This window comes from Phasianus colchicus, chromosome 15 (genome assembly GCF_987193195.1).
Source record: "Phasianus colchicus chromosome 15, bPhaCol1.hap1.1, whole genome shotgun sequence".
In the NCBI taxonomy this organism is placed as follows: Eukaryota; Metazoa; Chordata; class Aves; order Galliformes; family Phasianidae; genus Phasianus; species Phasianus colchicus.
The window spans coordinates 3,977,981-4,554,696 of record NC_143450.1 but is presented as its reverse complement, the minus strand read 5'-3'; the positions used below and the strand labels follow the sequence as shown (position 1 = coordinate 4,554,696).

At 41.2% G+C, this 576,716-nt stretch overlaps 9 protein-coding genes and 3 long non-coding RNA genes across 26 annotated transcripts in view; 7 read left to right on the top strand and 5 right to left on the bottom strand.

Annotated features, from left to right (window-relative positions):
• The window catches only part of INSYN2B (inhibitory synaptic factor family member 2B), a 31,608-nt gene extending 21,743 nt beyond the window's left edge, over nucleotides 1–9,865 (bottom strand). Inside the window, exon 1 of the mRNA XM_031598015.2 lies at nucleotides 8,557–9,865. The gene's annotated coding sequence lies outside the window, so the exon portion shown is untranslated. The remainder of the gene's footprint in view (nucleotides 1–8,556) is intronic.
• The window catches only part of DOCK2 (dedicator of cytokinesis 2), a 158,304-nt gene extending 82,636 nt beyond the window's left edge, over nucleotides 1–75,668 (top strand). The window contains exons 28-52 of the mRNA XM_031598014.2: nucleotides 9,876–9,974; nucleotides 11,275–11,369; nucleotides 24,291–24,369; nucleotides 33,820–33,920; nucleotides 34,019–34,077; nucleotides 35,773–35,921; nucleotides 44,768–44,853; nucleotides 47,391–47,547; nucleotides 49,213–49,253; nucleotides 50,934–51,024; nucleotides 52,056–52,175; nucleotides 53,653–53,742; nucleotides 54,096–54,200; nucleotides 56,125–56,266; nucleotides 57,432–57,513; nucleotides 60,111–60,195; nucleotides 61,113–61,199; nucleotides 62,430–62,606; nucleotides 63,961–64,044; nucleotides 67,474–67,611; nucleotides 69,191–69,318; nucleotides 70,824–71,004; nucleotides 72,291–72,411; nucleotides 73,360–73,505; nucleotides 74,841–75,668. Of these exons, the coding sequence (XP_031453874.2) occupies nucleotides 9,876–9,974; nucleotides 11,275–11,369; nucleotides 24,291–24,369; nucleotides 33,820–33,920; nucleotides 34,019–34,077; nucleotides 35,773–35,921; nucleotides 44,768–44,853; nucleotides 47,391–47,547; nucleotides 49,213–49,253; nucleotides 50,934–51,024; nucleotides 52,056–52,175; nucleotides 53,653–53,742; nucleotides 54,096–54,200; nucleotides 56,125–56,266; nucleotides 57,432–57,513; nucleotides 60,111–60,195; nucleotides 61,113–61,199; nucleotides 62,430–62,606; nucleotides 63,961–64,044; nucleotides 67,474–67,611; nucleotides 69,191–69,318; nucleotides 70,824–71,004; nucleotides 72,291–72,411; nucleotides 73,360–73,505; nucleotides 74,841–74,915 (2,718 nt within the window). The 3' untranslated portion in view covers nucleotides 74,916–75,668. The remainder of the gene's footprint in view (nucleotides 1–9,875; nucleotides 9,975–11,274; nucleotides 11,370–24,290; nucleotides 24,370–33,819; nucleotides 33,921–34,018; nucleotides 34,078–35,772; nucleotides 35,922–44,767; nucleotides 44,854–47,390; nucleotides 47,548–49,212; nucleotides 49,254–50,933; nucleotides 51,025–52,055; nucleotides 52,176–53,652; nucleotides 53,743–54,095; nucleotides 54,201–56,124; nucleotides 56,267–57,431; nucleotides 57,514–60,110; nucleotides 60,196–61,112; nucleotides 61,200–62,429; nucleotides 62,607–63,960; nucleotides 64,045–67,473; nucleotides 67,612–69,190; nucleotides 69,319–70,823; nucleotides 71,005–72,290; nucleotides 72,412–73,359; nucleotides 73,506–74,840) is intronic.
• Nucleotides 75,669–75,754: 86 nt separating this feature from the next.
• On the top strand, nucleotides 75,755–96,605 carry FOXI1 (forkhead box I1). Its single transcript, XM_090150761.1, has 7 exons — nucleotides 75,755–79,055; nucleotides 79,907–79,974; nucleotides 80,867–80,991; nucleotides 85,770–86,817; nucleotides 87,733–90,763; nucleotides 94,401–94,475; nucleotides 95,989–96,605. The coding sequence occupies exons 4-5, from the start codon at nucleotides 86,244–86,246 to the stop codon at nucleotides 88,284–88,286; spliced, it is 1,128 nt and encodes a 375-aa protein (XP_090006887.1). The 5' UTR covers nucleotides 75,755–79,055; nucleotides 79,907–79,974; nucleotides 80,867–80,991; nucleotides 85,770–86,243; the 3' UTR covers nucleotides 88,287–90,763; nucleotides 94,401–94,475; nucleotides 95,989–96,605.
• On the bottom strand, nucleotides 90,757–102,854 carry LOC149915881 (uncharacterized). 2 transcript variants are annotated; one of them, XR_016471300.1, is made up of 4 exons: nucleotides 101,143–101,231; nucleotides 95,679–99,485; nucleotides 93,691–93,809; nucleotides 90,757–92,970 (listed from the first exon to the last, which is right to left on the bottom strand). It is a non-coding gene; the product is annotated as an uncharacterized LOC149915881 (long non-coding RNA). The 2 variants fall into 2 exon arrangements; XR_016471299.1 differs by lacking the exons at nucleotides 90,757–92,970; nucleotides 93,691–93,809 and adding an exon at nucleotides 102,767–102,854 and having other exon boundaries at nucleotides 97,698–99,485; nucleotides 101,143–101,258.
• On the top strand, nucleotides 97,624–155,446 carry C15H5orf58 (chromosome 15 C5orf58 homolog). Of its 5 annotated transcripts, none has more exons than XM_090150763.1 (6): nucleotides 97,624–97,698; nucleotides 143,752–143,915; nucleotides 152,751–152,861; nucleotides 153,377–153,459; nucleotides 154,285–154,378; nucleotides 155,338–155,446. In XM_090150763.1, the coding sequence occupies exons 3-6, from the start codon at nucleotides 152,807–152,809 to the stop codon at nucleotides 155,442–155,444; spliced, it is 339 nt and encodes a 112-aa protein (XP_090006889.1). In that variant the 5' UTR covers nucleotides 97,624–97,698; nucleotides 143,752–143,915; nucleotides 152,751–152,806; the 3' UTR covers nucleotides 155,445–155,446. The 5 variants fall into 5 exon arrangements, with proteins under 5 accessions (XP_090006889.1, XP_090006890.1, XP_090006888.1 ...); XM_090150764.1 differs by lacking the exon at nucleotides 97,624–97,698 and adding an exon at nucleotides 103,149–103,231; XM_090150762.1 differs by lacking the exon at nucleotides 97,624–97,698 and adding an exon at nucleotides 103,177–103,263.
• Nucleotides 155,447–157,214: 1,768 nt separating this feature from the next.
• Nucleotides 157,215–185,148, bottom strand: LCP2 (lymphocyte cytosolic protein 2). The gene is made up of 21 exons (XM_031598012.2): nucleotides 184,858–185,148; nucleotides 181,586–181,648; nucleotides 177,758–177,804; nucleotides 171,794–171,859; nucleotides 170,810–170,841; nucleotides 169,917–169,951; nucleotides 168,532–168,730; nucleotides 167,749–167,849; nucleotides 166,491–166,548; nucleotides 166,206–166,289; nucleotides 165,418–165,443; nucleotides 165,307–165,326; nucleotides 165,094–165,198; nucleotides 163,974–164,004; nucleotides 163,279–163,291; nucleotides 162,138–162,252; nucleotides 161,445–161,494; nucleotides 160,794–160,897; nucleotides 159,921–159,998; nucleotides 158,674–158,829; nucleotides 157,215–158,000 (listed from the first exon to the last, which is right to left on the bottom strand). The coding sequence occupies exons 1-21, from the start codon at nucleotides 184,933–184,935 to the stop codon at nucleotides 157,875–157,877; spliced, it is 1,587 nt and encodes a 528-aa protein (XP_031453872.1). The 5' UTR covers nucleotides 184,936–185,148; the 3' UTR covers nucleotides 157,215–157,874.
• Nucleotides 185,149–217,766: 32,618 nt separating this feature from the next.
• KCNIP1 (potassium voltage-gated channel interacting protein 1) lies at nucleotides 217,767–517,381 on the top strand. 7 transcript variants are annotated; one of them, XM_090150798.1, is made up of 9 exons: nucleotides 276,566–276,611; nucleotides 415,618–415,709; nucleotides 502,800–502,924; nucleotides 508,623–508,692; nucleotides 509,241–509,311; nucleotides 510,784–510,891; nucleotides 511,454–511,558; nucleotides 512,120–512,182; nucleotides 513,353–517,381. In XM_090150798.1, exons 3-9 carry the CDS (start codon nucleotides 502,823–502,825, stop codon nucleotides 513,398–513,400), a joined length of 567 nt encoding a protein of 188 aa, XP_090006924.1. In that variant the 5' UTR covers nucleotides 276,566–276,611; nucleotides 415,618–415,709; nucleotides 502,800–502,822; the 3' UTR covers nucleotides 513,401–517,381. The 7 variants fall into 7 exon arrangements, with proteins under 7 accessions (XP_031453865.2, XP_090006924.1, XP_090006921.1 ...); XM_090150797.1 differs by lacking the exon at nucleotides 276,566–276,611 and adding an exon at nucleotides 414,850–414,902; XM_031598005.2 differs by lacking the exons at nucleotides 276,566–276,611; nucleotides 415,618–415,709 and adding an exon at nucleotides 217,767–219,395.
• Nucleotides 243,963–250,403, bottom strand: KCNMB1 (potassium calcium-activated channel subfamily M regulatory beta subunit 1). The gene is made up of 4 exons (XM_031598006.2): nucleotides 250,255–250,403; nucleotides 246,178–246,350; nucleotides 244,927–245,122; nucleotides 243,963–244,306 (listed from the first exon to the last, which is right to left on the bottom strand). Exons 2-4 carry the CDS (start codon nucleotides 246,312–246,314, stop codon nucleotides 244,037–244,039), a joined length of 603 nt encoding a protein of 200 aa, XP_031453866.1. The 5' UTR covers nucleotides 246,315–246,350; nucleotides 250,255–250,403; the 3' UTR covers nucleotides 243,963–244,036.
• LOC149915880 (uncharacterized) lies at nucleotides 373,738–377,584 on the top strand. The gene is made up of 3 exons (XR_016471319.1): nucleotides 373,738–373,863; nucleotides 374,200–374,380; nucleotides 376,657–377,584. It is a non-coding gene; the product is annotated as an uncharacterized LOC149915880 (long non-coding RNA).
• A 105-nt stretch (nucleotides 517,382–517,486) lies between the features above and the next one.
• On the top strand, nucleotides 517,487–553,759 carry GABRP (gamma-aminobutyric acid type A receptor subunit pi). 4 transcript variants are annotated; one of them, XM_090150794.1, is made up of 13 exons: nucleotides 517,487–518,999; nucleotides 521,534–521,748; nucleotides 522,697–522,835; nucleotides 524,873–525,091; nucleotides 540,633–540,722; nucleotides 541,988–542,100; nucleotides 543,619–543,686; nucleotides 544,122–544,339; nucleotides 545,291–545,373; nucleotides 547,554–547,691; nucleotides 548,813–548,965; nucleotides 549,428–549,621; nucleotides 550,284–553,759. In XM_090150794.1, exons 5-13 carry the CDS (start codon nucleotides 540,667–540,669, stop codon nucleotides 550,596–550,598), a joined length of 1,338 nt encoding a protein of 445 aa, XP_090006920.1. In that variant the 5' UTR covers nucleotides 517,487–518,999; nucleotides 521,534–521,748; nucleotides 522,697–522,835; nucleotides 524,873–525,091; nucleotides 540,633–540,666; the 3' UTR covers nucleotides 550,599–553,759. The 4 variants fall into 4 exon arrangements, with proteins under 4 accessions (XP_090006920.1, XP_090006918.1, XP_090006919.1 ...); XM_090150792.1 differs by having other exon boundaries at nucleotides 517,487–520,808; nucleotides 520,892–521,748; XM_090150793.1 differs by having other exon boundaries at nucleotides 517,487–521,258.
• On the bottom strand, nucleotides 542,346–543,374 carry LOC116231978 (uncharacterized). Its single transcript, XR_004167577.2, has 3 exons — nucleotides 543,286–543,374; nucleotides 542,612–542,696; nucleotides 542,346–542,524 (listed from the first exon to the last, which is right to left on the bottom strand). It is a non-coding gene; the product is annotated as an uncharacterized LOC116231978 (long non-coding RNA).
• An 11,249-nt stretch (nucleotides 553,760–565,008) lies between the features above and the next one.
• On the top strand, nucleotides 565,009–573,287 carry LOC116231977 (kazal-type serine protease inhibitor domain-containing protein 1-like). Its single transcript, XM_031598010.2, has 5 exons — nucleotides 565,009–565,070; nucleotides 565,235–565,723; nucleotides 570,512–570,672; nucleotides 572,209–572,353; nucleotides 572,917–573,287. Exons 2-5 carry the CDS (start codon nucleotides 565,267–565,269, stop codon nucleotides 573,045–573,047), a joined length of 894 nt encoding a protein of 297 aa, XP_031453870.1. The 5' UTR covers nucleotides 565,009–565,070; nucleotides 565,235–565,266; the 3' UTR covers nucleotides 573,048–573,287.
• The last annotated feature ends 3,429 nt before the right edge of the window (nucleotides 573,288–576,716 follow it).

The following is a 576,716-nucleotide window of genomic DNA, read 5'->3' as shown; positions in this document are numbered from 1 at the left end:
AAACTAAAATTCAAGTACTAGGAAAATTGTATTGCATATTATGTTAAATTAAATTAATTAAAGGTTATGAGAGTGATTGTGTGTCCTTCAGAAAAGATAACTATGCAGAATGCAGTAAGGCAAAATATGTAACAAAAAAGAAAAAAAAAGCCTCCTTCTATGAAAACTTTATGGCATTGTCATTGCTGTGCTTCAGGATTTTGAAAAGACCATAATGAAATTATATGTCTCTACTGTGTATATTGAACTATACGTATGTGGGTTGCATGCACAACATTTGAATTTGAGGAAAGACTATTTCTAACCTAAGCCATTTGAAAAGAGAAAGAAGTTGCTGGTCTCACTTCTGCACTTAATTGTTTCTGTCATTGCAGTATTTTTTTGCCTTCAGTGAACCATATGGAAGAGACAACTGTCACATACATATTAAACATCCTGCATATGTTGGGAGATGGTAAGAGAAAAAAAGCATGCAGGTTCTTGCCTAAACACATTCTCTCATGACTCTGGGTTTCCTACGAAAGAATGGAAACCCATGCAGAAATCTTGTGCCTTATTTCATCGTGGTAAAACATCTGGAATTTAAAATCTACCTCTTGAGGCTTTTTTACCTCTATTCATGCAGGCAAGTGGGTGACATCAGAAATGCAAGTGACAGTATGTTTTGCTCTCATTAGTTGCAGTTTTTAAGTACTAGGCTAAATATACCTTGCTGTAGATCTTTCTAACCTTCCGATTCTGAAAAATATTTCAGTGTGAGGGAATTGAATTATGGCAGTTTAGAGACTGGATTACCAGAAATTGGCTGACAGTTACTGCTGGAGGTATGGAAATCATACTGATTGACTTTGGCAGGTATATACAGAGAAGGGCATTTCCTGTTAGCCTCTCTATTATTTGATGAGAAAAGCTGCAGGTGGAGAAGAACTCCTAAGAAAATCTGTTGTCAATTATGATCATGGCTGCTTTTCAGTATCAGAGGAATCATTTCTCAAGTTTTATCCATCTTAGTGCAGCCTGCTAAAACAATCTAGTGATCTGGAATGCCTTCTCTTTCAATTTTTGTGAAATGAATAAGTGATATAAGTGTCGATGTGATTGTTAGCTGGAATTCATGTAAAACTTCTGTTTTGTTTCACTCCTGAACTATCATAAACTGGAATTATCCAATCTTGAGAGGAATTGGTGAGAACAGTAAAGCAAGAGGGAAACCTTTCCTTATTGCCTGTATCTGCTATGAGTTATTTTACCTCAAGATGCACCAATGTGATGATGTTGGCATATATGATGATGGATACAGTTAAATAACAAGGATTACATAATAGAAAACTTGCTGATATTACTTGTTTATTTGCGCCTTAGCAACACCCTTCCTTTGGTTTTGCATTTGCAGATTTCAATATCTATTTCATACTGTCCATAGTGTAGGCTTTCAGGAAAACTCTGAAGACAAATTTTTACAGTCATGCTTTCAGTTTTGTTCACCAGCTGGTATCTTCAGTTCTCTGTGATTTTATTCTGTCATTTTATAGCCCACTTCTGTCCTTTTTATTTTAATGTCCTATATATAGTTCAGTGTTGCTTCTGAGGTGTCCAGATTATGCAGTACAAGTGTCTTTAAAAATAAATTGTAGTTATTGCCTGGCTATCTTTTCAAAAGGTAGAGAGAAGTTGTTTTCCAGATTACTTAATATTTGTTAGGAGAAGATTTGAAAATAAAGCACTGCAGTTATTTGCAGCCAGGAAGTACTGTAGCCTTGCAATTGTAGCCTTTCCAGCACACCCACTATTAAGAGCCCCAGGCGCTGAACGTAAGCTGTGCTGCAACTCAGTTTGCTAGAGGTATGAATTCCAAGTTATAGCATTATTGCCATGTGCAGCATTATTTCAAAATATTTATGACTAAGTACTGTTAATTCTTCAAAGCAGTAGGGTGGCAAGTCATTCAAATTCGGTCCCACTGGGGTAAGACAAGTGGATGATTTATTTTTCACACTTTATAAAATACTATTCTTTTATCCTTTCATTTCTGCTGACTCAGGTAAGGAGAGTTTTAAATTGTGTCAGTACTAACAATTTCTAAGCATACAGAAATAAGTGCTTTGCCCCATGATATTTAGGAAAAAAATATGCTTATTTTTATTGATAGGTTTTTAATTTGTGAATCCAGGAAGTTGAAAAAGGCACAAGTTGAACAGGGCCTGGGCATTCGGCCGAACCCAAAGGCTCTTAATGACTGAAGGGAGGAGGGTGACAAGTTGAAAAACATACTGCGAAGGTGGATTTACAGTTTTTCTACCTGCTGTGTACCTCTGCTTCTGAACAAAGTGGTGTGATGTGTTCAGCTCTGAATTTTGATAGTTTTTGCAAAATCTCTTAATATTAGTTTTAAAATGCTGAGATAAATAAGGGAGACTGCGGTTAGAGGATCTTATTGAGGTACCAGAGAGCTCTAAAGCTGGGGGCAGAAACTCAGTAACTATGGATCTTTCAGCATGTTATGTACTATGCATATACAAATAAGTGGAAGAAAAGGTACAGCTGCATACTTTAGGAGGATAAAGTACAGTAAGATAATGAGTTGTTTCTGGTGCATTTAACAAGATGATAAATTCTATAAGAAAATTAAGAAGACGACAGTACAATGGCAGGAAGAAGGTGAGATGATACTTCAATATGTGTTTTTTGAAGGCAGCTAGAATCAAGCAGGCCTTGTGCCTAGTCTGTCTTCAAGTCCTTTAAGAGAGGAGAGCTGCAATCTGATCTTTAAAAGAATCACAGAAGTGTAGATGAGCATTTTATTGTCTTCTTGATAATGCATTTCTGAGGTGACAGAACACAAAGGATATTGATCACACTTTTATAATCTACTGATGTGGTCACTAAAGGAGAGATTAAAACCTATAAACACAGAGGTCTCTGAGCCTTGCTGAAGAAATTAACATGCAATTGCTCTGGGCAACATAAGCAAATGTCCAAGTGATGTCAAGGGCAAAAACACCCACCCCAAACCACCACAACTTCTTTGCCTCATATCAGATAGCTTGCATTTGCTTTTACAACTGGTATGAATGCAAATTTTGCTTTAGTTAACAAAGTTATTTTTAAAGAAGTTAATTACTGATAATCATTTCTATAGTAAATCTGCATTGCCCTGAGTTGTTGGGACACTGGTTTGTCTTTCAGTGTTGCTTGTTTTGAAATTCAGTCCTTTCTGAGGCTCACATTTTGAAGGAGTTGTGAAGATTGAAATATGCATACTCAAAAACTGCATGGAAATAAGTGTTCTCAAAAATACCTTGTAGTCTGAAATGAGTTTTACACATGGGAAGGCAGTAAACTTCAAAGGAGACAGGAAGATAGCACACACTTAGTAAAGTCTACAAATAAACTGAGAATCGTGTTACTCATAGGATGGCAAATCCCTACAAAGTAGTCTGTAAGTTAATCACTTTAAGTAACTGTCTTAAAATCTCTTTCTCTGTGCTTTCCAAGACTCCTCTAAAGACAATACAGAACAGCCTATGCAGTCAGTATTTCACACGATTGTGGCATCGTTAGTGAGTCTGAAAAGAAAAGAGCAGTCTGCATATTTAGTGATTGTATGTAATATGGCCAGCCCTACTTTGGTGTTTCAGGAATGAAGAACACCTTTATTGTGTTTTGTATCTCTGGGATGTCCTTCTGGGGGCTGTCATAGCATTGCCAGTAATTTTGTAACAGTTATTTCCTTTACTCTTTATGCCTTACAAGCAGTACATTGCATTAGTGACTTTGCAGTGATGTCATATTCACAAAATTATAGGCTTTTTTTTTTTTTTTTAATTTAAAATTATTACTTTATTTCTTCAGAAATAGCTTCAGGTGTAACTTCTATATCCTTTATACCATGACAAATTTCAGTAGTTTAGTTCTGAACCTGATACTGGAGTTGATAGTATTAATTTGGAATTGTGTTTAGTGGAGGTGTAGGTTGCAATAGTTCAAATCATAGCCCTCTTTTTTGTATATTTTGTTAGCTATATACTGATGTTCCCACACATTGTTTATTGCAGCAACCAACCATAAAAAAAATCCTTGTAAAACTGTTCAGGAGACACATGCAGATAATATCAGAGGCATAACAAATATGGAGATAAAGACAAATGTTCCTTCTTTAACAAAAATGATAACACAACGGTATTATACCTCTTTCAATTTCTAACCTGGTTTTATTGCTCATTTTACAAAGTTAAACTGGTTACCAGAGTACCAGTTCAATGTTCTTAATTTGGAAAGGGACAAATGACAATTAGAGCTGCCAAACTGAGAGCACTTTGACAGCAGCATACATATAAATATCAGGAACTAGCACCAGGCTCCTCACATACAGCAGTTTGACTTTATCTCCGTGTTTCAGCTGCTAAAAAAATAACAAACAAAAGAAAAAGAAAAGGAGTAGTGTGGATTTTTTTGGCTAGCTTAGCTATACCTAATGACAAAATAGCACTAGACTTTACAAAGGCAGACTGCGATCTAGCAAAAGGATTAATCCAAGCAGGGAAGGCAGTGCTGTTTTTAATCCCAGCCTAATAGAAACCTAAATATTGGTGACTGCTAATGTTTCATTACTAATGTTCCATTTCCCAAGGTTTGTGTACCTTGGGAAAACTAAGATTTCTTCTTCAACAGTAATGTATGCTGTTATACAGACTTCAAGTCTCTTTCCATCAATGTCTGCAGGATTTGGTGTGATTCTCATGGACTTTTGATGAAAATTGTTGGATTTGGGAAGTTCAAGTACAGTTGTACTTTTACTGAAATAGTAATGGCTAAAAAAACCACCGTATTTAATTGACAATAATACCTGTTAGTGCATTTCTTAGAAATTTACTATTTATTAAATTGTAATTATGTGCAAGTTTGTCGATTTGTTAATACAATGGATAGGAGTTGTTGGAGAGCTATTTTCATTGCGCCTGATTTTCTCTGTAAGACTACTTGAAAGCAAGAGGCAAGTTTCTGAAGCTTCTATCAATGTTAAGGGTAACTTTTCTGATAAAGCCTTACTTTGACCATTCAAAAATACATTGTAGTAGCATCATCTGTGATTGTGCAGTTGAGCTTTTAAATTTAATTTTTCTGTTCTTGTCTTATGTTTAGTTCAGCTGAAAGGGAACAAAATGAATTAAAGGGTGGCTGAGTTCTGGGAACAGATGAGCTGGCTCTATTCTGTTTTAAAGAAGTGAATCACCAGTTTAAGACATCTGTCTTCTCAAAATGTGTAGATTTAAAGTACATAGTTTAGAAATAAAAGATGCTATTGCTCTTTCTTTGCTTAACTTTTTGTACATGCAAGAATAAATTGCTTAATTCAAGCCATTTCTTCTAGGCCTAGTAGTCGATCTCCACTGACTGTGTGCTTTATTTTGTAGTATTATACAATTGGAAATACCCTGTTAATGTTTGTTTTTTTCCTGCTGTTACACTTCTAGAGGACTAGATCCTGCACATCCCATTGTTTTATTTGTTTCAGTTCTTTTACCAACTGCAAAAGGCCAACCAAACTTTAGTACAATACATAATTTTTTTCTGAATGAGAAAAAAACTTAATATTGCTCATCTTATTCTTTGACAGCTTGTATTTTGTGTCTTGTGGATGGTTTTGTGGAATACTGTCTGTGAAAAGCAGTACATTTTACAACTCATAGTATTTTCAAGACTTACTCATAGGATCAATCAATTCAGTCTTTATCCTAGCTATGAACTGTAGAAATTCTGGGTTGGATTTACAGAAACAAATTGCAGCTGCAGTAAAATAATTGTACAGAATTTTATTTTTGAATATTGTTGGGAAATCAACAAAATATTTTTTAAAAAGACTAAAAGCAAAATGCTGAAGGATGTGTGTTCTAAAAACATCATGCTGCTGTCATGCCATAAAACTTTGTCTCAGTGCTTTTATATATGCTTGATGAAGTCAAATAAAGTAATTTCAGAGCGGCCTTGATTGTCTAGCTTACTACGTATTTTTAAATCTTACAGAGCAGCTGCTGTTACTCTTTCATTGTGTTACAAAATTTTCCTGTCCTTTTCAGTCTGATAACCTACTACTTATATAGTTGCATGTCCTTTTGGCTACATTACATGAATGAAGAAAATAATTGAACAAAGAAAGCACCATCTAAGCAAGGTGAACACTTAAGCATCAAGCTTTTTTTAAAAAGCAGGTGTAAATATAACTGCAGTGTCTTTGGCCACCAAAAGCACTTGAATTATTAGAAATTATTCATGTTTACATTTTCTTTGCTTTTTGATAATGTACACAGCGTTATGTCTTTACACTGTGGCTCTGTGTTGGTAAATCTCTCTGTTAATGAGGGTAAATATTATTTCAGTATGTGAAATCTTCCTTCATCATTGCAGAAGTCCACCTACACAAAAATTACTCTCAGAATAGCCACTGAAATACTTCTACGTTAGTACTGAAGTGGAGCTTCATTCTACCATGTTTCTGTTGCTGTTTGTTTTCCTGGTGCATTTACTGTATTTATTCTTGTGGTGCTGGTATTATCTGAAGTTACTACGGCAACCTGTCACCATTTGCTATTATAAAGTATGCTGGGATTTAGTTGCTAGGTGTTGAAGTTTGTTGTCTTATTCATATGACCCCAATATTTTTCTGATGCTTCTTCTGTGCACGTTATATCCACAGCTAATATTCACATATTCACCTTAATAACCAATTTCTTTTACTTTAGCTAAACTTTTCCAGTGCTTATAGTAAAGGAAGCCAGCATTATAATTCATTAAAATTTGATGAATTTGATATAATAATAATGCTGCTTCTTTTTTTTTTTTTTTTTTTAGTAGACAGGAAATTTGATTATTTCCTGAGACATTTTCTCCTGTGTCTTATTTTCATTTGACTTCCCATTTACTTTGTACTCCTACTCCAGCTGGAAATGTTATTTATTTCCTGATCCATTTCTTTACTTGTATTTTTAATCACATTTTGAAAGCATATCAACCAATTTATTAATTCAAAATTAGAATTCAGTGCTGCTTCTGTTCCTGGATTCTTTTATATCTAAATGTGTATGAATGTTTTAAAATTGGAAAACATCCTTCTTACTGTATCTCTTTGAAAAAGTACACAATATTCCATTGTTATTTGTGATAATTTCTCCTATTATTAGTTTTCTCTCATCAACAGAGTGTTTACTTGATACTTTTTTTTTACACATTTGACCTAGTTTTAAGCAGCCTCTCTGCTTTAATTCCTTGGATAAATCCTAAACACAGCTGAAATGACTTTCTAGGCTTCTGCTTGAACTTCATCTTGTTTTGTGCAACCTTTTTTTTTTTTTTTTTTTACACCATTCAATCCTTATACATAATACGTGATTTAATTGAATAAACTTTTAAATCCTCAGCATTAGACTATTGTTTTTGTAGGCTGTGCTTGATTCCAAATTTCTTCTATCTAGTGAGCATGCAGTATTCATTCAAAGTGTCGTAGGTAGTTACTGTGCAGAACTGAAAATCACTCTTTTCAAGCATTTCATGTTCTTTGCATATTTTAGTAGCAGGTACTTAAACAGCATGGGAGAATTTAAGAGCATAGAGATTTGCAGATTTGATCACAGCTCTCTATATTCCTAAATGAGGCTGTTTTCATGGTGAAGCTGAGAGAACACAAATACTTGAATAATCCAAGGCTGCATCTGAGAAGTGAATGTTTATTGCTGGTGTTTCAGTTTTAGAAGGGGAGGGGCAAGCATTTAACCTATGGAGGGGCAGGCAATTAGTTTCTAATAGCTGAGACTGTGGACAAGAAAATTATTAGAGATTAATTTGTATTGGTATATTTTCGTGCTTTAGAGATGTCTGGAAATGATGGAATAAGTTTTAGTAGCAAACCAGCTGTCACCTTTTTATTTGTAATGTAGCATTAAGTCACACTAATATGAATTTGATAGGTGGGTGTAAAGTACCTGTATAGTAATGTGTGATCTTTGTTTCTGGCTTTTTTTAGTAATTAAAACATATGATCTATTAATTAAAAAATACAGTACATGATGATTAAGATTAGGCATTCATGCTGTACCATAATAACAGATATAGCTAGACACATTTTAGAAGTTGGTTTACAAGAGCAACAAAAAATAACCTTCTTCATGTCTTTATGCCTTTAAGCAACATAATAGATCTATTCAAGGCTTGTAAAGAAATCCTACTTATTTCAATAAATGATTATTTAATATGAGTATAGAAAGGCATTTTGTGGCATAAGTTTAATAAAAATAAAGGTTGTTTTAAATGTACAATATTCTTCAACTTCTGTCAGGTTTCTTTTCAAAAAAAATTTTTTTCCCCAAAATCGAGACATCAGAAAGAAAAATATAACAGTTTCATTACTGCATCCTTTGCAATTCATTATTACTTCCTCTTATAAATTTAACATAACAGGAGACATTTTTCTGATTCACAACTGTTCAAGTGAACTTCTACTGCAGGAAAAACAGCATTTCTTTTTAGAAAAGCATCAGTACCCGAGAACACACGATACCTTACCTGAAATCTTTGAGTGTACCCACAGGAAATGTCTTCTTAGTCTTACAAAGTAGATAAGCCTCTCACTAGCTCTAATGTTACTCCAAAATAAGGTATAATAGGTCTTTTGTATTGTAATTGTCACTGTTTATATGCAAGAAGTGTACTAGATCTGCTCACGCAGGAATAAATAAATAAAAAAAAGGCAGTACAAACTGAACAGCAGCTAACATGAAAGTAAAAGACCTCTAGTGGCCATAACCTGAAGTTAAAGGAGGTTTCCCTTTAGTAGACAAAATGGTTGTGGACAGCAGTCTGCATGTTTGATACTTTGGTAACGTATGTATTTTTTGACTTTCTGACACAGCAGAACTGTAAAGCAAAGCAGAGTTCAACAGAGAATCTGATCTGAAGGAGAAATGAGCTTCGGATTAGAGGGACTGTGGGGAGTCACTTCTGACACTTCTAAGCCTGCATGATGAAAGAATCAAAGTCAAATCAATCTAGAAAACTATTTTGCATGCTTACTTCCTTCAGATTCTCTTATTTTAATAGAATCAAAGCATTTAAAGCAGATTCACTCCTAAAACACTAATTAAGAAAATTAAAAGGTATCGGTAAGGAGGATTCTTCACTATCTTAAAGGAAAACTAACAATGATTAAGCATGCTATTACTGAGAGCTAAGAAGTATCTTTGTTAGTCTCAGTCCGTGGCAGTGAAAACCCAGCCTTATGAATCATTTTATATATTGCATCATTTCAGCTTTAGAAATAGAGGGAAATAAAACATTTACTTATGAGGAAGTTTGAGGGAAGTTATGAGAGAGAAAAGTATTCTACCAAAGATTTAGAGTTCAGTAATAGTTACTTCAGTGCCTATAAAATTCATCCTTTCTTGCAGTATTTCTTCCTGTACAATACCATAGCCTTTATTTCTACTATGATTAGAAATTTTTGATCACAGTATTCTTTTCTTCCTCTGAATTCATAATGGTAGAATCCTAGGAAATACCACCTGCTTTTCAGGAGTCTTTGGGTAATATTTAGTTGCACTTTATATGTAAGTACAGCTCAGACTATGTGCTTCCAAGTACTTTGTCATAAATGATGCCACTTTTTTTTCTCCAGAGATGGCCTATTGCCAGGGTAGTTTTTGAACTCTGATTTCACAGTATGTTTCTTTCATCTGAGTTTATGAATGTTTGCATTTGATTTTATTTTAACATTCATAAAAAGATTTATTAGGCATTTGGAACATTTCAGATCTAGACTACAGTCCAATATCTAAAGTAATCTAGATCTGTTACCTTTCTATTGATTGCTTTCTGTTTTCTTTCAGAGTCATTTTGTTGCATGCATGACAGCCATCTTAAACCAGATGAATGACCAGCATTACTCAGTTTACATTGAAACTTTTCAGACGAGTTCAGAACTAGTGGTGAGTATAAAATAAACATGGATATGATAAATAAGTTTAAGTATTTTAAGAGCTATGAGTCATTGGTAGTGTTGTTTAGTATTTTGCCTGGTTCTTCCTAGCATGAAGTCTATTTCTGCAAATTTTTTGCCTCTAGGTCATTTTATTCCCTCCCTCTTCTGCTGGTGTCCTTGGACAATACACTGTGATCTGAAACCTGTGATCTGATTGAGGTCATCTAACCTTTAGGTGATAATTTAGAAATCAAGAATTAAGTAACAGGATCTTTGTTATGTACTGTTTTGAGCAGAAACAAGTTGAAATACAGAAACAAAACAGAAAATCAGCAACAACAAAACAACCCTTAACTAATCAAACCTTCCATTCCCATTTTGCACATGGTGATCAGTTTCCACTTTTCATTATTGGTCAAGATAATGTTACATGCTAAATGCAGTTAAATGCCTTATTCTTCTGATGCGGAGAACTATGTCAGTTGTTCCTACGGCATATATGAAAAATATTTGCCGTATTTTTCTCGTTTGTCACAGTAATCACTGATTTTGTCCCTTATCTGTACTTGTGACATAACTCCAAAATAAGCTGGGTATAGGGTAAGGTTTTCATTACACGATCTATATTTTCTACATAAAAGTAATATTTTTACTTGGGAGGGTTTGTCTTCTTTCCTTTCTTTAGTATAGTCAGTGCTGTGCTATAATTGAAATGCTAACTGATCAAATCATGGGTAGCTTTTTGCAGTTCTTCATGTGCTTGAATTTATTTAAAACATATGTATATTTTCAAAATAATTTCAGCTTCCAAGGAATTTGTGTACTTGGTCCTAGATAATATAATAATAGAAGATAATAGAAGTTTTAGTGAAAACTATCAAGTGCAGTAATAATTCATCTGCCTGAACAGTTCTTCAGAGCAAATTTAAACAGAAACAACAAAATGCACCATGGTTGTTGTTGAGTTTTTTTTCTGTTTATGGAGGCACTGGTTTGTTGACTTGTCATTTTTTTCAGGAGCACAAGTATATGTCTGAAAATGATAAAGATTTGTTCTCAGTGCTGTGGAGAGCTATTGTTCACTTCTTTCTCTTTAAGTAATTTGACAAAGCACGATCTTTTCAGAGAGCTACTTGCTAGATTTTGGTAATAAATGATGACATTTCAGCTCGCTAGGCTCATGCATTTTTAGCTGACTTGCTTAGAAATTCAAGGTTAAAACTGCATATATGCACTATACTTGAAATACCAGGCGCACTTAAACTTTGTGTTAGCAGTCACAGTTTTATTGTGTTTTGTTGTTCTAGGACTTCTTGATGGAAACATTCATAATGTTCAAAGATCTCATTGGAAAGAATGTTTACCCTTCAGACTGGATGGCTATGAGCATGGTGCAGAACAGGTAAAAAGGAGCTGGATGACTGGTGCTCATGTTCAGTGTGGTTGTGAAAAGGGAACTTGTTTCATATCTTACTAAAAAGTGATCTTTTGCCCTTCCAGCTAAGATGACAATATAATTCCAATTTGTTTGATGCCAAAAAAGTCAACATCTAGAATAATTCATTAAATAGTTTATCTGCTTATGCAGTAAGTCCATTTATAAAAGAAAGGGAAAAAAATAACCCTAAAGTGGAACTATATACTTAGTCTGTATGTTGACAGTCAAAAGAAGCAAAACAGTAAAAGTCTTGTTAAATCTTAACAGCACAGTTTCTACATAGATTTAGAATGTTCTCAGTGAGTTCACTGTGATGCAAGTTAGCAAATGCCATTTTCTTTCTGAGCTGAAAAATGATAAAGACCATGTCTTTGAGTACATCTCTATATTTATAGGAGAGGGCAGAGTACAAGATGCTCATGTACTTGAGAAAGTCTATTGCTGTATCTATAGTATGCATCATCTGTTCATGATTGATTAGTTGAGACAGGTTTGTTCTCTCTGTAGATAAAGACAGTACCTAACCAAAAGCTCATACATTCACATTTTTCATATTTGTTATTATTTACTCTGAGAGCTTGCTATTAATTAAAAACAAATCTTTGAGTGCTCCTATATGATTAAACTGACTAAAGGAAATACCTTGTGAACTTAAACCGTGCAAATTATACACCTTAACCCACACCTATAATCTGTCAGAATAAATGAGGATGGGATAAACAAGGTGTTGGTCAATATTTCTTAAGCCATAGGATGACTGTGATCTTGATAGTAGGATTTCACATTGTGAAAGTGAAATGTCACATCACATAGATTTTGACACCACATGGATTCTTTTCAATTTGTAGCATGATTTCATGTGATATGGAATTGGAAAGAAGAAAAGTTATGTTTGTGTACCTGCACATTGATAGCAGGTCTGGAGAGTTAGTTTGGTTCAAGGTATCACACATGAATTTCCTCAGAGTATCCTTGAAATAGTGCTTGTTTAAAGAAGAAAGGAATATTTTTCCCTTGAGTTGTGAGCCTTGTTGTTTATTATGGGCATCAGCTACGAATGAAAGTTCTTGTTAATAAGGAAAGTCTAGTATGCAGGGTGGACTATGTGAGGATTTATTTTCTAAAAACTTTTTTTAGCCATTCTGAGATACTCTTTTAGTGTCAGTCTAAGGACTGCAAAGTAAAATATGTGATTGCTTATTGCATTGTTGGTTCTTGTGTCTGACTACAGAACATGCAGGTGAGGAAGAGATTCCTCAAAATTTGAGCATTAGAGGCATCAAGACTATCTGCATTTGTAGGTGAAATTGAACAAAAATTGAGCTGTGAGCATGTGACCATCTTATCTCATGGGTTTTACTACTGGCTGGATTTCCTCCCTTTCAAACAATTTAGTTGAAGCTGTTGCTATAAATCTCACTAACATGGGGTCTGGATTTTGGGAAAAATATCTCTTTACAACAAACACATAAAGAATCATAGAATCACAAGGTTGGAAAAGACCTGCAAGATCATCTAGTCCAACCGTCCTCCCATTACCATTGCTACCACAATGTTGTATGTTAGATTGAATTAAGAATTATGAAGTGTATGTGCTTTGGTTTTTTTTCCCAGCAAGAGTTCTTTTTGAGAGCTAGATTTTGATAATATGTACTGTCATTATTTTAATTTTGTACAGAGAAAATAACCTTTCATTTTCTATAAATCATAGAGACTATAGTAACAACTAACTCTCAAATTTCCAACTAACTCATGTGTCGATAGATGATGTTAATTTGAAATATTCCTCAATTAAGTAATTTTAATCCTCTAGTATTGGATTGCAAGAAGAGAACAAATATGTAATGACGCTGATAATCACCTTTGAGTTGTTAGTCTTAAGGAAAAGATTCATTAGAAAATTTGCAGCATTATGATACCAAATTATACTGCTTGGATGTTGGATGTAGTTTGCTTTTTGTTGATTTGAATGGAACAACGTTAACAAAAAAATTTTTTTGTGTTCTATGATTCCAAGTTAGGATTATTGCTCTAGTGGGTAGTGATAATGGCAGTGAGGCCTCAAATGCCTAAATGCCTAACTTTATGTCACTTTATGTCACTTGTGTACACTAGTTTTTAAAGGGATCTCTAATCCCTCTTCTGAGGGGGACAGGAGCATATATACTGGCTGATGTGTTCATTTAAAGTAACTTTTCATGTAATGTTGTGTAAGTGATAGAAGTTTCATCCCAGATCCCCTATCTGAGCCAGTCCTTTGACTAGAAAGATAACATCTATTTCAATGTAGGTTGTTATGCTGCTGTTGAAATTTGCAAGTTTTTTTAATGTACTGATGATACTGATGATGATTCTTAAAAACCATGTTTAGTAGTATAGTAACTTAACAGTCTTCTGTTATATATGTAAACATACCAAACCTCTTATATGTATGTGTGTGTGTAAAACATAATTTCAATATCTATAAATTCCTTTTAACAGTTTTATTCACAAGTAGAGGATTTATAACTACAAAGAGTGGAAAAGAACCACCAATCCATCAATCCTCATTCAGAAAAGATGACGTGGGTTTGGGGGTTTATCCAGCAGTATCTCGCATTAAGAAAATGATTCTAAGTGACTTAACAGTAATATGTAAACACACTGGTTACCTAAATTGACTTGGCACTGTTGCTTTTCCCAAGGTTAAATAAGTAAAATGAGTTATGAGTCTTACTTTAATGCTTTCATTTTATGTTATATCAATATCAGGGAGGGGAGGGATTTTTATTATTAGTCATTATGGAATTTTTTTTTTGAGGGGTCATGTGTTCTCTGAATTAAATTGAAGCCTAAATTAGATTTTTAGATGTCATTTGACATGCTTTACTTCAAACCAGAAAAGTAACAAAGAAAAAGAAGAAATCAGACTGGAGTTTCCTATATAGGAGAAAAAAAAATATACAAAAAAATTGTTAGGACAGCTAAAGGTTTGCATTTTTAATTTCCTTTCTTCTGAGCGGAATTATATGCAGGCCCTCTGTAAGCCCTGAGGGTCATGTTTTCCCTTAAGAGTCTCCCCTTTTTGAATTTGCAAAAACATAAGAAGCAAGCTGTAAGGCATGCCCATAGTGTAACACAGCCAATGGCAGAATGTGGTTGGATCTTCTTCCACACGGGCACTCAGCAAACCCTCACAATCTCCCCCAGATGCTCTCCTGCATTTTGTACCTTGCAGGGAAGTGGGCATTGGATGAATTTCACTGCAGGATATATTGCACTACAGAAAAGTAAAATTGGAGTGCAAATAGAGGCAGGAGAAAGTGAATAGAATAACCAGTACCACAAATTCAGTCCTGTTTGTAGGCACTAGGTGTTCTCGATGAGCAGCACACAATAGTTGTTCATCTACATAAAGAGGTGCTCAGAGTTATGATGAGAGATATTTTGACTAAACGATATATGTCTGGTGCAGATAAAGGGAAAATAGCAGATGAGACGAACTAAAAAGGTACTGCCTTTGTCCAAAGAAAGGGAGAATGGACACATTCTTCTAATGCAGTGAATGTGAAAAATTGTAAGGTAATGCAATTCAAATTATGCTCAGTGTAAGCCACAGTATTAAATCTTGTTACATGATGGCTGGATTTATGATCTTATGGGGTTTTTCTTCCTAACCTCAGCAATTCTGTGATTCTATGCCCAGGTTAAACCGTTGCAAGAAAGTTCATAGAGTGGAAGTAGAAATTTAATTGACTAAACTTAGTCAGACTTTACCTATATCAGGATGGAATAGCTCAACTCAAATTTCTTAAATTACTATTAAAATTGATGTGTTGTGTGCTTTCAAAGCATGTTCTTATTTCCAAAGCCCTTCAGAATGTGATGGAGGCAAAGTTGAACCATTCCATTAGCAATTGAGAATCAGAAACAGAGTACTTTTGTTTTTCTTTTTTATTTTTCTTTCTTTCTTCCATTAACAGCAAGGTGGGAAGGATGCTCGTTTTCATGTCACTCTAGATGCAACAGAACACTTTGGAAAATAGTAAAATCCTTACTGAGGTCATGAAAATATAATATCTGAGTTATTTTTGTGATCCTTCATAAGAGATTTAATTAACTTCTGATGAGAGTTGCTTACTGCACACTTCTTGCTTGTTGCCACTGCTTGTGTGTGCACTTTATTCCATTTGTGGTACGTAGATTATTGAGTATTAGCTTATTAAAAGCAGTAATTTCTAGGTGTATGGCATTTGTAGGGAAATGATTTTCAAGTTTAGCTAATACCACATGGCCAGTTTGTCTTTTTTATTCATATCTTTAATTTAGAGACACCTAATTCCTCACAGGAGATTACCATACCTCATTGTCATCAGGAACTGCACAGGGACTGAGATTCAATGAGTTAAAGAAAGGATTAGGGTGGTTAGCAACTGAAAGGGAGCATTCATATCTCTGACTATTGTTCCTCTGAGTTTGGAAATGGTAATTACTCAGATTGAGATGGATAATCTCTTTATTTTTATTGAGATTTTATCAATTTATAGCTTCAAATCACTCCCATCCTTGTAATGTCACCATTTATCAGACTACCAGGAACTATGGATTTTGCAGGTATCATTTGGTCCTGGCCAATTGGTAAAGCAAAGCAGAACAAGTTCCAATTCATCATCCAGCACAGGACAACACCTTAAGAAACAGAATGTGGGGATTTCAGACTTGTGGTTTGTATTTTGTTTGATCACTGGTGAATGACTGCATAGAATGTGACATCTGAAAGAAATGAAATTCTATAGCATCCATATATCTGATCAGCAGTACCTTTGAATACAAAAAGCCTTCTCAGAGTAAGTAGCTGTTTATAGTATTGTCATACAAATGACAGAAAGTATTGCTTTCTGCTTTATGGAGAGATGGCATTTGTGAAGTTGCATACACAATTGTTAAGTAACAAGCAGAGACAACAAATTCGGTGGCTTTGGACTGCATTTTCTTTTAAACTTCCTGAAGAAAAATAATTGAAGGCTTGGGAAGCAAAATTTAAGCATATTATTCAAGAATGACATTTATACTAGGAAGGATACTGAACAGAGTTGCAGGAAGTATGGCAATATACCTTTTTCATGCAAGTTTAAGTATTCATGGCAGAGATGCTACAGACTGTTTGTTGCTACTATGAAATCAGTGGGTTTCATTTAAAAGAAAAACTCACTAGTTAATTAAAATAAAGAACAGTGGATGTTTCCATTCATAGGAAGTAATAAAGCTGACTCTATGCAAGGTACACAAATTCAGTTGGTAAGAGTATGTTTTGTCCTTTATTCCAGCTGGTACGGCAGTAGGGATTCAGTCTTTGACAACTATGATGGGATTTTTAGATTAAGAATATCATTGTATGTATTAAAATAGGAAAAAAAAAGTCCTTAACTTTACTTTCTTGATTATTGATTCCTGCTCTCATAGGAAATACAGAGGAAAACTCTGGTTTATGCTATCGAGATAGAATAAACACTGCTTGACTCACTGTTTGTCTCACAGAAAATAATAGTTTGGGGGAAAAAAAAAAAAAGGCATTTATTTATTTATTCTTGAGAGGGGAAAAACTGCAGTTTATCAGTTTAGGTTAGCTTTTGCTCTTTTCAGATATATCAGGTGTTAGGTTTAATTTACGTAACTAAAATGGATGGCAGTGTTGTGGTTTACTTTAAACAAATAAGACAATTTGGAAGGTTGATCTGTTGTATGAGTAATTTTTTTCTCATTTTCCTCTGGAAACCTCTGGCCTAAGCAGGCTTGATAGAACTGTGATTGTTTTTCTCAAGTGCTTGAATTTTCAAGATGTCAGAAACCAATTACACACGTATTCATGGTATATAGCTGAACTTAATTAAATTTGTAGATAAATTATTCGAAGAACAAGTACAAATGTTTAATGAAAATACTTCTTTACACATATGTACACAGAAAGGTAAATGGAATATAACAAGTTCAGACAGTCAGGTATAATAACAAGACGTGTGCTTAGATGGTAAGTTTTTCTATAAGACTAAAAATGTCCTTGTTTAAATGCAGTTGGCCATGGGTGTATTTATATTATGGATAATGTATACGTAATATATAAAAAGATCCTTCCAGAGATTAAGAACATACTTTTTATTATTTTTTTTCTTCTTGGTGGGTTACTTGGTGCACAGTGTCACGAGGTTCACAGATTTGCACATTCTTTCCATTAAATCTAGGCATATGTTTTCTGGGTGGCTTTCCGAGTTCTCACAGAAGTGAGTACTTGTAATAGGGCAAATAGAACAAGGTTTGTCTGGGAAAAAAGGGTAAGGTAAATAAAAACAAGGGTCAGTTGTTTCAAAGCTGCAGATAAACAGCTGATGGCCAGCTGAGCCATTTCATAGAATGGCTTGGGTTGGAACGGACCTCAAAGATTATAAAGTTCCAACCCCACTGCCACAGGCAGGGTCTCCTACCACTAGGTTGGAGATAGGCTGTCCAGGACCTCATCCAGCCCAGCCTTGAGCACCTCCAGGGATGGAGCATTCACGGCTTCTCTGGGCACCCTGTGCCAGCACCTCATTACCCTCTCAATGACGAATTTCCCCCTGACATGTAATCTCTCTCCCATGTTTTAGTTTAAAATCATCCCACATCGTGCTATCACTGTCTACACATGCAAAAATTGATTTATCTCCTGTTTATAAGTTCCCTTTAACAATTGGAAGGCCTGAAGCCTTCTCTTCTCTAGGGCAAACAAACCAAGCTGCCTCAGCCTGTCTTCATAGAATAGATGCTCCAGCCCTCTGAACATCTTGGTCCTCCTTTGGACCTGCTCCAACAGCTCAACATCTTTCTTGTGCTGGGGGCCCCAGACCTGAACACAGTTCTCCCAATGGGGCCTCGTATGGACAGAGTAGAGAGGAAGTATCACCTCCCTCTCCCTGCTGGCCTCCCCTCTTTTGATGCAGCCCAGGATACTGTTGGCTTTTCAGGCTTCGAGTGCATACTGCTGGCTCCTGTTAAGTTTTTCATCTACCAGAACTGCCAAGCCCTTCTTTGCAGGGCTGCTCTCAGTGGGTTATTCTCCCAGTCGGTATATGTGTCCAGGACTGCCCCAACCCAAGTGCAGCACCTTGCACTTGGCCTTGTTGAACCTCAGCAGACTCACATAGGCCCATCTTTCGAGCTTGTTCCAGTCACTCACTCACATCTTCCTACTAACACTGCAGTGTGTTTGCTTGTACTGTCTCTGTATGTTGCCTGTTGTTAACCATGTTATGGAATTACCTGCTTATTTTCAGAAGAGTTTGTCGTAAGTGTATACCTAATATTCAATTTCAAGAATGTATTTTGTATCTTAGATGAGAGGTAGGCAGTCTTTAAAACATGCTGTGAGTGGATGCTGGATGAAAAGCTGCAGATAAACAGGCTGCTAGCAAAATCAAGAGATATGGAATGGAATTATTATTTTTTGCCATTTTATAGCAGCAAAGCAATTACTACTTCATGTCTTTCTCTAGGTGTTGCTTTTGTATTACTGTCAAATTACCTCTGGTATATGGTAGCACATAGTTTTTTTGTACACTTGGCATAGTTATTCAAAGTCAATTTTCAAATAATAAGCACTCTACTAATAAAGAAATTTAATTGTACAAAACAATAGGAAAGCCTGAATAACAGTTGCTTTAACGCAGTTGCTTTTTGACCATGCTGTCTGCATAGTCTTGTTATACATTAAAAAAGATTTTAGGAAAATGAAAATTGCTATATTATTAGAACTTAATCTGAATGGAAAAAAGAGATGCTTCAGTCTGTGGTGATATTAAGCTGAGACAAAGAGAAGTATGATTAAATTATACTACTTTCCTTGCACCACTAGTTGTATTTTTCCAGTTACTGTTTCCTGCTTCCTAAGTGTTGTCATAATTATGTTCTTAGGAAGAACACTGGCTACGAAATTTTTAAATGGTATTTTCATTTGCATTGCCCTTCATTTCTAAATCAGTGATAGTTTGCCTCTTTATGAGCAGATATTTCTACTGTTAATTTGTGATGATTTTGTGTTTTTATCTCTTCACTTGTTTTCTTAGGCTCTCTCCTGCTGCTGTTTTGGTCACTAAAAGAGTGAATGTGTGTTTTTAATCTCTCCTGTCAGCTGATTGCTTATCTGATTTCTTTTCTATATGTTTTACATCTTCCAGCTGCAGTTTATAATTGCTGGCCATTATTTCTATTATTGACAACTTGTCTGTAACTGACTAATTCTTTGCACATGTTACTGTCTGCAGTGTAGTCACAGCTTTAGAAATCTCAGCAAACATGAGTTTGAGTTCATGCTCATAGATACCTAAGTGCAAGAATTGAACTTCACCTCAGAGCTGAAACATAGAATTTTACATAGTATTACGAACTTGAAAAGACACTGAAGAGTATCTCCTTGCTATTGGACCATTGGTTTAGAAGAATTCGTGGGTGAGTCAGGAGGAATGTGCACTCATGCTTATGGTTTATAACTCTCCACTTGATTGAGACATCTTACAAAAATTTTGTGGTTCCAGACTTATTTTTTCTTTAGGTTAGGTACTCAAAACATTGTATATGCAGGGCTAAGTGAAGAACTAGTTTAAAATGTGAAGGAGAGCTACTGAGTGCTCAGCTTTTTTTGCAAATTGAAGCCCTTTGATCTATTCATGGTTTAAAAACAAAGGGGCATTAGACTACTGTTTGCAGCTGTGTTGGCTGCAGTGTTCTATGACTGAAATCAGGTGCAGAGAAAGACCAGCTTTTGCAAAGCCACAGAAGAACAGATAATGCCAATTTAAGCTGATAGATTGCAGTTGGCAGCCATTATTTAAAAATAATTTTTTAATGCAGAGTTTCCTGTGGCTTCACCTCCGTGCACAAAGTCAGCTAAAGTCCACCTTATTATATTTTAAGGTAATTATCCCTTTGTTTAATGCTGCAAGGAGCTCATGCACTAGTTCTAACCTGTTTGCTAAAAATAACTTGGAGTTGGAGATCTATATTTTAGGTTTATCACCTATTTGCACTTCTGAAGCAAGAACAATGTGTAGACCTGGGTAACTTAAACAGGGAGTCATGATCTTCTAAAGAATAGCCTTGGAATCTTACTCTGATTAACATAATGATGCTAATGAATACATCTTCTCTCCAGCTCAGCCTCTCCGTTTTAATTTGCCTGACAAACAGTTTGAAATCAAATCTTTATCTTAGCCTGATATAAGTTTTCAACTTTTTTTTGCTTTAGATCATTTGTATATTTGTACTATTCTAGCCTTAAAATATACAAGTACTTGCATTTCAGTTGTGTAGGATTCTGTTTTTTGTGTTTTAATATAAACAACCTGCACAAATAGTGCAGGTGAAAAATTGGAAGCAATTTCTTTGTTAGTACAGTAAAGGAAAGCAAAAGCAGTACCACAATAAGAAGGGTAAAGGAAACAGCAGGAGATGAACCATGGCAATGCTTTTGCTGTTCTAAGCCCAAACTTTACCTTTCTTTACTCAAATTAAGCCCAGAGACTTTGGTCTTCCGTATTATCTGTAAATCTTCAGACCCAAGGGTCTGATAAATTAGAAGAAACAATGACTGTAAACTCAGAAAATATCATGGAAATTATTGTAGGGAGAGAAATTTAATCAATTTTAGATCAAAACTATTTCAACCAGTATAAAGCTAGATTCTTTATTACTCAGGTAATTCTAGAGGACTTCTTGTAAATGAACACCTAAAACAGAATATTTATTGCCCTGTGTAGTTTTTAAAGTTTAGCGAAAATATGACAAGAGAAATTCAGTTGGAAAAAAACAGTTCTCCAATAGCATGATCTGTATGAGAAACCAAGATCCTGTCCTTAGATCAGCCTAAATTAGGCTTGACTTGCAAAACAGAACTGAGCACATCTCCCAAAGGTCCACAAAAAGGTAAACTCCAGTGATCAACTGTGGAAGTAAGGGGAAAATCTATTATCCTGTGACAAGCTATTTCAGTGATTTTTCTAAATAACTTCTTATGAAATGAGGTAGTACATACTGCATCTTTCAGAACCATTCTGGAGTCCAGTGTTTTTACAATCTCTTTTCTATCTGTATCTTCTCCATTAAGTTTGTTATAGTAGCTAACTTACACTATGAATAATCATGTAATGAGAATGGTTTCTGCAATCAAGAATCTTCAAGTTTTTCCTCTTAGAGCAATATTTATTTCCTTAGGATTATTTTGTCAGCAGTAATAAATATTATGCTTCATATTATTTTCATCAAAATCTGTCTATTGCTAGGCACCTGTTATGCTTCGTATGTGTGGCTAGTTAATATGCCCTTCTTCTGAAGGAGAAAACTGAAGCATATAGATATCAAGTCACTGAGGTAGGACAGCATGGCATTGACAGGTGCCAGGAATAGAATTCAAGCCTACTGCCTGAGTGACTTACAGACTTTACAGAAATAGTTACATCCTCTAGGCAAAATACAAATGCATGGAAATACTTGGATCCTGACAGTCAGGAAGTATTGCGTGCTTCTTGAAAATGTGTAATTCCAGTATGTCAGATAAAAATATCTGTGGGAATGGAAGAGATACTCACAGAAGCTACGAAAGCTGCTACAAAAGTAATGCCTGCTATTTTATTATGCTGGCCCATGATGTCAGAGGCAGATGTTGGTATAGAGGTGCAAAGGCAACAGAGGTTGAATCTCCCCACCAGTAGTCTCTTACGTTTTGTTGCCCTGTGACAGGTGTCAGTAAGGGGCAGTCAGACAAAATAACTTCTGACATGGAAGTGTGAATATGTAGTAAAGCGGTGGGATTGAGATCCATGTAGAAAAAATTGCACACACTGACATTCATTGACACATGCTGAACGTTTATGGAGACCAAACAGTAAATGTGAGCACAGTGAGGGATAGGTGGTGTGTTTCAGTAGTGACAACAGCAACATGAAAGACAAGCCACGTTCTGGATGGCTATGCACAGCTCTCATACCAGGAAATGAAGAGTGTTTCAGTCAGCTCATCCACGTGAATAGATGGGTTATGACCAGGGAACTGTGTGTGGAGCTGAATGTTGGCTTCAATGTGTTGGAAGTGATGGTGGCAATCTTGGAATATTGCAAAGTTTGCGCAAGGTGAGTTCCAAAAATGCTCAGCTAGAAAGTGAAGGAACACTGTATGCAAGTTTGTCAGGACCTACTGAACCAGTATGAATCTGAAAGTGACCTTTTCCTGTGACAAAATGTTTTGACTCTGGCAACGTCACATCAGTTCAAGATGTAGCCTTCTGTGGGTAAAGTGCACTGTATTCTGGGATATAGGAAGGGGGAGGTTCTTCTGGATTTCCTGGAACCTGGACAAACCATCAACTCTGACCATTGCATTGCAATGCTGACAAAGATGAAGGTTCAAACTTCCACAATCAGGCCAGAGAAGATGACAGGTTTTCTCTTGCAACACAACAACACCAGGCCCTGCTTTGCAGTCTCAGCTGGAGTGTCCTATCACAATCCACCATATAGTCTGGATTTGGCACTTTCTGATTTCCATCTGAGCCAGTAAAAAATGGACTGCAGCAGGCAGTGTCCTCCTAACAGTGATGCCATTGTAGCAACTGTGAAATAGTGGGTCACCTCCACTGGGGCAGATTTTTATGAGCATGACATGCAGGCTGTTGTTCATTGCTGGTGAAAATGCATAACTAATGATGGTGAGTGTGTTGAAAAATTATGTTTTGTAGCTGAGAATTTGCTCTAACAGGTAGTGTTACTGTGCTCTTTGTATCTGTTGTAGTTCCCATGTGAATGAGTAGGAGGCATTGCATTCAGGGCAATCCATATTGCTTATTTAGGATTATATTCTATGGAATTTTATGGATTTTTTTTTTCCCACTTATTTCTTGCAATTATTAGATCTTTTTCCTGATTGGCAACAGTTGTGCTTGAGTACTTAAGATTGTTTTTTCCTTGTTTCACCAGTAACAGCTAGTGAGTGCACCTGAGCATTTAGGATTGTTTTGAAATTGTGTTCATGTCTTTGAGATTGCAATAATATTTGTCCACAAAGTATTTCAACCTAAAACTTCATTAATTTTACCTACAAAGTAGAGGGATATGGATGATTTATTTTGTAAACAGTAAATGCAGTGAAACTAAATTATCTAATAACCTTAATTAATATGCAGAAATACCACTGACTTTAGTTTTGCAAATGTACACTGTTGCAAAGATAGACAAAGCAGTCTGATTTATGAATGTCATTTAATCTTGCTTTAGTTATGAGCATAAATATACGCTGCTTTTCAAGCTAAAAGCATCATGTTTACACTCTTCCACTTGGAATACATAACTGTATTAATTCAGCTTTGAGTGCATTTTAATAATCCACTTGAGGTGTCAGAGATGTCATCTTCATCCTCAGCCACCTGTGAGAAAACTAAAAAGCTTTCTTTTAATTGAGAAAATGAAGTGTCAGCTTCTAACTGGTAAGTGCAGAAATCTTCAGCTGTCAAACCCATGAGGAGGAGGCAGTAACATACTTGTAAATGAACCACTTTGTCACACAGAAGGTAAAATTGTTTTCAAAAACACAGCATGTTTTTTCAAGAATATAATGTAATGTGCAGCAGAGGAAAAAAAAGAAACTTACATTGTGTGAATTTTCAGTGAAGATCGGGACGCTGACAGTTATGCTAAAAATTGGTGATGCATAAATAACATGACATTATACAAAGTAATTTGTTCATATATGTGTGAACCTGGATTTTTCTAGCTTGCCCAGTGTTAAAATGTATTTTCAGTACCACACAAGGTTGGAATAGAATCCCTAAGAATACATGCATTAATCTATATTGCTTTTTTTTTTTTCTTTTTTTCTTTTTTTTGTCAGAGTGTTCTTGAGAGCCATCAACAAATTTGCAGAGACAATGAACCAAAAATTTCTGGAGAATATGAATTTTGAAGTACAAGTAAGTGTTAAGCTTTTGAGTTGAATAAAGTAGTTCATGCACTTTGGCCTTCTGTTCCAGACTGTCAAAGCCCCTTCTGATACCTTACCAGTAATAAAAGTACCATGGATTTGAGTTTTGCAGGATTAGGCTATTTTCAGTTTTTCTTATTTACGTTTTTTGAAAAAATATTTACATATAGATTAATTGTATTGCAGCTACCCAGTCTGTGAAGACTAAGTGGACCTTTTCCAAAATACTTCTAACAAAAAATATGCCTCACTATTCAAAAGCTTTAATGTTGTCTTTCTGAAATGCATCAGATTATCTTTAAAATTACAAAATGTTCTTAAAATGCTTTAAAGTGTTAAGGCATAATGAATAGGAACAAAGAGTAGAAGTACTAAGGAATGCAAAGAGATATACAATCTTTTTTCTTTCTGATAAAGAACCTTTTTTCTTCATGCCATAGCTTGAGTCTTCCTGCTCTGCTGTGTAAGTCCATGTGTCCTATTTCTAACTACTGGAAGATTCCTCTTAAGGGTTGCATTTCTCATGTGGATTGCACATATTTACAGCATGGAGAGCTGGCGTGGGTATCAAAGGTAGCGAAGGTGATGGAGTTATTTGCCACATTTAAAAAAAAAAAAATCTCATTATTATTAGGAAATGAGTTAACGCAAGAAAAAAGAGTACTTTTCAAACCTTTTAATATCAATGTCTTGGCTGTAAGCAAGCATGAGCAGTGACTAACTCAAAGTAAATGGGATACTTCCACAATTCATAAAATAATTCCCTAATAGTTTCCCTCTAAAACTGTTAATATTTTATATTTAGTCTTTGGTTTTCTTCTTTTGTTTTGGAGTATTTTAGTTAAAAAAACAAATGAGCAATCCTGTGTAGCTGTTGCAGTGCTTGTATATTTTTATTTTAGCTATTAAGTTACAATAGATTAGTGTCAGGAAGCTTTTGTTTTAGTTGCTGTTTTGCGAAAGAAAATTCTAAATCAAGCCTTCTTTTGTTATTATTTAACCATTACTTCTTTTTGGATTTTCATGACTGGACAGTCATGAAACTGGAGTAAAAAGTGCCTTTCCTTCATGGGCGTGAAAATGTTTGGGATATCATTGAAGTGTCCATATTTCAAATAAATTTAGGAATTTTAGAGTAACATTTGTTTTGAGAAATCAAGCAGTACATTTATGTATTCTTGATTTGTATTGCACATCAAACTTTTGAAAGGAGCTAAATGCCTGTATTGCATTAGTGACTACTACAGATGTAAAAACTTCATTAAATTTTTGAGTACACAGTTTATGTGAAACAAATGGTTTCTCCTTAAAAAAGATGACCAAAAAAAGACCAGAACAAAGGCTTTATTCAAGGGTCAGTGACTCACAATGCAGCAGCCTTTGGGCTAAATTTTCTCATGTTATGGATATACATGTAGCAGCGATTTCTAGCTTCAAAGAAGGGTTGTTTACAGTTCAGATCCTTATGGAGAATATGCATTGAGAACAATGTCTGAGGAATGCAGAAGCTAAAGCAAAGGCAATTGTTTTAATATTTCTGAGAAAGGGTATTTTAAAATATAAAAATGGAGTACACTGGGAAGGGAAAGATAGAGTAAATGAATGAATGATTTATACTGCTTGTAGGGTTGTATTTTCTTATGTGCAGAATCTGACTACTATCTTTTGCTATCTTTTGAAGATTAAATATTAGTTTAGAAGTAGTAGTTAAAGTCATTTAAATCAAACAGAAGTGTATCTGAGTGTTTTTCACTTGGCAGAGTGATGACATGACTGTGTAGCAGACAACCTAACCAAACAAAACAAGTAGACTGTGAAGTAATTGAGCAAATAATAAATAATACATCTAGAGCAAAAGCAATGTGGAAATTTTTGCTAGTCTGTTGAAGCTTTTTAAATGGAGGATAAGAGGTTCCTAGCCTTTTCTTCCTTCTGAAGTGGAATTGCTTTTTACTCATTATGTGAGTTAGGCAGAAAGAAAATAATAGGTATCATTTAGGACCCATGAGAGGTTGTGATATATCTGAAGAACAGTTGTTGTAATCTTTAAAACTTAAATGTTCTTAAATATAAAACCTTAGTTTAAATGGTAAAGCTGCTGCATACCTTAGAGACACATACAAAAACTATGTGATATGCTGTTCAACATAAATTTTCTGCCTTATCCTGTAAGAGGTTGGGGTCCATGGGGTCCATTTATGTTGAAAGCCCTTTTTAAAGTTTCAGTGCTTTCACACCCACAGAAGGTCTGAATATTGTGAGTGTGATTGGCAGGAGTGTGTAAGGCAGGAAATGCCAGGGCTGTTTGGTTTGAGAATCATCATATAAGACTCTTAGGGGTAATTGAAGAAGGCATGTGATGTCTGGGATTGTAGGCCAGCATGGGGAGTTGGTGATTTTGTTTGTTTTTGAGTTTTGCTTACAGAGTTTGTGCTGGATGTATTCAAAAGTATTTCAAGCACTCCCAGTAAAAGAATCAAAAGTAGAGACCGCATGCAAGAGATGTTGATTTTATAATGAACATAACCTAGAACAATAAAGGAAGAGATAACTAAGAGGCATTTGCTACAGAATATTTACTGTTGTGTTGTTATTTCATCAAAAAATTAAAATTTGCTTACTCGTTGCTATCTGTACTTATTTAGATCATTAGTAGCTCAAAAATTCAATGAATTCTTAAGTCTTTAAATCTTTTTTGTATGTACATTTTTGAAAAGAAAAGCCAACAAAAAACCAACTGTGGTGCACAAAGAAGAGTGTTTTTTAGGTTGGTTATACTTTCATCAGGGATTACTAGGTTAGACTGAATTTAAACAAAATTAGTGCTAATTTCTCATTTTTCTGTCATTTATTATTTTAGAGTGTACATCTCAATGCATTAGAAGATGTAAATATTCATTTTAACCCGTATAATAACTCTTGGATAATGAACTTCATGCTAATGTTCTTCAATGTAAAGCCATTGACTACAGACTTCCTACAGAGTAAATTGGTTTGTTAAATAAAACCAATAAATGCTTTGTCAGAGTTCTGTACCCTCTGGCCAGGTTTTTAGATACTCCATGTGCAGAGGGTGTAAGATTTAATATCAAATTTACTTATTTGAAAATTGACAGTGTTACATGAGGTTTTTCACTTTGCACAGCGAAACTGAAAACAGTAAAAATGTACATTTTATTAAGCAAAATACAGCAAGTGCTGTTAAATTACAATACCAACGTGATTTCCAGTACCATTTTCTGTAATACACTCACAGTCACGAAGCTGGGTGTTTCCAGCTGGTAGTCTTCAAAAAGGAATCTGCAGGATGAAAGCTCAGATCTGTTGCTCTTTTCAGAATTCTTTTCTTAATGGTTTAGATTTTATACTTGACTTTGAGCTGAGCCATGTTTTTAGTCCCTATGCTGCTCTGGCATTCTCAGGTAGACATTCAAATTCTTTTCATGAATTCAAGGGCAAAATATATACACCACCAGTTGATAAAGTCAGTTGACCCATTCATCTGACAGTTATTTATCCCAAGCAGACGCTGTGCTCTGGACCCCTTTGTGGTAAGATAAAGTCAGCTGCCTTCACGATGGTTCTGCTCAGTTATGCCTTGATCCCCTGAGCTTCATGGACAGACTGCTTGCCTGTCTCCTCTAAGCTTTCTTCTGTGTTGGAGATTTGTTGCTCAGTCACAGGCATACAAAGCCAAATAAGAAATAAAACAATGCTAGTTCAAGTTTAGATTTTTCTGATTCTTTTCTCAAAGCGAATCTTTTGTGATTAATGATTTGTTTTGCCTTTTGCAAAACGCAATTATTTAGCATGTCTTGTCTAAAAGAGCAGCAGAACATACAATGACAGTGAGAGGCAGACAAGAAATACTTCTGAAAAACAGCTTTGTTTTTATTTGTTTGATTCTGTTGTTGCATCATCCATAGCTTTCAGTCACTGGACTCTGTCCCTTCAATGAGGAATACTGCCTGAATTCTCACTTCTTTTAAATACATTTCAGAAATGAACTCTTTTCTCATTCTTTTATTTTTTAATCTCCAGTGTGACTACTGAGGTGTAAATCACAGAATGGCCAGGGTTGGAAGGGACCTCAAGGATCATGAAACTCCAACCCTCCTGCCACAAATTTAAGGCAGTTCTGTGACAAATAAATATATCCTCTGCAAACTTCATATCCATTGATTTTAGATTGCTTCTCTGTTCGTTCTTTGTTTGGACTATATATATATAAAACATAAATTCAGAATGACTTGTGAATCACTGCCTAGGTTAAGTGTCCTCTCATGTTTCCAGTTCCATCTTTGGACTGTTTTACTTCTCACTAGGAGGAAAATTTATTCGAAGTATTAATTCTAACTGCAGGACAGCTGTGGTTTAGAGCATGGCACTGCAGTGTAAGCAAAAGAGGGGTTGGAGAAAAGAAATGTTAAGACACCAGGGTAACTTTCTATCCTAAAAGTGAATGGTAAACTGTCATATTTCTTGCAGTTCAGAGTTTAAAAATGCCTCCATACTCATAAGGATTTTCTTAACAGAATGCAGAACTTTCTCATGAGCCAACCATCTTGCCATATCTGTGCTCACCATGTGATGTAGTTGTGATTTGCATCTCTGTTTTTGAGATGGGATTGCTCTTTTTCATTCTGATAACCAGCTTCTGCTAGAAAAGACAATTTCTCCTTGGAAAGACAGCCATTGCAGGTGTTTTCCATTGAGTATTAACTTTTTAAGGACTTGCCAATTTAAAATGTGGTGATTAGACAGCCTGTACAAATCATTGTTTCACAGCTGCACTTTTGCAGGTATAAGAACAGATGCACCACTTTCCTTTCTCTGGTATTGTGTATGCATTGGATTTAGGATAGATACTGATGAGCGCTTCGGAAGAAATTTAATGAAGAAAAAAATTACAGAACACATTTTGAAAAGGCAGCCTGGTTTCTTAAACTGAATTGTAGCAAAAATTGTGTATGGTTCTGTAGTTATGCAAAATATGTATTTATGATACCCTCAAAACGTGTCTGGAATGTTTATTTCAGTTGTGGTAAATGGGAGAATATGGGGAATTTTCAATACACTTCTCTTTTACCTTCTGTAGTAACTATGCAGTCTTAATCAAAACTTGCTAATTTTGTTTGATTGAAAACCTCTGTGTTTCAAAACTAGATACTACATGCCTCTCTCTAGGGTAACATCCAGGGTTTTCAAGTCTGAATAATAAGGGAATAAGATGACTTTCCACAAGCAGTCTAAGTGCCTTTACCAAAGAAGTGTAACAGTTTCTGTTTTATAGCAATTAACATGCAGCTAGTTGGATTTGACAGTTATGATTCACAGTGATCTTAAAGAAAGCAAATATTTGTAAGTAGTTCAGTACTGATGTAAACCATTATCTGTCCATGCAGGTATAAAATAAAAGTAAGTTCCGATGAAAATTAACATTTTTTTTGTTCCTGGTAGAAATAAATTAAACAACATTCCTAGTTATCAGACATGTCTTAACTGTCAGCAGTTTACTCATTTTTATAACTGAAGAAGAAGGGAAAAAATTGATGTTTTTTGTCTTGATTTGTTTACTTCAGCAGAAATTCCTTTTCTACTTCGTAACTCATGTTTTATTTTTTCATTCTTCATTTAATTTAGTTTAGATAAAACATAAGCCGGTCTTCCAGTAACAGTAAAATAAAGAATACAGTAATTATTTCTAATGGCTCCCTTCAAACTTTTAGTTAAATTTTTTCCATCAGTTTTTATTATAGGAAAAACTGTGGTCAGCATCCATTGCCACAATCAATGCCACTTAATTCCATGAAGTGATGGTTTTGTCCAACATGGCTTTTGTAATGTTTCCATCTGGAAATGTCAGCTTCTGATGTATTAGGGACAGGGAAGATTAAACACACAGAAAATGCTTTGTTGTGGTATAATCAGGCAAAGCTATCCTAAGTTCTGTTTTGTTGGAATATTGGTTTCTGTTCCTTCCTATCCTTCCCCTCTGTTAATGGTATCTTGTAATGGGGCTTTAGAAAGGATTATATTGCTAAATCTGTACTGTTACAGCAATTATAATTTCATATTACTCATCTATATAGTTACCACAGAATTTTATTGCAAAAGACATAGTCCCCACAGTGTTATAATGTCAGTCTGACTTTAAAAAAAAAAACAAACTACTTTCCATTTTTCCCTGTCTTTCTTTAGTGTACTGAGCACCATTATCAACTCAGCATTATGAAATGTATTTTAGCATCACTAGTGAAATTGAGTGATTATTCTTTTTTATCTTTAAATACTCAGTTAGAAATTCCAAAATCAAAAGCTTCATTGCATTACAAATATCCAGGAATAAATGCACATTGTATTCTGCAAAAATATACATAATATAGTTGTAGACACTGCAGAAAACCTTGAAAGATGTTTGATACTAGGGTAAATAGATGATAAAAGGAACTATTGTTTCATTTTAGTAATTGTTAAGAAAGTTCTCTATCTCTATTAACTATGCCTGCTATATTTATATTAATTTCATATTAGTTAAATGTTGGTTATATTATCATATTCTATCCAGATCTCATCCTTGTGAAATCCTTAGAAATCTCTTGCTAAGTTAATCCCACATTTTCCAAAATGGCAGCTGTCACATTTTCTAGGGGTAAGGAACACCACGTTTTCCAAAAAAAACCCAAAAAACTGAATGAGATCTTTTAAGTTAATGTAAGTGTCTTAGCCCTAATATTCGCAAGGGTGTTGTTGCTTCTGAAGCCCTCAGGGTGTGCGATTAATGCTATGCTCAGCCAATTCAGCTGCCATAATTTGCAGTGTTAAAATGCACCAAGTTGGTTTATACTGTTACAATCACATGCTGCATGTCCGTATGAATTTGCAGTGAATAACAGATGACTAATAATGGAGACGGGTCACTTCTCAGCTCTAGCTTTGTCTCCAAGCTGCTGTCCCCTGCCAGCAGCTCATCACTGAAGTTCATGTCAACAGGAAGCAGCAAAGCACGAGCATTCCTGCTCAGCACAGGAGCTCTGATCCTCTTCTCTATCTGTGTTTCCTCAGCCTTGCCACCTCCTAGATAACTTGGTGTTTGAATACAGCACATCTTGGAATGTTGTGTGTTTAAAAGAAATTAAAACTTGTCTTATAAATAACTTTTTGCATTCATTTTTAATCTATACGTGTGTGTCATTTGTGTTACTGAGACACTACTTTGCCCTGCGGGGTTTTAATGTTAGTTTTGTTGTTTTAAACTGTTATTTGTTATTTGTGTGTCTTTATCTCGATACACTGTCATAATTTGAGGGTCATAATTTTTCAGCAATCATTAAGTATTCTGTGGAAGAAAGGAAATTTCTTTCATAAATAAGGATTAATTTTTTAGGTTACATTTCAGAAAAAGGTAGCATCAAGGTTGGAATTTTTATGTGAATAAATAGACCATTAACTACAGTAGTAAGGCTTCCTTTTTCTCTCCATAATGAGGAGTGATTTGAGAAGTTTTCCATTTTGCAGGTGTAATTGACATACAAACTGATGGACTCTAAATGGATCAAATTTATTCTTAATCTTTGGCAAAGGGAAGTACAGACTTTTCAGAGCATAAATAACATTAATCCTGGGGAAAATACTATGACTTAGCATGTGCTATCAAAACTAGATATAAATATGGCTTAAATATTTGTACTAAGGGAGAAAAAAGCTACTGCCTTACAAGTGCTAATATTCAAGCCTAATTTTTAATATAGCTGTGATTGTTTTGGAGGAATTCAGACCATCTTTAAATTGTAGAAAACATAACAAATTAAAAACATCTCCAATGAAATTCCATTTGAGTCTGAGCATAGAATCATAGAACTGCTCAGGTTGAAAAAGACCTTAAAGATCATCGAGTCCAACTGCAAGCTCACCATACTACCCTAACTCTAACAGCCCTCTGCTAAATCATGTCCCTGAGCACCACATCCAAACGGTTTTTAAACAGATCTAGGGATGGTGGCTCAACCACCAGCCTATTCCAGTGTTTAACAACCCCTTCTGCAAAGAAGTGTTTCCTGATATCCAACCTAAACTTACCCTGGCGCAAATTGAGGCCATTTCCCCACGTACCCCAGCCCTCTGAAATTCAGCTCTGTGGACCACAAATACTTACAGACAGCACAGCCCTGCTAAGGGCTTTTGGATAAGCAGGTCTGCTAGGGAGAGCTTTAGGTGGGCCCCTAAGTCAGGAATAAACTTAACACAGGATACTTGACCTTAAGGAGGATATTTGAGATTTTTATTTATTAGAGGAATCACCTGTGGTTTTGTCTGTATTTTTGTGTGTTGGTATCTATTCTGTATGGTTACTTGTGCACAAGAGGATTTCCCAAAGTCTAAAGAACAGAGATCTCTTAAGTTTTTGAGAAAACGTTAGATTTTAAGAGTAATAGTGTGGCTTCCCAAAATAGGATTGCATTTCACATGCAAAATTAATCAAAAGCTCTGTAATCATTTTTTACAATTTTTAAAATAATGTTTTATTTCTGTCCTTTAAACTACTGTTGAATACACAGAATCACAGAAGGGCCATGGTGGGAAGGGACCACAAGGATCATGAATCTCCAGCCCCCTGCCACATGCAGGCCAATACCTCTACTGTTTCCTTTCTACTGTCTCACTGATACTGTTTACACATACTTTTAGTTGTAAATACGTTTTTAAATAAGTATCTATAACTACTGCTAACTGTTAAGAAGCTCCCTGAGGTAGTATTTACTTCCTTGAATTTGTTTCCTACTGTGTTTTCTTTTTTCCCTTCCTTCTCTAGAATGAGAGAAGTATTTCATTTTGATCACTCAGAGGACAAGCAATCTGCTTTCAGAAAGGCAGGGCTCTGAGCTGGAAATAAAAGCCTTATTCTCTCAGTTCTAGAGCATGACTCAGTAATAATAGTAGCCATTCAAGGCAATATTTTGTGCTTGTTTAATGAAGACAGCTCTTAAAAAAAAATACACTGGAATTTCACACAAATTGTTGTTGAATTAGAACTTAAAAGGCAGTAGATACATTTGAAGATGTCAAATAAAATGCAATTACATCAGGTGCCTTTAGCTCCAAGTTGTTAAGATTAAATGGTTTGTAATGCATTCCACTTGTCCTGCTGTGGTTCATGATTTAACATTGTAAGCTAATGAATTTCATATAAATCCATCCTAGTAATATTTATTCAACTGCTGTATTATTAAGAGCAAATGTGTAGTAGTTGATTATTAAAATTCATCTTCCTTGCTTTTCTCCTAATTGCATAATACTAATGATGTACAACATAGCATAATATAAAATTCTCAAATTGCTTGCATCATTTGGTTTCATAAATAATTCAGTATTATGCGTGGTTTAGTACTACTCCAGCTTTGCTCAAAACTATTATAATTTCCTTATTTTCAATTTACAGCTGTGGAACAACTATTTTCATTTGGCTGTGGCTTTTATTACCCAAGATTCGCTACAACTAGAAAATTTTTCCCATGCAAAGTACAACAAGATCCAGAGCAAGTAAGCAAAAACATATACTTTAGCTTATGTCTAATTTTTAACAAAAAGTGGGAAAACATAATGACTAAAAGTACCTGAACTTTATTATTTTTAACTAGATATGGAGATATGAGACGTTTAATCGGCTTTGCTATCCGTGACATGTGGTACAAACTTGGTAAGTAGGCAAATGAATTTAATTACAACTGAATGTGTCGCACATTGCATGTTTCACTGGAAAATATCGATATGAAACTTCTCTAAAATTTCAGAGATGGTTGAACTTTATTATGCAGAAATTGAGAACCAAGTAAATTTTCCAAGAGTAGGTGGCTTCTGATTCATGTTAAAGGTGTGTATCTTAGAGAATAGTCATGACAAACTCTTTTGGTTACTGAACATACAGTAGATGCTTTGAAACTGGAATGTCAAGCAATTGCAGCTGTTTACATCCCTCCCAAAGGGATGTAAAGGAACACAAGGCAAGATTTAATGTGATTGGCTGGATGCGAAGGAAAGGCAAAATATTTATCCCAGAGTGCCACAGTGCAGTTCTTCCTGTTTTGCTTATTACTCAGTTTATTGAACTTAAGCATGTGCTAGGCAGATAACTGCATACAAATGAAACAGGTTTTTATGTGACAATCATTTTGTATGTGAGTTGATTGAGGAAGTTTCTCTTTGCATTTTTAGGCAGAAATTTAAAAAGTTTTCATTTTCATGATATCGGTGGAGCAGTATGTATTTAAATCATTTAGCTGAAAGTATCTCTTATTTTTTACTTGCATAAGAGCCTTTTTTGGAAGAATGAACATTTTTATAGGTGAAAAAATATTTACATAGTACATTAATTCCTTTGTTGTTGTTGTTGTTGTTTTTAATTTCAGATCTTTAGGGTCTTATGCCTAAAGCTATTGGAAGTGATTCAGTCACTCTGAGAGTCTTTTGAATCTTATTGATGTTACTGATATTTCCAGGATTAGTAATATTTTTAATCAAAACGACTGGAAGAAAAAGTAATGTTGCATAGAACTAGTGAAGTTGTTCAAGTTTAAGTTATGCTTAAAGTTACAACATTAATGGCAATATGAGGGGAAAAACAGAATCAGATTACTTTTACTTATGAAACAAGTCTAGTCATATTTGTTTTATGATAATATTTTAATCTCCTTACAAGCTACCAGCAATATTGACATTCTGAGGCAGATCATTGGACTTGGATGGTAGTCTGACCCATGTATCAAACTTTTTTCTTTTTGCTCAGAAACAAGCAGTATTTGAAGAATATCTCAGACCTAGTTGATGTTTTTTGCTGACTTGAAGGCTCTTTCACAGGTGCACAGCTGTTGTGCTACAAGATAATACTGTGTGGTTCTAGGAGTGGAGTTGCACAGACTGTGTTTCTATTACTGGTTGCAGTGGTTGATGCATTGATTGGTTTGATTTATTGGTTACGATGTTTGATGTTACTCATAGTTGAAAGCAAGTAATGTGTTTCTTCTTTAAAATCTAGAAAGCATCTCATGTGTCACTGTTACTGAGAGAATTTGGGGGATTATTAGTGTTTTTGATTGTTTTCTCAGAATTTTTAAGAGGAGATGTCTAAAGCTGAAAAACTGAAATATTGACTAAAAATGTTAACTCAGCTGATATGCATTCATATTTCTGGCACTGAATGCTGGCCTCTTGATGTAAGAGCATATTTATTAACATTCTTTTATATTTTGAGAAGCAGTAGGGATAAATGACTAAATTCTAAGACTGTTACTAGCATAGGTAATGAAAACGCTGCTTTAAAATACTGCCTGCCCTAAATGTTTTTCTAACATTTTTTTTTCTCTTCTGAAGTATCTAATTTGTCATTCTGTTTTAGGCCAGAATAAAATCTGCTTTATACCAGGGATGGTTGGACCCATCTTGGAAATGACTCTCATTCCAGAGGTTGAACTACGAAAAGCAACAATTCCAATATTTTTTGACATGATACTGTGTGAATACCAAAGGACAGGAGAATTCAAAAAGGTAATTAAAAATACTGTTGGAAAATTCATTGCTCTTGTAGCCAGTTTATTTTTGGTAAATATTTCTCGTGTGGATTTCTGTGCTTCAAGAAAGTAAAATCCAAAAAAATAAGAACAAAAAAAGGGCTCCTGTACAGGTGAGAGTAGGCATTCCATAGTGTTTGAGTTGGATTTGAGAAAAACATCCTTCACAATGACAGCTATAAGGCACTGGAACAGGGGCCCAGAGAGGATAGACAATTTTTATGAATATTTTTAGAATCTTACTGAACAAAGTCCTGAACAAAAGACATGACATTGAAGTCAACCCTGTTAAGTAGGAGTAGAATTAGATGACTTCTAGGGGTCTCTTCTAATACTAGTCTTTCATGAAACATAGATCTTTATACATTAAAAGTTTTAACTTTTAATACATACTATCCAACAGAAGTTTCAGTTAATAGCTTGAAGTTAATTGCATGTTATTAAATTTTTCAGGAAACTTTTCTAAATATTTGCTTTGTGAAAAATAATCTTTAAGAGGAGCTGGCATTCAAAAAAAGTTTTCTATACGAATTTTGCAAACAAAATGGATTTTTAAATCAGAAGTATTTCACCCCTGACAGAAAAGAAATAGGATAGGACACTTGGGAGGGTGATTTAAAGCAGATCTCCTGCCACTGCTTGCAGTGTGTAGTCAAACAGTTGGCATCTGGCAGTTTCTCTCCTACCTCACTTTCCTCTGCAGGCTCTTTTGGGCACAATTTTGTCTTGTTCTATGTTTGCACACTGCCTTTCACAGTAGATTTTAACTTGGAGCTTCAGGCCCTGTAATTGCACAAGTAGTTAATTCCAAACCATCTGTGTAACGGTGACAAAAAAAAAAATCATAATTTAGACATTCATAGAAAAGTAAATACAAATCTGTCACTCAACCTCAGCTATGTTTAATACTTTAAATCATATGGGGCATTTCTGTGTCAACTAAGTGTGGAACAAACTAGCAGATGGAATTTTGATTTTGATCTGCATTCCAGAATATACAGCTTTTGGTTCAAGGCCAAGATTAAAAACCACTTGCTTTTCTGCATCTGTTCCTTACATATTCTAGTAGTTCTACATTTGCCTTCTTAAAAATATTTTTCTGTTCTTGGCTTATACTGCATCTCTTGGGAGAGATGCAGAGGTCTGTACAAACCAAAAATCCTGGAAACTCATCAGCCAAACTGACTGATTAAACAAGAATAGCAGCTTAAGTGCCTCAGTGATGCTAGATACTTTGCTGACCCTTAAATCACTCATTATGCTAATATAGATTAGTTTCAGGTTATAAATTTTCAGTGCTGAGGATCAGGGGCATTCATTTTATTACAGTGTAAGAATAATAGTTAATTTTTATCAGATGGCACTTAAACATTTTCGTAATTTAACAGTTGAGTGTCATTAGATTATAATGTTCTCTTTTGGACTGTTTCCAGTCAAGAACTCAGATATTAATCCTCTCCATCCTTCTGGATGAGGCAATTAAGATAAATTTCTTAAATTGCTTCTCTGTGTCTAGCAATTCTGGTAAGCTTTGTTTAAAGAAATACACGTTTAGTCATATTACTTAAAATTGTTACCGTGTTATTTAGAAAAGGCAAAGAATTAATATGAATGGAATATTGATGTAACTGTAAACTCCACCTTTTGCTAGCTGACATTTCTGATATTCAGATTGGCATTTTGTTTTATGAGGAATATTTTTATAAAGCTTTAGCATAAATTTTTCAAAATGATTGTTTCAGTTCAACATTGCTTTACTCAGGAGCCTGGACTGATGTTCAGTTAAAAACATAATTATGATGAATTGTGATCACTTCTGATGAGAGAAAGGGAAAAAAGCACAGAGACAACTGTATTAGTAGTCTGCATTGGCAGTGGAACTAGAGCTTGTGTGGTGCCTGCTAAATCATTTAATAAGCTTTCCCCAGGTTATTGATTTCATTAGCTTGATGTGGTACTGTGCTGAGATGTGTGACAAGCACTCCCTTTCTGTGTGTGCATATGTGTTAGGCTGTCTCAAGAGACTGTGTCCTGCATTACATATACAGTATATGTGCTTTTATTCATCTCACTCTTTTCAAAATGTATACACCAAATGAGGAAAAAATATGAAGTTACTCAAATTTTATTAATCAGGAGTTTTATTTTATTTTTGCTATTTCTAGGAAGTCAGCTAGCCCCAGAGAAAACAAAATTCCACCTTTGGTTATCTCAAAAATAACATTCTACTACACATATATTTAATAGACAGCAATAAATATGTAGGTGTATGGCATACTTGATTCTTCTTTTTACTTTGTACATATAACTTCCATTCATTCAGGAGAAGTGTTGTATAAGCTTGTAATTTTAGGCATCAGGGCTTTGTCTAGCATTAGATAGGGGATCTGATCTCTGGGAAAGGCTATTTATCCAACTTACATGAGGTGTCTATGGATAGATCTGGGCCTTCAGATATATTCCCTTCTCCTTCATTTACAAAGGGAAGCTAGTTGTGTGTCTGTTGGGCACATGAAGTTAAAAGAATCTCATCCTCCAAGTATTCATTACCCATTTTTCCCTGAAATATTAGGTTGTACATCTTATCAACCATCAAGCAAAGTACTTCTGTTTGCTCTGATTGAAAATTTGAGGCAAAATGTTAGAAAAGGCTAACTTAAAAAAAAAAAAAAAAAAAAAGTAGTTAAAGACTAGCTCTTTTCAGAGTAAATAAATTACTATTTAAATAAACCATGGACTCATGTTCTGTTAAGGATTTTAGCTTGGATTAGGAAAGATTAATTCATCTGTGCTTAGATTTCTTTTCAAATAAATAATTCTATTCACATTTGATTTTAAAGTGAAAATACCTCTCTTTAGTTTTACCAATTGCTGATGCCATCTGGGGAGGTATTCTATAATTATTTTCCCTCCTGATCTTTGTTGAAAAGAGCAAATAGTGCTGATTGATTGTGTTCTTGTACTTTCATAGTTTTTGATAAGTTTAGAGGATACATGTTTATTCTACATGCACTTGTTAGAGTCATGTAGCTTTCTGAGCTAACAGCTGTAAAAGGTTACTAAATGAGTGAATGGAAGTGTTCTTAGCAAGCTCCTCTGGCACATGTGCTTTATAACTGATGTTCATATCCATATTTATTCCTTGAAATTTTGAAATTGTATTATGCTCAAGGATTTCAGAGGCATGTGAAATGCTTCCACTGGCAGGAATCAGCTTTAGATGGCTTAGTGTTTCAGACAAATCCATGCAGAAAAAAATCGAGTGTGTGTTTGGTATTGACACTTGTTCCAAGTTATGAGGATTTATTTGGTCTACTAGATAGATAAGCAAGTGATTTTAAAGCAAAATTAATGCTAATTACAATTAGGCACATTGTTGAATTTAGATGAGAAATATGCCTACTAGGGCTGAATTTTGTCACAGACACATTACAGCTTTCTTCCATAGTTCTGCCAGCTTTTTAATTTCTGCTGGTTCATGCAATCAGCTGCAGTTGACAAACTGCAGGAAAAAAAATGCATAGAAAGGGGTTTTGTTCAGGTCCAGAATCTGTGAGATTACTACCTTCCAGAGAAGTCGTCAATTCCCTGCCTGCTGAATAAGTACTAAGGAAAGATTTAAGAGGTGAATGATTTTTAACTCTGGGGCTTTAGTTGCACTATATTTACAGGTTTCTGTGTTACTGCCCAAAGTCCAGTCCTCAGCTCTACAGAATATCTCGAGTGGATGTTTCTGAGCCTTGTCCTGAAATTGCTGTGTACCTATGTTACCAGTCTTAATGCATATATAGACACTAATACATGTAATACTTATAAATGAATTCTGATCCCTTCAAACTACTTCTTCAGCGAGCCTGGATGAGCCAAAGTTGGGTTTATTTTGGTTTGGTTTTTTTTTGTGCTTTCTCTGTACCAAGGATATATTTCAGTGATAGCTCTATTCTCTGGTGTTGGTGTGGTATGTGCTGTTCTGCTGACGATCTTTAATTTGGATATTCTACATCCAGAAAAAAGAGCTGCTATGAGAGTAGCAAAACCTACTTGTAATGGAGAGGTCAAATAATTGTTTCTGGATCACAACGTGTTGGTACTCCTAACAAACCAAAACTCTTTCCATTTTCTATGAGAACTTTAGGGCAAGTAACTCTTAAATGGAGCTTCTGAGATCTGAAGTCATGAATTATTTTGGGGAGCAGCATAGCCTTTTCAGTATGCTGTAGAGATTAAATATTTACTCCAACTTGTGCTGTGGCACTGGATGGCTGTATGCTGCCCATTTCTCCTGGAGCTAGTTCTGGGCTACTATTGGTGCTTCTCAGACAAATGCTATGCATGTTTGTGAATTCATATCCAGCAATGACCTTTTTTATGCAATAATCTCACTGGCAATACACAGCAACATAATTTCTCAGTTTTACCTTTTCTTTGCTGCCTTCATCCAGATTGTTTTAACTGCGTCATGTAGAAGTGCAACTTGAACAGTGATATTCATGTTCTCATGAACATAACATTTCTCCTCTGTCATCTCAAAGTATGCTATATCTGGTGCTGAGCTGGTGATGCTGCCAGTTTATGGCATGGTGCAGTTTGTATACAATATGTATCCAAGTTCTTGCGGATCACATCAACTCCTTCTAAAGTGTTGAAATATTTCTTTTTAAAGCGTGTCTGTAAGATGCTGCATTAGATACCATAATTTTGGTTTCACGTGTTTATAAATGTAGTTTTGTTGGTTTCCTTCTGTCTGTTATGAAGCATTTAAATTCCTCCTTCCCCTACTGCCTTCTCAAAGAAAAGAGGCATACATTGGTAATTTTCTGCACTTCGTTTTTTTGCATGATGAATGTAGAAGATGAGATACTCAATACATTGCTTCAAAGCTCCTAGAGAGAAGCAACAGCCCACTTCAATCTTATGTCCCCAGAGTCTGCAGAATCAAACCAGCTGATCTGTGGCTGGCTGTGTGGCTTCCTGCTGTCGTTTTGATGAATACTGCTTGAGTAATCCTGCTGTTTCTACTGTCTCAGTAGAAATGGGATTGTACTTGTTGCTGTGGGGAAGTGAAACCAGTTAAATTCCACAGTAAGTAGGTAGTGAGCATGTAACATTTTTGCATTAGCTTAAAATTTAAATTTGAATAGGAAGTTGATTTTCTGATGTCCTCAAGGGCAGTTCTAAGGATGTTCAAATAGAGATTTGTATGTATTATGTAGTTGAATAAGCCTGTTCCTTTCTAAGAAGTTGTTTTAATATAATTGTATGTCTTCATTTTTACAGACAGAATCACTTGATTGGCTTACATTCTGGAATGATTTTGATATTTGCCATTAACTGGTCCTGTTCAGCTGAATCTCAGGAGAAAAAAAAGGAGGGCTATCTAATATTCTGGAAAAAAAAATGTGGCCTTTTTTAAAATTTGATTTCAAAAAATTTCAAATTTGTTGAAAAATACTGAGCAATTTTTCTTGGTTAATTGTGACCGACTTGAAGATGTAGAGCTTCCAGATCTGTGCAGAGGCAATCTGGATCACAGTCTGTCAAAGCTCTCACACAGAAACACTTCAGGGAGAAGACAGAATTATTTATGTACTGAAAATTGTATTCTTAAATAATTTGCTGTATTAGCACAGTAGTGCTGTCATTTTTTTTTTTTTACAAATTTTAGAAAATCATTTCATCAATATAAAACCCCAGAGATTTATTTCCATTTAGTTCTTATTTTGTAATGTGTTTTTTCTTACTGTGCCTTTTGATGGGTTAATGGCCTGTATAGATCCTTGTGATAGATCTTTTCCAAATTTTTCCTGAAAATATTATGTGAAGGCACACCAAAGATTTCTTAGATCTGAAACTAAATTTTACTAGGACACAAAGATGTCCTTAGCACCTGGACAGTACTTTTTTTAGATGGGTTTCCTGCTCCAACCATGTTTGCTGCTGTTCTCAAATATCTTCTAATCTGAACTCTTCTGCATCCTCACCTCACTCTTGTCTTTCCTGTGCTGTATGATTGGAAGAAATTTTTCATCTGAGCATGTGCACACACTGTCAGCATAGATAATCTCTCATGTTTTATATCCCTAGTTGACTCACAGGGCGGTAGAACAGACAATATAAATACGCAGTATTCTTTTCTGTTAATTCACCAACCTTGTATGGACAACATGAAACAGAAGACATTAAAAACAACAAAATGAATTTTTGCCAGGTCTGATAATTTATTCATATGATTTTCAAAGATTTTAGGAAAACTCTGGTATGAGGGGACTGAAAGAAGTGACTCTGTGTACAGGACATTTCCACCCATATTAGAAAGGTTTTTTTCAAGCATGATAAGCTTGTAATTCTCTAACAGATTCTTTATAAATTTATATTAGGTTGTTTTCTTACATGGTACCTGAACATAATGCAGTTAGTTGGGTGAGAACAAAGAATGATCATAGAAGAGCTGATATTCATGTCTCACACCTTTCAGAGGGCATACACAAATGGAATAGAAGCTTAGTGAGAGGATATGTGGAGGCTTTCAGCTAAAAGCTCAGACTATTAATCATGGCAGTGAATCTTGGAATGCTTTTATAAGTTCTAAGGTTTTAATATAACAAGCCAAAACAATGTCAAAGAATGAAGAATCAAAGGGAAGTCATGAAAGAGTCTTAGTAGGAAGGAACACACAAAACCAGGTCAAACCAACTTTGGTAATCAGAGAATATAAAAAGTATTCGCTTTGTCGTTAAATCTAGTTAGCAAATGCTTAATAAAGGAAGGGTTTCCCTTGAAGGGGATTTCCTTTGGCCGAACACTTATATCTGTGCAAACTTTTCAGCCTATAGATGCAAAAAGGTACCTGTTTCTTTACAATCTTGAGGCCTGGGAAAAATCATACAAATATACTGGCTGTCTTTTAGTAATTTTTAAAAAATAAATAAATAACTGAAAACCTTGTAGCACTTTAATATAATATTTTTGCTAACCTTACTGAATTATCTTCTGCCATGTAGTATTGTATATTACATTAATTGTAATTAGTCTTCTGTTTTCCCAGATTCATATATCAGTAAAGTTATTTTAACCTCGTCAGCATTTTGGAGCACTTCATCTTATTGTGAATTGTTTTAGATCGTGTCTGAAGGACATCAGTGAGCCACTGCACTCAGCAATTTTGTACAAGACACCAGAGTCTACACTGAACTGCATTAACAGTGGTACATTTTTCTTGAAAAGCTCTCCCAGCATGTTTCCACACATAAATTACATTAAAAAAAATAATAAATCCACTAGTATCTTTCATTTTCACAATCATACACGTAGAGGAAAATCTTATCTTCTCCATCTCTGTTGCAAGTGTGATACACAAATAAAAACTTCTGAGAATATTTTTTGAACATGTAAATCTTAATATTTTAATATGCTTGGAGAGGAGGAAAAAAAAAACAGTTAAGCCATATGCATGTATCATATGAACTGAATGCAATATTATGCAATATATGGCGAAGACCTGAAAAATAATTCAAAATTCTCATGTAAAGATGAATTAGACTGGATTAACCCTTTCAAAATCATAAGGCAATTTTTATTTATTGCAACGACTTTGAAATGATAATTGACAATTATGTATTCATACTGAAACAGTACAATGTCATTTTGAAGAGGCTTTGTGTAATTAAAGTATGACTCAGCAAAGTGCTGGATTAAAATATAATCTGACACATACTTCCCTTTCTGTAAGAGATAACGGTATACTGCTGACTAAGAAATTCTCCAGAGACTTTGTTGGAGTTAATAGTACTTTAGAGTTGGCAAACCACAGCACTGGCAATTTGAGCACAGATTTGTAACAACGCGTTTACAAGTTATCACTGGTTTTCCAGATATAATTTTATTTATCTATGTGAAAACCTGTGAAAGCATGTTTTTCATTTTTTTTTTTTTTTAATGTCGTGAGAGATTATGATCCTTTGCTTAATTATGTAAAGCTACCTGATGAATTTATATCAGATTTTAGAGGAAAGAAGAGTAAATATTGTAGGTAACAGCTTCAGATATCCAGCGTCAATGAATTTATTTTAGGAATGCCTGAGCTTAGTAGTTACCTTGAAGTTAGAACGCTGACTGTGCAGACTTGGATGGAATACTTCTTTGAAAGCTGAGGTAGAAGGAAACTTAGAACACTTGGAGTTTTGAGGGCAGGCTGATGAGTGACAGATAACAAGGTGTAACCAGCAGAGAAATATTAGCAGGTTTTTTTCTCTTTTTTACATGTGTAGATTTTTCAAGTCAGAGAGCTGAAAAAGGTACTTTTGACTTTACAGGCAAAGAAATAAGGCTGCTGGCAGCTCCCATTCAAAGTGTCATAACTGTAAATTGAAATTGAAGAAATGTTTCACTAGAGGGGAAGGAATTGTGCTTAGCTACAGAAATCCCTAGTTTGCTATCTTTGATAGTTTATACATCACTGCTTCCTAATTAGGATATAGCTAGACTAACAAACAGCAGTTAGATAAGGCACTGCATCTTCGTTCATATTTTGTGTGGACAAAGGTAATTTGATTTCATTCTGATATCCCACATTTCACATCTGAGGTGTTCTATGAAAACTCAGTACAGAAACTGTAGGCCTATTTCTCCAGATTATTTCATCAGTTTGTTCATTAAGGTATCTGGAGATAGTCTTCTTTACATTATTCAACTGGAATATATTCAAACATTTAACTTTCGGGTGTTTGTGATATAGCTATGCAAGTATATCTTTCTGATGCCAGTTTGAAATGTGTTTGACCTCTAGGTATCTTCTCAGTGTTTAGAGTTTTTTTCCTTTCTTAGTTTGAAAATGAAATCATTTTGAAGTTGGACCATGAAGTGGAAGGAGGACGTGGAGATGAACACTACATGCAGTTGTTTGAGTCAATGTAAGTAGTGCATGAGAATAAATGCCTTCAGGATGTGTTTTTATCTTATTGTTCCTGCTTCTCAAATTGCTGAGTTTATTTTGAAATGCAGTCAAATTGAAGCAGCTTTTTTTTTCATCAAGGGATTGAAAATAGCATGCTGTTTCATTAAATCTGGTTTGAATTGTAGTTATGCCCATTGAAAGTATTTGCATGGCTGCTTTTCTGTACTTTGTATTCCATCTACATTACGCAGAAATTATACTTAACTTGCTTTTCACTACGCAACTTCAAAGCAAAGATAATCCAACCTTTTTCTTTTCTCCATTTTTCATTGTAACCTTTCTTGGTTTTATGTGTTACACTAATAAGAATAAAAGCATTTTCAACAGTTTGTCTTGCTTTTCTCAATGTCTAGACTGGACTCCAGATTATTTTATAACTCACATAAGGTGACTATCCTGCAAAGCTGTGACAGTATTGTGAAATGCTACAATTTTAGAAAAATATTTTAAAGAATTCATAAAATAGAGCATCTTCCTCTTGGCCAGCCATGTTGTTCTTTTTTCTTCTCAGATACAGTAGCTGTGTATCTTCATTAGGAGCTCTGATCTGATGGGCTGTGGTGGTGCCCTTGTGCCACTAAGTTCTGAGACTTACTTCATAGCCTTGTGATTACAGAGTGTAAAAGTGAGAAAGGCTCTCAAAGCCTGCTAATTTGTAATTGTATTTTTGTGTAGTGGCATAGCAGTCTTCACAGATTCACATCCCTCTTCAGTGGTGCATTAAATTCTTGTGTACACCACAACGGAAAAAATCTGTATTCAGTTTTCTAAAGAATACTGTGTTATTTAAGCAAATAACATGTAAATATTAAAGAATAATTAATTATAATCTAATTTGATGGAATCTTCATTTAGACAAAATATCATTTGGACATTTACATTAGTTTAGTTTCTCTACTATGAAGAGAAAGTGTGGAGAGGCAGACTTAAAAACAGTGCTACACTTCGTTGGGCAATGTAAAACTACACTGATACATGTGCTGACAAGGAAAGATGTTTTTAAAATTTCACTTTCACTTCCTAACATACAATGACCGTGTAAACAGAAAGCCATAAATTACTGTTTGAGTTTGAATGTTTACTCTTTGGCTGCTAATCTTAGGAGATGCACAGGCTAGCTCTTAGTACGACCAAGAACAGCTCTGCAAGTAGATAGTTTTCTCAAGCACAGTGCTGCAAAAGCTGAACTATGCTGCCTTCCTAAACTGTTGCTACAATTCATCATCTCTAATACTGGGGATTCAGCAGACACAGGGGACATTTATTGCAGTGCTTAACTTTCTTTGCTGCTAGTAAGCTTTCTTCCAAATATCTCTACTAAATCTTCCTTGCCTCAGTCTAAGCCGGTTATTTCTTGTTTTAGCCACAGGGGACATAAAGAACCATTTACTCTGTTTCTCTTTGTAGAAGATTTTAGAAGAATTGAAGGTTGATGCCAAGTTTCCTTCAGTCTTCTCTTCAGATTAAACAGCCCCCATATTTCACTTTATCATATGCCAGGTTTTCTGGACATTCCAAAAATGTCTACAGCTGTTTAAAAATACTACAGTGCCTTAAAGCTGTAGAGAGTACTCAAACTGAGGCATTAGAAATACTGAGAGAAAAATATTTCTTCGTATCTCATTTGTACGACTTTTGTCAACTATTTATTTTTTCTGAGCTGTGTAAAATTGTTTTTAATGTTTGCACTTTACTCCTGCTTTCAAATATTTTTCTAGAGAACTGGTGGCTGTCCAGTTACACTCAGTTTTTCAGCAATGGAGTTGATAAGTCTCATCAGACATGTACTACATAACATTTGATCTTCCTGTTTTTCCAAATTACCTTTCTTTCTTTTTGATCCACAATTTATAGAATTTTCTGGTTCTGTTTTCCACTTTACTCTCTCACGCTCTATAATGCTTTCAGATGCTTAAAGATTTCTAAAACTCTACAGATGTCACTTCATACTGTCTTCAGTTTTTTTATTCCACCCTTGAAATTTTCTAATGATGCTTCTTGAGAGACAGTTGAAGCAGAGGTTTGTGACCTATCTGTCATTTCCTTTTTGACTTAAAATCTGGATTTGTTGTTCTGAATGTTCTACTAGCATGTAACAGTACAAAGAGAAGGAAATAATCATGTTTTATCTTCCATGGTAATAGAGGAAAGTGAATTCTATGTTTATTGAAACAGTGTGGCACTAAAGAGATCTGAGTTCATGCCGTATCACAGACGTACTTCTACTTGATTTGAAAATTCTGGGTATTCCTTTGTATTTGCAATTATTGTTGGGCAAGAAAAGTAACGTGTGTGTATGTATGTATTTATATATTTGAGTTATCTCTCATCTTTTTTCTGTCTGCCAAGATTGCCAACCCACAAAGGTAACTTACAATTCATTCCATAGTTACTTTAGCTCTGATGTAATTTTTGCCTTGGGTCCTAACAGACCTTCAGCTGATGGGACACTGATTTTGGTAGTACCATAAAATCTATTTGTTCTGTTTGCAGTCTTACAGAGTGTGCAAGTCAGTATCCTGCCATTTTTAACTTGGTTGAAAGCTTTGTTAGCCTAGTTAAAGGTCTCTTGGAGAAGCTGCTGGATTACCGAACTGTGATGAATGATGAAAGCAAGGACAATCGCATGAGCTGCACGGTGAACTTACTGGTATGTTCTGTCTTGTAGCTCCTGTGTGAGAATTTCACTTACCAAAAATGAAGGGACTGGTCTGCAATGCTTGAAAAATAATTCAGAGCCAGAGGCAATAGATTTTTGCATCCATTTACATGGATATATGCATAAACCTGAAAGCAACATCCACTTAGTTCTTTGGTTTTACTTGTATGTTTTATCCAGTTTGATTCTGTGGGTAAATTATGTAGTCAGCTACTCATACAATGTATGTTTTGGTAGGCTTACTGTAACAGTTGGCTTTTACAGAATAAAGTTTTGCTCAAGGAACAAACCCACTTGCTGCTTTACCAACTCTGTGGTTCTGATTTTTAAATCTGGAAAAGAAGCATACAAGATATGCTTGGAGTAGGCTGCTAAAATTTTTTAAGTCTCTGGTCTGATTTTAAGCCACTATCTTTTTTCTATTACTATTTTGTTATGAGGAATACAACATAGATCGAAGATATTTTACCACCAGGAAACTTCCTCTGAGGAGCAGAGGAACCTTTTTGAAATTTAAGCATGGAAAAGAAAGCCTGATAAATATCTACGTGCACATACTCTCTGTTCCTCATTAACCACTGTGCAATGTTGTGTAAATTTTTGCAACCCTTAAGGAGGCAATTCTTGAGGCATGTTTTGCACAGCCTAGCACCTCATATACATGCTGAAGCCTCGTAGTGAGAAAAATGGGTTTTATTCCTATATCGAGCCCCTTTAGAGGTGCTGAATAACAATGCTGCGTGTACCAAATTCAGTAAATAACAGATTCTTCTCTGGGCACCACATGTAGACAGAATATGTAGTTCATGTTAATGCATTTGGATATCCATATTTTACCTCTTTTCCTACAGGAAAAAAAAATATATCACAAATGACTTCATTAATGAACTAAGAGTGTATATATATTATGTATGTGTAGTAAAAACACTAATAGCTAATTAAAATATTAATTAAAACAGCAGTAGAGTCAAATTTAAACTTAAGGTATGTAGGTTCGTCCAAAAGTAATACCTCCTATTTTTTTTTCCCCCATGGAAACTACATCAGATACATTGAGCACAAAAACACTATTGTTAGAGAAAATTCTCAGCTACAAAACAGGATTTTTCAACATAGTCACCACCATTAGGTGTGCATTTTTTCCAATAGGCCAATAGCCTGCATATGCTGCACTCATAAAAATCTGCACCAGTGCAGTTGACATTTCACCACCACTGAAACAAAACACCCACCACCTCACCGTGCTCACAGCCGCTGCTTGGTCCCCATGAATACTCAGCAAGCATTGCTGAACGACAGTTTTTCCCACATGAAGAAATTAAATTCTGTTCCTCCTTTGCTCTGTGTGCACTTCATGTCATACCCCATTTTGTCAGTCTACACCTCTGCTGCCATCTGCCTTACAGAAATAAAATGTAATAGAATATTGGCAGGAAGATTCAGTACTGCCATCCCACCAACATCTGCCTCTGATGTCATGAACCAACATAATAGGACGTATTATTATGGACCAACATATAGGAGGCATTACTTTTGGAGTGGCCCTCATTGTTTATTACATATTTCTTATACAAGAAAAACAATATCTCAGCATATCTATTTCTGTGTTTTACTGAAAGAAATTAGGAAATAACTTCTAAATGTTTATGTCCCTAGAACTTCTACAAGGACATTAACCGTGAAGGAATGTATATCAGGTATGGCAGATTCTCTGTTGAATGTGTTTAGGAGAGGACAATAATACTTTTTAAAAAAATTCAGCTTTTATCATTGTACTTGAAATTCTATTGCTTAATGGTTTACCATCCACAATGACTCTTTTGTCATCCTGGCCTCATTTATATTTACAATCTGTTTTTCACTTAGCTTTCAGCAATTTTGAGTTTATCATATGCATTTATAAGCTGCATTTTCTTCCCCAAGCATCAACTTCTAGCTGATCAAATCAATCAACACTGTTTATTTTTCAAAATAAAGAAAATGTAGCTAGACTTGAGGTTTGGTGGGGGTTGCATCATACATTTAGAATGGCATGAAAAAGCAAGTTATCTAGAATTGTGCAGTCTGCCAAGTCTCTTTAAATATGTAACACTACATGCAATGCAGAATTACTAGTAAAGCATTCTTCCCTAAGAGCTATAGCTATCCTGGTAAATTCTTTCTTGTTTGACATGGCCTCTTACTGTCTCTAAGGATTTTGCACATGGGCTATAGCAAATCTTCTGTTCAAGAATTAACTATTTCCTGCCTCTCTTACCATTCTGCAAAAACTGTAGAACCACCTTCACCTTATTTACAAGAGTGCAAAGACCAGCATTGCAGCTGAGCTGAGCACTGAAGGTGCTTCACTGCTAAGTGTGGAGCTGTGAACTAAAGTGGATGGGGACAAACAACGCTCTCTCTGAATGGTATTGCTGGGGGAGTCACATTTTAACTAGAATTTAGATCTAGGAATAGTAACTGCTTGAAATGCTTCAGCTGGGTATGTCTTAGTTCTCTGTCAAAAGTCCCTGTTGAATGGAAGGTGTTGGAATGCCTTTTTCTCTCTGACTGGTGGAAGAGATGTGACTTAAGCCATGTGGTGAGCAGTGACAGGGATGATAACAGTAACGTTGTTCTAGGGATCAAGGAGAACACTGGCAACATAAAACAGCTCTTCCTCCCTTATCACCTTGTCAAGATGTATAGAGACCTGCTTTGTCTCTCTAGGCCGCTATTACCCTTTTCTCCTTTGCCTTAAATAAATTCTTCATGTCCAATCTAAACTTCCTCTCATGAAACTTGAGGCCATTTCCTCATGTCTTATCATTTTTCACTTGAGAAAAGAGACTGACAGCCTTCTTGCTACAACCTCCTTCTTTGTACTTGTAGAGAGTGATGAGTTCTCTCCTCAGCTTCCTTTTTTCCAGACTAAGCAAACCCAGTTCCCTCAACCACTCCTTGTATATGTCACTTCTAGTTCTTTCAACAGCTTTGTTGCTCTTATCTGCATATGCTTATGTACCTCGATATCCTTGTAGCAAGGGGCACAAAACTGACAGTAACGGTCAGAAATAATGGGTGCAGTGGTCTGACTTAGACCTCAAGTTGGAGTAGTAGCTCTTGCTCCTCCTAGAAGTGAAGTTAACAGCAGTTCACAGAAGTAGGTTACGTCTTTCTCCTCCTTTTATGCACAGTGTTCCAATATACAAAGATACAGAAAAAGTCTTGTAAATGTACAGTGCTTTAACCTCACTCAGTGTCCTTGAAGACTTTTTTAGTAGTGACTGCATAACATCTTTCAAGTTTCCATTATCTAGAGTTTATCTAAAATGTTTATAACACAGAATTCAAGTCATTTCAGCATCTAGACTAACTTCTGTTCTCTGTTCTAACAGATATTTGTATAAGTTGCGAGATCTTCATTTAGACTGTGAGAATTACACAGAAGCTGCCTACACCCTTCTACTCCATACTTGGCTCTTGAAGGTTAGATTTCCCTAAATTTAATAAATAAGTAAGCCTTTGCAATATTCCGATTTTTAAATAAAAAGTGGTATTCTTAATCTCCAATTTACTGCATATTAGTTATTTTCCTTGGGGATATTCAAGTTTATACTTGCAATTACTGTAGTAGGTCATAAAAAAAATAACACTAAATGTGGATATATATATTTTTTTCAATAAATGATTCAATGTCACATGGTGGTAAAACTCAAGATATTGTTGCAAAAATAGTTTTATTTAATAGGGAGAAGCCATTCAGCTTCCTTGTGTTTTTCGTTACACTATTTTATTTTTATCACAAATATAAATGTCAAAATTTCCATCATACTTTCCATTTTAAGTAGTATGTATCACACTCCAAATTATGCTTCCTTTCTTTCGTATCTGGTAATTATTTTCACTACAACTAATGTTTCTCACTGTATCTGACAATAGCGGTAGAAATGGCCACTAACATGCTTTTCCATTTCAAGGGAAAATTCAAAATCTAAAGGCAAAAATGTGTACAATTCCTTGAGGATTTATTTATTTGTTTGTTTGTTTGTAGAACCCTCTAACCTGTGCCTTTCATGTTGCTGTTTTAATTAAACTTCCTTTAGATTTTTCTGGTCATGCCAGATTTCAAGGTATTTTTTGTATGTTTGTGTAGACAAAAATAATTTTGTATGCATATATTTAATAAGAAAATCAAGAACATATCAGTCAAGATGACACCACTGAAATAAAATCAACCAATTTACCCCCTTAGATTTTTTTTCTATAGCCTCTTGTGTTGAGAAGCAGGGAGGAAGATGGTTTTAAAAATGTTATGTCTATTCCTGTTTATCGATGAAATACAACATTGTTTGAAGTGGTGCTGAAAATGTTTCCAGTGCCTTTTCCATTATCACTGTGGAAGAATAAAAAGGAGTAGGGAAGAAAACAACTTGGAATAGCCCAGATTTTGTGGAGGTTGAGGAACAAGATGTTGAACTCCAAAATCAGGGCTTATTTTAATGTGTTTTTATCCTCAGTGGTCAGATGAGCAGTGTGCACCCCAAATCATGTCAACAGAGTTCCAGTGTTCACAGACCTATCGACACTTGAAAGAGAATCTGTATGAGAAAATCATAGAATACTTTGACAAAGGAAAGGTAGAGTTGTGGACTTCTCTCTGTCAAAAAATCTCTTACTGTGTTATTTTGTATAGTAACATTCAATGACTATTCTCTGTAGAAAATGTTTGTTTCGTTATTGTGTAGAAAATCCTACTTGAAATGTGGGTCAACTAAAATTTCTGTCCTGAAGGCTTGTTCACAGGGTACATCTGTTGTGTATGAACATGTTCTTTCAGTAACCACATTTGCAAAGAAAGAGGTCAGTAATTACAAGTATCTGTCAGGAAGTAATAAAATAAATGTTGAGTGTACTTTCCCTTGCTAGGAAAATAATAAGGACACCACAGATTGTATTTCTAGACTATTCAGTCATTATCTCCCCAAAATACAGAGTTCAAACTGGGCACATTTTTGCAGAGAAGTCTTAGAATTACATCCTAAAATTAAAAATGTAGTAGTTTAATGTTCAACCACTGGATCTAGTTCAGTTTCTTTAAAATCTGTGCAGAAAAGGTAGTGTCATTTAACATAAGGTCTTGTTTTATTCATTTGCATTGAAATAACTATGATATAGCAGTTACCCCCCAGAGTATAAGAATAACCAAATCCTCATGATTTCTATTACACCTAGCCTTCTGGTTCTCCTCACATGGAGCAGAGAAATGTTTACAGGCAGCTGAGTGCCCCTCTCAAATTCAGAGCTACTTAGCCTAAGGGGACGTAGCACTCTGTGAAAATGATGATAATGCATATGACCACTGGTAACCTTACATCAGTAAAGAGTTAGGCTCAGAAAAACTATTTTGTCTCCTTTATTCTGAATAGATGCAAGACTTGTAGAATTTGAGAAATATCCTCAGGAGTGGGAATATCCATTTGCTTTAGGACCACTTTTGTGCTGCAAACCAGAAAATGCCTTTAGCAGACAAGAAAAGTAGTCATAGTCTTTCAGTGCAGTTCTGTAATTCCTTACAGTAATTTTCAGAGGTAGCTGTTAGTTAGTGTGGAAGCAAGCAAGCTGTGTTTCTGAGCAAGGAGTAATTTAAGTGTAAGCCTTGTAAGTTTTTAGCTAACTAGGAAAGCTGTCAGTGCCAGGCTGTCTGTGAAAAATGTATGTTTTTGAATTTTTTATAAATTGAAATTGTTTTGAAGAGAGGCCCTGCCTCATATGCTGCTCCTGTGCTTAGATGTTATCTAACTTGATGATTTACTGCTTGACGATTTTATCTGAAATTCCAGGTGATTTTTGGCAATATTATTGTAAGAAAAAAGTAGATTTATTCATTCCCTTGGTAAATCATAAAATACTTTTATTCTCCATGTTAATTTGCTTTCCTAAAAAAAGCATTTTTATGGTTTATGGTTGCTAGGCTGTATCATTCTAAATATGCGGTTAATAAATGACTGCAATTTAAAGATGGCATTGTCAGTACATCTGCAGTTAAACAGTAATGCGTTAAAGACACGTTTGTTAGTATTGGATTTACTTTTTGGGTATGTGGGTACGTTGCAGATGTGGGAAGAAGCTATATCGTTATGCAAAGAACTTGCAGAGCAGTATGAAAAGGAAGTTTTCGACTACGAGCTTCTAAGTCAAAATCTGGTAAGATTAACTTCAAATTATTTTCATCACAGAATTTAGCAGTTTGGAGCTATCAAAAATATAGAGCTACTTATGACTTCTAGTCCACAATTGATTTTAATTTAATTTGTTGAAGAGTTGCTTTGTTTTATTACAGAATTCCAGTGCTAGAGATTCATAAATAGCTATTTCATAAAGTTATATGGACATTTACTTACTACAGTATTTTGAAACTATAGATGGGATAAGCATATTCTTATTTTGTGCAACAAAATGTGATGTATAAATCAATGGCTATGGTACTACTGCAGAAGGTAGTACAGAAAAAAAAACCAAAAACCTGAATTAATTATTGTGGCTGGTTTTGCCTTTAGGTTCAACAAGCAAAGTTCTATGAGAACATCATGAAAATTCTGAGGCCTAAACCGGATTATTTTGCTGTTGGATATTATGGCCAAGGATTTCCTACATTTCTAAGGGTAAACCTATTCACATTTTTAATTTTTTTCAGTCTGTTTTCATGTGCTTATAAAATTGCACTGTATATTAATGCAAAGAAGTGACTGGGAATATCTGACTGGAATTTAATTCTGCTGGGATGCAGGATTGTTGCTCAACATCTACTGCCATCCCTCCAACATCTGCTTCTGACATCAAGGGCTAATGTAATAAAATAGGAGGCATTACTTTTGTAGCAACCACTGTGTATCACAGATGTACTTTTTGCATCATACCAATGCTCTCTGTGACCCAAAATTATGCCTTTAACAGTAAGAAATAATAGAAAGCTAGAGTAAGAGAGAGTAAAATATATACAGTATCTGTATAGTGCTATTGATCTGGTATATGTTCCCTATTTAGCTGATAAAGGGTTTCCTGGATTGGAGGTTATACTGTTGTTTATTAGAACACGATGAATTACTCTACAAAGAATGTTTCCAATGTTTTTTCTGGATGGCTGTCCCCCAAAACGTACTGTGATCATTAAAACACTGTGTTGGATATTTACTGCTGTCTTTTTCTTATCACCTGGTAATTTCTGTGCACTAGTTCTTGCTTTCTGAGAGGGATTGAACAGCTGTTCTTTCATCATTTTCTTCATGCCGTTCATGATGGATTGTTCTTTTAAAGATTTGGTTCATTTATATATTGTTTCCACAGGAACCCTTCCTTATTTTTGTACATTGTGGTTCCCCTGCTGTAAATTTTCTAGTTCTTGGGACAACAGAACAAGAGTATACCTAGTATTTGAATGTGGATTCACTATGATTTTGATACTGATGTTTCTTGTTTGTTTTCCTGTTTTACTCAATTCTTGAATTTCAGATCTCTAATATTCAGTGAGCTGAAATGTTCATCCCAACAGTCTTCTATTACAGTTTTTTTTTTCCTGAACAGTAGCATCTACTTACATATCTTAGAACAGTTTCTTAAGTTCATATTGTTTCCACTGAACAGACCTCCAGCTGTTGAACCTGCTTTCTCTTTTATTTTTCTCCATTTTTGATTACCATGTGAGAAAATCAAGAACTCAAAGGGCCTGTTCTTTTTTTCAAGAAGTTTGCCAAACTTAAGAAGTCAAGCACAATTTAATTTTACTTCAAAAAAACATTTTTAAAACATTTTAAAAACATTTTTAAAACATAATAAATCATTGCTTTAATTCCAGTAGTCACTGTCTTCAAAAAGGAGAATTAACTCAAATATTTGATATTTTTCTCTAGGAAAAAAAAAATGCATACTGAAAATAGTGTTTGAGGAAATTAAAGAAATAGAAGACTCTTCTTTCGTGGCCTTGAAGGCCAAAGTTCCTTGAAAGAATTGGAAAAAACAGTGAAAACATGCTAACATGGCAACTTTTTCTTCTGCTTTTATATAACTATCCTGTTAAATGAAGTAGAATGAACCACAAAGAAGCACTTGGGGATAAACTCTATTGTAAATTAGGGCATTCTATAACATCAAGAAGAAGGAGCAAGCACAGTAGAACTATATACTATAATTAGAAAGCTGTGAAATTGTGAAATTTGGACACAGATCGTGTTTGAAAGAAAATCCTTTTCCTTGAGAAACAAGAAGAAAAGGAATTTCAGTGCATTACTTACCCATCCATTCTGGTTTTATTACACTCTACCAGAAGCATCCTCAGTGATGATGCCAGTTTATCTTCATTCTAATGCTCAAAAGTATCGCTCTGGAGAGTCAGCAAAGTACTTCATGACCTGGACAAAGTCAGGTGTTCTTTATAGTTCTTTTATTATGTCTATATAGTTATCTGGTATCAGCAACGCTCATTTAAAAATTTGGTGACCTTATGGTATCTTCATAGTGATAAACACACACACCTGCAATTTCTGCCTCAGCATCATACAGCTCAAGGAATCTGGTATTTATTTCTTGCAGAACAAAGTATTTATCTATCGTGGGAAGGAATACGAGAGGAGAGAAGATTTTCAGGCTCAGCTGATGAGTCAGTTTCCCAGTGCAGAGAAGATGAACACCACCTCAGCACCTGGAGAGGACGTGAAAAACTCTCCTGGTCAATGTATCCTTGAACACTAAGGAGGTCACAGAATGAAAGTGGTTTGGGGAAACCTGTTCCTAGCAAAATTTGAACTGTGTGGAACAAACTTTTCCTAAATCTTATTGTAGTGGCAGTTCAGTTTGCAGTTTATATCTTGAATGTTTCTAATGGACTGTTCCTAAGATATTTGCTCCTGTCTATTACTTCTCATTCCTAGTTTTTGTGACTTGATATTATTTTCTTCCTTGAACACTGTTTTGTCTGGCACTACACTTTTCAATTTCTTTACAACATGAATATGGCTTATTTTCTTAGAAATTTTCCTAGGAGAATTGACACATCCACACCTTCTAGAATGCCCTAAATTATTACATCTTTTTCTTCATATTCTGGCTCAAATTATTACTGGCTGAGCAGTAGCTGGTAATAATTTCATTGTATCAGAACTTTGTTCAATTGTTGTTGTTCCTTAATTAATTTTCAAGGACATTTTATAATGCTTTGTGTGCTCTCTTGAGTTAATTTTTGTGTAACTGTAGGAATGCTGCTTTCTTTTCACACTCGAGGGGCTGAAGTATGAAGCATTACAAGCTTGTCCAAAATTGACATTACGTTTGAGAGTCACGATTTCATAAATTTCGTTGTGTCTTAAAATATTTTATTTTGGGGGAATCATATGTTTCAGTCCTTTCTGTAAGTGGAATTTTCTGAAGCCTATTTGCATGTGATACATTTATTTACAAATCATGCCAGACTAAATCATAACACTTCAGTAGAAAAAGAAAATATCAGGTAGATGGGCTGCTCAGTGAGATTTCTAAAAGAGAATGCTAAACATCATGACATTACTTGTGCTTAAGGGTGAATAGTGAAATTGTTTACATCAGATGTTGTTGAAGTTATTTATGTAAGTTGCATTTAAGATTTTATTAATGAGTCAGTGTAATAAATTACATTAATAATTTTTAAGTTCAGTAAATAGTAAAAATGCCCAGTTCAAAATTAATGTATTTTTGCTAGTTAGTACTCTAGTAGGGTTTTTTTTCCTTTTTTTTTTTTTTAGCTCCATAAATGGAACTCCAAACCCTGCAGATTTTTCATCAGAATATGTCTTTCTTCTTTCACAGCAGCATAAACTATTTCATGCTGATTGTTAATAATATGACCTTGACATTCACAATTTTAGACATACAGTGTTTTACAGTGCAACCAGTCTTGGAGGAGCAACCTAGATTCAAAAATAAAGCAGTACCTGATCAAATTATAAAGTAAGTGAATTTCTGTAATAATTGAATGGAATTCAGTCCATACTCCTAAAGTTACAACAATTATTTTGTGAACTAAGCCATTCGCCAAGATTTACAGCTTCATTGTGTTTATTGACTGATGTATTTCTTAGGCAGTTCATGAAAGAACATCTGTTGGTAAAGGAATGGCATGTGTTTACTAGGCATGAGGGAATCCATGCTTTGGGTTCAAGTTCTGGGGTTTTCAACACAGCTTCAAATACAAGTGGTGAAGAGGGGATAGTGAGAAGTAACTGACAGTATGAGCATCTTTGAGTTGACAGCTCCTGCACGTAAAATCTTAGTGTGGCTTACTTGCAAAGTGCACAGTGCTTTTTGACAACATGGTTTTGGTCGTACAATCAGAATTGTGTAAAGAAATAAGGGAATTAGATTGTCCAGAGTATTTTGAGAAATGATTGCCTAACTCCTCCAAATTCTTAATTCAATGCTGAACATGTTCAACATACTTCATCCTTCTAATTAAGTGTTTTGGCTGCATTTGACTAGTGATGGTTCCTCCCAGTACGTCATGCGAAAACTGCATGCAGTACCTACTGGAGTATGGCTGTGAGATTTTGGCTTGAAGTCCCTTCAAGCTGATGAAATTTTGCAGTCTCAGAAAAAAAGCAGAACAGAGGAAGCTTGCTAGTTGGATGATGGAAGGAACATAAGTGTTCTTATGTTTGCAAACATGATTAATAGAAGCTGTTGCTTATCACAAGCACCTCAGTGGAAATTTTCAAGATAACGTTTGTTAGCTTATAACATAAAGACAGCAAGAAGTATATAGGCTGTGATTTAAAGCTGCTCATATTTTCTACCTTTTCTTGTCAGTACCTTGTGAAAGCGCAAGGCATTCATCTCCCTAGCTAAAATCAGTTGAAACATGCCTCTTCAGCTAAAAGTTTTCCAGCAAATCTATGGCTCCTGCATTTTTTTTTTTATCCAACAGAAGCTTTGCAATGCCTCTACACTTAGGCAAATAAGAAGCAAATCTAAATGCTTTCACAACACACAGCTTCGGCCCCCCTAAAAGAGACTGAAGATAGAAGGGCTTGGTTTTTTATCAGCTGATATGAATTAATTCCTGACTGTTCCACAGTTGGATTCAAACCAGCTTTCACCTCTGTCTGCAGCCTGATCTGCAGAATCTCTCCTGAAATTGCAGTTGGTTTAGAGTAGGAAGATTCACCTAAAAACGCATGCCCAGATAAATGAAGCAGGAACAAATACAAGTTTTGTAGTATAAAATAAACGATATAAAAAATAAAATAAATTCTGTGGTCCCAGTTTCAACTGGAAGTCATTTTAAAATCATAATCTCACAAAACTTGCTGTGTTTGACTCGACTTCACTGTAGTGCCAGCTACATTTTGAACTTACAATAGATATATTTAGTGAAGTGCTCCACATGAAGTACAATGGTCTGTCATATGGCAGATTTTGTAATTGCTTGTCTCAGCTGCAGAATTCTGCCAAGCTGTTAATTTAATCTGGCCTTAGAGGAAATATTTATTTTTATAAGTGCACTTAATTAGGCATTTAATTGTTAGTTACATAAGTTGATGGCCATGCATTTATTCTATCAAAAAGCTTTAAAATATCTGCCCTTTCAGATGGGATGGCATAAAGCATTCTAGCTAGGTACAGCAATATTCTCCTCTTTCATTAATCTATTGATGAAGATAATCTTGTTAGTTTGAATATCTCGGCTGTTTGGGTCTATATTGGTCTGTTTCCTTAGGCTTCCAAAACATGGCTTTCTGAGACATGTTTTGCTCTGCAAAATTACCTTTTGTTTTATATTGCTTGAAATTGATCGTAATACTAGAAACCAGAGAGGGATTATTTTCAAGCAGAACACTTAGCCTAAACTGTAGTGAGTGCTAAAGAGTTACTGGGTATGTGTTGGTGGGAATGCATGTGCACAGTGATTGAAATGATGCATTAACTAAATAGGATGCACCATAGCATAGATTTCTTTTTATTAATATCTGCTTCTAAAGGTGTTTATATACATTTTCTTATCTGTCACAATAAATTATTAGTTATGGCCTCGGATATTTAGTTTATTGAATGACTGTTCTGTATCATGAGTAGAACTTTTAGATTAAATGGATTAAAATGATTTGTGATGGTACACGGATGAAAAATCACACGTATTTCAGTCAAAGTAAATATATTCTTTCTGTTCACTCAATTGTTTTTTTAAAAGGTATACTCCTTTTAGAAGAAAAGCAGAGAGTGCGTCACAGTAACAGAACAGGAAAGTAAAAATCTTTTTTAAGCCCGCTTCTAGAGGTTTTAACATTAATCAGGAAGTTACAGAAGTTGTAGGATTTTCATACCTCAGAAGTGCACCCAGTCCCATGCTGAAGCAGCCTATTTGCAAAATACTCGATCATCGTTTATAGACAAAGTAGCTGTCTCCTGAATTTTCAGTTGTGGAGTTTTTTTCTTCCCATTAATTTTCCTTTTAATTAAAACTAACTCAAGCTGTAATAATTCACTGTGATAACAAGATAAGTAAATATGTGCACTCTGTATTTTACAAAATTCTTTTTTAAATCTTTCAGCTTTTATAAGTCCAACAATGTCCACCGTTTTCACTATTCAAGACCTGTTAGAAAAGGATCTGTTGACCCTGAAAATGAATTTGCTGTAAGTAAGCAAATGACAGAGTGATGCAGTTCTGGTAGATATGACTGACAGAATTCTGATCCTTTCTTAGTCTCATATTACACATTACTTGCAAAAATATACACCAAAAATCTGTTATTTGCATGCTAATGATCAGTAGTGTCAACTGTTTCATGTACAGAGCTTCTTTATCTACTGTTAAATAATTCAGATGCTGATCTACCCTGACATCCCAGTTATGTGCTGTATTATCAACATTAGTGATGTGCACTGGGCTCCTTTCCAAGCTGGAGAGTTTTGAAGCTATTTATACACATTCCTTTAAATTGTTTTACAAATAACTAAGTGGTTAATGTCTTCATTCTTGATAACAATAGACAGTATCCATGCTCACTTCAGATCTATGGAAATTAGTGTGGTTGGAGTGCATTTTTACTGCATTGGTTGTTCCATTTCTCACCAGTGACAGGTTATTTAAAGTGATATTGCTAAAATAAGGAGTGGTAGAGCAAAAGCAGTCGAGGCATTTTAAAATACCAACAGCTGGTCTTCTTCAGAAGGGATGGGGAGAAGTAAGGATGCTGGCATATTATTTTAGGGCTTTTACTGCTTTTAATTGCAGAAACATATTTTGAAAGTAGAGGTCATTTAATCACAGACATTTGATGTGTAATGGTAAAGTAAGGAATAGATACTAAAAGACCAAAGGATAACTTTCTTTTTCTTGTGCTTAGTGCAGGCCTAATGTTTGAAGATGACCTAATTTGAAATCTGAAAATAATTTGTTTAAATAGCTGTGGAGGATTCATTTTGCAGTGTCTTTTCATGCAAAGATAAATACGCATGTTTTTCATCTTCAATCTGGCATTTCAGAAGACAGAAAAGATTAAAGTTTAAATCCTGAAGTATCATTTTCCCCCTTATATTTTTTTTAATAGTCTATGTGGATTGAGAGAACGTCATTTATTACAGCATACAAACTTCCTGGAATTCTACGATGGTTTGAAGTTGTCTCCATGTCGCAGGTGTGTATTAACATGCTAAGAAACCATATCATATTTAGAAATATGAATGACCATGCACAGATAGTTTGTGAATTTGTCACAGAAGGCAGACTTGTCACTTACTTCTACATGCTGGTAGTGTTTATTTTTTTTTTTACAACTGTGACAGTTATATATTGATCAATATAACTTTCATCTGATTTTATAGTTTTAGGACCAAGTCCTAAAAGATTTGAAAAAAATCTATAGTTCTACTGAATTATAAGAAAGTTGTTCGTTTTATAAAACTAAAAAGATCATTTTGTCTCTGTATCGAGCTTAAAAGTCATTAGTGGAGGTTAGGTGTTTCCTCTGTTACAGTGGTACTGTCATTTCATTTTACTGAATTAATTTGAATTGAATTAATTTGAATGAATTAATAGATTCATTTATTGAATTTCTTGACTTCATCCAAGTTTCTCATAAAGCTTTTAGAATAGAAATCCGCTCTCATAACCTCTTGGTTTAAATTAGGCATTGAATGAATGAAGAGACAGGCATTTTATTTGCATTCTACAATGTATTTAATGCATCAGAACACAGAACAGCAGACAGGTACACACCCAAGGATGGTCTGCTGCTCCTTGCACTTGATTCAGTTGGTGCATTTTGGGGGTTACCTCTTCATAGCATCTCTCCTGCACTTAGAGCAGCATTTCACAGACACAAGAGAGGATGTGCTTCTATGTGCACAAAGACCATTTACACCTCATTCTGAAATATGATTATGGTGGTGTCAGACCAAGCTCTATTGCTGGATTTCTGAGCCATTTAAGAAATTATATAGGAATTGCACATACATAGCTAAGATGTGTTTAATGCAAATTCTAGCCTAGATGATGGAAATAAAGATAACTGTCTCTTCGTTCTATTTCTATGCATTGAAATACACTATCTACAACTTAAATGGCATAAGCAATAGCAAATGATTTGATTTAACTGTCAAAATGACATAGTACCAAATAGTTGACTTTGAATTGTATTTCCTTTGTGTAACAGATTACTGAAATACAAGAAACATTCAAGTCATAAAAACTACAAAAAATGAATTCTTAGAAATGATTTTCAGCTGAAAATACTTTATTTTAATTTTCATAAGTAACATATCTAACATATCTAAATGTGCAGTTCCATTTATTTATATGAATAAAGTTAGAAATAATCTATCACAAGATTTACTACATATTTTTCATCTTTTTTATTTCTTTATAGACTACAATTAGTCCTCTAGAGAACGCTATTGAGACTATGTCCACGACAAATGAAAAAATTTTGATGATGATTAACCAATACCAGAGTGATGAAAACCTTCCTATTAATCCACTTTCGATGCTTCTGAATGGAATTGTTGATCCAGCTGTTATGGGTGGCTTTGCTAAATATGAGAAGGTAGGAGAGATTATTTTTAGATGTACTACATGCTGGTCCTACTCAATGGTGATACACTTTCTTCACAAGTGGCAGTGAAGTCTCAGCTGAGAATATGAAGGCCACAACTCCATCAGTTAAAAGATTGTTGTACGCTGGTCACCTCTGATCAGGAGTCATTCAAAGCAGAGAGTAGCATAGGTCCAAAATAGACACAGGGAGAGTAACAAGCTCAATATTAATAGCAATTAAAAGAGTAATATACTTATATATTTCATATATGTGCATACATTTTCTACAAAATGTAATGAAAAAGGCTTTCACACATCAAGAGGTTTGATCTGGAATAAGCAAATCAAGTTTATGAAACAGTAGGGCTGTAGGCTTTAGATGTGTTGCATTGTTATCAGTGTTTCTCAACAAATGCAGAGCAGTATTTGTTAAAAATTGGAACACAAATATATTTTTTTCTGCTATATGTGGAAAATTGGACATCTTGAGGAACTAAACTGTAGCAAGTTTGTCCCTGAGGCCACTTTGTTGAGGGGGAAAAAAAAAAAAGGCAGCAATGTTTAATAATTCATATATTCAATTTTTGATTGAATTCTAAATTATTAAAGTTTACGATGAAATTGAATGTAAAACTACTCCATAGCTGTAGAGAGTTATTATTTCTGCCTGCCATTTCCTGATGAAAAGTATATGCCATGCACAGGAGGCTCAGCATGCTAGATGGACTGCAAGCATGCTGAATGGATGATATATATATTTACATGAACACACACATAAAATACTTTCAGTAAGCATGATTTACTCTGATGGACTGTGACTTATGCCATGTTAGTCCTAAAGCATCACTTCTTCAAATGGTTGGCAGTTACAGACAAATAACTATTCTTCCTTCATACTTGGAGGGTCAGGGGATGGGAGACAAGTAGTTTCTTTCCTCAGAGAAGGGTAGTATGTATGCAGCACCTAGCTCTGCTTATGTATGACAACATTCATTTTCCTTCTAACACTAGCTAATGTTAGTGTAAGGTACTTGAATAAATTTCTGATTTCAATCATGTAAATTGTGGCGCTCCAAATTTGTGCATTTTTAAGTTTCAATGCAAGCTTATAAAACAAACAGTTTCTTTTTCAGTAAGTGTCTGAAGCTGAGAAGTGTTGTTTGAAGAATGAATATCTTAACAGAGCTCCTCAGTTCTCAAGTGATATAGCAATTAATTATCACTAGCAGCACCTGGCTAAGAAGCATGCATATGACTTTTTATTTAATGACAAATATTATGGTAATCTGTTGGAGTCATTGAACCAATCACTGATCTCTTTATTTGTTGAAATGATGGACTGAGTTATTTTTTGTTTGTCTCAGGCTTTCTTTACAGAAGAATATATCAGAGACCATCCAGATGATCAAGAAAAGCTGAATAGACTTAAAGATCTAATTGCTTGGCAGGTAACATCTTTCTATCAGCAGTTAACTAAGGCTTCCTCAGCTGTTTTTGTTTTTGTTTTTTCTTTCTATGACTTTCTAGCAGGACAGTGTAGCATCATTTAGAGGACTGTGTTAATTTTACTGTTTTTACCCATGCAAAACTCTTACTTGAATATTTTTTTTTCTTCACTCTTCACTCCCCACTGTGAGGAGGGAACAGAAGAATAAGATTCTGGTTAGAAACTCTATACCTTTTGTTTCAGAATAGTTCTAAAAGCATCACCTATTTATTATCTTATTTAAATACGAATGATTTCTTGTTAAGAAGAAAAAAGGATTTAAACCATTTCAGTTTTAATGTGCCCAACAGGACGCATGAATTCTGTTACAAATCCTCTGAGATCACTGATAATACAGCATGACAGTAATTCTTTAATGTGTGATGTAGCATGACATTGCTGCAATGTTCTTGGGGATCTAAGCTGCCCAGTCCTTCAGATTTGGGTTTTTTTTAGTCTGAAAAATGGAAGAAATGGCTTAATTCCAAAAATTACATCTTATTTCCTCAGGATTATTATTATTATAGCACTCTTTATAAGTTCAGTGAAATGCTACCAGAATCAGGGAAATTACCCATACAAGCTTCCTATGGCCTGGGGAAAGTAGTGGGCCAGAAAAGAATTTAAGTATTTTGTAGGAAAATACCATTTGGAATGGTTTATCAAAATCTATATATAATAGGCTACATTCATGTTCAAAAAGTTCAGGACTTCAAACTCAGGTTGTGTATTTAAGGACTTCATGAAGTGATCGGAAAACAAGCATTTGCAAGCATAAATCGTCTTGAGAAGTAACTCTTTCCTAGAGGCAGCTGTGTTTTCTGTGTTTTTATTGTTTTGGAGGATTTTTCTTTGTTATTGTTTGTTTATGGATTGGTTGGTTGGTTTTACATGAGAAATCTTAAGAAATCTTAATGAAATGCTAGTAGTTGCTCATAGGACTTATTTTCATACTCAGTGACCATTCAAGATTGTTGCTACATGTCTGTTTTATGGCAGATAGCATGGAATACTGCTAGTGAATATTTTAAAATTTTATCTCCAGGGGAAAGCAAAATATTCTGCCCATACTAGAAGCACTGAGGTTGTTTCGTGTTGTATTTTTAAGCCGACTAACCTGCAGAGCTCTTTTGTTCTTGCAGATAAGAATGTATTTACACGAGGTAGTAGCAGGAAAAAAAACTCTATTTCTGCTAGAATTAAGGGAAGAAACTCTTCTCATGAGCATTTCCTATGATAACAGAGAAGAGAAAACATGACCTCATAAATTCTCAGTTCTATTTGCATTATCTCATCCAAACAGAAGTTATTGTCAGCAATATATGGCATAATGAATGACTGTGAGGGGAGACTTGAACTTTTGCACAACATATTTTGTTAAGAAAACTCTAACTTTGAGGTCTTCTGAAACCTAGATGATTTAAATGAGAAAGAGCTGTTTGCAGTGTAAATTAATATACAAAGCAATTGCTGTATCAAACTAAAATATAGCGATCTCCTTCCAAGAGACATGTAATGAAATAATGTGAGCAGATCTGGAATGTTACTATCAGAAGTGTGTGGCCTAACATATTTCATTTCTGTGTTCCATATCTTTTTCTTTGTAATATCTGACTCATTTAAAAAAAATAAATAAAATCCTTCTTGCTGTTTTAATCTGATGCCATCCTTTTAAAAAGTTGGACTTGAAACAGCAAGAATTAACCTTTTATTCCTCTTGCAGACGTAAAATAAATTTTTCAAATAGTTGTAAAGGAAAGGGGTCTCTTACTATTCTCTTAAAGTTTTTGATGCTCCTTCCCATCTCATTTTGATTCCTTACCATTTGGTGATTTCTTTGAGTCAGCTTTCTCCTGTATCACTGGCCAACACTGGCTCATGTTCTGAACATCAGAAGAACTCAGTGCATGCAGTGCTATGAATTGATGGTTGTGGCATGAGGAAGTGAAATGGTAATCTGGATCTGCCCTGGTAAATCTCTTAGAGAGGACAGATAGATCTGTTGTCTTCAATAAATAAGTTTTAATGCCATGTTTCTAACAGGTGCATTGAATTGAACTATGATAAAAAATGATCAGGTTAATGAAGAGCGATGTATACAGTATTAATTGCACTTATATGGTCAAAACTCAAAAAGGAATTTAAGTGGATTTGATAAAAAAAGAAAGCACAGGACAGAACACACAAGAAAATATTTTACTGGGAAGTAGCTAAGGCTCTGTAATAAAGTAGTTAGGAAGGGTTACCTGCAGAAGGGTAGACAAGTCTGTTGCACAAATCTCATGAATCACCATTTTCAAGGACTGAAGAGTAATGAAAAGTCATTCTATTTTAAAGAGAAACACCACAATTTTTGTCTTCATGAGTACAGTTACTATTATTTAAACAGCCTGTAAAAGTATGTCATCCATCATCTTTGTTTTTAACTGGATATTATTACACTAATATAGCAGAGATATCAGTAGCAATATAAAAGCAAAGAAAGGAATTTTAGGGAAAAGCAAACAGAAAAGTACTATAACTATCAAATTTGCTTCACTATACATTTACTTTCTTTTTTTATTTGACAAGCAAGCTGTTCCATCTGGCAAAGGGTGAGAATTTTTAAGAAATTTCAAGTAGAAGGAGTTGTTTAATTAGCTGATACAGAAATATCTTTTCCTAAAACATTCCTGAAATATGAGTTTGAGAAAAGAGAAGCGCAGGGGTAACATAGTGTAGTCAGTTTGGTTAGTGAAACTTCTTCTGGCTTGAGTCGTTCATTTCTATACTGAAGAACTTACTGAATTTTTCTTGAGATGTGCATAATGCAAAGGAAATCTGCAGAGTAAATTCCAGAGAAAGGAAGAGGTCACCTTTCAGTAATGAGGCATTAGCATGCTAAATTGCTGCAAAAATTGTCAGAATGATCACACACTTAAGCCTCCAGTAAACTGATTTCAGTGAGCCACTTTTCCTCCATTTGAAAGAGCACGAAACAACTTGCTGAGAGACCATGTGGATAATTTTCATCCCTGCCATATTTCTTATAAACCATGGCAGGCATCTTCAAGAGCAGGTATTCTAGAGACCTTCTTACTTATTTTAAACTCACATGTTTAATTTCATAAGGCTTTAGCATTAAATGCAAAGGACAGAAAAAAATGTCACTATGACTGAACAAGTCCACTTTCAAGAGCCCTTTTCAACTGGTACTGATTTGCCTCTTTGCTGCTAAAACCTCCTGTACAGTAACATCACTCCTGGTCACCTCAGTGTCAGCTAATAAATCTATCCATCAATCACAGTAACAGCTTTGTAGTTCATTTAGCAGATAATCGAAATAGAGTTAGAGGACCTGTCAGACTCAGTTGATTTTCTCACTCTTTTCTTCTTTTTTGCCCTCTTCAAGATACCCTTCCTCGGGGCTGGAATTAAAATTCATGAAAGAAGAGTTTCCGACAATCTTCGTCCTTTCCATGACAGAATGGAGGAATGTTTCAAGCATTTAAAAGCGAAAGTGGAAAAACAGTATGGAGCCAGAGAATTGGTATTGGTGTCCTTTTTAACTCCTCTCTTCCACTTTCTTTACTTAATGCATATCTTGTTCTTCTCTTCTAAACAAAAGCATGTACTAAATTTTTGTTTCTCATGAGTTATCTTGTGATCTGAAGGTAATAAGACCTGAGCTTTTTTAGCCAGAGAGTTGATGAATCATCTGACCTATTAAGCATTCCTCATTTTGAAAGATTTGGAGTATTTTTTTAATTTATAGTTATTATATAGTTTATATATAGTTATTATTTATATTAAAATGACAATTATTTTCTGCTTCCTTATAGTATTTGTACGTCCTTACAAGGAAGTAAAAGCAAATTCTTGTGCTTCTCAGATTTTTAGTTTTTCACAGTATCTTAGAGCTTTGATCTGAAATTGGTTTTCCTTTGCTAACCACTTCAGCTGTATTGTGATGTAAGTAACACTAAAAAAAATTAGTTGATAGTTGATACTAAAAAGAAATACAGGAGAATAGTGGCACTACTGCCATTTTACCATGTCTACTTCTCTTTGATAGCTGGCAAAAGTTTTTTTTTATGAAAAGAAAAGGAAAAGTAATGCATGAAAACTCTGCAGAAAAAAAAAAAAAAACAACCTTGAAAATAATTCTTGGAAATGTATATGTTTACAAATCTTGTGAAAATCAGTCTTGATACAAACAATATGCAAATACTTTATGGATAATGAAGGGAAAAAAAAAAAAAAAGGCCTGTGTTTTAATATGAAATGTTTTAAAAATGTACTACATATGTTTAAATTGAAATCAACTGAAGTAATCTAGAAAAGTAACTTATGGTATTTGTGCACTGGGAAATGCTCAAAAATCTGGCTTATTTCATGATGCAGTGGTGAGCTAAAGGCTGACATGCTCATCTCAGAAATATATGGCCAAGAAATGAACAGAGCACACTACAATTCTGCATTCCAGAGGTCAATCCTGAAGAAAGAAAACAATTCTAGAATTAGCCAATAAATGCTATCCTTGTTCCTGCTTTATTAGCAAAGAGGAACAAGAAAGCATTTGGAAATATATCAGATTTTTTTCAGTTAATTTGCTATCAGGATGCAAAGTATAAATAATTGTCAACATCAAGCTGATTAATATTTTCATGCTTTGCATAGAGATGTGGTATAACATATGATTTTGTACATGATGGATACATGAGAACATAGAGAATCCTCCTGTTCTTCCTGTTTGGCTATTTGGGAAATACAGTTTTGTCTTCGACAGCAAATACATAATGAAAAAGGTTACATTAATGTGTTGTGATGTCAGAAGCTGTGGTATTGAAGACAGAACATGATTAATGTCTTCTAGGAAGGACAAACTAAAGCTATAAATTGCATTTTATTTAGCTACTCACTGTAACTTAGATTTTGAGAGGTCTTAGGTTAAGACCCTAAGAGTGTATCCAGGAAGAGGAAACAATCACAGTAATTAATGGTAGCAAGTAACTTCATTTATACCAACTGTTAGAACATCTTGCTGTCTTTAAAACCTAGAGAAAAGGGGTGAAACAAGGTTGATCCAAATGTGTTTGATAGAAAACATTCCTCTGTTCATCTTATAGCCAGATTTTGATGACAAGAGAGTAGGACGGCCAAGATCGATGCTGAGATCCTATCGCCAGTTGTCGGTTATTTCAATGACTTCCATGAATTCAGACTGCGCCACTCCAAACAAAATTGCTCCAGAAAGGTTGGTTATTCTTTGAGTCCTGTTTTTAAACCAGTTTTATGGGATGAAACTAAAAGATTTACTAGAAGAATAAAGAGACTATCAAGGTTGAAGCCCACTAGCAGACTCTCCAGGCTGTGCAGAAATTATTTAAACTTTAGCTATCATTTCTTCCAATCTTATAGATCCAGTATTTCAACCATGGTAGACAAAATACACTTGAGTCTCACTCAAAAAGAATTTCTTCAGAACAACCTGAGTGACAAAATAATTAATTGAAAACCATAAAGAACTGGGGAAAGGGAGGGATGTCCTACTGTACATTTTAACTGCAGCTCTGGAAAAAAAAGTTCCAAAGAACAGTTGTAGATGTCTTTGTTTAGTTTTTCATCCACAAGTTGTTTTGAGTGTTTAAAAAATGATCCTTTGGGCACAGAGTTTATTCACAAGCAAAGCATATATAAAATGGTGCAGTGTTTGTGATTGTTTTTTAACATCTCATCTCTTTTTTTGAGAATTTGGCTTATGAAAAGTAAAAGGTCTAAAGATGTATGACACTAACTTGGAAGTCTATTTACCTAAGATCCGCCTATCTTCTTGTATGTTTGACTGACAGTTCAGTGTTAAACCCTATTTCATTACATTTTAAATGCTTCCACGTTTGAGTTTTCTAACAAAGTTGCATAGTATCACTTCATGAGGTTTTTTTCCTAACGTTCATATCTAAGTGTGTAGCACACAACCATGATTTGTGTCGTAGCTACCAACTCATGTCTCTAACAAAGCTGGGCACCTCATATGTAAGCAGGAAACTATATCTAAGCAGCTGAATCATGCACCTGTTGTGCTTTCTCATGATACGTCTCTCAGATGGCTCAACAAAGTAACATATTTTGCTTTACCTCTTTGTAAGCTGTGAAATAATTTCAGCCCCCGTGTTCAATTTCATCAGCAGAGAGGGAATAAAGCTAGCATTAATTTCTTTTTTTTTTTTTAATAAATGAAAAATAGCCCAATATTTAAATCATAAAAAATTTAAGAGTGTTGGAGGAAGATTTTATCACTTCATGCACTGTTGTCCTATATGGTGAAATAAATAGGAGGATGCATTTAAAACATGATTAGGGACAGTATTACTCCTGTTCCACTGTGTTCAATAACCAGAATAGCAGGTCTTGCTTTCAGCACCATCATCACCCCACATAAATCCTCTTTATGAGATCTCACCCCATCTTCTCTAGGAGTCCTTGAGCTAATGCACACATGTTCAAAAAGAGATCCACGCTTCTTATTACTGTTTTACAATCTTTACAACATTTAAAGACATTGTAATACCTCCTGAAGGCATCTTTATTAGTATTTACAATTGCTAACTGAAACACCTCACATACTTTCTGCCAGCGGTTAGAAAGTCAAGGGAAAGGATGACCTGCATTTATATTTCACGGGGAAATTATGTCAGAATACAGGTGACTTTGAAAATATCATTCAGCAACTTCTCTATTTTTTCTTTTTTGCTCCTGCAGCTTTGATCTAGAAGTAGTGCTACCGAAACCAGTGAAATCAGAATCGGAGAAGAATGCTCCACAAATTAATCCTAACCCTGAAGTTAAAATGAGAAGGTCCAAAAAAAGAACAAAAAGAAGCAGCGTGGTGTTTGCTGATGAGAAGACAGCACCTGATATTTCCATCTCTGATATGAAATGTGTATGTTACTGATTTAGTCATATTTTATAATACATAAAAAGAGGAAATCAATCCTTTTCTTATCCAAAAAATATATATATCACATAGAACTCTAGCTGTCATAAAAGGAAATACACAGGATACGGAGGCAATCTGACCTGCTGTGAATGAGGTTTGCAAGATGCTGAGGAAGAAACAAATCAGTGGAAAGATCAGATATATTCTCTATGTGCTTATGATGACAGATAGCTCTATAGCTGCAGAATTCTGAAGTCTGTTTAACTTAAAATGGAATACTACATTGTGAGGGTTAAACATGCTTTCCTGTTGAGAGGAAATTCACTGTGCTGACACTTCATGGCAGCTCCTTGTAGTCAGGGCTATTTCAAAAGTGATGAGTCCTGTACTTCTTGTACTTTGTTATGGAACATGCAGCTGTTAGAAAACTGCAAGATTGCAAACAGTGTTCCTCAAATGGTGTCAGACTGAAGTTTGGAAGCACTGGCATCTCTCACTTCACAGATCATCTGAGTGCCTTTATCACACTAATAGATCATTGAATGTCTTATATAACACACACAGCATTTGGTTTTTTTTTAATACTTTAGTCCTCAGGAGACTTCATGTAGTGTAAAAAGAATTTAAAAAATTTGAAAGATGTCTTCTTGATAGACAAGCCCTATCTAAATTAAAATATCAGGCACTGCATGACTGCTGAATGAAATAGAGTGCAAGTCATTTGATCAAAAATTTTGGAGGAATCATCAAAGGGAAAGTGAGTTGAGTAGAAAGCTAAGATTCTTTTGGGAGATGAGTATCTTAGCTCAGAGCTCTTCTAACTATTCTAATCAAGTCTTAGAGAGATGGTTTTGTATCTTTACATATTAACTAGCAAGAAGTTAAATTCACGTCTGGATAAGTTTTCTCTCTTTTTATTGACCTGTGAGTTCAAAGATCCCTAAAAGAATAAAGAGGGAAGGTACATTGCAGGAAGTTACACTGACCCATCCTTTCTCAAGGATAGAAAAGGAAAGAAGGAAAAAACTTGATTCATTGCAGAATGGTTGACTTTGGGCTGATTGGCTATCAAGTTCAACATTTGATTTCACAGTTTAGGAAATTTTGAATGAAGCAGGACAAGCCTCTAGTCCTATCATTAGTTAAGTAGGAGAAGAGGCTGATACCCACCTTGCCAGAACCTCTTTTCAGACATTTCTCATATCCTTATCACAAAACATTATTTTGCTTGGATCTTTGTTCCTTATATCTCACTTCATTGTTAATAGCATTACACTTTTTTAAAACAGCTGTCACGGAAATACGAATTCATGAGTGACACCAACCTCTCAGAACATGCAGTGGCACCTCAGAAAACATCTGTCCTCAAGCAGATGAGCTCTGTCAGTCGTTCTATGCCAACTATTCCAGGTAAGCTCCTTGTGGTAAGACTATGAGCATTCTGCACTTCTTGGCAACTTGAGAAAACGATGAAGGGATTGCTCTGAGCAGAAGCAGGCAGCTATCTGTGTGTGGCCCTGAGCTTCTGAGACAAAGATTACATTTTAAGCATGTATTGTGCATGTGAGGCTGGACTATTGCTTGATAACACCGCTACCTAGTAGTAACATACAAGTTGTAAAATCTTTCTGGAGCTCAGGATCTTGCTTCCTTGTATGGTATGAGCATTCCCTTGTGTTCAGAAAGGCAAGTTTATTCATCTATAGGGCATTGCTTGCAGAAGCACGGGCTTTTCTTGTCTTCAGTCAGCGCAGCGTGAGAGGGTTTCATGCAGGAATAAATGCTCTGTGCCTTGCTTTGGCAGGTGAATTTCCCCAAAGATTGCCCAACAGTGACATTGTCAACTTCTGCTGTTGATTTTAGAGAATAATCTTATAAGCCTTTCTCTGAGAAAGAGGAAGGGGAAATGAAGTAACACAACTGCCCACAGGAAAACTTAAGACTGTGTAATAGAGAAGGGAAAAGTATAACTTGAACTTATTTCTAGGCCAGAGTATGCAGACAAAATGTTGCACAATTTCAGTGTCCTTTGTCCCACGCTTTTTTCATACCATATCTGGCTTCTTAGTTTGCACTTCATTTAGCCCTCTCATTGTCCCTATCTTTCTATATGGCTACAACAGGCATTTATTACAATACAACAGTAGTTTCCTATCCAGACACAATCTGTGAATCAAATTTATTGATTTTTTTTCACTATTCATTTACAATGCAGTGAAGCTCAGTATTCTGAGGAGTAACTTTAGATTACAAAAGTCTTTTTTCTCTCTACTAATTGCATTAGATATTTCAAATTCTGCTTTATCTCTCTCTGACTCTCCTTTTTTTGTTTTGTTTTGTACAACATTCTGTTCTAAGGATTAACTCTGTCTGTCAGCCCTGTGGCACCTGATGAAACAATTGCATCACACAGGCTGAGTCAGCCAGTGTTTCCTTCCACCATCTCAGATGGTGATAAGAAAACCGTCAAGAAAAAGAAGGTGAATCAGTTATTTAAAACAATGGTAAGTTCTGTGTGTTTATGGTAAAAAGAGCTGCCTCTTTAAAAATTCTAAGCTATGAAAATGAAGTCATTTTAAAACATCATGAGACTTTATGTTAAACTGTTGTCTATTTTGCTTCTCTCATCAGAGAGAGAAGTGGAAACTCTATGGGTAAGCAAAAATTTGCCTCTGACTGTGCTTTTTGAAGTTAGGAGGTACTTGATATGTTTAACATAAAGGCACAGATGTGCACTTCTGCATCTGTACCACAAGAGGTCATGTTTGACCTGCTGATTTTCTCTGACTTATATAACACTAGCAAAACCAGGTGTTGTTCAATTGAGTTACATTGTGCAGTTTCACTAGCATCAGGGCAAGGTAATCTTTGCATATATGGCAAAATGTGAAGAGTGTGAGTTAGTTTCTGGTGTATGAGATAATTGTTATAAATTAGAAATTGTCTTACACTGGAGTAAATGTGTCTGAAAACAGTTTCCCTTCCTTCCAAGTAGTAAACCTTTCTCTGACTTGTGTGGAAATTTCAGAAGATTAAACACCACTGAATTAATGTGGTGTGTGAGAGAAACAAGAAGTATTCAGTGCAGATATCAAGATTCAGAGGTTTTTGAGTTATCCTATTATTTTAGGTAGGAGAGGACAACACACAGATGCTTGTGGCTATTGACATACATAGTGCTTAAGCATTCTGTGACATCTGTAATGTTTTACATGTTACCTCTCTACTGATATTTCAAATAAAAGATTGATTTCTGTATTTTTGTTGACTTTTTTTTTCTGGTGAACAGGTTTCATGTCCATCCATTAATTCCTTCAGTCTTTATATAGATATATATGAAAGTAGGTGCTTCCAGAACAACATATTGTATATTCAGCAGTTAGATGTTTCCATACTCATTTATTTCTGGTAGGGACAAAAATACTCTTAATTTGAAGCTTGTAGAGTGTAAATCATGTTCAATTTATCAGGTAGTGTTCTTTTAAGACTGAGGAGTAACAACTCTTCATCATGACCTCATCCATACACATTCAAATGTAAACTGCATATGAAATTAGAACAAAATGTCCCATTTTTTCAAATCTAAAAAAGCACTGAATAAGAATCCTTTTAAAATCTACTAATATACTGCTTCCACAGTATCACTGAAATAATATAAACAGGTTTAAATACAGATTTATGGTTCTGAAGGATAGAGAAATGAGTTTAAACTATGAGAATTTGGTCAATGATTTTTTCTCTAACCATGGAGTATGGGCACAAGCTAGTAATTGGTACACATACCAAACCAATATAATCATCGTTTTAACACCTGTCACTCTGTTCCTCTCTTTTTGCAGCGAATTTCCAGAGTTCTAGAAGATGGAAAGCAGCCTCTGGAGCAGCATTTCAAATCTTCATCTACAGACCTATAATTCATTCTGTTAAATAACCACTTTTCAAACAAAAATAATTACATATACATATGTGTATATATCCTATTTTGGACCACTATCTACTGTAAAGAAGGGCACCAACAATATAGGTGACTAATAGAGAGTATGAACAAAGTATTCAGGGGCTCTGATAACAGTTACACCATACAGATACAGGAATAACATTTAAAGCAAATACTACAGGATGGGCTTACTGGGATACAGAACAGAAGTTTATTGAGCCTCTGGTTATCCAAATCAAAGGGCATTGTGTATTCCCTGTGCTAAAAACGGTCATGGTAAGAAAGATGCTAAAAGGTCATCTGCAGTGCTTACCACATATAACATGTAAGTCCTGTTCTGTCCTTTTCTAAGAGCATATGAGTTATCCTTTCTTGTAGCTTGTATAGACACATTCTGGTTACCTTTAAACTACTGCTGGCAGTGTGGTCAAGGCAACAGATGGCTCAGTGCAAAACAGTCACTAAGATCATACTCTATGGCTGTTGGATTTACAGTCCTCAAGTTCTTCTGCTGCTCCTACCACACTGATCTGTGTCCTCATATGTTTCTCAAAGTCGAGTCTTTGACTGTGCCACTGTATGACCAGGTTATTTTCAGAATGGCAGCTATTATATTAAAGCTGTGCAAAAGTTTACTTAGATGTGTACAACCAGTTGTATGAGACAACCAGCAGTGTGATAAACAAAAGTTGCATTTTCTGTTGTTAATCAATAAAATATTAAAACCTTACTTGCCTTGAACGTTTCTCACTGGAATATTTATATTTGTTATGTATGTCAATAGCTTCTTACTGACAGCAAGTGGAACTATACAAGCCTAAGGCTTCTGCATCCCAAATAGGTTTTCTGTGGCTACAGCTGATGAGGTAGAGTTGGAAGTTAACGCCTCATCAGCATGAAGTTACACAGGAACACAGGTCAGCATTTCACTTTTCTTTTTTAATAACCTGGCAGTTTTTTCTAAAGGTAAGTAGTTTGTCCAGAATTAAACATTTCTCAAGGAGAATAATTGATTTCCTGCACACGCACTTGGATATTTCAGACATCTGTCTAAAATAGAAGCATTTATAGTGTTGTGGATGTGGATAGGAGGCTGGCCTTATTGCCATTTATGTGGATGTGGGGAAGAAAAAGAGATAAAAATTATTCCTTGCTAAGTGGTGTAATCAGTGTAAAGGCAATCTGAGTTTGCTCTATGCCTGTAAACAATTTTATGTTCAACATGAATAATTTAATTAATTTGGATTCTCTTTGTCAATGTGAAGCTGTTTTCTGCAGAAATAATTAGCAATTGTTTTCTGTGAAAAGTTTGAAATACTTGCCATAGGAGCTAATGCTGCACTAAAATGCAGGATTTATTAACACTAAATTTCTAAGTGATGAAAATGATCTAAGGCAGAAAACCAAAATGGGTCTAGCTTTAACACTAACTACAGGGTTTGTTGGCATGGAAATTGGATGTATTCTTTTTTGCTTCATTTTCTTTTTACAGCTATTTGATGGATAATGCTTCTGAGGAAGCATACAGGAAAAATATCAAGCTCAGTTTAATAGAGTTGTTATCTCTCAGTGGGATTCAGTGAAAGGCTGAGGGGTGCATCTTTTGCATGTTTTACATCTTGCTAACCTGAGGGAAGAAAGAAGAGGATGCCCAGACTGTCCTTCACTATTATTTGTAGTTACATTAAGGAAATACTGATATCACAAAATCAAATTATTTTAAAGAAAAAGTTTAGTTATACTTTCAAGGAATGAGGAAAGGATGAGTCAGTAACCATTTATTCTTTACAAAGATGCACTAAAGGTTATCTTTTGCCTATTATATCTTGTAGCTATGCTTGTATGTGAGAATGGAATAACGGATTATTAGCTCAAGCTGTTATATGAACAGTGAATACTGTGATTCAAAATAAAAATGGATGAAGAGTGGAAAGAAATGAAGAGCACAAATACCAGCAAAGCACAAGCATGATGTCAAAATTCTGGTGTTGACTGTTTAACTAGTGGCTCAAGGTTCATGCCTGTGTTTTGATTCAGTTTGTGTAATTTGTGATCAAGATTCACAATTAATTGAAGAGTTTAGAGTGAATTTAGATCCACTCTTAATTGAAATGTTAGCAAATTCACATTAATTGTCCAATATCGCAGATTCAAACTCCTTCTGCCAGTCTGATTCTGGATCCTTTCCAAGCTTGAAATAATGTAAATGAACTGTGAGCAGAAAAGGAAAAATAACTAAGAAAAAATAACTGTCAAGAATGGAGCATACATGGAACTGGGATTTAAAAGATTCTGGACATTAAACTGTAGCAACTTATAAGTTTCCAGAAACTGTATGTACTGACATTTAGTCCAAATAAATGAGTGATGATACGGGATAATAAGGTGCAAGTGCAGCAGCCTGGCAACGTGTTTGAAAACAAATCAGCACTAACTATTGTCATTTGTGTCGCAGTCTGAACAGGCCTTTATCTTGCATACATGGAGGAAGGTGTACTCACATGTACTGAACCCAACTCAATGGTTTTTTTAGAAATGAAGCTCAGAAGGTAGAACCCAACTCCAGGATAAGATCAGGCCTTGGCTGCTGTCCCAAGGAATTAATGAAGTATGTGTAACATCACCTCTAACCTGTATGGTTCCACCACCTCTCAACATGCAAGGTCAGAAAAGCATTTCTTTAGACAACAGTGTTTTCATGTACTTCTTGTATCAGAGTTCATTTCATTTCCCTCAGACACTTCAGATAGTCTGGACAGTAACAGCCTGGCTTTCAGGATTGCTTGGCACTAAGGTAACCATTGGGTAATGTGAGTCTGTAATAACCTGTGTTTAGCATGGCATAGAAAGGCTGCGTGTGCAGCTAAGGTTTTGTGTGTTGGCCAGTAGAAAGCTGTTATGCTGCAAACCATGTAAGATGCATTTAAGCTGCATGTCGTTTATGTTTAGGTACTAGATGTCTGAATTTTAGACACAGGCACCTAAGCTTTATCTGTTAAGAATGCAACACTATTTTAATAGTGGTCTAGCTCCAGAAGAGCTGCATTCAATGGAGAATGAGGTCTGGTCTAACAAGGGAAATGTCTGCATTCTGCTATATCAAGATAATCCGAAATGTTCTTTAACTGATTTGGCACTAGCTCAGGTGTTCAATCTGCCCTTCTTTGCTCTATGTAATGATTCTGTCCATGTTCTCATTATTAATTATGACTGAATTATTCATGTTCTCTGGGAATTTAATGCTCAATGTCAGTAAGAGTGAGCTGGGCGTTCGGAATGTAGGGCAGCAAGGGCCACATTTCTGAACAGTGAGAAGTTGTTTTATTAAAGATTTTACAGACCCCAAGAACACACTCTGTTCTTGAACTAAGAATTAATGTGTGAAACATGAGTATTTTGTTGCAGGGACTGCTTGACAGTGGATTTTTAATCTATCACAGGCAGTCTGTGATTTTTCTATTACAGATTGGTTTTTTTTGAGGGAGTAATGTGTGCCATATCACTTGTTCACTACAGAGACCACAGATACATTAGGTATCATTGGACCTCTGTTTTCACGTTCTTTGTTGATTTTGTTTGGTCTGGCTTTTGGCTCTAATTTTAATTGTCAGACTGGTATTATCAATTCCTTGACATTTCTTCCAATACTCATTAACTCAGGTTTCTCACTGTCTGTCTTGGGATGCCACAGTCCTGCAAGGTAAGGAAATAGGATTGGATTTTTGCGTAATTTCAGAAGTCCATAATTTTAAACATTTTATTAACATTCTTTTCCTTTTCTTGCCAGTTCACAGTTAATAAAAGGTCACAGCAATCATCAAGTTAATTTAGAACAATATGTTAAACTAAAAACATTAAAAGCCTGTAAGTAGGTTTGCGTAGATGTATCACTAATTCATCTCATGAACTCTATATCCTTAGTAATACACAGTCTGGAATGTGTCTTACTTCAAGTTTAAATTGGTGCCTGATGACTACTTGATTATCCTGGACTGTGAAGAACAGAGCTCAGCAGAATCAACACATTGGAATAGTCTGCATTCCATGAGATTTGAAATGCAGAGACTATCTATGATCACAGTTTCTGAGACATGGAAGCTATAAGGGAATAATACTGGTAAGTTTCCCTCAATTTGTAAGCAAGTAAGCTGAGTGATAAGGGGGAATTTTTAGCACTAACTGCTATATTGTGCTCAGTGTTTTAAGACAGCAGCCATTTTACTACAAAATTTGTTCTGGATGTGTGACATCAATACAGATCATATAGCTCTAGGCCATTCTCTGTAGAGATGTCCCAGATCAATTACACAGACTGTAAGAAAGTAAAAGGAATTACTTATCCAAACACATTTCTTCTCATGTAGAAATCAACAAAATTCAGCTAATTTAAAGCCCAACTGTCTTTTGAGTTATCTCTTTTTAAAAATCCTTACGACCAGAGAGGATAAATAATGTAAGGAACCCTTTATCTTGTTAAGGTTTGGAGGTTTATATCTCTATCTTCCTAAGGACGCAGAAGCATCCATGAAAAATACTTGCCAGCCATCTCCTATCCTTATCTCCTTGAAGTAGCCACTGATATTAGAATATTTACTTGTTCTTTCTGAACTGATTTCCAACTTGCTCTTGAGCATTCAAGGTCCTTTCAAGATGGAACACTGGGCAACATGCTTGGGGCTGCCCATGAGATATAAGGACTTCAGCTCTGACAGCATTTACTGCTCTAGGGTGACGAGAGTAGTTCTGTTTTACTGACTCAGTCTGCAAATTTCTGATTTGCCATCACAACACAGTGTGTGCTAAAAATTAACACTGCGAAGGAATAACAAACTGTTCTGCGAACAAACCTGCAGTGATTGTGAATTTCATGAACCTTAAAATGTTAAATAAATGTGATCGTAATTTCATCTTATTGGGTTTTGGATAGAATTATCTCTTTTCTATGCACTTTTTTTCTTCATCTTCCAGGATAGCAGAAAGCCCTCTGTGCCATGAGTGATATTATGGATTTCATACCCCAGAATTAAATAGCCATTGTGAGTGTCCATGCTTTTATAATTACAGTTTGTGTGTTAAAGATTTCTTTTATGATTGTTAATATGTGCTGCAGCCACATACACCCCATTATGCATGTGGATATTCAACCTGTCTTTCCTAACAGAATCTTAATGCCTCTATCAGAAACCCACCTCATTAACAGGAAACACTTGTAGGCCTGCCTATGAACTCAAATACTTAAACTAGTTCAGCTGATGGTAGGTGGCTGTTGGTTGTCTTAAAATGGATTTAAGTGGTGATTGATTGAAAAGGCACGGGAAAGTTGTTGGGAATCAGAAAACAGTCATTTAAGGTGCCTGTGCCATGACTTTTCAGGCCTGCAGCCAAAGAACAGACATTTACATGAAGTAGATGTCTTGCATTCTTGTAACAGCTAGAATGAAAACAAAATCCGTGCATGACAGAGGGAATTTTCCACGTGAAGTTTGCTCATAAGTTTTTATACCTAAGAAAGCAATCTTGGATTATTGAGCTCTTGCAGTGGGTATGGTTGTCACACCATACAGCACGTTCCAGTTGGAGCCCCCGGATTCTACAGGTATTTAGGAAAGTGAAATCTTTACAACATGACTTCTTCTGCTTGCAGTCTTCAGCAGTGCTTTGATTCATGCTGCAGTACTAATGCATAAAGCTTGAATTTGTAGTCTTTCTCAACAAGTGCATTTAGACTTCTTTCAAAAGACAAGTCAATAATGCTAATAGAAATCGATATTTGAAAACATTTACCAGTTGTTAGTTTTATGGGTCTCAGAATTACTAATCTGGGTTTATGTAATACTGCTAAGCAGGCAGTGGTCGCAGTATAGAAACATACAAAGCGCCTGTAGAGGAGTTTCTGAACTAATTCAATATGTTCTCAAAACTTATCAGTAGGGGGAGGCAGGCGGCTGCAATACTGTGCCCGTACATCAGAACAAACTTGATCTGCTGGAAAGCCAAAGTGGAGCAACTGGAAGTGCAAGGATTAACAACGCTGTAAAGCATCCTATTCACAGGTTAGATGATCTTAGTTTACTGCAGTTAAATCTTGGTTAAATTAAAACAAAGTTTATCTGTAACTGGGTGCGTCCATAGAATAGTTCGCTTCACTTACTTGTACCGATTCACTTAGTGCTTTTAGTTGCTAATTAATTACTTTTAGTTGCTAATTAATTTTCCCCAAGTGTGTTGTGCGAGTACCAGCAGGCATACAGGACACTGCAGACAAAATATTAAAAAATTGAAGTTATATATATATATTAAAAAAAAAAAAAAAAACTGGTTCCAAAACATTTTTTTCATTGAGGGGAAGCTGCCTTATCTATATAAATTGATGGTGGAATCTGACTCAGCCAGAATTAACTTAGGACGTTACTAATATTTTCTTGCACAGGAATTTAAACTCTGAAAGCTTTTGGAAAAGTGTGCAGATTAATTTGCTCAGTACACACAGCTGATGTTCATAAATCTCATCAGATTTTAGGACCATTTACCTCTAGTAACAAATACAAACATTTTGAGTGACAGGCATAGAAAAAAAGCAGATAATCTAAAACAGGTGAGCATTCAGCTGTTCTGAAGCTGTTAGGAACAGTGAGGTTTTCAAAATGTGATTGTTTGGGGTATTTCTTTGTAATATTTTCCCAAAATTGAGAGACACCTTAGTTGCAAAAAGCGTCCATCTCTGGTTAAACTTATGGCATCTCTCCCTCACAGTTGTGTGTGTAAATGCAGCAGATTGTACGGGAGCCACAGGCAGCTGAACGGAGGCCCTGCATTTCTTGTCCACTGCCTGTTATGGATAATACATTAATCAGGGGATCCCTAACAGCCTGTACCATATTGTATCTTGGTAAGATGGTGAAAGGTCTTTGTTGAAGACTACTCTTACTATCACATGGAAAAGAGCTAGTAGCACTTCAGGTTTTGAAGTCTTCTAAAACTCCAGTTATAGAGTTGCATGAAAAATCCACCATGGGTTTATTCTATAAGTTTTTAAAAATTTAAGGTCATTCTAGCATTACTGCATTAATGGCACTGACCTAAACAACTCCTTTTCCATTAATTTAACATTCAGTCAGTATTTCTAGAAATTAAGCTCAGTTCCCTTGGTTCTAAATACTTTACATTCCCTGTTCTTTTTTTAATGATCTCAATGTGTCATTTTTCTGATGCATCTTGTTTCTCCTGATGGTGTGGTTTATTTTGTGCATACACTGGGCTAATGATTATTGGAGTAAGAGTTTAAAACTTCTACAAGTCGTTTATGAGGCAAATAAGAATACAGACAAGTGTCTTTACATAAAAATGTCTTACTGATGGATACTGAATTGTTTCTGAATTCAGTAAGTGAATTGTTTGAAACAGGCTGCATTGCTAGGTTTAATGAGTTGTAGATGTAATCTCTTTTTTCTTAAATCAAGTTTTTTCCCTTCTTTGTGCCCACATGAATAGTTTACACGAACTTTTCTTCACTAAGTTTTGATGCTACACCAGGATTGGGGTTGTACACAATATTAACAATACAGCCTGAAGTTCAATACATCTGTGCACTAGAGGATTATCTGGCAGGAGGTACTATGATCTGGACCAAGTGTAAACAATTTTTGGAAAATTAGCTACAGTAGATGCCATAGACTGCTTTATAATGGCTATAGGAGGAAGAGTGGTACACAGTATGTTACTAATTTTGTCAGGATGAAGTCACTCCTACCAATTTTTTAACCTATTTTGGCATACATAGGAGCTGACTTTAAAGCCTACGGAGAAAAGAGTTCTGCAGAGGCTTGGCCTCAATCCTGCATTTTGGAGAAATCTAGAGGAGAAAATATTGGTTTGACGTAAGTTTTGAGAACAATCTGTTTGATCAAGAGTGACGATTGATAGTCTTGTGCACACCGGGCTGTACAGTACTGCAGTGTAGTAAAAAATTATTAAATAAAATATTAAAACATGATGTATCCTGCCTACAAAGACCTCACCAAATCCAACGCATTGTGATCTTTAGAGGTAATGATCACTAAATTACAACTCCAACATCAACTTTCTTTTTAGTGTTTTTCAGCCCTAAGCATGTTCTGTTAGAATATCTATGCCAGCATATTACTTGTTCCCAGCTTCATTACATGGAAGCCTCACTCTTTCATTCTCCTCTCTTCTGAAATTGCTGCCTCCCTGTCTTAGCCCTGCTAAGAACAGCAGTCCCAGTGGTGAGGACCCCAGGGCAGTGCTCCTGCCTATGCTCAATTGACTCCACATCCGACAAGCCCTGCTCAGAGCAATCACAGCTTGAACAAAGTTTACTCTTCCTGTGCTGCCTTTTGCCTGCATATGAACATCTGCACCTGAAGTGCAATACTGCAGTGATTCTCAGGCAGTAAGGTGTGCCCACAGTACTGACAAAGTACCATTTTTACAGGTGTTTATATTTCTTTCGGAGTAAATCAGGCACAGTCAGTTGGAAGAAAAATGTTGCAGATCAAATCACGTCTGTGCAGAAGCTGTGCCAGCATGCACTTGTTGGGGAGGGATCAGACCTTTGCACTTCCAGAGCTACATAGGCAGAACCTTACAACTGTCATTGTATTTCATTGCTCTAAAAGCAGTACTTGCCATTCTTCACCCCAGTGAGTGCTTTTCTTAGTTCTGTGCTATGCTTTGCTCGAATATCACATGAAGGTGGGTCTGGTAGTAGCAGATCCTCAGGCATTGGCATAGCACAGTTAAGGGCTGACCTTTGTAAAATGAAGAGCATCAAAACTTTATGATGATTAATTTGCAGAGGCAGTTTTAGAGCTTTCATCAGTCTCTGTTTGCAGAAATGGTATTTTTTGTTTTGATTTTCTAGTGGTTGCGACCCTGTTCATGGCAGAGGGGTTGAAACCAGATGATGTTTGAGGTCCTTTTCAACCAGGCCATTCTGTGATTCTGTAATTGTTCTGTTAAGCCCATCGTATTGCCATAGTATTTTACCCAGCTCCCAGTTCAGTGCATTTTAACTGTATGCATGCAGAACATCTTTGATAATAGCAATTTAGATGATGCTCCTCAAAATCCGTGCTGAATTCTTACTTCTTGATACAAATAAACCTTAAGCAATAACAAATTAGGAAGTTTCTTTCTTTTTCCTTTATTTTATTTTCCCTTTTCCTTTTTTAGAAGGTGGGGTAGCAAAAATATATTTTCTTCAGAAAGCAATGTCTTATTACATTTTCTTTCACACCACCTGGTGTATCTGAGCTCACTGTAAAAGTGACTCCTGCTTTTGCTCATTTGAATTTTTCTTAAAAATGTTATTCCACTGACTCCTCTATAAATACTGAAAGGTTTTTGTGCTTGGTTTTTTGTTTGTTTGTTCTTTTTAAATAGCAATATTTATAATAACAGTATTTTCAGGACTAGAGATAAAATTTTAAAAGATGCCTGTCTACCCTGGGGAAAAGAGGTGCTCGCAGTGTTATTTCCTGAAAAATGACTCATCATTTCTTTTTTGTCCTAGCCACACTTTTTGTTCAATGGTTGCCACATAAAAATAAATCATCCCCACTATGTTCCATTATGCTTTTGTCTCCTTAATGCATATTTGCATAGCCTACTTAGCATTCACAAACTAATACCAATTTGTTCATTCATACCTGTAGTGCATATGATTTTATGCGCAGTGTGTGTATTAATTAACAGCTACAGAGGCATTTCTGAGCATGAAAATTGGCTCTGTCACCCTGTACTAAAATTTCAGTTGTGTTTTATGCCTTTCAAAGTAACAATATGAACAGGACAGCACTATCACAGGGAGCAGGGAATCTTGGTGGAATCTCATGCTGCAGCACAAATCATTACATGAAATGATGAATGTGTGACGAATTAAAAAAGTTCTTGGTTCAGCCAGGGATTCAAATCTACAGATCAAAGCTCAGATTTCTGCAGAATCAATGGGACTAGAACTATCTTACAGACTTTCTTCCCATTTGAGGACTGAAATTGCACAGGTTATTGAGGCTGAGTCAGGTTCCAAGTATATGTATGTACACTTAGATTCAGAAAAAAAACACCCACAAATATCACTTCTGTTGTCTGAAGAGAGCTGCAGGTATGTTTTTAACTACAGTGGATCATTCTGTGCAGTTGTGCAGTGTAAGAGCTGCCCCCATTCTGAGGCAGATGTTAATGAGGTTGCAGCTCTGCTTTTTCTCATTTGTAAATGCTGGGTGCCGTGCAAGGCTGGAGGTTTTTGCTTGTTACTGCTTATTTTTTAGGAACCTACTTCTGTCTACATAACTACAACTGAAGTTGGAAATTAGCTGAGAAAAACATTACATCCTTCCTCCTTGGAAATTGTGCTAAGTGGTTTTGTGACTTTTTTATACCAGTCCTGCAGCAAAGAGGAAGCAAAAACAAAACAAAACAAACAAAAAAAAATTCACCTATTTAAGCTCTAATGAAAGGTTTGATTATTAAGCTTGATTGTTTTTTTTTTTTTTTTCTCATAAGATTAATCCATTTACATCAATAAGATTACTCACGTGAGTAGTGAGTACCCTGTTGCAGAATTTGCCTCTAGTACTGTGATTGCCTAGGGGGAAGTACAAGGAAGTTGCAATTAAAGTTACAGAAGGAAAAGGAGGTCTGACCTTTTCTTTTCTTTCCCTTTTCTTTCCCTTTTCTTTCCCTTTTCTTTCCCTTTTCTTTCCCTTTTCTTTCCCTTTTCTTTCCCTTTTCTTTCCCTTTTCTTTCCCTTTTCTTTCCCTTTTCTTTTCCCTTTTCCCTTTCCTTTCATTTCTTTTTTCTTTTAAAGTATGCCTGCTGCATTGACAAATGGCAATAGCTTTTGCACTATTAAGTGCTACCAGCAAGAGAACAAAACTGCTTTTATTTAAAAAGAAACAAAAAACTACGTGCTTTACATCTTTGTTGTAAAAGGTAAAAAGAGGTGGATGTCTGATTAGGGGTTGTAACTTCAAGGTACCTTAAGCTTTCTTTATGTGGATCACATCAGTGGAAAATTCCTTTGTTCATTTTAGAAGATAAACAGTTGTAACTTTCACGTTTGGTTGATGTGACATCAGTGACTGGCTGGGACTGCCAGCATTCCAAAAGGGATATCATCCTAATCTGCAGCCACTCAGGGCCATGGGGCGGAGCCTGCAGTCCAAGCCAAAACACTTACAGGTGCATAAGTAAGTAGGGAAGGGCACAGGTGATGCACCTGTCTCAGGAAAGGAGCACTAGCACAGGTGTGTCATAACTTACCAGCTGCCTGTGTTAGAGCATGAGCTCCTTTGATCCACAAACGCACTCTCCACCACGCTGCAGCCCACAGTTTCCAAATATTGGTCAAGAACCTCCAGAAATGAATATCTACTATGAGAACTTCTTCCATCCACAGAATATTCCTAGTCCACAGCGACCGAGCACCTTTGAGACAACGGACTACAACAGCACACCCAATCCTTACCTCTGGCTAAACGGACCTTCCATTACTCCACCACCGTATCTCCCGGGATCCAATGCCAGTCCCTTCATTCCTCAGTCTTATGGGATGCAAAGGCAGCTCCTGCCTAACATGCACGGCTTGGGAGGAACTGATCTTGGCTGGCTTCCTCTGCCATCCCAAGAAGAGCTCATGAAGTTGGTTAGACCTCCTTACTCCTACTCTGCACTTATTGCCATGGCTATCCATGGAGCGCCAGAAAAGAGGTTGACTCTCAGTCAGATCTACCAGTACGTGGCTGACAACTTCCCATTTTACAACAAAAGCAAAGCTGGCTGGCAGAACTCAATTCGGCACAACTTGTCTCTCAATGATTGCTTCAAGAAGGTGCCTAGAGATGAAGATGATCCAGGTATGGTTTCCCCCACTTTTCTCCTCTCTATGTAAATGCGATTAATCTAATACACATAGTAGCTTCTCTTTTTTCACAGGGCTGCACTAGAAGGCAAGCATGCATAGCTGAGTTCTGATTCAATGTTCTTTATCAAATCTCTGTAGAGAAAGAGATTCTTTAGTGCTCTAAATCTTCCTCAGAACCAAGCACAGGAGCCTGAGGAAGTCATATTCAGAAATCATTTGGTGTAATGCATGTGAATTATATCAAACTTAACTGAGGATTCATGGAAAGAGGATAAAGAAAATTCAGACTAGTCACAGAAGTCCAGTAGCTTTAGGGAGTCAACAGTAATTATCATGAGGAGGGCAGGCTGCTTTTGTTTTATTTCAAGTAGCATTTTGCTTGGAATCTCGCTTTGGCTGTTTCCAACCCACTGGCTGAAATGTCATCAGATTCTTCTTTGTTTTTTTTTTCTTTTCCTGTCAGTAGCTGTTGAGAACCTTTTGGGACATTTAAAAGCTACTCAATTGTGTTGCCAGAGAGAGCCAAAAATGTGGTTCTATCTCATTGGTAAACTGTCCTACCACACTGAATCTGCAGGAGCAGCCCATTGTAGGACCAGTTATTTAATGAAAACCTCATTCCCCCACCAAGAAAAACAAATAGCAAAAGTAAGAAGTCCTTCTAGAGGCTCCAGTTGTAGTTCCAGCTGTATGTAGAGTCAGGGCTACAGGACACTGGGAAAAACTTTATTATTTTTTTCAGAATTCAGCAGACTTCTGCTTTTGTGTGGTTACAAAACACGTGTATTTTTTGTTCACACAAATTTTGTTTCTGTGAAAATAAAATTGAAGAGTCAAAGAAAACTGTTCTTTACTGACTACAGGCATATTTTAAAAGAGAAAATATGTGTTTGTCCATCCTTGACAGGAAAAGGGAATTACTGGACTCTGGACCCAAACTGTGAAAAGATGTTTGACAATGGCAACTTTCGCAGGAAGAGGAAAAGGAAATCTGATATTGGGGCTAGTTCTGCCCATCTTACATCTGAGAAATCCGAGGACAGTGCCTTGACTGGCAGCCCCAAAGCTGTAGAGCATCCGGATCTTTTGGAAAACTCATCATCTGGGACCGACAATCCCCCTGGTAAAGGATCTCCGCCTCTATCTTCCAGCAGTCCATGCCTTAGTAATTTCATTTCCAGTATGACTGCTTACGTTAATGGCTCTAATTCAGTGGGCCGCTCAGTGCCATTGGGACTTAATGCTGAACCCACTGACAAAATGGGACAGAATATGGTAGGCTTAAATTCCTACTCTCCACTCTCTAATGTCCCCAGTCATGGTGTGGGAGAGTGGTCCAATTCTATGCCTCCCAGTCACCTCGGCTATAGCAACTCAGTGCTCAACCAGTTTAACACCCATTTTTACAGTAGTATCAGCACAAATAACACTCTGTTTTCCAGGGAGGGGACAGAGGTTTAAATAAGAGATCTTAAGACATCAATATATAGCTATTTATGAGAGGGAGTGACAGGTGGGTGGATGATTATTGTTAGTCTGTTGTCTCTAGGACCTGCATTGTGTCCTACCTTCTGACAGCCCCAAACGTTTTAGCTGTTATCCTTACTCAAGCACTCCACATTTGGCAGCTCCATATAAAAATGGAGGGATTTTAACAGCAAGAATAGTGAAGAGGTCTGCTGGAGATCGTGTTCGTACTGCTGCCAACCATGGTCCCCTGTGGACATCCTTTAGAGGAATTACTGTTTACCTTAGGAATGAAACTTTCTGGCAAGGTACTAATTTTGCTATGATGCTTTTAAAGCACTAATACATATTTGGCTGTATCTGCAAATTACCTCTCTTGCTTATACAGGCTGTCTGTACTAGAGATTCTTGGTAAGTTCTTATTGGGACAAAGCTACTCTGAGACACTGAAGGATCTACAGCAAAAACTACTACATAGTGAGTAATAACTACTTGAGTGAATGCCCTCTTTAAATTTCTCTAACACTAGAGCATACGTTGCCTCAACTCCGATGCTGTTTCACCCCTAAGGGAAATGTGGTTGTGAAGCAGGCTAACATAATCAGGGACACAACATTCACTTTGAAACTGAAACAAAGCATAACAAAATATAATGGAGCTGCCTTCTGCTGGTGCAATTGGATCTTTGTGTTTTAAATTCTGAGTAATTTTGTGGAAAACGTCTCTGTACTATATATTTTCTTCCTTTTTGTAACAAAGTCCATACAATTGTTTTGTCATTGTGTAAATATTAGGAATAATTCTTATTTTTTTATATTCTACTGTAACCACAAACAAAAATTAAAATAAATGAAGTTTTTTCAAACCAATAATTGAATCAAGTTTCATATTTATGTAAAATAATACCTCAGACTGTAGAGCCTGCAACATATGTAGGCACCATGTTTTACTGGTATTTACTTTTACACTGCTGTGCACTGATCAGACTTCCAGAATGATGGAAAACATTAATGCACTGTAATAGCTACTGCTTTGTCTTGATTTTATATATATTTTTTTAACTCTAGATGGATACAGTTTTGTTACAGGCCATCCCAGAAGCATTTTTAATAAAGAATTTGTATATGAGAATGTGTGTGTACTATACTTCTTACATCTTTAAAAGCCTCCTTAATAATTTGACTTGTGCTGTTAGCTTGAGGAAAACCTAATGAAATATTCAAGTAAGGTCAGAAAGTGAGACAGTAGATGTCTAGTGAATCAAAATTTGCATGCCTGAGGAATACAATTGGCTGCTATTATGCAAAATACTTTCACTAAAGAAAAATAATCCTTACAGTTGTGCTATTAGAGTTAAGGAGTGCCAATCATTTCAGAAACCAGACTGTATTTTCACATGCTAATTAGCCATAGAGTGACCGCAATCATTTCTACATTCTCATTTATCATTTTGTCCTTATGACTGTTCACTGAGCTCACTCAATATTATGAGTTCTCATTTGGAAGCTGAAACCTCCATCCATGGCTAACAGCTCGAATAACAAAATAAAATAACCTTCTGGCAGTGCCCTTCTGCCATGCCTGTAAGTTTTTCTGAAGTCAGGCTGTACTGAGGCCTGAGCCATAGCCTCCACCCTCTGGATTTTACAGCCATTCCACAAGTACCAGCCCAGGTGAGCCCTAGAATGCCCTGCAAGTCAGCAGCCAGCAGCATTTGTTACAGAGACTTGCTCATGTGACAACTGAGAAATGCATTGAGTCAGCACTGTTACGTGTGGGATCCAGTAAAAATGCAACAGACCGCTCAAAACTGCAACTCCTGTGGAGTACAGAGTTCAGAAGACAGAAGAAATAGATTTCTTTCCTCCTTAAATGTAAAATGTTCCATCGTAGACTTACGGAGCAAAAGTGTGGGAAAAAGAAAGTGCAAACTGTGCCAAGGAGAATGATATTTCTGAACAATAGCAGACAGTAGGAAGCAGCCCCTTTGTTGCTTTGTGTTGCATTTAATGTGTGGTTCCAACAAGACAAGACTTTGTGCCTCATTACTTCCCAGGCACTATTAAGCAAATACCACTTTTGGCCTGTAGGTAGTGAGGAAGTACTTCTAACATGCTGGTACCCTAGCAGAGGTATTTTTCCTACTGGATGCCATACATGCAGGTGTTAGTTAGCTCTCCAATGACCTTCCAGCTAGCTTGATATGTGCCAACTCTGGTGATGAACCTGCTGTTCAAGGAAGGAGTGGAAAAACATCTGCGTGGCACACATGAACTATTATTCCTAAAATCTTTGTAACAAAAAAAAAACAAACACATTCTTCTTTATTTTTGCTTTTTTTTTTTCTTTTCAGAGAGAGTTGATTTTGATAACCAGTCACACTGATAGGTTCCTGGAGATACTGCACATCAGTCTAGCACCTGCAAGGAAACTGTTGTGCTTGTATGAGCAGCAGCACTGGTCTTCTTAAGGTAATGCTGTTATTCATGTATTTTGCCAGTATGGTAATTACATGGGGTTTGAAATGAAAAGCATCTGTATTGTTTTTCTTTAGTGTTTTTGTCTTTGTTGTTGTTTTTACGTACACTATATTACCAACATGTATTGTTATATGGTATAGTACAAACATTTACTGATTGGTGCTGCTTGAAAATATAATCTGGGCTTCAGTGACTCTCATTAGTTTGGTCTGTGATGATTCCTGATTGATTGATTGTTATTTTCTTATTGTGTTTTGTTTTGAAATGCAGCTATCTTCACATCCCAATGTGGGCACTGGGTTCCTTGATTCTTCAATTACTTGTTCCTGGTGTAAATGCTAGCTGTTAAAGGTTGCTCCTGTCCCACCAAAACCACAGCCAGACGTGAAGTGGTCAGAATAGGTTCCTACTTCTCCTCCCTCTGTCATCACAAAACTTCTGCAAAGACAGAAGCCTTCTGTGGCAGACAGTGTGCTTTGAGTGATGAGAAATAGGTTCCTAGTTGAGGTATAGTTGAGGTATACCAAAGATTAGCTGCTGAACCACTTGGGCAGTTTCATCTTCATTCACCTTGGTAGAAACACCTTCCCTGGGTTCTTATTGCAGTAGTATTGTCATTTCATACTTCAGTGTTCTGCATACTCAGCAGGAGAATCTGCAATCTGCAGTACTTCAGCTCTAGTTTGCTCTAGTATTAGTTCTTATTTCCACATTTCCATTATAGACTTGAGCTGCAAATCATGTTAAAGATTTGAGGCTTCACAGCAGAAATCTAGGCAATCAGGTTTCCCATAGAAAGTGTTCTTCACCTTGTCATGGGATCAACTGCAAACCCTGGAGTCCAGCAGTGCCATTCCCAGCAGTCAGGTAGAGCCCCACCTACAATTTGATGTATGTAGCAGAAAAAATGTTTTGTAATCAACAATCTTTGTGAATATTAAAAAAAAAAAAATCCAAATGAAATGAAGCCATGAGGTAATACAAATCAGAGACTCACTCATCTGCCAAATCCAAACCAGGTCGTTGATCAGATGATCAGATAACTGTAGACAGGATAGGAGAAGAGGCTTCTGAAGACAGAGGAGCAACATTAGTGATGGTTTGCCGTAGCGATGAGGAATGGAGAGCTGTTAACAATGAGATCAGCCAAATCTTACGTTACCATCAACATGCAGGAGATGTAATTAATCTTGGTGGCAATTTACTCTGTGCTTCATAATTGTTTTAAAGGCTGAGTTTGTCGTGCAGCTTTCAGCTGGATTAGGCAAAATAGTTGAAGATCATTCTGTACTGGCATCTACTTTATTAATGGTAGTGGTTTGCATATGTTATGAACACAAAATTTAACATTCACTTTGAAGCAGCTGCTAGCACACGCTCTTCTGGCTGCATGTGATTCTTCTGCCACTGATCACTCCTTCATGTAGGTGGTCAATGCATTTCAGATGTTGATAACTGTGTCTACACAAATGCTTAAGTACTCACTCCTTCCTTTGAGTCAGTCAAAATGAACCAGGCTCAAGAAACATGCTGCTAATAACTGCTAACACTAACCTAAATAGTCCATGCTGCATCTGGTTTTGGGGGATTATGAAGAGAGAAATTAATGGACAGGTGCATCATGTTTGTGCTTGACTGAAAGGCTGGTGGACAGAACCTTCCTTCATCAAGTGAAAGCTAGTTCACACTGCCCTGTGAAACCATTCTATGAAAGGGGAAGAAATTGCTATAGCTATTGCTTTCTGTAAACAATGGAAGACTTCTAAAGCACACATCAAAAATCTAAAATGATACAGACTCAGGAACACTCTTTCAGTGCTTGGTAAACAAATAGGAAGACAAATATGTCTGGTGACTTTACCCAGTTTTCCAATTATAGTACAGCTATTTAGTTCTTTGCTTATCTAGTAAAAGGTATTAGAAAAAGAGACTGCACAATGCTGTGCAAAATATAAAAAAGAAAGAATTATAAACACCTTAGGTTTCATTCATTCTTGTCTTACCAAACATACTGCAGTGTTCTTATTAAGTGGAAAAGAAGAGAGACCAACTTAAGAAAACCTTTACTTCAGTGAGGCTTCAAATTTGTATTTAACTGTAGAACTCTGAACTGCCTGGCATTCCAATATTGATAACCAATGAGAGATTAAATGCTACTCCTTGTTCCAAGATGACACCAAGATGTGTAGCACAGGTATCTGTAAATGAAAATAAAATTAAAGTGCTGCCAGAATTTATTTCTCTGACAAACAGCAACAGGCACTTTGCCAAATGTATTCTGAATTACAATGCACTAACTTCTTTCTCATGATGGGATACATTATGAAATTCTTCACTGTTTAGTAGTTTAGTCAATAGTTCCTTTGTTGCTTTATGTGAAAATGTTCGCAGGTGAATAAAATCATAAACTTCTTCCCAGTAGCACTGCCAATTCATGACACTGCCAGCTGATAGCACTTTACAGCAATTCTTGCAACTCCTTCCAATTGAACTTGAGGAGAGCTGGCTCAGAGCTATGTTACTCTTTTGGCAGCGTCTTCATACTTTAAGATGTATGAAGTCTGAATAAGAACATGAAGTTTGTCACTAGTAACCTTTATCTACAACTACAAGAATCTGAGCTGCTGTAGTCGTGGAGGTACTGCTGTTAACTCTATCACAGCTGGTACTTGTCATGTGCTAGAAACCTCCATGGCTGTGAGTACCTGGACAGAAAGACACTTCAGTTTTTCTTATTTATGTTGTAAACCTAGTTTAAGGACTTTCATCTACACAAAGAATCCTTCTTGAGTGGCCTTGCACAATATACAGTCTTCTGATAAGCTATGCAAATTAATTTTCAGACTACCCCTCCAGAAACAGTTTTTGTGTATTTTGTCTTTGCTGAATTGCAATACAAATCTTCCTTTACTCCTCACCTTGTCTTGACTCTTTTTAAATCCAAAAATATCCCTCTCCAAATTTCATTGCTGTAGACTATGCAACTAGTTCTGTGCGTACTTCCAGCATATCTTCCATCAGTGGTTATCTGTTGCTACTTAAAAAGCAAGACAAACAGTCATGCAAACTCTAGAAGTAGTTAATCTTCATTTCTAACCTGCATGCTACTCATTTCCTATATAAGTTAGTTGGTAAAAAGCTATTTATTGTTCCTTTGTCAAAAATTCCTGAAATAATCTCTCATGGAGCAGTCTCACGAAGTACCAAGGATGTCAATTCATCTCTGTTTAAAATGAAACTCAGAGAACTCAGCTCCTTATCCGTTTAAACTGACTAATGCACCTCACCCTGCTGAGTACGCCAGTGTGAGGGTGTCAGAACCTCTCTCATGCTCTTGTCTCCAGGACAACTGAAAGGGAGCAGCCTAATCCTAGGATGACAGAAGCTTTCTGCTCTTCATGTTATTTGTTATCATTTGTTTGTTTATTTTTAATGTGCTTTCCCTATGAAATACACAACACATGACAAAGCTTTTCAGCAATATCCTTCAACTGTTAGGCATGCATAGTTTTGTTAACTGCCTTAAACTGTTACTACTGCTTCCATTTAATCTTTTCCAGCCAAAAATTGCTCCTCTTGCCTCCTAGTTATCATATCCTAGTTATTCTTGCTTATGTTCCTCTGACAGATTCCAGAAGATGAGTAAGGTGAGCAGGCACAATGAAAGTGTTATCATCAAACTTTGCATGTGTATTTCCAAGAGGTAAGCAGAGCTAACCTTTGGTGTTCTAATAGATTCCATGAAGAGCACTTAGAAGCTGTGCTGTAATTACTTCCCATGTCAGGAGAGTTTATCCCCACATTTAATACTGTGCCTAGGTAATTTATGACCTCAGGATGTCCAGCTGGACTAATAAGACACTTTTACTCCTGCATGCCACCAGCTGCAGGAGCATCTGCTCCATGCTGTAATGCTAGAAGTTTCATAGCAGTGTTACATGGATAGCAGCTAATTATGTCCATAAGTGAACTGATGAGCGTTTCCAGGCAGCACGCTGGAAGGAGGAACAAGAGGAGGAAGAATATTTGTGTCATCAGGGAAGGCTTTTTCTTTGTTCTGCATGCAGTTTCATCTAGGAATCAGAATTGTCCTCTTGTTAGGATGCACCACAAAACTATGGATGTTATTTAAACTCCAGCACAAGGAGAGATACAAAGCTGCTGAGTTTATTTCTTTGTCGCCTTTGGAGGTGTGAATTTGTTGTGGCACAGTGCCGGTACTACAGAGCAGGGGGGTAACACTGATGTGCCTTATATCTCAGTAGCTATTTTTTATGCTGCTTGAACAATGTGTTCTGACACAAACAGCCTATTGTTTGCAATTTCATGCCAAGAGCTTTGTGTATGCAAACTTGCATGCAAATCAGATTGATTTACTATGTTTCCCTCCAATGAAAAAGTGAAGGAAGGAAAAAAAAAACATTTAGCTTCAGCTACACATTTTCCTATGAATAGGGCAGCTATTAAATGATTTATGGAAAGAATGCTAAGAATGCAATAAGTTCAAAGAAAGTGAAGTGCTATCTTTCTTCCCTGACAGCTGGGAACCTGGTTATTTAATGTTAATAGTGCCGTCATCCAACTAGACTCAAACCATTATTTGTGCACAAGGTATATGTGCATTTTACTGTATCACTGCAAGCAGGCAGATCTCAAATTACTGGCTTTATTTTCACTCAAAAAAAACCCAACAAAACCCACAAAAAAAAGTCTAGCATGATTCTTGCAAGGAAGGGGAAGAGAAAGGATGTGGGGTTTGATGTTTACTCCTGCTCCCTGCCTATTGCTTTGTTGGGGAAAAGGTGTCTTCAGCTGGAAATGCAAGTATTTTAAGAGCTTTCCCTACTTTAGGCCTGCCACAACTCAAATCCTTGGATCTCTAATGGGTCTAAACTAGCACACCTACCTGAATATTTCTGTGAGAAAGTACTTTGTGCTGCACTGCAAGCTGTCTGCTATCAAAGCTCTCTGGAAGACAACATACAGAACTAAAACTATGAAGGATGTCTGTAATAAGACTATATATAAATATTACAGTATAATATACTGAATTATATATATAGTATTGTGACTCTACCGATAAGGTTATCTCACATATGACCTCATTACTAAACAGGTGTTTTTTTCAATTATTTGACTGTTGCATTAAGTTTTATTGATCCCACATATGCTCCAATGGAAAATGCAAAGTTCACAAAGCTTGAACTTTTTTCCAGAACCACAAAATCATTTCTTGTTCTGCTTGGAAGTAACAAAGATGAGATAACTGTGGATAATTATGGAGAGAGATACTCCCCAAATCTGGATTTACGTAATTCTGTCTCTATTCACTGTAAGTAAATACATGATAAGATAAGCAAGCATGGAGACAAGTCATTGTTTTCCTGCTACACCATGTGTATCCTTCAGTATTTTTTATATGAAATAGATGCAGCCAAACAGCATGACAACCTGAAACCTTCTCCATGTGAGCAAGGGTCAGTGACAGTCCAGGATACCTGCAGGCTGCTTGCACTGTGACATTTCTATTTTTTGTACAGAATGTTTGCTATTTAAAGCAGTTATTGAAAAATTATATGTTTGGGGATTTTATTTATGCAAATAAACATGCAAAGAGGCATGTTCTTTTATTCCCTGGAAAGTTGTAAGACGTCCCTTAAGTTTGAAAGCCTACAGTGTATTCTCAATCAGGACATTTTTCCTCCAACAAAGTGTATTTAACATTCCTAACCTTGAGCAGCAGGAAAAAAATAAGGTCACAGCTCTAGAAAAACCTGTTGATGATAACTGATAATATGAAAATGAAGCAGTCAAGCAGGCTGTGGAAAGCATAGCCTGGATCTACTTAAAAAAAAAAAAAAAAAAAATGCGATAGAAGCATGAAAATTCCCTGGAATATGAATGACACAGGAGCTATCAGTTACAATCAGGTTAATCCTTTATGTCTTTATTACCATCTGGGGCAGATGATGGCTGGAATGGCCTGTTATCCAAAATAACAGCTGAGGGGAGAAATACCAACAGACATAACAGTCACAAGATTGACCTAAACCGTGGGATGTGAATTGAGAGCACTGGCAAGTCAGCAAAACATCTGTGAATTTTCCAAATTTCCATTTTATGTGGGACACACAGATCAGACACAAGGATCACAGCAGAGGTATTAGCTACATCCTGTGGTTACCAAACATTAAATGTTGCAGTGATTTCTGCATGACTTGTAGAGCTCATCAGATGCATGTGTGTTTGGTAGAGGCAGGGGGAGTCATTATTTTTATCTGTGATCAACATCATTACTAGATTTTACAGTGTAGTTATTGAGATTATTCATCTGATAATTAGTTTGAGTTTGCAGATTACATTTGGAAAGGGCATTTTTCACCTTACATTTATAGGTAGTTTTAATATTACATTTCATTGGGCAATTGTGCAAAATATAAAGGTCTGTGTATTACTATATGCAGTGAATTCTGCAGAGGGGTACGGGCTGGTTTTGAATAGCAGGGTAAAGCAGTTAAGCAAGTGATAAATACTCCTGAATTTATATGAGAGTTATGAGGGAAGCAACAGTATGCTGTCTGTTGTGCATGCTGCTTCAGTATTTTCCTGGTAAGGAAAATAAAAAAACAGAACAGAAAACAAGGTGTTGTGTATTTTACCCTGGCTTCTCTCAGTACTTCACAAATTCTTACAATCAGTTGGAGGATTAGGAGCAGTACTTTGTGCAGCAAGTGGAAGACTGCATTGGAAGAGAATTAAATAGCTTTTCACAGAAATTGATTGTTTTTCCTGAATATAAATATGAATATACAATTAAAAAATTGTTTATATTTCTCTTTCTCTAGAGGTTTGTCTAGAGTCTGGCTTGTGTTGAAGGGGGCTGAAACAGAAGATGGGCTTGAACTTGGCAGAGCAACTCAGTTCAGGTAAATGAATCCACAAGTCCATTTGCTTGGTACAACCTTAATTTCTTACAGCAATTATGTAGTTACTACACGTGGCTTTAAAAAAATCATGCTTTGTCAGCTTTATTCTTACTTTTGAGCACTGCTCATGGACAGGACAAGAAGGACATAGAACACTGCCTACCAAAAGTTTTAGGTTACTGTTACCAGGGGTTATTACATGTTCAATTAAAAATTGTAACACATTGCAGTTCCCTGTGCTGCAATCAAAGGTATTTATAGAAACATCATCATCCAGCTTTGCCTTAGACTTTATCCATGTGATTATAACCTACAGCATGTAATGTAATCTTGGTGTAATCTTGGTTTCTAAAGAAACAGTAATCCCTCCTTAACTTTCATGCAAAAGAGTCAACGCATATTTTCACTGATCAGGTACACTCACACCAAATTGTGGTGGCTCTTGAAATTACAGCCTCCTAATTTTTACATACATATATATACATTTATTTTAACCCCACTACAGATTTTTAGGCTCAGCAGACAGTGTCTGTCAATATTTTCTTAGAAAGCAGTCTTACAGTGGAACAGAGTTTGAATAGCACTGATCATTCTGCAGTTCCTTTTGATTAGCAGTGGTAAGCAGGTGCACTCTCTGTGTTGATTAGGCACATTTATGATGAGGCTTTCTGCTGGCTGATTTGGTGCTTCAATGCTAACTCCATTCTAAATGTCCCAGAGCCTGCAGCACATAGTTAGTGACTGCATTACTTCCGTTACCACGCAATTTTTAGTACTTTCAAAGATCTCTTAAGTAATGAGGAGACACTGCACATGCAAATGATTTTTATACCACTACAAACACATGGAACTTAAGAAACGGAGCACAGAAAGATATGATCGTGCATATTAACCATCTTAGAATGTAGAAAATTAGTGAAGCATGCAGAAACAAACAGTACTCTTAGTTATGGATTCTGTGATTATGCAAGATTTCATCATGAAAATCTTTAAAATCTGTAATGCTGTTTTCTGAAACAATTTACTTCTACTTATATCAGTTTACTATTTATTGAAAAACTTAATTACTTTTGTCCTATCTTGAAATAGATTCTTCAGAAGATATATTTGAATACATTTTATGTCTTAAAGTCACCGACATTCCATTCATAACAGTACATAAATAAGCACAATAACCCTTCCCCATGTGTGTAGTGTTCATGAAAAGGAAACATGCATGGAAAGAGGCTTCTTGGTGTCCAGAAATACAAACACAACACCAAATCCCTGCCCACCACTGCAACTGCACTTCTGCTGTTAGTTTTTGCAACTAAACTGGAAAAAAAAATTGACATCCACTCAGAAAAGAAAGGAAACTCAATAGATTTTTGCACAATTTAAGGTTGAAATCAAATCCAAAAATGTCTCATAATTTTGCCTTTCCCATTTATGCATTATTTTTTTCTAATTCAAATTCAAACCTTCATTGGTACATTCAGAGCAAATAATTCAATTTATGTTAAAACAGCATAGGTTTTTTTTGTGAGTTAATAGTGCAAAAAATTTCAGGTTTCCTTTGAAAAGAAGAGCTTCTGGTCTATGACTTATTTCATTTTACACCTTAAGAAATTATGTAAATAAATAAAAAAAGATAATGCTATGAAAATGATAATGCTGAAATTAATCTTGTAATACCACCTTTTACACACCAGTGAAATACACCTCCTGAGGATTATTACATGGCAACTTGAGGCATTATAAAGGGTCCACACATCAACAGCTGCTCTCCTGAGTGACACATTCTGAATCTGCAGAAGGAAAAATAATGGAGAAAAAATATCTGTGTTAATAACCCTTTAGACAGAGACATTTTTAGAAAAAAAAAACCACAACACACAACCCAATACAGAATATAGAGAAGCAGAAATAGTTGCTCCTGTAATGCTGTCAGAAATAATGTTCATTATGCAGTGTGGATATATAATAAGGCATTGAATGGAACAAAGTAAAAACAAATATGTTATTTGAAATATAAATGGTTGTATCTGGCTGAAAAATAATGTAATAATAAATTGTTTATATTAAGTTTAATAAAGAAAAACAACCACAAACCACACAATACAAGTAGTATAAATGCTACTGAAAAGAAAACCAGAGCTTTATCCTAAGTTCATGCATATGTGAGTCACAGGTTTCTGTTATATCCACCCAAAATTGCTAAAAGTCAAGATGAGAATCAGGCCCAAAACACAATTCTGGGGGGGAAAAACATATATCTGTGTTTATAATATTTAGCAATAACATTTACAGCCCTGTTATCTGCTAACTATGCAAAAACAAACATTTGGTCCAGGTGGAGTGTGCCACATGTTTATATGTAAACAAATGGCTTAATCATGCCTTAGGGCACTGCAGTGTTATAGCACACAAAGCTCCACTGATAGCCTTGGTTTTAGAGAAACCAGCCACTGCAGGAGAAAGGTAATTTGTATAAACCACCTGTAGGGAATGGAAGCTGAAGTTCACATATAGAAACAAACTTTTGACTAGGCCTAGATCTGACCGGAGTGAACAAGCAAAGCAGAGACCTGAGCTTGCCCAAATCATCTACTTATCTGCTTCAGCAGAACTGCACAAACTGCAAACTGCATGTCACTGCAGAACAACACTTGCTCCTTCAGGGATCTTGCTGTTTTTAGCAAGTAGTGAGGGTGGGAGAAGGTACAGTGTTTCTCATACTTCTCTGAAAAGCTGTTTCATGTCATTCATTAAATGTGGAATGTAATCTATAGAACGCATAGCATCCTCAATCTGCATTTTAAAATACAGTAAGTAAAACTTCCAGTTTTTCTTCCAGACACAGCTGGTGAGTTTGTTGATCCAGCTTAAAGACTCTCATACTTTTCTGGAACTCTGTGTATTTTACTGCAATGCTGAAAAAACACACTTGTTAACAAATAGTAAGCTGAAAGTAGTTTATTTGTTTTTGCTAATATGCTATTCAATTTAGGTATGACAGAAACAGTCTGCCTATCTGCAAGTGCTTGAGTTCTGTATGGGCATGGTGAAGGAAGACAGTCATTTAAAAAAGTAAATAAATCAGTATTTCAGGAAAAATACAGTCAGACTGAAGTGTTTAGACCCAAACAACAGATGGTGAGGCTGCTGCAGAGCAGGAATAACAAGAAAAGTGCCTACTTTCATGACTTCCTCCTGATCTTTCACAATTCTATGATTTAAACCCATTTCTGTGAGAGCTATTCTGAAAGTAATGCCTCCTATTTTATTATGTTGGCCCATGATGTCAGAGGTGGATGTTCTTGTGATGGTGGTAAAGGCTGAACCTTCCCAGCCACATTATATTGTGCTGTGTGTGACAGAAGAGAGGCAGTCTGATGCAATGGCTCTGACATGTAAGTGTGTATGAAGCACAGGGATGGAACTGAATGGCGTTCATTGACATACCTCAACAGTTGCTGAACATTTACGGAGACCAAACAGTCACAAGAAACTCAGATCTGGTTTTGGCCTTCTTCAGCTTGTCAGGATGTTTCAAAAATAATGCTTCTATTGTTTGTGAGCTTGAATAAATTAAATATAAAGCAATCATGAGCAGTGTGCCAGGAATATGTTTATCTGTCAAAAGTCAAAGAAAATTAAGTAGTTCCCTTTCTTTAAGCACATGCAAATCACTCTTCACCATATTTACTGCTTCCTTTACAGAAATATATCCCTAGTCTATCAGCAAACAAAAGGCCGTAAGTATTGCTATAAATTTCTTGCTTTTTTACATCAAGTTTGTGTTAGAAGACAGCCACTGTGCATTTTTATACCTAACCTATTTTCAAACACAATTCTTTCTCAATGGAAGCTTTAGCCACTTTTTTGATGTTACAAGTTCAGTGCAACTGTATTTCCTGAATGCAAGTTACTGTGCTTAGTGAACTGTAACTGATGAACAAGATGAGGCAAGAAGCCTAGTAGCATGGCTGCAGTAGAATGTGCTGTGGAAGATCCATCTAATATGTGACTGAAAAGTAAATTCTAACATTGACTATGTGCAAACTGAAGAAGGGTTAAAAGGGGCTTAGTGAAGCCCAATATAAATATGTTATTAGGGGAGGTTTTCTTGCTGCATTGATGATTTAAATTCCTGTGTTTGCCAGAAACTAAGCTGTGTTACTGAATTATTGCTGCATTACTGAAGAAGCAGGTCAACATATGAATGTGAAGGCTATAAAGCATGCCTGCTTTATACACAATACAGTGTAACATCAGCACTCAGCTGACAAAAAAAGTACACACACAGCTTTTCTACTGCTTCATGTACAGTATTTAAAACTGGAAGGAAGACACTTGAGGCAATCTGGACTCTCATACTTCCATGGGTCACAAAGTTGCTTGTTTATCATTTGCTTTAGGCCAAGAAAAGTTAGCCAATATATTATCTGCCCTTCAGATGAGAGAGAGGAAACAGAGGGTAACATATAATGTACTGCAGCTATTAAACCCCCCACATTTTTGCTACAGAAATGCAGGAAGCATCTAAAGCACTTGCTTACAAGAGGAAGTCCAGGTCAACAACCCTTACGTTTCTGCATTATCAGTAAAGCCAGAAATATATGTTAAAGTTGTAGCTCTAGTATCTACTCCCAAGAAATGTAGTTCACCTCCCTATATGCATTTAAGAGTACGGCACTGATCTGCTTTTCACAAAATCACAGAATGCCTTGGATTTGAGGGGACCCTAAAGATCACGTAGTTCGTACACCCCTGCCATGGGCTGGTTGCATCCCACCAGGCCAGGCTGCCCAGAGCCCCATCCAGCCTGGCCCTGAGCACTTCAGGGATGGGGCATCCACAGCTTCTCATGCAGCACTTGCCACTGCCTCAGCACTGTGAGTAAAGCTCAGCCCTGTTTTCCATCCCTGCACGTTTTCTGATGCCATGCTGCCTTGCACCAGAACGCAGCAGGAGTGTGCATTCTGGGGTGAGGTGGGACAGAACGGAAGGATCAGCAGGAAGGGAAAAACTCTGGTTAAACCGAATAAAAAGCACAAAAGAACAAAACACAACACAACAAAAATACCCCAGGAGTATCAACAGCAAAAACTGCAACGATCTACTGTAGATTTCTAGCAAGACTGCGGTATCTCAGTCACTGTAGCTCCCAAGGAAGGTCAGACCAAGAGCTGTTCGCAGTGACAGGACCAGGGCGGTGCTGCTCTGGGAGCTGCAGGTTCCCGAGGTACCGAGGCCGGCCCTGCAGCCGCAGCGCTCCGTCCCAGTCCCGGCAGCGCGGAGCTGCCATCCGCCCTCAGCGCCCCGCCGCCCTTCCCGCCAATGCCCGCCCGCGCGCTCCTTCCTCGCGCCCGGCTCCCCTCAGCCCCGCGCCGCCCCCGGTCAGCGCTGCTTGTGAAGCCCCTCGAGCAGCACTGAGCGCACGCGTTTTGCACAGAGCGCCTCAAACGCGTGTTGCTATGTAATGCGGAGAGACGTTTCCTGCTGCCGCTGTCCCACAGAACCGGGCTCTGCAGCGCCTGTCCTCCCTAAGGTGAAGAACGGGTGGGTTTCTGCCTCCACCAGGTCAGTCAGCACCGCGCTTAAACCGTGTGCTTCATGCTGTGGGCACGCACTGTTGTAACATTAACGTTCTGCCTACAGAATTAATGAAATGAACCGTTGCCACTTTGCTTTTTCAGAGCGATTGGGGCTGAAGAGGGCTTGAATTGTGCTTTGCAGTGCAGCAGCAGCTGCTGAACTCTGCTTAGCACTGTGTCACAGTACTCAGAGCTCCTGAGTTTAGAGGTTTGAGTTTAGATTGAAGGTCTTTCGAAGGCTTCAAGGCTGCAGAGATGTGGTAAAGCTCAGGAACCAGAAAGAACCCTCGTAGTGTTGTGGAGAAGCTCACTGCTCTCAGTTTGCACAAGCCTGATGTTCTAAAAACGTGGTGTTGGAAATCCGACTGCACAAAAGGAGTTTGAAACAGATATTAGCAAGGAATGCCAGCTGCCCTGGGAAATTACACCTTTTGCAATAATTTCACTTACAGCACTGTGGATGCTGTGGCCTAAAGAGCTGCACGTTGGGTTGTGGCAAGGGTAGGAGTGGAAAATAGAGTCCTACGGTTCATAATACGGGGAAAAGGAACTTTACTGCTCTCTGTTGATTTGCCTGGTTCAACATTAATGGCTAGCATGTTAGTAAGAGTCCCCTCACCTATGGGATTAGATCTTACTGTACCTCCTAGAAAGGCATAAAGCTTAGTACAGCACTAACATTTCTTATTTTGATGTGAGATACCGAATTGACATGGGTTCATACTGAACTGACATGCCTTGAAATGCCATGTTATCGAAGTGTAAAGGGATTTGCTAGATAGGAGAGATCACATGAGTGCCTGTGGAAGGGCAGTGCTGAAAACCATTTTCTACTCTGACAAGGTGCAGGAAGTACCATTGTGTTCCTCTGTCTTTAACTGAGCTGAGCTATGATATCTGACACAAATGAAGCAGTTCAGCCTTTCAGCCTGCTTACTTGATGCTAGGGCCAGTCTGTGGCTCTGGAAGGATGATCTGGATTTAAAAACAAAAAAAGGGGCGGGGTGGGGGGAGAAGGGATAAAAAGCCACCCCTTTAAATTTCATTGGACTTTGTAAATGTTTTCATTGCAGATTACAACATGATGTCCCAAACCTAGAAGTCCATTATCTTTCATTTCAGAAACTCTTAAATGAAGTGTTTCAAATGATTTCTAAATGAAGTGCAGTGTTTGAGCTCCATGTTTAGTTAATTCACAAACTCCTTTTCTTTTCTGAAGTCTTGAAGCTAGACAAGCTTGTAGAATCCTTCAGAATGGAATCTTCTGGGGCAATTCAGTGAATAACTCAAATGTGGTGGTATTTATCAATATGTACTTTCATTACAGTCTCCCTTCTACTGAGATGGGCATAAGATCTGTGTATTGTTCCAAACAACTGATCTTATCACTAGAATACTAGAGGATATATCTGTTTCATCTCACTGTAACATAATGTATTGTTTCAGTGTAAACTGGAACACGCATATGTATTGGAAGTGACATGGAAATGCTTTATGTATGTCACATCATACCTACCTCTATACCTTGGTTCACAGGCCAGGTTTGGTAGCATAGCTGTCCTAATGAGTGCAGGCAGAGCAAGCTCTGCGTTTTCACAGCTGCTGTGAGGTACTTCTCATCAGTTACAGCTGATGACTGACAGTAAGCATCATTAAATAACATTGTGAAGAACTGTTATGGAGATAATAAGGTGCTGCTGTTCAAAAGCATGAGAGTATAAAGCAAAGCTCACTGGAAGGAAAGCATGTGATCCGAAGGGATTGCTTTGAAACTTACTGCTTTACAGCTATGTTTGGGTGCGATGGAAAATGCAGTAGACTGAGAAAAGCAGCTGCTTCTGAAGGGGTCATGCTGAAGCTCTGAGCTGTGTGATTCTCCTGTATTCATGGAAATGGACAGAAATCTTTTTTTCCAAAGTTAGAATGAGGTAAGTCTAAAACTTCTAAAGTAAAGAGACAGGATCCCAGAAATATTTGCAATGTTTGTGATAAAAGTGCTTTGTTACTCAGAGGTAACGCGGCAGCATTTTGGATAGTCAAAAGATGTTTTAGACTTCCTGCCAGTCCTCAGGAACTAAGCAGGATTCCAGGGAAAAAATTCTACATGGCAATTTCCAGTTTTCTGTCTAGAAAGAAAAACAGAATATTACAGAAATAGAAAATACGTAAACTTCGGGATGATGGAGTGTTTGGGGTCTACTACTGATTTAGTGGGTTTTTTTCCATTGTTGTTCTTTCTAAATTTCTTCTTTCCTTGCCTCAAGTAAAGGTAAATTCCAGCAATTCATTCCCTCCCCTACGCCCTCTCCTTTCTTCCCTTTTCCGTCCTCTGTAATAAAGACAGGTAAAGCCATAGTTCACAAGCAGAAAACAAATTCCTGAGACCAAAATGTGAAAGCTGAACTTTATAAATTATGGAAAAATATTGATGAGATTCCAGACTCAAGATTTTGGTGTTTTATTGTACAAAGAATCCAAAGGCAAAAAAGAAGGCTGAGGTATCAGCTGGAAAATAGAAAGCTTTAATATTTTGCCTTTAAAAAGGGTTTCTGTGTGTAAGACTTAAGTTCTGCTGTGGAATTCTTTCAGAACGAGTATTTAGTTTTAATTAGCAGGGTGGTATCTTGGTTAATGGCATTCTTTGAATTCTTCAGTGGCCATGAAATGTTGAGACCTTATTAAAGAAGAATGTAGAGAAAGAGGAGTCACGGGAGATGAATATACTCTTCCAATTTCTCAAATTGAATGTTCCAAGCATACATGTTCATGGTTTTCAAATATATTGTTAATTGGAAGAACACAATGAATGCTTATGGAAGTGCAGTGGCGCATTCAGGGGTGTAGTGATTCAGTGGTCCATCTCCTCAGGCTGCCTATGTGCTGTAAGCAGCACTGCTCTGGGCAATGTGACAGCTGTGCAGCTCCCTGTGAGCTCTCTCAAGCTGACCTGGAAGTGTTTTTTGACTGTATTACTACGGCTTCAACTGCTACACAGTATTTTGAGTTTATCAAATAAAAAACTAGAAGACACTTCTGAGCCAACTTAATAATGCTGGAAACGGAGGGCAATGCTGCTTCACCTCCAATTTTCAACTGACTTGGCTAACTAACAGTACATGTATGAGTCCAGTCGTCTTTTAGAGAAAAGGAATAATATTTGGTGTGAAGCAGATCTGCTACTGTATTGTGTAAATATCTTCCGTGGGTTTTATGCATGAAATACATGCCCAATGTACAGTCAGCTACACTGACTCAGACTGGTAGTCCAGCTGTCTCAGTATTCTCATGCTCCAAGTGATATGAGAAGAACAGAAAGTCATCAGTCTCCTTCAAGATTCTAAAGACGTCTACATTTAATATGCAAAATAGTAAAAAACAAACAAAAAACCCTCAGCCTTCCATAAAACTGAAGTAACCGCATACTTAGGTTACTCCCAATTCCTGCTAATGCAAATACCAATATAATTCAAAGCTACTATCTTCTGGAATTAACAGATGGATTTGATTAAATGAATAAGAAAGCATCTCACATTACCCCTAACTGTAATAAATTTAGTATTTGCATATTATTTCAATGAAGGTTGTCAAAGACATGCAAACTAGAAGTTGAGCAATTGAGTTTCTGAGCAGATAGGGATCTTGAAATGTAAAAGATGATGCAGTCTTTGTCTTTGCTGAAATTTATACTTGTTTCTTTTGACCTTTTTTCCCCTTGAGCTTTTTGTGATCCCATCAGAAAGCCTTCTCAGACAGTTCAGAGAGCTTCGAGGCCAGCATTCCCTCAGTCCTTGAAAATAGAAACAAACCTGTATCACTCATGAGATCTAGTTCTTATGTTATGTATACAGTCAAAATACACACATTAAACTGAATAAATAGCTCTATAACAAACTAAGTGGTTACATATGGCACTGCAGTCTTAAAAGGGGTCATGTCTACCTTTTTTATTATTTCATTAGATAAATAATATAGTTTATAATTTCAGAGTGGTCTGAAAGAATTAAGTGGCTGTGATTTTCAATGAGAAATAAGAGCCCAGTTGCTCAGAAGAACACATTTCACAGAGTTGCACTTCTCCCCTCTGGGGCTGTTTTTATTTTTGTTGTTGTTGTTGTTGTTGGGAATCTCTGTAACATACTCATTTTGGGATCTGGCAACTGACTTTGAAAGTTAATTTTAATACTTGAATCCTTCTGTCACTTTCTGCTAGGGAAAGCAGCATAAGTAGAAAAATAAAGAGGGAAATGCAGAGATAAGTTGAACTTGTGTGCCTGAAGGTTTGTGCCTGCACAGTAGGTCTGATAGGCAGACTGCTCTCCTACTGCCCATCTCATCTCCCATTTCCGTAGACATCTGCAGTTATAGAAGCAGTGATGTTACAAAACTGAAGCGTAGCCCTCTTTCCATGCAGTGTAAGATATTCTCTTACTGTTATGTGAGTATCTCCTGTCCTAGAGCACAAAAATGCCCAATACGTTCAGGCTTTCAGCAGGTTATTCCCACACACCTGCTAGGAGAGCTTTTCTTTGCTGCCTTTCCACTCATCTCTTTACATCTTCCTTTGTTTCTCAAAGAGATTTCGTGTTGGACAGAGCCCCTGATTTAGCAGATCTGCTTCCTGAAAGATTCCAACACAGTACTTCTACTTCCTTGTCCTGTCCGTCTCTCAGGGGATGAGTGCAGAGGCTGCAAACCTGTTTGCAGGGTGTTGTGCACGAGCTCTGGCTTCGTATCCAATGATTCTTCAGCCTTTTTTCAGGAGCCTGTGCTTTAGCAATGCTGTGCTCTCACCAGAAAACTTCTGCAACAGCGTTAATTTTTTAAAATTGTTTTTAATGTAACTTGAGATAATATCCAGGGAATGTAGAACAAGATGCTAAATTCTTCAGTTCAAGGGTAGAAAGCTGTGCGGGGAAAATCCAGAGCAGGTTTATGTGTGTAGACTAAGTATGAACAATGGGAAGGAACACTTGTGCATTTGGTTCTCTAGATTTGATTGAAGGATAGATAACTCTGGTGCGGGTTTTCCTGCTGTGAATGCAGCATGTTTGTGTCACTCTGAGGAACTGTTTCATTGAGTTCTGCTAGGAACTCTCCAATGTCACGTCAGTAAAAATCTGAGAGTGACCCTTGGCTTAGTAGGGTTAATGCTTTCCTGTGTACCTTTGCCTTCTGTCTTTAAACATGATTCAACCTTCGATATTTTAACAGAAGTCTTCTTTTTACGAGAAAAGCATTAAAAATAATCTGTGGGTGTGGTGAGGTATCCAGGGGAAGCACGCAGTTTGTAAATCCAGATATGAAACATAGTCTTGAGTTCCTTTTGATTTGAGGAGCTTTGGTAGTTTATAGATTCCATTTAAATTTGCAGAAGCCAAACTGAACCCAAGTTTACGTAACAGCTGGGCTGGGTTCTTGGGCTACTTTGTCTTCCATGAGTCAGGTCTGATCTGGAAGCTTGGCTTATCTTGTCATCTAATTGTCTCGTAGATTTTGAGAGCAAGAGTTACTTATCAACAAAAAAAATCCATTAAATGTTGAGAAAGTAATTTCATGCTAACATTGTTTGCTATCGGCCACTTATCCAATAGCAATGAAATCCCATTTTTCTTCATTAGAATATGTACTTGAGCTGCTGAAAATCCCCCTCTTCTTGTAATTTTTTCTTTTGGACTAGTGTAATAATAATGCTTTGGGATTCAGTCCAATCTGTTGTCTGAAGATCTTCTTTTTCCCCTAGGCTGTTAAGAATAATATCTATCTGAATTCTGTGCTGAAGCAGAGAGTTTAATGATTACATCCTACACCCAGTGGAGTCAGTAGAGCTTTTCTTAAGGATCTCACTGATTGCAGAACTCTTGTAATAATTCGTTCAGCACATCCCTGAAATTTGGCAGCAGTGATCAGAACTGAAGTCTTCATTCTGATAACACAGAATTTTCCTCCAGTCGCTTTCACAGCACTTAGGTGGCATGAGATCTAGCTCACAGTCAGCGATCTGTTCAAACTGCTTGGAGTTGAGTGTTGAATCTTTCAAAGTAAAGCCATCTTTCTACATTTTGGGAAGCAATTCCTGATTACTTTTACAGTGCAATGTGGTCTAGCTTTACAGCTATGTGTGCTGTATGTTGTTTTGTGCTTTTCTTTTAAAGGAAGTCAAGCTGCAGAATCTCCCCTATTATGAGAGAAAGTATGGTCTTGTCTTTCAGAAGAGCATCCTTTGTTAGTGCTTGATATTTGTATAGTCCAGGTCAGCATTTAAAGCATTTAGGGGTATTTCTTTTTGAACTAGTGGATATCAGTTTTCATGCATTTGATGATACCTTTGAGAGGGTGGTCCTCAGCAGAGCAATTGCACTTAAGAGCGATCTCCCTGTGTTCAGTGGGATGTCCAGAACAAGAAAGATGAGTGCTATGGTTTGGAACACCATATTGGGGAAAAAAAAAAAAACAAACATTGAAAGATGTATGCTTTTTCTGCAAATATGTTTTGCAAACAAAAAATGTATTAACAATACCTATGTTTTATTGACATGAAAAACATACAGAAAACAAAATATGTATCAAGTGAGAATGCATAAAATGCAAGGCTCATTATAGCATCTGCATCAACACTAATGTGACATTATATTCTGTGTTACCATGACATTAGAATACTGTGAATTAGAATAATGAGAAGCTGCTTGTCAGCTTCATGCAAGGATTTTGGAGAGGAGGAGATGTAGTTGAATTATGGGAATTTGGTTTCTTCTTTTTAGAGGTGTTCCTTATTGCTTTATTATTGTCAAAGTGACAGTGCTGTTTATGTAGCTTGTATGCCATTGTACCTGAGACAGTGCCACTGATGAAGGCAAATACAATTGATGTAGACAGTAAATACAGTCTTATACAGGGCTTTTATTACAGCATTATAAAATCTGTGAATACAGTGCATTGTGCTTTTCTCAGAACAGCAGAAACATGGAAAAAATTGGAAATTTCTGTAATTTGATAGTAAAGGACAAATTAATAGTAAGAAGAGACAGAGTTTATCTAAAGGGGTGAGTAGGGATGGACTCTCCAAAGACATTGAATGGTGTTTGAAACACACCTGCCGCACTCTTTACTTTTTCCTTACATTGGACCTTTGTCAACAAGACAGAAAGCAGTTTTGCAAGAAAACAGGCTGTTGGATTCTTCAGCTTTCACCTTTGTGTAAAACTGTGATGTGGTTCCTGATGTTTTGCTGGGGGATAATGACCCCAGGGGCAGCCATTCTGAAAAACCTGTGTCTGGAAGGAACCACGTGTGCTTGTAGTCTCAGCTTTGAGACGGGTTTGTTACCAAGGACATCAGACATCACTCTTGACCAATTCCAGAAAGTATTCTGTGCTGGAAGACCTGGAGTCTGAGCACAGAAACAGGCATCAGCAAGTGGCCTGTTTACTTGTCTCATCTGTAAAGTTCTTGCTGAGCTCCCTGAAGGAAAGGAAGAAGTGCAGGGAAAGAAAACTTTCATTATTAAGAGCTCGGTAATTAAGACAAGATTTTCACATTTCTTGTATGAGTGTGAGGGGTGCAGTACTAAGAAGTTCTAGATCAGGACACGTTTGGGGAGCCAGAAGGGCTCCCTGGCTTTGTAGGCGCTTTTTTACTGCAAGTCACTTGATGCCTCTGTTAGAACTGGGCATTCTTGTCACCATCTGCTTGCTCAGTGTCTTTCAAGAGAGCCCTCTGTTCTGCCACATTACTTAAAAAAATTAAGAAATAAGAACAGAGTCAGGTCAGACTTTGGGCACTGAAGTATAAGATCAGGTTGTTTTCACTTCTATGTGCACTTTCTTAGGAATTATGCTTCAGAATGAATGAGTCTATTTCTCTCTCTCAACTTTTTAGATGCTTCTTACCAACTGAACTTTCCAGTATCTTCTAAGATCATGTTAATTAAGATGAAATACTTTTTATAGATACTTGTGCATTTGGCATATGTTTTTAGTGTATGTGAAGTACTGCTGTGGTAAAGTTGAAATGAGGAACAGGCATGCAGCACCGCGTTCTTATTTGCTGTGAAGTGATTTAACAAATGTTTGAACAGCTGTTGCTTAGTAGACTCTGTTGGTACAGGTAGAGTAATTGGGAGAGCTGGTGTATTGGTTGTTTATAGTAGAAAAGGATTAATCAAATAATTCCTCACTTGTGTAACTACGTAAATGTAATAAAGAGTTAATGTAATTTATGATGAAGTCTATCAAGTCTAGCATTGCATCTGTGGTGATTTTTATTATTATTTGCTTCTGATGGTCCAGGAAAGGTGATAGGATTTTGGTTAATCCAGCAGTCAAGACAGTAAAATTGCCTCAAAGCAGACTCAGGATGGTTGCTGGTTTTTATAGTACTCACTGAAATTCTCGTGGCTCTACCAGTGCACTGCCCTAAGCCATCATTCTGGATGGACCAAAACCATGACTGCCATAGTGACCCCTTATTTGTAGCTGAAAAATAAAATTTTATAAAAATTCAATTTTAAAATAATGTCATAGGGAAAGAACACATAGTTTATATACACTAATTTTTGCAATTAATCCATCCTTATTCCTTTGGTATGTTTTCTTGTATTGCTATTCTTACCAGGAAAGGCAAGTGTGGAAGAGTCAGGAAATGAATTTCCTTCTTACGAGCCTCATGGAAGGGAGAGCTGAGGTCTGATGACAGAGAGCTGCTAAGTTTATGCTTAGCCTCTGACCAGTTCTTCAGGTTTTTTATAAACAAGAAAATATGTACTGGAACATGAAAAGGATTTTCGTACATTAAAGAAAAAGGCATAGTGAGGTGTGCTTATTGCCACGCTGGCCGTATAGGAAAGCAATCCTTTTCAGGCGAGTAAAAAGTGACTAAGATGCCTTTATTGCAAGGAATGCTATGTAACAATAAAACATGCAGTAAAATTTATATTGCTTGTACAATAACTATGGCACAATATTTAAATAAAATAGCACCACTTTTACGAGTGCACACTGTGATATGAGTTGTTATCCAAAAGGAAGGATTTAACTGGATTTTATTTCTTCGTAAGGGTAAAAGCTATCAGATTGTGTATTGACAGCTGTGAGGGCATTACAAGTAGCTGGTTACTTGTAAGTGAAATGAAGCTATGGCTGTGGGTGGAGAAGCATTGTGTCGCAGCTCCAGTAGTAGTATGCTGTGTCTTCATGGTTAATCTGCTGTGTGGGCATGCTGTCAGAAATTCACATAGTGAATTCTGTTTATTTCAGTGCATGAAAAAGTAAAACAAAGAAATGCCATCAAGGGATCCCCATGCAATTTATGGCACAGTGACTTGTCATGGAGGCAGCAGTGATATCAAGGTGGGCTTCAGTACATTCAGAGAGGAAGCTTGTGCTGCAGATATCTTGTCAGTTTCCACTTGGTTTAGAAACACCTGTGTGAGTTCTTCAGTTGTTCTTTTTCACAGTGTAAGTAAATTCCATGTTGGAAACATAGTGAGATTTGCCCTTTCATTTGATGGCTTTGGTTGCTGGCATTTTCTATCTGTGTTAAAGACTTCTGTAATCTCCTAACGTTCCCACTAGAATCTTCTGTTTTATCTTTTCTCTTGATGATTGCATTTAAAATTATCAATTTTTTTAATTATGACTTGGTCTTTGTAATGAACCACAAAACTGGTCACCTCGACAACTGGTAACATTCAGGTAAGTGATGATGTGCTCATCTTGAACGTGAGTGGTAGCAATTTCAGCAGTTCTTCCACTGATGGTTACAGGCTCTCCTGCAGATAATGAATCTGCTTTCTGGAAGAAGTGAGAAGTAACAGACTGAAAAAAAGCAGCTGTCTTAATTATGTTAATTATGTTAATTTAGGCTTTAAGTAATAGGAGATTTGATTTTGCACTATTTTTTATATTTCAGTAAAATGTAGGCGTTCAAGAAAATGAGACATCTCAGAAATAGAGATTCAATTCAGCATTTCATACAGGAAATGATAAAAAAAAAAACAAAAAAAAACAACACTTTCCAGGGAAAACAGCAATATGAAGAGATTAGGCACTGAGAGCAATAGGCTCTTACATTTACCTCTCTCACCAACGTACCAGGGAAAGAAGGATCTTATTTGCAGGTGAAGCAGTGTAGCCCATTTATTTCAGTTAGCTGAGGATTTGATCTATTAGTCCACTAATAGATCCACTAATATAAGGTACATCTTCCACTGATTCCACCTTTTGAATTAGCTTCCTGTGATGTGGTGAGTGGCTGAATCTAACTGTGCTCGATCCTTGGAAGGATTAGGGCAAGCTTAAAGCTGTTTCCTTTAGAATGAGACTATGGACAGACCTTTCTTTGCAGTAAAATGTCAAGTCTTAATGGATTCAGAAAGAAGATTGTCATAATCTTGTGTGACTGTTTATTCAGATGTGTGTAAATACCCTGGAAAATACTGTTTTGCTTCATAGAATGGAGTAATGGTATTTGCTCACCTAGTTCTGTGTGCTTTCCAAAGCAAAAAAATTATCACATTTTGTTCCTGTACAAAACATAACGAATGTTTGACTGTGTGGTCTATGAACTCTTGGGATACCTGACTATTAAAAATAATAGATTCTATCCAGAAATCTTTATTTCCTCAGTGAAAACACAGTCTAATTAGCTAATTGCAAAATAGTCTTAAATGAAGGTAATAATGCCCCATAATCCCCTAAAAAATACAATAAAGCAGTTGTTTGTGTCTGCAGCGACTGCCATCGAATGAGGACCATGCTATGGTTGCAGAGCATGCACTGAAAACTTTGTTACTTGCAGGCAAAAAATCCTCTCTCTCTTTCTTTCTGAAGTCACAAGGGAAATGTAGGTTTGAGACAAAAATTGATGCCATGCAGGACATGTCCTGCACTTGCAGTGTCACCATCCCTCTGCCTCCATTTAGACTGGGTCATCTCCTCAGTAAAAAGAGTTTCAAACCTGCTCTACCATTTCAGTGGCTTCCCTCAGAATGCATTTCACACTGTTCTTTGAATTCAAATTGGTTTGGGTCAGGCTGTTTTCCATCTGGAGAAAGGAAGTATTATGTGCTGAAATTGGTGCAGACTTCCCCATCTGTCTTTGAAGTAGTTTGTTCCAACAATGTAGCCACGCTACCATGGAATACCAAACAGCTGGAAACTGCTTTCGGAGACACCACAAATAGTGCCTTGGTTAATGAGCTGCAGTTACAGTAGCATATATGCCCTCAAAAATCATTTTTAGGAGGGTAGCTGACAGTACGAAGACAGGCTTTGATGCATTATCAGCTGTGCAGAAAAGCAATAAGCACAGTCAGGGTGGTAGCAGAGGATGTAATTAATTTGTCTATTCTTGCTACACCCTCCAGCTACCACACCAAGACCAGTGTGCGCCGACTGCTGCTTGATTCTCTGGCACATTCTCCCTGAGGCCAACTCTGTCATTCCCTTCAGAGAGCTTCTCTAGCACAGGCAACTGCTATCTATCTTGGTCTGTAATCTGTGCTATAATGCAGGCCCATTTTCCAGGCAGTGTTTACTGAAAACAAAGAAGCGTGCCTGGCTCCCTTAGCCATTCCTCCTCCTACCCTCCCACTCCCTGGCAAGCAGCACAGCTATGGAGGTCAGGCTGCAGGACTCTCCTCCTGCCTTTTGGAGAGCTTGGAGCCCGTAATACCACTAACCCTGACAGCTTCATGGTTACTCCCTGTGAGGATCAGAAGTTTCATTGTGCTTACTGCCAGAGAAAGTGGTTGAGAGTAGAACAAACAGAAACATGATTTAAGTACTCATCAGAAATTAAAAACTGTTTCCAATGTGGAAAGAATCAAGATAGGAGAACACAGTACAAGTTCAGAGCTTTCACTGAGAGACATAATTTTAAAATGACATTTCTGAGAAGAGCATAAAAAAGATGATTGAACAGGGTCAAAAATAATAAGGAATGTAAACTTCCTTGTACTTACTGTTGTGGATTAATTGCAGTTGGGACCCATACGTTCTGTGATCACTTACACTTATGTTTCTGTAGATGTACAAAATTCTGGGAATCAGAAACCACCTCATGCTGCCTCCATCAGTATTTTTTTCCCTGTATTCTAACAACCAGTGTTGTTGCAAGGTAATTAGGAACTTTGACTGAAATCTTTCCGGATTTCTTTGTAAGTTGTTCTGAATAAATCTGCCTTTTCCTATTTTTCTTAACTTGATCAGTGACCTAGAATCATGGAGTGACCAAGGTTGGAAAAAGACCTCCAGGATCTTTCTGTCCAACCATCCACGTGCCACCAAGATTTCCCCACTAAACCATGTCCCTCAGTGCAACATCTAAACATTTCTGGAATGCCTCCAAGGACAGTGACTCTACCACCTCCCTGGGCAGCCTGTTCCAGTGCCTGACCACCCTTTCAGAGAAAAAAATTTTCCTAATGTCCAGTCTTAATCTCCCCTGGCACAACTTGAGGCCATTCCTTCTAGTCCCATTGTTAGGACTGTCTTATTCTAGAGACAGGAAGAGCTGCTTCTTTCTCTTGTTTACAGCATAATGAACAGCATCTGTTTGAGACAGAGGAAACCTGCAACTTGATAGGCAGAACAAGCTACAGGTTGTCCCACACCTCTGAAACCAATTGGCTCATTAAATGGTCCAGTATTTGGTATTTTGATTTTTCTGAGTTGGGACATTTGCCTTGAGTATCTGTCATTTTCTTGGATGTGAAAATACACGCATTATAAATGATATTGTTTGTATCTAATTCAATATGTCTGAAATATGGGGAAAAAAACTTTGTGATTTGGCTTCTTATACATTCACATTAAGGGCTGTTTATGAACTTGCTATGCTTTCTCCAAAAATTCATTTAACCATTAGAAACCTTGTTATTCAGGACAGGAAATAACAGATACTTTCACAGGAAAAGATGTTATCTTCCCCTTAACCTTCTATTTCTCATTTAAGTGGAACATGAATCATGGTGTTTGATGTAGAATGATAAAAATATAGAAAAATACCGAGTGAAATTGAAAGCAGTTCATAAGTTTGAAGTTTTATGAGGCATTGGAGTTGTGAAATATTTTGTCAGTATTTACTCATTAGAGATGACTGAAACTTTTCTGAAACATGAGAAGTGGGACCCAGAAGTGGGGCTGACACACATCTGGCTGCTCACTCAGGGCACAGCTGCTCAACTGTGCACAGCTGGTCACCGTGCAGCAGCTGTGCCTACCTGGAGGTGGGCATCCGGAGTCACCAGGGCCTGGTTTGCACTGTGCCTCTGTGGAACCCCAGCAGCTCCTGCTTCTGTCTGCCCTCCAATTAGTAACAATGTCCCCTCAACTACAGAGTGTAAGAGATGGATTTGTTTTGTCCTCTGAAATCTGTTCTCTACTTAAAGAGAGAAGTATGTATTCATGTGAGTGGTGTACCTGAAGCAATTCATGATATACTGATAGTGATGTGTGCGCAGCATTTTTTATTATTGAAGATAGGTGAGGGAAGGTGAAAGATTTTCATTTTCTGTGGACAAGAATTATATTGAAGTAAGGATACCCAGAAATATTTTGTGTATGTATTTTATCATACAATTTGTGTTTCCCTGTGAGATATGCATTATTTCAATTTCAAGCATTCAGGTATATCCCAAGGAAAGAGTGCAGTTGTTTTTGAGGGATGAAAAAGTCAGATGAATCTGGCTTATATCTTTGCTTTACAAATTGGTAGTTTTGAAAAAAATGTCGGTCTGTGAAAAATACCAACTGTATGCTGTCTGCTCTGTTATTCAGTGGTAAAAGATAAAAGATAAAACCTGCTGGCAACCCAAAATCCATTTCAGCTGCTTCTGAAGTGTCATGGACATGTCTGTAAAGGCATTTCGTAATAACACTGATAAAGATCATGTAGCACTGAGCTCATCTGCAAGCATGTAAACACGGGCTGCACTTGTGTGTCATGTGTGTGTGTGCTCATCTGGGTTTGTGAGCAATCGGAGGGACAGACTTTCCAGAATTTTGTAGTGAAATAAGAGAAGTTTGTTGCTCATTAATATTTTTCTAACTGTTCTTTTATTTTGGCTGTTCTCCATTATCAGCATGTGAAACTAAATGAGATGTTAGCAAAAATGTTTCTGACTTATCAGTACAGTCGTTACATGAAAACCAGCAAATAAGCAGCATTTTGAACTTTCAGGTCTAAGACTGTCAGAACGGAAAAAATATAAGAGACAGTGCAGCAGTCAAGTTAGGAAGATAGCAGTGGACTTTCAGTAATGTGCTTGACAGCCTTTTTTACTGTCAGTGTGTTATTATGGAATCCGTATTGTATTACTGACTCCACTTATTCAGTGGCTATTTGAAAGCCAGCAAAAAAGGATTTTCTCTAAATCTCAGAACGATTATCAATAGTATGAGTGGATAGGATGGTGATTCAAGATGCTGTCTCCAATAGCTCTGATCTACCAGACTTCACACTGTTAAGTTACTGGCTCTTCTGCCCTATTCAAAACATGGCAACTTTTTGTGTGTGTTCCTTGGATGTAAATCTGTTTCCTTATCTATGTGGAGATACACATTCTCAACAATGCTTCATCTTTGGTATGGCAGAATAGACTTGCAAAGGAGAGAAAGGTTTGATAATTAGAAAACAGGATAAAACAGACAATAGACAGTAAATGAATGTTTGGTTTAACTTTTAATGTCTGGAAATAGCATATTTTACCTTTTTTCCTGGAAATGTTCTGGAGGTCCTATCGGCTGTCCATTTAAGCCTGTGCCTGGCAGCGAAACCCGGGCCTTCATCACAAAATAATAAGAAAGAATTTGGGCTGTTTTTAATGGAATGTTTATGGTATGTAACAAAATAGAGGATAATTGAGATACTGCTTTTTGGTCAGAATTAAGTAAATCTGGTAACACCCAGTTAAGCTTTGCAGAGATGAAGTGCTGTTGGCACACAGTGTGTGTGATGGCACTATGACTGATGGAAATAGGAGCCTTGGTAGGGAAGGAGCGCCTTGGGCACTGCTTCTGTTGTGAGCTCAGGAGCAGGGACTGCCTAATAAAGATTGTAGAGTGATACCTTCTGGGAGGGAAATCTTTCAGTGGTTTTACGGCATTTTGCATAGCTCTCTGTTTCTGTATCTGCAGCCCTGGTGTCAAATTCAGCTGCATTCTTCTTTCAGAAAAAGATTCATGGAGCCACTAATAGCTAAGAGATTTGCTTGAAGTCAGTCCTGCAATGTTAAATTTATCTGTCAGAATTTTCCTGGAAGAATGCAAATTTACCATAAATGCAGCACTGAAAGCAGAAATATTTTTCTCTAATACATTTCTGCAGGTCAGCATATAAAGATAGTACTTTATGAAAGCCCGGCAGCACAGATGGTTGGTTTCAGGCATTTTACTCATTTTCCAGGAACATAAATGAAAATGATTTCATGCCGAATAAAAAAACCCATTTTTGCTCTCATCTGTAGACTTTAAATAATCAAGTCCAGTAGAAGGTCTGTAAGGGAATTGGCTTTTGAACACAGTATTCATTAATAATAGATCCTACTAACAGGGCTAATCATGTCAATAAACAGTGCAGGAGGAAGATTTATATACTTTCAGCATAGGCAGATTTTGTAACATAAGATTTAGGGGCATGAATGGAAGCTTTGAGCTGATTACTGAGAACATTGTTAGGCTGACTGCAGTAAATGACTACATTAGCCCTACAGAAATATGTATTTTAATCCAAGGTGTTTTGGTCTGGAATTTCTTGGTTTTCTACAGCAGCATCATGTTCCATGGATGTGACTCCCAGGTTCTACACCATAGGAATTCATGGTATGAAGAACAATAATAATAAAGCTTTCAGAAGCAGAGTTCCCATAGAACCATACATAGAACCATACGTGGTAGTGAGCTGTGCAGTACTGAGTCAGAGAGAAATATACCTGCTGCTGAATTGCAAGTACGTTTGATAGCATTCTTGAAAGCTTTAATTAAAATAATAAACTAGCACTTTTTTTGATAAACGTTATCTGTGTAGTGCTGTGGAAATGGATGTGACTAGACAGGCTAATTGGGCAGCTGCCAGCAGGAGCACAGTGTTACTGAAATGCTACGTCATGCTTATCATATGCCCATTCCCTTAGGATTTAGTAGTGGGACGAGGCATGTGTCCCTTAAAAAATGCATTTGACCTTAATAAAGGACAACCCACTTCTATAAAACTGGTCTGCAAATAAAACATATTCAGGTGAATAATCTGCTGTATTCCTTCACTGAAATTCCACAGTGTGGCTATGTTCCATTGCTTGTGTTACTCTTGTACTCTTTCACAGGAGACACTCTCTTGTCACTGCCAACATGAGCTTTTGCAGGTAATAGGAGATTAATTTCATTTAAAATATAATAGCCGTGAAATCTCAAGGTGACTTTATACAGGCTGTGTCAGTAAGTCTGACGCAGTCAGATGACTGCACCTGCTTTACTTGATGGGAAATAAGGAGCGTAGGAGTCTTCTCAGAATTCTAACAGTGCATTTGGCTTCTTAAATTTGAAGCAAGCTGCAAGAGACAGTGCAGCCAATAACAAAATCAATGGCTTTGCTAAATCCCTTACACGAACATCTCTTTCATGTTAGAGCAGAACAATGTTAGTGCTTGAGTTACAATAAGCTGCTGCTTAATTAGGGCAAAAACAAGTCATTTCTTTTCAGCTAATTCCTCATTCAATTTCCCCACTATAAAACACTTATTAAAGAAAGCTTAGCAGCTGTACTGTTCTCTGAGGCATGAAAAATCTTGATTAAGTTCTCTATACTGGAATCAATGAAGCTTAAACCTTGATATACTGGGACACGGGGAAGGTGCAAGCTAGCTTTCTACTCCATAGTGTCCTGCTGACCAATCCACAGAGGACTGTTTGTTTTGGGCTCTGAAAAGCAGCTTGCTAGACCTCCTGCCTATGAGATAAGTATCACGTTATCTGTGCCCATTCATCTGCAAGTTTAGGAGCAGCAAGCAGAACACTGTGATGATGGAGGAAAAAGGCAGGATAGTCTAAGCAGCATTTGAGGCCAGACTTGTGTGGCATTGCTGCTTCTGACAAAGAAGAACATGGCTGTTTGGGGGAGAAGTCACTTTAAGCTTTCTGTACTTCAGATATTCGATTGGAGGAATACATTTCAGTTGCCTGCTCCAGTTGCCATAACTATCTGCCTCATACTTTTATTTCAGCCACCACCTGAACTACACTTGAATATAACTTAAAATTGTTAGTGCAAAGTGACTAGTGATTGCTGCAAGTTGATTGTGTTGATGAGTCAGGCTCAACTCCGAACCAAACTGATGAAAATCTTAATGAATTAATTGTCCTACATAGGGATAGTCAGTTATTTCAGCTGTGTAAGAGGGCAAAGTTTAGACACCATCTTTGAGATGGTTTCATCTCAAGATGAAACATCTTGAAACATCTATTTCTCCCGTTGTTGTGGTGATGGTGACTTCAATGACTTTTCCAAGAAGCTGCAAGGAATAGTTCAGGTGTGTGGAGTTTCTGATCGAGATTGTGTTCAGCAGTGCTCCTGAGAACTATGCTTTCTTGCACCAGAATGTTCTTTTTTTCTGTGTGGAGGGGCTGAGGGAGGAAGATCTGACAGATGCTCCTCTAATTATTCTTCCCATTTGATTTTTGCTTGTAGAACTTTCTGTAAATAATTATAACCTGGCCTAGATATATCATTGTACCTGTCTCATTTTCATGTGTCTACAATGTTTAATAAGTAAGACATAGAACTGCTTTGGAGAAATATTTTTTTTTTTTGAGTCCTGAAGCCTAAGAAATTAGCAGTTATGTTACCAGCTAGCATTTCTTTCTTGACTATCAACCAGCACATGTAATGAACGCATTTGTTATTTGCTTTCAGGCTGTTAGTTTGTGTGGATTCTACTCCTGCTTTTGTTTTTAATTATTTTAATTGGTGTACATTCACATCTATGTTTTGTGCATAATACCTGGCATGGAGTGCTAGCTGCTACAGACAGAATGCTATTGCATCACCGGATTAATTGAGTTTTCATTCCTGTTTTTAATATTATATTTTCCATTTATCACTAGGAATGATCTATACGGGACTTTCAGCTAGCACTGGAAATGGGGGAAAAATCTTCATGAAGAGTTTGGTTTTTTGTTTGCTTAGTTTTATTTATCAGCCTTTGAAACAACTGAAATATACTTAATTGCTTCTCTACTCATCTTCATTGATTATAAAATGTAAAAAAATTATCATAAAATGTGGGGAAGAAAACCAAACTCCCCGAAACATCCAGATTAACATGGAAGAGATTCCACCTGCCTACCACCCTGCTTTGAAACTCCCACTTAAACTGCAATATCTACAAGATATTGCAAAATATTTTAGCAAGGAAAGAAAGGATAGCAGGTGAAATGAGGCCATGTGAGCAAAACACTGATTGGAGATTGCAGTTAAAGAATTCAGAATAATGTAAAACCATTTTTTATGACTAATGAAGATTGGGTAATGAGTAACTAGGAAAGAACAGTTCACACCTTTGCATTGTGGCTATTTAGGTGTAATTGGCTTTACTGAAATCGGATGGCTATAGTATTTTATTTGTATAACCTTGTCTGATTTACTAAAAATCACTGGGGTGTTTTTATAAGTTTGTTTCTTTTTTATTAAAGCAGAGAGGCTGACTCATTGTTCTTAATCCATCTGTACACAGAAAGTTTCTGATTTGCATGTGCTTAAATTATCTTCCAATTGTAGTCTAACATGAAAAAAAAAAATTAATAGCCCTATTCTTTCAGCTCAAACATCCACAGTTTATACTAAGGATAAATTTTGTTGACTAGAATGGACTTCAGCGTACCCTGTATGGAAAGTGTGTTCTCTGTGTTCACAGGTTATGGGCATCCCTAAAGCTAAAAACTAAGGCAGTGTAGAATTAGATTAGATGTAAGGATGTAAGGATTAGACATAAAGATGTAATACTTTACTCAGAGGGTGGTAAGCTCCTTATTTAACTCTTGTTTTGTTTTTGTCTTTGTCAACAATTAATGTCTATTTAGGTGAGGAAAAACAAGTTATTACTTCAGAAAAAGCTATTCAAAAGTGTAGTCCTTGGAGGTGAGCTCCTCTTTTATTTTCTCCTTGCTTATCACATGGTTTTCATCTCCGTTCTGGATTTCATAGTCTTTTCAGATATCTGAAAGACAGAAATAAAAAGTTAAAACTCACATCTCCCTAGGAGCCGTAGCAGTAGTACAGCTAACATTGTGAGAATCAGCTAAATACTGAGGTCAGGATTTTGAGTATTGAACAATAGGATATAACTATGGAGATAGAAAAATGCTGTGAGTTTCAGTTCCTTGCTTAAGACACTTAAGACTGGGTGAGCAATCTTCCAGCAATCAGTCTCCTATAAAGTATGTCAAATTTTGCATCCAAACTCTTGAAGTGAGAAGAATACTCAAATATTTCTAAGTTTTGCTACTTGAGGTTCAGAAGTAATATGAACTCATACCAACAACAATAGGTCTGCCTGCTTCAGACTAGCAAACAGAAGCTACAGCAGGCACAGTGACATGATTGCATTGGAGTTTTGAAAAACTTTTGTTAGTCTAAAATCTCATTCACTGGCCCTTTTCCATAAGTACTTCAAAGCTTTTTAGGTTGGGGAAGAAATAGCAGAATTTTCATGATCTTGTGGGAACAGCTGGCTTCACTGGCAAATGCCAGAAAATTAGTTTAAAAATTGTTAAGGAATTGCTCTCAAATAACTCATAGTTATTTTCATGTGATGGAGATCATAAGAACTAATAAGGAAGAGAACTGCTATTCTAGCATTTGTATTCATTCTGCTATAATTGAACTCATTTATGTAGAAAGAAAAAAACCTGAAATATTATTATTATTGTAGGAACTGCAGCTGTTACTGTCTTTAATTTAATAAATACTACTGGCAATAAACTTAAACCCTTAGGGTGAACCTGCAGGATGGAGGAAAGCTAGATGTAACCTGAAGAATTATGAATGTTGAGACTGTACACAAATTCATATTAATGCCCGTCCAAGCTGGAGTGAGCCCAGTCTCACTAGAAAACACCTGTTTCAGGATGGAAAATGCAGTATCTGCTGGAGAGATTTGAACTGAATTACAATTAGAATTAACAAGTTCTGAATTTCCCATATAGGAAGAAATCTACTGCCAGGATGTCTAAAATGAAGCGCTGTAATACGTCCTTACTGTAAATACCATGAGAACTGTGAGAGTGCCCATAAAACTGTTCTGTTGCAGTGACATCCCACCATTGTTTTTTATCCCAGGATATTCTCTGCTACTGCATTCACATGTGGACAAAGAAGGAGCATATGTGCATAACACTGGATACAGACGAGTCCTGTTCTCAAATAGAGCAGAGTAAAACTAATTTACTTCATATACTTATAACTGACACTGAATTGATTATAGAGACAAATGAAGATATACATTCAAATAATTCTTCCTAAGGCTGACTGAACAAAAGAATTCAGCAGTTGGCTTACAGGAGAAAAGTACTGCTTAATTTGTTATGGTAAAATATTCTGTATTAAAATGTTTTCCATGGTAATTTGTTCTTTGTATAGACAAGAATGCACAGACCACCCCCAGGGACATCTTCTCACCTCCTTTGTTGTACTCAGAATAATTTCCTATAATTCCAATGCACAGATGACTTGGTTATCAGTGGTGCGTGTGCTTCCGTGTAACCAAGAGCACATTGTAACTGAGGCACCTGGAAGATTACATTTTTCCTTGATGTCTCCACTGAGTTTAATTGATCAACTTCAAGGATTTTTTTTTTTCCACTGTAGGAGATAAAGAAACTCCATTTAAGTAGTAGGTTTTTTGATGAGTACAATATTTTTCAGGTTTGTACTCTAAGATTCATTTGGTCTTTAATTGGTACCTCCATAGCTATGTGAACTGCACTTCTCTGGTTTACCTTGCTTGCTTAGCAACACGTTGAAGCTTTAAATGTGGGAATAAGAGAACATAGAGGATATGATTATCATCTGCATTAGTGCAGCTTTGTGGAAAAGAATAGGTTGTATTTGTTTAAGACCTGTTAGCCCATCTAAATGGTGCCATCCTATCTTCTGGATACACAGGTAAGGTGCTGTAACTGCTGCGTGGCACAAATCAGCAGAAGTGTAATGAAGCTAAATGCTTGGAGCTCTTAGGTACAAGCCTGAGCTGTAAGCTGTTCCTGTCAAAACCAAGTGTGCAGGGTAGCTTGCTCTCTGGAGAAAAGTTACCCCAAGAGAACCTTTAGTAATAATAACCAATGGATGAGAAGTGAGGAGAAGAGGCCTGCTTAGGGGCTGATTCTATGTATGGTAGCTTGTGCACTTACACCTCCAGTTATGTTATCCTATAATAATAAGAGTAAAATGAATGTGCTAGTGGCCATAAATTTATGAATGAAACATGTGGCATATGCGCCAGCCATTCCCTAATGCCTTACAGGCATTCAGCACATACTGTTTATTTTGTCACTGTGAATGACAAGTATTGGTAGTGTTAAACTGTTCTTTTTCTTATTACTGTTCTGTGAAAACTAGCAGCTGGATAAGGGCTGCATTCTTATTTCTCACAGGCATTCAAGCATTTGTCATATATTTCTTCTTACTGCAGGTTGAGTTTTGAATCAGGAGCCAATTTGATGGTTACAGGTCTTACTTGAATGCACATTTAAGTATCCATTCTTGCAGCAGAAGTGTACTGTAGCATAATACCCCCAAGCTTTGGGAGATTCTACTTTCATACAGAGTTAACAGGAAGGCAGTAGGCCCTATTTACCCATAGTGCAGGAGTTGCCAGAGCAGCAGAAATATTGTTTTCTTTCCATGATTAATATGTTCAATAAAAGTGTGGCATCTGCTGCCAGTTTTCATTAACAAATAAATGAAAAACAAACCTGCATGGTAGGCTGGGTGTCTGGGGACAGCTTAAACAGGACCAAGCTGCTTTAGATTTCAGCTATTTTCTTTAGGACAACAGTGTGGAGCACTTTCTTGTTTATAGGATAAACAAGGGATTGAAGCGATCTGTGTTAGCACACAGGAGTGGTTGCTAACCCATAACACTGTGCAGAATACAAAAATTCCACAGCATGCTCCCTTGGGAGTCGCAGGCTATAATCTTCTTGCATGTTGGTTTCAGTGTAAACAACAGTTAAATCATCAGAACAGACAAGCTGCCAATAAAACATTGAATATTAGTTCATTTTCCTTCTTTCATTATCCAGCAGGCTCAGAGCTCAGTCTCTGTATCAGTTCAGAGGATATGTGGTATTTCATACCACTTCAACAGCCTGTTCCCATGAAAACAAGGTTTATTTGGTCGTGGTGCTTCTCTCTTCCACATTTTGTCTTTTTCAGTTCTGAATTTTATTGGTTAATTCCACCTTTAGGAGAGAGGAGAAAGTTGTGTACAACAGTGTCTGTTTGTAGAGAAAGGTTGCAGTGCCTCCATGTAGAAGAGAATAAGCTAGATTTCAGCATCACAGAATTCAGACTGCAGAGAAACATTGTGGGTACACCATTCCCATACAAGTTGTGATTAACAATTTCTGGCTAAGGTCAGTTCATAACCCTGAAAGAAGCTGATGTTTCTCGGCACTGATATTGCTAAAACTATATTCTTGGAAGTTTGGTAGCAGTCACGCAAGGAGGTAATGGGCTGGACCTGACTTTGCGTTTGTGACAAGAACTCCACTGAATCAATTTCAAGACCTGTAACACCTAGTGTTGCTTTCAGCACTATAAGACAGTTTTAGGTTTCTCTGCCTGAAAATTGTGTTTTTTTAAACAAATATACAGAGAGCATTTGCCACAGTAATATGACTGTAGACACATAGAAGCCTAACAATCTCCAGAGCCATCTGCATGTTTGTAAAATACAATTTATTAATTCATAGTACAGATGCATTAGAGTGGCAAGACCTTTTCAATACCTGCAAACAAATGATATCACATCACAAACTGAGAAAGATAGCAGAGCAATCCTTTAGAGGTTGTATGATAAGGGACAGTGATGGCTTGGGAACCTAATATATTTGTTCTAAAACCTGATGAGTACTCTGAGCTTAATGGCAATTCAGAGAAACCAACTGTACCTTCAACTGTACCTGTGATCTATGCTGATACCAAGGCAACCTTCCCTATAAATGTTAGATAGGAGACCAATTCATCTGTACTGCTGTTCCCATAAAATCAGCCTCTCTCAATTATTATCTCTGCAAAGAGGGAAGTGTCTCCGAGTAGAAGAGAGTAAGCTAGATTTCAGCCATCACAAAGTCTAAGAAAACATGCACAATAGATGTACAACATGTACTTACCAAATAGATGGGACTGGATTTACAGTTTTCCACAGTGTGACATTGTGCTTAGTACAAATTTATACTCATGTTAATTGTATGGTCACATACTGAAGAGAATTTCCTGTTACTGAGAGCAGAACCTTGTCCTTAGTTACGAGGTGCTGTAAATGTCATCAACTTGCAGATGTGATTATTTGCTAATGAACAGCCATCCCTCTATGCTTCCATTGCATCACACTTTTTGATCTCATATTCTTTCTGCGGTGATTAAGTTCCCTGTCTGGCATGACTCATCAGTCTCTCTAGGTATGTACAGAGTGTGCTATGCAGAGTGGTGCATTGAGCAGGTGTGGCGAAGGACAGGGCAGTTCAGCTAAAAGGAAATTGAAATGTATTTTAAAAGAGAATGTACAAATACTTCAGTGTTTGATTTCCAGGGTGGTGATTAATTGTGAACTGTGAGATAAGAACATACAGGGCAAATAAGAGCAATAGCCGTTTGTTATATCATGTAGTAGATTCACCTCTGGTTTAAGCTGGCTTTTGGTGGTATGAACCAGAACACAGGGACTCTGACAGTGTGAAGAGAAGTGAAGGCCTGAACTCCCTCACCCTGGTGAATTCTTGGGGCTGGCTATCTGGACAGTAAGCCCCCTGATCTCAGCATCCCATGCTGGCTGAGATTTTCTGGAACTCTGTGAATGGTTAAAAATGTTACTCCTTTTAGGTATGGTGTGAAAAACTAAGATATAGTCTACTTACCTGAAAGTGTAATCTGCAACCATTCTAAAGCCATTCCAATTCATTTTCCTGTATCTGCTGTGCTGCAGACCAAATCCTGGCTTGCTCATGCACTCTGAGTTAGAGAATACTGAATCACTGCGTTTAACCCCTGAACTCATATGTTGGCACTGTGATCTGCAGGCTCAGGTGCTTCAGTGTGTCATCACATTTTCTCCAGGTTGCACCTGTGCTAGGCTAAAGAGCTAATGAAACCTGGAGCTTTCACTTCTTTCCCTTGGATTTATAAAATCGTTGCATGCTTTGGTACAATTTGCAGTCCCAGCTAAAAGCAGTAAAATTTGCAGTGTTCCAGGCCATAAATTGAGGTGAGATGGCAGTGCTGTGTGATGAGGCTTGCACAATACCTGCAGAGCTTATACCCAACTCAAGGTTTTGCTATTAATTCTCACTTCCACAAACACTAAATTCACATCTTGTTCTTTTTCCAGTTCCCTGCCACAACCGGAATCCTCTTTCTAGACAATACAAAATACCTTGAGAGTGACAAATTGAAGCAAGATCATCTCTGACATGAGTTTATGTATTTTCCCCTTCCCCTGTGCCTTGCACCACTAGAAAATGAAATGGGTTCCTGGCTGAGCGTTCCTGCTGTTATCTAATCTCACTGTATTTCATGTCAATTATTAACATCAATGATAGAAATCTTAGCACATGTTAGGAAACAAGACTCCAACATCACTTTTGTAACTCTTGTATTTTGCCTTATGATCTTGGTTTGTTTTGAGCCTATGTTTCTCCATCTCCTTTCCAATGTATTTTCCTAACTGGAGTGTTTGGGGCTGTCAGACTGTTTTCTGTTTTCAGACTTTGGAGGACAGGCTACAAAAGCTGTTTACAATCTTTTTCACTCTCCAGCCAAATATGTTGTTCATTATATATGAGCCTTTTGTTCATTGTTCCAAGATTTTAACAGAAGCTAACAGACACCAGATTTTGCTGAACATTTGGATCACAGCATATTTAGATATTTTAGGGAAGGAACATAAGATCTATCTAAGTGTGAAAAGCTTTATTTGTTGGCTCACTTAATTCTTTTCCAGTGAATTTTAGACCTAGTGATGCTGATTTTCTCAAGATAATAAATAATGCAATGGAAAACCTGCTAACAAAGTGAGCTCTCCAGTTACATAAGCTCAGGGTTAAGGGGAGGGATGTATATTCCAGGCATTTGGAATGAAACATGAACGCAAGGGGATGATCTGGCTCTGCTTCCAGAGTGGCTTTGAAACAGCACAAGCTGACCAGAAAGTACTTAAGGCTTTCCAGCTGAGAAGGCTCAGTGTGTATCCAGTCCCCAGAAAACACTAATCTTGGCGTAGCATGTGCACTGGGGATGGAGAAAAATGTAATTAGAGCTGTGTCTTTCTGCTATTTCTTTTCAGGTGACATAGTTTTAAGTTTTGACATCTGGCAAGTGTCAAAGCAGATTTCTATCTTCCTTAATATTCTCTAGGGTTGGGTTTGGGGACTGAGATTCAGAGAGCCAAAACTTGCCTCTTGACACAATCCATCCCTGCTTTGTCAAGCATAAAACATACCCTGAATCACACGAAAGAAAGGTTGGGGAGTGAAAGAACAGCGGGACTAAGCTGGTGCTGTGCTTAGTCAGCAAAATCTGGTGTCTGTTAGCTTCTGTTAAAATCTTCTTGGAACAATTAACTAATAAACAAAAGGCTTATATATAATGAACAACATGTTTGGCTAGAGAGTGAAAAAGATTGTAAATAGCTTTTGTAGCCTGTCCTTCAAAGTCTGAAAACAGAAAACAATCTGACAGCCCCAATATATAACCACAGCATCCACTACTGGATACTCCTATGTTTTTTTTACTACCATAATATAATAGCATATATGCTAAAGGGATCCTATCTTGTCTCCTTTCTTTATGTAATTGACTATTGCTATGTATATGGGTAGATGAAACAGAGATCTATTAGGAAAAAAAAAAAAAAGTTAATAGAAGCTTTCTTCACAGCTGAAGCTCTGAGTTGGAAATCTGAGAGAAGATGTGTACTAGTTGCCAACAGGGCAGTAGGTTGCTTCTGTGCAGGCCATATGTTAGAGCAAGCAGCAGCATTAAACATCACCAGAAAGAACCAGAGATCCCAGCATCTAGATTTCCTGCTTTAAAATTCATAGGAATTATGCAATTGCAGAACGCACTTGGGTTAGGAAGCATTGGATTGGGGTATATGTTTTGACCAAATTATCAGAGTTTTTTTTAATTTTGTTTGTTGTTACTGTTATTTTTAAAGCACACATTACTTTTGTTGTCAGAGTAGGAATTCAACTTCTTAGATGATATTATGTCCAGTTTTTGCAGGGCCCAGCAACCCGATGAGTGTAGTGTATCAGAAGTTAGCTAATGCTAATGCAAATGCAAACAAAATGTCCTGTGATTTGAGAATAACATTTGTGTTAAAAAACTGCTTGGATTTTGTGATGTACTGAAATTGTGAGAAAGATATTGAGAAACAAAGATTGTAAAAATGCTCCTAGATAAGTTCCTGTTTAATTAACAGGATTTATGATGAAACTTACACTGATTTCAAGAGCAGTTCAAGAACAAATTCTTTTGAGTGATTTTATTTCAGAAAATTAAAAACAAAACAAAACAAAAAACAGTATATGAAATCTCCATCCCTGCAGCTATTCAGAAGTTGTCTTGAGTGTGGTCCTTGGCAGCCTGCTCTAGGGGACCCTTCTGAAGCAGGGAGCTGAACTAGATGACTTCCAGAGGTCCCTTCTAACCCAAACCATTCTGTGATTCTGAAATATCAGTACTATGTAAAGAAGTTGAGAAAGCACTGTATCAGTAGTATTAGCATTCAAATTCATTACTTGTTGAAACAATTTTCTGCAATTCAGATACAAACATGTTTTGAAAGTTACATTCTGTGAAAAGTGGATTTCTTAGGAACTTTCTGACTTCTACCCCAGTTTGGTATGATAATTAAAATTAGCATTTAATACACAGTGTTAGCTGGAATGTAAACATTACTGTATCATCATTTAATGTGGCCTAACGTTACCTGATGACATGGAAATGAAAATAATTTTGCAGTGGCTTCTAATGAAGTCCAGTGTTTTTAATATGTAGAATCCATAGCAAGGCCAGAGCAGTAGTCTATGTTGAATGAAATAAAGGTGATCTAGGTTTGTTATACTGGTTCTTTTTGTTGTTTGGTTTTTACTTCATATTTCTCTAATATTTTATGTTTGGTATTTACAATTGTAATAAGGCAAAACACAGTATATCTGCCTGGCAGCAGGTAATAAATATATTGTCAATAATCTCTGTTCAATTAAATTTGCTTAATCAATGCTCTTAACTAACCTTGATGCCTCACTGTGATTGTGGCAGATGTGCTGCAGTGAGCTGGAAAATATATTAAGACATATGGTTTCTGTTAGATTTCTATATCAATTTATAGCTGTGATATTAGCTATATAGTTGCATGGATGATTATTATAACCATTCAAAAATGGGATACAAGAGACAGAGGCTTTTTTGATTTAAACACTGTTACACAGCAATAACAGAATGTGAGGCTGTACCTACAGCTAATAGCTCAGTTTATTGTTCATGCAAGTCTCTAGAGTATGTGTCAGTGTTGCCATCCCTAACTCACCTGTGCTATGAAATGTATATGTGGTGTCATGAGGAATTTCCCATAGGTCTCAAGAAATTTTAAGGCTACTGCAGACTGTTCATCTGGAATATAATTTTATCTGTCATCTGTGCTCAAGGAAGGAATTTAAGAGAGGAACAAGCAGAGAGAAGTCCTACTGAGGTTATCAAGGACTGGGAGTGCTTGCCCATAGCATTAAAGACAAAAACACATTTAATTAAGCAAAAGAACGACGGTGCTGAAGCTAGCAGATAATGTTGGCACAGGAACCAAAACATAAATTGGCTAAGAATAACTGCAATAACATTTTACATAAGGTTCTTTAGAGCAGAGAAATTCTGAAACAGTCTTCCGAGTGAAATAGCGATAGGGGAAAATGATCTTACTTCGAGATGGAGTGTAATATTTCTATGAAAGGGTGATACGATGCAGTGCCATACAAGGGAATTGTGTTCAAATAGTCATGAGGTCAGTTTGCAATTAGTGTTGCTATAAACCTAGATTTCTTTGTACCATTTGGAAACATGAGCAGAATTATTACCAATTGCAGCCAAGAATTTCAATGTCACAGACCCTAGGAACTATGAAAGTTTTGAACTCGTTGCTCACCGTAGATGTTGATTAAGTAAGGATAAGCAATGTGGCTGCTGCAGCATATAGGACTTACATTTGTAACCCTGCATCATCTGCTACTGAGTGTCATGAGGTGCTATGTGAGCGAAACGGGAGCTAATGTGACTGCCATCATCTTCTCTCATTTTTTTTCCTATTTATTTATGATACTGTTTACAGTGATCTTAAGTCTATGCTCAGAGGGTGGATGGGGGGATTGAGTACACCCTCAGTAAGTTTGCAGATGACATCAAGTTGGTAGGAAGTCAATCTGCTAGGGGGTAGGAAGGCCTTAATCCAGAGGGATCTGGACAGTTTGGATCAATGGGCTGAGGCCAATTGTGTGAGCTTTAACAAGAACAAGTGCTGAGACTTGCATTTTGGTTACCAAGCCCCTTTGCATTGTTACAGGCTTGAGGCAGAGTGGCTAGAAAAGCTGCATGGAGGAAAAAGATCAGAGGTCTTAGTTTGACAGTCAGTAGAACATGGGCCCACAGTGTGCCCAGGTAGGCGAAATGCTGATGGCATTCCTGGTTTGTATCAGAAATAGTGCAACCAGCAGAACCAGGGAGATGATCGTCCCTCTGTACTCGGCTCTGGTGAGGCCACACCTCGAGTGCTGTGTTTGGTTCTGGGCTCTTCACTAAAAGAAAGACATGAAGGCCCTGGAGCATGTCCAGGGAAGGGCAACAAAGCTGGTGAAGTATCTGAAGCACAAGTCTTATGGGGAACAGTTGAGGGAACTGGGACTGTTCAATCTGGAGGAAAGGAGGCTTAGAGAAGACCTTATGGTTCTCAACAACTCCCTGAAGGGAGGTTGTAGTGAGCTGGGGATCAGCCTCTTCTTCAGGGTAACCTGCAATAGGACAAGAGGGAATGGCCTTAATTGTGGCAGGGGAGGTTCAGATTGGGTATCAGAAAAATGTGACACTGAGGGACGTAATTTAGCAGGCCTGGTGGTGATGGGTTGATGGTTGCTCTAGGTGATCATAGAAGTCTTCTCCAACCTTAACAACTCTGTGATTCTATGGTAAGGCGCTGGAAGAGGTTGCCCAGAGAAGCTGTAGATGCCCCTGGAAGTGTTCAAGGCCAGGTTGCTTGGCATTCTGGGCAACTTCATCTGATGGGAGTTGTCCCTACCCACAGCAGAAGAGCTGGAATTTGATGGTCTTTAAGGCTCTTTACACGCAAACCATTGTATGACTCTACCATACTCTGCCATGACAGCCTGCTGTTTGTTAAAGCATCATTACCTTTGTTTTAAGTGATTCATGAAATACTGTGCTGCCCTCTTGAGGCTGTATAATAAATGTTCTGAGGAGCTTGGGGTTTTTTATTGCTGCAGAGAAAAAGATATTTTAATAAGATCTATTTTTTTTTATGAAAATAAGCAGATTAGGCATGACCATTTCAAAGCAATCTCTGTTTCAGATGTCTAAAAGGAACAGGGCATGTTTTCTTGCCAAAGTATATGTTTTAATTTCTCCACCGTAACTCAAAATATTTCAAGGATCATGTGCAAAAGTGCCAGTGGTTGGGAGTAGAGTCTGATATGGTTGTTTGGTTACATTCTTTGTTTGGATTTGAATACAGGAATAATCGGGGCGATGGGAGGAATCTTGCTTCTTCTACTTTGGTATTGGCCAACAGTCCTGCAAGAGTTTGGTCTTGCAAGTTGATAGTGATACAGCATATAGTGACTGCTGTGTTGTCTGCTGCAGCAATTTTGCTCCCTGAAAGTTTCTTCCACTTATGTATGGCATCTGATTAGAAATGGTTGCTTAAGTGAACTAAACGTGTCTAGATTGACTGAATGAGGAATTCAAGCAGTTAGAAGTGTTGCCACACAAAGTACGGAGCTTAAGCATGGAAAAGGAGGACACTGTGTGCCAGAAATCACCTTTGATAGCTTTTTTAAAAACAAAACAAAAATTAAAAAAAAAAAAAAAAAAAAAAAAGCAGAGTTACTACAGACGCTTTGTATAATAGTTTCTCTTATATTAATTGTTTAACATGAGACTGCATGGACAATGGTGGGAATGCAGAGCAGTGAAGTAGGCTGCCTAATTGCTCATTTTTCATTTCTTGCTCTGGGAATTGATTTAGAGTACAGTGTGTCCATCAGAGACAAACAGAAAGGAACAAAAAGGTCCCATGTGTTCCTGCACTGCTGTAAGGCTTGGATTTGACATGATAGGAGAAGATGTTTTAGCCATCTGTCTTACCTCCTGCTCCATAGTGCCTGTGCCATTCCAAAGGGATCCTGGAGAAGATGAATAATAGCAGCTAGAAGCAGAAATATGCTAGGAGTGATTCCTAGTGGCAGAAAGTTTGGCAGGGCTCCTACTGCCTTAACTGGAGGCAAAGGTTTCCTTTTGTTTTAGAATATTTGCTTCCTTTCCCTAAAGGCTGATTTCGAGCCTCAGCTGTGTTAATATGATTGAAGCTCCTTTGGTGACTTATTTCAGACTGGCTGCCATGCTTGGCAGACAATTTGTTGGCCATGAGGGGGGGGAATTACTGACGGTAATATAATGTGCCAAAATGAGTACTGTATTATAAATTTCCATTCCAGCTGCTCATAAAGAAATCATAGGTCCTGCACTCCATCTCATGTCAAACTACCATGACTAAAAATTAATAGTTGTACTTCACTGAGCAAGTACCCATGCAATGGCTAACACTCCTCAAAACCACCCCTATTACGGGGGCTTGTATTACTAAGCGTAGGAGAAGCAGTTATTCTTGATATCATTTGAAACTCCTTTGGCCATTTGACACAGGAAAATCAGTGCTCTTATTTGGTATCTTCTAAAATATCTGAAAATGACCAATAGTCCATGGGCTTTTTTTTTTTCTTCAAAAGTAGATTTAAGTGCTTTTTAGTCAGTATACGAAATTTCAAGGGCTCAAGAACTTTGCTTCCCTATATATATATTCAAGTTTTCTTGCATTCTTTCCATTCTAATTGGCACATTTTAATAAGTAAATACCTCTATGATTAAGAAGAATTGAAATAAAAATTAAACAACAGTGCCTGTGGTTGACTATGAAAGAGAACTTCCTTTTTCACATCTTATGTCCTTAAAGCCATTACTATTAAATACATATTTTCAGATCAGGAAATGCATTGTAACCATGACTAGCAACTATGAAAAAAAGAAAAAAGTAGAAAAAGAAGAAAGGAAAAGCTATTTCTTCAGGAATGAAATAATGTACTTAGAAATGATTTGAGAAGCAGAACTGTTGACACAAAAAATGTGAAATTGAATCCTATTTACTGATGCTGTCATTTCTGACAAATGAAACTTTTTCATGTGGAGAGAACTTAACTGAGAATATCCTCTTTCCTTTCTGTAATTCACAGTAGATATGCTTTCTTCCTCAAGGCAGTATAGCTCTTCAGCTTCTTTCTTGCCTGACATAACACGTCTCTTCAATTGCATTGTGCATAACTTCGTAGAGACCTGCAAGTGGAAAATACTGTCATATATCCTCATGCCCTGGGGTAAGAATGCACAACTGTGGCCAAAGAAATATGAATAGGGAAAAGACTTCCACTGCCTCCCATTCTCTTTTGTCATTTTGCTGCCATATGTTCCTTCTTTTAGAGGCATGTTTATCGGAGAAAGCAGTAGATAGAAGTGAAAGGAAACTAAGGGGGCATTAAAGCTGTTCATCCCTTTTTCTTGATACAACTTTGTCAGAGGAGAAGACTGTACACATAGTGAGCATAAAAGTGTACTCTGTTAAAAACATACTCAAAAGGCCACCCTGAAACTGGCAACTAAATTCCTGATGTTAATAATAAGTAAAATGCAAAAAGCAAACTACCACACAAACAAACAAGTCCAGAGGGTTTGCTGATGGATGTCCTTGTCTGTGAGTGCAGAGCAGCACCAAGATGCAAGTTGTAAAAGTCTGTGCATGTCGCACAGCTTTCATCTGGCTATGCATGGAAAATCCAAATGCATGGTAATGGATGATGCTGAATCACCAGAGCTCTATGTATCTGCACAGGTAGTACCAGTGAGAGTGCCAGTGGGTGTCCTGCAGGAGGATGAGATGGTTTGGGGTTTTTTTTTTCATTCCAAATTATAGTTGTAACAAACGTGAGTCACATCCCTCCTTTTATGCAAACATGGTGTCTACAAGAGTAGCAGTGACAACCCAGACTGCACAAGCACACCTCACATCTGGGGTGGATGCTCAGGAGCAATGGGCCTTGCCAGATGCAACATCTTGTTTTCTGTAATACAGTTGTCTGAGTTATTTTGAAAAGATTTTGATAGCAGGGAGTTCTGGGGCTAATTTTAGTGCTGTTGCAAACATATAAATAGCTTCTTCGTGAGCAAAATTTCTGGAAGAACTCTCAGACCTGGGGGCACAGTAAGAACTGATAACAAATAGGTATTTTTAAAATGTCTGCCGTGCATCTTGTGTCTCTTTGTCAGCTCGCTTTTACAGAAATTTGTTTCTTTGAGGTAAGGTATATGCAGGCAATCAGTGTGTAACTCTGTAAGACAGATACGCTCCTGCTGACATTTTGTCTGTAATCTCTGGAGCAGAGCTTTTAGCTTTTCTGTAGATCATGAGATATTCCAAGTGCAAACTACCCAACACATCTCACATTCAAAGACTGTTGTAGAGCTGATATTGAGATTCATGCACTTTCCATATTCACTTTATTGGTTTCTGGAAGTTCATGGAAGGTGCTATAGATTTCCTAGTTTTCCTTTCATTACTGTCAAATTAATATTAAACAGGGATAATACTCATGAATGCTTCATTTTAATTTCTGCTGTTATCCTGGTGAAATGTCTGACTTGTGAAAGCACACACAAGTATTTAAGTAAGAGCTTTAAATTATCTGTATATTTGTGCATTATATTTCATCCATTATATCCTGCTGTCCTCTATCTGTCTCTTATTTTCCTGAACTAATGTGTTACAACCTTAAGTATTATCAGGAATGCTCAAGCCTTTGTATGTTGTAGAAATATGCATCAGTAAACAGAAGCAGCAGCTGTGAACTCTGCATCTACACACGATGCTGTTTTATATACTACCTTTCTTTTTAAAGTAAAATTATACCTAACGTGCAGTTCAAAAGCTAGCTCAAATTCATTTTGCCTGAAGCCATATGACCTTGAACTCAGACATGGATTTTGGGCAAAACAAGGTAGGTGAAAGACTGAGGAAGGAGGAAATGACTTTGGTGATTCGGGAAGGACACTTGCTGGTGGTTCAGAGAGTACACATGGTCATTCAGTAAGAGCATGCTTTCACCTTAACTAGTAGTGAGCAAGATGGGAGGCAAAGGTTTATTATTAAAGATGCTGGCCAAAGTGCATTTTCTTCAAAGACTTGCATATTCTCTCTTGTTCTAAATTATAAATAAGACTTCTTTTCTATCTTTGCTTTTTGGTGTCCAAAGTAAAGAAATGCATCAGAATATAAAACAAATTGACTGTCAAGCAGGGTTGTATTATTTCCCGGTAATAAATTGTTTCTGCCTAAGAATTAGAGGAATTTAAACAAGAATTTTGAGCCAAATACATTTTTGATTAAAATCTTATACTGAGGTTCAATGAGAGCAAAATTCTAATTTTCAGGACAAGTTCCTGTTAAAGTACACACGTATGAAGATGTATGCAGCTGAAATGAATATATAATGCAACTTGAGCAGATTTAACTGTGTTTATCTGGGCTTGTCACAGGTTTTGGAGGTCTTACTGATAGCAGAACTATCAATGGATATTGCAGGTTTTTTAGCAGCAAGTATAACATATCTAAAGATTACTCAAACAATGTAAAATAAGTGCAATTAACAGTAGTACTGAGATATACAGTTTATAATCTCAAATTCAATTTCTTGGCAGTGGGTCACTTGGTTTTATTTTGTTTCATTTTGCTACTTTATATATTGTTTCTTCTTCAGTGGCACAATTCCAGCTCTTTCAGATAGCCAGAGTTTAGTTCTGTTGCTTTATATGTTGGTCAGCTACTCTTGCTCTTCAGCAAACAGATGAAAGATGACATATACAGCGAATAGAAGGTGTTGTATGTTCTCCTGTAGTCTGTCATGAGCATATTCCTATTAAAGAAGGAAGTTCCTGAGGGCTTCATTCCTTAACCGCAAGCAAAAGATAGCAAGAATGAAAACACATCTGCACAATTCAAAGTAGATCATTTTTTAAAGAAGTTTCTGTCTCATGGAGGTAATTAGAAACATAGCTGGTAAGGTCTTGCGTGATCTTTCTGTATGGCTTCCTATTTATTCCTACCACACTGAGGTGGTAATTGTATGGATTTCCATATATATACATTTATGTACGCGTGTGCATACATGAAACTGGGAAATTAGAAGTGTAGCTTGGCTCTGAAAATGACTGCAGATTGTACTTTCTTATCACTTCGGTCTTCATGCCGTGTGTATTCATAGCTTCTTATTTTAGATGCAGAATAAGGATTACAGAAACACTGCTTCTAACATTAGTCACACTGATCCAACTCAGATAAAAATTAGGGAGCTGGATTCATTTTCCATCACATCAGCTGCGTTTCCTACAAGTTTCTCAATGGTGACATGTAAGCAAAGAACCTTTCATTGGCATGGAGGTGCTATAAGAGTCACTGTGACTTGCAGATCTGTTCTGGTGCTGGCAGTGTCAAGGTCAGTTCACTAGATGGGAAGTTAGAGGGCAAGCGTGTGCGATGTCATAGTAGTAACCATTTATGCTCTTTAAAGACACTTTTAAGCAGAAAATGCTGGAAGAGGTAAAAGAATACTAACAAACTTGATGTGTTTTCACGTTAAGAAATATATTATAAGGCTTGCATGTTATTTTTCTTTTTCCTTATGGTCTCTCCATACAATTTTCCCTCTGTGTTTATGAGCCAGCCCTGGCTCAGGTGTGCTGAAGAAAATGTAGTTTTCCTTAACTAATAAGTGTAGATGGCTATCTAATTATAATTTTAAGTCAGCATATGCAGTCGTGTCAATAATTCACCACCTAAGTTGGCATATTCATTATTTCAGCAAACTAGAACCTATTTGAAGTATCAGCTTATCAGTTAAGAGCTTTCTGCAGTATAAAGTTGTTCAAGCTTCATTAGAAGTAAGTTTTTAATTGAAAGTTTTAAATCTAGAAAAATGATTCTCTTTAAACATACCTTTCCAATATTAGTTCATGATGAAACACCATCTGTAGGTGACCTGAAGGGCATGGCGAAGAACAGACTTTTAGGTTGTTTTGGTAACAAGCATATCAGCAGCAATGGCCAAACAGGACAGTTTGAACTTATAAACATTACATCAGAACTGTTGCTACAGATAACATGTTTGCTAAACTTCTCAAAATGAGCTGATACCACAAGTCATCTCCTTGTGATCAGCACTAGGACTATTTCCTGCTAAGACTGGATAGCGGACTGGTACATTACTGCTTGCCCAAAATATTGAACTTTAAAAGTGAAGCTGTTGTTATTTTGTGTAAATAAGCACTAACATTCTCTGCTGGAAGGACAAAGAAAGGTTGCAAGCAAAGGCAAATAATGGAAAACACCAGTATGTTAATGGTAAGGACATTTAAAATTAATCTGCTATTAAGCAGAAACATTCCTATAATGCTGATAACTATAAAATTCATACCTTTCAGCCTTTTCAAATGACGTAATACGTATATTTTGAATTGAGCAAAATAGAGCATTTCTATTTGAAAAGATTCACTTGTAATGCGACAGTGTATCTTCTTAAATTTTGGAAGCTAAAAATGTACTAGATGTAGTGCTCTGTGAAATAGGATAGAAGCTTGTTTGGGTTTTGCTGTGTACTGTTCATCTTCTCAGAGATTGCTTCCTGAAATTTTGGAAGCTTGTGAAAACTAGAAAAAAACTATGTAAAGAAGCCACCTAATTAGGAGGGAAGGGATGAAAAGAACATGGAGAAATACAAACAGAAAACCAGGCCAGAGCACTTGCCTGCATTTACAGAAGGAAGTAACTTGAATTTGTAGCTGCATTCTTGTAAAAGTTCCAAAGTATTAGACTAGTCCTTAGATTTTCAGGCTAATCTTCAGTGGACCATCACACCACACTGAACTGTTATGACACTGTCTGTACCAAAGATTCGTTTGGGAACTGACATAATCAGACAGATACGACAGCAGTCATATTGGCTAATGTTATTTGAGCTACAGAACAGAAAAGAATTAATATTTGGTATGAAGAAAAGTGCCCCCTATGTTTTTGATGGTAGCACGCAGCTTAAATGCTGCTACTGTCTGAACTTTATGTTTGAAAACCTACTGAGGAAGTAAGGACTACTTTGCTTTGCTGAGAAAGCGAGACAAAATCATCTTTGTTCTCTGTGCTTCAAACCTGAGGCAGCTCTATGTCAGTGCAAGCATCAATTCAGTATTGCTAGTTTTGTATTTTGTATTGCTAATATTGCTTCATAGCAAAACAAAATTGAATATATGTGCATTGATTTATTAAAAGGAAAATAGCATGCATTCCCAGACCTGCAAAAAGGAAACACTTCTCATAAGTTTCCTCCAGAAAACCCTTTAACCCAAAATGAGCTGAATTGATTATAGAGTTGTGTTGCCTCCAAAGGCACAAGAGATTCATCTCTACGTTGTGTTCATGGTGCTCACTCTATTAATCTCTTGATTACAGCTGTAAATGCTATTTTCTGTACTTACAGTTATCCGTTATTTAACTAAACGTTATGGTCAGAAAAATCACAGTATTTGCATTATAAATCCTATCATACTTAATGCATTTTTCTCATGCTAGATTTGTGTGTAATTCAGGTTTTCAGTTACATTCAATCACATCATTCCAAATAATAGAGCTGATTAGCAAGGATATAAACACTGCATATAATGAAAAAATGAGAGAAGGAAAGCTAAATTGCAAATCCAAGAGTGGAGATAAAACACCAGTAATTTTCTGTGACTCCATTTGAAAGATCAATGTATATGCAAGGCCTCATTTTGAGAAAGCAGCACTGAATTTTCCCACCTTGCCAAGAAGATTGATAATTGTTTTTTACTAGTTGGGCTAAGGCTGAAAAACACTGTAGTACTTTTACAGAGGTGCTGTCACCTTCCTTGCCTTGTTGAAAAGAAAATGAGAACAGTTCTATTCTAAGAAGGGTTGTGGTTTACTGTTCATACTGCCTCCACCAAGACCAACTGTGCTAGAACTTACAGACAGTAGCACAACCATTAATACAACTATAATAAAACTTATGATACTGCCTTTACAAATACTTAATATAGTAATAGATTTGGCCTTTTGGTTCCATAAAGTAGCTTCATAAGTAGGAAAGTCTTCATAAAGTAGGAAAAGCAAGAAAAAAGTATCTAAAAATTATATAGAAATTGATTCTTTCATTTAGAGAAGAATGAGGCTAATAATTAAACAAATAATATTGTAAGGTATTCTTAAACAAGAGGATGAAACAATAAATCAAATAACGGCAGCAGTTATTGACCATAACTACCTTCTCATTTATGGATTCATGGTTTAAGATTATAGGAAATTTCTTACACATCACTGGAATGTAGAAGTAAGTAAAAACAAGGTAATCACATACGTGTCTTTATGCATTAAGAAGCATTTATAAGGTAGAGCACAAAATGTGCATCACCTCCCTTAAAAAATAAACATTTCCGAATAATTTCTTATTGTAACTTTCCAGTGCTACAGGTGTGTTGCTAAATCCCAGAATTACAAGTAGTAACAAAATTATTTTCTGCAACTCCCTTCCCATCTTTCCCCTCATCCAGCAGATTTAAAGCACAAGTTAGACTGCAATATCCTAACTGTATTTTGCATCAGGAATATTCACGCTTGAAAATTAACTGTGCAAAATAATCCAATGCTCAGAAATCACTTAAAATTAACCTTCCTGACTTTTAGTCCAAACACATATCCACAGTTCTTGTTGAAATAGCCTTCCCATAGATTCATCCAGTAAACCATAATGAAATGTCGTATGGTCACCTGTATCATTGCATGATGCTATCCCAAGAAACAGGGCTTTCTCACAATGAGCCCGGTGGATCTCTGCTCTGGGATTTATACAATGCAATAAAAAATGACAAAAAACACAAATGCAAATGTATTTTAAAATATAATATTAGCATTGTCAACATAAAAGACTTTATTTACTGCCCAGAAAGGAAAATATTCAGAATAGTGTCATTTGTTTCGGGGAATGCACAAAAAAGTTTCAACAACTAACACACAGTGTTTCTTTGCAAAATAGCCCTTTGCATGATGCTGAAGCTGAAATGGTTTTTGCCCACTGGTATCAACGTTCTTGTAAAGGAAGGTCATTCATCTCTATTGTGACTACTCCTTTTGGATTACCTGTCTTTGTCTTTACACAAGTCAAATAGTAAATAAAAGTTATCTGTTGATATAGATTAGAGGTTAAACTGTTATTGATTGTCATATTTCATAGAGAGATAGTGTCTCTTACTGACCTTCTGAGAATTTCTTTGCTTATGAAATAAAAGTCATGCATTTGTCCTAGACAAACCATTTGCAATGAAAAAGGAATTAGATTCTTCCTGAAAAGCTACAGGCTTGCATACAGAGACTTGCGTACAATGAGAAATCCTGATAAGGAACAATTCCTTTGTTAGTGTTTCACATATTTGCATCGTGTTATGTCTTTAATCATATTAGATGAAGAAATTGTAGAGAAACAACAGATTTCCTGCAATTTTTTTGAGGTTATCTTAAGAATGTAGTCTGGAATTTGAAAGGTGTTCAAGATAAAAAGAAATAGGTGGCACATTTTCATTCTCTTGAGTTTATGTAATAAATAGAGCTATATAGATTAAAAAAGGACAACAAAACAAAAACACCATTCTTTCCTTTCTTCATTTAAGTAGATGTAGTCAAAGAAAAGCCATTAGTGTAACAGCCACTCAATGTAATGTACTATAATTGCATTAGCAGCATGCCCACACGCTAGTTTGTGGCAGTACATCTGCAGCGTACCTTAAATTAAAACACACCTCAGAAATAGGTCTGCATGGGTTGCTGTAGTTTTTGAAACCATAAAAGTACTTCTTGATTACATATGGTATGGAAGCTTCTCATCAAAATTAAGATAAACCGATCTGAACATCCTAAATTGTGAGGATGTTAGAAATCCAGACTAATTCTCCCATTGTGATAAAAACAAACTGGAGATACAGGAAAGAAAGGTAAAAAGAAAGAACCTCATACAAATGTAGTTTTCTCTTGTATGAATAGACACTGTCTTTTGTTTTCTTATCCACTAATGTGTCTTTCAGGCCCAGACCTGACCAAATTCTGTGCATTCAAGAAGCTTTAATAGTTGCTTTCTTCTGTAACCCTCCTAAGCTGCTCAGCAGTCACATCACCTGTAAACACACTACAGCATTGGAGACAGTATTAAATGAAACACTATGCATCTTAGAAGAAATGGCATCTATTCAAGGCAGACTTCTTTCTTAGCCTGTCTTGCTTGTCCAAGAGTTTGAGAAAAAGGTCATAGGAGGCAGCAAAGGCCCTGCAGACAGCTGGGTATCTACTTGGTATGGCCCTCCACAAAAACAGAGGCACAGTAGAGAAGGGAGTACTCTAGAACAAGCTCTGAGGTAGACTAGAAGTGGTGAGCAAAGAAACTGTCTAACATTGCTTCTGCATTATGTCTTTACAAAGGATTACACGGCTCCATCATTTATTTGTCTTCAAGAACAAAAGATACTGCAGGATCCTGGTTAACTGCTGGTTAACTGACTTTACTTACACTTTCTTGTTTCAAAAGCAAAAATGCTTAGAAAGATTAAAATATTTTAAACTCTTCAGTAATATCAGAGTTCAGATCCCTTCTGCCTGGGTCAGTACCTCTGGTGTCTGCTGTGTTTAACTGCTGGAGAAGCACTTTGATTTGTTTACATACTCATTTATTCTTCTGCAGAGTAAACCCCCAAATCTCAAATTCATTAAATAAGACCATAGAGAATTAAGCCATTATACAATGCTTTCTTTCAAATGTCTTCACAGCAAATGTATGAAAAGCCGTGAAACATCATAAGGAGGGGAAAAAATTTTATCATAAAAATAGGACAACCATATTTTCCACAAACTTCTCAAGTCATCTGAGGATGTTTATCTGGAAACAAACACTGCTGTGAAGGCTGCATCTGACTGTACTACCTCAGTATAAGGTAAGAAAAACGTGAGGTAAGAGTTCAGCTCCTCAATAGCATTTTCATGGTTTAGTTCTATTAATAACTCCTAGGTAAAAGTTTGTTGAATTCAATTGTATTGAAGCATATCTAATTTGAAAAGAATGTCTACACGTTTGCAAAGTTTCTGTAGTCACGTATTTTTTAGACATACTATGCCAAATCTAGTAGAGATACTTCCCTTTAGAATTGATTGGTTTGAAATATGTCTTGCTTCTCGTTTTAATAACTATTTCCTTGGAAAATCTGTCATTTTAATGACCAGAGTTTCTTTTTCCACTCTCAGTGCTGGAAAGGGTCAAAATCCCCAAAGCAATTGTTTTCTTGGCAGCACACTGGTTTGTGTTTGTGCTTACTCTTGTTTTTAGACACCTCAATCAGCATCTGAAGAATATATCCTGATTTTTGTTCAACATGCAAAGGATTTATTTCCTTGCATATTGTACTTATACTTTAAATTGAATCTTGCCTCCAAACACCTGCCAATGTTCCCACCAAATTTCTTGTTCGTTCTTCTTCATCCTTTATACAGTTCCTCTTTTGCACATCTACTTCTGCCTGAAATAGAAAACAGAAAGTACGTTCCATCTCATTTTTTCTGAAGTATGTCTTAATCTAGTCAAATACTACCGGATAGGATAGTGACTGAAGAACAAAGGAGAAATGCTTTAATGAAAGTAATTATCCTCATCTAAAAGTGGCAAAAGGGTCAACCTTTTTGTGATGTGTGTATGGTTATTTGTTTCTTCTTAAATGAATGAGTTGTACAATATCATTTTCCTTTAGTATAAAATCAATGCCCTTTGCTGGGATTTTTTTGCTATTTTTCTGATGATCCTGGTTTTGAAAGTGCACATGGAGTGCATTTTCCCTTTCTAACCAGTTCACTCCTGGAGGCAATATTTAACACATTACCACCTGATTTATGTCATTAAATTATTTTCAGTACTGGCTATAGAAGGACATGGATAAGATTGGGAATTAAAGGAAATAACATTTTCAGTGACATTTGATATCCTCCATTCACAAGTGTGTATGCTAGATCTGTCAAAATACACATCTGTATAACTGATTTTCAAATAGCAGTAATGGGCATCTATCTCCACTGTGCACCAGGAATCCAAACTTCTTGTTTGGTTGCTGGTGAGACAAACAAAACATCATATGCCTGCCAGCTTGAGACTCAAGAAGCAGACTGAATTCTTCTCAGCTTACAAATAATGAATTAGAGACACTACAGTATAAATGTTTTACTCAAGTAATTAATCCTATTAGTGATGCACAGGCTGGGACAGTGTCCCTGCTGGTTTTGCAGGGAAAAAATATACTTTAATGAACAAAAAGAGATGATGTGATTCTAAATTTAGGCATGGGGAAAAATGCAGTTGCCTTTTGGATGGTGGCTGTGCTTTAGAAAATGTTTCATTTTGGCTCGGGTAGCTTGGATTCATTTGTCTTCTTTCTGGAAGAGAGAATAATCACTATTATGAGCATGTTTTGAAAAATAAAGATTACTAGAATAAACAAATGACCTTTCGTACATAGAGGCATAATCCTTGAGAACAGTTTAAATCCAAAAAACAATTTAACCCACTTTCTTTCCTATAGGAGGGTCACAGTGTGCTAAACTGCCATAATCACTGTTTCCGTCCCAAACTCTCATGAACTGCATAGCTATCCACCTTATAATATCAGAACATGCAGATTCAGATGCAAAGAAGCAATCGTCTAAACAAAGTGCTTCTATTTACTGCTTATACCAAAAAGGCTTAGACAAACACTAATAATAGAACTGCTAATTGTTAATATGTGCTGCCTGAAGTATTCCTGAACAATGTACATACCCAGGGAAAACTTGGTATTTTTGTTTCAACCCTTGACAGATCATTTGAAATATGACCTTAAAATTCACTTGTTCTGCTATTAATTTTGAATCTGTATCCATATCTCAGTTAAATATGGAATTTTTCCTTAAATAAATTTTATTGTAGAGTTATTTCTAGTATAGCTCAGCCTTTCTTTGACCTCAAATACAGAGTCATATTTTACTGGCTGTTTACAGGCACTATGGTAGTTATTCAGATTGATTCCTCCTGATAACAGTTCAATGGGTTGTTTCTTGTCACAGTACTATTCACATCATAAGCAGTTTGCACCATCCAAAGTAGCTATCTGAAAGTATAGAGCTTTATCTAACTGACTGTCAGTTGTCCAGCTACTGTATCCTATATTCACCTTGTTACTGCTGGTAGCCTCCCTAGGCTGGGAAGCTCTGATGAGAGACCAGGCACCAGTGCATCAATGCTTACACTCTTCATCTTAGACAGAAGTACATTGGTAGGTGCAAATTTAATTTACTTCTGTATCAGCTCTCATATTTTCTTTGCTCATTTTCACATTGCATATCTGCATTCTGGTGAATTCAAAGTTAAAGAGTTTTTTCTAATCAGGTTTTGCATGTCTGTATTTTGAGAGCTCTGGAACAGTGCTGCACAGAATATTAAAGGTACTCCATTGCTGCCTGTTCTGCTTCTCAGAAGCAGAAAAAGAGAGATTCAGTCAGATGGGAATGCTTGGTCAATGTGGTAAATTATGCAATGCTTTCCAAAGTTAGGCAACGTCAGTCTGATTAGGCACAGTTGTCTCTATGTGCAAAGCATTAAAAAGACCTTTCAGATACATATTTAGTCACAGCAGCTGTTGCTAACAAGTCCCTGCTAATGTGATCGAAATGTTCATAAACAGTGGCATGAAAGTTGCTTCTTGCAATGCTTTCAGAAAGTGACTAAAGACATGCTGCTTATTTAGTAATGTTCACCTGTCGATGCTCCTGTGCATCAGAGAAACTTTTAATAAAGCAGCATTAATAAATTCCCTTAGGGGAATTATTTTAGTGAAGTAAATTGACCTCTTCATTTTAATACGATCACATTCTTATATTTTGTAATTTTTTTAATGACACTTTCAGGGCTTTTTTCCGTGAGTAGAGTTATCAGTAACAAATACATAACAACTAGGAGACACAGTTCTTATTAGTCAAACCTACAAGCAGGTGATAAAGTAGTCACTTACATTGAGAATCAAGAACTGAAGAATTTTTGTTTCACCAGAGGCTGTTTTGCAAGAAGAGTTACAATTTGCTATATGTATGCAGTGCACATTGCTCTGCTGGGATATGATGATTGAAATTGGTCAGCAAGGAACTTGAAATTCCTTCTGCTTTTTTAATATATTCTTCTTAAATACTTACACTGAAAGTCCTTCTTAGAGAAGAAGATATAAAAAGCAGCCACAGAAGCAGAGAACATGATTTCGAAACAGGAAAAGTTAAAATGATCTTTTTAATATAAGTGCTGAAAAAAACTGTTGCAATTAAATATCATTTTTTTCCGAAAATTCTTTCATGTCTTTCATCTGAGATTCATTGCTTCCTTTAAATAAAGTGGAGCCAGGAGAGCATTTGGCTAGTGAAAATGGATAAAAAACACTGAGCAGTGACACTGACAGAATGCTAAAGTTTTGTAATGGGTTGTTAATATCAGCCATGCCAAGGTAGCAGAGACCAGTACGTTTCATCAAATGGATCTCAGCTCCAAATGCAAGAGAGAAGCAGAAACCATTGCTGTATTTCTTTCCCATGTCCACTCCTCTGCTAAGTAACACAACATGCTTTAGAAAATATAATAATGCAACCTATTATTATTTCAGAGAGCCAGTTTATGAAAAGCCTTAGGTAGAGGGAAATGTCTCAGTCAAACAGCTGAGGCAGAAGTTGGTATAAAATCTTCTGCTCTGTTTTCTACTGGCCGTTTCATAAGTTAATGACAAAGAACTCTTTTGATGAAGCAACAGAAAGAGCCAGACCTGTAATTTCAAAGTAATACTAGAATTTCCCTGAGCAGATTATTATGCTTTTGTTCTCCTAAATACTGATTTTCATTTTTCTAAGGGTGATACAGTATTTCATGCAATAATGCATGCAGGTTGACAAATAAAAATAATGTATAGAATTACAATAGATACAGCTAATAGAAACTACAGTATCTATATTGTTTTTCTAAGTACTACAATTTATGCTATTGAATACATTTAAGTGAACAAAGGATCATTTGCAGTGTACTAAATGATAAACCTCTTTTGCTGATATTAGCACACTTGCTTATTTCTCTCTTAATTCAGGCACTTTGCTGTTATTGCTGTGAAAACTTAGGACGATAAAATAGAAGTGTGGTGAGGTATCTGTAATAACTGAGCTGGTAAGCAATGCACTCTGCCTTCCTGAAGTCATTTCAGTCAAAAGGACACAGCATTTTCCAAAAGGCAACACAAGGTCACTGGTTTGTTAGGAGATAATTTTGTATTTCCTTGCTATATAGACTTATTTTCCTCACAGAGATGACAAAAATCTTCCTGAATGGCATTTATTTCTGCGAAGGGATGTACATGTGAGTACACAGAAGAACTAGAAGCTGGCATTGCTCTGTATAAGTAAATGCTTACAGTTTCTATGAAATCCCATGTCATTTCAATGTTCTCATTATGAATGAGAGAAATCCACGATACCATCAGAAATCACTTTTATTGGGAAACTGAAAAAAACCACACTGAACTTCTGAATGCTTCTTCAGAATGTTTGCTTTCCAGACAACTCCCCAGAGTATCTGAATTTCACAATAAAAAGTTCTGCAGGTCAAAGTATGCTTTCAATTCCTTTGGCTCAGACTTTGCATGCCAAGCTGGACTTCTCTTTTTGTGAGTCTGACCAGTAGCTCCTGCCTGTCGCAGAAAAGGGATAAGAAAGGATTGTAACCTCGTAACTTAGGGAAGTATTTTTGTTCTCTGAACAAGAATACAGAGAAACCACCAGCAACACATTGCTTTCTTTCTGATTTTACAATCCCATATATGATCAACAATGAGACTTACGTCTTCAATTTATACACACAAAATGATTAGATGGGTCATAGAAATCAGTATAAAAGTGGTGGAGAGTTTTTATAAGCCCTATCCACACACATTACGAATTGATATGAATCATAACTTCAAAACCTTTGTCTCTTTAACTCAAGTTGGTGCAATCTGAGATGCTAACTTCATAGTTAGTGCTATAGTGAAAGACAGTAATAGTTTTCATTCTGTAAGTAGAACAGGATATTATATATTTATACATATATCTTAATATATACATTGTGTTTATATATATTTAATGTATTCTTAAATCTTAAAACATTCTCAGAAAATTGTATTATATAATCTGTTGAAGTTTTCTTGATGGAAGCCCCTCAAAGATGTGTTTCACAACTCAATATATTATGTCACAGATGTGTATTTCAATTCAGTTCCTTAGTTATCCTGATTCAAGAGCTTGCATCCATATTAAGGCTAGTCAGCTCACTTTGCAGCCTTTTCTCCCTGCCACTCTGCCTCATCTAACTGAAATGTAACCTTTCCAGGACAGATTCTGATTTGTGATCTGGTCAGGGTTTCTTTGGCCTTGAGGATTTACCAGTTTTCATCAGTGAAAATTCCACGTGTTCTGAAGCTTGTGAAATAACATTTTATTTCTTCGGAAATAACTGACGTATGTTGAGATTGCATGATTTGTTTATGTGTTTGATGCTTTATATTCTGTTTGACTTTCCTAGCAATCATTTTTTATATTCAGACAGTGGTTAAAAAAAAAAGGCAGTTCCTCTTTTATTAGAGCTTTTTGTGTGAAAGTTTAATGACATACATTTAAACAACAACCCCCCAATTAGACGCACTAGAAATTTTTAAATGAAAGCTAAGGCTTTAAATGTCAAAGAAAATGAGTGTATTATTAGTAAAAGTGTATTTCCTTAGATCTCATCTCCTATTCATTGCAGTGTTTATAAATATGATTTCCTTAGAGACAAGAATCACTAACATTTTGCTTGTTATTGAAGAGAATAGATTTCTTCTACTCCCCACTAAAACAATTTCTTTAAAATATTCCCTTAACTGTGAGATGTAATATGAGATCTTGGACTCTTTTTTTTCCCTTAGGCTGTGATTATACAGGTAGTTTGCATATTCTTTCTTTAGAAACCCTCCTGTTCAGTGATTCTATATTTTATTATTTTAATTTTTGCCTGTAAAAGGTGAAGTTACACTCCAGAGGTGAAGAAGGCAGTTCTGTAAAGTAATCTGCACTGTTTTAGTTCCCCACAGTGCCTGCTGATGCACGTCATAATCCTACATTCATTTTCTGAAATAGATTTCTAGTCCTCCTGATCTGTTTTCTTCCTTAGAGAAGTTGTTTGGTAGAAATTTTGTCTTGACCTGATATTCAGAAAAGTGGCTGAGTAATTTCGGCTTCTGCAACTGAATTTGTTCTCAGAAAGACTCCAGGGAGAGTCATATCATGTTTTGAAGTAGCATACAGAGCCCAGCCAGCCCATGATGAGAAACAGCTTCCATCACTTTCAACTGCATGCATCTCTGCCAAAATCTGTAGGTTTATCTCAAGTAAAATTAAAATCATGACACACAACCTAACATGCTGATATTGAGTTGTTAGCAACAGTTGTGCAAACACTTCTTGCATAGAGATGAAGCTGGAATTAATAGTTTATTATTTTCAGATTTTCATTATGAAATATTACCTCACAAATTCAGAAAATATTTCAAAAAAGGTTTAAGTAAATTTAATATCACAAATTCAATATTCCTTATTTCTCTGGTTTTTTTCTCCTTAAAAAAAAATGCTTCAACTTCCTATAGTGCTGGTAATCTTTCTAATTAATATCTCAAACTATTTAAGAGTATTTTTCAAAAGGCCTTGCATTTTAGGAGCTACTATACTTGGTTTGTGCAGTAGTTCTTGCAACTCAATATATTGTTTATGTTTTGAACCCAAGTTTTCATGTGCTTATTTTTCTTTTCACAGCTAGTTCAGTGCAGAATATAAGCATGATTTGAAGGTTATTTATGCGATGGGAAAAGAATAAAAAGTCTTACCAAATTTGGGAAGTAAATTAAAATAAACTCATTGAACAGAAGTCAATGTGGAACTGCCTACAAGTTTTCAAAAAATTCCCTATTACTCAATAATTAGCTTCTCTTGAGGTCAGCTACATCTTTCGCATCCCCTTCTACCATAACATGTTTTTTCCTAGCAGTTTCTACAGTGAAGCAAGCACCTATTTATCTTTACCTATTTATCTTTACATCTACACCTGCAAATCCATTCCTGGCAGCTATTTAAGCATTATCCTTGATAGATTAGGAAGAAAATAACTGCTGTTTATAGTAACATAAACATTTTCAGGAACTTGCTAGTCACCCCCCCCCTTTTTTTTTTTTTTTGTACACATATTTAAATACATACTTTTAGATATTCTTTTATAGGCAGTTGCCATATAAAAACACCTTTTTGTATATCAGCTCTATGCACACACAAACTGTTTTTTGCCAGCAAAATCACCAGCTTCTGCAAACCACACAGGACTTTTTCTTTAGAGATGTATAGCTTTGCATTGGGTTCTTTGCAAAATGCTGTGAGCTGGAAGACTGCAATACAGGAATTAGTGCAGGTGTGAGCAGTGTTTCCTGCTTTGTATTTCTCATCTGCAGAAAGCCCCACAATCTAAGCAGCATATCATGCTTTCCCTTTGAATCATAGTTTAGTTGTTCCTTAGAACAAAGTGCTTCTGGATTTCATTTTAGCTGCACCTGCTAAAATTACAAAATGCTGTGAATGCTTTATTTTCAAGTCAGTTTTTTGAGAGCATGCTCCTGAATGATACAAAGAATGAAAGAGTGGGTAAATGGCAGGCAGCTGACATCTCTGTCCATCAGTCCTCTATTGCACACCCAAGTTATTCCACTCTTCTCTGAGCTAACAGCCACTCTGCTTCAGTGCTGCCAGGCAGGAAATCTGAAATACAGTCGGGATCCTGAACAGCAAGAAAAGTTTTTGCAGTAAATCAAGCAAAAGCCCTGAAAGCCCATCCCTTGCTTGGTGTCCCTGGCGTTAAGGACTACAAGGCATGGACTGAGGAAGAAGTGAACAGTTCCCAACTCCAGGACGTTGTTCAGCAGTTTTTGTAGATTTAAGTCAGGTATACGCATCTAAGGGCAGAGATCATTTGATGTTTAAGCTGGTACATTGCTATAGCAGAGCATCCTTTTTGTCTTCCATAAAGTTAGGTTCGTTGTCTGATCTTTACTCACAATAAATTATTTTTAGTCCATCAGAATTAAAGTTAACAAAAAGAAACTGCTGATCAATGTTTTGCTGCAACATGCAGGAATATTCAGCCCTGGGCTGCAAAGGACAAGAGGAGATTGCTGTCCACCACTATTGCAGTGCCACCTTCATCCTCTCTTCCCCATTTCTTCAGCTCTTGCACCATTTTTTACCTAAAATCACAACTCCTACAGGGCAACCTACCAGTGCCGAGGCGGGTAGAAGACCAAGCAGGACTTTTGCTGAGCAGAGCAGGGAAGCAGGAGGGCTGTCTGTGTGCAGGGCTGTGTGCTTCCTCCTCCAGAGTGGGCCTTGCTGCCTGGCTGAGGCCAGGAGCTGCTGGCAGCACCCAAGGGAACACAGCCTCCCAGGGCACTCCACAGCACCCAGCTGCCTTCAGGTACCTGCCTGCACAGTGCCTGGGCTCAGCCAGGCTGGTTTCCTCAGGAGCAGCCCTGCTTACCTTCGAGGCCGGGCTGCGTAGAAAAGGGGCACAATGTTCTTGTACCATTTACCTAAAATGGGGGTTCTATTCATCATACTTTTTGAACACACACAGTACTAGGGTGAAATAAGCTCTTTTTTTTTTTTTCCCCCATCAGTGTTGCAACAGGTTTCCTGTGATGTTCTATACTGAAACTTGCCTGAGAGTTTTCTAATGTCTGAAAAGAGAAGAGCAGAGAGAATGGGGGAAGAGTGCATCCAGGGATCTGGTATTTAATCTCAGCTCTGTTACTGACAAGCAAATATTCAGCATTTGACTTTTTTGTGCTTTAGAGTTATCTTCCTCAAATTCATAATGAAAGCTGGTTGCAATGCCATTCTAGACTTTTTATGAAGTTTTCAATCAAATACATTATCATGGGACTTTGTTTGAGGAAGTCTTCCTTACTATTATGAATATGCTCATTCACTATTTGTACCTCTATGCTTAAGTTCTAAAAAAATATCTGAAGCATTGTCCTTAAAAGAAAGTAACATAACTGTGTCAAATCCAAATTTAAAAAGATTTTTTTTTAAAAGATTATTTCCTCAGTAAGAAATAAAACTGTTTGGCTGATTAGACTCTATTTTCAAATGACAATAATGAAAACAAAATCTAGTCATTAATTTTTGTCAAATGTTATTGTATATTTGACGTGTGTTATATATAGACTATTATATACTATATGTTAATATTATATATTATGAATGTAACGCCATAACAATTGGAGTTTTGCCTTTCTAGGATCCTTGGCCCAGGCTGATGACCTTAATGCAAAGCCACTGTTGGAAGGGAAGAGAGACTTGGACAAAGTATCTGTGTCAAATGCACGTTCCATTTTTTGTCATACTCCTCAATATGTTAAGATGTTCTATATAGCAAGCTTTTTTACACAGAGGTTTTCCAGATATGTATTTTTTAGAATGCATGAATAAGAAAGAGCTGATAATTAGGAAAAATATATATATATATCCACTATTCTTTAGTATTTTTCATTTTAAAAAATCCCAGAAAAGAGTGCAGAATATGGTATAATTTTCAAAATTGAAATTATACTTCGTTGCAAATGATTTCTAGTCTTAATTTTCTCTAGACTTGATTTATTATTGTTATTATTTGTTGAAGAAAGGCAACATGGTCTCCAAAATGAGTACTGAGATGTTGATTATAACATAAGTGCATATACAGACATAAATGTTCCTATGCATATATTAATAAATTCATTAGTTTCAGTGTTAATTCAGTCCCAATGTCTTTCATGCATGTTAACTACACAAGAGCTCCATCTCGTGGTTGACTAAATATTGCCTGAGGATTAATTTTCAGTACTGTAAGAAAAATTAGGATTGAAAACAAAAATGAAAAATAATACTGATTAGGAGAGGAAATTTTATGTGTGATTAATTTCACTTCACATTTTTGTTGTTGTTAAAAAAGAAAAACAAAACAAAAAAGCTGTTTGAAAGAAAAAAAAATAAAGCTTGAGTGTTTAATATTTGCCTTTAGTATCTACCATCTTCCATATCCAGTTGGCTAATTATAAAAAGGAAAAATATTAATATAAAAAACTATTAAAATTTTGATATGCTGTGTCTCTGAGATTGTGAATCGTATATACACTAACTGTTATGTTTTGTTTCTTCTTCATACAGATGCTAAAAAAGGATGCAGCTAATCAGCAGTTTGACCTTGAAGCTGCAATTAAAAATGTTGACAAAATGTCCAATGAGCTGAAGAAACTAAACGGTAATTCTGAGTTCATCATTTAGGTATATGTTTGAAAGTGTTCTTTGAAAGTGCTTTTTTAGCATGAGAATGGCTCATGCTTTCTCTATCACACGATTAGATTTTTTAAAATCTATTGATAAAATAGTTATTACCTTCTTTTCATAAAATAATGAAATAATAGTTACATAGAATTATGTTAGTTAAGCACACAAAAAAATCTGTTAGGCAAATTCATTCCTATGCGGGGACAGTAATGGTTTGATAATGAAAATATTATGAATATACCGATGCCAACATTTTTTATGACTTTGAAGTAAACAAAAGAAGAATTTTTCGCAAGATTTGACAGATGTACACTTTAAGAAGTGCTACATTCAGTTGCCATTTATTTAGCATGTACCATTTTGTGATCATAAAATCATAGAATCTTAAAATCATAGAATCATAAGAACCATAAGTGGCTTGTGTTGGAAGAGACCTTCAAGATCACACTGTTCCAACCCTCCTTCCATGGACAGGATTACCAGCCACTAGATCAGGCTGCCCAGGGCCCTGTCCAACCTGGCTTTGAACACCTCCAGAGATGGGGCACACACAGCCTCACTGGGCAGCAGTGCCAGCACCTCACCATCCTCTGAGTAAAGAATTTCCTCCTATCATCTAATCTGAATCTCCCCTTTTTTAGTTTAAAACCATTCCCCTTTGTTCTATCCCTGTGAAACCATGTAAAAAGTTGTTCTCCCTCCTGTGTATAAGCTCCTTTTGGGAACCAGAAGGCCACAAGGATGTCTCTGCAGAGCCTTCTCCTCTCCAGGCTGAACAAGCCCCGCTCCTTCAGCCTTTCTTCACAGTAGAAGTGCGCCAGCCCTCTGATGATCTTTGTGGCCCCTTTCTGGACCCCTTCCAACAGCTCTACATCTTTCTTGTGCTACAAACCCAATCAGTGTTGTGATACTACATTGCCCTTTGTCTTTCAGTGGAAAGCCAACTACTGCTTTGTGACATTATTTTGAATTTCAACCAACCCACGAAGGCCAAAGATTTAAGAGAGGCTGAAGAAAAAGCTTGGAGTTTGATGGATTAAGTAATACCATTCATCCATTCATTTTCACACACTGTCTTCTATTAATAGTTATTCAGTTTGAACTGTGAAATGACATAATGGTTTACTGCACTTGGAATATTTTTATTTTAATCTGGAAATGTAGGATGGAAAAATGTTATATGTAGCATATTGATTTTGAGAAATATTTTTAACCCAGTTTTCTCACACTAAGCATATTATGTGTGGAAAGAGTGGCATAATTAACTTAAAATGTCAGGAAACTTGATCTGACGTTTTTCACACATGGTTCACTCCTTTTAAACAAAGGCATACTGGAAGAGTAATAAAAGGTTTTAAATTACTTCAAGTCAAGTCATTGCTCTTATCACAGTTGTGCTCAGAGAAATGGGTAAGAAATGATCGGTAAAAGAGAAACTGCAATTCCTCATTTGATCTGCCTTCCTCATTCTAAAAATGTTGCTGAGGAAAGAGGCCATACAAGAGATTACTTGTGGAAAACCAGAAGTATTTTGATTGGGTTTTGGTCGTGACTCTAATGCACATGGCTACAAAAGAAAGCAGAGTTTGGTAGTCTAAATATCCTGAAGTCTTCTTGGCCCAAATTTTGAATAGCCAGTATGTTTATGTATTTCATTAGAATTTTTTTCTTGTGAAAAGGTCTGAATTTTTTTGATGTATCCAGACTTACTTTGCTGAAAAAAAAAAGTATTCAAAGCTACATTTTGTTATGTTGTTTAATTTTTAAAGCTCTTTCTCTAATGAGATGTTTTAAAACAAATAAAACAATTCCTTGAGAGGCATTTCTGGGTTATCAGAATTTTCAAAGGAATGTAATAGAACTACAACTCCCAGCTCATACAGTTGGTGGCAGTTCTGAGAATTTGATCTTAATTTTAGCATTTTTGGAAAGACATTAAAACTGATTTTCTTTCACAAGACTAGACAGGAGATGTTTTCTAACATATACATGTATATATATTTTACTCATAGTTGCACAGAAATGAAATTCTTTAACTTTGAATTCCAGCTGCTAGCCAAATATGTTGGAAATGAAAATAACATTTACAAAGCATATAGATTTAAAATTGTTAGTCTGTATGAAATCTGATTTTTTTTTTTTTTCTGAGAATCTATATAAACTACATGGAAGACAGTGTCCTCTGAGTTGTGGTTCAACATACAATTGACTTTAAAAGGAAAAATGTGTAACCCGGTCCAAGGCAATTCTTAAACCAAAATGTTGGCAGAAGACCAAAGTTCCTAGAAAACCTGGGCAAAAAAATTGGATGAATTCCACTTTTCAAAGGAATGGGAAAAACTTTTGTTGTTGTATTCTTCAGTGGTCCTCAGTTGCAGCTTTTATTTAAGAACTGAGAAAGGTTGTTGTTGTTTTTTTTCCCCTTGAAAAAAGCACAGAAAAAAACCCAAACAACCAGAAAGCTGTTGTATAAAAGGAACCAAGTTTCCCTCTCTTTGTCTGCTTTCTAAGAGATTTGGTTGTGGTCTTCCAATTAAGAATCACATGATGGTAGTCCTGTTGATGTGTCTCCTATAAAAGAATGGTGGCTTAAATTAGAGTTAGAGATATAATTTAAGAGGAGTTTGTGCTAACAGAGGAAAGCTTGTTCTTGTATGAGGTTAGAGGATCACATAGAAGGCACCTCAAATTTGTGGGCAAAGACATTCTTGTTCCTGAGTGAAGTTAGAAGGCCTTAGGGAACACATACTTCCAATTAGTCGACAAAAATGTGCCATCAGTGACTCGTCAGCGGTATGGCAGGCAAAGGATTGTATCTGTAGATATTTTATTTCTCTAGAAAACACAAAGACAGCTTCATAGCTGAGTCACACAGACAGATCTTCACAGGCAGCTAAGTATCCAGGGGATTTTTTGGTGTTGCTGAAAACTGATGTCTTTCAGGTCCATGTTGGAGTCCTAATCTTTACACAGAAATCTCCATAGTTAAATGTATTAGGAAGTGGATTGCAGAAAAAAAATGAATGCTGCTCAACTTTGTTTTGATTCTTTTGTATGCCACATTAGTTACTTCTGCTGCTGCAGTTCTGATCTGAAAAACAGGTAGTTTTTTTTTTTTCTCCTATGAAAGTAGTGAGCTGCATTGGTATATCTTTCATGGATCCTCTAATACTGTGCAGAAATCATTTTAAGATAATACGTGTTTGTTAGAAGATAGTATTCCTCACATAAAGAATACTCATGGTACTCTACGATTAGTGTACAGTAATAAATACACTGTAGGAAAACCCAATTTATAGAGTACTACATTTCAGGCATGATTTAAAACTGAAAACATCGTCCTTTTTCTCAATAAAATTGAAAGTATTTTTAATGACTTCTTCATGATTTTAGTTCACTGAAAAATGAAGTATCCTGAGTTTTATAGGTTTTGGTAGACTTTGATCCTGTATGTGATCTTCATTTTGGTCTCATTTAATATTTCCTGCAGCATATTTTAACACACACTGGTTTCTTGAACCCCTGTCTTTTCCATCAATCAGAAGAAGAGGCGTTCTTTGGAAGTAATCAATGATATGTGCTACAGAAGAAAAATCCTGTGGGATGGAAAAATGAGAAGGCAATGGAAAATGTGTCAGAATTCTTAGTAAAGCTAATTTTTTTTTAATTTAAACTCTAAATATTTTGCTATCTAACAAGGTACAGTAAACATCATCAGAGCCGCTGCTTTTCCTCCTGCCCTAATTTGCAACCCTGTAGCTGTTTGCCTAGTATGTGTATGAAGATGTTTTGTATAATTACTCTATGCAAATTTGACATTAATACATGATGTTGTTATTCTGCTTGACATGATGAAAGTTCATTAACTTGACTCGTAAGTTCAGACAGCTTGGGCTCAATCAGTACATGCAATGGCCTGTCTGGTGCCAGCAAATCCGATGCTGTATTACTGGAATTGTGTAAGCTAGCAGTCTGAAAGGAAAGCAGTAAAGTTGTCAGGTATGGATTTGCTCTCAATGGTGTATTTCCATTATCTGTTATCTTAGTTGTAAACAATCATTCCCTGACCAATTTGCTCCTTGAGTACAAACAGAAGAATCTGATTTTGCTTTCAGGAGTAACATAATTGTAGGAATAACTCTAAGACAATAAGCAGGATTCCAGTGGAGTAAGGCAGCTGACAGATTAAGTAGCTTAAGAGTTAGGGAATAAGACAGGAGGTACTTTAAGATGAAGGGAAGTCGTATAAAAAAAACCAACACACAGTACCTCTTTTCCTTTTAAGCCAGTTCCTAACAAATATGTCTGATCTTGCTCCTGGTAACGAATCTGGATATTGTATACTTTATCCTTGTACAACACCATCAGTACATATGGATGAGTGGTAGTTTTTCTTGAGCTGTCTCTTACTAAGAAAGTTCCATCCTGAAAGATGAAAAAATGAAAGATGACATAAATGCCACTTCTGGTTTTGAGCAGCACAACAACCTTAAACAGAGCACTCGTGATCTCCTTAGCTTTTTTTTAGCCTGTTTTTTTTTTTCTTTCATAAGAGTAACTATACTATTAGTGGAGAAAAATGTGATCATTTCTTAAATGTTGTATCTTTTAATCTGTTATTTCAACCATTTCCTGTCTGACACAAATGCAGACTTTTAGGGAAGGTAGGGCTGCTGTTGTATGAGGGAGAGATTCCATTAAAGGAGGGTGTGAAATATCAAAGGCAAACTTACACTTCAATCAGAGGAGAATTTAATTCCTGTTAAGTTCCGAGCAGGATTCCTCTACAAACTGTTTACAGACAGCTTAAAAAATGATTGTGTCTGTGTAATTTTGGTAGAGACACTGATATTCTCTCTCTCTTTTTCTCCCCCTCTGCTTTCCTTTGTTTCAGATTTAACAAATCTTCGATTAAAACACCCTGTCTGAAAGGCACTGGATGTGGTCTCCTAAACTGGTCCTTAATACGAGTCATCAAAATGCTGTAACTGACAACTTCAGCTCATTTGCTGTGAGGCACCACAGATTAAACAGATTTCCCACAGTGATGGATGGGATACAGTTTGGTTTATCTCCACATGTATACTTAAGTCTGTGTTTCACTTGTTTGAATCTGTACTTCATTTTGCTGGTAAATGTGGCCTAGAAAAGAGTAAGATTCATTGCATCTAATTTGAGCTAAAATGTGGAATTTTTGGAAGTGCTCCATTGGTGACAAAGAAATATTTTTTGAGAATTTACCATTCCTCCTAAGATACTCAAGATCAAATGACTCTCTGGAGATGCACAGTTTGCTCTCTTGGGCTATGGAAAACAACAGCTTTCAGGGCTGATTTGATCTCAATATCTAACTTTCAAGTGGGTAAAGATAAGCAAGATGAAGCCCCTATTATAATTATCTATATTGGAGCTCTTACCTTATCATGTAATTTACCTTCACTCTTCCATGTGACTGCAAGGACATACAGGTAGGCTATTAAAGAGATGCTGAGAATCCACAACAATTTAAAGAGTACCTTGTTTATTTTTCGAAGAGCTGCCTCTGCTTCTGGCCGACTAACATAAGCAACATACCACTCATCATTTAGTGAATCCTGTATTTTTTGTGAGAGAAGATAGAGGAGAAAGTCATCTGTCAGCTTATGATGTTGGCAACATACTAGTAAGTAGTAATATGAAAGTATTACAGACCTAGCTGTATCGCATCTTCAGATTTTCCTTCTAAGGGAGGAAAAGTAATATTCGGAGATATTTTCAATAAAAATTAGATTTTAAGTCTTAGAATCATAGAATGTTTATGGTTGCAAGGAACCTTAAAGGTCCCAACTTTCCTGCCCTGGTCAGGGACACCTTCCACTAGAAATGTCATTTTCTCTTTTGTCTGCCTGGGACATTAACATTCTATGCTTTTGTTTCTCTCACTCTCTCTCTCTTTTTTTTTCTAATGATCATCTGAGATAATTGTACAGACTTCCTGTGATCATAACAGTGCAACTATACATGTTCTCGTGGTTTTCTCTAAATTTGACATATTTAAAGATGTGTGAAACAAAATGTGCCTCGTGGGTATGAATTCTCTACTCATCGTGGTTTTGTGGAAAGTAATTAATATGTAGTACTACTTCAATGCAATTGTGCAAAACAAGGAATCCAGCAAACAAGTCATTCTCTCACTTTGTTCTACAGTTGGTTTTTTTTTTTGCTGCTGTTTTTTTTCTTCGTGGAGACAAAATAAGGCACTAAATCTTGACGCAGAAAAGGAAACTGAAAGTACCTACTAACATCCTGACAACGGCTGCTAAGAAAAAAAAGCTTTGAAAACAATTCTCTCAAGATGAGCTATTTGCTGTGTTTAGTTGTTACAGTTAATGCTTGTGATGCTTTTGTACCTCATCTTCCTCTGTGTTTATCTGGTGAGCAGCCTGTCTACTAGGAATGGGCAACGGAGGTCTTAAATCAGCTGTGCCTCTTGAAGGAGATCTGCTGTTGTTGCCTTTAAGATTGCAGTAAAAGAATAGAAAAAAATATTAAAATCAGGAAATAATTTCATCTGGGGAATGCATACAGGTATATGGTATTGAATTTTGATTTTGCAAGGCATGATGAATTTGTATCATTCTGATGTTGATACATTTTGAATTGATTTGAAATCAGATTTAAGCTAATGTATATAACCCACATTCATTGCATAAATTCATTCTTAATGAACAGGTACTTTTTATCACTTGAAAGTATCTCCAGTTTCTCTAGAGGTGGAATTAATATTAATAGATGCAGCATATTTCATGTGAAAAGTGTTTTCTTCCTTTGTCAAGGCTATTCATGCGCCACAGTGATTTGCAGGTAGTATTACTCAGCTTTCAATATTGTTAGTTATATTGGAAAAATTACATATATGAAATTTTGGCAATGGTTTAACTAGACTGTAGGCCCAAACTTTGTGAAAGAAAATCTATTTAGATTCAGAATAATGCACTGAAACTGCCTTGCAGCCTTGAGCCATTGTTTGTGCATAAGATCCAGAAGTACAAGATACAAACCGTGGGGAAAGCGAGGTGGTAGTGAGCCACTTGCAGACAGGCTTCTAGCACTGTTTTAAAACAAAACAAACTACTCAGTATAATATGTCATTGCTGTGCAACATTGCTATGCTTTAAAATACTGATCTAGACTGTGAGCGTGTTTTACAGAACATGGCATCTCCCTGAGTCCTATGAAGGATGAGAACAGCCCTCTCTTCATTTTTCATTCTTTCTTTTGATGTAAGTAGATCACCAATAAATTGGAGCTCAGTATCTGGGTATCAGGTAGGTAGGAATCAGTAATGTGTAAGGATCAATGTAAAAAACTACTAGAGCTAGAGTTAATTGTTCAGAGGCCCCGTGTACATTATTACTCTAAAGTGGGAAGAACAGGCAACAGCTTTCTAGCTCTTTCTTTTGGCTTCCACTTATGGTGTTGTTCTACATGTGTGGGGTTTTTTTTAGCAGTTTTGAGGAAAATTCAGCTTCTTGTTAATGTTGCAATTCTGGATATGAAGCTACTGGAGAGAGTAGTGAAGGACCACTAACACGGTAGGGAATTAGAGCATGTCACTTATGGAAAAACTGGAGAGAGCTGGGACTGTTTAGAAAAGAGAATGCTATATGTATGTGTGTATATATATATATATATATATATATATAAAGAGATTAGAATTCAAAAGGAATGAGATAGCAATGGATGAAACAAACCTTTCAGCACCAGGCACCACACCTGGCTTAGGCAGAGGCTTGATAGATTTTGATGGGAAAGTATTGGAGTTGTATGGGGGCAAAGATATCTGTGGCACTGGTCTTTGGGGTGTATCTGTAGAGAAGAGGAGAAGAAAATGTAAAACTTGCCTTAGTTAGAATGAAGAAATCGCATCACATTTCTGTTGTTTAATTAGATAAACTTAATAGAGGACTTAAAAAGTCCTTGATATTTTAGATACAGATTGTAACTTCATATGGTCAACTGAGAGCTGAATATTAAGGAAATTAAGAGTAAGATTAAATTAAAAATAAAATGGAGCAGACTGGAATATTTACATTATATAAGTCATGTTTTGGACAAGCTGCAGTTCAGACTCTTCAACTGCAGTACAGCTGAGGGAGGTAACAATGTGTTCTCTCTGTTGAGCTGCTTCTGAACAGTGAATTTGAGGTTATATTTTTAGACTTCATTTGTGAGATCTCTCCCATGTAATTGTAAAGAACATAATACTAAAATGATGTATTTTCTGCAGCATCCTCAGGCCTCAACTGTTTGTAAAAGGGCAACAGTTTAACCGCTCTCTGCTCTGTTCTTCATGGAGTCTTGGAGGCAATGGTAAGTTACAAAGATTTGGCCAAATGCTCTGCTTCTGTTATGAAGCCGCTTTAAAAACTGAATTTTAGGAACTAAACTTACAAAGAAATTTATAACCAGTACTAATTACATGAAACAAGTTCTGCTTCTGTTCCTCGGACTAAGTACCATTACACAGAACACAGCACCACCAGGGTCTGACCCAACATTCTGTTGAATACTGAAAACATGCCTCGCTGTTTCATGCTGTGTGGAGATTATAGGTCTCTAAAGTACAGTGTGTTTCAAAGTAAGAAATCCTGCTGTCTTGTAACTGACTGACCAGAGGAAGCTATTAACTATTGATTTTCTGTGTTCTGCAGCTTTGCTATATAAATCTGCACGAGGTACACTGTAAGCATTTTACCACCTGTCAGGATACCAAGTGACTTTTTGAAATGGCTCTAAAGAAAGAACTCTAGAAACTTTTTTTTTTTTTTTTTTTTGGTAGCAGTAAGACAAAAAAGAACTTCAAGTTTTTAAAGTTAGAGAAGAAATACTTACATTCTTCTTCTTCCTGAGGAACCAAGAGAAAACAAATGTTAGCAACTCATAGCACGCCGTTTTACAAAACAAAGACCTGGAAGTTGATAAATTTTGATTATATTATCTAGGCTGTCACTTTCATCTAAAATGCAGGAGTTTTGTCTTCATACAACACCAAAAAACTTTTAAAGTTCTTTTGTTAAGGTGCAGCTATTATTTACAAATAAACAGTGAAGTACCATACAAGATGTTGACCCAATGCAGTGTAAACTTTCCTCATTCCTTAGGTAAATATAGGTTCTCAGAGTTATCTGAAAATTAAATTCTTAGGTCAGCCTAAGATAAATAAAAATAATTTTAAAAATCCAAAAACAAAAACTCAGACTTAAAATAAGCAAAATCACCTCTCCAGGGTCATAAAAAATGTTGGGATTATTCTTCATATTTTCTGTGATAAAGTATTTGGGGAAGCAATTGATCTTGAAATGGATGTTGTTAAAAGAATAATAATAATAGAATAATAATAATAATAGAATAATAATAGAATAATAGAAGTTATTAAAAAGAAACAACGTACTATGAAAGATCCATCAGCATTCACTACCACACATAAAGAAATAGGTTTACTTTTTCCAGAATTCTTAGTTCTTACAGGTACTTCATTTGATTGTAGTACCTATATCTTTACACACTTGCTTTGACACTATACTTACTTCAGGTCTTTTCTGTTGTGCCCAGCCCTGCCTGAAATGAAACAGAAAACAAAACATGAATCAAAGATGGAATATTACCATTCACTTGATGTGCATTAGGCTATATTTTCTATTAAGACATAAACTTTTAATAAATTCTGTAGTCCCATATAACTGCAGAAGCAATTTTTTCTCCTCAGATAAATATCCAAAATACAAATTTTCAGCCATATTCTAGGATGGTAATTCTTAGCCAACCATGACTATATAAGCAGCAAAATTCTGAATACTTTATCATAAGATTAGAGTTTTAAACAAGTTTCTACGCTGATAAAACAACAGACTTCAAGTCTCAAACTCATTTACAGTACTCCACAACACTGGGGTGGTGAGGCACTTGCTTAGGCTGCCCAGGGAATCTATAGATGCCCCACTGGAAGGTGTTCAAGGCCAGGCTGGATGGGTTCCTGGGCAGCCTGATCCAGTGGGTGGCAACACTGTCCATGGCAGAGGAGGTGAAACTAAACGTTCTTTAATGTCCTTTCCAACCCAAGCCATTCTATGACTCAATGATTCTGTGATGGCTGGAACACTTGATGAACCTTCAAGCCTTTGGCTCTTTGACAGATTTTCTTAACTGATTAGCAGATCTCAATAACTTCCTTATTTTGTTTTAAAATCAATCACACTATTCAGCCTATGTTACCTAGGCAGTTATCAATTTTTTGCTATAGGACGCTATTTGCTATGGGTTATGCAAGCTCATAATAGGAGAGCAAGCCTTTCTCTTCCTAATATTCCACACAAAATATCTTTGGGGTTCATGAAACAATGTTTCTTAGAGCAAGACCTTGATCTGGCTGTCAAAATATGGATCATATGTTTCTTTATGCCAGTAGAAAGGGAGCCTTGCCATGTGTAATGGCTGTTTGAGATAGGACTTGAGAGACAGCTCTTATCACATTCACACTTTTCTGAAGCAAACAAGACATTCCATGCATACTGTTAAAACAAAACTTTGATGTGTGCAGATACTACTGGTATGCAGTAGCAGTAAATTATATCATCCTACATTGCTTATCCACATTTTTGTTGAATTTCATTTATATTTTCATTAAATTTTAATTAAATGAACTCTTACTTTACAGGGATTGGCTTCCTTAGAGGAGATGGATTTCCTCTTTCATATCTATCACTTGGTGGTACAGGAGGTTTTGGCATCATTGCTAGCTGTTCTCCCAGTGCTCTAAAGCAGGAGCAAGATGATGAAATAAAGGCACAAATTTGGTTAATGTGAAAAAATTGACTAATACTGGCATTAACAATCTCATGTCAAAGAAGCAAAACTCCTTACCTTAGCTGTGGAGCCAGAAGCTGTGAAACAACAAGGAATAGTTAAGAGTTAAGAGGTAAGGATATCAAAACAGGTTAAAAACGTGTAAGCACCAAACTAAAAAGAACTCACCTTTTCAGGATGGCCTGGCTTCCTCCCTGGAAATAGTAAAAGGTGTTTAGAAAAAATGTAACTGCAGATAATTAAACTTCCTATGAAAAAAAGTTTTGAATATTATCAGTAGTAATGTTTTGCAAATTGAAGCACTAGGACTCCTGAGATGTAAGCCATTAAAAGATTTGGGTTTTATAAGCAGAGGAAGAATTGCAATATCTCTTATTAAAGGAAAAATGTTTAATTTTCAAAATGACACATTTTACAAAAATACTTTCTGTGATTCAGCTTTGAATTACTGAATACTTCTATACTGACATGTACCCAATAGATAATAAATAAAAATCATAAAGTAGTCAGTTTATATTCTTTGTATAGTACAACATCAAGGTCTGAAACAAATGCTCTTCTTCCTTTCTTTCTGTGTTTTTTAAGTTCTCAGCATTCTTTTCAGTCTGGGTAACAAACTACATATAGTACTATGTAGAGATTTTTGTTAGCTTTGTTTGCAAAGTTATTCCCTCTTTTAACCTGATAAATTTTCCTATGATCATTCACTTAATTTATTTTATTTCATTTTTGTGCAGGAATCTCATAATGTCTTTCTGATCAACCAGCCCTGATCTACTACGTAAGTACTGCTCACATTATTTATTCCAAAACAGATCACCTTGTACATAACGGAGTTAAAGTACATTTTGTTGAGTCCTGACATTTTGCATGAATTCTATTTGATCTGATAATTTTGAATATTATTATTTGTATTAATATTCAAGCCACTGATATGACCACAAGCAAATACTGACCTGGCACTGGGCTTTCTCTTTCAAATGGTGGAGCGAGGCGATCCAGTGGGGGTTTTGTGCTTCTGTCTATAGAAGGAGCTGGGGCTAAACACAGTAACTGTGTAAGGCAACGTACTGATACAGGTCAATATAACTTTATTTTGCATAGTCATAAATTGGTTTTACTTCTGAGAATAACAAAGGGGTCTTCTGAGTAAATAGTATTAGAAAATGAAGCTGAGGAGTTACAGGCAAAATTGAGGTGCTGTGCAGCCCATTGACAAAGAAAGCAATAGCTGTACTTACGTTTTGAAGGCTTGACATTCCTGTCATTGTTGCTTGGTAGAGGAGGGAAAGCTGGCAGCTAAAACAAACATTTTAGACATGGTTAAAACCTGCCCTCACCTTTCTCTTTTAATTTTAATGTATTGAACACACCACACCGAATCTGACAGTCTTGGTGTCTGGTAAAGCACAAAGAATTGGTCACTGCCCACTATCAGATGGATAGGAGTCATTAACACTCCTGAAGAATGACCTGCATATATGGTTCTTTGGCTCGTAAAGAATTCCCTCTGCCTCATAAGGAATATTTTACTGGGATGTTCTGTTTGGGGAGGGCATTCTGTTTGGAAAGAACCAGGAGTTTCAAGAGTGCTGCTGTAGCTTGGTCTCTTCAGTGCAGCAGTGATAGTTTTGATATCTGATGTTGAAATCAGTGGAGCAAATTTAATGCTTAGAAAGATGCACTAACATTGTGCTAGTGCTAGTTGCTGAGTGAGGCAGTGGGAAAAAGGACTATTCTTTCTAACTGTGAGAGCTGGGTCAAACAATGGGTTATCAGAAGCTGCAAAAAAAGGGTGAGACTGTTTTGACATCTAAATCTATATTTCTTCAGACAAATGTCTTTCTGTGTTCTTTCTTACTCCAATAAATAGTGCAACAATCTAGGACACAGTTATGAGAACTTATTACATTTCAAACAGTACTCTGTGTTTTATGTATTATGGAAATGGGTCAGACCAAAGGTCCCTCTACCACATCCTAAAATTACCTTCACGTGGGTAGGTCTTATGTACAGCTGTGCTGACATACGCTGAACTGACACTGCAACTTGTAAGCATAACAAGCATAACATAGCTTTCAATTTCAAAGATTTCAAAGGACAAAAACAATGGGAGGAAAAAAAGCATATTATCAGGGTTCTCGATTCCTTACGGTCCCTTATACTTTTTTGTAGTCTTTGTTAATTTGAAAAAAATATTTCACATACAAGTATTGTTAAAGAAACAAAGTGGGATATTCAGAATCTATAATTAGAATTCACAAGTTGATACAAATTTCCAATGCTAAAGAATTTAGTATTCTACCCATCAAATTGTATTGTTCCGTGAAAAAAAACACCCTGTAAGAGTTCAACTATTTTGACACCAAAAAACTTTCTTATTCCTCTACGTGTACTATTTGAATAGCCATAATATTACACTTGGATTTCCATTTAGGTACTGGCAAAGTAAATAGGTAAGTATTTCATTTGCTCTGAAATATCAAGAGAGAAACATACAGAAGCACCTCTTCCCCCAAATGAGGCTGGTGCTGGGGATGGGCCTGGCCGCTGGGGTGGTACTGGAGGCTGATGTGATGATCTGGCTGTTGAAGGCCTGTCTAAAGAAAAGAAAAATCCCAAGCTAAACAACGATGTGAACAGTTTTGTTATTTTATTCTCATTAGATCTTTATGAAAAAAGAGCCCTTGCAATATGCTGCATACTTAACCTGACATATCATACAGCATTATGTTAGTGCTTAATGGGCAGCTGCTTTAGGATCAATGTTTTTTGGGAGCTAGAAGTTCATCTATCCCTTTGGTGGTGGGACTGCACCTGCCTTGTCTAGTGGCTCACGTTTCTTTTTGTTCCTTGCAGCACAGTGTTTTCCTAAAGCACCAGCCAGTCTAACTGGCAGCATTTTGTACTCTCATACTTGACCCAAAACTGCAAGCTTCTGAAAAATCAGACACACACACACAAAAAATGACAAGCTGAGAAAGCTGATCTCTTCCCAGTTTTCACTAATATTTTGCTGCTATTATGACAACTCATTCTGATCAAGGAACAACTGCTAAAGCTAAAAAAGTATGTAATTTTTTTTTTACTTTATGCAGATTCCAAACCATGAGCCAAATTGTGCACACATCACATGAAACTTATCTTCAATCCATCAGAGCTTGTCTGAAGTAGAAAATTTAGCTTTAAAAGTTACAAAGATACCTACTTGCAATGTCTGTTCCACATTTTCAGAGAAAGCCTTCTATATTCTATTACTTATAATTTATTTCCAGTAATTACCTATATAGTCTGTGTTGTTTGCAAGTGACTTTGCAGGAAATATGACATTGTGGTGTGCTTCATCGTTGTTGGATGGAGGTGGCTCATAGCCATCACTGTCATGTTCTGCGTCCTCAGGTTCTTCCGTTGGTGATTCATAGTCAGCCTCGTCTTCCTTTTCCTGGTCATCATCAGGGCTTTCATAGTCATCATCTTCATCCTGACCAACGTACATAAAAGATGAGTGCTATAGCAGGTTACTGTTTTTGCAGTTTCCTTGGGGCTTTTCAGTACAGTATTTTCCAAACTGGAATATATCAAGTCTTTAAAACCTTTTTGAATGTCTGTTTTTAGATAACACACAAGGCATCAGCAAACAATTTGGAGCTTCCCGAAAGAACACTGGAGCAGCAGTTACTGTCTGTTGAAACTCGCTCTTACTTAATAGTATGTATTCTACAAACTGAAACTTGACTTTAAAAACACTTCTGGAAAAAAAAAAAAAAGAGGTTGTGATACAGGTCTTGATCAATACTAATCAAAATAGAACAAAAACAGACACATGCTACTAGTATCTTACTGGTCCTAAAAAGATCACAGTGTAAGCATGGTAGTGGTCACTGCACACATTTTCTGTGCTGTCTGTGATCTATAGAAAAACTATTTTTATTTTTTCACTGATGCCTTAGCTGAATGTTCCAGACTAGCTCATACCAGCCTCCATTACAGGCAGTTACTTTCATCTTGTATGCTCCTGAAATAGCAGCAAATCTTCAAATGCAGTAACAAGTGGTTTTTAAGAATCCCTCTCAAGTGATTTTTTCCAAAATACACTAACAATGGTCAGTGGCAGATCTTCATAGACATGGACTGTAGATCAGTCAGTTCATTAATTTTGCTAGCTAGGTAGTGTTTGCCTCATCTAATGAAATTTATCGGTGCATTTTCTATGCTGCAAGACAGAAAGCATTCTTTGCAGTCTATCTGGCTTCAAAAATTAATTGGATTTTTCAAAAAGTAAGCTTTATAGAGAACAAAATAGCAAGATTTTGCCACTGAATAACGCAGCAACCTTCCCTTTGCTAACCATCTCTTTCAGGAGCTTGAAATAGGAATATAAACTTTATCTGGTCATAATTTGTGAGCTTGTACTTGAACCAGTGGTACAAATTTGCTGTTGTGAAGCTCTGCCTTGTATTACTGGGCAAAAGCCCTTTTCTCAATGAAATTTGCCTGCAGCTACTCCAGTCATTCATGCTTCTCTTTTTCCTTAGCGTAACACCCCATGCCATTGACCAATCCATCCGTACTCTCTAAAGTAGGCAATGCAAGAAAACAGAGAGATTACAGAAAAGTTGTGCCAGTATATTGTTGAACCAGTATGTTAGGTTAATCCTCATACTCACAAATGAAGACCAGCCATCATCTTCTTGACTGTATCCTGCATAAGGAAGTAGAAGCACAGTAAAATTTGAAAATGTCAAGACATCACTTGACAAAAAGGACAAAAAGCCATCCCAAATCCATTCTGAACCACAATACCACAGTTCCTACCATAGCAGGAGCAAGCAGGAGCAGGCCTGTCAAAGGCAGGCAGACTGGCATCCGTGCACAGCTCATGGAAGGTACTACAAATAACATTCTTATTCAAAATTAAGAGTAAAGCTTTCCTTATATGAGATTATATATTCTGTCTCAGCTAGTTAGTCCTGTTCTTCATGCTTTAAATATCATTTGAAGTAGAATGCTTTCAGAATAAGCACAGCCTTTGTATCTCTTAAAAATTTTTATGGCATCCAAATCTAAAGTTATTTTAGTCTCAGTAGAACTAAGGGAGCATGGTAGATGCAGAAGGTTTGAGTGCTCTTTGCCTATTAGGAAAATAATTAAAAATTCAGAGCCTGGCAGACATCTGGATGCTTGTGTTTCTACTGTAGGATGCTGCTAGGAGTGGGAGCATGGAGCAGAAGCATTGAAACAAAAACATGTATAAGCACTGATACTACATGTGGGGATAAGAAAAGGCAGTTTGGGAATGTTCATGTGAATTTCTCTACTCTTGCCTTTCCTCTCCATTGTTTCTCTGTTAAAAAAAAAAACGTTTTCTTACTTGTTTTCTCATTACTACAATTGGTGAAGCATACAACATTTTGCTACTCTGTGCACTTTTTTTTTTTTTCCTTTTTTGTCTTTTTTTTTGCTTTGCCTTGTCTCACTTACTGTAATCTACAAAGAATAAAATAGGTTTTTAATATTTTTAAACACTGTTTATATTTAGAGACTGCCAGTACATGCTTACCTGAATTTTCAGGACACTTTTGTGTTTGGCCCCTATAACAAAGATATAAACAAATAAATTCCTTCCAATTGCAATTTTTAAATGTTTTATGTACACTAAAATCTAACACACTAAATCTAGTACACTAAATCGCTAATAAAGCTCATGTTTAGCTTTAAAAGTAAAATGAAGTGTGTCTAAGTTAGTTTGACTTTACACTAAATACCATAAACACACTACTTTATATTTCACACACATCACCAAATGTCAGCTCAACTGTCTTGAAAACAAGGCCAAGTCAGTGAGGTGGAGTGTTTGGAAGGAAGTGGAACTCAGTGAGTAAATTTACCAGGAGCATCAGTCCTTGGAATAGAGCTTCAAATAGAAACTGAAGTAATTCTACTGGGGCTGCTTAAAGTCAAGTTCAAAATGTTTATAGGTGTAAAAAGTATCTGTATGGTTTTCAGTTCTAGTTTTGAACTCTAGCCAACGCAAAAGTAGGAAATCACATCCTCAGATGGTCTGAAACCATGTCATGTAGACTAGACTTCAATTTTCACAGTATATGAATTTAAATTGTTGTTTTTTCATGACTCCTCCACCCTAAAAATCAATACAGTTGCATTTTTTTGTTCTTTTCCTATTTCAAGAATATTGTTGTGAAGCATTTTAAAGTGCAATGATGTACAGGTCTGTAAATTGCATTAATGATGACTCATTAATGTAATAATATGTGCCCAAATTTTGTAGCATTCCTAAAGAGTAATTTACTGAGTTGGAATATTGCATGAGATCTATATCTTTATTGGTTTCAGACATGACAGAAGTATTCAGGTTATTCATGGGCTCAAGAATTCCTATTCTTAACAGATAACATTAACAGTTTCATTTTATATACTTTCTAGATGATCCCTCTGACACACAGGTGTTACGAATCAAACCAACAACAGTCCAGGAACGATATAGCTGAAAACTTTGAAAAAGAAGTCAGAATTTTTCACTTACCATTTTGGGAAGAAAGATGTCCTTCCTTCATTTCTGTTTATTTCTTGACTTAGTTTACTCACAATACTGTTTAAAAGAATCACAGAAATAGTTTAGGAAAAAAAAAAAAAAAAAACAAACTCCTTGTAACCTGTCAGTCACTTTCTTAGCTGCTTTCCTCCCATTTTACCACAGTTTTTACTAAATGAAATGTGATTTCGATTTATCATTTACTATGTGGTAGGAATACTTAATTTCTCTTCTTATTGCAAAGTTACACTACAGCACAAAGAAGAAGGAAAAGCTTGTAACGTGGCAGTTGAATATTGGACTTGTTTGCATGCTGAAAAACCTGTATTGTTGGATTGAATTTAAAAATCGATGTTAAGCTCAGCAAGCCTTAGAAATTTAGGGTGTGGTAGACATCAGGCTCTAGAGCAGTGCTTTAAATAATGGTGTGGCATTCTATTACTTTGCAGGGAAAAAGTACATGCTATTTCAGGAAGCAGCTTCTTTGAAGCCTATGGTCACACAATTGAAATTGAATGCACTTTGTGACTTTCTTTTCTTTTTGTCCCCCTTCCTCCACAGTCAGGAGCACAGTCAGGAATCCCTCTCATCACTTTCATGTCACAACACATATGTAGGGCAAGGCAGAAATACAAATAAAACATAAGAAGAGTACAGCTTTATGTCTAGAGAGATTTTGATGTGTTTTTCATCACTCGTGCATAGTTTGTGTGCAGCGTTAGGGTGAATAACAACCAGTGAAATACAATCCTCAAAGATCTTTAGGTCAGGAGCATGCAGTTAAGTTGCACTTATTGCTGGCACCCATACCCAGCATAGATAACTGTGAGTGAAGTTTTTTATATTCACTGAGTGCCCGAGAAGAGCACCAGGCTTACAGGACACAGTTGAAGAAAACAACTGAATTCAGCCCACTGAGAGCAACATGACTCTGCTTTGCTGCTAATGATATCTTCCTGAACAATGATCCTATTTCAAAGAAAGTTTTTGTTTCAAAGAAAACGTATGCTGAGTCATACTCCTAAATCTCATTTCTTTTTATAGGAAGTCCACTCAGAATGTCCTGTGGCAGCCCAGCAAGTGGGTTACACACATATGGTTGAAAATGCCCCATTTGACTTCTGGCTTATATTATTCAAGTCTAGCAGAATGTGGAAGTAAAAGTACTATGAAGGAAAATCAGGAACCAAACATGTCTGCTTATGTCAGATTCTAAATTCTGTAAAAGCTTTAATTTTAACGTTTGTAAGTGCAGATTCCTTTTCCATAGATCTTAGATCTGGCAATAAACTTTATATCAGTATTGTAAAATTTTTGCACGTGTCCAGGAATTGCCAGGCAGTTACCAGTCTCTTGTTTTTCTTCCTGTTTCATATCGTTTTCTGCTACTTACCAACACTGGTCCCCTAATTATCTGATTTGTGCATCTCTTTCATGTTTAACTGTTTTTCTGGGTAGAACCTGAGTAAGGCAGGCTTTCAAGCATTCTAGCATTTAACAAAAAGCCAATAAAACTTACTATTTTTTATAATTCTGAGCCATGTAAATGCCTACTGTCTTGCCCTTGCTACTTCTCCAGTATGTACCTTGCTGTAATGCAGATTTTGGAAGTGCAACAGAGGCAGATTGAGCTGCCAGCAGGTATCAGATAACAAGTAATTTCAGAACAATGTATCTAAAACTGATAAAAATGGGTGATTTTATGTTAGGGGTATGGACTCAAGGATGAGTATGAAAACAGACAGAGGAAGAATATTGTGGGGGTTTTCTTTTTTAAGACTACTTTGCAATTTACCAAGTTTAAGCAAATGTTGTCATACTCGCCCCTTTTGAAACAAGTATGTGCACACAAATGTTAACAACCTAAGAATGATTACAGAATTACAGCAGTCTCAGTCTGATGTTGTCACCCAAGTAAACTGTATGAGGGAAGAAAATTTCCAAATTACAAGCTTCTCTTTTTTCCTATGGAGTCCACACTTGTCTGCACAATAAATCTTGTGCTGCAGGTGATCAGTGAGTTGCTGTGTGAATAGTAAGACTCCAGGGGAACATCAGGAAGTGTTCTGGTGAGAACTGTGCCCTGCTTAGACACATGCTTTTGTAGAGAAGTGGATTACAACACTTGTGCTTGGCTAATTCACTATCATAGCAGAGGCTGAGGAAGTATCTTTCAAAATATTGAGCTTAATTTCTGCTAAAGAAGTAAAGAAAAGGCCACGGGCTTTAGAGTCAATAGTTGCTTTAGCTTAGAGTCTCACAGGTGTGAACGTGATCTGAGTGTCTGCAGGCTTTCTGGACTGAAACCTGGCCTGTCTGTTGTGAGGGTTTACATCGGCCAGTTTTGAGGAAAAACTGAAAGAGAAAAGTTGCTCATTGAATTCACTCAGCAAATTAATCATTTTCTGCTTAAAGTACAGTGTGTAGTCTTTGAGTTCATTTTAAATGGTTCAAACCCAATGGCTTAGAAAAGAAAGCAAAGTTTAGAATGGTAACTTTTTACAAGCAACTTTATTACAGAAAGTACGTGCAAAGAGCAGCTGAGTCTGTAGCCATGTGAGGAAGGAAGTACCAAAACCACACTGCTTTCTGAGTTGTGGGAGTGTGTGATAGGACAGGATAAGGCAACAGCACTTGCAGAAAATGTTACTCAGACTTCTCTTTCTCTTTCTGCCTCCTTCACCAGGCACTTAGCTTGACACTGGCAGGAAGTTCAAAAAAAAACTCACACAAATACAAAAACACCAGTACTCCAAAAATGACTGTTGTTTGGTTACTACAGATATTGCTGTCATGAACAGAATCCTTTCTGTGTGTATTAGGAAAAAGAACTTAGGACAGGTGAAAGAGAAAGAGGGTGAAGTGCTCTAAGACCAGGAAGTTGCATAGATTGAATGCTGCCAAAAGCAGAGTTTGTGATGGAGGCTTTGTTGTGGCCTTTGAATAATGTCTGTTGGACAGATGCAACATTATTATGTTGCCTTTAAAGACTGAATATCAGTTAAGTTTTAAACATTTCAATCTTTAGCAGTCTATTCAAGAGAACACGTGAGCACAAATGGTATCACAGAATTGTAGGGGCTTAAGGGACCTCTGGAGACCACCTAGCCCAACTCCCTGCTACAGCAGGTTCCCTCAGCAGGTTGCAGAGGAAAGTGTCCAGATGAGTTCTGAATGCTTCCAGAGGAGACTCCACAACCTTTCTGGGCAGCCTGTTCCAGTGCTCTGTCACCCTCAAAGTAAAAATTTTTCTCATGTTCAGATGGAACTTCCTGGGTTCCAGTTTGTACTTGTTTCTTCTTTCCCTACCACTTAAAAAATAAAACAAAAAAAAAACCTGGCCCCATCCTCTTGACTTTTGCCTTTAAATATTTATATACATTGATATGATCCCTTCTCGGTCTTCTCCAAGCTGAACAATCCCAGGTTTCTCAGTCTTTCCTCATAAGAGAAGCTCCAAGCCCCTAATCTTCTTTGTAGTTCTCTGCTGGACTGTCTCTACAAGTTCCCTGTCTTTCTTGAACTGAGGAGCCCAGAACTGGATAGAGTACTCCAGATGTGGCTGGTCAGGATTAACATTTAAATTGTGGAGGGTCCTATTAGTTTCAGAGGGTGGCCCACCATACTTTGTAATGACAAATGTTATCTGCTGAGATACTGAAAGGTTCCTGTAAATGTTAAAGAACCATCTCTAAAAAAGAAATGGCACAGTTTCATGCAAAACTTGATCAGTACAATTGTTGAAATGCACGTATTTAGTAAAACCACATACTCAGCCCAGGAGGTCTGTCTGGATGTGTGCTGTGGTTTGCAAACCTTTTACAGTTTGAAGTGCTCATGCAATTTATGTTGAGGCATTTTTATAGATCTTTGCTCTGTCATTAAGTAGATCAGATGCTGGGATTAAAACATGCTAATGTGTATTTTAGCTAATAAAAGAGCTTTTCCTACAAGGTGATTTTTCTATTACGATATAAAAGCAAGGAGTGAATGTTTCACAGAAGCCAATACAAGGCACTTTCCATTTTGATAAGAGCAAGGAAGTTCCAAAGTAATGAAAGTAATGAAAGGAATGAGTAGATATTCCACCCATCAATTTTATCTGTTTTGTTTGTTGTATTGTTTCTTTTTTTCTTAAATGACAATCAGTTATTTTTCCTACTAAAGTTCTAAATTCTTGTTTTAAACAGTGGCATTCCTGGAGGATTTCCCATCATGCCATTCCTTTTCCATGTACAATGACAATATTACAGTGAATTGCTTCCCTGTTGGTAAGTGAAGAAAAGCCATTCACATTTAATTTACTAATTTACTTATTTTTTCTGTTCAAGTTGTGCACTTCACTGTTCTTTTAAAGCTCTTGATTTCAAATTCTCATCTTCTTGAGAATCCCAAAAGATCTGATTGAAGATGGCTGCTGGCTTTCTGCTTGGCTATTACAAGGCATGAGGACTGTGAAAAAGAAATTTGCAAAGCATTTTTGATATATTATTGATTAGAAGGGGAGCTGTGAGAAACTCGTTGTTACATTTTAACTGTTCTTCCATGATATTGATATCACTTATGTATATGTGTTTGTAAGTTGTTGCAATGACCACATTTTACTTATGAATGTGAAAGGAAATCACCAAAGGTTTTCAAAATTGAAAGTTGAAACGAGACAAATTTATGAAAGGACTGTAGAAGAGAGAATAGTTATGGGAAAATTACAAGCAGTTTGTTTTACAGTATAGAGATGTGAGTTTTTCCACCGTCTCTGTTCCCCTCAGAGTCTCAATAACCATGGTTAAATGGTGCTGTTAGTTGACTCTAACTTCAGAAATGCCAAGACACCTGGGCATCTTTTCCATAACATCTGGGCTCACTTACTAGCACTTCATGCAACACTACACCCTACTATGAGGAAACTTATTCTGTGAAAATACAGATATGATCTTAACAAACACATCGTGTTGGAGACTTTCAAGTTCAAGTATTTGTATATCTGATCTGAACAGAGGTATCTTCCTGCCCTCAGATCTAGCAACCAGTTTAACTGTGAGCACATGGATATGACAGACCAGACAGCTTTTCAAATTTTTGCAATATTTTTAGCATCACCAAAATCTTACACACGCTGTGATGAAAAACTAAAGGAGACTGTGTCTCTTAGCGAGATCAAGATATGCACAGAAGGAGAGACTGGAACTGGGAAGTGAACAAAACAGAAATAGCCATTTTTTAATGACTTGAGCTCCTCTTCCCTTACTTTGTTTAGAAGACCGTGAAGAGCTCCATGTCTCTCATCATTAGGAGCCTTCTAACTTACATCACACATAAGAAAGAACTCACAGCAAAATAAAACCCCTCATTTTTCACCACAAAGTATTAGAAGTTACTGTTACTCTGTTCTGACCCAGTGGGAATACTGTTCTTCATTAGTAACTTCTATGAAATTATTACAGCTGTTAGGGTGAGTTCAAAACATTTTCAAGGCCTAACTCATAGGAGCGAAAAAAATCAATTTAACGCTGATCCAAACCTTCCAAACTGATTTGTCTTTATCACCCACCTTGATGTAAAAGCACGTGATGAAAAATACTTCAACTCCTCAACTCATTTGTATACACCTGATTTTTTTTCCTTTGAATATGGTCAGTAATGAAGCAGTGAACAGTTAAATCCTACTTTGCAGGTGATATTTAAAACCTTCAGCCATTGTAAAACTGCTATCGAAAGAAAATTTGTGGATGAATTCGTTAAAACCCCCCAGAGGATTTTTTTTTAAGTTGTATCATTGTTGAGCTCTCCTGACACCATTTGTTTTTATGTTGCAACATTCTTCTTTTTCTCCTATAAGGTACATCAACAAGTTTCTAACTGATTACTTGAAATCATTTGCCTGATGTTTGCTGTGAGTTTTCACTGATGGTGAGTTAAAACAAGTTTAATGTTAAGTGGTATGGCTTTACTTACGGCACTCGGAGTTTGGGAAATTTCTGGATATCATTTTCAGACATGTTCTGCAAAGGAAACATATAGCATAGATCACAAACTTGTCCATGAAACACCCTGTGGCTACAGAAGTTAGCATGTTCAGAAATGTGGCATGAAGTTTCTACTGATATATAAACATCAATTGAAATTGTAAATAAAGTACATAGAAAAGTAATACAAGACAACAGGCTGCCACCCCAATGGCCAATGTTAAATAAAGCTTAGATAAGAGAAGATTTTAATCAAAAATCTCCTCAATATTTTTTTCTCAGTTTTGCTGGATGTTAGTCTTTATTTTATGTCATCATCAGTTGCATCAAATTTGCTAGAAGTTTAATAAAAATCAGTGTATTTGTTTACACACAATCAATCACTTCCCAAAAAACAATCAATTACAAGCCTAGCTTTAATGAGAAGTGTTTCTGTGGAAAGGATGTTTTAAAGATAGCTGATAGAAAGAGAAATGTAAGCAATAGTATCGTAAAACAGTGCTTGTCAGATGAGAGCTGCATGAATTGATTTGTTTACCAATAGGTGAGCCATTCGTCTAGAGATTAATTTCAAATTTATGATACTGCATAAAGTTAAGTTAAAGTCATTTTCTTTTCTGATTTGGGATCTAATACAGTTCTTTATTGGTGTCCTATTGTCATACTGACTTACAAGCCAGATTAAAATTCATCCCGGCTTTTCTTCTCAAAAGAAATGGAAATTTAACTCTCTTCAACAACCTTCCCCCTGGAGAATGTAGGAGATAGGTAAGCTAAAGCAGGTAGATAGTAAATGAAAAGGTTTGAGAACTATTTATAGTTTATATTATTTATATTATTATTTTATATAGTTATATTTATTTATTTACTTATTTGTTTATTTATTTTCCCCTCCTGTCTGCATATTGCTTTTTTTTTAGATTGCTGTCACCTAACATACAAGATAACGTATCCTTTGTGTCTTGAGATGTAATAAATCATCTCAGTGGGCCGTGTCTCAGAATTAATAGCTACATTCTGGCTACATCCTGTGCTTCTTATTACAGAAGTGAGCTCAACAAAATATTCATGGTCTACTTGAAATTATCATCAGTGATGAGAGTACTCTCCTTGACAATTTGAGAGTTATCACAGTAAATAAAAAAACAGCACAGAGTATTGCAAAAGCTTTTTCAAACACTTGTTGTTTCAAAGCAGTGTACAAGAGAATTGTCCTCTGTAAAGAGCAGTTCTTAGTAGAGAAGGCAAATTTCTACCACAGATGATGATTTTAGGCTTTTTTTGCTTCACGGCTTTTTAGTATAGCTAAAAATATGGTATTTAAGTGACTTCATGAGCTAGATACATTGAATTCTTTCATGTCTATGTGGTGAAATCCGGCACAATTGTTCACAATTGCAAAATTTCAGATTAAACTCTACATGGTAAAATGGAGTGTGATTTGCCAGAACAGATGAGCTCTGTGTGCTATTAATCCAATCTGTAAAATCACAGTGTATGAGAAGTTGTGGAGATGTAGCTGGAGGACTTCTTGGACTAAAGAGCAGCCTTCATAGCCTAAGAAAGCTCACATGCTTTTTATTTGTTTTTAAAATCTTTTCTAAAAACTTGGGGGTAGAGTAGAATGTTCCCTGTGCTCCCATAGTGAAGCAATTTGATTGCAGGTTAGTAGTGACCTGAGCTGAGGTGTGCTTTACTGACACTCCTGCAAAGAGAGTTGGCCTCTCTCTTCTTCCATGTGGTTGTGCCACTACAAATTTAGGATGGATAAATGGAAAACTGGGAAACTTTTGAGGAACTGGTTTATTTTGTCAATCAAAAGCTTTGCTTTGGGACTTGGACGGTAGGTGTGTTCTTTCTGTCTTTTTTACTGCCAGCAGTAATTAATTTCTAATTATATATTGGGTTAAAATGTTTTAAAGACACAACAAATCTTAGCTGTGTTTTCCAGCACTACTGTGCTTCTGGGTACATCCACAGGAGTAAACTGCAGCAAAAATATATTCCTTTTATGGAAACGTCCTGCAGGATTTACTGACGCATCTTGATTTTTTCTAAAGACCTCTTAAGCTTCTCACTGGAACTCTTTTGTGGCAATAAACCTGACAAATGATATGGGACAAAACTCTCATAAAGAGCCATTTTGCTCTTTTAAATCTTGGGAAATTTTATTGAAGAAAGTTATGTGGAATCCCTCTGGTTTTATTCCTACTACATCTCAACTGGAACATTTTTGTAGTAGCCACTAGATATAGAAATGTGACTTTGATACTAGCAGGTTATTCTAGTGAATAAGGCAGCCTTATTTCTGCAGTCAGTTCTACTGTCAGATCCAAAACCTGCATACAACTCAGTATTAACAGTTTCTTGTGTTGAAATGTAATTTGGCAGTTTCCAGTAATTTAGACATGAAAAGATATTTCTTAGAAATACCATTCATAGAAAAAAAAAACACGATTGCATTACAGTCTAGAAAATTCCACTTAAATTCACAAGTTGTTTTTAAGAAGTGAATCTTTTTTATGCTATAAATATAACAAGTAGGTCAAAAGCTTAAAAACATTTGTCTTAGAAGAGCTGAGGAGCTGCTTGCTTCCTTAATAGAAAAACATCCTTTGAATCTACTAGGAGTTTCTGAAAACATGCTGCACTCTGGGCCATTTACTTACAGAAGTGCCCTGGAAATAATACATAATAATAATAATAACCCCCACCGCTTTAGAAACTGCAGTTATTGCTCTTGTTATTTATCCCTCAAAATCACAGTATTTCAGAATGTTTCCAGAATGTTTCCCTCCAGGCACAAATCCTCAGTGCCTGACCTAAGCCAAATTGCTTAGTGGGTAGCAGGATAAACTCTGTGCTATGCATCTGAATAATTGTGACTCTACGCAGTTAGGATGGAGGTGTTATATCCTGTTCCTATAAGAGGTGTTTGAAAACTTGTACGTTGTATTTTAGTGAAATATTTGAAAGTTTCATACATTAGGATAAGTAAATAAAAAACAAGAAGGTATTAAAAAAGATGAACCTCAATTTCTTCACTATGGCTAATAATACAGGTGATCAGAGTGCCTACTATTGGAAAAAAAACACAATATTTGGAAATGAACTAGAGCTAAAATGAAATAATGATAAAAGCTGTTACTTATCTTCATGCATGTGCATTTCAGACCTGAAAACAACAGCACGTACATGAGATTTGTCAGCTTTTGTCAGATTAGGCCAAGTTATTGATACAGCTTGGACTAATGCTGATTTAGACCCAATGGCATGTTCTGTATTAGTTTCTATGCTCTTATAGATCATTGATCTATTTCACAGAAGAAACCTGATTTTAACTACAGAGGAATGAAACAGTGACTTAAGTAGAAAGCTGGTCATTCTGATCACGTTCACGCCTTCTTTAGTAGGAGATTACTAGCAGGAGATGATGGTGCTCAGGGACATGATTTAGCAGTGGGTTGTTAGAGTTAGGGTAGTATGGTTAGGTTGAGGTTGGACTTGATGATCTTGAAGGCCTTTTCTAACCTGAGCAATTTTAAGACAGTTAATAAATATGAGTTTTCTGTAGTTGGTATTTGAAGAGATGAATTCAAGACAAGATTTGTAACCACCCTATCAGTTTAAAATACACTAAAATCCATGCATGCTAAACAACATGCTTGAGTTCCCAGAATTCTGTATTTACAGCAAAATGTCTGGCTGATCTTCTCATATTTATCCTTAAGTAACAATCTGTGAGCTGACTGTCAGTGCAAAGAAAGGAAGAGTCAAAACAATCATTGGATTCAGGGAATTTCACAACTCTACTTACCAGAAACCTTTGTCCATTTATACTGTGCTTTCTAACAACTTTCTCACAGTCCTTATACTTTAACTGTCAATAAAAAGAAGATTATTATGATTATTATTACACTGTATTTATAAGAAACTATTAAAATACTTACAGCTAGCTTTGAATAGGTACTTCAAGTTACTCTGTTGCATGCTACCACCTATTACCTCATCTGTCCTAGGAGTCCCAGTAGTTTGCAAAATGCTTTTTAATCCTCATGTAATAAAGTCATAACACAAAGCTGCAGCTTTACCCCACTTAGATTTTTTTACTTTTTGTTTTTACACACCCTGAACTGTCTAAATTGATCATTTTTTTTCCTGTAAATGTGCATATGGTTTTTTTTTAAACAACAATCCTTCAATGGACTTGGATACTTTCATCCCTGGGGAACAGGAATACTAAATTCCCCACATTCAAAAACCAACTTGCAGTTTCCTGTTCCAAAAAAAAAATCTAGAAAATGGATAAGGAGGCTGTGGTACTGACTACAATGAACAGTTGTGAAAAACAGCAAAAGCCCTACTATCCTATCTTGGAATAATGAAGCTTTGATCAGAGTTCCTGAATTCATTGTTGCAAATGAAAGGCCTCCTCTGATGGATTTAAGCGTTGAATTCTGCAAATCATCCATAATATTTAGAAAGCTTTTCTAAGTTATGTTTTGCAGTAGTGTCTGGGACATGGGTAGGCATTTCAGGATTCAAAAGAGTAAACTGGGCAATTCATAGGAAAAAAAACAACAACAACACAACAAAATAAACCGTAGAAATATTTGATGAGACATGACTCTTAAATATTTCCACTGGGAATCTGAAGATTTTTATTTGAACAGAAAATCTGGATGCAATTGCTACACTTGGAAGGACACTTCAGTGTCCTTGAGACCTTATCTTTTATTCTTAAAATAATTGATGAAATACACTGTGTAGCTGTTAAATATAACTCTCAGGATATTAAGAATATGAATATTTCTGCTTTTGCTAAAAAAAAAAAAAAAAAAAAAAAACCTTTAGAAATTATTTGAAGTTTTGGTTCTTTATTGTTTCTCTTACATTTTATATGCATATTTGGAATTATTATTGGCTGTAAGTTAACACACCTAGAATCATAAACTAGATGTTATTGTCATTGTTGAAAAATTCTTAATTGGCAGATCTCAGATTAGTCAGAGAAAGTGCTCATTCCTGTTGGACTTGAACGTGGCCTTTGAACATGCAGTATATATTAGTCAGTTGAAAATAAAGCATTCCTAAGGTATAGGAATTAGAGAGAAGTTGTGTGAGTTAATTTGGGGAGAAGGGTCTGGTCACTTATAGCAGTAGCCCAGATGATGATGTCTGTTGGACTTAGGCAGACATTGTCATCTGACACAGACTTGCCAGACAATTTTAAGCAGCTTTTCTTTGCCTGACTCACCTCTCCAAAAGCAAGGAGTGTCTGGATCAGCAGAGAGAAGATACTCAAAAATTAATCTACCAGGGCCATTCAGTTACAATTAGAATCATAGAATGGCTTGGTTTGGAAGGGACTTTAAAGATTATCTGGTTCCAACCCCTCTGCAAAACTTGTAATTAATCCTTTCCGCTCTGTCAGGAATATGATTATCATCTCCTTCAGGAAGCCTTTTCCTTTGTGAGTCTCTTGGAGATGGTTCTCCAAACCACCATGAGGAGGTGTCAAATTTTTTTTCTTATTTTCTGAAGCTGACTATTGATTTTGATGTCATCTGCTCCATCTCCAGTCCTGTGTTTCATTTTACTGTGCCACTGACCCCCGCATTAGAGGTCTGCGGGTAGTTGGCAGTTCTCTGGAGATTTTGTAGATTTTGCATTTGGTCTGCTTATCTTCATTTGATTAGCACTCTAGTTTCAACTGTGCCTCAGCTTCTCCAAGAAAACTCAGTGAAAGCTGTTGAAACATTTAATTTTGCATTATTTCAAAACCAAGCCCCAGACTGTTTGGTTTTACTTGACAAAACTGAGAAGTCACTGATTGAACCAGCTATGCTGGCATTGCTAGAAAATGTCCCCACTGCTGAATGTTTTCAAACAGTATTTCCAACTGCTTGGAATTGTTCCTTTGAATGACCTGAATGTGAGATTCCAGGCTGACAGTTTTGGTCTTTTGGAGGAACATAGTCAAGGATGGATGGAGCAGGCACTCTCTCTGCCATGAACTGAAAAAAGGAGGAATTTAAAGAGAATACATGGAAATGAAATTTCAGTAAAAATGACTCAGTTACACATTCATGGGTAATCACAAATGTGTCAGCATTGCTGTGCAGAGGATATATGTGAATTGGTGTGTTTCCTTTCAAACTATTTCTTCAGGGTGAAAAGTCCTTCGCTTTGCATTGTAAAACGAAGTCTGTAGATTGTCACTAGTGATGAAGAAATGTCAAGAGAAAAGGTAGTTTCTAGCTGGTCACACACAGTAACTTCAGGAAAATTCATAGTGATAGGAAAAAAGAGATGGCTACTTATCTTGAGCCATGAGCTTTGTCCGGGAAGCTTTAGAGCAGGGAATGCAAAAGGTTTTCCAATTGAGCATAAAAAAATAAAGAGTACATGTGTCTACAACTGTTATATTCCTGGATGGGTTCTCATGGAAGCTTTAACAAGCAAAGACATTCCGTGTTTCATTTGCCAACACTGAGCAATTTGGAAAAAATCTCACTTCTGAAGATCACTGAAGACCTAGCTAGAAAGCTTGTAATTTTCATGTATTAATATCTTCTACTGCTCCTTATGGGTGTTACATCAGCAATTCACAGAATTCATAGAATCATAGAATATCCTGAGTTGGAGAGGACCCTCAAGGATCATTGAGTCCATCTCCTGGCTCCACACACGACCACCCAAAAATCAGACCGCATGTCTTAGAGCTTTGTCCAAACTCTTCTTGAACTCTGGCAAGCACAGTGCCATGACCAGTTCCCTAGTGATCCTGTTCCAGTGCCCAACCACCCTCTCGGTGAAGTACCTTTCCCTGATATCCAGCCTGAACCTTCCCTGTAGTTGTAGTGAAGTGTACATTTTCACTGCAAAGCCTCTTTTCTCTCTTACACTCAATTTAAAATGTACTTTCAAGTTTCATTTATAGGTTTCACTGGCTCAGCTTCTTAACTGCCAGTGATTTTGCTTTTATTTTTAAAGCAAGTTTTGCCTACTATAAGCTATGTCAATTTAGCACAAAGTCGCAGTAATGTATTCCTTCATTATATGAAGATGAAACAAAGTTAAACTTACCGTCTTAAAATATTCTGCTAAGTCATCTGGGTTCCATGTAATCACCTCTGAACGATAGGGAATGTTTCTCAAATCCATTTTTTCTCCCCCTGGGTGGTTAGAGGACGTTCATTCCAGTGCTGTCGATGAAGCAGCCATCTATTGTCTGTTTGTGACCTCCTTCAGCAAGTCTAGTAGCTCCTTGCCTGATTTATCCAGATCTTTCTATCTTCTTTTAATTTCAGAAGTACGTTGTTAGCACATCCCAGAGAGACACTGCTTCCTCTAATACAAAACGGTCTCTTCTCAGAAAAGTTGTCAGCTAGACAGCCTTACCACTTCCTCTGTGTGAATATAAATAAGTAAATAAGGAAGCGCAGCAAAGTGTTGAAAATGTTTTGCCTGCTATATGCAATAAACTCCCATACACCCTATTTGTTTGTAACTGCATATATAAATACTTGCATATTTACACATTGTACAGTATAAAAATGTTGGTATATTACCTGCATAGACATCAGTCAGCACTTCTGTGTGCATTTTGTCCACACAAAACCCTCAAAACAAGGAAATGTTCACTTCTTCAGCATACCTCACTACCTGAATATCACATAGCCTTTCTCTGTTTTGCACAATCATAAACAGTTACCTTTGGAATTGTACATAAAATATACATTAATTAGGAATGGAATTAAAGTCAGCATTTTTTCAGTCTTTCAAATTTAGGATGATTATTTGCCACTGAAAGTAAAGCATGAACAAACTAAGATGAAAACTTTTTATGTAGACATTATTTCTCTCTCCAGCTCTGTATTTCAGGTACCTCTAATGAGGAATTTATATCTGAAAAAGAATCCCTACAACCACAACATCAACATAGAAATGTGATGTAATGCATCAATCATGTTCACCCAATTAATGTACTGTCTCTTCAGTAAGTTCCTTTGTTAAGACTATATTTAGCATTTTCGAATGTGCCACTTTTTTGTTGCCCAGCCTGTCCATTCAGTCTTTTCTGGATTCAGAGCTTCCTTGCAGATGTGAATGCTTGTGGTCACTTTTACCATCTGCTCCAGAAGACTGGACAAAAGATGGTATTTCGTGAACTTTCTGTGTTAGAAAGAATAAGTTCATACTTTTGAAGCACTGGAAGGGAAAAGTTATCTTGTTTGTAATGAAATGATTACTTTTCCTATTCCTAGTAATTGAGTTCCTTCTGATACTGCATCAAAAATTTCCCAATTCATTACATACAGCTGCTTTTGGGAATACATCTACAAGTTTCTGTAGTATTATGCTAAGAATTTTCCTTTTGAAATTCACAGTCTGATGTAAAGTAACTTGCTTTCTTTCTGGATAAATATTTTAGGAAATGAAGGCAACAAGTTATTCAATACTCTCTGAAAGTAAGCTGCTGCAACAGCTGTTCTAAACAACACTGCATTTGTCAAATACATGATATAGTTGTGTTTTATTGGTTCTTACTTGAATTGATCTGTGTAAATCATCCAAGGCATGTTCTTACAGAAACATCATCACATCTTCATCTTAGATCTAGAATTGAGGAAGAAATAGGACTCAATGTGTGACAACAGATCTCCAAAGGAGAAGTAGTTCTGATGGTATATCTTCAGCAGTGGTAAAGGTAAGATTAAATAACGTACATTTGAATTCCCATCACACAGCATGTCTTATAACAGAGAAACAAGTTCCTACCAGCTCAGAGACAAGAAGAAGACTATGCTGTAAATTCTAACTGTTCTAATACAGAGTTTTGTTACTCTCATGTGGTTCTGGAATCTAATTTCCATCCCAAATCCAGCATAACAGCTCTAATTTTGATTGTATTATTTTTTACTTGTACTAATATAGAGATAATTAGCCTGATCAAAATTTGTTTTGATTCTGTTATAGGAGAATCACAGCATCATTTATTCTGATGCTAAGGAAATCAATCACCCTTAAGGTCAAAATCCTAGTTTAGAGAGTCATGTTCATCTCAACGTTATTATTTGCTTGATTCACTTGTATCTCACTGTAAGTAAATTATTGGTGCATGCAAATTTCATGCATTTTGCAAAACCCAGCTGCACACATAATTGAGCTTTCTCTTTGTCTTTAACTTCTTTTGTAATGTGATAAAAAGACAGGATCTGGTGACCATGTCAGGCTTGCTGAGGAAAGGTAACTTCAAATTTTCTTTATTTTGAATTTTCAGATATATTGCCAGATTGCATTTTGAGCCTATGTATGTGCTTGAGCATTTCAATGGAAAACATTGCTCAACTCATAAAAAAGCATGGGTGAGTCATGGTTCTTAATCCCAACCAAACTACCTGAGAGTTGTTATTTTAAAAGATGCCTTTAAATGTCTTTCTCTGTGGCCCAAAAATGCAATGTGGCAAATCTCATATTTTGCAAAGTGAAGTCCTGATTATGCAAAAATAAACAATTCATTTTTTCATTTCTTTCTGTATTTGCTCTTTTAGTTTTATTCACTTGTTTATTATTGCTCTTTTTTCTTCAGTCACTCTTGTTTCCTCCAGAATTGGGACCTTCTTCCAGTGCCCCTGCTGCTTCCAGTGTTCTCTGCACAGAGAGAGGCAGCTGCAACTGTGGTGCCACCAAGGAAATAGAGTGAAAAACCTGAATGTTCACACTTGTAAAAGCATACATGCCAGAATCTCAAGTCACATTTAGGTGGGAGTGTAAGCAAGGGTGTCAGGAAAGCAACCACATCTCATTTTTACAGAGGAAGACAGAATGACTGCAGAGATAGCATAAGGGCGGTTGAATGATTACAACCAACAGCTAAAACAGCAAAAGAGGTCCCAGGGAAATATGTCATGTATTACTGGGTATGCATTGAAATTTGGTCGACAGCTACATTTCAGAGGTGGCAGCCCTCTCTGCCTGCTGGCAGTTGTTCAGCCTGTTATTGCAAGAGTGGACAGAAATGAAGACACAATAAGTGGGCAGCACAACACATCTGTTCCATAATTTGTGATATGCTTCAGATGTCAATCTTACATGAAATGGATTTTAAGCTCTTAGACTTTCAAATGCTAAGCATATCAGATGTTATAATTGCTACCATTCAATTTTGACCTCTTTCCCTTCTTTTTGAAGAATTATATCTTTAATACTTGATGCCTGCAGTGTCACAACCTTCACTAAAAGATGTCTCCACATAAGAGCTACCAATGGAACATTGTTTCAGATGTACCAATGGTCTGGTAATTTATATCTGAAAAGGTGTGACTCGGATCATTGCAGAAAGTACAGGGGGAAAATTCACACTGCCCACAATCTGCTGCCTTCAAAGAGCCTCAATGTTTTCCATTTTCTCTCACCTCTTTCTGACGGTGTTCTGTCCCTCAAAACCTTTTAAGTGGAGTCAGGGACTTATTTTGAGCAGCTTTCAGAATGGTTTCCTTTTCTAGAACAGTTCACTTGTCAAATTTTCTAATGCCAAGCAAAAAAAAAAGTTCCAATTTCTGATGAGTTTAGTCTTCATGTTTACCGCAGACCAAAATGGACTTTTTTGACATTTATCTTTTGTCCTGCCCAACATGATTTTTAAAAGACACAGGTACTCTTTTCCTCTAAAGCCTAAACTTGCTCTTTTTACATTGCATAACAATATTCACAAGCTGTGTACCTATCTATCAACACATGGCAGAATACTTTCATTTTTATACCCCTCAAAAATCATCAGCGTAATGTTACATACTGCTTGCTTCCTATAACAACCACTGAGCCACAGCTTCTCCTCAAACCTCTTCATATATTATTTCCTTAAATCTTAGAGTCAAGCGTTAACCTGGAACTTGCTGTGTTTGTGCATTAATGAGATCCACCACGAGTCTTTCCAACTTAAACAAGCTCTTTTGTAGGGATGGAACTGCGAGCCTTCCTCCCCACCTAGTGGCGAAATCAGAGACCGACACAAAATGCGAGTGAGTAGTGACAGGTTGTGCAGCACGGAGATGCACTCTGAATGGCTGACACTGTACAGATTTGATACTTGGGTTATTTATGTGACACTTCAGTGGAGGCAGCCTTAAGGTGAGTGTTAATCCATCTGCTTGCATTTCGGTTGTATGGTTTTGAGTAAAACCGTGTCTGAGGTACTGGTTTCAAGTCCAATTTCACAAGAATTATATGCATACTTTTTCTGAACTCAGCCCTCAGCAATGATGTACATACTTAAAGAAGCGTTACTCGTGAGTTGCCTTACTTTGAGGAGGTGGAAATAAAGAGTTCAGGCAATTCAGAAATGCCTGAAATCCTAGGATGCAGCCACTAGAGTGCAGCTGAACTCTATTCAGGGAACAGAAATAGTCAAGTACGTAATGAAGTGCTGTAAAAAGAAACAAAAAAAAAAAAAGGAACTTGAGTTATTGCAGTAATAATACTGTTGTACAATTGTTTTTTTCAGGTAAATATTTTGTTCTACTGTGTTAGAATCATAAATGTTATAAGTGGCTAATGTATCTATTCTAGCCAAAGAAAATGGGTACAAATGTGGAGAATAACTAACAGACCATAAAAAATGTCTATTGAAGAAAGACAGAAAAAAAATGGTTTGCTTAGTCTGGGAGAGGAAAGTGGGAGACAAGAGGAAGGAAAAGGAAGCAAGCATAGAGACTTTGGGTGATAGCAGTCAGCTTTCCTCATGACCTTTGGATGTAACAGGCTTTGCTAACAAGAACAGCAAGTGCAAGCTTGAAAAGTAGGTATTCTAGCTTGAAGGGCTCTTCTGACCTGTATTTGGACCATTCAGTGCAATTCAACAGTTCAATTCGTAAACTGCCCAACAATGTCAACTGTACTGGGACTCAGAAGGAAACTAGTAGGTCAAAAGAATAACTGGAAATGATGTTGAGTTTTAGATATTGCGTTCCATTTCAGTGCAGTGTTTTTTGTGTATGGATCTGTACCAACAAGCAAAGAGATATTCAAACTGAATATGAAGGTTTGACGTTAACACTGGAGTTATGTAAGTTGAAGGCAATGAAAGTTGGACATACACCACTTAGTCTGACCTTTTCAACTACTGTTGAAATGCATTGCTTCCATCAGCTCCAGACAAAACTGCTGCCAAGGCTTTGGCTCTGCAGGGTGCCAAGTGGAGGTCCTTGTGGGGAAGGTCCTCTTCCACTGGTGCATCTTCCTTTTGCTGTAACAGCTTCTGCTCCAACTCCTACTTTATCCCTAACACTCCACTGTCCTCAGCACCACTGCAGAATTGGCCTGTACTGTGCTGTGGGTACCTGTGAGCTCTGCAGCCAGGCCTCAACCAGTAACATATTGCCCTGGCCATTTTGGATTTTCTTATAAAGGAAAATTAAAACCAGGCTAAATGTTCCTGTTAGGGTGAAAAAAGCCTACAGTTTAGGTCTGAATATGAGGTGAGGAGTCAATCTCAATGGATTTAAATCACTGCTTTAGTTAAAAACGGTGCACAAAGGAGTTCCAAAACAAAATGATAAAAGCTGGGAAAGAGAGAAAGAAAGATGCAAGTAGATCCATCTAGGAATGTTTCTTTTCGAGATCTTTGGCCTTATGTGCCTGGCTTCCCTCTGAAGAGCTGAAGCAGATTAAAAGGTGCTGTGACATGACAAGCAATGAGAAGATGGTGCAGTGGCCACCAGTGGGAAATCAAATGAAAAATGTTCACCTCAGCAGCTACTGAGGTGAGTTGATGGAGAAAAAAAGCTGAGTTTGGGACTGTTCTTAAGGAATGCTTTAAAAAGTGTATGTTTTGCCTGCTGCAAGGCTTACACGATTGCTATTTTGGTAAAAAAATAAGAAATCTGCTGTTTTAAAGCCTTTCTGAGTCAGTGTTTATGAGTGGGCTCATATTCACTATTTAACAGTTCTACTAGGGAAGTATTTTAAGTCAATTCCTTTACTATGAAATAGCAGCTGGGAATGTATGTGTATGGCATTATGTAGTGGATCTGTGGTTGCTTGCAGCTTGTTAATTGGATGCTTCCTGAGCAGTGGCCTCCATTCATGCTCTCATGGCATGGAGGAATCCAGACCCAGAACTGCCATGCAGGCCCTTGGAACCCACAGTACACGCAGTATCACAGATGTTCAGAGTTCAGAATGATCGTAAACTGCAAGGAGAGCAGTTTACAGCAGCTCAGGAAAATACTTGTGAGACTTAGTTGCTTTTGAATACTTTCCGAGAATGTGGCTTTGAAAAGAGCTTCAAAGATGCAGATGCAATGGAAAACTCCTGTATACATCATAACAAAGGTTTGCCTGCAGTTGCTCTCCTTTACTGGAAATCAGTGTCTGTAGGAGCTGTTATCTCTTGATGGCGACAAAGCCCGAGCTGTTCCCATCTGGTGCTTCTGTAGGAAGCTTTCCATCTTCCTCCCCTTCCCCCCCTCTCCTCTCCTCCCTTCTCCTCTCCTTTTTTTCTTCTTGCTTTCTTGCTTACTTCCTACGTGTTTATTTTTTAAAAATTCAGAACTTTTCTATCAAAGATGACCCAACAGTAAGAAACATTTTATTTATCAAAGGCTTTTTTTTGTTTGTTTGTTTTGGTTTGGTTTGGTTTTTTGGAAAAACTGTTTCAATTTTATCCAGGAATTCAGACAGCTAGACCTGTGATGATTATTTTAACTCAGCCCATCTTGTTACTCATATAAGATGGAGAACTGGCACAAATGAGGAGATTATTGGCTCAGGCTTTCACATTATAAGTGATCTTTTTCATTCAGAGAATAAATTGTTCTGATAACCTAAACACAGCTGACTTTGTAGAACATACATAGTTTTCAGTGGTTACAGCTCTGCTCAGTACTTGTTAACTGCACTGAATTTTGCTCATTGTGCTCATCACAAGGAAGGCTTAACAACCTGATTAAGAAAAACAGCTGTTAAGTTCAAAGTCAAAATCTGAAGTGAATGTTGCAATTGCAAAACATATTGTCCATATTCAGACTCAAAACTGTATTCCAATGCAGTATATGAACAATTATTTAAATATTTAAACATCTCATTGAACAACGAGAAAACCAGTAGTGATTTGGCAGTGCTGAGAAAAAGAAAAAAGATTCAAGGGCTGTATGCTGATATGTGTTCATTTCAGACTGAAATATTTTTGTGATTTTCTTTTTTATGATGAAGTAAGATATAAACCTCAGAAGAAAGATCTGCTGAACTTTCATGCACTTTTAAACAGCATTAGCTGGTGCTACAGCTGCAAGATATGGTCCAATCCCAGCCTTTTCCGTGTTTGTGCTGCTCCTGCCTTTGCCAGCATAAGCACTGCTGTGATCTCAGAAGGAAATAAGACCAAGGATTCGGTTGTGTTAGCTCATCTAACAAAATGTGATGAAACTGATAGTTTCAGACTGCAGCTTTTGCCTGATACGGCCTTGCTGTTTGGTTATGCAAGCAGTGTATCACAGAGCAGGAGGTGTAGCACGGCCAGAAAAATGTTTGATGCTGCATCTTTGGAGTGTCTGGACTGATACTTCTGGCTGCAGTGTCACTTCAAACTGTATGTTAAAATACATCATAAGCAAAGAGAAAAAAAAAAAAAAAGTGGAAATCCTCTTCATTTTAACAGTGTAGTAAGTCTCATTTCACCATCTTCATCTAGGCAGTGGAATATGCACTGTATCTTGTATTAGACTTAAATTTACAAAATGCAAGTTTTGTTTTCCAGACAAAGTCGAGCATTCATTTAGGTGGTTTTTTACTATTTCACTGTTACCCTCTGTATGGTTTAACACACTGCAGAATTTAGACATTAGTTGCAGGTAATTTTATCATAAATGACTTATAAATAACATAATCTGTAACAGTAAAAGAAATCTCAAGGCAGACACTGAAATGTTTGAACTGTCTACAGCTTAATGCAGTACAGTAAGCACTGAAAGTTTCATACAACAGCTTATTTATTCCATAGACTCCTACGTGTTTCTCATTCCATATCATTTATACTCTTAAGTTATTCGGGTTCAATAGAGAAGATTCTACATTTAGCTCTTGGATGGCTGTTTAAGCTAGTTATATGAAACCAACTCTGTGAAATATTAGAATTGATCTTTATTGTAATTTAATTAATATTGATTTTATGAACAGATTTTCTTTCTTAGTGCCCATAGACAATTCTACTGGACACTTCTGCTCACCAAAATGGACTGTGATTAACTTCTACCGGTTTCAGAAATCTCATATTTATTTTTGGCCTATTTGCTCTTGGCTTGCAGGAGTTCTTATGCAATAAGCTGCTTTGCCTTCAGTTGTAGTAGCTCTCTGTCCAAGGCCTTTCTGTCTGGTTATGTCACATAGGTTTGACTGTCTTTCTGCTGAACTCAGCGTCCGTTAGCACACAAGTTAAGGAGAAGGCGAACAAGTCCCATGTTTGAAAAGCAGCTTTGTATCTCATACGAGGAGCTGCTAGCATCATACTGTATACAAAAACAAATAGATTTTGCGAGCCATTACTCACAAATTCACCTTGTTCACATGTAGTATGTCTGGATAAGGAAACAGAATATATAAGTAAAAGAGACTGCAACACCTGCTTTGTCTGCAGAAGTAGCTTTGTAGCCAGTGCAAACGGCTTAGCTTTGTTTTTCAACAGATTCTCAGTTGAAGATATTGTGTCCTTCTATCACTCAAGAATGTTTACCCATATCCTACGCTCCTGTGTGTCAGGGTTCTGAGAGAACCAGCAGCCCCTCATGGGGCTGACCAGCTTCACCTGGCACCTCTACTCATTCCCTACCTGTGCCTTGGGGCTGTATTTAAATTCAGCTCAGGCTTCTGTGAAGACCTTTGTTACTGAAGAGTCCAAAGAGCATAAAGAGGTCTCTTCAGGTAAGGCATTTTTAAAATTTTCAGTAGAACTCTCAGTTTTCATGCTGAAATTTCAGCTGTTTGTTTATCATTGCACCAAGTCAGAAATGCTTGATGCAGTGCTTAAATGGCACTGATGAATGTGTGGATTGTTCTTACTTAGGTAGCTATGTTACTTTAGAATGATCTTGAAAACTAACAATTCTTTCTTCCCAGTAATGATAGCCTCCAGATGTTGAGTTTGAAGGTTAGTTACATGATGCCATTATTAAATTCATGTAGGATTATTGGATATTTTCCTTTTCCCAACATTTGCTCTGTTTAATGATGTTGGAGAGCTGAACGAGTCATTTTGCGGATAGGAAGGGGGCATAGGTAAGAAGCTGTATGAATTTGGTTCCTTTGGAGGCATTTAAGGCCAGGTTGGAGAGAGCCCTGTGCAGTCTGATCCAGTACTGGATCTAGTGGCTGGCAACCCTGCTTGAAGCAGGGACATTGGAACTTGGTGGTTCTTCAGGTCCCTTCCAACCCAAGTTAATCTATGATTCTGTGATTCATTGCACTGCAGTACTTGCTGAAAGAGGTACAGAGTAACTCTGTATTTGAAATGTGTTCAGGCTTTAGGTGAGTGCATTGTTTACGACGAGATGATATCTGCAATTTTTCTGGAACGAAAGCCCAGCAGGCAGCTGTTAATCCTGTAATTTAGCTGATGGGAGCAACTTGACCGTGGTTACCATGTGTTTTAAGGTATATTTTTATTTATGAAAAAACAATGAACAAGCTAAAGCTGTGAGTAGGGCTGGGAAAGAATTCAAATTGTGCTTTAAGCAGAGTGCTTTCTGAGTCAGTTAGTTATGTTTGTGTCCTTAGCCATAGTACTTTCATTTCCCTGTGTTTATTGTATCAGAATTATTCATAAATTTTAAATCAGGTCTGAGCCCAGGGGTTTTTTTTGACAGAATGATTCTGTTTTCACTCTCCCAATCAGGCATACCACCAATTTCCAAATCAAATAGTTGGGAATGAGGCAGGTGTCTTATAGCATTGAGTAATGTTTGGGTACTTCTTGGAAGGTGCTCGTTGTATTCAGAGAAGAGAAGCACCGCATCTGACTTGGTAAGAAAAATCTTAAATAGGTTGAAAATAATTCTGAAAAAATGAGTGAATATCTAGTAAGTATAGCAGTAGTGTGTAAAATGTTGTTAAAGGCTGTTATTATAACCACTCTTCTCTGACTGAATGGTGAGGTATTCGAACAGGCTGCCTGGGGAGGTGGTGGAGTTACCATTACTGGAAGTTTCTAGAAGATGACAGATGTGCTGAGCAACCTGGTCCGGAGTGGTCACAGGCATGGGTTGATGGTTGGATTATATGATCTTACTGGTCTTTCCAACCTTAATGATTCCATGATTCTATTCCTCCAGTCAAGTCCTATTCTACTGTTTTACTCTTTTTTGGGATCAGTGAATGAGAGTTTGCTATGAGTGGGCATGAATTCACTGTCAATTGACATGGTTCTGAGCCAACAGCTTTTGTTAGGATGAACGCAGTAAAATAAGCCCCATTCAGAAGTACTTTGTACCTGTTTATAAGTAGCATCTGATGAGCTATGTCTGAAAGGAGCTGTAGATGACACATAGTTCATCTAAATTCCTCTTCACCCTTCACAAAAATAACTATCCTGAGAAGGAAAAGATAGTAAGGAATTGAATTAGGTTTCCTGCTGTTGAAAGCTTATGAACAGCAGACTAATGCAGTAAGCTTGGTAATGAGGATGGAGTGCAGTGTTAGCAAGGCCTTGACATTAAAGGGAAAAACAGATGATTCTGAGACTGCTGGTGTTGCAAACAAATGATCTGTATTCAAAAGAAGGCAATAGAGCAACCATTAAAGTTTAATGGAATAATCTCAGGGAGGAGGTTATTTTCATGCAGCTGAACATTTTTCTTATTAGCATAACACATGGTCAGTTTTGTAATGAGCATAATAGTGTTGTTCATCATCCAGTTGTTCTGCGTAAAGGTTAAGTCTCCTTGGAAGTATAGTCAAATAAGCTAGCTTTCTATCCATTTGGGGATGCAATTCCCTTTGTAAAGAGAGCATATTTGAGTTCTAGATACTAGTTTCATGCTACTAGAAACTATGCTTTTAGAATATTGAAAAGAAAAAGGCAATGTTAATGCTTTCCATTAGTCAACTTTGGAATTAGCTGTATGTAGTCATCTTACTGTGTTCCTAGTAAAATTAGTAGGGTTCTTTTTCTGTGTGGAGAGCGTAGAGAGAGTTAATCCTAAAATGTCAAAGGGAGGTGCCAGATTTGTTAATTTTCTAGAAATTCTTATGTTCTGGAGAGAGGAGTAGTTGTAGGCACTGAGTTCTTAAAGAAATCTAGAAGTTGGGACTCTTGAATATTTCTGAGCCTCAGTGGTTTCAGAGGTTGTATAAGGCTGGTCATTAGTAATGTCAAGGTGCAGAGCTCTTAGGAACAGGTTGTGGATTGCATGAGGGGTCAGACAGCTGGGAGCTGAGCTTATGGGAGAATTAAGTAGTAACCACAGGGTCAGTAACCTTTGGGAGCCTGCTCCCCTTCTGTGCTGTTTCAGCTGTGCTGCCTTGTTCATTCCTGAGAAAGAATCACAAAATCACAGACTGGCCTGGGTTGGAAGGAACCTCAAGGATCATGAATCTCCAATCGCCTGCCACATGCAAGTCCACCAACCTCCCCATTTAATACCAGACCAGGCTGCCCAGGGCCCCATCCAACCTGGCCTTGAACACCTCCAGGGACGGGGCATCCACAGACTCTCTGGGCAGCCTGTTCCAGCACCTCACCACTCTCTCTGTAAAGAATTTCCCCCTGATGTCCAACCTAAATCTTCCCTCCCTCAACTTCAAACCATTTCCCCTCGTCCTGCAGTTATCTACCCTTTCAAAGAGTTGATTCCCCTCCTGTTTGTAGGCTCCCTTTAGGTATGAAATGCTGCAATGAGGTCACCCTGCAGCCTTCTTTTCTCCAGGCTGAACAAGCCCAGCTCCCTCAGCCTGTCCTCATAGGGGAGGTGCTCCAGTCCCCTGATCATCTTTGTGGCCCTCCTCTGGACCCTCTCCAACAGCTCCCTGTCTTTTTTGTGCTGGGGGCTCCACACTTGGACGCAGTGCTGCAGATGGGGCCTCACAAGAGCAGAGTAGAGGGGAACAATCACCTCCCTGTCCCTGCTGGCCACCCCTCTTTTGATGAAGCCCAGGATACCATTTGCTTTTCAAGCCGCAAGTGCACACTGCTGGCTCATGTGAAGCTTTTCATCTATCAAGACCCCCAGGTCCTCCTCCACAGGGCTGCTCTCAAGGCCCGCTCCTTCCAGTCTGTATGGATGCCTGGGATTCCTCCGGCCCAAGTGCAAAACTCTGTACTTCGCTGTATTGAAACTCATTAGGTTTACCCCCGCCCACCTTTCAATCCTGTTGGAAGAACAATGCCTTTCCATGCTTAGTATGGATTGCTGTTAGTTTCCGTCACAAAATTGATACGCCACTTTTAGGTATTAATTTCAATAAGGAATCAGTGAGTACTGAAGCTGTAAATACCAAGCGCTGAAATTTGCAGAAGGTCTATAATATATGCCCTAGATGAAACCACTCTCATATAAGCTAAGTATTTGTTGCAGTGAAGTTTGTTCTAAAAATAGTTTTTGCCTGCTTTATGATCCTTGCCTATTCAGGATTTTTAGAAGACCTGTTTATGATGGCCAGAGGCAATGTGTTGTTGCTATCTGTGCTTTGTACTTGGTCCAGCATTTGTTTTTTTTTCTGTTCTCCCACTTTTTGTTGTGATCAGCACATTCTTGTTTTTATACAGAACTTCTGCCTACCTCTACTCTTTCCTCACTTCCTGCTACTCTAGGTAACGCTACTTTATAACTAATAAAATTTAACTCAATTCTTGTCGGCGCTCAGTAGAGTTAGAGAGCTCTCACAGTTTCTTGTAGCATCAGAGTTCTCCAAATAGTTCTGCTTTATTGTGTTCAACATGCATCTTATATACCATTCACTTACAAGCCAGGAATTCCTGTCCCTCTAATCAGTTAATTGGCCTAGCTTCTCCCAAAACACAGTGATAAAGGATGAAAGGTTTCTTAAGCGTGATAAGGTTAACAGTGCATACAAACAGAACTTTTTGTTTACCCTTAGACCCAAACAGATACCATTTGTTCTCTGTCTTACACTCCAGACTCCCAAGATTTCACAGTGATAGGGTCTATCAAGGAGTCTGATAAACTCTTTGCTGACTTGCTCAGAGTTGCATCTTCCCCCACAAGTTCTACAAACATGCACTTATACATTGTACAGACACACAAACTGTATATGAGCATAAGCTTGATTTCCTGTTTTCTTTTTTAATGCAGGTTTGCAGTAAGATTCCTGGTTCCTTGTGGCAGTGTTTGCTATTTAAGCCTGCCATAAACTTCTTCCAAAAAGCTTTAGAGGCTTAGTGCAGCAGGAAACTAGGCACTAGTGTTAAGAGCAGGCTAAATACTGTTTCTGGGGTGTGTTGAAGATCATGGATGAAATCAGGTACCTGCGTTGAGCCTTAATTAGTCATCTGTGAAATGGTTCGTAGCCATGGGCCTCATCATGGGAAAACTGGATTTCTGGGACTGATGCTGCTAGATCTCAAGTTGTTCAGCTTTTGCTAAGTTTTCTTACACTGAAACATTTGGTCACTAAAAGGGAAGCCTGGGACCTCTGGTTCTAGTTGACAATCAGCAGAAAACAATGTACAGAATGCAACATTCTTGCAAGTATTCTACAAACACTAACATAGATATGAATCTGTTGCAAATGCAGGCAGTAACTAGTTCATTTATGGATTCAATGAGTTATGACTGGTCATATTATGTTAGGAGTTCACTTTTTACATGTAGAAAGGATCTGTATGGGAACTGCTGAATCATGGCCTGAACCTCTGATTGATCACTTGAGGCGAGCAATGAGTCAGCCCTGGGAGCACAGGTGAAGGCAATTCACCTGTGCTGCTGGAAGGGGTGGAGCCTGGCTGCACCTCTCCTAGACCCCATCTAAGAGCTGACTGTCAGTGGGAAAGGATCTGTTTTTGGAGATTGCTCCTTTTGGTGTTTTCCAGTGAGCCCGGGATAAGGGTAAGTCCTCTATCTATTCCTTTTTGGTGTAATAACCTGCTTAGCCAAATTCTCTTGTGTATTTCTTAATTATAACATCTGTATATCCACAGGATCTCACTGGTTTCAAACAAACATCAGTAGAATCTGTGCTCCTAACTTGGAAGTTTTCATAAAGTCTATGTAGGAGATCCATTTCCTGTCCTCCCCTCAATACTATATATATCAAGGTCAAAATCTCCCAGTATACAGGGTTGTAACCTAGAATAATGAAACTACAACATTTTGGCCATAGGGTTCTTTATATGAACCTTGCAATACTTATTTTTTTCTTTAAATCTCTTGTATTTGGAGGGTTTAAATTATTATAAAAAGTTAATTTCTAACTTTTGCAGTAGAGATGCAAAGATTCTGTATAACAGAACTTGAGTGCCTGCTTAGAATTTACTTACAGCAAGTTAAATCAGATTTTATGTTTTTGATGGACTAAAATCTTATGAACAATACTGAGCCACTTTGTTGACTTAAAGTCAAGAGTGTGTCTTGGTGTGTATCATCTATATTTGGCATGCAAGTGCAGAGAACTTCATGTCTAGAACAGTAAAGTCTTTTGTTCTGAGCTGTAAAACCTCAGGCTTAGAACACTGAAAAACTGTTCAGTGTATTTCTCAGTGAAGGTATCTTTCTTATTGATAGATTTCAACTGAAGCCACTAGGAGCTGAGGAACATCTTATAACAAGAACTTTAATGGAGACATTCAGAACAGTGGAAACAAATTATGAACAATATCAAAAGATTTCTGCAATGTGAACCCTGCATTTTGTCACTCAAATTAATGCAAATTTATATTCGCTCCATCTTTAGCTACTCACAAACCTATTGGGGTGAGCTGCATTTCTTCCTCATTTAGAATCAGGTATTTCTAGTTGTGAAGCTCAGAAGCTGTGTACTGTTGATACTTGGCATGCCTTTCAAAGAGTTTTACTAGGTCTGTTCCTAGCTCAGTTTAATTCTGCTGTTATTCCACTGGTGGAATTGAACAACTGATGTTTATCATGTCATCCAAAATGCAGTGTAATTGAAAGTGAGCTAAAAAATGATGGGAGACTATAGGGAGATGACTAATAATTCTTGGGCTTTTGGTTATAATAGGAGATATCAAATTTCTCTTGAACTGTGAAGTCCATATTTTGTTACAAATGCCAGACAGCATGAAAAGAATTTAAAGCATTTATCAGCAGTAACAACATAAAAAAAAAAAAAAAATCAACTATTCTTTCAAGTGTGTAGTCTGAAAAGGTGAACGTGCCAACCAGTCTTGATTTCTAAGGTGTATATTTTCTGCCAGTTTTTAAATATGTCTCCCAATGGAAACAGCTGAAGCTTTGCAGCTTTTGGCTTTCCAAATTAAGATGGGCAGAGCATTTATCCAATCCTGTTCTGCTTATTGTGTTCTAGGACCCAGTGGGACTGTGTGATTTTTACAGAACTTTTTTCTGGTTTTTGATTGATGTTCTGATCCTTCAGATCACTGATTCAATTTATGTTTAGTGGAGGTAATTATAATGTCTGTTACCTGTGTAGCCTGAGGAAAACATTTTGAGTAGCTAATAGCTGACTTTATTTGCATTTTGACCTTTTTATAGGAAAGGAAACAACCTCTCTAGGGTTATATTGTGTATTGTAGCAAATATAACCTCTGACAAAACCTAAAGGTCGCTGCCAGAGCACCTATTTGATTACTGCAGCTACCAAACTGCAAACATGTAAAAATGAATCTGTGAAGGAGGTGTTTGAAATTGGTTTTTATAGTTCAAGATGCCAATGGTAAAAGAATCAGCCTTCCATGTAGGCTTTGCTCATTTCTACACATACATACACCAGCAGTAATACTTTGTAATCTTTTTAATATTTTTGCAAGATAACAGTAGGTAACCAAAAACATCTTGCAACCAAGGGTTGCAAGGTTGTATTTATAATGACAGCAGACTGCAAGCAGACCTGCTGTAGGGATTCTCTAAGGAGAACCACACTGACAACAATGTTCTTTTCCTTTTAGAAGAAAAATGACTTTTTTTTCCATGCTTTTAGGAGCCTGAGGTTTCTACAAGACTGAAGAGTTCTGTATCAAATTCTTAGTGATGGATATGGGATACGTTCTGTTATAACAGCCCACTGTCACTAAGACAAAATAATGCACTGGAAACTTTTAAGTGAAATAATGAATTCAAATGAATTTGCATAAGAAGTAATAAGCCTTTCCTTGTCAGATGTACTCATTTCTAATCATATTCCCAGCAAGACAATAACAAGCTAGACTCAGCAGGTATGTTTTAGCTAATGGAAATCACCATTCTATGTTTCTGGGAAAGGAGAGGGATGGGAAGAATTTACTTTCTTCAGATGCATTAATGGAAATAGAAGAATGTAAAGCTAGCAGTGCCTCAGTTGTTGGGCAATCTCACGGACACAAGTCACCTCGTACAGTCTATTTCCCCATGTTGAGACTGTCTGCATCTGTCTGAGTCTGTTTTTTTCCCCCCCGTTTTGCAACTGTCTTTCCATCTATCCCAGTTTAAAGGCCTTACATTATTCTATCACGTTTCAGTACATTTTCCTGGATTGGAATACTGAATTTCCTTGAAAAGAGGATGCAAATAAGCTATGTCTCAATGCGATGTACAATATCTTATTTGGCCCTTTCATCCATCTGCTGTATAACTTCAGGACACCTCCTGTTTTTAAGAGGTTCTGGAAACTATTAATAGGAGATAATTTATCTTGTAATGAATCTAGTAAAAGGGCTATTCTGAATGGAGATTAGAGCAATCATACCATGTTCATTTTCTTTTTCCTCACCATTATTCTCTTGCAATAGCCAGACTGTGAGTGCTTCATGATTACTGTTAGTGACATTGCTAACGTATGTGTTCCAAGCATTTCTTATCACTATGTTCAATTTAGTTTCAGCTATTTTTAAAATGAAAATGCTGATTACAATATCAATCTCTGTCATACAGCATGACTTTGTGTAATGGGCACTGCTATCTTCATCTTGGCCGTTACAAAAATCAGTAGAAAATCCTGAGAACATCTAATTCAGAATTGGACTGAACCTGTATACATTACTCCTTTATTACCTGTTTTTTATTCTTTATATTATTTAGAATGTAAGGTAAACTACATAAGCTTTTTGCTCATTCAAATACTGGTGATAAAATTAAGTATATTTTGGCACTTGGAAATGGCAGGCAGGTTTGTCCAAATTGTACTGGTGTTGAAATAAGAAAAGGTCAAGAAACCGAGCCACTGCTTGCATTTAATAAAAGTAAGACTGAGATGTAACACAGCTCTTTTTCCAGGAACTACCTAGCTTTACTAAATGTATGCTATGCAACATGATATGTTTTCTATTACCTGCCATGATGCCATTTGTCACAGGTGAATAGTTTAATTTCTTCTAATTAGAGGTATGATTCAATTTTCAAGTCAACTAAAAATCTACAGTTACGTAGGTTGCTCTGAAAGTAATGCTTTCTATTTATTTTTGTGGAAACAACAGATGCAAAGGGCAGAATAACACTTTGATAAATCAAATTCTCAGCTACAAAACACTGTTTTTCAAGATAGTCACCACCATTAGCTGTGCATTTTCACCTGCATACATCCCCTGTAAGAAACCTGCAATGGTGGAGGTGACCCACTGTTTCACAGCTGCTAAGATGGCACCATTGCTATAAAAATGTTGCCCACATAGTCCAACTTTCACTGTGCCAACATTCACTGTTCAGCATCCATATACAATTCAGCAAGGGTTGATGCATGTCAGTGGTGTAGATTTTTCCACATGGAGGAAAGCAATGACACATCTTTGCTCTCTGTGCATTTCCATGTCAGACACCATTTTGTCAGAGTGCCTTTCTGCTGCCACTTGTCATATGACAACAAAATGTAATGGAATGTTGGTGGGGAGGTTTGACCTCTACAGCCAGTACCACCAACATCTGCTTCTAACATCATGGGCCAGCATAATAGGAAGCATTACTTTTGGAGCTGCTCTTGTCATTTTAAAGAGTTACTGTGACAAATATGTCACAATGATTGCAGAGGATAATGCTGACTGAGACTGTAAAGGCTTTAGATAGAACTGTAACCGTTTTCTTCCATTCTCTTGAAGTATTCTTTTATTTTCTGCTGTAACTTTCTCTATCATACGTGAAAATTTCTACAAGAATCTTCTCAAGCTTGGATTGTTCTGTGTATCTGAGCAATAGGATACTCAGTTTATCTGAATTACAATGGTTTTATTAATGTCAGCAAAACATTTGGAGATTATTTAGATGAATTACATTGCTACTATTATCATTCTCCCTTTTCTATGAAGATAGGGAATGAAATTTCCTGAAGCTCCCAGTTACAGTGTTCATTCTTGCTGATTGGCAAAAATGTGCTACTTAAGAAGAAGAGTTGGCTGTACAGCCAATTTGCTGATGCAGTCTTAATTATTTTTATGGGACACTTAATTTCTGGTACACTGTAGAAGATGATGTCCCTGTCCTCATTCCTGTACTTACTCTACAGATGACGCTTTGCTTTGAGATGCTCCGTTCTGGCTCTAAGAGTTATTGGCACAATGTAATGATATCTTCCTGAGGTTCTTTTACAACTTTATTCTTCTAAACTCAGCAAGCATCTTGTGTGCCTTTGTTTAAAGTAGGCTTGTTTTCTCATTCCTAGGTTTCTGCTATGCCATTTTGTGGAGATGTGTAGTTCTTTCCCACAGTTAAAGGCCAGAATACAAGATAGCAATTAAGTTCCTACCTAAAATCACCTTCCTTGCTTATAATCACTTCACTAATAGTGTTACAAATAAAATTAAATTCTTTACACAAGATACCTCTCACTGTTTTGTTTTGGTTGGTTGTTTTTCTGAGATTACAAAATACGCTGAAAACTTAATGTCAAATTCTGGGGCAAAAAAAATCACCTTTCTTGCATGTTTGTCAAGACACAATTTTGTTGAAATTGACACACATTTGAAAAAAATTGATGAACTTAAGACTATGTTTAGCTGTGCAAAATAGTTCAGTCTCAGATATTCTGGCTATAATAAGTTCTGTAGTCTTTATACAATCTTCTGAAACCTTTAAAGAATCTTAATCTTTCCCTTTAGTTTTGATGCACTATTTTTATATCTATTAATCTAACATTCTAACAATCACACATTTGATTTCTTCTTGTTTGATATTGCACTCAGTTCTGGGAAATTATTCTTTGATAAAAGCCTATCTTCCCAACTGCATAAATATTAGGAAATCTGGTAATGGAAGCTAAATGTGGAATTTCTTCTGTACTGATACATGTTATTACTGTGGTTTGGAAGCGTGCAGCAGAGTATTTAAAGACCAGCTGGTGTGACAACTGTTAGACTAATTTTTTACTTATTGGTTACACCTGTAGGTCAAGGTGAGACATGTAAAGAAGTGACAGCATTCCAAAATGGTTCCTTTGACTCTGCAGATCTTCTAGACAACCCCCTGGGATTTATCATACCGCGTTTATCGTATTGTTTATCTCAAAGCTTTTGAGAACAATATCATGGTATTCCCAGAGTATGCAAAGGATTCCTGAAGATAAATGTACTTTCCGTGCTGGAACATCCTTCTTCTCATATCTTTCATGTCTGTGCCATGTTGTCCAAGAGACAGATGGGAGATGGAACAAAAGAAATAATTATTGTATTATGAATCTTTATAGAACTCCTAAAAAGCTTTAATAGCTTATATATTTTTTTTTTTGTTCTGTGATCTTATGCATGATGACTTGAAAATAATGATAGCTTATACATTTATATGTAGGTCAAACAAAACTAAAAGAGTTTGAACAGGCTTGACAAATCCCTTCTATACCTCCTACATAAGCTGATAGGAGTGAGAGTGTCTGAAACTTACAACACTTCATATAGGTATTTTTATCTTTATATCAAAAATGGCCTTATGTGCTGTGAGTTTAAGTTGTTGACTGTGTTATAGTATCACCAAGGTGCAGCTTGTCACTGCTTCAGAACGGACAGAAAGTTCTTCATCTGGAGCAGTAGATTGACACTGAATTTAAGACAGTATTTATTTCCTGCATCATCTGAAAACACAACTAATATCTTTAGTGCTGTGAAGATATTGAATTCACTTAAAAAGATTCTTCAGAAAATAGTCTTCCACTGGAAGTCAGCAGCAAACAGAATCAGAGCCTTGTCTGCTTAAGTTTTAGATGCAGTGTTTGCCTTTAAAGGGAATCACCTGGCTACACTGCAAATGCAATGCTCATCCATTCTTCTCTATTCTTATAATGCAGTTCCCTTATGTCTTAGAGCATGTATTTTGACATGCCCAAAGAATGTGTCAATCACACTCAGAAGTAAACTATGGTTTGGGGTGGAAAAAATTATTGCTGTTTTTTTTTTTTAAATTAAAACTATATGTTTGAAAAGCCTGGTCTAGAGGTGGTTTATTAACTGGAACTACATCTTACTGCCATGAGTGAAAAATAATCATCTTAAATAGGGGAAGGGATAAGCTTAATGATAAGTTAATGGAAGCCTTTTCTGAAACTTGATGTGAATAAGTCCTAGCAGCTGTTCCTTTCAGAGGTTTATGAAACACACAGTGGATATGAAAATAATGTGATGTTTTCAGTTGTTTTTTTTCCTAAATACTTTTGCATGCTTTGTTTTCCTCTGAAATTTAGACTACATGGTCATAGTTTTAACATAACTCGGAGTTTGATCTGGATTTAGAGCTTCTAGTCTCAGTTATCAGGAATGAGATATGAAGAAATACATATTCCTTTAAAAATGGAGACTACTTTTCATACTTTTTCTAATACCCTGTTGCAGCCTGTACTATTTAAACTTCTTCACTCCTCATTGCAGGGACAGTTTTGTTTTCTCTACGGATCCCATTGTATTTATGAGTGCTGTATTTGAAAGTCTGTAGCATAGATTTATTGCACACAGTTATAGTGACTCAGACACAAGAATCGTTATTCTTATACAACATCCCTATGTGATACTGTGCATTTGTAAGCACTATTTTCCAGTGGTCTTCTGAAATTCAAAAGAACAATGCGGTAGACTTAAACTACTAGTATACTGGAATATACTAGTATAATGGAAGTATACTCTTAGAATGAATCAGACCACAGTATTTGACAGTTTTTGCACCTTTTTAAAGGACCCATGATCTGCCACAGTAACAAAAATAGAGTTTTTAACTCTTCCATTGCCGCTGCTTTTTCTTTTCTTTGCCCTTTAGATTTGATGCCAGCATCTGCCACTGTTTATTCTTTGTGAAGACAGTGGCACTGGGACAGTTTGGGCAGCTCCTCATCATGGTCAGAAAGCATAGGGAGAACACAGCCTCTGAAATGAGTCCTCAAAAACAAAACTGTCTGTTGCCACAAATGGAGCACCTAGCGATGACAAAAGCTTCTAAAAATAAGTTTTGATAAGATCACTTGTAAGAAAACATACTGTTCTTGGCTTCCCTGTGAGATAAATGTTGGAACCTTTTAATCTGAACTTTAGAAATCAATAGGTATTTTTGAAGTAATAGCACAGCTATGCCTGGAGTGACAACCATGTTTCTGTGTTGGTGTTTTCTCTCTTCCCATTTCTTGCCTAAAATGGAGGGCTATGATGGTCTTTTTCTGTTATACCCTGAGCAGAATTATGCTGATTTTTATGAATTTATAATTCTTTTATTCTGTACTGTGCACCTAAACTTTTGTTCCAGATTAAGTTGAGGCTGTGCAAACCACCCAGTTTGTAATGACACTCTTATTTAACAAATAAGTGATAATTGGAATAATTTCTTTACCTATACTCAGCTTTCTTGGGATACAATGCTTTAACTTAAGCAGACCAGGCCACTGTAATTATATTGTCGTAACTGAAGTAGAAAAACTGAAGTTAAGGACTTAGGCACTTAAAGCTAATTGGAAAATTGCTTTTGATTCTATTGGAAACGATTTTACTTTTTTAATCATTTGACTTTAGTTTTCCAATTGGAAGTTATGGCGGCTGCAGTTAATTGCAGCCCTTGGGTTGATACACAGAGGGGCTCCAGGATGTGGAGGAAGAAACTGCTAAGTATGGCTGGGTTTTCATTATGCATCTGTACTGAAAAGTGGATGGTGCATTTGGGTGTTACTGATATACAAATAGTATTCAACAGTTAGATTAAAAAAAAAAAAAGTCATTCCTGACTCCTAGTGCTATTAACAATAGGTTTTGGGTAAAAGATACACTTGTTGATGAGGAAAAAAAATGTATCTCGTGTGTCTTGCCAGAGGAAGGTTTATAATCCTTTCTTACAAGTATTTGTATTATGTCTATCAGGCTTGCTTAGAATCATTCATACTGGGACAAGGTTGTCCTGTCTCAGATTGAAATAGCAGTTTGTGACTAGCTCTCTTGTTCTAAAATGTTCCAGGATCACACAAAAGTGGTCCCTCCGTCTTCACTCTTTCTTACCCTTTCTGTTGCAGGATGTTTTTATGTCTTGGTGTCTACCAAAAGTGCTTCTCAAATGTACAGGCATCAGTCTTTATGCTTAACAGCCAACTGCTTTGCTAGAACTGACCAACACCAGGCTTCTCCCTTCTCTTTCTTGGACAAGTTGTTACCTTATGTGGAAATTCAGTCTGAAATTCAACTGATTTGAAAGCTTTGCTATTGAATTAAGATGACTGTGAACGCAAATTTCTGTGGCTACAACCTAATTTGGTTTTGTAGTGGGAATATTGACATCTTAATGTATTTCCCATATCTCCTAACAAAAGGACATCTGTCTGACCAACACAGGTCAGGGTAAAGTTGACATTTAATTTATAGTAGGTATATGCATTGTTTCGGTATGTTCCTGACAAAGTGATGCCTCAGCATTAGTATAGTTACCAAGACCAAGGGCAAATCTTTTGATTTGTCATTGTAAAGTCACCTGTATAAGTAGTACCATTGGGTTCTTAACTACTTTGTTTGACAGGCCAAAGCAAATCTGCGAGTCTTGTTTTTTTTTGTAATTTTTTGTAATTATTATTTGGTTTGAATTATGAAACTCACTCCATGATCCAGCGTCACCCATTCCTGAATTTTGAAACACCTTATTGCTTGTTCTTGTTTTAGCATCTGATTTCTCCAAAACCCATCCAACCTTTCTTAATCCCGTTAGGTGTAAGAGTGAGGAGCATTGAAAAGCATATTGTGGTTATTTCTACTGGTCTTCTCTGGAAATGCATCTGTGCTACTCCATAGCAGTGACGATACTGAAACAATTAGTGGCTTAAAAGGCAGTTGCATGCACAATCTTATAGGACATAAAATGCTGGGAGACAAAATATGCTTAGATGCTCTTTATTGACACTATCAGAATACCAAACTGGGAAAAGAAGTGATTTTGTAAAGCAGCTGTCTAACCAATTCCAAGATTTAAATGCAGACTCATAAGGCATGGAGAGGAGATTTGTGAGGATAAGGAAAATCACAGGGGTACAATTAAACAAAACACAAAAACAAACAAAAAAAAACCCATAAAAATAACACGTTTGCAGTACAGATATCTGAGGATATTGGAAGAAGTGGGCCAGCTGAGGCTCATTTTGGAACAATAACAGAAAAAGAAAATCATGCTTTCTATCTTCAACCTGTCCTTTTCATCAGTGTCTAAAATTTCCTGAGCTCTTTTCATATTGCATGAGCGAAGTTCTGCCTAGCTCATCTGTTCTGTGGCTGTTCTTTTAGTCTGTGTTCAAGCTGATTGCACAGCTGCACTAGCGATAGGTTTTCTATCAGTCTTCTCCTTCTGCCAGACAGTGTCATTTTATTGCTTCTCTGAGTCTCAACAGCTTTAATTGATTTTTAAAAATAGAAGCAACAAAAATAGTATAAAGACAAACATATTACCCATGGCTGTTCCTGCATGGCATATCATAATTGACTTCCAGAACAGCCAGTACAAATGATCATAGAAGTAGTTCCAACAGCAAGTTCAGTGTTGGATCCCACTTGTGCAACATGAGCAGTTTACTGAGGGATGAGGGATTTCATTCCTCAACCACAAAGTGTGACTTGGTGATGGGAATTGCATTTACAGCTGGTAAAGTCTGGAAGAAAATTTTCATTCCCTTTTCCTCTAACAGCTGGAGTGACTCTAGTGTGTACAAATCAGTGCATGCAACCTCTTAAATTCCTGGGATCCCTAGCCAGAGGTGTAGAACCATGGTTGAAAGGTGGTCAGCCTTTTTGCTATTAGTTGGGCTGTTGTCTAGCTTGATATATCTTGTATGTTAACCTTAATTTCCATTACACAATATCAAGATGGAAATTTTATAAGGGGAAAAAAAAAAAACCCAAAAACTTGTAGGAGATGAAGAATGAGAGGGAGATATTTCAAAGTGTATCTGAAATTAGCCAGAGGCGGTGTTCTTTGCCTTTGTTTTTTAGGAAATGTATTTAAAGTTGTTAATTACAATTTGAGTAGAGTTTACTTCTTGAATCAAGAGTGTTTCTGACCATACAGAGCTGCCTTTTTCTAGCATGAACCACCTGGATAGTACATGTGTAGTGAGAAGTGCTACAGCAGGACATTGGATTTGATGGCATAAAACAGTGGGAGCAGCATATAATAGCACATCTGAAAGAGTCAATTTGTCTAAATGGAAGGGGAGTGCCAAAGAAAAAAGCTGGTCATCTAACTTTTAATTGTATGGGTAAATTGCAGTACTTATTAGTAAAATGCTGAGACACAAGGAGATATGCTTTATTGCTCCAGTAATAGCTGCTTAGGGTGAGCCGAGGAGTAACCTGGTACCATCACTTCCTCTCAGCTGATGATTAACTGGGAGAATCATTAGAGCTTAGATTAAATTTACCTGCCTCAGAAAGCCTCGCAAACAAGATAAGCGTGGACTTGGAAAAGATGTTACTGTGCATGAGATGAAATGGGCTTCTGCAGAAGATACTGGACTGGTAGCTGAGAGAACCAACTGCTGTAGCTGCCTGTGTATAAATTTTTGGTTCTGCTGGATATGTCCCTTGGTGTTTCTTGCTAGTCATCTGTTTCTTACTTACACCTAGTTTTTGCCCCATAGTGAATCTAACCTGTTAGACAGCCTATTTATCCTGCCAGCAAACTAATACCTTTATCATGACCTTTGAGGAATGGAGGATGATCAAAATGAATCTGCTATGAAAAAGTAGAATATTTCTTAGGAAAGTCTTGCTTGCTTTCCATGTGTGCTTCTGGAGTGCAGTAAAGGCTTGGAAATGTAAAACTGCAGAAAGTTTTCCCTATTTCTCCAAATTCTTATAAGCTTCTGTAGAGCTCAAATAAAGCAATCTGAGATACAGTGGGAGATAGTGATATTATTTTTGGACCCCAAATTCTTATGCTATTTTGGTTGAATTTTATTTTGGCTTCTGTAGTTCAAAACAGTGCAACATGGTTTATACTGACTTTCAGATGTCTTTATTTGATTAACTTTGAGATAGAGTAAAACAGTAGCAGAAATTCCACACAAGAAACAGTGATGTTCAGTATTCTAAACAGCTTTTCCCCAGCATACTACTCTGATTCACAAGGTCCTTAAGCATGAAAGCTGTCTTGATCTGATTCCTGACCCACCATAATTTAATCTAGTTGGTTTTGGACAAGTGTGCAAAGTTCACATGAGGAGTACAAGCATATTATCTTAATGTGAAAACTAATGTGAAGAGCAGCATTGTCTCAATGGCCACATTAGGGCTATATAAACCAGAATAGCCAGAGTTTGAAGGGAGCCACAAAGTCCAAACACCAGACTCCACACAGGACAACCTGAGTTAAGCCACGCATCTAAGAGATTTGTCCAAATACTACTTGGACACCTGTCTTGAAATGTGTGGAGTGTGAATGAATGCTTGTTGGGGGAATGGCTGCTTTTACATGGAAGTAATGATGTTTGTGGTGTTGATAAGGAACACGGCTCTCAACTCTGGCCACTATTACTGGGCAAACATCCCAGTCCCTTCTAGCTGCAACAGGTGGAGAACTATTTCACAGATCATGGAAGTGAGCAGTAGCCTTCTGATCATACAGGTGACTTTTGAACTCGCTCTAAATACCCCTGTGTTGTGGAGTAGCTGAAAGTGCACATAAAAGGCAAAGTGGGAAAGAGAGGTGGGGGAAAACTATCCTCAGTCCATGATCCAGCTGATGTAAGACATGAATTGGCTGTGTGGGAATGGATGCTGGATTCTCAGATGACTGTACCTCGTGCCCGACCAGCTGCTTTCCACTTTCCAGATCTAGCAGATAGAGCAGCACACTGATGCATATTCTGTCACTTGCTGCTGCAAGAAATGGTATTTCAAGCAGCCTGATGGCACCGATGCTAAGTGTCTGTCAGCTAGCAAAGAACACTATTTTCTTTTGGCACTCGCCTTACTGTTTCCAAAGTAATCTGAAATTCAGTGGTCAGACTTCATGTGTTTAAGAAATAAAATTTAACTTTAAAAAGCTAATAAATGGCTTAAAAATATTAGCAAGTCTTTACCATGTACTGAATCGAAATAGTAAAGGGTACCTCAATAAATGAAGGCTTTTAGTGGTTAGAGTATTGCCTTTTGAATCATGTAGGAAGAAAAAAATAAATCCATTAAGTGGCAAACAACAGAATTGCTGTTCAAATATCAAGAGGAAAACCCTAAGTTCATTCAAGGCAGCGAACTGTCATTTAGTTAGCTGAGACAGGTTTTCTTCCCTTGATGTTGTGTTTTCCTAGAGGAGCGTAGTTAAGAAGAGCATATACTTCAAAAGGATCACAGATAAAGCGGATTAAATAATATTTATTATGAACCTACCTTGTTAGTTACTGATTCTTTTTTCAGAATGATTTCCAGCTTCCAAACGCTGCATATTTGTAAACATCGGTGCAACAAAATTACTGTTCTCTGTATCGTAAGTGTCAGAAGTCTTTGCAGAACACTTATGACACTTCTTCAAATAGCAGTCTGTTAACATGAAGTTTTGGGAAGTCACTTGTGGCTTTCCACCTATTGCATTTGTCATTTAGTTTCTATCAGAATCAAGCTGTTAGCAGACACGACTGTGCATGTGCATACAGCTATCTGCTGAAAATGTCATTGAAGGGGGGTGTAAGCCTATTCACAAAAGCAGACAAAGCAGATACTGCAGTTTTCAAATAAAAATACAGGATTTTTTAAAGCTGAAATGAAACCTTTCCATGTTTTACTCTGAAACTATTTTCTAAAATTGACAAAATAGATTAGACTTGTTCTGCAGTAGCAAAAGCTCAAACAAAAGCTTACAACAGCTGTGTTTGGCTCAGTTCTGGATTTACATGTGAACTTTTGTAACCATTTGTTCAAATGTTCCAGCACATGTTTTGTGCCTAAAGGAAAGAGAACTTCTGAAAGCAAAAGATCTGTCAGGAAGGATGACCTGTGCTTCCATATCCCAACTGACTTCATTTCTGTACATCTTCTTGCCTTCACCAGACTTTTTTCTGAACTAGAACAAGTTATTTTGGCTTTTCAAAATGAATAAGTACATAATCTCTCCTGCTGCTTTTTGAGAAGCTCAGCTGCATAAATTAATTTACCTACACCTCAAGAACGTAGAGGATGCAAATAAGTAGTACAAGGCTAATGCCTTTAGAGAGCAGATGATTGACTGGAGGTGCCTTTGCTTCATCATAATGTCTGCACCAAGCTAAAGACAGCTTGTCATAAAATAACCATTTGCCAAGTCATTAAAGCTTATTTTGAGATAAATGGATTCTTGGCATGCCAAAGATAAGTATGAGGTAGATATATGTTATTAGGTCCGTTTAATAACGAGATAAAAGAAATGGAAAGAATATTTCCAATCAATTGTCTGTGATATTTACTGTGATGGGCTTGACCAGTGAATGCATCAGCAAAGTAGCTCAAGGCTGAGCGAATATGTTGTGTGTGAGGAACGAAGTGGGGGGATATGGATATATTTCTCATTTTCCCTGAAATTGAAATGTTCAGGAAATTTCATTTTGGAAATGCCTGCGGGAAGGCGCCATGCTCTCCTTACAGCCATAGTTGCACTACCAATTGAGGTTCTTTTTTCTTTTTTCATTTTTCTGGCCTATTCTGCTGAGTCACTGAAGCACAGCTAACATATTTGCCTCCTTCCTCCTTCACTCTGGGACATCTCAAGCTGTTGTGCATGTTCTCTTGATATAAATTAAAAGTGTGTGCATGCTTCCATGTCATTGGAGTTAGGAGGCATAATGGTAATCACTGATTTAGCACAAATTCTCCCAGTCTACAAGTTGGGAGACCCGTTTAACAAACTACTGCCACTGAGGTGAAGGGAAGCATGGCTTTGTTGTTAGGGATTTTTTTTTGCCTTCTTTGGTCCTTTGCCAAAACAGACTTATCTAAGGACCACAGTCATTACCCTTGGTATGTTCCATTCTCTCTGAAAAGCTTTGTATTTGCCAGGTATCATCTCTGTCCTTAACTATGTTTAAGCAAAATATGATTTAGTTTGAATGGCAGAACAAAGGAAGAATGTGTCTAAATCTTCTCCATTTCACAGCTATTCGAGAAATTGAGGCTAGGGTGAAATTTAAACAGGCCTCAAGGAAAATGGCACAACGTCCTGATAGAATGGGTTGGAAGGGACATCAAAGATCATCTAGTTCCCACACCCCTGTGTGGGCAGGGTTGCCAACCACTAAATCAGTCCTATGCAGTGGAGCCCAGCAAGGAGAGGAGTCCCATGTTCTTTCTTCATTGCAGCAATGTGATGGAGCTCAGTTCGGCTGGACTCATTTTTTCCCACTGCCAACAGTGCAGTACTTTTTAAACCAGCAAACAGAGTTCTTGGATGTGCTGCACTGTATTTTAAAGCTGACCCCTTAGGAACTGTCAACAGTGTCAATGTCAGTATGTTACAGCATAGAGCAGGCTTAACATTTCACATGTTAAACACGTGCAATTTCCTATCTGCTGAAGGAATCTGCTTCTCTGTGGAATATTTCTTCAGTCCATGTGGTTCTGCTTCTCCTGATGCTTTTAATGTCCTACTGACAAACATGTCATGATTAGGGCAGACATAATGAAAACTGAGGCACGTCACTGGCACATACCCTGGGCTCTCATACCTACAGGTGGTGATGCTGTGAAGAGTGTTCTTTGCTAGACTTCTCTGATGGAAGTTCTGTAATTCTCAGAAGTCTCCCAGTCTGAGTTATGTTACTGGTATGTTTTAGCACAATTGGCAAGCTTATCTCAAGAGATGTCCAAGGCTGGAATATCAAGAGTGTTGGATGCTTAAACTTTGGCCAATTCCTCTGCAGAAAGCTTGTGTAACAAGTACTGTATTTGGCTTGAAAAGAGAGACTTAACACTCTTCTCACCCTCTTCTGTAGGGAAAAAGCTCTGCCTGCTCAAAATTTTAGAGTGATTTTCCCCAAGCAGAGGTGTCTACTGCCTGCAGTGCCTTCCAAGGCTAAGATGTCAGACTGCTCCTGAAACAGTCAGAATTGTTATTCAGTTGATGTGCACTCTGTATGTTTATGCCCGTACCTCAGACAAAAGGTTTTGCACCCTTGAGCTTCTTAATTTCTCATAAGCACTTCGAGAAGCCTGTTTTAATGTGCATGCTGCTTTCTACAGCAACCTTTCTTTCCCTAGATTTTTAATTAAAAACATATATATATATATATAAAATATTTAATATAATTAAATAAAATATTTATATAATATGTTTAGTATTTTAAATATTAGTCAGACTTGACAAATGGGATATTAAATAAACAGATGATGTAATTGAATGAACAGTTTGTGTAAAATAATAATGCCTAACTATCTGTACACTCCCCTCCAGTGAAGAAAGCTGCTTGCATTGAGATGTAACTTCTGTGCCATAAAAAAAAGTTCTGTAATGATGAGGAAATCTCCCTGCAGTGTTCCTAAAGCCCTGATTGATAATGCTAACTGGAATTACAGATGAATGAAAATGCAGCGTGGCCATTATCTGCTTGGCAGCAATGATAGAGAACAGTGGAGAAACTAATATAAGGGCTGGCCTGTTGCTGCTGTAGTATTAGACTGGCACAAAGGAGATGCTGCTTCTAATCTCGCTGCCACTTTGTTCTTGGTAATGATGGGGAAGTGAGTTCATTTGGTTTATGTCAGCTTACCACATTTAAAAACAGATATTAGTACAAACTTCCTTGAGCTTCCAGAGTATTTGTTTTTCTATACAAGAAAACTCACTGTTAGTGTCGTTGCCAGTAACGGTGACACATGGGGTATGGCTTGCTCAGAGCTGTACCCACACAGGCTTACACACATTTGAGTAGTGTCATTTCTTCATTTTAAGTAGATCAATTTTCAAAGCCACTCCTTGAAGACACACATCTTGTCACAGGGGCCAGTAAAACTCTCACTCTTGCTTTGCTAATACCTCCAGATTTCAAGTAATCGAGGATATAGATAGTAGAAACAATTGCCTGTTTGCTTCCAAACAGATCAATAAAATCTTACTCATGGTCCATCCTGAGACAGCTGTGCTTTGGGAGCACAATGAAGGAGATGTCGTGTATGCCTGCATCAGTGTTTCTGGATCTAAAGCAGAACCAACCATATATATCTGAGTCTTGGTGCATACAATCTGCTGTTGTACCTCTTTTCTTGGAAGACTGCACAGGCTGGGCAGGAGTTCGTGGCATTTTGCAGCCAAGTCTCTGGCTTTATTTGCACATCAGAACCTAAGAGTGCAGGATGCAAGATTCTACGTTTTCGTACCAGATTATTGTAACAGTGCATCATAGCAGTGTGGAAAAACTTGAGAAGAAAAATTATGGGAAGAAGTTTGAAATGAAGTTGTTTCTGCAATTACACTCACTCTTCCCTTAAACCAGAGGACAAAAGACATGGGTTTGCATTTTCAGGGTGGGAACTCTCTGGCTTTAGTGCAGAAGTCTGCAGCCAGTTGTAAATATGGGCCAGGCCAAATACCCAAGCAGTTGACAACTGTTTCCCACAATGCCAAGTAGCAGAAAGCTGGGGAAAGAATGTAAAAGCAATGAGTGACAGTGCTGTGACAGTACTGAGGATCTGTGATGGATCCCACCCATTCTTCCTTCTGTGTTTTTGGCCTCCGGAATGTGATGGGTATCTGTGGGATGAACTGAGTCATGTGAGAGCTATGCTCTGACGCCCTTGGCAGCAGGTAGTTGTGGAGTAGCTCTTTCCAAAACTAATGCACCCACAGAAATATGGGAATGTTTCTTCTGTGGGAGAGAAAATCAGTGCATCCGAGTCCACAGTGTGTTCATGCCTGTCCTGGAGATTATTCTCAAGCATTTGCTGTGTGGTTTCAAGTTAATGTGTTTAACTCTCTCCTTATGTAAATAGGTTTAACTGCCTTTGATGTCAGTAGGAACTGTGCTGGCTGAACCTTTGGTTGAACTTAGGAGTCTTATATATTCAGGGAATACTTTCACCTCTCACCCACATGGTGATTTTGAATGCTAAATTAAGAAAGAACAATTTCCTACAATGCATTTACTTTTATATCCCTTTGGGATGACTTCCCCTACACATTGGTCTTGCAGTTGAACAACCTTACTTTTGTGTGTTTTTCCAACTTTTATCTCCTTACACTTGAAGTCAAATCTAGAAAGATGCACTGCTTGTCTGTGTTCGTTCTGTAGTCTGAAATGGCCATTATAAAAATGTTGGATCAGGGATATAATACCTTTGCATCTAAGAGAAGTTCACAGCCAGTCTCTAAAGACCAGCTGTGTTTACCTGCAACTATAATCAGCTGTCTTTGTGCTCTCCATCACACAACATCAGTAAGGAATTTGGGGCCCTACATGATCTTCTGCTCAGTGTTTTGATTCATGCCTCAAAACAACATTTATAACCAGCCTTCATTTACTGACATGTTAAATTTGAAATAAGCAGCTCTGTATTTCCTCTTATACTGGCTCTTGCAGTTGCGACATTAAAGAAAATAATCATAATAAAAATCATTATCTCATTATCCTTCTGTCTTCAGATGTTTTCCCCCTAAGGCCACATGACACTGCATGCAGCCTGTGTCAGTGCTAACCATGGCCATGAGGAGTGGTTCATCTTATTTTGCTATGCTTCATTATCCATCTGTCTGCGTCGGAGTTTACTTTTCCTTTGTCTTTAATATTTTTGAATAAGAACTGTCCTTATTTCAGGTTTGTGCTGCACTTAGCACAGTAGGCTGCTAGGGCTTCAGGAACCACTATTAAAAGTACTGAATTCCTTTAGCAAAAAGGACTAACCATTGAACAGATCAGAATTGTGCCTCTGAACTCCCATTCACACGTTCTGCCCATGGCATTGAGTAGTGTGTCCAGTATTTCTGTGGGTAGTTCTTAGGATTATCAGCTCTGGGGACTGCTTTGAGAGGGCCTTTTGGCTACTGAAACTCCTGCCTGGTTTACTCCAGCTTTGCTTCAGCTTTACAGGGCTGCAAGGTCTACCACTCTACTGATCCTGCTGCAGTTTTCATGATACTCTGTTTTAAGATAACCTGTTCCTATTGTTGCACATTTTGTTTTCTTTTGACCCATCTTCCTGCATAGTATGGGCCAAAAGAGGCTAACAGATGAAATCAGTGGGAAAATGGGAGGGTTAGAGAGGTATAAAGTGATGTCTGGGTTACATACTGATACTGTTGCCTGTCCCACTATGCAAGAGCTCTCAGTTTCCATATCTTCATCCAACATGTCAATTATCTTATATTTCCCCCTTCCAATTTCTATCTATCTATCTATCTATATGCATATGCAACTAAACATGAAGCAAACCTACTGATACAGATAATTAACCTGCTGAATCCTTGATTTCCCAACTGACATTTTACTGCCTTATTGTCTCTTTCAGAGAATCGCATTTCTAGCTTTGAGTCGGCTCTCTGGGAATTAAGGGCAGCCTGGGGACCAGCTTCACGAAGGAGTGCCTTAGCCCTGCCTTTCCCCCCATCTACTGCTCATTCTGTGCCCTCAGCCCAGGTTGCTGAGCTGGGAGCTGCCCGCAGAAGCGTTTCTCTGTGTTTTTCACCGAGGCCTCACTGCTGCTGACTTTTATTTTAATTCTTCTCCATACCCATCCTCGTGTCCCTGTATACTGCTTTACCTTACTGTTTGGCAACCTGCGGTGCAGAAGGCAGAGGTATTATTTTACAGCAGAAAATCGCACCGTACTCCCTATCCAGCCACGTGTTTCTACCAGCATTCGAGGAATCTCTTTTCCCCTACGTCCCCCGTGCGTAACCTGGGAACGGGGACCCACACAGATGCGATACGGGGAGGAGGTGCTGTCACGGTGTAACGAACTCTCTGGGCGGTGCGAAGCGACGGTGGCACGAGCCGTACGGACTGCCGCTGCCGGCGGTGGGGCAGCAGGGCTGAAGGAGCACCGCTCCGACACCGCCAGGCGACGTGCGGCGCAGCTCCGCCCGACGGGAGCGCAGCTCACACGGCGAGACGATGCCTCGTGCTACGATCGAGCCGTTTGCTCCCCGAGCTGCAGGGCCGCCTGTTGAGCTTTTTTTTTTTTCTCGGTGGGGGATGCAGCTGCTGCTGCCCACAGGTGTCGGTTGGCTCCAGGTGACTCTGCCGCCTCGTGCAGCGGGGGGGGAGCAGAACCCTGAGGTAAACCGCCCCGACGCACGCACACATACACACACATACACACCGTATCTTCGGTTATCAGTACGCATCTGAGAGGAATCGAGCGCAAATTAAAGTCTGAAGATGCCTAACGTCAGATGGGGTCAGGAGCTCCGAGATATCTCCGCTTTGCTGGCGGACGCATCGGCTCTTTTTATTGAAAGTATTCCGGGCACGCAGAAACAATGGACTGAAGCGGAGAAGCCCGAGCTGCGGCTGTTGCTAGGGGACAAACCCGCCGCCAGCACCGGGCGGCTGCCGGGTGGAAAAGGACTCAGTACTGCTTTCCTGTTTCTAGCGGGTTTTGCAAAGGAATACTCCGCAGTCTTCTACGTCCGAAAAGTGAGTAAGACATCCAGTATGTACCGGTTGTGCCTGGTGACAGTAGCACTGACAACCTAGCTGAAGTCAGCTGGGAAAGCACGCCCAGAGCCTGAAGGCAGCAGCTCCTGTTTGCAACGGTCCCGCGGTGCGTGCAGACGGCTCCTCCTCCTCCTCCCCGCCCCGCGCTCTGCAACTTCCAGCCGGGCAGCGCGGTTGGCTCCGAGGCGCAGCGCTGCACCTGTAACGGGTGCACGGCTCCGCTCTGCGACCTTTCCTGGCGGTTCGGGGGAAGCGAAGCTGAGTGCAGAGGCTGAGGCTCGACGCGTGAGAGTTCTGAGCGCTGCACGAACTTTGCAAAGAACTCTGCCTCGATATTTCTGGACTCTGTGAGAAAAAGACCTTCCGTCGCGTTTGAGCCATGAGCGGCTGTTCCAAGAGGTGCAAGCACGGCATTGTCAAATTTGCTCAGACGATTTTCAAGCTTATCACGGGCACTCTCAGCAAAGGTAAGAGAGAACGCCTCGGTCCGGGCTCTGCTGCGCTGCCGGCTTCGCGGGAGGAGTTTTGCAGGCGCTGAGGATGCTTGAGATGGAGTTCGTTGCTGTCTGTTCAGAGCTTTTCTCATTTATTTGGGGGAATTGGTTGCTCTGGAGAAGTTCCTGCGTGCGGACCGTAGTTGTACCGTAAAACCTTTTGGTAATTGCTTGCAATTTGTGTGGTTTGTAACCTTGTGTCCGTACCCGGCAGCTGCAGCGTGCCGGAGGCGTTTCTGGAGGGAGGAGGTGCGGAGCTGCAGGTTGGAGTTCAGGATTGCGGACAAATCAGTGCTTCTGTGTCGTCTGGTTTGTGCTTCAGCGTTTCTGTGAGCTGTTGGAAGCGCGCGTATTCCTTGGTTGCAAATCTAGGTCACTGCTCAGTGCGTGTTGGTATTGTTGGTATCTTCTGTTTAACTCCATTTGCCGTTCACCCACACCCAGTGCACCTTTATCATGTGCAGGTGGAGCTGCACCAAGCTTGATTACACTGTCCTCAATTAAATGCAAACAGTAATCAAAAGAAATGGTCTGTTTTTCTTTGTAATTCAAGGCATTCCGGTCACGGTGTGCTGAGGTAAGTTACCACACTCTTTTTGTTGCTCTGTTCTTTTGCGGTGATGCTTCTGAGCAGAGCCTACAGCAGGTGGGTAAATGAGCAGCGATCTGCTGGGATCCCTGATAGCAGGACTGCACTGTGCCTGACTGCTGCTGGCCTGTTCACATGTGGGCAACGTTTAGGAACTTGGCCAAGGTTTTTGTGTGTAGGATTTAAAAGAAAACTCAGAACCAACTATCGCAGGAGAGATTTGTGTAAGGCTGAAGAGTCACTTTTATGCATGATTTGATACAAATGTTTTTTTCCGTAATGCTTTCACAGCCATGACGTAAAAGAAGGAAGCATTAATTTTCTGAATAATGTTGGAATCTTCTGTGGTGGTGTGTGGCTGTCTGAATCACACGTGTTCCTACATGAGTTTTGGGGTTTGAGTTGTTTCTTAGGACGAGCAAAAACAGACTGAGGGGACTTTGAAAGTAGGAAGCGTGGAAGTACCAAGAACTGAAATATAATCATACATATAGAATGGATTGGGCTGGAAGGGACCTGAAAGACCGTCCTGTTCCAACCCCCCTGCTGTGGGCATCTCATTTTCATAGGAAGTGGGGAAAACACACAAGTTACTCTTTGTCAATCTAGGACAAAACCTGAAAATGCTCTGTTTTGTATCAAGGCTACGGAGAGGTTGGCTCTTGAAAAACTTCGATCAGTTTAAAATTTAATCTTCTTATATTTACTTATTCTTTTTCCGCCTTTTGCTTGTCATCTATAGATTGCCAAACAGCAGCAGATTAAAGATTAAAAACTTGTAAAAGATTGTCAAAGAAAGGAGCTGTCAGATGTTGGTTATAATTCATGATTAACGCCAGAATACTTAAACAAGGGAGAGATTCAAAAATATCTTATTGCCATTGCTGAAGGAGAGAGTAGTGGTACAGTGCTGCCTGCAAGACCTCATCCTTTCCATTGAAATTCATGTGTACTTATTTTTATTTGTGCTTTTCTCAGGAGAGAATGGAATGTAAGTTGTATCCTGCTCTATGATGGATAAATAAACTGCTGTTTTCTTGAGCTCCCCCTCAGAAAAGAGGAAATCTGTGCTCTGGTAGTGTTTCCCTACAGGTGCGTGTGGTGCAGTTCACTTAATGAGGAATTCTCAAGCAGCCCTCATTTCTTTACTGCTCATCTTGCTTTGGCAATGAGACACATGAACATCTGAGTTTGACAGCAGAATAGCACTGGAATGCTAGAAATCACAGCAGAAAGTAAACGCACATGGCTTTCCCCCATTCTGAAAGATGCCAGCGTTGTGATGTCATTGCCTTCCTCCTTGGCAGCCAAAGCAATCACAGAGTTTTACATACATCTGTCCTATGGTAATGTCTCATTTCAAGCTGCTTGGATTAGATAAGGGTGGCTTTCTTGGATTCAAAGAATTTAAAACTCATAAACCTTTTTCCCCCCTACTGATCTGCATGTCTTTGCACTGGAGGAGTCAGATTCACTCATGTGAATGAGTTTGTTTCATAGGTATTAGAGACCTCCTTTAATTAAGATGAGCATTTTGATAGCTTTAGCTATGAAACTCTTACCTACAAAGAAAATGATCAGAAATCTTCATCAGGAGGATGGTTGCTTAAGTTGGTGTTTGCTTGTACATTAATCCTAGCGGTTATTGTTTTGTATTTCTCTTAGTTAAACTTCTGGATGTAAAGCAGTGAAGTAGGAACTTGTTGTGTATTCTGTATTTTTTTTTTTAACAAGTTATACCTTCCGTGTTCTTCATCCCATTCCTGCCTCACTGTCTGAATATTGTCTAATTTATTTAAATATTATTATTTTAAAACACATCTTATGGGGAAAATCCTTTGCAAAGCACAGTATTTGTTCTTATACTTGCATCTTCTTGAGGCTTTTTGGGGTGAGAGATGCTCTATCCTGCAGTTCAACAAGAGGCAATCCTTAGCCACACTCTGTGCTTTCCTCGTGTCTCTGCAGCAGCAGTTATCTCAACTAGCTGGTTTCATGTAAGGTTTGTATGTCCTCTTATTCTGTCCCTACTGTGGAATATCAAATGGTGGTTCATCCTAAGTGCCATGGGATCAAGAAACGTAAGTGCTCAGAATGAGTTCGTTGAGGTTTCTTATGGAGCAGAATGGTTAAACACATCTTTTGTGTGTGTGTGTGTGTGTGGAGATACTGATGGCATTAGGAACACAGTGCAGGACAGCCTTGTGGTGTGACCAAAAAATGAAGCTGGAATGAGGCCTCATGGGTTTGTTAATGTGTTCAGATTATCAGCATGTGAAAAATAAGATTACTTTAGGGGCCGGCCCCTTCAAAATGTTCCTTTGGAGGAGCAGATAAGCTTCTGCAAATTAACTACCCTTTCACCTTTGTTCCCGAGCTGCCCCTCTTTCACTTGTGCTATTAAAGTGCTTGCCAGCGGCTCTCATTTCTGTTTTCTCGCTTCTCCCATCTCTGTTCTGCAAAGCAATTCATCTGGAACTGGTAATTTGTTCACTTCTCATAGTTTTAATTGCCTAATTATCTGTTCCAATGCAATGATAAAGTCTTCAAACATCTTGCTCTCCCCACAGCCTTCTCCAGCATGAAAGATAAGTATGCAGAGTGTTTTACTGTGCTGTGGTCTGTTTTACTACTTCTTTGTGAATCCAAATTACAGCTGTTCTTCAGAGATGTTTTGCAAGATGGTAAGGGAGGGGCACGGTCCCTTTCAGTCATACGTTGGCCCTGTCTCCTCCCAGTAGAGCTCAGTCTTGTTCTTTGGGGTATACTGGCACAACGTTACATTTGGCCTCTGAAAATGCAAGGATGCTAGATCCCTAAAGATGTAGGAAAGGCCATTGCACCTGTGTCCCATGAGAGAAGGCATCTTGATTCTCCTGCTGCTGTGTAGCCAACCTACCCTGCCTTCATCCCTTGAATTCTGGCTACTGCATGCGAGCTTAGGAACTGTTATTTGGCGGGCTCTTGTTCTTTCTTTCTTTATAGAACTTTCTTTAAAACTTTCTTTATAAAACTTTCAGAACTTTGTGAAGTCCTTTAATAAGAATGTTACGTTAGACCTTGTCCGTGTATTTTTTTCACCACCTGGAGTAAATAGAAGTTTCAGTACTAAAACTGCTGGTGTAGAGCTTCGTTTAGAGAGGGGCCGTCGGCATGAGAGGCAGCATAACTGTCTGCACTGTGCATCTTGTGGAGAAGAGTCCACAGCTACTGAAGCTTTGAGTGTCAGTACCTGATCCTAACTGACCAGTGAAGACCTCCTGTTCAGTGTCTGGCTGGTAGGAGCTCTTGCCTGGGGTTGTGTGCTGTGGGTTTGTTTGCTCTCCTCCGTACTGACAAACGCAACCGCATGAGTCACCAAGCAAAAGGCACTGCAGTTTGGCAGGTATGCATCTGTGTATGAAAAATAGCAAACAAATCTTTTTTACAAATACTGCAAACCCTGAATAATCCCAATATGCTTGCATACGTTTCTCATTTGTCTTTCACCTGAAGCAAGCCTGATTTTAAGAACAAGAGGTAGTGAAAGCTTTTACAAACCTGTGGTTGTAGAAATTGGGAGAAACTGTAGAAACTGCACGTATGCTGGAAGTCTAAGAACTTAAGTGTTTCAAGAGAATAGCCCCAAAAATCTGATTTTTATTTTAATTTTTAACTCAGAAAACAAGAAAATGTGCTCTTTTCTTCTGGGGAACTATCCAAGGAGGTTTTGTAATGGTACTTTGCAATAAGCATGTATCTGCAGTGTTTTATAGCCAGGAATATTGTTGTGTCTTGTGACTAGTTAAATATCCTCTGTGTAGGGAAACCAGAGTGTATTTTGGCATCTCATTTAAAGACATTGATTATAATAATTAGGATACTTTTTTCTTTCCTTTTTGTCTGTGTAACTGATGACCTGATCTGCACATTCTCTATTTTTTTTTTTTTAAAGACAAGACAAGAAAGCAATTATGTTAGTTTCTGTAACTTTGAAAGAATTTACAGAAATTTGGTATCCAGATGTGTGTGTTTGTGGTGGTGGTGGCTTTTCTTATGACCAGGGGCTGAGGAATTTGTGTCCCTGCTGTAGCTTGTTGACGTGCTAATTTACCACGTTGGATTTTGTCATTTAAAGTTGAGGAAAAACAAGAATTCCACAGTGTATTTTAACTTAACCGATCCTATTACTACTCAATTAATCAATGGATAGAAGTGCAATCGAATAACTTTTGAGGTTAGCTGGAATTAAGTAGGTAGTCACACGTGTTAATTTATCCTAAATTTGCAATTCATGTGCTAATTGCTAATTTCAAGTACAAGTTCTCTTTTATCTCCTTTAAGTTACCTCTAATACTACAATGCTAAATGCTGAAAATAAAGCTTGCCAGTCATTTCTGTGCACACAACCAACCACAAATTGCAACTCGACTCTTTGCTTTGGGTAATGTTCTGTATGTACTCTCATTTATCTTCTCAGATGTTGACCGCTTTCCTGCCAGCAACAGAACATGAGTGGTGTTTCCAGTCCATGCTGGGGGCCTGGTAAAACTGGTGGGACCTGAGCAGGAGTCCCACTCTTAGGGATGCAAATGAAATTCTATTCTGACTTTTCTTTATTACAGTATTTGTGGGGTTCCTGTTCTTCTAATTCTGGTTTTTGCTGCTTCAGTATGATTAGTAAAGCTCATGAATGGTAATGTAATTGAAAGTGAGCAGGGAGAGGTTTTAACTGTGGCAGCATTTAAGCTCATGAGGAAATTGGAATGAATATTCATGGCCAACTTCTTCCACACTTGTACAGCTTTACTAAAAACCAATAGCTTGCATATATAATTTGACTTTTGCTTCTCAGCTGGTTAGAACTTCTAATTTAATTCCTTGTGAATTCCTCTATCACAACGTTTGGCTTGTAAGGCACATAGGTGGAGTATATTAATGCTGGTAACTAGAAGTTAAATAGTCTAGAGGTTTAAATAAATAAAATGGAGATTTAAAATAAGAGTGATTAATGCTTTCTTTTATAAATTTTAAACTTGGTGCAACAGGCTTACACTACAGTTCGAAATAGCTATCACAAGCTTGATGAGGTGCTCATCTTATGAGGCCAAAACAGAGTTTTAAGAGTTAAAAAATGTGTCCTGGTTATTAATTTAAGTAAATCCAATTCATGGTAGGATAATAATGGAGGAGGATTGCTGTAATCTCAGATAAATTTAAGTGCTCTGAATGTTTTTGTGCATCCCACTATTTCACAAGTAGGGAGCAGTTTTCGTGTTTTGTGTGTGGTGCCAGCAGGGCTCAGATCAGAGCACTGAGAGGGCTGTGTGATCCTGCTTGTAGGATCAGACATCTTAGGGAATTGCAGGAGAACCTCATAAACTCGTTTACTTCAGTAACTAATTCCCAACTTTGGGAGCTGCAGGAGAAAGAAGATTAAAATCTTGAGACCTGGGTAGGTTGTCTGTTGAAGTGCGCTCACTTTAACATGCTAGCTGATGGTTGTGGAATGCTCAGTGTCTTCTTTAGTGATAATTAAGTTGTGGTAAGTCTGTCTTTTAAAGAGGAATGAAATGATAAGTTGCAGTGCTTAGAAAGGTACGTTCTATGTCTTGTCAGTGTGAAAGGCTAAGCTCTGGTGACTACCCAAGGAAAAGCACTGAAGTACTGCACAGTAAAGCTAGTGATGGTTTCCATCGTCTGCTTCTGATGGTCCGACAGCATTCCAACAACTGCATGGAGCTCTTATTTAAAAAAATAATAATAATTTTTAAAAAAAGCATGAGCAATCTTAGTATTTACATCTTGGAGAAGACAAGCATGTTACTTTAGTGGAACTGAATATTGAGATCTTCTAATCAAAGCGCTTAGCATGGCACAGTAAGAGAGATCTTTTCTCTCATCATCCTTAAACGGTACAAAGGCAGCAATAGATTTTAAAACTGAGAACCATCTGGATTCAGCCTATGAGGAGGCTAACGCACAAAAAACCCTCAATTCCAAACATAAAACTGGGGGAAACTAAGTGAGCTTTAAGCTAACAAAAGAAAAGTGAAATAGACTTATTGAATTCCTACTTGAAGTCTGTTTGCTGTGATATATTGATTTTTGTCTGCTACCCACAACATCTTATGTACACAGTGAGCAGCAGTTCCTTAGGTTGTGTTTCTTGGGGAAACTCATAACTGTCAGTGAGTTTTGGTCCTGGCTCTGAAAATGTTTGCAAGCTCCCTGATTGATGAATTGTGTGTTTATGTTGCTTTGAAAGGGATATTATCTCCTGTTTTGTGAGAAGCAATTTGAGGTTCAATGAATAAAAGCACTGTATAAATGTAATCCATACTGCAGATGTGTTAACTCCTGGTGCTGCAGTGATTGCTGCTGGCAGCATGGTGAGCTGTGATAACCAGAGTCCTTTCAGTTTGCAGAAAGCCTCACTTATGCAGTCACAGGGAAGCTAATCGCTCCTTCAGAAGCAGAAAGATGTGCTGTTTGCTTCAAGGGCTGCTATTTGAATTGATGGGTTAATAACTCATGCTGCATCCTGTGCTCATCCTGGAAACAATTCTACTTATTTTGAGTTTTCTATCTTTTCATAAATACAGAAAAATGAGAGAAACATTTGCTGGCTGAACGCTACCTCTGCAATGTCACCATTCCAAGCCTCACACATCTGCAGTATTTCCTGGGAAGAAAAAGCACGAAGGCCACGGGCTGTCTTGTGAAGGCAGTTGTGATGGCCAAGATGTGCATTCTTTTTTGAGAGAAAGAACTGGCACTATTAGGGAAACTTATTTGTATACTTTAGATCATTAAGTAAACTTTATAAAGGCCAAAAAAAGGAAGCACGTAGCAAAGATCCATCACTATTTTTAGGAAGTTGAGGAAGAGGAGAATTAAGGCTTAAAGGCTTATTAAATATTACTGTCTAACTGTTGTGAAGTTCACAAGCAAGGAGCTGTTATTTAAGCCAGGAGTCACTCGATATGGAGCGCTGCAAAGCAAACCATAAAGGGTGATGTGATGTGATGTAGATGTGGAGACAGTCGTTCTGCATAGCACAGAAATGATGTATGGGAGTTGGAGTCTGCTCAAAGCTTCTGTCTATCTTCTTGGTTTGTTTTTGCCAGAGAAATTCAGGGCCACTGGTAGAGCAGTTAGATGAAGATGTTGTAAATATTTATCTGTATAAAAACTGTTTTATTCCATTTGAAGACTTACCTGGATGTTGGTACGCAAGCAACTATTGATACTGTAGGCATTCCAGTATAGATGCAGTACCTGCAAGGTAGCAGGGCAGCATGAACTTGATGTCTTCTGACAAAGCTTTGTTTTTCCGCAGCATATCAGATAGCTGAGCTCATCAGACCTGCAAATGAAGAAACACCCAATGGTTTTCTAGTAATCTTGCAAAGGTGATGCTCTGAATCAGCTGCTATGGAGCAAAATTTTAAGCAAATGTTATTCTTCTGGTTTCCATCTGTTAATAGTTGATGCAGTCATCGTGCATTGAATTGCATAGATGAATTGAGAGCATCCATTTCAGGAGCTGTATATTTTGACATTGACTCCCATTGAACTGTACATCCCTTTGAAAGGAATCGAAAACAGAAGAAGGTAAATTTTGTGGAAGGCTATCTTCTTCCATTACCCAGAAATACTTGCTTTGTGCTTACTTCTGACCCTCACATATCACTGTGGTCTCCCTGAACAAAGCTGAAATGAGCAGTTAAGTAGCTGAAGATGATGTACGTTGTTATTAAAAAAGACAAAACAAAACAAAAAGCCAAACAAGCTGAAAATGACAGATGTGCTTTTCTGCATTAAAAAAAAATAATCTGAATATAGACTATCACTATGCTAAGTGGTGGCTTTTTGGTAACCATGAATTTATTCTGGGGCAATGCATCTTTGGTGTTGTCCTTTGTGGTGGCTGTTTCTACAGTTGCCTTCTATTAAATCTGTTCAAGCAGAAAATATGTGGTTCTGTGGATCTGTAGACATGTAGATGGAGGGCTGCTTTTCTTCTGTCTGGGAGCAGCAGGACAGGGAGCATTGATCTGTCACAAAGGGGACTCTAAACTTGAAACGCTGCAGTCACATCTCCAGCACATGCATGAAGTAGCACAGCCCTGTGCAGCATTTCAAGATCTGACCTTATAATTGGGTATGTGAGGTCCACCTACAGAAGAAAACCTCCTATCAGCATTTCTGAGCGGGGAGGTTTTAGAAATGCTTTTTCAGAAAGAGCGTGATATACTTCAGTGTGTTTGCCATGTACTGTGAGAAGCCTTGGCTCACCTTTGAGGGAAGGACAGCTTAATTGTAAGTCCGTGCATTGAAAGTATTTCAGTAGTACCTTTCCACTGGGATGTATCCTAAGGGATGTGTATCAGGCAGCGTTTGAAAAACTTGTCTCTTTAGGTAACTAACTTGAGATGTCTGAATTGTGATGGCTTCTGAAATCTATTAGGATAAAAGGGAATAAGATTTTTCAGGGGAGTTTCTAGATTGCTGTGAATCTGACTCTGGTATGGTTTAACTTCTGTTTGACTGAAACTTCTGTCCTCTTGCATGTGCTGAGAGATAAAGTAATTCTTACTATGTGCACCATCACACACCCAAAAGCAAAACAACCAAAAATACCAAACATGTTTGTATGGTAATATGGAAATCACTTGTGTACTTAACACCCTCTGAAGAATCTGGTGAAGTGTAATCACTGCAGAAAATAAATTAAAACTTAGCATGGTTTCAGTTAGACACGTTCTCTGCAGTTGCTGAGCACTGCTGTCTGAAGTACAGTGAGTGTTTCCTAAGATGAAATGAGCTGTTGAATTGCACTTCAAAATGATAAAACTCTAGGGATTTTCTTGTGGTAATTTCGTGACCATTTGGATTAGTTCAGATGTTCCAAAATAGCTAAAAATAGTCCCAGAAGCCCAGCGAGAAGCTGCAGAGAACAGCGTTCCTGCTGGGTGAGATATTTGTTAATTCTGATGTAGGTTTTTGTTGGTTTTTAATAAAGCCTTTGTTTCCTAGGGGGGGATGTCGCTGTTGTGCTGCAAGTAACAGTTCAAGCATTGCAGTGTGGTTACAAGGTCTGTAAGTGTTTGCTTCTGTCCAGAGCTGGGCCGAGTACCCTGGACACCAGTTGGCTTCTAACACCCTTTAAAAGGCAGAACTTCTCTTGTTCTCGGGCAGTTTGGTGTCTCGTGTTTCTTGCATTTCTCCATCCCGAGCTGGTTGCTATGAACAGCTGGATAAAGCAGGATGTCTGCACTGAACTGCTGGGGAGCTTCAGCTCCCCTCTTGCATCAAAGTGTTGTTCACCCTTCAAAGTCTGAGCACTGGTGAAGCGAAAGGTCAGTTGAAGTGAATTTCAGGAGGCTGTATGACGTTGTTACAGTTCTTTCTTTGAACAGTTTAGTTTAGTTCTGTCTTTTAGCTTGGTTAGTAAAGCTCTTTGTATCTAACTGGACCATAATTCAGCGTTAACATCTGCAACTTTGACATACCTTCATTGGTGTTGTGTAAACTTAGTTCTCTGTGGGTTTTCTTACTGTTAGCTGCATACACTTCTGCAGTGAGAATCCTAGCAGAGTCCACTGAGGTCATTTTGCGAAGCTGGAGCAGTGCTGTGATGTTCCTGCTTTCATCCCTTATCTATATGGGACATCCAACGGACTGAAAAAAGATCTGCTCAATAAAAAGATGCTTCAGGAAGGTTAAATATTACATTAGCATGCTTTCTGTGACAAATGTTGGTAGTAACCTCTTGACAACAAATATCTGGGTATAGCACTAGTGCGTGTATAAAGTACTGAGTAGTTGGCAGTTAGATAAATTCTAAGCAAATAAAATTAGGAGTGCATATACACAAAAAAGTACTAGGAAGCTGATCCATTCCTCTTTAGGAGTTAAGCTCTCTAGATGGAATTCAATTTGTTAATGTTGCCATAGGAATGCCTTGTGTTGTGTAAACCAAGAAGCAAAAATCAGAATTCACTCGCAATAGTTTTTGGTGTAAGAGGATGAAAGAAAGCAGTGGTCTGAGACTAGAGATCCTGGCCCTGAATTCTAAAAGTGATATCATAAGCACAAGGAACTGAAAAAATATGTGGCCTTGTGGCTCATTTGACTGCTGGATGAAACAGTTAAGGAATGGAAAACTGTATGTGGCTCTAAAACATCCTCTCAGAAGTGAACTGACATTAAAAAACCCTTTTCTTTCACAGTGGTTGGCATCAATGCAGAGCTCTAAATTCAGAGAATTAAGCGAAATTGAATTCCACTACCGCAATAATATGATGGAGTCCAGTAAAATAATGCTTCCTTTTTTGCAAATATTGACTTCTGTCAGCAGCTTTAAACTTCTTAGAGCAAGTCTCATTGACTTATCTAAGCAGTTAAACAAGTTTGGAAGCTGATGTGCTCTGAGCCTACTTAGGTGTGTTTTAAAACAGTAGCTTCAACAAAGCTGCTATCAATACAGCCTGCTAACGTAGATATACTGGCCTGCTATAAGCAATGGGGGATGCTTTAATGGCTGCAAGATCAGAAACTAAGGAACTAAGTTGTGTAAGTGACACAGGAGGAGGAAGGACCATGAGCTTGAAAAGGCACAAAGAAGCCAAGGAAATATTCTTTGTGAGCAGTTGTCATGGTGCAACTTTACTAACATGCATCATTTTCCTGCTACAGGGCTACATAAATATTAAGCAGTGCATTACAGAGGTCACAGGGCTCCATTATGTACTTCATGGAAGGAGAAGGGGGGGAAGGTGATAAATAAAAACATGCTCAAGCCAAATTAAATTCTATGCAGCAGCTTCTAAGTAGGATTTCTATCCACTGGAAATAAGTTTGATGCATGTTCAGGAGGTGAACGCAGTTACCGTAGGCCAGCAACCATCAGAATTACTTCTAGCTGATTTAGGAGCCCTCATGAACCATGCAGCTTATAAGGTAAGCTACCTTTTCTTTCCTCTCTTGAAGTCCTTTGTGTAAAAACTGTTTCTCAGCTTAAGTCAACTTCCTTTTCTGCATGAAAGCCCGATACTGCCAGCTTCTGTTTTCTGAGTAGAAATTCAAATTGGCTTTTTTTCCAATGAGAGCAAAACCAGTCCATTGAAAATCTGGGATGCAGTTGCAAAGCAGAGGGTACTTCTTGTTTTTTTTCTGCCTTGTTTGCTGCAGTGTGTTATCACACCAGAAGTACTGCATTTCTTTTCAGCTTGCAAAGTATACTTTTTTCATTTTCTCTATTAATGTTATGGTTGTATGAGATGCTCATCTTGTTAAAATCGTAAAGTAGATATTTTGATTTGGAGATGCTGAAGAAGGAGGGAAGGGAAATGGATAATTTAGGTGCTGATGTCTGCTCTTGAATGGAGATGACCCAGCCGTAACTGAAGAATGGCTGCAATTTGTGCTTGGTTTCAAGTTCCCAATGTACAGAATTGTCTTATTATCTCCTTTCCAGATAAAGCATGAACAAGAATTTAACTTGTTTGTTATTCCCCATGCTTGGGTATAAAATGGCAAAGCTTCATCTTTTATTTGGAACTTAAACTTTGTATCAACCTGTGTATTTTTTCTCTTCCTAAGTCCATTAGTTAGTTAATTTTTTGCCCTTCTTGTTGAATTTCAATATAATGTGAGAAAGCCAAGAAAACTGTCTGCTGGAGACATTTGTTTTAATGGTTTAGTATTAGTGCCACTGTACTCCTGCATAGAATTCATTTAGTAAGAAGGCTTTATAAAAAAAACCTGTCTCATGCATCTTGGCAGGGAAGACAATGCTTAATTGTAATGAACATCAGTTGGGTTTAATTTGGATCTTAATGTTTAGCAAATGACTTTATCTTAAATGTGCCAAGGAAGAGATGTGCAAGCTCTGACCCTGTTCCCCTTCCACCTCAGGCTGCCCTCGCTGGAGCCATGCAGGGCAGGGGAGCACAGGATGGCTCTTGGAAGGAAGCTTAGCTAGGAAGAGGTTGGTTTGCTCAGGATGTCCAACTGCAGCAAACTTACCCAGATCACCCAGCAGGAGCCTTGTCCCACCAAGCTGTAGTATAAAGTGAAGAGAGAAACTGTTTTGGCACTGAAAGAAAACTCTTTGCTCTCTCTCAGCTAGTTTCACAGTCAGACCTTTTAGAGTTCTGCCTTCCCAACTGCATTTCACAAAGTACAGTTTTGTTCTTCTCTGGTTCTGCCATTAATCACGTAGTACCACCTTACTATCTTTTTCAGATCAAGGTAACTTTTGGACCAAAAGACCAAAGCAAAGTTATAAATGCCTTTAGAATGTTAATCATGCCATTTCAAACTGCTGCACTGGAGGTTTCTACCTGCAGCACTGCGTGCTCTGAAGGCTGCAAAAGAGTAGAGTAGCATGCAGCTCTTTGTGACCTGAGAGCTGTCAGTCTCACTGCTGAGTGGAGTCAGAATTCTGAGAAGATTGAGAGTTCAGAACTTCCAACACTTGTGCTGAATATGAAGCATCCCTTGTTCAACATAGGTTGTTGTGGTTATTTCACTGTTTTGTTTTTTAAAACGTTTTATGCTAATCTTTCCAATAGGGGACCTCTTGGTCTCTGCATGGGGTTCTGTTGCAGCAGGAAGATTTGAACAACTAATGAAATCAAGGGGGAAAAAAAACCAAAAAAACAGTTAATGACATTTTTATCAAATTCATTAAACTTGGAAATAATCTTTTAGACCATCTTCACTCATCCAAAATGAAAGGTCGTAAATGCAAGCCTTCTGTAAACACCCTAATATCCTCAGTGATTTTAATGAAAACCCATCTACTGCTTCTGTAATCATGCCTGCTGGGGGTATGGGAAAGCAGCATTACTGGCCAACTTACTATTGGCAGTGTGTTTTATTCAAAGACCTGCTTTTCTAACAGCCTGACAGCTCCAGGGCTCGGCTATTCACTTTTAGAGCTGAAGACTCTCAAGTCTGTGCAATTTGAAAATACTGATGGTGAAAATTTGATGTGCAGGAGGCAATTTAACAGCACTTGTGCTGTGAAGAGCACCCAATAAATATATGTCAGGATAGCTTATTACATGCTGCTTTTCAGAATGAATTAAATAGTAAACTGTGCAAGATGCCAGCCAGCAGGAGCTGATCTGACAAATGGAGGCTGGTGGCTGCCTTGTTATTACTGGGCTTTGTAAAGCACTGTGTGTTTATCTAACAGATAACGTTCTGCTTCAGTGCAGCCTTTGGTGAAGGGAGCTGTCTGAATGAAACCTTTGCTCCAGTCTTCTACAGGGCTTGATCAGTTAAATTACTTTTTTTTTTTTTTCCTGGTAATCTGTTTGATTAATAATAAATCATGTTTTCTGCTCATTTTAACTAATTGAATTCTTGGCAATGTATGCATGTTGGGATGGAGGGATGAGCAGGTCCTCACTTCCCTAATCATTGTGCCTTAGAATGAGAGGTGGTGTTCCATCTAAAAGCAGGAAGGGCTTTCAGTGCACTCACTGACTCCCGACTTCGGGTTAGATAAGAGCTGACTCTCAGGTCAAGCCCTCTTGGTCACCCGTAGCATATAATCAAACAGCAGCTATCTGCAGCATTTAGGAAGTACAAGCTGCCAAGTGGTAAAGCAGCTGATTGTTCTCAGAGTAGCTTTGATTTTTTCGAGTGAAGTACCAGTAGGATATCTGAGAGTTTAATGAGATGTAAAAATAGACAATAGGAATTTTATGGTTTGTATTATGGACGAAGAAGTTTATTTTTTTTATATATATATTTTTTACCCAGACATGAAGTACATCGACTATTTGCTTAGAGAAGTGAAGTTGGTGTAGAAGTTTGTCTGTTTTTTACAAGTTGCACATTGCCTCTTTGTGCTAATGGTATCACGTACAATTTTTCTTGGTGATCTTGATCTGTAAATGCTTGTCAGAAGATACGTTGCACTGAAGATGTAAATCCATCCATGTATCATGTTTCAAATGACACCGCAACAATAACACAGTAATTAGAGATGGAAGATGAGGTTTAGTGTGGAAATGGTGATGATTAATGACAAGTATTAAGACTGACTTAAACTGAAAGTGCGTTTTAATTGGGTGGCTTGGTTAATGTCATTGCAGTGGGTACATTAGTTCTGTGTTTATTCTTTGGTACTCACTCCCTCCTCCCACAAAAGAAGTGATTTGAGTAGCAGGGTGTGTTGGTTGTCTGATGCAGGGTTGGCTCCTCTTCCTATTGCGTACAACAGGAGAGGAGTTCTTCACTGGAAGCTGGTAGGGCTGTATTCAGAAGTGAACCAAAGCACGGGGGGTCGTCTTAAAGCAGTGCTGTGTGGTTAGCAGCTGTTGACACAGTCTTATTTCCATTCTCTGAGTTCAACGCAATAGGGACTACTTTTTTTACTTGATTTTGAAATACTGTTTTCCAAGTTAGACTTCAGACTGCTGTCTCTTAAGACAAAGTAATGAAGAATGGTTTTTAATTAAAAATAATGGATCCGTGAGGCAAAACTGGAGTAGACCCGATAAGTGATAAATATCTGCAGAGTTCTGCAAAGAACGGTCATGTGAAACACAAACATCTTAGGTTTTTTTCTGCTTATGTGCTTTGTTCAGGTATTTTTTTTCTGCCTACTACTAAATGGCATAATAGATATTTTCCTTTGGAGTTTAAATGCTGGATTTCTTTATGAAAGAGGTTATGCAGGAGTGAAATTGTTGAAATGAGAAAATAAGTCTCCAGTAAGTGAAAAATGAGGAAATCGGTGCAAAAGCAAACCCTGCAGAAGAGAAAGATAAATTGGAGCAGGAAGAAGAAAATAAGTGCAGAGAAATAGATAGCCCCAGTGCTACATCCCTGCCTAGGAAAGACAAGATTCTCATTTGTGCCTGCTAAAGCAGCACATAAGCAGAAAAGAGAAATCCCACCATTTTCAAGATCAAAAAGAAGTAGTGATATACAGGCTATGCTCTCCAATCTCTAATGAAAACTTGGCCTTCCTTCTTGTTATCTCTTCAGCCATATTTATAGTTTTAATGGTATTAGAGAGTGAATTATTATTTAAATCAACTCTGTGCTACAGCCCTTTTGTAACTTGCAATAGAAACGCTGTTTTTCTTGCTTGTGGCTGCATGACAAGAAGTGCAGAGGTGTTTGGGAGGTGGGTGTGAGTGGACTATAATCTGTAGAAATGTGTTTTTATGATGGAGAGTTGCTACTGGCAATATTCAAACACTGTTCTACCATATTCAAGCATTAACAACTTGTATTTATTGCTATGCTTAGAGGCAAGGGAGTCAAAAACCTGGATTTTGAGGTTCTTGGATCAGACTGCAGAGCAGTCCTGTGTCATCAGCTGAACAGGCTGTTCATTTCTTAGTATGGAAACAGACTGCTAAACGTTGTGTTGTGTTGTTTACCCCTCAGACTTCCTTTTGCTGGCTTGCAGTATTTGTAGCTCCTTTGATCTCCTGGAAAGATGAGCTTTTTAAAAATAATAATAATAATAATTCCCTCCTGTTTCATTGTCATCAAATGTCAATAGATGTATCGTTCATAAGAGGATTAAGGGCAATAAATAGCTTGTTTATAATTATATCAGTCAGTTATGGAGTATTAGATTAAGTATTATAGTATGCTGAATAGCCTTAGGTACAGGATTTATTGTATAAAGATTTATTGATAAACTGAATTAATTGTCTTTTCCTCGTTCAGAACTGCATAATTTCAGGGTGAACTGAGGAAAGAAGGTTTGAGTTGATGGCACTTGTTAAATGACAGGGATCACAGCCGCATGTGGAAAAAGGAGAGTGGTAGCATGGTGGAACAGAGGGCTTCAGAAGGAGAATTTAGCAGGTCTGGGAAGCTGATCTATAGAGTCTCCTGGGAAGAAGATAGAAGAAAGCTGATTGCTGCTGGAAAGGGCAGGCAGTGATCTGATGGTACGGGAAGATAAGCGCTGTGAGAGTCTAATACAGATGAAATAGTGGGAGCGTGCAGGGATAAAATCGGAAAGGCCAAGGTGCAAAAGGAGTTATTACAACTAGCAGGGGAATAAGAGATGGCAATAAAAGATTCTAAAAATATGCTGGAAATGAGAGAGGCAGCAGACAAGGATGATGAACACGGAGCGGCGCAGGGCTGAAGTAATGGCTGAAGGAAGGCCTCTTTTAGCCCTCAAAAACCAATGAATTGTGACTGGTTGCTTCACACAATGGGTTGGCACAAGAAGGAGAAGCAAGATGGGAACAGTGGCTTAAAAATCTTATCAGGCTTGATTGAGTTTAATTGCCTGATGAAAGAGTATTTATTAGAGGAGGAGTATATATTAGATTGTATTTTGGGGAATGGGCAAAGAATGAGAGAAATTGAGGAAAAGCAATTATTGCATTTATAACATGGTGCAGAGGGAAGAGAACTTGAAAATTCAAAACCCCTTGTGCTTTTGTTAGCATCCCAATGGGAAGTTGTGTTGGAAACAGTAAATGCAGTGCTCCTTGATTAATGAGCTTTTGTTTTGAAGCTACTGTATGTAATGTTTTACAACCAAAGTTGGAGTACAGCACGTAGTCAGAATTTCTGATGAAAAACTGTCCACTTGTCAGTGGTTCTGTAGAACATCTGGTGAGGTGTGTGGAATATTTCTGGCTGTTTATTAGTGTGGTTATTGGTGATGGTTGGTTTTTTACTTGTTTTTCTGTTCGCGTTAAACTGTGCCACTTCCAGCAAAGTCCATCTCTTGTTCTGTTCCTGAGCTGCTCTCATTCTCTTGCAAGCTTTCTTGCTAAGAGGTGTGAGAGTAGAATTACCCATGGGTATGGCTTGGAAAGAAGCACAGTGGCTTTGCAGTAGCAGCTTGAATGGGAGCCAGCTTTGATCGCATCTCCAGCTACTGGGAAACACACAGAACAGAGCACTGGAGCTGCTGATCCCCTGTAAACAGTTACATTTCTTTCAACTGCAGAATTGACGTGAGAATGGTATTAGAGTTAATTCTATACTGGGTTTAGTTGCTTTGCTCTTGAATCCTAAAAAAAAAAAACCAAAAACAACAACAACAAAAAACCTACAACCATGTATTATTAATTTTTATAGCTCAGAATTAGACCTTCCTTTCTGATAGTCACATAAATTCTAAATTTCTGGATTTAGGTTTCTGACTCAGATGCCAGTGTCCGCTTTTGATAGGGAATCAAGCTGGGTTGAAAAGATGGGACAAAGAATTACATTAATCTGTTTTTTCCTGTTTTAAATTCATGTTTGTCTTGATGTTTTTTCTAATCTTAATCTGTGTAAATATATTACTATACATTTATTTGAGATCAAGAAGTGTCATCAGTTTGTCTTTTTTTTCAGTGCTACTTTTGCATCAAGTCTTTGTATTTTAAGGCTGTATAATATGCAGGGTCTCAACACTGTATGAGAGCATCTGAACATCAGCTGGATGGATGATTTGCTGCATTTCATAGAGGTCATTCTGTACATATGGGCACCTAAGGAGTGCTGATCTTCAGACTGTAAAATAATGGAACAAGCATGTTGTTAACGTTATTCCAAAACAGCTGGGCATCAGACATCCTAGAAGGAGCTCCTTAATTATTAGGATTTTATTTCTAATAAGTGGGGGCTGTGGGAGCTGTGGTTATGGGGTGCCCCATGCTGACAGCCACGCTCTTGGTGCTGTCTGGATCTGTGTGTGTGTTAAGGCAGCCAGCCTGCAGCCCACCTTCAGCTCACATCCTTGTCATAAGGTGCTCCAACTTGTCCGTTCCTGAAACCCTGGCCTACAAATACTTGTAGTGGAGTTCAGTTGGTTTGTAGTGCTCTTTTTTAAAGGCTCTTTGATTGTGCCAGCTTTTTTTTTTTTTTTGTCCCTATGAGCAGATGTCTGAGATGGCAGTGCATTAATGAAGGCGTTGCATTTCTTTTACCTCTTAGATTAATTCTAACTTATGAGATCACCAGTGCGATGTTATCCCAACTGTTTCTTGACTTGTTGCTTTAAATCTAGTTCTCAGCTTTGTTCTGCCACACATGTGCAGTGTAATCTGTGTGTGTTTCTGTAATTTCCCTTACATTTGCAGATTTCTCTATTGTTAGTTACCTAGTACGTATTTAAATGCATACAGGCAAAGCATCTAATGTTATAGCAATTAAAAACACCAAACAGTTCTTTGTGATTTTGCTGAACACGGTTTAGTACATGACTTCTGGGAGATGGATGTGATGGACTGGAATTCCGTCATCTGCAGTCAGTGCCTGCTTGACCTAAGATTAAAACGAGGTGTCGTTCAGCAGCCCTGGCCTGAAGCTGCAGCTGTGTGTAACAGCCACGAGTCAATTACAGCCCTGATGCTTCTGCTGAAATCAGCAGTAACAGCACACGCTTGACACTATTTTATTTTTTTTCCTCAATACTGTGATGTGGAAGGGATGGCTTTTCCTGAACTGATATCTCATAAAGCTGCATGCAGAAGCACAGCCTTGAGTCACTTACACACATGGCTCGCATCTGTGTCAAAAAGTCACTTACTTTGCTTTCCTCATCTCTGGTGGAAGTCAAGTCATCTGCCTGTAAGTACACTGCTACAATACTGGGAAGCTGAGAATGCTTTGTTATGAAGGCAGTGGCACAACATTATAGGCCCATGGACTCATTTCTGCCAGGATGACTTGATTCTTCCAGTCTGAATTGCTTGCCTGGGATTCTTTGGACAAGTGTCAGACAGTAAGCAATGCTTTTACCTGGCCATGAAGAAATGTGAAGTGTTTTCTTGATGTGTGGGGAAGTACTTTAGGGAGTTATGGAGTGGTGAGGCTCCTTACCAACACGACAGCTCTGAAGTGGAATGATAAGGTGGTGTTCAACTTCAGGCATTTTGTTTGATTGTAATTTATTTTAACTTCTTCAGGAGTTCTGTTTGGTGCTATCTCATTGCTCCACTAAATGCAGTCAAGAAAGCAGTGAATTATCTCCCCTCTGCTAGTGAGTCTTGAAGAACTATTTGAGTGGCTATGGAGGAGAAGAAATGTCAGTAACTATAAAAGGAAAAACACAGACTTCCAGTATAATATCTTATCTCTAGGTGGAGCTTGGGAACCTACCCTGATGTGACTTGTGGGCACAGTGGGGCAGTCTTTGGTGTCCTGTTGTGGTTTCTGCAGCTGTCACACTGTTTTATATTTCTTAGTAAAAGCACTTTGAAGAGTTTTGGAACTTCAAAGCTATGACAGTGTCAAGTTCATTTGCGTTTATACTCCTTCATTTGTCTTATATCTGACAGTCCACCAAGAGTAATTGAAAAAATTGGTTTTTGGTGTCGTTTTTTAACTATAATATTCCTTATGGAAATAGTTGCTGGTTTTGGTATGAAAACCTTTGTCTCCTTTGGCTTTAAAGGATAGTGGTTGTTCCTCCCAGAGAATGAGAATTCTTGCATGTGTATATAAATATACAAATATATGACAGGCTACATAAATTGTTGCAGCACTGTTAAAAATACGTGCACAAATGTACGTGTCTACGCTTTATTTATTAATGAATTAAAATACACGCCTACTGTTTTGACTCATCTGTAGACAGTCTGGTGTCCCTGCATCTCCTTGCATTTTGAAGCAGGACTTTCCTATCTAGTTGCTGTTTTACCTTGTGTTCCAGAGGCATGACATTATGATCATCTCCAGAAACAAAAGGGTGAACATAAAATTTTTAAAGGACATTCAAGTTGCATAGATGCTTTTAAAAATAGCACGTTAACTTAAACTGTGGTTCATCAAGCTAATGCTTCTCCTCTTTGCCCTATGAGGAATTACAGATGCCCTGCTGTTATTTTTGTCTATTCAGCTGTGTTCGTATTTCTTGTCGATGGAATTCTAAAATTATACCGTAGTAAAGTTCATGTGGAGAAGACAGACAAGATTTGAGCTGAGGAGTTCTCTGCTGATGGTCTCATGCATACTGAGACATGGTGATAGCCAGCCCAGAGAGCAGTCTGTGTGGGAAGAGTCTCAGAAGGGAAGTGGGGCTCTGCAGAGCAGGCAGATGTATTGCAGCTTTCCTCCATGGCCTCAGTTCAGGCTTCAACAGCCACTCCATCACGTAGTGAGCACTGAGAGACTTGAAAGAAGGCCTCCATGATTTCTGTGTTGCAAATTTGAACTGCCTTAACACCGCATAGAAATGTATTTATTTATGTTTCCTCTGGAGATAAGATGATAAAAATCCGTTTGGCTGATTCTCATTTCATAGCTTTGTAAGTATTTTTTATTTATTAGGTGTAGGTTTGGGCAGTGCTTCTCTCTAAGCCCATTTCAACAAGTAAAATGAATGTTAAGTGACTGATGTTATGTGTTACTGTCAGTGTGCTCAGTCCTTCCTGTTCTGATCTATCTGGCTATCTGTAGGTATTCATATATAAAGACAAATAAAAAATGCAATGCTAATTATTCAAATCATCCTAATTTTATATATGCAATAATAGTAGGATGTGATTTTTACTTGTAACTCAGCTGTTTTAAAGCTCTTAAGTTCTTTAGTACCCAATTCTTCTGTGGAAAAAATGTCTTTTCTGTGAAAGGTATAGGAATAAATCATGGAGATATGTGATCAAAGAGAAAAGGGAACATACCTGTGCAGGTTTGGGTTTAGCAGCACGTGAATGACAGCTTCATATCTCTGCGACTGCTGTGTGACACTTGTAGGGAAAGAAGTGTTGGGTGTAACGAGACTACTTGTATTTATTTAAGAGATGCACAGCTATTTTTGGAAAGCTGTGGAAGAGCACGCTGTCAGTCCTTCAACTTTGACAAGATGTTTTTTCATTGCTACTTCTTCAAGAAGAGCGTGGTATTAAGTGGTATTATTACTTTCTTTAATCTGTTTCATTGACTCCTCTACTGGGCAGAAGTCGCCTTTCTTTGTCAGATTTTTGCTGCCTTTTCTTTCTGTTAAAGCACTCGAGAGTGTGGAGAACCAGAGATAACAAGGAGAAAAACATCTAATATTACAGCTATCCATTATAACTTATATTTTAGAGAAGCACAGTAAAAGAAACTTTGCTCCAGAAGAACTAAGCACTACCACCAATAAAAAGCCCCTACGTGTGTGCTTCCATAGCATTTTTACAGTTTGCCATTATATTGGGGGGTAAAAAGAAAACTGCAGTTTGCTCTATAGCTCCTTTGAGCACTTGAGTTTCTGAGGAATTTGAGATGATTGCCAGTTGTGTCTTCTGACTGAGTAGAGCTACGTGGCTGTGTGTTGCCCTGTCTCCTGCAGGGGAGCTGGTATGGCCTGGTGTACCTTTCTGCCACCTATACCAACCCTTTCATTGTGAACAGAAAAATGCTTTATAGGAAAACTTACCATCATTTTTTACCCAACTGAAATCTTTTCTGACTCCAGGTTTTTCATCTCCTGTATGTGGAGCTGTCTGGTTAACCACCAAGGCTATTGTTCTGATACAGAAACTGCTCAAAGTGTAATACAGCGATTGTTTGATATGGTTTCTAAGGCCACAAATTGGTGCAGTCTTTTTTTTTTTCCTTATTTATTTTTTTAAAGGCTACCAAGAACATGGCAGCAGTTGCTTGTCTGGAAGGTGTCTGACTGCCACGAGCAGTTCTGTATTCAGAGAGCGAGGAATCCTTGGGCACCCCAGTCTTCTCTGTCTTAACTGTCCTGCAGCTACTTTGAGTACTGGGGAGTGAAAACAGACCAGTTAGCAGCATGCTTAAAAACGAATTGTTGGAGGTAGCCAGAACATGCCTGCCATGTTTTATGTAGGTGACTGACATGGGTGACAGATGGGTGACTTTGTAATGGATCAGCATCCCTTCAGTTCCCCTAAAGCTGCCATTGTTGCTGTCTTTCAAAGGTGGAGCAAGGTGACCTTATTGAAAGCTGATCAATGTTGAATCCACCTTATCCAGAAAACTATCTTCTCGCTTCTGGGATGGGCTTCACTTTAGAGTGTTTTGCAAATTCCCCTGACAGTAATGCTGGATTACTTTTTTCTGTCTTTTCTACAATAGAACTGCCACATCCAGACCTTGTTTGACATCAGCAAGAAAAACTGCTCCCAACAGTCTATATGCAGCACTTGGGAAGTAGGGTCTGTGACAGTTCCAGGAAAGCATTGTTATTCCTATAGAAATACAAATGGCCTGCACAAGTAAATTATTAATCAGGATCTAAAATCTATGCTTATTCTTCCAGTGTTTCTTTCATGTTCCAGTTGGCTTTAGCACTGTTATTGTTGTAATGGTGTTGTGATGCACACAGCAGCCGTTCTTTGTGCTATGGGAGGGAGCTGTGTGCACCTGCCTGGAACCCAATCAGTAGTTATTTCCTGATCAGGACTCTCCATGTTTTCCTCTGGAGGCATCTTATTTGTTATTTCATTTCTTGTTCTTTCCCTGATGGCTTCTTTTGTCATACCTCCATTGTGCAGTTGTACAGACAGCACTGGGCACCTCACTGAGGCACATATAAATTGTCACTGTTTGCTGGGGATTTACTGGCTGTTTAAGTTTTACTCGTGTGATTGCTTTGTGATTATAAGGATGTATTTGCTAAACAAATCTGACCGTAACTAATCCTATAAGGACGCATTTCTGGGCTGCTTTGCTTGATTCATCACAGGTGGTTTGCTGAGTAATGTATAGCAAGCTTTCAGAGTTTGTGTTGTTTCTGATGTTCTCAAAAGTATTGCCTTGTAATACAGAGTTGTTTAGGACCACCTAAAGAGGGAGGAACTCCGTAGAGGTTCAGATGTACTCTAAGCATCCATTGTAAGCTAAGCTATTCTTATGGAGAAGGTAAAGGGAGGCAGGGCCTTTTGAGGAGGTTAGGTGGTGCACATCAAGGCTGTGGGAACAGACAGATCTATTGGCCTGTGCCTTAGGTCACATTTGGAGATTGTATTAAGCACTTCCCATGCAATATGTTTTGCCACATCTTGGAAGAATAGCATTTCTTAAAGTTCAAGTTTATTGTAGACTTGACAGTACAGTCCAGTAATAGTAAAACACAAATCTATGGAGTATGTAGCTTCCTGATGTGCTTAAGGAAGCTTGTAGAGTGTTGAGAGAACTCAGTCTCACTCTTTGGTGAGTTAAAATTCAGCAGACATACAATAGATAGGAAGATCTTACAAGAAGTACTTCAGTAACCTGGCATGTTGCTAAAAGAACCTTTCTGCTTTAAGAGAACATGTGAAGGAAAAAGCATCTACAACAGTTTCTCATTAAGAACTATGCTTAAATAGACAGTGTATTATTGTAAAATAATTGCAGACATCTGTGACACGTATATTTTTTTTGTCAAAAACTCTCTTGTAGGGAACTTCTTGCATTTGAGCCCCTCTCTCTTTTAATACGGACTTGCAATGCGTACAAAATAACAGAGATTACAAATGTTTTTCTCCTACACTAGCTGCTTTCACTCAGAATATCTCCTACCCAAACGTAAAATGGTACTTCATTGAAGGAAGAAGTTGTGATGGTTGTGTAAGGTTTTTTTTTTTCCATGTACTTGCAATGTGTACATGTTGGTGGGAAATAACAGTTTTCATGTAGTGCTCTATTTTTGGTAGAGGTATATCTGGAAGAGATCTGAATAAATTTTCAACTCCTGCTGTCAGGGGTAACCATGAGCAGGGAGGTGAGGAGGAGGGAGGGATGATGGATGGGTTCCTGAGCTGCTGTCAGGAAACTGAGCTGGGATCTGCAGCACAAGCTCTGTGCCTTTACACATCTCATTGGTCTTCAAGCTCAGTGGGATCAGGAGCATCTGCTCTCCTGAGGCAAGTGAGTGACTCCTGAGCATCCCAGAGCCACCTGGACTGTGTGGGATATGAGGGGGTCAGTGCCTGCTGCAAGGAAGAGCAACAGCTCACCTTCCCCCAGCATTGCTGGGCTGGGGGACAAGCTGGCATAGAAAACTTAACCTTATGCTGACTCCTGGTGTATTGAAAAGTCACAGAATGCCAAGGCAGAACAAAGGCACTTTAATAGGTAGCAACAGTCTTTGCGAGATATTTACTTTCTACTGCCGAGCAGAAAGAACAGAAACGTACTGGCTGATCTTTACCAGGACAATAATCAGACATCCACCGGTAAACAGGAGCGTGGGCCAAAGGAAAGTGAAGAGGAGGCCTTTGGGGGGATAAAGTCTGCTTAAAATGACATTGGTCTGCATTCCTCCTGGGTCATAGTAGCATGGGAACGTCTGATATTTTTTGAAATTGTTTGCAATTTTTTCTATTCGTGCTTTCACTTCTTTGGAGTTCTCGGAGTTGCCGGGGACATACGAGCACTGGAAGGAGAAATTGAAATGACTTGTTATAACAGATGCTGTAATGCAGGATTTGTAGTAACGTTGCATTGAGTAAAACAAACATGCTGGTGCTGACAAAAGCTCCTGTGGCTTGGCTGGTATCCCGAGATTGGCTTGGTGTGCCTTTGTCCATGAGACATTTGCCCTATTTCCCCGCTGTCTGCCGGTGCATGTATGCTCCAAATTTGCAGACTTACAGGTTGGAGTAATGTTGCTAGAAACCATTAACATGCTCAGAATGAAACTCCGGCTTTGGGACTGTCACTTTTATGTTATAGTACCATTTGTCTTCAACTCAGAGACTTGCATATGTTTAAATATTCATATATGTTAAATATTCATGACCAGTTGGTACAACTGCTTAATAAGTATTAACTTAATGTTTGATGTAATGTTTAAAGAAAAAATCGGAGCACCTTCTATGTTCTGAAACATTTTAAGCATTCCTTGGTCTAAGCATGAGCATCAGTGTATGAAAGCTGAACAACTATTTGTGCTCTGCTGCTTGGCTGCAAAGCTGTGTGCCTTGCTCTTACTGCTCCCATTGAATCAGAAGTGTTGAATAGCATCAGAGAGAGAATGGAATGTGCTCCAAATACCTTTGGATTTCTTTCCAGGGTATCTTCAGTGTGATACAACATGACCTCTTGTCCTGAGGCTGTCAGATTAACCCACACCTGTAGGCAAGGGTAGTGAAAGATATCTTCATCCTCTGAGCTTTCGCTTTTTGGGCAGAGGGCTTTGTCCTTGATGTTGGCTTTGAGGACCTTGCATATGGTTTCTGTTGTCCAAACACTACAAAACCAAAACAGAAAGCATTGCTTTTGTGGCATCAGTTATGAGTTATTAAACATTAGAGCTTCATCTCTGGGTGCCACTGCTGGGTTAGCACAGGCAGAGCTCAGGCTGCTCATCACCAATGCAGTGAGCTTTGCCCCTCCTACCACTCTTAAGAAACTAATTTTTTTTTACAAGTCTTTTGTTAATGTTTTTCAAATCTCAGAGTATGGCTCTAAACAGCTTTTCTGAATCCATTACGGAATGTTGTTACATAAAGTAGTGTTGAAGTCTGCCTGTTCTGTTTTTGTGGTATGAAAAACAGCACTGATATCTGCCAATATATATGCCTGGAGGTTTCTGAGTATAAAGGTGCTGCTACAAAGAAAGAAACAATTAATGTACTTCTGCCAAAATCTTCATGCATGGAAAAACAAGCTACTGAAGTCTTGGTTTTAGTAAACGCTTGGTTTTAGTACACTTCGTTTTTTGCAAATTGATTTTATATATAGAGGCAGAACTTGTGAAATGAAATAAAAATGTGAGTGATTGTAACCTTATTGGCATTCAATGTATTCTGCAGTATTTGTGGTGGTGGACTCGGCTGCTGAAGGTGTTTCTCATGATGGTTGATCTGGAGGCAAGATGCATCTGATTGACCAAACAAATTTACCATTACTTCTCTGATAAGCCTGTATCACTGAAAAGTATGGGTTTTTTTCTTGCTTTTTTTTTTTGGTTACATTTATGGAAGACTTAACTTTTCATTTTCAAACTTTGATAAGCACGACTGGTTTTTATCTTATTTGGTTCATAGTAAATGTTTTGGTTTAGTTTGCTCTGGTTCTAGCCCTGAGGATGGTCATAGCCCTCTTTCGTGTGCTTACCTGTAAGTGCCTCACTTAATGGCTCACTCTTTTCTTAATTCTATCTTTCGTTCTTGTGAGCTCTTTAAAAATGTAATATTTATTCATTATTCTGCATCCTAACATATATTTTGGCTCTCTTAATAATTGTGTTTGAAAACAGCAAAAAAGAAACAGCCTTGTATTCATAATCAAATGATTTACTACCTTTTAGTGTAGAATGGCACAATTGTAATCCCAATAAAGAAGTACATCATCATGGAGCATGCGACCATTCCCAGTCCCAGGCATAGGGCCCTCGTCTCTCCTCGCTTCTGCGCAGTCACCAGCTTTTTTGCCAACATGATTTAGGTGGTAGGAAGTCTGGAATGTCTCTGATCCTGTTTTGTGAGAGACAATCATGATTAGAATGGGCTATCAGTATTGCAGTTGAATGATTTCTGAAATATCTTGTTGCACAAACTGTGTACTGCTTAATAAAGTGATGGGCGAAGAAAGCAGGGAGGGAAGGTTGGGTGGGAGTTGGAAACTATCATTATGATCTGAGGGAGTTTGAACAGCTGGATTGTCTTTAGCCTTAATTTGGCCTATTTGACATTACTTCTTGAAGTAAGAAGTGCTCTGTGTTGTGTATTGGTAAAGGCTGCATGAAGGGAAAACCCTCCCAAAGTAGAGTCCTTTTTCCATTTTTTCCATTCCGTCTTCAGGTTTAGCCTGAAGTGTGTCTTTCTTTTTTATTATTATTTCAAAAGAGCTGGAAAAGTGTTACATTTAAAATTAGATGTATGGTTTTGATTCCTCAATGTATGTTTTATAGCCTTGTCCATTTGGAGATATATCAAGCCTGCTACCCAACTACATGGGGCGGAAAAACTGCCTTTTAATGGCACGAGGAGGGTGATGCCACCAAACCCAATGGGACAGGATCAGAAGACAGCAGTGAGGGCTGCTGCTGTTCCACCACAGGTGCAGGGCAATGACTGCTGCTGGCACTCATAGATAGGGATGAGCCCTGCAGTGCTGGTGTCATACTGGGAGCTCATAGAGCTCAGGAGAGCCTGGCATCTCACCCGTGCTCCCCTGCTGAACAGCATTTCCAGTCATCTTGCTGATACTTTGCTGTAGAGAATCTGATGATATTTGCTGTGAATCCATATGCTATTAAATCAGTACTGTTGTTTTATGGGATTGCTATCAAAATGAGGCATAACAATCACAAAGAGTTCAGCCCATCTCCAGGATCTGTGTCCCACTGACAGGTGTAACTTAGGGTTTGAGCATTTGCTTTTTTAATTGAAACATGGGGCAAGCCACTGGTAGGGAAAAAACAGACTGGCAAGATGTGTGTGGGTTTCTGGGCACAGAAGAGAGGAAAGCAGTGCAGGAGAAGGGCAGAATGTTATGTGTGTGGCACAACAGATCTTGTCTTGTTCTCATTGCAAAACAGTAGTACACAGCTTCGTGCAGTGGCTGAGACATTCTCGGGGTTTTGGCTTTAGGTGTGTGCAGGTACCCACTGAAATCCACCTGTGCTCAGCTAATCCACGGGGCAAATAAAAGATGTGAGTTTAGGTAAAGCATAAGGTAGCCACAAGCCTGAGTTGGTGAATAGCTGCTCTTTTACCCGTGAGCAGGCAATCCCAGCAGTGCCAGGCTGGGAGAGCTGTGGGGCTGGGTCAGCATGGCTGGGGAAAGGCAAGAGAAAGACACTGTCAGCTCCTTAAAGAAGTGTGTGGGTATAATTCGAGTGTTGCTAGTTTGAGATCTTAATTTTCATTTGTGTATATTTTCAGGTAACTATTAATGCATAATACCTAAATGTTTTGAGGGGTCATTAGGAAGAAAAAGAGTTGTTATTGTTGAAGTAGTGAATTTTGTCCAGAACCGTGGTTAATTCTGCTTTTAAATAGAACATCAAGGACCGCTCAGGATGTGGCTTACAGCTTTCTTAAGGGCATGGTCTTTCTGATGATTGTGTATGACCTGCTGGTGTTCTAGAAGGGAACAGTCTTCACTTGGAAACTGCAGTAAGATGGATGTGACCTGCTTATAGGAGCTGGAGTTTAACACAAGAAGTCCACGCAACCATATGAGCTAATATTCTTAAGTTAGGTTGTGCAGCTTGGTCAGGGGATGAGATGGAACAGAGGGGGCATGGGCCCTGAGGCCAGGTGGTCCTGCAAGAACAGTGGGAAGCTGGTGACAGCGAACAGGAGACCTGCCTTGTTAGCAATTCTTACATGCAGTAAGGATGATTAATCTTTAATCAGTTCTGTGGGAAGGAGTGGAAAAATGGGTACCGTCCGCGTGACTTGACGATAACTCTGTCTCTAGTGCTGTTACTCTCCAAGTTTTACTCGAGCTACAGTGTTTACATAGCTGTCCCAGTTACGCTGGGAAGTTTTGGGATCATCCTGTGTGTATATATAGAAAAAATGTATTTGGAGTTTCACCGGTGCTCAAAAGGTTAATATTCCAGATTGAAAAGTTCTTCTCTTCCATCTTCTAGCCCCACCAGTGCACGTTAGGAGGAATGTTGAAAGAGCTCATTAAGTGTTTCCTCTGAAAAAAATCATTAAATCTCTGAAAAATAAAGCACTGCTGAGGACTCAATTGGCCCAGGAAGTCTGAGTGTATTTGGATTGGAAGATGTTTGGAGTATATAATGGGGATTTTAGCTTGTCCTTCAAGAGCAGATCTAAATGTGTCTTCTGCACTGAAGATTGCAGGGTGCCTCCATAATTATTAGGAAAATACAAGCTCCAAATCTTTTCATAATGTTCCTTCTCCCTGATATTTCTTTTCCCTCAGTCTAGTTAAATTATACAGTACATTAGCTGTGCAATTTCAATGCATAATCACTGCACTGACAGCTGCTGGTGATAATCCTAAGGATGCCATCTGCTCAGGTTTGGAACACAGTCCCCTGCTCTGACTAGCAGATGTGCCTGATACTCAGTGGGAAGCCCCTGCCTCCTCTCCCATCTCTTGAGGAGTTCCCAGTGCCGTGAGCTGGTAAGAGGTAGAGGGCCTCTGTCTCAGGCTGTGCCAGGCTGCTCTGAGCTCATTAGCAGCACTATCCAGGGGATGTCCATAGCATCTACTGGTGTGGGAGCCAGAAGGCAATTGTAAATCTGAGTCCTGTAAATATAAGTTCTGGTTATTCTGCTGTGGCAGAGCTGTATGCCTTATTTACTTGCTAGTGTCTCGTAGTAGAATTAAGCTCATCGCTGACGTTTGTTTGTTTATTCCTCTGAGTGTTTGCAATGCTCCTTTCCCATACTTGCTCCCCCCACGTACATCCCTGAAGTTAGACCTGCACTCACACTGGTACTTGGTTCCTTCCCTCCCCCTGCCCCATTTCCTTTCTTAGCATTTATAAACAATGTACTGCTGGTAACAGGTCTGCTTTCCCCAGTGGTGCTGGGGCCAGAGGGCACCAATCTTGTTTGTTGCAATATGAGAGCCCGTTACTTTTAGTGTATTCTGCACACCTACGACTGCAAACATGATGCATCTTGTGAGAATAGACTGATGCTGAACCTCAGAGTAAATTTGCATGGAAAAGCAGATTCTGCAGTGCTCTACTGTAATCCTGAAGATTCAGTACTAAAACTGCGTAACACCATACAGTTGCATTCTTTTTATGAAATAAATCATACCAATTTACTTAAGGACTGGTTAGCTACTTTGACACTAACGTGAATTAAGTTAATTTTTTGTTTGTTTGTTTAAAAATGAGTGGAGCCTAAGATTCTGTGCATGTTTTTCTACTCGGTAGTTCTTAAAGAAAAAAACAAGAAAAACCCCTTTGATCAGTTTAGCACTTATGAATTCTTTGCGGACTGCTGCTTTGGGTCTCTCTGTTGTACAGAACTGTACAAGGTTATTCAGTTTAAGAGTAGTTTTCAAAGAAGTCTGACAGAGTTCAAGTGTGGTTCATCTCTAACTTCCCTGGGAATAGATGAAGCACAGTCCTGAAGGAATGCTATGGAGTGCTGAGCACCCAGAGCCATGAAACTCCAAAGAGCAAAGATCCTATGAGGGCTGCAGACTCTTAAGATTCTGCATTGTGTGGGAAAAACAACCGTTGTATTTACAGTCTGATAATTGTCCATAATTGTTAGCATACAGTTACAACTTGCCCGTGTGCTACAGAAAAGTTAGGTGGGTTTCCTCTGTAGCACTGGAGATTTAGAAAGCTTCCAAGAGCTCTATATTTGCCAGAAAGCAAAGCTATTGTTTGCTCACAAGGAAAAGAAAAATTGCTAAAAATATACTTACTGTTTCTGATGAAATGCTGCCTTTGCTGGTGGAAGGACAACTCCTGGTATGTGACAGACTTGTTGGGCAGAAAGGTGTTACACCATAAAGCAGTGGAGGGTAGAACTGGTGGAGGTTTTTTTTTCTTTCCTGTACTTCTCTGGGTTTGCTTTACTGTGGCCGAACTCATAATTTAGTTCCCCTATTGAGAAGCTTTCTGTAACCATAAATGGTAAGGTATGAAAGAGTGCTGTCCTTTTTCAGATTAATTGCTGAAACCAGGAAACCACAATACCGAGACTGACTACAGCTGAAGGGACTGACTTTTCTCATACACTACAGCCACTTTACCACATCCCGCATCCCCATGGATTTGTCTTAAGCTGCTCTCCTGCTGCCCTCGTGCAGCTTTTTGGTTTAGAAATCTGTTAGGTCTTTTGGGTAAGATTTATGGAAGTACTCTGGACTGCAAGTGTTATAAATATTAAATGTTTGTGGGGGTTTGTATTTTTCTTCTAAGAAAAAAAGTTCTGGGAGTATGCTGTTACCAGTGTTCCTTTAGACACAGGTAGGAGTCCTGTGGGGAACTTGTGTTATATCCTGCAGGACGTGGGGCTGAAGGGCACAGCCTCAGCTAGAGAGAGGGAGTGCGTAAGCAAGAGAGTATGTTTTAGAGGAAATCTGGGGGAAGAAAGTGGGAAACGCAGAGCACAGGAGAGGAAAAGAAGATGCAGGACTCTGTTGTGTTAATGTGTGTGTATACGTGTGTGTACAAATGTATAAAACATCCCGTTTTCTTCTCAAAGCTTATCTGGTGTCTTGTTATGAAGCTGCATGAGTCTTGCAACAGAGATAGAACGAATACGGGTCTTCAATGAGCTTCAGAACTTGATTCATTTGTTCCTTTAGGGCATAGAGAGTCTACACCTTCTGTTCAGTTGTGTTCCAGAAGATGTGGTTTGCTTGCTGGAAGTACTGATGGTTAACAGAGAAGAAGATGGGAAATGCTATTGGATAGATGCTGCTGGAAACTTCTGAGCTGCATGCAGGTCATCTTTGCCAAAAACCAGATCCTCCTGCATAAGGAGTTTTAGAGCACAAGAAGGTAGCTTCCAGCGGAGTGTAGCTGCAATGACAGAAGCTCAACTCAACCGCAAAATACAGCAATGAAGTTACAATGTGTGATAATGTTTTTGCTGCTGTGGCCTGTTTGTTGTTGGTACCCAGTTCATCAAAAAAGCCCAAATATCTATTTTTTCCCCTTTTGCACTGGAAATATGGTACTTTATGTTTAAAAATAAAGGAGCCTTTTCTTCCTGACCATTCCCTCCTCTGATAAGCTGGATTGTTGTTAGTATAGAGTGTGAACAGGATGGGCTGCCATGGTGATGACTGGAACGTTTAGCCTGGATGTTACTGGTAGGTGCCCTGCAGTGAGAGGGAGGAAGGCCACCTTATTGATAGACTAAAGGAACTGTAGTGAGTTCATTCAGCAAGAACACAGAGTGTTCTGAGTATTGTAAACAAGCACGGGATCCTCTCCACTCTGCTTTCTAACCTAATAATTAGTTGTTTCACCTTGAGCTGGTCATTCAGGCTCGCTTGTAGTAAAAGATTTGAAACTAGCAAGTTCAGAGAGTTTAAGCTGTCTACAACTACAGATGATTCTCCACTCATTGTACCTTTTTCTGTTATTACTGATGCAGAAGAGAACGCACAAAGCTGACTCGGATTTAGCTTTAAGGGTCTAGCAGTTACTAAGATGAAGCCTGCTTCTGTCATCTAGATTGGGAAGATTTATGATCTTGGCCGTTTTTTAATATTTGAGAAGTGATGTAGCAAAATCTGAAAAATGACATTTGAAGTTTGGAAAAAGCTTTAGAACAGAAGTTATTCCTAGCTACAATGTGATCTGGGTTGGTGGACTTCTTTTTTTTTTTTTTTTTCTTTTCCATTGTTGAATATTTTGAAAGCCAGCTCTGAAATATCCAAGATGAATTCTCAGACTAAGGAGTCGGGCATCTAATGGGAAATTTTAGGAAAGATTTTTTGGTTGAGTGATTCAGGAGTTGAGGCAGGAAACAAGGTAATGCCACTGACTGAATTCACGAGTCTGTGGCTGGCTGTCTCCTGACTGCTGTCCTTAATTCAGCTGACTGATCTGAGCTTTGTGACAGCAGATCTGTTTGCTGGTGCATGCAGGAGCAAAGACACAACCTGTGCATGTCACAGACAAAGCAGAGTAAATTCTGGAGATGCTTTGGTGCCCTGAATGATGGTGCTTTGGCTTGGTTTGAGGTACGCTGGTGTTTTGAGCAGAGAGAAGCCATGCTCCACATCTGGCACCACGCATCACCTTTTGTTTCGTTTTCACTCCTGCACTGCAAACATGCAGGTCCAGGTGGCCACTGAATCCCGAAAGCAAACCCGAAATAACAATGTGCAACAAGCACTAAAGGTAGCTGCTATGCTGTTACCCATAGCTAGCATTTGGAGCCCAGGTCCAGCTGCAGTTGTGTGTGGATCTGCTGCTGGGGCAGTACCTCTGTTGCTTCTTTCCATGCCATGTAACTGGCAGTGCACAGTTTGTCGTGGCTCACCCAGAAGGGGATTGCTGCCAGGAAGGCACAGCCCTGTGAGTAAGGGTGGCAGAACAGAATGGGACTGGCTAGGGGCAGCTGGGGCTGGTCTGAGAGCCTTCTGCAAATACTGCTTTCTAACTAAGATTAAAAAAATAATAATAATAAAAAAAAAATAAAAAGGCCTTCTCATGCTTGGCTTGGTGTGTGGTTTTAATATTTGGTTCCTGACAATAATTTGAGGGAGAAAAAGAGAAGTGAAACACTGTCAGGGGCGGGCTTTCCTGAACTGCAAACGCTCTGTTTCAAATCTGATCAAGCTTTGTGACATAGAATCACAGAATGACTTGGCTTGGAAGGGACCCCAAGGATCATCAAGCTCCAAAATCCCTGCCACAGGCAGGGCCACCAACCTCCAGATCTGGTACCAGACCAGGCTGCCCAGGGCCCCATCCAACCTGGCCTTGAACACCTCCAGAGATGGAGCATCCACAGCCTCTCTGGGCAGCCTGTGCCAGCACCTCACCACTCTCTTTGTAAAGAACTTCTCCCTGGCATCCAATCTAACCCTTCCCTCCTTGAACTTAAAACCATTCCCCTTTGTCCTATCACTGTCTACCCAAATAAAAAGTTGATTCCCCTTCCTTTTACAATCCCCTTTTGTTAATGTCTTGCCTCCCACTTCCTTTATTTCAGTGTATTAAGCCCTTTGGCTGAGGCCAAAATAAACAAAATTTGAGGGTCAGTTTCCTGTGATTCATGGTAAGAAATGAGCAAGATATGAACCTGAAAGTAGTGGCTGGAAGTTAGTGAAGCATTTGCATCTAAGACTATCAGGTTCCATGGCAAGAAGATATCAGACAAAGGTTTAAGATAAATATTTTTGCGGAATTAATTTTTCTGCAAGTGGAAGGAAAAATGTGAGAGAAGGGATGAGTTTACAGCTCGGAGAGACAAATTGTATAAACGTTAGTGTACGAGGATTGTAGCTGTGTGTTGTAAATAAAAGTATGATGGGGCTACAAACATTGCGGCAGTGGAGGAGAAAACAGCTTCTGGCTTTTCTTTGCTGTACCACTCTGCAGAGAGTGCTCAAATCTCTGTGCTTTGTGCACTCAATTGTAGAACAATGCGTGCCATCTCTTTGTATCTGAAAGGGTCACTCATCATGACTGTGTGGTAGGGTAGAGGATGGTTACTCCTGCCAGGGAACTGGGCTGACTTTGCTGTCATTCTGAGGAAGCTCAAGAGGGTCTGCCATGACTCCACGCTTAATTTCTTGTTGTCACGTTGCATGAATTAATCTTAGCTTGTGTTTGCAGTTGCCCTGTCACACAGGAGGTGGTCGAATACAGTGGGTAGTTCCTCCTGGCTGGCCCAGGCATAGCGTGCAAACAGTGCCTGTATGCAAGCATAAGTGATGCAAGGTTGCAAACTGTAAGCTCCCTTTTGGCTTTAAAATAAAGAGCAGCTCAATATTTAAAAAAAAAAAAAAAAAAAAAAGTCTTCTAGGTGGTCAGAGCTGCTCATTTTATTCTTCAGAGCTAATCATCCATATGGGTTGTTTTCATGTTGAAGCATAAGAAAAATGTAATGGCTGTAAGGCAGAGTTAGTTTAATAAGTACTGCCATTTTATTTCCAAGACTTTCTGTTGCTTCTAAAGAATCAGTGAGCTGTGAAATGAGAACAGTTGTTTGGATCTTCAGAAAGCACTGCAAAGTTATTAGCTTCCCCCTTCTTAATTGAAACATATTCATAACGTAGTACATTGTCATTTTTAATGGGCATCATAAAGAGAAACTGTGGCTCTTGAACAAGAAACAGTCGCACTTGAAAATGATGCAAGTGAGAAGAGGCAAGATGTCCTAAGCTAAGCATTGGCATGTCTAAGTCAGATGCAGGCCAAGTTCAGGAACTTGGCTGCTGCTTGTTCAATAACTAAATAAACAAAAATGGTTGTCAGACTTGATGATAACCCACACTTCACACTTGGGTATCTGTGCAGGAGCTCTGAATTGTGTCTTTGATGTCCAGCTTCACTGTGTTGTGGCTGTGTGCTCAGGATGAATGGCTGAGAGGAAGGCAGCTCTGCCCTGATGGGCATCCATGTGGGTGTTGTATGAAGCTGTGGTAGGACTTCATTTCTCTTCCAAGTTCTCAAACTCTTCCACTGCTGTCTCTGGATACCAAAGCTTGAGAAGGTACTCAAGTGTTTGGTGGATACGTACTGACTGATTTCAGAGCTTGAATGGTGTGGTTTTTCTTTAATCTTGCTCTGTAGATGAGCACAAGGAGATAACTGCCTTAGTCTGGCAAGCATGAGAAAGCTGGAACAGGATGCCCAGCAGGCTGCTGGTGCAGGCAGCTGGGTGACTGCATTTGGGAGTTTCTGTGCTGTCCTGTGGTTTTGCTGTCATCTCTGAAGTTGACTGCTGCAGTAAAATGGGTAACTTTCTATCTCTTCTGTTCAGTGTTTGCCCTGTATCTTAAAGAAGGGCTTTCAACTCCTCATCTATAAAATGGCAATGATGTATCCATTCTTACTATCCTAAGGCCGAATACATTAATGAAATATAATTCCTTAATGGAAGGCACTCAGTATATTAGCTGAGTATAACTCAATTTGTAGTTGGGCTAATGAAAGGAAAATTGCTTTTTCCCACGTATTGGTTAGTTCACGGAGCTGGCAAAAATGCAAGCAGGAAAGAGAAGGAATGTGAAGACTCTTTTGCAGAATAAGATACTGAGACATGATAGTCTGTGGTGTCATTAGCCTGTGAGAGTGCTGTTTTTGAACAGATGAATGAAATCACACAGTACTGTGCAGCAGAAGAGATCACAGCATCCTTATGGCTTTTTCTTTTCACTTCTTGAACCTAAACAGAGATTGGATATTTCTGTCCAACAAAACCCAGATAACAGTACAGCTACGTGCAGCCTTGTAGCTCTGGATATGTTAGAGCTCCTGCACGTGCCATTCAGAAACAACTGCTGTAAGTTAAGTAACTTTAGCACAATCTGCGTGATTTCACTTGCTGCTTAAATTCTGGATATCAAACAGTCTGGTTGCAGCAAGTCTGGCTTAGGGGATAACCCCTGTGTTTTGGGAAGCCTGCATATTGATAACTTGTGTACAAGGCATGTACCATATTTAAACAGCCTACTATTTTGTTGTTACCTATCAAATAACATTTCAAATCGGGGCAGTTGGATCAGCTCACTTGAGATGCTTGTTGCAGTCCCAGTTTGAAGAGCATCTTGTTGCCCATTTGACCACTGATGCTGTTCCCTTTGGTGGACGCTTTGCCATTGTGGGCATTGTGTGTAAGGTGCAGCCTCCCTCCTTTCCTGTGGGTGCTGCTGTCACCAATTTATTGCTCTCCTGTAATGGGGGTGGGAGACTGAGAAGGGAGGCATTAACCTTCTGCTTCTCACACTCCCCAAACACCCAGCACTGAATGTCACATCCTTGCTGCAGTGAGTTACGTTCCCTCTGAAAAGAGGAGCAAAATATACCAAAAAACAGAACAAAAAATAGTGATGGAAAGAGCCATGTTACTTCTTTTCTGAGAATTACATTGCTTAGCTTAAAGGCAGGATTTAAAAAATAAGAAGTACAGGGAAATGTAATAGGAAATGACCTTTGTTTCTACACCACACTTTTTCTAAAGGGAAAAGTTCAATTTTTTTTCTTCTCTTGCCAGATTTATATAAAGAATTTTTTTCCTTAACATTATTCTGTTCTCGTGGAAGGTTACTGTAAAGGAGGTTGTCATCAAAAAGAAAACCACAGATCCTGAGTTCCCTGAAGCAGTTGAATTTTCTGTTGGAATCCAGTCCCGATATGTCGGCACTTTATGTACTTTACTGTGCAATTTCCATGAAGGTAACACAATTTCTTTTAGCTTCTCCTTTACCTGGGGAACTTTAATCCATTTCAAAATAACTTTGCCCCAGGATGTGAACTGCAGCTACGTTGCAGGCTTACGGAGCAATTTTCACTGTGGTTAAAAACTTAAATGAGCTATTGGTAGCAGAGGCCATTAATTTGGTCTGTGTATGAGAGGTGCTGGGGCTCAGCTGAAGAGTGCCTGAGAGAGGTGATAGATTGCAGCTCAGAGTTGGTTATAGGGGGGTTTGTTCATTCGTTGGTTGAAGCTTGCTGTGCAATGCCATAGTGAAACAAAAGCCCCAGTTGTTCTATGTGAGGAGTATGGGAGGGGAGCACAAATTACTCCTCCTGCCAATGGCTGAATAAAAAGTAGAGAAAATCGATTGAAATCGGATTTATTTTATCCAGCCATCTCAGTCTGAGCCTGAAAGTCTTCAAAGATGTGAATGAGGAATGTTCTGCTAGAGGAAATAGCACTGATTAGTTTGGCGGAGAGAAGAAACCACCAGTCCTTACTCTGTAATTGTCAGCTTTCCTTACTTGGACTGTATATTTCTGCACTGGACCATCTTAATGTCTCTGGTGTTTGGCTTCTTGGTTTCCGTGTTGTAAGGCAGAAGCAAGAAGGAATGAATGCTGAACCAATGCCATTGAGTGCAGTTTGATGTTGGTGCATGCACGGGAGCTGGCACTTGCACAGGCAGAGAGATTCTGCAATACCAGACTTCTCTAGAAGTGGATGCAATCAGTGCTTTGGCTAGGATGTATGATTTGGCTTTCTGCTTGTTTTTAACGTGCAGATGGAATGAAAGAGTTACTGGACTGTCACAGACTAAACAATTTGGCACGTCCTTTCCCTCAGAAAGTGATGATCTGTTCTGCAGAGGGCATCTGGAGGGCTGGTCATGTTTGACATGCTCTCTGAGAAGGATGTCTACCTGGGATTGGTGTGAATTCTTAGCCCTCATTTACCTGAGTGCAAGTGAGACTACAGTGGGGGCATTCCTTCTAGGCAAACAGAATGTATTTTATCCTGATGTCAAATGCAGTGAGTGCAGATGGTCATGAGATTTGTAACTTCCTATTTCAGATTCAGTTTCTTGTATTGCTGGAGATTGCATTAGGGAAGACCTTTACAGATGAGCAGAGAAAACTTTACTCTTGTTCTTCTCAGCCCCTTTTATATCTTAAGGCACTGTGATTAGAAAGCAGTGACAAAAGAAAAAAAAAGTCAACTAGTTTTAAGCCATAGTTCTGATTACCTAAATTGAACCAAAAGCAAACTTTAGGATGCTTTCCTAACCTTTGTGCTATTAGAATATGCTGGAATGTGTTACACCCTTCCAGTAGCCTAAAGAAAGGCTTTTGAGACATAAAATACATACAGATGACTTTGAAAATGTCATAAATTGCCTATTTTTGTTATCAAATCAATGATCTGATCTCAGAAAATGAATATTTTCCTCTTTCCAGGAAGATGTATTTTCTTCCTTGTGGATTTGTTGTGAAGTAGAAAAGCTCCAGCATGAATGAGAAATTAAGAGATGCTTGTCCATCACATCCTAGAAGTGAGTGGAATAGGAGGATGCATGTGAACATGGGAGGCAAAACTACAAGAGCCCTGTCCAAGACTTTCCATTTAATTAAGAAAGATTTTCTACTTGGTCTTGGTGAATAAACCCACACCAAAGTTTGGCCTCCAAACTAAATTATCAGCATTTGCACATGACTGTCAGCAGAGTTTGTTTTAAGAAAATTTATGAAAAAAGAGGATTTCAAGTTGAGCTTGCACTGGTCTCATTTTAGATGGAAATTGTGCTGAGCTTACAAACCTCAGCTTTTCATTAATGAGCTCCATTAACAGTGCCATGCATGTTATTGGTAACTTCTGAAACGCCTTACAGGATTTGGAAACCTTGATAAAATGCTATGACTCTCTTCTTTAGGGCAAAAACAGTGACAATGTTTAATCGTGGTTATCTCTCATTGTACTTGTTCAGCACTTCTGCGCTCCCCTTGGATTTCTTTGTTCTCAGCAAGATTATTTTATCACCCTTAGGTTCTTTCTGTCTGTTGCTTTTCTTATTCAACTTCCAAGTTAATTTCAGACTGAAGGGCAAAAACTGCTTCCTGAACTTTGAATGCGTGGGACCGGTTATGAAAAATTGCAGTGCTCTTGGAGGATGGTGTGTGAAATATAGGCACTCTGTAGTGAGCTTTGGACCAGCCCTCAAGTCAGTGGTTCTATTTGTTTGTGTTTGTAGGTAGTGATGTCTCTAATGATAACTGAATTGTTTCTAAATGTTAATGTATAAGGGTGGGTGAACAGTGAAAACCAAAATGTTGTCCCCTTTGCACTGGACAAGATGGGATTTTTGTAACTTCAGTGGAAACAGGCACTGTGCTGACAGCCTGTGCACACCTATTATTGAAATCTTACTGGAATCATCTAAAGTAGAGTTTTGACCCTCCCAAAACCTGTCTGGTACTGCAGTATGTCATGTAATTTCTGGTTGGCTGAAAAATAAGTAAGAAAGGAAGGGAACCAAGCCACAAGCCAGTTCTCTAGCAGATCAGTGTCTGCTTTGTCTTATCTCCAACTGTGTATGGGTAACTTTTGTCTGATAGGGAAGATAAAAGAACAGTGAACGGTGAAATGGGAGGGGATAGACCAAGCATCTCTACTATACCAAGTGACAACCAGTTTATGTGGTTGGAACTTGATCCCTGGTGCCCAGTACTGATGCTGTGTGTTCCTGGTGAGTAGTACAGCTGTAGAGAAATGGCACATAAGTTTCTTCTTGACAGGATAAAGCCTGCTGTCTGTTTTTGTTGCTGTTGTTGGTTTGTTTTGTTTTTTTTTTGTGTGTGTGTGTATGGGGGTAATAACAAAGATCTCAAATTAAAAATGATCATCAAGGATAATTGAGTCAATTGTATGAGGCTAACAAGACTTGTTATAAAAAGGAGAGCCAGTATCGTATTTTATTTCAACCTTCACCCTGCTTTTCATGCAGGTGCTCTCCAAAAAGCTTCCACTGACATGGCAGGTGCAAAAAGTTATTCTTTTTCTTGATCATGTCCTAAGCAGCTCCATGTATAAGGTGCCTGTTATACAAGGTGTTTTTTGTCTTGCATTTGGATTCACAAGATCAGATTTCTGCAAACGCTTGGATAACAGCTGCATTTGGGAAATTCTCCATTTATTTTTTTTCCAGTAAAATATATTGGGGATAACTAAGGATATGATTCCAAAACCTCTTCAAAATCTCCATAAGTTGGCAGGTGTCTATCCTTGTAAACAGGTAAGAGACTTCTATGAGGTCTGTAAAGTTCTTCTTGGATTTTTAGAGCCGTGTTCAAGACATAAAAATGATCCATAAAAGATTATAATAGAAACTAGGATAAAATGCCAGTTACGACGTATAGCCACGTTGTGTGCTTCTGATTCACGTGTCATTTGCCTGATGAGATCTCTTGATACCCAAAATAAGAAAATGGAATCAGTTTTTCATGCTACCCTGCAGCTTTCTTTTGCAAGCCAAAAAGCAAATAGACCCAAACTTTTAAAAAATCTGGGCTCCAGCTGTCCTTCTTGGATTGGTATTAGAGAGGCAAGATGGCACAGCAGTGAGAAGGCTGTGCATGCCAAGACATTGTGATGATGGAATGTCCAGCTGCACTGACATATTGCCTCATTTGCCTGCATTATGCTACAAGATGCATCATAGCCCCTTCCAGTTTCTTTATGTCCTGTTTAGAGTAGGGGTGCTGAGACAATATTGAGTTCCCTCAGCAAGTGCTCTGAAGGAGGAGTGTTTTCTAATTTCTGCTATTTTTCTTCTCGCATGTAATGAGTAAGACTCCTTCCAAGTGTTGGCAAGCAGACTTTGCGAGGTTGATTACTTCAGCTTTAGGTTCAGTGATATTAGGCTGATGTGTGTAAATAGAGGTGTATGCCCAACATATTTGAGTAAAACCTGTGGTGTGCTTTGTGCTAAGTGTTTGGGTTTCCTGCAGTCTTCTGCATTGCTTTTGGCACTGCGACCTTCTGGATGTCTCCAGATTCACACTAAGCCTGTTGGACTTGTTTCTAAGGCTGAAGTCAGTCTTCAGAGTCCTTCCAGCAGAGCTTCCCACACTGCTTACCATCTCAGGAGTCGTGATTATGCCTTTTGTTACTGCATTTCCTATCAGTGTTGCTATTTATGGTCAAAGACCTGCTTGTTTTATTTCTCAGTATACTTCTTGATCTTCAGAACATTAGCAGTGCCACATTAGTAAGGTTTTGAACTGCTTTCAGTTTGCTGCAGTTCTAAAGAGCAGTAGTTTGTGGTGTTTTTTTTTTCATTGGGAAAGAGAGGTGAAAGAGAGTGATGCTTATTCCCTAGTGAGAGTAGCCAAAGTGAATACAGACCAGATCTTGCAATGCTTCTCTTGTAAATAACTTAAAAAGCAGCCTGAGTTTTCTAGCACCTGTTCCTTCTACACAGCATCTTAGCAGGATGCTGAAAGCACCAGAAACTGGCTTGAAAGGGACAACATGAATTTTTGGTCTTGCTATGTACTAATAAGGCCATGAGAGATTTTGGAAGTACCTTCATTTATGGACAGTAGATACCAGCACGTGTAAGATGGTCTTATGCTTAACATAGTGGTTGGTCAAAAAAAACCAAAAACGCAATAACAAAACAACCAACCAACATGTGGCTGAGTTCTAAGAGAGGTGATGTGTCTAAGGCAGGCATGAGATGTTATGTCACAGCCTCTGAGCCTGTCGATGGGCCTCAGTAAGGTTTGAATGTTAATGTGCTATGATGCCTTTCTTTAGTACAAAATGTCCTTAAACCCAAAGTGAATTAGTCTGCAGACCCCTAACCTGAGAACTGAAGGATTGCTTCCATAATGGAATAAGCCAAATGTTGGTACTGTTTCATCCTCATCATCTCCCAGGCTTCAGATGGTGGGAAGTAGTTTCTTCTACTGGTATCCACTTTTTTGGCCTTCTTTTCCCCTCCTGGGGCATGTGCTATGCTGAATTTAACTGCTGAGAAATGTTGATACATGAAAATTAAAATGGCTGAAGAATCTTTTTGATGCAAGTGTTTTTCTGCTATGTTATTAAGGCCACTCTCTGTTCTGCCTAGAAACAGTAAGACCAATGGAAGACAAATTACGAGAAGAGTTCTATTAAGGAGGTAAGGAGAGGATGATAAGAAAGATCAGAAGAAATGAGGAACAGTATGTAGTCATACTTCCTTTCTCATGCCTGTGACTGCTGTGGAACGCAGTAGTCGGGACTCTATGGGGATGTCATCTGGATAGGAAGATTAGTAATGGGAACCAAAATCTGTCATAAGACAATGTGGAAAGCTGACGTTTCCGTAAGTACGTGTTCAGATCCCTCACTGAGCCTTGCTTATCTCCAAGCCCGTGAACAGCTTTTGGAAATGGATGCTTTTTGATTTTTTACCCAGTATACAGCAAAGAGGTAGATTAGAGGCTGAAATACTTAAAAACTTCTTTGTCATCCATCACTCCATCAGCTTCAGAGCTTAGCACATGTGCCTACCTGATCTTTGTCTGCCTCTGCTGTGTGCTGTAGAGCTAAACTTCATAGGATGTATTTGGTCTGTCGTATTTATTAGGAATGAAGAAGATAGGCCAGAGTATGAGTTCAGATTTGTGTAACCTTTAGAATTTGGCTTCTCTTGTGAAACATTTCAATGGCTAGGCAAGCTGCCTGCTACATGCTCTGGTGGAAAATCCTTCCAGAAGTGCAGCCACCATAATGGCTGGATACAAACAGCTCCTGCCAGGTGCCATTAGTTGTAAAACGGAAGCCAATTTTGAGTGTCACTTCTGGTTTAAGTGTATGTTTACAACGACTGGAACTGGTTTGTTGTTCAGATGTCTGCTGGTAGTAAATCCTAAATAATAATTAGGTTTATACTGTTTATTTTAAGGTTCTATTTTGTTTTTAAGGAAATAGTAAGGCTGTGTGTGTAGGAAAACACTTTCAAAACCTATTTAGGACAGAGACCTCAGCTGTGGTGCATTCTGTACATTTGTTTTTTGTGGTTTTTTTATTTGTTTGTTTTTCTGAAGTGTGGATTGCAAAATACTTCTGTCTTCTGTAACTTTTTTTTTTTTAGACTTATTGAATCAAATTCCTCCCTGAGAAACTATGACCTTAGTTTTGAACTTCTGGTTTTGTAGGCATGTTCTTGATTTGCAGGTTGAATTTCGCTGAGCCAAAATGACTTTTTTTCGTGGTAGAGCAGGAAATCAAAATACCAGGTTCACTGAGGGATGCTGACAGCACTTCTACCAGTGACTAAAGAGGACAAATTCTAAGTGGCTTAAAAAGTAAGGTAGGATAAGGAAAACATACAGAGACTGACAGTTAAGCATAGGAAGATTAGGATACCTGCTGATATCTGGTATTTTGCATTTAGAGCAGCACAGAGCCTTTTGTATTTTGGGAATTAGAGTATTTATGTGAACACAGCCAAGTCTTCCTATAACATATCTATGTTGCACTGACATGTGTGTTCCTCAAAAATAGTCTTTCCCCCTTGTTACCTGGGTCCCTAAATGAATACATGCCACTAGGATTATAAATTACTGTCACAGTCACTTGAGTCGCAGTCACCCCACTTCTTTATGGGCTCTTTGAAGCTGGTTGTCACCCGTTATGTTGGCCAATGTTTGCCTTGCTGTTTGGGATTAGCAGCTCTGGTCCTTTGCTGAAAGAAGAAATGGACCAGAGGTGAAGGATTCTGGGGGCTTGCTAAGACAGCTTCCAGAGGAGATGATCAGAGTCCACAGTGTTTTATTTTTTGTTGAGAGGGCAGCATTCCTTCTTGCTTACTGACCTCAACTGCTGATATCAGAAGGGCTGCCCACGCAGGCTGGGGTCAGCAGAAGCTCTTCATCTGGTCACTGAGATGAGGGTTCTTGGTAAGAGCCAGTAGGATGCAGCACTGTGAAACAGCTCACAGAACGGGGGAAGTTGTCTCATCATTATGTTTTCAACCTATTTGTTGTGCATCACTTATTAGCCTCATTGCAGCAGACAGGCATGTATAGAATATTTATGTTCTCTGCCATTGCTCGCTTCAGACGTGAAGGAATAAAGCACTTCTGAAGAAGTCCTTTTCCTTAAACTGGTTTTAGTGGTCTTTGGTTCTTAAGTGCAAGATGGAGTCTGCAAAGATTGGGTCTGTAATCTGTTGTTATTAAATTATTTATGGTCATTAACTTATGTTAATTTGAGGAAGCTATCTTCAAATTTCAGCAATTTTCAGGAAATTGTGTGTGCCTTTTTATTATTAGGAAGATGAATTTGCCTGTCAGTTAAGGTCAAAAAGCTTTCTCGTGAAAATTGCATGTTTAATATTAATCAGTTATTTTATATTCCTGCAGCTGTTTTCTGTAAGAATATGGAGAGAGCAGTTGGCATTGTTTCTGTTCGCATTGTTTTCTCCCTCTGCCCCTCCCTCCCCTTTTTTTGTCTTTTTTTTTTTTTCTTCCATCCTCTTCTTAAGTCAGCAAACATTCCTTTGCACTGCTGGGGATTGTGTTTTCCAGTAACACATCCTGTCTAAGAGCACAGTGCCTCCTTCTAATGGATACCGATGACATAAAAGCAGTCTCAGATGTGTAAGCATCTGCTGCACTTAGCAGATCTCACATTAGTTTATTCTATTTTATTCTTGTTTTCTGTGATACACTACTCATGTTTCCACGCGGGAGGTGTTCTGTTGTCACATTATTTTGAGACTGAGCCTCCCTAAGCAGGCTGCTCTGTGTAACATTCATCTGAAGTTCTTGTTTCTTTAATCCCTACAACTTGAGCTTGTCTGCGGCAGTTTTTATTCAGTATGGATATAACTAAGGAGCAAGTCCTTCTGTGAAAGCAGCAGATCATTTCAGCACGGATGAGATGCAAAAATTGCCCTCTTGGTTCTGGGCATCTTGCTCCTCCAGTCTCACTGACCAGGTGCTTCAGGTAAACTCCATCAGAAAGAACAAAAACCTCCACGCTTTCTGGTACTCGGGATGTGGCTCGCTGATGTCCTGTAACCACATAATTTACAGCTTTTAATATCTGGAACAAGTTTAGCCTCTGAGTGGAGTATGCAGCACCTCCTTCTATAATAGAGTTGTTATAGTCAAGTTTTGGCTTTTTTTTTTTTCCTTGAGGTTGAGCACTGCGTGACTTTGTTCACACAATTTTAATTGCTGTTATTTTAATTGCTGTTTTTCTCAAAAACAGCCATCGTTTCCAACGTTAGTCTAATTACACTGGCACTTTATTTCTAAGAATAGTTGATCTATTGAGGATCAGAAGAAGCAAAAATAGCTCACTTTGCACTGAGGTGTATTTGTCAGTATCTCTATGTATGGGAAAACATGCCTCATTTTCTCCTGTCATTTTAAAGTAAGAGGAGAGAAAGTCTGGAAATGAGTTATTAGAAAGGAAGCATCATGATAAGATATCAGCAGGGATAAGGGGGTTCAGCAGGAGGAGCAGACTGTAGGCTGTGGCAGGGCAGGGAACCTATGTATTCGGGGGAAGTGCTGTGTTCCATTATGTTTTGTTTGAGAAACCCAGCCACTGGTTTAAAGAACTGAAGGTAATTAATAACACTGAGTCTGTATCAAAGGAAAAAAACACCTGTATGTCATCATCAGTAGAGAATGAGTATCTTTTCCAGCTGCACTCCGATGATATTGGGATGATTATGAGCTAAATTTTTGCTCATTTTTGAGAGCTCCCCAAGACTCTTTCAAAGCAAAGACAATCCTTCACAAATATTATTATATTTAAAAAGTTTGCTTTTATTACTTCTTTTGCTAATATTAGCATCCGTTTCTGCATTATGGATGTCCAAGTACGCTTCCATTGGATGTAGTTATTTTCTTATTCAGGTACTTCCAGCAGGATCAATTTCAGATTCTGTGGAGGAAGGTGCTATCTTAAGCAGTATTGCAGTATGTGCTCTGATTAGAAGTGAAAGCAATGAAATTTGTCATACGTGTACCTTCATAACTCATAGACAACAGCGGCGTTGTTCTCATTGTTTTTCTGATTTCATACCATTTCTTGCTGAAGAAGACACAACTGCTTGTTTTATTAGCAAAATAATTATTTTTAGGACCTGGTTTTAATTTCTATGCGGAATTTTCCCTGTTGTTGCAGAAGAAAATTTAAATAGTTTATTTCTTTCTTAAAATTAACTAGCTAAGAAAATCTAGATATGCTCTTGATATAATATATATGTCCTATAATATATTGGCTGCAATGAAATTTATATGCAGTTACAGTGTTGTAATGCTATTTGGGATTAGAAGCTCATCATAGCACAAGAGACCAGGTAACCATAACTGATGCATATTGCACCATAGGTGCAATATACAGCAACTGAATGTCCAAAAAATCCATGCTGCTGCTTCACACCCTATCTAGTGGCAGTCTGGTTCTGTTCAGCAGCTTTGGCTTTCTTGGTAGCATGGTTAATCACTGTGGGAAGGAAAAGGAATATTACCCATGTTCTCCTGGCATTAAGACTCTTCAACACAATGTGTTGCTCTGGGGATAATGTTGTGCATGTGTTGGAACTGTGGTGATAAGGGACAAACCAGACCCGGTGTCTGTCTACTATCAGTTTTCTTCTCAGCACGTCTAGCAACAGCTCCACAGTTTCATCTTCATGAAATTACTGTTGGCAAAATGTGTTGAAAAGCCACTGTGAACGCACAGAGGTGCTAGAAGTGCATGAACTGAAGTTACAGGTCCTCCTCTGCAATTCAGAAACTTCAGCACAGGTTGATAGGAATGCTTGCTGTAGAGCTGGGGGAGGAACTGGAACAAAAATCAGAGCATTTCAGCTCATCTGCCTTAATGAAGCTCTGACGAACATAATTGTTGAGCAGAAAGCTTCATAAATATTCTCATAAATATTTACTCGGTTATCACTTAATTTTAATCTTCTTGGTGTGTACCATTATGTTTAAGCTTCTTTAAAAAAAAAAAAAGTCTGTTCTCTGAAAATGAATCATTCACGTTTTTAGTATTACATCAGCCTGGTGTAGGCTAAATTCATTTACATCTCTGTGTTCAGTGGCCTTAAAACATTTTGTTTCTGCTCAAATATAGATGCAGTAATAGATGGGCTGATGAATAAAATATTATTGAATAAAAGTTGGAGAGGATGAATGGAATCCTGATTGCGACTGACTTGTATTTTTTTTTTCTGTGTAAAACGAAATCACTGTTTTTATTTTGAGTAGTTCAAGCAGATTCTTGACATGATGGCATAGTACTGCACATGGCAACTGATAAGTAAACTAAGCCTGAACAGGAGGGAAAATTTAAGGAGCTAGGAAATGTTGCTGCTTGGATTCAAGAAAGTGCAAACAAATAGGAAAATAAGCTGTGAAATATGAGCTTTTTTTCCTCAGGCTCAGAGTGCTGTTTTGACCTATCCTGGAGGTCTATTGAATGGTCTCAGAGCTGATAGAGCATTCTGCTTTATAAACTGACTTCATTCTTGATGTTAAACTACGTAGTTGTTGAATAGCAAAAATAATTGAAGGTGCAATTTTGCATGCATTAGAAGATGTGTAGAAAAGCCTGCAAATGAGGAGGTTGGCGACAATGACTTCTGTGGTTTTGCTTTATTTAGCCATTGACTGTTTCTTTACCAGATAGTGAAAGCATTTCAATAAAAACAAAGTTACATCTGCCCTTACGCTTTTCAGTAACTTGGTTTTAGCAGGCATTAAAACATTGAATAGTAACTTAAAACAGTAAATCTCAAATGATATTAGAAAGAAAGGGATGTCTGCATTTTTGCGTTACAGAAATGAGCCAGGTTAGTGCTCAGCTGTTGTCTTATGTCAGCACCATAAGACATTGTTTGCAAATGTTAACATTTTTTCTTCTTCCTCTGTCTGCTCATACCTAAGGCCTGTGAAGATGATCTTTGCTTTGCATTTAAAATATTATTCTTTGGACAAAGCACATACCTCTGTGTAGCAGTATACCTGTATTATTAGCAAACGGATGGATGCCTCTAAGCAGAAATATCTAAAGTAGGTCACTTGATGTATTTAACTTCATTTTTAAGCCTTCTAGCTATTTTTTGCTTAATTTCTTTGGATTGTTGTGTATAACTGCATTTATTTGTAGCAGAAGTAGTAAAAAGAGCATGGAAGGTGTCCCAGCCATCGTGATTAGTGCAGGAGATGCTGTTATCTGGGTGCTAGTGACTGTGTGGTCCCTAAGGAGTTAGCATCACTGAGGTCCCACCTCCAGCTGTCCCCCAGCCCCATGCTGTTCCTGAAGAGCTTATTTATGCAAAGTCTGTGTAGGTAGATGTAAGAGAATTAACCTGTTTGTCAGAAAGCAATAAAAGGAATTGGGGATTAATTAATAGATAAATAGATTTATCTGTCCGAATAACAATTGCAAGTGAGGAAATGAGCAGCTATGAAAACAGGCGTTTGCAGTGTTCCAGCAGGCCTGTTCAGGTTGTAATTTGAATCTGATGAGCAGCATCTAATCTCGTCTGTTGTCCTTGAAAGGCTGCTGTAGGAGCAGCATGCCCTGGTGCAGCGGACACCGTCTCGCAGAGATGCCCAGCCCAGCTGTGTGCCAAGCTGTGTGCCAGGCAGCCTACCAGAGCAGTCCCTTGTGCCTGGCATTGAGCTGAGCAGAGCAGGACGTAGCCTTCAAGGTGGACTGTCTGAGAAATCAGCACACTCTGGAGCAATACCTTTGGCCTACCTCTGTGCAACTTTGAGCATTTTCCTTCATCTTCCTCACCTTGTGACGCCGACGCTGGTGAGCAGGTGATTCACATACCTTGTATTTCCAGAACTGGATTGGTGCTGCTGCAGAGAGGAAGGGCCAAGAGCAATGAGGTGCAGCTCCAATAAAAAACAATGACGCTCAGGCTGACCCACCATGGATGTGTTGAGTTTGCAGTGCTGTTCACAGAAGCATTTGCTATGAGGAAGCATTTCTTGACAGGAGCAATTTAGTTGGAGAACCCTGCAGGATGCTGACTCTTGAAATGTGCTGAGGAACCTGTGAGGCACCCAGCTCTGTGCTACCTGTTCTTATTTCTCACCGCCCTTGCCAAACACATTATCCACTTCGAGGACACCATTTGTTGCATCACACATACATACGTGTTTTATCTGAAAATCACAAAGGAAACATAGGGTTTGGGAGCTTCAGTGACTCTGACCTTTTATTTCCTTCCTTTCTTTCAGTGAATGCTACTTCTGTGAAAAATTTATTAGGGAAAAATTTGGTTATGTGTGTTTTAGTGTCATCCAGTTCCTGGTAGATCTGGGCTCATTTGGATCTGAGATATGTGCTGTGTGTAAACCCCTATTTCCAAGGCACTGTGTGTGTGATGAGCAGTAGTGGGAGGTGTGTGGATGTAGGGCTGGATGTCTGAGACTGCAGGAAGGGGGTTACAAGCAGGTTGCTCTCTGGAAATATAATGCAGGTTACGTGTTGGATGCTTTCACCTGCAGAATGGGTAGCAGCTTCCCTGAACTGCCTTAATAAGTTATTTGCTTATGAATGATATATTTTAGCTGCAGTAGGATAGAAGGGATGAGTGCCATGGAGGTGTTAGATGCTGTATCCAGGTCCACACTGTGCCTCACTACAAAAGGGTTAAATTCACCAAATGCTCTCCTATCCTCTAGGCAGCAGTCCATTTCCTTCAAATGAAGATTTATGGTTTCTAAGGAACTTCTCATTGAGAGCTGTGGAAATCACAGAAACTGTCGCTACCTTTTCTTTTTTCCCCTGCATTATATCAGCTTTAGTCTGTGAAACAAATACTTCATAAGTTTCTAGTTTTCTTCCAGGACAAACATCTTGGGCTGCAATGTGTTCATGGAGGGGAAAAGGCACTTGTAACCTTTGAATTGACTCACTCAACCACTTGGTGTTAATTTTAGTTAATATTGATAACACTGATGAAATTGTCATCTCTAGTTACTACTCCAGAGTGAGATTCCATGTTTTATTAAAGCATTTTGCTTCCTAAATATTTAGCTACCATGTCAGTCAGTATCCTTTTACTGTTAGAAACATTCTTTGGTGTGCTTTGTGAATCTGCATTACCACAGTTATAAAACATCCCACAAAGCAATTGTCTTCAATAGTAAAAGTCATCTTAAATATTTCAAAAATGGAGCTAATGTGGCTGAACTTGCAAAAGTCAGGGATATATATTTGATATACTGGTATAGAATAATGTAGCATTGAAGATACAGGTTTGTGGTCCTTGCTTGAAATGTTTGTGTAAATATATGTGTACCTGATGGTCTGGAGAGCTTCGTCAGCCGTGTGTAAATCAGGGCAGTGAGCAAGGAGCTGCTTCCAGGCAGGAGTTCCATTAAAGCTCCAGGTGCTGCTCGGAGCCCTGCAGGGTGAGGAAGCCCTGGGTTGTGCTGCTGACTTGCTCCAGCTGCTTGTGAGTGCAATGGATCTTCTGTTGTGCCTGAAGTAGCCACAGGACCCTCAGGTTTTACTTTAGGTAATTAACTTTCCTCTCAGCTGCTGTGTACAGCACACGTGTGCCATGTATGCTGCTCATCCGTGGCTTTAGTAGCCTCACTGTGACTGAAGATTAGATACTGAATGTTTGCTGTTTCCAGAAAAGAAAAAAAAAGACAACAGATGGGAGAGTGGTAGCTTTATTGCATTTAGTATAGGAACTGAAATGCAGAGAGCATACATGACTTCCCAGCAGCAGGTTTGCATACTGAGTTCAGACCTCATGCCTGACTTATCAGTTTGGAGCATCATTTCTAACAGTTGGTAGTTCTGCACAGTTAAACCTTGTAGGAAAACCATTGGCTTCCTGGTTGAAAAAGAGGGAAGAGACTATCCACTTACACAGAGCTACTTTTCAATACGCATCAATTTAAGCAATCTAGCCAAACCGAACTAAGTGTATGTTTGAGAAAATTATTTTTGACTCAAAGTAAATCTCTCTACAGGTATATAAGAGAAAGTTATTTCAGAAAGATAAATTGCATTTTCAAAAGATTTGATATTGTATCTTTTAAAACCTGCTTATGTGTGCCAGAAATCAGGGAGTTAGCACCTTGTTAAATATTTTGGTGTTACCAAATCTATGCTTTAAGTAAGAGAGGTGATTGTTGAGCATGAGATTCCTGAAAAGTCTGCAACTTGAAGTCAAAATCCTGTTTTCTGCCTGGTTGTTTCCTGTTTCTCTGGTTGTTGCAGGTGGGGGTGCTGGGGTTTATAAGGAAGGATCTCTTAGGCTTCAAAGTGCCCAGCCTGTCTTTGATCTCCCAGGTTGGAAGCGAATACTTTTTCTAGATATTGTCTTCCTTCCTCTAGGGGTTGTTGGGCTTTTTAGTACTGGGGTTCGGCATTAACCCATTAAGTTGAAGCATCCTGTCATATCCCTGTCTTCGGTCAGGGAACTGAGGAGGCAGCAGAAATGTGGGGAAAAAAAATGAAGATAACAAACCATAAATTCATGCCTGTTTTGTATTCAAAGGTGCATTTTATTCATTCATTTAAATCAGAGACTGGCTGTTGAAGAAAGCAGGGCTACCCTGTGGACAAATCATTTCAGAAAGTTTTGAGAACTGAATTTCAGTCTGGGTGTGTATGGGAGGTGTCAGTCATCTTCGTCAAGCAATTTTCACACCTTTTGTTCTTCAGACAATATTTATTTTACTGCAGATTTGAAGAAATGGCATTATCACAAATAAAGAAAGTCATGCTTAAATATTTCAAGTGGAACAGTTCTATACGTAGTTTAATTTCACGCACTAACACTTTTCCTTAGAGACTGTCTTGAGTTTTCAAAATCCCTAAACCTGCAGGACTTCTTACTTCACTGCTGTTATGCTATAAAGGATACATAAATCCATGACAAAGCCATTCTTGAAAGTAGGGTTCACAGTTTCAATAGCCTGATTATATTTCTATGACTATTGTAAGTCAAAAAGCATTTGTAGAAAATAAGAAAAGCAAATACAAATAACCTTTATTTACATTTGTGTGTGTATTGTAGAAAATTGGAAATAATTTTAGTCATCAGTTTAGGGTGAGTGCAAGATCTGCCCTACTAACATTTGTATGGGGTGGTTTTGGTCTCTCCAGGGCTGGGCTGTGTCTGGGACCTTTGTAATGGGGCTTGGCCAGTCTCTGCAGTGGCTTTGGCTGCTGCTCACTACATGCTTCAACTACTTCTGAATAGAAGGGAGTAAAGAACTATTGGTTCATTGGTGATGAGGACATTTATACTCCGTAACATCCTTCATTGTTTCTTGTTTTCTGATGTGGAACGTTTCTTTTACTCACTGAAGTGTGTGCATCCAGCTGCTGACAGCTCTCCATCTTTGTTGAGTCCCGATTACATTTTTGTTCCATCTTGGTTCCATTTTTGGATTACATCAGGTCACTTTGGTAAAAACGGGAGCTATTTAAAATCTTAATATTGATTGCATGTGGAAATTAAATTGACTGTAGTTCTTAAAGTGTTCCCCAAGGACACAGAGTACCGCAAATAACCAAGGTTCAGCAAGTGAGCATTGGAATAGTTCTTGCTATGTGAAGGTGTTTGGAAAAGAATATAAATTGCTGTTATGGTCATGTTCTGAAGTTAAAAGATACTGAAAAAGCTTATTGATAGATTAATTTCCATTGGAAATACAGGAAATAACACCCTGGAACAAAATAAGCATTACTGAGAGCACATTAGGAAATGACTGGAATCAGATCTCATAATTTTATTCTTTTTTAGGTTTCCACTGCATTAGATTACAACCTTAGAGATGCCTGTTGATTTGATTTTTTCCATTTCTGTCTCTGGTGCTGCCTTTCCAGCTGCAAACAGGATTGGGTGGGTCAATAGGGTATGCAGAAACCAAAGCCATGAAAGCAGATCAGTATGCTGATGTGCTCCTGAGACATTCCAGGGATAAGAATTCTGAGATGAATTTGCCTTTGAATGGTCCTTTTAAAAACTCAATCACAACTAAAGCATCTCTGTGAAAAACTGTGGTCTGAACAAATGATTTTCTGCTTTTGTGTTTTGAGCCACTGAACTTGGGGAAGAATGACTACAAAGGTGGTAAAGGAAAGATGAAACTTTGAAGAAATCTGTAACAAATTAAATATTCTTATCACGTTGGGTGACTTCAAGCAGCAATGGTTTAGAGGAGATCAGTGAGGATAACAAAGAATAGTGTATATATGTGGAGCGTTAACTGTCTGCTTGGAAATAAAGCAGATCCTGGGCTTGCTGATTACTGCCGAAGTAGCACAGTTGTACAGTGCAGTCCATTAACCTTCTATGGCCATTGGACAGATTCTTGCCTCGGAGTTTATTTCCAGCTTAGTTTCTCTGCTTCCTCCCCACCCTGCACACACGATTGTGTGCATGCAGCCATGCATGTCAAGGTGTGAGAAATGGTTACAAACAGGCAAATGTTTAAGAGGAAGAAGTGGTATAGGGAGCGAAAGAGAGGACATAAGGGTCCTTCTACTTTCCTGAGTGTGAGTCACAGAAAACAGAGTAGGAAGTTGTCTGCACATCACCTGCACGGCTGCTCCCCATGGGCAGCTTCACTTTGATACCCTTTTCTTGGTGGCAAGAGGACAGTAGTACCTGAAAATAGACCTGAAAACTGGGTACCTGGAAAAATGAATGTCAGTTCATTGTTCCTGCAAAAAACTGGTATTCTGTGAGGTCCTGTTGCTGGAGAGGATTAGAAAACCAACCTAAAGCATTCCCTCTGCCAATTACCTACTTCTTCTAATTCTCAGCAGTTTTAAGACCTGATGTTTTTGTGCATAGCAGTGGTCTGTGTAAACAAATATCTTCACACATGCAGCACTGAGTTCAGCATGTAGAAATGCTTTGGATTTTTCAGAGCATCAGAGGTGTCCTGACTGCCTCCCAGATCTGCTGCTGCAGATTCCAGACAGCATTTGGTGCATAAGTGGTACCAAGACATAAAAATACCTGAGGTTCATGTCTGAAAGGATGCATAACATGTATCTCTTCATTATGGTCACAATTAAGTATGGGAGATGTAGATCATGTCATTAGCAATCAGCTGTGCATGTTGCTCTAGGGCCAGTGGACATTCAGCTTCTAATTGCAGCTTGTTTTGTTATTCAGCTCAATTGTTTCCACTGTTTTCAATAAAGTAAGCCTGCTGAAAGCAAATTCTATTCTCATTAGGACTAATTAATAGTTGCCTTTTCCAAAGAGATTTATATTGGGCTTCGCACAGAGCAATAAACTGCAGCATTGTTGAGCTGCAGACCTCATGGTAAGCTGTGAGCCAGATGTTACATGGAATGGGTTCTGCACACTCCAGCACTTCCTTTGCGTTCTTCCATTGTTACTTTGTTTTTTTTTCAGACTAACAAGCAGATGGGATCCTGTTGCCCTGGAGATCAGGGAGTAAGAGCTGAAAATAGTGAGGGATCAATTAGTTTGGGACCTGAAAAGGCAGAGCTGCAGCCCTTCCTGACCGGCTCCTTCGTGGTGCTTTGGGGAATCTCCTCACTGTTCCTTGGGCCACTGAGGCTGCAGGTCCTCCATGTGTTACTACTGACTGTAGCTTTGAGCTCTGAGAGCAGTGGGAGGTGTTAAATGTGCATAAAGCCCTTTTCTTTTGCTTTAAACTATTGGTTTGTCTTCATTTAGAGCATTTCTTGCTTGTGGTTCTCCTTCATTTCAGATCAGATCAAACCTAATCATGTTTACCCTGTAGGACAGGTAGGAGTTTCTTGTTGTTTACACTGAACTACTTGTTAAACTGTTGCTGTGAAGTGCTGACAGTGAGCTTGGCACTCTGGTACTCATGGGGCAGGGTGCAGTACTTCCTCTGAGGGAACTGGAATTTATCCTGCATTGTCAAACTCACAAATCATGTCTGAATAAGAGAAATCACAGCAATGAGAAACTCGTCTTCCTGTGTCCTTTCTGCCTGTCAGAGCTGATGCTGAGGTGCTCCCTCTTCCTCTGTCTTACCTCATCTGGTCCTTGGAAAGCTGCAAGGATGCAGGAGTGAGCCTGGGCTCATGGCTCTGTGGTGGCTGCAGCTCTACAGGCCTGGGCAGCTTTCACCCTGCTCACATCTCAGTTATATTCTGCACCTCTGCCATGAGCAACTAGAAGTAGGTCCTGGTTCCCGGGGCTTTATTGAATTCCTGACAGAATAGTTGATATTTAAGCTCAAGAGAAAGCAGTTTGTAAGATGAATGGCTCGCAAGAAAACTACAGGGAAAATGGCAGTTGAAGAGGGGGAGGCAAGTCAAGGTTTTTCTTCTCAATCAGGGATTTTCTCCAACTGGAGAGTCTCTTCTGAGCATTGCTGAAGTGAACTTAGGTGCAATTTCCATCCTCCTTGTGTCCCGTTATCTATTTCTGATGAATGTATGATACTGAGTGACAGAAGAGGATACTGCACCTAAGCTTGAAGGTTACCCAAATTTCTGAGTTGTCCTGCAGGAACAGTGCTTAAGTAAACACAGTAATTACTGCCATTGTTGCTCACTGGGATGATTTGGGGATGTGTTTCTGGTTTGGGTCCCAACTCTGCGATGATTTTGGAGATGTCACAAGCAGGGCTGTGAAGGGCTTTTGGGTTCTGCAGCTGTGTACCAGTGTTGGCAAATGAGGAATCATTTTAGGCTGAAATAAACATATAATTTTTTTTTGTATTTTGCTTGCCAAAGATAATGCTGGAAAATGTTCCTTTTAAATGAAGAAATCTCCCTTTGTTTCTGAACAAAGAGTTTTACTGTGGACACGCATAGAATAAATGACAGAAATAATAGGAAGCATTTGGAAAGGCTTGATACTCAATATTGCAGGAATTTAACAACATCTATTTAGGGTGAAGAGATCCATGTGCAGGGGGATATACTGCTGGGTATTCCAAACTCTCCTGCTTCCTAGAAGAGCCAGAAGTCAAAGTTTTTCAGACACAGAGTTGGTAGGCTGCTTTCTTTGTGCATCCTTACTCACTAAACATGCTTTTATGTGAAAACTAAGCTTGTGTTGGGGCAGACTGGGATCCTGGGTTGGTGCCATGAATGCCTTTACTTAGATAAAATGGAGCAGACTAAGGAGCAAAGCTCTGCCAGCTGCTTGACCACATCTCTAAGCTGCTCCTGATGGACAGTGGGGCTGTTCCAGCTAAAATTTTATATTGAATTTAAGCTAAATTTGTGATTGGCTTTGGTGAAGTTATGTTCCTGTGGTGAAGCTAATGGTTACAGGAAAAAGTTTCTTAGATGTGACTTAGGTGACCAAGTGATTCTTGCTATAGAAACATGAGAAGTGTCATTTCAACTATAGTTTCTTTTCTGAGAAACAAATTTCTTGTTATCTGTACTGGTAAGAAAAAAGAAAGGGTCAGCAAACCAGTACATTTGGAACCTGTACTCAAAAAGAAGTTACAACATTATAATATGGAAAAATAAGCAGTTATTTTTAAGACGGTGAGCAAAACTACCAAGTGTGTCCCTGTTAGCATATTCTGTCTGCAGGCTGCTTCCCACAGCAGCCAGAAACCAGGCACAGCAATCAGCCACCCTGCTCTGTGCTATCGTTGTGCACTGTGTAGAATTTCGCTTGGATTTAGTCTTTTTTTGCCTTGTTTTAAATACTATGTCAGGAGAACATGAAAAACAATGTTGTTAACAGGAAAAAAAAAAAAACCATACCAGCTGGTGTCTGGATTGTGGCTGCTCTTCTAGCACAGTATTTAAATGTTGCCAGCCTTGAGGAGAGCAGCAAACTGGCAGAGAAGTGGCACGCTGGTGCAAGTGAGCTGTGTGAGGGTGCCCCAGCCTGCAGGGCAGGTAAGGCAGATGTTTTGCTTCGATTTAGTACAGTGTTTAACTCCTAGGTGCCATTATCCATAGTTCTCCCGAAGGAGCATTTCCCATGCACTTGGGGATTGCTTCTCTATCAAATTCAATTGAAACTTGCCAGCAGTGGGATGAGGTGAGTGTTTGAGCCTTATGCTATTGCACTTAGAAACTTGGTCCAGGAAGGCAGTAAAGGCTTGCTTTGCTTTCCAAGCAACTGTAAGTATTGTTTACAGCAAATTTAAGTTAAACGATCACTTTTAAACGCTTAACAGCCACGTTACTGCTGGCTTTCCCTCATTTTCACAGGGAATGCTGTAAAACGTAAGTAAAGCAGGACAGCTGTGCAAGAGCTGCTGCTCAATGTTCAGTTCTTCACCTTCACTGCTGATGGAGCAGTGAAGCCACAGCAGGAGCTCGTTGTGCTCCGCCTCGTGCAGCACTGTTTGCTGTGTGCCTTACCTGCCCAGTGCCAAAAGGAGGAAGGTCCTGCACAGAACTTAAGGAAGGTCGTGTATTTCCTGCAGCAGCACAGCCTCAACTCCCAGGTACTGAGTCTGCTTTGGAGACTGGCAGCAGTGCTTCTTACTGTCAGTTTGGCTGGGTGAGATCTCCCTCAGCACCGACCTTGATTTCTGCTGACAGTCTGTATTTTTAGCCAGCTCATCCCACCCTCCAGAGAGGGGATTCTTTAATAGCAATCTATAGGCTGTAGTAGAGATCAGATCAGTGGGGTCTGTTCTATAGGGATTTTTTCAAACTTCACTGACTCTTTCTCAGGAATTGTACCTTATTATAACAAGTTTACCTGGGACGTTTCCTCTTTTTGCTTGGGATAAAGACAGCTCCTAAATCAGCAGCCTTATCATTTAAGCCAACACGGCCTCTGTAGTCAAACACAGAAAAAGCATGACGTTTATACTCTTAATTATAAATGACAATGAAGAAATACAGACAGCTGAGTGGCGTATTCTCTTAGAATGTCATCAGTATCTGTTGTATCACTTTGAGATAAACACATTTTGAGCTAATGAAAAATATTCACTCTCTTTCTTATGGAAAATATTGGCAAGGTACCATGTGGTTGGTATCCTCCTAGCACTCATGCAGTGCAGGAGCTCACAGTTTTTTACCTCCTGCAATTGCTTTCCTGATAACCCCTCTGGAGAGGGATGCAGCTCTGGGGACAGGGACATGGAAGAGTCAGGGCATTATTAGCAATCTTGTGGAAACAATTTTCATGTTTGTAAAATAACTACGCCTTTCAATAGATATCTCTAAGCATGTAGTGGTTACTTTTATTTACCCCCACCCCTTAAATGGTTCATTTTGGAGTGATTTCTTTTAACGCATCCCCTAAAGAAACTCTTCTCAGGAAAGAAAGCATCTTAATGTCAACCCATTAGCAAGCTGTAGTCAACTGCAGTCTGTAATACAAAGGGTGTTCTGCTACAATTAATGAATTTTATATTTAATACAGCTTTGGGGAAATTCTCCCCCTTTAGAGTATTTCTGAAGCTTATAATAATGTATCAGTGCAGAAAGAAAATGGTAATTATTAATCTGTGAAAATAATGTGTTCCTTCGTGCACGCTGGGGAGTTTGAGTATTAAGTTTCAATATTTGTTTTGGGAAAAGCAAAGTGCTGAGGCTGCAGCATTTGGTGCTGGCTGCAGATCTCTGTGGGACAGCTGAGGTTCTGATCGGGCTGTTGGAGCAATTATCTGCTGCATTCCTACTAGTCATTTAATTTACAAGGTAACTTACCAATAGAGAGGGCTACAGTGAATAAAGAAAACACACTTTTCCCTCTTTCTGCTTACTGTCCTGCTTGCCTGAACTGTTACTTGTATTTGATGTCCATGTAGCTGCTCTAGCTTAGAGTTGTTCAGAACTGCAGTGGCTGGAAATTGTGGGGTGAGAAATGCATCTTCTATCCCTGCTTTTCGCTGCTTGGTTTTGTGCACACACTAAAGTCAGCAAACAGGTGGTGAAGTTCTTGGTCAGTAAGTCATAGACTGTGATCACCACACCAGAACCTCTTCATGTGGTGAACAGCATAATTCCTTTTTGCCAAAAGGGCCTTGGCAAATGACTGTAGTGCAGCCACTGCTCCATTTTAGGATGATGGTGCTGAAGCATCCAGTGAACTTTGCTGGCCCTGGCCATTTGATAGATGGCAGCTGGGATTATCCTGCGCAGCCATGCCATTAACTGTGTGACGCAGGCCCTGCCTTTCATGACTCAGAGCAACTTGAGAACTGCAGGTGAGCACCTCCTGACTGCTGGGCTGCTCCAGCCACATCGGGCAGGTGGGCAGATGGCTCTGTATGCTGTCACACAGGCATCACGGCTGCCTTGGGATGTCCTTGTGCAACAAGCTGCCCACTTGCAACAGCTGCCTCTTGTGATCTGGGCATTACTAGCTCTCTTCAGAAGCTTTAACATCCTGTGGGATGCACAAGCTCATTCTATAGTGAGCAGTGTGCATTCAACAGTGCACGTTCATCTCAGCCTTGCCAATGGATCCCTTTTTTTCTCTCTCCTGTGTCTTCAGCTAGAGTTGCTTTTGTGATGGATATTTATGTCCCTGAGGGTTACAGAGGATAAATTGTTATCCCCCTATTTCTGTTCTTTCAGTTGTGCATTTTAAGAGCACACAGATCCTAATGATGGTTCACAGCAGCAATATTAAAGAGCTTCTTCATCTGTGCTGGATGTGCAGCACAGCGATAGGAAAGCTGCTGCTCCACCTGTTTCTTCAGAGCTTACAGGGACCATAGGGAGGCATCCATGATCTATAGCAGTGCTTAGGACTAAAGCAGCCCCTAGCCATTTAGACTGGCAGGAAAATGGAAATTCAGTCTTAGTCTCTGCATGATAAGAACTTGTCCCTGATCCCATTGACCCCAGTGTTCAGTAAGGTGGTGGGCATCCTAAGCAAGAACATTTTCTTTAGTATGCTCCGGACTCTTAAGCAGGGTCATTTAGACACTTGTGTTTGTAGTTGCAATAGCTTTTGGCAAGGCGCTGTACTTAATGCCTCTTTTAATGTTTTATTGGATGGCAGCATTAGCTCATGATGAGGCACCTCGATTCTTGTAGAGAATAGAGACATAAAATAAGAAAGCACTATCATTATGACAGCAACAGCAGTTGCTGCCAGCCACTATTAGCAAGCTAACTTCATCTCAGAAACAAATTGTACCCTCTTGTGGGCTAGGGCAGTAGATTGTGTTTTCATTATGTATGCGCTATACAGAGCATAGTAAAAACTGCTGGCAGTCTGTTTGTTTTACAGCTACACAACATGTGAGTGGGTAATGTTAAGGAAGAAGGCAGTCTGATCATAACCTTTGAACCTGGTAGTGTAAAGCTGTTTTTCCTTGCTGTGGCTGTGACCCCTGTCACTGCCTGCTTGGAGTAGAGCAGTGGCTGCCATCTGCTGAAGGGGCTGCAGCTCTCTCCTTGTGCTGCCCTGCCTGACAGCAGCAGTGCCCCACGGAGATGCATTCGGGCTCCCCTGTTGCCCAGCAGCCCCTGGACAGGGGAGTTGTGCTGCCTGCCAGCACCTCGCCCTGATGGGCCTGTGGTCCCAGGCAGAGCACCAGTCCCTGAGGCACTGCTGGGCACGGCAGCTGTTTGCATTTCTTCAGAGCTGGGCACTATGTGGCATGCTGTGCCTTTCCCCTCACTGTGAAGAGCAGCACAGCTGCTGCTGTCCTGAAGAGGAGGTTGGGATTCTTGGATGCGACAGTTTGGCTGTCGGAGCCCCAGTTATTGACCAGTTTGAGGCTGGATGGTAAGTGATTTTAAGTGAGGGATGAGCGATGGGTAGAAGATGAGTAGACATAGAATATTGTTGTAAGGTTTGGATAAATCCATGCCTTCATCTTCACGTGATTGCTGCTCCACTTTGTAATTTATCTTTCATAACTTGTTTTTCTTAGCTTCAGGCTTCCTTGACTACTTTTCTTCTCTTCACTTATTTAAAATGAGAAATGAGAACTAGCAAATTGTGTTTCTGTCCTACTATGCAAGGTCTTTTGGGTTCTCTATTTTATGTTGTAATTTCATCTGAAAATCTTCTGAAACTTCACTGAGACTCTTCTGGCTTTACTTTAGCATCCCAGCAGGAGTCCTCCTGCTGAACCCAAATGCCTTTTCTTTGCAAGTTCCTTAAGGAGATGTTTTCAAGTCACAGGAGCAAAGGTTTGCAAGTTAGTGACCGTGGTCCCTTTTCTTTCCAACGCCTGCCAAGAGCATGGTGATTTAACACAGCAATGAGTGAAAGAACAAGGATGGTGAGCATTAGGATTTTTTATTAGCTTAGAAGTGAGTGCTTCCTTAAGTCCTTTGCAGCCGTATAGAGTAGTTCCCATTAATGAATGCAGTGAAGAGAGAATAAAAGATTCAGGTTCAGTTTAAGAGTTTACTGCATTGGCTCTGTTTCCCTGCATTGACTCTGTTCTGCATGAGCAGGCACTGTAACTGCAGGTCCTCAGGATCACATTCCCAAATGGTTAAGCCCAGCACTGGCTTCATTGCATCAGGACGAGCTTACATTGTTGGATGCTTGGCTCAGTATTTGCTGTGGAAGGCAAAGTTACCCAAGCATGGAATATTTACACAACAGCATTGCTCTTTCTTCCTTCCCCCCCCCCTTCCCCTTTGAAATAAAGCAAATTTGAGACCTTCTGCAGTCCTCAGTCAAACTAGAGAGACTGCTGTTGCCCTTTTTTGCTCTCTATTATAATTAACTGATGTGATGGCTAATGAGTGTAACTGCAGAACAAGCAAGCCAAAGGAAAGGCGTGCAACTGTAGCAGTGTCAAGGCACTTACCAGCCCTGTTAGCCATAGGGCTGGCTGAGGTTGGAGTGAGGGTCTGTGTGGGATGGGCCCCGTGTCAACTTTGCTATGAGAGGAGCAGCACTTGGGGGAGCTGCTGACAAAGGGCAGCTGATGGAGTCCTGACACTGTCTGCAACACCCAGAGAGTTGTACTAGGGCAGGAGCTGCCACAGATCCACGCAGCAGTGTGCAAGTGGGTGCAGACAGCAGCACTGCTTGCAGCCTCAGGGTACCACGAGCTGATATTCATATTGCAAACAAATAGCACACTCCAGTGGAGCAAGGCTGTACTTCTCCTGGTGTATGAAAATCTGAGGGAAGAATGCTTGCCTGCCGTCTGTGTAGAGGCCTGCCAATAGGGTGCACCAGTGATGCAAGAAAATCGGCACAAAATACAGATTTGCAGCCTTGGAACTAAATTAACTGGACTATGTTGTTTCCAAGTAATCTATATAATTACAACAGGTTGGCAACAGAGCACACCTAATAATCAAATATGAGCAGGAAAGAGTAAGAGAGATTTTTCTGACCAAGGAAACTGGGACATGAACATGTTGTGAGATGGCGCTTCTGCCGTTTTCTCTCCATCTGTAGCCTGGTTTTTGGAAGTTCCATGTTGCCTCTGGGCACAGCATTACTCATAAATGGTCTTTTTCTAAGACTTGCACACAGTTGGCCGTGTTGTGCTGTGCCACTCTGTGTGCATGTTTAATTGCTGGGATGACACTTTGCTTCCAGTGACTCTGAATGAGCTCAGGCTTCTGTGAGAAGTGCTGAGTACCAAACTTAATTCATGTGAGGAACACAGTAAAGTCTGGTTAAACAACCTCTCCTTCATGTGCAGCTGCTTAAATGTTTCATCTTGTCTTTGTGATGCTTTTAAAACATAACAGTTGTGTCTGTAACCACTGCATGGGAAATAAATAATTGATGGCATTTATAGCAATCAAACTGTAATTTGTGCTTGCATTTTCGTGATGGAGCATTTCATAAAAATACTTTATTTTCCAAGGGTTCTAAGCATGTAGAGTGAGGAGTCCTACAGCATCAAGAATTGGTGTCAAGTTCCTTCCCAGAATGGTCTGGGTGCTTGCAAGTACTTACAGAATAACTGTGAGTTCTCATGGATGCCCCATGTGAATGCCAGGCTGAGTCCCTGGATGACTTTCTCACTTGGGCCATCTGGCTCTGTGAATGGACCATCATGCTTGCTTTCTTCCCCTCTTCTCCATTCCAGATGGGAAAAAGGAATCCTGGTGCTAGGCGCCCTGCTTCTGCCCAGCACGAGGAGAGGAGCAGTTCAGCACTTAGACCCAGCAGGTGCAAACAGTTCATTGCCAATGGTGAGAAGGTGCCAAGAAAATGAGGGAAAAGAGCAACCGTGTGTGGTTCCAGTGAAGCCTGATGCAGAGGGTTACAAGAGAAATAAATCTCTTTCCATCTCCCTCCTGCCACAGGTGCCGAGCTGTGCAAGGGACAGGCATCAACCGTGCCCCTTCCTTGGACAGCAAGGCACAGGAACAACTCCTGCTCCAGAGAAGGGTTTGTAGCACAAAGCTGTTGGGAGCATTGTGGGTGCAGGTTTATCTGAGACTTTTGGAGCTGGAACCTTTGGGAAACTGCTTTTCTCGCTCCATGGTGGAGCAGTAGGGGAAGAACTCCTGCAAGAGGCACTTCCAAAAAACAGCACTTGTGCCTTGTCGCCCACTGCTCTTCTTTAACTCCGCAGATCCACCTCCCTTGTTGCACTGCAAGAAACACAGAGGTTGTTGGCAAATGCTGTGAATTTGATGTGCAGTGTGCCAAAGTCCTGGCAGCAGCCAGGCTGTCCTCACAGCGCTCTGCCTTCACCCACAACTTCAAATAATCCGCAGCCCTCTGTATGTTTTTGCAAGTGCTTATGTAAAGCTGCTGGTAAAAGATAACAGTGGGGGAGGAGTAGAGAAGGAAAAGAAAGCTTGGGATTTGGCAGGAATATCTTTGCAATGTTAAATTTGATCATTTCCCATTCTCACAGTACCCTGCCCCTATGTAAATAGGTTTGACTGGTTTTTGTGGTGGGTGGTTGTTGTGAGTGGGCAGCAGGGCAGCACCTTGATGTGTTCATGGCAGTGAGTGTCACTGATTGCAGTCATTGTTTCAATAAATGCCAGGTTTGTTTTTTTTATATTTTGATCTTTGCTGTAGAACGCATTGCTCACAAAACTCAGCAGGCCTTGCTTCTCATCAGCCTGTAGCAATGCATCAAGTGAGCACAGGTGGTGATTTATCTGCATGGGTTTTGTTTATTATCTCCTCACATTAATTTTCTTCCTCCTCTTCCTACAATAATCAAACTTGAATGAAAAATAATAGAATTTAAAAGCACTCTCCTAGTCAGATACAGCACTCATTTGGGGGTGTTATTACTTTATGCCTTATAAGCAAAAAGCTGCAGCAGAGTGTTTACTTCACTCTTGAAGTAAAATAACTGAATCCAAGGAAGGGTGCTTGAATTTCGGCTAAGGATGGTCAGCATTACCAACAACTGGGTGTGTAATGCATGATTTAAATGAAAAAGCCACTTGTGAAAGCAATTCAGTTGTCATTTCCTGACTGTTGCTGTGTAGATAAGACCTGAGGCTGCAACTTACAAAAATTCTTGCCTGTTTTCACAGAGTTATCACAGCTACATTTTCTTCACTTCCTTTCAAGTACGTGGTTCCTCACATGTTTTCCTGGCTACAGCGATGCCATGCTGGCTTTGACTAAGCTTGGTATCTCATCTCTAGGCGGTGTGGGTGCCAGGTGCCAAGGAGTGGCACAGCTGGTGCTTCCCTAAATTAACTCCCAGGCTCCAGAGATCAGCAGTCCAGGAGCTTACTGAGCTCTACGGGTTTGAATTTCATGAGACTTCATGGATGTTTGTTGATGGCGGTGATTATAGTTTTTCAATTACTTTTTGAAGGAATACAAATGTAACAGGTGTAGGAAAGTTCTCCCAGCTTAGCTGTGTACCACCCAGTGAAGTACCCTCCCTGTGCTTGGCCTCCAGTCTCAGCAGCTTCATTTGTTGCCTCCATAGCTGCCAGTATTACTCTGGGTGACATTTGTAGACTGAGGTTTGCTCATCTTTCCCGAGCAGGGCAGGCTCAGAGCTGGGCTCTGGGTTGCAGAAGGGATGTGCTGCTGAGTGCTCGTTTGAGAGCCTTGGGGTTGACATGGATTTAAGGCAACAGCCACGCAGGCTTTTGGCAGTAGTTTGAGAATGGAGTCTGTGTGTGACAAGGGGAAATGATTTCTAGGCTGAATCTGTCCACCACCCTCAAAAAGATGTGATGCAGTCTGCTTTGGCAGATGTGAGGTCTCAGATGTTTGCGGTGCAGGAGCTGCTGGAGAAACAGACTATGAAATAACACATCTGTGTCGTACGTGCAACTCAAGGCACCATTCTGCTACCTCAGCTTTCTCAGCTTCTGCTCCAGAGTTGACATGCAAATCTGTGCAAGCAAGAGCTCTCCTGTTCCCCACTATCGTCCCCCACTATCGTCCCCCACTATCGTCCCCCACTATCGTCCCCCACTATCGTCCCCCACTATCGTCCCCCACTGGTGAATGCTGGCTGCCATTGGATGTGCTGAGCTCCCTGCAGGTGTGGCTCCAGCAGCTGCAGCTTGGAGCTGTGTCCTCAGTTCAGGGTTTTCACGGAAATCCCTGCGTCCGCCATGTGTTGAATGGATCGAGTTCTTACTGCTCTGTCTAATCTCTGCAAAAGAGGAGCTGAAGTTGGTATTGATGCAATTTGAACCACGTGTATGTTAGTTTTCTCAAGCTTGAGTTCTTCCCCTGCCACTGATGCAGCGCTGTTGGGGTTGCTGACCCACGCCTTCTGTCTCAGTGACACCTCCTGAAGCGTGTAAAACCGAAAGCACCGCTCCTCCTTCCATAAATCTGGTGCTTCTGGCTCTTTTTGCTAAATTCTCCCGGGCTGTCCCGGCTCTCAGCTCGCGGCATCCTGGCAGCAGGGAATCCCTCCGGCTCGGCTTTATGAAGTAGATAACAGCGCCCTCTGCTGCCTGCACGCTGTAAAAGCACTCCGTCCCCATGCAAAGTGCCGCTGCTGGCCGCGGTGCCGCGCTTCGTGCTTTCGTGCAGCAGAGGGCGCTGTTGGCTGCGCCCGGAGCGCTGCAGCCCGCGGCCGGATTGAAGGATGGCTGCACCCAGGCTTCGCTTTTCCGACTGCTGCGGATCTGTAAATATTTATAGCAGGCGTATGTATGCATCTTTCCCACTTCAGTGCAAGTGTTGTTTTTTCCGAGTAGCAAATCTAAGCTGTTAGCTCTCTATACCACAGTGCAAATATTTAGCCTGCAGAGCTTAGCAGGCTGCTGATTTCCTGACAGCTTTCTCGTGTCACCCGTAATAGCTTCCTCTTACCAGGGAGGGTTTTGTCTTTATTCTCGGTACAGCTGTCACACCTTTTGCAGAAACGCATCAGGATGCTGCCTCGCAGATGCAGGAGATCAGCTATATGAGCTCCGTGCAGCAAAGCCCAATTAACAACACCCACATAATTACCTTCCCTGTTAGTTCTCACTACTGATGGGTGCATCTGGGATCTCAGTCCTGGCTCGGAGCTGAGAGCAGCAGCCCCATCCCGCAGCCCCCAATGCCAGCTGTGCCAGCGCAGTGCCATGTGGCAGCAGCAGTGGTGTTGCAGCTGGCAGAGCAGCCTGGGCTGGTTGCTGCCCTGTGGAGGTGCAGCAGTTCCTCCCAGCTGGCCTCCAGCAGCCACGCGTGTTGCATGCCCAGGGCACTGTGTGCTGCAATGGCCTCAGAGGCTGAGCATGAACTGGCAAATAGGAAATAAGAAAAATTGAAGGGATGTCAAAGGAAATTCTTTCTTCCACTTGTCTTTCTGATAGTTAGCATAGAGTTCTTAGCATTTTCTTAAAATACAGTCTGCCAACTGTAATGATGTAGCTGAGCCTTTCTTGACATTTACACATGTATAAAAACAGAATTTTAAGCAATGCCCTGTTTAAAGAGGAAGATAAAGTGCTAAAGAGAAGAAATAAAACCCCCTGATGCAGATGGATTTGTAAACTCTGTTGAAGACATTTCTACTTCAGTGGAGCGATGCTTGGTCTGTGTGCAGTGTGACAGATCAGCTCCCCACACCGTGCTGAGGTTCCTGCTGGGGTGGTTGAGATCTCATACGTGGGGTCACACAGTGACCACGTCCTGGTGAGCAGCTGTGTGCCTCTGCTGGGCTCTGCTGTCCTATTTCCATGTGGCCTTAATGATGCCTTCATGCTAAAATACAATTCCCATTTCTGCTACCAGTTCTTTCCTGCTGTTGTCCTACAATCCATCCTAACAGTCATGCTAAACCATTGAGCATCTTTCAACAGCTGTTCATTTCCCAGGGGATGAAGGAACGCAACAAAACACAACAAAAAAAGGCAAAAATGTATTGTTTTCCACATAAAAACAGCCTGGTTGTGAATCCCAGCAGAGGGAATGCTTAGTGCTGAACAGAGAATGGAGGAGGCCTGATTGTGTTCCTTCCCCAAAAGGGCCCTGATGCCCTGAGCAGCACATTGCTTTTAGGTTCGTGGTGCCATTGGTATGTACTGTCTTGTTATCTTTTGCTCAACTTCTGTGTACATGTGTCTGTCTGTACTCAGAAATATGGAGGTAAAGTGAATATTAAAATCAGAGCTTGTGTATGTGGGCCTAAGAGTCAGAGCATCTGTTTTTAATAAGGAGTTGAGCATTGAGAAAAACATCCTTTCCAAAAATATTCTGCTTTGAAATCATTAGCAAAAAAAAAAAAAAAAAAAAGTTGTAAATGAATTAGAGTGGGTGAGAAAGATTTTGCATTTAATTGTTTTTGCCAGATTAATACTCTGAGGTTTGATGTGACAAATGAATTATAGTACTGAAAATGGATGCTGTGTTGAACTCTTGAGCAGAGACAGCGGTGTGGAAAAGGATAAAGGCCACAGCAAATATGAGGTACATTAGTAATGTAGACCAGTCAGTTAGCACGTAATGGCCCAGTGTGTTAAAAACAAATGTGTGTGTCTCATCGTATGTAAGCAAAGATCAGTGTTTTCTGTATGAAAATGCATCATCAGAGGGAAAAAAGGAAATCATTCTTAGCAAGAAACACAGCCTGCAGCATTTATACCTTAGAGTTGTTTTCCCCAAAAATACAAAATGATTTTTTTTTTCCTGCACAAAAGGTGTGCCAGGCACACTGCTGGTGGTGCAGAGAGGTTCCTGTCTTGAAACTGCTGGTTTCTTTGAGGCTTACACGAAGAGCCTGGTGTTCCCTTAGAAGGCCACTTGATATGAGGTGTGTAAATAAGCTGTCACCTCATCTGCTGGCAAAAAGAAAGCCACAACACATTCACATGTAAAGCAGCATGCAGGCAGCTGGGAGTGCTGGAGCCATTTGGGTCCCGTTCATTGTAAATGCTCCCACATTGAGCCTTGGGTGAGAGTTCTCAATTTTTTTTTAACTTCATTGGTTATTTATCTGTTTCATTGGCAAGCACCATAAAAAGACGTAGTTAATTAACAGCAATATTTATGGCCTGATTTGCTGGTATTTCTTTTATTTGTTCCTGAAGAGTATTTGAAAGTTGGGAATGCTCCTGAACATGCAAATAATACCTGTCTGTACCTATCATACAGCCATTCAGAGGTCAGTGTTTGCTTTCTTAAAGCAAATATTACCCAGTGATGCTGATGTTTACCTTGGGGCAGCTGCGCCTGCCCTGTGCAAACCACAGCCCTCCAGTACTGAGCTCCTCATCACGGCTGCAGTGCAGTGCTGGCACCCAGTGCACTACTGCAACCACAGTCCCTGTGTTTCTAAAGTGTAAAAAACTGCCTGAACAACAGTTCTGTGGAAAACTGCTGATGGAAGATCTCCATGGTTCCTTTCTGCCAGAACAGGAGGGAGAAGTTTGCCCCACATGCACAAGGAACTGGCCACGTGCCCACCTGCATCCACAGTTCTGGTGGTGTGTGCCTGTGCTTCATTCCCTGGATGGTTTATGACTCTCTACATTTGTTTTATGTCTTACTCCCTTCTGCACAGCTTGGGCATAGTGCAGAAGAAGAATTGTTCCACTGAGAAATAAGAAACTTCTTCAAAGGTTTGAGCAAGTTGCTAATTATTGCCAGGAGTGGTCAGAGAACTCAAGGGAGAAGCTGAGCCAACCAGGAAAGCATATTCCTTGTGAACCATCTCCAGAAATGTCACTGCCTGCCTCTGAATGACTCTTGTCAGTCTCTAATTGCACCTGTCTGTGGTTCTGGTCCTCGGCTGCCAGGCAGGACATGTTATTTTTCCAGTTCATTTGTCACTTCGCACTTCACAAACGTATAATTTCTTCCACATGGCTTCAGCAGTCATCCTCTGTAATTCTGCAGTGATGGAGAGGGATGCTGAGTGCTGTATGTCCTGTGTGCTCCTCTCACAGATAGAAAGAAGTGAAACGAAGGCAGTGAGGGAGGCAGGCAGCCCTATGTCACAGTCAGAAGGCGCAGTTGCACCTAATGTACGCATCATTTCAACAGTCCCTTCCAGTCTTTCATGTACTGAAAGCCAGGGTGCTTCTTTCTTTGTGCCAGGCTCTCCTTGAGGTTCTGTTTGCCCATTATATTGATGGAACTCAGAATCTGCATTAAATCCTGCGTTCGTTGAAACTCATTACCTTGTTTGTCAACAGCTTTTGCTGGCTTTAATGTTAGCTCCGCGTGTTTCTTTTTGTCGTGCAGAAATCATTAGTTCAGTGTAATTTTATTTTAAGTTTTGGGTTAATTCACACGTGATGGAAAACAGAGTAAAAGCCAACAGACATTAAAATCGCTAAAAGCTTGTTTTTGTGTAATTATGTGATAAAGTCCTTTTGGAGCCACTTAAAGGCAGCTACAAGGAATGTCATTTCTTGCTGTGGTGCTGCGGCCACATTGTGAGGGTTACATTACATCTCCTGCTTTTGTAAATTTGAGGAATTGTAGGGAAGGATGATTTCTATTCATTTCTGAGTTCTGGAAATCTCTGGCCAGATCCTTCCATGTATAAACACGGCCTTCAAATTGCAAATGAGAATGAGTTTGTTCACCAAGAGCCCTGGGCTGGCATACTGCTCCCACGAGAGATGTGCAGAGCAGGAAGAGGGTTGTTTTTGTAACCTACCTATTTAGGCTCACTGGGCATCATTTGAGGTGTTCAAAACTTCACGAAGAGTTTTTGAGGCCTTTTCAGACAAATAACCACAGCCAACTCTCTTGGCTTTGAGGAGCTCAGTGGCACAGGAGCAGTACTGGCAGCAGCTCTGCTGTGTGTGCATCCCTCCTTGCAGATGGCTGCACTCGGGGCTGTGGTGTGGGCTGGCTTTGTCATGCTTTTGCAATCTGCTTACCTCAGTGACTTTCTGAGAGATTTCCCAAAACGTTTTCACGTTGAATGAGCACTAATAGGGGATTCAAAGAATGGTGTCAAAGGGAGAGGTATCATCTGCTGATGGCAGCCAGGCTCTGCCTCGGTGCGTGAGTGCAGTCCTGCTTGATGGCAGGACTCCCAGTGCCTCGTGTGGTTTTCTCTTTTGCTTTTGTTGCTCCTGAGCTCCATTTTACTTAATAGCCGTTTCTGCAGGTTTGGTACAGTGGCTTTGAAAAGCTGGAGATGGTTTGAGGCTGTGATTTTTCAGTCTTTTGCACAGTTTTCTTTTTACGTTTCTCTTCACTTTTGATCTGTGAAATGTCCTCTGAATTCTTGCTCTTACGACCTTCTGTTTTCAGTTTCCTCTCTAAACACGAGTCTCCAGTCTAGTTTTACCTTGCTTTCCTTGTAACGTTTTCACACAAAATGATTTTTCTGAAGGCAGAAACAGCCTTTCTTATAGATCTGCATTTGTCAGCAGTCTCTTCTTTGAGCACAGTCGCTGCCTTGTGAGAAAAGCTGCCAAAGTCCCCATCTCTGTTTGGCTCATTCATGTCAGAGCAGTCAGAAAAAGCTCCAGTGGGCTCCCCCTGCTTCCCATCAGTATTCGTGCCTCCCCACAGGTGTGTTTCAGGTTGCAATATTCTGCAGACTTGCAAACTGCAGGTTAATAGCTTACCCTCTCATCCTGATTTACTTCAGTGATATTTCGGAGATCGATATCTTCAGGGCTTAGGGGCAATGTTTCAGAGAGAAGACCACTATTTAGTATGTGTCTCCATTGTGCTCAAGCCCAGCTCCTTCCTTGCACTACCAAGGCCATGCTTAAATATCTCAGCATCTTCAGTGTTCAGCAGTGAGTATCACCTCCTTAGGAGCTTGAATTATTCGTCTTACAGTTTCTTTTCTTGCACGCCATCCAGAGCATGCTCTGAGAGATGACTTGTCCCAGAGCAACGAAGGTGTTAATCTAAGCCCTAAGCCTGAAGCTGAGACGTGCTTGCTGCCCACAGTGCAGCAGTGCCATGCCAAAGCTTACCTGCTGAGCTCGTCTCCCAGGCACTTGCTTGGTGATGGCTCAGGCTGATTGCGTGGCTGTTTCTGTGTGGGGTTTCTGATGGAGTCTCTTCAGTGCCCAGTCCCAGTCACATCAGTGTGGGGCAGTGCCTTGGCTGCTTCATGTGTGCCTTTTGTTCTGGAAACTGCTGGACTCCTGCTTGGATGCTCATATAGTTCTCATAGGGAAGCTTTGAGACTTTTTATGGTTAATCCTAAATAAGAAATGGCAGGTACTTCCTCCTTTGTTGATTTTTGGTTTAGTTAAGCTGTGTTTGAAGCCCAGCATTTTCCATTAACAGCTGCTACGGGCAGGCAGCTGTGTGCCTGAACACTGCTGGCTGTTCTGCAAGCAGACTGCGACGTGTGTGCGTGTGCCTTGAATCCAAGTGGAAGGTTTGCTTGAAGGCTTCATCTCGTCTTAACGTCCTCTGAGTGTGTCTCAGTTCCGGGCAGTAAGTGATGCCTATGGCCTCCCTGAGTCTGGTATTCTTTTAACTGGATCTGGTAATCATAAGCATCTCAGTCACGCTTAATTAAGCTATTTATATGCCAAGAGAGCTGTGTATGAACGCTACAAAAGTAAACGAACCAAAGGACCCATTTCGCTGCTGTCTCCTTAGCAGAAATGTGTTAACTCCTGTGAAAAGAAGGGAGTTCAACTGCCACAGAGCTCATAAATTATTTTTCAGGTGAAGCTGGAAGGCTGGAGACTAAAAATGATGATGAAGACCTGTAGGCTGATAGGGTGACAGTTCCTCAATGCTGGAAATGCTGACGGATGTTTGCTGTCTGCCAGGGAAGCATTATTTACTTTAGAATTCGCCTTAGGAAAGCAAATCTGCTTTCTGCAAGGGCAAAATGCTTTTCCTGGCTTTTTATGTACGAATGTGTTTCTGTGTATACATGGAGAAAAGGAACTTCTGGTTTCAGGAGGTACCAGTGGTTTCCAGAGGGATGAACCATCCCCAGCCCTGGGGACACAGCTGTTCCCTGCCCCTCCAGCACCTGGTGCCATGTTGGATGCCCATCCTTTGCTGGCGTTGCTGCTGTGGGACGTCCTTGTCACACCCAGGTGCTCTGCCAGGGCTTGCTGCCAATTTCTCAGCCTGCCCATCTCCCACCTGGGAGAGCGCAGTTCCGACCGTCCTGATGGAATAATTGCATTCTTAATGGCCCGACAGCATTTCAGCAGCACAGCGGGAGCTGTTTTCTCGGTGTTTGTTTTACTGCTGTTTGGATTTCTTTAACATCAGAGCTCACTTTGAGGTTTATTTTCACTCAACAAGCTGTGCAGATCTTACCTGAGGAGTCAAAGACTTCCCCAGCTACTGCTGTACGCAGCTTGAATCAATCAGTGCTAACCCTCGCAGAGCTGCACAGGTCTCAGGCAGCTCTGCAGGTCAGTTAGGTGTTACTTTGGTTTATTTTCTCTGGGTACTGCTTGCATTAGCTGCCTTCACTATTCCTGTAAGCCTGTCACGTTCTGGTGGTCTGCCACAATCAGCGCTGGAACCCCTCATACATTGCCTGACCTGGCTGTGGTCTGTGATGTTGCCATGAGAAACAATATGAGAAGGCTCCGAGGCATTCGGTGGGCACAGCAGCCCTACAGGTGTTCTTCTGGTGCAGGCAGCATGGACTGCACAAGCATGGCACTGCTGGAGAGGTGAGACCCAGGAGCAGAGGGGCTGCTGCAGGGGCTGCCTGCACTGCTCCAGGCCTCTGTCTGACAGACAGTGGGAACAGTGGGAAAACAGGGCTTGCTGCAGCTCTTGCACGTACCAAAGTCAAGACAGAAAGAGTGAATAGGGAGATAAGGGTTTCTGTTCTCATCCCTGATCTAAACCAATTTACTCCCATATCGTTTATTTCTCAGATAGCATCCCTGGCTTCTCACACCTCCCTGGGGTGATGGCACTCCCCTGGGTGCCCTGCTGAGCTCCTGGAGGCTGGAAGCACTAAATTCCTTTTTGACTTTGAAGAATAAAGCTGGAGCACTTACCCATGAGTCTGAAACACATTAATGTGAAATAAAATCCAGTCTTTTTGGTTTTAATATACTTGAATAATGCTGAAGTGTTTCTGAATGGACATGGTTTTGATTTCATCTTATTACAGGAAAGATGTTATAGCAAAAGCTCAGGCTTTGTAAAAATGTTCACTTCTGCTTATTTTCTCCCCTGTTTTGACGTAAATGTTTTAGAAGAGATGAGAAGCCACTATCATCTCTTTTGATGTGGTACAAATCTGTGTTTCTCAGCTAAATATTCTGGCAATCTTTTTCTGCCCTCAGTGACAACGCAGATAAGACATTTTCCATTTCCTCTGCTGAGTATTTCAGCAACGTGCAAGAGCGAAGGTGTCACTCTTCTTTCCAGTGCATGGCCAGCTGGGAGCACATCGTGTTTGTGATTGATGTCTTCCTGATCTGCAAATTAGAGCTATATCCTAGAAACAGTTCAAGTAAAACTGGCAACTGCAAAGCTTAAAATGTTCCATCTTTTGTGGCCCCTGCTTCTTGAATCCATAATATCCCAGAAATTGGTTTGTGATGAGGCAACCTGATACTGCAAGCTCAGTCGCTGCCCCAAGCAGTGGGGTTGGCTCCAGCCCTGTGCTTTGCAGGAGGGACAGTAAAAATAGCCAGGATGTGCATATTTAGCCAACTCTGGTAGTAATGCTGCTGGATTTTTATTGCTGTGTGAGTCAGAAGTTCTTCGGAGAGTTGGGGATGCTCCATGTGCTGTGGTTTGTGGGGTTCATGTTTGAATGCACTGTAAAGTTCAGGGTGCTAGGAAACAGTGGGGCAGGCTTCTGCTTGTGTTTGGTGAGACCACATCTAACCTCCGTTAAGTTTAACAAAGTCCCTCTGATCTTGTGCAGAGGTGCATTAAGTTCCTTCCCCACTCCTCCAATGAGTACTTATCTCCCTGCTCCTGATAAGAAAAAAATCCAAGATGATCTTTTGCCAGCTAAAGCCAAGTAGCGTGTATAACTGCGTGGTAAAGGACTGGAAATAAGTGGATGTTCTCAGCTTAAAGATGAAAGGAAAAGCATCAGGCTGTAAATTGAGGCTCCTAAGAAGCCTGCAAAATGGATGGTTTTGAACCAAATTCCTCTCTTAATATTTCTTGACAATTTTCAAGAGCTATTTGCATAAATAGCCCATTTTTTTCCCCTTACATAGGTTTTTCCATGGAGTTTTCTGTAGAAGAATTAGAGCTCTGACTTTTTGACAGTTCAATCTTCTGCCTGTTTTACATTTATGTGCTCTCCAAGTCTAGCTGCTATTCCCCTTTACCAAGAGCATTTTAATATAAATTTTGCTACGTGCCATTTAATCCGTGAAACATATGCCTAATTTTCCTGCAGAACATACAGAAGACACATGCCTATGTGATTTTTCACTTCGAGGTGTAGTTTGATCTAAAACTGGGATGTTCATTTGTAATGGGATCTTGCTGGAATTTCCATTTAAATGGCTCCTACTGGAGAAAAGCTGAGTATCCAGAGTTACAGGTATACAAGCCAAAGCCCATTTGTGCATTGTTGTTGTGCTCACTGAGCTGCTTTATCAAGACAGAAGCACGTTTCCTGGAACAGAGGAGCAGCTGAGCCTGTCAGTGATATTTATTCATTGTTCATAGCAGTTCGAAGCTGTTGCCAAACTGCCAGCGGTGTCCGGTGCTCGTAAGGAACTTGCCAAAAAAATGCCCTGTTTGGGAGCACTTGGACAACTCACCGAGCCATCTGGTGTGGAAGGACATATAAACACGGGAATTAATTAACTGTAGCTAGGCTCTACTGAGCATATAGAAGATGAAGATGGGGATTTTTTAAGCTCGATAACGTGGATGAAAACGACTTGATAGCAAAGATGTAATTCCCTTTAATGAAGTACAGAGCTGCGGGAACGCTGCAGCTGAGCAGCAGTAATGATGAGCACTGTTGTAGCCATCCCTGTCCCAGATCTCTCTGGTGGCTGGATGGTTTTTCTCATAGGCTGCCAAGAAAATGTTCTGTATGAAAACAGGTATCTGCTGTGGTAACTTGCACCTCACATTTCATCATGTTTTGAATTTTACGGTGGCATTATGGCAAATCCTTCTTCACCTGCCTGTGGCTGCACACTTGTAACACAGAAAAGGGTATTGTTCTCTTACATCAATCATACGCAGAACATTCTCTGATTATATTTGATACAGAGATGTTGGGTGAATTAAAAAGAACTCAATGTTTTCAGCACGTGGCAGTGTTTGCATTCCTCCTTCCCAGATCTCAGCTGCTCACATAGGTCATACAGCACAGCAGCCATCTACAGAAATACTGCAGTGAGCAAGGTGATACCATGGTGCAGCCAGCTATCCTATGAGAGACCTAGAATAGGGTAGATGGGTAGGGTATGATGGTACTAAAATACAAATAAGTAAATTCTTGTCTCCTTGTAAATGCACTCTTTGCTTTTAGACGTACGCACAGTTGATGTTGCATGTTTCTGCTAAGTTGTGGGTGGAATGTGATGACCAAGTTTCCTTTGGCTTTGAAAGTGCCACTAATTGAAAGCAAATGGACTTCAACAATCTTCTGCCTGTCAATCCTTTGTAAATTTCTCTCTTAGTCTCACCTTTCAGCTTTGACAATAGAGACGTGGTATTGCAAACAGGACTTCAGCACCCACTGGAAAATATTTGCTCAAGAAGCTTTCATAATGCAGTCCAAACAAAGCCACAGTCAAGGAAATATATCGGGTTTTCAATCAGATTGTCCTTAACGTAGCCTATAATTTCCCCTGTTCTATATCTGAAGTCATGTTACTGTCTGCAGACATAGCTGTGTGGAAATGGGGCAGCTCTTTCCTCTCAGGGAAGCACACAAATCTGCTGATATTATGGGTATGTGCTGGGCTCCCTGCGGACCCGCTCTGCAGCGCCTTTAATCATCCATTATACAAGTGCAAGTGGAGTGGAATAAGTTCATGAGCTCAATCATGAGCAGGTTGGAGCTGATTGCTTGCCTCTAGAAGTCCCTGACTTCAGTTAGACCAGCTAAAATTGAAGGAGCAATGAGCCACGAGATGGGTCTTTAATTTTTTTTATGTTTTTTTAATCAGTGACTGGACTGTGACTGACAGATTCTTATTATATTAAGAAGTTCCATCAATGACCAGTGGCTGACATATGTTTTGTTCTCCTGATAGAAATGTGCTCTCTCTCCCTGGAAGATCTCTGGGTCATTGGGGGATTTCAGTTGTTTGCAGTCATTTTCTGTCTTGTGTGAACTGCAGTGTAAGCTTCCATGGCAGGAGAGATGTGCACGTTTGGGGCAGCATAGCAGCAGCCATTGCTGGCATGTGGCAAACACTGAGAGGAGCCTGAGAATGGGTTTCTGTTTGCAGTGAGGTATTTACCTGTGTCTAGTCTCTGCAGCTCGCTTTCATCCTTCTTGATGTGATAGCCAAACTCTTTCTTTCCTTTTAGCATCATTGCTACAAAAAGGAGGAATAATAACAGACTCTAGTCAGTACTTTTGGAGAGGTTTCTGGGTTATCTTTTTCCTCCTTTATAGGCTATGATGGGGTAATGATGGCTCACCAAGCGACTCAGCCATGAAAACATTCACCATGCTGGACATATTAGCAACTTCAGCTCCCAACAGTTCTGGCTGAAGCGCTGTGCCAATCTGCTTCTGAACTTATTTTTGTAGCTGGCAAAAATGCAGGGAAACCTGTTTTCACAAAAAAAAAAAAAAAAGAAGAAAAAAGAGGAAATGTTGTTCTCTGATGTTCTACCTTGCCATACCAGCAAAAGAAGTTGAACTTTATTGATCAGTTGAAGAGAAACTAAACATTTTGTCTTAGTCTGGGACAAAATCTGGAGGTGGATTTTTCTTTTGTTCATTTTCAGAGATGGTGGAAGATCAGGCATGCAGAGCGAGGTAACCTCCCTTTGAAGGAAAGAAAAGAAACACCACTATAGGAGTATCGAAAACTGAAATACTTTTGCTTAACACAGAAAAGTTACTCCCTGAGTTCAAACCAACATCTCTGAAATGGGCCCCGTGCTCATTCCTGTGTGCTATTGAGCTGCTCCTGGAGGCAGAGCAGCTTTGAAGCGTGGAGCCTCAGTTCTGCAGCCCTCTGCAGCAGATCAAATACTGATGCCAGTGGGATCATGGACAGGTAATGCAACAGAATGTCCAAGGCAGAATAAGGCAAGTTTCTTTATGTTCTTACGTTCTCTTAACTCAGTCTTGAACGTGGTTTATCTTGATAGGGGCTTTTCCTGGGCTGGGAGGCATTAGGTCAGCAGCACTTTGGGCAGGGCTTGAGCCATCATAGAATGATTAAGGTTGGAAAAAAACTCTTAAGATCATCAAGTCCAACCATTCACCTGCCACCAACGTTGCCCACTAAACCACATTCCTTAGTACCACATCTACATGTTTCTGAGCAGCAGTGATGGTGCCTAATGAGGGAGCTGGAGGGTATGAAATGGACAGACAGACAGACAGTGGGGTGGGGGGAGACCAGTGGGGGGATGGGACATGGATGGTGAGGGTTCATGACTGAGGAACCAAAGGTCTCCTGCACAAGCAGAGAAGGGGGAGCATGGCTGAAAGTGACACTAGCATTGCTGAGGGCTCTGCAGGCAGTGACCGAAGGTGTAGTTTGAGAAGTAGGGAGTTTTCTAGCAGCAGTATGAGCACAATACAAGGCAGATGCCCACAATGTGAGCATAGCTTAACTAGCAACAATTTTTGCTCTGCAGTGATCTGTTTCAGCCTCCTGAGCGATACACACCAAACCTGGAGATGCACGGGGATTTGTCACAGAATACAGTGTGTTAGGAACGGGCTGGGAGAAGCAGCTCACACAGAGCTGGGGTAATCCTTCAGAGGTTTTGAACTAAATCAGATAACGTATTATTGAGAATTGCCAGCATGAAATAAATGGGCACAGTCCAGTGAACATGCTGGGGGATGCACAGTAACACAGGGTGCTCATACTTTTCTTCACCGAGCTACAATAAACAGCTGTGCAGGAGTTGAAATTGAAGGGATATAGCTTAATCCCCCAGCTCAGTCCTGCCGGCTACTCTCTAAGTAGACTTTTATTTGGGGAAAGCGTTATGCCACCTCCAGCTGCTTGGTTTTTCTGTTTCTTTGTGCAGTTTCGGAGTCTAGATGTTTCTACATGGGAAACAAATCCCCCAGGGGTTCCCAGTCTGCCTTGCCCTGTTCGCTGTGTGGGAGTTACACCTCTTACAGCAACTTGAAGTATAATCTGCTGTTAGCGGTATTTGGAGCTTAAATGACAAATGGCTAATTACAAATAACAACTCACTGAAGGGTAAGCAGGATTATGGATGCATCTGTGAAGTGGCTTGACTCTTTGGTCTGGTTCTCTGTGGTTCGGTCCGTTTGGACTTCCAGGGGCTTTTAAAGCTGCACTGTGGCTTACAGGCTTTGTGCATGCTTGTGCGTGCACTTCTGGTGCACAGGGAAACACAGCATCTTGCACGTGAGAACTTGCTGCTGCAAAAAGTGGCATTAATTTGGATTGCTAGTATCAAGGCACGGTCTCCCAGTGAAATGTGTTTACATACAGCTGTGCTAACACAGGCTAGTTGTCACAGAACCGTCTGCACACACAATAGAATAGTTCTTCTTTGTGAAGGTCCTCTTACAATCAGCTCAGTTTTGAAAAACTACCTTATGTAATAGGAGGTTAAGACCAAGAAACCAGGGAGCTGTTATTTTCCTATGCTTTTATCTTATTACCAGCTGCAGAAGACCTAACTGCCTTCTAAATGTAAGCACTCTGTAGGGTGGGTGATCCTGTCTGTTTGACTGGAAGCTCCTTCATGCCAAAAAAACAACCTACACTTGTATTTGACTCCTTATTTTGGTATCTTAATGTCAGATTTGGCATTGCGTTTGGAACTAGTTTAGTAGGATTAACCAACAAAATGCATTATTCTATCTCCAGAGGCTCATTGGTTGTCTAAGCATGCAGGGTATTGGAATTGTTGCTGATGTCTGAGCTCTTCTGGATGCATACACACCTTTTAGGGCTGAATTCATTCTGAAGCTGAAGCTGCTGGTGCTCAGCTGATTCTGTTGTAGTTAAAGGAAAAGGCGGTGAGAAAAACCTCCCTGAGAAATAAGATGAGAAAGATGAGCAGCTGCCCAGCTACCATCTGTGTCCATGAGTGTCTTTTTTAATGCTTTGGTAGAAAATTTCTCTTCTGATTCAGTCAGACTGAACACCATCAGACAGGCAGCATCTGGTCAGCATCACCAGAGAGGAAAGGACTGGGAAGGCTTTGATGAGAGATTTGGTTTCTATCATGCAAGTTCACCTTGTGCAAAACCCAGCCCTTTTAACTGCCCCCAGGGTGTTTCAGTGTTCCCTTTTTGACTTTGGGGTGCTTCTCCATCTCCACCTGCTGGTCCCTGCAGTGATTGTTTGGACAGGTCAGGCTCCAGTCTGACCCCAGGTGTCTGAGAGCCATGGGGAAAATCACAGCAAACTGCATGTTGTAATTCATTAATTACTGATACTCATTTGCACGTATATATAAATGCCCATGTGTAATTTTTAAAGAGCATTACTGTCTCTTAGGGATAAAAGAATTAAATTCTCTTATTCCTGAGTTAAAAACTAATTGCTTCCCCAGATTTAATCTGGGCTGGTTGCTTTGGAAGTGCAAGAGAGCCCAGAAAAGAAAGCTTCAGATCTGCATAAAGCTTTGGGAAAAAATATATGTATCATTTTGTGTAATTATTTTTCAGACAAGTAAAGGATACCCTGAAATTTGTGACTGGTAGGATTTTATGCTGCTCTGCTCAGAAGGAAAGAGATAATGAACTGAGTGAGGAATGGCCTCTCCAAGGCATATCTCCCCCCAGGACTGACACAAGTAGGAGTCTATTACTATTCCTTAGGTGAAAGTCTGGTCTAGCTCCTTTGGTATCAGTGGATTTCCAAGAGCATCAATCAGGATATGGCTTTAGCTGCTTAGCCACCTTTTCCAACTGAATTCTAGCAGCCAGTTGAAGTATGGTGGTCCTAATTCACTTCAGGATTATTTTTAATATGATAGACTCAATCAGATCCCCATGTTGTTTTTTTTTTTTTAAGTTAGTTGCATGATAAAATATTTATTCTTGATTTAGTTAGACTTGCTGAGAGATGAATCATTTATCTCCTTGTCTGCCAATTTCTGAGGATATGAAAATGTAATTTATATGCACTAGTGGTATCTGTGTGCTCTGATCACATGGAAAGAGATTTACTTGCTCAGTTCTTATGTGCAGATTAGTTTGGGGAACGTAGACTAGAAACTCAAAATACAAAAACTGATTGAAATCGAAGCTCATCTTAGAGGGATAAGGTATCCCCTCCAGGTAGGATTTTGGTAGCCGTGATCAAGTCTGAAATGGGGGTCAGATGTCTGGTAGAGTGCTGATCCCACCTCAGGATCCATCAACAATGGCACCTTACCCTTATCCATGCGTAAGGCTGCTTTGTGCAGTGTCCGTATGGGGCACAGCCAAGCACAGTGCTTCAGCGTGTGTCACTTCTTCCTCTGAGCTTTTCTATTTGAATATGCATTCTCTATCCTTGCAGTTACTTAAGATGCTTTTTAAATTTTTCCTTTATTTTTCAGAAAGTGGAGGAATCATTACGCTTTCAGTTATTTATCTGTGTAATTTTGTGAGGAAATTGCAAATATAATTGAATTTTTTGAGGAGCCCATGAATTCCAATGAGGCAACAATAAAGGAAACGAAGTGATTAAGGAATTGTGATTCATTTGTTGTACATCATTACAGCGAAAGCTTTGTTGCTGGATTCCTTGCAGATGGAGTCACTGAACTATGATTATATTTCAGAAAATGAAAGGGGACAAAAATAAAAAGGCAATAAAACAAATTAGTAGATGTCTTGAGGGACTCGATTATCACTGACTGACTATGTTTTGTATCATAAACGTTCTCAAACTCTGGCAGTTTAAATTATACAGCCATGGAGGCAGAACAGTTACTGGTATCAAAATCTTTGTTTTATTTCATGCTGTATTCTCACTGAAGTTCCAAACTGGCAAGAGAGAAGCGGAGTTGTCTTTTAATGGTATTTTAAAAAGAAAATAATGTAAGATTGTGGCTGGATGTGTCCTCAGGGAGCAGGTTTGCATGCAGAACCAAGGTTAAGCCTCATGTTGCACTCAGTGTGTGTACAAAGGGCTCTGCACCTTCACGTGCAATCTCCACTGCTGACAGTGTTTGACAAGGAAGGCCTGTGTCCTCTGACAGAACTGAGTTTGGACCTTCTTGTTGTTGTTTTCCTCTTCTTTTTCTCCTTGCTTGCTTGCTTGCTTTTTCCTCAGTGGAAGAAAGAAAGAGAAAAATAATAATAAAAATGAGACACAAATAATTTTGGCTGCAAAAGATGCCTGATTATTAGGTGTCTTTCTTTGAAACAAAGGCTGGTTTAATAGCTTTTCATGAAAGAACTGTATTGTTTTTTTTAATCTGTTCTGGTGCAGCAGGATGAGGCTCTGAATGGCTGCTGTGATGATCCCAGAAATCCGTCAGGGCAAGGAGGAACCTGCAAGACCCACAGCTGACTTATACCTCAGATACTGAGCAGGCAGACTGGGCTGGGGAGCGTGGATGTTGTTCAGCTTGCTGTCATCTGTCATTTATTATCTGTGTTAAAATGGTTTCTTATATAGATGCTTGCTGCAAGAAAGACATCTTTGACAAGTTAGCAGCTGTAAAAGTAGCACAGTAATATCATGTCCTGACTAAAGCATTCTGAGGCTAGGATTGGGTAAGGTCATAGCTAAAACATCATACAAAAACATGCATGCCCCTCTCTGTTTATATCTAAAATACACATAGAGGTTGTGGCAGCTCCCATGGCAAAGGTGCACCTGGTTGATGTTTGTTGTTTTGCTACTCCTGAGAGCAGAAAAGCCACAAACACAGCATCACAAGGAGCAAAGAAGCTCCAAAGAAAGTATGTGAAGGAAGCTTTAAAAAAGCCTGAGGTGTTATTTAGGGATCTCCTGTCCTCCCGGTGCATCATCTTTTGCATCCGTGAGCTTTAGTGGTTAGTGGACTCAGAAGAATCACTCATGGAAGCAGAAAATTCTCATCTCCTACAAAACCTAGAAAAGACAGTATTGACAGTATCTTCCGTTTCTGAAGAGAGGAAGGTGTAGCCATGTTTGCAAAGCTGTATGCAGAGTACAGCTCTACAGTAGTTCCTTCCTGACCCCTCCAGTGTGTGCTGCGAAGCACAATACTTTGCTGACCTCATTACTCCATCTTGCATAACTAGTCACGCTCACACTTATGCAATTACCCAGTCCTTTTGAAATTCTGCATCTATGGGATTGGTTTCAATAGCCATCATAATGGATTTTATAATCCTCTGGAGAACAGCAAGGTTAGGAGATAAATGTAGAATTTGGTGGTGAACTATTTTAAAATACTCAGTAAATTATTTAGTCAAGGACATAGATATAAAACACCATTCAGCTGCTTATACTTCTTGATTTCTGGTTCGGCCCTGTCCTAAAACCTTTCTACAGTAATAACATTATGATGTAACTTAGGTTTTTTTTTTACCTGAGATAAAGGATCTGATGCTTGTATGGAACCTGTGCTGAGGCAGAGATGGGAAATGCAGCACTCTCCACAAGCAAAGTCTCTACCTTCAGAGTACACTGCAATGCTCAGACATCACAAGGCAGATTGAGACCAAGATGCCATGAAAATCAGTATCTCGGGGCAAAATAAAACAACATGGGTATGAGACAGAACAAGCTTACGATGTAAGGCACAAAAGTCTTAAATCAGAGTTTATTACCAGTAAAGCTGAAGGTGCAAAGTGTTGACGGCAGTAAGCGATGTGTGGTCCAAGGGGACAGACATTCCTGTCACTGGGGCTGCCACAGTCCTCACGCTGCCTGTCTTGGTGTGGAAGTCATGGGGTGCCTGGTCCGTAAAGACTACCTGAACCCCTGTGTACAGGTGAGCCCCAATTTAGGATTACACTGCATTTCAGGAAGCAGTGTAAGCCCTTCATCCATGTTCCAGAGATTCTGTGAGTCTCTGGAACAGCCATCAACACTGATGTATGAGGAAACAAGGGAAGAAATGGTGATGTGCAGCAGTTGGGCTTGTTGCTGGTCAGTAGCTGAGGCAAGAAAGAAGCCTGGCATTACTTGTACCCCTCTGGTCCTGCAGTGGGAAATGGAAGTGGAGATGGTTGTTTCTGAACTCTCATTATGGCATGCTGGCATATACCAGTACCTGACCAAGTGGAAAATTCTTCTAGCTTCAGTGTATTTGCAGAGAGAAATGTAGAAATTCAGCAGATGGTTGAATATCATAGCTCAGATCATATGGTCATGTTCTTAACTGGAAAAGATGGGCTTTGAAACCAATGGTATTGCACCAATTTATGGCAGCCGAGAGGACTGAGTAATAAAAAGATACAGACTGAAAACAGTTCTGTGGTTTTCTTCTCCCTGATGTAAAATCCAGAACCTCTGATGCAACTTTTCAGTTTGCTGTGTGTGGTTTGCACAACAGCTTCAATACAAAACATTGAGACAGCGCTTTGTTGGCAGCTTATTTTTTCCAGTCAAGCTAAAATACAGTGATGTATTCCTGTAAGCATGACTCCTTAATGCACGTCCTTTGATTGTCTGTGGACAGCTGCAATAAGGGATGCAGGGCATGTGCTGGTGCCCTGTGCACAGCAGCTCCTGTTTGAGCAGATGGCATCTGAGGTTGGGACACTTCTGAAAGCACGGAGGGAGCTGGGAGTAGCAAGGAATGCTTCACTGGGTTTTTGTTCCTTCTCCTCTCCATGTTGAGTCAGGCATTCCTAGGCTTGCACACCGTTTTCTTGTGCAGTGGTGATGGGTTATTTCTTTAGCTTCAGCTCTAATACATCACTAGATCCCTGAGAGGAAAGTCACGTCAGTCCCTGTTGGTGGAATCATGGGAATCTCACATCATGGCTTGCCATTTTTCCATTTGAGTCACCATGGAGTGATCTACCCCACTGTGCATTCCTAAAATTAAACAAAAGGAAGGAGAGAAGGAGATGCACCAATGTGCAAATAGCGCGGGATGCCGACATAGCCTGGTCATAGCAGGTGTGCAGTCAGAGCTGACAGCTGAGCAGTGCTGCAGGGCAGCCCTGTGGCAGAGATGGCACTGACTGCTATGGGCTGACACGGCTGCTGATGTGCCTGTGCTGACAGGTGACAGCTGACAGCCATCTCCCTCTGGCTCTGCTCAGCACACCGGTTGCACAGGGCTGTAAAAGTCAGATGTTCCTGTGTGGTTCCTCGTGGGATTTGAGCATTGGCAAGGGAGTGGGAGGAGGAGACATGGGGAATGCTGGTGGGAGAAAAGTACTGGTGGTAACTCTGCTTAAGTGAATGGGGAGAGAACCAAACTCAAAGGCAAGGGGTAGGAGAAGGAAATGTACCTTCTGTCCATGGCTGCTGCCAAAAAGCTTGAACTGTGCTATGCTTTCAGTGGTCAAGACCTCTATGCAAAAAGCCAGTGAGGCAGAAGCTGTTCAGTGAGCATGGGCAGTAGTGTGTAACAAATGGCCCTGGAAAGATGCTGGGACCATAGCCACTGTGGGTGGCAGCTGAGCTGGGTTTTGTACTCAAGGGATCTACAGAGCAGATGAAAAATTCTCCAACTTGCTTTAAATTCATGGCCTTGCATGACTTGGCACAGTACTGCTCTGGTTATCCTGAAAAAGCCCAGAGCCTGAATTAACTGTAGATATCACTGGTTGATTTGTGTTTGCTGCTGCACCAATTTCTGCTCTGTGGTGCTGGGCTTCCACTGTCACCCCTGGTCTATAAACACCTGTAAAGGCAGCAACTCAGCCTGGATAAGAATCAGCACGTCCCCTTGGGTGCATTTCCTTCTCTTCTCCCCTGCAGACAGAAAGCTGGGTGGTGCTGCAAAGGCTTTGGTTCAGAAGTGGTTGGTGGCAGACAGCTGAAGTCAGGCCAGCAGAGCATGGACTTGCTGACCTGCTGTTTGTGGATGTGTAGAGGACTGCAGGTACTGCTGAAGATAGCAGTTAGGTTTGAAAGTGCTCAGCTCTCGCCCCTGCTTGTTGCACATCAGCACAACCTGATTTGGAAAAACTCAAGCGTGCTCCTTTATCCTTTCCACTGTAGGGTAGTAATGTAGCTCTGTGGGGGGCAGTGGTAACCATGGGGCCATGTTCCCATAAGAACATTTGTTCTTGTACAAGAGCATCACGCTCAGTTGCCTCAAGTCATGCTTACACTGGTGTGGTTGCAGTCCCTGCTGATTGAACTGTGTTTGCCTTAAGAAAGAAAAGTCACATTCCTTTCTTGTGTAATAATGTTTTTTAACACAGACCAGACTTGAATGATCCGTCTTTTGGGATAGAAAATGTTATCATTATTAAGACAAGTTTTTAGAGAGCAAGTTCAACTTGTTTCCAAGCTAATAGAAAAAGTTAGCTACAGTTTCTCGGATTTACTTTTTATTTTTACATAGTACATCTTGCTTTGCTGCTTCTTGCCCCTTCTCCTGTGTTTTTATCTCTCTCATTGTCTTCTCTCTTACCCTATCTCTGCTTCACACCTGGGTGATGGAGCAATTGCTTGTCCACTGGAATATCTGGCAGGGATGGAAAACAATTTTCATGTCCCAGTGTGGTCCCTGTTCTTATCAGCCTGACCTTGCCATGCTACACTGCGTGAGGCAGCAGCTCACGATGCTAGTGATGCAGTGAGGAGGATGGTAACAGGTGTCACAAGTGATGAGTGTCAACACACATCTGAAAACTAGATAAATAGGGGTTTCCTGGTAGGTAGAGTGAGAGCTCAAATCCTGTGCCAATAGAAACCGTCTCCCAAATACTAATTTTCCTTTTGCGGCTTCTTTAGCCGTTGAATGTTGACTTGAGAATTAAACTAAACTTTAAAATGGAGCTTAGCTGAAACTCCTGTATTGAGCAGATGGAGGAGGGGACAAAAAAGCTGGGCACACAGTGTCTGCTGAAACCTGTGTTCAGATGCTTCAGGAATCTTCTCCAAAGGATGGCTGTGTAAGCTGTAAATATGAGTTATAGAAGTGAATCGATCTTGTGCTTTCAGTTGTGCTGTTGAAACTTAATTTTCGGATGGTGCATGAATTGTGTTAACACCAATTGCAGAGCTATTCAAACCTTTGTCCTGACATTTGAGTGTGTTCTGAAATCTTTCCTGACCTTGTATGGTGACTTTGGTTAAGTGGTGGATTATATAAACCTGAGCTCATATTATGATAATCCTTTGTTCACAGCTCCAACAAAACTTTGGAGTAGTTTCTCAGGAGAAACTTGTGAAAAGGTCTTGGTAATTGAGGTCAGATAGCTGCACACTTGCTGAATTATATGCTGGGAATGGCCTTAAGTGACCAACATCCAGCTGGGGATGAGATTTTATCTCAAGGCTTTGTTGCTGAATAATTAACTGCGATGGTCGCTGTTTTCAAGAAGTGGCTCCTTCCTTCAGAATGCACTTCAGAGGTTTCTCCTTCTAAAAGAAGGATTCTGATGAGATGCTTTCCCGTGTCACAAAGCCTCTATTTCCCATTTTTTCCAGCAAGTTAGCTTGGGGGGAGGGACAAGTTTTGGTTAAAACTGACTGACTGCACACTGCAGAAGGAGTTCTGGCTTCCTGGGAGCCGGTGCCTCTATGAGCCCTTTGGTGCAGCTGACAGAGGATACACTGCAGGATCTTTCATCATCATCCTGTGAGGGAGAGAGCTTGATGGTTAGTAGGTAAGGCAAGGCCCGTTTGTTCCTTTGGATCCAGTCAGAGCACCCTGGGGATGATGTTCCCATGTCTTTGGGGGACCTGTTATGCACACGTGCTCCTCTGCACAGCCCACGAGAGGCTTCTGTGCAGCTGAAGTGTCATTATGCCTTTTAGCTTGCTTCTCATGTGCCGGATATGAGAATTTTAGATTTATCTTCCTTTACCATTCCTTATGAGTGTCTCAAACAAATCCTGGTGCTTGTTTCCCCTTTGGGAATGCTGGGAGGAGGGGGTGTGCAAAAGCAGACAAAATTCATACAAGAATCTTTGCTGCTTCAGTGCTGCTGTGGGAATTGCAAGAGGGGAAACCAGACGTTGTAATGCTAGAAATCCTTTGTTTGTTAGTAATCGTGGGGTTGTTAACTGGTCTAATGGAACACGTGTAGCTGCTCGTACGTTTTTGTGGGTCGGCATGCTCTGTACCCTCACCTTGTTTTCTGTTTTCTTCTCAGTCTTGTTTGTAGATGTTCTTAGATCTCAGTGACAAAATGTCAAGTTTCAGGTTACGTAGGGGATTTCATGTTCTGACATGAATTTTTTCAAAGCTTTTTTCTACTTGGTGAGCGGGTGCTGTGACAGCCTGTAAGGAAGCTTTGTTCTAAGCAAACTGCTCCCAGCACTTCGGGCTGGGCAACTGCTGCTATGAAATTAAGGAAAAACAAGCCATCAAGTGCACGCAGTTTGCATGCAGTGTGTTTGCAGTATGACAGAACTGTGAGATGACGTGCAGATGAACTTGCAGCAGTTTATAGTAGTTACGGTTGGAATGATGAAGAAAGTGAGATTTGGGATAGAGCTGAGCGCCTTCTTACACTGACAGATTCAGTTGTGCCAGGAAATTCCAAGGGTAAACTGTTCAGTTGTTAACTCACACTGTGACATTCATGGGTGAATGAAAAAGAGCAGAAGTGGGTTCCTTCTTTGTTTTCCAACCCAACCTAACTTTCCTCATGCTCTGGTATTGAGGGGAAGGTGAGGGCGGTGCTGTCCTGGGCTGGACTTCTGGCCCTTGTGGTTCTGAGACACCGTGCTTTAAGTGATGGAGGAAACTTCATGTTGCCCTATTTAATACCAGTAACTGTGACTGAGGGGCAAAGTTCCCCAACCAAAGCAAGGCAGTGAGGAAGCAATGAGTAGCACTATGCGGAGCTCCGGAGTCCTGAGCAGGGCTGCCTGTCAGCTCCTCTTGTCAGGAACGGCTGGAAGCTGCATCAAGCAGTTGGGTAAAGGTTATATGTTTGATTATTTCATATTGCAGCTCAGTTACATGGCCTTCCAGCTGTTTGTACAGTGCTAATGACTCACTTCATCTACATAGGCATAGCATTGCCTCAGAGTCTTTTTTTTTTTTTTTTTTTTAATTTAAGAATGCTTTCTCTTTTATTAAAAATCCAGAATATATTTGCACTGCTCTATCAGTGTCCTCGTAAATAATTACCTTACTTCTGCCTGTGTGGAAAGCCTCAGATCAGTGATAAACCATCACTCGCTGACAGTTCTCTATCAGCCCTCTTTATAAGCACCAGAGCATCATTTGGAGGCAGGAGCTCTGCTGTTTCCAGTGCTACCTGCAAGAGCAGAGGATGATCTTCAGCTCCCAAGCCCCAGGCAGCTGTGCCCAGCACTGTCCTCTGCAAGACAGGTGGTGGAGCTTCTCAGTGCTCAGTACTTTCTCTTCTCTGGAACTCTGTTGCACACTGGGGCTGTTGCATAATAAACCGTACTTTCCTTCCTGCAAATAATACAGGACCAGAATATTTGTGTTTGAAATACAGATCCTGCTGCCTGCAGCAATACTACTTGGAATTTTTTAGAAGCTGCTGGTGTGGGATGCCCATAGGATTTTTGATAGCTTCCACTGTATATAGAAAGATGTTTTCATCTTAGTGACTTGTCTGGGGCCATCCTCCCTAGCAGAATCATGTTCACTAACACAGGCTGTGCCTCTCGTGGGAACCAGCTCCGTCTTCCTGCCCTAGGAGCCTTCCTGCTAGCCCAGGTTTAATTGCAGCATGGCTGTTGACTTCCAGTGTTGCACAGCTGGGCTGGGTTGCGGCTGGGCAGGCTGAGAAGGAGGGAAATAATCAGACTGCTGGTCGAATTGAGTGAGGATTGCAATGAACAGGAATGTGAAGTGTGTGAAATGAATGACAGGACAGACAGTCTGCCTTAATCCACTGAGCGGATGCAGCCTCACGCAGACACTGTCCACGTGCATCTTCCTGTGTTACTTTACTGTTACTGCTGCAGGGCGCTGCACCAGAGGGCAGTTTGTGTCTCTTGTCTGTTCTTTGAGACAAAAATAACAAAAACCTCGTTCTGATCTCTGGAGGCCTTCAAGCAAAGAAAGCAGCTCTCACCTCTCCATGGAATTTAAAAGCAGGCAAGCTCATAACTGGGGGTTGATATGAGGATCATCATGTCTAGGAGGGCAGTTCTTATTGCCAAAAACTTATAGTTATGAGCACTACGTGCCACACACAGGGAGAGATCAGAGCAGGGCCTGCCTGTGTCTGGGTGTCTTGGCACAGCGAGGAACCAATGGGATGAGATACAGCTGAGTATTTCCAGTGGTTGAGGAAAGGAATAAATCCATATTCCCTGCCAGTGTGATGCACTGAAAATAATCCCTGCTGGCAGCAAATGTGGAGATCGGTCTGAGTCTGTGCTGCTGAGATCCAGGAGGTATTCTCAAAGGCTAATTCAAGCCAGGGGAGTTCTGCACAAGGAGAGAACGATGAGCAGCCCTGAAGGGAGAATGGCCCTGCTGAGCTGCCCTGAGTCTGTTCCAGTGCAGGGAGCAGCAGAGAGAGTGCATGTGGGGCTGCTATCTGCATGGCGAGCGCTGCCTGCATCCTGGCACACCGTGCCTGCCCACACAGCCGTGCTTGTAGGTACAATGGAGCTGTTCCAACACGTTTAACCTGCTCTGAAATCATCCTCCGAGTGGTTCTCACATGATTGCTGCCTGCCTCTCAGATCCACTTCTGTAGCCTGACCGTCAGCCCAAGGGATGGAGACGTGTGCTGTGGTGCTGACAGCTCTGTGTCAATCGTCCTCACAGACACAGTGGGATTTTTTCCTCTTTTGGAATAGGAGGAAATTTTATTCAGTACTGTGACTGCTCAGTCACTTAAAATAAAAGCAAAAACAAGAAACAGCTGCCAAGTACTCTAAAGTAAAACAAGGATGGAATCAATATTGTTGGTGCCGTTTCATTTCATTCCCTTGTGTCTCCACATTATGACAGCTTCAGTTACGTGACTGCACCCTGTTTTTTCTATGGGGCCCATTCAGTGAAGGGCAGCTTGAGCTCATGCAGTGCTTTTTGTCATCTCAAGCTGCTCCCCCACCAGGTCCCCTCGCATCCTTGGTGACCTCCCTGTGCAGACGGCTCTCACATGCAGCATGTATGAGAGATGCGTGCAGGGTGTTCACAGGCTACAGAAATAGGAGATGATTTTCTAAGTTAGTGAATCGTGTCAAATAATTAATGATACTGCACGAATATCTGTGAATGAAGAGCTCAGCTGACAGTAACATATGTTTTTGCAGTTGCTTAGCTTCGTTGTAAAATCTGTTGCATGTGAAGACGTTAATGGAAATGTTAAAGATGAGGAGTAAGTGTATCATTGTGAAATTCAGATGCAATTAACTCAGTGGTGGGTTTTTATGTTGTCCTCACCCGTACTCCCAATAGCCAAAGAAGAGTTAAGTTGAATTAACCATCCCATCAGTTGCTACCCTCACATACGATACCTTTTGCTCCTGCTTATCCAAACTGCTGCTCCAAGTTGAGATTCTTCCTCTCTTTCAGGAGGTACAAAAATGTCTATCTTTATGCTTTTGTGCATGTCCTGTCAGCTCTGCTTCAAAATGGGGCAGAACTTGGCCCCTCTTCAGCCTCCTCCAGTGGGCAGCACTTCAGAAACAGTAACAGAAAGCATAAGTAAGGCATGGAGAGCAAATCTGTGACTTCCGAGGGCACAGAGCATGCACAGCTCAGCTCACTGGAGGCTGGCTGGGCTGGAGGGCAGATCCCTGCAATGGTTGGTGTCTCCTCCTGTGGCACCACGAGAGCTCTGTCTGTTTCAGAGATACACCTCCACCTCATTTTTATCTTTATTTATACATATTTTCTCAAAGCATTTGGGCAACTTTCAGTTTTCAGACACACTTGGTAGGTAGGTACAATCGTTTTCACATCAGGCAGCTGATGTGCCTTATTCCTCTGTGTAGGAATGACTAATGGGTTGAAAACAATTGCTGTAGGTTTTTGATGGTGTTGTGTGTGCGTTGGTTTTTATTGTTTTTCCCAAAAGCCAGGGTCTCCTGTGTTGAAACTCCTCCCTTCCCTTTTTCTCATCTCTTCTGATTCCCATTTCTCCTCTTGCTTCCTTTCCCTGGGCCTTTCAAGGCATGCAGGGTCTGAGCAGCAGCCACGAGGACGAATCTCCATGGCCAAGGCACGTGTCTGTCCTGCAGAGAGCTGCAGGCAGAGCACAATGCAGGCAGGGGAGGATTCATCATCAGGCCACAGATCTTGTCGTCTCACAGCTTTAAACCAAAATGAAAGGAATAAATCTGCTCTGTGAAGCAAGCATAGGAAAAGCTCAACTGCAGTTCTTAAAAAACAAACTAGAGAAAATGTTTGTAAGGAATAACTCGTAGGTTGGTTTTTTTTTCCCTACTGTTTTAGGTATAACGGCTGGAGCAGGATGAATACAAGCTGGCACAATTGTATAATTAGTCCAAATTAATTAGAAACATAAATGATAGGGGAAAAGAGCTAGTAATGGCTGAACCATTGCTTCTGTTGTGTGGAGAAGGGCTACAGCAGCCAAGTGTGTTACACAGCAGCTCCCAAGCAAGTCACATGCATCTCATGGGTGTGTGTTTCCATGGAAATTTTTTATTTCTGGGGAGGTTGGAAGTCTTTGTAAGAAATGGAAAAAGTCATCTGAAAACTACAATGAGAATGGTGCTTTGGAATAATAATGTAAATACCCCAGAGCACACAGAGCCTGCTTTGGCGTGGGAGCCATGGCATCTCTGAGCACATCTGAAGTGTTTAATTAGAGCAAAGTAAAAGCAGATTGAAGAGAAGGCGTTCAGCCACCCGCCGCTGCCTGCTTAAAATGGGAAGCAACTCTCCGAGGTTGATTCTCTTGCCTTGAGCTTGGCTTAGGAAGGAGAGTTTTCCCGTGCCGCTGTCTTGATTTTCACATCTGTAATGGCTATGTATTGATAATGTGCACAGTACTGTGTGTGCTTCTGAAAAGCATTTGTGCACAGCGCACCACGACTTCCCGATACTTTCTGAAGATTTTGTGGTGTTCTTTAGTGGCTGCTGGATTTTATATGAGCTCTGGGTTCAGTGCGTTTGTCCCAGAAGCAGTGTGAAAACAGGGACGTCTTGTAAACAACTTGAGAGTGTCAGCCTCTTTCTGCTTCAGATTAAAAACTGCTAACACACACACACACAGACGATGCTCCATCTGTGCAACTCGAGATCAGCATCTTAATTAACATTTATGACTGAGGTAGCAGAAGAGGGAAGCAAAGGGAAAGATGCATTAAAAGGTTTTAGAAGTTAATCTCCAGTAACAAAAAAACATGTTGGTTCCTTGAGGTGTTTGGTAGAACCTGCAGCCCTCAGCTCAGCTCACTGTGTGCTCACAGTGCTCTATTTTTCTAGATTTCTTTAAATTTTCATGTCATGCCTTTGATTTGAAGATTAACTTTGTCTATAAAATTTTATGCGAGCGTTCAGTTTCCAGCAAGAGACTCTGCAAAGTTAATCAAGTGTTAGCTAATAGCTGACTGTGAGCCCAGTGCTGGGGAGGGGCTGACAGAGAAGCACAGAGACCTCAGTTCTGAGACCAGGGAGGGCTGCTGGATTCCATTACCCCCAGGTGAAGTGCCAGCAGCCCACCAGTGGGGCTGTGCCTGCTGAGGGGCCTGCAGGTGAGATGCACAGATGAAAATTCAGTAGCAGGCACTGATCAGAGCGAGGAAGAGAATACATCAAGGTAGAAATGCATTCTTGCTCCTGAATGAACAAGTTTTGAGGGACAGAATGGCTTTTATACAAAGAAGTAAAAAGGAGGTCAAATTCTGCCTCTGAAAGAAGTCCATGCAGAGATGTCAGCAGGAGGGATGGCAATGATAGCAAAGGAAGAACATGGCAGGTGAGGTCTTGGGGAGAAATTTAGATGGGGGACACCAGAGAGAAAATTAATTGATGGTGAAACAAATGCACAAGTCTGTAGGAAGGAATAGGTGTGGAAAAAAGAATAAAATGGTCTTCAGTGAGATCCGGCAGGTCATACAGCAAGGATGTGGATGTCTGTAAGAGGGCAATGATTAGTTTTGTTTGTTAAGAACATTAGATTTGTTTGTTAAGAAGGGTATTTCGTTTGAATAAGATGAGATTGAGATGTTTTGGGATGGGGAGAAAATCATTGGCAAAGATGCAGAGAAAGAGTTGCTGTGTGGTTTCCTTGTGGTTCAGATGTTCCAGTGTGACTGCTCCAGTCTCAGAGCAGCACCATCTCATCTGTAAGAAGGACCAATTTGGAGAAGAATAACTGTCTTGTAACATAGGCTATAAGATTCTATGTGACTTGGGATGAAAATAAGTACGAGATGTTTGGGGCCTTACAACAGAAGGTGATGTTCACAGTGCAGTAAGACATGTTTAATTTACTGAGAAAATTTTGTAGTGATGAGTGGGTTTAGAAAAAGACCTGTGAACCATTTGTATTCTACATCCAATTTAAACATTGTTGAAGAACCTCATACTATTCTGCTGAAGTTGGATTTGGAAAAATTGTCAATTGGCCCAGAGGGCTTTTTTCATTCTTGATTTAAAATACTATGAAATTTTCAGCGGGGCTTTGAGATGATTCTGTTGGGACAAAAATGATCTCTACTTTTGTGTTTCTATAGACACACTGAGCTTCTTCACAGGCAGGTGAGCATACCGCAGCGCCTGGGCTAGCAGTTAGATGGAGAGCTTCTCACTGGGCAGTTTCTGTCTGAAATTCACTTTTCTCCATCTGTGGAAGCATCTTGGCTGCCTTATTTTCAGAGCAGCCACGAAAACCCATTTGTCCTTCTGATGCAAGGCTCGTAAGGAAAGGCGAGGTGTGTGGTTCTGCAGCCACACAGATTCTAGCCTAGGAGGAGAGCTGGTCCTCTGCATTGAAAGTGTGAGGGAGCAATGAGGGCAAAGCTGTAATGCGTCCTGGGACCCTTCTGGAAGCCTGCTTATAACCCTCATGGAGGGAGAGCACCATCCCTGCTGACCTGGCCAGCATTGCACAGGGCACACAGAGGGAAGAGGCGCAGCTCAGTGGGCAGCACAGTGCAACTCTGTCATTTTGTGGGTGCTCAACTTGAGCGTATCAGACACTTGAGCCTTCTGGTTTTAACGTGTATCTGAGCAGTGGGATATGAAGCTTGCCTAACAGGCATTGCTCAAGCTGTCTCTACCCAAATACTGCACTTCAAAGAGAAGCCTTCTTATGCAGTCACTTCCCATAATCTTTTCAGTGCTGCAAGGCAATATATGTCAAGAGATTTCCTTGTATTAATCTAAATAGAATTCTTAATTATTGAGACAACCTAGTCAAGTCAAAATAAATTTAATGGCTTGTGTTTAATATTCTTGTTAGACTCCTTATGAATCAGGCATAAATGATGGAAAAAAAATTCAACTAAGCATATGTCAGTAGTAAATAATAGAAACCTGGATCGCACCCAAGTCAGGTCCTAAACTGATTAATACAAGCGACAGGCTGTAAGTCTTCCCTGCAGTCTGATGGTTTTAAGACTTGCTGATACCAGTGCAGGATGCACAATGATGGATTTCGAAAGCTGAGACCAACTTCTGGCAAAGCTGATGTGAAATCAAAACTTGTTAGCATATCTTGACAGCCTGCATACTACTTATCTTCAGATACCGTTTGATGATAAGTATTCAGTGCTTGTAGCGTTTTCCCAAAGTGCCAGCTGTGGGTGAAAGCAGATCAAGCCAGAGCAAGATGTGCTTTTTTTTTTAAGTGCTGAAGGATAAGCTGAGAGTTGTAAAATAACACCACTCGTTAAGGGCTCGTTGTGCAACATGGCAGTGCAGGACGTGGGGGATCTCAGTGCCCCCAGTAAATGTGTGTGGCAGAAGGAGGTTTTCCTTTGCAGCCTTCTGGCTGGGAGCCTTACAAACCTGCTCGCTTGGTCTTTTCCCTTCATGAGAACCTCGTCCATGGTATAGAGGGTAAGCGCTGCCCTTGAGCATCACAGCCACGTGGATCAGATGGGGTAAAAACAAGAAGAAGAAATTAAATGAGAGGTTCAAAGTCAAACAGCGTATTTCTAGACAACTGCAAATGGCTCCAAGCTTCACGCTCTCCCCAGGCCAGGAGGATCAGCCCTTCCAACAGCCCTCCCTGTTCCTCCCCACATCCACCTGCGGTGCTTACAGAGCAGCGTAATCAGCAACATGAGTCTCTCTCTTATTTCTTTATTTCAAGAGATAATTAGTCTAGCAAGGCTGATTATGTGATTGCTGTTGAAGTCGCTTAGTGGGATTGCACTGCATTTTTTGTTGTTGATGTTTCCTCTCTTCAGGTACCTGCTCTAACAGCTCCCCGGTGCTCTGTTTCCAGGCTCTATCTACAAATGGTCTTGACCAATTTACTTTCACTTAATTATTGCTGTAATTGCTTCGATGGATTAAGAGAAAGCAAGAAAGCAACTTGTGATCTATTCAGATTCTAATAACTCCTTTGATATTATCTCATTCAGTTTTCCATTAAAAAAACAAGTCCCAGTTGGATTGGCAGGACCACCCCTTCCATCCCACCCCCATGAATTGGTGGCTGGCTGAAAGATTTTAAATGAAGGCGTTGCTTGGACCAGGGAAGGTTTGTGACAGAGGGTTGCCGGAATCAGTGGCAGGACTTTATTCATGTTCACTGCTGATCAGGAAGCTGTGTTAAATGCGACGCTGTCATCTGCAGACGCTGTTAAATTGAATGACATTGCAGCACCAATGAAAAGAGAAATGTAAAAGGCATCTGTGAGCATTACACAAATGAGTGGAGTAATTTGTTTTGGAAAAAGTCAAGAGTGAGGGAGCACTTCTGATGGAACATTGCCACCCGTAATACTGCGCGGAGACGAGAAAGCCCGGGGGAAGAAGTGCTGTCAGTGGATGTCTCACTGCAGACCAGATACTTTTTCTGCATGCTCTGGCTGTGAAAAAGCCACTGTAATGATGGGATCTGTGTCTGAAAAGACTCCTTCCTGGGCAGGGCTCCTTTGAAGCGAGGGCTGTGTCTGTCTCAGTGCTGGTACAGGCAGCATGGCAAGGACAGGTGCTTGCTTTGTGCACTGCTTAGCATCTTTGTGGAGTTTTCCATCTGTTCAACAGCAGTGATACCTGACTTGGCTGGAAATGGTGGGATTTTGGCTTCGATGCTTAAAGCGAGGCTGTGTAGAAAGACCATGATTCCCAGTCTGTCATAAAGCAGCACTGCTTCCTAGTTCATTGCAGAGGGTGCTGTCTGTTACCTGTGTTTCCTTCCTTAGAAAATTATTTTTGAATAAATGCATTGCTTTCCTGCAGATTTACACAAAGATGTCCCTCACTCCCACAGTCGAATGGCAAATGCAGACTTAATTCATGTTAAGCACTCTGTATACATACAGCATTGCAGTGCTAAGGCTGCAGGCTTGCAAAAGGTACTGCCCACAGATGACAGGAGATGATGCTTACAGAAGAAGCGTTCTGTTCAGAACTCATAATGTATCTTTCTTATCTCCAATTCTTCCTTTCCCCGGGATCAAAATAAAAAAGTTCCTTTTGGTTGACCTGGAGTCAATACCAGAGCATACTTTATTGTATGTTATCAGTAATCATTAAAGAATAACCACGCTTATTAAAGCATTGATCCACTTGGTTAATATGAAGACAAAGAGCAGTACAGACACGTAACACAGCCCCGTGGGATCTGAGAAGCATTTCCATTTACCTGTGGCTGGTTGGCTGCAAACTGTGTCACGGTGAGCAGCAGCCGTGGGGTAAAATTTCTGTATGGATTGAGAGCTTTTTGTTCTCAGCACAAATGCTTGGTGAGGAATTCTGTGAAAGGAAGAAGAAAAATGTGGGAAGCTGAGCATGTGCCTTGCAGTGTTCTTAGGGGTGGCTGCTGAAGCCTCCCTGTGTTAGCAACAGTAGGAGGTAACTTGTCAGAACCCAGGTATGGTCAGATGTGGGGCTGCTTGCATGTGCTGGAGCTGGTGAGTGCATTTTCTGTGGTATTTTCTATTTCTTTTGGTGTCTGCTGTTGATTAAATTTCTAATCAACCGCAATGTTCCTGGAAGATTTTAATTACATTTGCTCTTTCTAGGCTGTTTTGATATCAAATGAACTTTCAAAAAGCCACAATCATCTTCCAGAGAACAAAAACCAAATTGAAATTCTGCCTTGCAATCCTAAGCTCAAATTTCACAGCTGCAGAGAAGCAGCTTCACAATGAGGAGCCGGTGCAGGAGCCGCGCAGTGCCCACACCATGGGGCTGGGAGTAGGGCTGCTGTGTGTGCAGCACTGCTGAACTTGGCACCAGCATGGACTGAAGCTAAGAAATAGAAGGAGCTCACCGTGCGAGGATATTCAGTGACAGGGTGTTAGCAGTAGCACCTCAAAGCAACTTTGGTGATATTTTTCTTGCTGCTAGCTCAATTCACAAATCGTGTTTATCTGCATGTATGCCTAACTTTGAAGAGACCTGGTGTAGTGGTATAACAGGGATCATAGACTCATAGAATGGCCTGGGTTGAAAAGGACCACACTGCTCATCTCTTTTCAACCCCCTGCTATGTGCAGGGTTGCCAACCAGCAGACCAGGCTGCCCAGAGCCACATCCAGCCTGGCCTTGGATGCCTGCAGGGATGGGGCATCCACAGCCTCCTTGGGCAACCTGCTCCAGTGCATCACCACCCTCTGGGTGAAAAACTTCCTCCTAATATCCAACCTAAACCTCCTGTGTCTCACTTTAAAACCATTCCCTCTTGTCCTATCACTATCAACTCACTTTGGGGATGCTGTACTGAAAAATTGTGCTGTTCTGAGAAGGCTCCAGTGCTGCAACATGAGTGATAAACACAGCATGCTTCTGGGATTCTGTGTCATAGAGGGAGCTTTAGTTTCGGTTCACACCTTGCCCCCAAGAAGTACATCCTCTGGTTAAGCTCATTGCATTGTCCAAAGGCTGCAGTGTAAATAAATGGTCAGATTTAAATTGTCCACCCCTTTCTGCTTGCTAGAATCGATGGATTTCAAGGTTCCTTTGCTTGGATGAAACACATCTGTTTGATACAAGCTCAGCTAGTTGGAAAGGGTGGGAGCCTCAGCCTGAGCTTGTTGGCTTTGTGCTTTGTATCCATCTTCTGTTTCACAAGCCCTGAAAACTGTCAGTTAGAAACACAGTTATCTGGGAGAAGAAATTTGCCGTAGGTCTGTTTGTTTAAGGGATAATGTCAGCCTTGGTGAGGGGTACCTGCAGCCCTCCCTTGTTCCTGAGGCTGATAAAATCCCAGAGCTGTGCTGCACCTCGGGCAGGTCCTTATCTCTGTCAGATGAATATTCGTCGTTGTTCTATTGAAGTGAAGGTCTTAACACCTGTTTTCAGAAAGTTTTCAGCTGGATTTCAGAACACAGCCAAGATGCATGAGACAACCTGTCGGAGCTTGCAAAGTAGTTTTTTTAAGAGGTAAGATGAAGTGCTTTCAGTTTTTCACTTTGCGACAGATTATCAAAGAAACAAATGCTGGTTGTAGTTCTTGTAAGTGCGGCAGGCTTTGTTGTTGTGTGTGTGCAGTGAAGAGTGCAAGGTTCTGTCTGTTATTTACGTGATGCTTTCGGCTCAGACTGATGGGTGCTGTGAGAAGTAACCCAGCACATGCCTACTGCATAGCAAGCCAAGCTGGAGATAAAGCAGGTGGCAGCTTTGGAGGAGGACTAACAGCCCATCTGCAGGAGCAGTCCTACCCTGATGGGTGTGTTGATCCCAGCATCCCTAGGCCTACAGCAGTCACCAACTCCTAACCAGCAAGTCCAGATATTTTACAGTTAAATCACTAATTATCTTCAGTACTACAGAGAAGCTAAGTTGTGTTGGTCAGCCTCGCTGGCTTACTCAGCAGCTCATCAGTAATGGAATAAACGTAGGCTGCAGCACTTGACTAGATTGTAGGAAATTGATATTGCTGGCAAAAAATAACAAGTAAAAGGGAAGTATTAATTGCAGGAAATAATTGTGGTACATCTGAGGTTGCATTTTATCTACCTCAAAGCAGTGCTGGAGCTGTGATATAACATCTATTTAGTTTTTTCACCTCCCGAGGGAAACAATTAGAAAACATTACAACAGAAAGAGTTCTTTGAAATTTTGGTGTCATGGTCATTACATATAATGAAATATTCACTATCATTTTATGTATGCACGCATTTGGGAGGAAAAATAGGGCTTCCTGTAGCATTACTGCTGGTCAGGACTGTATTCCTCGGGAAGGGAGGTGCCTGTGGATGGCAGTCTTTGGTTTGGGATCTGGAGGGGCTGGAGGCAGCAGCTCTCAGTGCTCCAGTGCTGTCCTAGGCAGCCAAGAAAAACAGTGCTTCATGCACGAGAAGCCTCCTACACTGAGGAGGGCAAAGCAGGGCACATCAGAGACCCATATTTATGCGACCAAGCTAGGAGTGCTTTGCAATCCTGCTGTTTTCCTGTGATCCCCCGGTTGACTTTGACTATGTAGGGGCTCTACCCAGCTTTTGTGGCTGCATCCCTGCAGGCTCACTGGACAGGCAATTGCATGTGGTGTGAAAGGGAGCTGCCTGCCATGTGGCCACAGTGAGGGTTTCCTCTGCTTCTAAAGGAAGAGCAGATTTTGCCCAGTCAGGTCCCTTTTCCAGGTATTTCAAGACTGGAACATCATCTCCCCAGGGGTAGAAGTCCCCCTCATCTACCCATAAAGAAGGGTTTTATTCACTTTCTCTCCCGAAGCACGTTCATGTAAATTGTCCTGCGGGCTGTATTTCCATTGCACAATTAGCCTGAGCCATCCCCACTTGTATTAATTACTATAGAATTAATTTAGCTTGTGTGAGAGTTGCTACACCACACATTCATGTTTGAGTCATGCTTTGTAAATACATCAGCAGCTGGTGAGTTGTGTTAACGTGAACTCCTGGTTGTAATTCCCAGCAGCTAATAAAACTCTGTTCCAGGCATGGAAATTAAAGCGGATTTTAGGTGTCCTTTGGAATTGAAATAGTGGTAAGTGTGGTTTGTAGCTCCAATTGAAAAGCAGCTCTCCAACACACTGCTGCTCACGTGGGGCTGCAGAGGGGCTGCCAGCACTGTGCTGCACTGTGGGGTGGCTGCAGTTGGGATGGGGAGAGCCAGCCTGGTACTGAAAAAGCCATTCCCTGCTGGACTAAGTCAGTAAGACAAAAAAATGTTGGTTTGGAGTTTGGGGAAAAAAAAATATCTCCAATTCTTTGAGCCCTTTATCACTAAAGCTTCCCTTTCTGCTATTTAAGCTACTGCATCATGGCTGTTTCTTCAGCATGTCCTCTCAGATTGTTGCTCCCTCTGGTCAGTTTGCTCCAGGTACCCACATCTCACTTCTTTAATAAAGACACAACTTCAAAGAGAATAGTTATGAGGCATTTTCTTAGCACACCATAGGCTCAAAATGGTGTCTTTTGTATCTGTTAAAAATTGAAAAACACTTTTATTTATTTTTATTTCAGTAGTTTTTTAGTTTGTCTTTTCTAGAGTGAAGTCCTTTTTCTCTTGGCTTCAGAAGCACCAGCCAAGAGCTCTTTTTGAAAGCACCAGATTCGTGGATATTGTAATTAATGTGGGAGGGATAAACGCCATTCAGCACAGAATGCATTCAAGTTTCTACCCAGAAATTGCTCTGCACCTTTGAGTTATAGATAACCACATATTTAAAAGGGTAGCTCACTGATCTCTTTATTTTTTTGAACCGTCAAGAAAATTCAAACTCCAGTAACAGCTTCACAAAGGTTTGGGTGAGTGGAGGCATCAGATCTAATTATAACAGAAGGATCAGAGGATCAAAGAACAAGGCTGAGCACAATGTAGAAAACTACTACAAAGGAAAGCTTGGAGTAAGAAAAGAAGATTGAAGAAGAAGTTAAATAACTTGAGATTTTTCAGATACAAAAGGAACAAGAGGTCAATGAAAAATTCAGCAGGCCTGCAAGAAGTGATTTATTGACAAAAGCAGCAGACACTTCTAAGAAGGATTTGATGAATTCTCGGCCTTGGCACTCACCTGACAAGGTGGAAGACAGAAGCTGGAATGATAGAAATCTCCCATGAGGTGGGGAGGAAATGCTGGAGCAAGTGATGCTCAGCCAGGATCAGCCAGAAAGCACCAAGCTGTGATGGCTACAGTGAGCTGCAGTAAGTGCAGTGAGCCTTCAGAAGCAGCAGCTGCATCCTCTGCACCTCCTTGTTGTCATGCTTCATTAACTTCAAGAGGACCAAAGAATCAAACCATTTAAGAAGTATTTAAATACTTTTCTCCTGATTTTCTTTCATCTGGTGTCTGCTCTCTCTCTCTTCCCCTCCACAACTTCACTATTTCGAGCTTTGCCATTTGTTGGCCCTTCTGATTGCTCCTGCCCTCTGCTGCCTTTGGTCCTTCTTGCCTTCCAGTTGTATTGCTGCCTGACTGTGGGTGTGGAGTATGGCAGGGGCGTGTAGCTGAAGTCTCTGCCCTCACTGCCCCTGAATTCCTGTAACTTCATCCAACAGAGAGATTTTCTGTTCATCACCAAAGTGTGAGCCCTTTTTCAGGTGCATGCATTACATGGTTCAGTGCATCTTATATAAGACATCCCTTTCTAAAAGCTGTTGCTGTTGGACTGGGTGTACTGATGGCATGATTAAAAATGCATGTGTTGCTGGAGACCTCCCTTGCCTCTTTCTGGACCTGTCATTGTCACCTGTGAATACTTGCATTATGCTAATCCACATCTTGTTCATATGTTTAGTGTTAATTAACATAAGCAAGGTTGCTGAATGCTGTAATTTAAATGCTAGGCACAGCTATTTTGCCTGTGACAAGAATGTATGAAAAATAATTTTCACAAATATTTCTAATCAAGAAACAATGGAGAAATTGCTTCTGAACAGCTTAATAACAAGCAGAACGTGAGTCCCAGCATTTTAGATTTATGGTGCATCGCTTCTCTAACTAGCAGCGATTTGCAGCTGGAAAGGTTTGCATATTTGCCAACATGAAAAGAAATAAAATGATGAGGAATGCTTTTCATTATGCATTTTTATTTTTTTCTTCCGCTATAAAATGCATCATGTTGTAGCTTTGTAGCATCCATCCCATTGAGCTGCCTCACAAACCAGAGATGAGCATCACAGCCCCGCTGGAGTTGGTCTTATCTCAAATTCAGCTGAGCCCTGATATGGTCGTGCTTCAGGACATCCCAGCACCTCATCCCATGTGCTCCTCTGTGCCTGTCTACCACTGAGTTTGCAGCTTGAGAAAGGTTTGGGAGAGCTCTCTTTAACACTGCAGAGATTCATTTCAGTGAACACTGAATTCCATGCAGAGGGGAAGGATTTTAAACCGGTGCCCTGGGGGGAGCACATTCAGCAGTGCCCAGTGCTGAGCTGCAGGAGGAGGTGGCACAGGAGCAGACAGGGCAGGAGATCTCACTGTTGGTCTCAGAAGAGAGCAGGTAGAAGCAGCTCAGCGGTTGAAGAATGGTGGTTCAGAAAGTAGGAGAGCTAAGAGCTTGTTTTGTTACCCACAGACGTGCTCAGGGTCAGTGCTGTAGTTTCATGAAGTTCCAGAATATGTTTGACACTTGTTCAGATTTCAGTGCTTTATGAACTTGTCATTGTGACTTTCTCCAAAATCCCTTTCTGATAGAAAATGGCCAGGGATCTTCTCCTTTTTCTTTTCCTTCTTCTTTTTTCCCCTCCTTTCCTTCCCACCTGTGTCCTTGTTTGGAGTGTCAGCCCCACATTAGAAGGACAGGAGAGGTCAGTGCATCCCTGTGGTGTTGTACTGTCAGTGCTTCGGTAAGCCTCAGAGTTGTGTTCCTGGAGTGCTCTGATATCCAGAGCAGGAACAAAGATTTGATTTTTGCTGCTGTATGTTAAAGCAATGAGGTCAGGGACTCCTCTAATACTGGGAGCAGTAGAACTACAATCCCCCTTTTTTTTTTTCTTGGTGCTGTTAGATGAAGTCAGAAGGGTTTTTTTTTTATCTTTCTGTGCAGAAGGGCAGGAAAGTATGAGACTTCCAAATAAATCTAGACTCATCGAAGAGAGAAGATACTATATATTTAAAATGTAGTCTGAAAGTCAAAGAGAGGATGGTGTTCTCCCTATCAATGCGCCGTGTTTGCTCAGGTGGGGTTTGCACGTTGCATTATAGCTGATGGTGTCTGATATTCACTGCCTCCACGTACAGCCCAACACGTGTGGGGCTGTGCAGGGGTACCTTGATGAAGCAGTGGGGCCAGGGAAGCAGTGTCTGGGGTCTCAGCTGCCCTTGGGACCCCCAGAGTCCCCAGACACAAACTGCAGGTTTTCCATTTTTGGTGGATGCTTTCTGCCAAGGCTTTTTATCTTAGATTAACGAAATCTTGATGACAATTTTCGTAGCTCACAAAAGAGGATTACTGAAGATCTGTTTCCTTTTAGATTTGATGATTTTCTTTTTTGCTGTCATCCTGTTGGCAAGAACAGGATTCCTGTTGAATCTGAAACAAGCAGTAAGTCTTCTGCTGACAGGACCTGGAAAGGAAACCAAGAGCTGCCTGGAAATTAGTGATCTGCACCTGACGAGAAGTCGTTCATCAGCTTCAGCAGAAAGTTGCCAGTGCTGCAGGTCTCCAGTTCTTAAGGTAGCCTTTATATTATGACAGAGGCTGACTGAATATCAACATTCAGATGTTGAGTCCGTTTGCTTTGGTTGAGGTTATTGCATGCAGCAGCCTGCTGTCAGCAGTGGGACTTGATGCTGTGCCCACCCTGCCGTTTGTGCCTCTCGAAATGGAATGTGCACAACTAGTTAATGAGAGCAGAGAGTATCTCAGCTGCATTATTGGAACAGAATTTGATGGTAGCTATCAGTGATGTGATTTGGGGAGTGCTTCAGCCTTCAAGTTGTAGTAGTAATAACTCAGACCAGCAGTCAGCACTGCAGGAGCACATGCATCCCTTATTGGAAGCATTCTTCATCTGCTGTAACCTTAATGCAGATTCTCTTGCTTAAACAAAGTTACGGTGGAGTTATAGATGGAAATAAACATCAGTAGTGTAGGGAGCAGCACATTATCAAGGCACTGTGGTTACTGCCCCAGCCAGGTGATAACTCTGCATAATGTGCTCACCTCCAAACTTGTCACAGTTGTTTGTGCCTTCGCTGCTTTTCACATCTTCACTCTGTAGTTGTGCCATGTAGTACTGCACCTGAATTCACATGAGAACTAGCTCCCATTCTCCAAACCATGTTTTTTCTTGGTTGGAAGGCCTGCTGCTCCTCGGCATCGCTTGCTGAGCCAGGCAGCAACATGGGCAGCCCTTGCAGGGCCAGCAAGCAGCCCCAGTGCTCGGGCAGCATCCTTGTGGTGTGCTGGGAGTGCTGCTGCTGGCTGCAGGCACAGGGCTGCAGCAGGGCTTGGGTTCTATTACGATTTCAAGAATCCTGAAAACATGTGTTGGAGGGGGAAAATATCAGTGAGTTTAGCTGCTTGGGAGCTACCTGAAATAATCATTTATTTATTTGTTGCCATGAAAGCCCCTGTAGAGCAAAAAGCCTGTTTTGTCCCTGGATCCCATAGTAAGGAGGTTCCAATCTGCAGGTCCCACTATTACACCATTTAGTCACCACTAATCCTGCTTTATTTACATTTACTTGTAGATTTTGCTTTTGATGCTATTCGATCTTCATTTTAATTCTGTGAATGATTTCAATGTATTAACCTCTGGCAGTAATCACTGTGCATATCACAGACCTTGAGGTTTCCATAGGGACAATGTGATTCCCCATGATTGCTTGCATAGATACTGGGAAACCACTGCCCTGCTCACATTTGGTATTGGTTCTTAAGCCAGCTGTGTTAGGGGCTGCTGTAGCAATAACATGGGACATATGGGAATGGGACATAATCTGCCTTTATTATATGTTCAGGGCAGACAGCAAGTCCTGTCTTCAGAGCCTGTTTTGTGCCTAGTAGGGTCTGCTCCATCTCACTGGTGTAGTTCAGTACGCTCTAGCAGTGAATCAAAATATTCCCAGGCGATATGCTAGGCTGGGGATAACGTACTGAGGGGATCTTTGTATAGAAAACAATTGCTTTCCTGCAAGCAATCTGTGGAGGTGGAGCATCAGAAGGTGTGCATTCACAGGATGGGAAATGAACAGTCATAGAGCTGTCTGCTTGGTGCACAGGGTTTTATGAGCCTGGGAGGTGCTGATGCTCATCTTAATGAAACTTGCCAAACTAATCTCCATTTTAATGGATTATTTGTAATGGCTGCAAACAGCAAGCTGTAGTGGAATATGCCCATCATGTTTTTTTCTAGCAGAGAAGATTGCAGTGTAGAACATGAAAATTATGAATCTTCATTAGAAAGTCCTGCTTCTAAAGTTATGAAATGATGCAATGGATGCTGGATGTCATCTCAGAACTGCTGTTAATGACTGGAAAACAAAAGTTGTGACTTGGAGAGCACGTCCCAGCAGGACCCCACCAGGAATGCCCTCGCACATCCAGAATGCAGCTGCTCAACTGTACAAACAGAGCACACTGTCTGATTTAGCCTGCTTTGCATGGATGTGATTTAACTTGACAGAAGCTGAGCTTACCTAGAGCTGTCTAATGGCTGCTCTTGCTCTCTTTTACAAGACCCTATGATGGGAGGTGAAATGCAAACCAAAAATAGCCGATGAAATTTCCCCCTTAGTTACACAGTGGTATGTGCATCTGTTCAATGACCTGAATCAGATGTGGTTAGTTTGGCACATTTCTTTGAAGTGCAGTAAAGCAAAGTGAAGGGAGAGACCCCAGCATCTAAACGTCTGCTCTTCCCTCTTTTCCTCCCTGATGTGAACTCAGTAGAAATGTTTGGAGTCAATTTATTAGCAGTCATCTGTGGAAATACAAAATAACTAAGAATTGCTTTTTTGTTGTTGTTTTGGTTTTGTTTTGGTTTTTTGTTCAGTAAGACCCCGTCGATCATTATCATAAGAAAGAAAAGAAACCAGCTGTTAACTCGGATTGACGTTTCTTGTTCACATTCTTTGTACCATTCTGACATATTCTCTTTAACGCTCCTGGGCACAGTGCACCACTGAGTGTCACTCAGCTCACTTATTCTGTACATTAGCCTGGCATGAGCGAGGGAGCACACTCGTGTCCCATGCTGGCATTCCCAGCTGCTCTCAGAGCTGTCCTTGTCATCATGTGCTAGGACACATTTCCCCAGGGCCTTTTTCTGTCTGGTCACAGTGCACGTTGCTGTGAGCTTGCTAGTTTAGCTCTGCACGTCCTCTGTGCTATTCTCAGAGGTTGTCAATGCAAAAGAAAGGCTTATAGGTTAAGATATAAAGATTGTTTACTGAGCTTTGGTTCTGTACATGCACCTGGTACCTGGTGTTGGCCACTCCTTGCAGAGTTTCTAGCAGCAGAGCACATGGTGATTGCAGCCCTCAGTGCTGCCAGAGATGCCACTGTGGTTATTGTGGTCCCCTTGCACTGGGCTGTCTCAGTCAGACTGGTGGAACGTGGCAGGGTACGTGTTTGTCTGCAGGGAGGGAAGTTGGGTCCTGGGTCTGTGGCATTTTCTGCTGTGCCGACTGCCCAGATTCCCTTAAAAAGCCCTCTCCTCATTCCCTGTGTAGGAGAGGCTTTGATACACTGCAATTATGTTCACATGCTGCTTTTCAAAGGGCAGGAGCTCCTGTTGGCATGGCACAGGGCTGTCCTGGTGCCCAGAATCTATGCAGCAGCACAACTCTGTCCCCATCCCTCGGGGTCTCCAGCTTCAGACAGCCATGCAGTTTCTCCTTTATGAATTTTATAATTTTGAAAGGCAAGACTGCACTTGGCACAAAGTTCAAGCATATTTCATGGGATAATGCATGATTTTCATTTCAATAATGTCAGCTTTTTCATCCCCAGGCATTGCCACAGTGGGATCTCAAGAAACAAAGGTTGCAGCTCTGCCCCAAAATGCTCATCCGCACGCCACCCTGGCTCTAAGCTGCACGAACCTTTGGAGCACTTCTGCCCACAGCCTTGTTTTGGGACTGACCCCAGCCCTCCTCTCCCCAGACAGATTCTTTTATGACACTCCCCAGCTCCTGGCTGCTGCCTGCACAGCGCTCGGCTCCATCTCCTGCTGCTGGGGCAGCACGGTGCCCTGCCTGGCTCTCCCCCTGCTCTCATCTCCTGCTTTGTTGATATTTTTCTGCAAATGTTCTCCCTCTGTTTATAGAAGAAGTAATCCAGCCAAAGACGGAAAGCCTGGTGTTGTGTTGAAGTTGTCACTAGAGATGTGAAGTGTTTCCTTCCTGAGCTCTCAGCTATCTGTTCTCAAGTGTGACGTCCTTAGGGCACGCGCTGGGTCTGCTCTGTGGAGTCCTGCTCAGTTTTATTACTAAACCAAAGATGAAGCAGCAGACAGTAATGCAGTTTTATTTCCAGCTCTCGCTGCGCTGACTCATATAGGCAGAACAAGACCTCCATCTTTCTTTTTCCTTTTCTTGGGGTGCACAGATGACTGTGTGTGGGCAGTCTCTCTCGATGTTCTCCAGGAGGATGGACAGAGCAGCACAGCAGTGCCTAACCCTGTGTTTCAGGAGGGGCTGCTGTGCTCAGGAGAGCACCCCTCACTTCTCCAAGCCCTCACTGCTCTGACCCCAGCACCTCACTTCTTGTTCCCCACTTGGTGGCACGGAGTGACATTGTCCTTTATTTGGTTTGGTTTTGCATAGTTGTCTATGCTACAGACTGGAAAGCTTCCTAACATTTCAATTAATGCTGTCAGTGCTGTATTTGCATGACAATCTAGATGATCCCAAAGCCTCAAGTCTCATCTATTCCATCTGATTTCCCAGTTTTATTATTCACTGGCTTTCATATAATGAAAAGTATATTTCCTGCAAAATGAAAGGGAGGACCTCTGCCTTTTGAGATCTGGCAAAACTAACTAGCATGAGAATTTGCTTTGGGCCCATAAAGGTGCAGTAATGAATCTTTTAATGATCCTGTTCTGCCTTGTCCTTACTCAGAATAGAAAGGTTTCTTTGAAGACATCCTGGTTTATTGTAATCGCGAGTGGAGAGGGAGGGGGTGAAATTAGGTTCTGCTGTTTTGGAAGAAACATTAAAAAAAAAAATCTGGGGAAAAATAACAGAGAAACAAAAAGCAAATCCCCATGAGTGGTGAATTCCTTGTGAAAATCTGAAGTAGGAAGACTTACTGTGTGTTCTTACAGTGACCAAAAAAAAAAAGGCAAGTGATGGACTCTAATGATCCCCAGACAATTTTTACAGGTATAGAGCAGCAAAACCAGCCTCAGCTTGGTCTCTTTATCACCTGGCTGGTTTCCCTGTGGCACAGCAGATCATCCCATGCTGCTTGCATTTATCCCCATAGCACTGTGAGATGGCTTCTTTTGCTCAGTGGGAGGACTTTCCTTAGTGTCTGTATTCCTGCTTCAAGCTGGGGCAATTTCAGGGAATTAATGATGCGTATTCATCATAAGCAAACACACCTTATATGCACAGGGTAGTGTAGTTGAAACCTGAGCAGCCTTATCAAGGAATTATTCCCAAGGAGCTCCTGCTAGGACCTGGGGCCAGGCAGTGCACATGGCAGCGGTGTTCTGGCACAGACAGCTGAGGACAGCAACGGGTTAAAAATTTGCTAAGCAACAGAAACTCTCATTTCATTCTCTTAGAAAAGGAACATTTTTCCTCTTGGCTTTGGATTATTATTATTTTTTTTCTCCTAGCTAGCCAGTTCTCTACATCTTCTGCTTTAAAAATCAGAGCTGGAAGAGAGGGCAGGGCTGTGGGCAGTGCCCATGTGCACAGCCAGTGTGCAAGGGGAGTGCTGTGCCTCCTCAGTGTGTGCCGTGGGGAGGAATGAGGGGCACAGCCACTCGGGTCTCAGAATAACCAGGAGAGAGAAGGAGTTGGTAATGTTAATTGAGCCTTTTTAAAAACAGAACCTACTTGGGAGCACTCCAAGTGGATTGCTGCAGGATGAAGGACAAGGGCTTGCCATAAGCCATCACTTTTTGAGTTTGTGTTTCTATTAGACAAATGCTCAGTGCTGTACTTCAGGAGGCAAAAAAACAAACAACCAAACAAACAAAACAAAACACAACAAACATAAGAATGAATTTCACCATAGCTTTTAAAATCTGGGTACTTTTGAGACTTTTCCTCGCTAGTCTTAAACATGGGTGCTGTAGCTTTGCTTTACCTTTGTAAGATGGCTGATAATTCACAGGCACAGTGCTTTGGGAGGGTATTACAAACTGGTCAAGATCCACGTTGCTGCATGCCGAATAAAACCACCCTCTGCTGTAGGGTGTCTCATAATGGCAAAGTGATGGAATGAGGTTTAATTATTAGCAGACAGCAGTGATAATTCGCAGGAGCCCATGGGACTTACAGATACGGTGTGAGGGATTAGAACCCAGGCTTCTGGTTCTCGTGTAGAGGCAACCATCAGCATCTCTTGCTCCCCAAGCAAGCAATACCTTTTAGTCTGATAAATCTGGATGGTCATCTTCAGGGAAAAGGAAATTCCTGCCTGCAGTGTCACATACACTAATTCATTATTGTTTACAACTCTTCTGTTCCTCTGAGATCCTGGTTTTTGGCTGTGAGAGAAAGCATCTGCTGGTGAACTCGTGGTCTGGGACTCCGTACTCTTTGCCTAGACTCACATACAGCTCTTCCTCTCATTCCTGTTTTGCATATTTTAGTCATACAAAGAGAAATGCACGCAGTGAGTGATTCCCATGATTTCACAGGGATCTGTCAATGCTGGCTCCTAGCCAAGACAAACCGTTTTTCCTTTCAAGTCTCAAAGAAAACCAAATATCCACGCATGCCCTCTGACTCCATATACCGTGCTGCTTCAGGTTAACAGTAGTGCAGCATCGAGAATGCAGTTTTGCCTTCCCAAATTCCTTTTTCCTGTGTATCTCCCATGTGGTCAGCCACCTCCGTGCCCAAAAGTAGCACAGGGGGCACAGACCCCCCTGCACTACAGTAACCCCTCATTGCTCCTGTTTGGCATGGAGCTGACTGAGCCAGACACCAGGTGTGAGGAGCTGCTGCCATGCGAGGATGCATCTCCCAAAGCCTCTGGTCATCCTCCGGCCTTTCTTGTGAGCAAAAAACACAAGAGTGGTGGTTTTCCACGTGCATGCTGCAAGCTGTCTCATATATTAATATGTAGGTGCAAATAAAGTACTAATCAAATAGATGCTATAGGTATTTGGATAAAAAAGTGTTTAATCTGAGAGTTCTTCAGAGCCTCCTGGAGATGAGAGCAGCCTGAGGCTGGGGAAGGCACTTTGCTGGAGCCTGGGGGCAGGGGGGCACCCAGGGCAGTGCCCCACCTGCCAGGAGCTTCATACCCACCTGCAAGCTGCTGTGTGTGAGTTCGGGACTTTAGCACTGTGTTACCACAGTATGCTTTAAAAAATGCTGTATTTTGAGTTATAAAATGGAAAAAGAAAATGCGTTCTGCGTAACACCACAGCCTGTTGCAAGTAGTTAAGCTGATTGAGCACCGTTTGCTGGTATGCACAGGGGATGCAAAGGCACCTCTGTGTTCCAACACCGCTCTGCTGGCCGGCCGTGAGCAGGGGAAGAGCCAGGGCTGTGCTATGGGAAAGCAGTGCTTGGCAGCTTCTGGGGCTCTGGAAGATGGATTTGATGAAATTGTTCTCCTAAGTTAGAGGAAAGCTGAAGAAACCTGTTGTGGTGCTTTGGTCTCCAGTGTGTGAATGAGGTTCTTCAGATAAAAGCAGTGTTTGCGCAGATGGTGCCTTAATTGAAGTCCCTGTGAGCAAACAGCAAATTAATTCTGCCTTCCTGACTTTAACTCCTTCCGTGCCTCAGCGCTTGTCGTTTCCACCTGCCAAGAAAAATAACAAGGTGCGCCATGGATATGTTGAAATATGAACTGAAGAAAGCAGAGAGAGTTGCCCAACACCCTTTGAGCCATCAAATGTTCGCAGGGTTTTGCATCACTTTGCAGCTTTCTGTCCCCAGAAAGATGTGCACATACTTGTAGGAAAATAAGGTATTGATAGCAGTCTTGTAAATGCCTCTGCTGTGCGAGCACTCAAGGGCTCAGGGTTGTAGTGATATTTTTTACCCATTTTTCCTGTTACGCTTTATTTTCCCCCTGACTTTTACGCTCCAGATGAACGTTAGGGATTGCAGTTTCCTACCTTTCTGTCAGCCTCCTGATGAGCAGGAGCACGCAGTCCGGGCAGCTGGGGCTTTGACGGCTCACAGGCTCTCGTTTCTCACTCAGAAGATTCCCATTCATTCGGGATTGGTGCTGTGCCCGCAGTCCTGGCACCCCCCCGTGCCCCTCGCCGTGCCTCGGATGCCAGCTTAGCATTCACTGGGAGCGATGCGCTGATGCTCCCCCTGTAGACCTCCAGGCTGCTGGTTGGAGCCATCAGGGAAGGGGAGGAAGAATTACCCTGTGTGTTTATGTGGCAGTGCTCCAGTAAATATTTTGATGCATCTGCTGCCAGCTCTGGTCTAAGGGAATCTACCTAGCATTTAAATTTTGATGGGGAGCTGCTCTGAATAATAACAGTGCAGCCGGCTGTGAGTCAGTGCATGTGTGTTGACTAAAAAAAAAAAAAAAAAAGCCCTCAAAGCTTAACGCTTGCTGTACGCTGAGCTGCAGTGCTTCGCTTTTCCCTCCTCCTTTCTTCTTTCTTCTCTTGACTTCCTCTGTTTTGTTTTGTTCTCGTGGGCATTTCACGTCGATTTTGTGCACTGGCGGTGGGAGGGAGGGGAGTGTGAAGGATCAGAACCAGCCCAGGCAAAATAAATCCTCCACGAAAACTCAGGAGTAGCGTTGCAATGGGCGCTGTGATGGGTACGTTCTCCTCTCTACAAACGAAACAAAGAAGACCATCAAAAGGTAAGATCTGCTTTGCTTTTCCTGTCCCTTCTGTGTATTTGCTGCGCTAAAAATTAGTATTAGGAAGGGAGGAGAAAATGAACATGTGCCACTTGCAAGTAAGCCAGCAGTGTTTATGTGAGTTGTAATTTGCAGAGGAGAGGAGAGTGGGATGCGAGGTGGTGGAGGAAACCTGTGGGCACGAGGAAATTGCTGTGGAGGGGCTTTGGAGGAGAGAACCATCTGAAATCTTGTAATCCTTCGTACAGGCATGGACGAGGAGGAGAAACTCAGTGGCTCCATATGCAGAGCTCTTGCAGAAGAGACCTGTTTATTCCCAGATCCCATGCTCTGTAAATCCACCGAGGAGGGAATAAAACGTAGATGCACGGCAAATTCTTCCTAATACCTTGTGGTTTTCTTTCTCAGAAAGTATTGTTAGAGGCAGTGTTTCAGTAATCTAACACCAAGTGTGCAGTGCTAATGATGTGTGTTTTATGAAGATTATCTAGAGGAAAAATATTAGGACATTTTTATAAGGAAGGAAAGGAGGGGAAGCTCATGGAAAAAAATAATAAAGAAAGCGAGCAGCAATCCTAGGGATTAAAATCCTTAAATCCATAAATACTGGCTGCAAAATGCTGATTTTTCAGGAGGTCTGTTTTGTACAGTATTTGCCTGAGCTCTGCTCAGTTTCTTGCAGGGTTAATTCAAAAATTCCGTGGTGCTGCTGAGCAGAAAGTTGAAAGCAGTGCTGGGGGCACATTGGTACAATACAGAATGAGTGTTGTTTAGAGAGCACCAGAAAGAAAACATTGAAACTTTGGCAAGTCTGTCTGCTACTTGGGAATATTCCCTGCCAGAACCTCTGCATTTAGCAGTATATCAGTATTTCTAGGATAGGTCTCTATTTCCACTGGATCTGTTGCTCACTCATACGTATGCTTTTAAATTGAAAGTCGGTATGGATTTTCTAGCAATTCAAAGGAAAAAAATATCGTCTTTGGAAATACAAAACTTCAAGTACTTGCTGTAAAGAGAAAAATGGGAAGGACTGTGGAAGGCATTTAATTGTGCAAGTTTGTGAGCAAGTGTAAAATCTTGTGTTCCTGGTCCAAGACAAGTTGTTGGCCTGGTAGGGTGAAATTTTATGATAATGTGTGCGTATGCATGGTTTGCAGTTGTCTTTTTGTGTTATTCATAATGCAGCCGTACTTACGTGACTTATATGACTTATATGTCTGGGATGTGTGATACTCGTTATGGTACAGGCAGAACTGTCTGAGCACTGAGACCCTGAATCACACGTGGAGCAGAGTGGAGCTGGGCACTGCCAGGTGGCACTGGTTGTGGTGGCACAGGCAGGGTCCCATTCACCTGTTAGAAGTCTGAAGGCTGTGTCTGATTTGCATTAGTTGTAGGTCATTTTTGGGTGAATGTGTCTGTTTCCACTACATGGCTGTCCTCCGATTGGCTCCATTCCCTAACGGATAGAAGAAATTGCTTTGTTGGAATTCACAAGCAGTAAAAATGCAACGTCTGGTCACACGTTTTACCATCTAAAGTGGGATTCAATCTTGCTGATGTCTGCTGCTGGCTTTGGTTGTTCAGCTATATTTATCAAATCTTGTGTTCCCACAGTTATCTCCTCTTGGCTCTGATGTGCTGTCCAAGTGTTGCTGTCGATTAATAGGGTACTCAGTTGGAGAGAGTAAGTGGGAAGAAATCTCTTTGATTTTCTTGGATATTTCCAAAGCCAGCGAGGGGTGTCATCCCTTTAGGTCACTGTTAACGTGACAGGAAGGAGCACTGCGTACCACTGCTGTTGGTTTGGTTGACTTCAGCCAGTTGCAAATGTTCCTTGAGCAGTACTCCAAGGATCCCACCTCGTCTCTGCAGTCTGGCAGAGGGCAAGGTGCACGTTTGGCTCTGCCATAAGTTCTGCCTTCTTGGCTGTGAGGCACAACGCCTGCGGCGCCCAGGTTAGCTGTTCCATGTGTTGTATTGTCTTCTATTGAGTGAAGTGCTTGTGATCTGTTTCACTGTTAGATTCTTTATTATCTCCTGTTTGGTTTTCAGTATTTCTGTGTGTTTATTTGGGTATTTCAGGATTAATATAAAAGCTAAGTTCTACTGCCAAAACAGGAGCTTGAAGAAATAGTAGTGGGTCTAGATCCGCAGCTCTGTGAATACACTATAATCTTGCTAACTGTGCTCTTCCAAGGCATTGGAAGACAATTTGTACAGCCTCGTCTTGCCAAGCAGTTTATACACAGATCTTAAACTGCTCTGGTGTAATAAACTAAAAGCAAAATCTGTACAAGTATCTTGTTTTAAGAATAGGTAAAAGAAGCAGGCAATATCTAAAGCCAGGAGTTTCCTATCCATAAGTAAGGAGGTAGATGCTGGCAGAGGGGGCTGAAGAGCCCAGTGCTGAGCCCTTCATGGCTTGGTGCAGAAGATGTGGCTTGTATTTCTGCCCCTCACACCTCACATGAAGCCAGAAGCTGCCTTAAAATGCAGAGCAGTGGTCTGTCAGGTGCAGGACCTTCTCCCTGGGAGTGAGCAGTGCTGTTTGTGGGAGAGATCCCACTTCTGGCTTGAGCCTGAGTGCCTGGTGCAGTGTAACCTGGTGTTTTGTCTAGGCAGGTTGTGAGCCATGCAGCCTCTGCTTTGGGATAACAGTTTCTGTCTCTTAGATTTGTGTTCCTAGCAGCAAAGCTTTCCCTGGTCTCTGGGATGACTCTAGTTAGTCAGTGAGACGAGCCTTTGGCTTCTGTGGTGATGCAGGGTAGTTCCATAGGTTGTTTGTACATTTCATTACAAGTTATTTCCTCTGATCTCCTGAACTGAAGGCATTTTAATTTCATTCCCTGTTGGGTTTCCTCTTGCCTTCCTCCTTCAGCTTCATGGGCTTGCCAAACAAAAGGTAGCACCTCGTCAGTCCTGCCCTTACATCAGCAAAGCTTCTCAGCCAAACTGGGAAGCCAGTGGGGACAAACCTGAGCCAACAGCATGTCCTCACTGCTGGGGTACTGCTGTCACCTTCCCAGCACACAGAAAAAAGGGTCTGGAGGCGCCAGGGATGGTAAGAAACCTGGGAGCTCAGTGCATCAAGCACCAATGAAGCCAAGAGGAGCATCCAGCCCTAGCTTAGCACATGAGCAGTTGGCACTGGTTGCAAGACGAAGGCAGACTTGAGAATTTCAAGTTGCTTGTATATCCTCCAGCAAACATAAGCAATAAAATGGTAAATGAGTTAGGGGGAAAAAAATAAAAACAACGCTAAAAGGCAGAGGGCCAGCACAGCAGATAACGCACAGCACAAACACATCTCTGTTTTCAACTCACTGCTGAAATAGAGATTTCTCATGTGTTTTTACAGTCTGCAGCCAATCAGGACCAAATTTGTGGCTAGAATCAGCCATTTCCATATTTGTCATGGAAACGTTCGGATCAGCAGATTTGTTCAACAGGGTGGATTTCTTGTTTTGGCTGCGTTCTGCACTCCCTGTGTGTAGTGGGGATGTTTACACTGTGTTTTGTGGGAAATTCAATTCCAGTAGAAGAGAAAGGTCGAGGAATAAGGCATCAGCTGTGTTTGCTCTATCTTTTCTCTCTCCCACCTCCAGTGAAAGTGAAATATAACTCAAATATTTCCATTGCTTGTGTCTTGTAAGAGCTGCAAGCCCCAGCTCTTACTCTGGCTGCAGAAAGTATGACTTCAGGCTGGGAATTGCAGTTTGCTGAATGCAAGTAACTGTATTTTGATCCAGTGTCACCCAAGCCCAAACTATCAATAGGACCCCGACATAGTTGTTTAATTTTGCAAGAGCTAACAGTATGAATTCACTTGGCTTAAAACGTCAGTAATTAGTTTTGAAGTAAATTTTGCTTTGAAATGGCTCATTGTCCAAAAGTATCTGATCCTGTGTCTCACCAGCTATATTTTCAAGTGCATGACTTACAGAAAACCACTATGTGATACTTGATGGGTCAGTCTTAATAAGGCAGTGCTGACACTGTCTTAGAACAGTGCATGTTCTAAAACAGCCTGTTTTAGAACAACCTGTTCTTTTGCTCAGAGGTGCTCAGAGGTGTTGCAGGGGGTTGGTCTTGTTCAGTGCTACACCTGTAGAGGTGATGGATTTGGACAGGGGAGCTGCCCTGGCATTCACTTTGCCTACTAGGTACCTTTACAAAATAAATTTTTGTGAGCTGCTTTAGTGCAGCTTTATTCTCAATGAGCCTTTGAAATTCATCTGGGAGGAGCAACAGACCTTCCTTTATCCCTCGGTGATCTGTTTAGGGTTGGCAGAAAATGGCAGGTTTGACAGGAACAGCTTTTTCCAGGGAACTACCTTTGTGATGGACATCTACAGCAGCACTGGGTAACAAAGCTGATCGATGTCATCACTCAGAAGTGATATGGAAAAATCCTGCTGACCAGTATGTGCTCATCAGTATGTGCTGCTTTGGCTGTGTGAAACGTTGAGGTGTCTCCCAGGTGTGAAGAGTGCACAGGAGGCCCTTGGCACTGCTGTAACCCAGCATCCCTGGGATGCATGTTATGTGACATGGAAGCATGGGAACTGCTTGCACCCCACTTCTCCAGTCGTGCCAGATCAAGTGTGACCGAGAGTTTTTCTTGGAGACTGGGAGCCAAAGCCATAGCATAGAGACTTGCAGACCTACGGCTACTTCTTGGCCCTGCTCCCCCATCATTCAGCCCAAGTGTATTCAGCTCCAGTGTGGCAGCTTGCTCTATTTGCCTTTCCTTCCTCTTGCTTTGTTTCCTGCTTGCTTCCCCATAAATTCAGCTCCTGCCAGTGAGGGAAAGTGATCTCAAATAGCTAGTCTTAAGAGCAAATAGCACTGATTAAATTAAAATAAGCCGTGCATGTCCCTGATTGCTTCCCACGCACGTACAGCGCCTGCATGAACTGCTGTAGTCAGACCCAGAAAGTAAAATGGATGGGAGAAAGTCCATCCTGTAGCACACTGCATATTACAGCGCATTAGCATCCAAGGTGTGTGTGTATTCCCTGCTGCTGGCACAGCTCCTGGTGGCTCTTGCTCTGCAGCCTGTGCACACACGGCCATCAAGTCCCACCACAGCTGAACGGAGCCTTTGGCTTTGTGTGTTCAGAGGCTGCGATGCTTTGAAGTTTTTGTTCTACAATTATCCACGAGGGTAAAACAGAAAATATTTTCCAAGCCGTAACATCCAGCTTTGGTGATCGTCCAACCTCTGCCCTCATCAGCAGTTCCAGTGTGCGTTGTGGGGTGACCGTCTGGTGGCTGCAGTGAGCACTGCCATGCACTTGGATTATTCTCAGATAAAATATTTGAGACCGTGACGTGAAAAGCTTTGAACGTAATGTTTAATTTAGCACAGGTTTTGGCCAAGCCCCAGCTTCACAGCAGCTAATGTCAGTGCATTTTAAAATATTCCTCTTCATACTTATTTAAGCTTTATTTCAAACCCTGAAGGTTTACAATTTTATTTTTTTCCAAAATGAATATTTTTTGAGTGTAAACGTTTTATTGACCAAGATTTCAGAACTCGCAGAGCACTTTACTGGTGTGTGGCTGGGTTGTAATGGGTGCAGAGGCTGTGAGCAGCCCAAATGCTCACATCCTTCCTCCGTTGCGCTGGGGAAGGCCCTGGGTGCTTATATCTTTCTTACTAAAAGTCACTGCACAGGGAACATAAAGGAACAACAACGCAGAAAGGCTCAATCCAATTCCTCAATCCAAACAGTGCTTTCTTGCCATATTTGACACCCGTTGCTCTGCACACACCGGTGTTTGCTTTTCTCTTGCTCCAGGAAAATTCTCTCCTCCCAAAGCTTGTTCTTTAGGTGGCAGATTGGCAAGCAGTCAGACCACAGTCAGATGTGCCCCAGGGACTGGGACACCAGTTTGTGTGGGCCTGAGCCTCTGTGACACAGGGCTTGTTCTTGTCTGCTCTTCTTACACGTGAGCTGACAGAGGGTATGATTTGCAGTGCTGCACTGCAAAGCTAAGCAGAGTGCAGGCAGCTAGGCAAATGGCTGCATCAGAGCAGGGGGGAAATCCCATCTGGGTGCACACTGGTCTGTGCAGGAGGATGGGCAGAAGTGGGGTGTGCAGTCCTGAGCCACTTCCTCTCCATGGGGTCAATGAGCATGTTACATGCTGGGATGTAAACCAGCCTGAGACTGCTTCTTCAGGTGCCTTTTCCTTTCTATGGCTTCAAGGCATCAAAAAGGAGCCGTCCCAGTGGGATGCTGAGCCATTTGGAGTCTGGTAGCTGGAAGGAGGGAGGAACTGCAGCTGAGCTGCTGCCCTAAAGTCACCTCTGTGATGGAGCTGCAGGCTGCACGTGGCTCACCACAGACCATCAAGAAAACAAGCAGTGTCTGATCAGTTGTTTTCTGGGCGATGCCATCAGCTGTAGCACTTTAAATGGCTTAATTTGCATTTTTTTTTAGTTAATCCTTATCTGTCTCCTCTCTCTGGTCTGACTGTTGGTGGAGGTAATGTATGGAACATGGTTGAGAAGCTGACAGAGGTGTTCAAGAAACGTTCAGACATTGTAGAGAGAGACATGGTTTAGTGGGAAATACTGGTGGTAGGTGGATGGTTGGACTGGGTGGTCTTAGAGGTCTTTCCAACCTTGGTGATTCTGTGATTCTCTCCCAGTCTGCTGGATGGGGGGCAGCATGGAGGAGAGAAGCAACCTGCCATCTGAAACGGCAGCAGAAGTGCTTTGTCTGGAAATGCTGAGACTTGGAACAAACTTTGTCACATCTCTGCATTGTTTTTACCCAGACAGAGTTCCTTGAGAGTTACTGCATGAAAATTGTTGTCGAGGGATTAGCTGCTAGATCAAGGCTCTTAAACAACATCCATCCTGCTCCACACTGGGCAGATGATGACTGGGTGCTGCAGGGGTGTGAAGTCCACAGCTCCTGCCCTCCTCCACCCTATGCTTCTTCCAAATCAAGCTCTGATCACTCCAACCTCTTCAACCCTCAGCTGCACCTTCCACCCCACTGCTCAGGCTCCAGCAGTGCTGGGGTTGCAGCCAAACCCATCACCCTGGCAGAGCCAAGAGGCGCAGGTGCAGCTCGGTGTCCTGGCTTTGATATCAGCATCCCTCACTGCTGAGGAACACGCTCCCACTTGCAGACCAGTGCCATAAAATGCTCAGCACAGTTTGTCATCGAGCCCTGCCTTTTTTCTTAAGGTGCTTGAATATTGAATGCATTTGCATACCTGGCACTATTTTCCACCAGCAAGAATGTTTCAAACTCTGCCGAATTCCTGAAAGAACAAGAAGTGACCTGCGAGCCCTCTGTCTCTGGGAAGGGGCTGCTTCTCTGCAGAGCAGCCAAGCTGCGCCCATGTACTTAATGGCTGTTTCTCTCCTATTAGCTGGAATGTATATCAATCTGATCAGAGAGCTTTGTCTCCCTGTAGATCAAACCTCCGAGGATGGCTGACTGGGGGATGCTGCTGCAGGAGGAGCAGCTCAGCCTGGTCTGGGTGGGGTTGTTCTGGTGCCAAACTGTGGTGCTCAGCTGCAGCAGCACGCTGTGCTTTTGTGTGCAGTCACTGCTACATCCGCACAGCTTTGCTGTCTCAATTGCCTGTCATTTGCCTGTGGTTTAATTTTGCTGTTCCTAACCAGCTAGGATGAGATTTTGGGAGCTGGGAGGTCAAAGCTAAGGTACTGCCATTTGTCCTGTAGGGGTATCAGTGCAGAGGCAAACTGCAAGGCACCCCAAGCAGCTGAGGAGCACATGGGCTGCGTGCAGCTGGGGCATTCAGCTTGGGGGACCAGCAGCTCAGGGTGCCCCATGTCTCTTGGCACTGGGCAAGGCTGTCATAAACAGCTGCACAGCACAGCTTTTCCTAGATGAGCTGCTTCTGTTGAACAGCACTCCTGGTCTCTTCCCAGAGTGGGCAGGGAAAGGTTTTTTTCCTATGCCAGGGCGAGGAGTAGGATTCTTCCCAGAGGTTTGGAAGGACTGATTTCACCTGCACACATTGGGTTTAAGGAATCTTCTACTGCATATGTGAACAGAAGAGAATGAAGTGGGTTTTTTGTTGTTGTTGAAAGAGGTCAGGACAGGTAAGTTAATGTATTACTGGTAAGTTAAATAACTTAGCAGTGTCACAGATTAGCTCCATCTCCACCAGGTAAATGAGATAAGGACGTGTGATGTTCTGTACCAGGTCAGGAGGAATACAAGGGACGTCCCAAAGGACAGGTGAGACTTCTGCACTGGGTGGCTGGGAAGATGCCCCTCCTGCACTGAGGAGTGTTTCCTCCATGACATGGTGAGAGCAGGAACAGCTGTGGACAGCAGAGGTAGGGCAGAAGCATTTGTGGCCATCAAGAAATGGGAATATTTGAGTGTGTCTTTTGGCTGGTGTGGGAATGGAGAGAGGAAGCTGGGAAGCTGCAGGGCTGGGCATGTGTGAGTGGAGATCAGCATCACCTTCCTGAGAGCTGTTATTTACCATGAAACATTTTGCAGAGTCAACAGAGCTCAGCTGTAACTGCTCTAATAATTACAGTACTTTGAAATCTCCCTGCATTTTGAAATGTCTCTTTGGTCCAATTCAAAGCAATGCACCCTAAGTCAAAGTGAAGTTACCTCAAGCTAAGTGATGGGGAGAACTAACACACATATTTCTGTTCTCCTCTTTCCCTATCCCCTGATTCTCTGAATCCAGCCTTGCAATAAATCTTGTTTGGGATTTTAACCCATTTGCTGCTGTGTGCGATGGTACGAGGAGCAGTGCACAGGTGCTGGTCTGCGCAGGATGGGGCACCAGAGGTGTACAATTCACATCCATGTTAATGGGATGGTGGGTTCTGGGTTCAGTGCCCGGAGAATAACACATTTGTTAACTGAATATTTATGGTATTACTAAGAGAGTCTCCAACTGATTTGCATTTCGTGGTCGACGTAAATGTGGAAAAGCTGCCAAAATTGTCTCCTTCCCTCCTCTGTTTTCACTGTAGGCATTCCAGAAAAGGGAGCAAAATGTTTTTCCTTTGCTGTTTGCTTTTTTACTTTCATGCATATGCGTTTCTGGGACACGGACTCGTGGAGCATGCAGGAGATGCACAGGCTCGGAGTCTCTGTAGGCTCACAGAGCTTTGAAGCAGACAACCTAAAGCATGAGTATAAGTGAGATACTTGCAGAATTAAAGAGAATTTAGTGGAACAACTCTGAAGGAGCTCTTTGATTCCTGTAAATAAGCTGTCTCAAAATCAGAGATGAGTTTTCCCTGGCTCTCTGCTTCCATCTTAGTTACATAGCTGTTCATTGGACTGAAATGGGAGAGAAGATAGCTACAGAATGAAAATGCTGGCAGACGTGAGGAACATTGCTGGTGTTGCTGTTTCCCGTTGACATTCAGTGTAAGGCAGTTTGCTGCTGACATCACTTTACAGAAGGGGGATCGCTGTGAACAGCTTTGGGTGCTAAACCTGCTGTCCCGTGGTGCTGATGGGGAGCACTAGAAATAAACTGGGCAGCTTAATTTCTGCAGTGCTCTAATTAGTCACCTTAACATCACCATAACATAGAAACGGAGATTTGTACAATCCTGCCCCCAAAATCTCCTTGTTTCCCTGTTGGAGCATATGTAGGATACTCCATTCCAGAATCTCGTGCTGGCACACATCTTGTTTTCCCTAAGCCTCGGCTTCTAAACTTCAGCAAGCAGATGAAAAATGTGAGACTGCCTTCTGCAGAATCCTCTCAGTGTAGGAGGGCAGCTTGAAGGCACAGAGCGACTGCCCAGTAAAATGCCAGCTTTAATGGTGCTGGATTCAGGCTGGGAAGTTTGGGGCTGGTAATTCTCCACCTTTCATTTCACCTGCAGTTGTACTCTTGGTGTTGCAGGCGGGCAGAGACAATTCACACGCAGGTTAATTCACTAATTTACAGGCTCTCGCTTCCCTTGTTGGCAATAACCTACTTCAAGGAGTGGAAGCTGCTCAGGCTGCAGCAGTGCAGCATCCTGCCAGGTGATGAGAGCTGGGGCTGTTTCCACCTCCCTGGGATCCATTCTTCAGGGATGGTGCAGAAGCACCGGCAGGAGAGCATGGAGGAGAACGTTAAGCAGCAAATGTGGTAGCACTGTATTTGGAGGGAGCCTGTTTTGGCAACTGACAGGCAAATTGCAGATCACTAACAGCCACGTGTTGGATGGGTTGTTAGCCCCAGCACTAGAGATGCTCAGAGTGAAGCCCTGCTGGTGTTCTGGCCCAGCTCAGCTCCTCACTGCTGCTGGGTGCTGCTGGGAAGCTGCGTGTGCTGCACCGCGCGGTTCTCTGACAGAGAATGTTGCCGAATGTATACAGTTTGTAAGTCAGAAGTTGCTGGTGTTGTTGGAAAGGGATCTTGTCTGTTTCTAATGCAGCCTTTACAGAGAGGTAATAGATTTTCCTTCTTTTTTTTTTTTCTGTTATAATTTTAAGCAGGTATGGCAGGAAGAAGAGTGATTGCTAAGGAGAAAAATCTGTAGCTAGAAAGCTTCACAAGCGCTGTCCCTGTGTGTTCTGCTTCTTCATTTCATCTTTTGCAGTAAGCTGATTAGATTTTGCCTGGGCTCAAGCCAATAAGCCTTTTGGAATGGAAGGCTCAGTTTAAGCCCTCAAAAAGAAGTCTGAAGTCCAGTCCCAGGCCTCACTTGGCAGGGTGGGCTGTCTTTACTTTCTGAGCTCTGGGGACAAGCTAAGGCAAGAAGATGAGGAATTAGGTTTTTGCCTTTGGCTAAAGGTACTTTCCCTCCCTGGGTGCCATGCTGGAGCCCAGCTGCCTGGGGAGGTGACTGACAGAAGGAGAAGAAGCTGCAGTTGGGGTTGTTTGGGGTTATCCTGGAGAGTGTGTGGGAAGGGAAGGTCCTGAGCAATGAAGGGCAATGACTGTTCATGGCGAGAGGAGGATCTGCATCTCTGAACACCAACGTGAAGTAAAAGGCAGGAGCCCAGGTGTTTGGTTGCTGTGTGTGATGTTAGTCCCTTGCTAGGGCAGTCACCTTTGCCTCACAAGCATTTGCATGTTTATAAGCTTAAATACAGTCTAACAACAGATGCTACACAACTAGCTTAGCATTTTTATATGGATACAAGCAAATCACTTCAAGGGAGAAGGGGGACTTTATTTCTGTTTTAAAAAACTGGTATGACTTTTTGGTATCAACATCATTTCTGTGTTTTTCTCCATTCTTAATTGAGGAAATAGCTATTTAGTAGCAACCTGTAAAAGGAAAACACAAATATACAGCTGGGCTGCAAGGCTGCTGTGGGGCTGGATTGCAGTTGGGGAGGAAAGCGGCTCTCTGATGGGTATCTCAGTTCTTCTCACTGTTCACTTGGTGTTATTCTAAGCACTCTGTCTCATGTGCCAGAAGTGAGGAGCTCGCTGGACAGGCAGTGACTGATGTAGGCTGGGCTATTGTGTTACTCTGTATAAAGAGAAGATTCGGGTATTGGAAACCTTGGGGTCTATTATTATCTGGAGCTGTGCGAGATGGGACAGGTGGGGACCAGAGCTCAGGGCATGGCAGTGAGCTGTGTTGGTTTTCCATGCATGGTGACTGGGGCTGCAGCACGCAGTGCAGCACGTGTGCAGCCCATCCCCAGCCTGGTGCCAGAACTTGCTGCCTGTAATCCAAGTTGCTCAGCATTATTTGTTCTCACTCTGTGCACCATGCTCAGTGCACAGCACTTAACCTAAAAAGTTAAGGTTGAGATTCATCCTTATAAATCCTTACCTGCTGGGCTTGATGCACCCATGTGTGCCACCACAGCCCCCTCCTAGCACTGTCCTTTACCATCTGGGAAGCAGTGCAGTCCCATCAGCTCTTGAACTCAGGCACATCCTGCAGGCACCAAAGCTTTCTGTGGCGAAATCACCAAGGATAAATTCTTTGGATGCTGTGGAAAGTGCCAATGCTATGTTCCTGTCCATGTACACACAGGGGTTGTGCTGTGGGCTGGCCAAACTGCATGTGGGGGGTGGGCTGCTCCCATCACTATGGCCAAGGCTTGCTGGGGTCTGGTGGTTTCCCTGCAGGATTGGTGCACTGGGAGCTGCCTGAGGCATCCCCGGGGGCCTTTAATAAGCACTTAAGTACCTTCTGCTCTTCCAGCTTCAAACCTGCTGTATTTGGAATAATAAAAGGGCCCTGGTGAGGAAGTTGCTCCCAATGCAGATTCTGCTGTTCTGCTGCCAAAGCCTTGGGCTGCCCTCCAGGCATTTCGGCACTGATTATTTTAATTGCTTCTTGATTTCAGAATCCTGCTCTTTTCTAAACCGTTCTTTTTCATTTTCTACATTTTTCCTGCCATGTGATTCTCATTCATTTCTCCCTATCTGCATTCCCAAACCTCGCATTCTCAGGGCTTTTTTTACCCCTCCTACCTCTGTCCCTGCTGCAGGAGCTGAGTTCCTCTGCACTGCTGCCTCTGTGTCTGCCCTTACTGCCTTTGTGCAGCGTTCAGATGGCTCCCGGCTTCACCTCTGTGCAGCTTTGGTTTCTCCCTCACTGCAGGAGCTCTGCTTTTTTAATAGGGTTTCAGGTACCTAAAAGAACAGAAGCAGTAATGAACTCAAGTGTAATTCCTCCTGCAAAGCCCTGTGGTGGTGATCTGTTGAGCAGCTGTACCTGCACTGTGTGCATGAAGCTCTGGGCCATGCAGATGGAGTCAGCTGGGTGCCATCCCAGGGCCTTTGGAGCACTTCAACCTGACGGAGGTTGTGTGGTTTGTTGGGTGTAACAGCTTCGTGTTCCTGGGGCTGGATGTTATCCCCAGTGAGCTGCTTCCAAGCACATCTTTCTGACAGCCCAAAACCATGATGGAGAAGCTTGGTGTTCCTGCTTTGTACCAGACTGGATAAACTCGTTCTCCATAATTACAATATACTCACTTGTGGCATTGGCATTTCCCATACCAATGATTAATTCCTTTATTTTACAGATTCTTAGATGCCTAACACAGCATTCTGAGTGTGAGAGACTTTGTCTACGATGTGTCTTGCTGAATTGGCTTGTGACGTGCAGAGATGGCTTAGGCTGAGGATCATTGTGTGCTGCTCGTGTCAGTTCAATGTGGGGACACCGAGTGACAGCAAATGACAGCTGTGGGGACACTGCATGACACTGTGCATCTTACTGCTCTGCACATCAGCTGCTGCTTTCAGTGAGCATTTGCCACAGTGGGATGAAGCTGCAAGTATACGAGGAGTCTGAATGGGCTTTCTTAAATACAGAGACAGTGGCATCCAGGTCAAGAATTGGAAACAGCTGGAGCCTGGGAAAGGCACAGCTGTATATTTTCTCCACTCCTATGCTCTTTCTAAAGCATTTCTTAAACTCATTTTGGTCTATTAAATAAGTTCGTGTGTCATTTTTTCTTCTTCTGGGTGGGATTTCAGTGTCTCCTGCACAAGCAGTGCATGTATTTTGGCATACTCAAAATGTCAGCAAGCATTGCTGTCAGGGCTAGCGTGGGTAACACATGTGGGTAACACCTCTGAGCTCCCGAGGTGCTGTAAGTAATTGCTAGCAGTGATTTGGCAAGGAACAGAATCACCGTACTCCCTTACAAATACATTTCTGTTGCTTGTTTCAAAACCATTACCTCTTAATATATTAGAAAGGTAACCTTCAGCGATGCGATTTCTAGGATGAATTTTGTGGCCTTTGATTTGAGCTCAAAGTGGTGAATTCTGCCGCTGCAAAGTTCCTGCCTGCTTCTACGTGCCTGTGTTTGCCCGCTGGGGCTTGAGCGTGAGCTGGTGAAAAAGAGATGCATTAAGGCCACTTGCTGGCCCTTTGATGCAAAGCAGACTGTTGAGGGTTTGTCCAGCCCCAGTCTTCTCCAGAGTTAGGAAATGATCATCTCCAAAGCTCTTACAGCCTCGCCTGTGGGGCACAGCTCCTGAGAATGGCACTGCATACCTCAGAGAGGGGAAGGGCAAGGTGGGGAGGGCAGGAGGCTGCAAAGGAGGAGGTGACCTCACTGTGGCCCCTGGTGTGATCCTGCAGAGCCCATTGCCAGGGTCGTGGGTGAGCCAAGGGCAATGCCAGCCATGTCCCTGCTGCAGCCCCTCTCCCTGTCTTGCTTCTGAGCCTGCTGCTTAGTGCTGGGTTCCTACTGGTAGCCTCGTGCTCCCAGGTAGTCCTGGACCCATAGCAGCAGTGCCAGCATGCTAGACAGACCACAGGCTTAATGTAGTGAGCCTGCTGGGCTACCTCTTACTGCAGCTCCATTAGAGAGGAGCATGATTTGTCAAAATGATTCTTTTTGCCTTATTGATATGTGTTTCTAACCCGGTCACTGGAAAAGTGTGAAATCTTTTTTCTTTTTTCTTCTTTTTTTTTTCCAAACACAGCAGGTATACTGCTCCCCTGCTGCTGTGTACAGCTGTAATCTGCAGCCTGGGAGCTCCTGGCTCCTGTTGTGTGCTCTGGACAGGAATTACACAGCTTTGGGCATGAGGCAGAGGATGCAGGCAGCAATGTACCCCTCCCATGGCTGAGAGCTCTTGCTGCAGGAAGGTAGGGGTTACGTGTGAGCAACACCCACTTGATGCAAACACAGTGCTTAGTTAAAAGAATCACGTCCTACGCAGTAGGGCAGAGATGCTTAAAAGCATGCTGATCTGCTGCATGTACACTTTCTAAATCAGCCACTGATTTACAGTGCAGTGTACACCCTGCCCCGACCACTGCAAGCCTGGGAGGTGCCATGATAACAGGGTGGGCACCGGGACTTGGGCAGCATGCATGAGGTCTGTTGTGGCTTTTAAATACAGGATAAAGGCTGGAAAAATACAGTGGCTGTTTGGGAAGCATGGGAAGAGCTTTCCTGCTGCCTGAGTTGGGAAGGAGCTGTCTGCTGAGAAATGGGACAGCGGGGTGTTCCAGGAGTCCTCTGACGCATCAGCGTGGAAACAAAAATAGATGTACTCATAGTGGGTAAAACATACTCTGCAAAATCTGTTTTTAAAAAAAATAAACGCTGAAATGCTTTGTGACACAGTAGAAAAGAGCAGGGCAGAGAAGTCCTACAGCTCCACTCAGGTGTTCTCCCCCAGCCTGGTGCTTTCCCTGGGAATGGCCAGTGCTGGGCAGCTCTCATCTGCTGGTCAATGAGAGCAGTAGGAGGAAGGCTTCCCAAAAATGTGGGCCACCTCTTGAGTTCGTCTGTGGCGTAACCTCTTCTCAGTCCTTTAGAAGAGCATCCAGGTTGTACTCTGAGGAAGGATTCCTGACTTTCTGCAGTGAGACATGGACATGTTTGGGTCAGGATACGGAGGTGTAACAGGTGTCAGTCCTTGGCATGTGAAAAAGTGCATTCTCTTGACTCAGGTGTGACTGCAGATGAGCCCCAGGCTGCATACCCCCACAGAGCAGGGCAGTGCTGGGGAGGAATGCCACTGGCATGCTGGAAGCACATTGTGTCCTCTGCATTGTGCCCTCTGTTCCTGCCTGCAGTGCCCAGCCCTTTGCAGTAGGGCGTACCTCCATCACGGTTAGTGCAAGGTTGGAGTGTTCTGTGAGGTTTGTTCTGATACGTGATGAGAAATCTGCACTTTGCTGTGCAGTGTCTGAGAATGGGGTTTCTTACTCTTGTTTCAGAGTAAACCCAGAGCGGTTCCAGACAGGGGCTGACACTGATTTCTGCAGCTCAGCAAAGCTGTGTGCTGGGTTCGTTACCTTCACACAGTGCTGGGCTGTGCTGGGGGATGCTGTAGTGCTACAGAAGATCAAAGCAGAGTTTGCATCACTTTTGCTGAAGCTGCCAAGTACTCAGCACTGTACAAACCAACTCCTAGCCTCCATGCTGAGCGCCCAGTGATGAATGTGCAATTAGTGACTATTTCTGCAATTAGAGATTCACCTCTGCTCTGTTTCAGAAGAATGCTACCTACAGTTTGAGACCATCCATTCCTCTTCTCCCCTTCTGCCTTCCTCTGTTTCAGCTGCAATTTCATTCCCAAAGCTTTTCTGTCTCCCCTGAAGGGACAAAGCCAGCATCCTGCCTAAGAACAATGCAGGATTACACCTGACCCCCTGGCTCTGCACAGAAGCACCTGCAGACAGCAACCTTAGTGACTGTGGGAATGGATGGGAAAAGTAAAGCCTGATGCAGCTAAGCTGTGTGTGAATGTGAGGATGGATCTCCCTATAGCTTCAGCTTTGTGTCTCTGGTTGTGTTCAGGGTGAACAGTGTCACAGTGCTGGCTCTTGCCCAAGGCCTGCACCACATCACAGCTGCTCTGGTGCACAGATTCAGGTTGCTTAGAACTTTCTCTAAGCAAAGAGCAAATGGAAACATATCTGAAATTTCTTTGCTCTCTGAAGCATGGTTTAGCTTGCTGGTCATAAAGAGGTAATTCAGAGCGATGCAGCGGTGGTAATCACACCTTCTCCTGAGCTGGAGAGCATTTAGCAGATGGATTAGCCTGTAGAAAGCCTTAGAAATGAGATAGGAAGCTGCTGCTAGTGGAAGGTTAACTGTTTCACACACAAATCAAAGGAGAAAAGTAATCGTCACAGCAGAAAGTAGGATTCAGTGCCCACACTTCTACAGAAAGTCATCTGGTTGCTTTGTTTACTGAATCAAATTTGTTTTGATTGTATTCCAGTTGGTCTGTTTCCCACTCCTGTGTGTTGTTTTTTGACTCTGTTGTTACTAAATGGTGCTACTGTGTACGTATAGAAGGGACTGGATCTGACCCCCTGAAGCCAAAGTGAGTTTTTGTGTCAGCCCATATGGATCATGCTGGGTAGCAGCCATTCAAGGCAGTAACAAACAGCGTTCTGAAACAGAATATTGAAAGGATTTGCATTGGATTACTAAAAAAAAAAAAAAAATCCTAATTTTTAGGGCATTTGATAAGGCTGTGATTGCGTCTGTCACCCTCCAGAACATTCATTATTACCATTCTTATTATGTTTCCCCATGCTTCATCTTAAATAATACTAATTTCAGCATAGAGATGATACGATGAGGTTCATGCTAGTGCAGCTTTAGGAGGAATTCTAATTATATTTAAATACCCGAGGCTAACAAACAGCTTGATTAGCATCAGCAGAGCCTGCTAGTGGTTGCTGGTTTGTACGGGGGGTTATAAATAGAGCTGGCTGGGCAGACACTTTAACACTACTGATATTGGAAGCCTGGAGAAGTGAGATTTGTACCTAGATGACATGCAGAGCACACATGGGTCCTTTTGTCTCGTAGACCTGTGCTCTTGCTGCCCTCTGCTCATGGCTCTGGCTGGGTGCCCCTGCCTCCAGCACAGGCTATGGGGCCAGGCTCAGCTCCACGTGCCCTTGGCTGTGGCTGCTTGTTAATTCAGAACTTGTCGTACGCTGGGTATGAAGACATTATGATATGGTCATACACTGGCTGTTTTCAGTAGAATTTTCAAATGTTTTCAAAAGTCGCCTTTGCCAGGGAAGTCTGCATTTCATTTTAACAGGAGAAACATTATTCTATCCCATATTAGTTAAACCAGTGAGCTGCTCTCCCCTATTCCCTTCTTCCTCTTCTGTCCATACCCAGAAGATGTTAATGGGGGAGGCCTGAGGTGTTTCCCAATCTCCCCCTGCCCCAGTGATGCCATGCAGTGCTGTGTGCCCCACCGGGTGCTGGGGAGAAGCTCTGGGCTGGCAGGATGGACGGGTGCCCATTGATGTTCTGAAGTAGTCTTTCAAAAATAGATCTCCGTATGCATACTAGCAAATGTTTTTAGAGTTAAAAATCTAAAAATAAATAAATAATAAAAATGCAGTGCAGTATGTTAGCAATTGTACATAGGGCTGATATCTGGCAGAATTAATAATTAACTATGGGCTTTCTGTGCTAGCACTGCAGAGGGGCACCTCGTAAGGACAGATGCAGCTGATGCCAAAGGCTGCCTGTGTCAGAAATCCACAGAGGAGATGAAAAGCATGTGGGAAATCCCCATCCTCACAAACCCCTGGGGCTGCCTGGGAGACCTCCAGGCTATACCTGTGATGTGCTCAGCTGCATTTCCTATCTTGTTTGTGTAACACATGGCTGGGAAGGCAAGGAGGGATTTTCTGTGTGGTGTATGAGACTGTGTGTGCTCAGTCCTCAGTCAGAGCATCACAAGTGGTGACAGTGGGCTTAGTGATGGCTTGGCCATCCTCTTTATAACTCCTCTGTTTTCAAATACAGAGGTGATTAAAATATGTGGTATTTCATTATATATAAAACAAAAAGAGGTTCTTTTAAATTCCCTTCTCGGGCTCTCAGACAAACTATTGGGAAGTTTGCTATTTAGCTATAGAAACAACCAGGTGCTTACAACAGAGCTGCTGAATTTCTTTATAAATGCACAAATAGAACTTTCAGTCTGACCAGTAAGAAAATACACCTTGAGTTCTTTTATATTTCAACTTCACACTTGGGTGAGAAAATAAAAGTTACGGCATTACTCTCTGAATAAAAGATGCTCGTAATTTTAAATGACACTGCAGTGCCCACAGTTTGAACTCCGCACTTCTGAACAACAAATCAACAGTTTTACAATTGCTGCTACAAAACCTTGGCTGTTATCAGTAACCTTAAAGGTACTGGTTCTAATCACCTGGGGACGTGGGTTAGTTAGGACATATCTTCTGCTCCTAGGGTCATGCAAACAGCCACCATGGCAGCTCTGTTACTTCTCCTTTATTTTCAAATAGTCTACAGCTGGCTGAAACACGTAACCAACGGGAGCACTGAGTACAGGGCCTTTTCTGCATTGCTGCCTGCAGTTCCATTCCTGATGTACTCTGTAATTCCTGCTTGAGGAAACATAACGGGTGCTGAAGGAAACCTTTACACCAGGTCAGCTCAGCAGCACCAGGGATACTGGCTGATGGATGGACTTAGGAAAGAAGCCGTAGGCAAGCTCAGAATCAGCCCCCGGAGGCTCTGCTATAACTCATGGCTTTTCCAATGGTGACATCAAAGCTTAATATTTGGAAAATTGTTTCCCAGTGGTTCCTCGGAGATATTCAGGCACTCATTTACTCCGAGAAAAACAGCAAGGCAGGTCTTTCCCTGCAGCTGTGCTGCCCTTGTGCCTCTCTGCAGTTTTGTCTTTTCAGAATGTGTCTGTCAAAAGTCAGCATGTGCTGCTTTGCTCTCATAACTATAAATAAGGCTGCTGGCACCAGAAAACCTTTTCCAAAGACTCCAATAATAAAAAAAAAATAATAATTAAACCCTGAGAAGAAGGATCGTATCTGACTGATATTGATAATTTTTACTCCAAAAATCCTGCAGCTCGATGTTAGATATCGTTAACTTTTAGATTATGATAAAAAGCCTTGTGCTGCTTAGCTTTAGAGCACGCATAGAGCATCTTCCCTATTCTCTTCTGAAGCAAGTTTCTTGCATTGGCATCAGTGGGATAAAAAAAAAAGTTTGGGCAATGAAACAACATCATAGCAGCTACGTCAGCAAAGAGAACCTGGTGTGCAGCCGGTCACCCAGCTGCCTGGGAACGATGGGGTGAGCTGCAATCAGCACAGAGCAGAGATGTGAGTCGTGTTTAATCCCATCTGACTCTGCAGTTTAATGAGTTGGGTCTGGGGTGAGCTGTTGCATAAGGCTCCCAGAGACACTGCTGCTTTTACATTCCTGAATGGTATTTTGCATGGTGTGTGACTGATAAACAAGCTGTAGTCTGCGGGGTCAGCTTGGTGTGAATGCTTTGGTTGTTTATCTTCAGATCGCTGCAGAACTTGAAAGCAACAACCGAATTTAGATAATAAATTGAAAGGACCCTATCAGCAGCAGATTTAGATCTAAATGGAGATTCCCACTCCTTTAAGCGGGCTCTGCATCTGCATTCCTTGAAAGTTAGAAGCTTTCTGTTTGTAGAAACGTTGTTTACATCCCCATTACACCTATCAGCTCGGTGTCACATGTTGGCATGGTGCAAGGTGCATTGCTGACCCTGCGACCAGCATGGCACTGCAGTGTGCTCTGCCTGCCCCACTGCCCCAGGCTGGGCTCACCCCCACGGGCACTTCGTAACCCTGTCTGTTTTATTTTGCATGCCAGGAAACCTGGGAATTGATCGTTAGAAAACACAAAATACCGCTGCGATTGGCTGCATCCACTGCACTGATGTCTTTCATAGCGGGCGTTTTTAAATGCAGACTTAAAGGCTTTTTGATCTCCTGTTTGAACGCGGCTTTAGATACAAATTGCCCTTCTAGTTCGAACTCATTCTGTGTATGGCATCTGGTAGGTATTACCCATTCAGACTTGCAGTTGAATGTGAGGTGCTAATTTCAGAGAAGTGTCTGTCACTTGAATGTAAAGTGTGCAGCTGCAAGAGCCCCCAAATGATTATTACCTCCAAGTGGCAGCTGTTTGGTTCTTTTCCTTTTTTTATCCCCGCAGTATTTGTCTGAATACCCTGCTATGACTCACTTCCCTCCCTCCAGCTGCCAGAAAGGTAGATGTTTAGATCAGCTTTTACTCCAGGGCCCAGTTACAGTCAATGGGGAGCGATACGTCTCTCCAAAGGACAATCTGTGTGTCAAAAGGAAATGTGATGGATTGCTTATTGCTCTTCACTGACTCTTCTTGAGACACACCGCGTAAATTTTTGGTGAGCAAAGCAGGAGAAATGAATCCCAAAGAAAAAACTGAAGTGACAGAGGATGCTTGTGGCCCCAGTCTGTGCTACGGGTGGCCAGAAAGCATGGAGTTGCATCTCCCCAGTACCTAAGGGAGCTGTTGTGCCTCTTACTAATACGTGACCATTGCTTTTATTTATTTCCCTGTTTGAAAGCAGCAGTTAACATTAGGCTTCAGAGCTCTTCTTTTGTGGCCAGCACGGAAGCAATCTGTTCCGGAGCTCCCGAGGACACAGTGATTAAAATCAAAACAATTTGTTGTAGGACTGGTGGAATAGGATCCCGTGTTTGGGAGCTGGGCAGCTTCCTTGTGAGCTCTATGGTTGTGTGCCGTGCTGGGAGGCTGCTCTTATGTATGTGGAGGAAAATGAGCACTTTCTGGAGGCAGCTCAGTCTCAATTATTTGTTCAGCCGGTGGTTGCTTGCTGACTCATTCAAAATTGGGCATTATTCAGCTGTGTTGTGCGTTCAGGTTGCAACTCAAGCCACAGACTTCATTCTCAAAGCAAAATGAGCTGCCGACCCATATGAAGGTATGGAAGCTCTTAGAGCTTTGAAAAAAAAAATAATCACAGCTTGTCCTGTGTGTCTTTAAAAAATAAAAGCCACCAGTTAAGCACACACTTCTGGGCGAACCATTTCTTTCATTTGCAGTGAGCACTACCAGCACTTTGATGCAGTTTCTGCTCAGTAATACTGTTATCACTCAGTATATGTTATTCTTCAGCTGTTCAGACCATTCCTTGCTTCTCTTGCATGTGATTCCTTACTCATCACTGGAGTGGAAAGTGGTTTCCAGGTTAGACATGCAGTGCAGAGGTGCTTCTGACCAGAACCACTTCGTTAGGCTTAGAGAACGTGTTTCTTTCTGCAGCAATAATCAGAGTGATCTGAGAAGATCTGAAGGAGGATGAAAAAAGGATGGGTTTGGGTTTTTGTTTTTTTCCTTTATTTTTTAATCAGAATTTCAGGAAACATCTGATTTTAGTGAAAAAGATGCATTCGTCCCAAGGACCCCTCAACTCCTTTTTTTGGAATTAGGGTTTAGGGAAGCTCCCTAGGTGAGATCTGTATTTCCTTTGTGCTTTAATTCATTCCTGAAAACAACTCCCGGGGAAGCCCATGACCCACATACCCATTAAGGAGTGCTGCTGCCAGCTGAACAAACTGCGGGGCTCGATGGCTTCAAAAGCAAAGACTGAAATATTCTCACTCATCGCTGCTGTTGGCTGTCCCCTGTGATTTGTGCCTGTGCCTCAGACTTAAAGGAGCAAGTCAGAAACTGTGGCATGAGGTGTGAGAATGGGGAGCTTACAGAAGTACGCATGCATTTATGTGCGTAAGTGCAGATTTCAAATACCAGCTTCTGTTTTACTGTCAAGCTAATTTTATTTTTGAAACAAATTATCTTGCCGTACGCACTGTGGTTAATCACTCCTGTTGACTTGTGTTGGCATCAGTTGTGCCATGTCCGTGTTCCCAGCTGCCTGTGGAAGCAACACAAAAAAGGACACAGAAACCAGTGGTCACCACACACGGGCACTGGCAGCAGGATGTACCCCTGCTCCTTGCTTTTGCTTTCAGCCCATATCCCCCATTTGCCCTCGCTGCCCATAACCCCACTGCCTGGAACCCATTTCCCTGCCCTGTAGTTGCTCAGCCATCCCCACCTTGTGCCCTGCAGCCCCCAGATCTCCATGTGTGGGACTTCTGCTTGCAAACAGTGATGCTGTTGCTGCTTCTCTTAGGCTTAAGTTCATCACTCTTCCTACTAATTCAGTAGCTCATAAATAGCAAAAGTGGTGTAGTTACAGCCTAACCAGGGCAAAGACTGAACTGCAGGAAATGGCTGGCAGCTTAGCTCTGCTTTTCTAACCTTACAATTCACTGTTGGTAAATAAACCTAGATTTTTTAAAGAACAACATCTGTTCCAGTAGGAAGCACGCACACACACATGGAGCAGCGTTTCAGGTAATGAACCTTTCTAGTGAACGCAGACATGCCAAATGTTTTGCTCAGATGGGGGTTTTCCTGCTGTTATTTCACGTTGTCAGAGAGGCACCGTTGTGCTTTCATGCTGGTGTAATCCCAGTAAGCAAAAGTGAGCTGTGCTAATGACTGATTTGCCCCAGGAGGATTTGGACAATCTTTCAAGGAAATGTTCTGACTCGGAATTTTCCTGGTGCATCTACAGCCCAAGATGAGGCCGTTGTGGGGAGAAGATGGGCTGTGTTGTATACCTGCTTCTGCTTTTACTGGAAGAAAATCAACAGAGCTCACGCTGTGCATTGTCTTCTTAGCTCAGTGCTGGTCACGCTCTGCTTCCACACCATCTGCAGGTGTGGGCCACAGCATTTTTTCTTACCAGCCCTGCACTGATCGTTCTGTTGGACCTGCTCTTGAACTACGTTATAATGTAAGATTGTGCAAGGAGGAGCCCGGGGGTACTTACCCTTCAAAGTCTGCAATAGCATTAGAAAACATTTGCATGAAAAACCATCTGCAAAACCATGATGAGCATTGCATGCCTGAAGCCTTGGCAGAAGCCCTTCCTTGTTCCAGGCTGGAGCCAGTCCTGGTCAGCCTGCTCCCTGCTTTGGGCCGAACTCATGATGGGATAGTGAATGCTTGCCATCATCCTTTCAGGTGCAGTGCCGTGCAGTTTGAAAGTGAACATCAGGATTAAGACACAAATAATAGTTAAATTTCCTAAAAGAGAACTGTGTGCTTTCTAGCACCCTTGCACTCTCCATCCCATTGCTTTCATTTTGCTCTCAACTCCTTCCCCTTACAATCGTAAATGCTGCTGATCGGAGGCCGCTTCCATCCTAATTACCTCTAATTAGAAATACAAATGACTATTCAGCTGATATCTATCTACAAACGTTAATATTTGGAGAAAAATTGTCCAAAAAAAAGAAAAAGAAAAAGCAACCCAGTTTAAGGAGTGACATTTTTTTTAACGCAATCCCAATTGCAGCACGTATTCCTTGAAGTTAATTGCATTTGAAAATGTTACTTAGATGTGAGCTATTGTTTCCTGACCTACAGTAGATTTTGCAGTGATGTCACTGTGTATGCTTCATACGTGAATCGAACCTCTGTAGATTGTTGTCCTTCTGCAAATGTGAACAAATGCAGCAACTTTACAGAGAACCGTTTTTTGTATGATTTGGTGTGATTTCCTATCCATTTCCATGCTTTTTAAAGCATTCCAGGCATGGCCATGTCTGTTTCAGGTCAGGCTTTCTGGCTGCCCACCTGGAGCTCGCCCAGTGCTGCTGGCTTGGCTGAGCAGTTGCCTCCTTTATGTGCTTGTCTGTATCCAGATACCTTCACACCATCACATAGCCGTGATTTGTGACAGTTTTCTTTCAACTTGTCTGTCATTTTCAGACAGGTCTTATTATAACAGCATCTAGAATAGCCATACCCTAATAATATCAGTTCTCAAAATAAAAAAATTCCATTCACTTTCTGAGCATTTCTGTATGGTGTAAGCCCTGGGTGAAGGGCTGGGCTATACACATCTCTGCTGCTGGCTGCAGGTCAGCTGAGTGCTTTGTAAGAAATTACAGAAAGGTTTAGGAGTGACATTTATCTACTTCAACTTGCTGCCCCATCACAGAGTCATAAAGTCATAGAATGACTTTTGTTGGAAGGGACCCCAAGGATCATAAAGTTCCAATCCCCCTGCCACAGGCCGGGCCACCAACCTCCAGATCTGGTACTTGACCAGGCTGCCCAGGGCTCCATCCATCCTTGGTTGGATGAACCAAGGTCTTGAACACCTCTAGGGATGGGGCATCCACAGCTTCTCTGTCCTTCAGTTTGATCTTTGCATTGCTGGTAAGTGGTACATGTCTCTATGAAGTCTTGTTCAGCTCATCTTCTTTTGTCTTTCCCAAGCAACTGCATGCATACGTAGATCGCTCTGAAAGTAATGCCTTCTGTTTATACCCATGGAAACTACAACAAATACAAAGAGCACAACAACACTATTTAATAGAGCATATTCTCAGCTACGAAACACTGTTTTTCAGCACAGTCACCATCAGTAGCTTTACATTTTTGCCACTGATGAACAAGAGCCTGCATGCCATGCCCATAAACATCTGAAGCAGTGGAGGTGACCCACTGTCACCCACCCCTCACTGTTCTCACATCCATGGGGTGCTCTCCAGAAATGTTCAGCAAGCGTCAGTGAATGGCAGTGGGTGCCGTTTCTGTTCCACGTGGAGGAATTCACTCCCACCCCTGTGCTTCATCTGTCATACGGCAACACAACGTAATGGAATGTGGATGGGAAGGTTCATCTGCCATCCCACCAACATCCATCTCTGACATCGTGGGCCAACAGAACAGGAGGCATTATTTTTGGAGAAGCCCTCATAATTTTTGATTGTCTCTTGATAGCCAGGAACCACACTACTGCTTTTGATTAAGAATTGCACTCTTCCCATTACTTTCTTGCAGATTACACAGAGGCTTCGCAGGAGCCATTAATTCTTCTCAGCCCATCCTCCATGTTTTACAGTGGGATTTCAGGGAGATGAATGTACTCTGGTGCAGTGTTGATGTAACCCTTTCTGTTTGCTGCACTGAGGCTGATGTGTCAGATAACACACTGGTCCCTGCAGCTCACTTCTGCACTGGCAGGGAATTGCTGCTTGAACCCTAATTGCTTGTGCTGTTTTTAAGACTGGAAAGTAAGTTTCATTAATCACTTTTGCAAATAGTCTTAAAGTTATAAAGCATTGATCAATAAAGGTGAGAGAAAAGACTGGGGCCCTCAGGGAAAAAGTAATACATTCATTACTGTGAACAAATTCAATCCAAGGAATGAATCAATGTCATAACTTGCTGGGAATGTATTACATGCTGTCGCACGTAATCTACTGCAGACCAGGCTGGTATTTCTTTCATGTGGTAACTGAGAAATGATTGTCCTTCCACACGTGAATTGCTGCTTCATGTTGTCTGCTGAAGGGAGCAGGGAAGGAGAGGCAAACGCCCCATTAATGGGCACAGGGCAGCTGGAGGTGGCATCCATTTCTCAGTGTGAATCACCATGAGGGGATGTTCTTCCTTTCTTTTTTCCCTCCTTAGGTCCTTTAAGGCCTTCTGTTATTGGAAGCTCTGACACAGGATGCATTTTGAGCCGCACCATTCCAGCAAAAAGACAATCTCAGTTAATTTGCCAGAGGTCTCCTTTCTGGAAACTCATCCTGTAGAGTTTGTGAGTGTCTTTTTGGGTGCCTAAGAGCTGTGAAGCGTGGAAAAGAAACAAACTTAAAAATGAACAGATTATACTGTGAGTCTGACATGACGTTATGAAATATCTTAATCAGACTCATAGTAATTTTTTCTTCCAAAACCTTGGGAACGTCCTTGAAAGTCTGCTGGAGAATGCATGTAAGGGAAGATTCTTCTCAGGGCAGTGGGAGCTCTGTGTGCTACAGAATATAAGCAAGTTTAAAGAAACAAAACAACAAATTATTTTTATGTCTGACGTGAAGAAGTGCAAAGCCAGGCACCTTGTATGAAATTTATACTTATGTCTTTTTGTTGATCTTTGGGTTCTATTTCTTCAACGAAAGGTAATTCAAGATACACTCAGAGTGTTACTATAGAAGCAAATGTGGATGTTTTGCATGTTTGAGAGGTTTTAAATGAAAGTTTTTCTCTTTTCACTGATGAGTGCCTGCTCCCAGCTTCACAGGCTTCTGTTCCTCACATTCTTTCTGGTGAAGGTATCACCTCACTGGCACTGATCCCCATTCAGTATCTCACAGCTTGGTGTACATCCAGGTTCATGAAGATTATTAATTGAATCACTTAATACAAATTCTTAATGGCATTGGAAGATGTGTTTAACATTATGCATTGTGGGGCAGTGGAAAATAGTGCTGAAGAATTAAAAATAAGTCATTTCACCAACTCTTATTTTCTGCTAGTGGTAAATTGATTAATACATTCATTAGGCTGACAAGCCAAACAGTGAAAAAAGTGAGTGAAAAGTGTTGTGTTCTTTAATGTGCATAATAAATGTAATGATCAGAAGGCATTTGATTCCACCAGCGAAGAGCTGAGTGTCTTCTGTGCTGACTTCTCATTACTGACTGATTTGCTTTCAGCCTGAATGCTAATAAAAAACTAACCAAATAGCAAAATACGAAAAAATAATGCAGAACTTGAAAGCATTTAGCATAAGCTGGGCTTCCTTCCATGAGCCACAGGCCTTATGTTTCCTGTTTTGTTGTTGTTGAGCATCACGGTCACAACAGTGAGAGGTGTTAAGGTGGCTGAGCGCCGAGTACAGGTTGTGAGTGCCTTTAGATGGCAATTGATTGTGGCTGGGATTCTCTTGGGGCTTTTCTTGTCTCTCTGTGATAAAGGAAGGGTTAGTGCACGGTGATGTGGTCCTTCCGTGATATGAGCTATGGCTTATTTCTCTTGGATTACACCCAAAAGCAGCTGAAAAATGCTGAACTGGGATCCCTATCCTTTGTTCCAGTGCTGAGCCAGAGATGTTAGGGCTGAAGAGCAGCACACACCATCTGTTGGCAACCAGGGATGCATCTGATTGCAACCAATGGAGGATCCTTTGTGTGGTCTTTTAAGTATTTTCTCCATGTTTCAATTCTCCTTGATATAATAGCAACATCATTTAGCTGCCGTTTGCTGTCCTCTGCTTTATAAAGTACAGCTATCTTATTAGGTCAGGGAATCCAATAAGGAATAGAAAGATTAAATTAGATAAAATGAAAGGAATGCATCGGAGGATGGAAGGCCTAACTGGGAGCAGATGTCAGAGCATACAGAACAATTTGATACCTAGAAAGATGTGCCTGGAAGGGCGCAGGGAGAGGCACAGCTGTCTGATTTGAAGCCCTTTGATGCGTTGCAAAGCAAATAGAGGTGGTGGTGTGGGGTGTGCAATCACAGCTGTGCTGGGCTGGCTGCTGTGACAGCCATCACTGTCACCCTCTGTGCTGCACACCTGGGGGCTGTGTGCCATTGCACACCCCTGCACAGCTGCACCCACATCCCAGTGCTCTCCTCCCCAGCTGGGGAATTTCCCCCCCATGTGAAGGTGAACCCTGCCACCCATGTATTTCTTGAGCTCTGCTGACTGTTCCCCACCCGTCCCCCACACCTTCCACACGGTTTGGGTGCGTATTTTTATGCTGGTCACTGCACTGCAGCTGGAGTTTCAATATTCAGAACAGCAGCTGAAGAGGAAAGAGGAGTAATCACTCCTGCTGGTACACATTCCCTGAATGACCAGCTAAAGTGATGAATTCAGGCTTTTGACATGTTCTTCCTAGCAATATTAATAGCAAAAATTACTGCAGATGACAGCAAATTAGATAAGCAGGGTCCCCCAACGCTTACTGCCTGCCACTGAATTAGTTTTGGCTTTGGTATTTCACTTGATTGAAGAGCGATGCTTAAAATCTGTGTGGTGCCCAATATTTTTAACTTTCTCTGAGAAACACAAAAGCAAGGCTCTGCCTGGTGGGTGGCATTGCTGTCTGTGCTGTGGGAGGCAGGAAGGTGAAGAGATCAGCAGCTGGCACTGCTGGCAGTGGTGTGGGGCCGGGGTGAGGGACAGGACCCAGCTGTGCTTTGGGATTTATGACCTTGTGCCCCAACTGTCCTGTGAAGGCAAAACAGCCAGAAGGAGCCAAGCAAATCTCTTTGCACTGTATTTCAGATACAGGACTTTATGTTTGTGGTGGTAGGGCTTGGGAATTTCCAGAGTTGCTTCTTCTTTGGTTGGTTTGGCATGGAGCAGCAGGGGAGAGCTTTTTGCTTTCTGAGGTTGATTCAGTGCAGTTTTTTGTGGATATGGCAGCCAGGGTAGCAATAGGATTCCTTCTTCAAAATCTAAGTTGATGAAAGGCATAACAAGCACTTCAGAATGCTCGATGATGGCCAAACAAGGAGCTGCCAGGCTGTGCCATGAAGACAGAGGTCAGCAGGACACTGTGCCTGAGCACAGGGATGCTAATTTTCCACTTAATTAAAAGCCATAGCAGCATTCTGTGCTGTGTCACTGATCTGCTTTTGGATCCGGAGCTCACTTTGTTACGTTTGGATTTGTCACACACTCTGCACACTGTGTTGTGCTGGAGGTACACTAAGGTGTAAGGATAAGCTGAATTAGGTCATTATTTATAGGACATATAGGAAGAGTGATATCGGTGCTGTTTTGCTGGAAGATCTCAGCTGTCTTTTCTGGCTTGCTATCGATCAGACACAGAGCAGCGCATCCTGCCCTCCCAGCAGCAGCATACCTGTTAATTCGATGATAATTTCATTTTACAACTTGTTCTCACAACATGATCTGGGCTAATTAACTGACAGCAGCATCACTGCAGCACACAGCCTGTCTGGGGAGAGGGGGTAAGAGGGGAGCACGGCGGGTCTGGGGCCTTCAGGGCTGCCCTTGGCTTTGCTGGGACGCTGAGCAGGCAGGAGGAAGTTCATAGCTCTGAGATAATGCCTTCTTCCCCCTCCTGCCCTTCTTTCCTTTTTGCTGATGCTTCATTTTACACGGAGGATTTAAATAATTGATTATTGTCTAAATGTAGAAGAGTCAGCGTTATTTTGCCAGGAAAAGGCAGAACACGATCCCAGAGAATGGTGATTTGTGCATCTTTGGTACGAGGTGGGTGTGGGCTGACCCATCTGCAGGCAGCACCCTTCTGCCTTGGTACTGAGATTGCAGAGAAGGGCTCAGGTAAAATCCTGTGTTTTTCTGCAGAAAATACCATCCATCAAGGCTCGGAAAAATACAGCTGTTAGAAAGAAAACTTCCTTTGAATTATTATTGTTTTTGGAGAGGTTTTATCATTGCCCTCAGTCAACACCATGTTGCTACAAATTGCTGTGATTCTGTGAAGTCCTGCAGCATTGGAGGAGCATCCAGCAGGGGAGCAGCTTCTGTCCATCACACGGAGCAGAAATGGGACAGGGTCAGTGGGTCTGTGTAGTTCTCATTGGTCTGGGAACGTAGTGCAACTGGTTGGGTCAGAAAGTAGCTATCGGTGCCTTTGTTTTGCTGAAACATAGAAGGATCCTAATTACAAAAAGTCTTCTGGATTTTTATCTTTTTTTATTTATTTTTTTTCCTTATTGGGCACATTGCTGTGGCACGTTCATCCTGTCCAGACGATGCCTGCTGGTTTCTGCTGGTTACAGAAAGACATGAAGGTGATTTCAGAGCCTCCTTGGCCTCGTGCAGTTTTAATGCTTTTTCAGAATCGTTGCAGCTTATCTATAAATGTACACTGGGATCTATAAGTTCAAGTCTCATCGATTTCAGTGCCAAATGCATGAGCGCACGGGGCTTCGGCTATTGACAGAGGGAAGATGTCCTTATTTCCTGACAGCTTCATTTGCTTCTGCGGCTCATTCCCCTCTCATTGAGGGAATGTCACTGCTGAACACCAACAGTGCAGAGCAGGAGTGGGGGTGAGGGTGTGAAGCTGAGCACGCCGGGCAGTGTGAGCACACAGGAGGGAGAGCCAAGGCTTGATGAGTAAACCACCACCCTGAATTGAGATTTTGTGTTTTATTTGTGCTCGCTTGTTCCTTCTCTAATAGAATAGCTAAAACAAGCTTTACCTGAAATATGAAGCCCTGAAGATTTGCTGCCACAGTAAATATTACACTTGAATTGATTAGGTGCACTTCAGAAATCAAGCCACATTCTTAATAGGGGAGCAGTGCATATTTTCAATGTTTATCATCCCATATTAGGTGTTTAATTAAAAAGAGGTTCCCAGAGGATTCGCCAGCTTTGTGTTGATGACAGAAGCAGATCAGTTAGCAGTTTTGGGCAGGTAATTATAGTGTGGAACTAGATGGCTGAGCTGAATATTTTATGACAGCAGCCTCAGTTGGAATGAAGGAAAATAGAATCGCTCTTATTGCTGGGGGGGGGGAAGAGAATCCCACAAGTCCCCCCAACTGCAAGTCCTGCAGGTTTGCAGTCCCTGAGGAGGCAGGGCTATTTTTTGGCCAGCAAGCTGTTCCCTGCCAGCTTTCCATGGCAGACCTTTCATACGGGTCAGTGTGTTGCGTTTGCTGCCGTGTCCATTTGCTACTCCTCACCTTGCTGCTGATTATCAGGCCGTGGTGGATCAGCTCATTGCAAGGCCAGCAGCATCCTGCCAGCAGGCAGTGCCTGAGGTGTCACAGAAGAAGCCTGTTCCAGCAGTGCTGCTGGGATGTGCTGTGTGCCATAGGCAGAGAATTTACCTTAAGGGCTCTCCTAGGAGCTGACTCCTGTGGGGCGCTCACGAACGGAGCATTTATTTAATGTCGCTGCTCAGCAGCTCGCTGGGAGGTAAGAGAGAGGTGGGACAGCAGCTGTGCTCACAGGTCCGTAGTGCTGCTGTATCAGCTCCAGTTCTGCTCTTCCTTTAGTGCTGTATTTGGCTGATGTTGGCTGAACCCCGAGCCACCAAACGCTGCCTCAAGGAGCGCTGGCACGAGAGCTCTGAGCCCTGAGACATCAGGCTTAGTGCTTGGTAGGCTCTGGATTGAATGAGCTGATAGAAGGAGAAGGGGAAAACAGATGGGAGAGAGCATTTATGAAGCAGCTGCCTGTTAACCAATAATTTGGTACATTTCCTTCAGTTCTTTTCATTAAGCCACAATATGTGGATGTCTCATTTTCTGTGAGATGCATTGAATGTTCAAAAGGCTTGGCTATAATTACACACATGCTGAAAGCGCAGAGGCATGCACTGTTTCAAGAATAGTTCTCTCTCTGGTTCCTTTCTGCATACTGCTCTCTACTCTTGTGTTGCAGGGAAATTTCTGATTGTGCAGAATCTGGAACAACCGATGGATAATTGGGCTAACGGAGGCACCGTACTGTGCAATCAGTATTTTTTCTCTCCAGTTTTTGTCTCCTGGAGACAAAAATAAGCAAAAGCAAACCAGGGGCAAGATACTCTAACTACAGCACTGGTGCTGCTCTTACCAATGTACCTTAAATGTTTTCTGCTCCCATTACGAGTGTGATATGATTACTTCTCATTGCCTCTCAGAGCTCACGGTGGCTTTGTGCTGTGTGCTGGCCAGGCTATTTACAATATATTTCAATCATCGCATTTCTTAGAATGAAAAAATCATCATTATTTTTCAGGATAATAGAAAACAAGATAATTGGGGTCGAAGTTTTAATAGCTTTAACTGCTTAGCAGGACTTGGGCATGGATCGTTGGGCAGTGGTGTGCCTGCAGTGCTAGAGCTGCTGTTCATTAAAACATTCTGCTGAACCACTGAAATCGCAGCAGGTATTTTGCATTTGGTGTAATTAATTGTCACATTTATCTAACTGAAATCGCAGCTTTATGACAGTAAAAAAAATTTTATTACCAGCTTTATGTTATGCTTCTGCATCGCAGCCTTATGGCTGGATACATACAGTTATTAGCAAAGCCAATTAGATGTGAGCATTTCTGTAATCAAAGATGGATAGTTTTGAGAAACTAAGAAAGATGAATGCAGTCAATACAGGAATTGATTTGCAGTTTTATTTTTTTAATGTATATACTAATGTTAACGTAAACAGGATTGAAAAAATGATGAAGTGAAAAAAAAAACAGTTTGATTATCAGGTTTTGTCAGTCATTAATTAGTTCTGAAGCAATCCAGGATTGCTATGCACAGGGAAAAGGTCAGGGCTGGGCTATTGTGCTTCAAACAGGAATTTCAAATGTTATTCTAAGATATTCATTCAAAAAGAGAAGGGGTTTCCAGTAGCCACTGATAATTCAGAGCAGAGCTCTCTGTAACAGGAGGATCCTAATAAGTAAAATAGCCAGCAATAAACTGTCTCCATAGTGGCATCTTACTGTGTGAAAGAAAATATGAAAAGGTTTTCTGTACTTAAGTCATTGACATGGCCACACCAGAAGGCAGTTTGGGGAACTCTGAGTCTCAAGCTGCCATTTAGGAGTAAACCTCTACCTGCAAATGGAAGCTGGAGTGCTAATAGGCATTAAGAGAATGAGAGGTGGGATTGGAGGGATGCTGTGAGCTCCCACCCCGAGCAGCTCCACTCACTTCTGTGTGCCCCTGTGGGCATTTCTGGAGGTGGAGTGGGGCTGATTCGTCTCTGTTAAATGCTTTTCCCCACCAAGATTTGAGAGATGAGCCTGAACTATCGTGCAAAACACAGCAAGGCACCCTGCAGGCTGGGAAACCTGTGGCTCCCATCCTGATAGCTCTTACTGTGCTGCAGCGAGTACAGGTTTGAAGCGTGACGTGAGAGCTCTAATAGAAAGCCAGTGAAGAGTAAGATGCAGCAGTCACAGTATCAAGGGCTTACCTTACCATATTGGCCCTTGTCTGTCCAAAAATGAATCCCCAGTAGCTGGTGTGACACTAAGAGCCCACCCCTGCCTGGCTGCCTTATCGGCTGGGGCTGAGCACAATGCCCATGGGGTGAGAGCAGCACCATTGGCATCCTGGGCCCGGCAGCCAGGAGCAGGACCAGGTTCTGCTGCTGCTCAGGTTAAAGCAGAAGCCAGGCACAAGGCATCTCTGCACACTGCTCTCAGTGTTCATGCAGGGACTTTGTAGGTGGGCTTGTAGCAGAGACTGGAATGACCGGGTGTAGCTTTCCACACTGGATATTTTCATGAGAAAGCCAGGATGTGCAAAGCTAGAGATGTGTATACAAGGCTTACATAAATCTTCTGGGCATTTCTGTTCAATAATATCAACTGTAATCATTAAGATTACAGCTTAATTATCCACTTGGGCATAGGTACAGAATAATAATCCTGCCTCACTTGTCAAAACAGAGCTGATGGCTGATGGCAGTTGTGGGATTCTGCCTGCCCCAGCCACAGCTTTCATTAACTGTCAATGTGACAACTGCCAGCTCCTGCTATTGATAGAAACCCCATGCTAAATTTGCTAGATTTCTTGGCTAGTGCTAGAGAATTAGCTGCATGTGCTGCTCGTCAGCTGTGATGTAATGCAGTGATGTTTTAACAGGATGCAAAAGGAGTCCCAGGAACAGTGCTTCTTGCCAAATGGTCTCTGCCATAAAGGCTATTCTGTAACGTTTGGATCCCATACAACATATAGAAAGCAGTCATTCAGTTTTTGACAAAGCATGCACTTGTTCACTTCTTGGCAAAGCATCACATCCCCAGCAATGCATGGTTCAGTGCTCGTCGTGATACAGTCATTTATCAGTGGCTGTACTGGAGGTGGTTTTTATATCCAGCACCTCTGCTGCGTCTGAGATGAGTATTGCGTGTTGCTGGGAAAGATGTCAGCTGCCTGGTACCAAGTCATTTGTTACATCTTCTTATAATTCTTAGCATCAGTTCAACCTTTTCTCAGAAAAGTCTGGCTTACTTCTTTAATCATGAGGCAGTCTTCATACAGATCCTCTGCCAGTAATACATGCGTATGTACCTCCTGGTAATTTGACAGGAATTACATTTGCATAGCTCTGAAGATTAGGAAGATTACATGTCTTAATTACGTTCAGTATTTTCATTATTTTTTGTCCTCCTGGTGGAGTAGGAAGCCCCACTCACTTTTTCAGATAATGTCCTTCTGGCATTTGTTACGATGATGTGATGAAACATGGCAGACCTGGTTGTGACTGCTAGTGTCAGAGTGGGGAGAAGGAAGGACAGCCACGTCCACTGCCACAGGGCCACATGTCTGGGCTGGCTGCAGACTTTGGCATGTTTTCTGAGCTCACCTCTCTCCTATCCTCCATCACTCAGGTTTTGAATCCCAAGAAGCGTACAGGAGGAGATAGGGTTATATAGAAGGTAGGAGAGGATAATGAGAGCAGTGCAGACCTGCTGAATGTGCTCACCCATCTGCATTTCTCCCTGTGACTGCCCCCCTTTTTGCAGGGGCTGAGGCTGAAGAGGTGGACATCTTTGGCCAACAGTTACGGTAGCACATCTCTGACTGCTGAAAACGAGCTACTATTCACTACACTACTTTTACTCCCAGAAATAACTGTGCAATATTAACAAATGCTAACTAATATTAGCAGTTACCATGCTTGTGATTGCTGTTGTGATCCATCATCTGACAGCCATGGCAGCCCCTCAGGGAGGGGCTTGGGGACGTGGAACACTGATCTAATCTCTCATTACTCCTGTGGCAACTTCAGCATTTTTACATTTATCAGCTCTTAGCTTCATTTAACCTAGATTTGCAGCTTTGAAGGACATGTTGTTGGGTTTGCCAAGCCTGACTTAGCCCTGCTGTACCTTTTAAAGAGTTTATTGGTTTGTAATGTATTAATTCAGAGAGATTATTGTTCATAGCCTTCTTGAATTACATGTACAGTGCTGCTGGGTCATTTCAGATAACTGTAGATTGCAAATGCAGCTGGCAGTGTTCTAGGCAAACACATGGATGTGGGCAGTGAATTCCTGCTCTCTCTTACGATCAATAAAGTAAATTTTTACTGGTTTTTAGTCCTTAAGGCTCAATATCACTAAAATAAGGTCAGGTTGGCAGTGAATAGAACACAAGGAATCTCTGGGGAAAGGATTTTTTTTTTTTTTTTTTTTTTCTGAAGGAATGAACTCGTTATCCTTGAAATAATTATTTTGATAGACTCCCTGTGGTCTACTGGAGATGTGTGTGGGTTTGCATTCATGCTGCTGAATTAGGTAGATATCCATCAGCTCTGGTTAAACATGTCATCTGCTGTTGCCTTTCCAGGTGCCAAAGTCTATCAACATTTAATGTGGCTTAATAAAGGAGCTTTTGCTATGCTCATGCTTCTCCTGGGCTGAGCAATGAGATGTGCCCATAATATTCGGCATAGCAGCCTGACATTTAAATGTCATTTAAGAGCCTTTTCTTGAGCTGGTACCATCTCCAGAGGGACATGTTTTATTACTGAGACGGCCTCATGAATACTTGGGTAATATGACTGCAATTTCGAGTCCTTGCCACAGTTTTGTTCTACAAAGAGAGGATTTAAAACCGATCGCTCCCAGGATCTGCATAATGTGGGGAGTGGGTGATGCAGGGTTCAGCAGTGCTGTGTGCACGGGCTGTGGGGACAGGCCTTGTTTTTCAAGCACTTCAATTGCTATTGAGAAAAATCTGCTCAACACGTCATTCTTGAGCAATAAGAAATGAAACCACAGCAGCTCATCCTGTGAGCACAGGACGGGTGTCCTCAGTGACCACGCAGCACAAAAGTCTGCATGTGTGTGGGTCAGAATCGCCTTTGGAAGAGAGCTGTGAAGGGAAATGGTAGAGGAGCGACGTCTGCAGGTTGCTGGCCACTATGGGATGGCTTGCAGACCTGCTCCAGGTCCTTGCACTTGAGCAGAGGTCACTGCAGTGGGACTTGCAGCAGGGCTGCATGCATCCCTTGCCCCTGTTTTCTCTCTGGGTTCTGCCAGCTGGGCAGTTCCATGAGCAATAGGCTGTTCAGAGTTTCTTAGCTTTCTTCTTCTAATATTGCAGCAAAACAATGTGGGCTCCATGGCATGGAAATATGTGATAGAGCCCAGAGCAAAATGTGCCCTTCCTGCTTCCATTCCGCAATATTCTCTTTAATTTTTAATGATTTCCAATTACCCTATGCACGAGGCTTTGGAATACTCCATAATGTTTGCACATTTGGTGATGTCATCTTTTTCAAGGCTGAGATTATCATGTTAGATGTTGCCCTGATAGTTTGAAGTCCTTTATAAATGAATTACACTGCTTTGAAACATCTGAAAAAAGCATGCTCTGCACTTGACCACAACTGTTCCTTTCTGAGGTGATAATCAAGTAGTGATAGGATTGATAGTATCATTGTTTGAGGTTTGGAATCAAATTGAGGAAGAAAAGAATTGAACATAGGTATGCACTCATGTTTCAGACAGCTGTTTTATCTTAGGAAGACCTTTGGCCCCCGTTCCAATGGAGAGCAAATGCATTATACTGATCAAGCCTGATCAAAAATGCAAGCTACAAGAGTGAAACCAAAGGAATCAACCCAGCACTCTTCCTATAATAACCAAATAGTGTCAGCGTGGCCAAGTGAACGCTTCCAGGTGTAGGGCTGTGCTGGTACCGGTGCTGCTGGGCTGTTGCTGTGTGGGGCTGTCTGAAAACTTACAAGTGAGTTCCTTGGTTTCAGTCTTTCCATCCATAAATGCACATGAATGATAACCAGGAATTCTCACTCTGGTTCAAAAATACTTATAAAATGTACCAATTTTCTTGTCTGCCTGGGGCAAACGGCATCTGTTCCTGTATATGACACTATTAATTCCATACTAAACCAAGATCTAATGAATAAAATTGTTATAGGATGTAGGGTGTTGGCACAGATGCAAAGGGGAAGGAGAGGACAGCAGGAAGGTTGGGGAGTTCTGAATGTCTGAGAAAGGAAGAGCTTGAGAATGTATCTGTTTGATTTCTTCTTGTTTATTCCAGCTGTGCAGTCATTTTTAACACCCCAACAGTTGTAGGTGAATGTGATCCGTATTCACCCTGTTCTCAGTGACACTGCAGGTGGATAACCTTTTCCACCATTCCCCTCCCGTATTCTGATTTGCACTGGCACTATCAAAATATAACTATTCACTCCGGTGCCATCTATGCTGAGCAGAATTGCAGATCGCTGTCCTGAAGGCAATTCAAAGAAACACTGTGCTGTATACTTTTTAATCATCTTCTTGTTGCTTTTATTACCACTAGCAGCAACTGCGTGCACCTTTAATCTGGTGATACTTAGTGCTGCGAGGGGAAGGGTCGGGGCAGAATACTTAACAGCACAGGAATGGCTGCCTGGAACCAGAGTAATGAGGTATTAGCATGTGAATTAATTTTGTATTCGGGTGAACTTGAGACCTCTGTGAGCTTATAGGGGTACAATTAAGAAGCAGATCTAGTGCTGCAGATCCAGAAGTTAAAGCAGCTGTATTCCATTTACGGAGGTGAAACAAGGAGCAAAAAAGCATTTTGCTGCCAGCACCTGCAGGATGACAGGAGGTCAGAGCGATGCACAGTACATGCACCTCTGAGCCATGTCTAAATTAGCCTTGATTCCGAGCTCACCCCTCCTCATTAAATAGCATCTTGTTCATATTTCTCTGCTAAAGCTTGAGGCTTCAGGACGGTCAGAATTCCAGGTGCTTCAGAAGTCAGTGCTGTGCCAATCACTGGGATGCCCAATCTGGTGGGCACCCATTGCTCACTGGTGTAAGAGAAGTCCTCTGCTCAGTTCTTCCAGCTGCCCTCTGGGGAATTCACCTCTAGGTGAATTTTTAACTGCCATGTTCTTTGTTAGTTGATTTTATTCCTGGTTTCCTGTTCTGTTCGATAATAATTTGCAAAGGCTGGGCTTGCCGGGATGAATTCATTCTGCATAATTAATCTTGCATACATTAGCGATGTAAAAGTTGTGTGCTGTGACTGAGCTCGTCAGGGAGGCTCTCGGTTCTGCTTGGAAGAGATGCAGCTCAGAGCCAGCCTGCATCCCACCTCCCTTGGACACCTATTTCAGTACGAGATGAATCACACGCTTTTCTTCTCCTTTGTGTAGAAAGAGCCTGGATGACTCACAGACGCCAGCAAAGTGCTTTTAAATGTTACATGTCCTGGTTAAGCTCACCTCTGTGAGCTCCTTTAGAAGCTGCAGAGGAAAACAGGCATTTTCGGAGACCAACTCAATTGTTTTGAGACAATGAGTGCTGCTTGGTTAGCTCTCAGCTGGTGGAAAAGGCAGCAAAGTGTGGCTGGTATGCAGAAAAGTGAATCGGATGTGAGTTAAAATATAACAAATGGGTTTAAGAAATGGAAGATACAGTTTGCATTTCCCTGTAAAGATGGTCCCCTTTCAGCTGTGCAAAGAGCAGCCCCAAGATATTATCCAGTAATGACACATCTGGGAGAGCTGGCTGAGCATTCCCCATTTAAGCTATTTTCTTAAGAGAAAATGTAGCCCCCAGACAAAATGAAATGATACCCCAGAACTTCATTTTTACTATCAGATATTCTACCTACCATGCTTGGATCTACATCTTTTTTCTACATGGCTCAAAGCACTTCATGTTGCATAGGAACTAGCTGGAACTCCCATGCAGCTGTGTGTCGGCCTGTTGAGCTGTAGCTCAAGATGCCTCAATTTTGATAGTTGAAGGCCAACACTGACCTCATCTGCAGGGTGCTCCCTGCCAGCATCCAGGTTTTGGGGGTATATGCAGAACTGGGGCCCAGGGCCTTTCAGGAGGAAACATCCCTGCTGGGGCTGGTAGCTGTTTGTGTGCAGAGCCAGCGTGTCCGGGGGGATCAGAGAATGGGTTGGCTTGGAAGGGACCCTAAAGATCACCAAGTTCCAACCTCCCTGCCACAGGCAGGGCCAGCAACCTGCAGATTTGGTACCAGACCAGGCTGCCTAGGGCCCCATCCAACCTGGCACCTGCAGGGACGAGGCATTCACAGCCTCTTTGGGCAGCCTGTGCCAGCACCTCACCACTCTTTCTGTAAAGAACTTTCCCCTCACATCCAAAATTTCCCCCTGACATCCAGGTTAGGATGGATGGAAAACCACAGGACCAGGCTGAAAGCCGAATTCACTGGATGTTTCACCTCTACTAGTGAGTCTGGTTACCAGTTCCTTTTGCTCAAAGCAGTACCTCTGGAGGATGTACTCACTGCAACACTAAATCTGTTGCACCAGTGTAGCAGCATCATTTCAAGGGAAAATTGGGGTGTTCGTTAGAGGGGAGCAGGCTGAAGTGAGAGGCACCCACAGCCCCTGAGGAAAATGCAGTTAAATGATTTCAGCCTGTAAATATAAAAACCAACCAATTTAAGTTCCCAAGTTGTTTTGCTTATTTTATCCTGACCTCTGCGCTACATTTGCCTCTGCACTGCAACTCAGGACTTGCTGTCTGCAATCCATCTGTCAAAGCCATCGCATTGATTTACGCCCCTGCTGCTCGTGTCCGATTTATCTCCCCTGTGAGCACCGTGGCGGTTCTCTTCCAATGTTGTGACTTTTTTATTATGGGAATTTGTCTTGGACTTGAATTGTCTGTGACTACGTGGCAGCATGCTTGCTTGTTGCTGGAGAGGAGAAGCTTGTCGGGTCTGTGAGTCCCCCTGCCCAGAGCATGATGAACAGAGCACATGCTGAGCGTGGCTGTCAGCTCCATGCCTGCCTCGGAAGCTCTGCCACTATGTACATAGAGTTTACAAAGGCAAAGAGGAAGAAGAAAACATTCTTCTTATCATGACAGATCAGTTCAGGGTGCTGTTTCCAACTCTGTAATGCTCTTAGTGCTGTTTCTAACAAAAATGTTTTAATCTCTGTGGCAGCCTAAATGCACCTGATAGACTATCTGCTGTCTCTGGCTTCTGTAGAGAAAATAATTTTACTGTTACCATCAATAATTCTGTTTCCACTAAAAGCTCTTCAACATTATTCACAGGAATCGAAATGTAGATCCGGAGGCAGGGCAAACTGCTGTGAATGGAAGTGGCTGTGACTCCTGGCTCTGCAGGACCAGGTTTCTGCATCCTGCGGGTGCCCCGTGGCCACCGACTTCCATGAGAACGCAGTGGTCGTGGAGGCTGCAGAGATGGGAAAGGCACAGCCCAGGGAAAAAGTGCTTCGTAATGCTCTGAAGGGCTCCTGGCACTTCAAAATGCTGCCAAGTGACTCAGGCATTGCTTTGTTTTTTTAGTTGCTTTGCCATCTGAAGAACACAGCGCGGTCGGAGGGGCTCCTGAGGTAAAAGGTGCCACTCCTTGCATTTCACTGAACACGGGGGGAGATTGAAAATGCACTTGGTAAACTGGTAGAAATTAGCAGCAGGAGGGGAGGGGAGAGCCCTGCCCCAAAGGGGGAAGGGGCACCCAGCCCTGACTTCAGGCAGGCTCACCCCTTTCCAAATCTGCCCACGCCTTTTTCCTGCAGGGCAGCAAGGATGCACAGCCTGCAGTCTTCACTGGTCACCTGCTTGAGTGCATGCCCTGGGCTCAGCTTGGGGCTCACTGGGTCACAGGGCCCTGATCACAGTAAGACCTGGGGCAGAAGGCAGTGCTTCCCGCCTGCCTGCCTTTTGGGAAATTGGTGTGATTCTTCTTTCTTTTTTTTCCCCTTTTCTGTTGGTGTGTCAATGCACACTCCTATCTTTGCGCTTGCAAGGAGGAAGCTGCAGATCGTGCATCAGGCTCGGCTGTTTCCAAAAGCAATTATAAAAGATAAAAAAGGATGCCCAAAAGGGAAGACCTACAAGAAAACTGCAAAATGAATGGGGAGGGAGAAAACTGCATAACAAGAGAAACACATCCTAGCTAATTATTGGAAAGCCTCTGATTTTCAAAGAGTACTGTCTTTTAATGGGGGAAAAAAGTGTTGTTTGTTGTCATTTAATTCAGTGCAGTTCCAAGATGGTAATTAGCGTGCGGCGGTAGGACAGTGCTCCTCATCTCTTACCTACACCTCTAATTTCCTAATTTCTCTGTCAAGCTGTTTTGTTTAAATTAGCCTGTTTAGTTGAAGAGTTTGTGCCTCGTCATTATTGTCTGTAGTGCCTTATTAGACTGTCTCTCTGTAATGATCACAGCTAACAATATCTTCAGCTTTAGATCTGTTGCTATTCCCTGATCTAAAGCAACGATCATTTTCTGTGCATAAGGAATTTTTCTATCCATTTCATTATGCTGGATGATATCCTTCTATGGATAATAAGAGTTTTAGCATGGACCATTTCTCTCCAAACAGCTTGATCTATACAGAAGATGCTGTAGAAGCCATGAGCTTGGGTTTTAATTGGACATAAGGCAGAGCACACAGGTGCAGCCCTCCTGCCAGTCCCCATATCCCACACCTCCTGCACATTGTGGAGATGCAGTGTGACAGTGAAATGCATTTTTAATGCGCCTGCTTCACGTGTTCTGTGCATCACTAACACTTCTAAACTCTGAAAGCAGTAACGCCGAAAGGAGAGAAAGTTGCCAAAGTACAAAGTGCTCACCAATGTTTCCTGTCACAGATTTAATATTTCTCTGAGGTATTACAGCTCTTGTAAAGCAAGATCCTTCCCTTCCCTTCCCTTCCCTTCCCTTCCCTTCCCTTCCCTTCCCTTCCCTTCCCTTCCCTTCCCTTCCCTTCCCTTCCCTTCCCTTCCCTTCCCTTCCCTTCCCTTCCCTTCCCTTCCCTTCCCTTCCCTTCCCTTCCCTTCCCTTCCCTTCCCTTCCCTTCCCTTCCCTTCCCTTCCCTTCCCTTCCCTTCCCTTCCCTTCCCCTGTTATTCCTTTTCAAGAATGAGCCTATAATTCAGTAACTGAATAATAACTGTCACATTTCCTGAGAGCACCAACCTTATTTATGGCTTTGCCCCTGGGCAGGAGGAAGCGAGGAGCTGCTGACAAAGACCCAGCTAGCTATTTGTGTCGGATTTCATTTTAGGGAAGGAGCATCTTGGCCTGCTTTAGTGGTCTCTGAAGCAGTGCCAAGAGCACAGGATGCAGGGATTGAGGTCCTCGGGGATCCACAGCGTGCTGCAGGTCATGCCTTTACTGAGACAAGGTGGGCAACACTTAGATTTAAGGATCCAATGCATACTGGGGTGGGGAATGACAATTAGCTGAAGAGGGACTCATGCCAACGGATGGAGGATGTCCTCACATCTCAGCAGATGGAGATTTGGGCATGGCACCCTCTGCTTCATCTGCAGTGTCTGGGGCTTGTATCCTCTCTTGTACATTCAGAGGCTTAGGCTAAACGTTGAAGATCTAAAGTGAGTTTAAATGTTTTAGTGGTTAATAACAAGACAAGAAGCAGTGCTTCAGGTTAGTGGAACCATCTGCAAGAAGTAACCTGGCAGGGTCAGACTCTCCTCTGTTTTTATGAAGGCTTCCTGGATAAACTCAGTTATTTATGGATGTGATTTGCATTCTTGAGCATATGGAGATGGCTCAAGGATGTGATATACTGTTGTGCTTGGCACTGTCAAAACTGAGCTTATCAAGGATAAGAGGGTACAAAAGGCATCAACCACTTACAGAGGTGTGCAGGCTGCTCTTCAGCACAAAGCCTAAAGAGGCTTCGGGTGGGTATTTCATTTCTCTGGATGAGTTGTTGCTGGGAAAATAATCTTTGCATCTTGATGCCATGAGTGAGGGGCCAGGCTGTCCCAGTGGGAGGCTGAGCAGCTCGAGGCATCTCCAGCAGCTGGGCACAGGCAGCCTTGTGCATGGAGCCTTGCTCTGTGCTGGGATAACCCCTGCACTTCATTTGTCAGCATCACCACAGAATCATTAAAGTTGGAAAAGACCTCTGTGATCATCCAGTCCAACCATCCACCCACCACCAACACTGCCATACTAAATACTAAAATGTCTCTAAGTGCTTCATCTGCCCTTCCTTTAAACACCTCCAGGGATGATGACTCCACCACCTCCCTGGACAACCTGTGCCAATGTATTACACTCTTTCCAAGAAGAAATTCTTCCTAATATCCTCCCCTGGTGCAACTTGAGGCCATTCCCTCTAGTCCTATCACTATTTTGAAGATAGAGCTTACCAGCCAGAATAGCACTAGATGCTAATTATTTAAGTTCACAATGGCCAATACAGAAATTATTAAAAGCAGTTAAACACTGATTTCCCTTGCTTAACGATGCAGGAGACAAAGAAAACACTTCTACCAGAATGTGGCTGGAGTGCTGCCTCCAGTTTCTGTGCCCTGGGAGAAATGTTTCCCCCTTAAACAGTGATTTAAACAAAGACTCTACCAGGGACTTCAGCAGTGTTAATACTTACAGACTTATGATGAGTAAGAGTATATCTATCTGTTAGCTCCTGTTTCTCTGAGGTGCTGTGCTCAGTGTAGAACTGAAGCTGAGACCATAGCTGAGCTGTAGGAATTCTATGGTCCATGACTGGAATTTCCCACTGATGTTGTGCAAAATGTAAGTAATTCTATTTCTTTCTGTAAGTGCTGTGAAATTGCAGCTTCCATCTCTCTGACTGAGACTCCTTGTGGAAATACTTCTCCTTGGCTAGATTTATAATGCTGTATTGTCACAGCCATATTATAGCCAATGTAAAATGTTTTTCGTGATGTAAGATGCACAGAAATCCTTGTGAAGTGATTTGGATACACCTTGCTGAGTTGTTTAACTTGATTAAGCATCTGTGGGCATTGGGAAGAGAAATTGGCAAGAGCTGGGTGCCAGGCTTTGTGAGGTCCCACGCATCACCTGCTGCTCACAGTGCTGCTCAGGGGCGAGAGTGGAACTCATCAGTATGAGCACTGCTGCTGAGCCACTGTGCCTTGCTCCTTGAGTATCTTCTCTGCATCAGCACAGCGAAGTGGTACTGGCACCTTGTGACACTGAGTGCCAGAAGCTCATTCTGCATTGTGGCACTGACCTTCTTCAGGCTTAGATTTACAGCTGTCACACTGAGCTTGGTCACTGGTGTGATAAAAGCTCCGAAAGTGGACAAGCAAAGTTTGCAGCTTCTGTGTAGGTTTGGTGAGAGGAGCTAATCTGTAAATAGTGACCCCATCAGAGCACGGTGAGTAACTTGGAATGGGAGCCAGTGCCAAGGGCAGTGGGACCATCCTGCAGGGGCTGCACTGTGCCCACGGGCTGTGAGAGTAGTTGTGCCCACACCAGTGCCTGCTGGCAGCACAGCTTGTGGCATTACTGTGCCAGCAGCAGCTTTGTCTTCTCTGGATGCTGGTATAGATGATGAACCAGGCTCTTCTGCTCTGTAACTGTGCTAGTTCTGATGCTCTAAACGCTAACAGTAAGAAACACTAAAAACAAAAATGCCAACAATTTATCCCTTTTTAGAATGATCTCACCTTAAAATGAAGATTGTCGGTGCCAGAAGTGAAGACAACATAGAAGAGAAGGCCTCACAGCTCAGCAGGCTGCTTGGTCTTCAGAAGGTCTCTCAGAGGTAGCAGTGTAATAATAGAAGGACTCACGGTTGCACACAGCAAGACTGGTTTCTCCCATCTGAAAACAAATCAGACATCCGTGTATAAATGTGGGAAAGCATCTTCCTCCTGCCTCCTTCTTGAGAACCAAGAACCTGCTTCCAGAGCTGGCTGACTGACTGTGTTAGACAGCAGTGTGATTCAGATGAAAGATCATCTGACATTTTAAATATCTGTAAGTTTAATGTAACAGGTAAAGACTGTCTCGCAGGGATATTATATCTATGGAGTCACAGTTTTACGAGGTGATTATAACGCAAGCAATTGACTGCCATGTGGAGTATGTGCTAAATGATATTGTGAATGATAATGATGGTTCACTTGGCAGCCTGACAGGTCTCTGATCCATTTATAACTGCAGAGAATCAGGGAGGCACGAGCTGCTGCCAGATGGCACTGCCAATACTCTGGGATGGAGTGGCACAGCTCTGCACCTTGCAGCACAGCACTTGGTGCCCTGCAGGTGTACAGGGTTGTGAGAGGTGGTCACAGACTCAAATTCTGCTCTGGGCTGCCCAGTGTTGTGCTGCAGTGCTCGTGCTGCACTGCTGGCAAAGGGCTGTGCCAAGGCTGGAGGAATGGGGCTGTGTCCTGCTTGTAGTCTGCTTGCAAGGAAACAGCACAGAACTGGGCCCTGGCTCTGCTGCCTGTGCTCAGAGTTGTTCCTCTCTGACTTTATGTGTTTGGTCCATCCACAATGTTTGCATGGAAACCACACTACTGTTCATGCATTGGGAAAAAAAGAAAATCAGATCAGTCCTTTTTTACCTGGTGTAACATTGTCCCTGCTCCCTGCCTTAAGTCCCCTTAGATAATGCAAAGCACAAATATTTCTTTGACAAAGATGTCCTTATTTATCAATAATATTGTTGCAGCTTTTATTGCTTTCTGTCACAAAGTATTGGTCTGGCTTTTTTTTTTTTTTTTTTTTCAGTCCACAGAAAAAGAGAGGGTTCAAAAAATATATATAAACTTGGTAGGAGCCTCATTAACTGCAAACAAGAAAGCAAAGAATCACGTGCACCTAGAGCAGAGGGGTTGTGCCTGTATCTCTGCTTCCTGGAGCAGCTGCTGGAATTTCAAGCACAGCATCAAACCAGCAGTGCTCAGCATCACCCTGCAGATGAGAATTAGCCCCGTTCCTCTTGCACGATGCTGAGCTAGAATCACAGCATTTCTTCACTCTCATTACTTCCATGGCTTTCTGTGGATGCTAAGACCTGACTTTCCTAACTCCTTTCTGTGTGGCACAAAAGGACGTGCCCTGTCAGTGGGACCTGACAGCACAGCCATCCCACACCTGCTGGCTGCATCACCCCTCACCAGCTTCTGCTGCAGACAATGCCTCAACACAGAGAAAATCCTAAACTGCAGCTCCTCAGGTCCAGTGCAGGGAAAAAGAGCAAGAGACCATTTCAGAGATTCATCTGGGAAATTATCCCGGAGCAGCTAATTTAATGTTAATGGCTTTTTTTTTTCTTTTTTTCTTTTTTTTTTTTTTTTTTTTTGAGCCAGCATCACTGTGAGATGATATTTGACCATCCCTTCCCCATGCAGAATGAGTGGGTTTTGCTTTGGAATTCATCTGCTGTGCAGTCAGTGGTGGGGGTAACAAGTCACCAAGACCAGGAAATATTTCTCTTTTGGATTGCAGTCCCTCTCAGGGACCGAAGGCCTTACTGAATCCTTCTGGTAACTTCTGTAGGGCAGCAACATGGTCCAGGGGTCAAGGGTTTGCACCTGGCTGCTCCCATCCACCATGGCTCCGTGGCTATGCTGAGCTCATAGACTCTGATGTTTGTACAGAGAAACACAGCTTGGTGTAGGGAGTCCAGATGGAGTGTTTTCCAGGTTATGACACTGTCTGCAATACCCACTCTTGCCACCTCCAGGTTTCTTTGAACATTCATTGAACCCAGTGGTATTCTGAGACTTGGCATCTAACAGAAAATAGACTGAAACAGATTAGAAGAAAACACATTTGCAATCAGAATGACCCCAATGCATAACATGTGCTTCCTCCATGTCTCAAGAGGAGTGGTGATACAGGCACACTGCTGACATGTTGAGATCACACCGACAGTCTCTTTCTCTCCTGCCTGAAAGTGATGCTAAATCACTCTTCTTATCTTCTGAGCTAGTCTGAAAGCTACAGCTAAGGAATAGAGGAAACGTTATATCCAGCCAACACAGGTTCTGTAAGATCTAATTACTTCTTTCTGCATGCACGAGGCAAAGGACAACAGTTCTCACTAATTTTAATTCTACATACATACTTATGTACCCGTAGATCTTTTATTTCCCATTTAATGCTTTCTTAGCTGTGACAACCTCTTGATAGAGATTTGTAATTTTCTAACTCTGTGCATAGTTTCAACATAATATTTTGTGGTTTTGAAAACATTTGATACTCTTTTTTCTTCTATCCTTCTTCTCTTGCGGTACAAAAGAAAAGTCAATACGATCACTTCATAGCAGAAAAGTAAATTACTTGATAATGACATTCAGGGAAATACCTTTCTCTTTTTCCTTCATTTTATAGCTAACAATGTTTAAACATTAGCTGGAGATCAAGAGGGAAATAGGAATATACATGAGAGCTGTTGTTGACTCAAGACTCCGCTACCTGCCCAGCCTTCAAAACAGCAATAATCAGTTCCATGGCAAAACCTTTTAGTTTCTGTTTAATCGGAGCTGTAAATACGGCAAGTGTGAGTACTCAGAGTGCAGTCACAGTGGTGTCCCCAGGCAGTCCTTTCTGGAGGCTGAGGGGGGCAAGGAGACCAATGGGACGTTGGCACTGAGTGGCTTTGCAATCGGTGCTCGGTTCCAACTGGACACAGTTTAAGGTTTGTGCTCTGAATAGCTGACTCAGCAATGCTTCAGCCCTTGCTTATCCTTGGTTTTATTGAGAAAGTGCTCTCCTTTAGTATTGTGGCCTCCACTTTAGCTGTAATAGCTACATAAAAAGCGTGATTGATGTTCCTGCTTACGCTATGGGTCTTCCAGCAGGGACACTGGTTTCAAATTGACAGGCTGAGGGAGTTGGGTTTGTTCAGCCTGGAGAAGAGAAGGTTGCGGGGCGACCTCATTGCAGCCTTTCAATATCTGAAGGGAACTTACTCCCAGGAGGGGAGTAAACTCTTCATAAGGGCTGATAATAGCAGGACACGGGGAAATGGTTTTAAGTTAAAAGAGGGAAGATTTAGGTTGGATGTTAGGGGGAAGTTTTTTACTAGGAGGGTGGTTAGGTCCTGGAACAGGCTGCCCAGGGATGTTGTGGATGCCCCGTCCTTGGAGGTGTTCAAGACCAGGTTGGACGAGGCTCTGGGCAACCTGATCTAGTAAAGGTGTATGTTTGGTGGCCCTGCTAGGAAGGGGGGTTGGAACTACATGATCCTTGAGGTCCCCTCCAACCCAGGTCATTCTGTGATTCTGTGATTCCATCACCTGCAGACAAGTCACAGAATCACAGAATGGCCTGGGTTGAAAAGGACCCCAAAGATCATCTAGTTTCAACCCTCCTGTCACAGGCAGGGTCACCAACCACTAGACCAGGCTGCCCAGAGCCAAGTCCTCCCCATCAGCAGCACACAAGTGGGGCCACATTAAGCACCCAAAAGCCAGTGGTGCCAGGATGAAAGCTTCCTATAAACAATTAACTTGATGTCTTGGCTTAAATCCTGTTGAGGCATCATTAGTAGGCAGCCATGCATCAGGGTGCCAATGGAGAGCAAGGACCAGGCTGGGTGGCCGAGCAAAGTGATGGCCCGAATATTTCAGTAAAAGAAAAAGCAAGTGACTTATTATAGTTTTAACTGCAAAAACAGCTGAGTTGCTGTGGCTCAATTTCCAAAAAATTAAAAAATAAATATTATAAAGCTGATACATTTTTTTTTTTCCAATTCTTCAAAGCTTCAACTTAAAACAGGGAGTGGAGGAGGTTGTCCAGGGCAGAGCCAGGTGGTGCTACCAGCAGACTGCTCCCAACCCCATCTATGCTTCATAAGTAGCTTTATTACAAAGATTTACTCCATAATGTAGTGGAGTGTCTGTGTGATTTAGGCCCCGTATTTATATTTGCATGATATATGTCCTCTCGTATCTACTGTTCTTTTACTTACTGCCTGTAGTTAATTCTGTGGATGCTACTTTGAAGTTTGTTTGGGAAATAGAGTAGCTATTACCAGGTAGTGCTCATCACAGAGACTTTTCAAAATTGCTTTTCCAGTTGTGATACATTAAATAATAAAATGACAGCATGCAGCCTGTTTTAAGAATACCCATGCTTGTTTTCTCTGCTATAGTAGCTTCAATTGATTTATTTCACAAGGTTCATCATGTTTTAAAGGATGGGACCATCAATCATGTACCTCAGGCTGTCTCATAAGCAGAATTCAGTTGTGACAATCTGAATGAATACAAATATGTTGCTGAAGCATCCATCCCTGTGTGTGCTGTTGCAAGAGCTGAATGAACAATATTGTTCATTCAGCCTCAAGTTGTGCCTCAAGTTGTGCCAGGGGAGTTTCAGGTTGAATGTTAGAAAAAATTTCTTCTCAGGAAGAGTGGTAAAGTGCTGGAAAGGGCTGCCCAGGGAGGTGGTGGTAGAATCACCATCCCTGGAGGTGTTCAAGAAACGTTTAATGTTGTACCAATGGACATAGTTCAGTGGGGAGATACGGTGATAGATGGATGGTTGAACTGGATGATCTTGGAGATCTTTTCCAACCTTGGTGATTCTGTGATTCATTATAAACCCTTGTAAAGAATCCCTCCCCAGCTTTCCTTTAGGCCTCCCTAGGTACTGGAGGGCCACAAAGAGGTCTGTCCTGGAGCCTTCTCTTCTCCAGGCTGCCCAAGCCCAGCTTCCTCAGCCTGTCATCATAAGACTGCTTTAACCTCTGAGCATCCTCATGGCCTCCTCTAGACTTGCTCCAGCAGTTCCACATCTTTCTTGTGCTGGGGGCCCAAAGCTGATCACAGCACTGCCCTGGGGGTCAAGCAGCAGAGCAGAGGGGTCAGTCCCCTCCCTCACCTGCTGCCACACTGCTTTCCATGCAGCCCCAGATGAGCACACAATGCCAGCTTCTCATCAACAATCAAATTAAGGCATATGAAGTAAATCAAACTTCTGAGTGTTAATTGAAAGTTGCCAGGCATTGGGTAAGCCTCATAATTTATCAGCCAACCGTAAATGTAAAGTATTGACAAACTGGTACCAAATGTTTGCTGAAATCCATTAGGGAATAAATTTGAGAAGGATGCAAAGGCAGTACCTCCTCTCTCTTTATTTTCTTTCTTTTTTTTCTTTTTTTCTTTTTTTTTCACCCTAATGGTCTCTGTTTATTTTTCCTGCAAAGAATAAATAGCTGTTACCTTCTTTCCTTGCAACCTTATAACTTGTTAACTGCCATTCAGACGCACAGCAACCAGAGCACAAACAAGAACTTGCAGAAAGCCTTGCTTTCATTGCACAGGCAAGCCAAACAGAAAAGGTGGTAACTCCGATATTTGCATTTAGATGAATATAATAGAAATCTGAGGAGAGGAACAGCTTTGATTTCTGTGTGTCTTCTCAGCCTTGTGCACATCCCTTCAACATGAAGAACAGTAAAATCACAGTCTCCTCCTCCAGCCCAGCATGCTGGGAGCTATCAGGACTGCAGCCTGCTTCTGGCCCCTGGGGCACAGGGCTCAGCCCTCTGGACCACTGGGCACACTGTGTTTTAGACTTCCCTCCTTTGAGCTTGTCTGTGCCTTCTGGTGGCCTCTGCAGTTTTGTTATTGTGTGTAATGGAAATCAGTGGCCAGCTGGAATGTTGGTCATGATGCAGGGCAGATGCACATGCTCTAAATTCAGTGTGGAGAGGACAACAGAATTGGGGTCCCACTAATCCATCGGTGTTGTCAAAACCTTCCCTACCTGTGGGGTTGTGGAAGATCTCTCCCTGTTCACTGCCTTTGCCTCCTTCAGTGTGGATGTTAGGCACACACAGGCACCAGGAGCAGCCTACAGCTTGCATTTCCATCCTGCTGGGGATGTATACCCCCAGGCAGGGCTTTATGTGAAACACAAAGGCAATTTAAAGAGAAATTTGCATAACTTCCTAAATAATTTTAAGTGAGATGCAGAAGTTTTTTTATCCGGATCTGACTTCTCAGAGTGTAAAGAAAAGAAGAGCAAACATATAGCACTTAATAGATGAGATGCAGAAGAAGCTAGCTGAGTTTCATCTGCCAAAATTACTCAGCAGCAACATTTCATTAACATTAAATGCTTATCAATAGCTTACAAATTAAAGTGGCCTAACAACTTTCCAGTGACTCCAGGCAACTACAGAACAGCAAGGAGAGCCCTCAGCATCCCCTGCATGTTACCAAGTGTATCCAGTCATTCAGGTTTATAACTCACCTTTCTGAAAGGATAACCAAAATTAAACTGGAAATTAGTCATTAACTGATGTGTTGCTTTTCTTCTTTCCTGCCACAGTGGACTGAATCATCAAGAAAGTCTATGGTGGCTGTGTAACCACACTGCTGTTGGTAACCTCCTGCTTTCTGATCTCTTTGGGACTGTATGGCCTTTCCAGTCATAGAATCATAGAATCCTTAGAGTTGGAAGGGACCTCTGAAGGCCATCTGTTCCAACTCCCCTGCAGTGAAGTGGGACAGTGTTGGGTAGTAAGAAAGCTCAGGGCTGCACTCGTGAAACTCACCATGGTTAATCCTGAAATAATCACTGTATGTGATTTTACAGCAGGAGACCACAGTCAGGACTGGATTAAGGCACTTTGCCTATAGCAAGATTTTCTCTCTCCACTTTTGTGACTATTCTCTTGCAAAGGGACCAGTGTCAGGCAAAAGGACCAGGCAGGGACATATCCTGGTACACAGCCAGGACACTGCCAGGTGTGTCTCTGGGGACCAAGGGTTGGGCATGAATCTCCCGCTGCCCACAGCTTGCAGTGTTTTTCCCACCTGGACATGCAGAAGCAGAGCACAGCTCCTGCCTGGTGTCACCAAATAGAGTAGCAATTAAGGCAAACACTGAAGTGAGAATTCATTAATCATAGGGTCTCTCTTGTGGGCAAAATCGTTTTTTGGGCTAATGTGGTCCAAAAGATACCTACATATATATATAGATGATATAGATATAGATATATAGATATAGATACAGATATAGATGACATAGAAAGATACAGATGAATGTATGCTTACATGAATGTATACATTTATAGAAAGAATATATGGTTGTCCTGCTAGGGTTGCTAGACTGAGGAACCCGCTAGATGAACGTGAGTGATGATGATGATGGTCAGGTGTCATTCATACTGCCAACAGCTTCCTCTGGCACCTGGCTCACTGTGGGGGCTTTTGTCCCAGAGTCACCTTTAAATGATGGTTTGTTTGATCTGGTGTTATCCACCTATCAGGGAGGCATTGGGCCATAGGTTTGGAACTGAGAAGTGCAAAACTGCAAACATAGTGCCGTGCCCACCAGCAGTCTCTCAGGAGAAGCTGACCTGTGCAAGGTGTGATGGCTGTTCATGCCATGAGCTCCACCATCTGAAGCCACCCTCCCTATAAGACCAGTAGAGCAAAGCCAGTGTTAGTGAGCAGAAAACTACAACTGTATTCCATGGGGTATGAAATCGGAGCACCCTCAGGCACAGAACATTTAAATACATCTTCCCTTGTCTAAGATGTAACATCCAGGCAGCCACTTGTTGCAATTTTAATGCCATTTATATATTAATGTTCTCTGGAATCAAAATGATGGGCAAAATACAGAAAACAACTGGGGACTCTAGGATACATCAATACAGCTTCATGAAAACAGCATTTGGAGCTAATTACAAGAGCTGTGGGTTAGAACAGCACTAAGCTGCCAGAAATCCCTAGACAGTTCCTTGTTCATCACGAAACGAAACTGAGCAATTGAGTGGGGAAATGTGGCCGTAATAGCAATCATGCCTGGAATATTCATGGAGAAGTTTATCAAAAGACTTCTGTGGAGAAAAGACGGCGTTAACATTGATAGGCCCTGAACATGTCTGTGGGGACGCTCCGCTAATCTCGCTGTGGGCTGCATCGTCTTGATGAGGTAAGAAGTTGAGGAGCACAGGCAGTGTTTTCCTCTATCCTTCCAGTTGCAGGGAATGATATTGAAAGGAACCTGGATGATCTGGGTGACAGAGGTCTGCTGTCTGTGGAGGGTGCATGTTAGAGACATCAGGAAGAGGGTTCTGGGTCTGATAAAGCAGGGTGGCTGCTACCCACTCATTCAAGTTGGGTCTCTGGAGGCTGTGACAAGGAAACTACCTAGCATTAAAAGAGACTTTACATCCCTTGGAAGGACATTGGAGGTCTCAGGAGTGCAAGCAGTTTTCTCCTATGTCCCCACGGTTGGCTGCTGGGACCCAGGAAGAAGGAGGAGATCGAGTCAGGTGAATGATTGACTGCATGGATGGTGTCATGATCAGGGCTTTGGGTTCTGTGATCCTGGACAGGCCTTCAAGGGAAGGGCATGTGGGCATCAGATGGGACACAACTGAGTAGATGAGGCAAAAGAGTTCTGGGAAGCGAGCTGGCTATAGACTAGTGGGAGAAGGGGATGGGTTTCTGTGTAATAGAGGAGGGCTGGGGAATGCTGTCATTTTGGGAAACAGCAGGGAAAATCTCAGAATTGTCCCAGAGGATGCCCCGTCCCTGGAAGTGTTGCCCCGTCCCTGGAGGTGTTCAAGGCCAGGTTGGATGGGGCCCTGGGCAGCCTGGTCTAGCATTAAATGAGGAGGTTGGTGGCCCTGTATGTGGCAGGGGGGTTGGAGATTCATGATCCTTGGGGTCCCTTCCAACCCTGGCCATTCTGTGATTCTGTGATTCTGTGATGCTGAGAGGGCTCCTCTGAGAAGGTAACACTGCCAACAGCCCGGCTGAAGCGCCTCTGCACAAGATTTGGGGAGTTCTGTGTTTTATAAAGCCAGTCAAATGAGACAAAATCTGGATGTTCCAACACATCAGTTCCCTTTACTATTTTAGCCTGATTTCATTTAATCTAACAAATGACATTACATTTTCTTACAAATCTTGCCACCTCTGCTACTGTTAACTGGTTATTTTGCACCTTCAGGAAAAGCGACTCAAAGCACAGCTTCCTTCAGCAGAACTATTTCTGTTTCCTTAGTAATATTTGTAACCTGTTCACCCCTGCACGTGTCTCTGTCTGACCACTGCCACGTGGTCCCCTGCTCCTGGTCACACTTTTTCCTCCTTTCTCTATAGGGAAAGCCTTTTCTGTAATGTTCTGGTAATAGAGAAGTTTAATTTTACTGTTTCATGCTGCTCTGGAGTCTTTACTCTTCAGTTAACCCTAATAAACTTAAATTTTTACTGCTGCTCATTGGACTGTACTAAGAGAACGTGTTTATGTTTAGACAATTTGCCTATACTTTCTGGTGTATATTATAACCTATCTATCTGTTTTAAAGGCAGTAGAGGGGCTGCATATGTTTTCTGAGCCAATGATGCTGGCTGTTAGAAGGCTGGAGTGGTTTCTGGCTGGTGCCAGAAATTTTGTTTCCTTTGTGCTATCTGCATATTTTTCATTTCAGTCTGTTTTTCACTAAAGAAAAGAAAGGGAAATATGTTGAAGCTTCTATCTTCCCATGCACACCTGTCAGATCTGGATTTAAATGAAATGAGAAGGCAAAGGACTCGTGGTGAAAAAGAACACTGTTACATGCCAGATGATTATGGTGAAATGGAGCTGCTTCAATTATTCATTTCAAATTTAGCCACTTATTTTTGGCCTTCGTGTTTTTTTTTTTGTGAATCAGTTCTGATTCCAGTGAAGTAGGTTGGTTGCTATTGAGCATCCACAGGAGAGAGATTCTGAGTGTTTTCTTTGGGCTGTTCGCTTCAGTGTTGGGTCATCTACATAATTACTTTGGTGATATCTGTGCTCAGTGCGTGGGTCTGTGAGATCTCAGGCTGCATCTGCGGAGACGTGAATATAAAACAGTTTTCAGTGTGAAGGCTGGATATTCATTTGTGCAGGACTGAAATTCATGCGTATTCTTGCAAACGCTGTTCAGGCTGCTCAACCTGTGACTAACACTCCTGTGGGTAACAACTCTTCTGTATTGGTTTAGCAACCAATTATTACATTACTTCATCAGTGTCACAGTAATTACAAAGAATTTTTCAAAGCCTGGAATCTGAGCTTCTGCCTTGGAAACCTTTCACACTTCAGTTTGGCCTTTTTCTCTCCACGATAATTCTCCCTTGTGCATTCTTTCCTCTGCAAAACCCTTCGGTCACTTGGATTCCATCAGCTCCCTGGTGCTGTGTGTCTCTAGCAGCTCTCAGCAGTCAAATATTTGCAGTGTTATATTCTCTTGTCTGTATTCCAAACCTCTGTGTTTCTCACCATTTGGTCTTCAGAGCTCCAGTTTTTGTATTCGCTACCAGCAAAATGGGGACACTGAGACTATAAATATCCCACAAAGGTAAGATCTTAATGAGACTTACACAGAGAGTTACAATTAGACTGGAAGAGACCAAATTAACATAGATAAGAGTAAGTTTGAATGAGCCATGAGAAAAAGCACTGTAAAAAGATGCTTGTGAGGTCCTTGCCATAAAGTATCCTTGTGGGAGCTGCAGGGCTTCTTCCTGAGGTGGCACTTCTCATTCATAAACAGTACAGCAATTTCAGAATTGATGCTCCCTTGAATCATCATGGGCATAGGTAAAGTTCTGGTGCTTTGGCAGCTAGCCCTTGCATTGAGCCACCTGCCTGCTAGCTGGCTGGAATTCCTTGCCCACCTAATGCTAAGCACTGGAATTCACACAGGTATTGTTGTTTTCTGGGATTTGTCCTGTTCCAGTGTCCCTGAGAACTGACTGCAGCTCAGCCTGCAGTTGCTCCCCCATGCTGGGGAAGGCAGCCAGCACCAGCACGGTCCATCTGGTCCCTGCCAGCACAGGCACAGGCAGCATGGCCTTTGGGAAGGCACAGAGAGCCCTGAGGCTGCTGTCTGCTGTTTCTCACACTGAATTCTGGTTTAAAGCTTGACCAAGTATTTCTGTGTTAACATAGCGTGAGAGCACGTGCAGCTGGTCTGCACAACAGTTCAGGGAACATCTTCACCAAAGCAGACTGGAAAAATAATGTCCAGCAGGGACAGGGAGGTGATTGTTCCCCTCTACTCTGCTCTTGTGAGGCCCCATCTGGAGAACTGCGTCCAAGTCTGGAGCCCCCAGTACAAGAAAGACAGGGAGCTGTTGGAGAGGGTCCAGAGGAGGGCCACAAAGATGATCAGGGGACTGGAGCACCTCCCCTATGAGGACAGGCTGAGGGAGCTGGGCTTGTTCAGCCTGGAGAAAAGAAGGCTGCGGGGTGACCTCATTGCAGCCTTTCAGTACCTAAAGGGAGCCTACAAACAGGAGGGGAATCAACTCTTTGAAAGGGTGAGTGACAGCAGGACAAGGGGAAATGGTTTTAAGTTGAGGGAAGGGAGGTTTAGGTTGGACGTCAGGGGGAAATTCTTTACAGAGAGAGTGGTGAGGTACTGGAACAGGCTGCCCAGAGAGGCTGTGGATGCCCCATCCCTGGAGGTGTTCAAGGCCAGATTGGATGGGGCCCTGGGCAGCCTGGTCTAGCATTAGGAGGGATGGTTGGTGGCCCTGCATGTGGCAGGGGGGTTGGAGATTCATGATCCTTGAGGTCCCTTCCAACCCTGGCCATTCTGTGATTCTGTGATTCTGTGACTGCACTGCGATCAATCGTGCAGCCCCACAGTGAGCTATGGGAGGGCTAAATTTAACCCCCGAGTTTGTGAAAGCCCAATGGGGAGGCAGAAAATGGAGAAAATCCTCCTTGCTGGGGCAGTCGGCAGGGAGCTGCTTGGCTTTGCTGGGCTGCCATTCTTCCAGTGCAAGGCCAGGTTCTGTGCCAGCCCCTCCAGGGAGGCTGCACATCTTTTGGATGCTTACTGAGTGTGAGCATTTTTGAAAAGCAAGCTGATACCAAGTGTCACCAGGAGGGAGTGTTAGCTCAGATGTAGCCTTTGGAAGCAGAATGTGCAATATAAAATTACAAGTCTTGACATGCCATCCCCAAGACTGTAAAGATTTTGGAGATTTCTTCTATTTTGTTCTTGGTTGTTTTTTTTTGTTTTTTTTTTTTTTTTAAAGCTTAGTCTTAAACAAAGACTTCCACCCAAAATTCAACAGCAGAAAGTAATCTTAATAATAATAATAATAATAATAATAATAATTGTAGTTGAAGCATTTATTACTGGTCTCACAAATATTAATCAAGAGTTTGTCATGCCAATGAAGCTTCTCAGCCATGGGAAGCACACTGCCTTTATGTGAAATAACGGAGCTTGAGCAAATAGCAGTGTAAAATACAGTATTTCTGTTTATAAAAGAGGAAACTTTTTACACCTTTCTGCTGTTTGTGTCTGTTCCATGAGGATGTCACACAAGGGGATGAGCAGTGGTAGCTGACAGCACAGCTCCAGCACTGTGCCCATTGCTGTGCAATGCATGGCTGGTCCCACTCTGAACACCCAGCTATTGCACAGCTCTATTCAGCACTGTTTGTCAGAGCAAATTGCTCAGAAGTATGTGCCCTCTGTCTTCTGGTTGTGTGCAATAACCCAAGGCTTTAATTTTGGCTTCCTTGTTCTGCAGCGCTCTCCCCTGTCCTGTCCTTTGAGATAGATGGGCTGCATCCCCCCCGTGCTCTGCTGCACTCTCGCATGCTGTTAAGGAGAAAAAAGCAGTGGTTCTGCAGAGCACTGGAAGTCTCTTTTCTTCATTATGGCCCTAGGGGAAGTGAGAGCAGAATGGAAATTCTTGTGGCAGATGTCTCAGCTTGCAGCTACATTAAAAATCACCAGTGTTAGAAAAAACCTTTCGAATGAGACATCTGAGGTGACTATATTGTACCTCAGTCTAAGCTGTCCTAAGGTTAGAAGCGTCACCTTTTCCAGCCTCACCACTTTACCAATTTTAGTCTTGAGCTAAATGCTCCAATTTGCACCAGGTCTGTAAGGAAATGGAGCTCTTTCTGAATGCAGCAGGCCTTGCAGTGGTGAGCTGCTCTCCAGCAGGGCTGTGACCTGCCACCACCTGCATTAAATTGCCACTCCAGCTGCCTGCTCTTCCTAGAGCAAAACCTCCCCATTTTAGCACTGCCATCTTCATGAACTGAACTCTGTGAGACAGCCCGACCCCTTGGTGCACGCTGCAGTCATTTCTGCTTTTCCATTTCTCTTTTCTGACCTAAAAAGACCTTACAAATCCTGTTCAAACGTGTGCTGGTTCTGTCAGTGTGTGGGTTTGCTCCCTCGAGGGACAGATCCTGTCACAGGGTAAAGCGGCCGTGCAGGGGACAGGTGCCTGGAGGAATGGTATTTTAATATTTGTTTTAAGGTTACTGTGGTCAGTGTATCTACTGCTGAACTCATCAACACGTAAAACACATACTCTGGGAAAAATAAAGGCAGATGTATGTGGTTCTTGTGAATCCTGAATTGATGCACTGTGAGGGAGCCAGGAAGGAAATCCAGAGGAGTACACAGTGAAAAGATCTTGACTTAGAAGGAAGCTCTTGTGTTGGCAGCACGAATGATAGAAGTGATTTGTTTGGAATTAGTGCTTTCTCTAAAGTAAGTCTACATCTCGGGAAATTCTCTTTGGATAGAATTTTTCCTGTTTTTTGAACAGATCTGCCTCTGCTAGCCAGTGAGTCATGCTGCTCTGTGCAGCTAACACAGAGTGATGCATGTGATTACGGGAGCTCCTTAATGATCAGGGTTTTAATTTGACTTCTTCTAAGACATGCCATGAATAGAAATCACAAGGGCCTCAGTTCCTTCTGCACAAATCTTACTTGCAAGTACAACTTCAGCAGCTGCTTCACTGTTCTTTTAAGGTTCTTCCAGCACGGGTACATTCATGCATGAGGGCTTGGGGAGATCTATAGCAGGTGAGACTGGTAGAAAGTGTTGGAAATTAAGTCTTCTGCCTAAAATTGGAGTTGAGCTGCACTTGTGACACAGCTGAGCATGTGCTGGGAGGGGATGCAGGATGCTGAGAGCCATGCTGCTCATCCTGCTGTGGGCGCTGTGCTGCGGCACGGTGCTCAGCAGCCACGCTGCTTCCAGCAGTGAATCATGTCAGCATCTGCCTGCAGAACCCCCCCTCCCCAGCTTTTAATCACTTGGTTGTGAGAAAAAGACACAAAAAGAAGAATCATCAATCAAAAGACAATTTAAAACTTGAATCTGCAGATCGAGAATGGCGTATCCTGCTTTTCTCTTATTGCTTTCACATTTCCCACGCTCGTTTGATTTCATCTGAGCTGCTTACCTAGAAACACAGGGTGGATTTTTTAATGACCAACGTTCTTTTCTTCCTACAGCAGGACCAAACGTGTGTCACACAACTGCTAGACTGCAGGAGACCTCTGTGTTACTGCATACAGTAAATATTTTTAATATAGACCCATCTCTTCCACCTTCTCTGAAACAGTTAAGAGCCCTGTTTGGATGCTGAGACACGCTCAGTATTAACATGCATGTCTTCATGAAATAGGTTTGCTCACGTCAAGAGCAGAGCTATGGATGACATTTACCCTTACAGTGACTTTGTTTATGTATGTATCTGAAAGCAACAGCGTATATAAAGAGCCTTATATCGTGTGTGGCTCAAGGCTTTCCTTTTCTGCCGGCGATGAGAGTTCCACAAACAGCAGTGAATCACTCTGGCTCTGCTGGCTGCCACAATTAATGCGGGTGCACGCTGCCTTCCCATAATTACTGTGCACTCAGTGGGGATTCAGAGCCATCCATCAGTGCAGGCCACGTGCAGCAGGCACACAGAGCAGCCTTGCTCTCACGGTCTTTGCTTCTCTTGTCCTCTGGGTGCCACAGCTTAGTGCAACAGAGAGATTTTGGTAAATAATTTAGACACACAGGTTTTCATTCTTTTTTAATATTTTCAGTCTGGCTTCACAGCAGTTTCATACGGGTTGCTCATAGCTCTAGGTCATGCTCTAGGGAGTAAGCAAGTTGGTGCAAATTCTTAGGTTGGAGTGGGGAGGGGGACAGTGTTGGCTGATTTTGGTTAGGACATACTAAACCCACATTTTCACAGCCCTAACAGCCTCTAACAGAGAGTTACAGAGAGGATTGAAGAAGCCTCCCCGCATCCCAGATATGAGATTCAGGGCTTGATTGATTGATTTTCCTACCAGCCCTCCTTCAGGCTGCAAGCTGATGCTCTGCATGTGGTCACAAATGGTGTTTACTTTATCTTGAGAAAAATTGTTATGTAGTCACCTTCTTGAGTGTTGGATGCTCCGTGCTCTGTGCCTGTGCTACTAGAAGGTCTTTCCCTCATGTTATTCATTAGTGATTGATGAATATCCATACATCCAATGTCTTCTGGAAAATACGTGTTCTCCTCATGTTTGTCCCTTTCTTGTCAGAAGGAGGAGAATTCCTCTCCTGGTAATGGCCTTCAGGACACAGTGGGACCAAATGGGAGGTTGGGATGCTGGATAGCTGGTGCTTCAGGGCATGAACTGACCACGTTTCAGTAGCACAACGTTGATTTATTTTAGAAAGATCTAAAATGTCTCGACAGAGCCATTTTGAACCACAGTTTCTCAGCTTCACAAGTGAGCTTGTAAAAGTTTTTACATAAAGTAGATGTGAGCCCTGGGGAGCCTGGGGGTGATAATCAAGGGAAAAAAAACTGAGATAAAAACCACTTACTGAGAAAATGAAGAAAGAAATGATAGTAATGATTATATATATATATACATATATATATATATATATACAAAACAAGTGATGCTCAGCACAGTTGCTCACCCCCTGCCAACTGATGCCCAGCCTGTCCCCAAGCAGCTGCTGCCCCCCAGCCAACTCCCCTCAGTTTTATTGTTTTTTTCATAAGATGCCCTATGGTGTGGAAGGTCCCTTCAGCCAGTTTGGGTCACCTGCCCTGGTTCTGTCCCCTCCCAGCTCCATGTGCCCCCCAGCCCCTTGCTGGCAGGGCAGGATGAGAAGCTCAAATGTTCTTTGCTCTGAGCAGCATTGCTCAGCAACAACTGAAACACTGCTGTGATATCAAAAGTGTTTTTCTCCTACAGCCAAAATATAGCATCATTCCAGACACTGTGGTGCAAATCAGTTCTGTCCCAGGTGAAACCAGGACAGAGTTACAGGAAAAGCTTGGTAAGCCCCCAGTAGTCCATTCAGTGCTGCTGTGGAAGTGGTAGAGATGGCCTCAGGGCTGTGGACTGGGGGAAGCTCCTGGTCTTGTGTGTTGTGCTGTGCAGGTAAACCATCCTTACTGTACGCAGTGAGGACTGAGGCAAAAAAGACCAATTCTACAATGAGAAATGCGAGGTGTCCCCAGCTGCATGCAGGATGGGATCCACCTCTGCTGTTACTGCAGGCACCAGAACACCAAGAGCTTAATACAGAAGGAAATAAAAGGAATTTAGTGCTTTAGGATTGCTTTTTAGGCATTAACTCTTTTGCCAGAAGAGTCTCACTTCCTCATTAGTTAAATCCCTTCTGAAAATCCATTTATTCTGAGGCTCACAAGCACTAATCTGCATACATCGTGCCATTACCTTTGCAGTATGCAAGGATAGGGATTTGCATCTTGCTCTGAGGGCTCCTGCTGTGTGGTTGTCTCCTCTGATTATTATTTTTTTGCACTCTCTAGCTGTTAAGCTGGGAGGAGGCAGAGTGTGCTTCTCTCACAGCACAGCTGGCACTAAGGAACAAATAACAGCTGCCAGGCCCATCCTTTCATTACTGTTCCAATGGTTATCCACAACCTGCAAACCACTAATTCTAGTTTTCTACTGAATTTTCAATAGCCCAGTCTGCATTTTGGTGTTCAGTTCTTAAGCCTATGATGAGTGCAGGAGGTGCAGTGATTCATTTGCCCCCTCTTGAGTTTCTGCACCTGCAGCTCCTGGTGCATCTGCTGCTGCTGCTGCTGAGGCCATGCAGGGGGGGTGGGCTTGGAATGGGATGTGCTGGATGAGGGACTGCTTGTTCTGAAATGGAAATCCCAGCTCTGAGAAGATGCTCTCTGGACAAGACTTTAGCCAATATTCTGTAAAGCATTCTAAGGTGCTGGGTGTTAAATCCTCGTGGGAGGTGAAACTCAGCTTTCCTGGTCCTTCCTACATCTGTCCCATGTGGAGTGCATGCACAGCAGTGCTGGGTGCTGAGAGGGCTGTGTGGCCCTGGCCTGCTCAAATGTGGGTTCTGGGCTCAGTTAATGTGTAGGCATTGGATTTGGATGGTTTTTGCTTACCAGTGGGAGCTGAAATCGGCCTTTTGAGAGGAGGGGCAGTGGGACTGATTCAGAGCAGTGAGGTGCTGCAGGGAATAGGGAACAGTTCTCTCTTCTTTTCATCAGCTACTTGTGGGCTGTGTGGGCAGAAAAATAAAGTTCCCAGTGTCTTTTGTAAGGAGTTTAGGCTATTTGGGAGGTTTGTGTGGGTGTACATCTATGTGTTTGGATATAAACCTGTATATATATGTGTGTATATGTGTGTGCATACATATATGAAAACTTAGTAAGGAGCAGTATAAGCAAGATGAAAATGAAGTCAACTGACAATTCCTGAAGCAATCATGTTCCAGAGGATGAGGCAGCCTTTAATTTCGGCAGCAGCATGGGGATCTGTACTGTGCATTTTGTAGCATCATCTATAGCATTTCAAAGCTATATTAATGCTTGTTCATGGAAATCATCAGCACGAGCTTCAGAGCTGTACTCACTGGCTAATGAGCTGTTTGTCTGGAGGGGAATCTGCACATCTGTCTGGTCTGGGCTTGGCAGCAGAAGTGGTCCCACCTCCTCTGGCTGTGGGACTGCAGGCACGTTCTTGGCTTGACCATCTCTGTGCATCTGGGTGAAGCTTCCAGCTGCCTGCAAGGCTTTGAAACTGACTCTTCCCTTGGGTTGAGTGAGGATCTATGGAACTGAGATCCAGCTGAAATCTTTGGAGCTGCCTCACCTCCAAGGCTGAGGAAAACCCAGCTGGGAAGGGCTGGGAAAAGGGAAGAAAGTCTCTGGAAGAACGAGAGCAAGTAGGCCAGCTTCTCCACATTCGTTGTGCAGGGATGCTACAGCGCTGCTTAAATTGAGTCTTGGTGGCCTTAATGAGTTTGTTTTAGGGAAAACATTTTTAAAAGGGAACTGGTATTTTATAATTATGGAAATAAGCATATTGAGTGAGAGCGTTCCAGGTCGAGTGACAGGAAGTACTGCAAGATTTGCTAACAGGAGGAACAGTAGGTGGTAAATGGGAAAGGCTTTTAAGATTCTGCCTGATGGTGTAAAATAATCAGAATAATCAGTAAGGCCCAATGCAAGCTGCCCTCTAAATGCACTCGGCTGTTCCAATGTAAACCTCCTTGGGAATAACTGCAGCAGCCCCAAGCTGCTTTCTGCTCTGCCACCCCTGTGCAGTACTTCCACATGCTAAGTGCATGCTTCTTTTCACATGAAACCTGTTGCTTGGGCACATACCACTCAGAATGCTTCCTTGTCCCATAATTCAGCCTCTAGTCTGGAGAATAGTGGCTTTTCTGGTCTGTGTCCTGTTTGGGTTGACTTTACACCCATCTGTTGTGTTAAAACCTACGTCCACCTAGTTCCCAGGATCTGTGCAGCACAGGCTTTCTATTCCATATAGGGCTGAGCTCCAGATCAAAGTTTCCAAGTGAACACACTCTTGTGTCTCTTTCGGAAGCTTTTCACTTGGCTGCAGTTTTTTGCACATGCATAATGTTATGAAAGTGGTGATTGGGACAAAAAAAATGCAGTTTTTAATGTCTTAGAGTGCAGCTGCTTGTGGGATGGAGCTGGCCATTTGGCTGCAGTCACACACTGTAGGCTCACTGATGGCTGTGGGTGATTCTGCACAAATGGTGCTTCCCATCAAATCAGATCTCCTGAGTAATTTCCCTGAGTGGTTTTCACCACGATTGCACTACAGAGCGTAAGAAGAACCCTCAAACTTGATATGAAGACAGTGTAAATAGATTTGTCACATGGAAAGCTGCTAATTCATTTACAGATATCCCATTTCTAGAGTTTAAAGCAACAGTCAAAATAAATTGTGTAATTAAATACAAAGATCTTTAACTGATGTTCTTAGCAAGCAAGGCTCGCTGGAATGTCTGTTTCTTTAGTGCAAGAACATAATGGTCCATCATCAATAAGCCTGTCATCATTTTAATAGCTCAAGTTCAGTCAGCCCTACAAGTCTCGATTTTCTGTAAGTTTCTGCTATAATAGAGCTAGTAATTTCATATTTAAGAGAAGGACTTTTATATATCATGGCTAATGACTTTAAAATAACAGGATGAAAGGGCATAAAATGCAAGGATTACCCAGTTATACTGTGGGTTGGACTAGACTGGGAGTAGCTAAACCTGCTGGATTCGGAGAGGCTTTCTGAGTTTTTCATGTGATGCTGAGCACCCCTCTCTGCAGCTGCAGCTGCTTCACCTCTCCACAGAGAGGTCCTGAGCACACAAGCACTGTCCTTCCTCCAAACCATACACCTTAGGGCTCCTAAAGCTGCGGGATGACCACTGGCCAGGCCATGGCCACGGCTCCTCTACCGCATCCCAGCATGGATCCAGGGCCAGCAGCAGAGCTGCTAGGTGAAAAATAAGAGAACCCTTGGAAATGCTTTGGTAGTCGGGGCTGAGCTTAGAGGCCGAGTTAGAGTGTGAAGTGCACAGAAAAAATATTTGCCTTTGAAAAACAAAAGCGTCTGTTTAACCATTGAGCCATCAGGGACGATTGGGCTGTATAGAAAACAAACATCCTTGTGCAAATTAACCCTCCATTAAGTACTTGCCTCCAGAGGTCCCTTCCAGCCTCAACTACTATTTGATCAATGAGAGGCTGAAATTGCTCATTATAAAATTCACTCCAGTCTAATTCTGTCTTTTCAACTTCACATCTATAATGCACACACCACTTAGGGCATGAAGCAGGTGCACATCACTTAGCTGGGAGTCTAACCTGACTCAGAGTTTCCAAGTCGCCTGTTGCTCCCTGGGTGGTGATGCTGAAAGCAGAACTGACACCAGCCTGGGGACAGCTGGCTGTGTGCAAGCAGTCACGGCTTATCCTCTCTGCTGAGCCTCCAAGATTTGCAGCCCTGGACTTCAGTTCACCTTAGCAGCCTGTGTTCTGGCAGTTCTATACTCGGGATGGGGATTTTTCACTATGAATCTACCATTTCTCAGTAGGATTCAGTACAAATTGCAAAGATTAACTGCTTAATGTAATATAAGCAAGAATTCTGGAAGTATGAAATACATGTCAAATGGTTTGAAATAGTAAAGGAGCCTCGTGGCAGCATTGGCAGCACTGCCAAAAACATGGGTTTAGATTTTTGCTGAGACAGGGAATGAGCATTTCTGTGGTTCTGATGGCTATTTGGAAATGATTTAAGGGACTGCTCCTAATTTCTGCCAGACAGATGCCCTGCTGCTTCCACTGCTTTGGGTTCCCTGCCTGGCATCGTACCAGCTCATGACATCCATCCCTGTCCTGATATCAGCTGACATCAAGTTAGTTTTTCACAGTGGCTGGTGTCACGCTGTGCTCTGAATATAGGAGAAAATCAGTGCTGACACAGTGTTATCAACTGCAAGTGAGGGGTCTGAGGGAGCACGAAGAGCTGGGAGGGGACAGAACTGGGACAGCTGACCCAAACTGGCCAAAGGCTCATAGGGAACTCTAAAACTGGAGGGAGCTGGCTGGGGATGGGTGGGCTGTGCTGCTGGGGGCTGGGCAGGGGTGGGTCAGCAGCAGTGAGCAGTTTGCAATGTTTCTTTAGGTACATCACAGATGGCTTCTGGGGGTTCTCGCTTCTCATAACATCTACTGTGGCTCTAATGTGTAGTTGTTTTGGTTGTTTTTTTTTTTTTTTTGAGGCATGATTTCCCCATACAAAAAAAAGATGTGTGATGGTCTTCTCAAGTATACCAGTTGTCCAGCTTGTGGTGCTGGGGACACATCCATGCAACACAACCTACTTACATCCCTTCGTCCCTTCATGTTAGAGCAGAGTATTCCCTTTTGAGGATTGGTGTTCCTTTGCCAAGGGCCCAGCATTTGCTGGAATTGTCCCCATGGTGGAGTCTGCTTCTGGCTGGAGACAGGAACACACTTTTTGGAAGAGGCATGGGGCTTCTGAACCAGCCCATTGTGCTGTCAACAGCACCCAGCAGAGATTTGGCTTACATTGTGTTGACAGGACGGATTCATTGCTTTTCTTTGGGATCAGGCACGTTTCTCTGCCGGACTTTAATTGCTGTTGAGACAGTGATTCCTCTTGCTCAAACACTTGTCAAGTTCTTGACATTAAAATTTTAAATTATAATGATGATGATAAGATGAAATAAAGAAATCACACGCTGCCTCTCACAGCCTCATTATTTCATGCTGATTAATGTTGCTGCAAACTTGCTGAAGCTGGCGAGCTGCAAGAAGCTGAGGTTAGAACTTAGATTTTAAAAACCCTGCAGAGTTTAATCAGGGGCAGTAGCCTCTCAGTAGAATTTTTTGAGACCAATCTTTATTTTTCTTAGCAGGATATAATAGCATTTAATTACATAGGAAAGTCTAAAGAGCCCGCAAAGAGGAGGCAACTTAGTGTCAGGTTCTTTAATTTTTTAAAAGCACCATTTGAGAACACAGCTGCTGGGTTGTGGAATTGCTTTCTGTCCGTATGAGCTCCTCATCAACCCACCGTGTGCAAGATCCACTTGGCTGAGGCTGTGGCTGAGGATTGCATAAGCTCCATGCACATTCATTTTGACAATTAAATAATTTAGAGGATGTTGTATTATAATATTAAAAGGAGTGAGTCATCCTGGTGGTTGCTATGCAGTTTGTCAGATAACATGAGAGCAGGAAGGTCACTTAATTGTATATAAAGGCAATATTTTTAGCCACGGATTTGAGAGGTGGACTGTTCAGTGGATTAGGAACTGATTGTAAGATTGTGCCCAGAGTGTTGGTCAGTGGGTCAGTGTCTGGATGGAGATAAATGACAAGTGGTGTCCATGAGGGGTCAGTAGCTCTTAAGACCAGTTAAAGACCAGAGCTCTTTGACATCTTTATCAATGACATCAACAGGGATTGAGTGCACCCTCAGCAGTTTGCAGATGATCCCAAGCTGTGTGGTGTGGTCAACACACCCGAGAGGCAGGATGCCATCCAGAGAGACCTAGACAGGCTGAGCAGTGGGTCAGGGTCAATCTCATGAGGTTCAAGAAAACCAAGTGCAAGTACCCACCTTGGGGTACAGGTGGATGGTAAGCTGGACATGAGACAACAGTGTGCCCCCACAGCCCAGAAAGCAAATAGCAGCTTGGCAACAGGGCAAGGAAAGGGATCTGCCCCTCTGCTCTGTGCTACGAGACCTCACCTGGAGCACTGCGTCCAGATGTGGAGTGCTCAGCACAGGAGAGATGTGGGCCCGTTGGAGTGCATGCAGAGGAGGGGCACAAAAATAATCCAAGGGATGGAACGATTCCCCTGTGAGGACAGGCTGAGAACTGGGGTGTGCAGTCTGGAGAAGAGAAGGCTGAGGGAGAGCTGATAGCAGCCTGTCAGCATCTAAAGGGGCTGTAAGAAGGAAGGGGACAGACCCTTTAGTGAGGTCTGCTGTGACAGGACAAGGGGAAATGGTTTCAGACTAAAAGAGGGGAAATTTAGATTGCATATAAGGAAGAAATTTTTACAATAAGGATGGTGAGGCACTGGCACAGGTTGCCCAGAGAGGAGGTGGATGCCTCATCCATAGTGACGTTCAAGGGCAGGCTGCATGGAGCTCTGAGCACCTGATGGAGCTGTAGGTGTCTCTGTTCATTGCAGGGAGTTGTATTAGATGACCTATATAGATCCCTTCCAGCTCGAACGATTCTATGATTCTATGATTCATTTCCACAAAGACCTCTGCTGCAAGTTGCATAGTGCTTAATCAACTGGCAAGGTTAAAAAAATATCTTGTTTAAAAACAAGTTCTAAACTCGGTAGCTTCTGAGTGATTTTTACCCAGGTGACTAACCAGATTTCCTCCAGTTCCCAGTGCCTGCTGATTTACTGCATAGATGTTCCAGAAGCTAAAGTGATAAGGGAAACTTAAAGAGCTGTGCAAAGCTTTACATCTCCTTTATGTGTTAAATTCTGTCTAATAAGAGCTTGGAAAAAGAGAGGCTTAAGCTGCTTGAAGACAAAACCCAATTCTGTTGTGTACCAGTTGTCAAAATTTCAATATTTTGCACCCTGTAAGTCTGGAAAAGTTCCAAAGAAATGGACATTATTTCCTTTAGGAAAGAGATGGCTGTGCAACAAACCTGAGGCCAGCAGCACTGATAAAGGAAGGCTGGCTTCATTTCCCCATTTCTTCTCACTCCATGCAGAGATTTTCATCTTAGAACACTTTGATTTGGGCAGAAAAAAAGACCTGAAGGGAAATGAATTGTCCTTCCCTCTTCCTCACCGGATTCAGACATAAAGCTTGAAACGTCTTCAGAACCGAAACCCCGTAATGAGCTGCCCTCCTGTGCTCTGACACATCACACGAGGAGCAGTTCTGAGCTAAACACACGCTGCCTGTCGTGGTGAGGGCTGACTGGCAGCCTCTGCTGCCATGGCTCCGTACTGCAGGTATCTCTGGTTGGTGCAGGAAGGCCTGGTTGCTGTTGATTCATCCTACACACATCTTTAGGGGAACTCCAAATGTCTCAGACTGACTTCAGTTTGAGAACCCACTGAAGTGTAGCACAGAGTCCTTGGTGCTCTTGCAGAAATCTCCCAGAGAAAGTGATTTTTTATCAGATGATTAAGAAATGAAAACAAATTGCAGCTGCTGAGGTTTGCTGAGTAAACCCAAGAAATATGAGATGGCGGTTTAATGGGGTCTTGACTTCAGCTTGCTAAGCCTGCTGATTAGGGTTGTAAATTAAATGCTTAAGGAAATGAACTGTTCACTAATTAGGACACTTAATGCATGCGTTGAAAAAGACTGGTGTGAAGAGTGCTGTCTGGTGTTGTGCGCATCTGAACACGGGCTGCTTTTTAATCTTGGAAGTAAGCTTATATTCAGCTTGGATTTTAACAGCACTTCAGAATCCGTTAATGGAGGTGGCATATTACAGCAACATTGCATTTTTTAAATTGTTGACTTGAATTTACATTTATTCACTGAGATATTAAAATGAACTGAGAGTAAAAATAAAAAAAGACTAAAGCAGTCGTGGTAAAAAAAAACAAAAAACAACTGATTAGTAGAAGCAGATCTGGTGCCAAGTAGCATCAGTTAGATTAAACAGAGACTTTCTTTCATGAAACTGTGTTGCTGCCTCCAAAATATCCCATGTTCTTTCTTTTTTAAAAAATCCATTCTTGTGTGTCTCTCCAAGACATCTCTGCAGCATCACAGCAGAAGTGCCCCATTTTGAACACCAGGCAGCTGCTGCTAACAGTCAACTTGTTTCAATATACCATGTGCAGGAAAAGCTTGTTTAAGAATAAATCATGAAGAATATCCAAAGACTAACTTTTGAAGATCTGGACAGTGGTACTATAAACTGTGCAGTGCTCTTTTGTCAGGTGTTCAGCTTTACCAGTATGCTCCAAAAGTTCCCAGTGCTTCCTACATTCAATGCAGAGATTGGAAAACTGTGGGTAAACCTGGATAGGAGAGATTGCTGTAATTGCTAGTCTGTGTGGTACACTGGCTACAGCCAATATTGGCCATACCACTACTAGAAGAGAAAGCTTCATCCAGATAACTGAATCTGCACTGATTATGAACCTTCTCAGTCTTTGCCATTGGTTTAGTATTGTTGATGTATCCTGCCAAAGCAGTCCTGTCCTGGAAATAAGAGTTTCTTAAATTGCTCTATGAATTTAAAATTAGTGTGGAGGTCATGCAGATTCTTGTAAAAGCAAAGCCAATTTTAACAGGTTCGTGTTCTCTATAAATGAGTTTGCAACTCGAGAGATCACTTCATTAGCGCTCTAATCACACATTTCTCAAGTGGAATGTTTTCAGTGCAAACATCATGAATTCACATAGTTGTGTACTATTAAGCTAGTGGAAAAGTCTTCAGTAAGATCACAAGTACATGTAGTCTTAAAAGTGAGGAAGTTCTCTGCTTTCCAGATGTGAGAACTTCCCTCTTTTGTCCTTTCAGTGCTGGCATACTGGGCAGTTATGATGGGTCTGTCTCTGACTGATAGGCACTACCTGAAACCCAGCAGGTATTTTGCACAATGAACCTTATGCCACGAGCACCAGCAGTTTGCATATTCAGAAGTACACAGGCATTCTTGCAAGTTATGCTATTAAGACAATAATTTACCAAATGGTGTGGGGGGGCAGTTATATTGCACACCCTGTTACTGAGAATATTGCTGTGTTCTGCCCCCAAGTACTGTCCTGTTAATCTCCCTGGAATGAGAACCATTGCTTTCATCTGATTAGCTGTCTGGGAATGTGTTCTCAGTGTAGCTGTGATTGCCAGCAATAAAGACAATTTGATTTTCCTCCTTGCCTCCGCTGCCTATAAAATTCATTGCAAACAGATAACATTACAGTTTTACACAGACATGTTTAAAAAGTTGAAATGTTATTTCCCACAAAAAGATGGATCCACTCAACATCTTTTTGTTTTGGATTTGACAGCAGAGGACCCCAAGAACGGACTGAGTGCTGCAGGCAGATTGGCACAATTCTTTTTTTCTATTCTGGTTTTGCATGCAGCATCAAAACCAAATCCTGTGGGATGGATTTGCTGAACTGGTAGTGTATGTATTGCACTCACCAGTGGAGCCAGCTGCATCCTGCAGCAGGGCAGCATGCTGAGGCATCCATAGATATCCATAGATATTGATGCCTCTGACATGTCATGCTGGCATCAACAGCTTTAATCTTTTATATTAACGAGGCACTGCAGTGTTTGTGAGTTATGGGTATGTTTAACGTACCCATATTTTTCTGACACTTGGCACTGTGCTGAAAGAGAATGCTGGGAAAGATTATTAAGTGCAGTCCCAGGCTTGCAAATAGAATGCAAGATTTGGTGATACCTATTTGTATTGCCAATTAAAGTTAGCTTCTATTCCATATGTGAGCTGAATAAGGCTTAATTACATGTTTACTTCAGAGCAAGCTGTCGTGATTGCATCACTGGGCAGTAAAGCCAGGCTCAAACTAACATGTAAATGTAGAAACAAACAATGCAGTTTCAGAAGTGATTATTTTGTATTTACATGGCAAATACTGAAATTTAATGTTGTAGTGCAGTGTGTGGGAAACTCAAGTTTTACCAGTTACTTACAATCATAGGGCAAGTGAAGTGGGAGGGTGTCATACAATTTAAGGGAGGATCTGGGTTGTATGGATCTTACAGATGGCAATGACACACTTGTGAACCCCTGGGTAGAGATGAAGGAACAAGCAAGTAAAGCAGATGTTGTTGTGGGAGTCTATTATAGGCCACCCAACCAGGATGACAGCACTGATGAACCGTTCTTTAAGGAACTAAGAGATACCTCTAGATCTGCTCCCTTGTCCTTATGGGTGACTTCAACATCCCAGACTGGGAATACCGTACAGCTGATATAAATAGTTCAGGAGATTCCTAAAATATTTGATGATAGTTTCTTGGTACAGATGCTGAGGGAGTTGAATAGGCAAGGTGCTCTTCTAGATTTGTCACTTGTAAGCGAAGAGAGTATCATGGATGGAGTGGCAATTAAAGGCCATCTTGGCAGTAGTGACCATGAAGTAGTAGAGTTTAAGATCTTTAGTGGCAGGAGGAAAACTGCCACTTCAACCCTGGATACGAGGAGCACAGACTTCAGGATGCTCAGGAAATTAGGTGGTTAATCCCCTGGGAAATTGCTTCCAAAAATATTGGGGCCCATCAGTGCTGGTCATTTTTTAACTGTCACCTCGCACCACCTCTTAAGAGCACTGGAACAAGAAATTCTAAAATGTTGGAAGTCATAAGGGTAGAGCAGGGTGGCTTGGCTGAGCATGGATGTTCTAGTGCTTAGGCAGAAAAAGAAAGTGTATGTGCACTGGAAGTGAGGTCAGGCAACACTGGAACACTGCAGATGCTACTCACCGTTGCAGGGAGAAAATCCATGCAACCTAAGCTCAAGTAGAACTGAAGCTGTTTGGTACAGTGGGGGACAGCAAAATGGGGTTTTTTGAAGTATGTTAAGAGGAAACAGAGGACGAGGGATTGCACTGATCCATTACTTGGTGTACATCGTCACCTCACAAACAGGGATGCAAATAAAGTAGAGATGTTTAATGCTTTCTCTGCTTTTGTCTTCAACACCAGCAATGTGTTGAATGGGGGTCTAAGGCCTCCGGAACCCTGAGTTGGAGGACTGTGACTGTGGGAACAATATATTGCCAGCCCCAAACTTGAGTGGGATTCATTGCTCGAGCTGTGCATGTAAGTCTGTGCATGTAAGTCTATGGGGCTCAATGAGTTTCATCCCGAGATACTCAAAGTGCTGGCTGATGTCATCACAAGACCTGTCTCAATTATTTTTTCAACTGTCTTGGGAATCTGGTGAGGTCCCAGACAATGGAAGCTGTCCAATGTCCCAGTTTTCAAAAAGGGCAAGGGAGAAAATCCTGCTGATTACAGACCTGTCAGTCTCACTTTGGTGCCTGGCAAAATTATGGAGATTATTCTGGGAGTCATTGAAAAACACTTGAAAGACAGTGAAGTCATTGGTCACAACCAACATGGATTCATATTTAACGAACAAGACTTTCCTGTTAATAATTTCCTTCTATGCTCAGCACTGCCAACCAGTCAAAGGAAAGGATTGCCCCACTTTGCTCTGCACTGGTGAGACCTCATGTTGTGCACTGGGTGCAAGGCTGGGTGCCACAAGATAAGAAGGACATAAAGCTATTAGAGAGCATCCAAAGGAGGGCTGTGAAGATAGGGAAGGGCCTATAGAGCAGGGTGTAGGAGGGGTGGCTGAGGTCCCTGGGTTTGTTCAGCCGGTGGTGGCTTTGCCCCTAGCAGCAGCAGGGCGTCCCCTGTTTCAAAATGCACTTTTCCTGTCTCCCCCATCGCAGTTTCCCTCCTGCTTTTATTCTCTCCAGGGTCTGCAGGTTTTATTCCACTTGCACGCTGCATCAGCATGGCCAGTGCGTGATGCAGAGCCCAGGTGGAACACCTGCCTGCAAGAAAGCTCAGCCATCTGCAAAACAAGATAACTGGCAAGGTCGACTCCCTAACAAACCCAGATAAATGGTTCCAGCCACAAATATCACTTCCCTTAAAATTGTCAGAATACTTTTTTCCATCCCAGGATCTCTCTTCGATCAGGGGCCTTTAGCTCCCTGACTCATAGTTCCAAAAGTGTTTGGACAGTGCTCTTTGGAAATGGAGCCAGCAGCTGAACTCAGTGATCCTTGTGGGTATCTTCCAACTCAGGGTGTTCCATGACACTGTGATCATTTGGTTGAGCTGCCTGCTGAAGTCAGATGTTTCACTAAAGAAGCAGACAGCAATGGGAATCTACCTTCAGCCCAAGAACTGCTGTGATCCCGTGTATTACGGGAGGTTTAAGAACACAGACGCAGCAGACTGGAGATGTCAGTTTTGCACTGATTGTGTTTTCCACTGTACTGAACACAGTAGCACTGCTTTGTCATCAAATGTTTGAGAAGTTCTTGAAAAGTCATACACACGTGCACACTGTGAAACTTCAGTTCAAAAAGTCAAACGAACATACATTGCACATTACTGCGCTTTAAACAAAAGAGCTTAACAGTATTGCCATCTTCAAAAAGCTCAGTCAATGGCACACCAGAAAACAGACTCTAGAGACTGAAGGCCTCTTTGGTGGTTGCTAATGCAGTGATGATTTCCTGTTTTAAGCTAAAAGTATCAATAACTCCAGTTACAGAGAAAAGCCTTCAGGGGAAAAAGAACTTGTGTCAGAAGAGCTCATTGGACTGTTGAAATAACATATTTTATAGATCCAACAAACACACAAGCTATTCCCAGCCCAGTAAGCAACATTTTTCAGCTGCAGGTCAGCTACAACAGAAATTAATTTAGCTCAAAAATGCATGCAGCTTGTAGTACCATCCACAGCATTACAGGATTAGTTTGGCAGCACTTCCCACTCAAGGCTGGCTCTCCATGAGACAGCTCCCAAAGGGTGAGCACAGCCTTGCCCTTAATTACATGGAATGCTTTGGGAAATGCCATGCTTAATTTATCCACTGTTGGCTGGATAGGTATTCCCCTTTGGCATCAGCTATATTAGGAAAGTTTCATCCATCCCAACAGAACGATGTCTACTTGAAAGATGGTCACAAATGAGCATCAGTTCTGCATGATTAAAACAGATCAGAGGATACTCCTAGCACAGGCCTTCAGAACAGCTTGAATCAGGAAAATGTTTGCTGATTAGGCCATGTGGTAAAATGGTAGTGAAGGACCTCGTGGGGGTCAGCTCAAATCGATTCCCTCTTAGAGTGCTTGATTGCCATTGTCTCATCTCAATCAGGAGTTAGTGGTGAGCTGCATGTATTAAACGTCAACTATGTTTTCCATTTACATGTAGATGCAAAGTTTAAATTTGGTGTATGAAGAGGTTCTCTACAGAGAAGTACCCATTAATCAACTAGGGAAGGCGACCCACTTGACTGTTAATTGTTAGCAGGAAAGATTTTGTGGATGATATGTTGGCTGAAGGCCATCTCCAGCAGTGATCACAAGATAATGGTGTTCTCAGTCCAAGGGAGAGCAAGGAGGACAGTCAGCAGAACTGCTACTTAGGACTTTTGTGGGGCTGCTTTGGACCTATTTAGGGACCTGGTTGACAAGATCCTTGGGAGGCAATTCTAAAGGGCAGTGGTGTCTAGGAAGATAAGGCATTCTTTCAAGACATTCTTGAAAGGCACAGGACCAGGCTAAAAAATGAGCCAGCAGGGAAGAAGACCAGTCTGGCCAAGCAGAGAGCTTCTTCTGGAACTTTTACTGAAGTGAAAGATGGTAAGATTTTTTGAGTACATAAACAAGAAAAGAAGAACTTAGGAGGATCTCCATCTTTATTGGATGAAGGGGAGTGACAAGTGATAAGAGAAAGAATGAGGTAGTCAGTGCTTTCTTTGCCATCATCTTCATTAGTAAGACTGATTCTTCTCAGGGTACTCAGCCCACTGAGCTGGAAGACAGAGTCAGGGAGCAGAATGAAGCTCTTATAATCCAAGGGAAAATGATTAATGACCTAATATACCACTTAGATACTCACAAATATATGTAGTTGGATGAAATCCACTCAGCGTCTACAAGAAGTGCAGGAAATCACTTTACACAGAAGTGCAAGAAGGCAGACTCAGGAAACTACAGGCTTGTCAATCTGATTTAGGTGGCAAGGAATGTTATGGAATAGACCATCCTGAGTGCTGTCCTGTGGCATGGACAGGATACACAGGTGTTCTGACCTGGTCAGCAGGGATTGGATTTGATGATCTCTTGAGGTTCCTTCCAACTCCTGTGATTCTGTGATGCTGTTATTCATGAAATGCAGGTCCTGCCTGTCTAACCTGATCTTATCAACAAGATGACCCACTTAGTGGACAGAGGAAAGGCTATGAATGTTGTTTACTTGAACTTCAGCAAAGTATTTGATACTGTTTCCTACACTCTTCTGGTGGAGAAACTGACTGCTCATGGCTTGAATGTATGTACAGGCTGCTGAATAGAATATTGTTGGATGGCCAGGCCCAAATGGCTGTTGTGAATGAAGTTAAATCTTTTTGGCAGCTGTTTAATATATTTACTAATTATATTGATGAGGGGATTGGGTGCATCCTCAGTAAGTTTGCAGATGACAAAGGGACAGTTCATCTGCTTGAGTGTAGGGAGGATTTGCAGAGGGATCTGGACAGACGAGATCAAAGGGATCTGCCCACTCACACAATATTCAACCTGCTGATGCTGCACTTCAGTCACATCAACTCCATGTGGTGGTACAGGCTTGGGGAGAAGTGGTCAGAAAGTTGTTGGGCAGAAAAGGACTGGGGGTGCTGATCAACAACCAGCAGTGAGCCCAGGTGGCCAAGAAAGCCAATGGCATCCTCGTCTGTGTCAGAAATAATGTGGCCAGTGGGGCTGGAAAAGTGATAGTCCCACCATACACAGCACTGGTGAGATTGTGCCGGATTGAAAACTAGAGGAGTTTTCATCCAGGGAGGTGGGTGTTGGGCTGTTTACTCAGGTGGCAAGTGATAAGACATGAGGAAAGTTGTGCCAGGAGAGGTTTGTCTTGGATATCAAGAATAATTTATCCAAGGAGAGGGTGGTGATACATTGGAACAGGCCGCCCAAGGAGGTGGTAGAGTCCTCATCCCTGGAAGTATTAAAGAAGTGCTTAGAGATGTGTTTTGGTGGTAGACTTGTGTTAGGTGAGTGGTTGGACATGAAGAGCTTAAATGTCTTTTCTAACCTTAATGATTCTATGATTATGTTCCTCACATAATGAGAAAAATCGTGTGTTGATGTAGGGATGTGTAATAATTACAGGTGGTTACTCTTGTACGTGTCGACTCTGTCAAAGAAATATTCTCAGTTCTTAGTCTTTGTGTTAAACATCTTTCTGATGGAGGGAAGGCTCAGGAGCTGTTGGAACATTTGAATGGAAACTCAGACGAACCCTGAAAAAGGGACTGAGCACGGAAACGAGCCTTCTGGGGAAGGACTGCAGGGTGCTCGCTAGGACAGCCCCAAATCACAGGTGTGAGGTGAGCACCTACAGAGTTCTGGGCTCAATGGATTAGAAAGGAAAACAGGTTTCTTGGTATGACTGTGTGTGAAGTAGCTGAAGTGTTATTTTTCTTTCCTTTTTATCACACAGAGAGACAGCAGTTAAAATAATTGAGTAGTTTTGACAATCTCATCCTTAATACAAGGTAACAGTTCTTCTTAATGCATGATATCAGATGAAGTTTTGCTTAGACTAATTTACCCCTATGGATGCATATCATTCTATGCTTTAGCACCTGAAATAGAATTTTCAGTGCTGTATCCTGATCCCTATATTTAGCTATTCTTGTTTCAGAGGTATCCAACTAGCAAATCCCTATGCTTCTGTTTTATATAAATCCTATTTCAGATATTTGAATTTAAAATTTGGTTGGACGTGCATGAAAATCTCTGCAAAGGTAAAGTCAGGTTGGTTTGGAGGCGGAAAAGCAGAAGTACTTCCCACTGAGAAGCAATGATCCGTACTTCAGTGCGTGTTCTTCCAATCAGGCAGTTGATCACATCTGATAGTGCTGGCTTTTCCACTGTGAGTAACGCTGCCGTTTCAGCTCCCTCCTCTTTGCTGGCGCAAACCATGGTTGTTAACACGTCCTACGATACCCACAGGTGTGGATGCCAAAAGCACTTAGCAGGCTGTGATTCAGTTCTGCAGACAAAGACAATGCATTCTATACATAAAGAAAAATATTCTTTTAGGAACCTTATTCTCTAATAGGAAGAAATTATCTGAGCAGAATGCTGCTCTTCTCCAAAGGCAATGGCTCTGCAGAGATAAAAATGCCAGTGTCTGTATATAGCCAGTCCTTGATGTAAATGTAGGATCATTATTATTAATACTAAACTAGCAATTCTAAAGTAACCTGCATAGAGGTTGGGGACAAACCCTCTCTGCTCTTTAGTGGTACCTGGATTCATCTGGCAGCCCTACAGAAATTAAGCATTTCATGATATGTTACCAGTTTCACACCATGATGGCACTCTGGTAGGTGAAGCACAGTTAATATCATGATGACATTACCTTGTGACCCAGGTATTCAGTGAGTTGTACTAAGAATTAAAAAAAAAAAAAAGAACAAAACCCAGCAGCATTAGATGCAGTATCTGCCTTAGGAAGAATAAATTTACATTACGAAATGCAGATGCCAGAAGAATCAGTGCAGTAGTTCATAAGGTTAGAGCTCTCTCTGAAACACCAAGCATGTGGCTTTTCCTCAGAATCACAAAATCACAGAATGGCCAGGGTTGGAAGGGACCCCAAGGATCATGAATTTCCAACCTCCCTGCCACATGCAGGGCCACCAACCTCCTCATTTAATGCTAGACCAGGCTGCCCAGGGCCCCATCCAATCTGGCCTTGAACACCTCCAGGGATGGGGCATCCACAGCCTCTCTGGGCAGCTGTTCCTTAAAGTAGAGCAAGACTTGAAAAGCTGTGTGAACAAGGTCCTGGGCAACTTCAGCAGAGGGGTTTGAACCAGGTAATCTCCAGAGGTCCCTTCTAACCGTAACTGTTCCGTAATTCTGTGTAATGTTGTTAATAGACAATAAACTTGCTTAGACTGATTTTTGCAAAAAGACAGAGAGGCAGATGGCAGTTAAAATGCTAGCTTTGTGGAGCTGATATTGTGTTAGGAGATACCTAACCATCTAATCACAGACTCAAATTCTACCAGCCAAAACAGACCATCATTAAATAGGAGTTTGGTTTGACCAAAACTTCACGAAAGGGTTAAGGTAGCAGAGTCTCTACCTTGAGGGCAGAGATTTAAAAATTAAAATTAAATTAAAATTTAATGTAGGCTACTTTGTCTTACAAGATTATTTCAAAATTGAAGCCGTTGCTACATTTTATATTTATGTTTAAGCTGGAATTAGTTACTGCTGTAATATGCTGATAGGATATCTAAACTACTCCCCTTTTATTGTGTGCTTCATCACTTCGTAAAGCATGTTTTATTCTTGTTGTGAGCTGTAATTCTGAGTACAGCAGAGAGGAAGAGAATCCTTCGCTTCTAATTTCTACATACAAATTAAAAGAAAGTGCTTGGGACCAGCTGTTTTACTAATTTAGTTAGCTAGCTGCCTCTGCCATCTCTATCAGCCTGGCACTGGCCTATAGAGCTGGTGCCCATGCACCTGTGGGCTGATGTTGTTGTACATCACCAGCCATCACCTCTTCATATAGATGTCTGTTTTTCTGTCCTTCTCTGATGCATAACGCCAATACTGCCTAGTGATCACATCAAACTGAATGTTTAAGTTCAATATCACAAAATAACTTTATTTTCATTTCATTCATGCCTGTATGAGTTCTCTCCCTAGGTCAAAATTACTGATAGTCCACTGCAACAGTGCCTTCTGATAACCACCTGCCTGAGTCAGCTGTGGAAGCTGAACAGCCTTCCTCATATGCAGTGGTTCTGTCATCCCAGCTGCCAGTATTAGAAAGTCTGAGCACTCTCAGTGTGTGTGATGCTGTTTGGATGTGACTCTACTCCATAATATTGGAGTTAAGGTTTCGTTCCGGTCATTTTAAAACTCTTGGCTGAAAAATAAGGCATCTAATGAAACTGGCACGCCTAGGAAGTATACCCTTTCTCCGTGTATGAATGCTTTATCAGCTACACTAACTGCTTCATCATGCAATATAGCAAAAAGATTGAGGAATATAAAATGTATGTGATTGTTTTGGGTTTTTTTGTATTGCATAGCTTTTTGCTCAACCACACTGCCTTGTTAGACTGCCTAGATGGGAACATGGGGGGAAAATAGTGGAAAATGGGATTGTTGGGGTGGAGCTGGAGCTGTGCTCTTCCAGGTGTGCTTGCACTTGCTGTGATTTGTCTTGTTTTTGTGACTGTTTCAGGGACAGCGAGACACCCCATTGCACAGTAGATGGAATGTTTATGACTATATTTGCATTCTTTAATGGACACTGAATTAATTTAAATCAAAGTTGCAAATGCTTTGACAGTGAGCCTGGCAAGGTGGTGGCATGAAATGAGCCACAGAGGACACTGTTGGCTGGAGCTAGCATCTCCCTGAGCTGCCGCTAGCCAGTCGTGGGTGCTCCATCCTGCAGCACCCAGAGCTCCTCCTGGGCAGAGCTCTTCTTTTCAGCTGTTCCCTGCCAGTATCTGGGGATGCTTTGGCAGGGAGTTGGGGAATCAATGAAATGAACTAAAATAGGTCCTGGTTGCTCGTACCTGCTGCTTCCTTGGCTGTTGCTTCCACGTTCCTCTCTCTTGCTGGCTGTGCAGGGGGCAGAGGATCCTCCCAGAGGGGCTTTGCAGGATTGGGCCACAAATGCAAGTTGCTACAAAAGAGGAAAGATTTTTGAAGGATTGCACACAGAAGCATGAAGATCTGGTAGTAAAGCAAGATACGATTGTTGTAAGGGTGCCTGACATTTGAAATTTGGGGTGTTAAAGAGCAGAGTCAGTAAAGCACAAATTGAAGTCACCAGAAATCCACCAGAAAAGGAGGATAATTCCTTGTAGGGATAAACCTAAATTCGTCTGACTAGCACAGTATTTCTGCTTCCTTGCGTAAGATCCACTACTTTTCTTTCAGAAAGGCAGGATGTGGAGGCAGAGCATCTGTTTGTACGATGCAGGGACAGCAGAGGGCAGCAGGAGCCCGCTGTCTGCCTGCACTGCGTCAGGAGCGCAGCCCCGGAGAGGCGCACGCAGAAGCGAGAATCTGCAGTGGTGCTTTTCTGTTGGAAAGATTGTTAAATCATTCATTAAGTTTGGACCCCGTGAATCTGAGGAGGCGTAAACCATGTCGTCTATTAATTGCCAGTGGTTGATAAATACTGGATTTTCCATTCTAGCAAGATTGAAATGCAGTTTGGAGAAAACAGCGCTGCCGAGCTAAGGCTGACTCCTGGCTCCTTTGCTTTTGTTTCTTGACAATTATGTCAAAGCCACCAGGTGGGGATAAGATCCCTTTCAGTCCCGTATAGGAGTTCCCATCCCCAGTTACGTATTTGGTTTGGGTCTTTCAGCAGTGTAGTAGTGGTAAAACTACAGAGCAAGCAAGTTAAACTCAGCTCCCCCCCCCTGGAGACGTTCCAGGTCAGGGTGGATGAGCAACCTGGTCTTGTGGGAGGTGTCCTTGCCTATAGCAGGGGGGTGGAAATAAATGATCTCTAAGGTCCTTTCCAACCCAAACCATTCTGTGATTCTGTGCTGGCAAAAGGCTAAGATCAGTTTCTTTGCTTTTACCTTCCTCTCATCACTGAGCAGAATAGCACAACACCATATCACACCTCACCAGCAGTGCTGGTGGTTGGTGGGCAGCACTGGTTAATGATTTCCCTCCTGCTGTTGTATCGCAGATGCTGAGACCTCAGGCACACCTGTATTGTGCAGTATTTGCTTCTCAACAACATGGATTTGGCAGTTTCTAACAGAGTAATTATTTGAGATACTTCTGATACTATACTAAAAATACTTTTTATTGGCTGATAATGTGGAAATAAATGGTTTTAATTTTCCAAAATCTCTGTTGTCAGCATCGCATCTTACTCACAGTTAGTCTGTCAGTAATCTGTGTTTCAACCTGAAGTCCTTCTCCCCTTATAACTAAACCTAAAAGTTCTAAGTGGTAAGAAAGTTTTGCATCATCTTAGGGAAGCATTTCCAGTGCTTTTTTGAATTATTCCTAGATATAATTCACTTCTAAAATTAGCAGATGCAGATATCCTTTCCCAAAATTTGTATAACTGAACGTCCATCTGGTCAAAAGAGTACATTGCCTTGGTAAGCATCTCCTGCTGCTTTTAGTATTTGTACAGAGAGCCTTGGCAGAGCCTCCATCTACTATGTAGCAGTGAAAGAAGTTGGGGCTTTTGCAATCTATTTTAGTTATATATATTATAGAAAAATACACAGATATAGTACAAACACAACACTATATATATAAACAGTCTTTAGCTGGAAGTTTCAACCCTTGGGAAAAAGTTTTCAACCTGGGAAAAGCAATGAGCTATCACCAGATAAAGGTGGCAGGCTTAGCCTGATATTATTTCATCTTGTTTTTTAACTATTTTATTTCTTGAGCTTCTATCTCAGAGGAATTAAACCATCATCTCCTATTTATTTCTCCCTGTTTCTCAAACCACAACATCCTCCTTTTGCTTCTTTTGCTGGAATGATTTGCAGATGGTTATGGTTTTGCCCCACTCCCCAAGGAGGATGGACAAAGTAAGGTCACATATCATGGGCTTTTGTGGCATCGAGGTGCTGTCTTAGTGGGAGAACAGCACACAGCTGAATATCAGCACTGGTCTGAGTGGCTCTGCTGTTCCTACATTCAGATCACAGTGGCTATTCTTCACCCTAAAATCTTTTATGAGAGATTCTTTCACTGGGTGTGGTTTTAGCAGGCTGCAAGGTTTTTAAGGTAAAAATCAAAAGTGAGTTTTTTAGCCCCATTTATCCAGCAGCCCAGATAGATGCAGAGCGAGGACATCCCCATGTGTGCATCAGAAGACAGCAGCTGAGATGCTTAAATATAAACTGTTCACATTTTGCCTTACGTTTAGACTGACTCTTCTGGAATGTGTTGATGGCTCCTCTTGTCACAGTTCCTCTTGTCACAGTTCCTCTTGTCACAGTTCCTCTTGTCACAGCTCAGTGGAAGTTTGCTATTTGCAGTAGTTATGTGACAGAGGAGCGTGACACACCACTGTGCAGTGCACAGTGTGCTTTTCCAGATCCCTGAGGCTCACTGTGCCCCTTTTCCAGGGACTTCCAAAGCAGCTTACTGTGCTGTGTATCTGTGGGTCATATTGATGCCCTGGGCAGCCACTTGTGTTAGAAATCTGTGAGAGCTGGGATGCTCCACAGGGAGCACTTACAGTGGAAACAGCAGCCTGCCATCTCTCCTAGGACAGTCCCTGCTACCAAGGTTATTAAATCACTGTTAATGAATTTACTGCGTATGGGAACTGTTGAGTCCTGGCCTGACCCACTGATTGAGCACCTGGGGAAAGGACCCGGGCAGCCCTGGGAGCACAGGTGAAAGCAATTCAGCTGTGTGATAGGAAGGGCTGCAGCCTGGCTGCACCTCTCTTAGACTCTATTTAAGGGCTGACTGGCAGGGCAGAAAGATCTCTGGTTGGAGATCTCTGCCTTGTGGAGTTTTGCCCATGTGCATGGATTTTCTGAGATGGGTGAGCACTTTTTCATTGTAACACTGTTCCATTAGCACTAGCCTCTTTGCTGCTGCACTCCTGTATTGCCCCTCTGCTGTACTGACCTTTCTGATTGTAACACTATATAAAAGGAGGAAGTTTCTTCTCCATCATTTTATGTACAAATTTCCTATGAAGAAAACTGCCAGGAGACTGAAGGGCATTTCTGTAGAGGCTCAGCTGGCTTCTCTAGATAGCTGGAGGTCCCAGTGTGCCCTTCCACTGTAGGGACAGAGGTTTTCCACGAGGCTGGTGGTTTGTTACCTTTCTCCTACTTAAAAGCTTGATTAAAATGGCTCATAAAGCATCTTTCCTAGTCTGCTTGTCCTGCACCCAGTCACATGTTAAGCCATGCTCTGTTGCATTGCAAAGCAGCACGGGAAGGGAGAGCTGAAGAGTTGAGCAAAGCTCAATTAACAGACAACACAGTACTTGGTAATAAAACAGCAGGTGCATTTGCCCTTTGGCAGTGCAACCTTCGATAATTCAATTATCTGGATGAAAAAGGCTACCTTAATTATTTAAAGGCTATGAAGAAAAGTGTTGTTAAATAATTTTTCATACTACAGGAAGTCATTTTAGCGCAAGTGTGGTGAAATTTTTCAAGGTTATGCTATTTCTTTTCACTTTGCACTGACAGACTTTTGTTAAGCTTCAAACTGTAACCCTGAACTTGCATTCTGTTTTCTTGCAGGTAAGTCTGGCCTGGTGTGTTTGAACTGTGCACTTTGGGAATGGGAGTGAACAAAGTAAGCCTTCCCCAAGCTGTTCCGGCCTGTTAACAAGGTCAGAGTGCTGTCTTTTATTTTGGGGCTCTAATGTCAATTAAAATGAAGCTGGACTGCATGATGTAACCATAGATGGATCCAGGTATGCAGACTCAATGGGATCTCCCTGTTGTGTCAGATGTGAATGCCACATAACAAATGTGTGTTCTTGAGAATTATTTTGCGTGCTGTTTCTCCAGCTCATTCTTACTCCAAGAGTGGGTGGAGATGATACGAAATGTGCTCCTGATACCTCATAGGGCAATGCAACTTCCTGTAAAACTTTCTTAGTGAACGTTGAAATGGGTTCTCCAGCTACAACAGTTCTGCAGATGTAAAAATGTGTCTGCTTTTGAACAGAGCCAAGTTAACAGGTCTCACACTGAAAAGCTTACTTTGTAGATCATCCAGAACTGATTCTCTCTCATTAATCAACTGGCAATAGTCTTGCTTTCAGTCAGTAAGATGCAGCTGTTGAACTGGCATGCTTTGCTTCCCACCTGAACCTTGCTCTGTGACAACTCCTGCTAGCAGAGAAAAACCTCCTGACCTTGCAAGCTTCCTTGCATCGGAATGAGCGGACTTTGTTGAGATGCTGTTATGTTTATTGTATGATGTTTTTCAACTTTTTTCATCCTTTCTTCTCCCATTACCTCCAAGAATAGTTAAATTCCTCTCTCATCGAATTCAGGCGTTGGCTTTCTTTTTTGAAGTGTTGTTTGGATAAATCAAGTGATGGCTTCTTTAGGTGCTTGTACTGTCCTCCTGATTTTGGGTTCCTCTTTGTGTTCCAGTGCCAGTGACAAAACCTTTTTGCAGTATTTCTTACACACGTTTTGTGATGCCTGTTCATAGCTGTGTCACTGCAGTGCCAGGTAACAGGACAGATGCTGGATGGTTGAGATGCAGGAGATGAGACAACGCACCTTTTGCAGTCATTTCTGAAGCTTTAAGTTGTTCACTTTGCGAATACAGATTTTTTGGTATTTCATCTGGACTCTAATATAACCTACTTTCTGTCCTCATATTCATTGATCCGCTTTGCAGTTGCTCTGTATTATATGAATTTCATTATCCCATCTCAATTTACTGTTTAGATCTACCAGCAAAATTTTATATAAATGCTAAACAACTTTTTTTATGCTTGGCTCCTTCCCCTCTCCTAATACAGATGTATATCATTGATTCTGTCATTACACGTGAAAATTTTTGGTGCCTTTTCACGCCCAACAGGCTGAACCTTTGGCACCCAGCTGTACGCCTCCTCCACACTCTTAGATATCCTTACCACTCTGCCTGGGGAGTCCTGCAACAAGGAGCAGTCTCCACCTACTTGGAACAATTTATTCATTGCCCCCAGGAGCAGAAATTATCACAACAAATCAGGCAGATTGCATGTTATCAGTGGAGAAGGCATACTGCCATGTGGCGAGGCTGTGTGGTGTTTCCTTTTATTTTAAAGCACTCTGAATCTATTAATGGAAGAGGGTTTAGATGTGGAAGTGCCAGCCATCACGTCTCATTGCAATAAAAGGCAGACTTGTATTTCAGCATCTGTTTGACACGTATAAATGTCTCTTTCAGGGCTTTTTAGATGTAAACATCTAAGATGTTAATAGATGTGAATATGAATACTGATCAGTCAAATAATGCCTTAAAAATAAACATCAGGTGAAGCTCAGATTTAAAGAAATGTACACAAAATAACCTTCTGTAGAGGCACTGAATGCAAAATGAAGATGCAGGTCACAGCACGTGCAACGGTCATTACTTTGGCTGCTGAAATGATGCTGAGGAGTTAAGTCAAAAATGACCACTTCTGAAAATGTTCATATGTTGCTATTGCTTACTCCAGTATGTGTCAGAAATCAGCACTGTGGTCAATTTTATTGGGGTTCAGGATTTCATTTTTAAAAATATACCTCTTCCGTAGCCTCTCATGCAGAACAGTCTTCCTTTGTTGTCCTCAGGAGAACTATGACACAAAGCAGAGTGCTCTGCCTACAACAAACTGCATTCTGAACAGCAGAAGTAGGATCGGCAGTCATCTGAAGCAGTAACTCTTTTGTGTGCTGTCTGTAGAGAGCTGCAGTGGTTTAGAGCTTGACTGGCTGTGAAACGAGGAGCACTTTTAAGTGTGTCTGTGGGATTCCTTCCTGTGAAAGAAAATTGTTGCAGAAAGCATCTTCTCCAGTTCACCTAGTGGGATGTGCTCTGAGGATCAGCTTGGTGTTGTGCTCTGAAATGCACTGTGGCAGCCTGTAGGTTGTGCTTTATACTTCTACAGTGCTGGCAGAATCTTCCTTGTCACTGTCTTTGTGTGAAGGGGAACAAGCCAAAACCTATTGCTCTTGGATAAAAGTAGGGAGGGAGGCTTCTGAGTGGGAGGATATTGAGATATCAGTAATGGAAAAGCAACAAGCGAGCGGAGAGAAGAGGTTGAGGGAATTCCTACTTCTGAGGTATTTGTAACTTTCATAGAAAAAAGTCAGTTTACTTTTGTTTAATATTGAATCAGCATTTGTAAAGGCTGTGTTTATTCAGTGTCTGTGCACTGCTGTTAAGGGAATGGAGCACAGAGCTGGAACAGATTTAAACATGTTTGTAAACACTTTTCTTAGCTGTGTTTGGAGGGCTGGGATTAACAGAGGAGCCTTGCAGGGTGCAAGGCACACCTTCATTTTAAGCCTTTCTACTTGATTAAGTGCAGCACAACACGAGTGTGGGTAGGTTTTACGAGAGAATTGTTTGAGTGTGATGTGACCTAAATGGTATTTGTATTTGGTGTTTGTATTTGTAATACTATTTGAGCTTTTTTTCAAAAGAAATTGTTAACACGGTTGGGAGGGGAAGAAAATAAAAGTTGTAAAAGCACATTTACTCTTTTGAACCTTGCAGTTCTGGAACCCAAATTTACTCCTTCTCCCTAAGGTAGAGGAGCAGTGATGGGTTAACCATAGTCCTGTTTACTGTGAGTGCTGAGCTGAGTTTTTAACTATGGTTCTCTGAGTACCCATGGGCTAGGAGACTGATTGTGCTGGTGTTCACGTATATAGGCATCTTTGATTTTGAATGACGTGAAATATGAGGCAGAATTGTTTCTCAGCTTTAGCCACAGAGTCAGAATTTCACATTCTTCCTGCTGTGGACTTGTATATTTGTCAGGCGTGGTCTCGAGAGCATCCATATGATGCTGGATGCTGAAGAGCAGCACACTGAAATCTCAGAGCAGGCTCAGCCATTGCGGTCCTTGAAATGTCAGCTAGCTGCCTGCAGCCCTGTTTCATCCAATGATGGAAAGCAGTACCTACATCAAGGTGCCTGGGCAGCCTGTGATTTATGAAGCCCACAGCGTGGTCCCGGCAATAAGAAATGTCTGCAAGACAAAGTGTATTATTCATAAGATTTCTGTTAATTTATGTAAAAATTGAGGATTTGTGTTGCAAACTCATTTTATCATTTGTTCTTTGAACGTTTTTTTCCCTGAGGTGGAAGTCGGATGCTTGGCAGTGATTTATATAATGAGAAGTTCACAGGCTTTTCAAATGATTTCTTCCCAGTTCACGGATGCACATTGAGTGCCACGTCATGGAGACTGAGCTCAGTTATTGCCAAACCCAGAAGCAAACCTGGTTTGTTCTGATATTTGTTCTGATGGGGAATTGTAAATATGTGTCCTTCTCAAATGCTATTTAGGCTTTGTAGAACTTCAGCCCCATTCACAAGGGGACTAGCATTAAACCAAACTTCCTGTGGGAAGAAAGGCTTCCTACAGTGAGGTAACAGTTACTCAGTTCACGGCACTATTCCCAGTCTTCTCAGTAGAATGAGGCTGCCCCATACGCCACCCATTTGTGGCAGTGCTTTCCATCCTGGTAAAGAATGTATATTCCTTCCAGTAACACAAAAACTGGGATCTCGAATTTTTGTTAGGGTCACGAATCTGCTAGCTCAGCTTTGTCTTCAAGTGGGTTTCTGGGTTTCAGATCTCCTTCATTATCTCTTCTTTTCACCTTTGTTGCTACCACTATTGGAAAAGGTTGAAAATAGCGTGTATAGGACCAAATGTTTCTGTGCCACTGTATCCTGTATGGCAGCATCCTTAAAACAAACAGATACCTGCAATGCTGGAACGCCATCACAGTGCTGCCCATCTGCTTGGTAGTTCAGTCATAACGTTACATCATGTAAAGATGGACGATGCTGAGGCATAGTTGACCACTTGCTCTTGGCTATTGAACTGTTCTTGTGTCTGGATCACCCATGTTCTGCTCCCAACAAAGGCAATATTTTGCCATTGGGTAAGTGTGAAGATTGAGAAGAGAAATGCTCTACACCAAGGAAAGCACTGTGCCTTGTGGTGGGAAGCATGGCTGTAAGCCCGTCTGCAAAGTCTTAGACCACAGGAAGATTCTTCAGTTGCAGGTAGTCTCCTGTGTATGAAACACCAGCTTCTTTTTTCTGTTTTCAACTCGCATCCAACTGACTTGAACCCCACAGTTCAATCTGCTTTAATGTTCTCTTCTTCTGCAGAAGGGCCTTAAAGGAGGATGCATCTGTTCCATAGCTTCAGCGCCTTCTCTGAGTTCTCAGAAGTAATTTGTTTCTTCTGTAAGCATCTCGGTTACTGCAATGTGCAGCTCTGTGATTTTTCTCTATATATGCCCATGATCCTTTATCTCTCCTTGTTTACTAGAGCCGTTTGCATTTCAGCAGGTGAATCAATTGCCTCTGTGATGCAGTTGTTGTGACTGAATGCGATTCCGTCATTCTTTATAGGTTTACTAGATCCTGGCTATATCCATCAGAGATCATAGTCCTGGTGGGGGTTTTTGTTCTGGTATTTGGTCTGAGGTGAGAAGTGTCCACGAGCTCTGTGCACTTCTTTATTTACGTGCATCATCAGCTCATTTGTTGATGTGTCTGAAACGTAAGCACAGTGTGTGGAAGTGCTACAGTGCTGAATTCAAACAGTTTCCCCTCTGAGCTAACAGCTTGTCAATAATTTAGCCAAGACCAGGAGATGGCACTTGGCCTATCAGAGAGATATTAGCAGCACTGAAGACTTGGGGTCAACTCATGCTTTGGGAGGAGAAAGCAGGATTTACTTCTGAATTAGTTAAGCATTAACCAGCGCACGATCAAACGGGAGCCTGGAGGTAAACCAACCAGCTGTATGTGACAGGAGCTTGTGACAGTAATGAGAGTTTTGATGCTTCTTTGTGTCTCTGTGCTCATTCCTGAGAGCTGATGCCAAGCAGCACACCTCGCTGTTGGAACAACCCCTGGGGAGAGTGAGGAAACCCTGAATGATTTGCTTTTAACTTAACAGCTAGTTTCTCGTTAACTGCTAAACTATTAAGGCGTAATTTGCCTTCCACGTGTTAAGAAATTGGACAGCAGTCATTAGGAAAAAAATGGGAACATTGTTATCGTAGAAATTATTATTCAGTGTTGGAAATTGTAGTTATTTGCAGTCTTTTAGGTCCTAAAAATAATCTAGCCTAGTTATTGCCTGCCTTCTGGGAAACTGATGGTCTCTTTTTCCCAGCAGCCCCATAGCAGCAGTTGGCACAAACTTCAGCCCAGCTCCTCTGTGCTGTAGGTGTGAAATATGGTGGCTGGCAGTGATTGCACTCTTCTTATGCGTTATTTGTGGAGAGCAGGCATTGCTTGACATGGTTTGACAGTGCCATGTCATCCACCAGCCAGCACTGAGGAAGATGAAACAACACATGGATTTCCTCACACTTATTTCAGGAAATCATTAACTCAAAACTCAGTTACTCCCACAGAGTTCTGTGGGTCCCAGAGAGAGCCTGGCCTGGGCATGAGAAGCAGGATCAGATCAGAGCTTTCCTTTGGCACAGCCATATGGCATCCCTAGTTAAGCCCTGTGAACCTCTGCAAAAACTCCTTGATTTATGTCTTTTAAATATAAATGGTCAGTTAACACCTTTTCCTGAATTCAGTTATTTTCTTAATCCTTCTCCATTATTCATCCATAGCAGCCTACAGATGCAACTTTATCATTGCTGCTGGAGCCCTGCTCTGAGCAGCTGGAAATTGCCCACGGCCACAGTGCTGCAATGGCCGCATGGTGTGTGAGCCTGGGCTGTGTGTTTCTGTGACCTGCACAGCTGCAGAGGACGTATCTATGATTTGCATAGCTGCTTACAGCTCTAACTTCTGAAAAGAGAAAGGGAGAAAGCTGAGACATGCCACTGAGTAACTCTGAAGAGGCTTGCTTCACGAGAAAGCCTTTAATAGAGAACGCTGTGGAGAAATGAGTGCTTCAATACATATGACAAGCTGGGCAGCTTTGCAGTCTGCTTGTCGAGCAGCAGCTTGCATCTGCAGTTCTTCATGGTTCTGTTTAGGGCTGCGATGAAGGGAAAATACCTACAAATAAGCAGGCTGCCTTCCAGCATGAGGTATGTCTTTCAGACCACGGGTTCCAAACAAATGTGTTTTCCTCCACGAATAGATAGCCTTTCTTAAGATCTTAATGTGTGTTATGTGACGTGATGTCAGCTAAACTCACTATTTAAGGAAGCAGTGATTGAGTACAAGCTTTGGTTCTTTTGAGAAGGACAGCAGTATGTGACAGCAGTCCCATAGCTCCTGGCAGGCGTCGGACTGCTGCCACAAACCGGACAAACGTGAATCCAATGCAGAGAGCTTTGAACAACTAATTATCAGCTTTGTGGAAGCTGATCTCCTTGTAGACAATTCTGAATGTTTTCTGTTGTGGTTGTTTTGCATTAAGATTCACTCTCGCTGTTGGAAGTGTGAACTTGCATGATTTTAAATAAGTGTCTACCAGTCGTATGTAAAGAAAGAACTGCTTCCATCCTTACCCCCTTCACTTTTAGAGTGGAAGAGTGTTTGTACTTGTAAGGCTGTGCAGTGCTTTATTTCTTGCAGTGTTTTCTCTAATCAGAAAGCTGAAGTTACTTCTGTCTTCAAGCTATTGATTGGCTCTTAGAGTTGAATGTGTATTTTGAATATGTAGGTAAAACATGAAATTGAATAGCTGACTGACTGGTAGCAGCGTGATTTCATCAGCTCTTTAGTGGCAGTGGTGGGTAACTTGATTCCATTTGCTGACATTAGCAACTGTTAGATACTAAGTGAGCCAATGTACAAAGCATGCTGTAGGAGAGGCTTTTCAGTGGGTTTCTTAAGTTGTGGAGCTTTCCAAATGATGTAAAGAGTTGGGTATGAACTTAAGGGAAGCAGAGACTTCCATGCAAAACCTCATGAATACATCTGGGTATCCACGGCCTTAAAAATGCTTGTACCAGTGCCACAGTATTGCATCTGTACTTCAGTTTTATCCCAGGTCAGAACCTCAGTTTCGGGTTTTTGTTCCACTACTGGCCGTGGTGAAATCATAGGCATGGACTTCTCTCATCATCACTTCAGGTGAGGTAGGCAGTGACCACAGTGAGTCACATCTTTGTGCAGAAGGCAGCTCCTTTAGATCACTGCCTATCTTTTCTCTTGTCCCAGTCCAGTTCTTCCAGTGAAGGGAATTCTTCCCACTGGATTCTGCACAGATTTATTTAACAGCTGTTGCACATTCAGGCCTTGCCTGTGGCCAGGACATAGTTCTGTACAGTGAATGATTGCTGCTGTCACAAACAGGTGTCTGTCTGCTCAGAGATGGACATCCCAGCTTTCTCTCTCTGGCAGATCTTATCACTATATGCTCTCTTCTGAAGGAAGTATTCTTCAGACTATTATTCCTTGAAAATTCTGAAAGCTTGTTTTGCTTTCCTTCTGCTCTGCTATGCCTCATATGGTTTTTCTCTCACCATTAACACCTTCCACCTCTTTTTTAATCAAAAAAAAAAAAGTCAGGCCTGGTGTTTGCCAGGTTGGATATGTGCAGCAGATCTCCACTGTCATTCAAGGAGAGCTGAGGCTCTTCTAAAGTCCCAGCAGTGTGGTGTAACCAATTTGACTCAAGCTTCAGGAATAAAATGAGAATCTATAAGCATTTCTTTGCAAACAGTGCCCTGACAACTATGCCAGCCTGTAGCATCTGTCTTTCTTCCCCCTAATTTCATGCTTCGTTGGAAACAGTGAGGGGTTATTACACAAGGAGGCACTGAGGTCACCTTCACACATTAGTTTGTTTTCATGTGAGAGGCTCAGCTGCTTCCTGGGCCTGGCGTTGTCTGATTTTCATGCTGAATCCATGAGCAGCGAGGCTCTGTATGGCCAGCAGGACATGAAGGAGAGGTTTGGGAGCCTTTCTTCCTGCTGTGAGCTCTTTCCATGCAGGTTCATGGCTGTAGCCAAGTCACCATACCATGTGTGCCATTCTCTGCCTGTGACCTGTTGGTATAATGGAGCTCCATTTTTGCAAGTAGTTTCTGGAGTGCATCACTGAGCATGAGGTGAAGTTGCTGCTGTTGCCTCTCAGATGTTTATCCAGCAAGCAGAAAGCTGGGGTTGTTGTGCTGAAGGTGTCATTACATTTAGAACACACAAAATTGCTGGTAGTGTCTATATTAAGGACGTGGTTAGTACTCTGAATAAGACACAACCTGTGTTAAGGGCTTGGTTATGAATCTGAAAAAAATAAGAGTGGTGAAGTTGACCAGTGAAACACTGAGAGATGAAATTACTGCCCTGGACACCCAGCCTGTGATACCATATAGCATAGCGTATGAAGTAGGAATATAACAGTCTCCTTCTCAAAGACATAATTTGTATTTGCATTAAATTCTCCTTTTGTACGACTGCATTTTAAAATAAATTAAATTATTGGATGTGGATTTTATTCACTGAATAAATTGGCTGAGATTTAACATTATTAGCATTTGAGAAATTAATGAAAGCGTTAAAGGAAATATTGAAAGAGTTGGGGCTGACACATTTGCCGTTAGTTTGAACAGAGCTGTATTTAAAAGAGATGAGTATGCGAAGATACCGAGGCATAATGAAGCCTCCTACACACCATGGAATGAAATATTTATACTGTAATCATGCTATTAATAAAATGATGGATCAGCCAGAGTCATTGCAGCAGGACTCAGCTGAGAGACTGGTTGCTACTGGGAGTAGAGGAGCTCGGAACAGAGGAGCAGAAGCATATGGACTGGTTTGGGGCTCCCTGTCCTGAATTAGCTCTGCTTGTGTCATACACCACCTTCAAGTGCTGAGATATGGGCAGTGCTCTGCCTTGTCTGCTGTCAGATGCTGCTCTCTGCTCAGCTGTGCTGCTGAACAGGTCCTCACCTCCTCTGTGGACTTAGCCCAGTTTCCAAGGGTTAAAAACAGCACCCAAAGATAAGAAAAGGTTTGTGTAGGGGAGGAGCAGTATATTTGGCCTGTGAGCTGGGACAGTGGGGTCGGATCTCACACCTGCTCTCCAGGATAGCTGTACAGGAGTATCTAACTGCCAAAGAGTTGTCTTGATGCTCTTCATCTTGCTTTCACACTTCTGCTGTATGATGAGTGTGAGGGTCAGCCCAGAGGTCTGTCAGTGTTGCTGGGAACAGAAAGGCTCAGCTGCAGCCACGAGTGTGGTGGGACAGAGGGACAGCAGTCCCTGTGCTGCTTCTAACTTCATCCAGCATCAGAGCAGTGTATGTGGGCATCTCCCGCAGAGTCCGGCTGGAGAAAAGCTGTCTACAGTTGTAATTTTTTTAATTTTACCCATGTTTCCTTTCTCTTTTTTCCTTCTTGTTCAACCCTTTATGCGCCTTAATTTTATCTCATGCTGTGAAAGCAGCAAAGCAGACAATAATTAAGCAGTTACATAGGGCTAGTGTCCATACATAATGAACCCCCAGGAATGCTGGATTCTGCTCACACATTGCAGTAATAATCAGTTTTATGTGTGTCCTTCCTGCGTGCTGTGATGGGCTGACACCACCCAGGTCCCCTGCTCTGGGCACACAGCTGCTCCCAGCAGGAAGGAGGCATTATGGCACCCACAGACTCCTTATCACTGCTGGTAGGTGGGTGAATGGATAATCAGATATTACAGCCAGCAGAAACTGGGCATTCACAGTTAACAAGAGTGTTTCCCTTTGCAGTGAATTGTCCAGGTTCAAACATGAACGTGGAAAATTGTGCTGAGTTTATTACAGATGCAATGTGTTGCTGAGAGGTGGTAGCTGGTACTAACTGCAGAGCCTGCACCTCTGTCCTGCCAGCTTGTCTGAGCAAAACCAGGTGTGATAGGCATTTATTTGATTAGGCTCCTCTGCTCTTTCCTCATTAAGACACTGTTACTGATGGCTTGGGCTGGCCAGGGAACAGCTTGGAAGTTCTCTGAGGTTTAAAGACATCTCTGTGATTGGGGGTTGAAAAAAGAAGCAAATCTTTCAAATAGCTTCTGTGGAGTGGGGTGCAGAGCAACTTATAATTCAATAATAAAACTTAACAAAAGGAAGAGACGGTCTGTGAAGTTCCTTCTCTGTGGGATGGTGGGGTTTTTTGGCAAGAAAAATAGACAACATAATTGGTAATCAGTTATATTGGTGGCTCAGCAGCAGCAAACTGGGACAATGACATCAGTCTACTGGACTGGGAGAAATCCCCTTTCCAAACAAAACTGTGTGGAGTCCTCAGCACGGAGGAGATGTGGACCTGTTGGAGTGCATTGGAGGTGAGCTGCAGGAATGATCCAAGGGCTGGAATGCTTCCCTAAGATTCTCTAAGGAGAACTCTAAGCATTCTGTGATTCTGTGAAAGTTAATTTAGAATGCTCATTGGCATCACCCAACTCACATCACCGAGTTCATGGGTTTAATCTGGCCAAAATTAGGCTTAAGCCATTTTCTTCTCCATCCCAGGCCATTTCCATTAGGCGATGTCTCTTTCTTTTCCCTTCTCAACTGAAATGTTGTTTATCGCTGAACATTGTTGTACCATATTCTGGACTGCCCCAGAGGTGTTTCATTTCCATGGCAGTTGGATTGGATCCTACAGTAACTTGACTTCCCTTGGGAGCATTCAGGCCCAATGAGAAATTTGGAAGGAAGTGGTGAGATCTTTAAATGAAGTTTGATAGCAGGGAGAAGTACAGCGTTTATTTTGAAGGAGGATACCTGACAAAACTGTGGATGCTGATGACGCTAATTATATAAATAATGAAAGAATGTCTCTAAAATATTAATACACTAGAATAATCACATGGGAAGCAGAACTTGGTTTAGACATTTAGCAAGAGACTGCAACACAGCACAGTATTGCTTAAGTGAAGAAGAAAACTGTTTAGAGCTATCAGAGGAGTCTGTGGGACTGAGTGCTCTATACAGTCACATTCTGTGATTGCAGGAGGGTGGGCTCACACACATGCAGTGGTCTTGGCACTCAGTTTCTTGCTGCATCATTTAAACACCTGATGCAATTTGGCACTATTCTGGGAGGTATCAACTAAAGCATCAGAAGTGCACAAGTGATTAAAAAAAAAACACAATAGCTGACAGCAGCAAGGCAGATTTTGTGCATTTGGGTGATCGCCACAATGATGTCAGTTCAGTTTACTTTCTAAGTCAAATTATCCCAAAGTGAGTTAGCTTTGAGTGAGTGACCATTCTGGCCATGGTGCCCTTGCTCTCCTTTCTGCCCTTTCCTCATTTGGCAGATAGCACAGGAGCAGCAGCTGACCTACAGCAAGTTGCACTGCCTGCACACAGAGCAGCACGAAGGGAAGCATTTATTGCTCACACATCCCTAAAACTTTAAAATAGGTTTCCCTCTAACTAGTCTCTTCTTACCACATTTACTGTTTACTAGATTCTGGTATTTGATGTACAGTGTCTGCAGTAGGGGAAAAAAGATAACTGAGTGTCTGCTGAAAGTCTGCGATTGAATATGGATTTCATTCAATAGGGAAATGCAGCCGCGGGTCATTTTCTAAATGAAATTATTTCTCTTTGAGTTTTCTGAAGTTGGCTTCAGTGTGTGCCATAAGAACGTGTTTGGACTTTGTCTCGTGTTGGTTCAGATGGGATCTCTCTAAAGCTGTAATTCAGTGTGGGAAAAGCAGCTTGGGTTTTTACTAGATATCTGACAGATTTGGTTAATTTTGGCTGTGACTGAGAGGAAATGCTAAACAAAGTGGTTACTGTATATTCTGTTGCCTTAGAGACTGAAACATCTGTATCCAGGCAGGCAAGTGATGCAGCCATGGTAAGATCTGACTTCCTTACATTCCTGTGTTCATCTTGCTGTCAATAGAAATGTTTTATGGTGGGAATATGCTGGGCTTCTTTAGCATTGTATTTCTGTGCTTGTGTGACATGGCATGGGCTAGGAGGGCTTTTTAATTAAAGTCTAACTCTGAAGTCAGGACGCTCCCTAAGAAAAGATGCTTTTACACGAATAATTTTTCAAGATGAACTTGGAGGGACTTGAAATGATTGTGGTACTGGTGATAATTGTTGGATTTGTGAAGGCACTTGAGCATCTGGGTCTCCTAGAAGGCAATTATGAAGGTAGGACGTTAAGAAATACGAATTATTTTATGCTGAAAGCCATTTGCTGCAGAGCATTATACTTGAATCTGTGCATGTACAGCGTTTGAGTATCTGAGCACCTGAACAGCAGCTCAGATAACTTTAAGATGCTTTCTTTAGGCAAATGAAAGGTATTTTATATGCTGGAATAGCATTGCAGTTTTCACTGCAGCTCTGAAAATAAATGTTGTCTTTGATGATCCTTCGCCTATGTTTAAGATTGTTTCAGGAACTTTGGTGCAGATCTGTATGCTTTAGTAAAGTGCAGCTCGCATCCTGGAGCACAGAATGAAGGAAGGCTTTATGTTTTAATAAGTTTATTATTGTAACTTCTCAATTTGTTCTCATTGCTGGCATTGTCATAGCTTATTCTTAGCTATTGACTATTATTAACAGAAAACCCTAAAACCTTGCTGAGCTTATGGGGGTGAGTATTTCTATCAAAATCAGTTCAGCCCTATTTCAGAGTATTTATCATCAACAAATCTGCCTGTTCTTTCTCTACAGTCTCACTAATGCTTTACAAAAACTATGGATAGCAAAGTCAATCTGCTTTGTTGAAGACGGTTTGAGGGAGCTGACTGCTAGAGATGTTTTAATTCTCATTACCTTTCTGTTTTTATAAACAATGTAATTCATGCAGAAGCATGGGAATACTACACAGAAGCAGAAAGGATGAATTTTAGACAGTGAGCTCTATAAATCAGAACGTGCCTCTGCAGACAGCAGCCCTGTTTAATAGGAAGAGTAGATTTACAGTGTATTCTGAATGCTCACGGATGTGATATACATCAAACAGCTGCTTTTTATGGAAACTCAAGGGTCGTTTTTCACGGTGAGCTGGTAATACGCAGGTATTAAAATAACCTTCACTACCCACAGATACTGAACAATTACTCCTTTCTGCTTCAAAGCTCGTGACAGCCTGAAAAAAGGTGAGGTTGCTGGCCTCATATTAATTATTTGACAAAATTTAGTGCAAGGTTCAGAGAACCTTGGAGAACAGCGGGCAGTGCTTACTTGGAGGAAAAAAGTTTTAGTTTGTTGGTTGTGTGCTTCAGCTTTAACTTGCCATGCATGTATGTGTTTCTCTTCCTTCCTGCTGCTTTGACTTTTTTTCTTTAACCTGTTATGCTTAATTAAGAGGTACCTGGTGATAATTGTTGTGTTGCATTGTGAAACAGCGTTTTGGAGCTAGGGTAATAGTACAGATTGTTTGCCAATGGCTGTGCTGACCAGCCCCAGGTCTATGAAAATGATCATATTTTGTAAGCAAGACAGAGTGGCTACAGAAAAAAAATGCATTTATTTCTGTTTTCATTTGTCTTCAGAAGTCTGTGCACTCCTACCATAGATTGAAAAAAGTTTTATATGGTGCCTGATGGACACTTAATTTCCTGTCTTCAGCTCCAGCAGAGTCCTTAATGAATTGGCTCCATCTGAGCACCTCTGTTTTGGAATGTTTTTGTTGTGTGAGTGAAGTTGATGGGTAGATGCTACTTAGAAATTTGGTTTAGAGGAGAGAGAGCACTGAAGAAGGAAGTTTTAGGAGGGAGCTGTGTGTTTCAGTGGCTGCATTTGCCCAGCATTGTCTTCTCCCATACTGGAGACCTGCATATGTGTCATGAGGGAGGAATTGCATTTTTGGTACTATTAACTCCTAAAGAGGGGGGATGTTTGGGATAGTTGAATAATTCAGACTAAATAGCTGTTTTCTGGTGGGATTTAGATGAAAATATGGAGTACAAAGTTGGGGTTGATGGATTACTTGATGGATTATGCTTAAGAAAGGATCAGATAAATTTTACATGGAGATTTTACAACTTCAGAGCAAGTTGGCATATTCATCCTCTGTAGCTTGAACCCATGCACACTTATGGCTTAATCCCATTTGCTTCTGCAGCATCAACTCAGTGTGAAAACTTACAGCATACGCAAACTTCAGTGCAGTCCTTGTGGAGTCTGCTGCTTGCTTTGTGTTAAGATGCCTTAAGTTAGGCTGTCTCACATTATTTTTCATCAGAGACCACGGACTGTTTGTTGCAATGGTTTTATTGAGTGGTAGTTGCTCTACTAAGAGATTATAGTTAATATTCTATTTGGAAAAGGTTTTAACTGGTATTGGATTTATTAACGTTAGCAGCCCTACTATATAGGACTCTGTAGGACTTAAAGTATGCTGCTACTTAGGACTGTCTACTCTGCCAGTACAACATAAATTCTTCAAGACCAGATTATCCTAACAAGAAAACAAATTGCTGTGATCACACTTTGCTCTGCAAAGAAAGAATATGCGTTGAATACATACAGCAGTGGAAAGGTGCATGCTAAATCTCAAGCACAGCATATGGACTGCATGCAGACAGCAGCTGCAATGGCTGGAAGGTGCCTTCGGCCCAGATATTTCAAGAGGTAGGAACAGCAGCTATGAATTGGTTGTGGACCCCCTCATACTGTGCGGTTTACAGTAGCACACTGATAACATACTGTCTGTGGGTTGATTCCACAGTATTTATTATTTATGTTCATCAGTACTATCAATATAGTGATTTTTCAAATGATATTTACAAGGATGTATATATGTTTTTTCACAGAGGAAAAGGATCAGAATGACCACGGACAGAAACAGTCTAAACTTCCTGAACCCTTGTAGCCTTCCAGCTAGCAATGAGTGTGCCCTGCTGAAAGTCACTGTTAGCAGAAAGAAATGCCACCTTCGAGTTAGAGCTGAGAACTCAAACAGTCCTTTTGCTCTCAATCTAACATTTATAGACATCTGGACAAGAGAACCAGCCAGGAGACTTGGTGCTGCTGAGGAAGGCCCTGTCTCTGAGCAACTTGTGCAGCACCCGAGCCTGTAATCTGCTTTGCATTAGCCCAAACCACGCATTAAGTGAGCAAAGAGGAAGACTTCAGAGTTTTCCTAACTGAGCATTTGTCTGCATCAAAAAAATGTTTTGAAAACAGTATTAAAAAGCTTGCAAACAAGCCATTCCCCATCTGTTCCATCAGTATTAAAATGTGGTGGAGAAAAGCTTTTTTTTTTTTTTTAGCACCTACTCAGCAGCTCGATGTTCCTGGGGAAAATTATTGTATTTCAGCTTATGGTTTCTGAAGAGTCAGAATTTATTTTAGGGTTGAGGTATAGCATGGAGCAGGTAGCAGTTTTCAGCTTTCCAGTGCATGAGATTTGCTGTCACAGCCACAGTTCCCTTCAAAGGAACTGACCATGGCTTAGCAGGGAGAATCAGACTGAACTCTGGGTTGTCAGAAACCAAATGTGTACTTTTCTTTGTCACTGAGCATAATGCCCATCTTTTCTGCTATTGGAAAGTAACGAGCTCTGATGGTATGAATGATTAATACTGTCTCCCAGCTACTGAATAAATGTTTAGGCTAATATGGTTAATATTATCTCCCAGCTACTGAATGAATATCTAGGCGAGTAAGCTATTTTTGTTAAAGACAGAAGGAGCTCATTGTGGGCCAGTCTGGACCAAACTGTGAGCATCTGCACAGTGCAGGAATTGATAGCTCAAAACTATCAGTATTCACCCAGAATTTGTCTTGTGCCTTGCCTTTCTAGCATGCTCTGTTAGCCTCACCAGCATCACAGCAATGATTTGTTATCATTCTTTAATTTCAAGAAAGGAAAGAAAGACGGGGTGGAAAAGAGTCCATCACGGCAGTGTGGCTGAATGAGCTCAGTGGGCTGGGCTGTCTTTGCACTGGCACAGGGCTGGCTGTGGGTAGGCTGAACCAAACCAGCACCTTCCAGAATAGCAAACAAAACAACTGTGTATTTGCCTTTGTGAATGTAGTGGCAAAATGCAGCAGAGCCGGCTGGCTGTTGTACGCTCACAGGCTGAGAGAAAACCATTATCAGAGCTGAAATGTTTTCGTGCTGTATCCCCAGCTGCTGCAGCTGTTTGCTCTGTCATCCTGTCCTGGTTGGTGCTTGGTGCACGCTGACTGCTTTGCCCATTGCACACCACATCCAGCTCTTGCTCATTGTAAATAATCTAAAAGTGGGCAGTTGGAGTGGTGTTACTTGTTCGTTAATTGCTGCATTAATGACTGGAACGCTTGAGTTGTGGATTCAATGTAAGCTGTTTGCAGCAAGTATTCGGTTCTCTGTTCCGGCTTTGAGATTTTTACCTATTGCCTGTTCTGGCTCTCTGACTGGCTGACGAAAGTGTTTATACTCACAGAGGGAGGAGGTCTGGCTTATCACTTGTGCACACCTAGGTGAGCTAACAGGACTGTGCCTCTGTTTATGAGCACAGAAAGTCAGGGTCGAGGAGTTCCCGAATGGGAAGAAGCTTGTTTGCTGCCATCTGTGCCATAGTTTTGGACAGCCTGACCATGACAGGAGCATCAGAGATTTTCTTCCTCAGTTCTCCAACACGATGCTGAGGCAGACTAAATGGCCTTTCCTATGTATACTTGTTTTTTCTATATGTAAAATGGAGTTAAAAGGAATCATAGGATATGGTTAGAAGGGACACACACGAATCAAGCCCAACTGCTGAAAACACCTTGGCCCTAAAATACTTGGAACTTTTAAATGGAAAGTTTACCAAATCAGTAGAGATCAAACCCTAGGATTCTGGTAACAGTGTTCTATTATGTACTGCTGAGCACACAATAAACCTCTCTTCGTTCTGCCACTGCTGACAGACTCCTCGTAGCAATCATCTAATTCACTCTTTAGAAGTTGGTGAGAGATCGTCACAGGAGACTTGATAGGTATAATGCAGAATTAGGATCCTAACTTTGTCCCACTAATCTCACGTCGCTCTTGGTTTGTAATGTCAGCAGGATATTTTACATGTTTGTTCATTATCTGCAATGGCAAAATTTTTTTCAACTGAAAGTGCTGATGTTTTCCAGATAAACATACAGCTGCACCTTTCTCATATTTGGTGTGTTCCTCAGGCGTACGTGCTTCTTTCAGATGTGGAAAGTAACAAAATAAGATGCTGGCTTTGTGTGTAGTTGCTAATAAACTGTCAAGATTAAAAGGAAAAAGGTAGCAGCACAGGTTAGGGCAGAAAAATGTACCTCTTCTCTTAGGTGAAGAGAAGCAGAATAGGAAAGGCTTCCTCCTACTCCTGCTACCACCGATGGTCTAAAAACATTACAGATATTTTGACTTCTAAATGCATTTTTCATTGTTGTCTTCTATCACAGTGATGGAGTGGAACTGATTTCCCTCATTGTCACAGTGCTGTCATTGCTGTTCTTCTCTATAAGCAAAAAGGTGATTTTCGTTCTGGCAGGCAGTCTGTGTTTGTATTAGCTGCTGTTTCAATTTACCAAACATCCTAGGTAAAGGACACTGGCAAGGAGGGTCAGAGGATCTGATAATTCTGATAGGAATGGAATAGACTTATGGAAGAGGTAAGGTCAGTATGTTGTCTAAATGTACCTGAAACCAGACAGTTCAGAGTGTGGAGGGAGAAAAGGTGTGTGGGGCTGAACTTCTCGTGTACCAGAGGATGCCAAAGGGAAAGTACTTGGGCCAAATGGCACAAACAACAAGACAACATTTTAATCAATACTGAGCATTCTTTCCTTCTTTCCTTTCAAAAAGCAGCACTAGAAACACTGTACTTTTTCTTGGTGATCTGCTTGTGCCTCGAGTCTCATATTGTGATGATGCTCCTTACCTGGGCTACCAAAAACAGCAGTGTGGCCGAGACCCTGAGCAGGCACAGGGAGAGTGATTGAGGCATGTGGGGCAGGTCTACGAGCACCATATTATCAGCCCTTTGTTTCTTCCTTTGGCTCCTTTAGTTGGAAGGCTTTTATTAATTCCTTGAAAGAATCTCCACCCCCGAGAGGATTGTTATGCAGAAAGCCAGGCTTCTGAGTCTCTTGGAAATGAAGTGTCTGCCTATGGAATGTGTCAGTACAGGACTCAGGCTGATGAACGACATGGGCTCTGTATGCCTTTTGATAAGCATCCTCACTTTTCTTCCTTAGCCTGGTAGCTCACCTTAGCCCAAGCAGCATCAGGCTGTCTGCCTAGTTTCTTTGTTTCCATTCATCTGGCATCATTTTAAAACTGAACACCAAGCTCCTGCCCTTGGTTTATCACGCCTGAGGGCTTCAGTCCAGTAGGGAGGTAGGGAGCATCCTATATGCTGGCAGTGGAGTGAGTAACACAGATCACGTTTCCTCTTCTCCCTTAGAGAAGGCAGGGCAGGGGTTGTCATATCCACAATATTGTGCAAAAGTAGGGGCAAAAAAAGCATCCATCCACAATTATTTTAAGAATAATGCAGAATTCTCACACTGTCCTTCATATGTTTTCTTTTTTCCTGAGACTGGGAATGCTGTATTACCCTGCAGTGAGTGTATTACATCTGCACAGCTTCCAGACTGCGTGCTCACAGCTTTTTCTGCACTCTGACTTGGGCATCTCTGCCTTTTGTACTACAAATAGGAAGAGGCTGCACATAAAGTTCTGTTGGGTTTTATACACAGAGGCATTTTCTCAACAGCAGATACAGCTTCTGGGCCATGTAAGGGCCAATAAGTTACTCTTAAAGTAATAATTCACTGGGTTTCTAAAGCCATGGGAAGTTACACTTAATACAGCTATTATCAGATCTTTATTTCATGAGATAATGAAGCAGTTTGGATGATGATTTCCGTTTAGCTTGAAGTGGGTTTAGTTGCAAGTGGATTGTAGTGACATTTGTGTGTGCATAGCTGTGATATCCACTTACGCCTATGTTCTGTCTTGATCTGTTCTGTATTTTGGTTTGGTTTACCAAAAGTTGAAGGATTTCTGTGCTTGGAGCCTTGTCACTCGGTGGGGTGGGGAGTCGTTCTGCTCTAGGCCTGGGAAATGCCCTATCTGAGGGGGCTTGGATATGCTTGTGCAACCACAAGCAGTGAAAAAATGGCTATTTTTCTACATGACAGATAATAGCTGCAAGATTCAGTCACACTGAAGCACTGCCATGTGTGAGAAGCTAAGGCACGTGCAACTTGTTGCTGTATGCTCTGTGGCTATGACATTTGTGCCTTGTGACTGCCCCTTTATGTGCATACTGGGCAGCTTATTTGTCTCAGCACCAAACAGAGGAGGTAAAATTAATAATAATAATAGAGAGACGGTTCTTTTTTTCCAGGTAGAAACTGCTAGGATACGTGTATCCCAGGGGGAGGTTGTATCAGCATGAGAAGGGGTGAGTGCTGAGTGTCAGTGCCAGCTGTCATGCTGCTGGAGCTGCTGGTGATGTGTTGGTAATGGTGCACAGCTCCATGTCAGCATGTACCTCCATCACAAAGGTACACATGTCACACTGAAAAACCACACTGTAGGACAGGGCAGGTGGAAAGTGGATGCAGGATAGAAGCAGCCAATGCAAAGGCTTGTCTTCATCGGTGCAGATGTTTCTAAAGGACTTGGGGAGTGTTTGTGGCCCCTGAGTTCCTACAGAATCCACCATGATGGACATGTCTCTGTGGGGCACTTGTAGGGCTCTGCATAGCACCCAGTGCTGAGCTCATATTGACAGAATGTCAATTTTATTTCTGTTATCTCAAAAAACCTCAAGCTTTGGGCTTGCTATTTAATGCAAGTTTGCTGTACTGTGAAGTGGAAAAAAACTTTTTGCTTTAGTCTGTGCTTTTCCATTAAACACCTGACCCACTTCTGTCCTAACTGGATGCTTCTGTGCTTAAAATTGCTTCATAGCTCAGTTCTCCTGGATTCAAAGGATTTTACCAGTTGTCAAAATTCTCCCCTTTTTTTGCCTTTTGTCCTGACCTCTGAATTGTTACTATTCTTAAAGAATTTCTTCTATTGTGTCATTTGATGAGGTGGAAAAATATGAATTCAATAAACATCCCAACAGTGCTGAGATGACCTAATTCTGACATCTTCAGAAAGTTGTGGGCTTTTCTTCCCCACTTCCTTCTTGTGAAAATTTTGCTGTACAGTATGCATATTTTATCAGGGGAAAAAGAGGAAGAGGTCCACAAGACCTGTGATACATCTTAGTTTTTATTTCTACGTACTTCAAAAGGTTGTGCTTTCTATATTATGTTTTTCAATACTTTGAGCTTACGCTGTGGCCACTAATTTGAAGAGCCTTGGATAATACACATCCAATTAATGGAAAATGTAGAGAAGTCACTTTCTTTCACCTGAGGGTGACGTACTGCAGTTCTACCAGATTGTCACAGTGTTGTATGCTGTATGAGAATCACAGACAGCTTTCAAGGGTGGTCTAGGACAGCAAGCAAACTGCTCAGCCTGACTGATATAGCTTAAAATCTTACTGGGATGATAAAGCAAATCACTGCATATATATGGGAACTTGGGAGATCTGAATCTGTTGTCCAATATTATCACTCATCTGTTTGCTTTACCATAGCCTGTGATGGTTTTTCTCCTTTTTGAGTAAGAATAGCTCCAGTAATTGCTTTGTCTGTTTTTCTTTCTGAAGAATATTAACATCACTTGCTTCCTGTTGACCTAAAATTATTTCCTAGCAGCGCTGAGTGCTGGCCTGTTCCTGCTTTTGTTTTCTGCAATCCTAGGCCAGCTTCATGACTCTTAAGTTCCCTGGGACATTGGCTCTGTCCCTGCAGTAATTTTTGAAGGTCTCTGCACTGTTCCTTCAGATTTCTCTTGTTGCTTTCAATGGGGAGGCCAGTTCTGCCTGTGAATGGGCATCAGAGCAGCTCCTGTGAGCAAACTCAGTCTTCTTGGACTCTTGGATACGTGGGGACTGGCCCACTGTAAGTATGCTTAATAGCTGTGCATCTAACCAGCAAGTTAATTGTGTTGCACTGCATACCCACAGCTGCTCTTGTAAAGGAGAGCTTCCATTTAATGTAGCATTTAGGCTATGTAAGTGTAGATCAAGACCCATTAACGCCCAAGGACTTGGTAAAGCCTGATAAATCTACCTGGTAGGCTTCTGTAGGGTCTGGCAAAAGCTTTAACAGCCCATGGCTAAAGAAGCAGCATTTACTATAGGTCGTAAAAGTAAACACAAATGTGGCAAAACCAATTACTGTGGAAAATCAAACATCTGAGCGTGAGATGAAGGAAGTTGTACATGAATGCCTGACAAGAAATCTATTGAACATATTAAATTATACACATCTCCCAGAATAGCTGGAGTTTTAAAAGGAATATAGTGCAGCAGTGCTCAATCAAGAACAAAAATACAAGCCTGGTGCACATCAGACTTGGGACAGCTTACACGCAAAGACTACTTTGAAAGTGAGAAAACAGCTTTGAACTCCCCAGCGTGCCATTACGCAAATACACACCCATGCAAATGATAAAGAAATCTCCCAGCAAAGTGAAGGAATGTGACAGCCACCCTCCACTGCAAACCAGGACACGGGTGATGCAAATGGAAAAGGGGAGGGGGGTTGAAGAGCGGACGAGCGCATAGGCTGCATCCAGGGGTGGCAAATTGCTGCTCCGGAGCTGTAACATCTAGCTTTATTGCCTGGACTCTGATAATCAGCAGTTTACTGTCTGGGAAATTAAACTGAATTTAAATTTATGTATGGGAACAAGATACTAATAGCTTTCTGAGCAGCTCGGTAAAGTGGATGTGGAATTTAGCTTTCTGGTCTGGTGAGGAAGGTTAATGCATGTTGTACATTTGTATTAAAATAGCTGAGGGGTGAGTGAGCAGCTGGCAACAGCGAGGGTGGTGGAGCTGGAGGGAACCACTGTCTGCTCTGTCACTGCCTTGCTGTGTGACCTTACCTGTTCTCACTGAGAGTTCATCTATCACAGCTCCCTATACCTCTCAATACTGAATACATCTAGAGCTTTAGCGCTTAGGGCTCCACGCATGTGCAAGGTATGAAGGTGCTGAAGGGCTCCAGAAGGATAGAGGAAGATACCCTTTCAGGTGAATCTTCCATACCAAATACAGAATGTCGGTTTGTTTTCGATTAGCTCTGTGGTGTTTGTGTGACAGTCAGCTGGCAAACTGCAGTGTGGCCATAAGGCAGCAAAGGCACGGCGATAGCATGGACTGCTGTGGATCAGTTTGATCCAAATGTCTGCCCCAAGGCAGCTGCCCGGCAGCTGTTTTCCAGCTGGTTTATGAAGCCCTCCCCACACAGTCGCTCCACGGTTTCTCTAGGCAGTTTAGTTCAGTGCTTTCTTACCTTCTCCATTGGAAACCTTTTTCCTCTTAACAAATTGATTCTTCCACGTGGAACCTGCAGCTTGTTACTTCTATCCACTGAGGACATGTTGAATATATTAACCTGTTCCTCTACGCTGGGCTTTTGTGTGCTTGTCATCTCATTTCAGTCTCTCCTTTCCTGAGCACCCTCACTTTGTTTAGGTCTTGTTTATTAAACTGTTGATCATTCTCGCTGCTGTGAACTGTCTTTAATTGGCTCATAGCTTCTGGGTGTGCGTGACCCAAAAATGGGATACTGTATTCCAGCTGAGGTCCTGACAGTGTTGAAAAGAGAAGGGCATTTCATTTGTCTTGCAAGCCAACTTTTGTATTTCCAGAAGAGCATTTGCCTGTTTTTTATAACATAGGGTCTTAACGCTTAATGTAGCTTCTGATTTTTCTTATGGAGATTTAATACCAGTGAGATTTCTCTCCTGCATTTGTGCAGATGATTATTCCAGCATAAGCATAGTTCTTGCATTTTTTTTTTTGCTATTGAACAGGATCCCGATTTTGGTTTTTTGGACTTCAGCTTCCACTTCAGAAGTTTCCATTTCTAAATCTTTTTTGATCTTCAGCCTATTTTCCCATTTTCCTAACTTGGTATTTTTTGCCATCTAGCAAGTTCACTCATTCAGCTGCCATTCCTAATGATGGATACCAGGCATAACACAGCCCACCAAAAAGCTCATGTTTTCTATAGCTTTTTTGAGAATGAACATTTGGCACTGCTTTGAGTAGTTTTTAAGCAGTTTGGCATCCATTCCCTGCTACTTCTGTCCAGACTGTGTTTCCTTACCTTACATACAAGAAAGTGGTAGGAAACACTATGAGAAGTTTTAAAGGAATCAAAGTGTGACACAAAATCTATTGTCTTGCTATTGAAGGAAATGAGATTGGTTTGACACCAATTACTCTGAACAGATCCAATCAGGCACCCACTCATTTTCTTGTGATTTTCTCCTTGTTTACCAGTTGCCTGCTTTTATTCGTTTCTATGAACTGAAACTAAGCTGATGGGGAGGCAGGGAATTAGATACCCATCCTCTGCCTTTTGTAAGGACAAATAGCGTGCATATTTTGTTCTGTCCCTCATCTGTTCTTCACCATCAGGTTGCTAATACCTGCTAACAGCCCTGAGACCTCAGCAGCAGAGCCTGGGTTGCATCAGGCCCAGCCAATTTAAAAAACTCTGGCTCATCTAAGTATCTTCAAATCTGTTCTTTCTGTATTAAAAAAGACCCAGTCCCATGTCACCAATTTTATCAGTTTCCATGTATTCTTGGTTAGAATCTGGTCTGGAAGAATCTGGTCTTGTCTAGTTGTTTTTTCCACATCTGATGGGAATGAAACCCACTGAAACTGACCTTGTTGGCAGTATTACACTTTTCCTGGGATGTGTGTGTATTACCATTTTTGACAGCCAGCTGTCCTTGTTTGTTCAAGGTCACTTTTCCAGTTATTTACAGAATAAAAAAACCTAATTCCCTGAGCATTACTGATGTGGCAGTTTGGATTAGTAAACTTTCGACCCCAGTAAAAAGCCTTGGATCCTTTTTTTTTCTCAGTTAGCACCTTCTCATCCAGCATGGATTTCAGGTGTGCATCTTTCAGAGAGGCCTCCTGCTTATTCCAGAAGCAGAATGCTTTTGGCAACTGAAACATTCTCTCCTTACAACTGAAATGACGGTAGGCCGGGTACCTGCAGAGTACTTTGAAATGTTGCCTGCACACAGCATGCTGCTCAGCCCTGGCTGCAAGCCTGCTCTGTTCCTGCAATTGTTGTGAAAGGCACAGGAGCAGTCAACTCATCTCATGCTTTTCTCCTTGGTGACCCTAATGACTTTTACATTGACTGCTACAAAGGCAGGAGCAGGAAACCTTGGTGGAAGAGAAGTGATGGGGTCACAAAGAGAAGTATAGAACCCCTCCCCAGCAGTTGTGAATTAGCTATCTGGGATGTGCTCTCCAAACTCTGAACAGCTTACTGTTAGCTGGAATCAAACCTGCTTTAGGTTATTAACTATGTATTTCAGCAAGCACAGTGTAATGGTCTATCTCTTGGTGAAGTACTGCTGAAGTACTGTGTCCAGATCTGGAATCCTCAGCACAGGAAAGATGTGCATGTCCAGAGGAGGGTCACAAAAATAATCCAAGGGATGGAACACCTCCCTGTGAGGACAGGCTGAGATCTGGAGCTGTGCAGCCTGGAGAAGAGAAGGCTTCAGGGAGACCCAGTAGTGGCTTTTCAGTATCTATTGGGGCTGTAAGAAGGGAGGGGGACAGACTCTTCAACGAGGTCTTTAACAAGCACAGAGGGAAATGCTTTCAAACTGAAAGAGGAGATAGAATATAAGGAAGAAGTTGTTTACAGTGGCACAGGTTGCCCGGAGAGGTGGTGAATGCCCTGTCCTTAAGGACGTTCAAATTGAGGCTCTGCTGATGGAGCTGTAGGTGTCTCTGTTCTTTTCTGGCAGTTGGACAAGATGATCTGTAAGGGTCCTTCCAACTCAGACAATGCTGTGATTCTGTGATCTCCTCTTTGTTGGTATGCTTATTCAGGGTGATGGAGGAGAAAGGAGTGTGCATTTATGTGGAGCGCAAGTGTGTCTGAAGCCATTTCTTGCCCAACAGAGGTCTTATGATCATAAGGATGTGTGAGCTGTATGCAGTATTATTTCCTTAACTTTGAGTTTCAGTGCCTTTGTACTTCAGCACATCTCCACTTGCAGCTTTCTGTTAAACCATGATGAAGAAGGAAGAGCAACTTGCAAGTTGCATCCTGGTTGCTTATGTCTTCTCACCCATATGTTCATTCTCTTTTAACTAGCTCTAGTCCATCTGATCTCTTCTCATGCAGAAATCATCCTATGCCTTAGCTGTTACTATTGCCTGTATTTAGACCTTTTCAGATTCCTCTCGGGACCTTGATGCTACAGCTATGTTTTTATGCTTTACTAAAGGTTAAGCATTAAATGCTTTTAAATAATTGCATGTTAACTGTCTGTGCGATGTTTTATCCACTGATAGAGTAAGGATGATGATGTGCACTCCTACAAGTTGCTCAAGATTAATGAAATACGTTTGTAAAGCACTTGAAAAGCTTGGCAGTGTGTTACTTCCTGGAGTGCAGATTGCTGAACGCTGTGTAAAGGAAGAACTAACAAACTGAATACTACCATGTGCAGTATTAATTGCATTGTAAGATTTCATTATAGGATTTGCTGACATTTGCTGTGAACTCTCTGACAGTTACTGTAACAGCATGTTTTTATTTTGAGTGAAATAAAATAAATGAATCCAAAATTACTTTTTAAATATCTTCAGCAAATCTTCCCTTTACTTTGAGATAATCAATTAGCTACCATTCAGATTTTTTTTATGTATCTGACTTCCCATCAGAAAACATCAGAAGTTAATACCTGAAAAGATGCTAATGGCAAAACTTCCTGTTCTAAAAGATGACACCAAACTGAAAAGGGTAGAATACATCACAGCTGATTTCTGGAGCAAAGCAGCAATGCAGCATTGTCTTTTAGACAATCACCTTCAGTTTGGGGCTGGGAGAAAAGGGTGCTTGGAGACAGGCCTTCCTTAATTGTAACAGATAAACTTGAAGCAGAAGTTAGATCTTTACTGCAGAAAAATGTTTTGGGGGAAAAAAAAAAAAAGCCATACAGCAGCAACAGTTGCTGGGTTTATTTCCTTCATTTTGGACCTGTAGCTGCAGAGGGGGTAAGACTGGGTTTCTGGTACCCTTATCAGCTCTAGGGCTTGTCAAGGAGGGCAAAGCAAGCAGGCAGAACTGATGGGACCAGATCTCAGATGCAGCCCTTCCCTGTTCCAAGAGTAGCTCTGCAGTTGTGAAGAAAAGCTTGAGCTGAAGGAGAAAATAAAGTGCCCTTGAGTTAATGTGAGAAGGTTAATTCTAAAGTACCAGTGTGATGTGTCAGCTGCAGGCTGGGTGTTCTGGGACAGTGGCTGGAATTAGTGCTGTGATGACAAATTGCTGCTGCAAGGAAAACCTTTCAAAATAGGGAAGATCACTGCAAAGAAGTACCAACCTCTCTGCTTAGCCTCTTCTCTGCAGGCATCAGGTTGCAGTGTTGGCAGAGCAAATGTGCTTGTAAAAGGGGAAAATAAAGGGCGTATGTTACTTTCTGTCAATTCATGGGAGAGGATGAGGTGCAGATCCAGTGGAAGTTTCTGACAGCTCTTCACTTTGAATATTTCCTATTAAGCAATGCAGCGAAATTGCACAGAAGCAGAAACAGCTTCTATCATTTAGATCCATACATTATCACGTAACTTTCATGTGTTCTTCTTGTTTGTTTCTTTACTTTGGAAAGTGAAAGAGTGCTTTCCACTTTGGGATTATTTGTTCTCCCAACTGTATCAAGTGTAATTGCTCCTTTGAACAATGAGACAGTACCGTACTTCAGAACTAAATTGTTTGTCATCTGTCAGTTATTTCACTAACCCAAACGATATCAATTCTCAATGAGTACGTTAGAAATTAAGTGAGGTAGCAAACCCAGTTTGACGAACCTTATGGCACATACACCTTTTAGAAGTGAGGGGCTGTATTTTCAAACAAAGGCATCATCTTTGAATGTGGGTTACTTCTGTGGTTTCTGACCTGAGGTGCATCAGTCCTGTATTTCAGATGCACAGAGGACTTCTTGCTGTGGAAGCTGCACTGGAATTAAGTCTTCTGGCTCAGGTGGGGGTTGGCTCCTGCAGTTTAGAGAATAGTTGTTTGGGTGGCACAGCTCTGCATGTGACTCAATAGACTTTGCTCCTGCTATCCTGGGCTCGGCACCGTGTGGATCACAGCCAGATGGGGCTGCTGGCAAAACTTCTGGCTTTAGCTGCAAAATGTGTAAGTGCAGGGTTGGGAGTGGGGAGAACTGACCAAAAGCATAGCAGCTTTTTATGTCTTGATTATTGGTTTGTTTTTTTTTCCAATTTCTCTTCATTAAGGCATCTCAATACATTTGTGTGTTTAAAAATCCCAGCTGCAAGCAATCAAAAGCAGTTTGATAAGTGAGGTGGTCAGATAAATTGAAGAAAGGAGGGCACAAATATATTATATGGCCTTCTTCTAAAATACTATTGAACATCAGAGTGAAAGAACTACAGTCCTGCAGCTGAGCTCACTGCTAAAGCATGAACACTGCACTAATGTCTTTCAGTGATGAAGAACTTAATTAAATTAAAATATTCCCTCAAATGTAAGTTGCATGCAAATATAAAAACCAATTAGCGAATTTTGTTTGTGTCTTAAGGAAAAGGTTGTGCATAACTTAATGGGTTCCACAAAAGTCATGACTTTTTTCTTTAAATACCATTTTGAACAAATTATTACTAAGAATTGTGCACGACTTGTGAGCTCACACATCTGCAGTGATTCATCTGACCTACATCAGGCCAGTGTAGGTCCAGCTGTAAGCTTTCATCTATTATAGATACACACTTCAGACAGCTAAAACACAGCTGAGTTTGAAGCTGATCTTAAGGTGCCATGAAGTGGACAATCAAGTCTCTTGTTAGTTCCCAAAATGTAACGTCTGGTACAACCAGGTTGGGGACAAAGGGTTTAAGGGGTGAGTGGAGTCGCAGCATGGACCTGTAAATCCAAGGGACCATCTCAATTAGACCTGACTTCTGCTGCTTTCTCAGTGAAAGGCTTCAACAGGTTTGCACCCAGACACAGAAGGCTTAAATCTTCTTCAGCAGCATGACTAAAACATGTTGGCTATAATTATCATTTCCTCCTGAAACTTCTGGTGCCTGTCATCCCTTCTAAATAAATTACTCGTTAATCTGAGAATTAATTCAAACACAGCAGGGGGCCTTAGAAACAAACTGATTCCAGGTACTCCTCCTGCCATCTGCAAACAATGTAGTGTTGGTGACAAAATCTGATCCTGAGTGAAGAAAAACATGTTTAACAGCTTGGCTCCCTGGGTGTTTGTTGAGCTGTGCGCACAGTAGTGTAGCATAAACGTGAAAGCTGGGATTTTGCAAGCAGACAAGAAAATTCACCCATGTCAACTCCATGTATTTGGATGAGTTAATAATCAGCTCCTAGCCCTTGGCAAGCTGCATGTAGCAATTACGTGCTTCTGCCTGCAATTTGGGCATAGGGAGGCTTATCCTGAAAGGATGTTCTCTGCCTCTCGCTGGCCATGGCACAGCACTGTGTGCTCTCCCCTCCTGCTCTGCTTTGCTTACCCAGGGATCTGGTGAGGGTTTTGTGGTTTGACACAGTAACATTCCTTGGATGTTTCAGAAGAAGAAATAGAAATCTGTAAATGACAGTGCTGTTTTGTTAGATGGAAGTATCTAAGAAAACATCATTGGTGATTAATATTGCCCAGTATCCAAAAGAACAAGTAGTTTCAGGCAGAACAAGAATCTAAAATGTATAGAATATGCAGATGCCTCTTTTTGGTTCTAAGCTGTACAACAGGCTGATTTGTAGGTGAGGTTTCCCTGTGTTCACAGCACTCCTGGTTATTTGGCTCACATGCAAGGATTTGCAGTTGTCAAGCTGTGAACATTTCCCTGCACTTTCATGCTTCATTTCCAGGCAAAGGATCGTGTCTGAGTTACCTGAGGGGAAGGAGCTGCTGAGCCACAGAATTACATCTATAATAAATGCTGTTGCTTAGAAGAAGGCCTGTGTCTCACAAATTCTGCTGTAGTGGTTTCTGCAGGAAAGAAACTTAAGGCAGTCATATCAATGCCTGCAGACAGGGGAGAGCCCGCTGTGTGGAGGGAGGATTACACACTGTAAGTGTGTGTACTTGCCTAACGTGATTAGAAGTAACAAATCCTATCCAGAATTTCCATCTGTGGGATTTGCAAATGCGATACAAAGGTGTTTGTGTTTGAAACTGTGGGATCCATGCGCAGTTGGATGGGTAGATTGGGCTGCTGCTTAATAACTGTAACTTTGGTAGGTGTGGACCTATTAATGTCATAATTCACTGATGAGAAATCATCTGCTGTCATGATCCATCAGCACTGTGTTTTCTTCTCCCCCTGCACTCTGTGTGCCTCAGATTATTCTCTTTCAGGGCTGAACAACAGGAAGGGAAAGTACCACATTGGGGTTGGAATGCAGCTGTGCAATTTTTTTTCTGTTGAAAAACTTACTTAGCAGAACAGTCAAAACTCCTTGTAAATCTGATGACTTTCACTGGTCTCAAAAAAAAAAAAAAAAAGAAAGAAAGAAATTACCAAAGTTAATTATACACAATACCTTTCATTTGAGCTTGTATTAGGTAGCTCACAGAATATTAAGAGTTGAATCCAGGATGCTGGAGGGAAACCACAAGCTAAGCTGGTGGAGTCTGAGGAGGAAACTCATCTTGCAGGAGACTGGAGCACTGATCTGGCTTAAAGGTGAAGTTTCTTCTTTATGAGCTGAGATTGGACTGCATGTATCCTTCCTTCCCAGGAATACATACGTCTCACCCTATGAGGTATCCAAGTCCAGGTCTCTTCCAGCCTTCCTAGCTGGGCTTTGCCATGCAATGCAGATAGTTTTAATACTCAAACAGCTAGGGAGCAACCCAGTGTTTGGTGCCAGGAGTGCTCCAAGGACACCCTGGCTTTACAAACCCGAGGCACAAACTTGGATTTTGCACGTTCTTGATGAGCACCATGATTGCTGGTCCCCAAGCTCTGAAATGGAATGCCAGAAATGCTAGGTGGCAGTGAATGCCCATTGCAGAGAAGTGCCCAGTTCCCTGTAGCACAGGATCAGGCCTCCTCTTTGTCTCTCCCAGCACTGCTGCCTGCATGGAGCACAGCCTCCTAAAGCCTCAGAGAAGCTCCCTGCCTTAGGCAAGGGGAGCTCAGCTCATGCTTAGCTTGGAAGCTCCTGGGTACACCTGCTGGCTGGAACCTCAAGCAGTTGTTAAGTGCTTAATCCTTGCTGTCACTAAGCTGATATTTAAAAATACTTTGCATCAGGGTTTTGCTGCCGTTTGAGCTACTTTGCATGAAAGGCGGTGATTACAGAATGATAATGTTTTGACACGGCAATAAAAGCCAGGAAATTCACCATTAGCAGTGGTGTTGCTCTCTCTCTTGCTTCTGCTGCATGACAGCTTTAGTGTAGGCAGTAACCGAGTAGAAGCGACAATAGCAATTAACTTCTAACCTTCTGCTTCAATACACATCTTAACGTTCATTTGAGGAAAAATGTCCAGTGAGAAAGTAAATATTTATACATGAGGGATGTGTGCTAAAAATTCATACGGCTTGCAAAAACTGCTGTGACTGTCAGCATCAATGTAAGAAAGAATAGAATTTTCAGTTTTCCTTGCAGGTTTTGCCACTAAAATATCAATCATGAATCCCTCCCATTTCTTTCCCAGTCTCATACTTTCCACATTACCCTAATTAGTCAGAAACCTGGAGTTTACGTAACATTCTTTATGCTATTACTGTCCATTGGCTAAATAGGCCATTTTGGCATTGATTTCCCACAAGAAGTCATTAAGTATTTTTGGCCATGGTTCATCGCTGTTTGTGATTACTTGGGTGGGAAAAGAAATAGAAGATTGTGATTTATGTTTCATGAATGACAGCTTCCTATTTCTGCTTGCTCCTTATCTGTGGTTTAAAGCCTGGCCTATTAATTAATAAGTAGAATTTCTCTGCGTCTTTGATCTCTGATACTATCACACAGAATACTGAATATTTAAAAGTAGTTTCCAGTTAATTTCTAGCACACGTGCTGTATCACAAGTCAGAACATCACCTTACAAGAACGACGCTCAGTGATTGAATAAATCAGAAGCTCACTTTCCAATATGGAGCGAATGTACTTTGGGCAAAGCGATAGGTTTAACGTTGATTTGAATTGATCAAGTGCCAGAATAGACTATGAAATATCTCCTTAAATTAGCTGCTAAGCAAACTTAAACAAGATTTTATTAAAAAGTTATTCCTGTTAATAGCTGCAACTTAAAAGGAATAGCCTGGTTTTCTGAAGTCCTGAACCTCTCAGAGATCTTATGGGTTTCACCAGTCCGTCAAGTCAATTTGGTCAAGGCAACAAACTTGATTGTGCTGCTTAGAAGAAAACAAACAAACAACAACCTTCAGTACCAGTTATGTCCTTTGATACATCATGACTGCTGGAGGGAGCCCAGCAAAGGGATTGTAGCAGAAGTCTGGCGTGGGGCACTGTTTGTTGAGTGATGTGTAGAACAGCTTCCTGGTCAATCAGGCACCTGCATGGGGACGTGGGTCTCCCTCTGATGGGGAACTGAAGCAATGGGAACCACCTGCTTGCAGGTACAGCCTTTTTCTCTCTCTCCTTCTTAAATACAGCTACATGCAATCCCCTGCCAGTATGGGAGTTGAATCTAGTTAGTAGAGTTTATTCCATCCTTGCAAGGAAGGCACCTGGGTAAAGAAAAGTGTTCACAGTTTATTTGCAGCTGTTTCTATTAAGTCTGCAATATACATTGCAGGTTAAGAGCTGCTGGGCCACCTTACTGTGGGTCTGTCCTGGTGGTGTGTGCTTTCTCTTGTTAAATGTTATGGTTACTGCTATTATATATACCTTGAGGTTGGCCTTGTTATTGAGATTTATTTGTTATGCAACTCCATGTGAAGAAATCTGTTTGTGCAAAACGTGGCCATGGGTTCAGAGCAGCTCTTGCTGCTAGTTGAATCCTGAGCTGCTATAAGGAAAGCTGGATGCTGAGCAGAAAAAGCTCAAACCCATTACGTGTGATGTCCATATTCTGTGCTGCTTTTCCATGACCTGCGAGAATGCCAGCATAGAGTCAGGTAATTTCAGGTATGTTTGTCTTATTTATTTTTACATATAAAGACCAAATATCTTTGGGCTAGAGCTTTTTGTACGTGAGGCTCAAAAAGGTGTTTTTCTTTGCTTTAGTGGAGGCAGGTGTGCTGTGTAAAGGACCTGAGTGTAGCTTTGGAACTGTTGGCCAGGGGGCTTCCAGGCAGCAGAGAGTGGTGTGGCTCTGTAGGGGGCCCTGCAGAGGTTTTGAAAGGTACAGGTTCTGGGGTGAGGCAGGATCTCCTGCTGTATCTGTTGTCTTGGAGGTCTGTTTTTTTTTTTTTTCCCCCCCCTGGATGTATGTGGGAATCCAGATACATCCTGGGGAAAATGACCAGATTTAAGAAGACAGATCTGATTTGGGTTTTCTCATTGCTGTAGGTAAGGCTGGATTTTGTTAGTGTTACTACCATCTTTAGTAAATGGGAATTGGTGTGGCTCAGGTGAGCTTACAGGTAGTTCATGGTGCTGGGAATGCTGAGCCATGGGGCAGCATTACTAGGTTGTGTTCAGGATTGGCTTTTTGCTGGTTCTGACTTAAGTGTGTTTGTTTATGCAGTATTTTACATTCAGTAACTGTTCCAGAAAACATCCTCCTCTTCCTGCTCTGCACAACCTAGCAGCTAAAGAAATAAGGCTTTTGTTTACAGCCTTGCAAGCACAAACAGCTCCCTGAAGCAAATGCAGATGGTCATTTGGTCCAGATGTGCTCTTCCTACATCTTTCCCCAAAACAACCACATTGGCAGCCAAGGAGAGAAAATAAAATAAAGTGAGTCTGAGGCCAAGAGCAGATATGGGGAGGGGAGAGGCAGAGCTGGCAGGAACGCTGGGGAGCTGACCCAGTGCTTCTGCCTGCTGCTGCTCCTGCATGGCACAGAGGCAGGTGGCCACTGCCTGGCTGGGGTCACTGATCAGCATCCTGCTGGCCCCAGGCTGTGGGTGGCAACTTCAGTGCCAAGCTTTGGTAGGAGGCAGCCCACCCCTCACAAGTAACTCTCCAAATATTTCCCCTTTTTCTCCTGTCAGCAGAGGCGGTCTGGTGACTCGTGTCCCTTAAATTAATTTTGCTTTTCTGTGCTCTTTGTGGAGATGTGGCATCTTCCCAAGAAGCAGTGCTGTTGGACAGGCACGAAGGGCTTCCTCTCCCTTTTGTGTGAGCTGTGTGATACCCAAACCATTCATTACAACACCTGTGACCTTCCTTTTTTTTTTTTTCTTTCTTTAGTGATATGTTCCTCACTCAGAGCTGCCTTGTTTATCAGCAGCACTTGACTGCTAGTGAAGTGATACCTCACCTCTGCAGCAGTTGGTGTAAAACACAAAATAAAACTGCTGTGTCTTACAGAGAGGTGTTCTGGGAATGCAAACGGCCAGAATCTGATTACACACTTGGAATGCCACCACGATGCCAACTGGCTGTAGAAAAGAGTCAGTCTCTTTCAGAGTGAGAAGCAGTCTAAGAATACCTGGCTTTCCTTCTAGGCCAGAAACAATGATTGTTTTTCTGCTCAAGAGGAGCGAGTTGGCTCTTCACAGCATCAGACAAGCACCTCTGGTGGTACAAAGCTGGGGACAGCGAGGGGAGATGGAAGAAGGAGGGCTGTCCTTTCTGTCAGTGTGCATTACTATGTGAGTCTGTCATCACATACCAGCTGCAACTGAACTTCTTGGAAGGGCATTATGAAAAACACAGTGTGTGATGCAGCAGCGACTGCACTTGAAAGAAAAAGGCTGTTTGGTTTTTCCAAGCACTGCCACAGTGAGAAGTGGATGTATTGTCTACCTCTGAGTCTGCATCAGCAACTCATTTGTCAAAGGGCAAGGGAGAAAATGAGCAATGAAAGCTTCCAGGGTGTATTTTCTTTTCAGTGTGCTATTAGCATTAATGTGAAATGCACTCAGATAATATGCTCCCCTGTGTGTTTAATAATCGAGCTCCCAGGTGACTGCTGAATCTCACACACTTCGTGGTTCTCAGTGCAACGTTTCTGCACTGTAATTTAAGAATGGATAAATTATATTGCTGACCCTGTTTAATTGCCATCAGGGAAGCGATAGCTTAGCCTAGAGCAGGTTGCATCAGGCCCTGAGGCCAAACTTTAATCTCCTGAAAGCAGAGCTACAGGATGTTGCTTGTGATGTTCTGGATGTTACATTCTGAAAGCAGATAATATTTGGTCAGAGGATCACATAAGATGACATTGGGTGACATCTGCGTTCTCTGGAAGGCATGAGAGTTGTCACTGCTCTCGCTTCCAGGTAGGATGGTACTGCTGTTCTTCTTTTCTGTCTGAGGTTATGGAGTGCTCTTTTCCATTGTTTGTGGGAAAACACATGGGAGATATCAGGCATGGTGATACGCAGTGGCAGGAGGCAACAGCTGTCTGCAGAACAGCGTGTGCTCTATTAGAAGCCTCCCTGTCCTGTTCAAACTCCACCAAGTAACATTTGAGGAAGGTAAAACGTGCAGATCTGTGCGCTGTTGCATGACAGAGAGTTTGCTGGTTTGCTCCTGAGGTACAAAGCAAAGCCTGTGCGTTACAAAGGGAGCCACGATGTGTGCATCCTTCTCAAGCAGTGTTTGAGGACCTCCTCCTAAGTTCAGGCCTGCGTGGTTTTGCTATTATGATGCAGGGCATCAAAATGCACTGTGTGAATCTGTCAGAATTACAGGTGGTGATGAGCTTCAACTATTGCCGTTTGTGCTTGCATAGATCTCTTCACAGGTTGCTTGATTTACTGTAGTTGCTGTTAGGTGAGCTGAAGGAGAAGTTTGTAAATGGCAGTACGCTTAGGCCAGGCTTCTTGTACTTGCATACCCTAACGTAGCCCAGGCTTTAGATAAATTTCTGAGGTGCTCAGCTATGATGGGTGTCTTGTGCCCAGTCTGACACCTTAGCTGTGGATTTGGAGCTAGGAACCAGTTGTTTGTGAACAAATGCTGCTTTGGTGTTCTGCTGTGCTCAGAGAATGGGGACTGCCACTGGGTGCCTCTGCAAATACCATCTAAATATCATCTAAATCTGGAGGTACGTACTCGTAAATAAAATTGCCTGCTTCCTATGCTAGAGGTCATGCCTTCAACCTGGAAATGCCTCTTCTGGAAGGTGTACACTTTGCCCTTAGGGAGTGAGGGGAGGAATCTCCCTGAGAGCCGCGGGTGGCTTGTCCCTATGGTTGGTGTGTGGAGGAAGGCAGGTGTCCTGGTTGTAGCTGGGATGGAGTTGTTTTTCTTACACAGTGTCCAGAATTATGCTATATTTCAGCTGTAGGAGAAAAACACTGTTGATAGCACAGCAGTGTTTCAGTCGTTGCTGAGCGCCACTGCACAGAGCCAAGGACACTTCAGCTTCTTGTCCTGTCCTGCCAGCAAGGGGCTGGGGGGCACAGGGAGATAGGAGGGGGCAGAAGCAGGGCAGGTGACTCAAGGTGGCCAAAGGGACCTTCCACACCATAGGGCATCGTGTGGATAAAAACCTGAAAACAACGGCGAGTTGTAGCAGATTCTTACAGGGAGCGCTGAATGAGGCTCCATCGTTCTCAGTTCATGCTTTCAAGTAGATATCTTTTTGAGAAGAAGAAGAAAAATGCCTGGAGGGGTTTAAATAGATGCTTCAGACTGCAAAACTGAAACCAAGAAAGTGTAAAGGCTGGTAAAGGAAACGGACTGTTGTGATAAAATACAGTGCACAGGAATGACTGTTGTCTGCTGGAGTTTCTGATGTGAGAAGTAGTTTGTGGTGAGGACGTGTAAAGCTAAGGGCTGAAAGCTGGGAAATTCAGAATTGAATTTGCTCTTTAGAACTTGCTGAAAGAGAATGTGGTTCTCTTGGTTAGGAAATTGAGGTTGCATGGAAGAAAACAGAGGTGTGTGATCTTGGTGTCTGTGCGTACTTAAGTATATTTAAAAGACAAACACACACAGCAACCATTTAGCTGAATTGGTGAGCTTAAAAACTGACGCACTGAAGTCTTTGACTTAATGGTGAACAACACAAATGATTGTGCTGTCCCAAGACGTAAGATGAAATGTTCATTTGCCTTTGTGGAGGACTTCAGTGGTATAAAGAAAAATGTTACCTTTGGAGCTGAGAGGTTTTAACTCGCACTGCAGGAGTGACCATTGTCCTGGCTGAGCCTGGGGAGACCTTGCCCAGAAGCACAACAAGTGGGCTCATGTCTCCCTCCTTGGTGCTGCCCACAGGCTGGCTGTTTGTGCTGGGTGTGGGTGAAGCCTGGGCTGGGCAGTGCCCCGAGTGCTGTTCAGGTGAGGATGGATGCCCTGGGGACTGCTGGGGGCACATCATCCTGAGAGGAAATCGTTGCCTGTAAGAAATCAGATTTCTCCTCCGAGCTGTTTGGACTAAATTACGTTTAGAAGATGATGCAAATTGAATCTGACTGCATGATTTCACTCAGAAGGAAATCAACGATTTCTTAATTCTCCTTAATGCAGGAGCCTTGGGAAAAAGCTTAATTCTAGCAGGCGTAAGTAACACTGCTGCAGAAGTCTCTCTATAAATCAGTAAACTGCTGAGCAACAATATTGATGGTCTGTTTGTTTATCCTGTTCACAAGGGATATAATAGGGATATAAAAGCAAAGGGAGCAAAGCAATCTAAGTTTTAAACTTAGTGGCACAGTCAGCTATTGCAAAAGTAAACTATTTGCTCAGAAAAGCTGAAAAGGTGCAGAGTAAAAAATTATTTCCTTAAAACGTTTTCTTAATCACCCAGAGCTCATTGCTTTTGTATTTCTTGTAACCACCTGTTCAGGGGAGAGGAGAAAGAGATAAAAGTTAAACAGAAATCTGATTGGTAGTCAACCACCACATAGGTTTATTGCTATACCCAACTTAGTGCAAACAAGTTTAATCCTCGTTCTGCCTAACTTTTGGAAGAGTGGGCTTAAAGCAGACAATGCAGGCTGAGGTAAGTATTATGTAGGAAGCTTCTCTGCATGTGCCTTGTTCTCGAGCTGCTGCTCCTCATTACAAAGCTACCTGGTCACCTGGAACATCACAGCTGCTTGCATGGTGCCCAGGAGAAAACTGCACTGTGGCATCTGATCTGTAGGTGAACATATTCAGAAAAGTGTTATCTAAGACTGAGGAGTAAAAGTTGGATAAGAGCAAATCCTTGCTCTGTTCCTCTGTCGTAAAATCTTGTATTGTCCCTTTTCTCTGGAAGATCCAGGCCTTGTCTTCATTAACCTCCTAACAGGCAGACTTGTAATATGCCTCACCATGATCTCTGCCTTAAACCAAGTCATTAAGCTTCCTTACAGCCCCAGCTGAATTGGCAGCACAGCTGGTAGATGCAGCTTCAGAAAGAAAAGCCTTAATGAAAGGTGGCCCAACAGAGCTGATCAATTTAAGTTAAAATAGCAGCAAGGATGAATGACTTAAATTTTCTGTGTGTGTTTAACAGCTTAAACACCTTTATTTTGAGGCTGGGTGTCTGTCCCAAGCTAACTCACGTTGTCCTTGCTGCACAGTGGGCTGGTGAGGCTGGTGCTGCACTGCAGCAAGGCTGTCCCTGGGATAAGGGTGAGTTTGTTCTGCCTTCCTCCTGCACAGCGTGCTGGAAGAGCTGAAGCAAAGCGTGTTTTGTTCAGCCTACCGGTGTGGTGGTTCAGCAGATAAGGAGTGCTTCTCAGGAGGAATGAACCATGAAATGTGTTTGAGAACAGAGCTTTTGATGAGAACGTACATCAAAAAGTCCCACAAGAATCCCATTTCAGATACATCGTGCTGTTTATTCCTCTTGAAAAGTAAGTCTTGTCTTTTGAATTTCAGACTGCTGGACTGAACCAGGTTTTCTAAAGTAATCTTAATGGCAGTTGTCATTAGAACCCTAACACTTGCTACCAGCCACCTGTGGGGGAAGAAATTCTTGGGTTTCCTTGCTGCAGGTATAATATTCCTCAAGTATTTTAGGCCAGGTGCCCTGTCAGAGTTATATAAGCAGAGACTTGGGCTCTTCAGTGGTCAGACTCCACAAACTAAGCAGAGCTGTCATTGCAAACAGCACAGCAGAGTTACCTCCAAGTCAGCTTTCTTTACTCACAAATAATTCTGAACATGAGTCCTAGAGCATCAGAGATGACTGCAGCATTGCATCACGTTTCTACATGCATACCAATAGCACAGTGTAGTTAGATGACTTGCTACTGCATGTGTGTGTCAGGTCTTAAGAAGCACTTGTTCTAGTGAGAACATAAAGGGGCTGCTACCAGGGAATTATGCCAAGTTATGGCATGATGTAAGAAGGGTGTATCTCCAGAGTGGCCTTGAAGCACTTGTTTCCTGTTCTTAGATGACAGTTTTAGCATTTAGAATGATAAGGGCTTGGAAAGTAAATTGCCAGATCTGAGACACTTCACTTAAGCCAGTACTGTTTAGTGGTTGCAGGAAATCAGCTTTCATAAATGTGTGATAGAACTCATCTGAATTTACTGTGGTTCATGTGCCTTTACATGAATCATGTTTAAAACAAACAAATGGCTCATTAAAGGGAAATCTCCTGCAGACCCTGATCCCATGATGCCTATTGCTGAGCTCTCATGTCTCAAATCTCACTGTGCCCATAATATGTGCCGTTTGCTGTCACTGTGAGGAGCAGCTTGAAGTCACGCTCCAGCCTGCTTCAATCCATCTTTTCGAATGATCAGTCTCTGGTTGTTATAAAATGATACTGAGAAGTAACTGAAGCTGCTGCTGTTCAGCCGTGCTGGTGTTTTAAAAGAGTAAAGCCTGAGATTAACCTTGGGTAGGTCTGGGAAGGATGGGATCAGCTTTCTGAACTCAGATTTTTGGTCAAGTGCAGGAGCAGCACTGTTGGTGAGACGTGGGGGGCTGCAGGCTGGTCTCCAGTTGCTGGCTGGCAGAACTGTGGCCGTGCTGCTGACAGCTGCTCACAACCACTGCTGCTCAGGGCTGGCAGGGGGAGGCTTGGACTTGTGCAGCTCCAAGACGCAGCAATTGGGAGATGAGTCATTGTTGACTTGTGGTTACCCATGTTCATCTGAAATGATTGCTAGGCTCTCCTGGTGTGTCCTGGTTTGTGGGCATTAACGTGCTGCATGCCCATTAGATAGGGCCTGCACAGCACCAGGCTGCAAAGCAGAGACGGATACTGACAGTGCTGTGCTGTGAATAACAGGACCTGGCTGTGAGATCTGCAGGAAATTTCTCAAGGTGGCATTTCTCCAGGGCTGACAGAGTTGCTCTTGAACTTCTGCTGACCTGGTAGATGGCATGGAGAGATTCATGTATTGGTTGGGGGACAGGGAAGGAAGAAGTGGGGAGTCAGATGGGTGTGTGGTGTGTTGGTTTGTTTTCCTTGCAATTAGGAAGGAGCAGAGGCTGCTCATGCAGGCTGTCATCCGTGGCAAGGAGCAGGCAGGAGGAGAGGTGGCAGAAGACTCTGAACTTTCTCAATGAAGGGCTGCATCCAAGTGTAGTCACCAAAGCATCTTCCCTGTGTTGTGAAACAGATTGCTTAGTGACAGCAGGACATGAGTCTCATGCGGGGTGCTGCAGAGCAGAACTGGCTGTGGCTGGGATGCAGCACGTGTGTTGCTGTGCCTTCTTTTAGGAGGGGTGGAAGACTTTTAATCCCCAGAGTTCACACGCAGTTGCTTTCATCCATGGAAGTATGAGAGTTTCTTTAATTGTAACCTGTATCTGTGTCCACCTTGCTCAGAAAGCAGAATGAAGCTTACTCTGTTTATAGCAATGGATGGAAGCAGTTTTAAACTTTTAAATCTCAATTCTCCTGTTGCTAGAAGTATCATACATTCAAATGATTTAAACTCTCTAACTTCAGTGTTGTCAAGCAAGTCTGTATGCAAATTAACCATATACTTCAAGAAAATCAATAATACAATTCTGCTTGAAACAAAGCATGGTTTCTCTTCAACTAAGCCTATTCATTACTAGTATATTCTGATTCAGCAAATCTTTAATTTGCAATCAGCCTGCTTGGTAACACATTTATTTCCATTTTGCGGGAGCCAATGGCTTAGCAGTCTGATACTGCGGTGCAGGATTTTATCCTAATCCTTTTGTTCTAGGATGTGCTGGCTGTTTGCTTCTGTCCCACTGCATGTCTTCTGGTCAGGAGGGAAGACACGTTCCCAGAAGACTGGAAATAAAAGTTAATCCCTGTCTGTCAGTGCAGGACGGCCCTGGTTGTGCCCTGGGGGAAGCACAGAGTACCTTCCATTTGAATAAGTGGAGCTAAGGGCATTTCACTGTGCATTTCAGAATCTTTTCCAAAGATTAAGTTTGAGACTGTGTTCCTTTTTAAAATTATTCATAATATCACCCTGACCTCTAAAACATGAGGGTTAATTCATTGCCTGGGGAGGATGCCTACTGTGCTGTGTTGATGATGAAGATGGGTAGTACCATGCCATGTTGTGTCCTTTGTGGACCTCTCCTTCTTTGTGCAAGTGATAAAGGTCTGCAGAAGGAGCCTTAAGTTCAGGTCTGAGACTTGCAGAGACAAACTGCAGGCTGCTGTTTGGGCAGTTGTGGCTGTTAGTCCCTGAAGCATCAGGTGTAGATCAGCTTTGAGGTTAAGACTTAAAATTTGAGCAATCTCTTTTCTGTCCTCAGAGTTCCGTTATGGTTTCTGAGAACAAAGTAGATAGAATTCATATTAAAGCAATGCTTTGCATTTCTTGTTTTTATATTTTCATGCCTGGATATAATTGCATCTTGGCTTATCTGTTTTTGTTTTTTTTTTTTGTGGCAAACTGAAGTTGTCTTCCATTTGGTGAAGGCTTCAGTGAAGGTTCTGCGCAGTATTAGTTAAGATTGGTTTGTGAGTAATGTTTTGTGTTCTTAAGTGGTGTCAGAATCTGTTTGAGCTGCTTGGGGATATGGATGACTTGTTGAACATTGCCTGTGAGTTGTGTGGGAATACTGAGAGTGGAATATCCAGTATAGAGATATTTGGTTCTTTCTTGTTTTGTCTCATTTCTTTTTCCCCTCAGCGAAGATAGAACCCTTTCAATCCAATCCAATTAAGAAATCCAATTAGCACTACAACTTGCAGGGCACTATTATCATGTTGACTTTTAATCATGCTACTGTGTATGCATTTCTGTTTGAATCCCTGACTGTTACAGAATAATTAACTGGAACATGTGAAAGCAGAACACTTTGAGGTTTAAAAAAAAAAGTAAAAATAATAACAAAAATAGGAAAAAAATCTTTTAAGTGGTGTGTATTTATTAGTTGGTTATGTGATATATTAAGGATAAAATGGTTGTCCAGATTACAAGTATGAGCTTAATATTGGAACTGGCTCCCTTCTGCAAGGAAATGCATGGTAGCTAATAGCCTCCCTCTTCTAAGAGCTGACCACAGTTTTCAGCTCTCTCTGAAGACTTGTATAATTGCATTTCATGGCTGTGTCTTAGTTATGAAATGTTTTCTTTTTAATTACAGCATCAGCCCTCTAGTAAATACCACTTTAATTTGGATTGTAATTAAGCAAAGAACTAATGCTATGCACTATTTAGCACTTACAGGACACCAAGTGAATAATAAAAGAGCTGTACAAACATGTTGGTATGGCTTCACCTCCCGCAGCTTGCTCCTACATACAGGTTTTATCCATGTTGCAGTTATCGTGGCCATAAGGTCTATTAACCCAGCTGTGATAAAAACAGCTAAGAAGTTCTGTCTAAAGTCTTTAAAATAGGAATTGCAAAGAACAATAGCAACTATAATGCATTTGAAAATATGGGACAGGAAATGTCTTCAAACGTGGATGTGATTGCCTTGCCAAAATCAGCAAGCACAAGGGAGGAAAGCAGCTTTCTGCTGTGCTGCATCTGCAGTGCTGTCCTGTTAATGTACTGCTGTCTTTGCCAGGCCTAACGAGGAGGGAACCAGCTTACAGCAGTTAGTGTAATAAATAACATAAAGTGTTTCCTTTAGGTTTGTGGTCTTATTAGCCAGAATTGAGCTGGCACACATTTGTTCTGGCTTTGAGTCTCAACAGAAGCAAGAGGACGCAAAGCAACACAACTTGCTTTCCCTGCCCGAACTGCTTGGGTTTAGCCACAAAGTGTGAGCTCTTCCTTTTAAGCTCATGCCTTCTGTGGATGTCATTATCTACCTGTGGAGCGATGGGTGAGAAAACGTTGCTCTGCCAAGTTTGTTTGTTCTTAATTACTGAGTTTGTTAGACTTTAAAAAAAAAATTCTGTTGTCTTTCCTCTGAAGCGGAACCTTCCTAATGCAAAATTCTCCTCTAGGCTTTCGTTTTAGATGGTAAAAAATCTGGTAGAGGCTTTCTAAAGAGCTAACTGAAACACTACTAGAATCTTCTGAAAGCATTTTCTGTAATATAATCATTCTGTGTGACCTTTCTGCTGTTTTCTGTTTGATTCAGTTAGTGACCCTCTACAAGGATATTTAAGTAGGTCTTAAGGTCTTTGATGTTATTTACCAAATCTTAAAGCCAAAGTATGTAGATAAATTCAGTACAAAGGGAAAACAAATTGTGCTTCTTAAATTGTGAATTATGAAAGCGTATTTGAGAGATTTACATTAGCTTTGGCCTTCAGATGGGACAGGGAGAATTGATAAATGTACAGTTGACTCCAACTTGTGCTGAATGATTAATGTACTGTTCCCATACCGGTGAATCAAACTCTTGTAAGTATAGTATATTAACAGCCTCCGTGGTCTTCTAAAGTATTTATGAGCCTAAATAATGAGTGGGATGATGCCAGGTAAGTTGGCAGCTGAAGTCTGCAGAAGGTTTGTTGTTGACTCCAGTGGGTCAACAAACTGCTCTGAGCAGCCTGCTGAGGTTAGCCCTGCTCTGAGTTGTGCTTTCCAGCTTCATCTACTGTGATTCTGTGCAACCGAAACCATCAAGTCTCAGTATCACAGAAGATGGGAGGAAAAGGCATTTAGTAGAAGAAAATTTGGAGCTTTTAAAGTGAATGCCATGTTTGCCATGGAATAAGTCAGGCTTTCCTGGCTTATTCTGTTGAAATGATTTAAGGATCATTCCAGTGTGGGATGAGCAAAACTTACTATAGTTATTGCTGGCCAGGGGAGTCCTCTCTCTGCTTCTGCAGCTGGGTGTGATACCATATATAATACACGGTCTTGCTGATAATGACAGCAGGGGTTATGCATGGAAATAACCAGGCCTAGACTTCTAGATATTTCAGCCAGTTTCTTTTCAAAGACTTAGCAGTGTCAGTTTCAACAGCATGGCAAGTTACTGCTTGGATATAAATATTCTAAGGTTGGAGTAAAAAGTTGAAAAAATACCGTATGAAAATAATCTGCTCAGTTTGAAGGTGAAATTGTTACAGCTCCTGTCCAGAAAGCATGTTGTAACCCAGGGACAGGCTGATGACTCCCTCTGAAAGAACAGGCAAATCAGCCTTGCAATTGAGTTGCTGCACTTCTTGGGCCCGTGGAAGAGTTGTGTCCTTCAGGGATCACCTGGAGCCCAAGCATCTTGCAGGGGTTTCCTTCTCAGCATCCTGATGCAAGAGCCTATGCACACAGAGTATTCTGAAGTAGCTGCTAGAAGTGCAGCTCCTCAAAGCTTCTTTCCCCAGACAACACTATAATTATAATGCAATTGTTAATGAGATACAGAATTCCAAATGCATATCAAATTTTTAAATCCAAATGCAATCACATTCAGTTACTCTTCAGCATTCCCTGCTTTCTTTATGGCTGTGCAGTTTTTTTCACCCGTGACAAGTCTGTTAACCACTTTTGTGCCCTATCTGGGATTCAGTCTTCCCATCCTGATATGGCATTGTTTTTTTTTCTTTCTGCTCAAACAGGACAGGAGCGAGTCTTGATCTGCGCATTAGAGATTTCAGACAATGCTTTGCACAGCAGAATTTTAGCATCTTGCTTAAGAAATGGTGTCAGCTTTGTGCTTCCATGTCCAACAAGGATTCTTGCCCCATGTCGTCTCCCCAGTGTTGTCTCTCCTGCAGCAGGATGACTTTTCTGTCTGAGATGTGTACCAGCCCACTAGGGCTGGTTACTGGCTGAAAGCTGTATGGGATGCTTGTCCTACACTGGTGATGGGCTGAGCCCATTGCCTGGGATACAGACAGCAGCCCAGTTCGCTGTGGAAATGTTTATCTGTATTTCATCACAATTCCTTTTTCATGAGATTGTCTTCTGCATAGACTTGCACAAGAAAATGTGAATAGTCTTTTATGTCACTTCTAGTGCTGGCTGTGTCCTAGTAATTTGTAGAAATGTGATAGAAATTGAAAAATGGTGAGTAATATCATATAATGAATTGATGCAAGTCTGTTCCTGGTTCTGAATGTCAGATCGGTTAAAGGTGATACTGAGTCTCCCAGATATAAATTTAACACCAGGCACAGAACTTCCCAAGCAAATATGTGGCAATAGGTCCATCTGAGGCACGTGTGATGCCCGGTCCCTGCTGGGCTCAGTTGTCACAGAGAGCCAGGTTCTGCAGAGACCTCGGGATCCTGGCCTTCAATTCTGCCTGTCTAGGCACTGCAGAAGTGCAGGGTAGCTCCTGGGATTGCAGAAATCAAGGGCAGGGATCATCGTTGGTGCTGAATCCTGCCTTTGTGGGCAGAAGCTGTTTTGCAGTGGGAGTTCGTCCAGTAGCTCTCAATGGAGCCCTTGGGCTCCAGCTGGAAATTCCTGACACTCCCATGCACAGAGTGGGAAACTGTAACAATAGAATTGTCCTTAAAGGTCCTCTTCCAGAGGAATGAGGGAAAGGACTGTCAGTATGTTGGGAATGGTTTGCACTGCAATTGACCCATGTGGAGGAGGGCTTTGTGCAGCTGCTGCTCAGTACTCATCTAGAAAAGCTTGCAGTTAAATGTTTTGTCATTTGGCTTCGCATTGAGCCTGCCTTTACTTCCTCTCACGGGTTGGAAGAGTTGCACGTGATGCAGTATCCATCCAGGAATTGGACAGGATTAGGGTAACTGGACAGGTAAGCAACCTAGTTTCCTCACAGGCCATGCAGTATTTCCTAAAGCACTGGGTTGATTTTGTTCTGAAGACTCTGCAGCCCCCTCTCCATCATGTCATGGGCAAAGTAGTCCTTCAGGGGATCATTAGAAAACAAGGGCTTATGTGACAAGAACATATGATGTGAAATATGTACTTCTGTGTTCAGTTAATTAGGAACTTGAGATCTCTCATTACTGATAAAGCTTCAGGTTTCTGTTCTTTGAAGCAAACAATTTTCCAATCAGATGTGGTTACTGAGAACAGCTCTTTGGATCCATTAAGTTCCATCTCGTTCTTCTCCCCTCTCCCTTTTCCTTGTGTCTTGGCCTGGAAGCAGTGAAAGATATGGCAAACCTCCAATAATCACCTGTATGGAGACATTTAATAGCTTCCTAATATATCTGAGTGAAGGCTATTTTAATCTGCTATGCTGGACTCTGAAGCTTACAGCTATTTCTTTCTCCCCCTACACAGGACTTTAAAATGCTCTGTGCAAAAGGAGAAATATTGATCTCCAAATAAATACACATTAGTTAATTTTGTGTTTATATTGATGCTGGTATGTTGCTTACAGTTGCAGATTGCCTCCTCTCTGTCAATTAAGCTGTTGCTTTCCCCTGACTGGTGAGAAATGGTGTGTTTCCAGTTACTTAATGGAGCTTGTCACTTCATAGTTAGCACACTTGTTTATCTGTAACATGCATTTCTATGCTCTTGATTCCAATTTGGAGTCTGGAATGATTTTCCTAGTCTTAAGAGTTGGTATAAAGCTAACTTTATTTTCCTAGGCTGTTATGGAAAAAGGTGAGGACTGATCTGGAATGAGAAATGCAGGCACAGCTGTACTTGCAGACAGTGGTTCCAAATGACCTTAGGAAAGTGGGCTGAGATAATCCTGAGAACCGAGATGCAGAGGAGTCTCCTGGTTTATATATTATGCCGGCAGGATTTACTTGGTAAAATCCAGGTGTCCTATGCGTTTTTCAAGTCTTTTATTGTTGTAGCAGCACAAAATATTGTTGGAAGGGGACTTAAATTGTCTTTGCATGCCCACAGTTGCATAACTGGTGTAAGGCAAGGACCTGGTGATGTGGCCTTAAAATTCCTATGGCTTTGGTAGTATTTAGTGTTTTTAAAATAGATGAAAGGCATGCATTTAATTCTACAGTGTGCTGCTTAAGCTGCAGTTTCAGTAGTGCTGAAAGCTACAGGACAGTGGAATGGGCTGATCTTAAAGTCCAGGCTGGTGGAGGGGACCTGGCCTATGTGAATGGGTCTGACTACCATTAATAAACTGTGCATCAATAGATAGTAAAATCATAACTTGTTTAAAGGTATACCTTTCTTGAGCGTACCCTCAATTAAGTACATGCAAGTTCAGGAATGACAGCAACAGAATTGCCTTGCTGTCCTTGCTGTCCCAAAGGCAACTTTATTCTGTTTTGAATGTGTTGCTCAACTTCTGTACTGAGTGGATGTGCTCAGTGTCGGAGCAGAAAACGATTCCATCCCAGTGTGTTATGGGAGTTTGGGAGACAGGAAATTCTGCATCCACATAAACCAAGGGACCAGGTTTTAGACCTTACAACTATAATCTTTTCAGCAATGTTATAGTAAGAATATTTGTGTGTATTCTGTCCCCATCTGCTTTTTATTAAATGAGAGTATTTGAGAGAGTCAATGCTTAACAAGAGTTTTCAGTTTGCCAAGCTTTCTCCAGTTTCAGATGGCAGATTTGAACTCCAGAGGCAAAACTGCTCTGGTGCCCTTGATAGGAAGAACTACAGCTTCCTTAAATGGGAACTTAAAGCTTAGAAAACTGACCCACTGCAAGAGGGAGGTGGAATCCTTGTCAGCCTGTGCTCACACACACACCTTGTGCTGTCCAAACGGGTCCCCTTGGTGTCTCCCACTCTGCACATCACTGCTGCCTGCTGGTTCCAATCCCTCCCAGCTCTTGCTGCTGTTTCTGAGGGAGGAGAAGAAAGCAACCAATGCATGCAGGCATGTCTAGAAGAGTTTGCAGTGAAGCTTCTTTTCTAAGAATCCCCCTTTATTCTGCTGAAGTGACTGTTGTCTCAGTTGTGCTCTAAAACAAGGTGATCTTGCTGTCTGGGTGATGCATCAGTACAATTCCTGGCACCAGCTTGCTTGTACTTAAAGCTGAACGAATTACTACTGTTAATCTGCTTTAAGGTATTATACCAGAGTTTGCTCCAGAAGAGTCTTCCAAAGAAAAAATCAGTTTTTCAAATTCTCTTTATTTCACTGGAACAAGTAACTTCCTTATGAAGCTAAAACCTTCTATTGTTCAGAGAAGGATCTGTGGGCTTTGCATTAGCTCGACAGATGAAATGCTCCACCATGAGATACACGTATAATGCTGCTTCCTCCTTTAGTGTTTATTCCCCTTCAAACAGTCTCTCCAGTCTTAAAGCTTCTTGTGATGCTTTAGTTTTTCTTTTTTTGTCATATTTGTTCCATATAATTGTATGGTTGTTTTCCCTTCCAAAGTCAGAATGACTTCAGGTATTTGTCTGAGTGGAAGCCAAGGACTCCAGGCAATGCCCTATAAGCCATGGTGAGCTCTGGGATGCCTGTTTGAGAGCTTTGGGTAACCAACATCTTTGCTCAACTGAATTTCAAATGGAATTGTGAAGTGGCTGCTCAAAACAAGGCCCTGCTGGCAGGGCTTTAGTGCATAGGTCATTCAAAGCAGTGAACACAGTGGTAAAGCTGAGCCTGAACAGCTTTGCTTAAGGGGCTCAGGTAGGACAGTGGGAGGAAGGCAGTGTTCCAAACAACTGCTTTTGCACTTTGGGAACGTGACCTCTGCTCCTCCTGGCTCCCCCTCTGGGCTCTGGTCTCTTGCTTTCTCAATTTCCCTATTAGAATTTACTTTGTAAATATTCTAAAACTATAGGACTGTAAGTGAAAGGCCTATAATGGCTGTGACAATTATATCCTGGTTGACATTTAGCTAAGGGAAATTTCAATCTAAAGCATTTACTGATGGTTTTTCTTCTATTCCTGTTAGTGCATTTCTTGGGATCTGCAGACACTGCCTCATTCTTCCACCATTTGCTCAAGTTTTATACGCTGTATTTAAAGCGCATTTAAGCAGCAGCTAAAAAAATGTATAGCCTAAAACTGGAAAATATCTCCACAGACTTAATGTGGAGAGGAGGTTTTCAGGATTTATTTCCATTTCATTATAGCTGGGAAATGGGGACCTTTGTCAGTTCTGCTCAAGAAATAATCTGGAAGGAATACCAAATTGCAGTGCGCGTTCACAGTAAGGCCAGCGAAGGCTTTCTGTCAACAGAAGTGCAGACAGACTTTGTGGCTTGATTATAAGCAGAAATGAAATCAAAATGAGCATTTCATATATTTTTTCTTCCTCTTAAATCCTAAGGAGGCAGAGAGCTTGAGCTGATAACTCAGAAAGCATTTGCTGTGAAAGGGAGTTCTTTCCACCAGTCACTTTAAGGCAGAGGTGATTTGCTGCTCTCCTTAGGCTTTATGAAAACCTCAGGCTTTATATCAGAGCTTGGATCTGAGCATACTCAACCAAGGGTACGTCCTGAAGCCTTATGTACCTGTTCCTTTCCTCTGCTGGTTTTTAAGTGCTGAACATACGTGGGATGCTGGAGAAGCTTTGTAAGACTCCTCCAGATGTTGCACCCTAGATACCCAAGTGGGAGTACCCTGTGCAGAAGCTGCACCACCAGATGTTACCTTGATCTGGCCAATCGCACTGGTAGTTCAATATATGTTCAAATCACTGCTTAAATTCCTCTACATCCTGTGTCCTGGTGGCTGGCTGTGGGCAAACCTGCCAGGTGCTGAGTTCCTCCAGCCTCCCACGGAGCAGGGATGCACGATGTGCCCTGGTTTTCAGAGTGAGCTTGGAGACCGTGTAGCAGTTGAGCCCAGTGTCTCTTGCTGGGTCTCACTTTTCCTACCTTCTCTGCAGTTAAAGTTAGGAGGAAAGCAGACACCGGGAGAAACGAATGAAATGAAGACAAGCAACTTCCTAATGAATTAGTTTCAAGATAATTAATTGGCTAATTGCATAGGTTTGTTAATTCCTGGTTACTGGAACTGCCTTTCCTCAATGGCATCTTTTGTACCTGATTTCTTTAATAAAGTAGATGTTTCTCCGTGCCTTCCTTAAAGTCCCAGCAAACCCACATTGCAACATGCTCAGCAGCTGATGTCTTGTTGAGCACTATTGCATGAAGGGACCTCTGGTTTGGGCACTCTGTGAAATGGGTTGATCTGCAAAGGTACGTCTTCCCACCCTGCTGATCACACAGTGGGATGTATGGTGACCTTCAGAACTATGCCAAGGAGACCTAGGTGTAAAGGAGCTCATCTTCTATTCCCAAGTGACTTTCTGAAAGACAGGTGCCCACGGCCAACCTTCCTTGCTGACTTCCTCACAAGTTCTGAGATGCTGAAATCTGTGTAAGGGGGTTAAGCTTCTGTGACACAGTTGCTTTCTTGAACTGAGCTGATAACATGAGCTGATGAGTAGCTATTAAGTGGTTTCAATTTGTTGTATCATGCTTTTTTGCGTAGACATTTTGTTTGCCAAGGTATTACCATTCTAGTCCTGCTTCAGGACTCCTAAGTGCCCACACAGCACATGTTTAGCATGCTTATTTTGTGAGAGCCCTCTGAGACCATGCCATAAGCCCACTTGCAAAAGGGGAAGCTCGGGATGAGTGCACACCTCCTGTCTGGGCCCTAAAACATACTGGGGGCATTCTGGTTTCTGTGACTTGGACGTGGTTTTGCTTCTCTCCAGCTGAACTACAGGGCTTCCTGGATCTAAAGCTAACATCCATCTCTTCCGTCTCTTTGTGACTCACAGTTGGCTGGTAGGAACAAGCAAAAGCAGGCGCTGACTGCCTATTAGTGGTTAATGGGGTGGAGTGATAGACAAGTGATGGCTCAGCAATAACTGAGGAGTGCCAGGAGGGCAGACTCTCATAACAGCATTTCAGGCAGGCAATCTTTGAACATCAAGAAAAAGATGTCCATTCCAGTAACAAAGCAGTGCTGACACATTTACCCAAGAGAAAAATAAAGGGGACAGAAATATGGCTTTATTCTCTAAGGACTATTAGTACAAGTAAGTGTATTCAGGCAGCAGATGCAGAAGACTGTGTGCGCCTCCCTGCCCAGGTCATGTTGGTGGTTGTTGATGGTTCTGGTGTTCCTGCAGCCAGCCCCCACCAAACTGTTGGGCCTCTGCCCTCATGATTGTTTGCTTTTGATACAAAGCATGAAGAGTTTATCCTGCTCCTCTGCTGTGGGGCTGTACGTGTGGGTGTCTGCATTCTTTCCTTTCTCCCCACTGAGGGAGAGGTATGAAAGAAATAGCTCCTGTTAAGGCTCAAACTCAGCTCTGGCAATTCATTACGATGCAGGTTGGAATCTTTCACCTCTGTGCAGCTTGGCCTTCCTTTCAAGTAAAGCCCTTGTTTAAGTTTTGTCAGTTCCACGTTTTCTGGCACATTTAATCAATTGTCTGTGCTTTGGAATGGTAGCAAAGAGACCAAAAACAAAGCCTGAAGTGACGTGCAATTAAATCCAATTGAGTGTCTGTGCAGTTAACATCACCATAAACGAGTAACAACTGCAGTCCTCAACTGATGCTGTTTTAGGCTGCTGCATGGCGTTTCCCAGTCTGCACTGCCTAATGCCCCCTCTAAGCACAATTACTGCATAAGCTGAAATGAATGTTTTGAATAAATACGCTAGCTACGTGTTCTCCTTCTGGAATTATAACAGTGAAAATTTCAATCCTGAATTTAGATTTGGGACGGTGCACTGAGATGATGTTTGTTCTTTCTTAGCAGACTCTCCAGGCACTCTTCTGATGTTGGGAAAGATGTATATGTTTCCCACTGGAAAGCAGTTTATGCCCAGGCCTGAATAAACCTAAATATTAATGCTTGCTGGTGCTTGGATGTCTGTGAGCTTATATCCTAACAGCTCCAGACTGCCTACTTGACATTCAGGAGAAGTACGCAGGGAGACTTATTTCTGTGCATGTTAGCACAAAAGATGGTAGCTTTACAATGTGTGCAGCACATGAGATGCTAGAGAATTCTGTGAGCTGTACAGATCAATCTAGCAGAATACATGACAGGTTTCTTATATGCTTGTATGAAATCAAGCAGGTAAGCTGAATCAAGAGCAAACAGTGTGCCCTAGCCATTGAAGGGGCCAACCATCCCATAGGGGTGTACCAGGCTCAGCACTGCTGGCCTAATGGAGCCTCCAAAGAAGAGCTGCTCAGATGGTGAAGGGTCTGGAGAACAAGACGTGTGAGGAGTGGCTGAGGTCCCGTGGTTGGTTCAGTGTTCCTTCTTGTAAGAAGCTTGTTCCAGTTGAGTCAGAGGCTGTGCCCAGTCAAAGGCCTACCTTTTCTCACAACTGAATGTTATTTAAAAACAAACAAATGAAAAAAACAAACCTGGAATGGAGGGTAGAAAAAAGAGGGATGTATTCTCAGCCTGGACAATCCCGATTTCTTCAAGCACATCAATCCTTGAGTTACTCAAAATGGTTGGTTCTCCGTCACCAAAAACTCTACGTCTCTTGCAAGAAGCCCAGCCTTGCAGAGTGATTTTATCTGCTGGAAGTTGTACTTCTGCTTTTCTTTGTATAGCAAATGTTTTTCCTTCTTGCTTCATTGCTAACTTCAAGAGGGTACTGCTCAGTACTTCCTCACTGAAGAAGAAACACTTGGGTGCTCTGTTTTTACCATCTCTGGAAGTGGCTGAATAGTGATGTATCTCTGGAGTTTGTATCAATAGTTAACTTCTTATGTTGTAACTGAGGAATTAGTCATGTCAAAACACTTTTATTGTAGTGTGTAGTTTGACAGTGATTGACAAATGAGTTAACTACAGTTAGCTACTGTGAATGTAAAACCAAAGGGCAGAGCAAGCTCTAGCCAAGGGTTTTTAATGCACTGAAGTGTTTTGTATTTTAGATTAACTAAACTATCATCTCCAAAACCTACAGACATAATTTGGCATCGGTGCTTTGTTTTGGGTTTTGTCTTGCTGAAAGAGTTCAGAACTGCCCAAGTCCTGGCAGCTGAAACATCCTTTCATTTAATGTAAGTGCATTAATTTCTGGGCCTGAGCTGTGATGTGTTTGTGCAGTAGTGAAGTGTGCACTGATTTATTCAAATGGATATTTAGTTCAATAATAATAATTAAACATAGTATTTTTTTCCATAAGGGTGTACCTTGCAATTAACAAGCTGCAGTTTAATTATACTGAGGGGGAAGGAGGGATAGGAAAGTAGTGTACTCTACCATATCCCTTTCCTTTAAATAGAATACGTTTCATTGAGCAAACTGACAGGAATATTTAAGTAGACACGGATCTGTGAAAACATCACATCAATACTCTGGATCACCATAAACATATCTGCTTAACTGAGCTCTGTGGTAGGGTCACTGCAGGCACTGGGAGAGGTGCAGAGCTGTGTGATGCTGTGCATCCTGGCCCTGCTCCGCATCTGCCCACTGCTGTCAGCAGCCTGGGAAATGAGCTACTGACACTGTAGTCCTAAATCTCCTTCAGTTTGCTTTTGTCCTTGATTTTCAGCTTAATTTCCAAGTGTAAATCTGCTTGCTGAAAATCCCTGGCACCTTCACTTTCCCTACTGCTGGTTTCCATGCATCTAGTTAACTTTTGATGTGCAGTCAGCATTTTATACTGCTTCTTGAGCCCCTCATTTCTTGAAGAAGTAGTCTATGGGTTCTGTAGGCTGTTTGCTTTTTTCCCTTCTCTTTCCAGCTCCCCGGCACAGACAGGCACGGGCTGTTGGCATATTGCTGTGTGGCAGCAACGTGAGCAGCAAGCTGGCTCCATCACCAAAGTCCAGCTTGCTTGGTAATTGAGTATTTAAAATTCTCACATATGGGCAGGGGCTGGAAGGAGGGCGTTATGCATGGCTATTGCTTAGCTTTAGCATCCTTTTTGTAGTTTGTTACATGCACCTGTATTACTGCTCATCATCAAGCCCTTGATTGGTCAGAGCTCCACATTTCTATGAGTTTCAGCCCGCTGTATTGGGCCCAGAAGCAGGGTTTATTGTGCTGCCACTAGAGGAGCGGGTACACCGTTGCTGTGAAGCAGAGGCACTCTGAACTTCTGTGTTGACTGCTATGCAGAGTGTCCTGATAGCTAGCACTGTGCTCACAGTCCTCCAGAAGTTCTCCCCCTTCCCTTTTCCCTTTCTTGATGCCTATGTTGTACTTTATAAACTCGATATTATTTTTGGAAAACTTCTGTTCAAGGAGACGTTCTCTGTGAACTGACCTTTTTGTTCTTGATGTGTTTAATTGCAAACTATTAATTGCTGAGTTTTTTGCTGCTTGGGCTGGGTTTCCAAACACTTCAGGGGTGATTTGAGATGATGAAGGATGTAAAACACATTTAGTTTTGTACTGTTCTGTAATTTTTTTTGTGAATATATTAGTCTGATCTCCTATTAGTAATTTTTTGTGATGCTTTCTTTTTCTGAATAATTATGCAAATAACCAATTAAATGAAGCCTCCTTGCAGGCTGGGGGGAAATAGAAATACAAATTACTGATGATAAAAACTGAAATGCAAGTCTTATGTAGATGATACAGTGAAGATGAGATTTTAGCCAAGAGTCAGTGAGGATGTTGAAAAGTATTTCCTCTTACAACGGATCAGTAAGTGAAAAATACAGGCTTGCTTAATAAGCCAGGTGCTTGTGGCTAATTCATTGCTTGAGGCTATTTAAAAAGAAATCCAGAATGTCATGAATAATGGCAAGAAAACGTTGATTAATGTAACAGGCAGGAGCAGCATTCTACAAGTGGAGAGGTGCAGTTCAGTGCTTAAGCTTGTAATGAGTATGTTGTAACCAAGGAGAATGAATGAGGTGATCCTTCCTGGGCAATATTTTACATCATTTTCACGTGAAATAAGATGGTAGTATTCCACTAGAGCAGTGAGGGATGCAGGGGAGGGTTGGAAATGTACCAAGCAGGCTTACTGTTCAGTTCGCTACTTAAAAACCCAAGTGGGTGAGAAGGCAGTGCTTGGACTGGAGATCACCAGAGCTGTGATGATAACGTGGCTGACTAAGTTCTGTGCAGTACTGCAGTTGGAGAGGTAATCCTACTCCTTATTATGTTCCCAGAGCAATGGCAGCAATGAGCTGCTTGTCACTGCTGGGTTGACACATGGTGCCACGACAAGAGCTGTGTCTTGTGGCACTCATTATAGTTCAGTGGCTTTTCAGAGGGACAGATGTCTTTCTGACTTCCTTCTTCTCCAAACTTGTGACTGACAAAACTCCCACAGCTCCAAATTTGCATTTCTTTACTGCTCTTTCATGATTACTTGGATTCTGTTTCCCTTCTGACCAATGCTACATCTTTACCACCCCTGCTGCTATGTCCTCATGGGCTGAATCGCATCTGAAGTCTGAGCATCCATCAAGTCCATGTGTGAAACATTCCCAAAGTGTATTTTCCCAGATGGTGATATTTTAAATCCTATTCTGCAGTCAGATCTGCAACTTTCAGAGGTGCAAACCAGAACCTCCCTTGCTTACTGATTAGATGGAGGATAGCCCATCAATGCTTACTGATTAGCCCACACTGGAAGATAGCCCAGTTGTTTTCTCCTCAGAAAGTGTTTTTACATGTTTTACAGTCTGAACTTTGAAAGAAAATAGACAACTAGAATCTAAATGTTCTGCACCTTAGTTGAAAGTGCTTTGAGGTAAGACAGAAGCTTGTGTTGTTGGCATTTAGTCTGGCATTTCCTGGGCTAACAAAAGGATCTTGGATGGCAGCAATGAACTGAAACAGCCTGCAGCCAAATGTCTTGGTGCATGCTCAGGATCTTTCTCTAAAGAACACGGTCTTGTCCCACTCAGTTTTGAGAGAGGTGAATCTTTTTCTGTCTCCTGAGTTGCACCTCCCATAGTCAATATGGGTTGCTACAATAATGGAGCCACCCGAGACTCAGAGGAATAATACAAATAAATTTATTGAGAGCCTTCTGACAACAACTAATATTCTACTTGGAAGTAAAATTGGCTAATTTGCTAATAATAAGCATTACATTTGAGAGTACTTGGGCGCAGGAGTTATTTCTGTGCTGAAAGTTCTAAGCCAATTTTAGGCAGTGGCGACTACAAAGAATGAAAGTCCAGAGTGCTCGAGACTCTGCTCTTTGGAGTGACAGCTTCTGCCTTGGGGGATCTCAACAGGAGCTCTTGTTGTCTTCCAGGCCACCTGGATCTAAATCAGCAGAGATAAGAGGAAACAGGGAGATAACAGTTTGTATCTTGTCTTCACAGGCTACAGTAGCATTCATCTCCTAACTTCCTATGTCAAGTTGAAAATACTTGCTTCCAGGCCAAGTCTTCAGCTAGAAAACATTCCTGGGCATTCATTTTAGAAAGCAAACAGCTTCTGGCTCTGTTCAAAGGAATGCTTCCAAATGTCTAAAAAGTATTGCTAATTGTCTCATGTTGATTTGAGGGAATGCATTCCTTAACAGAGCAGCCTGTATATTTTGACTGTGGGCAGAAGTTGGGCAGCTTGGAGGAAGGCCATTAACATTGAAATAAGAAAAGATCTGGTCAGAAGGAGCATCTTGTCAGTTAATAGCAAGCTGACATAAAGGTAAAATTCTTCTTGGTAAGTGTTTGAAGAAAAGAGTGCTCACTTCCAAGTATGGGCTCCATGATAGTGCTCAGCTGTGATGTGGAACCCAGCGCAGGTCAGCTGGTGCTGTGGTGCTTCTTCTGTATGGGAATACAGCCCCTGGTTCAGTTAAAATGTCAGGTCTTACACTTCAGTGTGAGGCTTCAGAGTACATATAGCCTTTATCCAGTCCTTCCTAGGTCTGTTGTTCACATCACATGGTTTTAGTGTTCCTTATTTTAGGCTTGAAATACCCTCTTGTGCTGTGCTGACTTCTTGCTTCCTCTCACCTAATTTCTTCTCAGTGTGTGTCCTCAACTTTCGTTGTCTGTTTGGAAAGTAGGACAAAGAAAAGTCTTGATGCCTTTCCCCAGCTGCTTTTGTAGTGTAGCAGGCATCAGTAAGCAGTTGCCAGTGGTTCATCCAGCTGAAGCCAGCAGCACTGCGAACACGAGTGTGGAAAAGCAATGGAGCCTGTTGTGATTCCTGCCAGTGGAAGTAATGGCAGTTGCCACAGTTTTGTTTCTTTTATCTGAGCTTTACTCCCAGCAGTGATGTGTGTTATTCACCAGTGAGAAGAGTGCTCACCTCCTAGTATGAGCTCCAGGAATAGTTACGTATTGCACTTATAACGTACTGCCCAATTTCAATGGTGTGCATGTAAACTGTGGTTCAGGTTGTTTCTTCAGGGTTGCGTGGTTCCTTCATTAGCTGCTGGTTTCCTGTGGTTTGCAGCTTGCCAGGAGGCTTGCTGTAACTTCAGCCCCTGTCCTGGGGTCCTGAGCAAAGCCAAGTCCTCCAGTCAGTGGTTTGTAGTACTCTGGGGTGGGACATGCTTGTCTTCCTCCACCTATGGAAATGTCAGTAAGGCTGTATTTGGTTTCTGGAATCTCTCTGGAAGCTGTTTCTGCACTTCCCAAAGCTGTTGAGGTGAATTGGGGTAACAGGCTGGGAATCACGAGGTCACGATAGTTGTTCTGGGGTCCTTGTGCTTCTCCATGTAGTTCCTCAGGCCTGTGACTTTCCAGCAAGTAGGAAAGCCCTCAGAGTGAAGGAAGTGGCTTATTCACATGAATGAGAAGAACTGAACCATGGGGAAACATTCTGGAGCTATAGCTGTTTCTGTTATGATAGAAAAATATGTCAGGAGGAGGGTTCATCTGCTCACTTCTCTGTTACTTCCCTGAGCTCACACAGGGAGGAAATAGCAGGCTGAGACCTGAGCTCCTTTGGTATTCTCAGAACCAAACAAATCAGACATCCGTGGTTCGCCGAGCATTATGCAGAATGTCTCCCTAGTAACAAAATAGCTGCTAATTAGCCAGGACTTAAAAAAAAAAAAAAAAAAAAAGTAATGGACATCTGCTGGATAACACAAATGGGATACAAAGCCAAACTAATATGCAGGCAGAGGGGTCAGGGGGGAGCTCAAGTGGTTGCAAGCAGGTCGAGCATTGAGCCTGTTGTTTCCAGATGGCTGTTAGTTGAACTGGTACAACTGGGGTACCAGATCTGCCAATGACTGTGGTATAACTTTTTATCATGATCTACAGTTATCTTTCCACATAACTTGCAGATGACACAAATTCCTTAGGGCTAGTCAGAGCCAGAGAAGTATGAGAGAAAAACCAAAGAGGTTTCACCACATATGGTGAAAGGGGCAGATGAACCAGTTGACCAAGCCAGGCTGATTAAAATCCTGATGCATTAATGTCATTGTTTGGTTTGGGTGTGTTAAAAATCACTTCTGAGAAACAGCTGGTTTTCATTTTGGTCTGCTTGGTTGAGAATGAAAACAGCACTAATCCCCCCCACAACTTTATGAATGCAAATTGTATTGCAGAAGTATATATGGAGTAGTAAATTCATATTTGTGATGTTATAGCTACCTGCAGTAGTATGAATGATCTCATGATGTGTTTTTAAAATGCAATAGAAGTAGAAGAGCTTCAGATCTGCAGTAGAAACAGATTTATGGCCGAGTAGCTGTGTGGGAAGGCTGTTCAGGGCTGCCAAGTAGAGAAGGAAGATCCATAAACAAAGTTGTTCTAGAGATGCTTGAAATGAAGTATTGTACGGGAAGAATCAATCAGATGTTCCTATTTATTCTTTATCTAGCACGAACACAAAGGAATATTCCATCAAAGTGACAAACTTTATATCTGGGGTTTTATACCAGGCTAATCATAGAAAAACCATTGGAGTTTTCTAACAGGTGTGAGTAATGAGAAACCTTTGTTCTGTTTTTGTTTTCAAATGGAGCAAGGAGACGAATCCTCCTCTTTGGAAAGTATAAATAGAGTCCCAACAGCTCAGCCATGGGGAGAGGCATGCACTACAGGAAGGCTATTCTGTTGTGCTGTGTGGTTGCACCTTCATGTGAGACATCTTTCCCTAACCAATTTTAAGAGCTGACTGTAGATTACGTAGGTGACTGATATGAGTATCACTGCAATTCTGTTATGACCAGAGTGCTTCTCATTATTTGTTGTTTTGATTGATCAGTATGAAGTTCTTTATGTTCCCACAAGGGGTGTGTGTTGTGCATATCCAGCATAAACCTCGTTCACAGGTCATGGAGCCACTCAACCCCTCATGCTATATGCCAGAGTTGCATATGCTAGGCAGTAGGAGGAACTGATGCCTATTAAGCATACCTGTTTTCATTCCTCTTTATCATTTGGCAAAAATGAAGCTGCTTTACTGCTTCCTAGGAAGCGTAAGTTTGTGCACATACAACAAGACAGCATTCTTTCAGTTGCTGCTGTTCTACAAAGCTTGTTTTCAATGGCAACGCTTGAGTTTGTGCTTTTGTGTGGTCCTACTTAAAACCATTTAGGCCCTTGAGTTACCCTCTCTGAGAATAGCAGGATGTATTTTACTGCAGGTTTCTTCCAGTGTTTGGGAAACACTGATCCAGAACTGCAGAATGTCTCTAGGCTGTAGAATATTTATTCCAAAGAACTCAAATTCTGAGTCCAACTATTTGGCATTGATTCAGCTGGGTTTTTCTTCTTGTTCCACGAGCAATTGAAATAAAGCACCTCAGAAGCTCTTAGTTAATATTTCTATCTCTTGTCAAATGTTGGTAGAACTCTATTTCAGTGCAGATTTCTCTTGAAGCACTGTACTGAGGATCCTTTATCCAATTTAAATCAGAATCAGTTCCTCTTATTAGCTCAGTACTGTAGTAGAGAATGTGTGCTGCTGTAAGTAATGGGCCAAGGTAGGAGGGATGAAAGATGCTGCCTTAGGTTATATCTTAAAGTGATAAGAACGCAAGGGTTCGCAGAGTTTGTCAGCAATAGGCATCTGTAGCCAATTCTGTAGTCAGTCACTTGTGATTTGAAGGATTAAATAGCAGCAGAAAGCTAATAAGGATTAATTACCCACCATAATATCAGTGTGTGGCTGCTTAGCTGGAGGAACCTCATGTTTTATCTGTTGGCACCCAACAGCAATTTCTAGAAGTCAGCACAATGCAGTGCTAACATGTCCCTGCAGAAGGAAATCCCAGTTCCTGGGTTGGTAACAGACAGGGGAGCCAAATGAGTGGATGGAGGGAAACTTTAGGAGGGGGAAAGAGCCTCTGGGCAGAGCTGCTGGCTGCAAGGTGATTGCCCCAGAAACATGGTGGTCATGAATGGAAGAAATCCCTCAGCATGCTCTCCCAGCTGTGTGCAAACAGCCATAAGTGGTGTCATAGCCAGCCCAGCAGTCAGGGAAATGACAGCCTAATGTGTTAGATGCTACACAGTACAAAAAAAAATTTGGCTTAAAAATGTTCATCAATAGAAATAACTTTGTTAGCGTGCTGCTGAGCTCTGAATAGGTAGAAGCAGTGGCAGAACCCTCATGAATAATGCAAGCGTGATCTTTTGGCTACCTGCATATAGAAGCAGAGTTCAAATTCAGTTAGTATTCTGTACTTAATGACTCAAGTATGTATGAGTACTCTGCACCTTCAGCCTGACATTAATATGAACATTTCTTGGCAACTGAGTGTGCAACTTGGTTCACGTGATGTGCAGGATCCCAGCGAGGTTCTGGCCCAGATGTTATGTTCAGTGGGAACTGAAGGCACAGGGGCAGCAGGGTGCTGGGGCTGCAGCTGGCCGGGGGGCTGGTGGTGTGGGACAATGTGGGGAAAGTGACAGCCTTGGTCCTGTGCAATAAGAGAAACGTTGGCAGTCTCTGTCCTTCTGAAAATCCTACATGGGATGTACCAGCATCTTCTCCTTAAAAATGTGGCTTTTAATGGTGTTGCAGTCTTGCAACTGCTGTCCTGATAAAACACCCATCCTGCCAAATACCTCCACAGATGAGTAAACAACAGAAGCGTGTAATTGACTTAACTTAAAAACAACCTGCAGAGTTACCCTATGCAAGCAGCCCAGTTGAAATACTGTGAAGATAAGCTTGTGTAAAGCACAGTAGTTTGTCTTCCTTAGCTGCCTGCTGAGGCTGCTTGTTCCAGGCCAGCAGTGATCTTTCCCAGCACCTGCACGTGTGTTATGCTTCCCTGGGTGAGCTGCTGGGCAACAGCAAGCTAAGCTGCCATTTGGGTCCTTCTGGTGGGTGCCTGTGTGTCAGTGGCAAGTTCAGTTTGTTTGCTGTATCCCAGTAGGTCAGAGTGGCACTGCGCGCATTCCCTGCTTGCGGAGTAAGAGAAGGATTAAAAAAGGGAGAAATTTTTCCATCCCTACAGTGTGCCGTATTCTGTGAATACAGAAAAGACACTGATGGAAAGGCTCAGAATTGCCAGGATTACCAAGAAAATCCCCAGTGCAAAAAATTGACTGGTATCCCAGGTACTTAAAGCAGTAAGCATCATGTGAGATACCTACGGTGGGTAGGAGCGCCGCGTTAAGTTGTGCTGGGAGAATATTCTCTTGAGAGAATTACCCTCAAGTGAAAGAAAATAAAACCATAGGTTACTGTGGGATGTTGAAATTGCTTGGATGTTTAAAAGACGAGAGAGGGGAGGAAAAAAAAGACAAGCAGGAGAGAGAGGGGAAGAGGAGAGCTGGGAAAAGGGGAGAGCGCGAGAGACGGAGGGGAGTGTGAGGATAAGGGGGAGAGGATCTGTGCCGTGCACTCGGCTGAGCATCGGGGAGGAAAGCTTCCAACAGAGGATTTCTCAGCTTTAGATGCCTGCCGGCTGTTTGCAGGCACACCAGCAGGTATCTGCGTGGTGCCCTGAAGGATGTGGGCTGAAGGCGAGTCGGAGGGACTGCAGACTTTGGGCATTGTGGTGGTGGTGTGCTCCTCTCTGAAACTTTTGCACTACCTGGGGCTCATTGACTTGTCGGACGGTAAGAGAGCTTCCCCAGTTTTGCAGCTCCTGTTTTGGGTGGGTTTCAGGGAAGGCACTGTGAGCAGCAGGTAGGCAGAGGGAGGAAAGTGTGGTCTGTCAGTGTGCTGGCTGCTCAGGGTTGTCTTCATCTGTACTAGGAATCATGCAGACTGCCGAGAGGGAATTGGGCTTTGTGCTGTACTGGGGACTTCTGTTTGCTTTGGGTGGGTTATAACAGCCAGAGAGGATCTGAAGCTGTGATTTTTGCTTTGTGTGTTAGCTTTTCTCATTTTCTTGATTAGTTTTCCTTGCTAACTTTTTTCCTTTCTTGAGAACAAATTTAATGCTAGCCTGGGAGAGAAAAATCTCTGTTGGGATAATAAAAGCACAGCTGAAAATTTGGTGCATGAACACATTTTTACCTGTAAAAATAAAGTAGTAAGTAAAAAAAAAAAAAAAAAAAAAATTGATATCTACGTCAAATTAAAGATGCAGTGGAAATAAATTCTGAATGTGAATCAGAAAAAACTTTGTGTTTGCTCCAGCCCTTCAGTCAAAGAACAGAAGCAAACCAACTTTTTTTTTTTTTTTACTGCTTACAGAGAGGGGTTTCTGTTTTTAAGTACTGAAGTGGGGGGTTTGGTCTTTGCAGTGTAACAGACTTGAAGGAAAAAGGCTTTTCCTGAGTGAGGAAAGCGTACGCATGTCTGAAATGAAGTGAGCCATGGTGGTCGAATTATTTATTTATAAGGGGATGGAAGTATCGGAATGTCACTGTGATTTTCAAAAGAGAAGAACTTACTGATGAAACATGAGGTTTTTTGTTTTTTAACCCAAGTGACCCCCACAACTCGCTGTGTGTGTTTGTAGATCGCTGGCTGTACTAAGTTTGTCCAGGAGAGCATCAGCCATGGTGAAATACTGGCAGAAATCCCTGTGCTACTTATTCATGCATCTCCGAGCATGGATGAGCTGAGGGTTGATTAAAAGTAGAGGTGATCTGTTTGGCTGGCTAATGGGAAAAGCAAGGAGAGATGGAGTTCTTACCTTGCCACCGTGTCGTTGGTGTTGCTGTGTAATCATAGGGATCCTCCTGTGGGACTTGGGGCAAAATATGAAAACTGGCCTCTATGAGAGCAGTGCTTATACTATGAGAGGATGCAAATTGTTATGTGTTTGTTATTACATGTTCTGTAATAGGGAATACCAGCACGGGTGTCACGGGAGCTTTTAGTTTACTCCTAGAGTGGCACTGGAGTTCAATTATGTAGTTACAAATAAATTAAGATATCTGGCAATGATAACTAAATTCCAAATAACAGCAGCAGAAGCGCTGACCTTAAAAACGAGCTGTCAAGTCAAACGCTGAGGCAGTTGCATTGCTGCCTCTTTAACAGCACGAACACTTGTATCCCTTCTTTCCAGATCTCATTACTATAATTCTGATGTCTGCTCTCTTCAGAGCAATTGCTTTCCCCTGAAGTTTCTCCAGCGATGTCAAATATGTGGCAGGTGGGAAAGTTGTCTGCTCACAGATGAAATGAGCAAAAGTGAGCAAATAATCCTAAATTGCATTTGCTGAGCAGCTCGGGATGTTTGCAGTCATCAGTCAGTCACTCGATCCACTCAAGTGTAGAAGGATTTAAGAATTTTCTCAGCTCCTTCTAAGGGAGCACTGTAATAATTACTGATACGCAGTGGCTGCTGCTCTTATCTGACAGATCAGAGCATGACTATAAGCCTTCTGGGCTTTGAGTTTTTGCTGGAATTTTTTTCTTGCTGCAGAACAGTTCATTTGGAGACCAAGACACATTTATTTGATATTCATTAAACTACAGGATCTTGTGTTTTTTCCCTTCTGACTCTTTACTTGTACTTGGGAATTAATTACATGTATAAGTAGTAATACTGACATAATACAAGTGCTTTTAATGGAGTGCAATGCAGATTTCAATCACTAGGAAATCCTTAAAGTTGGCATTACGCTCTTGTTCAATGGTCTGCATGGCTGTAATTGGAGGCACAGTGGCTGTTTATATTATAGAATCATAGAATGGCCTGGGTTGAAAAGGACCACAGTGATCATCCTGCTTCAACTCCCTGCTATGTGCAGGATCAGGATCACCAACCACCAGACCAGGCTGCCCAGAGCCACATCCAGCCTGGCCTTGAGTTCCTCCAGGGATGGGGCATCCACAATTTACTATGCCATAAATATTTCTTGTATATTTATTTTCACTAGAAATTATTTCTCCTTTTATTTGCAGAGATACAGGAGTTCTGTGTGCTGTCTCAGGGCTGTGTGTAGTAACACTAAGATGAGGTGTTGCAACCAGTATTACTCCATTTTCTGGAGCTGGTTTACTCAGGCAATGCTCCTTTGTACTGCTCATAAAAAGCTGAGTGCTAGTTCTTCATTTGTCTGACAGAAAGCAAGATGTATGAAGAGGAAAGCAGTGTATATAGAGGCTCAGGAGATGCAGGATTTCAGAAGTCGCTGCAGCTGTGTTTGCACAGCTCCACTTTGGTAGTTATGTTCTAGAGGTGAGGCCTGGCTCTTGCAGATGCTTCGTTTGAGGGATTAACAAAATGACTGAAATGAGGCCTGTCAGTGGCAGTTTGCATCTCAGAGCAGAACCCTGTTGGGCATTTTTTTAACAAAACATCAAGTGATAGAATATTTTTCTGATTTTTTTTTCTCCTGAATTTTTACGTCCCCCTTGAAATGCAGGTGGAGCAAGGCTGTCTGAAACTATACCTTAAGGCCCTGCTGGAGGAGCTCGGATGAGATGAGATGTGCCTGCTGCAATGTCTGTGCTTTCCAGAACTCTCCATGAACGGGTTCTGTTTGCTTCAAACCAAGTGTTGGAGGTGGAATCGACATGCACCAAAACTTGCTTAGCTAAAGAAAGGTTCTTAGAAAGCATGGGACAAGTTCTTTGTGACCTTAATGGAAAACTCGCTGGTTTTTATGCTGAGCTGTCATTGTTTTCTCTTTGGGTTCTGTGGCTTCTGGCTGTGGCCTCGCTGCTACTCAATGCTGTGCTGGGAGCTGCTCGGTCTCACGAAGCTGGAAGCAGCTCCTGACACACAGCCACGGCCCAGGCAGCGAGCTGAGTCAAAGATCTGTGTTCCTCAGTGCAGCAATACATCCACAAGCAATTGAAGTCATTACATGCCATTTGGGGAAACATCTGGGGGAATTCTGTATTAACTTATGGCTGGGGAACAATAACCTTCCCTGTAATGCAAGAGTCAGTTCTGGCTGTACATCTGTTTTATGAGTTTAGCTCAGCTTCTTTGCTGACCATCCGTCCTCCAGAGACGTTTGAAGCGTTCATAAATCATCTTTCTTCAATTTAGAGAGATCCAGAGCAACACTGTGCTGTTGGACTCGTTCAGCATTGACACATAACAGCTATGGCGAGGTACCAAATCCTGAAGATAAGTGGAATGAAATGCATCTTTGAGTGCACTGGTCCTCACAGTGTGTTTATATCAACTCTTTGAAAGGGCAGATAACAGCAGGACAGGGGGAAATGGCTTTAAGTTGGAAGGAAGATTCAGGTTGGATGTCAGCCTCAGCACCGTGTGTCTTAAGTATAACCAAACCAGCAGGTTTCCCCACAGTGTTTTCTTCCCTCCTGGTTCTGAGCTGTGCTGGTGCACAGGGCTTGGTGCTGGGGGACCTGCTGGGGTTGGTGTGGCAGAGCTGCACTCTGCTATAGGAGGCCACTTCTGTGCCACTCTAATTCCTCCACTTATTTCAGAGGGAAGATGATGATTCACAACTACTTGGGGGGCTGAAATGAGAGGTGTTAAAGAAGTGCAGCTGATGGTTACAGCACATCTGCTCAGAAGCACGGGCTGGTGGGCAGCTGGGCTTCCATGCTGTGTTCTGCAGGGCCTGGTTACTGCAGGATCCCATTGCTGCTGGCTTTTGTGGTGCAGCTCCTCCTGTCCCTGCCCTCAGGTTTGAATTGCTGGCTTTTGCTAAGCAGAAGATACCTGGTGGCAGGTGCTGGCTGGATCATGCTGCTTATGAGTTTTCTTTCCTCACGTTTTTCTGCAGTGTTCTATAGCACTTCCCTACCTTGATGTTCTTTTTTTTCTTTTTAGTCATGCAAGTACAGTGCAAATTAAGAACACAAGAACATTCCCTTTTTGAATATTAGGGAATGAAAAATGAATGAGAAATGTTCACGGAAGTTCCAGAGCAATTACCTCCATTATTTCATGCACTTGCCTTGTGGCAGAGACTATAAAACTTTTCTTATGGCAAAGGCAGAAACCTGTAAAATCTGTAAATGGACGTCTGCTTATATTTTTAAGGTAAAAGTGGCTTCAAGGACTGCATGGTCACACTTCTGAGTGCCTGGTTAGTGTGTAATGGAACGTAATGTGGTGCAATACACACAGCGCTGCAGTGAGGCTGTTTCTCCACCTGCTCAAGGATACTTGAAGACAAGGATGCTCAGGCATATATGCCTTTATAATTAATCAGCTTTTCTTTTAAAAAGCTGCTCAACTGCTAATTGTAGGTTGCCCTTATTGAAATATCCGGATTCCTTTGAGCTTTCAGGGTGTCCCCTCTCATACTGAGCTGCCCCCAGGCTCCCCTGCCTGCCCTGTGTGCAGGGAGCTGCTGGCTCCCAGCTGGGGCTGCGGTGAACTTTGTTTGTTCTTTCATTTCCCTGCCTTTGGCATTTGCTAGTGCCTAAGGAGTCTCTCCAGATTAGCTCTGACAGCCACCTCTGTGGCTTTGCTCAGCTTCAGCCTTGCTAAGGAGAGGGAAAGAGTTTGACATGGTGGATTAATTGCAGTCGTTCTGCTCCCCAAGGAATTTAATCTGAGTTGTTCGTGCCATCGCCACGCCAGCACTGTAGCAGTTAGCATCCAGCACTCCTTCAGACAATCAGTTCCAGCCTGTAGCTCACAGGGGTTTGTTCAGCAGCTGAGATTGTGCCACAACCCTCCAGATCCATGGGGTGATGCAGTTAGAAGCTGTAATTATTCGTGGCTGTGTTTGCAAAAGCATGCTGCCCTGCTTAAGCTTGGATGTTTATCATAGCTGTCCTACTGCTGACCTTTCTGGTGAAACAAATTTCTTATTTGTTCACGTTGTCCTAAAGCTTCACACTTCCTTGCTCCTCGTTTAGCTTTGTGTTTGTGTGAGTGGAACTTGTGTGTGCATTTGTGGCTCTGCATGCCATCTCCTTGTGGTTTCCCAGTTTGGCTCTGGCACTCAGGTTGGTTAGCACCTAGAGCAGGTATGCATGGTTTCCACTGCAGTTACAGCTGTTGCTGCCCTCGCAGGGTTCTGCCTGGGCTCCCTTGCAGCACAGCTGTATAAAACCCTTTCTTTTGCACGTTATGCTCGTGTCCCTTGGCTGCTTGTCAAGAAGTTGTTAGTGCTTTACAGAGCTGGGCTGGAGGTTGTGCTCCTTCAGGTCTCTGCCCTGCACCCGTCCCATCCTCCCAGGTGGCTGAAGGCTGCTGTTCTTGCTTGAATTTCTATGATTAATGCCTTATTTGCACTTCTGTTAAGGCACTGTCTCCCATTCTGGAGGAGAGAGTTAAGTACTTACAAGTGGAAAATGGCAGATTATTGCGTCCCCCAACCTGTCAAGGTGTTTATTGAAAAGATTATTATAGATACTGCGAAACACAATCATTTCTACAGGAAATTGTATCTTACAAATTCCCTGTTGATGGTATTTCTGGGATTGTTTTAACCTTTTCTAATGAGGAAAGAAAGCAAAACAAACTCCACAGTACCGGATCTGATGTAGAGCCTAGCAGCTTTTGTACATTGATTTTTTTTCTGTTTTCTAACCAGTTCTTAGCAAAAATCATGCAATGCTTTTATAGAAACACATTTCTTCAGGGATACGAATCATGCTGAAACTGGAAACTTGACAACCTTTCGTGACCAATTCAATTACTTAAAAGCATTTACTTTGCAAGTTAAAAGTTGTATCAGTGGGTACAAATATCCCGTATCAGATGCCATCCAGCTATCTTTGGGCCTTTTCCTCATGTTTTCCTGCACTCCTGTCCAGCACAGTGATCACTGCTGCTTGGCACATTGGCTATGCCTAGATCAAGGGATGACCCCATTGGGGTCCTACTAGATCTCATTCTTCTGTTTTGCTGCTGAAGCCCTGGGAGCTGCCTTCTGCACAGCTGCCCAGCCGGCCACCATGCACCTCCCTGGCCATTTCACAGACCACTTTTCCCCCAGCTTTCAAAGGAGATGGCTGGCTGAGGCAATGCCAGAAGTATGACTTTTATTTCATTCTGATTGTGTTCTTTTACAAATCAGCAGCCTCTGTTGTTTATGAGAACCTAAGTGTAATATGGAAAAAACTACATCATCCCGTAATGGTTCTCTCTCCTTTAGCTGCTTGCTATTTGCAGGACAAAATGGAATATCCTGTCTTTGCTGTTTTCATTTTTTCTTCCTCCTTACATCATGTTCTAGCTTTAATTGTTGATGTAATTCCTAAGTTATGGAGTGGTTCAGCTCTTACTTCTTGCTCATGCATTTCTCATGTGTGACTGTGAGGAGAACATACACGCTGCCCATCCCAAACTACTGACAGGTAACTGTAGTGCAACTGGAATACTGAGATGATGAAGAATGCCCTTTCTCCTCCTTTGTGCAGCAGAATCACGCCCCATGTGTGTACAAGTCCTGCCAAAGTAACCAACTCTGTAGGCATTCAATCTGAGCTCTATAAAATTTCACGGGACATCAACAGGAATGTAATGCAGCCTTTACAAAAGAAGTGATCTTTGATTTCCCCCCCTTCAGTGTTAACAGTTCAGAATTAGATAAAGGTTTTATTTCTCTTTCTTTTGTGCAGTAGACGTTCACTGTGCAGCTGTTGTCTTCAGAAGCATCTAAGCACCACTGGGCCCTTCTTCAACAGTGAGCATTGCAGAACGAAGCAGTGTTGGCATCGTGCTAACCTGCAGCAGCAGAGAATCTAACAAACATTGGATTCATTCTTAGTTGTATTACAACAAAAAGTGTGCATCAGGGCACAACGGCGAAAGACTAAGAGTTGAATTAAGACTGATAGAACAGCAATGACTTGCCATTCCACGACTTTTGTGGTGCTGTTAGCTCCCCATGTACATAAAAATGCAGTGGCACATGAGTGCTGTGCCTACGTCTGTTTCCTCCCTTCCATCTGGCCTCTCTCCTTTCAGACTCCTTCCTTAAATTGATCACCTTTTGGCTGGGTGGAAGGATATGGAAAGATATTGATACGCTGTAGCCTATTTAGAATGATAGCATAAAACTTAATGGATATCCTCAGTTTCATTGCAAGGATTTTTGTTTAGTTTCTTTTTCTTAAAGGTAACAAGCTGCTGCAGAGATTTCCAAAGAGAAACTTATCTAAAATTATTTAAACAGCGTTTTCTAAACAAAATGGTGACATCATTTAAGATGTGTCATTGTGAGGGGGTGGGGGAGGATGGCAACTTATATCCAATCTAACTCTCCCTTGTTTTAGTCTGAAACCATTTCCCCATGTGCTGCCACAGCAGACCCCACTGAAGAGTCTGTCCCCTTTTTTCCTACAGCCCCTTTAGATACTGACAGGCTGCTATCAGGTTACCTTGCATCCTTTTCTTCTCCAGGCTGCACAGCCCCAGCTCAGCCTGTCCTCACACGGAGATGTTCCATCCCTTGGATTGTTTTTGTGGTCCTCCTCTGGATGCGCTCCAGCAAGTCCGCATCTCTCATACTTTGTCCCTTCCCATCTGAGACAAAGCTTTCTCTGATGGATTTTGGAACAAAGAGCTATTGCATCATGTGGGATTCAGGCAGGCGTGTGTATCACTTGTGTGCACACTTGTGCTGCATGGATGTAGTTTCCAGAACAATGTCATGAAAAAGCAGCAAACGAAAGCTTCTGAAGGTTAAAGCAAGAGACTGTAAGTATAACCTGGATTTCATCTTCTTAGGAAGTTCCTATTCCAAATACCACAGCATCTAAGTTGTATAGCCTCAGCTGATGAGAGATTGTCCAATCTCTGGTTGCATTTACTAATCAGCTGGTAGAGGGTAGATGAAATACTTCACAAAGCACATCCTCGCCAGTGCATTCAGTTGAAATGCACTGGTGAGTTAGTGACAGGTGTTGGAAAAAGCGTACCTTGGTGTGTGCTCACAGGCTTACCTGCAGTAAAAGCTTTCAGGGGACTAGAAATGGATGTCTGAGTGATGAGCTGCTCCTTTTGTGACGGTGCTGAGAGGCCTGTGGGCTGCTGCTGGAATGGATGTAGAGCACCAGTGCAAGGGTTTTGTCAGGAATGGATTTGGTGACACCACATCTGTACAAAAGTCCTCTTGCAAAAGTCCTTTCGGCAGAATTGGCTGTGAAGAAAGGTGTAGAATATTTCTGAAGGGGTTGAAGTGTTGGCTGGTTTCATCCTGGAAGGATTGACATATCCCAGTTCTTTCAGCTCACTACTGGAGATGCCGTCCCTTCTCTCTTGCAGCTGAGTAATTGTGTGTGTTAATAACATGTTGATCTTCTGAAGGTGTGTTTCAGAAGTAAGTTGGTGCATGTAGTGATGGTACGATACTGCGTTCTGTCTGTTCTGATGGATGCCATGTCGTAACTCCTTTCTGCACACAGGCACTGGAGCACTGCAAGGACTGCATTGGTAGGGGAGGGCTAGAACAGTTTTGGGAAATGAAACAAAATCACACACCTGCAATGGGTGTTCAGCTTAACTTCTGTCAGAGCAGAAAGAATGGTTGGCTGGTTGGTGGAATTCAGGGTGAGGTGGGAAAGAGCTGCATTCCAATCCTTTCTGGCTGCTGGGCGGCTTGCTGTGAGCCTGCTCGTGTCAGTGAGGTGAAGATCAATTCCTAACTTAGTTTCTGTAGCTGCTGAAAGTTTTTGTGAGTTTTCCATTCTGCAAACAACAGAGCTTACGTACATCTAGTAGTGTGATTATTTTACTTAGCACTGGTGAGGTGTTCTTGGAACGCAATTTATGTGCCTGTTTCTTTCCTTGATATCAACGCTTGCAGAAACAACAGTCAAAAATAAAAGGGATCTTACCTGTGCAAAGCCAGCAATGAATAATACCTCACAGGGAGCAGTTCTTAAATTCTGTTGGTGTCAGATATGTTTCTGCATCTCTCAGCTCAGTGGAAATACTAATCTGAACTTTCCTTGTGGAATCAAAGCATAATAGAATTTGGGGGAAGCTACCTGGGCTGGGTACAGCACAAAGGGACCTCGTGTTCTGTTGTGAGTTGATGTATGAATAATTGAACATCTCTGTACGTCCTTCAGCAGGATGTGATAACTTTAACATTTGTATCTATGTTTGGCTAAAACTAGTCTCTGTTTTTCCATTCCCCTCTCCCATTTTTAATCTTTTTTTTTTTTTTTTTGCTGAAAATTTAATTCATTTCCAAACAACTCCATAACTCTGTAAATAATTTATACACACCAATTAGCTGACTGGAAGATGCCAAAAGCCATTCATTTCATCAACCCTAAAATTGTACCTTGGAAATTAAATCAAAGCACTCTGCGGTATTAGAATTGTGATGAACTTAAGATGGTTAATAGCATAGAAAATGGATTTTGTATTGCTCTGCTTTTATGGACTGCAGGATCACTTGGAAACACACTATGTGCAGAGGCCTCATGCTTCTTGGGTGCCATAGGACCTCTCCACTCAGGTGTGTCTGTGGTCAGAGAGCTGCTGAGCACAAGGATTCTTGTGGTGGGTTACCAACCCCTCATTTTGCTGCTCTTCAGAGTTCACTACTAGAAGTAGGAAAAGTTGTTGTCTTGTTTTAAAGCCTGCTTTACGTGTCACTGATGTTGATGCTAGTTGAGCTCTTGTGACTTTTTCTTGTTTCTGGCTTTCAGTAATGAGAAAAGAACCTGTCTCCTTTGGCTGAGGGACCAGCTGGGGTAGCGCTGATAGTAACAGAGCTCCATCTGACACTGTACAGTGAATTTACAGCAAAGATATCCAGCTAACTGACTGTCATATTCTGTTGCTTTCTCAACCATTTAAGCTCCTGCCCATGTTTGCTTCGAGCCCTGGGGAGCTCACAGTGCGTGGCACGGACTGAAGTGGCCCTTGGTGCTGTTACTGGGAGCTGCAATGGCTGAAGTTGCAGTTGACTTTGGAGCATCAGTCTGTCTGAATAACTGATGTTGCTTTGCACAGAACTTCTTGTTTCATACAAATTCTTGGAGGAAGAATTTCCTCCTTAAATCACTCCAAGATGTGAGATAGAGAGGCAGATGGAAGGAAGGTGCTCAGTGATGTTTCCAGCTGTATATTTGGTTTGTTTTTCTCTATACTTCTAATGGGTGTTCATTTTTTGTAGATCGTGGAGCGGGGGGTGGGAATCTGGCTGAAGCATCTTGGAATGGTGTGGGTTTTATGTTCATCTGTTTTACAGCCTTGCTTGTACCTTCCTTTGGCAAAAAGGGAAATAATTTGCACTGTGTGGCAGGTTTGGACCATTTATCTGTCAGTGGTCACATCTGGGCTGTGTGGTTAACTAAATGCAAATGTATTAATTATAATAAGGAATGAGGAAATGAAATGCATTCTGTCTCAGAGATCCGGGCTGGCCATGGTGATTAATGATCATCATTGCAGCAGCAATCTAAACACAGCTCTGCATGCCACACGGTAATTGCCTTGTGCTGTAGTATCACGCACTAAGATTCGTTACAAAGGTTTCTGTGCTTTGATGGCTGTGCTGCACACTGTGCAAGTGGGAACATGGCTGAAATTCACACCCAGGGTCCATAATTTATTGATGTGCCACGAACCTGAGCTGTTCTCCATAGGGAAAGGAAAAAAAGTGCTTCAGGAGGAGAAAAAAAGAAAGCAACTGTAAAAGCAGCTCCTGCCCAGCGAGTGCTGGTTATTAATTTATTAGCCCACTGTACAGGCTTATTTTGGTGTGAAGCTGGGCGGCTTGTCTGATCTTGCAGAAGGTGTTTGGATGTACGAGTTCAGCTCTGGCTGATTGCTGGGGAGCCAGACAAGAAACCAGCAGCTTGCTGGGTCATAGAGTTCGTTCCTGTATTAATGGTGCATTTTGGCATTCGGAATGTCTGGTGGCAGCTGAGAGCTGAATGCTGCACAGGAACAGGCTGAGATGAAGATGGTGTGCTGGTTTTCTCTACCTCTGAGGCTGTGGGGCAGGCTGGCACAGCAGGTGGGCTGTGGGGCTGGGCTGCATGCAGAGCCTCCTGCAGTGTGGGGGTCTGTGCCTTCCCTGCAGTGATTCCTGTGCCAGATCAGTTCAGCCTATCAAATAAGTACTTTCTTAGTGAAGGGTATAAGTCTGTCTTGTATAATGTAACGGAATCTGAGGGTTGTACATCTCCCTAAAAATTTGCTTTATTACACAGCTGTTGCACTGGGAACTTTGAGTACCTTTGCAAGATACGACTCCTACAAACCCCGAAGTTCCGATGACCAAAGTGCACACAAAAGCTTAATATAGCCAGACATCTAAAATAAAATACATGTGGTAAGAGCTTGTAACTGCATTAAGTGAGATGGCAGCAGTGTCTGCTGCCTTGGGATGAGGAAGGAGCCCTGTTCTGAGCCATCTGTGCTGTGGGCAGGAGCGTGGAGGTGGCAGCCCGCTTCCTCTCTAAATACTTGTGTGTTGTTGTTACTGGTTTGTTTGTTTGTTTTTCCAGTCCTGCCAATGCATTGCAAATAGAAATAATTCAATTTCTAGATATAGCTGGGATTATTTTCCTGACTGAGGCTTGGTGAGCTGGGCTGTGTGTATTCCAAGCCCTGTGAGGTTGGCTTGGCCTGCTAGCTGCTCACCTGGCTGACACCCAGCAGCACAACATCTGCCGTTGGGAAGAAATCCTCACCGACCTTGCTGCTCATTAGAGGTGCAGTGTTAGCATACATGGGAAGCAAATGCTCTGTGTGCATCCGAGAGGGAAAGATGAGATGAGAATTTGCCTTTGTTTTCATACAAGAAATTAGCAGAAAGAACAGATGCTAGTTTGTGGATTTAAAAAAAAATATTATTCTTTTTCCTTTTGCCTCTGCTTCTTTGGTATTTTAAAGTGATGTTATGAGGCTCTTTAAACCAGTTTCATTACAGTTAATTCTCCCTCTCCTCAGGCAGCTGCAGCTTTACGCGACACATTTTTATTACACCCACAAGCTTTTCACTTGCTAATAAATAATGGTGGTAGATTTTTTTTTTAATGAAATAAATATGGTCTTTCACTGCAACAGAAAGGAAAAAAACTTTTTTCTCCGTGCATCTCTAAATTATAAAAACAAGTGCTGTTTTCACTACTTAATTCAAAAGGCACGTGGCTTGGTTACAAGAAGGATAAGGATCCTCAACTCGTACCATTAGCAGTAACATAGAGCACCGTGATACGAAAGGTGCCTGAAATCTCATTTGTTGGGAATCCTGTAGTGGAATTGTAAAGCAGTTTGTAATGCAGTCAGTTGTGCTGTCAGCTGAAGGCCTGGCTCCTGACACGATGCCGTGCAGGCCGTGGTAGGGCTGAGGTGCTGCGTGCAGCCATGTGGGAGTGCTGCCTTCAGCTGGGAGCAAGGCATGGGGCTGAGAGATGGAACTTGCACAAAGCCTGCATGGGTTTAGAGGGTGGGTCCCTGCACTGACCCTTTGGGGCGGCTGTTGTGATGGCTTGGCTTGCTTGGGATGTTGAAACCTGCTGCGCTTCACTGTTTGTCCAAGCAGTCCAAATTCTTATGCTGGTGCTGATCACTTTCTCAGCAACAGGAGCCATCCCCCTGACACCCATGTTTGCCTCATTGTCTCCTCGCTTTCAAAAACCTACAAGAGAGCTATTCTCAGCTGGCGTGGTTTTAAATCTAGAATCATTTCACTTAACTTGGATGATTTACAGCAGTACAGGGAGACATTTCTTTTGGCTGAAGAACATCCTTGAGAATTTCAGGGTAAGGCTGCTTTCCTTGAAGAAATGGAGTTGGAGAAGCTCATAATTGGGAAGGGATAGCTATTTAAATAGTCAATATAAATGGGACATAATTAGCATTACCTTAATCCCTCTCCCATGGTTCTTAAATCCACACGTGGGAAGCTCAAACTGAGGATGCATGTCCAAATGTATCTTAATTAAGTCCTAATTAACTACTTAAGTAGTTAATCCCCCTCTTAAAAGGAGACTTCACAGCGCACAGAGGTACAAACTTTCATTAGTCCATTTGATGGCCACTGGGCTCTCTGATGGCAGTGCTCCTTGGTCCTGCTGGGAGAGTGGTGCAATGGGGACAGGGGATTGGAGCCACGGGGCTGCAGCTGTTCCCATAGCACTTCCCCTGTCTGCTTTTATGCTCCACTGACAGGAGGGACAGGCGAAGGTGCCAACCCTGTGCTCAGCAGGGCAGCGTGCTGTGTCCCCATGGCTCAGGGCAGGAGGAGGGCAGCTGGCCATGGGGCAGGCCTGGCAGCGTGCAGCCTCCCCTTGTGCTGCTCTGTGCCTTCACGGCTCTAATTCTGCTTTCCCATTATTCTGGGATTAGGCCAAAGCTTTATTACATTTCTTGCAGATGATTAAAAGGGGAATTGAAATTGCAAGAGGAAATCTAAAGCATTCAGAATGGGGAAATTTTTCTTCTTTAATCTTCACTCCTTCTGACTACAGTATTTCAAGTGAAATGTTTCTGCCTACCTACAGCAAAAAGGAGGAACACGGGTCGGAGCTGGATCAGCTGCCATCAGCGCTCAGATCTTGGCTCCCTCTTCCTTTTGCTGGTAGTCCTGTGGCACATGGATGTCAGTGCCCAGAGCAGAACGGAGAGAGCTGATGGGCTCTGAATTTGGGTGCTTCTGGGCTAGCAGTGGGATGAACTTAATGCTGATGGCACGTCCATCAAAATCTGTTCTTTGCGTCTTGCTCTGTTGCAGTGCTCTGCTCACACAGAACAGATGAGAGCTGCTCAGCATTTACATCTCAGACAGAATACCCTCATTTAATCCTGGTGATATATGTTGTTGTTTTTTTTTAACTGTTCTTTGCAATGCTTTCCTATCTTTGTTTCTCACCCACTTGTGGTTTAATGTGCGGCTCCATTAAAACAGGATGAAATAAATCAAATTATGGGATCTAATATATTAAAATGTTTTCATGGCTTCTCTGAAATCAAGTCACTGATAAAGTGTGCACTTGAGCACCATTTGCTGTAAGGGACTGGTTTCCAAATCCTGCTCATGCTGCTAGCTGTCTCCCATCCCTCATAGGCACGACAGCTCCCAGTCCTGGATGCACATCTGTGTTGCTAAACAAAAGTAATCAGAGTCAGCATGAAAATTTAATAAGCTGCATTCTGGCATTGGTCATGTTCTCAAGCGTGTATTTGTTTTCTGGCTGCACAAGTCCCCTCGGGCAGCGTCAACCAGAATAGCACTGGTGTTCAGAGGCACTGCTGTATGGGCAGCAGGATGCAGTGCTGGTGGTACCGTGAGTGCAGACTGGAGCTCTGAACTTGCCAGTATTCCCAGGGCGGTTGAGCAAAGGCACGATCCAGTCTGGGAAGCTGTAAACCTCATGGCCTTCCCTTTTCAGCTGGGAATGAACGTGCTTCAGAAGCAGTTTCTCAGGCAAATTGGTGGAATTTTAGGTTTTTAACTTCAGCATGGTAAACATTAAATAATTGGGTACTTGAACTGCACGGTGACTTGTCATGTGCACGGTTGTTCTGAGCAGGGTGTGTGCAGAGAGTCTTACAGTGTGGTGAGCCCTGCTGCCCTTCTTACCCTTCCTACAGCACAGTCCACCGCTGTAGTGACAAATCTGAAGGTTACCAGCTGTGCCAGCTGAGCTGATGTCTGGGAGTGAGTAAGAACAGCCCTTCTCCTGAGCCCTTCCTGCCTTGTCTGCTCAGGCTGCAGCCCTGCCTGCTGCTGGACTGCTCTGCTTGGTGCAAGGTGCTGATGTTGGGGTACGGTGGCAGTGCTCGAGCTGCACACACAGCCAGGGGCTTGACTCACACCATTGCATTCATCTTCCTCATCTTCCTCCCGTCTGCTCAGCTCTCAAAGTCTGCAGCACCAAGGGTAGATGTTCAAAAAATCCCCTCTGAGGGGGAAAGCAGGTTGGGGTTAAGACTGCAGTTAAACCCTCCGTGCATGAATGCACAAATAAAACATTTCTGCTATGGTAACCCAAGGATAGCACGTCCTTGGATTAGGCACTGAACTAATTACTGTTTGATTGCTTGATTCTCCCACATTATATATTCATTGATTGCTGTTGATCCAAAAGCCTTTCTCTAAGTGAAAGCTGGTGCAAACCAGTGCTCATGGAAATCAGCACGGTAATAAATCAGGGACTGGGAGCGTCTGATTTGCTTTTCAATGAGGGAAAAAAACATTGGCAGCAATAATTCTTCTCAGAGAGAATAAGTCCATTTGTAATGCATTGTCTTGACTCATCAGAGGCTTTTTGATGAATAACCTCTTACTAAAAAACAATTTTTTACATTCAGTTGCTTCAGTTATAATTCAGAACTCTCGTATGACTACTTCATTTATTAAGTGCCCTCCAAAGAGCTTGCAGTATTTCTCTAGAAAAGCACAGTGCTTTGGGTTAGCATCCTTGCTGCTTCCCCTCTCCTTGGCTGCCCTGGAGCCCAGCCGTGCCCCAGTGCTGCTTGTTGCTCCATTCTCACGCTGGGTTCTGCAATGGGAACCCAGTAAGGCAGCAGCTCACTGCAGCTGCTTGTTCCCTTGTTTCTGTCTCTGCCCCTTACCTGGACAGATCTGGATAAAAACAACACTACTACTAACAGCCCTCAGCAGCTGACTGCCTTTCCCCAGCCAGGTGTGATTGTGAGCATCCCAGAGCCAGGTGCTGTTCTCAGCTCCCTGGGCTGAGCACATCCCCTGACAAGGGGCAGCCCTGAACTGCACGCTTGTGAGCCAGGGCTGCTCAGACACGGCTCAGCCTGGTGCACCAGGAGCACTGAGACACAATCTGGGTGCAGCAGCATCATTCCTCTCTTACTGATGAGAACAAACACTTTGACCTTAAACCACCCAAAAAGCTGAATGTGACTGTACATCACACTGATCTGTCTGTGCAGGTGTTCAGAGTTGAGTGAAAGAAGTGATGTAATGCATTCAGTTTTGTGCATAGATAATAGAGTAAAATGGGAAGTGCTGCTGGGTTCCATTACTGCAGAATGCACGTATTGCAGGAAATGCACTGCTGAAGGAAGCAGGTGAAAGTTGTTCACCTGTATAAGGCTAGTGTGTACATATCTGCCCTTTTTCTTTTCAGCTGGAAATTCCCAACTGGCATTTCAATGTCATGCGTCACTACCTAACAATGCATTGTGGTCCTTACAAAGCCTCTCACTTCACGCTGTGGGTGGTGCAAAACAAAACTCTGTGCAATAAATTGCTGGGTAGTGAAATGCAGAGGGATGGATCTAACTGAGGAGCAAGGCAATGCAAAATGCAATTTGCAGAGCATCCCCTATTGCAGGTTTTCACTTGCCTCCTTAGCAGCAGACCTGATCCATGTAGAGGTCAGAAGCTTTTCCACCATTTCTATCGTGTTTATGAAACAAATGCATTTTTATTTCCTAATGTGGTTTTGTTTCATAATAAAAAGAGGCTATGTTAGGGCTGCTTTGTCTGAGAAGGCAGCAGAGCTGGCTGTTGAGCTTATTGGAAAGTGCAGTTAAAAAAAATGTACTTCAGTGTTAAATACAGAATATGAATAAAAAACTTAGTTTCTAACTTTAATATGCAGGATGATAATTAATTTTCAGTTGAATCACTGAAACTTGGCTTTAGGAAATTTCTCATTCAGTGTATAAAAACCTATTGTTACACAGAGCTTTGTGCTATTTGAGAGCTCTTTTCCCATCTGTGCAAAGAGAAGGCTTTGTTTATATCTGCAAGGTGTTATTCAGTCAGAAGCCTTGATAAGGCATAAGACTTCCCAATATAGAGAAACAGATTATCTTTCCCTTTTTTTGCTGCGCATCTGTTGTATTCTCGCTGTTTTTTAATAATCTCTGATCCTTCTTTGTGTTTTCAAGCATATTGTTTGTAAGATGGGACCTTGCCATGCACTCTAGCTCTTCTTATTCACTGATTTCACCCTTAGTGAATCAGGATCCTGCTTTGTGGAATGGCTCCATTCACGTTTCTGTTCCTCAGCTGGTGCTAACAGGCAAACGTAGAACCTGTGCTTATGAGACTTAAAGTGGGAAAGTTCTCCTTCCTGTCCTTGGGACACCCAGCAAACTGGGATTTCCAAGCAGTGGGTGGTTTCATGGTGGCTGGTTCAACCTCTTGCTTCTGCCAAGATTCAGGATCCCTTTAAGCAGCCTGTTCGTTCTCTATTTATTGCAGACCTATCTTGGTGGACCAAGAAAGTCTTGTGATGAATGTGTGTAATAGAGTACAGAATATTAAATCTGGCTAATTATTTTTATATACTTTTGGTAAAGCTCCTAATATGTACTGCTCTCATTAGTGTGTGCTGTGATCTGTGTTGTATAAGTCCACAATTTGTTGTTGGCTCTTTGGCCTTAAGACCAGCTTCTCCTGGAAGGAGTCATGGAGTTTCAGTTCAAAAGGGGAAAGTATAGAGGTATCTACAGTTGTTCCTCTCAGACATTCAGCATTCATTTCTGTTGTTTGTTGTCTCATAGCACTGTCTTCTGTATCAGCATTGTTCTTCCATTGCAGCAGCCAATCAGAGCACCTGCTGGGATTTCCTTGTCTTGGTTTTTCTCCTGTTGTGCTGCTCCTTCAGGCTTGGAGCTGCAGGGAGCAAGGCTGGGCAGCAGCGCAGCCTGACCCAACCTGAGTGGCATTTTCCATTGTGTCAGCAATGCTGCTGGGAGGCCATCCTGGCACTTGCTTCCCTCTAATACTAAATTATCTCTATTCTCACATCACTCAACACCCACTCATAAAGACTTTGAGTAATGCTGTTATGCCTCCATCAGGAGCAAGCAGTGCTGCTGTCACGTGCAGTGGCTGCAGGCCTGGTTCTCAAACAGATCCTGCAGACCTCATGGTGCTGGGAGCATGCTTAGGAAAGCTCAGGCAGCACGGTGCTGTGGGCTATATGCAGACAGTTTCTGCTCCTAACAGTGGGTACCAGGCTGACCCAAGGGCAGAAGCTGCCCGGGATGGAGGCAGTCATATTCTGATCAGTACTCTTGCACCTTTTGATGGTTATTGTTGCTGATGAAGGTTATTGCCAATCGTCTTGTACGCCAAATTCTCCAGTAAAAAGAAACTGATGCTACAAGAAAGTATATGCATATCTCTATAATAAATTTTCTTACTTTTAACAAACTTTTGATAATGAAATGTTATCCCAGGGGATGAGGACAGCACCGCATGACCACGTTACCCGTGAGGTGACTGCAAAGAGCACTGGTTCCATGGATGTCCAGGCCACCTTACTAACCATTTGTTTTATTTCTACAGCTGTCAAAGTTACCTCTGGAGAGGAAACAGAAGGCTGGGGGGGCCCTCCTGTTGCTTGTTAGCAGATTGCATGCAAATTCCTCCTTATCCCTTACCAGAGTGGCTAGGGTGGCTGTGATGTTGCTGTCTTGCTGCATGCGTGGCTGCTTGCATGAGTGTGTGACTGCTGCATGCACCACTGCACGTGCTGTCCTGAGTCTCAAGTCATGCAGGGATGGCGAGCTCTGACTTCCTTTCCTGCCCTTTGGGGTAAGGAAGGGAAAGAGGCAGTTCAGCAAAAAAGAAAACGTGGAAAATAAATCTGGAAAAACCCTACAGTCACTGGGAAAGGGGACTGTGGCACTTTTGCAGAACCCCGCCAATGTCACGTTAAAATTGAGAAATGACAAAGTTGTGTATGGTTGTCACATTCTTTTTTGTTACATTTTTTTCTTTTTCCTAGACCCTGCCCGATGGTTTTACGTGTATCAGAGAGGTAAAATTTAAACCAGTTTGACTATATCAAAAGTTTTCTTAAGCCAGGAAACAGTGTCACCCCGAGGCAGAGTTTCTCCCCTTCGTTGCTGGCAGCAAAACACACTGGAGGTGCTCAGAATCTGCCCAGTTCCCAGGCTGGGGCTGCCAGGTCCTGGCTGCTGAGGACAGCCCCAATCAGAGCTTCCTGCATGTGGCACTTCAGCCCGTGGTACATTGAGTCACCTTCTTACCAGTTCAGCTAATCTCCATGTTTTAAGATGGTACTCCAAAGCTTTAAGATGATATGAATGGGAATTTTCCAAAAAATCATGAAAATGAAGTGATTTTCTCACCTTTGTAGCGAGGTTTAGATGCGGATCCCCCTTAGAGCAGCACGGAGGAAATCACTTGTCCCAGAACCACGTTGTCCACATCATCCCCATGGAAAAGCAGCGAAGCAGGAAGCTCTCAGTGGATTTCCACCCACTTTGACAATTTGTTTCCCTCATAAATGCTGCTATGGAAAAGTGGGAATATGCAAGGAAAGCAAGAATAGCAACCCTCATTGCAGCCTTTGGCGACCTCATTGCAGCCTTTCAATATCTGAAGGGAACTTACTCCCAGGAGGGGAGTAAACTCTTCATAAGGGCTGATAATAGCAGGACACGGGGAAATGGTTTTAAGTTAAAAGAGGGAAGATTTAGGTTGGATGTTAGGGGGAAGTTTTTTACTAGGAGGGTGGTTAGGTCCTGGAACAGGCTGCCCAGGGATGTTGTGGATGCCCCGTCCTTGGAGGTGTTCAAGACCAGGTTGGACGAGGCTCTGGGCAACCTGATCTAGTAAAGGTGTATGTTTGGTGGCCCTGCTAGGCAGGGGGGTTGGAACTACATGATCCTTGAGGTCCCCTCCAACCCAGGCCATTCTGTGATTCTGTGATTCTGTGACAGCCTGCTGTCTCCTACCCAGGAGATGATCAGAGCCACGTTATTTCTAATGAGGAGTGGAGTTAGTACATGCCTGCAAAAAATCCAAAGCCGTATGGGGCAGTCTTCTAATTGTTCTACCTGATATTAGCTATGTGCTAGAAAGATGTTTTGGAGGGATCTGTGGCCTCTGAGTCTCTCCCAGAGTTCAACCCTGTTCTAGCTTCCCTGTGTGCTTAGTGGAAGCGTTAATACCTGATATTTTGCATGGATCATTACAAGGATTAGCTGAGAGATGTTGTAATTGGGTTTTTCATTTCAGTTTTTGTCTTAATCTCAGGATTTTGATCAAGCTGGGGTTTAAGACAGCTTTTCTCCCCACCTGGTGGTACTCAAGGCTCAGGTGGGCAGAACATCCCTGTCACACCCGGGTGTGTTTGTATGAGTTTGGCATTGCTGCCTTACTGGGGAAAATGGAGCTGAAAGTCAAAGGGGTTTCTGGAAAAATGTAGGTCTGGAGAGACCCCAAGCCATTCTGTTGATTTATCAGCTCAAGAGCACCCTTGTCTTGGGGATTAATCTCTCCATAGTAATAATACTCATCACTTACTAATAAAGGATTGTTGAAGTTTAATCATGTGAAGGCTCATACTTAGTTCTGCCACAGTGGAAATGCACAGGAATTTGCGACCATTGCAGCTCATGGAGCTGTGCTCATACCAGCCTTTGCCCCTCCAGAAGCAGCATTGGGGGCCATCTGGGTTTTTACTGATGACCATCTGCAGCCTCTTTGTGCTGTGTTGTTGGCCTGGGGTGTCCTTGGGGCTGTGAGATGACATCACTGCTGCTCTGCGGCTGGGCACTGGGAATGCTGAAGGGAAGGGGTTGGCTCCTGGTGCTTCCTAATCGAGTCCTGTCCAGCAGCAGCAGCCCCAGGCTTTGAAGCAAGATGCAGAGAGGTCAGTGCTGGCAGGGGAAGGCTGGGCAGGTTCCTCAGTTCAGATCCCGTAGCTGTTCACAGCCACAGATGAAGAAGCAGCTGCTAAATAACATGCAGTTATTTCTACTTTATAGTACACAACTACAACTTGCCTTGTCTGCAAGCAGTTCAATCTGTTCTGCTTATGCAAAAAAGGTTGTTGGAGATGAAGAATATTGATGAGGTGTTTTTGTAAGGCATGGCTGGAAGGTGCACTGCCAGCAGGGGAATTCAGCAGGGCTCATCCCACTGCATGCCCTGCTGCTGGGGCACCTTCCTGGCTGGGAACAGCCCATGTTGCAGAGCTGTCCTGCCCTGTGTTACCCTGCTGGTGTGTTTCAAAGCTAATCTGCCAACGAAACAGCTTTTTCCATACCATGGCAGATTAATGTGCTTGTGTCCAATGAAGTGGAAAGATCTGGAGAAGTGAAATACTGGAGCAGGTTGTGTTTCTTCAGATTGATTGGACTTTTTAAGATGGGACTGAGTCCCTCTGCCTGGTGTTGCGATGTAAAGCAGCAGTCAGGAGGAGGTGAAAATCTCTTTTCATCAGTGATGAAACAGTTTCGACTGTAGAAGTGTGGTTGCTCAAGACAAGCATCTACATGAATGGGCTTAAATTCCTCTGGTTCATCACTCAGAAATACAAATTGCGCTCAGCAAAGCTTACAGCAGTGAAAGACCGATTGCACAGAGTCTAAGTGTGGAAATCTTCAAATCATAAAGATAGCAAAAGGTAAAATTAGAGCAAGGTATGGAAGGATGCATAAGCTAAGCTTTATTAAGTAATTCCCCAAGTGTACTCAGTTAAAGTATTGATCTATTTTAATGAAAAATTGTTCTCTGCTCTCTGCAGGCAGAAGAAAAATGAAATGCAGTATCTTCCATTAGCAACAATCCATAAAATGTACATGGAGGTGCACGTGTCTTTGTGAAGTGACTCTTTGGCACACGAAGCGTGCCTACCCTGCAGGCAAATACAGATGACTTTTTTGCAGGAAAAAAAGTGAAGTAAACTGAAGTGATTATTATAACTTGGTCCAGCTTTGTGGTAAGGTCACCACAGATGCTTTTCCCAGACAGAGGAATTCACATCCTGCTATTAAAGCAACCGTGAAAACACGCCCAGAGGTTGAATTCTAAACCTCGGTTCTATTTCCCCTTGTCTATCTCTAACCAAACTGCAGGCAAAACAACCTGGGCAAATGCATGAGCAGTTCTGTAGCTGCCAAGCAGTGCAGGGATTACTTTCAGCAAGCTCTTAGGAGAAGCTCTGCAGGGATGCTGGAAGCAATGGCTTATCCCATGGCTGCTGCTGCTCACATGCTGCAGAGGTGACCGTACACACTGCTTGTGTCACCTGCTGCCACTGCCTCGCTTGCACTTGCAAGTTGAAGGAGAAGAATATTTAAACCAGTGCCATGCCTGTTTCCTGCATTCAGATCTCCCAGGCTGTTAGTCAAGGTTTAAGCAGGGCAAAAACAAGAAGGAGCGTGATGCGATGTGAAATATTGATATCATACTTTCTTGATGAACGCATGCAGGTTTAGTTTTATCACTGTTTTTATACTTGTGCTCATCACTATAAAGTTAGTTTCGGTTGAAGTAAAAAATAAAAATGCAGTGCTTATGAGTGTGAGGGCTTGTATTTCATAGTGATAAGCTGGGAGAGGCTGAGCCAGTGTGATAATGAAAATGTAAGAAAGAAATACAGCGTATGTGATAGAAGACAACTGTAGGAGGGAAGGAAAAACTTCCTTTTTTGCCATTGAGGTGTGTTTAATTTATTGCCTGTCTGGGAATAGAAAGAAAAGGTCTTGAAGAGCTGACTTAAGATAAAGCACTAAAAGGAAACAACAAATGACAGCTCTGTTGGGGTGGTCTCCATGCACAGGTCTCTGTGGCTCAGGGACAGGGCCCAAAAAAAACCAAATATGAGGGTTAAACCCCTCAGGCTGGCATCCCTCCTTGGTCTTATGGCTTACGTGCTCTTCACTGAGTTATAGGATATAAAAATTAGCTGGTTAGTATTTTACTCTTGCATCACTCACATCAGGGACAGCAGGGTAACACAGCAGGAGGACTCTGGACCTCTGTGCATTTTGTGAAGGGTTTTAGGTGACCCTGAGTTAACGAAATGGTGTGCGATGTATGGATTAGCGATCAGAGCCCATAACCTGGCTCCTTTTCTTACATGGTTTTCTGCTGTCCTTTTTTTCTATTGTTCATTCCCTTTCCCCCATTCTAAGCAATTTCTTTCCAGCCTTTTTCTCTGCAGCTTTTTTTCCACGTTGCTTCATCATCTGCCATCTCTTTCAAAGAAAATAGCCTTTTTCACCTTATTTCTCATTATCTGTTTCTCTTTTCCTCCAGCAGGCATCCTTTTCCATCTCCTTTCTTCTAATAGCAGTTAGCATTCCTCACCTTTTCCTATTCCCTTGGTGTGGCAAAGCTGCCTCCTTCAGGTCTCTCCGTGCCACTTGCCATTTCACAGTCACTTCTTCTGTGCTGAGAATGGCACAGTGATACCCTCATCCTATTCCATGCTCTTACCAAGTCTCTTACCTTTATTCCCTTTCAGTTTCCCTATGACTTCTGCTAAGAAGTACAATGTGTACATATATGAATTTGTACAGATATGAAAAAAATAAGAGATGTGTCAGAAAATATATACATATATGTATACATATATATGGAGCCAGATGAAGCTCGGGGCAGCCTGGTCTAGTATCAGATCTGGAGGTTGGTGGCCCTGCCTGTGGCAGCAGGGTTGGAACTTTGATGATCCTTGGGGTCCCTTCCAAGCCATTCTGTGATTCTATGAGGTTACTTGAAGTCAGTCTCTATAAGTCCCATTACGTATTTTGTAGACTCTGTGTTGTCCTGATGTGAACCTGTAGATTTCCACAGGGTGTTTTAAAACCACAATGAACAACTTAAACCCACTTGTGTTGAACGTGCAGGTAACTGCAGCATGCTTAACACTGCCATACAGTTGTGTGCTTAACACCCGCAGGGTCAGCCTTCACTGTTTGATGCATACATTGGCTCTTCTTGTGAACTGGAAGAGCATGAGATTTTCTTCTTCCCACCCCAGCCTCCCTTCTAGTCAATAAGGGAGAATTCTGTTCCCTGACGTATCAGAGATATGCAGAGTCCTTGGTTTTGTCTTCATTCAGCTATCGCGTTTCCACTCTGGCTTTTGAGAGCTGTCTACTCGCTAATTTTTATCGCTTCTCAACTTCGGTGTTGACTTTCTTGTTGCTTACTGATGGTGGACAGTCTTTAACTATTGATAGCACTGAAATAAACTATTGCTTATTGCCAAATTCCATTGCCCACCTGTTTAGATTTCATGCATTTCATTCGTAATTAGGCTGCTCTGTGTTGTCTGACCTCTTTACTAGATTTAAGTTGTTATTGCAGGTAGGAGTGCATACTGAAAGAGGAAGCTGAAGTGATATGATGAAAGAGGAGGGGCACTTCTGTATCAAACCTTGTCTGTCAGTAAGAATTACAATGGTAATCTCATAACCTTACACATTTTTTTCAAGGCACTAATTTATCTGTTTTGATAATACTGTGCATTGTGCACGCAGTCTGTGGTAATGAAGCAGTTGATGATCATTTTATTGAAGATGGTTTGGGGGGAATTGCTAGCTTTTATGCCAAGTAATCTTTGGGTATAAATGGGATATTATAGAGGATAGCCATGCATAAAAGGACTTGGGGTACGGGTGAGTGGCAGCTGGATGTGGTGCTCAGGGTCAGGCTGGATGGTGCTCTGAGCACCTGCTCTAGTGTAGGTGTCCTTGTTCATTGTAGGGAGTTGGACTGGATCTCCTTTATGGGTCCCTCCCAACTCAAACTATTCTATGAGTTATGTCAGCTGAAAGCTGCCACTGATTTTTGAAGTTTAAACGATGCCAAATTGGCACTTACTAAGCACTGGAATGTTTTTTGGTGTTACCTGCGCTGCTGGGGAAGCAGGCTTGACAGGTAAAAAGATAAGTTAGAGAAGAGGTGAGGTTAAGAGAATCCAGCATGAGATACGTCTCAAATAGTTTTCTTTCTTGTGGGAGAGCAATCTCCTGAATAAAATACACGACTGTTTTTCACTGCTTATCAGTTTCCAGAAAGCCCATGCAGATGCAGGTTGGATTCATTCGGATTCAGTAACTGCGGGCATAATTTGAATTTCCCTTGGGCTGAAAGCAACCTTTGGTGTCTGGGCAGCAAGTCCTTCACTTAGCATACAGAAGAGTTTCCCTCACTGTTTACCCTCAGTGTAATGTCGTTGTCTAATATGCTTAAGCATGACTGCTCTTTTACTTGTATTTGCTCAGCTTTCTGTCGGGTCAGTACTTTGAAAGGCCTGCTCTCAAAGCCATTTCAATATTTAGATAAGAGTATCCGGTGTTGCCTTTTAGAGCAATGTGTCTGCTGCCTATTCTGTTCTCCCCATCAGTTTTGACTTTGTGAATGGGGTGCTAATTGGCAACCCCAATTAGAAGTATGAGCTATTGCTTTACTCACCTGGCTTTTATTTTGCTTTTGAGAAGTTGAAAACAGTGATACAGACCAGTTCTGTTGATGGCTTCTTTTTTTTTTTCTCTATTGCTCTTGAAATCCAATCTGTCTTACCCATCGCATTAACGGAGCAAAGGTAACAACCAAAATGAATATCTTCCTGTCTTCTCTTTTAGATAAAATTGAAGATGAATTAGAAATGACTACGGTGTGCCACAGACCCGAAGGCCTGGAGCAGCTTGAAGCGCAAACCAATTTCACTAAAAGAGAGCTTCAAGTGCTTTACAGAGGATTTAAAAATGTAAGAACAGCACTGCAGTGAACTGAATCCAGTATGTATGTCTCCACCAGCCCCCACTGCTCAGCTGCGTTTTGTATCGTTCCCCTGCTGCATACCAGCAGTTCTGCACTGCATCTCCTCTACCACAGCAAAATCAGCTCACAATCTACCTTTCCATCTAATATTGATGCCCCCATAATCTGCTTAAAATGGGGATTGCATGAGCACATCCCGCTCGTTACATTTACTCCCTAAACGTCACTAAACGTGCTGCAAATTCCTCAGCTGTGCCTATAGTTCAAGATAATCTGCAAATGTTTTCATGTTTATTTAATTTTTGCTTGCTCAATTCGTGCTGCCAGTTGAGCTGTATTGTTTGCTTGGGATGCCTGGGATTTTTGTTTTTTTTTTTCCCCTTTCCCTATCTTGGATAATTCTTACTATTTGAGTAGGATGTTATTAGAGCACGTTAGGACTACAGAGTCCAGGGTAAGCAGGGAACAAAGCAGGAGCCCAAGAGACCTCAGAAGGTAATGGGTATCAGGGTGAGGGGGTAGGAGAGCACAGTTTAGGTGAAAGGGAATGTGTCAGCTGCCACAGCTGCATGCACACAGCAGCAGCATGCTGGTCTTCATGAACCTCAGCCTCAGCTGATTCTCCCTGGTAGGGTTGGCCTCCACAGGACTGTGAGCCTCACCATGTAGGTCCCCTGCTGCTGCCTCACAGGGACTCATAATACATAGAGATGGGATTTTGAGGCTATGTGGAACAGATGCGTTATGGACCTTGAAGGCTGAAGAGTCATTACATGACTGCCTGAGGGTCTGAGTTTAGTCAGACGGGTGTTTTGTGTCGGGTAATGCTTTGATGATGATTAATGAATCGTTACTGCGCTAGCTTGATAAATGCCGTGTGGTTTTTAAGTTGCTCTGTTGGACAGTTGCAGTACTTCAGCAACTGTCATAGCAAAACACTGTAGCTTCTTGAAAAGTCCACTGGTTGAAGCCTTGCCAAAAAAAATTGAGCCATCTCAAATGCAAGTCTTGTTGAGGGAAACCTGCTGGATGTTGTGAAGGCCCTTTCTTATTTTTGGCTTTCTTGAAATTTGGTTGCATCCTATCTCCTGCATGTACCTGCCTTCTCCAGCGCAGCACAGCTGCCTGTACCTTTGTTTATTGCATGCATTGTGCTTGTGCAGCCTTTGCTGGGCTTAAAGAGGACCTCAGTCTGACCTCTGAAGACGGGCATTCTGAAACCTCATCGTGCTTTGGATGGTCATGTACAAAACATGCAGCTTTGAAGACAGAGCTCAGTAGGTTAATACATGGTATAATGTGATATAACCCCTTACAATGGGGAACAGAACTCAGTGCATTCCTAACTACTGTGTTTTCATATCTTGCTGACATACCTTTCTTGCTGTGCATGGGAGCCCAGTGCAGGGCACCGTGCTGAGAGGGAGAGGCTGTGTCAGCAGCCCTGATGCAAATCAGAGGCACCTGAACCTTGCAGTGCTCAGCAGACCTGGAGTTTATCCTTCCCCCCAGTTTTGCTACCATTTATGCAGTACAGAGGCACTACCTCTGAGGGAAAGAATAATGATAAAAGTGCATTTAACTTGTGTGTTCAACCCTTTTGTAAGACCACACTGATGGTCTTGGTGTTAATTGGCAGTGCTGGCACGATCTTGGCTTCGTCAAGTCATTAGGAAAGCAGCGTGCTTTCCTCCAGCTGCTGTGTACGCAATGTGCATGAAGCTTTAATATTTAAAGTTTAAATTGAAAGGGCAGCTTTAGCATTTCTAGCCTATAAATCATGGTTTCAATAGCATGAGTAATTAGGCACAGTAGGCAGGCTATCTCAGCTGTTACCATATTTCCCGTTGTACCGAACCGTGTGCTTCTTGGGATGATGTTACAGTGCCATCTGGAGATTCAAAGTCCCTGTGGGAAAACAGTCATTTTTCTCTCCAGCTCGTGCTGCTTGCTCTCACTGATTGCACGGGTCGTGTTTAATCACAAGGCAACAGCTGGGTTAGCACAGGGCCAGCTGCAGGCACTTGGAATAGCACAGGAGGAATGAGGTCCTTCCCAGTCCTGCTGTATTTGTAGTTGGCTGGGTGGTCGTGTTGACAGACACGCAGCCAAAAGCAGCTCAGTGCAGCCTGGTATTGCTTCCAGGCAAGTGCCCTGTCTGACCAGGGTCTTAATTCTCCATACTTTTCTTTCTTAACGTTCTTTTGTCTCTGAAATCTTTCCCTACACACCAGGGCAGGGGACAGTGTGGGCAGTGAGGGCACTGGGAGGTGCATCTCTGCTCTTCTGGAGCCCTGTGAAAAACTGAGGGGGTCCTGGGCCAACAGGACTGGCAAAACTGATTGATCAGGTGACAGCAAAAGCTGTCAGCTGCTTGAGCAAAAGCGGGTTCTGTGAAAGTATGGGATTTTGGGGGGAGAAAAGATATGAGCAGCTCCAGAGTTCCTCAGGAAATCAAGTCATTCTAATCCTTCGCACTTGCTGATAGGCTTTCATGTCTTCAGTTACGTTTCTGCAGCCAGTAAAGCTGCTCAGCAAAGAACTGACTTGTTATAAGCCTGTTCTTTTTCTTCTTTTATTTCTGTCATTAAGAATAAGTGCTGACTACTCACAGTGCTCTAAGACAACAAATCTTGAGAAATAAATTCTGATATGCACCATGCACCCAGAGCTGACCCATAGGGGTCCATGGGCTGAGAGCTGCCCCAGGAAGGTGGTGAGGAAGGAGGGGAGGGCAGAATTTAGTTGAGGAGGGTGGGCAGCAGCCAGGATGGGCCATGAGCTCAGGATCCTCCTGGTGTGACTGCTCAGATCTGATGTTTCCACACTGGACTGGTGGAGGCTTCCACCAAACTGCAACTCAGCAAAGCAGAGCACAGCAGCCAGACTGGCTGCAGGACGTGAGGTGCTTGGGCTGAGGGCTTTGGCTGTGGCTCTGTAAAAAGCAAGATAAGTGAAGCAGCAAGAATTAGAGCCTAGTGGATCTTACTTTGGTTCAGCTTAATAAAATAAAATGTGGTTGTTTTATAAGTATATGGGAAGAGAGAATTGTTTGAGCTAAAAGGCAGTGTTGGCATGCGATGCAATTAGAGGTTTCTGTTCCCCAGGTGAGTGATGTTTGGGGAACAATTAATGAATGGGAGGGAGTGAGAAATTATTTATAAGATTCAAATTGACAAATTGCTGACTGTTTAAGTGATCACCAACAACAGAACTTTTGGCTCAATAATTCATTATGTCCTTTTTGGACTTTCTCATTACTTGTATTCTTTGGATTGAGTGCATGAATTTAAGAGGATTGGGATCTTCGTGGGATTTTCTGCTTTCTTCAGGAGGTTGCCCTATTAGGGGAACAGCTGCTTGCTGCAAGGGACACTTTGCAAAGGCTCAGTGAGAGAGCAGCAACCCCAAATAACTGTTGGGACTGTTGGGAACACTCTGGCTGTGCTGTAGAGTGACTATTTTAGCAAATCTGCAGAATGTAAATGAGCCTTCTGTGAGATGGGACGTCTGAAATAAGTCTGGATTTGAAGACCAAAGCAAGCAGCGTGAACAAGATAAGGAAGTTCTGGTATTTTCATAATGCCACAAAGATACTGCTGGCTATCAGAGAACACAAGAAAGGCAGCAAAATAATTTCTGATTCTAGCAGAAGAAAGAACCCCAAGTGCAATTTTCCTTTGATTTTTTTATTTCAAAGTGTGGTTTTCAGCTCCTTTGTGGTTTAAGGAGAAGTCGGAGGAGGTCAATCCATACACGTGACAGATGCTGTCAGTGCCAGTGCTTGGTAGCTAAATTTTGGGAAATGCTGGGTTTGTTTCTGTGCTTGGCAACAATACAAACCAAGTGTTCATGGGATGTGCTTTTTCATGCTGCTATGAAGTTTCTCTTGCACGAACCTCTGTTGCCTTCAGTGGAATTCAGCTGGCAGAGAGCTTACCTGCTCCTTTTCACAAGAGAGATTTCTTTCGAGTCAGCTGCCTTAAGATGTGCTGGAGCACTAATGAGGCCTCTTGAGCTTTATTCGACTCTTACAAAACAAAATGGTGATCAATTAAGTGTAAATGAATTGCTACTAGCATATGTGTCTGAAAGCAGCCCTGCTATGTAGAGCTAAGCAGGGCGATCAGTGTCAGCACTGCGCTCCTGGAGGTTTGATGCAAACTTCCATTTGGCTTCCAGATGGAACATCAGAAGCAAGCAGGGTTGTGTGGAAACTCAAAATGGCCAGACGTGCTGTGGGAGACCTCACCTCTTTGAGAGCTGTGCAGCTCCTCTCGCCGTGCCTGCCCAGTGCTGATGCACTGAGACTGGGGGCACAGGAACACAAATGGTGGCTGGGGCTGCTGGGTTGGCCTGGGGCAAGGGAAAGGTATGGAGAATATAATGGCTAGTCCCTGTATTTATAAACTGTCTTAAAGCATTGCATTGGCCAGGAAGAAGGCATCTACTGAACTGGAGGAAGGAACTCAAAGCTAATAGCACTAATTCCAGTAGCAAAGAGGTATGGAGTGTATGTGATTAGGGGGGTGCCTCTGGTGTTGCCCGAAGTGCCCTTCCTTGCTCTCCTGTAACTCACACGGGATGGAGCCATTTCTTTGTTCTGCCCTTCCCATGGTTGGTGAATGCAATGTCAGCAGCAGGCGATGCTGCAGATCAGACGCTTTTTCTGTTTATAAGCTTTTCTTGATGGCAGAATTTCTTGTCAAGGTCCTTTTGTTCTTAAAAGACAACCTAAAGAACTCATCAATAAGTAAGCTGCTGGCTTGAATCTTCCTCTGACTTTGTGTCACCGATTCAAAGGGATTTTCCTAAGTTTGCTCATCCCAAATTCAACGACCTGTAAGCAGCGGTGAGGAATGGATTTTTGTCACCTGCACTGGTTAGGTAAAAATATAACTGTGGTTGAACTCAAGCATGCTATATCACAGGATGGATGAGTTTTTATGCAAAGTCATGCAAACAGAGCCTTTAACCAAGATGAGGCTTTGGAGCTCTGAGTCTGTAAATAGGAACGGGGGAGGTTATTTTGTGTGTATGCAGAGGATGCAGAGGGATGGGCAGTGGCTCAGGGTGGCTGACTGAGAGATAAAGCTGCATCCTGCTGCTGGCTTCTCTTGGTTTGTGAGAGCTGGAGTTTGGTTGTTTAGGTTTGGGGTTTGCTTTATAATAAAGCCTCTGGATTGAGGCACATAGCAAAGCTAAACCTGGTCCTGAATTTTACTTGGGCTGTCTGGTTTCAAGCTTTCTGGTTTCAAGCCTCATACCAGTGCTGATGTTTGAGAATTTGCTGGTACAAACCATTACTCTCCATGGCACTGGTGTAGGGTATCTGGCTACTGGGGGCTAATGTAGAGGGACAGGACAGGGAAGCGTTAGCTGGCAGTGATATCTGATGTATTAGAGAAAGCCTTTGTGTGACAGAAGGCACGAGCTGGCTGTCCAGGTCATTTTTTAAAACAGGAATTAAAGGCTGTGAACCAAATCTGTGAGATGCTTAAAATGGAATTGCAGTCTGAATTATTTTAATTTCTTCAGCTGCACAGCCCATACATCCAGAACGCTATGGGAACAGGGATGCGATTTCTATAATTGCTCTCTTTAGGCTTGTACAGTTTTGCAAATGAACCTTAACAGAGCTGGGGTGTGTGTTTTGATTTGGTTTTGTTTCTTTTTTCCGACAGGAATGTCCTAGCGGGGTGGTTAATGAAGAGACGTTCAAACAGATCTATGCACAGTTTTTTCCTCATGGAGGTAAGCAGGATGCTTTGTCAGGTTTATTGAAGTGTGACTTAATGCAGGTTGTTGTCACCTGGCTGCAGAGCTACTTGGATACTCTGTGCTAGAAAAGTGAGGTAAGGGCTGCAGGATCTTACACAAAAACATGAGCAAGGCAAGAACACTGATGTAGGCCCTTTGAACAGCTATTTAACAAGAATAAAGGCAAACCCACATTAGAGATTGCCAGTAGTTGTCAGCCACAGAGCAATGTGCTGCTATGAGATGGAGTTGCTGCACTTGCTGCTGGAGCTAATACTGCACTGGCCCCAGAGATATGCTTGTGTGCTGCTTTTTGCTCTCATTCTTGCAAGCACAGCCCCACAACCCAGATCATACCCTGTGCAATACAAGCTTTTGCATTCAGTGGGGTTGGGTTGTGGTTTCTGCAAGTCCACGTTAATATTTACTAGCTCACAGAGTGGCAGTGCTTTAAGGATGGCTTTATACTGAAAGAGAGGTTGCTGAGAGCCAGTGGTATATAAGGAGCTGTTGTACCAATTGGTGCCTTTTGTGTTTTCCAGATGCTAGCATGTATGCACATTATCTCTTTAATGCATTTGACACTGCACAGAATGGCTCGGTGAAGTTTGAGGTAACTGCTTTGCATCCTGTCTTAATGCCCTTTTTCTCAGTTCTGTGTGTTTCAGCTTCCCCGTCTATTTTTCATCGTAAACTCTGGGATTTGCTGGGCTATGGGCTGGAGGGCTACAACCAGCTGAAACATCACAATCTCATTCTGTTTAACGCAGGCTTCTCGTGCAGATGGGTTGGCTTTCTTCCCACTGGAGAAACAAACAGATTGTGTTAGTCAGTAGCATAGGAGTGTTAGTGCCACAGGGAGAAAGTGCAGAGGTTTGTGTAGCAGAAAGCACAGGGCAGTAACAGTCCCATGGAGCAGAGACCAGCGAGTGGCACAGACAATGTGGACATTAAAGAAAGGCCAGAGAAGCTCATGCTTCCTGTAACTCGCATGCATTGCAGGATTTCACGCGTATGTTCCTGGAACGCATGCATTTTCAGAGCTGATTTGAGATGTTCAGCAGGGATCTCACACAGTTCCTGAGGAATACCAAATCCACCCCATAGCTGCAGCCTGTGTCTGCAAACAGAAAATGGTGGAAATGCTAGGCAGCCCTGCTTTATGCCATCAAAGTGGCCAAAGTTTGTTAGTTCCAGGTGTGACGGAGAAATTATTTATCAACTGTGGGAAGGTTGCCATATGGAAGTGCATCTCTGTAGCGATGGCTGCAGTGGGAGTTCTGTCTGTAGCAGCCCTTCTGGAGAGCATTACTTCCAGAATCCGAAACGAACTGACCCACAGCAAAATGCTTAAACAAGGATATTAAAAAAACGCTGAGCTTTCCTTCCTGGCAAATCTGTCTCTTCGGTGCTTATCAAATGTAAGCATTTTGTCCCCTTTTTTGTATCGTTCAGCAAACTTTAATTTCTCTTGAGTGTGGGTAAAAAGGAACAAAGGTCTTTAGGAGGCTGTGCTCTGCCCCGTGCAGAGCCACAGGAGATGATATGGGGAGGACTACGTGTGTTAAATGAGACACCAGGTAGAGTGTAGCTGCTTTAGCTCGAAGCTCTGCCTGTACTAACAAATACAGCAGTGCTGCTGAGCCATTGTGCAGCGCGAACAATAAATCAAAGTTATTGCAAGCAGTAACTCCACTGTAAACCAAAAATGCAAACAAAATACCGTGTCCCAGATTGAGTCAGTAGAGGTGGGAACCACACCTGGCTAAATGTGTTGTGTTTTCTAGAGGACAAAACCTGAGCTTCTCTGTGTGGCAGAGGGGTCTGGGATCTTGCTGTCCCTCTCAAGGTAGGCACAGGGAAGATGCACAGTTGAGTAATTGAGGACTCTTGGGATTTTCCCAGTTCCCTCATAGACATTTATTAACGCTGCTCAGATCATCTTAGCGGGCGCTACGTCCGTTGAATTCAGTCAGAGAGGATACCTTAGTGTTAAGTGGGTAACTCCCTTGGTGGGTGTAATGAGGAATGTGACTTGGAAAGGGATGTTACACAGATTCTCATTTCTCTCTCTGCCTCAAACAGGATTTTGTGATGGCGTTGTCAATTCTGTTGCGGGGAACAGTTCATGAAAAGCTAAGATGGACGTTTAACCTGTACGACATAAATAAGGATGGCTATATAAACAAGGAGGTAGGGCTGTTTCTGACAAATGTGGTCTATGAGAGCTGACTTGTTTCTGTTACGTAGCACAATTAATGTTACATACAGCTCATCAAACATGTAAAACTGGACCTGAGTGTTTTTCTGTCTAAGAAAGTCCAAAGTGATCTCACACTGTATTATTCTGTAGATGGGTTTTCCTATGTTACACTGGCTTTAATGGTTAGCTCTTACCTGGAGAAAAATCCTGGTTTAATCTATGAGCAATGCAAAGCTGTGAAGGGGAGGGGATGATGACAGCAGGTACTCAGTGACCAAGGCATCTAAGGGGCTTCTGGCTGCACTGGGAGGTGTGATGTGGGCTCACCCAGAGCACTACAAGCCCCCCAGATTTAAGGGTTAGCATATATCTGATGATGCATCTGTCTGCACGCATCTGTGTTCTTGGGGCTGACAGTAGATACAGGCACGAGGTCTGTGCTGTTTTGTTAACGGGAGAGGGGGGTGAAGAAAAGGTCAGTAAAAGAAATAAAAGTGCTATCATTTCTATTAATTTCCCTGTTGTGCTTTTGTTGTCATGTCACTACTGCAGGAGATGATGGATATAGTAAAGGCAATTTATGATATGATGGGAAAGTACACGTATCCCGTGCTGAAGGAAGATGCTCCAAGGCAGCACGTAGAAGTGTTCTTTCAGGTACTTGATTTCTGATAATGATTTCTCAGCACTCGAGCTCTTCACTGATGCACTTTAAGATTAATCCCAGATACACAGCTGTTTTCTACTTTACATCCTAAAACAACTTCTAGTTGCCATCCAACCTAACGCTACATTGCCTGCTGACTTCTTGAGTCTGAGGTATCCTATTTGATTTAACCCAACCCTCTGCAATGGGATGATATCCATCCAGTGAACGTGGAGCTTCTGTAGGTATCACAGTCATTTGGTGCTTCTCTTCTCAGCTGCCCATAAAGACAGACAGCAATCGTATGGTGAAGCAGTGAAGAAATAAATGATGTAGTATGAGCAGAGGTTGCTGCATGTGTATAAGGAAGGTTCAGGTGGAGATGACCTCAGAAGTCTTCCACATACCAGAGTGAACCAGTCCTTAGCTGCCAGCAAATTGAACCAGTGGCACCGAGTGTGTAACGTAGGCTGCTCACGTGCCCTAGATTTATTCAAGTTACAGCACATAAGATGTTATACTGTTACCACAGTGTTATCTATGGGAACTAAATGCTTGTTTTTATTTTGCAGAAAATGGATAAAAACAAAGATGGTGTTGTAACTTTAGATGAGTTTATCGAATCATGTCAGGAGGTAAGCATGAAATGCTAGGTGCAACAAAAGGTGCAGGTCATGCCATCAGTGTTTGTTTTCACTTCCACCAAACTTCATTTGCAAGGAGCTGTCACTCCAGATCCTGGGTTTCCTTTGCTCTCTAAAAAACAAGCAGCTGTAAGATTGGTGATGCTCTGTGAGGCTGCTGAGCCATCAGGGCCATGGGGTCAGGCTGGTCAGTACAGATTCTGTGACAAGTACACAATTATGAGAAAGCTCATAGTGCCCTCTACCTTCCTCAGTATTTTATTTACTTAGTTGTTTATTTAAGAGGCTGACACTGTGTCTTCAGTGTGTGATTAGAGATCTTAGTATTGAAGCAGGTTCCACAGTAGGGTTTTGTTAAACCAGGACCAGGGCAGGGTATTTGGTTCCTCACTGTTGATGCTCTGGCAGCTCACAGACCCATGCACTGCCATCTGGCAGACCAGAGCCATGCCACACAAAAATGGGTTTTTTACTTAAGGAAACAAACAGATGTGCTTACCTCTGCCATTTCTGAGGCTGCAGTTCTTGTGCAGTGAAGGCATGGCATGGCTGTGCACAGGAGGATTGGTTCCCACGCAGGGCATCACTGAAGTGTGTTCTGATGAGTGTGAGTGGATGCTGCTACCAGAAACAATCTGGTATTTCCCTTATGTGTCTCCAGCTCTCTCATTTGGATCCAGGGACCTGAGAGAGGCTGGCATTTCATGTATTCTTGTTTTGAGCCCGAGGTGTTCCTGTGAGGAAGTGGTCCTTCATGGCAACGTGCTTGTCAGTTCAAAGCTGTCCTTTCATTTGGGCTTCTGAAGCATATGAAGCTAAATACACACCTTCGTATTCAGGATCAGTGCAGTGGGTGCCGATGTCTGAGGGCACAGCTTCAGTGCTGGTTCAGCTTTTCTTCTGTGAAGCAGAGGCTGTGCTGGAAGCCAAGCTTAGGAGAAAGTTCAGTGCTTGCATGCCTCAAACCAGTCAAGGTGCTGAAGTAAAAGCAGTGCTTTTCCGAGTCAGAACGTAATTGCTGAATCCATTCAAGCTCACCGAGGGTGGGAAGCAAGGCTGTTGCCTGCAGTACTCCCCGCAGAGCCCCTCCTGTGCCATGCCAGGTTAGGAGTTGTGTTCATCAGTGCTCCTTTCGTGAACGTGTCTTCTCATTGCTTTCAGGATGACAATATCATGCGGTCCTTGCAGCTCTTTGAGAACATAATGTAACCATGCCTGGAAAGCTCTGGAAGAGTCAGAGACTGCGTGTGTAACAAAGACCTCCTTTCTGGGTGAAAGCTTTTTATAATTCAGCCATGTTCAATTCAGCCAGCGTGTGAGGATTTTGTACGACATCTCCAACCAAATGGCAACTGAATGCAACTGATCCCATCTCTCCTCCGCAAGAGACGACGGTGGACCTCTATTTCATTTTGGAAGCATGCAAATACTTTAATAAAACCTGATGAGAGAGCTGCTGCTCGAAGCTCAATGAGTAATACACAGCATTCTGTTTGCAAGCCACAACTCCTGCTTTAATCTAGCAAGCTTGATTGCGTGTGATAGCTCATGTTGATAGCATTTTCAGCCACCTATTGCAATCAAAAAGCTCAGTCCATACAACCATATGGCAAAATGTTTTATGGATGCCTTGCCTTTAATCTGCTTTGACAAAAAAAAAAAAAAAATTGAATCTACAAGGGCCATCTGTAAAAATGAACAGTGAATGTACCTAGGACGTTAAGCAGACAGCCCGTGTAGCCAGCATCCCCATTTCTGCAGAGATCTTGCTTCTCACATGCACTGGTGCCACCACGCTGAGGCTGGTGGACGTATTCCTGAGCACATTAACTAGAGGAACTCGATGCCAGGGTTAGTCAGAAAGGAGCAAAGCATGAGTAGCATGTAAATTTCAAACTGCAGAGCAAATCTGATCAATGATGGTAAGTTGTTGCAGGACCAGGTAGGTTTATAAGGGCTGCTAGAGGAAGGTGCATACTTGCTATGGTCCCAGCCACCTTCTGCAGTCCTGCTACGTTGTGGGACACCGAGCGATTCTCTGTTGTGCACCTCAGCAGCACCATGGCTGTGTGTGATGGTCCTTTCGCTGTGGTTTGGCACCTGCTTCCTAGATGCATCACTTAACATTTGTATTTCTCCATTAGATGTTAAAGCAAAGTGTTTTCCACTCTGTGGATTTATTTAAGCTTCCCAGGTTTACTTATGGCTGAAAAGGGCCATGTGGTGCAGCTGTGTTCCCACATAAAGGCCTTGGCACCCACAGAGTGCCAAATAAGTTTAATTGGCACCCACATGGTTGCTGTTAGTATCAGAAATGTCTGCCAGGGTAGCTCCGCATTTTCTGTAGCAAAATCTTTATCCCCAAGGCAGTTGCATGTCTTGTACAAGTCCTGATCCTTACTAATGCCCCAGAGAGCTTTGTTGTGGGGAACTGTTGATCTGTTTCTTTCGAGAGGGAAGCAGGAAGAGTCATGTAGCGAATTGATAGCAAGGCTGGATTATGCCCAGTAGACGTGTCTGCTGAGGAACACGTCAGCCTGCTTTGCAGAGGACTCTTAAGGAAAATGGCTGTTCCCAAGCAGCTGATGGTTGGGAAACCAAGGGAAGGAGGGAGCAGCCTCCTGTACCAACTGCACAAACCACACACAAAGGAGAATCAATCCCCTGTCGTAGTCCAACGTCGTTCCTGTCCAGTAAGCATATATTTTTATTATGTCAGATACTATATTGCTAATATACTGTTGGCACTGAAGATATATTTTAAATATTATGTATGTGGAAGCTTTTTATAACACTAAATATATAGTATGCCTAATTTCTGTAGCCCTATGTTTTATAAAAAATAATAATAATAATGATCACCTATTGAAATATTCCTGGTTGTAGAAGTAGGTCTGATCAGTACTAGAGTAATGCTATGTTTATTCCTCAAGATGGAATGTGTTCCCTTTATCTGGGCTTCTGCATACTCTTCTGTGTGGTCTTTGCTTTGTTCCCCCAAGTTGACCACTTGTCATCAAAACAGCTGGTCAGCTGAGAGAAGTTACTTGTATGCAGGAATGACACCTTAGTCTCTCCTGTTCACTGCCTTGCACGCAGTTGCCATGAATTAATTCCTTCTAGCAAGTATACAGAGCAGCTCGTGATGTGCTGGGATTCACAGAAAGGATGCAGTGCTGTGAGAGTAGCCTTGTCTTCCAGCTGTGCAGTGTTGTCTAGTTGGTTCTTGTTTAATAGGCACTTGATAAAGACATCAGCTGCAGCTGGAATAATGCCCAATATTTATGTTGTTCCTTCTTGCGATTCTTCTTATAATCACTTGGGCAAATAACAGCCTTCAGTGCAACGAGCAACCTGCTTTTTTCTCCTCCATCCCTACAAGCATGTGTCTGTTGTCAGTCTGAGCAGGTAACGTCACTGGACCAAAAAAAGGGAAAGCAACCATTTGTGCTGAGTTGTTCAGTGTCTTTCACCTCTAACAGTGATGCTCCAAATGTGCTCACAAGATGGCCCATATAGCCTGAATATTTCTCAGAATTGGAATGTGCCTTTTTCAGTAGAACAGAAGCATTATTAGATGCGTGATTCTTGTAGTTCCTGGAGCTAAATTAATTTCTGGAGCCACTCTGAATTTGGCCTCAGCTGTATTTTCAGTCTCCACTAGCAGAATTGTTGTGTCCCAGGGACCAGAACTGCTCTGGGTCGAGTACAGCCTGACTGAGCAGCACACCTGAAATATTTGCATGTTACTCTCAACGTATCTTTAAGTGCATTGCTGAAGCCAGGCTACTATTAGTGCCCTTACACTTTTGGTTTTTCTCCTCTTCTGCACTGCTGTAGTTTTTTTTCAGTTCCTAGTAATGATGGCTGTGTGTTAGGAAGAGAGGGAGATGCTGAAAGCTGCTCTGGTCTTGATTCTGCCCCTAAGCCATAACCAGAGCCCAGCTGCCATTGCCTGTGCCTCATGCCTGCCATTTGCTCCTGGATTGCTGCTTCTCTGTTCCCCTGAAGATGACATCCAGAGACCCAGCCAGGCAGTGCAGTGGTCCCAGGGGAAACTCATGGGGTTCAATAAATCCAAGTGCAAGGTTTGGCACTTGGGTTACAGCGAGCCCTGCTATCAGTACAAGCTGGGGGATGTAAGGATAGAGCACAGCCCTGCCAAAAAGGACTTGGGGTACTGTGGATGGCAAATGGATGTGAGCCAGCAATGTGCCCTCACAGGAAATGCCTGTGAACTAAAAGAGGGGAGATTTAGGTTGGATATGCGGAAGAAGAAGTTTTTTACAGTGAGGGCAATGAGGCAGTAGCACAGGGTGCCCAGAGATGAGATGGATGCACCATGCCTGGAGGCACTCCAGGTCAGGCTGGATGGGGCTCTGAGCACCTGATGTAGTGCAGGTGTCCCAGTTCAGTGCAGGGAGTTGGACCGGATGGCCTTTAAAGGTCCTTTCAACTCAAACTCTTCTGTGATTGTAAGTCTGTTGCTAAAATAGGAGGATTTGCCATGTGACGCACAACAGCAGCATTTCCTGTAGCTCTGATTGTAAATTCTGGATGTGTCAGAGCAGTTGCCTTTGTGAAACCATTTATTATCCTGTGTTTGTCTACGATTCCAATGATAGCAGCCAGAGGCTTGTGTGCATCAGTGCCCAGGGGCCTCAGGGCTTTCCGTGAGCAGGATCCATGCATGTGGCAGGTGACAGAGATGCAGTGACTGTGAGAGAGTCGTCCTCTGCATGGAAATGTCTTTGGGTTTGCCTTTTATGTTCTTGGTGAATGTTAGTTTGTAAGCTTGCAAAGCCTCTCATCGCTCATAAATGAGGCTTGCAATATTTATGGCAAATACTTACTGCTACAGCTTTCTAAATAAAACATAGTATGCTGTTCTGATCTCATCTCACCATCGATCCTCTTGCCAGGATGTGAAGGAAGCTGCTGTGCTGCTTGCTAAGTTACAGTTAGACTCTGTCAGTGCTATCAGCTGTGCACATTTTCTTGAAGCTGTGAATGTTTCAATAACATCTGCATTGTAAGTCTGACTGTTTCACTACTTACAAGCATTAATCTGCATTTTCATGCCAGCGTTTTCTAATAAAAGCCTTTCTAACATGCGCTTTAGGCAACCATCTGTTGAAAAATAGGAATATGATGAATGATGCAAAAAAAAAAAAAAAAAAAAAAAGAAAAGCAAACAACAATGTAATTTGTCTGTTGTCGTCGATATACATTTTCCTGTATTTTTGAATGCATTGCAATACTGTGAGTAACTGTATGTTGAGTTGCAAACCTGAAGGTGCGGTTCCAGTGCCGCAGACTTTGGCATTGCCTGGCTGCAGCACACGGTAAGAGCAGAGCATCTTCATGTCTGCGTGTGATCACCGCTAAGATGGCAGCAGCTCATGGCTCGTGGGAGTGCCATGAAAGACTTGTGGGAAAGTGCTGCTGGTGTCAGTCGTGCAAACTAAAGCCATGCGGGTGGAGCGGCGGTGCGTCGCTTCTATTAAAAATGCTGTTATCCGATGGCAGTTTGTATTACGTTTTGTTGAATGGTTTTAAAGATTTGGGTTTTAATAATAAAAACTACATGTCTGTAGGGGGGTGTCCTCCTGTACGCCCAGTATGTATTTTTCTCTTACTGGATGCTGTCAGGTTAACAATGCACAGCCAGGAGACTGATGTAACCACGCATCGATCTGCACAGGGGCTGTTAGACTGCTGGAGCAACATTTACATGGTAATGATTCTTTCCATTGCTGATCTGGGGATGCTGGTCTGTTTGTTGTGGTGACATACGCCTCTGTTTGTCCCTGGTGTGAGTAAGAGTTCGGAAATACTCAACCTGCTTCACCGGTACTATCTTGGAACAGTAAAAGCTGAAATCTTATAGATATCTTTTTTTCTCTTGGTCATTTTTGCTTAAGTACCTCCAAGTAACAGGAATTACCCTGAAGAACATGCAAGCACTACTTTATTGTAGAAATATGAAAAGTAAGCCTCTCTGTGTCCCTTTATTTCTGGTTTGTGAAAACATCCATTCTGACACATGGAGAGTTGCAGAAGAAATTTTACTAGACTATATATGTGTGTATATGTACAGATATACAGATATGAAAATTTGGTCAGCTTCATCACATAGGGTATAATATATCCACCAGCACATCCCAAGACAAGGAGCTTTGTTTTGCATACTTGCAGGAATGTAAAAATATAGGTGTACGTGTGAAACACAGCTTCAGTCTCGCTGCAGGATGTGCCAGGGCAGCTCTCAGCATGCAGCGAGGGATCAGCCAGCAGCAGCCAGCACTGCTGCCTATGCAGGACGATGGCACTTCCATGGACACAGGCCCAGTTGCTGCCCGGCGATGGACAGCTGTTGAAGCTCCTGGTTGGCACCTCTCACAGCACCAGGTTACACCAGCGGCTGCACGGTTTGGCACACAGCTGCATGCATTTGCTTTTGATTCATTTTTTAGTGTCGGATCTGCTGAGGTGGCTGCGTGCTGACCATTAGCACTGTCTATGCTACATCTCTGGGATCCTCCTGGGTGTGACAGAGAATGAGCGGTGTGATGCAGCTCAGCATGTGGAAGTGGTTACTTTAGAACTCAAAGCCTTCATATTATGAGATTAATTCTGTGATCTCTGCTCGTTTGTGCAGGCCCAGCAGAGGTGGAGGAGAAGTGACCTGGCAGCAAGACCTCTGCACGAGCAGAAGTTACTGACCATGCGGTTCTCTTCCGTTTTGGATCAGAAAGTGCATCTGAGATGGAAGTACACAGAGAAACTGTGCAACGTGCTGGAGAAAGTGAGGCTTGTCCCTGTACTAGAGTGGGATGCAGCTGGGAGCATTTTGGGGTAGCCTGATTTAACCCAATATAACAAATTGCTCTGTGAAAAACGATGGTTTTAAGTCTCGTTGCAGCACACTGCCTGCTGCTAGGTCCACTAAGCAGAGATGTCCCAGGAACCACCACTGCCCTTCTCAGAATTAACGAGTCGTGCTGTCAGCAAGGAGCGTGGGTTTGGTTTCGTTGTTACTTACAGCTTGAATCATTAATGCTGTGTTTTCAGCAGCAAGCGAGTAGATGCCAGACTTTTGGAAAGCAGAGTCTGAGCACTCCGTGAGGTCAGATAAAATAAACACTTGTAAAGTGCTTTTGCTGGCTGTGGAGCTCGCACAGGGAACGCTAGATGTCAGTGAGGGCCAGCAGCCGGCAGGTTGTGGCAGCACTGCAAGGGGCAGGAGGTGGCTGTATAGGATCAGATGTGGGAACTGCGTAAGCAGGAATCCTGCATGCCTTTGTACATTGGAAGGCTGGTGATGGACGTAGCCCCGCTGTGTGGCTGGGAATGGCTGGTTGTTTGCCAACACAATCATAAGGTCCAGCATCATCTCCTCTCAGGAAGCAGCTCTGAAGCACAGATAGTGTAAGTTGAAGGAGTCTTTGCAGTTTATATTGCAGTAGCCCCAGTGTATGCTGCTTGTACTATGTTTTGCAGGTGGCTCTTTTCAGGTGGGGGTCAGCATGAGGAATGGGAGACATGCAAGTAGCAGTGTCGAGAATTGTGATGGTTTGTTCTTTATTTGGAAGAAGGGGAGGAGACAATGTGAGTCACTCCCTTTCATTCCCTCTATGCTTTGCTAACATTAGGCATTACAGACCCATAACGCATTTTTGTACCTGGAAGCCACTTGTTCAAGTCGTTTCTTTGGTTTGTACCTTGGCTACAGTGAGATCAAGCTGCCTGCTGTATGTGAGATCCCGAAGTCCTATGGGGATGGTGTTTGGAATGGGATAAGCTTGAAGTCTCTGCAGTGCTCCTGACCATTTGCAGTCATGCCGCATGGCAGGGCAGCTTGGTGCTGGCATTTAGCAAAACCTTGCTGCAGTCTGTAGGTTAGTCTGGGAGGTGTGTGCTCAAACTGCTTTTGTGAAAGTGGCAGGGTTTTAACAGGATGATTCAGGATTCCTTCACCTGAATCAGTCCGTGGGCACCGGAAGGTAGGAAACGAACTGAGGGTCTCCACGTTCTCAATGGATAACCTTATTTATTTCCAGCCTGTTTTGCTTTCATGCCCCTCTCTGTCTAGTAGAAGTGTGCCCAGCTCCATCTGGAAATGCAAGGCTTTGTCAGTGCGGGGTTCTGGCGAGAGGTGTCCCATGGGAGGGAGGTACCTCCTCACCACACAGAGTAAGCTGTGGCGTTTGGCTGTGAGATCCCCCTCCTGGGAACTCATCTGCTGCTCACCAGGGTTGTGTCTGAGTGGTGTGGGCGGTTTCAGGTGCTGCATGCAGGAGTGTGGAATAGCCAACGTGGTATCGGGGTGTCGTGTGCTCCTAATTCAGGATGAGAGCTGCCGATAGGAGCTGGCACTGATCTGCACTGCAGTGCTTCTGGTGGAAGAGGGGAGTCTTTCCTTTGAAAACCTGGCATGCTTTCAGAATAAACTGCTGGGAGGTTCGTCCCAGCCAGCGGCCACGAAATGCGAGACGGGTCACAGCACAGCAAAGCAGGGTTCTGCTCATTGAAGGCCCTTCTGATCTGAAGTCTAGCCGCAGCAGAAAATGGGCCTGGATGGTTACTGCCCTCACGCCTGGTAAAAGGAATCCAGGTAAAAGATGTAAGAATGAGGCCGTTCTGGTCAGCCTGAACACTCCTCATAAAAACCCGTGACCTTCCTTTCCTACACCACAGGCCTCGTGACTGCGTCCACACTGTTTCCAAACCCAAGCTACAGACTGGGCCTGCAGCTGAGGAGCACAAAAACGATAAAGCCACGTTGGATCCAAAAGCCACTATTGCCTGGTAGTGGCAGCAGCAAATATTTACAGTTAGCTGTTATTTTTACATTTTAAACACGGATTTTAATTAAAAAGTCATTCCCATCTGTGACTGGTAAAATAGAGGCTTTTGTAACGGACGTATTTGTTTTCTGAGGGATGTATTTAGTGTGTGTATACATCAGCAGCCATCCCAAGAGACCGTCATGGTAATGGATGAAAACCAGGCCTTGCTGCTGCGTGAGCAACTATAAAACCGTGTGTTGCAGCTCTCTGAGATGGTGAGTTCATGCTGATAGACTCAGCCACAGCCTGGGCGTAAATCAAGGGCAGGAATTCCACAGTGTGTATTTCAGTTTTTGCATATTAATTCCCTGGTGACTTTTAAGTTCTAGTCATGCTTACTGAACAGATCTTTTACTGTCAATGCCGAAACAGCTTTCCTTCCAAATAGTAATGAAAACAAAGACAAAATATGGGCTTAGTGCCATCAAAATATTGTAGATTTGCAGCTGCTTACAGAAGTTCCTTTCTTTCTTTGCTTTTATGAAAACAGGTGATCAGATCCCCTCTCCTGGGACTTTGTCAGAAGATCAGGTTTATCCACTGAAACGCAAGGGCGTTTCCATCTGTTACTCTGCACTCAAATCTGCCTTATGTGGAAATTATATCTGCTTTGGCTTCTTCGAGTTGTATGGGGACAACCACTTTGCCAGTGTACTTCAGGCCTTTGTCAGAACACTGCTTTCAGCATCCCACAGTGACTTGCTAGTAAGCAATTACTCATCTTGGGAGTCATTTTGTGAAATATGAAATACCACCACCACAGGCTTTATATTGTTATGACGAGACAGAGGGATCTAGAACAGCTCACGTGCATTTTTCAGCTTGATTACTTGGATTGATTTACATTGAGACATCTAAAATACAGGGGTGATATAACTGCCATTGAAAGGGGAGCTTTTCCAGGATTTTCTTCAAGCTTTTCTGGGGAAATAAAAAAAAAGAAAAATGCTAAATTTTGTTTTTTTCCATGTTTTGTTCAGAACTGTCATTGTCTTGCTGGAAGAGACAAATTCTGGATAGCTAGAGATGGTTAATATCCAGATTTGTGCCTGTCACTAGAAGAAAATCCTTAGAACTGGAAAAGCTTCTCTCAGTGAAGACCTGATTGTTGGCTGTATAGTGAAGTGCACACATTTTGCACATTCCTAGCCATCCAGAAATACATGTCCTCAACACAGGTCCTTAAGAGTAAGCTTGCTAATTGTGCCAAACGAACAGGCAGGTGCTTTTGCCTGTGCAGAGCCTGTTACAGGAACTCATTTAAACATAAACAAAAATCTCTGAGATAATCTGGGGGAAATCTGTGATGAATCCCAGTGAGATTTCCTGCAGAAGGTGAGATACAAGCACCGATCCTGTCCAGCTGACATCCTGAACAGCCTGCTACACTACTCTTACTGCTGAAGGCTATGTTGAATGTCAAAGCAGGGCAATATTATCCAGAGGTTAGTTTATATCCTGTGGTAAACTGGAGAAGTTGAAATTTACCAAAGACACAAAGATGTGTTCTCTATATAAATGTTGTGATTTAATGGCTAAATTACAACTTAACACATCATAAAAATACGATCTTCTGTGATCTGTTAATGTCATTAATATTAGTTAGTGCAGATGTCCATATTTATTATTAACGTATACTTCTTTCATTTTCAGCAATATCGAAAGCTAAGCCAGTCTTATTACCTACTTTTGGAATGTCTGACCCAAGATCATACGGATTTAATTACCAGCTTAGAGCCTCATGTCCTGGTCTACATCCTTACCTCAATATCTGGAGGACTTACTGCTCTAGGTAAGAGTTGTTGACTGTTGAAAATCTATTTTACAGAGTAGATAACTTACCCACTATGTGTTTCATTGTGCATTAAGTTGTAATAACATAATGCTCAAATCCTTAAGGACATCTGCTACAAACAAGCAGTTGAGCCGTTTTCTGTATCAGTCTCCTTTTAACATGAAGTATGAGCAAATAAGAGGTGTTTTGAAAGGAAAAGAAGGTAGATTTCAGTTAGTGGAATCCTTTGTGGTGGTTTCAGCAATAAAGCAAACAAGGTATGTAAGCTTGAGTCTTACTGGCAGTGGCAGTGAATATTTCATGCACGTCACACAATAATGTGAAGAATGCACAGCCAGGAAGACAAGGGAAAGTATTTTGGGAGCTGCAAACCCAAAAAGGAGAATTTCTGACTCTGAAGACTCGCATTTCTGAAAGCACGTTGCCTTAATCTCTGTTTGGAGCAGAAATCTCATTACAGCCAGAGAAAAGGATATTCCAGGGCTTGAGGAGCCCAGCTCAGCAGGGCAGAAAAGATTACTGCGGAAATTCCTGTGACATTACAGAGACCTGTAGGTAATTTTAGATATTGTAAAAGCAGCGTTCAGAAATGTAATGGACAAGAAGAGATGTACTGTTCCTTTAGTGACACTTTACGATGGGTTTGGTGCAGCACTTAGAATATTTTGTGTGACCTCTGTGGTGACAGCAGCCGAACACCTTGCTGGCTGCCACGTGCATCTGCACAGGAAAAGATGCCCTGTTTTGGGTTTGAGGAAACTTAGTGACAATGGGCTGAAACCTGCTCTGGATAGGGGCTGGAGGTGCCTCACGGTGCTGACAAAGTCTGGACGAGATAGACAGAGCCCTGTGTGGGTCTGTGTGTTAGAGGGGAGGGTGAGCAGAGAAATGTGGCACAGCTGGTCAGACCTGTTCCCTGCACTGGGATTTTTCCTCCTTTGTCTCTTTCTTCACACTTGGCAAAGAGGGGAGAAATAGATGTTGTCTGGCTGGTCTTCTATGGTTTCGCTCTCGATGTATTTTTAGTGCACTGATATATGGGCAGCCAGGCTCTGACTGCCCGTTCCTTGTTTGTTTTCAAGGAGAGGCAGCTCTGCAGCTCCCCCACAGTCCCAGCTTCCATGCATAGCCCATGTGGAGTGCAGAACTGACCCCTGGACACAGCTGCTTGGCAAATAGGCTGAGACTGCCATGGGCAGCATGGTGTCCTTGTCCCACCGTTCCAGTCTGTGTGCTCCCCTTGCCCAGAGCTGCACAAAAATCCAGTACTCTCAGTTTTGGGACGTTGCAGTAGATGTCAGTCAGCAACACTGCCCAGAAAATGCTACCGTGTCAGTATGGTCTGAATTTCCCAGTATAATACTTGTTTTTTCTTCCCCTCTTAGCTTAATGAATGACATTTTGGTGTTAAAACAGCCTTTGAGGGCTCCTGTGCTTCTGCTGCAGGTGCTCCCATGCTGCTCTGTGGATGACCCTGTTGGAAATATCCAGATAATTTTGTCAGGATGGTATCTCTGATGAAAGCAGGAGCACCCCTAAGGACACAGTGACAGTTTTGTACCTTGTAAAAAAAAAAAAAAAAAAAAAAAGCAGAGTGTGTTTTGGAGGTGAGGATGGGGTGCTCTCATTGTAAAACACAGAATTTAAGCTCAGATTTGAATTGCAAATAGCCTGTGATGGAGTGATTCAGCCAAGAAAGAGCAGTGGTTTTAGATCTCAGTGTGCAGCTGGGACCTGCTGAGCAGTCTGAGATACACCACTGAAGGACTCTGTTAACATTTCCTCCTCTTGAAGCATGCTGTGTCATGGAAGGATGGCTTCCTGGCTCCCCTTCCTCCCATTTCTCGAATATTCTGCACAAACTGTTTTTTTAATAGGTGCAATTTTAGCCTGACCAAAATATATAGATGAGAAAGCAACAATAGTGGTAGGGACATCTTTAGGCCCAGACTGCAGGGCTCAGGAAACACACTATGTCTACATACTGCCTCGCATGACTGATGGAATGAATGGCTGTGCTTTGTTCTTGCTCAGGTCACGTCTACCTGGCGGCTGCAGACACCCCTGAAGGCTCTCCTGAAGGCTCACCTGAGTTGGCTGCAGAGAACCAGGATGGCTCTGCAGGGCAGCGCTGCATGGGCTCAGAGCAGTTTCTGCATGGCCTCACCAAATCAGGCACGCAACTTCTGAGAAGCTCTGCAGATCCAGTGCAGCATCACAGTGTGGGGGAGGTATTTGCTAAGGAGGCACCAGGTACTGACTGCTGCTACAGGGCAGGGCCCTGCTGTTAGCAACTGATGCTCAGAAAAAGAGACGCAAATCTGTGTCGTCTCTAAGAGAGATGCTTCTGTTCAGAGCAAATTTTTGGATATAAAACTTTATCTCATTGGCTTTGTATGGGATGAACTTGATATTTTCCAAGCATGTTTATTCAACTGAAATTTAGAAACATCTTAATGTGGGAAGAAGCTCTGTGCACAGGTTTCAGCATTACAAATGATCACTTCTGCTGTCTATTACAGTACTGCTGATGTACTCTGTCTGAAGCATGTCGCATACTGTGACACTGTGCTTCACTGCTGTCCCTGCAGGTTGGCATCTGATGTGAAGTAGTGATAAATTCATTTAAAATGCCTTAATGTGGCAATAGAAGGCAGTTGTTAATAGTTACGTTGATGACAGCGTTGGCTCTCTTCCTTCTCTTGCAGTCTCCTTCGTGGTGCAGTGCGTGCGTTCTGCAGGCAGATGTATGGCCCTGTCATAAACAAGTTCCTTGGGAGTGCACTGGGGCTCGGGGTGCCGCCGGTCCCACGGGGACACTGCTCAGTACTTTTCCAGTTGCACTGTAACTGCTTTGGGTGTGTGTGTGGTCCTCTGCAAGTGTGGCTGCAGCAGTAAATAGGACAGAGGGCCTTTCGGGACACACCGGGTGCTTTCTCTGTGCTGGTGACCAGTGCCATACAGGTGGTTGGTGTTCTCCATCAGTTTAGAAACAGCTCAGATTTTTGGTCGTAAGAACTGGCAGTGCTATTTGTGCCAGTGCCTGGAGGTGCTCCAGTACTGTAACCATGCTTAATCATGCTTGCGTGTCATAGAATCATAGAATAATGGCCTGGGTTGAAAAGGACCACGGTGATCATCTAGCTTCAACCCCTATGCTATGTGCAGGGTCACCAACCAGCAGACCAGGCTGCCCAGAGCCACATCCAGCCTGGCCTTGAATGCCTCCAAGGATGGGGCATCCACAACCTCCTTGGGCAACCTGTTCCAGTGCTGCACCTCTCCCCAGGACCCGCAGAGCTGGCTGGGGACCCCATCCATAGCTGTACTGAACTGTGCAAATGCTGGCAAGAATTTGAATTTCCTGAGATTTAAAACCCAAAGGAGAGATTGCAATTATTATTTTTTAAACCCCTTCAAAACATCTTCAAACCTACATTTTTTTTCAGGCTGCTTTACATCCTGCAAAGTTAATGTGTCACGCTGGGCTGCAGTAAGCTGGATAAAGCAGTGTTTCCTCATTCATTGTGTAACAACAGTTATCCTTTTACACTGTCCCCACTACGTTATGCTGATAAGGACCAAAAAACATTGCTTGATAACTTCTAACAACAGTTGGGACTATTTTTAAACACAGATGAGTTTCTGTTCTCAATTGTTATTGCTGAGGCATTTTTGAGACTGTGAAGCCCTGCCAATTCTAAGCACTGAAAGCTGCCTATCTCCTGGCAAACCTACTACAACTGCTTTGCAAGTAAAATATAGAGCTAAGCCACATAAACATCAGTGATTTTTCCACCTTGCTTTGCTTCTCCCCAAAACAGAAAATACTTGGTCCTTGGAAGTTAGTCTTGGAGATTATTCAAATGCTGTATGATTAAGCCTTTCAGAGATGTCCTTTCCAAGGAGGCACCAAGCACTTCCACTCCTGGGCCTGATGCAGCTATGTGTGCGCTCACATGGCTTTGTGCTGAAGGGGGTGGTGACACACTGGAACAGGTTGCCCAAGGAGGTTGTGGATGCCTCATCCTTGGAGGCACTCAAGGCCAGGCTGGATGTGGCTCTGAGCAGCCTGGTCTGGTGGTTGGTGACCCTGCACATAGCATAGGGGATTGAAACTAGGGGATCACTGTGGTCCTTTTCAGCCCAGGCCATTCCATGATTCTGTGTATTAGCTCTTTACTTGTCTGCTGGTAGCACACGTTGCTGCTTTCATACTGCACATGGATTATGGGGATCTAACATCTTCCACTATCCAGAATTCCTCTGCTCAAAAGTAGCCTAGAGGAAGAATTACTATTTTTGAATGGTGAAAGTAATAATACAGAGAGTCTGTTTATAACCAGCAGCAAAGCACCAGGTTTGTGCATATCAGTTATCTGTAACAGGGATGAAATTAAGTACAAAAAGATCTCATATTGGCTCTGAGGTGCTGGGTTCCTGCAGCAAGGGGAGGAATCCTGCTGCTGAGCGCAGCCATGTTTGGAGAGAGGAAGCACAAATCATCCGTGTGCTCATTTAATGCATTCATCCAAGTATTTTGGCATTCTGGTTTCATCCTAAAACTCCCACCTTGGAAGAGAACAAGGCTTTGGTCCTTTATGCTGTTCAAAAGCATTCCAAAGCACATCTGCCACCAATAAAGAACATCTTGTGGATGTGCAAACCAGAAAGCAGCACTTGTTACAGCCTGTCCAGTAAAGCACATCTTGATCTGATCTGCTGTCTCAGTGTATTTCAACCTATCCAAGGAAAAATAAGCAATGCTTCCCACCAGATCCAACCGCTAGTGCCACTACAGCATCTGCCCATCTTTTGGTACTGGAGGCACTTGTTATGGGCCAGATATGTATTATAAAAGTTAGGGAGGAGAAAGGTATGGCACCACACCATGTAAGTTTTATAATCTTTTAAGCCAAATATTTACCCCACTGTTGTGCATTAATTTGAGATAAAAACCAAATATTATGTGCATGACACTGAGTCTGTTTCCACACTCATTCTGGTATCTGCCAAGAGGTTACACTGACCTTTTTTTTTACTTTTAAATTGTATTATCTTTAAGATGAAGTTAAAATGGGCAAGAATCTAGACGTAATTATTGGGTGCTGATGTGCACGTGGACAAAATAACATTCTCAGATTGTAACAGGCAATGTCATAATCGAAGTAGTTAAATGGGAAAAAAAAAAAACATGTTTGGTACCCGTCCAGAACTGTTGTTTCTATGTGAAATGTTTGTTCAGTTCAAATATTTGCAGTATTGGTGTGTTAGACCTGGTAAAAGCAAGGCAGTGTTGGTAATGGAGAGTTTGTTCTTAGCGAGTGAGAGTAAGAAAAGATCTGCACCAAGACGTGTTTCTGTGCATCTCTCTCTTTAAAGGTCCCTGGCAGATGGTGTGAAGAGCAGTTATTTCCCTTTTTCATGTGGGTTACTATGGCAGGGAGCAATGAAGGCATTTTTCAGGGCAGAGTGGGTGTGATGGATCTCTGGCATCACTCAGCAGCTCAGGTTCCTCTAATCCCATGGCATTCCAGGAGGGATATCTGTGCCCCACAGTGTGTCAGGACACTGTGTTGGGGGGGTTTAGAAGATTTCTTGTTTCCAGTTAACTGAGAACAGTTTAAATGGCAGCATACACAGCCATGTTGACTGCATCTCCGTGACCTTTGGTTTTTGAGCTGTGGTAGAGGCCTGCTGCATGAAAGCATCTTTCCCAGAGCAGAGAACACTCCAGGGGTGACAGAGGGATGAGAGCTCTGTGCTGGTGGTGCTGGTTCGTCCTGCTCTGCTGGCATTGGCCTGGTGGAGAAGGGAAGGATGGGAGCATCACTGCTGGTACTTATGCATCCCTGGTGTCAGGCCTGCACTGCAGACTGGGACCAGGGCGAAGTCCAACCGTTCTGTGCAGCGGGGGAGGCTGGCTGCAAGTTCATGCTTGCTTTATCCTTTCACCCAGGCAGAGCAGACTGCTTACCATTCAGTGTTTTATTTTTTGTTGTTGCTGTAGACACTGTTGTCAAGTCAGAGTTTGTTGTAAATATGCCTATGGGATAAAGTGACATTTGTTTTTTCACACTATCGGTTTCCTGCCTTCTCTCCATCCTCTCAAGCACCTATTTTAGAAAAGCTAGAGAGATAAGTTATGCAATGGCTCTGACTTGGCAGTTGTCTTAAATGCTGGAATGGGGCAGCGATGCCACCAGCGTGCTGCTGGCTGACAGCAGGGCGCTGCCATGGCTGTGCTGCCCATCCCTGCCTGCACCTCCAGGTGGTTGGGCAGGAGTTTGACCATCACCTCTTGTCATAGTGGGTGTGGGTGTCACTGCCAGGAGCCTGGCACAAAGCTGCAGAAAGCAGTGGTAATGGATTTATATAAATAATAAATAAAGCCAACTGATTTATCTGCATGTTCTAGCTTAGCAATTAATTCTGCGTTTGGGAGGCAGAACCAAAGCAGAAAACATGTCATAATGCCAGATCAGAGCTGATAATGTATTCCTCCCTTCCTCAGTTCTCTGCTAGCATGGATCAGCCTATTAAGGAATCATCTCTCAGAGCACTGGCTGGCTCCAGGAGGATCCCCAGCAGCTGCAGAGCCCAGCCCGTATGGAGACAGTGCCAGAACCACACATGTAGGAATGGAGGGAGGGATGGAGAGAAAGTGGCAGGAGGGGCCTGGAGGTGGGAGGGGGGACTGCTCACCAGCCACTATGCTCCTGAGGGGCCCAGCACAGAGCTGGGCGGTCAGTGGTCTGAGCACTCTGAGCATGCTTTTTGCCATATTGCTTTGAGACACATGATTACTCCACAGATAGCTCTTAAGATAACAGGTCCTAAATGTAATACAGGACTGTGCTGTTTTACCCAGCATAGTTCCTTGGTGGGATCCCACGTGGGCTGCCATATGGCACATCCCACATTGGAGGCAGCTGCAGCTTCACAGGGAAAAGCTCACAGAGGCTTCTGATCTGGGAGCAACTTGTGGGACATGGTGGTGTCTGTGGATGCTGGTGGGTGCTTGAGGGCTCCATGGTAGCACAGGTACAGCAGTGGGCACCCAGTGCTGGGTGGGGGGCACTTGGTGAGGGAGGGAATAGTCTGCATGCCTCTCCCTGCCCACACGCTTCCCTTTTTCTCAGTTTCTCACTTCTCTAAGCATGGGTTGCATTTATCCAAAGCATCGAGGGTGCTAAGATGCAATTTCAGAAGCTGCAGCATGTTCTGCTGCTGGGGAGTGGTTCTGCCACCAGCACAGCACCACAGCGCTGCATCGGGTGGGAATGCAACAGGTACAGATGTAAAGTCAATGCAGTGAAGAGGAAACGCTCAGGAGAAGGCTGCTGCCAAGGTGATCTCTTTGATCCTCTTATAGAATTTCCTGTGTGTGAAGTGGCTCTGAGGTTGGCTTCTGATGGAATTTCTCTTTATCTGAGACAAGAGGAAGTTGAACCTGTGGTCTCTTTCACAAATGTTTGATTCAGTCAAGTGGAATGTGGCTATTTTTTCATCTAGACTTGCATCTTTATTGTGTGTCTTGCAGCAGGGGACTGAGCTTTTCTCGTATGTACGAATTGAAAAGTAAGAAATGGAAACAATGCATCCATCTACAAGAGATGCTCTGCTCTTGTTAAGCCAGGATCAAGAAGCGGCCACGTGAGCTCTTAACCAGGAAACAACAGTATTTTGGTTATCAAAAACCAAAGTCTCATCAAACTGATATCAGTGCACAGGAAAAGACAGAAATATTGCAGAGAAGATAAATCTGTTGATTGTTATCTGCGGGTTGCATCCATTCACTGCCTTGTCTTAAGATGTGGTGTGTATGCTGGATTTTGAGCTCAGGCCTTTTGGGAAGCGTTGCTGTGATGGTCTCCTGCTGTAGTGCAGTGCAGCTCTGCCTTTCTGCTGCAGGCTCTCTGCGTGTCACAGGTGGGCAGTGACATCCAGCAGCAGGCAGGAGGCAGACAACCCGGTGTGCATCTCCTGGCATCGTGGGTGAGCTGCTTGGGGCTGCAGTGCCAATAGAGCAAAGCAGGCAGTGCTCACTTAAGAAAATCAGTTTCTGAAGGGATGTGTTTATACATTTGTACGTTTATGGAGAGGAAGTTGGTAAATGAAGCTTCTATGAAAGTCCACAGCCAGAAATGCAGGTGATGTGAGCATGTCTCAGGGCCAGCCAAGGTGCTCCTCTGCTGCTGGCGATCTCACACAAACTGGTAAAAGTGCAGAGCTGTAGAAGTAGTCTTGAACTATTAGGTGCAAAGTACAGCTCTAATGAAATGTGACAGCATGGCTTTTACGTTGCCACATTCAATTCATCAATATGAAGAGGGCAAATGCTTTGACAGGAGGCCTGGGATGATGAATGGGCCTGGATATGCCTCATCACTTGTTGAAATTGCAACCACCTGCTGAGGCTTCATTAACTGCAGAGGTTGTTAGTGGGCACCCCATGAACTGTGGCTGTTGGGGGCTGCAGGCTGAGGCATGCACAGACCTACTGCACCGGGCAGCGTCCTCCCAGCTGTGGGCACACACAGCCCAAGGATGGGTGGTGAGATCCCCTCCAGCCCTGGGGACACAAATGGATCCTGAGTGCCAGGGCTGCCCTTGGAGCTGGGAGCACATCTGTGCACTTCAGCACCGAAGCCATAAAGCACAGCGTAAGAAAATGTCACCACTTAATTTTCCCAAACCTTCGCCCTCCCTTCTGAGAGGAATGTCGTCAGTTTAGGAGAAGTCAATTTAGAACAAAAGACCAATGAATGTGGTGGCTCTTCTTCTTTTGCAAGTTTAAGCACCTCATCTTTCCTCAGAGAACAGCTCTAAATCATTTTATTTGCAGGCCCTAAGCAGGAATTTGTATTCATGGTAAGACATTTATTGAGTTAATTTATTTAAGGCTGGGGCATAATTTCTAATAATGGAAGAGTCTCTAGGCCCAGTGAAATTGTCTCCCTGATAGGGCATTAATATTTTAAGGGATTATAATATCTGCCAATTGATCCGTGCCTCTGGGGGCAGGCCAGCAGTTACTGATGAGCGCCGTCCCAGGGATGGCCTGCAGTTATGCTGTACCCACACAGGGGCCTGAGGACAGCATCCAGCTGCTGGACGTGGCACTGTGTCCGATTCAAACCGTGGCCCAGGAGTATCTCACTGTCTTACTGAAATTCAGACTGGTATGTCCTTAAGATGAACGGTGGAGCTGTGCTCCTTGGGCTCCATCTGGTATTTTTCCCACGTGCTCATCCATCAGTGTGTTGTCAAGCCCCTGAGTTACAGGCTTTGGCAGCTCTGTCCTGGGTCCTTCCACCCAACAAGGTTCTGCCCATCTCAGCACACAGCGACCTGCTCCTGGGAGGCAGAAGCATAGTAAGGATTCAGGAATAACCAAGCGATCCTTTCTCTTGCCCCTTTTGTCCCCTGAGAGGTCAGCGAGTCCCTCCTGGAGGGATGGGCCAGGGCACATAGCGACTGTTGACTGCATCACATTTGTTGCTTAACTGCCCTATGGGCAGCCTGCACTGCACGCAGCGCTGCGATGGAGCCCAGCCAACAAACCTCTGTCAGGGAAACTTTCCCCTTGACCTGCCTGTCAGTGATGACAGAGGAAAGCAAACCCAGGATTAAACAGCACATCTGCACGTTTCTTATGTTATATTTGCCTGTTTGGTGTTTTTGAATCCCTTGGAAGGGGAAAGTCCAGGTGCTCACTGTGTGGATTTTGTGGCTGTAGCCCTCTGGTAAATTGGCTGTGCCCTGGGTCAGATAAGGAATCATAGAATCATTTATGTTGGAAGGGACCTTTAGAGGTCATCTCTTCCAACTCCCTGCACTGAACAGGCACACCTGCACTAGATCAGGTGCTCAGAGCCCTGTCCAGCCTCACCTTGAGTGCCTGCCTCCAAGGATGGGGCATCCACCTCATCTCTGGGCACCCTGTGCTTCTTCCTTTATATCCAGTCTAAATCTCTCCTCATTTAGTTTATATGTTACACATTGTGAGAATAACCAGAAACAAAAGGGTCTGATTTAATTTTTCTCTATATTTGTTGATTTTATTTTTATGCCCCTCTAATTCCTTTCTGTTGAAATGACTTAATCTCATTATTTTAAAATTCTGCTCACATGAGAATCTTTCCATAGTAATTATCTTTTTTTTTTTTTTTCCCCATTTCCTCATCTGGCATACTCAGAACTGAGCAGAGTACTCAGTGAAGCCTCTCAGTAAACCACCTCTGCTTTATTTGCTTTTAATGCAAGAAGATCCTACAGCCTTTATCCATTTCTGTATGTAGATGGTCTGGAAGGGTGCACCATTTCGTGTCCCACGAGGGAGTTAATGTCATGCATGCTTGTCTTGGCTGATAGGAACAAGAATAATTAAGTCTCACATAAAATACCTGCACATACACAATGGAGGAGACTAAGTGAGCAGAACTGCTGAGGTGGGAGGGACCGTATATATAGGGTTACAATTACAGGGTTGGCAAGTTGAGAGCAAAATCATAGAAAGCAAAGTTGCTTGGCTGGTGATCTCTGTGCCTGTTAGGAAGGAAGATGAGCTTCTTGCACCCGGCCCTGGATCCCTGCCTGCAGTGAGGGGCAGGTTTCCTGAATGAATGAAACCAATGCTCAGCAATAATTCCCCAACAAGATGGAGCACGGGCAGCTGTGAGCTCACGGATTTGCAGCCATAGGAGATAGGAAATTTCAGGCAAGTTTACATTGCAGCTGGAGTTAAGACACCCAGTGCAGGAGGAAAATGTGCCTGGAGCGAGTTAAATTTCTGTATAAAACAAATTACTTATAAATTTTATAAACATGGCATTTGTGTAGAGTAAATGAATTGACCAAACAGAAGCTAAGCTTGATGTTCCGGAGGAAGAATTTATTTCACGTAAGTAAACCTCATTTTTATATAACTTAAGGCTTTCTGCATGTATTTGAAGGACTCTGCCCTGCAAGCTGCAGGCAGAGCTGTGTGCTGGGTGGGAGATGTGAGCAATGGTTGCCATTCCCGCAGCAGCTTGAAGGATCAGAGCATCTTTAAAACATAAATGCATTACCTGGGCATGGCTTTAACACTCTTAAATAAGGACTGAACCTGATTTTATATTAACATTTCTTGTATCTTGGAGTTACCTCTATCTTTCATTGGAATGAATAAGACAAGAACCAGACCTGCAGTGTATGGTGTCATGTAAGTAACAGCATAGTTTTCCTGCTCTCATGCTGCCCTAAACTAACAGTACTATCTATGGGATTGGTGTATATAAATCTCTGCTAGCACACAGAATAGAGTCAATAAATCATGCTGTTAGTGCAGCCAGGCCCTTGGGACAGCTGCCTTTGGTGCAGCTCCTGTCCCATCACCACTGTGTGATCCTGTCCATACACAGGGGCTGGTCCCACACAGCACTGAGCTCTGCCTCTCACTGAAACACAGCAAGGGCTGCCCCAAACAAGCAGGGTGTGTGCTGCAGCCTCAGCGAGGCCCTCGGTGGTGCTGCTGTTCCTGAAACCGAGAGGTCATTTTTCATGTGATGTCATGACAGCGGTGCGGATGGAAAGAATCCACTTTTTACCAATAGCAAAAGTTCACGGAAGTTCTTGAAATTTCTGTGGGTATGATGAAGTCACCTGTTTACCCATCTGTGATTGCTGATAAGCACTGAAGGCAGGTGAACAGTAAAAAGCAGATTACAGAAGGTGGCATCTGCCTGGCACGTGCCTTGTTGAGCTGAGACTAACACAGCTTCAGCATGTGCCTCCTGCTCTTCTAGGCAGAAATCGGGCTGCTGGTGATCTCCATTCTGTCCTGCTATCAGACAAGCTGGCTGAAATTTGAGTTCTTCAAACAGGGAAATCAATAGGGAAAAAATGTTTTGTTTAGGAAAAAAAAAAAATTTGAGATTTGGACAGAATGCTAAAATAGGAAAGGCTTCATGTCAGTGTGGTTTGTTAGCAGACTTGCAAGTCTTCTCTCTGCCTTTAGTTTAAAAATATTAAAGCAGAAAAAAAGTTAAAAATTCAGACAACTCATTTTAGTATTACCCACTTGTGTGGTGCTGCTCTATGTCTCATCCCCTTTGCCTGCATCCACATCTGATGTCGCCTTTGGTCCTGACCAGCTGAGGGCTGAGCTTGTGTCTCTGTTGACACACAGCAGGATCTCACTAACTACTTAGTTCTGTAAAAATAAGGTTAATTCTGTATACGTTGATTTTAGCATCAGATCTGTAAGGTTTCCAGTAGGAGTGGCTTGCAGAAATATGTGGCACGTTTTCTTGTTTAATTTTTCTCTTCCTTGTAGTAGCTCCACATTTTCTCCTGGCCTGACAAAATAGATATTTAACATAGAATCACAGTACCATTTGAGTTGGGAGGTAACCTTAAAGGTCATCCCATCCAACTCCCTGCAATGAATAGGGACACCTACACTGGATCAGTTGCTCAGAGCCCCATCCAGCCTGACCTTGAGTGTCTCCAAGGCCAGGGCATCCACCTCATCTCTGGGCAACATAAAAAAATTATTTCAAGTTAAACTCTAAATTTGAGGTACTTGACAGGCAAATCATTTTGAATGAACTGAAAATAAAAGCTCTGTGACTTGCTTGGCCAGTAAATTAAAATTGTTAGGCTTCAGTCACTCAGACCTCTTCTAGATAAACTTGCTGACCTGGATGTGATATCTTGGCTTCTACACAGCCTGTTAAATCTGATCCCAAAGTCCACAATGCTCTTCTTCTTTCATGGGTTTGTAATTGTATGTAGCAACTACTGCCATCATAGAGGTGGCCAAAGAAAGCTCGGCATTGGATGGTGCAGCCAGCCATGAAACTGGAAACTCCTGATAATGGTGTCATGATGCTTTCCATCCCAGTTCCCTCAGCCACTATTACTGCCTGCAGCTCACTGACTCATCCTGTGGCTCTGCTCTTGTAGCTGGTTTTTCAGATTCTTGCAACAGCTCCTCCTGCCTGGCTCTGGGATGTCGTTTGCCTTGAGAATATCAGAGAATGTGCTGATCTTCTGCTCAGTGCAGTGAGACACGGATGGGGCTTTCACCTGTGAAGTGGGAGGTAGTGTGGGCCAGTAGTGCTTTCTGTTTCCCTTGCTGTGTTATGCTTGATGAGGAGTGGATCACTGAGGGTGATGCTGACAGCAGTGCAAAGCTATCCGGGCTCCACCAGGTGTCAGTGTGCACCTCTCTACTGTGGTATTTCTCCTTTTGTGTTTTCATTCTTACCAGCCCTTCCAAATTAAAGGAATGCAGTAGAATTAAGGAACATAGAACTGAGCATTAGTGGAGGTTATACATGTGGTGTAAATCAGCATTATTTCATGAACTTCTATGGGAGCAGATGCAGGCTTAACTACTGAGGAGTCTGGTTGCATGTTTTGCTGTAATACTTACATCTTTGAATAATTCCCTGTCAGTAGGCAGAGCATGGAGCTGGGTGAGCTGTTAAGTTCTCAAGGTTTTCTTTATTTCTGAACATATGCAATAAATGATTTTAGATAACACTGGTGGTGCAAGCAAAGCTTCCACAACTACTGGTATTGCCTGTGCTGTGCTATTACATACAAAATGTCAAGATTAAACAGTGCCTAAATTTGTTTTCCTATTAAAAGTCAACTGCAATCCTTTACCAAAGAGAGAAACATAAATGCACAATCTTAAAACTGTTCCTTCCCAGCATACTGTACTAATGAAGCTAGTAATCTCTGATGAAAGCTTTTGAACTGTAGAAGCAGAATTGTAGTTCTACTTACTGATATACTGTAATTCCTAGGTTTCCACAAAAAGCATAGTCTCACAGTTTTGGCACTTCTCTCTCTGTATTTATTTCAATACGTAGCTGAGAACTGCTTTTGTTATATTCAGTTTTAGGCACAGATGTCACCCTTTTCTGGCCTGTGAGTGCTCTGGCATATTGAGTTTCTAGCTCTGTTGGGTACTTACAGACCACTGCTTCCCAACCCTCGATATACTTGTCTTCACAGCCGTGTTTGGAAGGAGGAAAACAGGACTGTGGAGTTCATTTGGGTGTGTGGAAGCAGCAGTTAGAGATTTATCCAGATTGCTTTGGTTTGTTTCAATCTACTGTCTTTGGTAGATAGAAGTAACACACGTGGCAGTGTGTTTCAGTTAACAAGAGCCGTAAACAAGGCTTTACAAGAATGCTTTTTACAACATAAGAGGCCTCCATGCATTAGTCATCAAAACAAACAGAATTGGATTTATTTTTTTCAAAACAAGGTCTTAGTAACTGGGACAGATAGACAGAATGAAATTCAGAAACGGATGCACCAAAATGCTAGGAATTACAACTCCTTTGCAATAGGGATGTTTGTGAGGGATGTCCACAAAGGGTTCCTCAGCTGAAATGTGTCAGTTTTTATACTTAATCGCATGCTGGTTTGTTAAATTACCCTTTCTTACTTTACTGCACTGATCCTTCTTTTCTCATCAAAATCGTGGTGTAATGCTGTGTGAACAGGTAGATGATTAATCTCTGTAGCCCTTTATGATTACCTGGTACTGAGGAGCTGCTGGGAACATCTGGAAACATCTGAACACCATGTTAGGACAAAAAGTGCAATGACTTGTTCTTCACCTCGGTCTTCACTGGTGGCCAGGATTCTAGTCTTTTTCACGTCCCTAAGTCTTGCACCCCCATACCTCTATGTGGGGACAAAGGAGGTAAATCCCTCCCCACTGTAAGGGTTGAGCAAGTCCGAGAGTGCCTCCTTAGACTGAATGAGTATAAGTCTATGGGGCCAGATGGCGTGCATCCCAGGGTCCTGAAGGAGCTGGCTGAGGTGGTTGCTGAGCCGCTCTCCATCATATTTGAGAAGTCGTGGCTGTCAGGTGAGGTCCCGGACGATTGGAGGAAGGGTCACGTCACTCCCATTTACAAGAAGGGGAGCAGGGAGGACCCGGGTAACTACAGGCCGGTGAGTCTCACCTCCGTGCCTGGGAAGATTATGGAACAGATCCTCCTGGACAATATGCTTGATCACATAAAGAACGAGCACGTGATCCTAGATAGCCAGCATGGCTTCACCAGGGGAAGGTCATGCTTAACTAATCTTGTGGCCTTCTATGATGGAGTGACGGCATTGGTGGACGAAGGGAAGGCAACTGATGTCATTTACCTGGACTTGAGCAAGGCCTTTGACATGGTCCCCCATCACATCCTCATCTCCAAACTGGAGGGAAGTGGATTTGACGGGTGGACAACTAGATGGATAAGCAATTGGTTGAAAGGCCGCAGACAGAGGGTGGTGGTCAATGGCTCTATGTCCAGGTGGAGGCCGGTAACGAGCGGTGTCCCTCAAGGGTCTGTCTTGGGACCGGTGCTCTTTAACATCTTTATTAATGACATCGATGAGGGAATGGAGTGCACCCTCAGCAAGTTTGCTGATGACACCAAGCTGAGTGGTGCAGTCGATACGGTGGAGGGAATGGAGGCCATTCAGAGGGACCTTGACAGGCTGGAAAGCTGGGCTCGGGTGAACCTAATGAGGTTCAATAAGGCAAAGTGCAAGGTTTTGCACTTGGGCCGGAAGAACCCCAGGCACCTGTACAGGCTGGGGGGAGTTGTCCTTGAGAGCAGCTCGGCAGAGAAAGACCTAGGGGTCCTGATAGATGAGAAACTTAACATGAGCCAGCAGTGCGCTCTGGCAGCCCGGAAAGCAAATGGGATCCTGGGCTCCATCAGGAGAGGGGTGGTCAGCAGGGATAGGGAGGTGATTGTCCCTCTCTACTCTGCTCTTGTGAGGCCCCATCTGGAGTACTGTGTTCAGGTGTGGAGCCCTCAGTGCAAAAAAGACATGGAGATTTTGGAAAGGGTCCAGAGGAGGGCCACGAAGATGATCAGGGGGCTGGAGCACCTCCCCTGTGAGGACAGGCTGAGGGAGTTGGGTTTGTTCAGCCTGGAGAAGAGAAGGTTGCGGGGCGACCTCATTGCAGCCTTTCAATATCTGAAGGGAACTTACTCCCAGGAGGGGAGTAAACTCTTCATAAGGGCTGATAATAGCAGGACACGGGGAAATGGTTTTAAGTTAAAAGAGGGAAGATTTAGGTTGGATGTTAGGGGGAAGTTTTTTACTAGGAGGGTGGTTAGGTCCTGGAACAGGCTGCCCAGGGATGTTGTGGATGCCCCATCCTTGGAGGTGTTCAAGACCAGGTTGGACGAGGCTCTGGGCAACCTGATCTAGTAAAGGTGTATGTTTGGTGGCCCTGCTAGGCAGGGGGGTTGGAACTACATGATCCTTGAGGTCCCCTCCAACCCAGGTCATTCTGTGATTCTGTGATTCTGTGAATTCAGATGTTAGACAGATATTAGAGCATATTTTACTTAGAAACATATCCTGTCTTTCTCCAGTGGGATTCTTGTCGTATGGCCCTGCATTTGTGGTGCTTTGAACGTTCAGGTATTGCCACTGGCTGTGTACAAAGATGTCCCTGCTGCCTGGAGCACGACTGTTCCATAGCACAGCACCAGAGCTGTACACTTAGCTGAGAAGGCACAGTGTCCTCTGGGCTGTGGTGAGCTACTGCAGGAAGGTTCTAACCCAAGCAGAAAATTCCCAACCCTCGGGTTACTATGGAATAGCCACGTTTGAAGTTGAAGAGCTCATTCACAGTTGTGCAAGTCAGGGCTCAGGGACTGGTGCTTTGTACAGCCATTCCCAATTTGTGACAGTGTGACGGAGAGGAAAACTTACATCTATCTAAGAATGATGTTGCTTTGCCACTATCTGTAGGTAAACTGATACACTGAGGTACACTTCAAGCAGTCTAGTGGTCAAGCACTGTTGTATTTCCAGCTCAAACTAGTGATGGTCCAGTAGCAGTGTCTCCTTGGCAGCTGTGCCTTCATCAGCCTGTTGCAGCAGCAGCTTGCAGTGAGAGCACACTGTTGTATGGCAGTTATCCATATCTCCAATAAAGGTGTGCAGCTGATGCAGCCTTTCAGGCAGAAAGCAGGGATGCAGAGCAGAGCATGGACAGAGTTGCTCATTGTGGCACCAGCATGAGCCTCTGGGAGTTCCAGGCCAGAATCCAGGATTTGGTTCCACTCCCAGAAAGGTCAACGAAACCCATTTGAAGGAGAATGATTTCATCCCGTTCTGCACGCTGAGCGACTCGCCAATGTTACTGCTAATAGCATGGGCTACTTCAGGTACAAGCTAATGGAGTGCAACACTACAGAGTTTCTGTGCAGGTGATTAGTGGAGCACAGGAGTGTAGGATGCTGAGTCTGTCGTAAGTGGGAAGGATCTCATGTGGTTTCAGAGACCTTTAGGAAATTCTTAAATATTTATCTATTTAATCAATTCTTTCCTTTGGTGTCATTCTCAACATCAACTAATCACCACCCCATGCTGAAATGAAAGCCCTGTCTAAAACACCAGACTGAAATCTGGTGATGCTACAAAAGGACTTTTGGAACCGAGCATCTCTTACGAGGAAAGTGTGAAAATAGCATGGTGCTGAAAAATGATTCGAGCTAGAAGGAAAACACAGGTGTCACTGTGTGTTGAGGATGTTAAACACTGCTGTGTGGGATTCTGACTCTGTGCAGCACTTCTTTTCCATGTCCCTTCACTTAAAATAGAATCACAGAATTGCTCAGGTTGGAAAAGACCTTAAAGATCATGAAGTCCAACCGCAACCCAACCACACTACCCTAACTCTAACAGCCCTCCACTAAATCGTGTCCCTGAGCAAATAGTTCTTCTTAAATCACAAAAATCTCCTTTTCTTTCACAGAAGAGCAGAGCAGATTCTGAAATAATCTCCAGAGATGTTCTGCAGATATTTTTGCTTCTTCAGTCTGTGTCTTTTCCTTCAAACACAAAGGCAAGTGGAGCATTTGTTTTGCTTTACAGGTCATCTGAATTATATTAACATAAGTAATGTGGGTCAAAGGGAAATTATGCTTCCAGTTTTACAGCCCACTCAAAGAAAGTTGGGTGCATTAAGGAGTCAGGCAGGGGGAGCAACCTGCACAGGTTCCCAAAATATAACGTACAGTGATAGTGCAAGCTCTTTTTCTCTGTTCAAGAGCAGGAAGTTGTGGTGGTTTTGCTGGAAGTTGTCTGCCACACTGTCCTCTTCCACCCCACGTCTTCCAGCTGAGTTATTGCCATCCCTGACTGCAATCAAGTTCTGAAGACTCTGATATAGCTGATGCTGCTCAGTAACTGCTAAGTTCTGCTGTAAGCTTCTTTTTGATCTAAAATCTGCAGCAAACCTCCAAGGATTATTAACTCAGCTTTAAAACACAGGCCAGCAGTCCTGAGTCTCTGGAGAGAGGCAGCACCTCCTTCAGCCCTTCACAGAGCAGTATCAAACCCATAAGGGCTCACTCACATTTTCATCAAGTGAGCACATGCCTGCATAAAGCACACTGCACCATGGCACCTTTTTTTATGACCCTCAAACCCTGTAGCTGTCTATTTACAGGACGGCACAGCTCTGGGAATCTCGCAGTGCCAGGTACCTGCTGTATCTTCAGTACAGAAAATATTCATTTTGATATGTAGTGGTAATTTGGAGTGGTAGTGTGCTGTCTTGCTGTCTGTGAAGAGCTCGCTGTTTTACCTCTCTTCTTCTTGGCATACTCAGAGGCTTCACTCTGGCAGCTGTTGGGATGCTGCCTGATGCTAACAAATAAGGATGAAACTTTGCTTATGGGAATGATGATGAAGAAGGAGGAGCTGTTGGGCAGTAAGATTTGTCTTGGGTTATTTTATGTAGGAGGAAAAAGGTTCCTTATATACATTTTATGAGGAGGAATGAGAAGATTACAGGTTATTATTAAGTCTTGTGATATATTCACCTTGTTTGACTTGCCTGGGACATTTTAAGAATGTCCTTAAGCCACTGTCTACAAACCTGAGGTTATTTGTTCAGGTTATTTGCTATATTCCCACCTCTCTAAGGTATTAATTATTCAGCCAAGGTAAGCAATGTCAGTAAATGTTCATTATTTCAATGATGTATTTTTTTTTAATAAATATTTTACATAGTTTGCTTCTTTGAGCACAGGCTGGGGATGCAGCTGCACACCTGATGTGCCCAGCATGCCTGGCCACATAACAGTACATTACTTGTGTCCCCAGGAAATGCTCACTGGGACGTGTGTCCAGTTTGGGTGGCAGTGATGCAGCATCCTTGCCTGGATTTGAGAACCTCACAATGGGATACAACAAATACCTCAGGCCCTTCTTTGGTGGTACGTTGGCTCTGTGCATTTCACTATTCAAAGAACAGTCTGTAATGCTTGTGGTGAGCATGCTTTAAGCTTTCAATAGCATGCCCAAGCTTAAAAGGTTGAGTTCTTTTAAAATTAGCTAGTAGCCAAGGCTGCTCTCCTTCCTGTGCATCCAGTGTTACATTGAATGTGTTGTGCAAACATGCATACATGAGGCAGGAGAATGTGTCCATCTGTGAAGGAGAGGGAATTTATAAACTTCAACATCTCTATGAAAGATCTGACAGTAATTCAATTCTGCTGTAATCACGTATGTTTTTATTTAGGGCCTTACCCATGTGATTTTCTGCTTTATTTTTGTTTGTGTCAATTTACTCAGACAGTGGACATACAGGAATTCTCCTTTCCAGGAATACTGGCTTCTGGCACATGCATTCCCCTCACTCTGAGACAAAAACTAAACCTCCTTTAAACCCCTTGTGAAGCTCCAGAAAGAAGCATCTGAGGGGCAGTCAGTTATTTAGGAACTCACCTGAGGCTACTGTCAGCTGTCAGGTCTCCCACCTCCTAGGTGAATGTTGCAACTGCTTGCAGGGTTTCAGGACGACATTCAGCCCCTGAAAAATATTGATGAAAATTTTGATAAACTTTGCTTGTCTTCCAGTACTCATTACCACAACAAAGCCTACTAGAAAAATTATCTATCAGCTTTCTCCAGGAGTTGCACATTTTTCCATTGCAGCTCCTGCAGACCGACTTTCTGCTTTTGGCAGCTTTGAGTTACTTCCTTTTTCTGCCCATGGTGATACATTTCTAGGACAACACGGTATTTAGCAGCTTGTTATGCCCAAAATGTCTCATGCAGGAACAGAACAGCTCTGCTACAGCCTGTCACATAAGCAAACTGAAGCCTCCAAATTGCATAACAGACACACTATACCAGACTGAGCCAGCGAGAGCCATGAGATACAAATGGTCAGGCTCAGGTTTGACCTCCTCCTGAGTTTTAGTGGGTTTCAGGTGTTTAATAACGAAGGAAGGATGTAAATGACAGCTATATTAAAATATATATGTACATATTTTATGCAAATGACATACCTTTTGGATTTGGAACGTTTCAGAAACAAACAAAAGAACAATAACAGCAGCGACACAAACCCTCTAACCCAGAAAGAAATTCAGAAAACGTCCCATAGACTTTCCTACATGTGATTTAGAGATGAGGAGAAGGAGTTAGAGCAAGTCCCACGAAGAGAGGCATTGCTGTGTTTCCACGAGGGCCGAAGGCAGTGCTGGAATGCACCAAGCCATGTCAGAGCAGGACATCCATCCGTGTGCATCAGCTGCCCTCTGGTGGTGGATTTCAAGAGCTGATGATAGAAAGTAGACAACCAGGATTCAGGACTTGGTGTGACGCTGTGTCTGCCGGTCCTTTGGGTTTCTGAGAGCAAGATGTGTTGGTAGCTGGGAGCAGTGCCTGTGCTGGACAGTGGTTTTACTGCACCCTACATTCTCCTAAGTTTCTCTTTCCTTCCACAGGAGAACCTGTTCAAATTGCAATGAGCCTGGACATTGCAAGTATTTCTAGTATATCTGAGAGTGACATGGTAAGTGAATTATTTTGCATAAGAGAGAATAGAATCTGCCTGAGAAACTTCTCATGTTACCTTGTGGTCAGCACCGAAACTGTTCTGTTCAAGCTGCTTTGCTTTTAGTGTGATCACTTCTTGGGGGGTGTGAGGAGAACTGGGCTCTCCTCAGGCTGCAGGTTATGTAGATGCCATAGAAATATGGGCTTGTTAGTGAAGAGACGGCCTCAGAGCTCCTGCTGGTTTAAAAAGTCTAAAAACCACAACCACCTTAGAGCGTATGTGGGAAACATAATAAAACTATGATGACCTGTTGGCTCTACTGCATGCATTTGGAGCTACGCTTTGATGGGTTAAACAAATGCATTGTGCCTTGCCACTCATGGCATATGCCCACAGTTTATGGCACGCAGTTGTTCTGGACGTGCATCCCCTGGTTCTTCTTCTTCCCAGGATTACACAGCCACCATCTACCTGCGGCAGCGCTGGACAGACCCACGCTTAGTCTTTCATGGCAACAAGAGCTTCACGCTGGATGCTCGTCTAGTGGAATTGCTCTGGGTACCAGACACGTACATTGTGGAGTCAAAAAGGTCCTTCCTGCACGATGTCACTGTGGGGAACCGCCTCATCAGATTGTTCTCTAATGGCACTATCTTGTATGCCTTAAGGTAAACCAACCTTCGGCTTCCCCCGAATGACGGTGGTTCAGAATAGATTTCCAGAATTATGCAGAGATTAAGGAGCAGCAGGAAATGTGAGCAGGAGATCCTGCTGGAGCAACTCCCTGCCATACCTGTAAGAAAGGCACCGGGGCAATACGCCCCTAATTGTGGTGGACCCCCCTGCCCTGTTGCCATTGGGCAGGTGGAGGGGACCAAATTATTTACTCAGAGTGGTGAGGTGCTGGAACGTATAGCCCAGAGAGGCTGTGGATGCCCCATGCCTGGAGGTGTTTAAGGCCAGGCTGGATGGGGCCCTGGGCAGCCTGGTCTAGTGGCTGGCAACACTGCCTATGGCAGAAGGGTCAGAACTTAATTGATCTTTAAGGTCCACTCCAATCTAAGCCATTCTATGATGAAATTATTTGCTTATCCGACGCCACTTAGCTTTGATTTCTTCTCTTTAGCAGGAAGTGTTTGTGTACATGAGTAGAAATGTGCATTGTACCTGTGTGAGGCCTTAGTGTTATCTCTTCCCAGTTCTACATAACTGCCAGTGACTTCAGCTTATAGCAGCTTTATTTGCACTGAATTCATTTACCCTCTGCACTGAAGCAAGCCAGGGTGTACATGCAGTTGGTTACTGTGCCTCAGGTGGCAAGGGGTAACTTCTTTATAAGTGCTAATAGTAGCAATGGAAGCATGTGAATCTACATTAAATCTCCTACCACAGCAGGGCAGAATTCCTCCTTTGGTACATTTTCATCAGGATGGCTGCAGGCAGTGTATCTTAAGGAGGGGTCTTTCTGATTATAGCAGCTGTAGGTCAAAATGATCTAAATGACAAATCAGAAGCTTTGTATGGTCTTCTCTGCTATGTAGAAATAGTAAGGGTCAAAGGTAGAAATATTGCATTAAATGCTTTCATTGTGATTTTTTGAGTTTTTTCTCCTCCTACAGAATTACTACTACTGTTGCTTGTAACATGGACCTATCAAAGTATCCCATGGACACACAGACATGCAGACTGCAGCTAGAGAGCTGTAAGTATAACAAAACCTGGCTGGATGTTTGTTTGTTCGTGCTGAATATGCATCTTAAAAATTTGCATTTATCACAGCGACCTCCTGAAGTAGCAAATATTAATGTCCAAAAGAAAACAGCTTTCTTTCATTATTCTTCAAATATTTGTGCTGTAATGTACAGATTAGAGGATTTTTGCCACTGTGCAATTAAAACAAAAGTAACAAATCATACCTTCACCAAGGGGGAGATGGTTGAGTTTTATACAGAAAGAATTTAATAGTAGTTGCTGGTTTTCCAAATGCGGTCCCTTTTTGCACAACTTCCCACATTTCTTCTGAAACCTGCTGTACCTCCCAAACCTGCCCAGCCCTCTCTGTGAGGGTCGCCCGTTACACCAATAGAGATGGTGAGATCCTCATCAACAGGAGGAGTCTTGCAGATCTCAAGAAAAGGAATCATCAGGGAGTTCCGCTCTTAAATTAAATGTTCATCTGTGGCAAAGTTGGCTAAGAACTTTAACAACAGGTAAATGCTCAGAGAAAACCTGGGATACTACAGGGCTTTTCCCAGGAGCTCAACAAGAGCAGTGCTGCTGTTGTGGATCTGTGAAGCTCTGCAACAAGCAAGCATCTTCCTCCCACTTTGTGTCACAAAAGGAAATGCTTGAAATCTCAGTGCTGAAAAGAGCAGATTAAACTTCTGGGGCTGCAGTACGAAGCACCTAAGGAAGCACATATTACTTTCACATTAAAATCATATTAGTTCACCGTGGTTAACTTTATTACAAAGAATAGCTCCTGAAATAATAATGATTGCCCTCTTCTGCTAAAGAATAGCTTGTTTGGGTCTGCTGTAAAAGTGATTGGGTCCTACATCATGCTCAGTTGCTGTATAACTCCAATGAAATTACATGCACATTGCCCACTGGAGGTTTCACTAGGATAAGTGCCCAGAAATAATGCTATTTAAACATTTGCCAGATGAATTAACAACAATTTATCATTTATTATAAAATTTTCCTTAGTAATCACGATTTATAAAACTGTTTAGAAATTTTGAAGAGTCACGTGCTTATGATTCTACATAGGGATTCATACCCTGGACACCTAATTTATGAGTTCATCATACTCAAGCTCTGGTAATTTGTATCTAATTAAAAAAACAAACAAACACCACAATTAGGTAAAAATAGAACTGCAACTGCATCTTATTCCTTCTTCGAGGATGAACAGGTCGTTATCAGGATAAAGGCATCCCTACTCATTTTCCCATAGAAGGGCACTTAATAAAAGAGTCAAGTCAGTGAGATTGATAGGCTCTTTTCCTAAATTAAGTGTAAAATGTTGAAGTGAACGGCTAGGTGATGCCTGAGTACAGGCTTTAGCCCTCAGAATGAAGTATGGGATGAAGTAACCTGACATTGTGTTACGCCATCGCTTACGTTCCTGGAGGCAATTTTGCAGCCAGCACATGCATGTATGTAGGCTGTACTGATAATCTCATCTATCCTGGTGTTTTGGAGCAGGAATTCAGTGTTACCTAAGCACTAAATACATTTACTTGTAAAGAGACCTGTGCAACATGTAGTCAGAAGAGCCTGGTTTGTAACTGCATGCGAGTCTGAGCTCCACACTCTCAAGTAAGAGCACCTTTTCTGATATTTTGAAGCAGTTGAATAGATGGGCCAGGGCAGTGTGCTTCTTCAACCTGCTAGGGGGCTCAGTGAGATCTGTACTCTATTTTAGTTTTATTTTTAACTATTGCAATCCCCTGCTCGCCTTACATGACCAAAGAGACTATGCTCAAGGCTTGAGATCACTGCAGTAGTTTTATCCTGCTCTGTGCCATCGATCTGGGGATGCCATGAACGTTAAATGATCTTTAACAATGCGAAAATAATTTAAAATACACAGTGAAGATGTCTGAAACGGGTTCTCTGCACTCTTTCATGTTGTGCATCACTCATCAATGTTCTCACAATGATATGTGTTCCTAAGTCAAATCAAAACCAGCAGACTGCAAACACACAAGCAGAAGGAAGAGCCAGCTTCCACCAATAGCTGATGCAGTGAGAGGGTCTTTGTGCAGCCTACAATGTGTAGGTGACGTTTCTGCTCCCACCCAATGGGGGAGGCAGAACAACAGCTGGGCATTTATTGGGTGACTGCAGTAATATACGAGTCTTTGTTCTCTGTAGGGGGATATGATGAAAGTGATGTCATCTTCACATGGCTGAGAGGAAATGACTCTGTCCATGGCATAGAAAAGCTGCGGCTCTCCCAGTACACAGTGGAACGTTACTACACCCTCATCTCAAAGTCACAGCAGGAAACGGGTAAAGCAGTGAAGGAGAAAAGCAAGAAAAACCCTAAGTATCTCCCCTCTCACCTCCCCTCTCTTCTACAGACGACTGCAGTTGGACTCAAGAAGCCTCAAACAAAGCCTCAAGCAAAACTTAATCGTACAAAGAGATGGGAAGAAAGTGAAATCCAATTCATTGCAATCAGGAATTCTGTGGGATGGAAAGATGAATCTTTTAATATCCTATATTCACTTAATCAATTTTCTTTAAATTCTCAGCGTCTTCCTCCACAGATGCCAGAATAGACCTTTTAAATATACTTTCTTCCTAACTGACAATTACGTTGTTTTGATGGATTTAGATCCCTCTGTGCAGCAGAACTCCATGTAAATACTCTCCTGTTCACTCAGATGTTAGGGAAAGGGGCAAGTTTTCCTCAAAATGGTCAGGTTTTATAAATGATGGGGTTTTTTTCTGTTTACTGTAGCATACACAGCCAAAGAACAACATGTTTTTTGTTTCCACACTTCAAAGGGAACTATTGTTTAAACAGCAGAAATATCTCCTGAAAATACTTACAGTCCAGCTCCTAAATCCTTTTGTCAATATAAAGACAAACTGATTTTTAAAAAAATAGACTGAAATTGTTTTGAGTGCAAAAAGACACAGTTACTAAAGATCACAAATTACTAATGAATAAAGGGGATGTAAATCCCTGTGATGATAAGATAATGGGATGCTTTGGGACATGAACCAAAGCATGCTGAAATCAAAAGAAGATCTTTTGTTTAATTTCTCAGCCATCAGATAAGAATGAATTTGGCAGTGGCCCTTGAAAGTAGTTCTTGGGAAAAAGAGAATAGAAAAAAAGCACTGGGCTTTCTCCACTTTAAGTTATGAGACTGGATTAAAATATTCCCACTGCAGATGAAGTTTAGGAGCCCCACTGCAAACCATGCATTGTGTGCACATGTCCCTTTGTCTAGGATATGTTAGATAAGAAACATCTCTGAGGCAAGGAGTCAAGCTTCTGTAAGCGATGCATCTCCCATCATCTCAGTGAGGCTCCACAGAATGGTGCTGGACATCCCCATTTCAGGCTGAGGGTCCTTGGAAATCTCCTCACGATCACCATGTCTCCCTTTTGTGAACAGGCAGTTACCCACGACTGATACTGCAGTTTGAGCTGAGAAGAAACGTCCTTTATTTCATTTTGGAGACCTATGTGCCATCTACTCTGCTTGTGATGTTGTCCTGGGTTTCTTTTTGGATCACTCTGGATTCAGTGCCTGCGAGAACCTGCATTGGTGAGTTGCCACCCGAGAAGGGAGATTTCAGCAGGCACGGAGTGCCTCTGATGGCTGGACAGATGGTCGTTTTCTTGAGCTCTCTGCTTCAGCGGTCTGCTCACATTCTGCCTTTACTGGCTCCTGGCTCCTGGTAGCAAAGGGCAGAGCACACGTTCTTCCTAATGAGCTTTGGTGGAGGGAAGTTTTTGTATTTTTTTTTTTCCTTGTTATTAATTGAAAGATGGAAAGTAAAAGCGAAGTACTTGTCAGAGCCAAGTTGTCAAAAGCAGGGAGGTGTGTGAAGCTAGTAGGTAGTGCTACACAGGTCAGTTGACGGATGATTTGGATCTGCTAAGAGAAGACGTGTTGTTTTTGTATAGCAGCAGAGTGACACTGCTCCCACTGCTGGGCACATGGATAGAGAGTAGGCCAGGCCTTTTCCTGAGTGCCTATATGAGAAGGTCTTTTCTGTTTTTCAAGGAGTAACAACTGTGCTTTCCATGACAACTCTGATGATTGGCTCACGAAGTTCGCTTTCAAAAACCAACTGTTTTATTAAGGCCATTGATGTTTACCTCGGCATCTGCTTCACCTTCATCTTTGGTGCCCTCGTGGAATATGCAGTGGCTCACTACAGCTCATCACAAAAACGTACAGCTAAAACACCTCGAGAGGTAAAGTCTGATCTACCGTAACAAAAATCGTTATCTCAGATGAACAGTAATTAGTCTTTTATTAACTGCATACGACTGTTCTTCCTCTATGGGTACAGCTCACAGCTGCTTCTCCTAATTGTCACTAAATGCAGTTTTTTTGTGTGCAACAAATGCAGCAGCAGTGATTATGAACATACCTAGGCCTAGAGTGAATTGCTCAAAGCAATCTGCTTTAGTGGAAGAAATTAAATATTCTCGTATGACAATAGCCCAGCGGTCATCAAGGACACAAATCCTGACAGAAATGAAAGAGCTACCCCACGTCCCTGGTGACGACTTCAGCTATTTATTGTGTAGAAGTGAAGAGAGACAGATTGCCATGTCCGGCCCATAAGGCCTTGAAGAAGATGGATGTTGGGTTGCTCAGCGATGTCAAGAATTAGATTTCTTTAAAGAACTAAAACAGTCTAGAAATAAAGCAGTGGAAGAACATGCATCTCTGGGACTCCCAGCCCTTCTGAAATTAGCTTTGAATATTGGGGGTTTTGATGAACACCTCTGAAGCTGTGTGTTTGCATCTTTATCCCTATGGTCTCCCTATTGATCGATACTTTTCCTCTGTAGGAGAAGCCAAACCTTACAACTGTGGTATAACTGGTATGTATACTCTTGTTTCTTAGGGGTCTGCAAATGAACTTACTAAAGAAATGGAAGAAATGAACATCGCTGGCATCCTCAGCAGCTCCATCACCAGCTACAAACAGCAAATTAGTTTTACAGGCATTGAGATTTCCAGTGATAATATCAACTGCAGTGACTTGACCATGAAAACTCATGAGAAAATCAAATGCTTCTTGAGAAACAAAATGTACAGGATTATCGGTTATTTCACAATTCAGAACCCCAGTAATGTAGACCACTACTCCAAATTGCTTTTTCCATTGTTTTTTATGCTGGTCAATGTGTTTTATTGGGCTTATTATTTATATTTTTAGCGGGAATGGGTTTTTGTGTTCTCCCACTTCAGTGGGAAAGGAATCCTGCCAATGGTCATCTCGCTACCTAACCTCAGTGAATCCAGCATAGACAAAATGCGCTGTGTTTCCTGAGGTCTGGAGCAAAAGAGTGGGTGGGGTATGTGAGATGCAAAGCCTTCATGCTTCAGCATTCGCAACAGTGACTCTGGACACTTGCTTGTCCAGCTGAGTGGCTTTGCTGGGCTTTTGGCTGGTACGGGCTCTTCATTCCAACACACAGCCTCTCTGGCCAGGGAAGGATCTGTAGGACTGCATGTGGCAGTCCACAGATTACCAGAGGTAGCAAAATTATCCTGATAACCTGAAGTGGATTGGAACCTTCTAGTTTAGATCTCTATCAGGATGTACAATTATAGCTGTTCTTCTGTGTTTGCCAGAGATAACAGTAACAGGGACTGTGGCTGCCATCTCAATAGCTCCTCTGTTCAAATAAGGGAACCCAAAGGCAGCAGTGTGCTGTGCACAGAGGAATGGCTCCTGTGCATGGCACTTCCCTGTCCCAGGGATGATGCAGCACCAGAGCAGTGATCTCAGTGATGCTGGCAGCAGCAAAGTGGTATGCCTTGCTGTTTTTAATACCTGGCAGACTCGGTGAGGTAATCCCCATTTGCTGAAGTTACCCATCCCTAAGACAGATGGATGGGCTCTTCGTTTGTAAAGGTGTTTTGTTGTTATTGTTTGTTTTTTACTTTTTTTTCCCCAGAGATTTGGGTACAGAGTCTATGGGCAACAAAAGCCTTTTATAACGCATCTCGTGCTCTTCCTGTTGGGCTGCTTGCTGTTGTGCTGCACTTGAGCAGACTTCACTCCCTTCCATGTCTTCCTCACAAATAGATTGTTTTTCATCCTGGAGAGAGCCTTCAGTTTTCACTCTCATAAGTAGCCCTTGTTTCTTGCCAGTCATGCAAGAATGGCCAGTTTGCTGTCCTTCTTTATATATGGCTCTGCAGCTGTGGTGAGTCAGCAGTTCTGTTGGGTGAAAAATCCACGAGTGGGGCACAAGGCACAATGATCCAAATCAGCTTTTTCCTTTCTATTTAAGTCTGAAAAAATTTGGGAACCAAATGGCACTTGTACTATGTATCTTCAGGCTATTGGAAGGGTCTCCATTTCCCAAGTTTAAAATCAACGTGTATAGCATGCTTTTTTCCCTCCTTTTTGGTTTATGCAACTTTCATTGCTTTGAAGGTATAGTCTTGCAGTTTCGTAGGCAAAAAAGTAATGACTGTAGTGGCTGCCAGTCAGCAGGAGCTTGAGCTGAATGAGGTCTCAGCATGCAGTTTATATCCTAGTCTCATGCCTGCATGAGTCCGCAGTCTTACTGGGACTTGCTATAGAAGGTGGGCAAAGCACGTGAAACTATAGATTATTTTTTTAAACTTTAATAACTTTTTATTGAACCACCTCACCACGCTATATTGTGAAGGATCTAAGCCACATATTCATAAATCATAGATTTTACAAAGAGCAGCACAAAAAGACAAAGGGGAACAGACTTACAGTGGCAAGTGAATAAACACAAACTCTAATAATGAAATGTTGGCTTGTATATACTGGCATTTAAACTCCATTCCATAAAATGTAATAAAGTGAATATTGGTGATATGAACACAAACCCCCAGAGAGATCCTCTATTAAAAAAAAAAATAAAAATCATTGCCTTCTTTCTTTGTCAATTTCTTTCTTTAAAACCCAACTAAAATGCCCTTGTGCGCTCCGTAACAGCTGCCAAATATTAATGTTAACAAAAGGAATTTCTTTGTACATTATGGCAGAAGATGTATGAGTTGCCTGAGCTGCCACTCTCAGTGCTTGCTTTCAATAGATGCTGCTTTTTTATTTTACTTTTTTATTCTTCTGTGGCTTTGAGGTTGCTCAGGGCTGGTTCTAAGTTACACATCTGTGCAGCAAAGTGTCCTTCACAGGCTGGGCCAAGTGAGAGGCACGTTGTCTTGAAAAGTGTCAGCTCTATCTGCTGATTTTGTAAATGCATGGAGGGAGGGAAAGAAAGTGGTAAGAGGAGGATTTTTTTTTTTTCAGTACCATATGAAAGTATTACTAAGGAGCTACTGGAGTGGACAAAGGAAATGTCTAAAAAAGGTTTTTTAAAAAACTCAATATATAGGAAGTATGGGTTCCTGCTTTATTTGCTCTTATCGATCACTTTTACTTCTAGTAATGGACTTCACTTTATAAATCATACACCGCATGTTTGGCTGCTGTAACATGAGGTCCTAAGTCTGTGGCCCGTCCGCAGGGTGGTCCTGAGGACTGTCAGCAGTCAAACCTACTCTCAGCAAGGAATAGATGCAGAAGCACAAGACAAAGTATAAGTAAGCCACCTGTGCTCCATCCTACTGCAGGTACATTGGGCATATTGGAGGGACCAAAGTTAATTTTTTGCAATTGCACATTTTGCAGTGAAGCAAGTCAACTCAACTTCCCCAATAGCCTGGAGTAGTCCTGTGTTTTGCTGGTGTTGCTGTGGTCCCACATCTGGTTCTTGGCAGACAGGTGAGCAGCATGAGCCCATCTTTGTTCTTCAGAGTGGTCAGGGTGGTGCACTGCACGCTCCTGTCTTTCCTGTCCCTTTTAGATGTTGTCTAACATAAGCTAGAAGCACCACTAAGTTCAAGATGGGAGACTTTCATATTCTGATAGGTGTATAATAGAGAGCAATTTCTGTGTTTCTGGTATGCAAAGGTAAGCCCTGCTACCCTGACAGACATCAAATGGAAATCTTCCTTTTGCACAGAGGACTGCTATGTAACATGTACACTGCTGGTGAGAGCAAAGCCACGGGTAAGCTCTGCACACAGGCTCTGGTTTGCTTAAGGGGTCAGCCTTGCTGTATGCTTCATAGGGAACAAGAGTTCTGAGCAGCAGCCCATTCTCTGAAAGATCTCTGGTCTCTCAGCTAATCAGCTGAGCTGGGAGCTGTTTCATCTCCCACTGACTACGTCTGCCTGACAGCACTGGCACCACAGATCTGGACCCAAGATCCACCCCTAACATTCCCTGTTCCATCACAATGCCATTTTCATTGTGCTCTTGGCCAAATGGAAATGTATGAAAGAAAAGGTTTACCTGCTTTTTTTCTGAGATGATTTTGCAGTGATGGCCTGGTTTGCTATAACCTTTCCTTACAAGTATTTTCTGTATATATTTTGGAATTTTATTTTTTTAAAAACATGCTCCTAGAGCCTTTGCAGAGAAATGGTTGTGAATGTATTTATAGAATCTTTTAGGTTAAAAAAGACCCACAGGAAAACATGCTGCTTTCAGGTGATGCAAATGCTCATATCTGGTGCAACCCAGAGAAAAATTATGCCTTAAAGTGTGCTATTTAGTTGTCCTAGCTAGTGTGGACCAAAGGCAGTCTAGCCAAGCAGCATCAAGTATTTTTGGGATTATGTGACTAGTTTAAAATATGAAACCACTGTACTACAGAGGAGGGCTAGAACAGATTATTACAGTCTGTTTGCAGCCCTTGACCAGAGCTAACGTGTATGTTAGAGAGTAACTGAGTGATAGATACGTATCATCTTTGAGTGCATCCCAGCATCATCCTGCTTCCTTCCACATCCCCCCCCTCTTTGTTTTTCCCAACTCTTCTCGTGTCCTCTTCACCCCAGCACAAGCAGGTCCTGTGCTGCAGCAGCCACCAGCTTCAGCTTGTAGATGATTCTTGCATTTTGAGGAGGATGATGTGTTCAGCTGAGGAATCCTATTGTTTCAGAACATGTGGTTTACATTATGATTTCTGAAAGGTATTTCTATACACAAACACTACCATCTGCTGCTTGCATTTTTAGAAGGTTAATTCCACCTCAAACCTAGTCATTAGTAGCAGAAATCACTTACTTGCTTCTGGCATTTAGTGTCACAGCACACAACTAGCAGAAAACCATCTTTTCTTGTAAAAGCCGTATAATGCTGGTAATTAGCACAGTTTCACTACAAATTCTCACTGAAATAACTTCTGTATTCATTGTTTTAAATTATGATCTACTGTTATATCTAGGATCAGACAACAGGCTTCTTGTAAATTTGAGGTGAATATGACGTCTGTAATTAATAATGTAATGTTTCCTTTCTTATTTTTGAGTTCTGTGTCCTAAACAGTACAGTTCTCCTGAAAGTTCCTGTGGTCTAAAACTCTTTTTAGTTGTCATGCTAGACGAGCACGCCAAGAGAATTCAGTTTTGAACTGCAAGCTGCTTTGTTTGGAATAAGAAATCTGTTATGTCTAATGTTCTTGGTTGGATTAATGCAGATGCTTTTGACTGCAAACAAGAAATCCTTATTTTGAAATTATTCACAAAAAGCTCACATATGGGTGATCATCCCTCCTGATAAGCAATATTAACAGAAGACTTATGGACTGTGAACTCAGAGGAGGAAAGCAAATTAAATTTTAGGTATTGTAGTGGAAATGATAAGTCACAACCTGAAGCAGTGATTGAGCACCTGGTGGGAAGGCAGGGCCAACCCAGGGGAGCTCAGGTGCAAGCAATGCACCTGAGTGACTGGAAGGGGTAGAGCCAGGATCCACCCCTTCCCAGACCTCATTTAAGGGTTGGTAGTGAGGGCATCTCTTGCTGGAGATCCCTGCCTACCTGAGGTCTTTCAAAAGTAAGCAGCTCTTCCTTCGTTTGTGTCCATGGCTGCTGCATTTGGGCTTGTTCTCATTTGCTGAAGCTGAAGACTTTAGCACCCTGCTATTATCATGGCATTACCGCTACGAATGGCTTTTTCTCACCACCAAAAAGAAAGGCCTTTGTGCAATGACAGCGTACTACACGAAGATTCCAGACTGTAAGCAAAGTTATGCATGTATTGGCGCAGTTCTGACACAGCAGAGAACTTCAGCACAGAGAGGCTGTGAGTCCCATCAGCACTGTAGGTAGGTGCACCAGGCAGCTGCATCTGCTCAGCACTGAGATGTCCCGAGGCAGAACCTGACAACATGCCGCCCTGGAGATGTGTGAGTCTAGAAGCTGTCTCTTTGGTTTTTTTGCCCAGCATGCTGTGGGCTTTTATATTCAGTCACACTGCACAGGCCCTCCATATTATAGTAGGAGGTATTTGGAAGGAAATGGCCTGTATTTGGTTTTTTTTTAGTTACATTGATTTACAGAACACAGAATAAAATACTATACTATTAAAAATGTATCCTTATTGAATTGCAAGACCCAAAAAAACAAATCCCCAAACTTCACAGTACAGGGAATTAAAGCTCTGAAAGTAGGATGAGACCACAGCAATCTCTGGTCGTTGTTGTAGGACTAAGTTCTCCCACCAGTTTCAGAATTGTAGGGCTTGTTCAGCCCTTAATTTATTGAGTTTTAGACTTGCCAACCTAAAATGTATCTTAGAAATATTTTTTTCCCCCCAAAGGAGGCAGTGAGTTTTGCTTTTAGACAACCAGCTCGGATTTTCCTGGAGATGTCCTCCTGTTTTCAGTTGGCTTTCCCCAGCACAGCTTACCTTTAAAGCCTGAAAAAAGGAGTGGTTCTGTTTTCTCATAACGCTGTGGTACAGGAGAGGAGTCAGGCACTGTTGTACCATCATGCTCTACAAAACTTTCTTTTCCATTCTGCTGTCATAATGAGCAATCCACTCCTGCAGTATCAATAGATGCCACTGAAGTGTTTTTTTCTATAAGCAGAGTTTTCCAGCTAATAGGAAATCTCTTCTAAGCAGATTTAGAATTGTCAGATGTCATCAACTGTAATCTCAAATGTAAGACCAGACCAACTCTTCAAGAAGCACTTGTGATTTCAGACGTCCACTGTAGCAAAGCCATTCTGACTTCAGTGCATGCAAGATGTTTGTGCTCACTATCTCTAGCCACCCTGGTCAGAACAAACTGAAACTTCTAAGAGTGTTTCATCAACCTCAACAGTAAAAACAAAAAACAAACTAAAGTACACCCTGCTGGATAGGGACAAAGACCATTTGCCCTGCCAACTTAAACAGGAAGTCAGCTAAGCAAAAAAGAAAAAAGGCTGGGTGAAATCCTGAGACCATTTAAGTTAATGGGAGTCTGGCTATTGATTTAAGTGGGCTCAGGCTTTATTCACGCATATTTTTCACTCGTATTCCCCTAGCTGTTCCAGGTTTTGTGTTTTTCCATAGGAACAGATGTGCAAAGCTATCACAGATAAGCTACGCAGCTCATTGTGGCCTTCAGAAACAAGAAAGTAGCTGGGATTAGTGCTGGGCTTCCAAGGCTTGGCAAGCCCCCACTCCTAGCCCTGCTCCATCCCAATCCCAGACTGTGAGCATTACTGAAACACTGTGAGTGAAGGGTGCGGGTCTGTGCTGATACAGAACCTGCAGTGAGTGTCCCTGCAGCCTGGGTGGCCCAGGCAGACGCAGCGGGGAGCAGTATTTCCCAAGGAGCTCCTGACAAGTAAGAAGCAGCAGGAAGAAAAGGCCTTGCTGGAAAGACTGAGACCAAGTTCTTTGCATATGCACTTCCCCTCTTGTGTTTACAAGGCAGGTAGGCTTCATCTGGTAACGAGCGGCGTCCCCCAGGGGTCTGTCTTGGGACCGGTGCTCTGTAACATCTTTATCAGTGACATCGATGGTGGAATCGAGTGCACCCTCAGCAATTTGCTGACGACACCAAGCTGAGTGGTGCGGTCGACACGGTTGGAGGAAGGGATGCCATTCAGAGGGACCTTGAGAGGCTGGAAAGGTGGGCTGGGTGAACCTGATGAGGTTCAACACAGCAAAGTGCAGAGTTTTGTACTTGGGCCGGAGGAATCCCAGGCATCCCTACAGACTGGAAGGAGCGGGCCTTGAGAGCAGCCCTGTGGAGGAGGACCTGGGGGTCTTGACAGATGAAAAACTGAACATGAGCCAGCAGTGTGCCCTTGTGGCTCGGAAGGCAAACGGTATCCTGGGCTCCATCAAAAGAGGGGTGGCCAGCAGGGACAGGGAGGTGATTGTTCCCCTCTACTCTGCTCTTGTGAGGCCCCATCTGCAGCACTGCATCCAAGTGTGGAGCCCCCAGTACAAAAAAGACAGGGAGCTGTTGGAGAGGGTCCAGAGGAGGGCCACAAAGATGATCAGGGGACTGGAGCACCTCCCCTATGAGGACAGGCTGAGGGAGCTGGGCTTGTTCAGCCTGGAGAAAAGAAGGCTGTGGGGTGACCTCATTGCAGCCTTTCAGTACCTAAAGGGAGCCTACAAACAGGAGGGGAATCAACTCTTTGAAAGGGTAGATAACTGCAGGACAAGGGGAAATGGTTTTAAGTTGAGGGAGGGAAGATTTAGGTTGGACATCAGGGGGAAATTCTTTACAGAGAGAATGGTGAGCTACTGGGGCAGGCTGCCCAGAGAAGCTGTGGATGCCCCATCCCTGGAGGTGTTCAAGGCCAGACTGGATGGGGCCCTGGGCAGCCTGGTCTAGCATTAAATGAGGAGGTTGGTGGCCCTGCATGTGGCAGGGGGGTTGGAAATTCATGATCCTTGAGGTCCCTTCCAACGCTGGCCATTCTGTGATTCTGTGATCTGGCTACTGTTCAGATTCTGGGGAAGGGAGGTCTTTGGTTTTGCCCTGGCTCTGAACATCAGGACTTTGTTTGAGGCTCCCTGCACTGCTATCTGCATGTAATGAGTACATAGGGATCCTGCTTTGTGGGAACTTACTACACAGTAGTCCATGAGAGAAACTGGATGAGGAGTGATCTCTGGAAGAAGAGAGAAGAGCAACCCTGTCATCCAGCTATGCACACCTGTTTGTCAGTAGGCAGCACACAAAGTCCTGAGCACAGCAGGGATCAGACAGCAAGAGGAGACACCTGTGCTCCCAGACCTTCTTTCAGTGCTAAGTGCTGCCCCTTAGAGTTTGTCTCAGGCTTTGCCTGCTGTGCCTACCCACACCAAAGTTTCCTCCTGCCATCTCAGCTCCTTACAGCTTCTTACCTCCTGCTGCTGTGTAACTCCTTGGTACTTATTCTGCCCCAGATCAACACGTACCTTGGTACCTGTTCTCCCCAACCACAATATGCATATCCCTTCTGAAGGTGAAAGAAAACCTCCAAAGTTTCCTCTCTCTGCCTGCTTATAGGGATAGGTAGTTTTTGCTAATGAGACTTTCCATTATAAAGTTTCCATTGCTTTGGAAAATATTAACTTTGCTGGGTAGATCAAACAGGCCCTGCAGTTATATTAGAATATCCTAAAGATTTAGTTCTCAGTAATAACAGGGCTAAACCACAGCACTGCCAGAGGCAAAAACTATATTATTTGAAATGAAACTTCTCATAAATATCCAGCTATGAAGTCATTTTGTATCAGCTGCTCTTATATAAACTGGACAAGGCAAACTGTCATACCCATTAACATTAAGGCTGCCAAGGAAAAATTACTCTGTATTCATTTCTGTAAGTTTTAGAGTTCCTTCTGTAAAGGAGACTTTCACAGCAAAGGCTGGTTTGCTCTTTTTAGGAACTCCAGGAACAGGCAACTAGTATCATCACCACTGCAATCAATGGGCTTCAACCAGCTCTTGTATGCACTCGCTGCCTCTCTTGTAGGGGACAGGCAAGCATGCTTAAGCACATCTGCCCCTCAGAGCTAATAATACTTTTCAAGTCTTTAATAGGTGGAAGTACCTCAAAGTATTTCCTTAAGACAACACCATGCTGGTTTTGTTTTCTTCCTCCAGCCCCTTTCCAAGTGATGGGAGCACTTTTGTGGCAGGTCAGGGATAAGGATCAGCCTTTCCAGCAAGGCCTTTCTTTCCTGCTGCTTCTTACTTGTCAGGAATTCCTTGGGAAATACTGCTCCCTGCTGCATCTGCCCCGGCCACCCAGTGAGTTACATGTGGAGTGAGAAGAGCACTGTCACCTAGCTGACATGGGAAAGCAGGTTTGCACCCTCAACCATGGGACAGGCTGTGCTTACCAGGACCTTACCTTTATCTTCCACTGTCCTCCTTCTGTCCCAAGGCTTGTAGCTGGTAGGCTAAGCCTTTCTTGGGCTTTTCAGTTTTAGTTTGCTCTTATGTGAAGAGAGTTGGTTGGCTGCCTCTGTGCTCTGGTGTCTTTGAAGCTCCACTGTACCCGACAGCCCTGCTGTCTCACCATCTATGTAGACAGCAACTGCTTTTGACACACAAGTTCAACTCTACACCCAACTGCAGCATCAGCTGCGATAAAGCTGGCCACCTGAATGTACTGAGATCTGTGCAAAACATGGAGAGGCTTTCCTTCAGCTCTCCTCAAAAATTAAGGCAGAAGGTGGACAAACCTTTGTGCTTCCTCCCTCAAAAGAAGAATGGCACTTCTGTATTGTATTTGTGACTGATGTGTTTGGATAAAAATTCAGACAAGGCTGGAACTGTGGGCAAGATATGCAAGAAAGTGCCCTTCTGATATTTTCTGTGGACGTTTCCTCACTACAACTCAGCTTTCAAAAGAATGACATCAGAAAAATGCTTTATTAGTAACTGCTGATTCTCTAAACATATCTTTATCACCTTCCTCTTACAGGATAGGAATCTCAAGTATTTCTGAGTAAAACTACGAAGTTTGCAGAAGTCTGGTTTTCTTAAAGCGTGGCAGAGAAGTGAAATGGACTTGAAAAGAACCCTTGAAGTATCTGCCCCCTTGGAAGGAAAGATTATCTTGAGTAAAGAAATTTTCAGACTTATTTGTATGAAAAAGAGTCAGTAAACCTGAATTAATCCAACCCAATCTTTTGGTGCTTCAGCAGTACCAGCAGGCACTTCTTTTCTTACTGCAAGTTGAAACTTGAATGATACAGTTATCAACAGTGATGATGCTGAAGTGTGACACAGCAAAGATCTATAGGCAGCCACTGGTAGAGACACATCTAATGAGTCAACAAAAGCCTTGCCAAAGCCTGAGATGAACACAGTCAGCTTTCAGGCAGGAATCAGACATGAATTTTATTTTTTACTTTTTTACTAAGTGGGATGTAAGAACTAAAAATAAGCAAAAATAATGATCTCCCATTTTAACCTTGCAAAGATCATAATTAAAATCTATGTTACATTATTAAAATATGCAAAATTTATAATTTAATTATACAATTACACAAGCCTTATAGTCTAATAGCCCCACTGTATGTTTGCATATTTGTGAACAACTGCTTTCTTAAAGCTCACAGTAGAATCATTTACTTGATGCTGGAGAATAAGTTAATTACGGATATCCTGCCTTTGATTAATGGATTTAATAATCATGTTACAGTAGAATTAACTTATTCTTCATGTGCTTACAGCACTAATGATGAGATTCACGAAAGCAAAGTGTCAGCAAAGAGGATCAGCACCAAAGAACATGCTTGGAGATCCCAGGATTGCCTGTATTGCTGCAAGTCAGCATTTCTGCTGGGAACCCACAAACAGCATCCAACTATTTTTGGCTAATCTGTCATCATTAATTTCCACCACTTGCCACTCATTTCTATGAGAGCAGATACTGTTTTCAAAAGAGCTGAATGCCTTAACTGAAGCTCAATATTGAAAATTATAGGAGAAAAATTATGCTATGAGATTGGTGTATAGTATTGGATAATACACTATGAAGACATATACCCAATGGACATAGCTACCTCTTATCTGCTGCTACCCAGCATGGCAGTCATCTTCTTTAATGCTTCTTTTATGTGCATGTGCAATAACGTATAAGGTTTCCCAGATAGAAACATGTTGAGTCAGCTAAGAAACCTCAAAAATGGGTTCTTAATACATTCTAAGAGATGGAACACTGAAGTTTTCAAACTCAACTTCAGCTGTTTAACAGGAGGTACCACTGCAGGATTGAGGGAATAGAAGGGGAACTTCAATACTTGGTATTTTGCCATTATTCCTTACAGGGGATCTGTGTGTGTCTGTGTAGAAAGCAGATCTGTACGAACCAACTTCAGAAACCCTTAGTTAAGTAAAACTCCTGCTGACACAGATAAATACAAAATGAAGATCTGAACCACATTTTGCTTGAAAAAGCAGTACTTCAAGAATCACTAGCAACAGGATTTCAAATTGCATCAGCCATGTACCTCATCTATTACTATGCAAAGAAATAGAGCAATACAACTCAGCAGCTTAGCATAACACTGGCCCCAAGAAGAAAGCAGGAAATGAATAGGAATACAATTTCCTTAACAATTCACTTACAGCAAAAAGGAGACTATACTGCAGTCCTGGTCTTGCTGTTCCACCAGCAATGTTGATCTACTGCTGCTTGTTTTCTGTTTTGGAGCCAGGGAGAAATTTAGGATTATGATAATTTAGGACTTAATGCTTTTTTCCACCAAAGTGAGCTTCAGGGCTGAGAGACAAATTGAAATAATACATTTCTTACTGTACTAGATGTGACACTGCTTCAGATGTGCCACTCAAACCCAGGCTGCGCATCAACCTCTTTTTCCTTGCTCCCCCTTTCTCCCATTTGCTCACACTCTGTCACATATTCATCCTGGGTAGTAGAGAGTTACAGCACTGTTTTCAATTCCTCACAGCTGGCATTGCTTATGGAAGACATTTTAGTACGTGTCAGTGTGTACCTCATGTACTATGTTGTATCACACTATTTCACCCCCTCCCTTCACAGCTTGTCCCAGGTGAGTTCAGGAATCAGTGGCCAAAATGACTTTCAGCTGCAGATCATTACTAAGTGGCAGCCCTTCAAGTAAGGTTTCAGGTATGCCCAGTTCTTATTTTGCAGGTGGACCCACCAAGAACTCAGATTACATTACTGCATAATGCACAAAATATTTTCAAGGATATTTATGATGGGTTTCTTTAATGCTGGGACACAGAAAGTACTTATTGGTATACTGAAGTTTTACAGCCTTCAAATTGCATTTCATGTGTCATCTGAAATCTGGGGAAAAACTCTCCAATGTGGTGTTAGAAAGCAGCATTCCTTTATTCCTCGTTATATGGGATGACTTGACAAATCAAGTGCACTAGTTTTGCATTTAAAAAGTTAAGATATACATATGTGATACATTGGCATGTATATTCATTCTTTTCCAAGAACTCATTAATATAAGCTAATGTTCCTCTGGGTATGTGTGGTAGTGGCCTCTGGTGGTCGTAGACCACTTACTTTCTCCTCATTTGTCCATCATCAGCTTCATCACAGTGACTTTTGGCTGACTTTTAGCTGCTTTTCCCCATTTTGGCAAATTCCTATTGCACGTTATGCCTGAATGAGCAACTTTCTATCTTAGTGCACTATAACCCAAAATAATATATGTAAAATGCAAGAACAAAGTCCTTGCACCTGGTGGATGCAAAGATAAAAGTCTGTTGTGACTCTAGAGCTCCTGCGAAGCAGAATCATTGCGAAAAACAAGGCTGTCCACACACACCAAGCAAGGCTAAATGGGAAAGTTTTAAAACTAGCACTCATCAATCCCTTTTGCTAAACTAATACATTAGTCCTTAAACTAATATACTGATCCCTATTGCTAAGCCAGCTTATATCACTTGGAAGAAGAAGAGCAAAGCTCAGTCTTAACACGGGCAGTGTTGGCCTGCAGCTCCTCCTTGTTTTTGCTTCACTTTGTATGTATTGTTTCACCTCCACAAACATTTTTTACTTTATGAGTCTTGGCAAATCCTTATCCTTTAGTTACTTCTTCCCTACAGATGCAGAAACAATAAAATAGACAGTGATGAGTAGATTCTATAATGCAAAACTAGATGTCCAATTAGAATTTGACAGGAAGTGTGAAATAAAACACATTAAACAGAATAAGAAAGTGGGACAAGAAATCAATTTCCCATTAAGTTCATTGGTTTTTGTTGTTGTTTTTTTTTTTTTTGCTGCCTCTCAATGTTAAAAGCATCAATTACACACATACTATACTCCTTTGTAGTCTTATTCTGTGTTCAAAATCAGCATACAGTGGAGAAAATGAATTAGGCCAGGCATCACTCAGCATTGAAAAGGGCCCTACAGTTCACTCCAGACTGGCTTGAATAGGTGTTCTACCAGTGCTGGGAAATTGCATTATATGCAGTGTGGAGAAGGAAGTGATCTTAAACCACTTGAGGCATGAGGCACGAGTGATGTAGAAGGTACGAAACTGAACTTGGGAAAAGCCATGAATATGTTCTGGATGGAAAGTAAACACATTTCCCTACAGGAATTGCTTGTATGGATGTAGACAGAAAGTGTAAGGCATATACAACTAAATGCATCACTCATGGTGCTTAAGTCACAGCACCATGGACATAAAGGGAGCAGAAAAAGCTACTTGTATATAATATTTCAGACAAGTAGGTACAAGTGTGATTTCTCTCTCATTTACTCTTTCTTAACAGTGTTATGCATATGTCTTGAAAATGCTGCCTTGAACTAACAAACACACAACGACGTTTGTAGGTAGTGGTAGTGAGCCATGTTTACAGATTCTCTAAGTCCAGCATGCTTCACCTCTACTTCCAGCAGATAGTAAGATGCATCTCACTGAGCTGCATATAGTTTGAACAGTGGTGACTGCAGTTTCTTGGGATTGTAAAGAAGGGGGACATTCTGGTATGAGGCAGGATGCGAAGGAGCATGCCTAAATCACCAGGTCTATGGAGAAAAGCACAACATTTGGTTAGAAACAACTGCACCTCCATCTCCCTTCACTGGCAGAAATTTAGGCACAAATGAAATGGAGAAGAAATCACCATAACTTCTTTCATCATCCTTCATCAATCAGTGGTGTAAACACATCTTAAGAAACAGAAGCAGAAAAGTGCTCTGAAAAAACAAGTGATGCATCTAACTTCAGCAAAACCTTTTTCTGGTACGTCTGAAGATGCTGCAGCAGCTTGCTTATGTTGGCACATGTCCTCCATCACTCGGACTTTGTTTCAAGCGCCAAACATGTGGACTGAATTATTTTGGATTGCAAACCACAGACACCCGTAAATACTAAAGAAAAGATAAATGGACGGAGGAACAATGGGTTCTTTACTGGGTCTAAGCACCCATCCTCTCAAATCCAAGACTTCAAAGTCAGTTTCAGATGTCCTGGCTTGTTACTTGCTTGTAAAGAGCCTGTAAGTAAATTTCTAATTCAGAAACTCCTAGATAAGGTCATTAAAAGGTGAAATTTGGTGCTAAACCTTGCTCTAGTCTCTAGAGTACCAGCTGAGCTCCAGGGTGCTGGTAGCATAGATGCTACTTTCTGTCCACTTTTATATATTTTTTTAACCTTTTTCAAAATAAAATACTCTTAGTGGTTCATTTCTTCATTTTGCACTTACTCTGTTCCCTTTTCTACACAGCTGCAACATAATGTTGTTTCAGTAGAGCAATGCTTTGCAAATTTGGCTCAAGGAGACAATGAGCAAACAGCTTTTCAGAGAGCTGTCAGAAGGGGCAGTTTGGTTTCCGTGCAAGCAATACTCGCATTCCAAACTGCATTAGGGAAAAGCTGGTGGGTTTGTATGCATTTTTATTATCAATTCCAGATTAGGAATCCGATGCTAATTTCTTCTTAAAGCCTGTGCTTGCAGGAGAATTTATATTCTAAAACAAAAAAGGATTGTGACGTTTTTCTCTCACAAGCTCTTTTTTTTTTTTTCCTGGCTTTACTCCAAGGACCTTTTCTGCTTGTTCGTTACATTCTCAAGATGAAGCCCCCGGTGGTTACAGCAGTGCTGGTAGTACTGGTGCAGGTTTCTCAGAGTTTCCCTGCCTTGTACCACCGAGGCTGGTGGAGGCTCTTAAAGGAAGGAGATAGCTGTGGAAAATGTGATTTGGCACTTTGCTCTGAGCCAAAAGACTGTCTGGCTGGGACTGTAGTGGACCATTGTGGCTGCTGTTCTGAATGTGGAAATGTGGAAGGTCAGATCTGTGATTTGGACCAGGGCAATCATTTTTATGGGCAGTGTGGGGATAACCTCGAGTGCAGGTTGGATGCCGATGAAGCCAGGTTTGGGGAAGTCCCTGAACCCCAGTGTGTGTGCAAGTCTCAAGAGAGCATCTGCGGATCTGACGGGAAAACCTATGAGAACATCTGTCAGTTCAACAAGGCTTATGCAACTAAAAGAAATATCAGCATGAAACATAAAGGACCGTGTGAATCAGGTAACCTGTACAGAGTTATTTTCAAACTAAAAAAAGCTGCAATTCTGATTGAAATGTTAATAGATGCTCCAGTCTTAACTTCAATGAACTAATGCTGCGTTTTTGTTCTAGTTATCATTATTTTGTTGCAATACTACTTTGTGTTAACTGTGGTTCAGTAGCTAGTACTTAATCTTGTGTGTAATAAGCCTCTGTATTTGCTTAGTGGATCTTATATCACATGGCAACTAGTAAGGCACAAATCTACGGTCCAGATCTGCACTAAAAAAGCAGAATATTAGATATTTTCCACAAAAATTGTATGTGTAATTGGGAGTAGATGAACAGATTCTAGGAGGACTGGGCAAATTATTATATGAAGACTGACATGACATTGAAACAGTGATGACAAAGCAGACTTCATTCATACCCACGTATCTGTATATATATAGGAGAGAATGGTGAAGCAGAGGAAAAAGAAGATAGGACTTAATTAATTGATCTCTGTATGCTTTTTACAAAAACATCCAAAGCAATCTAATTAATGAATCACAAAATCTAGGTACCTATGAAATAGAAATCCATATATTAGGATAAAATCAAACAATTTTATTAAAGATACTTACAGTGAATAAATGCTCCTCCGTGGTGATTGTTAGTGGAAGGACTCCTAGTCAGGTTGTAAGAGGGAATCTTGTCTCTTGTTCATGTGCTGCTCTCATTCTTTACATTATTATTCCTGGGCACCTTTCACCTAAATCAGGTGAACATAGAATGAAAAGGAAAAAGTTTTTTTCTTTTAAAAGGAAATGTTTTCTCAAATATCAGTAGAAGAGGCTTCTCAGTCACAAACAGGTCATACTTAGGAATCCAAAATTGTATCTCTGGCAAAGGTCTGCATATGAAAGTGACTCAGGTGCGTGTTACCCATTCCTTGCTGGCAATGTATTGCTTCCAATTTGGACCACATGCTGCACTCTTATATCGAATGGACACTGGATATTGAATGCTTAAAAGGAAAAGTGATGAGTAGCTAATACCAGACTTTCGTTTTCTCTAGTCGCAAAAGAAGCATCCATTAGAGAATCACTTATTTGCCATTAAGGTATTAAGCTGGGCAGTAAGACTTGTCTGTAGACATTTAGGAAACTCAGTGCACAGCAGCTCACAGTATGACTGAAAGCCTGTTTGCCCTTAGGTATGTTTTCTTATCTGGCATTAAAATAGCACTAGTTGTTGCAACATAACCCTTTCATGGACATTTCAGTTGGAAGTGCCATTCAAATAAAAACTGATCTAAGCCTGTGTGCCTGAACACCCTAAAGCAATGTTTTGTTCTAATTAATAAAACAGACCCAGCCAAAAAGCTTGATTTGGCCTTGGAGCTACCTCTGAGGTGTGTAATGCTGCTCATTAAGCACGATGAACAAGATCAGCTTCTCTGCACACAGGCATCACCCCAGTGTCTATTTTACCATTTCCCTTGGTCCCCAATAAGGCTGGACCCTCTCTCCAGAAATACTGAGACATTTATTAGGATGACTCAGCTCACTGAACAGCACAGATGCCTGGGCATATGCTCATAACCATGTCAGTGCTATGCTCATAACTATCTCAGTGCTGTGCAGTTTATTTAAGAAAACAAATCACTTTGGCTCCTGCAGACAGAAGCATGCAGCTGGTGTCCGAGCCCAATGGCACTTGGGCCTGTGGTGTGTGCTGGGGCAGCAAGGAGACAGAGCTGCAGTGCCCCTCTTCTCATTTCTCAGAGCAGCTGCTCCTGTGCTGCTTTTGTAGGCTGTATTTAGGACCTGAAAGGAGCCTGGGCCACAGAGGTGGTACCATGTGGGCACCATGTCTTGGTCCTCCACAACAGCCTACCAGTAAGCCCCCTCTCCTTGCCACTGCAGATACCTGAAGCATGCAGTGGGCATGTGAAAGTGCACCGTGATTTAGGCTATTTCATGGCAGTGGCCAATAACAAAAGGCAACAGGGAGCCTGGCTCCAGCAGCAGCAGCCTCCTGACTATGGAGCTTGCTTTCCACTGACTCCAATTTGCATGAGAAATAAACACTGAACACTGTGGGGTTTTAGTACCAATCTATAAATATAACCTTCAGTCAACTCCAACTACTTTGTTTTGCTATTTTTCCTTCAAAGCATCTGCTGTTTCCTATTGATGCCAAAAGGATTAATTGTATACAGCAAGCGATGAATAAATAAATAACAATAAACTCCTTTCATCAGAAGAGCACAGCCTTTTATCTTTCATCTCTAACCAGAAAAAGGGCAAGAAAAAGGCCTAGCTCCCTAAAGTAACACTGAAAGAAAGCCCTTCTCTTTCTAAATGCTAGTTTTGATCGGTTTATCTAATAATTTACCAAGGTTACTAAGTACAGTGATTATATACAGATTCTCCACGCTTAATCTATCCCCATTCAAAGCCTTCCTGCTGATAATTTAATGAGGTAACAGAACCAGCAATGCTTCTCCCTGTAATTAGCCGTATCGCGTAATAACATAAAATCTTAAATTAAACTTATAAAGTTAAAAACAAACAGTAATTCAATGTTTAGAGTAAAAAGAAACAAACACAAAAAACCTCTAATCCACCAATTTTTCTGCCATTTTCATCAAATCACATCCAGGTTAACAAGAGTGAATATGAATTAAGGAACAAAAACCTGTTATTACACAATTGTCTGGTGTGGTTAAAGGCAATTATGAAAGGTGAAGCAGCGTTTTGACTTTTCCTGGCTTGTGGGCTTCTGGTTTATGTATTCTGTAACACAGGAGGATAGTTTGTGTCTGGAATTGTCCAAGGCAAGGCACAACTGCTGTGCATTCACTTCTGTACACAGAGGCAACAGAACACTGTTTATAATTGTTAAGAAAAACTTATCTATTTTAAAAAACTGGTTATCATACCAGCAAAGACTCGCTTTTAAAGACACAGTTTTGCAAAACAAGCAAACAAACACCATGCAGATGCAGATGGGAGAATTTGAACGCAAACTCTGAAACACTCAGTTAGGAAGCTTGTAAACTTCTGATAAGTCTAAGTTCATCTCTCTGTGTTCACACAGCAAACTGGTGTTGTAAGACACACGGGGTTTGTATTATTTATTTCTGGAGGCACTTCAAGTTTGTGTAGATGTCACAAGTGTTTGTTGTGTGTGTTCAAATTCAGAAAAAGCACTTCTGTTTGATCGAAGCTGCCTAACCCCGACCAGGCGGGTGCATCATTAAAGGCAGTGCAGTTGCTCTGAGTTTTAATATTCCACTGTGTGTTCTAATGTCTGATCCCTTGCTCATGGACAAAAAAACTGCCGTCCAAAATAGTCAGTCGGTGTTGATTGGAACATGGCATTTTTACAAGGAGATACGGGTTCTGAAAGTACAGTTCTCACAAAAGACCAAGCATAACCAGGCTCAGGTACCCCACTGAGTTTGAAATCCTCACTTTTAAAGAGTATCGGGAGGGTTTTAAGAGGAATTTATAACTGGGAAGTTGATACTTTTCTGTGTAATTGTTTTTCAATTAACTTTAAGCAGTGCACATTTGATATTTTCAGCACAGGTATCAGTTCTTAAAAACTGACATGTTAGAAACCCTGCTTCAAAACGTGGAGTGAAATGTTGTAATTTCAGTTGCTGAAGCATAAATATGTGCCTACATACTGACTGAAATGCTTTGAGTAAAAACACACTGATTGTTTAAGAGAAATTCCTAAGCATCGGTACGAAATACAAGCAATAATTAAATACAAGTGTAATAGCCCAGAAAATAAGTTCTTTTTAAAAAAACTTTATTTATGAAAATAAAAAGAGAAGGAAAACATACCTTAAAAAGAAAACATTTCTCACTGACCAGAATTGGATGAGAGAAAATGCAATGAGATTTCCAGAACAGTAGAATTGCAGTGAGAGTAAAGAAGTTATTTTCCCTTCTGCCACTAAATACCATCATGTCCTGTTAAAAGGGAGTATGCTTATACATGCTGGTAGATGGATATGTATTTGGAGAGTTCCTGAACGCATCAGGTGACGGTTTATTTAACGTCTTCAAAACCCTGGTCTGGCTCCCTCTCGTGGTTGTTGATAGCTTTTTATTCGGGAAAAAGTGGAAAAGAATAATTTGAAGAAGCAGTAAATAAATGGATGAGGAGGATGAGCGTAAAATAATAATAGGAAGCAAGTAAGTGGAAATCTACTAATTTCACTAAACTCAAAATCTTAAAAAATAATTCGATTTCATTTACTTTTAATACTTATATTTCCTAACACAAGGAAATCAGTTGAAATTGATAGCAAGTGAGGATAAACGTGGAACCCATGAATGGTGTTACTGAGTTCCATGGGTTACATAGGAAGAGGAGGCTTTACAACAAAGTAAGTTGGAGGCAATGCAACCCCTAAACAAGTTTTGATAAGCTTTAAGTCAGCATTTCATCTTTTAAGCTAACTGAATTTCTTGTACCTTCCTCTGAAGGTCTGGATGAGTTACTTGTGCCAGACTGACAGGCCTTGAGTCCAGTCCATAATGGCACAAACTGAACTTCGATCTTAACTTTCATGACCATGTGCACAAAGAAAGGACAAGCAAATCCTTGAAAACAAGTCTTTAAAATACCTGTTCACACTTCAATGCGATGTGAAGTTTTCTGAGCTTTAAAAACTGCTTGGAATCTTTCGGTCTTCCAAATGTGTGAGGTGGAAAAGTTACCTAAAACAAGAACTGGTGTTACATCCTTTTGTGTTGGCTTTTGCTCACGGTCTCCTAAAGCAGTACTGTTGGGTCTTTGCAGCTCCTGTGATTTCTATGCCACCTCAGGATGTCCAGAATTTCACAGGCAACGATGTCATTTTTGGCTGTGAGGTGTCAGCCTATCCTATGCCACACCTTGAATGGAAAAAAAAGGGGAATAAAATGTTTTTACCAGGAGATGACGCCCACATCTCAGTACAGGTAAAAACTGCTTTTTTTGCATCTTATGGTTTGCAGTGAGGAGTAGGGGGATTTGTTGTGAAGTTCTCTCGCAGGATGCAATGCTGTTGCAATAAACAAAGGGGCCCTATGATTATGTTGTGGATTCTGATTTTGGCCAGTGCAGGGATCATTGCTGTGGCAGTCCAAGCAGAATGAATAACAGGGTGGGTACCATCCATCCTGCTTCAGGGAAAGGTAAGATTCTCCTTATGCAGGCATAGTTCTGGAGAAACTGAATAGGGTACCGTGTAAAAAAGGTGCACTCTGAGAAAGATGGCTGTGGGCAGCTATTTTTCTGTTCCTCATGCAGAAGCATCATTCTGGCAGATATCTAAAGTTCTCCTTTGCAAGATGCTGTTTCTGGAGACGTGCCATCTGGGTCCAGTCCCTGAGGTGTTCAAAAGGAAAACAAAGAAATTTGCTCATTTTATATGGAGGATACTGTGTTTTAGTCTGAAGGGAAAGAGCGGAATGGCATTGGTATGGGCTTTGAGCAAATGTAGAAACAGCCCAAAGGTTTGAGCTAAAATTAAATCAAAACGCTAATTCTTTTTAATGGAAACAACATTCTGGGGGAGAAGAGCTAACAGAGCCAGATGCACTGCAGACTGCAGGAAGGAAGGAGACTGTACCAGCATGCCTTCTCCAGTGGACAAAGGATCTGAACAGACTACGACAAATCTAGCTTTCTGGATACACAAATGAAAAGCAAGAAGATCCTGCAGACATGGAGCACAACCTGAACAAAATTATAGATAGAAAAAGCATAGAAAAAAACTAATGAAAAGTATTAGGAGTCATTTAGAGTTATTTAGAAATGTATTCAGAGACAGCATGAATGAGTGGGACTAGTGAACTTAATAGTTGCTCAGAAACAACGGTGCAAGGAGCCACATCCAAACAGTGGTCAACTCGGAGGCTAACCTGTTAACCTGCCTCGTCAGGTGAGAGTGAGCATGAGAGCATCTCTGTTAACATTTAACTGATTTGTACTTGTATTACTTGTTTGGAAAACAAAGCCCCCCATTAAAAGGCTTTGGCAGGAGTCAGTCAGTGGAAACTGATTTTGACTAACTATGAAAGCTCATGCTATGTCTGTTAAAATTGGATGCTGAGCTTGGCCCAGGCTCAAATGCCACTCTTATCCTAAAGAAACTGATGAGCTGGAGAACAAGTGGCAGTGCTTTGAAGCTGCAGCAAGAAGTGGTGACAGGACAAGAGACGGGAAGACTGCTGGGAAGCAGAAGCAGACCAGGAATCAAAGCTCTGCAAAGGGCAGCAGTTTAAAGATGAAAGCAAGGAAGGCATGAACTGAGAGGCACAGAGACAATGAAAAGTTAGAACATATGGCAGCAGAATCAAACACAGAATCAAAGCATGATGGCAGGACATAGTAAACAAAGCAAAATTTGCAATGATGTTTAAATCTGGCCACAATTATTTTTAGAAATATCCTCTTGCCTCCTAACTACCTGATTTCAATTTCATTTTGACTGTTTCTTTCCCTTCCCACAGGCCAGAGGTGGACCTCAGAAGTACGGTGTGACAGGCTGGCTGCAGATTCAAGGCCTCAAAAAATCAGATGAAGGCATCTACATCTGCCATACCAAAAACAAGTATGGTGCAACATACGCCTCTGCGAGATTGAAAGTCATTGATGGTATACTGTTCTTTTTGATTTTGGTTTGGGTTGGTTTGGTTTGGGTATTTTTTTGGTGTGAAGAATAGAGAAATGCGTAAACAACCTGCAAAAGGTTTATAATGCAGAAGTGCCTATGAATTCTGAAGGAGAAAAATAATGATGTGCTAATAGCGTAATATTTTGCTTCAAATGATATCTCCTTCCAGAAGAAAACAGAACACTAAGGATTATAGTCATAGATCTGAGACACAGTGGCATTATCCTCATCCCACAGAAGCCCTGGGATGTTAGAGGAAGCTCTGAACCCAGAACTGTTGCAGCTGAGGCAGTCCTTGAACCACCAGTTCAGTCTATCTATCTATTTATCAGTTTATCTATTTATTTATCTATTCAGTTTGCTTTTCAAAAAGTCAGGATTGAAACTGTACCTTACCAATAAGAGTTTGGTAAGATACAAGAAACAGCTTTGCTATTGTTTTGCATTGTGCCAGTCCTACAAGCTAGCACATAAAACATTATGGTCCGGTTCACTCCTATTAACAATTAAATTAATTAGGATTCCATGATGTCTTGCTATGCAGGTTCATCTTCTGCTTTTGCCTTAACTGCTGGCAGTAGAAGTGCAAGCTATGACACTGACTATGACGACTACTATGACCATTCTGATGATGAGGATGAGGAAGAATATGAATCTGGGGATTATGAAAACTGAAACAGCCCTGAATAACAATTTCTGTACGTGTGCTGTCAGACACCTTTCACACTGCTACATTTACTTGTACTCCCTGTGCTGTAAATAGCTTCTCTGATAACACTATGCTCATTTGTGCATCCCACCTCCCTGAAATCCAACTGTGGCTGAAGTGTATCATGATACTTACCTGAAATAAGAACAGTTTTAAGTTCATGCATTTAGACTGTTAAATAAAATTCTTAAGCACGTACCCAGTAAGTGCCCTGAAAGGATCCAATTTTATATTAAATTTTTAAAATGTGTATTATTCTATAATTTCTTTAAAATTTTTAATTTTTTCTAACAAAAAAAAAAAAGTCAACAGTTAAACTAAATTTCTAATTTGTACCAATGTCTTATTTTTATTTATATAATGTACTAGACACACGGACAACCAGTATTTGTGAACAGCAGTAAATTAATGAGAGACTTCAGTAACAAATAAGGGAGCAAGAGTTCAGGCACCTGAATTTTAACCCTCATTCTTTGTAGTCTGCTTTATCAAAAGCACAAAAACACGCAGTGATTGCTGTACATACCTTGTAGAGTTTTTAAAATGTATATACAGTGCATCACAAACACCTCCATTAATGTTGTGCTGCTTTGTGCTTTTCTTTGCCATGAGACATTTTTCTTCAATATAAATTACATTAAGAGATTGGCTATAGACTGTGTTTGCCCTGAGGTATTATTGATCTTTGTACAGGTAAGAAAAGAGCATAGAATAATTTATTTTGGCTCAGAGTTCCTGGAATATTGTCAACTTGCAATACAAACCACACCACTAGGTCACTGCAAAGATTAATTAGTTTTAATTAGGAGTATCAAATGGCTTCAGATTTAATCTGATTTTGCTGTTATGGGCTCTTCCTGGTCTTCTTAGTGTTATGTCTAGTAAGCTTTTTGTTTATTCACTATATATTGCTTTTAGCATAAAATTGTCTGGTAGGAATCACTGTATTTCTAAATGGATGACTGTTAATGTAACTATTCAATCTTCAGACATATGTTCAAGATCAATTGCAATCTGTGTTGCAGATGAATGAATTAGATTACTAAAGCACTCGCTAAATTGTGGCCATGCATACTGGCAGGGCTATAATGTGGCACAGCAAAATAATCCTGAAATCATCAGCCATAGAGACCAATGGTAATTCTGCAGGGCCTTCTGCCAATACTGATGCAAACTGAAAAAGAGAAACAAAGAATAGTTGAATGAAAAAATGTGTAGCAGAACCATATCCAGTAACAGGCTGCAACTGCTTGGGTGGGTGGACTATGTCTATTTAGAAAAGCCTAACCTTTCTATAACAAAGCCTTCTAATTTAAATCCATTCCATTTATCTCCAAGAGGTTTTGTTTTTTTGTTTTTGTTTTTGTTTTTTTTTTAACGTATTTATTCTTTACTTGTCAATTTAATTTAATCATTTCTTGTCAATTATTAGCTATACCTTCCAATAGAAAAACTGCATGTTAGGGAAAACCCTGATGTAGTGCAGGGAAAGAAAAAAAAAGGAAAAAAAAGAACATTGATACCCTGACCATTTGCTAATTCTGGTTTTGTGGAGACAAGAAATGGCTGACTTTGTTTATATGCTTTAATCAAGTCACTTAAATAGAAAAAAAGGATGGAGAAGATTCAACCCTCTGTAAGCAGCACTGCAAAGGAATGGATCTAATTGTGAGTGCAATGCCTGTAAGCAACAGATCTATTCACATAATGCAAAGTAACAGCAATCTGAGGAAGTGGGTGTTATTCCACCTAGCAGCAAATGAGACACAGACTTGAGCTGGAAACCATAGGGGAGGCAAAGCTGCAGGGAGGTCCCATTACTGTATCTGGTGCAGCAGATTTAAAACATTCCTTTAGCTCAACTTCCCTGGAAGAAGAAATTATTTTGTTTTTATCTTCCATAAGAGCAAGATTGAATTTCATGGCACGACCTCCTCCCGTCAATGCCTGTCACACAAGCATCTTCACCGTGTCATTTCCATCTCCCAAGTAAGGATAAAGGAATTGCATGAAAGCTTCTAAATAAATTACATTCCTTAACACAGATTTGTCCTTAGTGCTAGGACTTCGACACGGTCTGAAGCAGTTTCATAATCTCACATTCTTACTTGCTATGTTAAATCTCAGGAGCTTGTTAGGTATTAGTCTAGGAATCTGTTAATTCTTTAGCTAGACTGTTTTTTTCCCTTTAAAATAATCAGTCTGTCGTTAACAGAAATTGGATACAGAAGTGCAATTGCCCACATCTGAGAGATTTAAATGATTAAATTGATTAAACCAAGGAAGAAATAGTCACAGTCTTGCTGTGCATGCTGCAGAGCGAGCACCACTTGTGTGCCCTGTGGTACGAGCTTTGTGCTTTCAGCTTCTACCTGTGCTCATCTGCTGGTCCAGAACTGGGACCAAGGCTGATGAGGAATGGGCGGATGTCTCTGGGTAAGAGGCTGGCTCAGTGCTGCAGAAGGCACAAGCTCTCTCATGTTCAGCTGCCTGTAGTGTCCTTAGCCTGTGCGCAGCTTTTCAACTGTTTAACTTACTAACTTTATTTCTTCATGTCTTTGCATGATTTAGTGGCACAGCATATGTAATGGCCCATCACCTGGAGCAGGAGTTACAGTAAGTGCTAGAACTGAAACTAATCTTTGGGTCAAGGTCTTGAAAGGCTGTGCAAGAACTTGTTAGCTTTCTGACCTACACCAGCAAGCTGCTTCTGGCTCTTCAGACACTTTATATATCTACAGCATTTGAAAATCTCCCACAACTGCCACATCATAACTTATGGCTGACTTTTCTCGTCCCTCACATCACTGTTTCATTCCGTATTCCTCCGTAGCCCTGGGGATCCCTCTGCTATGATCTGTTCCCCCAGTTCCCTTTGAAATCCTTTGTTTCCCTTCTGCATATCGTCAGTCCCTTTTTTTTTCTGGGCATTTGGCACGCTTTTTTACTTTTCCTTTAGTTTAGACAATGGCTGCAGATAAATGATTCTGCTTCAGCACAGGGTAAAGGATGAAAAAGGGTGCACTGGACTGAGGAGCAATAATTAGGGGACTGAGCAGTCTGAGCTATTTGAATTTCAGAAGCACCAGCCAGTTGTGAGGGCACGGGATCAAGAAGCTCCATTTAAAATCATTTTCCTTCTTCATTTTGCTTCACTCTCCAGTAATTAATGATGTATTTTCTACAAAAGCATGTGATTCAAAGATGATATCATCATTCAACTGTGATAGTTCATGTACAAAGAAATTACTATTCCTGCCCAATTAGAGTGGCATTAACTGCTTCTTGATCCCACTGCTAGATAGTGATTCCAGCTAAGAATACATCAAATTCACTTTTGTTCTGAAGCAGCTTCCATATACTCATTTTGCCATCTCTGGGCTACCAGCCTTCACAAGAGCAGGAGACAGAGCAGGAGAGAAACAGCAATTCTACACAAACTCCTCCTGTCATCTGTCAAGCAGAATAAAAGTGCCATGGACTACAGATCACTGGGGAGACTGAGCAGGGGATGTTCAGACAAAAATCCTTACTCTTAGGTTAAGACATCAAACAACAGTGTGCCCAATAAGAAGATCAAAATTCCTTTATGTATTATGTATGACAATAGTCCATAGACATTCCATGGCTGGTTT

Excerpts from the sequence above, each read along its gene's own strand:
- FOXI1 (XM_090150761.1), top strand. The coding sequence starts at position 86,244 with ATGAGCTCCTTTGATCCACAAACGCACTCTCCACCACGCTGCAGCCCA. Across the intron at positions 86,818-87,732 it reads TAGAGATGAAGATGATCCAG|GAAAAGGGAATTACTGGACT; the intron begins GTATGGTTTCCC and ends CATCCTTGACAG.
- C15H5orf58 (XM_090150763.1), top strand. The coding sequence starts at position 152,807 with ATGTCTGAAAAGAGAAGAGCAGAGAGAATGGGGGAAGAGTGCATCCAG. Across the intron at positions 152,862-153,376 it reads AGAGTGCATCCAGGGATCTG|GATCCTTGGCCCAGGCTGAT; the intron begins GTATTTAATCTC and ends TTGCCTTTCTAG. Across the intron at positions 153,460-154,284 it reads ACAAAGTATCTGTGTCAAAT|ATGCTAAAAAAGGATGCAGC; the intron begins GCACGTTCCATT and ends TTCTTCATACAG.
- LCP2 (XM_031598012.2), bottom strand. The coding sequence starts at position 184,935 with ATGGATTTGAGAAACATTCCCTATCGTTCAGAGGTGATTACATGGAAC. Across the intron at positions 181,649-184,857 it reads TAGCAGAATATTTTAAGACG|TTAAAGTATAAGGACTGTGA; the intron begins GTAAGTTTAACT and ends TTTTATTGACAG. Across the intron at positions 166,549-167,748 it reads TTGGGGGAAGAGGTGCTTCT|CTGCCAGCTTTCCCTCCTCT; the intron begins GTATGTTTCTCT and ends TGTTTGTTTTAG.
- KCNMB1 (XM_031598006.2), bottom strand. The coding sequence starts at position 246,314 with ATGTTGGCAAAAAAGCTGGTGACTGCGCAGAAGCGAGGAGAGACGAGG. Across the intron at positions 245,123-246,177 it reads GTGCCATTCTACACTAAAAG|TGTTTGGACAACAGAAACCA; the intron begins GTAGTAAATCAT and ends TTGGTTTTGTAG. Across the intron at positions 244,307-244,926 it reads CCCTGGAAAGAAATCCAAAG|TGCTCGTATGTCCCCGGCAA; the intron begins GTATTTGGAGCA and ends TTCTCCTTCCAG.
- KCNIP1 (XM_090150801.1), top strand. The coding sequence starts at position 477,141 with ATGTGGGCTGAAGGCGAGTCGGAGGGACTGCAGACTTTGGGCATTGTG. Across the intron at positions 508,693-509,240 it reads ACAGTTTTTTCCTCATGGAG|ATGCTAGCATGTATGCACAT; the intron begins GTAAGCAGGATG and ends TGTGTTTTCCAG. Across the intron at positions 511,559-512,119 it reads ACGTAGAAGTGTTCTTTCAG|AAAATGGATAAAAACAAAGA; the intron begins GTACTTGATTTC and ends TTTATTTTGCAG.
- GABRP (XM_090150794.1), top strand. The coding sequence starts at position 540,667 with ATGTTCTGCAGATATTTTTGCTTCTTCAGTCTGTGTCTTTTCCTTCAA. Across the intron at positions 543,687-544,121 it reads GTATATCTGAGAGTGACATG|GATTACACAGCCACCATCTA; the intron begins GTAAGTGAATTA and ends TCTTCTTCCCAG. Across the intron at positions 545,374-547,553 it reads CAGACTGCAGCTAGAGAGCT|GGGGATATGATGAAAGTGAT; the intron begins GTAAGTATAACA and ends TGTTCTCTGTAG.
- LOC116231977 (XM_031598010.2), top strand. The coding sequence starts at position 565,267 with ATGAAGCCCCCGGTGGTTACAGCAGTGCTGGTAGTACTGGTGCAGGTT. Across the intron at positions 565,724-570,511 it reads TAAAGGACCGTGTGAATCAG|CTCCTGTGATTTCTATGCCA; the intron begins GTAACCTGTACA and ends GGGTCTTTGCAG. Across the intron at positions 570,673-572,208 it reads ACGCCCACATCTCAGTACAG|GCCAGAGGTGGACCTCAGAA; the intron begins GTAAAAACTGCT and ends CCCTTCCCACAG.